Raw genomic sequence first — 576,716 nt, 5'->3', positions numbered from 1 at the left:
ATATCAACATTTGATATCCCAAATATATCGACATCGATTTATCAACTTCCTAAATATTCGATATCGATATTCGGAGGGCGAGATAAGACTTGCGATGAATGAAAAAGTAAAATTTAATTTTTATAATAATATCACGAAATAAAACTTAATTTTTACAATAATGTCTTCTAATGACAATTTCTTTATTACCATAAATTGTAATGTAAATAAATCAACTTGCTAATTTGCAATATTATATACTATAATTTCTTAGCCGTCAGAACTTTTCTGTTCCCGAAACAAAAGAGACAAAAAAGCAAATGTCAAAAGCAAGTGCCTCGAACTTTTACCTAGAATTTATCATAAGAAAGTTTTTTGTTCCTGTTTCTCGGAGATTTTCATCTTTTTTGGCCTCTGGGACCACTCATTGACAAAAAGTGCATACATAACCACTATATGCACACATGCTTTTAGGCAGAGTCAGAGATTTTGAAAAGGAAACGAGTTTTTAATAATAATAATAATAATAATAATAATAATAATAATAATAATAATAATAATAATATAACAATTGAGTTTACAACTAGAGTTTCCTCTCTTTATCTTGCATGGGAGGCCCTCAAGTCTGCTACGCAATTGGTGTGCCTTATTCTGTGGTTGTCTCTCTTTTCGTTTCGTGCGGATGTTTGTTTCTGTGCTGTTAGGCTTTTATATTAAACCTTTACATTACTTAACCTTTTTCTGTTCTTGCGAGGTTACTTTTTGGGGAGAGGAGAGAAATTGCTTTCCTCTGATGTCTATTTCTTATCATTCATCTTGTTTAAACTGCTTAAGCACGATTAATTTGTAACTTTTTATATCATCCATTGTCCTTATGATAAGAAAACTGTTATTCTTAACAATTTATTTTATTCTCTTATTTGCAGTTTGCCACACTGATATATTTGTAACGAAATTCAGGTTTGTTCCAACGCCTTTCGAATTCTCAACCAACCCAACGACCAAGTTATTTGGATTGCCTACTATTGCAGGAAAGGGAGAATTGCAAGTGGTAATGCACTTTTGGAGTTATCCATACAAACGAAGAAGGTAGCTTATTGGAAAACATCATAACAAACGATGAGACTGCATCTATGACTCTGACGTTGAAACAAAGGAACAGCCGGCCCAATGTGTGGAAAAAATTTTCCTGCGACCTAAAAAACCACGTCAAAATGTCTCAAACGTTGAAGTGATGTTTATTATTTGGTTGGTGTTTATGATGTGAATTATGAATACACTCTATGTGGCCAAACTATCAACAAAAAGCATTATTGAGAAGTGATTAGACATTTGATGCAGGCTGTGAAGAAAAAAGATATAGTAAGCTTGGAAAAATGGATCATGGATACTGCTAGTAGCCATTCAACGCGCTTCATTATGGAGTTGCTTTTTTTATTAAAGCAATACGACTGTTTTAACCATTCTATTTACCTGATTTGCACTTGCAGACTTTTTCCTATTCCCAGCAGGCCGGTAACCAGCTCAAAAATGTAGCGGGGTGGCGGAAGTTAGGGAGGTCCGATCCAACCATATTATAATTCATCACTGTATTATAGTTCATTTGCAAGCCTACCGTAAAAAATTTAGTGGGGCCCGGCCTCCTAGATCCCGCTGGATACGACGGGCCTGATTCCCAGCCTGAAAGATTGCCGTTCATAATCCATAGAAGAAATAACGAAAGATTCGCAACAAGACCTCCAGGTTATTCCAAAATGTGCATTACAACAGTAGAAGATGCTTTGCAAACAATGTATTAATAGTTGAGGGAACTGTTAAGAAGGAGATAAATCTAAATATCTGTAAGAACCGTTATTTTTAGAAGTCTGAATTGTTTCTGGATAGAAATCATAATAAATAAAAAATTAAAGTAGATATACTTTATTAAACTCTTCTAGTGCGACTTCTTTAGATGCAATGTTGGCAGAAAATGTTCTCTGACATCACATCATTTGAACAAAAACCGTTACTTTACTTCTCATGTTATACCAGAAAAGGGATTAAAATGTGTTAAAATATAAAGGAACACCGGACATATTGGAACTTCCTCTTCTACAGCTCAGACATACTGTCATATACAGCACCCACACAGATCCACCATTACTTTTGTGAATCTTTTTACTATTCTCATACGCAATATTCCTTCATGAATTTGTACACGAGATCGATGTTTCTAAAATTGCTAAAGATACACTAAAAAAGACTGTCATTGTATTTCATAAATGAATACTGGGTGCTCCTAGCTGATTTGAATCTATAGCTCAGTTTTGTATAGCCTAAGCGCTAATGGAACGTTAAGTTAAAAACTTAAAATAGAAAATATTAGGATTAAGAGAGAAATTTCTTGGCATATTTCGAGGATACATCACATATTTCTACATAGAATTATAGTTTTGTTTAGAATGAGGCGGTGTAGGGTAATAGCAGTAATATGTGAAATATTACTTTTTAATAACGATCATAAATCCCGACCCCTCGATAATATTTCCACCTTGCCGCGGTGGGAGGCTTGCATGCTCCAATGATCCCAAGAGTTTTGCCGGAGATGGCTTCGCTATCAGAGGGCTTCCCATGCCGGACAGATGTTTAGGAGTAGAAGCCGCAGACGAAGACAAATATTATGGTAGTGGGTAGCAACTCTACCATTACCACACTGAGGCTGAAGATGATTGATATCGGCAAGGCTCAAATGTGAACAATAACAAGCAGGGACATGATGCCTTCTATGGCTATTTCACTGCGAGGTGAAAACACTTGAGACACCACCACCTTCCTCAGTCTCTAGAAAACTACATGGAAAGAAAAATAAGAAAATGTAATATTGGGGAATACGACACTATTCACAGTAGGTCGTCCCCGGCAGTAGAGGGAAACAAAGCAGGGCCTCCCCTGTCGTCATCAAACAAGACTCCTGCTTGACAGAAACCTGGAATGTGCGAATCGCTGTTACAGTGTGGATATCTGGAAAACCTCAAGAAAGAAATGAAACATAGGGTAAAGATAGACATCAGCGAAGTTAGGTGGCCTGATGGAGGAGACATATGGAGCGAGGACGTCACAATGATTTATTCAACGGTACGGCAGGATCGGTAAACGGTACGGCAGGAGTCGGTTTTGTCTTGAATAAGAAGATAGAACAAAAAAGTTATAGGCAGCTGGAAACACAGCGAAAGGGCGATAATATTGAAGATAGGAACCGAACCGAGGATTATGACGATAATCTAAGTATATATGACTACATCCAGCTACACAGACGAGGAAGTGGAAGAAGCCTATGAGCAAATAGAAGAAGTATTGATGAAAGTTCAAGACCAGGATAATTTAATCGTCATGGGTGACTGGAACGCAGTAGTCGGCGAAGGCAAAGAAGAAAATGTAACTGGGAAATTCGGCCTAGGAGAAAGGAAAATATGAAATGAAACATTTAAGTTTTACGTCCCACGGTTATGCCGGTTAGGCTAAAGGAGACGGTGATGAATGAATGAATGAAATGGAGGAATGAAGAAAGTGGGAGAACCCCGAGAAAACCCACGAGAACTGTGTTTGTCCACATGGCGCGAACTGGGATCGAACCAGAGACCCCAAGCACCGGAGGTGAACGCTCTACCACTGAGCCACCGCCTAGGAGAAAGGAATGCGAGAGATGCACGACTAGTTGAATTCTGCAAAAGCCATAATCTGACTAAAAATACTCCCTTCGAACAAGCACCAAGAAATACACATGAACTAGACCTGTAGACAAGCGAAGATACCAAATAGACTATATACTGGTCCGAGAAGCATTTAGAAACCAAGTGAAGAACAGTAAGAGTTACTCAGGTGCAGACATTGACTCAGACCAAAATGTAGTTTTGATGAAGAGTAAACTCCAACTAAAGGAGAAAAGAGTAGTAGCATCAAACAAAAGATGGAACTAAGAAGAATTGAAAACACGAAAAGGGAATATACAATTGCGAAAGACAAAGAGACGTATAAGGTAGCTTTAGTGGGTGGTGACATCAACTAGAAATGGGAAGCCATGAAAGCAGGGATTATAAAAGCAGCCGACAAGCACGTAGGAAGAAAATGGAGAACCCAATATAAACCCTGGACAACAGCAGAAATATTGGAAATGATGGAGAAGGGAAGGCAGTTCAAGATAACAAACAAAGAAGAGGAATACAGAAGGTGTAGAAGTCACATCAACAGAGAAGTAAGAAAGTCCAGAGGAAACTGGATAAACAACTTGTGCAAGGAAATTGAGGAAAATATAGTCAAAGACAATACAGAAACGGCATGTAGAAAGGTTAGAAAACAGTTCGGTGACAAAAAGATAGGCACAGACATTATTACAGACAAGGACGAGAGAACGCTAATAGAAAAGAAGCAGATAGCAAGAAAATGGAAGGAATACATTGAAGAACTCTACAAAGGAGACAGTGAACGAAGAAGAGAGAGAGAAGGAAGAAGATGTCGATGAAAATGAGTTAGGACCATCAATTTTACAGTGCTAATTTGACAATGCTTTGGAGAAAATACAACATAGTAAAGGCCCAGGAATAGACCAAAAACCAACGGGAGTGATTAAGAATCTCGGAATCTCAGTAATGAAATGTACATAATAGGAAATATACCAAGAAACTTCAAGAAAAGCATATTGGTCCCTATCCTGAAAAGAAAAGGCGCACGGAAATGTGAAAAACATAAAACGTTAAGTTTGCTTTCCCATGCATCAAAAATACTGTGCAAAATTATCGCACAACGAATGGAAGAGAAAATCGAATAAAAGTTATCAAACGACCAGTTTGGATTCAGGAGAAAAAAAGAAATAAAGTAAGAAATACTGAATCTACGGTTGGTCATGGAATAGCAAATTAGAATAAACAAATCAATTGTGATAGCATTTGTAGATATACAAAAAGCTTTTGACAACGTAGAGTGAAATATCATGTTTAGAGCATTGAAGAATCTGAAGGTGGATTACAGAGATAGAAGCATAATATACCAACTTTACAGGAACCAAAGAGCTGTTATAGGAAGAGATCAGAAGGAAGCAAGAATAAGTAAAGGAGTATGGCAAGGATATGGACTTTCACCTTCCCTGTTCAACGTTATATAGAAGAGGCCATGAATGAATTCTTTGATATAAACGAGAAAGGCACAAGAGTAAATGGACAGGTTTTCAACACAATAACGTTTGCTGATGAAATAACACTGATAGCGGAGAACGAAAAGGATTTGCAGGAAACATTTTCAAACATGAACAACCAACTGAAAACAAAACATGCAAAATGAAGATAAATAAGAAGAAAACCAAAGTGATAAAGTGCACAAGAGCCAAGACAGGAAGGGTCAAATGTATGGCTAGAGGGACAGAAAATCGAAGAACTTAAGAAGTTCCCCTATTTAGGAAATCTAATATCCTCGGACGGAAGAAGTAAAGAAGACGTAAGTTCAAGAATAGCGCAGGGCAAACAAGCATTCAATAGGAAAATAGGACTGCTAACATCAAGAAATGTGTCGTTGGACGTTCGAAAACTACTTAGATATTAAGACTCTGATATGGAACGTACTGCTTTGCGGATCAGAGATGTGAACATTAAAAACAACGGAAATATCCAAGCTGGAAGCATTTGTAATGTGGTGTTGGTGCAAAATGCTGCGCTTATCATGGAGCGAAAGGAAAATAAATGAAAACGTACTAAAGGAAGCTAATGATGGACGACAGATCGTGAAGATAATAGGAAAAAGAAGAAACAGCATGCTTGGCCATCTTATTCGGCACTCCGGTCGGATCACCGTGTTGATAGAGGGAAGGGAAGAAGGAAAACCAGGAAGAGAAAGACCAAGGATAGAATATCTAGATGCAGTTACGAAGAAGATACCTTGTCAAAGTATAAAAAAGGGAGAGAAAAGTTTTAAAATGTCCGTGTTGCCCATCAACCTATGGTTGGGATGAGAAAGAAGAAGACATAAATCCTATAGTAACTGAGTGTGGGGGCTATTCGTTATTCCTATTTTCCTATACATCTGGTAAAAGGACATTGTAGATATTTATCATTTTATATACTTAACATGCTTATCCAGAAATTTATTATTCTGATATTTTATATTATTATTATTATGATTATAAGTATTCTGTGTCCAATGTAATGAGAGAGAGAAAAACTGATACTTTAAAGAAAGTTCCAGGATGGTTCTGTATATAAAATAATATACCGTGAATACACTTGTAGAGAAACATTGGGCGTCATTTACTAATGGTCTTCGCAAAATCGGTGGATAGCAATGAAACACAAATATTGCAAAAGTAATTCAGGTCTGTAGCCAGGTCGATTTCTTAGGGGAGCCAATGACAGACATAAAGAACACCGCAAAACTGCTTATTTATTTATTTTCTATTTATGGAATATGTACCAGAGCTCCAGATCCTTTTCACCTTCATTTTTGACCGCTTATTTTTTGAGCATATATTTATTTAAACAAATGACTTTCCTGGTTCCGATTCCATGTTATGCTGTAGGTCCACGTCTCATATAATCTCGCTGATTAAAAGTATTCACTTCAACTCTACTCAATTCACCAAGGATGTTATTAAAATAGAGGATATGCCCGTACTGCTAAATCTTGAAGCCATACGTCACAGCTTTGCCTACTCCGCTATCTTCGTTGGCTCAACTTATAATCAATGCCCCATAAGTCAAAGTTAAAAATTGCAATATCTTACGTGCTATTTCTTGATTATTAAGCGAACAATCAGAAGTGAGCCTCTTCACGAAGGTTATTGAATTTAATAGGCCCCAGCCCGAGTGAGCACGAGCCCATTGAGGGTAGAGAGTACGAGTCCCATTGAGGGTATGGAGCACGATTCAAGTTGAGGAAAGTGATCCAAAGCGCGACCTAATTTGAAGTTAGCGAACCCGAGACAGATCGAATTTTTGAGCTCGATCCCGAGTGAGCCCGAGCCCCACCGAGAGTAATGAGGTTGAGTGCGAGTCCCACTGAATGGTAGTAGCTCAAGTAAAACTGACCATGTGCTCAAATGAAATTAGTCAGTGTGACCTCAAGGGAACTAGTGACTGCAAGCCTCATTGAAGGATGTTAGCCCGAGCCCGAATAAACATGGGCCTCAATGAGAATAATGAGCGCGATCCTTACTGAAGGTAATAAACCCTAGCCCAAATGAGTGCAAGCCCTACTGACATCAGCCTTAAGCCCTATTGATGGTTGTGAGCCCGAATCCAGCTGAGGGAAGTGAGACTGAGCGCCAGTGAACACAGGTTCAACTGAAATTAATGAGCCCGAGCCCCATTGAATGTAGTGAACTCAAATACAAATAGGTGCCCGGATGAGATTAGTGAGCGCGACCTCCATTGTAGGTGAGTATGAGCTTCATTGAAGAATGAGTACAAACCCGAACAAGCGCGAGGATATGAGATTAAGATCGAAAAGTGCGAGCCCCATTAATGAATGCAAGGCCATTAATATCAGTGAACTAGAGCCCAGTTAAGGAAAGTGAGCCAGTTCAAGTGAACACGAGTCCAACTGAGGTTAGTGAGTCCAAGACTAAGTAAGGGCGTTCCCGAAAGAGAACAGTAGCGTGAGCTTTGAATGATATGATTCCAAGCCCGAAAAAGCATGAGCATCAATGAAGGATGCAAAGCCGAGTCTGAGTAAGTGCACACCGTAAAGAAGCGCGAGCTCCAAGTGGAATGGCGAGTGCGAGCCTAATTAAAAATTGTAAGGCAAAACCCGAGCAAATGTGAACCACAAAGAGAATAGTGTGTGCTTGCTCCACTGAAAATAATGAAACCGAGCACAAATGAATGCAAACCCCATTGACGTAATTGAATATGAACCCACTAATGGTAGCGAGCCCGAGCCCAATTAAGCACATGTCCCAACGAAATTAGTGAGCGCAGGATTAAAAGAGGCTAGTAAGTGCAATCCTCACTAAAGGATTTGAGCCCGGGCCCGAGTAAGCGCGAGCCTCAATGAAGGTAGGTATAATGGACACTAGCCTGTAAGTTTTATAAGTAACCATTTTGAACGTTAAAGCCAAGATTTGAATAAAAATAAAAGTAACAACCACTACACATCCACATACGGAGAATCTAATGTTTTGAGCAAATAGCAGAATACAGACAAGCGAATCATGTTTTAGCGATATTCGCTTATTTTTTGGCTTCACCGATTTACGGGAAGAAAGATAGCTAAGGCCTAATCCTGTATATTAGAAGCTCCTTGCAATTAACCAACCAAGGACACAACTCAAAGTTTCAGGATGTGCCAAATATTGTGTACTACTTCGATGCATCTATACTCTATGCAAATATCTGATCCATGCCTTTGATGCTTGTTACGGTGCAACGGTACTCTTCAGTTTGAATTGTTTTTAGAGCGAAAAGAGGCCAATGGGAAATGTTTGGTGTATCATTTTACACCTAAAAGACAAAAATTAAAGTTGTAAGAATTTCACTTCTAGTTTCGCTTCAATTTAAAAAAATATCTTGAACGTTCCATTTTAAGGGCGGAAAAGATTACTTAGGGCGAGCATTGATCACTATAGCCCCTTCCTGACTACAAACCTGAAATCGTAACTGCTATGTCGACTACCGCAAAAACAAATTTTGAGATGCGTTGAAGCAAAGCGCTACGGAATAAGGAATAATATTCAAAGCCTTTATAAGTTTACTTAACGATATGATATTAAGTAAATAAGGAAATAATTTTGAAAATTTTCGTTCTACATTCATTAAAACTATTAAGGAGGAATAATGGAGCAGGATGTATATTTTCCTATTGTATAACTTTCTTAAATGTAGAACAAATAACGAATTTAAAGTCACGTGCTAATATTCTGTAAACTAAGGATCTTATGCAGAGTCGTTCTGAAGCGTGATTAGTGCCATACTAAAGAGTTCGACTAACATTATGTTTCCTGAAGTAGTCAGACTTTTAGTATGACATTAATCTTACATCAAAGCGACTCTGCATAAGGAGGTAAATGTTTGTTTTCTATTACGTCTAATGCGCACGAGCTTTTATATTGTGAATGTCACAATATTATAATCAGGGATGAGTTCAGAAAATGACCCGGGGGGGAAGATTCATCACTGCGATCGCATATCCTATCGTATTAAGTGTGTCTACAAGTATTTTTGCAGTAATACTTTCCCGTGTTTGAAAGCAGGGGCGTCATTAGCTCTCCAGGAAGAAATTCCCTTTGATTTTAAGCAAATGAATAAGATTTTAGTTTAATGTCCTTCTGTTACGCCCTGTAGGCTAAAGAGACAGATGTATTACCTCATCAGGAAGTCGCGGTCGGAAAGAGGGATTGCCGCCGTCGATGGTGGCGGGCCGCCGGAGGCAGCCGGCACTCGTCCGCGGCTGCACGACGATTTATTTGTTCAAAGTTGTCGACCTTCTGCCGAGGCGGCAAGTGGTCGAAAATTGTAAAATAAAATGTCCTTTGCCGACTCTTTGAGAACTGTTTTCTACTGTCAGAGTCAGCAAAACAGTCGAAAAGACCTCTTTCCGACTCCTTATGCCGGCCTCTTTTCGACGGCGACACCAGCGCATTTACTACGCCTTTACGGTTGTTTTCCGACTGCTTGGCAAGGCAACTATTCGTCGGTCGAAAATCGCGCGGAAAGACGCCAGCGCCAGCAATCCGACCGTGGCATCTTGTCGGCATGGACAAATTGTCCAAGCAGCAGGATCCTGATGGGGTATGAAATTGAATGATTATGAAATAAATCTGAAATTACACTGCTGGTTGAAGGTTACCCTTCGGGAGAAAGCTTCTGACATAACTAGTAGTTATTATTGTCCTCATTAGCATGTTTGATATTTTGTAATAATAATTATCTTCCGGGGGTATGAAAGTAATTTATTGCTTATAATATTGGGCATTTTCACATACTTTATCAATAGCCTCAAACGCCGAACATGGACTTGACTTGAATACAATTCTTTATAATACTATTCGTACAGTATATTCTATCCTAAAACGTGTTTTTATCAGCAGGCCCGTACAGTGCCGGATTTAGGTTTGATGGGTCCCTAAGCTATTGAAAGGAGTCCTTTATACGTCAAGCTTTAGGGGACCTTTATATGTCAAGCTTTCTTTTTCAGCGACAAAATGTCGCCGTTTTATAGGTTTTAATATATGTTATATGCTAATTTATAGACAAAATGAATATCTAAATGGAAACAAGGGCAGGCCCGTAGTCAGCCCCAAAATTTAGGGGGAGCCCGGTAGAAGTTAGGGGGGCCGACCCAATCATATACTACATCACCATATTATAGGTCATTTGCAAGCCTACCGTGAAATTTTATGGGGGCCAGCCAAGGTTTAGGGGGGTCCGGCCCCCTTGCCCCCCGTGGATACGGGCCTGAACAAGGGCCCAATGCAAGCAGAGCTGGGAAGCGGGGTCTCCATTATGTGTGGGGCTGGATAACAGGGGGCTCATTATAATTGGTGCTGAGAAATAGAGCCTTACTACTTGGTTCATAAAAGCCTAGTATATAACAATACAAATCACCATTGTTGTATGTGTGTTTTATCTTATCTGCTTTTTCTTGTTATTTGAAAATTACATTAAGATATTTTTTTAAAATTTTTTGCGCCCCCAAGCGAGTGAGGCCCTAAGCTATAGCTTATTTAGCTTATACTTAAATCCGGTACTGGGCCCTTAGCTAGAGGGTGGTCGCGGGTGCTCAGTCCCCCTGCGTTACCTTCAGTCCTCTCTGAAATTGTAAGTTGTTTGTTAGTATCCGGTATGTATGCTTGAATGTAAAGTGAGCTGAACTTAGCCTACCAAGATTGGTATCGGCCTCTCTGTCTTAATGATTCGGCTATCATCTGTTTATCAGTTAAAATCATTTTGAAGTCAAAGCTAATTATTTGACGTTGACTTTGAGTACTCTTCATAATGAAATATTACGTTTAGTATTGATACTTTGTTTCGCTGTGTTTTTTGAACAGAAATGATGAGTTACATTCATTGTCAAAGCATATATTGTGCAAATATGATGAATAAATGTTTTTCTTTAATTCTATTATTTATTGCTATCGTGGTAAGCAAAACACTAAAACAAACTTACCGCGTCGAACTTTCATGCTGAGTCTCCACCCCCATTGAATCAAATATTGTAATATATTAAGAGTTTATTTTGTGTTTCTGAGCTTTATATACGCTATACAATTTTTCGAAAAATAGTATATATTTATTTAATTAATATTTTGGAATAAGTGAAGTCGTTTCATCGGTCATTTCCAAAATCGTAATATGTTTATGCACAACATTATTGCAGCAACTTCAGAAGGACTGTTGGAAGCGAGTGAAAGTGGAGAAAGAAGAGCTCTGTAATCTTAGCGAAATTTAATGCAAAGTATGGGAGAAAACTATTTCTTTTATTAATGAAAATACGTATAAAGGTAAGCGTCGCATTTGTACATTTTCGTTTTAGTAAAATCTCCATGCTAATATGTTTAATATACAAAAAAAGTAGATGGTCATTTGTGGAGTTGGGTATTTGGCTTGGCTTGTATGGAAGGTTCCACTTTCAGGAAGGTAGGAAGAATACATTTCTCAGCATAAATCATTTGCGTAAGTTAATTGTTTTAAATGTCGGATTAGGTATATTCGAACAAGCATACAACTAATTAATAGCAAAGTTTGCCTGTAGTTCACATGAAAAAATTGTATATTCCAGAATAATTATTTTCAGAGTTCTGCAACTTATCAGAGCCAATTCTTTTGTTCGACGGATGAGTTGATAGGAAGGAAAGACGGATTACGATAAATTATTTCTTTCCTTTTTTCTTCCTAATCATATCTAATTTTGGTAATACTGTGTAGTAATATGTAAGTATTTGAAGCTTTAATTGTATTATTAAGAAAAAAGTAATTATAATTGAATTATGCTTGCCGTGACTTGTTCGTTTATGTAATTGTTCATACGTATCTGGTTCAAGTGAAAGGAATTAGGAAATATGAAAGTAACTGAAAAATACTCATATTTTTAAAAATTTTGTTTTGCTTTTTAAAAGAACTGAAAATCCACCTAATTCAATTTGTATATGAGTAAGGTATTACGAGATATTTCACTTGCTACCTTGTGCGATAAACAAGTTACGAAATTAATTTATTTTCGGTTGGATTTTTCAGCAAAACTAGGGTTACGTGAATTTATATTTACATCAAAATTACATTGATCCATCTGTACCGGCGATATAATATGTGTTTCGTAGTTACTTTTTTAGAATCTGATGGAGCACATAATAATGAAATTACAAATATTACGCATTTGGAGGGATGCTGAAAGTATCACAAATGTTTTAACACATTAAAACTACTCGGATAAACTTCACGATACACGCTCCAGCTGCACATGGATAAATAGGACCGCTTTGAAATGATATAGGGTAAAGTAGGGTTAGGCTACCTTAGAAAACTTGGTACCCATTCTGTTAACATTTTAAAGTGTAATTTCTAATGTCTACATGAGAATACCAACTTGACCAAGCATTTTAAAGCTTACGGTTTTTTCCCAATAAGTTTGAAGTTTGATTGGATATAGTATACATGAAGCTGCATCAGTTCCCGAAGGAGCAGGATGCTCATACTTTTAGGGATTATTCATTGAGTATGTACGAACTTACAAAGGGGGTAACAAAGCGACTTTTATTTACTTATCGACTGATACGAAAATAAAAAATAACGTATCTTTACTTTATATCTGCATGTGTAGTGCCCTTGTACTTTATCTATGACTGTGTGTGGGGAATTTAACGCATGTCTTGTGCACATGGATACTTCTTACTATTGTACAACGTAAAAAATTTATGGTATTTCATGTAGAAGTGGTAATAGAACACAGAAGAAACTCAGATCAGGGGGTTCTCATATATACTATTACCGTTTGATTTCTAGAAGAACAAGTGAAGGTGTTGGAATAGGTTTGGCACATCACATTTTGGAAGACTTACAGGCAGAGAAAAGACATGTTTATAGAAAACAAATTTCTGCAGGCGACAGAATTAACTACACAGTGATCATTTGTTACGAAGTTGGTCACCCGCCTAGTTTTTGTCTAAAAGCGTAATAATTGGTTCCATTGTGTACCAAAGTGTAATATTTAATTCAGATTGTATTGCTGAACGAGCGTTATCGAGTGAAGGGAGGTTAGAAACCCGCAGGGCACGAGGTTTTCTGTCGTTATTACAACTAAATGGAAAGGGGGACCAGTGTTCTCAGAACCTTGCCGCCATATTGGTTTTGTTACGGTACCGTCAAACTGACAAGTATAACTTTCTCCATGTTTCTTTACAGTTATTTGCCTCCCGCATTTTCTATTTTTAGATTTATTAAGCCATGACTTTTTTTTCTTTCCTGAGTACCACCAGCCATGTTTACAAAACAAAGGTTCATACCATTCTCATAAACCTACCATGAAGTAACTTTGCGCCAAGTAGTTCCCTCCGTTTGCCAAATAGTTCCATATTTAGATCCTTTTATATAACAAACATAACTTTCGCTCTCCTTATACATTATCAAGCACACAAATAAGCAAATTATTCATTTCTTCCTGGTAAATTTTCAAAACTTTGTTAGAAACGGACGACCAACTTCGGAACTTAACCCACAAAGTAATACACCTCCACTTTACGACGGATAAAATAAGTGCGTGCGTGTGAAAGTGAAAGATGACTATTATATACTGTTTTCCACCGGCGGTGTATTTCTGCACGATGTACTGAAGCTGATTTTGTTTACAAGTAGAGCGTTACTAATATGGTAAGTGCTATTGAAACACGTTTCATTGCCAAAACATTTCTTTGCACTACCATCTCTTACACGTATACTTACCATTCCAGACGCGCCTGCTCCCTTCAAACGCGTCCCCACCTAGTACAGTTTATTCGTGTTTTTTCTACTATTGCTTTTATATCATACATCCGAAAGCCGTATTTAGAAGCAAATGGTAGAAGGATTGTAATTTTTCAGCAGTTAACTTCAGGTGGTCCCTAGGTACAATACGATGTGAAACATTTTTCGTGAAGGAATGATAGTATGAATATAAGTAATTACTGTTAATGCACAGCACGTTGAAATGAATTTGGAGTGATAGTGAAAATATTATAAGTGCTCTCTTCCACTATCCTCATTTATGCGTACACCGCCCCCGCTACCGCTCAAGACCCTCTGCTTCGGTTATGACTGACTCGGTTAGATAGCATTCGTGCTTTTTTTTTTTTTGTGGCCACCTAGCACAAAGCGGTTAATGTTTTATCTACTGTAGTTTTCAATGCCATACATCCACACTGTCTTTATACTGAGCCCTTCCGAAGTCAATTCGCAAGTAGTAATGGAGTTCCTGATTTAGTGCATGCTCTGCTCGAAGAAATACAAAACTTAACCTAACCTGAAAATGTAAGAAATGTCAAAGTTTGGTAGAACCGTCCGCTCTTCTATTATTATTGGTAGAGTATATGCACTTTTGAGTGTAAGTTAAAAGGAACAAGCGATAGAACTGGAAGGGTAATGGAGCATTTTTGTACCGGGTGATTGATAAGGAAATGGTTAAGTCTTAGGAAGGATTTGAAGTGGAAATAAAGTGTTTAGAAGCATATTTAGAACTTCAAGGATCATTTCGTACGTAAAGATTGAAATTTATGAATCGGAGTTCATGGTACAACTAATCCAGGTCAATATGTAAATTTTCTTAATGTTTCAAAAAACTGTTTACGTGACCCTTGCATTACTGACTTAATGGCCGCATCTAGCTCTGCTAGACATGTGGCTAAAATACACACACAGAGCTTTTAATTAGCGCATCGCCTGTTTTTCATATTGCAAATATTATTGGTACTATCCCAGTTTATGGGTTTATGAATTAAGCACTTTTTATTATTAGGGAATTGACTTATAGTACCTTATAAATTGTTCCTGACAGAAGTAGTTGGATTCCTTGTTTGCTATTCACTTTAGGATAGCTTCTCCCGTTATAGGTGTAAATAAAGCATGTGCACATATACCATAAAAGCGATAGTTCAAAAAAATACCAACAAACCAATGTTAGGTGTCCATTAAAATTAAGAATTGCATCTAACGCAAGTAAGGGCAGAGTGGAGCGGTACGTGACGTTTGGGCGCCGCCGTTTGGGCGCGGACGTTTGGGCACTGGACGTTTGGGCGCGAAGCCATTTGGGCGCCAGACGTTTGGGCGCGAGTTAAAAAGTCGTTATGTTAGGCGCTGAGTACTAAGTTCGAATCAAGATATCACAAGGTGTCTACTGTAGTGGAAGTCCTTGAATTATACTGGATTTTGTTTTACATACTAGAAATACTGGAATTTCAAAATTATAAAAACTGAATTAACAATTAAATTTTGTAAATTTAAGTTTCAACGAAAGTTAAGTGTGCTTTTTATTTGATAACTTTTCAAGCCAAATGTAAGTCGACCAGACTACATATGATTGACTGCATTACATACATAGTGAACCTATTCCATTAAAAAAGTTAAAGCAGGCCTTCTACTGTAGTTACGCAATAAGTGTGGATGTCAAACACATTTCTAGTGGCTAAATGACCAATATATGTACACTTAACTATTATTTTTCACTTTGAAATCGTTTTTTTTTTTTTTTTTGTTGTTGTTTTTTTTTTCTTTCGCCACTTTCTTTAATGCAGATTAAATGCTTACAATGGGACGAAAAAAATGTGTGTTAAGTTTTGATTTTTATATTGGAATGTTAATTAAAAAAAAAGTGATACCAGAAATACGGCATACTACAGTTCCTAAACTCAATGTGTTAGACATCCTGTATGCAAAATATGTCTTACACACCATGTATGCAAAATATCTTTCCCTCAACTCGATTAGGATATAGGATTTTTAGATTTCTGGGCTCTCGGCATCTAAGACCATTTAGCCCGTCACGTTTGAGGGAGCACACTATCCAGGGAAAGGGAAGGAAGGAAGCGGCCTGGACCTATAAATTAGGTACCACCCCGGCATTTGCCTGATGTGAATGAAGAAAACCCAGGAAAACCTCATTCAGGGTGGCTGGCCTGAAAGAGCGTGTTACACTTTTTCGACCGAGTGCCCCCACCGGGAATCGAACCCGGGACCGATCGCACCGAAGGCGAGAGTGTTAGCGACTACGCTGCAATCTTTTATTGGTAGTTCTTTATTGGACTTAAGGAAGAGAAGAGTTTGGCAAACGTAATACGAAAGAAAACAAATTTTAATATTCATAAATATGTAATTATTAACTTTCTTTAAAAAAATACAAAAATTAAATCAATATGTTTTAATTAACATTAAGAAAATTAACAGTTCGTCTGATTCCTTTATTTCCTAGCTTGCTGATATAATACAAAAATTAGATCAGAAGTACAAGAATCGTGGACAAGCGAAAAATAAATCCATGACGAGGTTAGGCAACAAATGCCAGAAACGCATTAAACTATTTAATTTAGATGAATAAATAAGATAGAGATAGAAAATATACAGATAAATGAGGTGAGATAAAGATAGAAGTGTAGGAAATGTATATATCTTGATTGGCGCTTAGTTTTCAGTGCCTAGCTTACTTTATATGTCGTAAATTGTGATTTTTACTATGTACCTCGCGCCCAAACGTCTGGCGCCTAAACGGCTTTGCGCCCAAACGTCCGGCGCCCAAACGGCAGCGCCAAAACGTCCGCGCCCAAATGGCGGCGCCCAAACGTCCTGTCCCGGAGTGGAGCTGGTAGGCCCGTGTTGACCTGGGAAGCAGGTATATTGATGATGGTGGGTTTGCGCGTAAGCTAAGATAGTGGAAACCACTTCATCGCATTGTAATTCAGTTCATCGTGGCTTCTTTACGAAGTATTACATGGTTAACATAATACACTTTATATTGTTTTTCAATATTATTACTGTTGTCAGGTGGGATACCGATATTACTTGTACATTCCACTTCTGAAGTACATTAGGTATTTCTGTAAATTTTACAAGTCTATGTCCCGTAAATTAGGATGGCACCGTGAAGTTTTATTTCGGGTCATTTCTTTTAAGGTAAATAGTTTAAATTGGATCTAAAAGAATCATACATAACAAAAACTTTAGCACTTATTTATCAGAGAACTTAACTTTAATCGTGGCTTTTTCAGGAAGTCAAAAAAAAAAGAGAGCGTTAGTAAGAGTTATTAAACATGATTTTTCACCACATTTGCAAGTTTTTTATATCTAGAAATAGCTTACTCTTTCTGCTTGTTTGTTAGCTTATATTTCAGTTCACGTGTTTATATTAACTGTGATTTGTGACAGCTGCCTTACTGAAATCACGTATAATTGAAGCAGTGTATCGGAACATTGAACCGTATTTGCCACCTAATACATATAAAAGGGGGAAATGATAGTGTTTGTGATCAAACCACGGGAAAACAGCTTAACCGTTTGAAACTGAATTTTGAAACCTAATTAGAACTTTCCTTGAACTGCATTTTTGTTACCGGTACGTTGATTAAAGGAGATAGAGAGGACTCGAAACTTATGCAAAAATAAGTATCTCACGAATCTGTGTAGTTGGGAACTTAAAGGCTAAACTAATAAGAGAACTCAGCGTTTTTTTGAAAATTTCTGTTTTAAGGGAAATGGAGGAAAAAATTTCCCCAGGTCGATATATATATATATATATATATATATATATATATATATATATATATATATATATATATATATATATATATATATTTATTGCATCACAGAAAATCGTTGAACCATTTGAAGTCAATTTTAGAGCATAGATCCTACTTCAAGCTGAAAATATAAACGTAGAGTTTCTTCAAATCTGCAGAAACCTTTATTTTAGATTTTCTTACATACACTTATGTCATGTGAACACAGGAAGTAAAACATTGTGCTATAGAATCCGTTGGAAGACAATTTTCAGTATATCTTCATATACAGAAGTATATCAATTTTCAAGTCTGAATCCAGTAGCCAGATTAGAGTTTGATCGCCAGTTGGCAAGCAAAGTTAAGACCAAATGCTTATAGACAAATTAAAATACGTAGTTCTCCAATAGCGACCTGATGACCGGAAATTCGTCTCCTGACATAGGTGGTTAAATTTTACAGATCATTTTCCAATGAGTCTCACGAAGATAATCGAACTAAGATGAATAGTGATTCCTGTCTATTCTAACATAGCAGAGTGTCTGAGAAACGGCGTAATATGAAAAAATTCAAATTAAGCGCATTATTCAATGTGTTTGATGGAATCTTTCAATGAAATGTAACCATCCGCCAGATGGTTCATAGTCTTCAGAATTTCTCAAAATGTATAGTTAGTGATTAATATTCAAGTATTGTTTGTATGGTTTCTTGCAAATTAAATACAGAGGCTCAGATGTGCAAGCAGCGAGTGAAGACACTATAGCTTTTGCCATAAGGAATGGGATTTTATTTCTTGAAAGTAGTTTTATGTGTAATTTTACATGAATATTTGTAGAATTAGAAGCAATTTCTAAAAGAAACCCTTTCTTACGTGTAACTGTATCCAAAATATTCCGACAACTTCAGCATAAATGAGTGGTTTGACGTCTTGTAATTGGGTGATGTGTGGTCTGCATAGAGACTGTCTGCTTCTGGCTTTCTGGACCGGTGTTGAATACTTTTCGATCCAACACACGTTTAGCTTCAGTAAATCCATTGGGTAGAGTTCATTAGTTGGTATTTCGTTGAAATGAGTAAGTTTCAGACTACTATCTGAATACTGAAGCAATGATTTAATTATATTTCTGAAATAAAATTGCCAAAATTAAAAGTGGAAAGGAAAGCAAGAATAGTAAAAGAAGAGAATGAACTATTTCTAAGTTGTAACACGAGAATGACTTAATCCTTCCTACTTTTCATTTCCATCGATTTCCTCCCGAAAATAGAATTAAAATATCACTATTTCAGTATTCAAATACACGTTGCAAATAAAACAACAGATAGATTAAAAAATTACTATAACATCCACTTCGGACAAATACGAAGAGATAAACCACATGCTAACCCCTACTCGTGACCGAGTAACTCAGCCACCACATAAACAAGACATCATTGACAGTGTATATAATCATTACGTCACCGATCAATCATAGTAGATAAGATCATGAATCATCACAGAAGCGTGCTACAACCACCAACTTGCTATCATTCAAGACAAAACACAAAATCTTGAAATTTGTGTTAACTTCATCAAAAACTTCTCAGTGGAGTGAGGAAAATAATATAAATCAGTGAATAAACACAAAAGTAACCTGTAATTTCTTTTTACTTGAACAAAGTAAAGAAAGTGTAACCTCTATATATATATATATATATATATATATATATATATATATATATATATATATATATATATATATATATATATATATAAAAGAAAAAAGTTACTCTCTTGGAGTGTGTATTCACTGAACTCTTACAGCATAAGATGATAAAAGTGGTACAGTAGACATTAATGACAAGGTAAGACATGATGTACTATAGGACTAAGTAGTATAGACAAGGGGGGGGGGGTAGACTATCCTTAACTCCCCAACACTAAATAAGGTTACTGTTATAATAAACATTTAACTGTGTCCAACAATTTAAAAATAATAACGTACACACCAGTACTTACCTACTTTCATAATAGTCCGCCTCAGAATACCAACTAAGGAACTAGACTCAATCCATTAGTTTCAGAATGTCTTAGTTGAGCCATTTCATGTAAAATCACATCTACCTTATCTTGTCAGATATTGAAATTTAGTACAGTTCTTCATACCATTGGAGAATGACAAACCCTGATATTTATCTGGGTTGATATGTGAGCTGGTTTTTTAAATTACAGGTCCCGAAAGTTCTAAAATATTTACCAAAATTGTGTGCTATTCTTCGATCGGCATTTGCAGCTGATCTAAAGCATCTAAGACTTTGGTTGAGGTGTCATTTTAAAGCCTATGAGAAGAGCTTTCAGATGGTTTATATCTGAAAATTTTTTTGGAAAAATTCAAAATTTTAAATCTGATTTTTCTCGGATATATATATATATATATATATATATATATATATATATATATCTCCGGAATGTTATTTTATGATAAACATGGCATGATTTGTTACAAGAATTTCCAGTTCCAAACGTGGAATTGAAAATAGCTTTAATTTAGATTTCGGTTGTAAAATGGGTGGAAGTAATAATTTTTTGGGCAAGGGTGGAGCGCAAAACTATCTCCAAACTAATGAGAAAATCACTGCTCGTCCGTTTGTAGTCGGTAAAAACGCCAGGAGGAGGGGCAAGGCGGCGAGCACTCCCTCATGACTATATCTGTCCTCCACTCGTGTTATTTTAATATATTTGGTCTAGGAATTAATTCGTGCGGGTGGACAAGAGATGGCGCAACGAACGGAGCGTCCCACAGTTCCGTGTATCCACACATGTGGTGCAAACCCCTGTCATCGCGTATCGTTCGTAGTATAGGGCAGTGGATTAAAGCGTCATCAGTTTGTAGTTAAGTGAACATGGCGCAATTTGTGCCTGATAAAGTGTTTTTGCGGGGTGTCCTGCTGCATTACTTTAACATGCAGAAAAGTGCGACTGAAAGTCATCGTATTTTGGTGGAAGTGTATGGTGACCATGCTCTAGCTGAGCGAACGTGTCAGAAGTGGTTTGCACGGTTTAGAAGTGGTGATTTCGGCTTGGCAGACCAAGAGCGAGCTGGACAGCCAAAAAAATTTCAAGAAGAAGAATTGACAGCATTGCTCGAGCAGGATTCGTGTCAAACGCAGGAACAACTTGCAGCAGCATTAGGCGTTGATCAAACAACAGTCTCCAAATGCTTGAAAGCCATGGGAATGATTCAAAAGATGTCACATTGGGTTCCACATGAATTGAAAGACAGAGACGTTGAAAGACGAAAAACCATTTGCGAATTGCTGCTTCAACGACAGAGCAGAAAGGGGTTTCTGCATCGAATTATTACGGGTGATGAGAAGTGGATCCATTACGAGAACCCTAAACGAAAAAAGGCCTGGGTGAAACCAGGTGAACCAGGTCCATCACAACCAAAACGAGATATTCACTGTGCAAAGGTTATGCTGTGCATATGGTGGGATATGAAAGGTGTGGTGTACTATGAGCTGCTGCAACCGGGTGAAACTATGAATGGAGAACGTTATCGACGACAATTAATGCGTTTGAAGCAAGCTCTGGCCAGAACACGACCAGAATGGGAGAACAGACATGATAAACTTATTGTTCAACATGATAACGCTCGCCCACATGTCGCAAAACCGGTCAAAACCTATTTAGAAAATGTCGGATGGGAAGTTTTACCCCACCCGCCGTATTCACCAGACGTTGCTCCTTCGGACTACTACTTGTTCGATTGCATGAACAACGATTTGATTGGACAGCGGTTTACTTCTTCAGAAGATATCGAAACATGGGTATCTGACTGGATCGCTTCCAAGGATGAGGACTTCTTTCGCCACGGAATCCGTACATTGCCTGACAGATGGGCGAAAGTGGTGGCTAGCGATGGACAGTATTTTTCTTAAGGTATTTATGTATTTTGTGTTTGTACTACAGCTTCAATGTGTGCGTACCAACCGCACGAATTAATTCCTAGACCAAATAGATCAAATAATATGAAACTACTAGTTTTGGTATACGAAAATATAACTCAAATATTTTTTTGCCCCAGCAAGGAAATAAAACCTGGTGTTTGCACTGTTTGTATACTATAAAAGGGAACGAAAGCGAAGCATATCAGTTATGTTGTACGTTTGGAGTGTACTGCTTCCACCAGAAACTTATCTTGTTCTTGAAAGACCAGTTGAGGTCGAAAATGATATACTGCTGTTCTGATAGATCTAGTGCTCAGAGTAAGATCATAAAGAACTTGTTAAATTCATTCTCATACCGCAGCGAAAGACAAACAGCTCCTAGGACACAAGGAATTTCACAAATTCATTCCTCCAGCTGCAGATACTCCCAAACTTTTTCAAGATATTTTTCGTGCTGCCAGAGATCACTTGACAGACACCAAGTTCGACGGACCGTGTGCGTGGGTCCTCTCGGGGATTTCCCGTTTCCTCCCACTTTCTTCATTCCACCATATCATTCCTCACTCATCATCACCGTCTCCCTTAGCCTAACCGGCATAACCGTGGGACGTAAAACTCAAAGATTACCAAGTTCGACAACAAGTTAGCACTGGCAGACATAAGTGAATATAGAGTTTTTACAGATTGCAGACATAACTGCAGTCTGTAACAGCAGATGGTGGCTCGCGTATGTTTTGGTGAAAGATAAAGTGAAAGTGACGTTTCCTTATTCAGCTGGCCCATCTACACCTGCATATTTTGGGAAGACATATGTTCTGTGAATTCGTGAAATGGATGTAATGTGTAAGCAGAACTGTGACCCTACATGCCGGGATTATACACCTTTCTTGATAAAGATTTAATGACAACTTATAAAGCCTTTCAAGTTCACTCCAAACTAAGGTATAAACACTATCCACAGAAAACTTGAGCTTTCAAATATTTACAGAAACTTTTTTTTTTATATAAATATTGCGGCATGTTATTAATTTAATTTTATTACACTCTAATTTGTTTCATGTAGTTTTAGTTAGTGAAGAAACTAAATTAATGCAATTTTCAAGCCTCTTTGCAAGTGCTCTCGCCAAGTTAACTTTGTGGTGGACAAACACCGTGTGCATGGGTTTCCTCGGGACTCTCCCGTTTCCTACCACTTTCTTCATTCCACCATTTCATTAATATCTCACAATCACAGTCTCCTTTAGCCTAACGTGGGACGTAAAACTCGGAGATTTCATTTCATTTTCCTCTTTGAAAGTGGAAACTGTTGTAACAAATGATCCATGCGGATTCCAAAATACATTCATAGCAGTCCGAATATTGTTTTATAATTCCTTTGAAAATTTTTGAAGTACGGCTTTTAGAGATCTAACTTAAAATTTTGAATTTTCGTATACTTTAGAATGACATCTTAACCAATGGCCTAGGTCACAGCAAATTCCAATGAAGCAGATGTCACTCATGCAATTTTTAGTAACTTTTAAGAACGTTGGAGTCCCTGTAATTTTGAAACCGATTCACCAATCGACCTGAGCTTTCCGCTTGTTGATAGCCGTCAAAAAAAAAAAAAAAAATATATATATATATAACTGCAGTCTGTAAGGATCGATCGGAAACTGTGTGTTGATTTGATAAAGAATGGCTCAGCTATTTTCCAGATTGGGTACGATGGCTCAATGGTAGATCGTTCACCTTCGGTTTTCGATTCCTTTTCTTCGATCCTGGCCATATGAGTTTCTGGTGAACAACATGAGATTCTTGGATTTCTTGTTTGCTCTCACATCATTTCACCAATTATTTTATAACCATTTAGTTTTGATAGTTATCCACTTTTCCCCGTAAAGGGCATGATCATAGCACGTTAAGCTAGAAATTTCCTTTTATTTCATATTTGTTAATTGAAGTGGCTTCCCAGAGGCGCTTACAATTCCAGTGAGAGTAGAAGCTGTGCATTCACTATGAATCTACTACAAAGAGACAGCGCAAGCTAACCAGATTCAGTATATCACGGCAGTTAGCTCTTGTTCCTAGTTTTGAAAAGGGCAATGTATTGCTAGAGAGCATAGGCTAATTGTAATTCCGATCGCCCTGTGACAATCATTCTTTAGAGAGGCAGTACAAAAGAATTTCTTAGCCCTCTCTGCTGGCCTAGTGACTAGAGCGCGCACACCTTTGGTGCACGAAATCCCAGATTCGATTCCCAGTGGTAGAGCTTTGAAATTTGAACGCATTACAGTGGTTTGGAGTCCACGTCTCATATAACCTTTGTGCTGAAAAGGGATGCTAACTTTAACAGTCAACAACAGAGAGTTTCTTTGTGTAAGCTTTTCACTTCCCTTCAATTAGGCCTAGTGCCTTTATAATATTTTCGTTGGTTTCTATTCTTCGTCAAGGCTTATCCAGAAAAGGAAAGAAAATAGCGATTATCCTCTTCAAACGAATTAAAATGCTGTTCTGTCTAGTATAAACTCATTCAGGAAGAAGTTTCAATTTCGCCTCTGGAATCGGATAGGGTCTTCATGTTGGCGCAAGCTAAATCTGAAATATTGAAATGATTTTTCTTTTTAAGTTTACGTCCCACGATTATGCTCTTTAGGCTAAAGAAACCTGATTAAATAGAAAGAAAGTGAATAAATGAAATTTTATGTGGTTCTTCCACCGAACATCGAACCCGGGATCACGTGTACCAAAGACATACGTACTAACTACTAGACCAGCGAGAATGGCGACCTGAAATCTTGACAGCACGTAAAGTTTTGTTCTTCATTGTGAATCGAACACTGGACTACCCGTGTCAAAGATCCGGGTACTAAATAGTTGGAGGAAAGAGTTGTTCATTCACAGAGCCACATGGGAGGGGAGATCTGAAACTTCGTGTATCATCGAAGTATTATCGGGAGTTCTGTAATAAACACTTATACATTCAGAGGAGGCTAATAGGTCTGTACTTCATGAATTCTTGACTTTTTTTTTTTTTATGCAGTTGCTACGATATCACACAAATAAACAATATTATTACATCACTGCCCTTGCTCTGTGCATAAAAGTGAAGTCGTTAATTCGTACGAGCCTCGTAATGCCCTGAAAATAATGTTGAAAATATCTTAAATTTTTCTTTGTCTACTTCCTGAAGTTGAATATTTTAAAAAATATAAATAAATTGAAATAACGCAAGAAAATAACGTTTTGCCCTTTTTGAAAAGTGCCCCTTTGTACTTGACATAGCATGGAAAGTATGACTATAACTGCTTTAGATAAAGGATCCATTTTGAAGGTAATTTTAAGGTCAGAATACATTGTGGAAAAGTGTTCGAAAGAAAAGTTTTATTTTCTTCAGTCCATTTTGCATGGATGATTTAATACATTTCGTTTTAAAAATTCTTATTACGATTAGAATAGAGTAGTTGTAGTCAGTTCAGGAGTTGACAATTGCACTATTTAAGGGAGCATTTAGGATTAGATATCATGGCATTTAATATTTTGACAAATTCACTTTTCTCAACTTCGGAAGGGTGGACTGCATTTATCCTATGTGTAAGTGAAGTAAATTTTATTGTTAATTTTTAAGGCAAAGAAGAGATTTTAAAAAATAGTTTTGAAACTACAGTTTGTAATATCCTATATTCCTATAATATCCTATGTACACTAAAAAATTTCACGACTGAACCGGGGAGCTCGTTCGTGGCTAAGCGATTAACGTACACGCCTTTTTTGTGGGAGACCCGGGTTCAGTTCCAGGCGGGAGCTCATGTGATTTGGATTCCACGTTAATAAGTAGGTTCACGTCTTATACACCCTCGCTGCTGAACGGGACGTTAAACTTAAAATCATCTCAACGACAACCGGTTATTGAATACGGATCTTCTGCTTACCGTGCCAATACGTTACAAGGAAATGCATAATTTATACTAGTTACTAACGTTGTTAGGATCATTAAGTCTAAAAGGCTCAGTTGGGTAGGCTGTAGCCAGAATCGAAGAAAGTAGGAGCCCTTTCAGAATTTTAACTGAAAACTCAATCGGAAAAAGACCATTAGGAAGACTTAGGCGCATAAATGGTATTAAGATAGATTTCGCAGAAATAAGAATATAAAGTAGAAACTGGGTCCAGTTGAGTAAGGACGGAAATCAGTGGAGAACTTTTGTAAATGCGGCATTGAACCTTCGAGTTCTCTTATGCTACACGAGTTACTCCATCGTACATACTTCGTAGCATTATTTGATTAGAACTGAAGATACTTTTACATGGAATAAAATCTCATGTTCTGTATTTATAAATTCCTTGTCATGTGAAAGATTGAATATGGCGTAAAATACTAGGACATAGAATTACAGTGAAAAATATTAACATCTGAGTTCGCTATCGATGAAGGTAACCGTGATATAAAATGAAATGTATAGTTTTACGCCCCACAGCAGAACATGCCGCGATCTGCAATGTGATCGCAGAAAATTTGCCGAGCTTGTGCAAAAAATTGCCAGAGGAAAAAAAAAATTACAAAATACCATGTATCGTATAATATTTTAAATCTGATTCTTTTAGCAAAACTCTTTCAAAAAATGTAACTTCACAGGTTGTAACTCGAACTAGGGATACCACTGAAAACTGTTTACCGTGCTTCATGTAACGCTGTAATAAAAACATGATATCCTCTTGATTTTTTTATTGTGGAATTCCTGCAGAAAATTTTTGACTTACTAAAGCGCATCACGAAAAGACAAAGTTCTGCCATCGGGGTTTTATGTGCCACGATTATACCGTGTAGGTTTAAGATCATGAATGATTTTGAAAGTTTTGTGGAATGAAAATGTGAGAGAAAACAGAACAACCCCAAGAGAACTCCCGGGCGTTATTTTTCACCTCTTATGGGTCGGGATGGAACCAGGGAATGAATGGGACATGTGTACCGAAACAGTATAGCACAATCACTGTTGTTTAAATGAAGTAGGTGACCATTTTTTAAAACAAGGCTGTACAATATGAAAATAATAGAGTTCTTCACTATTCCTGTCGAAATATCCTCTCGTAAGTTGGAGCAAGTTAGTCTTAAATCTCAATAACCTTAAACCACTTTGATTTAAGTTTGACTTCGAAATGAATTCTCTGTTTAGAGTACTATTTTTCTCTTTTAATTTCATTCATGGAACTTTTAACTTTTTAAATGTATTTCTGCTGATATCGTACACTATTTTTTATTAGTTTATTATATGCTTTATATGTATTTTTTTTCGTTGTATAGGAACTATTAGAAAGAAATTGAACAATGGTATCTACACGGCAATCGAGTAGTGGAGTGGGTGCGGGAGAGAGCTCAAGCTCTGAACCTGGAACATCAAGATCTCTTCGGACTGTCAGGGAGGCTAGCCATGATGCAGAGGAAGCAGACCAACCTGTACCGATTCACCTTCTTAACCTACCTCAGGAAATCTTGGAGAAAATTTTGAGTTATATGTCGTATAGAAATATAGCTGAACTTCGACTTGTAAGTATCAAATTCTACTTGACCATCTATTAAAAACCCTTTTAAGTTCCGCGTGCGTCAACCCTCCATATTGCACTATCACCAGGCGTGTTTCCCGTTGAACATATACAGGGTGTTTCAAAACAACACCGACAACGTTTGGGAGGTGATTCCTGACACCAAGTTAAGAGAAAAAGTATAGACCGACCTGAGTGCACAAATGATTACTTTCGGAGTTATAGGCTGCCGAAAACATGAAAAAAAAAAATGAACTTTAAAGGTCCACAGTTCCGAAACTATGGGACCTACCGTAGTCAAGACTTCACTTAGGAACTAATGTGCGCGCTATCCAAAAATACATGTTTCATAATCATAAGGTACTCAAACAATTTTTATAGAGGGAGTTTGGCTACGGGCATTTAATTCGAAGTACTCACAAACTATCTCTATAAAAATTGTTGCAGAAGTACAGCAGGATTCTGAACCTTAGATATTTAGATAATGCACATGCTAATTCCTAAGTGAAATCTTGACCTGACTACGGTAGGTCCCATAGTTTTAGAGCTATGGGTCTTTAAAATTCATTTGTTCATGTTTTTGGGAGCCTATAACTCCGAAAGGAAGCATTTGTACACCCAGGTTGGTCTATATTTTTTCTCTTATCTTGGTGTCAGGAATCACTTCCCAAACGTTGTCGGTGTTGTTTTGAAACACCCTGTATAAGATTCGATTGGACGACATGTGGTCTATTAAGGTGAAAAAGGTTGACAACTGCGCCACTGCTAATTTTCTGCGAAAGTCATTCGAGAGGTACGAGTACAATGGACTCTATAATGATCGGGGAAAAAAAAGTAACATAAAGTCGAATTGTTGTTGACTTAAGCTTTTCAGAGTACTTGTATTTAAACTTTCTTGCCTCTCTTTACGCCTGCGAACTTTACTATGGTGGAGGAATAAATTATAACTGCTACATTAACTGCAGATCTGTTCTAAGTTTTTTTCGTACTTCTCTGTTAAAAGTAACACAAATTCTCTTGGCTATTTGGTTAGTGTATTCATCTTTAGCGCGGAAGACTCACAAGTAAACCTTACGTTTGGGTGAATCGAGTTGCTGACTGAGACACATATGAGAAAGTAGTACTAAATGTGGTCAGTATTTCAGTGAAGTTGTAGGTGCGAAGCTCCAGGGGTTTAGGAGATACAGCTACCAGAACATCACATGGAAGTACATAATAGTCTTCATACAGTTGGAGGTAAAAGCCCTGTAAGACCTCTTCTAACGACAAAAGGTGAATAACAAATATATGGGTACATATTAGGACTAGGGGGAAGTCATATAGTAAGAGTATACCTGACGGCGGCCATCTTGAAATCCGCCATTTTGAATTAAGGTTAAGTTTTTAAAATAGGAATAGGGTCATGTGATACATGATTTAAGGCGCAAATTTAATCAGATGAACAATGGTGACGTTAATTTTGATTTACGCGCAATTGGTAAAAAGTTACAGGGAAATTAAATATTGTTGCAGAATATGTATTAGTCCTTTACCCCACCTTGTAAATTTTGTGTTAATGATAATAATTAAATAAAAAGCATGTGGATAAATATTAGGTCTATGGTAAGAGTTGCCTTGATGGCGGCCATGTTGAAATCCGCCATTTTGAATCAGACAGAAGTTTTAAACAAAACGCGTAACAGTGACATCTTATTAATAGCAAATTTTACCGTAAATCCAACGGTATAACCATTTTTGCTTTATCATTAACCAGCACAAAATTAAATGGGAATAGAATAATGCAATAGATGACTTCGGGCTAGAAATTAATAAGAAATACAATGGTGGCGTTACAATGTTTGTGCAAGTCATGCACTCTTTTCTGAACTACATATTGATTGTACTAATTGAGGACTTTTCTGGAAGAAACACCCAAGTTCAATTATGACTCAATTCCACTTTGGTCATTTTTCCTTAAATTAGCAACTTGTTTATGCGATAACAAATGCTGGTTAATGATAAAGCAAAAATAGTTATACCGTTGGATTTATGGTAAAATTTGCTATTAATAAGGAGTCACTGCTATGCGTTTTGTTTAAAAGTTTTGTCTGATTCAAAATGGCGGATTTCAACATGGCCGCCATCAAGGCAACTCTTACCATAGACCTAATATTTATCCACATGCTATTTATTTATTATCATTAACACAAAATTTACAAGGTTGGGTAAAGGACTAATACATATTCTGCAACAATATTTAATTTCCCTGTAACTTTTTACCAATTGCGCGTAAATCAAAATTAACGTCACCATTGTTCATCTGATTAAATTTGCGCCTTAAATCATGTATCACATGACCCTATTCCTATTTTAAAAACTTAACCTTAATTCAAAATGGCGGATTTCAAGATGGCCGCCGTCAGGTATACTCTTACTATATGACTTCCCCCTAGTCCTAATATGTACCCATATATTTGTTATTCACCTTTTGTCGTTAGTAGAGGTCTTACAGGGCTTTTACCTCCAACTGTATGAAGACTATTATGTACTTCCATGTGATGTTCTGGTAGCTGTATCTCCTAAATCCCTGGAGCTTCGCACCTACAACTTCACTGAAATACTGACCACATTTAGTACTACTTTTTCATATGTGTCTCAGTCAGCAACTCGATTCACCCAAACGTAAGGTTTACTTGTCAGTTCTATTCCCGGTAGAACTCATGTGCTTTGGTTTTCACACTAACTTTGTAGACCTAAATTATATAACCCCAGTGCTGAAGGGGATGTTCAGCTTCAAACTAAACCAAAAATATTGTGAACTGTAAGCTTAGTCCGAAAGGGGGTTCAAGTAAGCGATGTGTAATGGTGTGGCCAACACATCTTCTGATTCAAGTCTGACAAGTCTTAAGCTCTCCAGTTACTAGTGATCGTGTGTCAGCACCGAAGATTCTGGCCCTTACTGGAAATCGAAACAGATCCGTTCGGCACAAATATCAGACACTTTTTTTTTAATGTTACGTTTGATAAAAGTTAGAACAAAATATTCAAGTAAGTTGTGGTTCGAATATTCCACTGGGTGTAAATATGATAAAAATTCATATTTTGGGGCTTGTGTCAGTTTCATTATGATATTTATATCTGGTGAGGAAGTTCGATCATACGGTATTCATAATAAGAATAACGTACGGTAAGACAAACAGGAACATGACCTATACTTCTGAGTTTCGCCGTTACACGGTGTAAGTTTACGTTAACTGATAAATTTATTTTGAGTAGTAAATCAATGTATCTTGACTTGTAACTCAGTCTTATAAACTGGTTGGCCTTCGATGTAAAGCTTAATTTTGGTGGGATATTACATTAACCTGCTGATAACAATCATGCTTGCGTCCTTTGCAAAATTTGAATACACAAGTTTGTTACCTCTGTGTCCTTGATATATTACGAAAACTTAACATTTCATTCCTAAAACAGTTTATACTTGGAAATAGAGAAATTTTAATTTTAAAATTATAATCACTAAAGTACTCATGTGGTAACGACAAATCTACTCTTTCAATATCCCATATCTTGGCGCGTGTATTAAGAAATTACGCTTTTTCTAGAACTATATTTTAGTTAGTGTCTCATTGTAGAGATAATGTTGATCTCTCTTAAATTATCCTATGAAGATTCCTTGTGGAAAATCACTCTCTCCTCTTCCGACTTGTTTCCCAAAATAAGCTAAACATTCTACTACAGTATATTGGCTAGTGCACGTTATAGGATACATATTCTAAATTAAAATTAAGTTTTAACCTTGTACCCCAAATAATACTTCGTATTTAAATTATTTCACACTCTGGCATTTTCTTTTCTTCAGAACTTCCCTTGCGTTGCTGTGCTTATTGTTGAATGTTGATCCACATGAGACATTCTTGAACCACCAGAATTATGAAAATCTCTTAAATGTTTGTAAGTCTCCATGACAGAGAGATAAAGGTAATGATCATTATTATTACTATACATTGTAATCTTTGCAATTTTTTTTCTAGGTATGTCGGCAGTTTGATCACTTGTGTGGTGATATTTTAAACAAAACTTTCCAACGTCTACAAACTCAGATGTTGCAGCGTTTTCAAAGTATCAAAGCCAAGATGCCTCGTCGAGAATCAGCGAGACGTAACCATCCATTAGCTTGTGAATCGGATATTATAGAGACGCTTCACATGCGACTTACACTTTTACAGATGACCTTTGGGAAACACATTGAGAGGAGGCATTGTTGCTTTTTTGCAGGAGAGGTAGGTGAAGTCTTATATGTGGCAATATTGATATTCTGTTTTTAAAGCACCTTTGCCTTGTAGAAAGTTGTGTATTGTAGATGATCAATCAATTTATTGGAAACAGGAAATGGCCGATTAGGGAGGAGAAAATAGGAAATCCCCGGAGGTAGTAATTAAACTCTCAAAAAAAAGTATAATAGAAAGTTTTGCGCACCAGGTTCCGTTAGTGTCCCGAATCTCAGGGTATGAGTCGCAGCAGGTCAGACCTAAACGTCTGACAGATGACAGTTGATGCTTGTAGATATGTAAAAGTGTTGAAATTCTTATCAGACGTTGGGGGCCGCGGTGGCTCAGTGGTAGAGCGTTCACCTCTGGTGCTAGGGGTCTCGGGTTCAAACCCTGCTCCCGCCAAGTGAACTTTGTGGTGGACAAACACCGTGTGCGTGGATTTTCTCGGGGTTCTCCCGTTTCCTCCCACTTTCTTCATTCCACCATTTCATTCATTACTCATTATCACCGTCTCTTTAGCCTAACCGGCATAACCGTGGGACGTAAAACTCAAAATTTCATTTCATTTTTTCTTATCAGACGTAAGTATTGCGACAGTCTTTTTCGCACATTGTTGTAGATTATCCACTTTTCGTCACTTGTGACAAAGTGCTTCAGAAATGGCTCGAGTTTGCTATGTTTCAGTAGAGATTCGTAGATAAAATTCGATCGAGTAAATGCGTCAAGATGAGTTAACGTTTCACAAAACTGGGCTACATTTTACAATTTATTTCATAGGCACAAATGTTCCACAGGCTCGTGAAGAAATGTGTGATTTTATGGGTAAGATACGTTATCAATAGTAACAGGCAAAAGATGGTTCAGTAGCTTTCTTCTAGAAATTTTGATTTCCAAGATTTCTCTCACAGTGGGCGACGAATCGCAGCAAAATTGGATGATATCTTGGCAAAAGTTGAGCTGGACCGGCATGTAAGCAATCATGACATCGCTAATGACCTAAAGATTCATCAGTGTTAAACCATTTGGAGAAAGCAGGCTGCTAAAAGAAGCTCGATGTTTGTGTGCCACATGATCTGACTCAGAAACATTTAGTCTATTTAATTTATATCTGCGAATCTACTGAAACGTAACAAATTCGAGCCTTTCTGAAGTATTTGATCATAAGTTATGAGAAGTGGGTAACAATAATGTACGAAAGAAATCGTGGTCAAAACTACGAGTATATCCTCAGTCTGTGGCAAGGCCCACACTTGATCCCAAGAAAGGTTTTGCCAAGCGTTTGGTGGGATTTGTAGTGCATTATGCATCACGAACTGCTGCCCCGAGCAGAATGATAGACTCGGGCCTTACTGTTGATGATTGTCGCGAATGCACTAAATAAGTTAAAAGAAAGGACCGGAACTGGTCAATAGAAAGGGTGTCGTATGCCACGCTGACAACGCCAGACCGCTTACACATTTAACAACCTGCCAGAAATTGCGAGAACTTGGCTGGGAGATTTTGCATCCACGATATAGTCCGAACCTGTCATCGTCAGACTAATTTGTTTCGGGTTCTGCAGAAATCGTGAATTGTTTTAAGTTAGGTTTAAGAGAGACTTGTTAAAAACCACGTGTCACAATTTTTGACCTGAAAGCACAGCTCTATAGCGATGGGATTGTGATTGCTGGAAAACAGTAGATAATCATGGAAAAAAGTGTGCACATGTGGTTTCTTAATGTTTTCAAATGGCAATAAGTGAAATCTCAATTTGACCTCCAAATCTCAATGAGTTTTAGACAACCTGATATAATAGGGTGGACTATTTGAGTCGTCCTTGCAACTTTTAAACTAATAGATCATATAACGCTGACATTTTGCACAATCCAAATACCGATCAGGTTGACATACTCTTCTGTATCACCAGATTAACAGTGTTGCCAACCCAACAGTTTTTTTTTAAATGACGCTAAGTCATTAGAAATTTCAAATTTTCATACTGAACCAAAACTTGGGACGACAGTGGCTCAGTGGTAAAGCGTTTACTTCGAGTGCGTGTGTTCCTGGTTTGCAGCAGTGAACAACAAATGTGGCAGGTTTTAATTTATAGATTTGAAATTCGTAATAATCTGATGTGCCATTTGAAAAATTACAACTTTATGTTGGATTGGCAACACTGTTAATCATGTAGTATTGAAGAGCATGTCAAGGTCTCTGTACTGATATTTACGCGATGCACAATTTCAGCGCTCTTTATCTAATAGTTTAAATTTTGCAAAGGCGTTTCAGGATACATGGTCCACCCTGTATATACCTAGGATATCAGATAAAATGTCCAGTGCTTGTAAGCACGAACAGTGAGAGAGAACAAGATGAAACAGTTAGATAGGGAAATGTCATAAGCACCTCGAATGAAGTGCTCTGCTTAGCCCATAGCTCCTCCTATCATAGGGCCTCGAAATTTACCTGAAATTTTAATAGTAAGGTATATATATATATTTACATTATGCAAAATATTATGAGAGAAAAGAAACTACTTTTGTAAAAAGTTCTCGAAGTGGTCACCATTTATCGTGAGAGTTTTATCTTGGCTATGTAGAAATTCACAATGTGGAGCAAGCAGAGCACTTCATTCGATGCACCCGGACATCTTCGTATTTCACTTCTTGTTCATCCTTTTATCTGCAATCGTCTATTCGTGTCCGTGGGTTTTCTCGAGGTACTTCCCGTTTCTTCCCACTTTTTCATTCCACCAAATCTTCCATCATTCACTTGCTTTAATCGTTTGTCCCCCTAATCCTATTCGTGGGACGTTAAGCTGAAATAATTCAAATGCAGTCGTTTGATATTTAAAAGCACTACTAAAAGTAGTAAACACGATACAAAGAGGTGTGCCTTCCCGCTGATTTAATGATGAGCACGTGTGCCTTTTGTGCATGTGAACCCGAGTTCGATTTCTGGTGATGGAACACTAAAATTTGAACGCTTTACAGTGGTTTGGATTTCACCTTAAATTGTAGGTCTATACCCCATATAGTCTTGGTGCTGGAACGAGACGCAAGACTTCAAATAATAAATAATTAGTTGAGGCACGAGTTTTTCGCAATGCGCGATAAAACGAAATGCATCAGAATTAAGTAATTTTCAGTTTCTTGACGTTTTATGGTATTCTATGTGCATTTTCATTGGTTTCCGTTGCACGACAAGACGCGAAATTAACTGCTTTGCGCGAAATTTCTAACAATACGCGAAATACGCGAAATTTTGAAAATACATTTTCATTAATTTAAAAACTCCAGTTTTCCGCTGATGGAACGGTAAAAAGTGACATGAACGGTGCATTTTGGGTGATTCGGACACGGCTGTAGAGAATATGTTGCACGTTAGCTTTCACCATCGCAGCTGGATGGGGAGGAGCAGTTTTAATTAGCTCGCCAATGGCATGGACTGGGTGATAAGTGACAAACGTACAATGAAGGAGGAAAATGTGGAAACATGTAATATGCTTATGTTTGATGCTTAAATGTAACTTGTGCCTATGTGTTTTCAGAAGGCAGCAAAACTTCCGTACTTATAGTAAGTTTAGTTATTGATTTTTTTTTTTTCAGTTTGATTAAACAAATAATTTTCTATAAATGAAATTTACAATATCAAGGGAAATATTCAGTGTATTTTGTTCTTAGGTAATTAATAGTTTATTTCTGCAGTGATCTATGAATAAAAGGAACAATTTTTAAAATGTCAGGGAATATCTTGAGCTACAAAATGCGAAACTTTATTTGGAAAATGCGACAAAACGCGAAATATGAAAAACGAAACGCGAAATTTTCAAATTCTTAGTGCGAAAAACTCGTGCCCTTAATAATTAGACAAGCACGTAATGAGCAGTTGCACTGAAACACTTTAGGGGAAAAAAGATGCGAGTAAAGAAAAAAAATTAATAAGCAGACAGAATACTGAGAGGCGTTCAAGTGGGCGCCGTAAGCTAAAACTGATGGAATGGGTATGTTGGTAGGTGTGCAGGAGAATGAAGAAAGAAAAAAGAAAACGTACATGGTACAGGGAAAATGATAGAGAAACGAAAATAGAAAAGAGAGCGACACCTGTCAAACCGAATTTCACAGAGCAACGAAACCACAGACATGTGTATCTCTTAACTTCCGCGTAAGTACACTTCTTGTGTATGCATATGAGTCTTAGGAGCACATACTCTGTGATAGCTTAAAATGGATCTTCGTAGTAGGTGGAGAGAAAAAGAGACTAACTCGCAAATGTCTGTTTTTGTGTTTGTGTTTATTACGAACATTTTTTTAGAGTTGAATCGGCACTTGCAAATACTTGAACCGTTCAAAATGACTTGAAAAAATGGCACTTGATCCCCTCACCTTCTGTCTCGCTCTCTAGTACAGACGTTGTTCAGCCTACGTTTGGCCGGTTTCGTTTCTCCCCCCTCCCGGGCAGAATAAACTCACCCAACCTGGCTCGTGGTGTCCTGCAGTGTTGTGCAGTGGCTTCCTGGGAACGGAGTTGTTTTTCCACGCGGACGATAATAACGCACAAAACAGGACCATTGTTGTGAGAGTTGTGTTAAATTTGTTTCCAAGTGTGTGGGTTTCCGCTCTGTGACCAAAATGCCTCCCAAACTAAGCCGGTTTTGGGAAGGTTATGTTGCGGCTCTTTATGACGCCCACTTTAGTGTTTCTGTCAGTGCAAGAAGAAAGGTTGCAACATCAGAGTAAGTGGAATAAAAAATGTTATTAAAAAGTACAAGGTCAACAAAGCTTCATTTGAATCACCAACGAAGTTGCCTAGGAAGCGGGAATGCACCAATATCACCTCCACCATGCAGAGGAAACTTCACAAAATGGCAATGCAAGACAATCCGCCAACACAAAGGTGTGTGACTAATCGTGTTGACGTGTCTTTGGAGAGTGTGAGCCGGACGTTACACCATCAACTCAAGCTGGAAAAAGTCATGAAAGCTCGCGGCCATCTTCTCACGGGTGCCCATCAAAAGGAACGAAAGTGTAACGCCCGAAAGCTGTACGAACGGCATCTAGCAAAACAAAGGTGGATGTACGTCGTAACGCTCGATGAAGCATGGATTTACCTTTCCGACTGCGGCAAACCGAGAGCCATCATGTACCGAGAGAAATGCGCCAACAACTTCAGAAGGTGGGTCCGTGTCTGTAAAGAATCCTTCCCAAAAGGGTTCATAGTCGTTACTGGCTACTGTTACCGAGGAAACTGAAGATTCGTAGGGTGGTGAAGAATTGCAAAATAAATTCGCAGTATTTTCAGGAGCAGATCATGCGGCCGATCTACGAGCATGAGATTCCAACAATGTACGAAAATGACGCCAATCGGATGCGCATTCACATGGACAAGGCCTCATGACATACCTCATGATCGTCCCTCACATTCTACAGGGAGATGGAGGAGGCAAGTGGTATACAGGTGATACCTTTCAATGAGGTACCTGTTAAATCTCCAGATGCAAGTCCTATGGACTATTGTGGATTTGTATTGCTGAAGCGGGCTTTGGGAAAACGGCGTGTGATAACTGTGGAAAGATTTTGGAAAGCTGTGCAAAGGGAGTGGAACAAGATTCCCCTCCCAGTTCTTCGGAGAAGCCTATTACAGTGGAAATTACGCTGTCAGGCAATTGTTAGGAACCAAGGGAAACACATCGAGCACTTACGGACCTGGCGCCATGGATTCTTCTAAACTTTTAGGTAAGTCGAAATTGGCCAAATGTAGACTGAACAACCTCTGTATTCTTTGTTCCATATACACGTTGTCGACGATAGATTGGTTCTATTAGAGTTTATCATCAAGGCTATGTGAAACGTGGACCTACAGCTTAACGTGGAAATCTGAGCTATATGATCTCTCGGCGGGAATCGAACCCTGGTCTCCTGCGCTGTTGTTGTTAAGCAGATCGAAGCTTGAAAGCAAAGTGTGTCTATTTAATATTTTGTGTATTCTAAGTAAGTATAGCGATATATATATATATATATATATATATATAAAATGTGTGTGTGTACATTTCCATGTTAATGGGGAGGAGAATTCCTTAGTTCAAACTACATGCGCAATCAGTGTGTACAGTTTGATTTGGAGTGAATGGTAGAATTATTACAACCAATGAACCAACTTCTGCTAGTAGAATTATTACTTCAAAAATCTATATCACTGGATGATAACTAATTGCTTTTTTTTCTATATATATTTTTAGATCTTGGATGAAGTGTATAGAATATTGCATCACATTAAGGTAACAGCTAAATTAACTCGACCGTACAAAGTAACAGATGAATTGTTTGATCTTTCAACTATGGCTATGGAGTACTTTAAGGAAAAGATAGAACCAACTTTACCTGAAATAGCCTATTTTGGCACAGACTTCTTAGATTTCACCACCTTCGGATGTAAGTATACGTGGATATTAATGTATAAGTAATATAACCTATTTTGTTACCTATAAATGTTAACTATAAATGTTCAGATGTAATCCTCTGCAGTATACAGGGTGTTCATAACTGAATTATACAATTTAAGATCTAAATGTATTCATAGTATAGAACATAGACGTTTTAGATTAATTTTATATTGCAAAGCTAATAGTGATTTTTTTCCACATACCAAATCATAGGTACTCAGTATGTCCCCCTTGGGAAGCACGGCATATATCCATACGAGGGCCATGCCGAAAGTTTTTAGCAGCGCAATAATCTGACATCACAGCAACATTTTGTTTATTGCATTCGACAGTCTGATATTTTGTGACTTTCAGCCATCAATGGCAACAGTGAGTCTGTGATAGCAGTCAGTCAATGGTCTAAGATAAAAGAGATAAGGAAGCGCGCGTGACCCATTGCCTAGTTAGCCATGGAGCTGTCAAGACGTGACTTTCGCACTATGATTTTCTACGATTACAAGAAGGGCTTAACCGTGGAACAGTGCCTTGAAACTTTGGGGAATCTGCTCCTTCGCGAGCCAGTGTTGGAAATTGGTTTCGGGAATTTAAAAGGGGACATACGTCACTTGAAGATGAGCCTCGTTCGGGCGGCCAAACACTGCAGTGACTCCCGAAAACATCGAAGCTGTGAGGCAAATGGTGCAAGATGATCCCCATGTATCTCTTCTGGAGATCGAAGCGACTCTCAACATTGGGTCAACAGCAGCGCAGTCAATTATGCATGAACACTTGGTCTCAGGAAAAGGTGTTCTCGTTGGGTCCTCCATTTACTCACGGAAAGGAAAAAAGAGGGTAGGATGGAATGGTGTGAAGTTATGTTGAATAAATTCAACCAAGGGGCAAGTCGTGATGTTTACAACATCGACACGGGTGACGAAACTTGGACTTATCATTATGATCCGCTTACCAAGCAGCAGTCGCAAGAGGTACTTCGAGAATGAAGATCCCCCAACCAATGTGAAGAGACCTCGGAGTGTGTTGCAACTGTTGTACTTGACAATCGGCGTACGGTGAATGCTGAGTGGTACTCACAGTTTGTCTTCCCACTGTGTTCAAGAAATGGAAGTCCCAGCATCCAAGATCAAAACTCGACCATCTTCTGTTGCATCATGACAACGCAAGTGCCTACAGTGCTGCTACATCCACCCTATTCGCCGGACTTGGCCTTGTGAGATTTTTTTGTGTTTCCCAAAGTGAAGGAACACTTGGGTGGACGTCGCTTTTCATCGGATGATGATGCGATTGGTGCTTATTTGGAGTTTGTGGACAATATAGATGAAAGTGGGTGGAATGAACAGTTTCCCAAGTGGTTTGAAAGATTGCAAAAGTGTATTCGTGTTCGTGGAGAGTACTTTGAAAAACTGTAAACGTTTTGTTCCAGTTCGATGCTTCTTATGGTCAGAGCTAAAAACTTGCGGCATGGCCCTCCTACAGTAGTCAAATTCTTCACAAACTGCGATCATTTCTGGATCTACTGCTTCTACGGCTAGCTGTTACGTATGCATTCCCGCAGTTCGACTTCTGGAGTTGGAAGGAGAGGCACTAAAAACGGAGTCGTTTTACAAACCTCACAGTCTTCTATTGTGGACAAAATTCACGCTGAACTGTTCTTACGGACTCTTTAACTTCGCGAAGCGTAGAATGCAAAATTTCTGCTGTGTAGTCAGCGTCCTGACAAAACACTGAAGTGAAACTTGAGCCCTTGTTTCCGACGGTTCATTGTTGGTTCAAACCTGCAAAAAATGCTGCATAGTTAGGATAATACTGTACGTTTTTGTTTTTGGAATACCCATACATCTATATTTACTGATAACTTCTTGAGTAGATCTTTCTTCCGTAGAAATTATGTGAAGAGTGTATTTTATGCTAGCCTCCGAATATTGACGCATTTTTTGGTGCTTGACGTGTTCTAGTAACATTTTTTCACCATCTTTATCTTTTTCACTCAGTTAACCCTAGAAACACCAAGGTATTTTGGCTTATATTAAAAACTAATGGGTATGGGCCGTAGAGCCTCTTCCTCCCTTGGTGTTCCTAGGGTTAAAAGGGAGTTCCTCTCTACATGACTTACATCTACTTTAACAAAATTAGCGTATCGAGAGTGGAAAATAAATTAAAAACTAGATATGAAAACAACTCATTAAATATTACTTCATGTAATGGATTCTGTTTTTGGTGCTAACAGTACTCGTTGCCTTTCAAAATTACAAAAATAAAAATAATAATGGAAGTAGAAAATAATAATAAATATTTACGGTAATCTAACCATACATGTTTTTCATCACTCGTGTCATTTTCGTTCCTTTGAATTGTGATTTGTAAAACATTTTAGATAAGACAACAACGTAATTGACACGAGTATAAAATCTTCACGGCAGCAAGTAGGTGGAGAAACTCAGCTGAAAGAGTCAGTCAGTTCAAATTCTGTGGTCCTGACTTGAGCAACCAACAATTATATGGTCTGTGCCTTTCGCTCAAGCTAAATTCCGATAGTGATGTGTCTAAAGCAATTTTCATATTCCTTTGCAGCTTTTAAAAACAAGCCGCAGAAATTGATGCTGTACCACTGCGCGCACGAGTAGTTGAAATGAAAATTCAACTTGATGAGTTCTCATCTGCTTTAGCGTATATATTTGATGTTGACTACTCACTGTGATGTTGGCTACTCTTCTCTCTGACCACCGCCCTCAGATGGGGAAAAAATGGCCAGTGTTTATAAACCTGCCTTCCTCTAAAAGTGACCGGTCAGGGTTTTTTTTTAATTTTTAGTTACAAATGAAAACACAATAGGTTATGCCAATATTCTCAGCTGAAAGATTAAGTGATGGCGCTTGTTTGTACACCAAGTATATTTACCTATACGTGAAATTATTTCTTTTTCATCCATTATCTAAATCATTCAGCAAATCCATAAATACAGAAGATACTTTTTCTCCTTAAGTTCAAATTCTCGACATGCTTTCTCACGTACGAACATGTAATACAAATAGTAACTTAAGTAGTACGAAGTAAATAATGTACACATTCTGTTCTATGAGAACATAAGCTACTTGGTGACAACGCTTGATAAGCTATTTGCTTTTCTACTACACTTACGGGTTTGCCTTCTTTATACTTACTAGAAAAACTCGAAACAGCTGGTAACATACTTGCTTGCTTGAGCGATCTTGAAATAGTGGCATGCGCTTCGTATATTTTATTCTTCGTAAAATTTTGATTTTGTCCCATGATTTCGCACTCTTAGTTGAATCCGATATGATCTCAGTATGCCTTAGCAATACATAAAATAACAGTATATAGTGCATCTTTCTTTTGTTAGAATCAATTTGCCATTCGTTTCATTCTCAGTGTTGCTAACTTACAATCATTTTTATTTGAATCGTTCTCAAACAGTTGTCATTTCAGAAAAATGGGCTTCAGTGTACATTTTACCCCCCAACACACACACAAAAGGACTCTACTTACTGTTCTTGTTTAAGATACTAAGTTGTATATATTTCATTACAAATGAGAAAGTGATCAAACTAAATAAATAAAAAGAATAAAAACTATTTCATTGATTACGAAGTACTGAAGTTTATGAAGGTTAATTCTTCATGTAGGTCTAATAATTCGTATATAGTTTTAAAAATGCTATCATAAAATAAGCATTTAAGAAATGCGAAAACTGAATATTCGGTGTCATTATTGCCAAAACACCGAAAGAATCTTGAAGAAGTAAGAATTTTATAATGTTGGAGAGGAAACTTATCGGTTCTTTTTCCCGCGGCTGCGGTGAAATTACAAGGGAGGTATTACATGCAGGTTTGATTATATGCTTCTTTATTCCTTTAAAACTAAACGCGTTCTTAAAAGTTCATGAATGAGGTGTCGATAGTATTTCCTCTTAGTCTCTCGACAAATACTTGGTATATGGGGTCACATTTTTTTGTTGTATATCAAATGAACAGATAAATTGCGAGGATTCAAAACATATTTTATAGGTACTTTATTACGCATAACAAAGAAATTAAATGAATAAATCCTCTATTCAATAAGTAAGTAAAATCAATAAGTTTTCATCTTTCTAAATTAACTAATTGAGGAGCAGCTAATTATTTTGAATGGAAACTGTGACTACAAGTGCACGTGTTTTTAGATCTGCTAATGATATTCCTCGTGGCTGTATGGTTAGCATGCTCGTCTTTGGCGCGGGAAACTCGGGTTCGTTTTCCGGTGGGAGCTCAGTTGTTCCGGATTCTACTTTACTCTGTTGGTCCACGTCCAGTAGTCTCACTGCTGAAAGATGCTAAACGCTAATCCAACCATAGATGTGCTAGTAGGGGCCACTAAGCGAATAGTCACGCTAAATGTGGCACTGATTCCATTTTTAGTTGGTTCGTAGGAGTTACTTATGGCATGCATAGTTTTTGGGCCATTAATGTAAATTCTGATATACAAAGGACGGAGGATGATCCAGTTATGATTAGCTGTAATTTACAGTGGTAGGAGATATTCAAAGTGTGGTTCTGCCTTGTTCCTGCTGATGCGTATCTACATGTACAGTATATACTAATTCAAAGATTTAGGAGAGAGAAAATGACTTGGTCCTGCTATCACAAGCCCATGCAATCTCATTTTTAATTTATTGTTTCTCCCCTTTAGTTTGTTTCTTCATTTGTTAGCACAGATTATATTAAAACATTTCTTTTATTTAATTAGTATCACTTCTACCTTGCAGACTGCAATCGTTACAAAGGATGCAAAGCTTCGTAGAAAATAGATCACATTATTAGGAAAAGAAGATTCCAAGTACCAAGTATACTTGTGGTAAATAACTACATTGAAAAAATAACATTAAAGGGTTCTCTATTTCGTGTTACTACTTTCTTTTTCCTTCAAGGCATTTACTCCAAACTCTGAAGATAAGATAAACAAAAGGTAGAAGTTGCATTGATGAGAAACTGATTGTTGAAAAACTGAAAAGCCGCGAAAAAAAAAGTTTGCTGGCTATTTACGAGTGTGTATAATCTAGATTGTTGATAATCAATCTTAAGATTAAAAATATTTAATTAGTCGTGAAGTAGACTGTGTACCATAGTAATAAGTGCAACAGCATCGTAAACGGAGACCCAGCCTTGCTTCAGTGTCGAATCACACTGAATTTCATTGAAATGTCAAGTATCGAGGAAGAAAAATCGATTTTTTTTCAATTTATTAGATATTATGTTAGCTCTGTTTATTTTTCTGGAACATACAGCGTCTATCCAAAATCGTTACTGTAGGAAACGATAGTTCTTTCTCACTCAAGATCTGTAAAAATTTTGAAATCTAATAGTGCTAAATGAATCTGGAATATATCACAACAGTACTCTTCCTTTTTCTTATTTCATATAAGGGGAGGGGAACCGGATATAATCTACCACAAAAAGTCATTTTATTTATTCATTTATTGTTAATAAGTAAAATCACCCTGCCTAATCTATTTGTCAAGAACTGTAATAACTTGATAAAGAACAAGTTTATTCTGGAGTATCCATTAATAAATACTATAGGGTACATAACACACAAATGAATGTTCAAACTTACTGCCGTATCTCATGTAACCTTTTCTATATCGGTGTATAATGTTAGTTATCGCTGTAACCTTAGCATCTATTTCTTAAATAGCTTGATTCATTGCATAACGGGTGCAGATGTTACCCTGAATTTTTTTTTTTTTTTTTTTTTTTTTTAACTATCTTCTAAACCACTTTATAACTTCTTTCTGATATTTTCACGTTATGCTCCCTTTTTTTAAACCTTTTATTGTCACTATATAATTTTTGTGAAAGTGTTTTTCGTAACTCGTACCTGGATGCAGAAAAAAAAATGGACATTCCTTTTACCGAATTCTGTGAATGTTGCTTATTGGTATACAAATCGTTGAGCTTTCCATAGAACTTGTCAAATCTCTATAAGTCTGTTTCTTGTGAATTTTTAAACTTCCAGTAAGTACAACTTTTTAAGTTCGTTTTATGTACACACGTTATGGTACGTTGTTTGATGCCCCTTATACACTGATATAAAGAAGATTGCAAGAAATATAGAGGTGAGTTTCAAAAGTTGATTCTTAAGTACAGGAAAATTCCGTTATGAGAAATAAGCGACAAATATATTTTGTAAAATAAAATTTAGTCAAAATTACGTATCAACAGTTTCACCACTATTTCGATAGTAACCAAAAAATGAGAGAGATGTGTGTGTTGTTCAGAGTTCGACACCTAAGAAATTTTAAAATTGTAAGACATTCTTAGAATTTCTGACATGGTTTTATTCAAGCTAATAAAAAAATAACTGTCCATAAGCGCTGTACTGAATTTTTTCATTAAACGTTCTATATAGGTTCTGCAGATTTACTGCCAAGTTAAAAAGGTAAGCAACCTAACATGTAATCTAAATCCATTACCACTGTGTTCTAACATTAATTGCAGTTTAGTAATGTTAATCGATAGTATGTGATTTGCACATTGTATTTGCTTAATGCTTTAGTTGCAGTTAAGTATTACATTTTGTTAACCAAGAATGCACATTAGCGATCTTGTCGGCAACTCAGAACATGATTGTGGAATTATATAATACTTCGCAAAAAATATATATTCGAAAACGCATAACAGTCGGTCGAAAAAGTGTAACAGCTTTGTCAGGCCAGCCATCTTGAGTTTTCCCGACAGCCCAGAAATCTCATCCCTAATTCGGAAACTCATAAATTACATTGTTTCGAGAGTGTGATAAGAAGTAGCTATTTCTACTGCTGCGTAATTTTCTGTGATTATGACTGGTACCTTCTCACCAGCTATCTGGGTGTAATAAATATTCTTTCGGTCCCAAATTCGTTCCTACGATCGATAATGTTCTCTATAAGGAATTGCTCTCATATAAGATTTTCTTGCTAGTGAAGATATTGCTCGAAAGAAAATAGCCTGGTTACCCGAACTAAATCCGATCGAAGCAGTGTGGGATGTTTTCGGAAACTCAGTGGCGCGTTATTCCCTCCCAAAAATTTACAGGAGCTAAAAGTTGCTCTTGAAGACCAAATGTCTAGTTTTACTTCCAGACTTATGCACTGTAGACTACAGGAGATAAATGATAATGAAAGTGAATAATTAAAATAATTGTGGAATGAAAACGTGCAAGGAAACGGGAGAACCACGAACATTGTTGTCCACACAAATTCATATGACCTGAGATCAAGCTCGGCACGCCCTGTACCAGAGATGAGCACTCCACTCTGCAACCGGGGCCACGGTGGCTCAGTGGTAGAGCGTTCACCTCTGGTGCTTGGGGTCCCGGGTTCGACCGCCAAGTGAACTTTGTGGTGGACAAACACCGCGTGCGTGGGTTTTCTCGGGGTTATCCCGTTTCCTCCCACTTTCTTCATTCCACCATTTCATTCATTACTCATCATCACCGTCTCCTTTAGCCTAACCGGCATAACCGTGGGACGTAAAACTCAAAGATTTCATTTCATTTTCCACTCTGCAACCGTCCTCGGCCCTGATAATGAAGGTTTATGTTCACGAATCTCATCATTGTACTTCTATTAAAAACTGTTGTTGTGTAATATCTGTATAGTAGTTCGAGAATATCAAATTTCTGAAGTATAACTTTCACAATTTTCGGCAAAAATTCTGTTCACACAAACTAAACGTTTTGTTCGTCTGTTTCCTTTTTATCCTTTCTGTCCTTTCTTATATGCTTATCTCGTTATATGCTTATCTCGTACAAAATATTTCGTTTGTCTTGTACTGTTGGTGTAGAACACATTCAGTATTCCCAAAAAGGCAATATGTAGTTCCCCTTTAATTTTGCACATTAGTGAATAATTTACGTGTATAATATCTGTTAGCACACAAGGAACTTGGACTTGGATTTGACATTCTTTCCAAAACTTTGTACAAGATCCGATGTTTTACATATGTTGTTGTTTTTTACATTTATTATTCTTTTACTTACAGCACCTTCTAATAAGTCATACTTATGCCTGGACTCACCAACTCATTCAAATACTAAAGGCGATGAATCTCCTTCCGGAACGTCTCATGAAGTGGATGACCGGCTTCCCGAACCACTCCCTCCGTCAAATATGGTGCTGAGGAAAAGGATTCGTCGCATTCGGCAAGGCATGAAAAGGTTAGAAAAATTGATTCTTTAAACGTAGGATATATATATGGAATTTAACACACTTTATTTGTAGGTAAATGTTCGCAACTTTAACATTATTCCCAAGATAAAGATGAAAACCAAATGAGTTGACACACTTTACTGAGATCAGATACTATTAATATTCAAATTGTTGAATGTTACTAATATTTCAGTTAGCATCCTCTGATAGTATGAAATGTGTGTTCTTTAGAATAATGTAATATGAAAATTTTAAATATTATTTGTAACATAAAGTGAATGCAAATTAATAAAACATTAACATAATGTCTATTAACATAAAATTTCTCCTCTTCGGGAAACCTCACTCTTTTCAGGGAAGAGTATTTGTTTAAATTAAGGACAAGAACAGTTCAATACATTTGAGTACCGCAGTTAGGACAGTCCTTCGTTAGATATGTAGGTACTGTTATTGATACTGATAATTTTGGAAGATTTTCTGTACCGTACTAGGTAAAAGGGTCGATGTCCATACCCTTGCGCGTCCCTTGAATTACGTAAGACGAACATGAAAGTATGCAGTTCTTATCTCGGTCACAACTCTGTAACCATTTCTATTTCACCTTTTTCAAAGAGTAATTCTCGTAACTGAAGTAATACGTGTTGATCTTCCTGGGTATATTCTGTTAAAAACTCAGTTGTTGCATCCTTTTCTTCTATCACAAAGAATTATCATCTCTGGTTGGTTGACTTTAGTTAGTGTCAAGTCTGATCCGTAATAAGCAAGCAATACTGCATCATTCCAGATTTTACATCTATTATGTATGTGTTAATATGAAAATTTGTCAAACTTTTATAATATGTTCATTATTCCAAATGGGAATTTTCAGTGCAACTCACTCCAACTTTGAAATTATATATAACTTAAAACATGCGCGGCGTCTACGTGGTTGCTTCGGGTCTCCAGTACCCATACAAATTAGTTTGATAGAAACAAAATAAAATAAATATTTCTCTATTATGAAAAAATAATAAGCAATTAAAACATTGAAATAGTAGTTAAAATTTCTAACATCTAACACATAATTGGTTGTTTCAAATGTGTTTGTGCGAAGGCTACCAGGCAACACACTCCCTCCTTCCTTGCCTGTCTCTCTGGTCTAGTCAAAGGCAGTCCCCCCAATAAGTAATAGAACTATATCGTGAATAGAATCGCATATTTTCAGTTTGCTTTGATGTTTCCTTACAAGTGACAATTTACAATACGACTTATCCTCATAGTACCGGTATTTTTACTTTATCACAGCGCAGCCCTTTATGACTGTGTTCATAAAAGGTACTAACTAAAACGAAATCAATAAAAAATATCGAGACTCTCCTGAAAATATACAGGGTGTTTCAAAACAACGACGACGTTTGGGAGGTGATTCCTGACACCAAGACAAAAAGTATAGACCAACCTGGGTGCACAAATGCTTCCTTTCGGAGTTATAGGCTGCCGAAAACATGAAAAACTGAATTTTAAAGGTCCATAGCTCCAATACTATGGGACCTACTGTAGTCGGGTCAAGACTTCACTTAGGAACTAATATGTGCCCTATCCAAAAATCTGTTTCAAAATCCTAAGGTACTCACGCAACAGTTTTTATAGGAGTTTGGCTACGGGCATTTAATTGGAAGTACTCACCAACTAACTCTAAAAATTGTTGTGTGAGTACACAGGATTCTGAAACTTGGATATTTGGATAGGGCATATATTAGTTCCTAAGTGAAGTCTTCACCCGACTGCCGTAGGTCCCATAGTGTTGGAGCTATGGACCTTTAAAATTCAGTTTTTCATGTTTTCGGCAGCCTATAACTCCGAAAGGAAGCATTTGTGCACCCAGGTTGGTCTATACTTTTTGTCTTAACTTGGTGTCAGGAATCTCCTTCCAAACGTTGTCGGTGTTGTTTTGAAACACCCTGTATAACACGTCCCGCCATTTACATGCACCCATATAAATTTTGGAAAGTCGACGCCGTTGACTTAAAATCTGATCAAATTATATTAGTTCCATATAATTATGTAATGTATCTGAAGGCAATGATATATTGCCTAAACTGTAACATAAATTAGTAATAGTAAGTGTTTGCCTTGGTCAGATATATTTTTCAGGGTTACCACTCGTCCTGGAAATGTCCTTGAAACTGCAAATTATAATGAAGATCTTAATTGAATGAGTGAGTTGAAAAAGGTACACATTCCAGAAAACAGGCAAGCTAAACTGGGATGGTTATATTCATTTTGTATGTACCTACACCGTTTGAGAGTAACAAGGATCACATCCATTAATTTTTGGTCCTGTTTACTTAGGTCTGCGGGAATGTATGAGTGAAAAGTTGAACATATTTCTGGAATGTGTTCATGTTTCCACCCAGTGTTTGAAACTTGAGGCTTTTGGAATGTGTTCCTTTTTCAACTCACTCATTCAATTGATTTCTATTCTTGTTTTTGTGTTGAATAATAATTTGTCATGCTCCTGCATGTGTGGGTGGTTGACTGAGAGAACTTTCATCCACTAGTTTGTACACCACCCATTCTTACTGTCTTCACTTGCACTATCCTCCAGAAACTGTGCAGTAATTGTATCAGTATCAATTCTCCATAATCAGTCTATTTTCGCAGCAGTCTTACTCTTCAGTAGAACTTCATATGAATACTATTTGGGACTCTAGGTAAAACTCGGTTCCTTGCTATACCAAAGAAACTTATAAGTTTCTTGCACGTGAAGCAGAGCAGAAGTCTTGCTTTATTAACAAAGTCAAATGCTACCCGTAGAGCAGCTTCGCTAAAGAAAGAGATTATGCCTATAGATGAGAAAATCACATAACTCTATACTCAGTTAAAAAGCTTGTAATATAATTCCTCTTTTTCCGTAATTATATCTGTCACACCGTCATGCAATGAAGATGCCATGTACGAAAAATAGATTTTTGTTATTTGTATTAAATTTGTTCGATGCACAATTAAAATGTCATGTAGAAAGAATGAAAATACATGTGCTGGATGTGGGTGGATCGGGTAGCTATAAGGAGAGTTGGGAGGCCACACAAACACACACACACACAAAATACATTATGCTCCGTTTTGTCTATTAATATTCACTGCATAAGCTACTGTACTTTTCGTTTCACTGTTGTGAGTTATGAACCTACAGTTGCAAACCTGTTATACCTTCCTGTGTCGTAAGTCCTGGAAAATTGGTGATTTGTCCTGGAAATTTTTGGGGGAAAGAGAGTGGGGACCCTGATTTTATTTCAAATTTCCTCTGCATACAGTGGATGCACAGACTTCCCTAGTAGACCAGAAAGTGGTGGAATAGAACCAAATAAATAAGTAAATTAATATCATCATTAATAAAAACTGACAGGTGCATTTCGAGGGGCTGTCAAACTACGAAAATGTGAGTCTTTTTTCCTCGCTTTGCAATCTAGTGATACGTTCAAATAGCCCGTTGTTTTACCTCAATGTGCGTACTCTTTCGTGATGGGCTTTCTTGCCTCTGAATTAAAGGATTTTTTCTTCCATTCGGGACTACCTACCATGTAAGGAACTAGGACTAACTATGATTTTTCACTGAATTAAAAGATAAAAATGCTAGTGATCCAGTGATCTTTTTATGTCAGATTGAAAAATAATTTTAGAATTTGTAGTTTCAAAGAACATCCATACAGTCAATCAATATTGTTTAATGTAATGTCACTGATGTTAATGATACTTGCTAATGGATGTTATAGGATATATATATATATATATATATATATATATATATATATATATATATATATATATATATATATATATATATATATATATATATATAGATAGATAGATAGATAGATAGATAATTTATTTATAGACTAAAAGTAAGCACTAAGCTTATATCAAAGATTTTTTCTTGTAATATGATTTCTTCCCTCTCTTGGGGCCTTCTTAAGTAACTCTTCTTTCTGTTCGTTACGTAAATTCGAACCTTTGTGGGGGTTTTTGTAAGTAACTCTTATCTTGCTGTTATTTCTTATTCATCCACGTGGAGGACCTTGTTGAAACTCCAGCGTTCAGAATCTGCCGAAACTTTTTTTTTTTTTTTTTTTTTAAGCTTATAGATTTTTACTCATCTTCACCTGTAGACATTCATTCTTGAAAACCGCACTTTAGCCACTTATATGGTGTAGAAAACCTTTTTATAGAAGTTTCGGCTAATAACCAGGACTTGAAAAATTCTGGTTGCTGACTACTTTGACGGTGACTATACACTAGTTGGTAAGCTCGTCCTACAGTTTAAAAGAAAATCAATTCATGAATTATCACCCTTTGTAATCATATTATAGCAAGCATTTATAGAACAAGTGCGTAATTAGCAAGTATTGTTGATTTAAGAATTATTCATTGAAGTATTCACAAGATGTGTGTGTGTGTTTTAGGTACAACACCCAGTTGCTTGCATTACGACGAGATTTAAGAAGCTGTAAGGGCAAAGTAGCAGAACAGCACAAGCAAATTTTAGAATATTCTAGTAGATTGGATGATTATGATAAGAAATTCGAGGAGAATTCTCGTAAATTTAGTACTTTGCTCCAGGTAAGGTTAAATAGAAGTATTTCTCCTCTTTAAATTATAATTTGAATTTTGTGTACATTGATTTATGTAGTATTTCTCTTTATTTCCAGGTAAATATATGATGTACATAAACATAGTACTGCCAATAACACAGGTTTTTAGTAGCTTTAATAGCATGCTGTAGACAATCTGTATAAAAGTTTGTAAAATAATTCACAGCGTGGGTACATGCTGAACAATATAAAAAATTTACATTATTAGCAGCCCTCGCTGTGATCTGGCGGCTAGCGCATGTGCCTTTGGTGCATATGGTCCTGGATTCAGTTCCCTATGGGAGAGCACAAAATATAAAATTCCACGATCGTTTACTTCATTGATAAATCTTACTGAACTAAACAAAATGATGTGAGTGAATGTAAAAACTCTTGCGTAATGTCCAAGAAAATGAAGAAAAACTTACTTCTTTGTAAAACTTAAAATTAATGCTGTAGTAGAATCATGCCACGTACTGAGGAGAAACTGGTATTGAAGTATACCCTCATCTAATTTTCCATTTTGACATTGAGTGATCTTGCGTAGCGTAGTCGCTAACGCTCTCGCCTTTGGTGCGAGCGATCCCGGGTTCCATTCCCGGTGGGGACATTCGAGCAAAAAGGTGTAAAAGCTCTTTCAGGCCAGCCATCTTGAGTGAGGATTTCCAGTCATATACTGGGTCCCAGGCCGCGTCCTTCCTTCCTCAATTCTTTCTTTCTTTCTTTCTTCCCTTTCCTCGGATAGTATGATCACCGAAGGACATCATCCCACATACGTGACGGGCTAACTTGGCCGTAGATCCCGAAAGCTCAGAAATCTAATTCCTGATCCTTTAACATTAATGAAGCGACAGTACAGTATGGTAAACGATATACGACCTGAAATTGTCATTAATTCTTACATTTTAATATAAGTTTAACTTTTTGAGGGTAAATTCTCATGCACAGTTTTCGAAAAAATAAATTTCTGTGGGACTAGAAAGATCGTTCTTGCCATTTGAGAGTTTATATTTTGCTGGAATTAAGTATTTATGTACTGATACGTGCGTTAACCTACAGATTTATCCCTTTTTTTTAACTAACACATACACCTTTACGCACACACTGAACTACAGTTTTACATTAAAGTAAATCCTATAGTCGCGGCCAACGATGAATGTCCCTTACCCGTACCCTTCTTAAGAAACAGCCCCTCCTGCAAGCATAACCACAAATGACCACAAAAGTCTTTTCTGCACGTGCTGAAGGACAAGGTTGTCACATTTTTTCTTGAAAATGTGTGGACACCATATGCTCTTCTCTTCTAGAGAAAGTCATTGAGAAAACCGTAGTAGAAACGTATTGTAAAAAAAATACATATGAATTGTGTAATAAAAAAATCTAAGATAAATGTTAACTGATCCAGTGCTTACAACATAATTTAAATAAGACGAAAATATCAAAACTAAACACGAATCATTTATAAGGTTTTTCAATAAAGACATCTACACTATTGTAAGAAAAACGATTAAAGTGACTTATTCATCAATACCTAACTCAAATTATTATAGATAGAAACATTAATTTGTACAGAATATTCCTTTGTCAAAAAAACAAGGGCTAAGAAAAGATTTTTTAAAAATGTACGTCCTATTAGAGAGTGAATGAGGATTCAAATAGTTTTTACTAAGAATAGAATATATATCAAATCCTTAAAGTTAGGAAGATAAAACTAGGGGAGTAAACTCTTCATTAAAATTAACCGAAAACATGTTTCAACGATTTCGAAAATTTCGCTCCTATAGAAGAGAGGTTTGTACTAATACTCAAATTTCCGATTATTTATTCAGAAAATGCCGAATGTGGGGATTCGCTTAAGAAGGCGTGAAATTCAGTACACATACTTTTCATTAAAAATTATAGACCACGAGTTTCAGATCTTTTATTTTTTTTATTTTATTTTTATTTATTTATTTATTTTCCCCGAGAAGTGGAAATAAGGTCAATTTCTATAATATTGTAATTTTAGTTTTATGAAAGAAATATCCTCAGGTAATTCGAAACATACATTAGTGCAAAATGTCAGCAAAATTGCTAATTTGATTAGCACTTGGTTGATAAAGCCGTCAGTACCGAAACTTAAAATAAAATTTAAAACATGCTATAATGAGAATATCGGTTAAGGCTATAATGAGAATATCTGTTAATACTTTAGTTTTGTTTGAAATCTATGTAATTCAAATGAGTGCATCTGTCTCGCATGAAAACGTATCCTAAGGTTAGTGACGTGGCCTGGGTCTATGGCTCTCATCATTCAAACCAATAAACTGGTGATATTAAGTAAATGTTGTTTAGAATTATTTTATATTCTTCCGATATATGGTCTCCTTTCACTAAAGTAACCAGGTACCCAGGGGTTAAGCCTGGGGGGGCGCGATGGCTGTGGTAGAGCGTTTACCTCCGGTGCTTGGGGTCCCGGGTTCGATCCCGGCTCGCGCCGTGTGGACTTCGTGGTGGACAAACACCGTTCCCATGGGTTTTCTCGGGGTTCTCCCGTTTCCTCCCACTTTCTTCATTCTACCATTTCACTCATCTCTCATCATCACCGTCTCCTTTAGCCTAACCGGCATAACCGTGGGACGTAAAACTAAAGATTTCATTTTTTTTCTGGGGTTGAGCCCCTTTCGTCCAGCTTTAATCCTCCTGAAACTAGCTTTGCTCCTCTTCCAAGTACACAATTCTTCTTTGTTACTTGGACTTCTCTGGCAGAAAGACCGCGCCACCTGATACGACCGAAATACTTATACGCGACCCCCCCCCCCAAAAAAAAAAAAAATAAAATAAAATAAAATAAAATAAATAAACCGTAAATACCAGCAACCTGCAATTACTTCGAATCGAACAAAACGTTGAAGGAATGTAGAGAACTCACTTACCAACTGACAACTGCTGACAACATTGGTGGTCATAAACAATAAATCAAAGCGTTCTATAAGGAACGAAGTTTTTTTGAGAAAGCATTCGAAGTTAAGATTTTCACTTCCTTCTTTTCGTTTGTTTAATTTTCAAAACAATGCAAAAAAAAAAAAAAAAAAAATAACTGAACCTCTTGTTTGTGTTACTGCTGTGGATGAAAATGTCATACTGTCTTTCTTTTCTTTTGTTTATATATAGACTTCCAAAAAAAATTGATTCGTTTATTGTGGCTTGCAAAAACCAGAAAACTAAAACTCAAGGGAAAAGAGGAAAATTACCATACTACCTGCCTTAAATTGTAAACTATAGCACCAAAAATAAGTCTCCTGCAGGAATTCAGAATAAATACTTACCCTTTTAGATGCAATGTTCCCCCTTTCCACACTTCTATTTCCCCCCCCCTTTTTTTTTTTTTTTTTTTTAGTCATCCGGAAGAAAATAGGATCCGTTTTAAAAATGAGATTCTTTGTTAGCTTATTTTTCCGTATAGATCATTTATGGGCAATAAATAAACATGTCATTTTATCGAAAACTTTCGAATACCAACATAATACAAGTTAGTGTCTAGGTTGAACTAAAAAATCAGTTTTTACTTTTGCTTTCCTCATATGACGATCTGGAATGGAAACCTTGAAACAGAAAGAAAGTCATTCTGTTTAGAAATCTGGCACCATCGACTCCTTTGCGACCTCCAGTGTAGCTTGCGGGTGCAAAGCCACAGGGGGTTGAGGAAAGTCTTTCCTCTTCCAGGAAAAAGGGACGTTTATCCACAGTCACACTTTCAGAACTTAATACGCATTTTTTAGGCTTTCACTACTGTCGTCTTATTATCAGAGCGCAGAAGAATAGATGTTAGAACATGATCAGCTGTAGTCTTGACTGTACATTCACTTTGATAGTTTTTTTTCTTTCTTTATAGTTTTTTTTTTCTTTCTTTCTTTCTTAGTGATATTTTCAAACAGGTAGACAGTGTTAAAAGTTTACAAAACGTGTATTATGTTATTTGGATTGTCAGAATTAATGATCACGTAACTGTTGTTTTATTTCAATTATAACGGATAAGGAAAACAATTACTTGTCAGAGTAGTTCATGTGTGTGCAGAAAAGTAACTTTGTTTCATCTGTATGTGTTGTCTTTGCATTCCACTCCAATGAGGATACGATTCGGATTCTCATATGATAGAAAAGAGGTTAATTCCTATCAAATTACCCAGCTTCATTTTTTGGTATGTAAAAATAACTACAGTACAGTTTAAAAACACTCACGATGTTTCTGTACATTCGTTCTTAGTTTTGAAAATAATGAAACAAATAACAGATAAGTAATCTCTGCTTTTCCCCTTGACAAATGAATAAGTTTATTTTTTAAAATGTATTTGCCTCAACTTTAGTCAAGAGAAACATATTAGCTAATGTTGTTTTTAAGTTATTAATTTCCAGAACTTTTCTTTTGCTGAATAGTGAACTTTTCTTTGGTACTGGAAACCTGTTTCATGTATACAAGTACAGTGAGATCTAATGTGTTTCGGGTATCACATTAAATGCGATAGTCATATTCTTTTTAGTCATGTACACTTTGAACATTTTTTATGATTGCTCACATTGTTAAAGTAGTAATAAAGGACTCTGCAAAACGTGATAAGTTTTTCCTAAAGAAGGATCATTACAAGTGATGTAGTGATAATCAGTTGTAATGCATACTCAGTGGTGTCATTTTTGTTTTTTCTTCGGAACACTGAATATTTCTTAATAAGAGAAGTGAATGTATGGAAATCTGTATGAATATCCTATGTAAGGAGGAAGGGAGGGGGTATAACATGATGTAGGTAATATGTGTATGTTCTACTTATTTTAATATCTTCTTACATTCTTGTATACATGCTGATCGTCCATAAAACTAAGATTCTTACCGAAAAAGATTTAAAGAAAAAAGTACATAGAGAAAGTACTAATATGAAACTATATACTCTCTCTTCACCTGTTTTGTTATTGCATGCTCTCTACAGAGTTGAATGACCCGTCACACAATATGTCAGTTCCTTCATTTTTTCTTTCATTATATGACTGTTCTTTACATGCAAATCATATATTAGTTTAGTGGCAAATTGGAAGTGGTGTAACATACCTAATTCAGAAGGCATTTCACTGGGCAGACCTGTAGGAATTGGGAAGGATATATAATATCGTGTGCTAAAAATGGCGTCCATGGGCCACGAAAGCCATTCTGTGTGTCAAAATAAAACTTGTTTGAACCATTAACATGAATGCATCAAGCAGTTACATCGCTTCTCGCCAAATGGCAACTAAAGCCAGTAGACATTGATACTTAACCCCATCTAGTAACATCAGTGCAAATTATATCATGTTCCAAGGAAAGTCGCATCTTCAGCAACAATTTGTATGTGTTTGCTTCTTTGTTAACAAGTGACTTGATATATAACTTGTACCATCTGAGAAGAATAGATGTATAAAACTATTTGATGGATTTGGTGTACGACGTTATCACATTTTGAAATTCCGATTGGCCATAGCGTCTGAAGGATGGCCTGGGGGTAGAGGGTACACAATTATATAGCATTTGGTCGTTACATGACTATGTTTGGACATTAGAAATTGTTCCTGGGTTTCGTTGGTGCTGCTTCTAGAGCATCATATTGTATGTACAATTCTGATTTTCCGCTTCCGATATATGAGCTAATTTGTTTCTCTGTAGCTAAATAGAGCTCCTTCGTGGCTAAGCGGTTAGCGTACGCTCCTTTGACCTGGGAGACCCGAGTTCGATTCCGGGTGGGAGCTCAAATTCGGATTTCACGTTAATCAGTAGGTCCACGTCTCATATAGCCTCGCTGATGAACGGGACGTTAAACTCAGTCAACTTAACTCTGTAGGTAAATAGAAGTACAGTAGTACTCGATTAATCAGTAGCTATAATTTGAGTTTATATTTCTATGTAAGTAAATACAAGTACAGTAGTACTCTTTATTAATCAGTGACTGTAATTTCAGGAGCTTAACAAATGTAAAACAGAGCTGCAGTATTGGCGCTCGAAATCTCCGGCAAATCCTCTTTGCTGTAATTGTGGTAAGGCATTGCCAGCCAGTGAAGATCTCATGAGGGATGCTGATGTGCAGGCTCTCCTTGGTCAGGGTGTTCTGGTGGAAGAGCCAGGAGAAGGGGAAATAAACGATCTTGCTCCAAAGGTAGATTTTGTGCCTATTGCCAGTACTAGCAGTGAAGATTGGGAAATTTCCAAAAGTGTTGAAACTGTCAACTGGCCGTCTGGACCAAACTCTGATAAAGATGATGATGACGTAAAATCAGGTACCAAAAGAAAGGTTGAAGAAGGAGGTAGTAGCGAGGCATCAGATGTGAAAAAGCCAAGAAGAATAAAAGGACGTAAGAGGGTCAAGATTTAGGTTGCAACTTATTGGCAGTGATTTCAATTTTTCTTTTTTTTTTTTCAAAAAAAAAATTAAAAAAAAAAGCCGGTGAAAACCTTAGGCTTATGGCACCTTGTTGCAAATTCTTTGTAAGGAGTCGAGAAAGAAATTGAATTGTTTTTGTCCTCCTTTGTCTCTCTTTCTTTCTCTCTCTGGATTATATTTTGTATACCCAAGTTTGATTATACGTTTGACCGAAGTATGAAGATAGTTTTATGTATGTGGAATGCCTGAGTCAGTATAATTTATGAGTAGGATCCAGAACATAATTACACACGGCTAGTCAGATTCTTTTAACAATCATGTACACGTTGAACATTCTTGTCTGATTGCTCATAACGTTAAAGTGGTAATAAAAGAATCTGCAAATCGTGATAAGTTTTGCCTAAGGAAGAATCGTAACAAATGATGTTAGTGACGATCGGTTGTGTACGTTTCTTTATTGAAGAAAAACTGCCATTACAGATATTTTGTCATATCTTTTTGTAATTTATTTCCTTTAACATTTTTATTGAGGATGTGCAATGTCTAGAAAGAGAAAAAGGAAAGAAAGAAAAACAGCTGAGCTGTATCGAATAGTAAAGTAATAATAGTACCTGGTTTATATCTCCAAGGTCTGTATATCAAATACAATCTACATACGAACTTTCTCTCTCTCTCTCTCTCTCTCTCTCTCTCTCTCTCTCTCTTTAATGTTATTTTTACTATTATAAATCATCTTTATTTTAGTGCTTGCCTGTGGCTAGTCCTGTACTTCATTTGCGTCCATAATGGGGAAAAAGAGAAAAAGATTAGCTCTTTAAAAAATGCTGAACATACTTCGATTAGTCCCGTTTGGTAAAAGTACATCTATATTGTGCTAGAGCTTGCATATAATTTTTCCATTTGTTGAAATATTCTATACAGTCAGACCAGAAGCTTTATATACTGATAGCCAGTGGAACCAATGATGTAAAATCTGTAGCAGTCAATATATATTTTTTTCGTATATATTAAGAAAAGGAAGTAACGAATGGTTTTCTTTATTTTATAGTAATTACTGATTCAAATATCATGGTGAAAAAAAGCCAGATAAGGAACTCCTGTCATAATCACCAATGATATATCGTAGAATTTTTGACTGCATTTAATGCATTAGTGTCTTGTAAATTATACATGCCTTACACATATGGATTAAATCTTTTAACAAAATGAGAAATATATATATATATATAAATATATAAATAAACATATATGTATGTATGTATGTATGTAAAGTATGTATGTATATGTATGTAGAATAGTATTTAAATATGTTCAAAATGAATTAATTTTTCATAAACATAACATGAATCGTGAATTCGCAGCAGATGCTTAAACTTGTATATAGATAGATAGATATAAATAATATGTATATTTTAGGTTTGTGCGGAGCTTCAGTTCTTTCTTCTTTCATGTTGGGAAGGTTTTTATCTATCGATAGAAATATATATATATATAAAATATAAATATATATATAAACATATATTTTTTTCTAAAAGTCTCTCTCGTAAAATGTGGCCATGTGTTAGGTTTTCATTCGTCTGTGGAATGTGGAAAAGTTCTGATATTTAAAAATATTTCCACTTCGTATGCACAAAACTTAAAAAAAAAAAGAAAAAAAATAGCTTTTTGATAGTATTAGCAGATACTTACGAAATTGAAGGCATGTGAACAGAAAAAGTATGATCATGATTGACGAAGAACCGAGATAAAGATGAGGATGCGAGTTCCTTGCTTTTTTCCCTAACAATACAAAATGGGTTGGCTATATAGTCACATCCATGAGACGTTTTCGTCTTTCTTTTTTTGTATTGACGAAATCTCGAAATATAACCCTCCCCTCTCATGGATCCTTAATTTTGAAGGTTAAACTATTTCAATTATAAACCTGACACGGTAGAAAGCAGCCTTATATAATATATCTATTTATATATATGAGTGTATGTACATGTAATATGGATTGGAAATAATAAAAAAAAAAAAAAAAAAAAACTGTGATATACATTTTTTAAAAGAAAAATAAAGGAATACGTCTTGAAATTTTATTGTAATTATGTTCAGGCAGTTCTGAGGTATTAGGTCCTCAGATTAAAAACAGTTTTGTTTGCTTGGTAACTGAACTCGAGAACACAAAGGAAGAAGAAAAAAAGAGTGGCGAGTTCCTCTGTTGATGTGGAAAGAGAACTTAAAGCTGACAGTTCTACTATTACGAATAACTGTAATGTTTACTGTAGTGCTTTTGTATTTAAATGTTGTCATACGTGCCGACAATGAACCATAAAAGGCTGCGTGTAGGTAAAAGAGCTCCTAACGACCCCTCCTTTATATTTTGGTAGTTTCTCTTATAAATATGTGTATAGGATAAACTAATATAAAGAAAACTGCAACATGACAATTCAGGATAAAAGAAATATATATCTATATATATATAATATAAAAAGAAGATATAATTTTTGTGCTTATCGTTAAGTATCTTTTTTAAAAAATGAAACTTCTATCATTGTAAACATGTTCTTAATTATTCATGTGAATAGTATTGGAACCAGTGTTCACGGTTACTTAGATGTAAGTCGTTTGAAAAGAACGCCATATTAGATGATTTTATTAATATTTTCACATAAATGAATACATTACATATTGATGTTAAATGTACCCCATGTCTGTTTCATATATATATATGGATGATGTTATGTCACTAATAAATCCTATTTTTAACACGAATTCTCACCCAAAGTACATAATAATACAAAGTTAATTGTGCAAGTAGAATTTTAAAAAGGAAAAAAAAGTTTGATTGTGTGTGTGAGCATGTTATGCATGTGTGTGTGCGTGTGTATGTAATAAAATTTAATATAAATGTAATTTTGTTTCTGTACTTTTCTTTTTATATTCCTTTTTTTCTTGAACATTTAAATACTTAAGATTCAGTGTAAGTTCCCTTACAGTAGCAGCTCAGTGATCAAGAGCTTACCTTCGTTGTGAAAGTCTGATTAGATTCCACTCTGCATGTCCTTGTAGTGGACAACACCGTGTGCGTGGGCTTTCACCAGAGTAGGCAATTTTCCATCGTTCAATTGCAACAAACCGTCTCTTTAACCTGTATAGCACAATTTTGAAAAGTTAATTTGAAGTACAGCGGACAAGAGATAATAATATTAACCTAACTGGTATCAGTGTTTATTGATGAAGCGAAGGAATAAAGAAATGAAAGAAACTAAGCCTATGAAAATAGTTTCCGAATAACTCCGAAACTAGAATCGGATCCTTAAATATTTGTCCTTTGACTTGTTCCATAAAACAAATCGCAGTAATATGCCTAGCTTCAATTCCTAAGTTAGATCACCCCCGACATTTCAAGTGAATGCTGGGCAAACATGATTATTAATTTCTGCTGTGAGTGGTCTAGTTCGATCCCCAGTTATGCAAGTTTGTGGTGAACAACACCGTGTCCGTGAGTTTTCTGTCATCTGTTTCCTTTAGTCTGTAGGGCATAATCGTCAGACGTACACTGATGTTCAAAATGATTGTTGCATATCTATAATTGCTTTCTTGTAAGAATATAATTTGATAATTATTTTGTAGGGCACTTTTAATACTGATACTATGTGTATAATCGGGAAATGTATATTAGTGGTAAATTTCATAAGAAAAGAATTATAAATACGAAAATTAGAATGAGTAAAACTAAATGTTGCTAAATGGATAGGAAAATTTTATTTTCGTTTTATTGTTCTTATTGACTGCTCTTTTGACATGAAATTTGCTATACACACGTCTTTGCCGATTATACACATACTAACATTATAAGAAATACCTGGCGAATTCGCTATCAAATTATATTCCTACAACATATTTATAGATATGCGACAATAATTTTGGACATGAGTGTACATCTAAAAATTTCGGACCTTATGGAAAGTCGTTCTGACGCGCGATTAGTGCCATACTAGAGAGTTCTAGTAATATGTTTCCTGCAGTAGGCAGGCCTTTAATATGACGCTAATCATACGTCAAAACGGCTCTGCATAAGGCCCTTAGTGTTTTTCAACTTAATGCTCTGTAATTTAGTGTGATTCTTACATTCTCAGCAGCACTAAAGGAAAAAAAAAAAAAAAAAACTTCATTCAAACTGTAGCAGCCATGTAAACTTGTAGCGGTGATAGCAAGCAAACAAAAACACCTATCGACTTTCTGGTACGCTGTTCTTTAAAACGCTACTCTAACTGCCAACACTATAGTAATCCCCCCCTCGTGGTTTGTTTCAACGTTATGCATTAGGGAGATTGAATTGGTGGCTAGACCATAGGAATCTACCTTTTAGCAACTTGATTCTGGCCATCTTAGCTGTTCGATTTGTCAATGATATAGGACGTAAAATTAATATTTATATTACAAAATAATAATAATAATAATAATAATGAAAATGAACAAAGGATCGTAAACACGTATGATCTGTTCAGATCTTACAAGGAGAAATTTACTTCGGGACCATCTTTCGCGAGGTGGTAGTGCACTTTTTAAAGTGTTAATATTACAAACTGGGAGAGCGCAACAATAGCCAAAATAGGGAGAAAAAGCGTCTTGGTTTCCGACTTGCCGAATATACAGTGTCTCTCAAAGGTCCCCTAACAATAGGACAGCTCAACGAAATGTAACAGTGGAAACCGTGAGTGGACTTTGTGGTGGACAAACACGGTGCTCGGGGTTCTCCCACTTTCTTCATTTCACTCATTTCTCATCATCATAGTCTCCTTTAGCCTAACTGGCATAACCGTGGAACGTTAAACTTAAGCATTTCATTTCATTTTCAGGGGACACATTCTCCAAATAAAGATGTTTTCAATCTAAGGTAAAGGATATATTATTTTTAAATTAGACAAGCTGTTTGGCCTACACTCTCTTTATGTGCCCAATGATAAATGAAAATGCAACGTTGTTATTTACCGAGATCCACAAAAGTGAACGAAGATACTGTGTTTTACGCTAACGTGTCGAAGGCTAGCCCCCATTCACTATATTCTTAAACATTTATCGATCTCCGGGCAAATGGCAACGTTTCATTTTCATCTAACATTGAGCACATAAAGAGTGTACAGTCCAGACGGCTCGTCCGATTTAAAAAGGTCCTTCACTTTAGATTGAAAAAATCATATTTGGAGACAGTTTCTCCTGTTACATTTTGTTGCAACTGGTGATAATAATAGTTATCCTATGTCAAGGGACTTGAGACACCCTGTATGATATGACGCGTAAAGTTACCAAGTGATGATGTGGCAGTGAGGAACATCTACAGCTCACGTGCAATGGGGCCCGGGTACGATTCCCGCCCGGATCTTCTGTTTTTTGCTTTAACCAATAAGTAAGCTATTTTGTAACTACAAGTCAAATATTAAGTCACCGTATATTTATAATGCATAAAACAATAGAAATGTTCAAATCGGTTGTAAAACCTTTCAATGTTTCATGTTAACTAGCAATAGAATGTATACTCCGGAAATATATCGATATCACGAGTTATTGTTACCACAGTCTTGTAAAAAATGTTCTTGACGCTTCGTGTCTATATCTGGATAGCGTGCGAATTACAAGGTGATTTGAGGAGGAAATCCCCTTTGGTTATAGCATAGATCCAGTATTACCAAAGGGGATTTCCCAATGTAACGCATATCATTACCAATTGTCGTGCAAACCTCACTACAATATACTACGGCCATTACGATCAGTGACCTAGGGTATAACTATTAATTGAAAACGACGAAGCTTCAACGACCTCTCCTCTGAGAGAGATGAGGTACTCAATTTTTACTGTCCCAGCTTAGATCCTCGCTTCTACTTTTAACTTTATTTTAGTAATAGTGTTATATCCAGTGTTGTATAAGAGATCAGTGCTTTCTTTATTTTTTGTGCTCAGTATTCTAGTGCTTTCCATTCTATACCGCAACCAATATGCAGATTCCACGCAGAAAAATAATCCTTTTTTTTCCTTTTTATGCCACGGACGTGCAAGGTTCTATATGTGCTCCCAACACCACGTGCTTGCCTGTAAGTACTTAAGACGACAGCCACGAAGATACTGACGTCCACCATCGGCAAGTAACGAAGCTCAACAGAGTTACCCGACATTTCAGGTTAAAAAAAAAAAAAAAAAAAAAAAAAAATGCACACACCACAGAAGTCATCCGTCTCCACTGATTGATTATCCACGACATTCTAGGACGCATGGTCTCTGAGAACTCCTTATTCTCGTATCTAATACTGCTTGTAGACGATCCAAGAAAGCTTGAACAAGACTTGTTCAAGACCATCCAAGACTATTTGATGAAAAAGACGTCAGCACTGACGTCATTTTTGTCTTGAATTCAATAGTTTCGTTCAAGAAATTTCGTTTCGGTCCTGTTCTAAACAATCCAATTCAAGAGTATTCAATAGCCAATCAGCGCTCGAGTTGAGTGCAGGAAAAATACAAAACAAGTATGATGGCGTCGTGAGACAGAGCTGCAGTTGAATAAATATCTTTTCGTTACTCTTTTTCCATAATTATCTGATATTCCAAGTGTGTATTATAATAAACAAAAGCTAATATTTGCGCCGGGAGATATTGTTAGTATTTTTTATTCATAATATTCACGATTTATACGAGGGTCACTACGAAAGTTTTGAGATATGAAATAACTTACATACTTAAAATCAATTTAACACTTATATTTTCTCAAAGTATTCACCATTACACTGTACACACCTTTGCATCCTCGAAAACCACTTTTGGAAGCAGTGTTGCCAGTCTTTTCTTTAGGTGTTAAAAGTTGATTCTCGTAAGCCACTACAGCTTCTTCAGGGCTGAAAAAACCTCTTCCCACGCATGCGATCTTTGATCCTGGGAAACAGAAAAAAAAATCACGGGGGCAGGTCAGGGCTATATGGCGGATGAGTCAAAAGTTTCCTCCATAGATTCTAAAAACTGAATTGTGATGTTGGCCGTGTGTGCGGACGCGTTGTCATGATTAAGCAGGATCCCACGTAATCCAGTTCTTGGATGCCGTTCCCGAAGCTTCTGGAACACTTTTGTTAGGCAAAGAGTGGTGTACCACTGAGCAGTAACAGTCCATTGTTCTTCAAGTGGAACAGTTGCAACATGGCCAGATTTGGAGAAGAAAGTTGCGACCATCTTTTTCCCCACACTTCGCGGTCGCTTCACTTTCGTGGGTGGATTTTCGTCTGGAAAGATCCAAACTGTAGACTAGCGTTTATTTTCAGGGTCAAATTGATAGATCCAAGTCTCATCACCAGTAACAATGTCAGAGACGTGTCGAGAATTGTCTCCATTAAATCTTGCAAATATTTCTTCACACCATTCCACACGCATGCGCTTCTGCTGTTCAGTCAGTGTGAGGCACCCAACGAAATGAAACCTTCCTGAGCCGAAGATGATCATGAAGATTTTTTTGTTGCTGCTGGCGATCCAATGTTCACTGTAGATTCAATGTCCTTGAAAGTTGTTCTCGAATCATTTGTTCCACAGCGGCAATGTTTTCATCTGACACAGCTGTTGCCGGACGTCCAGCTCTCTCTTCATCTTTAAGCGATGTCCGGCCTCTTCTGAATTCACCAAACCACCGAAAAATTGTAGCACGGGAAGGAGCAATGTCCCCAAATGCTCTCTGCAAACGGTCAAGGCTTTGTGTCTCGTTCAAACCATTTTTGAAATCGTAAAGGATCATTGCCCGAAAATGTTCCCTTTCGAGCTCCATTCTAGACAGCCGAATACTGCTCACATCAACAAACAAGTCAAGGCGATACGGCCACACCGACAAGCGTGGCGAGTTGAAACTTGCTTCGCTTCTTCGCTCTGGATACCACTACCGAACGCAATTGTTGGAATTCAAATACTGTGTCACAACAATGCGTATCTCAAAACTTTTGTAGTGACCCTCGTATAGTTATAATGCTTGCATGCTTGCTTGTATTCTTGTTAAATTTTGAGGCAATGAGAAGTATAAGTATTAATATGAGAATTTAATATACAAGAATACCGGGTGTAGATTAAGAAAGAAGAGACCATTAAATAATAATAAAAAAAAATATATAACTGACTTTTCTTGATTTGATAAGACGTTTTGTATAGTTATTAATCTCTGATAATATCAAATAATTGCGTACAGATTGATAATATGCTCGCAAACTGAAGTATCCTGGAAATTATTACATGTTATCCTATTGTAATCTAATTATTTTATCACGAAATCTACACGTAGTATTTGAGAAGTTAAGAATTAAGGTAGAGATTGCTTTCACGTGTGCAGATTAATTTTACTAGTGCTTGCCCATAAGGTACAAATGTGCATCCCAACATATGCTACATACAAGACTGTGCAATAATAATAATAAATAAAAATCGAGATGCTATTTAACAGTGTCGGGGCAGGAGCATTGAAGGGGATCCACGGGAAAGTACGGCCGCACGGAGCAGGCGCGTCATCGACGGAGGTTATAGTACAAGAATAAGAATCATGTATAAATGAGAATAGTGCAACAAACCCTTGACATCGTATTCACTCATTTGAACTGAACTATAGTTCTTGTATTTATTTGATACTGGTAACATTAAACTTTTAAATATAAAATACTGGTTTCCTACATTATACAGGCATGTTTCGACAGTGGGAATTATTACGGTATCTCAGATAACTCTCCTTCATACACACACACACATTTTAACAGTAAAATTACTATTCGTTTGACGGGTTATTCTTAACCAGGACCAAAACAGGGAAAGATTTGTGAAGAAAGTCTGATGCAGATATGGGAGGTAAAACTTGTAGCTGAAAAATATTATCTTTGCTTCGTTTGGTTTTCTGTTTTCAGCCTTTTCTTTAAACAGTCTTCGATGCCAAAGCATAAATAACATCAAAAGGCAGCCATTGCTGCGTGATACACAATTTTAGGAAACAGTTCGATTTTTTCTTTTTAAGTGTGGTTCTGTCATTAGTACACCATTTGAAAAATCATTTTTTTTAAAAAAAAAAAAGATTATTATAGGGAACGATTTTATACCTAAAAACTTTTACACTTTACTTTTTTAACGTCAGCTAACCTAACTCGCATTTAATGTAAAAAGGACAAATTACTTAGTGAAGATTCAAAGGGATTGCTACAAAAACAATTGACCTGTTTTCTAAATTATTTAATATAATCTATTAAATTACAAATGCCTTCAGAAAGTTACAAAAAATATGCTGATATTATAGCTATTCATGCGCAGGTCTGAACTAAATCACTACGCAGTTTCGCTTTCATTTATTCTCATAGTTACAGTCTATTGTTTTGAACTGATATCTATTAACGAGAATATAAAATAGATTCAATACCTCTATGATCGTGTAAAAGTTGTTTCAAGTCCATTCGAGACTCTTGCTCAAGTGTCTCGAACAATACTCCTTTGAACGTGTAAATTTGAGGTATTGGATGGTCTTGTTCAAGACCATTCAAGACTATTTGATGAAAAAGACATCAGCATTGACGTCATTTTTCTCTTGAATTCAATAGTTTCGTTCAATAAATTTCGTTTCGGTCGTGTTCTAAACAATCCAATTCAACACAGACTAGAATATACAATTCAAGAGCATTCAATAGCCAATCAGCGTTCGAGTTTGAGTGCAAGAAAATACGAAACAAGTAGGATGGCGTCGTGAGACAGAGCTGTAGTTGAATAAATATCTTTTCGTTACTCTTTTCCATAATCCAAGTGTGTATTATAATAAACAAAGCTAATATTTGCGCCGGAAGATATTGTTAGTATTTTTTGTTGATACTATTGACGATTTATATAGTCATAATGCTTGCATGCCCATTACTTTTGTTAAATTTTGACGCAATGAGAAGTGTAAGTATTAATTTGAGAATTTAATATACAAGAATACCGGGTGTAGATTAAGGAAGAGTCCATTAAATAAAAAATATATAACTGCCTTTTCTTGATTTAATAAGACGTTTTGTACTGTTATTAATCTCTGATAATATCAAATAATTGTGTACAGATTGATAATATGCTCGCAAACTGAAGTATCCTGGAAATTATTACATGTTATCCTATTGTAATCTAATTATTTTATCACGAAATCCACACGTAGTATTTGAGAAGTTAAGAATTAAGGTAGAGATTGCTTTCACGTGTGCAGATTAATTTTACTAGTGCTTGCCCATAAGGTGCAAATGTGCATCCCAACATATGCTACATACAAGACTGTGCAATAATAATAATAAATAAAAATCGAGATGCTATTTAACAGTGTCGGGGCAGGAGCATTGAAGGGGATCCACGGGAAAGTACGGCCGCACGGAGCAGGCGCGTCATCGACGGAGGTTATAGTACAAGAATAAGAATCATGTATAAATGAGAATAGTGCAACAAACCCTTGACATCGTATTCACTCATTTGAACTGAACTATAGTTCTTGTATTTATTTGATACTGGTAACATTAAACTTTTAAATATAAAATACTGGTTTCCTACATTATGCAGGCGTGTTGCGACAGTGGGAATTATTACGGTATCTCAGATAATTCTCCTTCACACACACTCACACATTTTAACAGTAAAATTACTACTCGTTTGATCGGTTATTCTTAATCAGTACCAACACACAGAGATAGATTTGTGAGGAAAGTCTGATGCAGATATGGGCAGTAAGTCCTGTAGCTGAAAAATATCATTGTTTCGTTTGGTTTTCTGTTTTCAGCCTTTTCTTTAAACAGTCTTCGATGCTAAAACATAAATAACATTAAAAGGCAGTCATTGCCTCGTGATACACATAATTTTAGGAAACAGTTCGATTTTTTCTTTCTGAGTGTGGTTCTGTCATCAGCACGCCATTTGAAGAACCAGATTTTTTTAAAAAAAGCTTAGCATAGGGAACGATTTTATACCGAAGCAGCACTTAACTTTTTTAACGTTACCTAACATAACTCGCATTTAATGTAAAAGGGACAAACTACTTAAGTGAAAATTCGACGGGATTGCTGCAAAATCAATTGACCTGTTTTCTAAATTATTTAAAATAATCTATTAAATTATAAATGCCTGCAGAAAGTTACGAAAAATATGCTAATATTATAGCTATTCATGCGCAGGTCTGAACTAAATCACTACGCAGTTTCGCTTTCATTTATTTTCATAGTTACAGTCTCTTGTTTTGGACTGCCATCTATTAACAAAAATATAAAACAGATTCAATACCTCTATGATCGTGTAAAAGTTGTTCCAAGTCCGTTCGAGACTCTTGTTCAAGTGTCTTGAACACTACTCCTTTGAACGTGTAAATTTGAGGTTTTGAATGGTCTTGTTCAAGCTTTCTTGGATTGTCTACAAGAAGCATTAGACAGCTTGTCATTGAGAGGCACCTATATATACCTTGGCTGCAAGAGCCTTGGTTGCTATCGCCCTAAGCAGGCCCGTATCTAGGGGAGCCGCCCTCCCCATAAATTTTTGCTGCTCCCCCGTCTAAAATTTTCACGGTAGACTTGAAATGGTTGGATCGGGCCCTCCCTAACTTCAGCTTTTCACTTGACTGTCAATTCAAAGTCGCCAATTTGATTCTCTTATTATTTAATTGCAGTTGAAAGCAGGCCCAAGTTTGTCCAAGAATTTTCATGTCGAGAATGGTCTGAAGCAAGGAAATGCGTTGTCACCATTGTTATTCAACTTTGTCCTGGACTACGCTATAAGGAAAATCAGAGATAATAACTAGGGCCTAGAGTTGAAAGGTATTCACCAAATGCTTTAACCATCGGTGGACCATCGATGGGCAACTAGCGACATCTCACCAAATATTGGCGGCCTTGCAGCGACGATCCCCGGTGGCCCCACTTCCATTTTGAAAATTATACCTCCAGCGGCAGAAACGCGACGAAACGCCAATGAACAACAAAATTACTTCCCCAAAATATATTCAATCGCTTATATGCGTAATTTGTTTACATTAAGGTGTCTAAAAAAAGTTTCAAAACGTAAAAAAATAAATAAATAAATAAAGTAACCGCAGTGGGCGCGAACCACCTATCTTTTGATTACCAGGCGCATCTCTTCTAACTTGGCCACGGAGGCGATGAAGAGAACGTCGCTTCTAGAGGGATAAATCGTTGAAATCTTTTTAATTTGGGTAATCTAAGTGATCCTGTACCATGTATATTCGACGATAACCGTTTGGGTTCAAATAAAATTCGCTCGCCATGTAGTTTTATAACAAAATGACGCGCGTCTATTTACTTTATTTCATGTTTCTCCCTTATTCACTTTCAAATGATCGGCGACAGTTGCCATCTAAATTCATACTATTATACAGTGTTGCCACAGTCCTAGCACTGGAGTGGGCTAAAAATAGTACCAAATTTAAACCAAAAGAGCTGAATTCATTATGTTATACAAATGTAATACATAGCTCTATAACACGAAACTAAAAGGGGCAAAGCTCTAAAACACCTCCCTACCTCTTCCAAAAGTCAAAATCAAGAAAGTGCTCTTTCTACAAATTACATTTTAAAAACACTCAAATAGAAGACTCTGGAATAACCGTGGAAGTAGATGAAACTTTTCTAGCAAGTAGAAAGTATAGCCGCAAATTAAAAGGGAAAACAGTTATCGTTTTCGGTATGTATTGTAAGGAAACCAAACGCGCCTCTATTTCAAAGTGACCAATAAACCAAAACGGTATATGAAAAAATGCATAATACGAGGAACAAACCGGTCATCTCAGAATTCGTGTGTAGTTATAATAAACTATTATTATATAAATTATTGCGTCTTATTCTCGATTATATTTACTACCGAAGGAGGATAATAGACTATAAGAAGAATATAAGGTAAATAAACTGATATTTGTAAAAAATCTAAAACCGGTCCAGGGTCGTAGAATCTTACCTAGACATCATAACACATTATTAATAATTATAAGTATTATAACAGCAAGTATTAGTTAAATGGTGCTGAATTGGGTAGAATTGTACCAACGTTTTCAGAAAAGGGGCTGAAAATGCCAACGTGGTACCAACGGGCCGATGAATGACGAAAGGGGCTAAATTTGGTACAATTGTACCAAGTGTGGCAACACTGCTATTATACGTATTCATCTCAAGATTTTTCACTTCATGATGTAGAGGCAAGGATTACTCTTGACCTTTGGAGCTCATTTTAGGAGCAATTTACCAGGAAAAATAATATATTATTTTTATTATTCTCATATATATATTATTATATATAATAATATATATTATTATTATATATATTATTCTTATTATTATATATAATAATAAGAGCATGCACATGACTGTGATAGTTCGTGGTAGTTCCTTCATGATTCTCCGAGACGAATCGAAGAAGCGCGGAACAAAATGAAGTCCTCGCTTTTACGCGGTGCTAACTTCCAACACCTCGACTCTAGATATCTCGACTAGACAAAACCCTTCCGCCAGTGGCATACTAGCGGCAATCCTTTGACGCATCGTTATAGCGACGGTCGACACTTACCGGCAAGTGGGGCACTAGGTGTTGGCGACGTTTACGGCATGGGTATGGCGTATGCTGATAATGTAAATTTAATAGGGGATGATAGAACAATATAAAGAAACGCAGAGGTCTTATTAAACGCTTGGATGGAAATGGGTTTAGAAGTAAACGCAGAGAAAACTAAATACATGGAAATTCGTCGGGATCGTAATACGGCAAATTATGAATGCGTTAGGCTTGTTTTAGACGGAAACATTTATTGTATCATTTCTCGTAGCAGATGTCCTGCCACAAACCTCGTATAATATTCTATGGCATCAAAAGTATATGGTGCTTATATAGTAGTATTTTGATAAGTATCTTGTCGTGACATAGCAAACAAATTACTGGAGAATAGCGCAATTATGGCTCCGAAACTAAAGACAGATTTCGGTCGCTATTTCTTTTAGTCCTTTGTCGCATATGCTTATTATGATACAAAGGACTTTTAACTTTGTACAAACAAGGATGCTCCTCATATTTTCCCATCTGCATAATAATAGGATCCCTACTCCAACTCATTTTTCTTTACTACAGTTCAATTTTCTACTCAAAACAAAGGGCATGGATATTTGGCACAAAAGCTTTCGCTTCCTTTTAACACACCACGGCGCTGCAATCGGACCAGAAATGCTGGGGAAAATGATACGAAATATAGCAGGTTCCATCGACAAGAAATGCCATAGGATATGCCATGGCATGGGAAATGCTATAGCATTTGCTACTTTACACGGTAGGATATCGATTATACGATTTTTGCTATGAGAAATGCTACGATAAATGCTCCCGTCTAAAACTAGCCTTAGAATATCATTGATTAAGTGGCAGTTCCAAATATCTATTATCAATAATAACGGACGAAAACCATATTCACAAAGAAATTAGACGTCAACTAAAAGCAAGGAATACGTATTATTATTCAGTTCAAAATTTTTGTCGTCGCGAATTCTGTCGAAGAATTTGAAGCTTAAAATATATAAAACGATAATCATGTCTGTTGTTTTGATTGGTTGTGAAACATGGTTTCTTACTTTGAGGGAAAAACAGTCTGCAAGTATTTGAGAACAAGATCCTGTGACGAATATTCGGGCCCAAGAGGAACGAGAATGATGAATGGCGGAAACTTTATAACGAGACATAATTTATACGGTTTGCCAAACATTGTTAGGGTTTCAAGTCTAGGAGGCTCAGGTGGGCAGGTCATGTAGCCATAATGGAAGAAGTTAGAAATGCTTTCCACGTCTTAACTGGAAGACCAATCGGAAAATGTCCATTAGAAAGACCTAGGCCCAGATGGAGGAGAATACTAAAAAAAAGAAACCTTTGAGTTTTACGTCCAACGTTTATGCCAGCTAGGCTAAAATGGATCTTGCAGAAATAATACAAAGTAGAAACTGGATCCAATTGGCTAAAAAATAGAAGTCAGTGGAGAGCTTTTGTGAACGCTGCATTGAACCTTCGGGTTCCGTAGGCCATATAGTTAGCAGTGTTGGGATGTAAAGTAACGGAGGTAACGCGTCACAAGTAATGCGTTACTTTTTAAGTAACGTTTCCTAGTAACACGTTACATTTTTTCCAAAGTAACTGTAACGGTAACGCGTTACAATTTTTAAGTAACTTACCAAGTTTGTGTTAGGCTAGTTTTAGACGGAAGCATTTATGGTAGCATTTCTCGTAGCAAAAATCGTATCATCGATATCCTACCGTGTAAAGTAGCAAATGCTATAGCATTTCCCATGCCATGGCATATCCTATGGCATTTCTTGTCGATAGAACCTGCTCTATTTCGTAGCATTTTCCCCAGCATTTCTGCTCCGATTGCAGCGCCGTGGTGTGTTAAAAGGAAGCGATGTGTGGGAAATTGAATTGTAGTAAAGATAAATGAGTTGGAGTAGGGATACTATTATTATGTTGATTAAAAAATATGAGAAACATCCTTGTTTGTACAAAGTTAAAAGCGTGCAGTTTCACTATACAGATACACACAGAATCAGGGCCGGCGCGAGGGGGGGTCGAGCCGTGCCACCGCCCAGGGCAGCAAGTCTAATGGGCGGCAAAAATTGAAAAGGAAAAGAATACCATCAAAATATAATGCTTCGTAATGGGCCCACATGGAAAAATAAAACTGTGTTCATCTGAGAATATAATTGAACTTACTTCACTCACATTTAGGAAAATTCTCACTCATGAAATTCGGAGCATTTTTCCTCATTTTCAATTATCAAACAGGTATCGTTCAATATTTCCCTTGCAGCGACGTAGATAAGATTTTCAGCTAGGGTGGATAAAATTATCAAGGTATATTTTATATGTTTTCTATTCAACAATGTTCTAACGCTCCATTCCAAGTATGCAAAAGTACACTCCCACTTGAGAACCAAATAAATACCACCATTACTTAGGAAAAGATGTCCAAACTAGAATCATTCAGATTCTTAGTGAACAAATAAAAAGTAAAATGCTGTCTTTGTTGAGAGTTGCAAAATATTATAGTATAATACTAGAGTGTACGTCAGATATTTCTGGTACCGAGCAAATGGCAATAATCGTTCATGTACAAATTACATACAGTAATGGAGAATGCCCTGTAAAAATTTGAGAACACTTTCTTGGTTTCGTAGCGGTAACAGACACCACTATTCTAGGACTGGCAGAAGTAATAATTAAACATATAAAAGAAATTAACATTCCTATCGAAGACATAAGGGGCCAAGGATATGACAATGTTTCCAATATGAAAAGCAAACATTCAGGTATTCAGAAGAGAATTTTAGAAATAAATTCCCGAGTCTTCTATGTTCTTTGCAATATCATTCAGTAAACCTTCTCGTTAATGATGCAGCCACATTTCAGTACGCCGTTCCATTTTTTGTATAGCTAAAAAAGTTAGATTTTTTTTCTGCATCGGTTCAACATTGGGCCATACTAAAGGAACATATTAGCAGTCTCACTTTAAAACCATTGAGCACCACAAGATGCGAGAGCCGAATTGATGCTCCGACTCCATTCAGATACGAGTCTCTCGTATCAAACAGGGAAAGTTTATGATGCCTTACTTCAAATAAATAATGGCAATAGAACAGATAGAATGGTCGCCGTCGATGCTCTGTGTATGGCAAACCAGCTGCATAACTTTCCTTTCCTTTACTCACTAGTTATTTGGTATGATTTTTTACTCCACATAAACATAGTAATTAAAAGTCTCCAAAGCATTGATTCTCGTGTGTTGGATGCAGTTGAGGTTTCTTGACAATATATCTGAATACTTTGAGAGGAGCAGAAATGATGCAAAGTTTCAATCTTACTTAGTTGATATGGAGTTATCATTAGCATTAGACATGGATGACCCACGGATAGGTAATACAATGCAAGCTCGAAGTCGAAAGAGGAAGAAACAATTTCAGTACGAGGCAGAGGATGAAGCTATTGAAGATCCACAAATAAGATACAAGAGCGATTTTTATTACAAACTTCTAGACGTGATTGTGTTAGCTTTAAGAGAAAAGTTTGAGCAACTTAAACATCACATCGAGTATTTCGATTTTCATTACGATATAAGTAATCTTAAAGATATGTCACCTGAACTTTTGTCTGAAAAGGTACTGAACTTGCCGGCATTTTAACACACGAAGAATCAAAAGATATTAACTCCAGTGACTTGAAAGACGAACTAAAAGTGTTGTCCGCTATAGTTAAGCGTAAAAGTTCAACAAAAGAAACTTTAATTAAGGAACATGATTTTACTCCCAACGTTAGTGTTGCACTTAGGATTTTGTTAACCTTACCGGTAACCGTGGCAAATGGAGAAAGAAGGTTTTCGACGAAACTTAAGCTTATTAAAAACTATCTACGTCTTCCATGTTTGAAACAACACGAATTGGCTGAAACATTGGATTACGCGAATGTTATACACAAATTTACTCATATCAAAGCAAGAAAAGTTTCTTTCAATTAAGGTATGTTAAATTCATGTATCACTATTGTGTTCTAGTACATCATAAGGCTTAGACTAATCACTAAATTTTGCCGTAAAGCTGATTCACTATTATTTTCATGCTTCATACTCTATTGGAAACACCTTTGGCGTGGGAGACCCGGGTTCGATTCCCGGCGGGAGCTCATGTGGTTCGGATTCCACGTTAATCAGTAGGTCCACGTCTCATATAACCTCGCTGGCGAAAGGGACGCTAAACTAAAAATCAACTCAACCAACCAACTCTATTGAAAACACCTTTTGATATAAAATAAGTTTAAAAATTAAAATTCTTGGTTGTGACTAAAGCACTTTTTTTTAAAAAAATATTTTCTGTATGCGCTGCTGTATATCACAGGTATACAGCGAAATCGAGCATACTGGATACTGTGTTATATATGGAGTCATTTAAATATTACGTAATCATTCGAGAGAGGTAGTTCAATTTTTTGTTTACTTTTACATTTCATACATGTTTTTAAACGGGGCATCCTACTTTTCCGTGAGACTTGAACGTTTTCTGTCAAAATAAGGTTGCGGGTTAAAGGGGCGGCATGTGAAAGTACCGCCCAGGGCGGCAAAACTGCTAGCGCCGGCCCTGCACAGAATTTCATTGAATTTTTTTTTCATTTATAGGTGTGCTCTTGCATTCTCCGGTGCAGGTTCACTTTAACAGGTGATAACGTGTAGTTTTACTATACGGATCCATAGTATAAGTAGTAGTAGTAGGAGGAGGAGTAAGTAGTAGTAGGTGCATTCATAGTAGTAGTAGTAGTAGTAAGAGTAATAGTAGTAGAAGTAGTAGCAGTAGGAGTACTTAGTAATAGTAACAGTAGCAGTAGGTGTAGTAGTAGTAGCGGGGGCGGATCCAGAGGGGGGCGATCGGGGCGATCGCCCCCCAGAAGAGGAAACTTTTTTATTTTATATAAAAATAAAAATAATCCCAAAGTTTGGAGCCCTTAAAAGTTGCAGTATGACAATTCACCGCCCCCCCAGAAGTCGGTCCTGGATCCGCCCCTGAGTAGTAGGAATAGGAGTAGGAGTAGGAACGGGTAGTAATAGTAGTAGAAATAGGAGTAGGAACGGGTAGTAGTAGTAGTTGGAATAGGAGTAGTAGTGGTAGCAGTAGTAGTAGCAGCAGTAATGGGAATGGGTTAGAAGCCCTGAAGGGGATGATTGGGTTCTGTTTTCGATACCAAATGGGGAAATTACAGACTTGTCAAAATTTTATGGCAGCTTATTGAAAATTACGTGCATTTCAGGTTCGACTTTAATTTCTATATTTCCACATAAATACGCATCTCAGATGTAAGTGCACACCATATTTCCATTACTTATACACTACTCTATTAAAACATTAGAAATTTCTTCTGTAAATTTTAAAATCTATGGATCTGTATAGTATAACTGCACCGTTAAAAGTCCTTTGTATCATAATAACCATATGCGAAAAAGGGCTTTAGAAGAAATAGTGACTGAAATATCTGTTTTTAGTTTTGGAGCCATAAGTGCGCTCTTTTCCAGTGATTTGTTTGCTACGTCACGACAAAATGCTTATCAAAATGCTACCGTGTAAGAGCACAATATACTTTTGATGCCATAGAATATTATACGAGATTTTTGGCAGCACATCTGCTACGAGAAATGCTACGATAAATGCTTTCGTCTAAAACTGGCCTTACACTTCGGATGAGTAACTACAATATATCTATATTTTCTCGGAGACAAATGTTTCTTTCTTGTAAGTGAATTTCTCAGAATGGAGCAATGCAGCATGAACTGTGTCAGTGACCGACATTAAGTCACCGACATACAAAGAAACAGATAAGATCTTAGTGCTATTTCCTGTTTTTGGAAGATAAGCTTTAGAGAAATCACATGTACTGATTGCAAGCACCTGGAAAAATTTTTCATAGATTTTGACAGCTCCAAATCAATCTATTCAATGATTGAACTACGAAACCAATGGTACTCCATTTTACTTTGGTGTTGTTTTTATAAAGATGGAGAACGAAAATATTTTACCGTTCAAACATTTGAAAGAATACTTTTTCTTAAGAGCTGAGGGGGATGGTGGACAGAATTTAAAAGCAAAGTGTCTGAAATGCCCCGGCGGGAAATATTTATCACCAACTAGGATGCCATTATTAACGATATACAGTAAGGGGTTAATTGAATAAACTGTGTTCTGATGAACAGGCCTACTTTATTACTAGAAAAAAGGTTGTTGATGGTATGTAATATTGGAGTTCTTTCAGATCAGTTTACGTGTCTTAGAATTCCGTTGATTATAGCGTTTGATGCAACTAGTTTTAAAAAGCGTGTATCGATTTTAGAGTTACTGGCAAGTTTTGATTCACCTCCAGTTCATGTGTTCTCATTTTATTAGTTGAAGTGTAATGCTTCTCTACATTCTGTATTTTTAACTTCCCATAACAATATTGTTGTTGAATTACAATTAGTTTAGCAGAATAATAAGCAGCCATTTTTTTAGAACGCAGTATGGCATTTCAGTTAGTGTTACATTATAAGAAAATGTTTATATAGCTGTCAAGCAAGAATTTGTTCTTGCATCTATAAGCGATTCAGAACGTGCAATATTGCGTTTATAAAATCAGCAAAGCACATCAAATTTCCAATAGAATAATTGTCCGCATGAGAAGTTATAGCAGTGCTAAGATTATCAATCGACAGTTCTAAGTATTTCCGATGATTGAGGAAAATCAGGATGTGCAATAACAATAATAATAATAATAATAATAATAATAATAATAATAATAATAATAATAATAATAATAATAATAATAATAATACGGAAAATTGAATAGGATTTTTTTTTTACATATTGAAATTTCGGACCTAAAAGTAACGCACTACTTTCGAAGTAGGATAACATTTACTTTTCTGTGCCATTAACGCGTTAGTAACATGTTATATTTTAAAGTAAAGTAAAGTAACTTGTACATTTTTACAAGTAACTTACCCAACACTGATACATAATTGCGATTTTCACTTGACGTGAAACCAATATCGACAGCTAATTTTTGGTTAGTATTCTGATTATTGATACGAAAAATGATAAATCTTAACAGGATAAAAGAAGCACAACTGATTAAAGGTAATTTGAAATTAGTTTGGAACTATGTCGATTGGTGGCGATTTTCCATTTGACTATCAAATTAGTATCGCCAATTTATTTAGTTTATTATATATTCCAATTAAAATTATAAATAAAAATTTGTACGGTACAATCCATCACAAGTGTAGTACAATCGAAACTTTTTTTTTTTTTACTTTTGAGATACATTTTACGTAATGGCGATTTTCATTTGCCGACAAGCCTGATTAGAAAGATGAAAAATGTCAATAGCACAATTGAGCACAAACGTAGCGCAACTGATTCAACATAATTTGAAATTAGTTTAGAAATATTTTATTGCTGACGATTTTGACTTGACCATCAAGTTAGCGTCGCCACTTTATTTTGTTTATTATTTATTCTAGTTGATAATAAATGAAATGTTAAACGGCACAATCCAGCACGAATGATTGTGACTATTTTCGATAATAATTGTTTCAGTAGTTATTTTGTCTTGACGTAGTAGTGATGTAATGATGTGATTTTCCGTACGGAAAATTAAATAGAAAAATGGGATTTTTTTCTTTACTAAAGGGGATTTTACAACGTTTTGTGTTGGTATCACCAGAAACTTTAAAAGAAAAAGAAGAAACATGCCATAGTATTTCTGAGATTTACAAAATAAATGTCTCGAAATGAAATTAAGTATTTTATTATGTCGAGTTTGAACATTGTAACAGATGTGATGTATTTCTGATCAGTGATTATTTTGTGAATGGATAGTGAAAAAAAATCATTATATCAGGTAAGTTTGTGAGCTTAATACTATAAAAAGTTCTTTAATGTCTGCCTTTACATTTGATTATTAGTATTTTATGCATACTTTTTTTTTCTTTCTCTAAGGAATGGAAGTTCTGCTCACATTCATGTTAAAATTTGTAATCATTTTTTTCTTGTTTCCTGCGTACACATAACTGATACGGATGATACTGGTAGTATTATGAGCTTCTCCGTGGTTGGTGTAACTCGTCTTACACATATAGGCGAAATCTTTCATCCTCGTAAGATTTTCAGTTGTTATACGTAATAGTGTTTGTTATCTTATTAAGTGAAGTTATTTACATGGTACGTTGCCAAGAATATATCGTTTCAAACTCTTACTCCTTTTACGTCTCACAATTATATAGTGAAGATTAAAGGAGAAGATTAATGCAAGTTAATGATTATGTAAGAATTAGTGGGATGACATAAACTTGACCATATACAGTCCGTTGCTCACTGATAAATAGGACCGCTTTAAAACGTTAGAGCACAACAACGTTGGGTTAGCTGAGGGAAATTTGAATCCACTGTGTTACAATTAATCTTCGTTGTCCCTAATAGTATCAGGTATTATTTAGTTTCTCCCCCAAATCGCTTAGTAATGACTGACACTCAGTAGTGATACAGTTCGTTATTTGTAATTCTGATAGGTATAAATACAGTGTGGACATATGGCATAAAGACTAAAGTGCATAAAACACAGATCAACTTGTGATATATGGCCACTAAAAACCACGAATGTTAACCGTGTCAGGTCAGGGGCGCAGGAGGGGCTGATGTGATAATGGGGGGTTAGTTCGTAGGGGACAGGCGCGTCAGCAGTGGTCTGTACACGCATTAGCGAGGTTGTAAGTCGGAGCCGTCGATGGATTTGGGGAGAGAGTAAATGTCATACGAATATCAACTAGAGAGGGCATTTTAAAGTTTATTCAGATAATAATATGGGAGGGTCCTAACAAACAGCTCGGCATTTATTCGGAAGTTGGGCATCCGATACTTTTCGAGCAAAATCTTCATAAAGGCTGATAAAATAAATAATTTTTCAATTCGTACGTTCTTAACTGACCTTAGGGTTCCTTTCATTACATCGTGAGGTAGGGGAGAGGTTAGGTTTGGTTTGCATATACAACAGAGGTACTCTTGGACGTTCGAACAAAATTTACTATTTAATTCACGGAGTATTGCCGAGTGAGCGTTAGTGAGTGAAGGCGGGTTAGAGCCCCGCAGGGCACGTTGTTTTCAGTCTTAACACTGAACTCCAATTAATATAGGTTTTTTTTTCTTTATAGCACTTACCTTAGTACTCCGGATCGTATTGAAAACAATAACTTTCTCTATTTTTTTTTTTTTTTTTTTTTTTTTTTTTTTTTGTCATCTCCTTTCCACACTTAACACAATTTGTTTTTAGGTTCATTAATTCATGCTCTTCACATAGTTTTAGAACATTTTGCTCGTTATAAACGTATTGCTTCGTGAAATTTATCACAGTCAGTTCACATCCTGTGCATCGTTTCGGTATATTTGCCGCCATGTTGATAATATAAATGTTCGTTAGTTTCCCACAATGCAACTATTCTGTTACCTTGCGCCAAGTAGTTCCCTCCGCTCGCCGAATAGTCTCATGTTTGTAACCGTTTATATATAACAAATAAAGATATTTTTCGAGATCCTTATATATTATCAAGCGCACAAACGATCAAATTACCCATATCTTCCCTGTAAATTTTAAAAATTTTGCAGGAAACGGACGCCAACTTTGGAAATTAACCCAAAAACTTAATGAACACAATGTTATTAACCACAAATGACGTGGCCTGTGATCGAATCAAGAACCAGCACCAGTGCTTAAAGTGAGGCGGTATAAGCCGGTTATGCATCCGAAAGTTCGAAAAGTTGCTGGTATGGCATACCGGTATAAATAGCTGATTTAAATTGTAATTTGCGTGCAGAAGACAACACAGTCTACACAGAAATAAATACGATGTTAGCATTGAGGCAACAAATATATTTGTACTATCAAATATTTCGTTGCTGCTGCTTCGAAAGTGAATAAAATTCCCTATCACTCTATTCAATTACATAATTTATGCTCTTAATTTTTTTCAACATTTCGGAGAGCAATTCCACCCCCTGAAAAAAATCTAACTATCTTACCACTCGCCTAAGATGTTTAACCTGGATCCGCCCCTGGCATTGACAGGACTTTTTTTTAATCAAAATTATTATTTTCATATTGTCTGGACTTCTGTGTTCACAATTACAAGAAAACTAGTGTTGATCACGAGATGAGACGAGACCAGAAGAAGCTTTTGAAAATAGAAATGAGATTGGAAAGAATTATTAAATACTAGTGGAATACAATGTAATACAACGGAAAACAATATTCATTGAATACTAGGCTGATGATACTGGGGGGTAAAACATTTACATATTAGTCCTCTCTTTCTCTCTTCCTATAGATTCTCACGTCAAAAATGGTGCAAAAATATCAGGAGTAGAGATGCTCTTTAGGGTTATGTCGAAATTACTGCTCTAAATGGTCATATTTGTTCCATACCTTCACCTCATCTGATGTCACTTTAAGCACTGGCCAGCACCACAGGTGAGCATTTTTACCTCTGTCCCCGTTTGTGTACAAAGCGAACCATAATGCGTAGCACAAAGATATATGGTCTTCATTTACACGGTATACCCACAATTGCTAACGCGCCTGTAGATACATTCCACAGATGGGAGCCTATGCTTTTATGTTAGCATATGAACACATTACCTGCAGCTACGGACACTCCTCTAGTTTCGGCGTATCCTGAATTGGATTAAATGCAAGTCAGGTTTTTAGTTTGGTCATTTCATTCAAGGAATCGAATCATAGTGGACTGGTTCCTCAGAACAGTTCGTTAATCATCACTAAAGACTAGTTCCTCACGAATCGAATCGGATAGATATCATGATGTTTCAGACTGTCAAGTTTCTACAATTATTTTAAACATTGGCAGATTCAAATACTGATAGATTTAGCATTTCATAGTAACACAGTTCTAAATTTATTAACGCTTGGAATTTGCATTGTATAAAATAAACAGAAAAAGCTGCAGCAAGAACCACGATATTTCTCGACTGCTATAAATGGCACACGAAGAACAATAAGAAAACATAAACACAAAGGCTTTGATTTTCAGTTTAGCATCCCTTCCAGCAGCAAGGCTATATAAGACGTGGACGTACAGCTTAACGTGGGATCCGAACCATGTAAGTCCCCGCCGGCAATCGAACCCAGATCTCTCACAGCACACAAAAGAGGATGAATGAAAAATATGAACAACATATTAGACTATATACATAAGGGTCACAATTCCCTTGAGCAACAGAGGCCGCGGTGGCTCAGTGGTAGAGCGTTCACCTCTGGTGCTTGGGGTCCCGGGTTCAATCCCAGCCCCCGCCAAGTGAACTTTGTGGTGGACAAACACCGTGTGCGTGGATTTTCTCGGGGTTATCCCGTTTCCTCCCACTTTCTTCATTCCACCATTTCATTCATTACTCATCATCACCGTCTCCTTTGGTCTAACCGGCGTAGTCGCGAGACGTAAAACTCAAAGATTTCATTTCATTTTTTCCCTTGAACAACGATTTAAAAAGAAGAAGAAAAAAAAGTAATACGAACAGCTCGCAAGACGTGAAATTTCAGTGTGATAAATATAGTTCGGTAGCTTTATTCATGAATAAATAGTTCTCCCAATATTATACTAACTAGAAAAATCCTGTTTCATAAATAATAGCCGGTGCATCACCATTCCTTCTAAACCATGTGTTCAGCTCAAACTCGTTCTCGAATAGCACCAAACATCACTGTTTATAGTGTATGCTTCACTGATAGAGATGTACCGATATATCGATATCGGCTACTTGGGAGTATCGGCAAATGGACAACGATACATTTTCCGAACTATTTTCAATTTCTTTGATATTAACAGTGACACTTACATTTCATCGCTTTTAGACTTAAATTTGAGGTAAATTATTATCAATTGTACAATCGATTTCTTTATGCATGTGTATGCCTTTGATTTACACTACTCGTACTCCAAATAGTGGTGAAGATCCTCAGTCAGGACAGCAGACCCAGGAAATTATGATCCTCTATCATGGTAAAAACAATATGCAAATAGGTTTCCTTTACTTGTACCACTCGTGAAGAAATATTTCAATGGTTCCCATCATCAGTTGAAAATGAACGTCTCTTTAGTATTGGTGGACATATAATTTAAGAAGTAGAATGAAACCTGAAAAAGCAGAAACATTTATTTTTCTTCATTGTGATATGCGTTTACTGAATTTCAACTATTAGAAAATAGAGTTAGTGTAAACAAGTGATGGCAAATTACTAAATTGTGTACAAATGTTTCGAAACTACTAAAATGAATGGAACTTTTGAAATAAACTTTTTTAGTTTGTATTTTCACTAACTTTTTACAAAATTTGAATAGAATAAAGAATGTACTTCCTTTTATTTGTTATGTTACTTCTTCAAGGCCATACAATTACAATCAAGTGGCTTATAACACTTTATATTTACGAAAAATATAATTTTACAACATTCATTTCAGAATTGAAAGAAAGTTTTCGTCAGGTTTTCGTATTTCGTTTTTTTTAATGATATAGTTTTTATGCGAGACGGATGTGTTACAGATTTTCTTGATGTGATGAACAATCCTTTTGTAAAAACTATGAGTTCCGAAAAGCGAACTGGGGGTTAAGAATGAGTTCATAACAATGTATGTAACTGTTGGAAATATCTTGTACAAAATTTTTACTGGTTAGGAACAACTTTTTCACCCACCACCTTCGAATATCAGTATGTCAGCTAAGATATACCTGGAAGATCCAAAAGTAGTCCACATCAGCATCGACGACCTTCTGCCAACATTCTAGAAGGCCATGGATTCCATCGCGGTAGAACTTGGTAGGCTCTGAAGCGAAGAAGGTATCAAGTGCATTTTACATCTTTACTAGGGATTTGAACTGGCTTCCTCTAAGGTGATGATTGTCCAAGGAATGGAACAGGTGATAATCGGACGGTGCAATGTCCGGGGAGTATGGTGGATGCAATAGTATTTCAAGGCGTACAATGGTGTCCCGGGTCATCCTAGCCACGCGGGGCTTAGCGATGTAGGACCCATTTGCGATTCAGAATTGCTGGCTCCAGAGTTTTGAGTTTTTCTTGAACACGACTCAACTGCTGACAGTATGTTGTTGCATTGATGCTCTGACCAGCTGGTACCAGTTCCCGATGGACGATGCCGCGAGTAGTCCACCAAACACAAGGAGGACGTACTTCTGATGCGGTGGTGGTTTCGGCTATTTTGGGACCGGTTCATGGGATGCTAACTGATGACGGCACCTTGGAACTTCGTACAGGGCCCGCTTCTCACCACAGGTCAACACCCTGTCCAGAAATGTCTCCTTTTTCAGACAAGATACCGAAGAAACACAGGTGTCTGTTCGCGTTGCCTTCTGGCCCGTAGTCAAATCATGTGGGACCCATTGACCCAACTTCTAGTGCTTCTCAAGTTGATGGAGGTGCTACCGAATGGGTTCTCCACTCACACTGAATTGTAGTCCCAGTTCCTCACATGTCTGGTCGCACTGTTGCTTCAATTGCTGCCTGAATATCTTCATTTTATACAGGTGTTGTTCTTTCGGCACATGGTGCGTCTTCGAGTGTTTCGTAACTGTCCTTAAACATGTTAAACCACCGCTGCACTGTCCGCGTCCCAAAGGCCTGGCATATCTTCCGCCCTGCTGCAGCGGCGTTTGATCCCAGTTTGAACTCGTACAGCATACACGCCCTTATTACTACGTTCTGTGGAGGTTCCATGTTCACACTCTGTCCTTACGCAAGTTCTGCCACAACCAGGTAGTATTTTGGATATATCCATACCAGCAACTGACCTTCGCCTTACCTTCATTCGCATTCAAGTCACGGTGTGAGGGCCAATTGGACACAGATCTCTACAAAAACGACATAATTTTCTTGGTTATCTTTATATCTTCACGATCTCGAAAACTATTTGTCAGTTTTTTACATGTCAGCTGTTTCCATCCCCCATGCCGATGATCTGATACGAAGCATAGTTAGGCTATGGTCCGCTCAGTACGGCACTTAAAAGTCATTAAATTCGTTGCAGCGATCTAGGAGTTGGCCACCAACAGAGCCGTAGCTAGGGCGGGGGGAGCCGGCCAGTTGCCCCGGTCGCTGATAGCAAGGAGACGCCGAACGAGCAAGAGGAAAGGAAAAGTGTTGGAAATGAGTAAACGATGCGTCGCCTCGAAAAAATATTGGCGCCCTTTTAAATAAATAGTATTGTCAGTTTGCAAAGAAATAGATTTGTTAAAAATTTTATTGCTCACTGGCTCGCAACCCAACGTTTCAATAACATTCACAGCAAGGTTTGCTCTTACTTAAAGAAAATTATTATATATGATTTGTTAATGACGATGTGATATACAGGGTGCCGAGCCTGTGTAGGCAGGATCGTTTACAAAATCAGAAACGGTCAAAGTCTAAAATACGTGTTCGGTGTTTTGATAGTGATGAGTTAATCACGCTTTTCTTCCCAATCGGACTACACGACTGTGAGAATGAAGGTATGAAAATGAGAGGAGTCAAAAGACACACACAAACTGCAGTTTGTGCGGAATTACTGAAAATGAAGGGGAAACATAATAGTTTCGAACTTGAAGCAGTTGTAAAATAAGGGCTTAAGGAGTCAGAACTTAACCCAATGAATTTCATCTTCCTCACAGACTGGACACTATCAGTGTTTTTTAATTTTTTTTATTTATTCCATTGACACATGAAATGCTTCCAATTTGAATGAATTTATTCGGATGAATACATTTCTCCATCACTTTATTGGGTTCCTTCTGAATTTCCGTTACATTTCACAAAATATTTTTTTACTATAAAAGAATCGAAATTAACATGCTAATTGTGTGGTCACATACAGAATAAAATTACAAAAGTTTACAATTATTACTGTCACCCGTTTCGAACTTTTTAGTTTCTAATGTATTTCATTTCTTATCAGTAGTATGAAAGGTAAATACTTGTAAATTTACATACTGTTCTCCAAGTGGATTTGTGTACAACCAAAGTTTTTTTTTTTTTTTTTTTTCAAGTTTAACAAAAAGTCCAAAATAAGCTTCTTGAAAACAGTTCTTATTTGTAAAAGAATACATGATGATCGTTTTTGGCTGTTGCAATGGTCTGTCCAAGCAGCGTGATAAAAATTCAGTGTGGCGTAACAAAAAAGCTGCTTCTCTTATATATTAAAAAAAAAGAAAGGGAAAAGGGTTGGTAAGGTAAATGTAGGGAGCGTCGAAATCTCTTGTTACGGCTCTGGCCATCAAACATCGTTACATTCATTTTTATGTGGTAAGCTCCTCTACCCCCTTAAAATGGAAATCTTCAAAAACGCTGGAACATGTGTTCTGTATTTTTAATGAAGAGTATATATATACACACACCGTATTCCACCTTTCTGCCGTATCTCATGACGAGCTCGTGAGATACTGCATTTTGGGCATAATTTTGTAGTGCCCCGCTATGACAACTGTACACTGCAGTTTATTGTGTTTAATTTATGTTTTATTTTACGTTTTGTTTGTTCGCGTATTTAGTTTATGTTACGTGTTTTGATTTGATTTCAGTTATCTTTCGTTTTTCTTAACTTATTCAATTTCTCCCTCATTCTCAATCTGTACCCAAATGCGTATATAAATAAATACGTTAGACTGAAATTTTCGAGTGTGGAGTAAGAATATTAAAATTATCACACTCATAGCGGGGCACTACAGCTTTGTTTTTATATATGTAGCTAAATATGCAATTTGCAGTGTCGCATCGTAATATAAAAGAAACATCTGACGCACAGAAAGAAAGATAGCAGAATTTTAGTAATTGCACAGTAACGCGTCGAATGAATAAAGATACCTTAGTGGATGATGAAGTTATATGGAGATGATAAGTTGAATACCAATGAAGTTATCTTTGAAAGATAAAAAGAAAAAAAGTGTATTTTAGTTGAAAAACATAACGTATAATATAGTTATTGTTTTAAGTGGCAAGTGGAAGGAGTTGAAATTTCCCTGAATCGTTGTTTAAAAAGAAAAAGGAAAAATGATGAGGAAGGAAATAAACAAGGAAGAGCCGAAGAAGACAGAGAATAAAGTAATTTCTATTGAATCAAATGATCGAATGAATGAAATGGGTAACATGAAGGACAATCTTCATGATGCGACACACAGTACGATGGATTTTCAAAGTAAGAAAATAAGTGAAATGTATTCAAAAGAATCTGATATAAGTAATTTAATGGAGGAGGTATTTCGAAAGGAAAATACTCATAAAGAGGAGGAATTGATATTAATGAATTAATTCGGTGCCTGATTGGAGAAATTTCCAAAATTGGACGAAAACTGGATCGGAGCACCCAGGAAATGGTAACGTTTAGAGCTGAATTGCGAAGAGCTATGAACGAACGAGTGAGAAATGTGGAAAACGATATACAGGAACTAAAGGGAAAGGAAGACCAGACAGAGGAAAGAGTAGATAAATTAGATGTGAAAACAAGTGAATCGCTCGCAACAGACACTGGAGAAATGGTAGAAGAGATAGTATCACTGAATAACAGTCATAATGATGAAGATCAGTCAATTTTGCACCTGTTAGAAGGAGTTAACACTAATGCTAATTTCTCGTCGAGGAATCGAAATGAGAAGGACGAACGAAGGATTAAGATATATTGCTGTGAATCATACAATAGTCAAATCCTATCGTTGTAGTTGCTGTAGAAAAAGAGGAAGAGGACGACATATATGTTTGTGGCGCCTACACCAAAGAAAAGTCTCTTTGCTAGAAAATGAGTACGTTACACGGACTATTTCAAGGTGGACTGTTAGGAAAACTCAAAGACCCTGTGCTATGGCTGAAATTCGTTTGTTCATCCATGGAGGAAAGATTAATCAGATCTTCAACTTATCGGAAATTCGATGGAAGAATTCAGGAGAAGAAGCTGAAAAATAGATTCAAAATTGAGAATGCAATTAGAGAAATAGTAATGATGGAAAGCATTGCTTGAAAACCGTATCGGAAAAGGAAACAAAGAAAATGGAATAAGGTGCTACGGCGAAAACACTGGAATCCGATAGAAGACAGTATTAGAACTCTAAACAGATGAAACTATACTAAAAGTAGATAAAATAATGCATCAAAAATGGATATGGCGAAGGGGAGGACATAATTAACTGAACAAAGAAAAAAGCTACTCAGCACCTTTAAAGTTGAAGCTAGAAGATATTGTAAAGTTTGAATTTTATTGTTATCATGTTCATTGTTCGAATATTATTAAAAAGATTGAGCAGTATTGTTACAGTGTTTGTGTTTACTAATTATAAGTTCGTGTTTCTGTAAAAGTAAAACTTTGTGCGTCACTAAATTTCATTTCTGTGTTCTGTAGAACCATGTAGAGTTATGCGAATCTTGAGAAATTGTGTTGTATTAGTCAATTTGGTCAAGAGGCCGGCTGGAACACACAACTTTAGAAACTGAAAATACTTAAAATGTTGAACGGAATAAAAAGAACGACCGCTCCATAAATATAGTAATAAAATTCAGATAGAAGAGATAGTAGCTGAAATGACTGCGGCTGTAATGAAAGTGTCGAAGAAAATTTTATATGTAGTTAATTTTTTTCTTTTATAACGATGGGGAGAGCTATAGTGCCCCACTATGACAACTGTACACTACAGTTTATTGTATTTAATTTATGTGTTATTTTACTTTTTTGTTCGCATATTCAGTTTATGTTATATGTTTTGATTTAATTTAAGTTATTTTTTGCTTTTTGTTAACATTCAATCTCGCTCTCATTCACAATCTCTACCCAAATGCATATATAACTATGTTAGACTGAAAATTTCGAGTTGACTAAAAACACTAAAATTATCACACTTGATGCTGGCATTAGTATTTTCAGTCGTCGAAACGTGTGAACCTATATCAACTTTACCTATGCACTTATAGTAAAATCCATTACATTTATCTGAACAGATCACTAGCATAGTTATGGTATCAATAGTTGACATTTTTTAATTGTTACTGTATCTCATAATCAATAAACTGTAATGACCATTACTTGCAGACATTATGTTTACTTTATTAATATCGATTTTTTAACTTGTATTAAACAAATTATATGATGGTATTTTAAATAACTAACTAAAAATTTTGAAGAGAAGACGTTGATATATTAAATTACGTGCATTATTTCTAGCAGTGGCTGAGCGGAGCTTTGGATGTTAAGAAATCCCCAAATCAATAACTTTCGTAGTGACAATAGATTCTGTTAACTATATCGCCCCTGAAACAACCAAATGTACTTAAAATGTAATTTTCCTGGTTTTACCTGGCGTTGTAGTTGCCCAGGTCTCGTATTAGTAGTAGTATATACTAATTTTCTTAAAAATAAACAAACATCTTATGTTGTTGTTACATATGTTGAATAATCCTTTCCCAAAACAGACTTTGTTGTATCTATATTTTCTTCTTTTTTTTTTCTTCAGCAAGTACCATAATTTTAACATTTTTCGCCAAATCGAAGCTTTAATCTAATATGTTTATATGGGAACTTGGGGTACAGATTAAGAATGAAGGTGAGATTGAGTAAGTAAACAAAAACGTAAAATAACTGAAATTTAATCAATAATCACAACACACAATATGCGAACAAACAAAGCAATACACAAAACATAAACAAAACAAACTTTAGTATACAGCTGTCATAGCGAGTCAGTAATCCCTTTAGCACACGCTGTTCGGAAAACAAATGAAATAAAAACCTAAGTTGGGCCATGATCCGCTCGTGTAGTGAAAATAATCAAGATCGATCCACTAGCCTAAGTTAGCCGTCAAACATTTTTACGTTCCATAAATTATGTTTGGTAGCGGTAGGACTTGACAGAACATATTCTTGAACGCTTGTGTAAAGTATTTACAATCATAGGCTTTTTTTTCATTCGTCTTATTTTTCTTTTGCTAGCAAAAACAACAGGATACCTTCCTCCTTTCTTTTAGCATCAGGGTGGATGGCCAGGTCAGAAATGTAAGTTCAAAAGATCCCATTCGCTCGAAAAGAAATCGCCATAATGATCCATGGACAACTCTGCCAACTGTTTGGCGTGGGGATAAGAAATTAATGCCAGCATAAGGTCGTAGAAATTATTCATTATGTTTATTACCTTTGAATATAGTGTATGGTTATTTGAGCAAAATTTTCACAGTGTTGCTCATGGAAAACAATTTGTGTATATTAAAAAAATAACCAAGGTTTAACCTGCATTCTAAGCTTATGATTTTGCGTTTCCTTGTTTTTCATTGATTTCCTTATGGAGTTGTATTAATTGTCACAACCTCACACATCACGTCTTCGAATGATGATGAAGTGTAGACTTTAAATTTTAAGTATTCAGGATATCACTTTTCCAGATCCCTTAATGTGGTTTCCAGAATGTCAACGGTAATCACTGGCTTCATACTTTTCTTTCCTTCTTTTGATACGTACATATATATATATATACACACACACAACCGATTGTGATTGACGTAATTTCAAACTTCAAGGAACAACTAATCTCACCTAAAACTGAGAACGACAACTATACAGACAATGTAGATTAGAGCGTATGAGAAATACCATACATCATTAAAGCGTCTAGGATTCCACATTAGCAACACAGGTAACATTTATCATTGGCACCACAAGTGTGATTACTCATGAAGGATTTAACGCACTTATAATTACATATAAGAGGGTTCGGCATTTACTTCGCTCGAACTACCCGTTCACAAGGCGGTTTCCCTCCATAGCATCACCATGACTATATTAACTATACATTTACCTGGTTGTGTACTGTACAGATGCGAATTTATCAGGCACATTTACTCATACTTTGTTAATAAACAGATTATAGTAGAATAACTATATCAGTAATTTTCAGACGGATTAAATATCATTGGTTCAATAAATTACTCAGTTTCGAACATTAAAATGATAAAGAAGGATTATGGTATTTTGTAAGGTGAGATCGAATCATTTGAGGGAACCCTAAACTTGTTTAGTCGTACACATTGCAAAATTATACTTTAAATTCTTCGCAACAACTTCAAAATTGTTATAGGAAGAGTTTTAATCTTTAATTAACTTACAACACATCTATATTTCCCATAAGATTATCAAATCACTGGAAAACAGTATCACGTAATTCGTAACTATGTATATAACATGACAAGACAATCTCTCTCTTTTTTTCTTCTTCTTCTTAACGTGAATTAGATTTCCGATTTATATTCTGTAGAAATCAATACATATTTAACATATTGTGCATATGAAATCACTCTAATTAACGATATAAATTTATAAGACGTATTTTCTGAACATTCAGTGAATTACACACGTTCAATTATAATAATTAATAAATCGTACAGATACAATATAGTATGGTACAAATATTTAAAATTTTACATTAAATAAAAGGTCATCTTATGATATTTCTTAGCATAAATAATCTCTGACATAAAATACTAAATTGAACATTTTTCTTATTCGAGACGGAGCTACTTAAAGAGATGTCAGAGTTTATTTTTTCTGTAATGAAACAAATCTAAAATCTGGTTCGTTGCATAATATAATAAATTACAAATTTTATATGCGCGTGAAGCCTCTATCGGTACAGCTGCATTAACGTACGTATAGCTTACATTGACTTTTTTGAAGAAACGCCATAGACCCGAAATATATAGTGAAAGGTGATGACCCATGGTAAATCGAAGCTTTTTAATCCATACTAGCTGTACTCAGTTCTAGCTGCTTCATAACTGCATGCCATACTTCTTGAACTGACGTTTGCTCAACAATCTCTTCATCCGGAGAACATTAGAGTGAGTCCTCGTGGTCTGAGAAATCTTCCCCAGGGAACCTGGGCATGGAATTATGTGCTCTGCTTTCGGTTGAACTTTCTTGGGAATGAATGGTCGGAATATTAACCAACTCATTGTCGAGATTATGATATTGTTCTTCATACCCTGGCGAAATTGTATCTAGTTGTATTAAAACTGTAATTGATTACAATTGTTTAGGTTGAATTAAGTCTTTCGGCCGACGTCCTCCTTTACCTTAGCCGTCCCTGACGGAGTGTTCTGAACTTAGAGAGAGATTGCACCTCTTCGGTGGGGTAGACCATGCCACATAGATTTTTGTCTCCATAGAGGAAACAGAACTTGCCCACTTCAGGACACTCGAACTTCACGTGTCTGAGGCTACATTGTTTGCAACGTCTTGTTTCCTCAGCTTTCCTAGGCGAGGATGTTACTGCATCTAAAGAATTTAACTTGAGAGACTGCGAACATCTGAAGGGTGAGCGGATGGCATTTAGCTCATGTGAAACTGAAGATCCTCAACTTATGTTCTGTGTTTTTCATCGTAGTTGTCAAGTTAATTTTACTCAAAGGGAACGGACCAGTGGCGGCTAATGTTAGTGTTGCAGCGTTGCACAACGACCAAAGTATTTCAAGAAAAAAAATATTGTTATCAATAGTAGTAAAGAACAGAAAAAATACTTTTTAATACTCGCATATATACACTTTATATAACATATTTTTTACTTCTGTAACTGTTCGTTCCGTTAATCCGTTTTAAAAAGCGAAAAATAATCCGTCACAGAGTCTCTAATTTATATTGTGTTGCAGCGAGCATACAACGACCAGATTCCTTCAGCGCGGCAATTGGAGCAAATGTTAAGTCTCCTTTCCCTTATCTCAGAAGTTTAAGGGACTGGTCGTTGCAGTGCTTCTGCAACACAGCACGGTTTCCAGTGAAGAGAAGGTTTTTTGCGCTAAATAAGATTTCTGAATTTTCTTTCACTAGCAATTAACAAATGAAATTTGTTTTTATGCATTCATATTTTTAAATTACGGGACCATACTGAAGCAAATCAATATAATGACAATTAAAAAAAAAAAAAAAGAGAGAGAGAGAGATTGCAGAATTACAAAATAAAAAAGAAAATATCTAGTAAAGGGGAAAACAAATGAAGGTAGACCCGCATTTACAAGTTAATTCTTAGCTTATATTGATAATGAAGGCTTCTTCTACAGTAATTTGTGAATCAAATATTAATAAGTCAGTATGTAGAATCGCTTCCCCCCCTCTGGATAGTATTTTAGTATAAACATATTTCTTTTATAAAATAAGTATATTTTATACTCTTGATAATTTCCACATAAAACTGTATGATGGGGAACGCCACATTGAGTTTGGGACTAGTTAGCAATGCTCAGGGGTGTAGCCACGAGGTGGGACCACCGGGTCCGGACCTCCCAAAAATTTCGAAACTTGACTAACATTTGTAGACTTTCTTAACGAACTATACTTGTTTAACAGAGAAACGATTGATGTAGGCTAAATATTTTATTTTACGCCTCATCATGTACTCTTCTTTTCTTATAAAAATAATCGTTCTATCATTTTTTTTCTAAAAATATAGGTGACAGTAAGTAAGAATTACTTATCGTCTTTTCGGGTGCAGTATAAGACAGGTTCCATATTATGTAGACGTATTGGACCTCCTCAAATACTTTGGACCCCTCCCAGTTAACATTTCTGGGTGTAGAACTGGCAGTGCTGTTTGTTTTGATGTTCTTTGATTCTTGACTTCTGTTACATGCTGATCCTTCATCTGGCGGGTTTCGAGGTTTCATTTCCAGAACACATCACATTGGTAAGCGTTGTTTCGCCTATGTGGAAGTATATTGTGTTCATCGTGCATTGTGTAACAACCAAGACGGATGATTTGGAATGTAGTTTTTTTCTTTTACGCACATGTGTGTGTGTTGATGTATGAATATGTGACATTCGGAATTCATATACCAGTACCTCTTTTGTATCACCTGGTTTGTTTTTTAATTATTATGTTTAATTTTATTGTGTGTGCTTTAATTGTGTAAATAACCTACAAATTCTGAAGGAATTGTATACCATGACTTCTGTAAATACACCATGTTACAAAAACCATTGACCAGCTTTCAACTGAGGAAAAATTAAGGCTTAGACAAAACAAGCAAAGGGCAATTCAGGAGAGTGTTCGAAAAAAAAAATCCAGTTTAAATTTACAGGATATCTTATGGCAGTAGTGTTGTTTGCACCAGATACATTTCCTCAATTTATTTTAAATTTTCCTGCATAAACTGTGAATAAAGTGTGTTCAATGTACATTTTTTATAACACTAATCTCTGCTACGAACTCTCTTCAGTCAACGCTGAAGAGGAATTCGGATCACTGTTAGGGACTGAGTTTGCTAGAATGAATCTTTCGCGATAATCTAGAAAAAATATTTAGTGAATCTACAAAGCTTCTGAAATTAATATTAACTGTACCTATGGTGTCAGCAAAAGACGAGAAGTTTTTTCAACATGAGAAAGAATTGACACTTTCAAGGAATTGAATGTCCCAAGAAAGGTTATCACCATTGGTTATGCTTTCCATCGAAAAAGACCTGGCAATAAGAATACCAGAGTTCAACCAGCATGTATTAGACAGACTTGCTCCAATCAAAGAGAGGAGAATGAACTTACTAATTAATTAAGGTGATTAATCGGATAAAATGTTCTGCATTTTTTTTATTTTTTAAAACCAGAATTTTATTTAATTTAACATGTCACATAGCATTTGCATCTAAAGTTATGCTGATTAGTCAATGAGTCAACTTTATATCTTCTGTCTCAGCGTTCGTACTGCAACACCCGAAACCACAATCCACCGGCCGCCACTGGAACGGACATGAACCTATCATCCGGACATTCAAATCAAACCTAGTCCATTTGGTAAACATAAGAAAGATATGTTCATGCACAAAAAATTAGGCGTCATGGAGAACGGAGTAAACCCCTAGAGCCCATTAACTCTCTTAGTATAAAGAAAATCGTAAACTCGTAGTGAATTAACTATTGCATGAATATTGTTCATTGGAAAGTCGTGATTTAAGTTAATTATCTTCAGTATGGAACAAGCTTTCCAGAGGTGCTATGTATTGGGGCCATAATGTACTTGAACGGGGAAAATTGGGAGAATGTCGGAAAAATTCCCTCCAGAAATCCCTCCCATCAACTTTGGACCCCTTTAGAATGGCCCCGGCTAAAAGCACACAATCCAAATGTATCTCGAAAAATACTATAGAGAATAAGAAATGACTAGACCAAGATGATGACGATGTGAAAACGGCAGTGAACTCTTGGTTATCGGAGCAGGCGGCAAGTTTTTATGAAGAGGTTATTTTGAAATTGGTTGAGAGGTGTGATAAGTGTTTGAACAAACTTGGCAACTATGTCGAAAAGTAGAGTAAAGTATGTACTTTCTGAAAATACATTTACTTTTTTGAAATAACCTTTCGTTGTGTACTTAAGTTCAAACGGACCTTACTTAAAAAACACGCCTCGTACATATAAGTTAAGACTTGTTACATAATATTCCATAAATGTATAGCAGGTCAAGGTCTATCACTGTGCCAAGTTTGATCCAGATAGGATGAGTTCGGTTGATATACAGTATATCCTTGTCATTGATGTTTCAAGGAAATACTAAATGAAGAACAGAAAAATAAAAATAATAATTTTGGACTAAATCAAATGTTCGGCGTACAAATCTCTGCACTAATTATGAAAATTAGTGGTTTTTTTTCTTAGGACAAGGTATATTTCTTTATTTTTTTTTTTTCCACGTTGAACTTGATAAAACTCTTGTTGCTTGTTATCAGCGCACAATGTCATATAAACTTGATCCCGAGATAAGATATACAGTAAAAAAGATTGTTTGCATAATGGAGTATATTCGCTCATTTGCCTCGATATTGATTTGATCAAGATCTCTGCGAGTTGGAATATGTGTTCGTTAAAATGTTCTTGTGTAAAATCAGTGCCTTGTTATTATGCGTAAGACATATTGTAGATGTTGTATTATTGTTAATGTTGTTACTTTCAATTATTATAATATACGGCGTTTTAAGTGTGGGTTATATTAAGATATGTGTTCGGTATTGTTATTGTTTGTTCGTAACGTAACGACGAGTCGGAATGAGTTTTATATCCTTGTTGTAGATAGTATAAAAGCTGCCTGTATTATAAAATTATATCAAGACTAATTATTTTCATAAGTATGCAGAGAGGTTCGAAATTCGTCATACGACGTGTCAGTTAAGATTTGCTTCTACTTGTATCTCGCGAATCCCTTTCGCAAACTATTATTAAGATTTCTGATTAGATACAGTTCAAATTCGAAAATTAGAAAATTAGATACAGTTCAAACACAATAACACTGTTGTTCCGGTAGAAAGATATATACATTGTTTACTTTTATTGTTTATTTTCTAATAATAATAATAATAATAATAATAAAGTCTAAACTACATTGACGGAAAAAATATTTACTTTAATTGCGACTGAGCACAGTGTTCGTTAAACAGCTCTGAAACCTGTGATCAGGTATCAGGGTGTCTATCGGTCACGAATGTCACGAAAAAATCACGAAATCAGAAAACGGTCATGAAAGTCACGAAAAAGTCACGAAATTTAGCTTTTGGGTCACGATTTTGTTTTTAACTGTACAAATGTAAGTACAAATTGGAAAATTTCGTTCTATAAAATGTCAAAATTCACCACCAAAAATGTCTATGGTCGGCTTTAGACGACACCAAATCGCAAGCAAAGTACGTTTCTATCGCATGGATGAAAATTCGACCTAATTCGCACCCGAATTTGCTCTTGAAAATGTTAGGAAATTTTATGATTTGGTGAAGAAAAGGTCACGAAAAAGTCACGAAATTTCATTTGGAATTTTAGGAGACACCCTGGGTATCGATTTTTTTTTTTTTTAAGCAGCAGAATAGAACGATAATGAAATTGTTAAGGAAACACTAACTAACTAACTCTATGGCCTATGGAACCCGGAGTTTCAATGCCGCGTTGACAAAAGCTCTCCACTGACTTCTATCCTTAGCTAACTGCATCCAGTTTCTACTTCGTATTCCAATCTCTGCGAGATCCATCTTAATATTGTCCTCCCATCTGCGCCTAGGTCTTCCTAATGGTCGTTTTCCGATTGGTCTTCCAGTCAAGACTTTGAAATCGTTTCTGCTTTCTTCCATTCTAGCTGCATGACCCGCCCACCTAAGCCTCCTAGACTTGACGACCCTAACAATATTGGGCAAACCATATAAATTATGTAGTTCCTCGTTATGAAGTTTCCGCCATTCCTCATTCCTGTTCCTCTTGGGTCCGAATATTCGTCTCAGGATCTTGTTCTCAAATACTTTCAGTCTATGTTCTTCCCTCAGAGTAAGTGACCATGTTTCGCAGCCATACAAAACAACAGGCATAATTATCGTTTTGTACATTTTAAGCTTCAAATTCCTTGACAGAATTCGCGACGACAAGAGATTTTGAACCGAATAGTAACACGAATTCCCTGCTTTTAGTCGACATTTAATTTCTCCGTGAGTATGATTTTCCTCTGTTAATATTGATCCTAGATATTTGAAACTATCCGCTTTATCAAAAGTTTTATTTAATATTTTAACGCATCCATAATTTGCTGTATTCCGTTCCCGACGCACTTCCTTAAGAAAACACACTAAAGTGTTTCACAGTGTAAATGTAGCGGGAGATCCGGGTTCATTTCCTGATGAGAGCGCATGTGGTTCGAAAAAAATGAAGTGATTTTTTTTTTAAGTTTAACGTCCAACGATTATGCACTTTATTCTAAGGGAGACGGATGAATAATGAATGATTGTGAAAATAATTTTTATGCTCTCCCGTCGGAAATTGAACCAGGGACCACGTGCACCAAAGATGCATGCGCTAGCCACTAAACCCGGGAACATATAAACCGTAGGCAACAGGGAGGTTGGCTGCATATAGTTCGAATCCCACATTATGCTGTAGAGCCTCGCTGCTGAACAGGGATATGCTAGAACTCTTTAACTCAGCCGTATATGATATAAAGAAATTCGCTCGCTGCTTAACAGGGATATGCTAAGAACTTAACTCAGCCATATATAATATACAGGAATATGACGTGCAAGTGGGGAAATTGGGGTTACAGTTATTATATGTCCATATCTCGGAATCCCTTAAGGTTAGAAACGTTGAGTTTTGTATTTAAACTTTTCATTAAAATAATTACCTAGAACAGAAAAAGAGAGGTAGCAATTAATGTTAATATTCCGTATCTCGGCATCGTTTAATATATGTATGTATTATATATTAGATCTTAAAGCTTAATAAAGATAAGAAGGAGTAGAGGATTCAAATTAGTTCCAAAGTTGATTAAACTATTACCAGCTCTGAGAACACCTCTTTGGACATTTGTATATTAGACAATGAAACTTCGTATTGAGACTTTTCATTTAAAATAAGTAAAAATGTGTTACAGCGTTTTTAATATTTTATCGAAATGGGAAGGAAACGAGGGGAGGGGGGAAGGAGTAGTTCTCTGAGATGCCCCTGACTTGGAGTTCCTTCGTTTTAGAGAAATAAATTTGGTATTTAGACTTTCAATTCAAAATAATTAAAAATGTATGTCTGTTTCTGAATATTTGACATAGAAAGGGAAAGGGGTAAAGGGCGAGTCGAATTCGCGTCGCGTCGCTATCTTCAACCGCTCGGCTTGGCAGAAGTTCCCTGATTATGTATTATATGTATGTTGATCCTTATCGTTGAGTTGATTTTGAGTTTAACGTCCCGTTCAGCGGTGAGGCTACAAGAGACGTGGACCTACTGATGAACGTGAAATCCGAACCACATGAGCTCCCACCGGAAATCGAACCCGGGCCTCCTACGCCAAAGGCGCGTGTGCTAACCACTTAGCCACAAAAGAGCTCATATTGATCCATATCATTTTAATGGAATAGAGTTTGGAACGGTCAAGCGGCGACCACAGCGCCGGCAATCTGAAACAGGCCTGTCTAGAGAGGTAAGTGGTCTGTCTAGAGTGGAAGTGTGATTTTTCAAATGAAAAAAGATAAATTGTGATCCAAATTGAGAATGTACGAAAAAAAAAAAAGATATGTTCAAACATTTTTTTTGTTTTAAAATGACTCCTTTGCCTTCAAAGTAACGTGGAAAATTAAATGTAATACAGTGAAGCCTTTGAATAATCTAAACTGATGAGACATGATCTTTTATCCGTAAATGATATATATCCATTAATTGTATATGTAAATGCAGGCTGTACTCAGTGTTGGAATTACTGTCGAAATGAGAGGGAAACACATTTTTTTTTTTTTACTGAGATGGGCCCATGACTAATTTTTATTTTATTTACCTTTTGTGTGCTGTTTTATGTAATGTAAATGAAATGAAATCTTTGAGTTTTACGTCCCACGGTTATGATTATGTAATGTAGTGAACCTGTTTGATGTTTCATTTATAAATTCATGATCGTATTGAATATGGAGTAAGAAAATTTTGTCTTAAAGTACCCCCTCTCGAAGGGCGGGGAGCCTCCGTGGGGGGAAGTTGCCCCCTGCCCCCCACAAGTTACGTCCCTGCACTGAGGTTACTGGGATGATTCAATATACATTTGTTCGTTCGTCTGCCTGTATCATACATACTACAGGGTACCACTTTCGGTCTCCTAAGTTTAAATTTTCAGGGTACAAGCACGAGACACTCAAGTTCCTGTAGATTTTGGCGGCATACCAACGTAAAATTTCAAAATGGCTGCCATTTCTTTCAAAATAGCAGGTATCCACGTTACAAAGCCCAATTTTCGTTTTTTAGGTTGACATTTTCCGAGTACGAGCACGTAACACTCTAAGCTGCAACACGTTAGCTGTATATATTTTGGCGGCGATCCAACGTAGAATTTTAAAATGGCGGCCATTTAAAAAAATAGCAGTGAATACAAAATTGTTGCAAGTTGTGACAGTGATAATCTTGAAATATAAATCACATTTTAACACTTTTACCCCAAAGACAGTGAAATATTTCGAAAAAACTCAGTTAAACCCGAAAAAAAAAACAAACTCGAAAATACCCGAAAAAACCCATATGGCCCCAGGTGGGTTGGGCTTTTTCAGAAAAACCCGGGTTTTTTCAAACCCTGGTACAGACCCAGTTAACACAGTGTTTTCACTTATCTTTTTAATAATTTGATGACAAATGCTCAATTTCTACCCTTAACTAAAGATTTAGATTTTCATTTAGATAACCTTTATGTGTAGAACCACATCGAAATATGAGTTGTAGCTTCAATTAGACCCGTCAGTTGGCGCACTAAAGGCAAGCATGCTAAGGTTTAAACTATTTGAAATACCATTTAATTATTTTCTTCAATGAGTTCAATTGTTTCTCCGGAATATTGATTGTTGATTCTGTAACGGTTAAGTTATTACTTAACTACTGAAAACGAAGGTTTATTTCGGTAGATGGCAGTGCTTTGGTGTATTTATTGGATTGAGTATCACTCAGTTTAAGGGCATCTATTTCTGATTGCGCAAGGTCTTCGGGTTGTTTCCAGGAGACGTGGCTTTGTGGTAATAAATACAGTGTCCATTGTCTTCGCGAAGTAAATCCGTTTCTTCTTCCTGTTACAGCAATCCACCAGTGATTTAATCATAATCCATAATCGTTTATCGTAGTCTTCTTTCTCTCTAGACAGACATGTAGTTTAAAAGGTTCAATTCTCTTATGTTGCTCTATTTAAATACAGTTACTTGCATAATATATCAGAGAGAATTTTTTTGTATCATAATGCCTTTCATTTTTCAGAAATCCTTATCCAGCCCCCTTCTTTCAAGGATGCGGGAGAATGGCAGGTTCTCCATATGGTGATAGTGGATATGACGCAGGTAAGAATATGTTAATTTATTATGGTTAGTATTCTGTCACACCTGCATTATCTCCAAATACACCTTGCTATGACACAAGTTTCAATAGAAGAGAAATATACAAATTATCCGAAATTAACAAAGAAGTAGTCCTATAAGTAACAAATTTTATTATCCTAGATATTGGCAACAGTAGACCTGACAGAGCCAACTGTTTAGTAATAGCGCGATCTTCGTTTAGGTAACGGAACTTGATAAGTTCAAAGCGCATATATATATATATATATATATATATATATATATATATATATGTATGTATGTATGTATGTATGTATGTATGTATGTATGTATGTATGTATGTATGTATGTATGTATGTATGTATGTATGTATGTATGTATGTATGTATGTATGTATGTATGTATGTATGTATGTATGTATGTATGTATGTATGTATGTATGTATGTATGTATGTATGTATGTATGTATGTATGTATGTATGTATGTATGTATGTATGTATGTATGTATGTATGTATGTATGTATGTATGTATGTATGTATGTATGTATGTATGTATGTATGTATGTATGTATGTATGTATGTATGTATGTATGTATGTATGTATGTATGTATGTATGTATGTATGTATGTATGTATGTATGTATGTATGTATGTATGTATGTATGTATGTATGTATGTATGTATGTATGTATGTATGTATGTATGTATGTATGTATGTATGTATGTATGTATGTATGTATGTATGTATGTATGTATGTATGTATGTATGTATGTATGTATGTATGTATGTATGTATGTATGTATGTATGTATGTATGTATGTATGTATGTATGTATGTATGTATGTATGTATGTATGTATGTATGTATGTATGTATGTATGTATGTATGTATGTATGTATGTATGTATGTATGTATGTATGTATGTATGTATGTATGTATGTATGTATGTATGTATGTATGTATGTATGTATGTATGTATGTATGTATGTATGTATGTATGTATGTATGTATGTATGTATGTATGTATGTATGTATGTATGTATGTATGTATGTATGTATGTATGTATGTATGTATGTATGTATGTATGTATGTATGTATGTATGTATGTATGTATGTATGTATGTATGTATGTATGTATGTATGTATGTATGTATGTATGTATGTATGTATGTATGTATGTATGTATGTATGTATGTATGTATGTATGTATGTATGTATGTATGTATGTATGTATGTATGTATGTATGTATGTATGTATGTATGTATGTATGTATGTATGTATGTATGTATGTATGTATGTATGTATGTATGTATGTATGTATGTATGTATGTATGTATGTATGTATGTATGTATGTATGTATGTATGTATGTATGTATGTATGTATGTATGTATGTATGTATGTATGTATGTATGTATGTATGTATGTATGTATGTATGTATGTATGTATGTATGTATGTATGTATGTATGTATGTATGTATGTATGTATGTATGTATGTATGTATGTATGTATGTATGTATGTATGTATGTATGTATGTATGTATGTATGTATGTATGTATGTATGTATGTATGTATGTATGTATGTATGTATGTATGTATGTATGTATGTATGTATGTATGTATGTATGTATGTATGTATGTATGTATGTATGTATGTATGTATGTATGTATGTATGTATGTATGTATGTATGTATGTATGTATGTATGTATGTATGTATGTATGTATGTATGTATGTATGTATGTATGTATGTATGTATGTATGTATGTATGTATGTATGTATGTATGTATGTATGTATGTATGTATGTATGTATGTATGTATGTATGTATGTATGTATGTATGTATGTATGTATGTATGTATGTATGTATGTATGTATGTATGTATGTATGTATGTATGTATGTATGTATGTATGTATGTATGTATGTATGTATGTATGTATGTATGTATGTATGTATGTATGTATGTATGTATGTATGTATGTATGTATGTATGTATGTATGTATGTATGTATGTATGTATGTATGTATGTATGTATGTATGTATGTATGTATGTATGTATGTATGTATGTATGTATGTATGTATGTATGTATGTATGTATGTATGTATGTATGTATGTATGTATGTATGTATGTATGTATGTATGTATGTATGTATGTATGTATGTATGAGAGAGAGAGAGAGAGAGAGAGAGAGAGAGAGAGAGAGAGAGAGAGAGAGAGAGAGAGAGAGAGAGAGAGAGAGAGAGAGAGAGAGAGAAAATACAATTTAGTTTATCCTATGATTGTTGTCTTCGTTGGAATATATGAGGCATACCACAGATCATATTTTCTTCTGCTTTATGAAACTTATTACCATACCAACATCCGTTCTATTCTCTCGCATGGAATAGTGTTGACCCAGATGGCATCTCACTGCACAGTTATTATGCGCAGGCATTTTAATGCTACAGCTTCATTTATATCATGTTGCCAACGAAGTGCACTCAAATAGTTGAAGGAAATGATTCTGTAGAAAGCGTGTATAAGTGATGACTGTTTAGTTGGTATCACAGATGAAATGCCAAATAGTCTGTTACCCACATCTTCCATTAGTCCAGTCAAATCATACAAATAAAAAGGGATAAACCCGAAAAAAAAAATCATAAGCTGAAATTTTGTATATACCTTTGGGAAGATGTATATAACAACATACTAAAAGTCCGGAAATATTCGGTGACGGGTTTGGTCGCCATATTGGAAAATGACCGCCAAACCGTGTTTATATATATATAACGTAACGACTAATTTTCACTTTAATACACTCTGTAAAGAAAAAATAGCGACACCTCAATTCTGAAGCTAACTTACACAGAAAACCATAGTTGCAGCCGGCTAGAAGAGGAATAGAAGGAAATTATGAGTGTGATAATTCATTTCCATTATCTGTGACACCTATGGTGTACAATGGCGCTTACTAATTATTTATGTATCAGTAATATTCTCTCCAGATGGCACCTGAGAGCGTCTCGCAAGTTATTGGAGTGAGAATTCTGCATTGCATTTGTGATGTGTAAGCCCAGGTAATTAGCATTTTGTGATTGTTCTATGCTTTGTAATTGTTTGAACAGTGTCAAGTGGCAATATTGTTGTTGTGCAGTGTTGTTTTTGTATGAAATTGTTGCTACATGTAAACTGTAAACAAGTATGATTGGTAAGAAATGTGACTTGTCGTCACGTAAACAAGACATACTTCTTGCTTTGCACAGCTAAGTTACATCTCTAAGGGAGATGGCTGGAATACTCAGAATTTACCATTCGACGGCAGAAAGAGTAATTCACAAGCAAAAATAGTATAAGAAATCATCCCTTCGTCAACAGTGTAATAGAAAAAAGAAAGCATCACCCAGAGCTGATCGCCAAATAAAATCAATGGCACTGCAGAATTAAGGAATGACTTCCCCAAAAATCGTTTCGATCTTGGAACTGCAGTCAGTCGTACGACTATATTGTCTTAACTGTATGAGGAGGATATTACGAAGAAAAAACCGCCTGGAAAGTCGAAACTAACAAAAACACTGAAGACTTCAACACGTACGTTTGTGAGGCGATATGCTACTTGGACTTATGACAACTGGAATCATGTTGTTTTCTCCGTTGAAAAAGGTTTAGAATAGTAGGAAACGATAGTGGTGTGAAGTTGTGGGTACGAATGAGCGAGAAACTTGATACGGATTTTGTTTAAGAGATGCAAATATTGAGTTACTGAGTGATGGTATGTGCTTGCTTCACTGTCAAAGACGTCAGAACAATGGATATATGTGAAGAGTCATTTGATGTACAAAATGTCTTCAAATTCTGGTACGTAAAATTCTTCAAACAGCTAAACATAACTTTCCTGAAGAAGATATGGACTACTTCATTTTCCAGAACGTAAATGCTTCATGTCAATGAACGAAAATCTTTAATACGTGATGCAAGAATATGACTATTCAAAGACTCATGTGGCCTCCAAACTCACCTGACATGAATCCAATTGTAAAGTTTGGGTCGATATGAGCAGAAGACTCATTAGGCAACTATCTCGGGTAGAATGGAACTCACGGAACAGATAATCCGGGAGTGATTCCATGAAATCAAGGTTGCATTTTGCAATAGCCTTGTCACCAAAAGGCCTCGACGATTCCCCTGCAAGTCCTAAAACCCATGGTCCACATACGAAATCTAGTTTGATGTATTGTACCTCTCAATGTTCGTACACAATATGTCTTACTCTTAAGAAATTACGTTTCTTTGTTTTGTGCTATTATTGTTGATTTTTCATACTTTTATGTATAATTCTTCCCACAGCCGTTTTTGCTGAAAACACACATAGCTACTAATATATGCATATAAATTCATTATATGCATATAAAAAAACATGAAAATGCGGCGCGAGTATTAAGAATGAACTGATTATTAAGAATATGCATTGTGATATTATCAGTAATTCATGTAAAAACTCATATTGGTTAATGTATGTTGTGAAAATTATATCCGAGCGAGTGTCGCTATTTTTTCTTTACAGAGTGTAGCTACCAGTCTAGTCTACTACTGGTCTATGTCCAGTCATCAACTCTAAAAGAATTTGAATCCTAAGAATTAATTAAAAATAGTAAACTTCGTATTTTCCCCTGAAGAGCCTCTCTTTTTCTTCTGTCACGGGGTTTGGGGCAATCGCCTTACCTTAACCACGGAACAGTCCTGAGTTTAGTTTGCATGACAATTATTCTGTAATCAGTGGTGCAAATTGAAATTTTCTATGAAACAAGCCTCATCTAACTTCTTCATATAAACGTAGGAATTATCCACTTTAATATATTCTGTGTATATGTGCGATCATTGCCTTTGCATACTATTTTTGTTTCTCTCCCATATTTATTTGCCCTTAAACGTTGACATATTCATATAGCTAACACAAAATTACAAAAAGTTATAATTACTTAAGAAGTTCTTATTGAAATAATACTGATATACTAGCATGTTAGTGTCTCAGTTTTCAAATACTCTTTCAACTTTTTTTTTTTTTTCAACAAAGTAAAGTATTGAGTTCTCTCACACTTAGCCTTCTTTTCTTGTCTTTGTACGTGTACTTACTTAGTGTTTTATTTACACAAATCGTGAAGAGCACATCAGGGATACTAAAGAAAACGAAACACCTGTATTTGAACTGTATGTAGTCATTTATTGGATAGCAAACATGGATAATATAAAAATTCTACAAGAAACTTAAGTACAAATTGAAATACATTGAAACCTCCCTTAACGGGCACCTCTCAATAACGGATAGATCATTTTGTCCCAGCAATGTATTTTTACGAGATAGAACCCTCTCTTTCACGGACACGTACAGTCTTATTTTTCCTTAGTACTTTAGTAACTTCTTCATAGCGGACAGGAATTATACTCAGTTCATTCGAATTTAGGACAAGAAATATTTTTCGTAAGTTGGAAATAAATTTGCGATGCAGTACAGTATACAGAAAATGCCTCTGTCATAAGTCAATAGCCTTGTAAACCACTACACAAAACAGTTGCAAGCTAAACTTGAAATTATTTTCTGTACTCATAATAAATTTTTAACACCTACTGAATAATAATACCTTGTTCTTGTTGCAGAGTAAGTAAGACTTTAAACACAGTCAGTACGCGAATGAATTGTTGGAGGAATTTTACAGGAACATGACATGGACTTGACAAGAAAAGTACCGTACATGCATTAATTTTGCGTGTAAACGCATTCCCCACCGATAATTCTGTTCCTGTACATCACAGAGGTGGATATCCTGCTCATTGTGCCAATAATTCGAATTTTGAATACATGATTTCGATGTACATTTAAAGTAATATATTTGCTGTAATATTGTGTACATAATTACGACATTAGCTGTGAGTAATCTAAACTTGTGTAACCAGTCTGTAATGCATACCTCTCATTTACGGGAAATAATTATGTCCCACCGGTGTCTGTTATTGAGTGTGAGACGTATTACATTAGAAATATGAATTCAATTTTAAACTCAGATAAGGGTTATCAATTAACTAATCAGGGTAATCTAAGTAAATCGAGGTAGGCAATTTCACTGAAGTACGTCATGGTAGTTTTAATTGGAACTAAAGAGAACCTCCAGTCATAGTTCCTGACAATATTAATTCCCCGGTTATTTTCACTGGTGCTACTATACTCAAGAATTGAAGGTAGTCTAATTTCTATAGCAAACAAATTCCTCCCCATTCAGATTTTTTTTTAAAACTTTGACATAACATAGGAGACTATCCCTGTCGTGACTTGAAAGTTCGAGAATTGAAGTCCGAAACTTAAAGGTAACAGGTAAGTCAGATATAAAAATTTTAATTATGAAAGTTTGTCATTGAAATACAGCCGCGCGATATAATGGGAATGAAAGTAATACCCGCATGAAAGTAAGAAGAGGCATGCTTAGTTTGACGTTCCAGAGTAGTTAAATACCTTGGATAAGGGTTCTTTAGCGGAAGATCAAAATATGAATTACTTGGTTGGTGTTAGTAAGACCTTTCTATGCTTTGACATGTGCCTATTTCCAGAAAGTTGTTCGGTTTATATCGGACTGAATTAGGAACGCCATTACCATCTGGAGAATGACGCAGTGACGTGTATGCTGGTGTGAGGAGTAATTTAAGTTAGAAGTTGGTGAGTATCGTTAAATAGCACATAAATAAAACCGCTACTGAGAAGGATATGTCATGATCTTTTCTATGCTCGTTTTTGTTACATATACATAGTAAAACAGTGTCGAGAGAACGCTATTGTGGTCCGTTACACAAACCAGGAGACCATGGCAAAACGGTCACCCACAAAAAAACACCAGGAAGAAGGCTCCAAGGGAACAACACCTACAGTGTTGGAGGGAATCTTCCAATTGACATCCAGCAAAATCCGTCGACCTAACGTGCAATGGGCCAGCGATTTAGTGTGGCACCAACTGTGAATATAGCCATTCGTAAGCGCCTCCAGCTGAAGTGCGTCCGTAAGACCCACAAGAACCACCTGTTTCCGCACCACATTGTAGAATGAACAACGAATCACATGAAAATGTATGAAACACACCTGGTGAGGTCCAAATGGCAGACAGGCGTCACAATGGATGAAGTATGCATACACTCACCTCACTGCTAGTGATCACATTTGGGCGCTTGACATATCGTGATAGCGATGCCAAAGGCCGCTTCAGCTTTGTTTATCACTGCTGGGAGTTTCCCATGTAAGTTTATGGTAGTTATGGGATTTCGTTATGCAGGGAAATTGCTGATATACAAGGTTGATAAAAACGTGGAAATGAATGCAAGATACTGACAAGAATCCATCATGATACTTATCTTTGGAATCGACATCCCACAGTTGTACGTCAGATGCCAACCAGGTGAGAATCAATATGGACAAGATTTCAAATCACATCGCCAAACATCTGCGTTTTTATCAGGAAATGGAACGAAAATTAGTAATTCGTATCATTCTGTTTCCAAACATTCGTGTGAAGTGCCTTGATGGCATTCCACTCTATTTCTGCGACTTTGGTCTGTTGTAAAGATATCTCCAACATCGACGTCGGTGCACCCGTGTTAGTTTCTGAAAAGATTACAGGAAGAAATGCAACTCAATTATCTTGTCCATGCTTTGTCGGAGTTTGCTCCAAGTGAAACTTGTTGTCAATCGATAGTCCACGGTGCTGGTAGTTCAAAAGAAAACCATTGGTGTTGGCGATGAGGTTTCTCTTAAAGTGAGTGCCGTTCAAAACCGGTCCGGTTTAAACCGAACAACGTTACGTGTTTTTCTCACAAAAATAGACCATCGTTGTGTTTGTATGGCCAGCCGATGGCGCGGGAGATCCGGATTCGATTCCTGGTGAGAGCTCATGTGCTTGGGATCCCACATAAAGCTGAGCCGCCGCTGGCTAACGCACGTGCTTTTCGTTTGCTTGGTCCCGAGTTCGATTACCGGTAGGACAGTGTAACTTACGTAATAGTTTTGTATCATACAACATTTATGCTTAAAAGGGCTTAAATTCCCATCAATCGGCCAGCCCAGTTACACTGTAACTATACGTTTTATATAGGCTTGGTGTTGAAAGGAAAGAGACATTAAACTGCAAAGCAACCAAAATAATTGTCTCAAACGTAGTGAAATGTGGCTTAAGTAATGTTTGAACTTTTTAAGAATTTTAATAATACAAGAGTGAGCCATAAGTCGTGCAGTATTTATACCTGTGCAACATACCTGTATTTATTACAATACAATGGAATCAGCCTAATATTGAGTATATCTTCTCGTGTTGGACTGTCTGCAGCCACCTTCCTGCGAGTTCCTCGATTCTACATCGATACCACGTCTTGTCCTAAGAAATAAAGAAGGCAGTCACTGCTGTTTCCATCTTGTGCTGGTTGGTGAAGCATTGTGATATCAGGAAATGCGCCATGGGCCGAAGAGGTAATAATCCGTGAAGGCAAGGTTATGATTATATGTTGGGTGTGGCATCAGTTCGATGCCATCAAATTCTTGAATTTTTTATTGCGTTTTTCGAAGTGAGTGTGGCTTTGCGTTATCCTGTTGCAGCTAGGCGAACTTTCGGGACACAAATGCAGGATGTTTTGGCGTAGTGTAGCACAAATCCGCTCCAACTGTTCGGAATAAAGATTAACATTCATGGTAGACCGTTAGAAAGGAACTCGAAGTGGATTATCCCCTCGTAGTTCCACTACATACAGAGTATACCTTTATGCTCGAAACGGCCCTATTTGACGACCAATTCTGGAAATTGGCCCTTGCTGTACCACTGTTTTTGCACATTCAGCTTTCGTAAAAGCGCTCACTTTCCGCCGCGTGTGAAAACAGTTTCAGGGAACGCGCGGATTTGCAGCAGTTGTAGGCACATACTCATTCTCCTTTGACCTTGAACGGGAGTCAGCTCGTGTAGCACAATGGGGCAGCTCGTGATAATTTTCACGAGTTCGTGAAGGTTACGCACTGCAGCGGACTGGGCCATGCCGAGCTGAATTGACAATTGTCATGTGCTTGTGAATGGATTTCCCTCAGTGGCTTGTCGTATGACTTCAAAATATGTTAGCCTAAGGCGGCCGAACCTTGGATGATCTTTAAAATTTTTACAACCTGCACGAAATGTCTGAAACCAATGAGTTTCTGTGCTGTGGTTCACTGTACCTTCCCCTTTCGCGTGACAATGGTTTGGGTTGCTGCCCGAGTTCTGACTCTTTAAGTAACAGTTGACGTATGAGATGTTTTAAGCACTCATAGTTACTGTCATTAAAAACTGACTGAAGATACTGGCGGAGCGGAATCCTTCGTGTTAAATAGCTTACCACACTACCTCTTGAGCCAATTCGGTCGTGTGCTTACGGTTGGTCACGGCTTATACACGCATCTGCTATTTGGGTTGTGAAAATATTGTAAGATTTATGACTAACCCTTGTAATAAGAATAAGAATAATATTTTTATACGAAAGTTGTGTGTTGTAAACGAAATTACCGTAATTCATGATGTAAAAAAGAGAACATCTGACAAAATCATTATTAACAAAATGTGACAAGTAGAAATGCTGTTTTTGTGTTCCAAATGAGCTCTTCCATGCCTTGACCGTGTGTGGAGCAGCACTGCAAGTCTGTGCTTGTGACATCAATTACCGTAATACGGATCCTCTGTCCTTTACTTTTATTTGCAGATGACTGCCGTCAGAGCTGCGTTCGATTATTAAACACTTCCTTTGTGGCCGCATAGATACAAATATTTATAAGAATCGAGATGAAACTATTTCTTTCGACTTTCAGTTTCTCTCAATTTGATAGAAAACCTGGACAATTTCAGTGTGTGTTTGTGGGGGGGGGGGGGGAATTCGCCTGAGTGTTTATTTTACCAGGATGTCTACCAGTCAGGGAATTTGCAGGGCCAGGGAAAAATCTTTCCCAGGCTGTGAGGGGCGAAGGAATGCCACTAAAATAGACATAAATTACAGGTAAATGAATTGGTTCGTTTGTACGTTTGTAGAATATTGTATAAGCATATAAACAATGATGAAAACTTACAGTTAACTTTAAATATAAGTTATTTTTCATGAGTTATACTAAAAAAAAAAAAAAAAAAGAATGACAGAGTCAGGGAAAATTATAATATGTCAGGGAAAGTTAGGGAATTTGATTATGCTTGCTTGGTAGACACCCTGTTTACCCTTAAAACGATTTCAGTTTTCAGTTTAGTGTCTCTTTAAGAAAGATGATATGTCCGGGTAGAAGAGACATACAATATTTCGTAGATGAATATTCATATGATTTTGTCTTTAAATAATAAATCTGACTGAAACTTTATCCATTGAGACAGCAGTGCCCATTAACGGTGTTTATTTATTTATTTATTTTTCTGTATACAGTTCTATTGTAGTGTATTGTTTGAAAAAAATCAATTCTATATGTGTGACTTGTTTGAACAAATTGTAGTTTCCGTCACATCATGTTTTTAAGTAGATATATTAGATAATTAATTTAATTTAATTATCACGTGAAAAAAAGCTTCTTAGGAACTATCTTGAGATTCTAGTAGAAATACGAGGAAACTAACATTCGTAATCCACAGAAGTTGAAGGTTGATGTACGGTTACTTTAGAAATTTCCAGAAAAATAATTCTGTCACGTCGGATTACAAACACAGTAACTTGTGCAGTTAGTTATAATAATAATAATAATAATAATAATAATTTCAGAGTAAAAATTAAAGATTTGAGTACGATTTTCTTCGCTGGAGAGAACGAATGCGTTATATATAAATTGTAAATCCATATTCAGATTTATTCATCCGTTGTATAGTTTCTGGCGAAAAAAAAATGTGCCTGATTCGTGCATACTTTTGTTGCCAATGTATATGCACTAGGCAGTTTCAAAAATACGAAAAAGCAGTTCATATTAAATCAGATTAACACATTTAATGTGAGAATTGCGTATAAATATGCAATAGCGGTTGTTTTTCAAACAATAATTTCGACACATATGGAAGTATCTGTAGCATAAATAAATTAACTTTTATTTATCAAACCGTGAGTGCTACCTTGAACACAGGAAAGAAATACTTATTTCTGTTTTATTTTTCAGCATCCAGTGTAGGCGAAGAAGATTTGAAGCTGGAGCCGTCAAGCCCAACTGATCGAGATCGCTTCTCGTTCTCTCGCTGTAGTAGCACGGGCTCCATTCACACGCTCTCCTCATCTGCTCACAATACAGGTGAGGCCAACATGAGTAGCAGCAGCGGACACGGTAATCACTTTCCTAAGTCTCAGCTTGCTGTCTGTATGTGTCGTTGGAGCACTAGCATGTGTTAATGCACAGCACATTGTTATTGTTGCCTGGTGGGATTGATTAGGAAATGTGTTCTTAACAGTTTGAAATAGGTGGAACAATATTTTAAAATAAAATTGATTATATTTGTTGGTACTTATACATCGACTACAAGAAATAAAGTAGTTACAGATTAAGAAATACAATGGCGAATGGTTTAAAGGAATTCGTATACTAAAATATTGTGGTTTAACGCACGCATATTGCACGAAATTTATTATTTGATGTCTTTCATGTATAATGTGAGAAGAGCTTAAGACTAGGTCGAACAACATTAATACATTAAGTTAGCGTTTGGACAGTATGGCCGTCCATTATACACTTTTTCCCCACATATGATCATATTTATTCTGCCCATTGGATTTCATTTCGTAATACAAATAAATCATAACCATCTTATGCTTTTTTTTTTTTTTTAAATACCAGTTTTCTGAAGTGTTAATGTGTGTATAGGCAGGGCACATTTCTTTTCATATTTGGTTCTTTTATCAGGAAGTAACCCAAACAATAATGAGTGTCAAGAGTGAAAGTGATTAAGAAAGGAATAAAAATACAGGGTGTTTAAAAAAGAATGAAGCTTCAGCTATGTGTGTTCAGCAGCAGCAGCAGCAGCACGAACAAGATCTAGACGATAGCTAAATTCGTCATAAGTTTTACACAAGCATCTGGACTAGGCTCTTACCTTTGTACAAGCATCCTCTCTCTTCAAATTGGCGATACCAACGGCGAATGTTTTTGGATGCAAGCGGATCAATGCCAAAACACCGACGAAAAGTACGCTGGACCGAAATCACTGACTCAGTCTTTGCAAACTGCAGCATACAAAACGCCTTCTGTTGAGCTGACGCTATCTTACTTCTGACTGATTGCAAACTGAGAAGACGCATTGATTGACATCTAACAGCAATTTTCTGAAACTCTAAGCCACGCCCATTCAAACAACACTCATTTCCTTGCCGGCACGTCCCATGTTCTGTAATTATTACTGTCCAAAATCAGGTCATTCTTTTTGAAACACGGTGTATTAAAAGTCATAATAGTAATAGTGTTACGTTACAAACTGTATCAAAAGACATAAAGAAAGTAAACAAAGTCGGTAGAATCATTCAAAAAAGTTAACATTGTATTACGTGGTGTTAAACCATCGTGCCAAGTTGACAGTGCCAATTAAAATTAAGTTAGAAAAATTCTGTTCTGGTAAAAAGCTGTCATCGAACGCAACTTGTTATACATCTGTTTCAGACGTGGTTCAATACTTCTATTCGAACGATTTATCGCAAAATATACATTTGTAGTGTAACAAATTTAATATTTAAGTGGCGACTGGTTGTTTCATTCTGAATAAAATTAGAGATGTCGTGTCACATATATTTCTAATAGAAATTAAAATTTGGGTTTAGAAATGGTGAACTGCTAGAAGTTATTTTATAGACAGATTATTGGCACTGATTTCATAGCCTTTTATGTTGCTTGTTGCTTTTGTCTTTAATGTCCTGATGCAACAGTAATCGATATCTATATATAATATATATTTGTTTAACTTATTTTTATACTACACTAACCAAAACGGGGGAAATTCACTTAACAGAAGTAATTGAACAATATTGAAATTTGTAAAAAGAGGTTTGTCTATGTGTGAGAAATAAATGAACAGAAGAGAATCGGATTCATCACATATGTTTGGCCACATAATCAGACGCAATAAAATAGACCTTATTATTAACTAATGGAACAATGAAGTGCTATGATGCAAGTCTCCATCTTTCATGTACATTGTGTAAAGGTGTTGAATTTCGTCTTGAAAAAGAGCACTCTTTCCTATCACCATGGAGATATTATTGGACGATACTAGCTTGATAGTGATTGTATGCTTCTGAGATGTCCCTCCATTTATTCCTAGATGATGGCTAAACTAGTTGGAGCACTTTACTCCACCTACATTGTATTTAGATGGACTTTTCGTACTTAAATAACATTTTCTTCGTCCCACGTACGAAAAGTTTTAAGAACCTAATCATACATACACCAACAGTCAATATTTTCAAATACAAGGGAAGGCCACAAAGTTCTTAGCTTCACCATAATAGAGATTAAGTAAAGATCTGCAGTTCAGTTCACGAGTTCGTCCTCCTCTACATATTTACCTCGCAGTGCCTTACATTTCTTACATCTGTGGATCTATTTGTTAATACCATCTGCATAAAAGTCTTCAGGGTTGGTGGCAAATCAAGTTTTCATCACATTAGTGGCACATCATCCTAAAGACGCCTGCCCCGCAAATTTTTCTTTATATTTGGGAAAAAGCAGCAGTCGGACGGAGCCAAATTGAATGAGTATGGTGGGGGGAACAAAGGCTTGTAGCCACCTTGGTGCACAGAAGTGAATGTTTCTGCTGTCCAGTGTGCGGGTGCATTGTCCGCTAGCAGCAGCACACCTTCGAGTGCGAACCCCTTCACTTCCCTCTGATAGCATCCCGTGACTTTTGCAGTAGGTTTCTGGTATATAGTCCTGTGATTGTTGCCCCTCTTTGTAAGTAATCATGGTCCTTTATAGTCCATTACACCTTTATGGTCCTACTGATAATATGATCTTGCTGGATGAATGCTGCACTTTAGCTATCCTTTTCGGGGTGGGAGACGAAGTATTTTTCTATATATTACTTATTTCTGTGGTTTCAGGGTCAAATAGATACACCCAGTGTTCAATTACAGTAACTAATTTGTTTGCAAAATTATTTTTGTCCATGTTTTTAAGTCCAAAAATGCTTTGTACACAATCCACACTTGCTATTTTCACAATTGGGAGACCCGCAAAGCTGCCCCTTCGCTCGTATGCTAAATGTAATATAATACACCGGGAACAAATTTTCCATTAATATTCATTTCCATACCTAAACAGTTAATAGTCATACGTCTATCTGCAAGCAATAGCTACTCGTCGTTTGCCACCACGTTTGAGACAGTAGCCACACTTCTTTTGGGTCAACCTGTAGACATGTATGGCCATGTTTGAATTTTTTTTTATTCCAATCTTTCACTGTGTCATTTTGGACATCTGCGACCTCTTCATAAATCGTCTCTACCGTGAAGATAAAGGAATCTAATCACAACTCGTTATTAACATTCTGCAGCTTCCTAGTTTTCTGTCTTAACATGAATTAACAAGACTGCAGAAACCGAAATTAGCATACCTTAGTAAGATGCCAAGCTATAATTGTGCAAATTTTTACATTCCTAGCATATCCCTACCACGGTGAGGGTGAGAACTTTCTGATCTCTCTGTATATAGTGTATGTGGTCCGAACACTAAAACTCACGAGATGAAACCGTAATCCCGGAGTGAATCCTGCGTGTCTTAAGGAATACAGATTCGATGGTGGCTTTCTCCACATGGCTTATATAAGTCAGTCATCATTTATCCATAGGAAGAAACGGGTTTTGTTATTGAACATCAATGTTGCCCAAGTGCTGTCTTCTGATCGTCAGTATAAGCAAGTTGTTGCAACCTGTAAAAAGAAGAAACTCGGTGATAACTTTTTAATAATTTAGTTATTTGTGATGATTCAAGTTCCTGCGATTACTTTTTTTTTATTACCACTTTTTTGTTCCAAATTTAAACTCAGATTTCTCGATTTTTACAGCCACTATATAACATACATTTTAAAATACGATTAGTATTGTACACATTTCTTTAATAGTAGTTTTATTTTAGAAGAATGTGCTAATGAGAGAATTAAATTGAATTAATGAAAAGTTGAACTAATATTTGCAAGAAAAAAATAGCTTTACATTTTAATGCCGTATTTTTATTTTTATTTTATTTTATTTTAAGTTTTGTGTTCACTTGTTTTGTTACAGAATTAATTACACCCACCCCTCGATTTAAGGGACTTCGGAAGCAATTACAGCCGATTCAGTCTAAAAATCCTGTTTTTAAACTTACTGTATATATTTACAATGTACCAGGTATTTTATTTGTCAGATTGGATAGTACACTTAATTAAAAGTACAGTACTGTATTTTTTTCTTTTTTTCGTAGTATAATCGTGGATATTAGCCATTGCAGACCACTATTGCCCCCTTTTAATCCGTTAAAACGAGGGATGATTGGATATCCTTACATTCAAAAGAAACTTAGAACATAATACTTGGTACAGTTTCTTTATTCGATTTTCGACTTTACTTAGCATCATCAATAGATTTGTCAGCAAACTCCTCTTCTATTCTTGTAACGCGGAAGTTCGTTTAGCTGAAGCCTTTCTAGGTTTCGCTAACTTCACGTTAACTTTATCAAGACAGTTAATGCCACACATAAAGTAAAAATTGGAAATTATTGACGTTGGGGTAAAATAAATGAAATAAACGAATATACCGTGAAGATGATGGGCAAGGAACCCTCTTTATTTATATTACTCTGCGTATTAAATGAAAGAGCGCGAAAGCGCTGCCGAACCAGATATCGAGCTTTGTCTCAATTTTAAGGCATTGTTCCTGGTTAACCACTACTCTACTCAGTCATCTTTCAGATCAGCCACACAGCTTCACTCTTGAGGATAGTATTTAGTCAACGTAAATTGCTTGGACTGTCCCAAAACTTTATATATATAGTTCAAGAATAAAATAGAGAGAACATCGAATTGTTTAGTACCTAATTCTCTATGGTAAAAATACGATAAAATTGAATACTCATGCGCAACTGGTTTGGTGATGGAATCATTTCTGGGTCTGGAAGATGACTGGGTGGCTAGTGGTTAATACACCGGCAAGGTAAACTGTAGGCGGGCCATTCGCGCCATTTTCCTTCTGAATTTCATTGCGTCTTTGCATACAGAGAAATAAGTGTTCAAGTGAATAGATTGTGTTTTGGTTATGATAATGCTAACAATTGGCTCACAAAAATTTGAAGGATTTTATTAAATCAATTACGTTGAAAGAAGAGAAGATTTTTGCATAATATAGTTCTTCACAATATAGTTCATTCTGTGATTGGCTGTAGTAATATTGTATACACAATATAACTGTCATTTTTAATACAAAGAAAAGTAAGCAAAAGACTAGTACTCACCGCAAAAGGTAAAATATGGGGTGATAGCTATTCACATTTCTCCACCATGTTTTAAATTTTCTTGGAATTGTTTCTAAGCTGAAGACGGAAGCAAGGTCTTCTGAAAGCATTACTTAGAATATTTTGTTCCTTGTGCGATGAGTATTAACCTGTTGCTTACATTTCTTTGTAAACATTATCACCGCTCGCAATACTGTGATATGTCATTTTTAATATCTGCATATTTTAAAATATTCTAAATAATTAAGCTGTAACCCACCCAAAAAAAAGTAATTAAAAAAAGTAATTAACAAATTTTGTGATCGCGTCTTAAGAGTAATTAAAATTTTGTATCACGTACTGCTTGTATCATGTTTCCGTTTGGATCCGCTTGTATTCTGACGTAACATTGTCTGTCGTTAAACCTTGCCAGATTATCTTACATATTAAAGTTACGTGTTAATTGATGTTAAATCTTAAGGAAATTTAGAAATTTAGTCTCAGTTTCAAACAGCTGTACCAAAAGTGAACCTGTATTTATATAACAAAAGCTCAGTATCGTAGTTTCATACAAGTGCTAATTTGATACCCGTATAATTTTTTTCATATTAAAAAAAATAAATAAATAAAAATAAATAAACTGAATACTTTCTTTTGCCATTTCAGTGATAAACAAGATGTAGCAAAAGAATTTTTTTTTTGGCCAATGCTATGAAATAACTAGCATATGTGTCATTTATAAACTTTTCCGAGAGTTAAAAAAATAAAAAAAAAATAAAAAAGAAGAGGGAGTACTGCTGAAGTCCCCTATATTCGCTAGTTACCCAATTTTCGAAAAGTAAGCTGAAATATTGCATTTCGAAAGCTCATTAAGGACATCACTTCCATCTGCTATAAAATATCGAAGTCCACATTGTCTCTTTGTCGTCAATTCTGCGGTTAGCACTCCTATAATATAATATATAAATTTGTGTTTTTCTACTGGTGAGTTTCTTGGGGAAGTGTAAGATATATTGTATATAAGTTACAAGTATAACCTACATATGTAAACTCACTTGCATCTTGTACGAATTCCATTTCCCGACATGAATTATTCTCAGAGTAGATCGTTGGCTATTGGCTTTTTGAAAGGAGCCTGCCCTCCTTTTTGTTACAGACTTTAAATGTAAGATCTCTGCTTTCGATCATGAACGACTCTTGAATGGAAAATATGTACGAAAGATCTTATCAATAGCATATCTAGATGATCTGCAGCGATGATCCTAGTAGTTTTCCAACTCTGCATCTGTACAATGCTCAAGCATTATTCTCGGATTTGTCACCCGGGAATGTTAAGGCTAAGATACAATTGTAAATTTTTAACTTCGTCACTGCATAACTTCTAAACAGTCAATGATAGGCGGAAGTTGTTAACGCTGTTGGTTTCCTTTTTAAACTCTAGTCATATTTGATATATCACTGGAATTGGAAAAGTAAAACGTTTCTTTTTTGTTGAAGACGCGGTATTTTTTCAGTTTTTTTATATTTTTATAATAAATAGTTCCTTTTCTTTTTTTCTTTTTTTCTTTCTTTTCTTTTCTTTCTTTTTTTCAAATAACGCTTACACTAAACACTGTTTGAAGGTTATTTAAACAAATGGAAGTACTACGTCCTAAGTATACCATTCACAGTAGAATGAAACCTGTCTGTGTTGATCACTATAGGTTCTATTGAAAAGTTGCCGACGTAGGCAGATGGCGAAATAGCAGAAAATAAATGTATTTTGAAGCAAACTTCATTAATTTTAAACAAACCTCAAGCAGTTGTAATAAAAACTGAGTTTCATAGGCAGATGTAATATTTTGTAATAATCAAGATCGTGTACTATTAATAGTAAGTTCCATTGGTATAGACGGGTACATATCAACAACGTCTATGGATGGCACTAGCATTTACAAGTGATGATAACTGTTGTTTAACGTCAGGACTATTTTTTCACAACATATTTGAAACCACTATTTTAATCATTAAGTTTTTTGTATAACCATTTGGATAGTAAGTTAGCTGGAGGGTTGAAACCTGACATGGCAGGACGAAGAAAAATGTCAGGCTTGTGCACCTTCGGAAGGCCATAAGTAATGGGAACGCTAGGTGCATGTATTTTTATCTTGTTTTTTTTCAGAGTCAGTTAACAGTGGAGAAGAATCAATTGTCGATTGTGCCACAGGTCATAAGAACGGCATTTTTTGGTATTTCTTTCAGAAGGAAAAAAAAAAGAGTGGAAGTTATAATTGACAAAATAACATTGACATATCTCGAAATACCGTAAGAGTAGAGACATGCTAAGTAAAGACGTGTTTCAACTTTTTTTTTTCTCCCTCTTCGAAGAGAAGAAAAATGAGTGGGGGTTTAATTATTATAAGATGGCCATATTACAAAATCCCTTAAGATAAGAGAGATAATAGGGATATGAGAAGTACGAGATCATAAGCGAGCAAATGTGGGGATTTGGGATGTGCCTGCTTACGTATCTCGAATAAATATGAATATTGGTTTGTCATTTGTACATCGTGTTTTAAATTATGTTACTTCGGTATAGTAATTAACTATAAAACGATACGCCATATTCTTCATTCTTTTCCTGCTTCTATCTGTGACTAGATCTAGATAAGGTCGTCAGTTGCACGAAATACTCAAAACATTCTTATTGTCTCATTCCTCTGAATATCGAAGCACGAAATACTCAAAACATTCTTATTGTCTCATTCCTCTGAATATCGAAACACCATAAGTGATCATGTTATCCATTTGCAAACAGCTGTTAGTGTGTGTTGACCAGCAAGCAGTGGAACGAAAAAGGATATATCCTGTTATCTTATTTTTCTTTTTATATAACACTTTGCAACATGAATCCGATTGTTATTTGTTGTCAATTTCTCGCTAGCCCCCAGAACGGTAAGTGTCTTTCTTACTCTTGTCTTTAGAACTTTTGTTAACGTGGCATTGAACCTTCGGATTCCATAGGCCATAGAGTGAGTTAGTTATAATTTCTAGAAAACCAACCTAGAGATAATAATGAATTATTGAGTTTTCATTTTTCATTTGAATTTTTAGAAACTTACGAAATGTACTTTGATTTAAAATGAGTTCTTGTTTTCTTCACTGTATGTAATTTTTGAATGTAGAAATAATAATATGCTTGTGATTTTCGATATTGTTTTATTATAATTTTAAGAAGTCCAAATTGTTAATGTAACTAAAATGAAATACACTTTAAACAATAAATTTTTCACTAATTTGAAAGCACAGAATATAAGGGACATAAGTTCAAATTTAATTACCCTTTTTTTCGTAAATCTACGTTAGAAGCTAATCTCAGCACATTCTAAGCACCATTTTGTTTCTGTTTGCTTTTAGTGATATTTTTTTCACATTTGTCTAAAAAAACTTGTTTTACAAAAAACCCCGACTCGTGAAGTTTCTCTCAAAAAAAAAAAAAAAAAACTTTTTAAACCATTTTTTCTATTTAGAATTCTATATGTCACATTATCCTTTTCCTTGTCCTGTACCTTGATAGATGACGGATGTTGATGAACGGAGAAAGAACTGCTTGATATTATCTAAGGTTTATGTTTTTGCTAATTGACTTTGCTATGTTTTCCCAGATGATGAGGACAGCGATCATAATAAAGGACCTGCTACTAGTTACAAAGAGCGTCGACGGGAAGCGCATACCCAGGCAGAACAAAAGCGGCGGGATGCTATAAAGCGGGGATACGTTGCCCTGCAGGATCTTGTCCCGACATGTCAGCAACCGGATAACTCAGGTTACAAACTAAGTAAAGCTGCTGTGTTGCAGAAGTCAATTGATTATATACAGGTAAATTTTTCTATTATTTGTAATCAAATCGTTTAATAATAATAATAATAATAATAATAATAATAATAATAATAATAATAATAATAATAATAATAATAATAATAATAATAATAAATTTGTCATATTGATCTGCATTTGAAATTAATTGAGCGGTTTAATACAAAGGTGACGTGATACAAAGATCTATTTTAGAGTACTCTTTTGATTAGTTATGGTATGGCCCTAAACCGTAGTTACCTAAAACCGTGTGGTAAGTATTCCACCTCTTGCAAACATCCATAGAAGCTTTCAAAAATTACTCCTGAAAACAGCACACGCAAGAAAGCATCTTCGTTCAAACTTTCAGGTCTTGTTCACAAAACTTTTCATTATTAACTTGCTTGTTTCACTGAAATAATCACTATTGTTATATTCTGAGGCGCCATCCTTTTTTTTTTTTTTTTTTTTTTTTTTTTTTTTTTTTTTTTTTACAATTACATTTTTGTATGTGTTGTGTTGTTTTGAATCTTTACTTGTTGATTGATATATACCTTAAATTCCTTGATGAATCTTCAGTTATTCTATTTCAGTCCAATCGTCTGTAGCAATCTCATCAGCATTTCCCAGTCCATTAGGACAAAAGGCTTTTTCTTAATCTACAAATATTACATTATTTCCTTGCTGTGTTAACTGATGACTCGTAAGGTAATAGCATCTTCTGTATCTTTATTTCTCTTAAACCGAAATTGTTCCTCTCATTTTTCTCATTTGTTCGTCATAATGTGGTCTCGTGTAGCGCTATCGCTAACGCTCTCGCCTTCCGGTTGGAGCACTCGAGAAGATGTCACAGCTTTTTCAGGCTAGCCATCCTGAATGTTTTTTTTTTCAGGGTTTTCCTCATTCACACCAGACAAATGCAGGGATGGTACCTAACATACATTTCCAAAGTTGCTTCCTACCTTCCTTATTCATTTCTATCTTCCCCTTTTCCCTGGATACGTGACGGGCTTAAGGCCGTAGATGCCAATAATACCCATAACTGTGTATAAGTAAATAAGTTCGTCATAAGACTCTGTTCAGTATTCAAAGCATAATTTTTTGCTCTTTGCAACATGAGAGTAATACAAGTAGTTCTATATCCGTTACATATTTCTGGGTTTGATAATTGTTATCACAGTTGTCTATAGAAATTTCGTGACCATTTTTCTGTCATGTATCAGTGATCTTCCTTGATTTATTACTGCCTCGTTTGTCTTCTGATTTCTCATGGGGTTTTGAAAGTGACAGTAACCGTTGTTGCCGAGACCATCATACCAACAAAAAGGAAATTTTTCTGATAAGAAAGAAAATATGCGTATGGCATTGGAAGATTTATCACGCATGGAAGTTACGCTAAATTACGACAGATAAGAAATATATTAACCGTCCGGCACTTTTTTATTAAATAATGTGACTAACCCTAACATTGCCTTTACAGTTCAGATTAACAGTACTACTACTTTTACTTTATCTCGTGACATTCCTGCTCAAATCTTTGAAATGTAAATATGCTCTTCCTCAAGGTGTCTACTGATACTGGAAATACTTGAAGTACTGGAAATTATTGTGTAATACCGGAGAAATTAAAAGATTCCATTTGAGATCCTTCAAAATGGCAGCTTCATCTTGTGGATGTAGGTGGTGATAGAACTGACTGGCCAACCACTGAGAAACTACCTAACTCGAAAAAGAAAATGGATAGTGTTTATAAGTTTATAAAATGTTATTTTTTAACTTATTTTATATGCAGTTTGTATTTATTTAATATTTGTGAAGTACATCTAAGTGTGGAAGCATGAACATTATACATGTTACTCTTTGATGTTTGTAAATAATTGGTCTTCTGATTAACAGAGTTTCTATACCAGATCTAATATGAATGCAAAATTAAATAAATAAAAAAAACACATAAAATAAATATATGTAATAGTGAATCAGGTGAGGAAAAGGCTGGCCGTGAGGAATGAGTAGAGGTCAAAACACTCACATGCAAAAAGTGAGTGTAGATTGCAACAACAGACATTCTGGGAGAAATAACATCCAGAGAACACTTACTTTTCTGTTTTTTCTTTCTTTCGATTTCAACCCACTAGTTGCTGTGCATTTTTTCTATAGAATGTAGAAGACTTTGCTGTTTCAACATATTCAGGGCTGCAAACTGGTCAGTAAAGTCAGTACTTATGAGGAAGTCAGTATTTAGTCACTATCTTCAAAAATAAATAAATATTTCAGGCTTTATGGAAGATTAAATTTAAAAAAATCAATTAATAAACAACAGTTTAAATATTTGGAATGTTTTAAATTAATGAATGGAAGCTATTAAGCTTGAAAGACGATGGAATTAAAAGTGGTGAATAAAGAGTAGGTGTTTACTGGAAACAATTTTCCTAAAAGACTGCCATTTCAGAAGAACTCAAATTCCCAATCGTGTCAGAAATTGTGAAAGAAGCTTTCTCGCTTTCACATGGCTCAGCTGAGGTTGAAAGGAAGTTATTAAGCTCCCTATGCATTATGACTTCTGATGGGGCTAGTATGTCAGAGAAGATTCTCAGAGCTCATTTGCGCATTAAGGGCTGTATGATGGAAAGTCACATTTTATAAATATATGTGAAGAGCTTTTAGATTTGGCTTATATTACTTTCAAAGAGTTGTAGACAGTATTGTGAGGAGTAGAGGAAATTAAAGAAAGAACAAGAAATGCAAAGAGAAGCAAAAGAAAAATAAGGAGCAGCTGAAAAAGAACTGGAATAAGATTCTGATTGAAAAGGTAACCACTGAAGAAAAAGAGTCTACTTTAAAGCATCTAAAGGATGAAGAAGAAAACACACAGACAGCCGATATGTTACTGAAAGAAGTAAATGAACGGTTGAAAGAAATCATTAAAAACAAGAACCATGTTGCAGCCAATTTAGCACAAGCAATGCTTGACAGTGACACTAATGTGAAGTAAGAAGCTGACCAAAAGAAACATCGTGTTGATAAAGTACAGAAGAAAAATATAGAGAAAAGGAAATTTTCATTAGTTACAACCTTTTGTATTTTATTATTGAGTATATTAATTCTATTGAGTATATTTACATTAAGTTGCTTGCCTAAAATATTCATTGTAGAATTTTGATCGTTCTGTTTGAACAAACGAAACAGTTGAGAGCTAGCTCCAATAAAGGCACGCACCGGTACCAAATGGAGAATCCTTTAAAAGGTCCGCGTTGTTATTCTGTGCAGTTCTGTGTAAAATGTTCGAAATATTTCAATGTTTATGCTAAATTTCACGTTTTACTTTGGTAGTTCGACGAGAACAATCTTGATATTTTTTTTCATGAGATTTTAGATTTTAGTGTTGTAAATATTGAAGTTTTATAAGTAATCGAACGAGTTTAACACATGTTTACAGCTTTTCAGTAGGGAGTAAGATGTTTAATATTATATATATATTATATATATATATTATATATATATATATATATATATATATATATATATATATATATATATATGGACAAAAAATCTAAAACGTTTGCAAAAGTGTGAAAATCATACCTAGTATGGAGTGGGGCCTCCTTTGCGTCCAAAACAGCTTGAATCCGACGTGGAATGGACGTATACAGCTCCTGAATCGTGGTGTGTGGAATTTTGTTTCATTGTTCCTTCAAAACATGCTCCAATTCCTTAAGGGCTGCTGGTGGAGGGTAATGAGACCAAACACGCCTTTCTAACTCAGACCAGAATAGCTCAATGATGTTCAAATCTGGTGATTGTGGGACCCAGGGGAGGTGTGATAGCTCCTGGTCATGCTCCTCAAACCATGATTTCACCGTTTTTGCAGCGTGACAGGGTGCCAAATCATCTTGATAGATGCTATAACCATCAGGGAACAATATTTGCGCCATGGGTAGAACCTGGTCCCCCAAAATGGCCTCATAATCCTTAGCATGTATCATTCCGTGCAGGGCTATGATGGGACCAGCAGCAAACCATGATATCACTGCCCATACTGTAACAGAACCACCCCCATGCTTTACAGTTGGGAGCAGACTGTCTGTATCATAGGCCTGCGACGGTGTTCTCCATACGTAAACACGACCGGTTGTTGGAAACAAGGTGAAGATCGATTCATCGTACCACATTACGTATTTCCACTGTTCATGAGTCCACGCCTTGTTGTTCTTGCACCACTGGATACTCCTCTTCGCATTTACTGCTGTGACAAGGGTTTGGCGATAGCGGCCCTGCCATGAATTTTCATTTTATGAAGTTCCCGTCGCACTGTTTCCGATGAAACCGGGTTCTGTAGGCCGGAATTGAGTTCAGACGTAATTTTCATTACAGTGGTCTTCTTTTTAGCTGCTACAATACGTTTTAATGACCTCCGGTCCCTATCCGACAGGATTGTCTTTCTACCACTGTTGTGCTTTGCAGACGTCGTTTGCCCATGAATTGTGTATGCCCTCGTGACATTGGACACAGTGCCTTTCTATACCCCCACAATGTTCGCCACTGTTGCCACTGAAGCTCCAACCAGACGGACACCAACGATCATGCCTCTTTGGAAGTCTGTCAGATCGCCCATTTTACCGCACCACTTTCACACCACGACACTCACAGGTGAACTGGTTACTGCTGACGGAAGAGGAAGGTCCACATGACACATTGAAAACAAAGAACGATCGGCAACCGCAACACGTGTTGTACAGTGGAGGGCCAAACTTACATGTCCTGTATGAAGTGTTTTTAGATCTGTTTTGTCTAGCCCCTATATATATATATATATATAAACAAACTAACTAACTAACTCTTCGTTTCGAAGTCAATATTTTCATATAAAGTTCATTAAGTTATTAATTTTGATCTCAAAACTAGTTTCCGCCGCTACATATTTTATAGACTGTTAAATATCACAGCATACAATCATGTGTGTATGGATTTTTATTTCCCAGAATCCAGTTCTCTTTTAGTCTTACCCGGCTATTTGGTAGGGAATATTTTATAAAATAAGTTTGTTTTGCAAGACCTTTCTACTTGCACACACATTATATACTTGTACATATATAGTAGATGTAAAATCCCTAGTCTGAGAAAATAAAGTTGCTTTTTCACATTATATATAGACCTGGTAAATCTGTAAATCATGACCTGGAAAAATTAGGGGATTCGTGCTCGGCAAATAAGTGTGAACCCTAAATTAGTTTCTTTTATGTCACCCTTCACCATTCTCCCTTCCTCTTGTATATATCAAACTACAGCTCATACCGTAGCGCATTGTATCCAAATTAAAACAACTTTCCTCCAATAAAATATTGTTGTTATCTTCAAAACTTAAAAACATATCAATCTTTTAATATCTGATATTTCCTCTGTGGACGAACTTTTCATCAGTCTTTAATGTTATTAATATTTTAACTAAATTAGTCTTTTTGTTACATCTTTCACATAACCCTTGCATCATAGGCATTGCCTTTGCCATAGCATTATCTTTTACTTTACACCAACCTTTAGTGATACTTTCTTCTGTCCCTTGACACACTGAACTTCTTTCTGGTTTTATATTTTCACCTTTCTCTTTTTTCCGTTTCTCTTCTTTCATAGCTCAGCTAAGAAAATGATTTTACCTTTCTGGTTTACATAAAGTACCGTATTTGCGCGGATATAGGCCACACTATTAAATTTACGAGAAAGTTGTGTGTTGCAGCTTCTTGTGTGTGTGTGTATCAGTCATCCATTCAAAGCTAGTTAAGACAGTTCTATAGAAATTACATCGTGAACAAAGCAACTTCCATGCCAAGATGCCATTTGAAACGTGCGTCTGTGTCAGAAGTGTGCCGTTGGATTTTGGCTGCTTGATGGTCAATATCAGAAGAACTTGTCATGATTTTTTTTTAATTATTATTATTTTTTTTTTTAAAAAAAAGTGGAATCTCCAATGATCTTGATGGGACTGAAAATGACCTTTGTGATAGTGACTCTGAGCGGCATTCTGGTTCGTCTAGTGAAGGTAAAGAATCAGACATTGAGATGGTGGGAACTGACTGTGCTTGATTTGGGTGGGTACAAATAAGCTGACGCAGTTTTGCAAAACAAAGTTGGTTTTCTTATTTCAAGAACAGGTATTGTATGTATTATATATACTATATAACAAAGATACGTATTCCTGTTAATAAAAGTATTAAGTGTACAAGTCGTTTTTGTGCCACTGTAAGGTGTTACCGGTACCCAATGAAGGTGACAGTTTTTGCGAACAAGGTAAGTTTTTTTTGCTATTTTCTTCGTAAATCTTTGATTGTTTACAAAAGAAACTTATAATTGTATTAATTTCAACCCAGAAGATATGTGTACATGTTATTTTGAAATTGACGATTTATGATCTGAGAGGGAAAATCTCGATTATAGGCCGTACCATGATTTTTCAAGCCAAAATTTAGGAAAAAAAATGTGGTCTATATTCGCGCAAATACGGTATGTGGTGGTGGCGTAGCAGACTTTCATTGGCTCATTCCGGAAAGATCTTATTTGAAAATTATTGATCTTGTAAGCGGGTGAGATGTTATATACTGGAAAGAATAGCGGAAATATATAATAAGAATCTAAAGAATGCGTCGATGAAGTTAAATCTATTTAAGATAGAAGCATGACAATTGCAGTAATAATAGGAAAAAAAAGTCATGTCTGTATATTAACAAACACTTACCTTTAAAATCGTTGTAGTTAAGGAGATAGAAAACTTTTCGTGGAAGAAGAGCTAAAAGGAAAAATACAGAAGAAAGAATAATACTCGAAGACATGAATGTGCAACTTATAAAGGATAAAATGATGAATTATCATGTTACTTCGATTCCGGAAATGGTTTAAGAAAAGAAAAAGCCACAGCATAACAAGGTACAGCTGGAACTAAAAACAAAAAGACAGAATCTATGATAGATTATATATCTACCATCCTAATATGGGAAAAGCAGTAGGCAACGTGAAAGTGTTTGCTAGCGTGAGAATGTGTGCTGGTCATTGGTTACATCTTAAGTGTGGAAGATCAATAAGTAACAAATAAGTTCAAAGAAAAGATAATTTCCTAAATGCCAAAACACTTAAGTAACAAAAAGGAGGAATGGAAAATGTTTAAGGAGAAAGTGTGATAAAGGTGATGGAAGAAACATGTGAAAGGATTTCTAGAAGAAGAAAAGAAAAATAAACCAGATAGCCAATCCTTGGGTTATTTTCGAAGTCTTTTCTCAGTTTACACAATACTCTGTACCAGTCATTTAAATATCTTCACAAAATCATTGGAGCAGGAAAAAAAACAAACATTTCGTAAATTTTAAACCTTGACACTTTGGACTTTGTTTTCACTTTACATTTTCTAACTTTTATATTTACGAGTTACAAAATTTTGTATTTCATAAGAATATATTCTATTTTTACCTTATATTCTTTAATATACCAATGATAATGTTCTGTATTTTGTAATAACTTACTTTGTCCTGTAGGGACTACGTTGCCTCAGTGGTAGAGCGTTCACCTCTGATGTGTGGGGTCAATGGTTCGATCCCAGCTCGCACCAGGTGAGCTTTGTGGTGGCCAGACACCGTGTTCGTGGGTTTTCTCGGGGTTCTCCCATTTCCTCCCACTTCATTCATTCCACTATTGCATTAATTTCTCATCATCACCGTCTCCTTTAGCCTAGCTGACATAACCGTGGGACGTAAAGCCGAAATATTTAATTTCATTTTTATTTTGTCCTGTTTCTGCCTGTTGTATATATATATATATATATATATATATATATATATATATATATATATATATATATATATATATATATATATTTTTTTTTACAGTTCCTGCTTCAACAAAAGAAGAAGCAAGAGGAGGAACGAAACGCTTTGCGTAAAGAGGTTGTGGCGTTACGAATAATGCAAGCAAACTATGAACAGATAGTCAAAGCTCATCAAAATCAACCTGGTCAAGCGGAAATGAGAGTTTCAGATGAAGTAAAGTTCGAAGTGGTAAGTTTCAGTTCATATATTTTAGTTATTATGTTCACCAATTTCCTTTTATAAGTCTAAGTTTTACTTTTTCTAAGATCCAGTAATATTTTAAAACTTTCCTCTCTTTCTGTAGCTTAAATTGCATAAATGAACTTGTGCAAACCTATATCACCTACAGATGCAAGTTTAAAGTTTGTATAGTCTATTTTCAGACATTTTTTTCTTTGTAGCCAAACTAAATCGCAGCTGGTAATAATAATAATAATAATAATAATGCTATAATCACATATCAGAATCCAGGCGATATTCCCACCTTCTGAAAGTAGAAAGACATTTCTTCTACCAGAAAATAAATTTACCGAGAACTATGCAAAATACGTGCTAATTACATGCAGTGATCGAAGTGAGACGGTATGCGGTGGTATGCCATACCGCTTCTGGTTTTTCAATGATGAAGGCATACCGTCACTTGTTTTTCAATGATTAAAACATGTCGTCATTGGAAAGTAGACGCTAAATATCTTCATAAATTCATTTTTATGCACAGTAACTGACGAATAGCTTTGCACGCAAAACGTTTTATTTCTTCTGTAGAAATAATTTCTAAGCTGACAATACCGATATTTTCTTACCTTTTTCCTATCTTTTGTTTTTAAAATGAGGTGCCTTCAAAGAAGTTCACCTAGTTTATATTTTGATGTGTCATATTGAATTGTTTCTTTGTTATGTATGTGTGTGTGTGTGTTTTTTTTTTCCCTTAATGCATGTACAGGGTGCGTTCACAAATTTTTAAGACTGGTCTCAAAATAACAAATGCATTACACATTTTTGTACAACGAACTAAAGGTCATCAAAATATGACCCTTGGACATCAACACGCCGCTGCCAGTGGGTTTTCCATTGTTCATAGGTTCGCGCACTAGACTGTGAAGGGACATCGTCGAAGCCGCCTGGACCGCTGGAATCGTGTCGAATCGCTTCCCCTTCAGTCCTTTCTCGATTCAGGGGAACAAAACAGTCGCTGGAAGCTTGGCCGGGGCTGTAGGCTGGATGCGGCAGTGTTGCCACGTTGAACTGCGCCAAAACTTCACTTTTCTCATCTTCAAAACTTCTCTGTCACTAACTTGAACACAGCACTCGGACCCAATCCCAGTTCATCGGCAATTAATCTAACACTAAGACGATGACCAATGTTTAAGAGTTCACGCACTTTCACCAGATTTTCCTCAGTTAATCCAGGCCTCTCAGGGCGGTCATCGTCTTCAACGTCCTCGTGGTCCTCTTTGAACCTCTTGTGCCATATGCAAAGCATTGCACGTGACATGGCGTCTTTTTTGTAGGCTTCCTGAATCATATGGAAAATCTCTGTAGCTGTTTTATTCAGTTTCACACAGAACTTGACAGCATAACGCTGTTCCAAATGTCGCTGCATTTTTCACTCACTTAGGTTTCGACGGGGGTCACTGACACGCACTCACGCCACTAGCGATCTACTCACTCACGTGTCTCGGAGGTAACTGACGCCTGTGCGGCGCTTAGCTTCACTGTTTGATCACATATGTAATAATCTGTTACCACCTATCAGGTGCTTCGGATCTGCAAAATCGGTAAAGCTCCAAATTCTGTAATGCACTGACTGTTCCTTAAGCTTGTTCAGAATCGGGAAAGTATCGAACTCTCTGTTCATGGATCATATACGTAATAGACGGTTCATCTGAGCGTATGGGTTCCTAGGCTGTAGAATATATAACCACAATCACGGTTTACCCAGTCCTGAAGGTTTCTGAAATTTTAACAGGAAAATTCAACATATTGTTACGATTTTTTTTTAATACAAGAAAGAAAAACTATAGAATACATTTAAAAAGAGTGGAAGAATCAATCACTGTTCCAATTCACAAGAAAGACGACAAAATTGATTGTAATAATTATCGAGGCATTTCTCTTAACATTCTATTAATAAGATTGACCCAATACGCAGATGAAATTATTGGAGATTATCAGTGTGGATTTGGTCGAAATCGACCAAATATTCACCATTCGACAAATACTCGAAAAGAAATGGGAATATATTACCCAGTACATCAACTATTTATTGATTTTAGAAAGGCTTACAACTAGGTTAGGAGGGAAACATTGTACAACATCCTTACAGAATTTGGAATACCGAAAAAGCTAGATTTATTTAGTGTTTAAATGAATCCCAGAGTAAAGTCCGAGTAGGAAAATGCGAGCTTCCACGTCGAGATTGGCCTGAAACAAAGATACGCGTTATCGCCGTTATTATTCAGCTTTGCTCCGGAGTACGCTATAAGAAAAATCAAAGATAGGAACCAGGACCTAGAGTTGAATGGTATTCACCAGGTTAGGGTGTATGCTGATGATGTAAATTTGATAGGAGAACAATCTAAAGAAATGCAGAGGCCTTATTAAACGCTTGCAGGGACATGAGTAAATGCAGAGAAATCTAAATACAAGGAAGTTTACAAGGATCGTCATACGGCAAATTATGAGTGCGTTAAAATATCAAATAATACTTTCGACACAGTGGATACTTTCAAATATCTTGGATCAGTATTACCAGACTAAAATCATACGCACAAAGAAATTAAATGTCGACTGAAATCAGGAAATTCGTGTTATTATTCAGTTCAAAATATTTTGTCGTCGCGAATTCTGTCAAGGAATTTAAAGCTTAAAATATATAAAATGATGATCATGCCTGTTATGCTTTACGGTTGTGAAACACGGTCGCTTACGCTGAGGGAAGAACGCAGACTGAAATTATTTGAGAATAAAATTCTGAGACTAATATTCGGACCCAAGAGGAACGGGAATGGCGGAAACTTCATAAGGAAGAACTACATAATTTATACGGTTTACTAAACATCGTTAGAGTCATCAAGTCTAGGAGGCTCAGGTGGGCAGGTCATGTAGTCAGAATGGAAGAAAGTAGGAACGATTTCAAAGTTTTAACTGGAAATCTAATCGGGAAACGCCCATTAGGAAAACCTAGGCCCAGATGGAAGGACAATATTAAGATGGATCTAGCAGAAATAGGAATACAGAGTAGAAACTGGATTGAATTGGATAAGGACAGAAGTCAATGGAGAGCTTTTGTGGCCATAGAGAAAGCGAGAGAGAGAGAGAATACGTTTAATGTAAGCACAATTGCACAACAAACATGAGTGAGTGGTTAGCTTTCGCGCTTCTATCGTGAAGTCCAGGATTCAACCCCGCATTCGATCATTTTGACAAAAGTTTTTCTTAATTCCATCTGTGAATGTAGAGATAATGAGTGTACTGAGAGTCCTGGCCGACTTCATTTCTAATCGTTTTTAAATCTTTGTTATTACTAATTACCAGCAGTGATGGATTTGCATAGAGGGTTAGGGTAGACAAACTAAATATTATTTTGCCTTTACTCATAAACTTCAAGCTGTCCTCAAATAAAAAATTAGGAACTTTTAGGAAAACTAAGCATTAATAAGAAAAGCCCCTCCCAAAATACTTTTCTAAATCCGTCACTGATTATCCTGACTATCAGTATAAAATGGTCTTCAAGGTTGTATCTGGAAGGTTATAGCTGAATATACAAACGAAACGAAATATTTGTTATGCCTGTACTCATAAACTTAAGCTCCTCTTAAATAAAAGTTAGGAATTTTTAGAAAAAACAAACATCATTCAGAAAAACTCCTCCCAAATATTTTTCAGGGTGTCTATCGGTCACGAAAGTCACGAAGGTCATGAAAAAGTCACGGAATCAGAAAACGGTCACGAAAGTCAAGAAAAGTCACGAAATTTAGCTTTTGGGTCACGATTTTTTTCTTATCTGTACAAACATAAGTATAAACAGGAAAATTTTGTTCTATAAAACGTCAAAATTCACCACCAAAAATGTCTATGGTCGGCTTTAGACGGTACCAAATCACAAGCAAAGCACGCTTCTATCGCATACATGCAATTCGGCCCAATTCGCAACCAAATTCGCTCTAAAGAATATTCCTAAATTTTATGGCTTGCGAGAGAAAAGGTCACGAAAAAGTCATGAAATTTCATTTTGGAATTTTAGTAGACACCCTGTTTTTCTAAATCCGATACTGATTATTTCTATCAAATGGTATTCAAGGTTGTGTCCGGAAGATTATTGTTAAATCATCGCACAGCTACAGTATAACAGAAATGTGGAAGTACGCTCTGACAGATATATTGAAAAACGTACACTCTGATGAATATTTTGAAAAACATAAGTTTAATTATGTACTAGAAGCTAGAGTACGAAGCTCTAAGAAGTGAAACGCGGATGACTAAAAGGAAATGATCTAGAGAAGAAAAAATGACGATAATTCAAAAGTTAAATTAAATTTAAATAACTAACTAACTAACTCTATGGCCTATGGAACCCGGAGGTTCAGTGCCGCGTTCACAAAAGCTCTCCACTGACTTCTATCCTTGGCTAATTGTATCCAGTTTCTACTTTGTATTCCTATCTCTGCGAGATCCATCTTAATATTATCCTCCCATCTGCGCCTAGGTCTTCCTAATGGTCGTTTTCCTATGGGTCTACCAGTCAAGACTTTGAAAGCGTTTCTACTTTCTTCCATTCTAGCTACATGACCTGCCTACCTAAGCCTCCTAGACTTGACGACCCTAACAATGTTGGGTAAACCGTATAAACTATGTAGTTCCTCGTTATGAAGCTTCCGCCATTCCCCATTCTCGTTCCTCTTGGGTCCGAATATTCTTCTCAGGATCCTGTTCTCAAATACTTTCAGTCTATGTTCTTCCCTCAGAGTGAGCGACCATGTTTCGCAACCATACAGAACAACAGGCATGATTATCGTTTTATATATTTTAAGCTTCAAATTCCTCGACAGAATTCGCGACGACAAGAGATTTTGAACCGAGTAGTAACACGAATTCCCTGCTTTTATTCGACATTTAATTTCTTCGTGAATATGATTTTCGTCTGTTAATATTGATCCTAAATATTTGAAAGTATCCACTTTATCAAAAGCATTATTTAATATTTTAACGCCTCCACAATTTGCTGTATTACGGTCCCGACGCACTTCCATGTATTTAGTTTTCTCTGCATTTACTTCTAAACCCATGTTCCTGCAAGCGTTTAATAAGATCTCTGCATTTATTTCTACTGTTCTCCTATCCTCCCCTATTAAATTTACGTCATCAGCATATGCCATAACCTGGTGAATGCCGTTCAACTCTAGGCCCTGGTTGCTATCTTTGATTTTCCTTATGGCGTATTCCAGCACAAAGTTAAATAATAATGGCGACAACGCATCTCCTTGTTTCAGGCCATTTTCGACGTGGAAGCTCGTGGACAAAAATTTTCCTACCCGGACTTTACTTTGGGATTCACTTAAACATATCTTAATTAATCTAATTAGCTTTCTCGGTATTCCAAGTTCTGTAAGAACGTTGTATAATGTTTCTCTCCTAACCGAGTCGTAAGCCTTTCTAAAATCAATAAATAGTTGATGTACCGGGGTATTGTATTCCCACTTCTTTTCGAGTATTTGGCGAATGGTAAATATTTGGTCGATAGTTGATCGATTTCGTCTAAATCCGCACTGATAATCTCCAATAATTTCATCTGCGTATGGGGTCAATCTTGCTAACAGAATATTTGAAAGGATTTTATAGGATGTTGACAGAAGAGAAATGCCTCGATAATTATTACAGTCAGTTTTGTCGCCTTTCTTGTGAATTGGAACAATGATTGACTCTTTCCACTCTTGTGGCAATTCTTCCTTGTTCCAGATAAGGAGAATGAGTTTGTGTATCTTGTTCCACAATTTTTCGCCTCCAGCTAAAATTAACTCAGCCGGAATTTCATCTACACCCGGAGATTTGTGTTTCTTTAATTTCTTTATAGCGGCTTCCACTTCTATTCGATTGGGTTCTGGAATATACGGTTCTGCGGTGTGTATCTCCTTTTCTCCACGCACATTAGTTTTTGGCTGCGTGTTCAGCAAATCGTCAAAGAAATCTTTCCATCTATTTAAGATGCTATCCGTATCAGTGAGAACTGTTCCGTCAGATTTCTTTAATATATAAGCACGAGGTTGATAGCCTTTCTTAAATTCGCTGATCCCCTTATACATGTCCCGGATATTTTTATTTTTACTATTATCTTCAAGTTCCTTAATTTTAGCTTTCAAAAAATCCCGTTTCTTTGTTCTAAAAGTTTTGGAAGTTTCCCGCCTGATATCTGCGAAATTTTGTGTAGTTATTTCATTCGGATTTTGTTGCCACCGTAATTTTGCCTGTTTTCTCTTCTCTGCTAGTTTAATGCATTCTTGGTCGAACCATGGTTTGTTCCTACGTATTTCCGCGTGTCCCAATTTTTCTATTGCTGAACTTTTAATGCTATCTCTAATTTCAATCCAAGTATCCTCAACACTAGTGCACTCCGAGTCTTCTAAGACCGAGAATCTATTCGAAACTTCAATCTGGTATTCCTCTCTTACCTGGCTCTCTTCTAATTTCTTTAAATTAAATCTCTCCGTTTTCGGACATTGAATATTACCTTTATTCAACGATAATCTCTCCCGTATTATCGCTACTACCAGGTAGTGATCAGTGTCACAATCAGCCCCTCTAAACGACCGGACATCAATTATGCTAGATTGTCTTCTTCTATCTACTAAAACGTGATCAATTTGATTATGTGTTTTTCCGTCTGGTGATGTCCAAGTGTATTTATGAACGTCGCGATGTGGGAATTTTGTACTCTTCACGATTAGGTTTTTGGATGTTGCAAAGTTCACGAGTCTAACACCGTTGTCATTACTTTCCTTATGCAAACTTTCGTTCCCTATAATCGGTTTGAAAATATCCTCTCGTCCTACCTTCGCGTTGAAATCCCCTAATAGAATCTTCATATGGTATTGCGGGAGTTGGTCAAATATCCGTTCCACTTCTTCGTAAAAACTATTTTTTATATCGTCACCCTTATCTTCAGTTGGAGCATGTACATTTAAAACAATAATATCACACCACCGTCCCTTAAGAGTAATAAAAGAAAGTCTGTCGGTAACAAATTCAACCCGTTTAATTGCTGGTAATATTCGTTTGTGAACGAAAAACCCTGTTCCTGACTGGTGATTTTATTAAATTAAAATTAAATTTAAATAGCTTGTAAAATTACCCTCAAATACTACGTACTTTATGTTTACTTTAATTCATAAACCATGTGCTCCACCCATCATGATGGTGAATTCCAGAGCGAAATATGGCATTTAGGTCATGGAATCTTATTTAACTTTAGAGTATACTTTAGAAAGCTATTTAAACAGAAAAATCATGAAAATGAAAAAAGCAAAATTTTCAAAATTTTCGTTTTTTTTTTCCAAAAAAGCCGGATTTTTATGTGCAAAAAACCATCGATTCAAAAAAGCCGGCTGTTTTTTACATCTCTACTCTCCAGATCCCTCCCTCCCGTGTTACTACAGAGAAGTTCTCTAATGGTTTTCAATCATTATGTAAATAGAAATGCAATATTTTAGGCAACATACCCTCACTGCATTTCAACATTTAGATAGCCGGTATGTCGAGTCAAAATTGTAATAAAACATACCGCCTCTGCTTTTTTCCCACTTCGAACACTGATTACATGTCTTCGTACGGTGTACAAATACATGACGTCAGTATTAAATGAGAAAATATACTCTTACCTGCAGAAGATTATGAAATAAAAAAAGATGCTACAGAGCCAACAATGGGTGCAAGTATTAGTATCAGATCATAATAGATGCAGTGCTTAGTAAGCAAGCTAAATCCCAGAAATGAAATCTCAATGTAGCATTTATAGACTACCAAACAGCCTTCTGTTCATTCCTACATTCATATTTGAAGGAATTATTACAAGAATACAACATTTCATTTGATTTTCCAAAACATCTTTGAAATAGTGGCCTAAAAAGCTACAATTAACAGAACCAGATAGTAAAAATACGTACTGTAAAATACATATACAGTACTTTGTGTTGTTTTGGACAACCTTCCTCTAATCTGATACAACTTGATCTCATATTTACCGGATTAGTGAGAGTATACTATAATAATAATAATAATGAAGTTTTAATTTCCATTGCTTATAAGCGCACGGTTTAAATGCAACTAGTACAAAGAGAATATATACTTCTCTTTTATTGTGTTTCGTAGTTCTCTGTAATTAGCTTCAGTATGGGAGAGATGTCTGTGTTTGTCTAGTTTTCTTTTGCATTCGTACCGCATAACAAATTTCTTGCTAGATTTCAAATATGGCGACAAATTTGTAGCTCTGTAATGTTTTCCTCTTACTAGTAATTAGTTGCCCCCCGGCCAGGCCTTCGGCTCGCTTAACATAATAGGTTAAAATCGTATTTTGTTCTATTTGGAAATAACGCAGTTTTTAAAGTTGCAGTTAAAGTGTACATACACTAGCGTGTACGCTAGTGTACAATTACGTGTACACTAGCGCCATCTGTTTGCATTAGGCAGCGCAAGTAGACACACCTTATTAGTGGACTGTGAATTATTAGGAGCGTTACACAGACTGAAACGTTCTTGTATTATAATACATTTTCTTGAAGAATAGTTTTCGCCTCACTATGTTATACTCCTAATAAAAAGTACAATCTGTGTGAATCAGTAGCTTGGTAATGTTCTTTTTACCTAGTTGAAAAACTCAGAGAGGAACGCAATAATTTTACAGTAGCATTTAAAAATAATATCAGGATATTGAGTTGTCCAAAATGCAAGTAGACGCAAGTACCATTTTCCAAAGAACAGTAAATCTGTTCTTCCGCATACATAACTGTCTTCTGTTGTAGTGTACTGTCAAATGATCTTCTTGGATATTATGTACATACATTAATACAAAATCTCACGTTCTTTTAGTTTCAGGCCATAATGGATTCATTGTTCCAGTCCTTCAATACCTCGATCTCTGTAGCAAATTTTGCAGAACTTTCAGGTTGTGTCTTCAGTTGGTTGGAAGAACATTGTAAACCTCAGGTACGTGAATTTAATTGATCAGATGGGTAAAGAAGATATATATATCACTTTAACTGCATTTGTATATTGAAGATATATAAGCATTTGCGCTTCATTACATACAGCCTATATAAGTTAACGTTTTAAAATTCAAATTTGTTAACATGGATGCATTTATATATATATATATATATATATATATATATATACAGGGTGTCTCAGATAAAACGTCCAGTGTTTATAAATCCGAAACGGCTGAGAATAAAAAGATGAAACAAAAACTGAGATAGGAAAATGTCACAGGGCGCATCACATGGTGTTATTATGGTGACCCCCAGGGCCCTCTTTCAAGGGGCCCAGGGGCCAACTTCAAATTTTCAAATAGGAACATGTATTGAATCATACCTCATTCAATAGTACTTGAAAAACGAAACAACTTTTGTAGGAAACATTTTTCGATTTGGGCCACCGTTTTTAAATGGCCGCAAAAAGGGTCCTATATCAGATAAAACGTCCAGTGCTTATAAATCCGAAATGACTGAGAATAAAAAGATGAAACAAAAACTGAGATAGGAAAATATCATAGGGCGCATCACATGGTGTTGTCGTGGAGACCCCCAGGGTCCTCCTTTAAGGGGGCCCAGGGGCCAACTTCAAATTTTCAAATGAGAACACGTATTGAATCATACCTCATTCAATAGTACTTGAAAAACGAAACAACTTTTGTAGGAAACAATTTTCGATTTGGGCCACCATTTTCAAAATGGCTGCAAAAAGTGGGTCCTGTATCAGATAAAACGTCCAGTGCTTATAGGCCTAAATCAGAAACGGCTGAGAATAGAGAGATGAAACAAAAACTGAGATAGAAACGATGATAAAGCATATCAAGTGGTGGTGTTGTGGTGACCCTCAGGAAACTCCGTGAAGGGGACCCAGGCGCCAACTTCAAACTGATACAGGACTTTTTGAGGCCATTTTGAAAATGGTGCCCCAAATCGAAAATTGTTTCCTACAAAAGTTGTTTCGTATTTCAAGGACTATTGAATGAGGTATGATTCAATACACGTTCCCATTTGAAAATTTGAAGTTGGCCCCTGGGCCCCCTTGAAGGAGGGCCCTGTGGGTCACCACAACAACACCATGTGATGCGCCCTATGACATTTTCCTATCTCAGTTTTTGTTTCATCTTTTTATTCTCAGCCGTTTCGGATTTATAAGCACTGGACGTTTTATCTGAAACACCCTGTATATATATGAATTTTAAAACGTTAACTTATATAGGCTGTATGTAATGAAGCGCAAATGCTTATATATCTTCAATATACAAATGCAGTTAAAGTGATAACATACGTAGACTACTATAAACTGAATGCAGTGGCATAAATTTTATATTGCGGTTAAACCAATCGACTCAAAGTAACCATAATTTGACATTAGCATTTCAATTTATCCGCCGTGTATGGTACGTTTTCTTCAAGCATATTATCCTAACAATCAGTGCTCATAAAAATCCAGTTATCTATAACAGAATACATATATTTGTTACTTAAACCACTGACATGTAAAGAATATTTTATCGCGCGAATGTATTATCGTGCTATAATAGTATGAAACCATTTAGGAACAAAGCGAGGTCTGTACAGGGTGTGATCAAAAAGTACGGTGAGTGTAGTTGTAGAGTGCCATCTATCGATGTCACATCCATTTCAACAACTAAGCTTGGTAGTCTAAATCTTTGGTACAGTCTGTGTCGAGATTGAACAAGTTGTGACATGTTAGTTGACTTCCAGAGGCAGAAGAGTGAGGACATATTAAGAGTGTCTGTCGCGCGCCAACATTAAGTTTTGTTCTAAGGAGGAGGAGAAAAAAAAAAAAAAACACACACACACACACGAAATGTCAAAATCAGTGTACAATAGTGAAGCAGTGACATTAAAGACTGTTTACAAGTGGTATGAGCGATTCAAAAGCGGTAAGGACTGTTTACAAGTGGTATGAGCAACGATCTAGACGTCCTTCGACGTCAGAAACAGATGAAAATGTGCAAAAAGTGGCACAAATGATTTGTTCAAACAGGCGAATGACTATTCGAGAGCTTTCCGAAGAACTAAACATCTCGTATGGGATCGTAAAAGCATATTAACCGCCGATTAAATGGGCAAATGGCTTCCTTCACTACAAAATGCGTCGTGCCACACCTTGCTTTTGATCCGCGAATTTCTGGACGAAAAAATATTCATTTTTGTCCACATTCGCTGTGCTCTCCGGATATAGCACCATGCCACTTCTGGCTCTTCCCAAAAGTTAAAGCCGTGTTTTCACACCATTCCTAACAGTGTGAGGACCACGACAGAGCATCTGAACGTCCTTACGAAAGAAGTCTTCCAGAAGTGCTTCCAGTCATAGATTCAACGTTGAGATAAGTGCATTGCTAGGCAAGGAGAGTACTTTGAAGGAGATTAAATCAAATTCCATTTAAACTTATTACTTTGTTTCTAATAAAATTATTCACTGTATTTTTTTTTATCACACCTCGTGTAGGGGAGCAACAAACAGAACATGGAAATATTACAGTTTTATTTTATTTAAACTACTCGCTAAGCAAAACAAGTTTATTGTAGAAATTACTAGCGTGTAACAGTTTCGCCAACTATCCACTTTGGATTCATCAAACACTATCTTTTGAATAGTGTTGAAAAGTGAATAGTTGGCGAAACTGTTACACGTTAGTAATTTTTACAATAAATGTATTATGTTGCTCACAAATTTAAGTGTATAAAAAGCAAAGCTTGTTTAATAGAAAACATTAGTTTTATGTTTCGTTCCTTTTTTTCTCTCTCCCTCTTTGTGGAGGTGATATTTCTGAAAGATTATAAATAGTAAGCGTTTCGTACATACACAGGATGTTGAACTCCATGTCATAAATTTATATAACGAATTGTATAAAGTAAGTTGAGATATGGAAATACACTTTGAAGTACTACGTAATGGAATACTCGTTGCGTGGGTACAAAAGGATGGTGGAACAGATGTATAGATTGAGTGCATACTAGTTCCTGAACAGTTCCTTGAACCACTTGCGAAAAGTCCCATAATTTTCAATCCATGGCGTTTTAAAAGGTGATGTTTCGCATTTTCAACGGTTTATAACTCTGAAAGGAGGTGTTTTTCGATCCCTGTTTATTATAACTTTTTTCTTTCGTTTGATGTATTGAATCACCTGCTAAATTTATTACATTAAGTTCATTCACACCATATATATGGGTCTTGAATTGATTGATTGATTTCGGTTTATGTCTTTTGCCAACAACCGCCGTGCCGTGTTAAAAGATGCCGTGCCGCCACCACTGACCATGTTCTGTTGGATTCCCAGCATTGTGGACTATCACAGGCGTAAGACAGGCATGAGAATTCTGTCTGACTCCTCCCTGCAAGCATTCCATAGACCATTCAAGGTGCGCAGGCGGCGATGTTAAAGACATCGTTTCAACAGTCCAAACGCGCGAAAATCCATTGAACTAGCATCTGGGCTTTTCACAGGAATGTCTTCAAACGGTATGACACAAATTCATAATTCCTTTGTCATTTCCTGATAAAAACGTAGTGATGTTCTGACGGTATGATTCGAGGTCTTATCCATATGGATCATCACCTGGTTCGTATCCATTCCATACAGTTGTGAGATGTCTCTCCGATAGATAGGTGACAGAATGGATTCATGGAAGTATACATTCATCTTCAAGTTTCTGTCCACCTTGCATATCGTCAACTTTCCTGCATATACCCCGTAACAACCATAAAGCCACGAAGGAAAGTTTCCCTGCACTGACAAAGTTGCTGCACCCCTTGTCGTCAATGTCACGATATGTGATCGCCGAATTGACCACCAGCAGTGAAAGGGACGTATAGTTCATCCATTGCGACAGCTTTCTTTCATTTGGAACCTGCCAATACTTTTCATACAGTTTCCTGCAGTTCGTCTTATGTTCGGCAGTATGACGCGGTAGCAGATAGTGTATACGGGCCTTCCGCGCACACTTCAACCTGAGTCGCTTGCGAATTGTTTTGTTCATAGATGGCGGTGCGAGGTGGAATCTCTGGCCCGTATCACGTTGCGTCGGGTGATTTTCTTGGCACACCAATCGACGGATCCCCCTTAGCACTACGGGTATCACTTTGCTTGCAGCCCTTCTCCTTGTGGTTTTCAGGGGGTGGATGTTTCGCAAGGGGAACCTGTTGTGTGTAACGTGCTACAATATCTTTCGCAGTATTGACTCCAAGTGTTAACACATTCTTCCGCCACTGTTTCACAATGTACACGTACGAAAACTTAGCATGGAAAAGGGTCATTACCTAACCCTCCCAATACCGATTGATTTTTGGCGCCATTTGATAACACTCGCGCACTTAGAAGGTCAGACACTACACTGCTCTGCCAGCAAACCCATAGTTCCAGCACGATACGCCAGGTGGCAACACCGAATTGAAAATGGTCGGCGAACAACCTTCTGTATTTAGTAGCTACCTTCAACTGAGTTTTTATGTCACTGATTAAAATGCATATCATAAAAGGGTGGGGGTCAAAGTTTACTCCAGAAATAACGTATCCCATGAGTCCGTCAAGTTAGAGAGATGTAACTCGAAATATAAACTTATCATTGAAAGTAAGTGGACACGTTTCCAAGCGTTTTCAAAAATTCCACTTTTAAGAGTATGAGGGTAAAATTTCCCACATTCAAATCAACGTTGTGTGTCTCATTACAGGGCAACGGCTGAGCTGTTTGATTTGAATTTTTAAACATAGCACATGACTTTGGGCTGTTTTTTAGTCATGTAACTTACTAAAATGTGTTTCCTAATTAAAATTGTACGCAAGGAATTATCTCATGAACCTGTCATTTTAGAGAGATTAAACTCGATATATAGACTTATTAAAAGTAAGTGGTCGTGTGTCGCAGTTTTTTCGGAAATTTCTTCTTTAAGAGAAAAAAAGAGGTACTTTCTATAATTTCTTTCTCTATGTAACAATAACATCAAGTTAGCATTTGGCTTAAGCCAGTTTTCGAATCATATAACTTTTATTAAAATACATGTCCTAAGGAAGGAGATGGAATTTAAAATATAGGCCTGAAATAAGAGTATCTTAGTAGCTTCTCATGTTATGGAGATAAAACTCGATATGCATACACACACACGCACACATTAAAATGCACGTGTTCCAGCGTCAAAGTGAGTAAATGTTTGAACTGTTTAAAAGGATTCTTGAACATAATTATCACTTGGGTCGACGTGGGTTTTTATTCATTTTGGTTGAAACGCATGTCCTAAGAAGGGGGGAGAGGTGTAAATTTATCGCAAAGAATAACAGCTGCACCGTATGAAATGCATATTACTACATAGCTCTTGGGTCGAGCTGAGTTTTCTTCATTTCACTTTGAATCTAATACGCATTGTAATGGGGGAAAGAAAAGGAGTTCAGATATACCTTTCGAATATTTTCTATAAAGGATTGGAGTTGCGTTTATTTATTTATCAACCGACAGTGGATTTCTCGACAACACATAAAGCAAATAATAGAGAAACATTGTCAAAAAGGAGCTTCCTTCTTTTTTGCAGCAAGCGTTTAAATTTTTTGATAATTGTTTAAAATGTAAAGACTTTTCACTTACCACCTCCACGAAGTTGTCCATTTTATGTATATATTCAATGACTTTTGTTTGTACAATTCAGTTGATACAGACTATTGTTTCTTACAGACCCTTCGTGAACTGGTTGTATCCGTGCTTCAGCACTTGAATACACAGGTAGCACAAGGAAACAGCCAGGGATGAACAGGTCTTTAGGTACGATGAGGCGAAACACAAGTCTTAGAATTACAAAACACGTTTTGTACGTATGTTTGTAAGTGTGTGAATTAAGTGAATAAGTGAAGAAATAAATTGTATTTGGCGTTTACAAGTAGTGTGATCTTATACGTTTAATGTCTTAAATAGTGAAAAATGCATTTTCGTATAGTGACGGTTAGCAGTTTTGACCTGTTTTCGCGGAGTATCTAGTGCCTGCTTCCAGTTCTTACAGAAAGAATTTTTCTAAACAGAAATTTCTGGGATGACTTCAAGATGGATCAGTTAAGTACTTGAAATATTTCGAAAACTGACTTTGTTATTTTAAATGCCAAATCTATAAGTTTCCATAGTGAAAGTTATAGCTGGCCCTAAAAGCTCAATATAACAACAGGCTTGATGTTCATTTTGTTGGTATCGTTTATAAAGAAGCGATGTGTATGGATTTTAGTTTTGTATATAACTGTTTTATGAGGTAAACAAATGATCTCCGTTTTCTTCCTCTGTCTTTTCTTTCTTTCTTCTGGGTAAATGTATAATATATATATATATAATCCTCTTTTATGTAAATAGAAGCCAGTCGGTTCATTATTGACAGCCTAATTATTGACAGAGTTTTTAATTTGTTTTATTAAAGCATTGGTGAATTGATCATTTTAATTAAAATATTTGCGAAACCTGTTTATATATGTAGAAATACTGCATTTAAATTTTGTAAAATTGTGTAAATCCAATCTCTTACCTTATACGTATCTTATTGCTGCAGTGTAAATTAAACTTTCATAATATGTAGCTTGTGATCTGTTTCTCGTCACTTGTTTAGTATGTCATATTTAATGCTGTTTTCATTATGGTTTCTTGTATATAATCGGATCTCCGAGTATCAGAAAGTTCGATGATCATATGTACGTATGTTTTATTCGAAGGACTATTTCCTTCCATTTGCCTGCATAATCGAATGGAACGTTTCTTAATTTCAGGCTCAGTATATCATTTTTCTTTTTGTGGAACAGTAACTAGTTTAATTCCCAATTGATAACTTCCAAATTATTTTTTAAATTTAAAAAAAATGGCGCAACAGCCCGGGAGGGAGAGCTCCTAGGCGGCTTGTGGCACTCATGCCTTGGTATGATGTGTGGTTAGTACAACGGCTTCTCCTCGCCGTTAATACTAGCTTTCTAGACTGGAGTTCGCTCTTTTTTTTTTTCGAGTAGTTCTCCAGTTTTCCTCACGACGCTGGGTAGACGCTGCAACCCATCTTTTCTCTGACCAAACCTGGCACTGCACAACTTTGATAATCTCACGAGAAGTGATATTAGTGCAACTAGGGCGTTAGCTTTCTTGACGTATTACTGCTACGAAACGTTCTTTTGTAGTTTCAATGGTATATCAGTCGAGTAAATTTTTATGATCTAAAACTCCGCTGCGCAGAAAAGAACTGAAGCATGCTTACTTGACAGATATGCTTTAAAAGATCACGTGACATACCACCGACACGATTTTTTGTGATGGTTGCTTATTCCTCGATCGATATAAATAGCATAATACATTAATGTGAACATTTTAGGGATAATTCATTAATATAAATTCGTATTTCAATGCGTAGAATTAAATATTTCAGACGATAATTTACATACATATGGCAATTATTTTGTAGACGCAGTTCACCAGTCTATGAATATTTAAATGAAAATTAAAGCGAATTCGTAATTTAAATTCGTACAACTTCGTTATTCTGCATTAAGTGGTATGATTGCATTATGTGTGCCTTAAGATTGTGTTTAGCCACAGTTTATATAAAAGTAAAATTAAGCTAAATTGGTCGTACGGAGCTTGCTTAATTGTAATTTGATGTACTTTTTCTGTTTTCTTATGCATATTTTGTCTTTTGGAAAAACTTTTTTTATTGTATTTATTGATTTGCGAGTTTGAAACAGACTAAAGAAAATAATACTTTTGTAGTGGAAATGAATAATATATGTTAGTGTAAGAAATCATTTTATTATTTTTCGTAATGGATTCTGTAAATTGTGTAGTCTTTAACTGTGCTGGTGTTTCGATATTTTATCAGATGTGTCCAGAAAATGTTAACATGCAAGATATGTGAACAATTGTGAATGAACTGTAATATTTCAGTGCAAAAATACCATCTGAGTTCACAAATGATTACTGATTCAGACTATTTGACCATAGTATAACTCACTTTCCAGAAACCTTTGTTAGTGGTTGTGAGGTCGTGTTGATGTTCATATATCAGATTAAAATGTTTATTGTTTTTAGTTGCTCAGTACAATTTGTGTTTGGACTTGAAAAAGAAATTAAAAAAAAAAAAAAAAAAAAAAAAAAAAACTGAAAAATTTTAATAGCGTAATAAGGTTTCGTAATAATCAAAAGTACTATCATCACTACCAGGGCATTTATTTAGTTTTTTTATGGTACTCTCTCCATTTTTATGTAAGAAATTAAACCAAACCAAATCACTTGGCGTAACAGCCCATTTGTGGGCCTAAGCCTGCTCCAGCGCCATCTGCTAGCAACTGGCTGAACTGCGTCCAGTGTAGCGGCGAGCACGTGGTCAGCGAACTGCGACGCCTTATCCCTAACAGGCGCATTGGGAGCTTTCTAAACCTAGTAGCTGTCACGTCTTGTTTTCATGTGATTCCCCAGTTTGCCTCACGACACTGAAATTGGGAAGCATCGGCTGGAATCGAACCTGGGACCACGCAGACGTGAATCCAACGCTGTAACCACTAGACTACAGTATCCACTTTTATGTAAGAATTATCTTGTTTAAATACCTCTATCTTTCCTCTCTTTCATTTATATTTTATCATTTCTAATAAGTAAATTTCTTTCTCTTTTTTTCATCTTTGTAACTATCACCTTCAATATGCTTTTCTGGACCCATCTTTTGATCCACCTAATTTTCACCATAAATTTCACGATAAAAAGCTTGTTTAAGGATATAAATTAATGATCAGTTAAGCTTAGCACTTCTATGTTCTGCCGTATAGATTGAAGTTCTTTAGTTCCTGGCAAATAATGACAGGACGCGCAGTAAGTGATAAGTTTAATTTGTGTAAGAAACTTAAAAGTTCGTTTTATGGTTTAACACGTCATTTGGTCGAAAAGAAGCTTGTGGACCAATGTGTGGAGCTTCATTTTTATATGACATCTCACAATCTTGTTCCTTCAGTCAATTATCTATCTACTGCTAATAAGTAAGAGATTGGAGTAAACTTTGGAAAGTTTTGGTTTAAAGATAAAGTATGTATATATAAGCGTTTCGGCTCAGTTTTGGAAAGTGTAAACGGTATACGCCATTGATACAATTTTGAAAGAAAGATGAACTGCGCATTTCTCTTTTATTTAAAAAAAAAAAAAAAACGAACAAAACAATAATTTTGTACTTAAAAGAACTAGCCTAAAGATTACTGGTTTCCTTGATAGTGCGGGTCTAATGATGAATAATGTATGAAGTCGAAAATAAGCAGTTGTAAGTTATTTCTGTAATGAACTTTCTATAATTGAACACAATGTGTCTTAGCAATTGCTGTCTGTATACATAATTTAAATGTAAGATGAATAAATACTACGTATGTGTGCTGCGATTACCATAATGGTGATTGAATTCCCTCCAAATTGGAGTTGATCAGGAAAATTAAGAACTTCATCAGAGAAGTTAAAATCTTAAGTCTGTACTAAATTTTAAAGGTGAATATTAAAGATGTAACAGCATTAATAAACACTTAAAAAAGATAGACTTAAATTTCACGATGTGGCTTATAATTGTGAATTTAATAGGCGCTGTTGTCAACTTTTATATAGGACTGTTTTGATCTTTAGCTGATTGTCTCAATTCTTATTCTCTTTGTCGCTATGGAGATCTTGTAATGTTTTCCAAATGAAGTAATTCTTGTAAACATAATTCTGTATGATAAGAAATTGTTGTTTACATATTAATTTTGTTGTATATGTAGTACAAAGTAAAGATCTTATATGTTTGTTGAAATATTTTATGTATTATTATTATTATTCCAAATATAATAATAGGCCGCTAGAATTAGTACAATACACATGTGTCGCGAAGAACTTGGCATTTGAATCAATTTTACACGAATCCCGCGGGGACACTTCGCAAATGTACAGTTGTCCAAAATGATTGTCGCATATCTATAACTCCTCTTGTAAGAATATAGTTTGATAATGATTTTTGCAGGGTACTTTTATTACTCATACTATGTGTACAATGGGGAAATGTATATTTGTGGTAAATTTCATAGGAAAAGAGTTATAAATACGAAAATTAGAATGAGTAAAACAAAATGTTGCTAAATAGACAAGAAAGTTTTATTTTCGTTTTATTGTTCTTATTTACTACTCTTTTGACATGAAATTTGCCACATACATGTCTTTGCTGATTATACACATACTAACCCGGGATGTACTTGGACCTGAACCCACAAAGTGGAAGTGATGAATATATTTCCTGAAAGCTTGGGTCAAGGTAAGATCAAAACCGGTTATCAAAATTGGGGAGGTCTCAAGCATTTCCCTTGAGGGCAGCACATTATTCATTTTTATTAAAATCTTTAAGCGTGTCCATAAAGTCCGTTTGACCCTGAAAAATCTGAAACGGTGAGACAGATATGAAAACAGAAAAACATGTTTTTCATCATTTCAAAAGTACAACGTATGAAAGTAAAATAAAGTGTCCCAAGGTCCCAGACGGGATCCAACTCAAACGACCCCGTCTGGGACCTTGCGAGAGACCATGGAACATTTTTTTTTTTTTTTTTTTTTTTTTACTTTGAATCAGTATACTTTTGAAATGATGACATCCGTGTTTTTGTTTCTACAGCTATCCCACAATTTCAGATTCATACGAGTGGCCATAGACTTTGCAATGAAGATTGTGTTGATATTTTGACCCACCGCTGTTTTTCACAGGCTTATCGTAGGGAGTCGCGATTTGATTTATTTTCTTTTATTTAACACCAACTTTCACACGATATGCAAGTTGACCCTCCTCTCCATTTAAAATTTTGAGTTGGAGTCCGTCTGAGACCCTGCGGGGGACCTTGGGACAATTTATTTTACTTTAATACGCTGTACATTTGAAATAATGAAAGACATGTTTTTCTGTTTTCAATCTGTCTCACCGTTTCAGATTTTTCGGGGTTGCAACGGACTTTATGGAAACGCTTAAAGATTTTAATAAAAATAAGTAACGTGCTGCCCTGAAGCGGAATGCGTGAGACCTCCCCAATTTTGATAACTGGTTTTGATCTTACCTTGACCCAAGAAGCTTTCAGGAAATATATACATCACTTCCACTTTGTGGGTTCAGGTTCAAGTACATCCCTAGTAAGATTATTAAAAATACCGTGCGAATTCGTTATCAAATTATATTCTTACAACAACATATTTATAGACATGCGCATGGGCGGCGATTAGGGAAGTAAAGGGGGGCAGTTGCCCCTCCACTTTTTTGAAATATAAAGTTTTGTATGTATTATTGGTTCATAGAATACAAATGGCGCCATAAAATATTTGCCGTTCCATGAGTACGTATTGGTTATCTTTCCGTGAAGTTAAGAAAGCTACAGAAATTGCGTTTTAACTGCCACTAAAAATGGCCCATAAATTAAGCTGTTGGAGCGCCACAATTGGAGCGTACTTTCATTTCATCTTACAAGGACTCGATATGTTAGTCAGCCGCTCTGGATCTAATTGAGATATCATTTCGCAAGAAAAGAAGACCTTCACAAGTTATTCTTTTAATTGCACAAAAATCGACAGTTCCTAAAATGTCTTTTCTTCTTTCTCATAGTAAGGAATATTTTGATTTGATTTTTTTCAGTTTAACATCCTGTTCAGCAGCGAAGCTATATGAGACGTGAACTTAATGATTAACGTAGAGTCCGAACCACGTGAGCTCCCTCCGGGAAATGAACCCAGGTCTCCCACGTCAAAGGTGCGTACGTTAACCGCTTAGCCACGAAGGAGCTCAGTAAGGAATATATAATTTTGAAGTGTAATATATGAGTTTAGGGGTGTACATATACAGTTTTGTTATACAATTAAATTTAGTAAATTCAACATAATTCTAGGTTTTAGGATTATTTTGTATAACTGGAATGTGGAGTGCCTCTAAGTATTGCTGAGTTTTGATGTATTCCAAGAAAATGAAAACTGTATCTAATGGCAACGAACATGTTTCGGGAAGCTGCAAAAGTATTTCTTTAAATGTTGTAACATATGCTTGTAGTATTCACTGTCTTTCTAAGAGTAATAACGCATATAATAGCATGCGTGGAATTAAAAATATAAGTTGTTCATTAATTTCCAGTTTCAATATAACTTTTGCAGAACAAGCCTTATTATCCATTACTATGATTATTTGATTAATATTATCCTTTCTATTTATTTATTTTGCAAATTTGTTATTAAATAGGTCCCTAATCTGATCACACAATTTTCCAGACAGAATTTTAAGATGCATGATTTCATGAGCAAGGAATCAAATCTCTTCTTACACCTTCGTTGTATAAGAGTATAAAGAGCTAGTATCTTGTGTTACTCTTGTCAATTTACGTAACAAAATTTGAAACAAGATATACGGTATTTTAACTGAAAAAGACAGTATCCTAATAGTTATACAGCCTTTAGTCAAACAAAGTACAAGCAACCAGGAAAACCAACATTGACATACAAATATTCAGATCATGTCTTGCCCCCCCCCCACACACACACACTTCTAACGTCCAACCGCCGCCACTGGACATGCGACAATTATTTTGGACATAAGTGTACCTTGTCAGTAAATGAAAGTGGCCGTTCTATATACTTATTCTTCTTCCACATATACTTTTATGTAAAATGTGTCTGTAGTTCCTCAAACATAATTAACAGAAATTTTCGTTCATGCATAAATTATAAATAATAATTTTGAAACGAAATTTTTCAGTTTAACGTCCCACGATTATGCCCTTTAGGCTAAGGGAGACGAATGATTAAGGTAAATGAATGATGGAAAAATTGGTGGAATGAGAATGTGGGAAAGTAACAGGAGTGCCCCGAGAAAACCCACGGACGCGATGTTGTCCACCACGAACTTATTCGGCCGGAGATCGAACCAGGGACTCCACCTACCAGAGGTAAGCACTCTACCATTGAGCTACTGTGCCTTCAAAAATAATAATTTTGTTCCTTAAAATCTATAACATTTTCAGAACAGTAATTGCTAACTTTTTAATAAAACATTTTTGTCTTTGAACATTATCTTAAAGCTCTACAAACAATTTGTTGGAGTTAAATAACCCACTGCATCCCCTGAACTGCCTTTTTCTTTCCTACCAAATGATTGATTTTGTTTCTTCCTTGTCAAATGATTTTTTTTTCCTTCTGCTTCAGAATACAATAACCAAATCCTTTTCTCCCGGTAGGGGCACTCGGTCGAAAAACTATAAAACGTTTTTTGAGGCCAGCCACTCTGAATGAGGTTTTCCTGGGTTTTCCTCATTCACACTAGGCAAATGCCGGGGTGGTACCTAACTTATAGGTCCCAGGCCGCTTCCTTCCTCCCCCTTCCCCGGATAGTGTGCTTGCCGAGGGACGTCACCCCTCAAAACGTGACGGGCTCAATGGTCTTAGATGCCGAAAGCCCGGAAATCAATCCTAAATCCTCCCCCTCCCCCAAAATCCTTTTCTATGTTATAATGGGGAAAGAAAGGTACTGTTATATCTTCAATAAAGTTGAAATCTTTTTAAAACAACAATTTTAGGAATGATTAAAATAAAAAAAAAGTGCATCAAAAGATTCTTGCCCAATAATTAGTTTTTGGGTCAGGGGCCACTAAATTTTTGAACGGCCCCTAAATCGAGTTTTCGTATTTGTTACTGAATAGGCACATCATACTGAGTTAAAGTGATACTTTGGACTTGGCTACACTATATGTAGTTCTCCAGATATAAGGCCTACAAGAAAATTTTTGTTGAAATATATTTCTCGAAAAAATAAACATTGGGAAAACACTTCGTTTAAAACAATATTTTCCTCCTGATTCATTGCATCTCTAATTGTAATATAGTAAATAGCCTCATCAATAAGGAAAACATATGCACATACAAGCATTTATATAGTACAAAAAGAGTAATGAGTTTATTTAATGTCGATACGTTATATACATAAAGATTTGATATTCATCTTTGTGTAAATATAGTAATTTCCATGAATATTCATACATGGTTATATAATTTTTCAATATATCAGGAAGTCTGAAAAGTATTAAGCCTTTTGGGCACGAGATGTGTTAGTATCCCAAATCTCAGAGTAGAGGAGTCGCAGCGGGTAAGATTAACGTCATTTGACGGATGACAGTTAAAGCTACTAAATATGCAAAAAGTGTTGGAATTCTTAGAATCAGACGGAAGATGAGTGAATCTTCCGTAAGACTGCGATACATTTTACAATTTTATTTCAATAAAGGTGCAAATCCTGCGCTGGCTCGTGAAGAATTTTGTGCTATTTATGGGCAACTTACGTTACCAAAAGTAACATTCAAAAGATGGTTCCGTTGCCTTCGTTCTGGAAATTACGATGTCTGAGATGCTCCTCGTAGTGGGTGACCGATCACAGTCTGGCAAAAGCCGAGTAAAAAGCGGCATGTAAGCAGTCATGACGGTCCATAAATAAATAGTATCAAGGCGATTTGGGTACAAAATCTCGTGGTCAAAACCAGGCCCGAAACCAGCAACAGAAGTTTGGGGGGGGGGGAGTCATCAAAAATTATCTTACAGATATCTAAATTGTTTTTTGTATTGAGGTCTGGAGGGGCCACGAAAAGTTTAGGGGTGCAAGGCCTCCCTAGCCCCGCTCTAGTTACGGACCTGGTCAAAACATCGCGTCTAGAACCTCGTGGCCCAAAATCTCGTCTGGCCGAACCTCGTGGCCAAAAATCGCGCATGGCCAAAGCCTCACGTATGCTTTCTGTTATGTTTATCGATTTAGAAAGTCACTTGTGCATAACTCGGGAACTCAAAGGCTTGTACTAGGTAATATTTCACACACTAACAAACAGCTCAAGGTCTACCAACACGCCAAGTATGGTCCCAAACGAATGAGTCCGGTGTCGTAAACCGGAAAACTACGCAGCATAATATTTGATACTCTTATATAGCAAGTCAGGTTCTACCACCATGTTAAATTTAATCTTGAATGGATTCGAATTAACTTGCACACAGTATATAGTATCCTTAACTTTTCAGGAAAAAACAAATGAAGAATGAAACTAAATTTAATTGATAAATTTATCTTGATTTGGCTTTATTTTTAGGATTATTTATAGCCATTCATTTGGAGCCCGTCATTTTTTGTATATATATATATATATATATATATATATATATATATATATATATATATATATATATATATATATATATATATATATATATATATATATATATATCTTTCTTGTGTCTAAAGGAAGCCTTTCTGTATCCCATGTTACTTAAGTTTTTCTTCTTTTTTCCCTATTATTATTTTTACCCCAAAAACTAATTGAGTAAATTGTTATTAATAAATTTGATCTAGCGAAATTTTGACCAAGTGAGATTTCGTCCTACGAGGTTTTGTCCCTGCTAGATTTTGGGCAGCGAGGTTTCGGCCTCGCGAGATTTTTGCTTGCAGCAGGATTTTGAGCGGCATAGTTTCAGCCGCGAGATTTTGTCCGTATACCGTTAAACCATTTGGAGAAAGATGGCTACAAAATGAAACTCGACATTTGGATGCCAAATGATCTGACTCAAAAACATCCAATTGATTTGCGAATCTCTACTGAAACGTAACGAACTCTGTTTCTGAAGCGTTGATCACGAGTCATGAAAAGTGGATAACCACAACAACAATATAAATGTATATACTTTCAAGATCATAGTAAATGTATTCTCAATTTTGTTCTCCAAAGATTCATTACTTTTTAGACAACCTGATATGCTAAGAAAATAAATTTATTACCTATAGACAGTCATACAGACATGAAATGATACTGTATTTAGATTATGTGTGGATTTTATTTTAGAGAGATCACTTGAAGAAGAAAGAAAAAAAAAAAAAGTATGACTAATGCAGAGTATAATGCGTTTGTAATGTACGTGATAGTTTGATATCAGGACAACAGTGACAATACAAAACATCAATAACAACCAGTGTTGGGCAAATTTCAATTGAATTAACAATTAACAATTAATCTGTAAATTTAATTGTTAATTGCAATTAACAATTGAAATAAGTAATGGTTAATTGTTAATTGCAGTTGGCCATTAAAAAAAGGAGAATCAATTGCAATTGATCAATTGATTGAAAGTAATTGCAGTGGAAAGTAATTGCAATTGAATTCTGTAATTCAATTGCAATTGAAATTAATTGGCAATTGATTCAATTGCAATTGATTTCCACAGCAATTACTTTCAATTGATTGATCAATTGCAATTGATTTTCACTGATTAATTTTCAACACTGTAGTTCAGAGAGGGCATGGGTCAATGAAAACTTTAGCCACGACCAATTGACTCACCACCCGTCGTGACCCACGACCCACCGTGACCCACTCTGACCCACCACCCACCATAAACCACTCTTACCCACTGCGACCCACAGACCCACCAAAACCCATTGTCATCAACTCTGACCTATGATTCACGCCCTTTTCTCTGCTGACTAAAGAGTTTAAACTTGTAATAAAACAAGCCTATAAAATTATCACTCATCGGAGTTTGATTTTTTACGATCAATAGCTCAAGCACCGCACTAATACAATAACGGCGGATCTGACCTTTCTAATATAAATAAAATAGAGTTTGTTCGTGTGTCTATCTGTCTATCTTTGTGCGACCTGTGGACGAGACGAGTGGACCGAAACTTTTCAAAATTTGGTCACGGGTAGCTTGGTCTAGGCCCCAGACCAAGACGAAGAGTTTTTTTTTTTAAATTTCGAACTAGGGGTCCCCAGAGGACGTTTACCGGGACCGGCCTGGGGACCAGACAAGTCGACCGAGAGTTACCAAATTTTGGTCAAAGTTACCTTGGTCTTGTCCCACACCGAAACAAAGCGTTTTCGAAAAAAAACGAACCAGGGGTTCTCAGGGGGGCGTTTACCGGGACATGTAAAAGTAGTAGAAAATGACCGATATCAGTGTCGATTTCATAGTTTTCGCGGTCATTGAGATCAATGGTGAAACTCCGATCGCATTAACTTCCAAATTCACCGTATTCGGCTGCGGGCCGTGGGTCAACGGGGGGGGGGGGGGGAATGCCGAAACGTACAAGTAATCCAAAATGCCGATATTAGTGTCAAATCCATAGTTTTCGCGGTTGCTGATATCAATGGTGACACTACCATTAGCGATGATTTTCAAATTCATCCACCGTTGTATGCGGGCCTTGGGTCACCAGAGGGGGAAATTCCGAGACATGTAAAAAAATAATCGAAAATGACCGATATTAATGTCAAATTCATAGTTTTCGGGGTAGCTGAGCTCATTGGGGAAACTCAAGACCGCGTTTATTTTCACATTTAGCCTCCATCAGATAAGAAACGGGGGCATTATAACGGGAATCACGAGACATATAAAAATAATCCATAATGACCGATGTCAAATCCGTAGTTTTTGCGGTGGCTGAGATCAATGGTGATACTTTCATTAGCGATGATTTTCAAATTTAGCCACCATTGTATGCGGGCCGGGAGTCACCGGGGGTGGGGAATTGCGAGACATGTAAAAATAATGGAAAGTGACCGATATTAGTGTCAAATCCAAAGTTTTCGCTGTCGCTGAGATGAATGGTGATACTTCCACAGGCGTTGACTTCCAAATACAGCCCCCATCGGCTGCGGGCCAGAGGCATTTTTTTTTTTTTTTCAAAATTGGAACCAGAGGATTATAGGGACTTTTACCGGCATATGTAAAAAGTAGTAGAAAATAGCAGATGTTAGTGTCACATTCATAGTTTTCGCGGTATTAGTTGGGGGTTGGTGGGGGCCAGAGGAGATTTTTTCACAATACGAACCAAGGGGGTCTGAGGGGGCGTTCACCGGGACATGTAAAAGTACTAGAATTTGTGTCGAATCCATATTTATCGGGGTTGCTCAGACCTATAGTGACACCCCCGATAGTGTTTACGTTCAAATTCAGCCCCCATCGGCCTTCCCAATGAAAACACAAATATGGCGGAACAAGTTAATGCTGTTCCGTCAGGAACGATTTCGAGGTCGTTTCCTTCACATCGTCTTGTGCGTGTTTTCTACCGTTTTGTAAGCCTATTTCCACGTTTTGTGATTCAATGGTAGTGGGTCAAAATGGGCATTCAATGTGGGAAGAAAACTGATCCACTCTCCCACCAGTATCGAATTTCAAGGTCGCTTTTTTCGCATTGTTTAGTGCATATTTATACCGTTTCTGCGCATACTTTCACGTTTTGTAGGCCAACGAAAGTGGGTCAAAGGCGACCTACAAATATGGCAGAGAAAGACATTCATTCCACTTTCAAGGTCCATTTTGACCCTCTCCCACTGATGCACAAAGCGACACAAATCATGTATAAAAAATGTGAAGGAAACGACCTCATTTGATGGTGACGGAACAGCATTAAGTTATTCCGCTATACTTGTAGGCCATTTTGACCCATTTTTGTTGTCGCACTAAAGTGGAAATAGAAGCACTAAAGTGGAAATAGGAGCACAAAACGGTACAAAGCAGGCACTGTACGATGCGAAAGAAACGACCCTCCAAATTCGATAGTGGCGAAACAATGGCTCTATTTTCTCACACATTGATGGACCATTTTGACGCATTTCTGGTGATGCTCAAAACGTGGAAGTAGGCGAACAGAACGGTACAAAATACACACTAAATGATGCGAAAGAACCAACCCCGAAATTCGATAGTGGCGGAATAGTGAGCCATTTAACTCCCACTTTAAAGGCCCGTTTAACTCACTTCCGGTGACGCACAAGACGAGGAAGTAGGCACAGAAAACTTTTTAAAAATAATCACTAAACGATGCGAAGGAAACGACCTAGAAATTCGACAGTGTCGGAACAATGGGTCATTTTGGTCACACTTTGGAGGTCCATTTTCACACACTTCTGGTAACGCGCAAAACGTGAAAATAAGGGCACGAAACATTCACTAGTCGACGCGAAAGGAAGGACCACGAAATTCGGTAGGTATAGTGGCGAAGCAGTGGGTCATTTTCGTCCCACCTTCGAGGCCCATTTTGATCGTCTTCCAGTGACGCACAAAACGTCGAAATACGCGCACAAAAGGGTATGCGATGTGAAATTAACGACCTCGAAATTCGATAGTAGCGGAACTCTTGGTCATTTTCGTCCCATCTTGGAAGCCCATTTTGACCCACTTCAGGTGACGCATAAAACGTGGAAATAAGGGCACGAAACGGCACGAAAATCCACTAGTCGATGCAAAAGGAAGGATATCGAAATTCAGTAGTGGCGGAACTCTTGGTCATTTTCATCCCACCTTCGAGCCCTATTTTGACCGTCTTCCAGTGACGCACAAAACGTCGAAATAGGCGCACAAAAGGGTACGCGATGTGAAATTAACGAACTCGAAATTCGATAGTGGCGGAACAGTGGGTCATTTTCGTCCTATCTTGGAAGCCCATTTTGACCCACTTCTGGTGACGCACGAAACGTGGAAATGGGGGCACGAAACAACACGAAAATTCAGTAGTCGATACGAAAGGAAGGACCTCGAAATTCGGTAGTGGCGGAGCAGTGGGTCATTTTCGTCCCACCATCGAGGCCCATTTTGACCATCTTCCAGTGACGCACAAAACGTCGAAATAGACGTACAAAAGGGTACGCGATGTGAAATTAACGACCTCGAGATTTAATAGTGGCGGAACTCTTGATCGTTTTCGTCCCACCTTGGGGACTCATTTTAACCCACATCCCACGACGTATAAAACGGAAGTAGACGCACAAAACGGCACAAAACGATGTGAAGGAAACGATCTCGAAATTCATTGGTGGCGGAAGAGCAATAACTTGTTCCGCCATATTTGTAGTCCCATTTTGACCCACTTCCGGTGATGCACACAATGTGGGAATAGGCGCATAAAGCGACACAAAACACGCACAAAAGATGCAAAACAAAGTACCTTGAAATTCGTTGGTGGCGGAACAAGTTAATGACGCCGTGAGCACCAATATAAGTATATACTGTAGTTCTTACCAGTTGGCGCGGTGGGTTAGTGGTAGAGCGTTCACCTCCGGTGCTTGAGGTCCCTGGTTCGATCCCAGCTCGCGCAGTTTGTACTTTGTGGTGGACAAACACCGTGCTCGTGGATTTTCTCGGGGTTCTCCCGTTTCCTCCCACTTTCTTCATTTCATTCATTTCCTATCATCACCGTCTCCTTTAGCCTAACCGGCATAATCGTGGGACGTAAAACTAAAGATTTCATATCATTTTTTGTAATTCTTACCATCAAGGCTGAGAACTGCACGGTCCAATTTTTTAGCCAAAGTAGAAGCCCAACCGGAATAGTGATGTCAACCGACTCGGATCGGTTCAACTGAGCGTACAGCTTGAACTGGCTTGGTTGGGATTACCCATCGACTGGGCTCAATTGAGCCAATGGCTTGAACCGGCTCCGTTGAAACGAGTCCATAGGCTGGGTTCGAGTCAGCTTAACTGAGCCGATGGCTCGAACCGGCTCGGTTGGATGAGCTGTTGGCTCGGCTCACTTCTCGGTTCGGCTCCATAAGTGAATAAGCTGTGAGCGAGCCGCTTGAGCTGTTGACAACCCTAAACCCGGGTCGAGCAGTTTTGAACATATTTGGCTGGAGTCCCATAACTTTTAACAATTTTTGGCTCGAGCCCGAATACTTGCTCCTCCTGAACTGAAACCAAGAACCTCGTGACCGATGTCCTTGCCTCCTGAAGATTTCTTGACGACCGAGATCGACAGTCAACTAATTTTTAGTATTCCGATACAAACCGCCTATATTCCATGTTTATACAGGTACACGGTGTTATAATGATAATTAATTATAGTAGTAGTAGTAGTATCATTGATAATTATATTGTCTATGTAGGATACTTGAAGATAGTAGTACTTGGAACTACACAAAGAATTTAGCTCGAATTGGCTCGACTCGACTGGAAACTCGATCGGAATTCGAGTCGAGTTGGGGGAAATTTTTCGAGCTGAGATCTCAAGTCGAGCTCAAAGATGTCTGCTTCGAGTCGAGTCGAGTTTTAAAGAAAACTCGCTCGAACTCGTTGGTGCCCATTCCTATTGTATGCATGACGGGCATATAGAGTTCTTTCGAGGGGGATAGAACCATAAACATAATATATTTTAAAAAATACTTAGTTTCCCGGCTTTCTTCCCATGGGGGGGGGGGAAATGGATGGCAGGTATCCAGTATTTCTTATAAGTACCTTATTTGAAATATGTAATAACAGTAACAAGTGGACAACACAATACACACACATCTTCTTATCTTCAGTTTTAATTGCTGATTTCAATTGCAATTAACAATTACAATTAACAATTACAAGTTTCAATTGTCAATTGCAATTAACAATTAAATGTTTCAATTGCAACCTTTGCAATTGACAATTAACAATTAAAAGTTTCAATTGCCTGGTGACCAATTAACAATTGACGAAAATTTAATTGCAAATTTTATGATTGAATTCAATTGCAATTGAAATTAATTGTCAATTACAAATTGAAATCAATTGCAATTGATTTTCAGAGCAATTACTTTCAATTGATTGATCAATTGCAATTGATTTCAATTGATTTTGCCCAACACTGATAACAACCTGTCAGAGTTATTTTTACATGTAATTGTCGTCATTACTCAGTGCTGTGTATAGTAAACCATTGTGAGCTGGATGGTTTACAGACATTTAAAAATTATAGCAAAGTACGTTATTGTGCAAGAATTACCCGAAATCGATATCTTTTTTGCAGAATTATAGCTAAATAATGTAGAAAACATTTTGGAAAGTAAGTTACAAACAGTATTACAAAATATATTATAGATTTTGCTTTGTATACATGGACATATAGGTATTGTAATTGTGGGAACAAATTTTGTGTTGAAACCTAGCAGAATAGAAACATTTAACTAACAAATATTTACAAGTAACAGTTTATTATACATCTACGTAAAATCTTCCTCAGGTATAACAATCTTCAATAGGTTCACAATCAGGATATTGTAGTCTCAAGCTTATCAAGGCTTTAGTTAATAGCTTATTTATCATCCTCATTACTTCACACTACACACACATGCACAAACATCACTTATTGGCTTTCTTTTAGGTCTCTACAGGTCGTGACACTTTCCATTTGAGTTTGTGTTGTATCCTGCAGTGGAATATCCTCATGAATTGGTTTGGAATGTTTCTTCAATTGACAGCATAGACTACGAAGTACACACCCATAACAAAATAACAGAGCTAATATGAGTACAACCATCACGATAATCCACACTATCATAGAAAGCCCTTCATCCATTGTTGCCATTTAAAATGGTGTGGTTTGTTGCATCTCATAGAGCTGTGTTTCCTGAAACTGAAAAAATAATTAATTAGTATTATGGAAAAGCATACATATTGTTCACTGTTTCGCTTCTTTAAGGTAGAGCACCACCCGGAAGTCAGTACATATTTTAGCTCATTGCCTTAACTACTGCGCAATGAAATGTTACATATTATAAATATTGTACTATAAGATAGAGTAATGTTTCAGCTAGAGCACAAAACACCGATTCATTTGGTTGTTTCTCCTGATATCGAAAAAAGTAACAAATAAAAGAAAATATTTGATTAGTTTTACAATGAGCACACAAGATGGCGCTTACTGTTAGATCTTACTACAAGTGCTCCGTTTTATGAAATGTTTGTTTGTATGTGTAAAATATTTTAAAGTAACTATCTTCTCACGGAATTGATATATTGTTTGACCGTTTTTCGTGTTATGTTTCATATTTTATTTAAATATTAATTTACATTTAAGGAAATAGATTTTGAGACGAAACTTGTGCAGGACGCCATAATGCGTTGTTGCCAAATTTGTACGTTTACTGTATTAGTCACAATAAGAAAATTCCTGGATTCTAGCGTTGCAGCTCGAGAAGCGGAATTGCGGTAAGGGTCGAGAACTAATTTCTCTAGTAAGTATCCAAGCAGAATTCGCTGACAACGCCACACTATTCAAGCAGCGTTTAGCGTAGCACTGGGGACACCTAATGATCCACCCTAATTTTTGTGTGAATTTTTTCTGATACACAAACTCTCAAAAACTGCTCAGGCAATTCTGTTTATAAAATTTATATTTCAGTATAACAACCCTACAATATGTATTAGTAATTTCTTGTGAAAAAACTCCACAAGGATTAGTTTACTGTTAGGACAAGTTTTCTTCGAAGTTTTCTCAAAATGACTATTATAATTTTGACTATACTTCATGCTAACTGTAGCATGGACTAATTTAAAAAATAGATACGCGAAGGTTTAGTGCGATTATGAGTTATTCACAAATAAATATAGTGTGAACCGGGGAGGGTTTCTCCAAATTCCGCACTGGTTAATTTTTAAAAATTTAAACGTGAATTACACTAAAATTTGGTGTAAGTTGATATAAAAACAGTAGATGTATCATAGTCGATTACATGCAGCGCGACTACGGGCGTCTCTGGCGGGAAGGGGGGACAGAGGTCACACGTCCCCCCAAAAAATATGTTCAGAAGAATTTATGGATGAAGGATTTAAGTACTTATATGGAAGAAGTAAAGAAATGGCTAAATCACATGAATGTTATATTTGTTGTTAAGGAGCAGTCTTACGCTGCGCATACTTACATAAAACTTGTCTTCAGAGAAGGAGTTCTCTTTTGAGTGCCGTGGAAGTTAAACAAGAGATGTATGGAATATACAGTTGTATATAATCAATGGATAGTATTAAAGAATGTGATTTCTATGTCATGATAAAGATATTGAGCATCAATGGTAAGGAAAAAAATCCGCAAAAAGTTGTCCGAACACTTGTGCTGAGTGAGTTTGAAATCCCATTGAAAAATCTATTTAGGAGGAAAAGTTGGAGATAACAAGTTAGATACCGAAAAGTTTAAAGATGGGGAAGTAAAAAAAATAAATAAATAAATAAATAAAAATAAATAAAATTTCGAAGAAAAGTATGTAAATTGAGAAAAAATAGATACACGAACTAACTAGTCTGGCAGTATTTTGAACTTTGATAGTAAAAGTACTGTATCACGAAAGTAGCACAGGTAAGAAACATGGGTTATAGAAGAAACTTCGGAAAACTTTGGGGAAAAAAAAGTATGGAAGCAAAGTTGCACTAAAGAATATATAATAAGTAGAAAGCTGAATCTGAATTAAGATGGGAAAATGTATATTAGACGTAGAGGTGATAAGAGGAAGAATAGAGAAATTTGCATAACTTATATTAAGGTAGATTCGATGGTATTAGGAAGGTATCACAGAAAAACTACTACAACAGTATGGAAACTAAGGATGGAATAAGTCTTTAACAAATGAAATGCACTTTGAGATGACGGAAAGAATACATTGAGTCCTGAATTGTGTAACAAAAAGAATAAATTGTACTTTACGCATTAAAGAAAAGCTCGAAGTAAACGAGAACCGCAAGGAATATATAGGGCGTTAGGGAAGCCCATATAGGGCATTGCATATTGAGAAAAAATAGAAAAAAGGATGTCGATATCTCGAAATCTCTTAAGGTTGGAGACATGAAATTTGGAATTTAGATTTTCATTTAAAATAATTAAACACGTGCTTCAGCGTTTTCTGATATTTCTTCTAAAAGGGGGCGGGGCGGTAGAAGTTGCAATTTTTATAATAAGATGGTCAAATCTTAAAATATCGTAAGATTAGAGGTACGAAATTTGCTATTTAGACTTTTCAATTAAAATAATTAAATCACTTTCCCCCACTTTCTTCATTCTACCACTTCGTTCATTTCATTCTCCAAGGGTGAAAGGGGGGAGTAGTTTCTAATTTTTTCTCAATATGTAAAAATGACTTCGAGGTTCTCTGTCTCATCATCGCTGGAGAACAGGTGAGCTATTTGAAAGGAATTTTTGAACATATGGAGCTAGCACTTGGACCGATATATGTTTTTATCATTTTACTTTGATTGAAATGTGTATTCTAAGGGGAAAATGATTTATTTATTTATTTATTTTTGCAAAGAACAATGTCACAAATGTATTATTCCCCTGCGAAGGACGAGTCTCTAGAATTTACGAAACAATGATTTAGTGTAAATACTGTTTCAAACTGTTCAAAAATCCTGTTATTTCAACTGTCTCTGTCCAAAATCTTGAAATAATTTCATATAATTCCCCGTAGACTTTGAACGAGTGGAAAACTGTCTTTATTTGGAATACTGAATTTTACTTTTGAGTGAAAAGGCTTACATGTAAAAGTATTACTTTTAAAAAGAAGAACAAAAATCATAATAAAACACCACAGTTTAAAATTTTACCATTGCCATGGTGAAACTGCGTATTATGACAGTGCAATCTGCTGAACACACTATAACAGTGGTTGTTACTGCGACCCACGTTAAATAATAAAAAGTATTTTGTGGCCCACCTACTTTTATTCAAATACACATTGACATTCTTTGTAATTGTGGTGTATTTCAAAGCAAGTAAACTTTGTAAATCATTAAACGTCTAGCGACGCACCAAAAAACAGCCTGCAAGCCACTCTTTGAGAAATATTGCACTAGAATGTAATGTGAGCCAATCTACATATTTACAGTATTGTGTATAGGAAGTTAAACTTTGCAATGTCGGGAATGTACATCGTGAAATCAAGAGTTGTTGAGTTGATTTTGTGTTTAACGTCCCCTTCAGCAGGTAGGCTATACGAGACGTGGATCTATTGCTTAATGTGGAATCAGAACCACATGAGCTCCCGCCGGGTCGTGAAAGCAAGACAACCCATGCTTTTGGCACGAAGTTGAGGCAAAAGACCTCGTCTTGGATTCAGAAATATATGATATTTGTATTTGAATAAACAGTGTATTTGTAAAATATTCAGAATCAAATCTCTTTATTTTGTTTCCAGCATTTAGGAATATTTCACTTTCTTTTACAAAAATGATGTAAGATTTATATAAAATGAGGGAAGGTATTTCTTTAAGAAGAAAGAAGTTCTTTGAAGAGAAGTGAAAGTCCCCGTCGTCCCACAGCCTACAAGAGACGTTCGTACAACATACAAATCCATCAGAAATGAACAGAGAATGACAGATGCACGGGTTGAATTATGTTCCTAGGGAAGGTGGCTCAGAGGTAGAGCGCTCATCTCTGGTGCGAGGAGCCTCTGGTTCAACTTTTGGCAACGTGAGATTGTGAAGGACAAGATTGTATCCATGGATTTTCCCATGGTTTTCCCCTTTCATCCCACATTCTCATTTTACCAGTCTTTGTCATTATTATCCGTCTCCTTTAACCTGCAGGGCATAACTGTACCATGTTAAACTAAAAATTTCATTTCGTTTCATTGGCACTGATGTGTTAAGTTACTAAACAAAAGAAGTTTCAACTTTGGTTCGGTTGGATTTGAGTTTAGCGTTCCGTTCAGGAGCATGGCTATATGAGCAGAGATGCTGTGGGTCAATGAAAACTTCACCCATGACCCACTGACCTACCACCCAGCGTGACCCACTCTGACCCACCACCCATCTTGACTCATTTTGACCCATTATCATCAAAAAGTTTGCATATCAAAATTGAAATTATATATTATTTATAACCTAATATTATTAATATTACGTCAGTTAAGAATGTTTCTCATGTAAATTAGAGTATTAAAGCCAACATTATTCATATTATGAGAGCCAAACATATCAGTTTCATTGGGAAGATATTGGAAGGATTCGCAAACGCAACGGATTTTTTTTTTTTTTTTTTTTTTAAGTTTCAAAATAATCTTTCAGCTCCTATAAAAAATCTTAGCCTCCAGCGAAATACTCCAGGACAGCAGAGAGGAGAGTACTACTGTTTCCATCTAAACATGGCACTCAGAACCAGAGATGGTGTTATTTTAAAGCTACCTATGATAGGACAATGCTACTATCCTAGGACAATGCTACTATCAACTCCTAGATGGTTAACTACAAGTTAGATACACTTGAATACAGCGCCAAGTAGACGAGAACATTTCTTTTGTATTCTAGTGTTATTTTTCTGGGAACAATAACTTGTGACTATTGATGTTGATGACGTTTTCTCGCACCTTCTTCGTCTTGCTTCGCGACCCCTCTGGACGGACCTAGACTAGCCAGAGGCGTAGTAATACAAAATTTGAAAATGTGAGTTGGCTGAGTTGTTTATTAAATTTAATCAAACTACATAGGTTTTTGGATGCATCGAAATATCAATTATGTTTTCTCAGAACGGTATGTCCCATGTCCGAACGTCTTATATCCCGTAATTGTACTATTTAAAAGTACTATTTACATACGGTTCTTGAGCCCACTCTGGCGATGTTCGTCTGCAAAATGGATGACATCTCTCTTTGATCAATGCACCAATATTTTTGAAAAGTATAGTACCCCTCCACATGACAATGTAAATAGGTTTTTATACTATAGTTATATTGTAAATGTTATAATGTTTAAACAGTAACTATAATACATGTCTAAGCAGGGATGAGTGTAAATAAGTTGAAATTTGTATTGTATTTACATCCCTTGTGATTGTTTTCTGCTGGGCGACCTGCCTGTTTTTTTTTTTTTTTTGTATAGGTGTCACCACCTGTCAAGCTTGTCATTTGCGGAGTGGGGAAGTTGAGAGTTTTTAATTATGTTTTTTTTCTTTCAATGTTGTATGTATATTATATAGTATTGCTAGGTGTAAAAAGATATTAATTTGTTCAGAAAAGATGTTGGTTTGTGGTGAGACATTCAAAACTCACAACAGAAGTCATGTAAATGAGATATTAACATTCAAAGTCATGACCTCATTTCAGAAAGCCGAAAGTATTGTCAAAGCAAAACCATACAGAAAATTGCACATGGAAGGGGAGTCTACCTTTTTGGAGATCCTGGCAGCTAAATAACTATGGTTGACAGCAGGGGCGGACTGGCCCACCCTGCTACCCTGCAAATGCAGGGTGGGCCCCCCAAACAGGTGGGCCCCCTCCAGTAATTTTAAAAAGATGTGCTCAATTAAACCTACCAGCATCAAAAATATGGCAGGGTAACTCCCGCAAACTTGTGTTTTGCATAAAAAAGACGTAAAGTTAAACTTTCATGAACAGATCTTATTCTTCTTCACATTTATTGACTTGAAAATGTTCCGTCTATGGGACAATCAGGCCCTAAAACATTGCGGGGTTTGTTATACAGCAGCTGTTAAAAACGAGCACGTTAACTACTACTTTTTTAAATATAAGAAACACAGTAGATTTCAGGCTGTTATTGGATTTGGATACCATTGCCTACTCCAGTCCTTTTACAAGCCGGCGAGTGGCGATGTTTTAAAGAAACAATAGTTTCGTAGATATTGTTATTGTGGAAAGTGGAGGTGGAGCCGGAACGCTTTTGAACTGCATTGTCGATATATAAAGTGCCATATATTAACAGCAGATGAAGCTGTCACTTCCTAATTAAATTCACGTCCATCACTCGTGTAATATTTTTTGAATGTGAATTTATATCTATGTATTTATTGTGACAATAATTATCTATTTACCTTAACATCTGCACTAGTGCATTCAATTGGGATCTGTAGGCCTATGGATACATTAGAATCAGCTGAAGTCGGAAATTGTGAAAAAGTGAACCAAGAATTACGTCCAAACGATTCAATACCTGATCAGCTTCAGTCAGAATTAGCAGAAGATCAGTTTGGAGATGAACTATTCGATAGTGATACTGAAGACGTGTTTCGTCAAGGAAAGTCGAATGAAACTCATAGCATGGAGTTACAGATTTGTCCAAGTTTGTACCCCCTCCCCCTTCGGTTTTAGAGAAACTCAATTTCCTTAAGTAACATTCAATTCAACCCACGGAAAGTCCTGATGTGATTCTTCCATTCAAGCCTATGAAAACATATTATCGTACTACTTCAGATAACACTACTGAAAAGAGAATGTGGTTTTCCTATTATATGGAAAGAAACTCGTGTTTCTGTTCTATTTGCATGGTTTTTGCAATTGACAGCGAAAGTCCATTTGTAACAAGCCAGAAAATCATTAAGAAACATTTCTATAAAGACCTTACAGTTCATGAAAATTCAAAAGTACATATCAATGCTTCCGCAGCTTATGTAATGGCCACTAGAAATGCAGATATAAATACACTTGTAGATAAAGGTCTCATGGACAGAAGAAAAGCTCAAGTTGAACTGTGGAGAAACATTTTGAAACGTATATTGGATATAGTTGTTTTTCTTGGGTGACAAGGACTAGCTTTTCGAGGGAAGCGCGAAGAAGCAACCACTGATTTCAACGACAAAAAAGTTAATCATTGGAAATTTCTTAGAATTGGTTTTATTGGTATGCAAGTATGATTATATTTTAAAGAACCATGTTTCAGAGGCGATTATGAAGAGTCAAAACAGAAGATTGCGCCAAGACAAGCGTGGTGAAGAAAGTTCACAAGGAAGAGGCTCATTAGTAACCTTTTTGTCGAAGACATTTGTCAAGAAGTTAGTAACCTATCTTGTTCTTCAGATTCAAACTAATGGTGTTAACGAAATAAAGCAGACTGGTGCATTTAGTGTTGAAGTTGACTGTACCCAGGACATTACTGTTATTGAACAGTTAGCATTGGGTGTTCGGTATGTGCTCCATGGTGAAGTAAGAGTGAAACTTCTGAAACTAATTCCTGTCAACAAAGCTACTGGACTGGGTCTTTACAAACAGATTGAACTTAGTAAGCTGAAACATTGCATATTGTAGGCTGTTCTTTTGATGGTGCAGATAACATGAGTTGCCAGTATAACGGTGTCCAAGCACAGCTCAAAAAACTTAATCCGAATGTTCAGTATGTGCACTGTCTCGCGCATGTTCTAAATTTGGTAATGATAAATGCAACAGAATGTTGCAAAGTCGCAAAAGACTTTCTTGGGTTACTTCAAATGACAGTTACTTTCATCTGCGATTTATATAAAAGAATGCAAGTGTGGATTAAGTACAATTAAGAAAACTCAAGTGGTAGACAGCTACTTCGCCGATTACAAAAATTAAATCTGACAAGGTGGTGGAGTAAAGATTGAGCTCTAAAGAGTATCTTGGATGATTTTTCGACACCTTTGCAAGGTCGGAAGAGGTTTATGACACTGCTTCAATGTCTACTCACTATTGCAAGTATGAGTGATTTTCAAGCAGAAGTCAAATTTAAAGCCAAGTGTTTGGTTCAGAACTGGTGTAAATTTGAAAACATTCTTGTGGCTTTTGTTTTCAGCCAACTTTTTCGCCTATGTACACCTACTTCGCAGTATTTGCAAAAATCTGGTTTGGATTATCTAACGACTACAAAAATGATTTGTACGTTACAATCAGACTTAAAGCAAAAACGGAAGTGTTTTGTTCTATTGAAACTAAAGCTATGGAGTTTGCAAAGGACTTGAAAAGACAATTGAAGGATGCAGGATACGATGTTGCAGTTGAAACTTCTCTCCTTGCAAAGAGAATACCAGTAGCAAGTCTTCAAGCAGACGAGCTTTCCCATGATGAGGCAAGAATTTTAGATTCTCCATCAAAAGTGTTTCAGATAAACGTTTTCAATGTTATTTTCGATACTGCAATTGAGCAATTACATTCTCGGTTTATCTGCAATGATAGTCTCATGAAGGACATTGCATGGCTGGATCCTACCCGTTTCCATGAGATAAGTACTTTAGAAGAACTACCTGATTCAGCTCTCAATACTCTACTACATTATTGCAAAGTGGAAAGAGAACAAATTCAAGAGGAACTGCTCCAATTTTCTGGTCATTATAGGGACTATAATCCACCAATATGTAAAAAGCAGGATATTTTAAGAAATGAGCATGGCAGCGAGCAATATGCTCATAGTAGTGAAAAAGAGGAAAATGAAGAAGAGGAAGATAATGAAACTGAGAGTGAGGAGGAAGATGAATGGAAATGCAAACCTGCAAGACAGTGTAACGTGTGTCTAGTTTATGCACTGCACCTGCTTCACGAATTAAATCTTTATGGTCCATTATATCCATCGTTGTATAAAGCGTATAAGTATGTTCTAACTCTATCGTGTACCCAAGTATCATGTGAAAGAATTTTCTCGATTATGAAAGTGATCAAAAATCGGTTGCGTTCATCGCTTGGACAAGAGTTGTTGGAAGACTTTATTCTTTTATACATAGGGAGATCATATACGTTTGATTACGACACAGTGATTGACAATCTTGTATCTAGCTCCAAAGAATTAGGTAGATATTTGAAATTGTGAGTGTAACTGGGGCATAATGAAGATATTAATATTAGGACACATTTCTGGCATTCATATTAATATTATATTATATTAGGTTACAGTATGCAATTCAGTAGAAAATTTCAACCAATTTGATATTAGAACTGATTTATGAGGAAAGAAACTTACATTATTTCTGTCAGTGCTTTAATTAGTGTTTCAAAGTTGACTTGAGATTAGTTTTTACTTATTGCACATGTATATATTGGGTTTTCTAATACATGACACTCATTTGTTTAAATAAATTGTTTAAATTCATTACATAAAAAACAATAGGACTATATAAATAACTGAAAGCACCAATTCCGGTATTGTGTGTGTTTACAATAAAAAATGATAATGCAAATTACACACTGTATGAGTTACTATTAAAATGTTCCTACTTAAGATTTTTTGTAATTAATGTTTTCCTTTTGTATGAATATATGGGATACTATTTATGGGTTCGAAGATGGACTTTTATATGTAATACAATGCCAAGTACATTTTTTACATTTTTATACAGTGGGCCCTCATTTCAGTTTAGCAGGGTGGGCCCTATGGTTGCCAGTCCGCCCCTGGTTGACAGAGAGGTCAGAGGACACTTCGGTCCGAGATCCGGAACTACAACGGTGAAACCCGTAATGCTCTTAGTAAATTTTTACAATGCTTATATATAGTAAGGAAGCTCAATGGTTCGAATACCAGAATTGAGCACGGGAGTAAGTTAGTCGATGTATTAAGCATAACTAGTGGATATTAAACTAGTTTCATTTAGTTTGTCGTGAGATAGTCAGGGGTGTTCGTGATACACCGAACTTCTACTATCGAACTACAGTATCCAATGATACACGTTTTACAAGGACAATTGCTGTATATATGTAATAACTGAAGCTATTCAGTGCAACGGATAGACAAATTGGTGAACAGTATATTTTAAACTTTCTCTCGAACAATGTTGGAACTCTTACAGAACTAACCACAATGAGTTTCTTATTTAACTTTTGAAGCCGTCCGACACAGGAAATGTTCGTTCATAAGTGTTGTGGATTCTACTGTATAATTTTGTGGGACTTGTGTACCACGCATCGCATACAGTGATAATGTGTGATCGGTCTATGTCATGCCCAGTGTAAATCCACTACCAGAACTTTACTACAGCTTAGCAGTTGTTTTTCTAAGCGTTGCATCATTGAGGAGGATGTACTCCCATGCGCAAAAAAAAAAAAAAAAAAAAAAAAAAAAAAAATGCGCGTATACTGTAACTCACGATTTTCCGCATTTATTCCTTTTTCCTTACGTTTATGGGTAAAATTGAGTTATTAGTATGTGGAGATAATACAGAGCAATCCATCTAAGGAGATATTTCCAAAAAAATATAATAAAATAATAAAAATATAAACAAAAAACAAAATTATGCTCGGTTTTGTGTATACTGGCAACGATGATTTCTAGGGATTTTTTCAGTAGCACAGCACGATTGCGGAGGGAATTCAGTAGGGGAGTCGAGGAGATGGATCAAGGAACTGGATACTGGACTAAAATGTTGCATTTATTGGTTAAAACCTAGTGTGTAGATTACCTGCCAAATATAAATTAGCTTCTGTAACTAAGATGTCGTACGAAAATATAGAATTAAACAGAAAAACTCTTATGTTAAGGTTCGAAGCGATACGCACCATGGTTATGAAGATTATTTCTTAAGAAAAAAGAACAAACACAACGTAGCCTCTGTGGTTAGGTGGATAGAGTGGCGGACTCATAGATATTTTATTATTTTGACACCACATCGAATCCCATCCTATCCCATCCCATTTTTTTTAACAAAACATTATTGGAAGTGTATAACTTTGATGTTAATAAGAACCGAAACAGTATAATAAGGAAATAACTTATTGATAGTATCCTTTAATCGACATATTTATTCAGTATTAGAATACGTGTACTATTGGAAACAGTTATTGTTTTCAGTTTATGGTCTTGTATGTTACCTGCCCGTTCTTGAACAGCAGACAACTCACTTTGGATTTGTGTCAAGAACAGGAAAAATAACATACGCGACCTTGACAGTCTTCCCAAGTTTACCCCTTGTTATATGGACATGACGTTACATCGAATGATGTTTGTTGTCGTGAAAAAAAGGAAGAAAGGAAAAAGCTAATGTCAAATTATCGTTTGTCTCTGTGTGTGTGTGCTTGTGTTTTTTTTTTCTTTTTAGAGTATTGACTTTCTCCCTCTCTCTTTTTTTTTCATATCCACAATTGCAAGAAATTATGACCGACCTTTGTGGGTTTATTGGGAATAGGACGATTTATTTTGGATTGCTAACAGACGACATTTTGTTAACCATTTGCTTTAAACTTTGGCTTTGTGGCTCTTAGCACCCACGAAAGGTCATTATAAACTATATAAGCAGTTCCCGTTTTCACCGGCCGCTGAAAAGATATTGGGGAAGAGAAAAGTGCTTGGCGTAAAGATAATGAACAAAAAAAAAAAAAAATAAATAAAACAAATAATTTATAAATCTTTATAATACACTGTAAAGTTACGAGCGATTATGGCTAAGAATTTAACGTGAGATTAAAATTACGAGTATTATGTATTATGATTAAACAAATAATATACAATAAGTAAACTACAAGCAAATTATATATTTAACAACCTGAGTGCTTAAAAACAATTACTTTATTTTTAATTTTTATTTTTTTTAAATTATTTACTTTGATTAGATGGCCTTTTTGATTTATAGGAATGATTTTTTTAATTTTATTTATAATTTGCGCTAGTGGCAACGAATGAGAGTAGGGGATAATTTATATAACACTTGCGTTTTATTAAGCACTGCACAAGGAGGGTGGGGATTAAGTCAGCCGCAGTTTTTTTCTTTTGGGCTTTTTTTTTTTTTTTTTTTTTTTTTTTTACAGAAATTTGGTTTTCTGTAAAAGTCAAAAACTAATTTGTGTGTTATGCTTATATTTACTAAATTCTAACGACGACAAAAACACGATTTCAAAATGCAATCATAAGTCTGTGTAAGGAATGTTTTCGTTGAACGAAGCTAAATTATACAGATCGATGTATGCGGAACACGAATATTTCCAAAAGATAGCATGAATATGAACGATAAACATACCATATTTCTACATTTTATATTAGCGTGAAAAACTGATATTAAAATGATATAACAAACAGGCATAAGCTTTTTTTTCTAGCACGGCAACACATTAAACTTAACTCATTAAATTTTGGGAATTACAAATTATCACCTTACGTGTCGTTGTATTCCTATTCGTTTTCACGTTCGAGCGACGAAAGAAGAAATTGTAGTAATAGTGATAAAAATCGAATTCGAGATTTCAATGAATTCAAGTTTCACGCCCCCACATATCGAAAAAGTAATTTTGATGTCTGTCCATCTGTTCGTCTGTCGGTTCGTCACGCTTTTTCATGTATTCAAATAGAGGCCATACTGTTCGACGTATCTGGACCGAATTCTAGACATGAAGTTTTTATAACACTTTAAAAAAACTAACAATATGGCCTATGGCACCCGGAGGTTCAATGCCGCGTTCACAAAAGCTCTCCACTGACTTCTATTCTTAGCTAACTGCATCCAGTTTCTACTTTGTATTCCAATCTCTGCGAGATCCATCTTAATATTATCCTCCCATCTGCGCCTAGGTCTGCCTAATGGTTGTTTTCCGATTGGTCTTCCAGTCAAGACTTTGAAAGCATTTCTACTTTCTTCCATTCTAGCTACATGACCCGCCCACCTAAGCCTCCTAGACTTGACGACCCTAACAATGTTGGGTAGATCATATAAATTGTGTAGTTCCTCGTTATGAAGTTTCCGCCATTCCCCATTCCCGTTCCTCTTGGGTCCGAATATTCGTCTCAGGATCATGTTCTCAAATACTTTCAGTCTATGTTCTTCCCTCAGAGTAAGTGACCATGTTTCGCAGCCATACGGAACAACAGGCATAATAATCGTTTTGTATATTTTAAGCTTCAAATTCCTCGACAGAATTCGCGACAACAAGAGATTTTGAACCGAATAGTAACACGAATTCCCTGCTTTGAGTCGACATTTAATTTCTTCGTGAATACGATTTTCCTCTCTTAATATTGATCCTAGATATTTGAAACTATCCACTTTACCAAAAGTATTATTTAATATTTTAACGCATCCATAATTTGCTGTATTCTGGTCCCGACGCACTTCCATGTATTTAGTTTTCTCTGCATTTACTTCTAAACCCATGTCGCTGCAAGAGTTTAATAAGATCTCTGCATTTCTTTCTATTGTTCTCCTATCATCCCCTATTAAATTTACATCATCAGCATATGCCATAACCTGGTCAATACCATTCAACTGTAGGCCCTGGTTGCTATCTTTGATTTTCCTTATAGCGTATTCCAGAACGAAGTTAAATAATAATGGCGACAACGCATCTCCTTGTTTCAGGCCATTTTCGACGTGAAAGCTCGTGGACAAAAATTTTCCTACCCGGACTTTACTTTGGGATTCATTAAAACATATCTTAATTAATCTAATTAGCTTTCTCGGTATTCGAAGTTCTGTAAGAACGTTGTATAATGTTTCTCTCCTAACCGAGTCGTACGCCTTTCTAAAATCAATAAATAATTGATGTACCGGGGTATTGTATTCCCACTTTTTTCCGAGTATTTGGCGAATGGTAAATATTTGGTCGATAGTTGATCGATTTCGTCTAAATCCGCACTGATAATCTCCAATAATTTCATCTGCGTATGGGGTCAGTCTTGCTAACAGAATATTTGAAAGGATTTTATAGGATGTTGATAGAAGAGAAATGCCTCGATAATTATTACAGTCAGTTTTGTCGCCTTTCTAGTAAATTGGAACAATGATTGATTCTTTCCACTCTTGTGGCAATTCTTCCTTGTTCCATATAAGGAGAATGAGTTTGTGTATCTTGTTCCACAATTTTTCGCCTCCAGCTAAAATTAACTCAGCCGGAATTTCATCTACACCCGGAGATTTGTGTTTATAACACTATCGTTTCGAATTCTATATCCTCCGACACCTAAAAATAAGGGTAGTTTACTGAAGGATGAAAATTTAAAATCATTAAATTGTCTCAAAAACGGCTGTAAAGATTTTGTTCGTAATTTTACAAATATAGTATGAATCATTGCTCTGAAAAAATACGTAAGGTGTAATTTACTGTATGGGATGCATTTTTTTTAAACAATTTTCTCAATCACATTTTATAAATAAATGTATCATTAATAACCTGACAATATGACACAACTCGTTCGTCCTGTAAACATTCAGAAGAGATAGTTTAGCCTACTCTTCGACGATTTTCCCATTAACGCCTGACCCAATTTTGTTCATATTCCATAAATAAATGTTACATAAATAACCTAACGATATGGTATAATTCCATCATCCTAAAAAGCTAGAAGTGGTATATTACTTTTCGGAGCAAGTTTTACCCTACGATTTTGTCGATTTCGGAGCAAGTTTTACTCTGGCAATTTTGTTCGTATTTCATAAATAGCATAACTCGTTTGTCCTGAAAAGATATACAAGGGATATTTTATTCTTGGGGATGACTTTTTTAACGATTTTCTCAGAAAGTACTCAGACGCTTTTGCTCATAGTTCACATACAATTATCTCCTTAATAATTCTAATGTATGGCATAAGTTATTTCTAACAGAAATATGACGAATGGGTACTTTACTTTTGGACGTAAGTTGCTTCGAACAAAGTTTTCTAAAACACATTATTTTATTCGCATTTCCCAAATAAATATTTCAGTAATAGCTGCAGCCTAACACGAGTCAGTTTAAGAAATTCGAGCGAGAAAATTCAGTGCGTTTCATCCGTACCCATTCTTAAATATATTTTTAAATGTTTAAAAATCACAATTTTCCTAACAAAATCGAAACTTCTTTTTAAATGTGCCTTGCTGTGGCCAAATGGTTCAAGTGCATTGGTTCTGGATTTGATTCCCGGTGAGAGCTAGTGTATTTTTATCCAACGTTAAGGAATAGGTGGAAAGAGAAAAGTGTTTAAACAAGTCTAACCAAGCTAATGAATAATACAAAGAAATAATACAATATTACGAAATTCTAGAAGAAACGTTGTTAATATTAGATATTTGCGTGTAAAAGTCCAACTCATGACTGTCAACTCCAAAGGTAAGAAAGTGAAACATCCAATACCAGGTTAATCAGTGGTCTCTAGTTAAAGCTATCCTACTAGGAAGTGATTGAGATACCAAAAAATATTGTAATCGCTGGGAGACATGTTAGGAGAATACATTGGGTGAGAGAGTTTAATACTGGAACTCATGAATAGTCTCTGCACCTTCGTTGAGTATTGATGTGCGTAGGTTTATATAGGTTTGCATTGAAATGAGCATTAATACACAACATCTGTTGAACATTACGGGGGGCTTGCGGACAGGTTTGCAGTACATTTTACGGGGTTCGATATTGTAACGATCTAGCAAACTCCTCAGCCTTTCCGCACTGTACTCTATAAGTTAAATTCGTGCTTAATTAAAACTATGTGTTTAAATTTAACACTGTTAACCGTTAATACCTGTGCACAACGGGCAACAATCCGCCAGTAATTCTTTATTTTTGCCCTTTGTTTTAGCGCCATAAATGTCTTTGTTCATAAATTTCTTTGTCTATGGTTTTGCATATACGTAGCGTGGACATTAAATTTTGACTTCTACGCCATATGCATCTAATTACAAACACACCTATAGAACGAACACAACAAACTTGGAATATATAGTTTATGTATGGAAAATCATACACGAGGCGCTGCACGGGAGAGCAGTGTGCATACATATGGCAGTCAACTTCCTAAGAAATTTATAATAATAATAATAATAATAATAATAATAATAATAATAATAATAATAATAATAATAATAATAATAATAATAATAATAATAATAATAATAATAATAATAAACAGAAGACGAAACAGTTATTTACATAATGTATTTATTTAAGCATGGAAGTGCAATAGACTTAAGTTATTTCTCTCTCTCTCTCTCTTTAAAGGCAACAACTAGGGATGGTATCGAGACGAGACGAGACGAGACTTTGTACAGTCTCGGTCTCGTCTCGGTTGATAAATAACGGTCTCGGTCTCGTCTCGAGTAAAAAATCACCGTCTCGGTCTCGGTCTCGTCTCGGTCAACAGATGCTTGTCTCGATCTCGGTCTCGGTCTCGAGTACCAAGTCTCGGTCTCGTCTCGAAAGTCTCGAAAGTCTCGAAATAAATAGTGTGAAATTAATATAGTGAAAGTATTATTCTCGTATAGTCTGTCGTTTCCGCTTATTTTTTCCTTTCACTTTGACTTAGAATTATGGTATGGTGTACCTCTTCATAACTAATTTGCTAGTGCTAATGCTTTCCATGTGTGTATTCCAGGTTCAATGATCAGTGGGTATATCACCCTAAAACCCTAATAGTAATCCATATTTCACTTTCAGCAATAGACTTTGTCTCATATAGCCTCAGAACTGCCTATACAATTAAACTCTATTAAATTAATTCCAGTACTATACAGTAGTTTATTTCCTGCCTTTGAATCACAATTGTTCAATAGCTCCTAACGAATAAAGCAACACATAGCAGCACGAATGTAGGTCTATTAAATCGTACCGAAATTGAAATTATATAATTTATCATTTATTATTTAATACATTCTGTATTGACTGTCATTTTAAAAACAGAATATAACGTTTATTGTCTTAATAAACACGGTAAATTATTACTACAATATTTACGTATTTTGTTTAAAATTGATGAAATGCTTTATTACCGTTTCAAATCTCCGTGTTTAATTGACACTTTATAACACGAACGTCCTGAACCTTGTGGTGGGAGCTACTACACTCATCTTTGCTATGAGAGGTCTCGAGTTGGATCACAAAACAAGTTGGATTCAAAGTCCGATGTTTCGCATAGTTCGCGTCTCATTTTAAGTGCATTCTGTTTCTTATTCAAGTTCATAAAGTCGTAATCCATTACGTAAGCACATATCCAGTGCCGTAGCATAGATTAATCTTATTCCTGAGCTCTTAGCGATGCATGCGATCTTCATTCGAGAAAACTAATCGTGCGTTTATTAAGTTGAAATTTTATATTGATTGAAAATTACTTGCGAAACTTGAACATACATATTGTATAAGTATATAGGTAATTCGAGTTATCTGTATGTATTTTTTCTCAATCGCCAAAACAAGTGATTCTTAACTTTCTACTTTTCTTTTGTAATAATTTTCGTACTTTTGCTGCAACATGGTGGATTGAATAGTCAAATATATTTTTTCGCTGTACGACTTTCATTAAATTTTGGATCCATTTTTACCCTACCTTACCTAGTAAAAGTTATACATATATACAGGGGCGGATTCAGGATATGATCAAGGGAGGGGCTAAACCATATTTTGACGTTCTATCCAGTGTAAAGCAGGATTGAAGTCCATTTTATTCAGTGTATATCTGAGCGTCAAGGGGGAAGCTCTAGCCCCTACAGCCCCCTTGGATCCGCCACTATATCTATCTATCTATCTATCTATATCTATATCTATATATATATATATATATATATATATATATATATATATATATATATATATATATATATATATATATATATATATATATATATATGAACTTTAGAGGTAGACTATGCTAAGTCACTTTTTAGTCGAAATTGAGTTAACAATACTTTTTTAATAGACTATGTTCTTTCTAGTGGTGTAATAATGTAAGTCTGAAAGCATCTTACTACTTAGTAAGTTTCAAAAACAGTACTATAGGTCTTAGTTGAGAAACCGGTTTTTCGCTTTTCTAAAATTACGAAGTTATGACTTGGTTTAGTTTACCTCCGAGGTCCAGATATAATAAAATCATCACCATCATCATAATAAACCATTATCAATCCATTGCTGGATGAAGGTCTTTCCAAGTCTTCTCCAACAACTATCTAACTTGGGCAATTCTTTTCCAGGTTAGTTCTCAGTGGTGCTTGATTTCGTCACACCTTCTTGTATGCGGAGGTTTCCTTGAGTGTTTTTGTCTCGCAGTATCCAGTCTAGAATTGTTTTCGTCCGTCGATCATAATTTCTTCTTGCAATACGTGCAGCACATCTTCTAGCTCATATTAAATTATTTCATTGGCACCATCAGTATTCATTTCTATATATTTGAGCTACAAATAGTTCGAATTCGCTACTTTCGGAGCACAGACACGCTACTTTTTAATCTTCGAATCTGGCAACACTGACTGAATGATTAAAATCAACACAATGTGAGGACCCTCATTTGGTCTAGCGGCTAGCACGGTTGATTTCAGTTCGCGTGGTCCCGAGTTCGATTTCCGGTAAGGGTAAAGTTGAACGACCGAAGTGGTTCGGATTCCACTTTAATCATTAGCTCCACGTCTCCTTTAGCCGCCCTAGCATATCTGTGGGACGTTAAACTAAAACAAAACAAAACAAGAATGAACACTGTGTATTACTAACTGTAAGTCCTTGAATAATTGCATATAGCTATATGGTATGGATCGAGTTTGAGGTGGTCGGTGGTCAAACTAAAACAAGTGAAATGTAATTAGGGTGTAATTAGAACTTTTAATTAAGCACGATCTTAATATAAAGTGTACACCAGGCCTAAGGCTTAGGGGGAACAACTAGTGTTACTGAAAATGCATCAGTTACATTTAATTTCAGTTACAATTTGCATTTACATGTATTGCCTGAACGAAGACTTAAACATTAACATTATAAGTAGCCCACAGACTATGAAAAACGTCGTCTCTTGAAAGCATTCTTGCACCATAAAACAAATTACGACTAATTCTAAAATATTTTGCAGTTTATCTACGTTATTTGCACATATTTAGAATAATATTTAGCAATATATTTAAGTGGGCAACACTGCTTAAAATAATGTAACTGCGACTTGTAATTAAAATCACCAAAAACTATTGTTTTAATGTTATAGAAGCAAAGGAAAGCAATAATCATTATAAAAATTTAATACAAATACGTCATTTTAAGTAGCATACAATCACTACCAATTTGTTTGGATCTCAAACGATTTGAAATAACAATTGTTGAAAATGACGTTATAAGCATTTAAGTCTTTTGGAAGCATCTACATGATGAGACGTAATATGTCAGCGCGTTTTCGAAGTAAAGTCTTTAGAAACATTTAAATTTTCCGTTTCTTGTAACTTTGTTCCTTCATTGATTCGAAATATATTATTCCATGATCATAGTATTTGACGCTAAGATACAGTTGATGCGCATTGCACCGGCCATGCCATTTGAGTTATTAGAGATCTCCAAAATGTTGATGTTAGTGATACTGTGTTGTCCTTTGTTACACTAAATAATGTATGGGCTATTGTGGTTTTGTTAAATAACTAAATTAGAAATATGTAATACTTTATGTAGCGCAATTTGAGAAAATACAACTTTATTTTGCTTTAGCAACATTGCTTGTTTATCTAGTGGTATTGCAGAGTATTTAGAAGAATTTCCCAACTTGGTACAAAATTTCAGCATTATATATATATATATATATATATATATATATATATATATATATATATATATATATATATATATATATATATATATATATATTGCAGATCCTAGGGGAGGGCTATAGGGACTATAGCCCCCCTTAACGCTCAGGTATACACTGGATAAACTGGGCTTCAATCCTACTTTCTTTACACTGGATAAAGCGGCAAACCATGGTTTAGCCCCTCCCTTGATCATATACTGGGTCCGCGGCTGTATATATATACAGGATGGCCCATTTTAATCTTTCCACGGAGATATCTCGAAAACGGTTCAACATAAATGAACCGAACAAAAACTCAAATAGGAAATGTCATGGGGCACACCGAATGGTGTTGTCGCGGCGCCTCCCGGGGCCGCCCTTCATGGTGTCCCAGGGCTAAACTTTAAAATTTTAAATGAAAAGATGGGGCGAGTAATACCTCGTTCCATAGATCTTTAAAAAGTAAAAAGCGTTGTGGCAAAAGATTTTCATATCGGTCACTGTATTCAAGATGGCCACCAAGACATGGTGCCTGTATCAGATAAAACGTCCAGTACCACTAGACCCCTAATATGAAAATAGTTGGAGATAAATGAACAGAATAAAACTCGTATAGGGAAGCAGAGAGGGTATTTATCATTTCGCGGCTGGAGTATAATGCAACGGAGAAGAAAATTATTAAAGTGTGATTGACATGATGCAAAAGAGGAAATAATAGAAAATTATATTTCCGATCTCTGTCCGTAAGTAGGTGAAGCGGAAATGAATGGTAAAACCTCAAATGAGAACCTCACTTTTATTTGCAATAGATATAGTTTGTTTGAAACACTTGTGCGTACAAATGACTGGTACTATAATGAATAAAAATAAAGTGAAATAAGATGAATACAAATAAGGTGAAATTCAAGTTTAACATTTTGCCCGCCTCTGATAATTTAACGCAATGCATGCAAGATTTTTGGGACATATCTGCATCAGTATGTACCGTTTCGTTACAAAGGATCACAACTGAAATTACCGTTGAAAGTTATTCGGAATGTAACTGTGGACATCTCAGTGAAACTCATATTCTATCACATGCAAGAAGACATAGAAGGAAAAGAAGCGAACCAATATCATCCAGACGACTGTTGAACAAAATCAACGTTTGTAAACATTGTTCTAAAATTGCATTGTTCGACAAATTTGTTTCGCATTTCAGTTGATTCATTTTTGCATCAAACCATTGCCTGCAATCAAAGTGGAAGATACCATTTAACAAGAATTTTACACACTTTATCGTATTAACCAACTAACTCTATGGCCTATGGAACCTGGAGGTTCAATGCCACGTTCATAAAAGCTCTCCATTGACTTCTATTCTTAGCTCTTCATTGACTTTATCCCATTACAGAGACATTTATCCCTTATAAAAACACATTTCAAATAACTTTGTTTCGTACATACAATTTGCAAAAACTAAGGCTCTCATTTGCAATTTCACCGATCCTTCCCGCTTCACTCACTTACGGAGTGAGGTTGGAGTGATAATTTTCTAGGAGTTAGATTTCTTCCTTTCCATTATGGCACATTCACTCTAATCATCTTTTCGACTGTGGCAACATTCCCGAGCTATGGAATGATAAATACTCTCTGTGATTTCCTATTCGAATATTTGTTCTGGTGTTTTCATATTAGTGATAGGCCTACTGAACGTTTTATCTGATGCAGGTACCATGTCTTGGTGGTAATTTTGAAAACGGTGACCCATATGAACAATCTTTTGGTACAGCACTCTTCAGTTTTTAAAGATATATCGAACGAGATAACACTCACCCCATGTTTCCATTTACAATTTTGAAGTTGCGCCCTGGGCCCCCATGAAGGGTGGCCCTGGAAGCCTCCGCGACAATAGCAATCGATGTGTCACATGACATTTTCTATTTGAGTTTTTGTTCGGTTCATTTATGTTCAACCGTTTTATATTACTGGTACTGCACGTTTTACTGTATCTGATAGAGGCAACATGTCTTGGCGGCCATTTTGAATAATACAGTGCCCGATATGAAAGATCTCTTGCCACAATGCTTTTTAGTTTTTAAAGATCTATCGAACGAAACACCACTCACCCCTTGCTTCCGTTTAAAATTAAAGTTGGGCCCCGGGAACCTATGCAGGGCGGCCCTGGGGGCACCGCGACAATATATATATATATATATATATATATATATATATATATATATATATATATATATATATATATATATATATATATATATATATATATATATATATATATATATATATATATATGGACAGAGAGAGAGAGAGAGAGAGAAATCTATTTGCATCAGCAGTGGATTTTGTTTCGGGAGAGGCTTGAGGAACGAGTAAGAAACATTTGCATTGTACGTGCAATCCAAAAAATGATGACAAATTTATTTCAGGAGGGGTTAGAGACCGATAACCACCCCCTAAATACGCCACTGTACATCAGTCAACCGTTCTCATATTATCTAACACAGCAACAAAAAAAATTTTAGTGAAGGCAATTTTAGTATCTATCAATATCAATATTCGAGACGAGACCGAGACTTTCGAGACTGACCTAAGTCTCGTCTCGGTCTCGTCTCGATTTATAGAGGTCTGTCTCGGTCTCGGTCTCGTCTCGGTATTTCAAAGTCCGTCTCGGTCTCGGTCTCGTCTCGGTATATAAAAGTCCGTCTCGGTCTCGGTCTCGTCTCGATAATTCGAGACGAGACCGAGACGAGACCGAGACTAGTCTCGGTCTCGGTACCATCCCTAGCAACAACCTTTAGGGTGCCAAGACGTAGAAAAGGACTTGTGCCACTCATGACTATAGAGTGGTGTGTGTTTGGCACATCGGGTTCCTTCGTTGTTAGCCCCAGCTTTCTAGACCGGATGCAGTTATTCCCGGTAGAAAATACAAGAAAATATACCTTTCTATTACTATTAAAGTAAATAATTACACTCATTCCCTCAAGGTGATACTTGCTTGTTTAACTGTATACAGACAGCTGATCCATGGGAGAATCGTTGATAATAATAAATAAAATAAACCCGACAAATATTCTTGTAATTTGCTGGGCATGCCAGTGTGCCTGTTATCCGGTTGTGGCACACTGGAATATAGGGTATGGCTTTCTAATTTTTCCCCAACTATTTTAACTGCTTCAATTGAAATTAATCTATAATAATAAGAGTGAATTTAGTCTTCTTATCCTTCGATTTAGAAATAAGGTCCGCTAGAATTGTATATTTAAAAAATAATAATACTCAGAATTTTATAGAGTAGTTTGTTTTATTCGAAATGACATACTTCCTGCAACTGTTTGGGTTGGAATTATTTGAGATCAAATCTTTAAGTTTTACGACCCACGGTTATACCTACTAGGCTAAAGGACACGGTGATGATGAGAAATGAATGAAATGGTGGAATGAAGAAAGTGGGAGAAAACGGGAGAACCCCGAGAAAACGCATGCACATGGTGTTTGTCCACCACAAAATTCACTTGGTGCGAGCTGGGGTCGAACCAAGGATCCCATGCACCAAAGGTGAACGCTTTATCACTGAGCCGCCGCGGCCCCTCTGAAATTATTTATAGGAGAGAGTGACTACTTTATGAAAACTTGATATCGAACACATTTGTTTAAAAATACCAGCTTTTTGTGAAATATTGCTTAATATTCAGGAAAACCTAAGTCAATATAATAATAATAATAATAATAATAATAATAATAATAATAATAATAATAATAATAATAATAATAATAATAATAATAATAATAATAATCTTAAATTAAAAACTCTCTGGACCTAGTGCATTGGCACAATTCCACGAATTAAAAAGAGTTTGTTTACTTCTCATGTAAGTGTAGAAGGACTTAATCCCTGTTGCTTTCAATATACGAAGAAAGTGTCCAACTGTCAAATGATATGCTACGTAAAATGCCCTATGCAACATAATGTAATATAGAGTCATCATTTCAGGTTGTCTAAAGAACACTTTCGTTTTAGCAAGAAAGGAAGAAAATAGAAAATACTCAGTTTTAACCTAGTAGAAAGTTTGCAGATTTAAGAGAAAATGTACAGAGTTGTTGGATATTAAATGTAGTTCGGATTAATGGAGTAAGACACCGTCGTTCATTGTATGAAATATACTGGGAGTGACCAAGCCATTGCCTATGGAAATATCGAAAGAGATACGTTAATGGTGTTAGTTGCCAACTGTTGTAGAAATGAAAAATTTAAGGAAATCTCTAAAACTCTAAAATCACAGATCCAAATTGACTAACTGCTAAGTAAAACTGCTAAATCTGACTAAAGCAAAAAAAAAAAAAAAAAAAAAAAAAGTCATAATGACCTGTGTTACAGTTTCAGACACATCATTCTCATATCAAAACTACGATAGAAGTAAATTATGAATACAGGTGAATTTGCAGTTCTGGAATACCAACAAATGATTTTGCTAGATGTAAATTTTGGGAAAACATTTTTATAAGGTTTTAGATTTATTTATTGGTTTGTTTGTTTATTAGCTTCTCCATGCCGTAAACGTCGCCAACACCTAGTGGCCCACTTGCTGGTAAATGGCGATCGTCAATATAGCGACGCGTCGAAGGATTGCCGCTAGTGTGCCACTAGTGGCAGGGATTCGTCGAGTCGAAGCAGATATCTAGAATCGGGGATATTGAAGTTACCACCACGTAACAGCGAGGACTTCATTTTGATCCCCGCTCCTTTGATTTGTCACGGAGAATCGCAAAGGGACCAACACGAACTATCGCCAGTCATGTGCATGCGGTTATTATTATATAGGCTATTACTTTTCCCTGACGAATTGTTATTATAAGGACAATACTTGAGCTCCGGGGGTCAAGAGTAACTCCTGCCTTTACATCATGAAGTGAAAAATCTTGAGATGGTTGCGTATAATTGTATGAATTTAGTTGGCAACTGTCGCCGATCACTAGCAAGTGAATATGGGAGAACTATGAAAAAAGTAAATAGACGTTTGCCATTTTGTTATAAAATTACATGACGAGTGCATTTGATCTGATTCCAAACAGTTATCGTCAAATATACACGGTTAATGGAGCACTCTGATTAGAAATATTAAAAATACTTCAACGATTTATCACTCTACAAGCTGTGTCTTCATAATCGCCTCCGTGGCGAGTTCGGAAGAACACGCAACTAATTACCCTAAGGTTGGTGGTTCACGCCCAGCTCTGGGCACTTTATTTTTACTTTTTTTAAAAATGTTTGTAGACTCACCTTAATGCAAAGGCGATTTAACGTATTTTAGGGGAACAATTTTGTGGTTCGTTGGCGTTCCGTCGCTTCTCTGCCAGTGGTGGTATAGTTTTCAAAGCGGAAGTGGGACCAATTTTTGGCTGCGGGACCACCAATTTTTGGGGACATGTCGCTAGTTGCCTATCGGTAGTCCACCGACGCTTACGGCATGGGGTTGTCCCCTCACAAGTGAGGCAGATTGTAATCGACCAAGAGTGTTTGGGAAAAATGGGAAACATCTTCCGACTTCGACTTCTGAATAATCCGTTTAGGATCAAGTCGAATCAAGGCTGCGTCACGGGAAGGTAGAAGAAGTGAGGCAATCTTTCCAAGAACTACGCTGAAGAGCCTCTGTCTCATTCAAGACTTAGACTCTTCAGGAGAAGTAACAAGTTTATTACTTGTAATTTATTTTTTGAGTCAAAGTATTTTGCAATAAACCATCGTTTTGTAAGATATTTTTACGATTGTATACTATTAATTTCGAAAATTGTACACATAATATAATTTCCCATCATGGATTTGAAAAAATCAAAGTTCGAACAAAGAAAGATCTTCGATCCATATGTCTCTTTCATTATTGACCCTTAATTTATTTTAGTCCTAGGCAAAGCGAATCGACGGGATGGCTCTAAGTGAAAACATTCATTTAGATGGTTAAGTAATCTGGAAATTCCTGCTGTTATTTCACGAAACACAACAAATCTTGAGAAACAAAAACAATTTTGCTTACCAGGGGAAGGGAGTAAATCATCTGCTTACGTTTGCTTAACTAGGAAGAAGGCAAGGGCGCCGATCCTAGGGGGCCGGGCCCCCCAAAGCTCATGTAGGCCCCCTTTGTATTTATGAATATACAATATTTGGCATAATTTGAATGCAATTTGCCTTAAAATCCTAATATATATCGTCTGCATTTGAATGCCCTCCCAGAAAAAAAATTTACAGAGAAATCGGCGCCCTTGGAAGAAGGTTTAGTGAAAGGAATAAAAATGTGATAACGTAATGCTTGAACAACTCTATCTAATGGAGAAAAGTAAATTAGTATTCAACACTTCTTTCAATTTTAAGCATTTCAAAGATTCTCGTAATTTAGTAGCGTCCCGGATTTGCATTTTTGAAGTACGGGTACTCTATCTATACCTTAACGTTTCAGACCACGCACTTAAGCCGCTTTGCCACAAGAGGCACATAGGAGTTTTTCTTTCGATTTCCTTAGGAATATTGAGAATGGTATGACTTTTAAAACTATGTTTAAAAAAAGAATACATATCGACACAATAAGATGATAATCTAATACCTAGGAAATATATTGAATTGTTTTTAATTTGTTCTCACGCTACCAAAACAGTATTTATTTTTTTTATTCCAGCCTTTTAATGTAAGCATTTCACACTATTGTCTGTTCTAGGACAATACAATTCTAGTTCATGTATATGCTAGCTTTGGAAATACAGTAGAATTTCGCTTATCCGACATAAACAGGCAGGCAGAACGCTGGATAATATGGATGTGTTAAGAAAAGACCTGTTAAAAGTAAAACTTAAGATATAATTTTACATATTACACATCTAATAATAATGTTTTATAACAAATAACTGCACTGCACTGAATCAGGGACGTATCCAGCGTGAGGGCCTGAGGGCTGTCCCCCTCCGAAACTCAAGCACTTTTTAATAAACATGCTTTTACCCTTTTGAGATTCTTTTATATCAGTTTACTAATAGTCAGTGTCCAAACTTTGGACAATGTGCTGTTGTCTTGTTATAATTCTAAGAACACACCATAATGCCATTATACCATTTGGAATTAAAGAACAGGAATTAAATAGGATTAACATTTTGTTTCCGTTCTGTTTTTAACTTTAATATATTAGAACGATACACTCAATGTCTTCTTGCTATTTTTGTTATGTGATATACGTAGCAGACAGTTTTCTTTAGTTACATTTCTCTCGAAAATATGTTTCATTTTATTTGTGCTATAATGCAGTTTCCAAAGTAAACCGGTTTATAAATGAAAAGTAGGAAAAAGTTTAAGAGAAATACAGAACTGTTGCATTATTATTATTATTATTATTATTATTATTATTATTATTATTATTATTATTATTATTATTATTATTATTATTATTATTATTATTATTATTATTATAATTGTTATTATTATTATTATTATTATTGATATTGATATTTTTAAAACATTAGAATTACGTGCTTACGAGGATTCGTGTTGGGCCCCCTCCGAATAGAAAACCTGGATACGTGTCTGCACTAAATGATAGATGTATGAGTCAACGTGTAGACGGGCGCGCTAGGCGATATACTCCAGAGCATGAAAAATAGATTAAGACCACAATTTGCAGTTCTTCTTGCCGATTGGTGCTTTCTGCAATGATATATCGGATCATACGGTATGTGTAACAAAGGATGATCGGATAAGCGAGACCATGGTGTATTGGTGTTTCACGCACCTAAACCTGTAAAATGTTTGTATTAGTGCTCTCAAACGGGTCGGGTTGACCCGACCCGACCCGTAACCCGACCCGACCCAAGTCGGGTCGGGTCAGGTCAACTCGGGTCGGGTTGTCGGGTCAGGCTAATCGGGTCGGGTTGTCGGGTCGGGTCAGCTCGGGTCGGGTTAATCGGGTCAGCTCGGTCGGGTTGTCGGGTCGGGTTGTCGGGTCGGGTCAATCCGGTCAGCTGGGTCGGGTTATCGGGTCGGGTCACTCGGGTCGGGTCAGTCGGGTCATTTCACTTTGGTCAACTGAGTTTAGGTTGAGTTTAAACTCGGCTGGAGTCGAAAGCTTCTGTTTTTTACTAGCTGCCTAATTAAAAATAGCAATTTTCAATTGATTTTATAGAAAACATAAATCTATTTTGAACACTTGCAGCTAGTGTAGAAAATGCTTATTTTTCTACTTGTGTGTACTTTAATTTTTAAATGTGGAAGATTGATTTTACCAATCGACTGTAATATTAATATCTACGCCAATATGGAGTCTGGATTTAGAACAAAACTAGAAGTTGTTTAAGCAACGCCAAAAGAGAGATTGGATATGGACGACCAAGCCCAAGCAGGGCCGCGGTGGCTCAGTGGTAGAGAATTCATCTCTGGTGCATGGTGTCCAGTAGCGTAGCTAGAGTTTTTTTCAGGGGGGGCAATGAAGGGCCCAAGAGGATTTTGGGGGGGACATCTCCAATATATATATATATATATATATATATATATATATATATATATATATGTGTGTGTGTGTGTGTGTGTGTGTGTATTCAAGGTGAATGTTTCCATCTTTATTGTTCATGATTTTACTCTTTGTAAAACAGTGAAAATATAAGAATTTAGTACCTCAAACAACTACGATTCATTAATGCAATTGATTTCTAATATAAGTAAATAGTTATTTAATCATGGCGTTTAAAATATGTGTAGCTGGTTGATTTAAGTGGAAGCAAATACACTTTTACAGGTAAAGAAAATAACTTATAGGTTCATGCCTCTACTTGAAGAGGATCTTTCTATTCGTGTGGGCAGCAGCAAACATATCCACAATTTGTTAAAAATCTAACGATTTAGCAATTTTCTTCTCAATATAAAGTAACACTAAGTTTTTCAACCTATCATGAGTCATTGACTTGCGTATACAAGTCTTTAATCTTTTCAAAGAAGAGAATGACCTTTCACATGTAGCACTAGAAACTGATATAATCACAGAGATGATACCTAGCTTGTAGGTTTCTAGGAATGCGTTTTTGTAGACACAAAGAAGATCAACGAAATTCGTTAAGGAATCAGCTTTCGTTTTCTTCTCGTCTTCATACAACTTAATTGTTAGAGCAACCCACATTATGCTTTATTTCTTGTTTAATTATGCTTTTTTTAAATTATGCTTTATTGTTAATTTCAATGATTATTTTACATTAATCGTGTATAATGTATATTTATTATACATCAAATATTCTAAATATCTTGATCTATTTATTGATATTTTTTTGCAACTAGTTTCTCTCATATTTAATGAACTTTCTACTTAATTCATTGTAAAGAGATGTGCTTTGCTCGAATAAATTTTTTCTATTATTTGTGTGCGCCTTACAGGTACATATATACAGAAAGGGAAAGTAAAAGATGCCACCAAAAAGTACAGAAAGTGCTTAAGTTCAAAAAGTAAAGATAATAATACAGTGATGACGCCAGAGGGGGGCAAGAGGGGCGAGCGCTCCCCTAGTAGCTACTTCTGCCCCCCGACTGCCACCTAGACTGCTCCCCCAGACTCGTACAATCTTTAAACATTCTTCATGTAGTATTATATATCAGTATCATAACCAATCTCATTGACAAATTGTAGTCTACTTTCCATGAATTTACTATGTGGCAGATTAATCCTCAAGCTTTCTTCTTTGAGCGTCTGGGTATGCACGCATATTTCTGTTTTCTAATTTAGCCCCTTTTGAGGTAAATTTTAGTTATACTTCTTTCTTATGATTTTTAATAATTGTGCCTAGCGAACAATAGTAGATTTGGTCGACTTGTTTTCTTCTCATTGGATCAACTTCGATTGGAAACAAAAGAAAGGTAAAACCAGTTACGTAACTTGTTTGTATTTGTCCAGGTTTGAAGTTTTCAGTTTCATATTTTGTTTTATTTAAAACTTCTTTTTTCTGAAACATTATTCTCGGCTTCCAATATTCAGAGGATGTGTTTATAACAGCTTAGTTTGCAACTACCAGGGCTTAATTTTTTGAAGGAGATAAAAAGAGTTGTGTTTTCCCTTCCTGCAAATGATAATAATAAAATTATGGAATGAAATTGATTCCCAATAAAATGTATTGTCAGAGTGCTGATCTTTAGTTAGTAATTGGTTTATACTAGTGCTCCTTTACTTATTTTGTTTCAAAGTACTGACGTGACGTCTACCATATTGACTAGGAACTGCTGAAAAATTCGTAGCCCAACCCAGAAGGAGTGCACGTGGATTGGTGAAGTTTTACTTCTTCTTCTCTTCCCCCGAGAGTCAATATACTACCTTGTACAGTGCTCCAGCTTTTGCAGAAAAGTTAAAAAAAATCTAGATTTCCTCGCACCACTGTTCGTAGCACTACCCCTATCAGATCTAAAATGGCGTCTTTCAAGTGTTATTTAAGTTTGGGAAATAAGTACACGTAATAGTTAGACGGACCTAAATCTGCGGAATAAGAATGATGATCTAGACATTGAAATCCTAGATTATGCAATGTCAGTTATGTTCGCAGGGGCTTGATGGACAGGTGTATTCTCCTGAAGGAACAGAATTCCTATCTTTTCATTTTCCGCAGCGTTGAACTTGGAATTTTTCTTTCAGTTTTGTAAGTAATGTAGAGATTCTGGATTAAATATCTGACCATTGAGGAGGTAGTCTACCACTCCATACTTATACCAGAAGAATGTTCCAAACAGTTTCTCAACCTACTTCTGTGTCTTGAACTTCCGTTTCAGGATCATAGTGGTACAACCATATTTCATCTATGGTTACTATTCGTCAGCGAAATTGATCAGCATTACGGTCAAATAGGAAGAATACTTCTCTTAATGCCGTTACCCTTTTATTCTCCTGACATATATTTTGGGAACCCATTATGCCGAGAACTTGCGCATACCCAAGCCATTCTGAATTATGCTACCGACGAGTTCCAAAGAAATGCCCAGAATCCCTGACACAAGTTTTGCTGAGAAGGTAAAAACTGAGAAAGCGGGGTGCAGACCTCAGACTATAATAAATATAAATAGCTTAAATTATTTTTGTCACACAAAAACTGGGGTGGCCTAGGCCCTCCGGCCCCGGGCTATATCCACCACTGGCTGAAATGCTGCAATTTTCAAGAATAATGTCACAAATTGCATCCATGATTCCAGGAAGAGTCATTGCTTTTAATCATCCTGGATGTAAAGCATAATTTGTTGAGAAATTGCTACGTTTATACTAAGCCACTTACTTCTTCACCACTATATATAACGGAGGAGAGTCCCGTGGTGCTTCACTGATTTCCTAATTAATTTACTTCGGTGACTTTCCTTGGTGGAACAAAAATGTTATAACAGTAAGGATCTGGATGTTCGTGAAATTATCTGTTTGGGCACACATAATCACTTCAGAGGCCTGAGAAACAATAAGAATTTCATTATTAATATGAAAATTTATATTTGTACATACAGAGATATGTTTCTCTAAACTACGGTTTCATTTTTCTACCTAGTACCTACACTCCTTCTGGATTGGACTACGACATTTTCAGCAGCTCCTCGTAAATTCTCTCTCTGGCTCTCTCTCTCTACATATATATATATATATATATATATATATATATATATATATATATATATATATATATAGAGAGAGAGAGAGAGAGAGAGAGAGAGAGAGAGGGAGAGAGCGAGAGATACGTAGCATATAGACGAATGTGTTACTTGTAGCATACGCGAAAGTAATTCAATTTATGTTTAGGCTTCAAAAGTTTCATTGAAAAATATTTCATGTGCAGACGTTACTTATTTGTTAGTTACAAATTTTATTTGAAATAAGTTTAATTTATAATCATATAGATCTAACATAAAAACAGCAACGAAATACACAATGTAATGTAAAATAAGTCAAACGTAATAAATATGTCATTTTTGGTATGGCAAATAACCGCCCCCCGAAAATGTATCTGCCCCTCCTTTGTCCCCCTAAGAACTTAAAGCTGGCGTCGTCACTGTAACAATATAGTATGGAGTTCTTGCATACTATTCATTATTGTTGGAAAAATTTCTTCTTTTACTTTCTTTTCTCCACATCAAAGGATTACACCGAAAAGTTTACAGAAATGAAAATAAGCTTTTCATTGTTGCATTGTTATGTTCTCAAAGATTTTGCATTGTAAATATTGGCTTTAAAAATATTAACACAGTATGTTAAAGTTTCAGTTAAAGAGAATTTTCCAAGAATTGTGCTATATATTTTAAATTATGCTTTATGCTTTATTTTCTAAAATTATGCTTTTAAAACTAGTTTCCCAATGTGAGTGCATTTTGGCGTTCACCCAGTGTCGTGACCATAGTGCTCTCAAACGGGTCGGGCCGATAACCCGACTGACCCAACCCGAGTTGACCCGACTCGGATCGGGTCAGTTCGGGTCGGGTTACGGGTCGGGTCGGGTCGGGTCATCGGGTCGGGTCAGTTCGGGTCGGGTTGTCGGGTCGGGTCAATCGGGTTATTCGGGTCGGGTTGTCGGGTCGGGTCAATCGCGTCAGCTCGGGTCGGGTTGTCGGGTCGGGTTATTCGGGTCGGGTCAACCGGGTCAGCTCGGGTCGGGTTATCGGGTCAGGTCAATCAGATCGGATCACGGTTTGGGTCAGTCGGGTCGGGTCGGGTCAGTCAATTCGGGTCACGGGTCGGGTCGGGTCGGTCTTCAACCCGACCCGACCCGACCCGTTGAGAGCACTAGTTTGTATAAACGATTATCTTTCACTCCCTAGCTAAATTTGTGGGTATGATCACACACCTTGCCTCATAAAGTATAGTCTTATAAAGAAAAAAAAAATTTTTTTAGCTAAAAGTTAAAGGGAAGTCAACTTCAGTAATTTACTTTAGTTTTTATTATTATTATTATTATTAATAATTGCAAACTAGTCCATTTCATCACGATAAATCACGTTTGATACTAAGATGTCTTTTTCTGTCCGTATATATCCTTTACATTTTGTTGGAGACAAAATTGTTATTTTCCCAAGAAAACAGGGTGAGAGAAGCTATACAACAACATGAACTGAAAACAATAGCTATTACCAATAATACTGTAATCCTGGATATCAATAAGTTGTCCTTAGTATATTGCTTCGGTTCTTATTAACATGAAAATTATGTTTTGTAAAAAAAAAAAAAAAAAAAAAATGGGATAGGATGGGATTCGATGTGGTGTCAAAATAATAAAATATCTACGAGTCCGCCACTCTATCCACCTAACCACAGAGGCTACGTTGTGTTTGTTCTTTTTTCTTAAGAAATAATCTTCATAACCATGGTGCGTATCGCTTCGAACCTTAACATAAGAGTTTTTCTGTTTAATTCTATATTTTCGTACGACATCTTAGTTACAGAAGCTAATTTATATTTGGCAGGTAATCTACACACTAGGTTTTAACCAATAAATGCAACATTTTAGTCCAGTATCCAGTTCCTTGATCCATCTCCTCGACTCCCCTACTGAATTCCCTCCGCAATCGTGCTGTGCTACTGAAAAAATCCCTAGAAATCATCGTTGCCAGTATACACAAAACCGAGCATAATTTTGTTTTTTGTTTATATTTTTATTATTTTATTATATTTTTTGGAAATATCTCCTTAGATGGATTGCTCTGTATTATCTCCAAATACTAATAACTCAATTTTACCCATAAACGTAAGGAAAAAGGAATAAATGCGGAAAATCGTGAGTTACAGTATACGCGCTTTTTTTTTTCTTTTTTGCGCATGGGAGTACATCAGCTAATCTCCAAGAAACCTTCCTAATCGGAAGAAGGGAGTGCATGCACGAAACGGAAGAGTGCATGTCATAAGAAGACGCCGCCTAGAAGAGGACACCATACTCCAACAGGACGATTCATCGTGACAGTAACTCAAGTGTGGACACAGGCATTTTCACTTCGAGTAACAACAACATTTTATCACATTTTATTTTTTTCTTGCATAAAGAAGTGTACAGTGCAGTGTGATATTTGTGAATAGTTTTTTTTAAAAATGAAATTAAACACATCGCACCTAATCTGGAATTCTTTTATTTCTAGAGTCAATTCTGATGTCATGGTATATTGATCGAAGAGGGGTAAGTACAAATGTATATATAGTGTACTATAATGTCTTCTCTTTCAGGCAGATGTTGGTCGATGGTTTCGAGGCAGATGAGTGCAAATATTACTACCTTGTAAAATGAGTAATCTGTTGGTTACCTTTGACTCCGTTCCCCATCTTAGGTGGACACGCTACTACACTCGTAGCCTATGAGTCACACCGTTAAAATCCCTCAAGGTAGGCCACATGAACTATGAGCCTATGTAAATCTTTAAATCGGGTAAACTTTTTTATTAATAGCTTTAGCATAGATTTACATAGGGACTATTTTGATTATTATCAATTTAAAATTTTCATTGAAGAATCTCTCTCTTTTTTTTTTTTTTTTTTTTTTTTTTTAAGTCTCTACCGCACTTATTCATATCATAGTTCATGTGACCCACGAAGACAGATGGTATTTCAAGTTGTGAAAGAAGACCGCTGTCAGAAGCAGAGAGGGAGACCTTATGGTCTATATCAAAATAATGGCGGTTCAAGGTGACTTCTTGTACTTTGAGAATTTCACATTCTCAAAATGCAAGTAAGCATCTCTAGAGAGTTGTTTCAACCTCTCATCCACACTTATACAAAACAAACCCAGGTCTCACATGTCAAATACACGAGGGAGTTCAATTTCAGCTTTGAGAATGATACTGCTTTGTAACAGTGACATTGCCAGAAAATGTATTGAAGTACACTGTACATTAACTCTGTTAGGTAGAAGTATAATGTATCACCATTTACTTTGAGGATCAAATAGTATTAAATTTGTACTCGTCATTCCACAGAGAAGAGATTCGTAATCAATTTTATTTATTTATTTTGAAGCGTACAGAGAGAGGAAATAGGTATTTTCTCCCCTACTGCTAAATGTTCGACAGTAGTTTGTTGCTTGGCAGCCAACAGGATATTACAAACGAATCTTCCCTCTCGCCTATCCAAATTACGTAGAAAGGTGGAGAAACAGAGAGAAATTAACATGTGTGTGTGTAGTTTTCTTAATAAGTGCAATCGAGTTCCAAAAGAAAAACATACGGTGCTTCCTGGTTGTAATGAACTAACCAGTATAGCTAATGAACTCAATGTAAGTTTTTTTTTCTACTTTTAACTAAATAAATGGAAGAAGCATATATCTGATAATTTCACATACACATATTGTATACTACCTTCAATCTAATTTTGACCTATCAAACTCAAACTTGTACGGCGTTCTTTCAGCATGAAAGTTATTTATTTTTATTTATTTATTTATTTACTTTTGCAGGCTTGCTCCAGTGCATTTATGTAGACGAGTGATTGGCATATTTGCCTCTGATGCACATAGGAGGGTATGTCCAAAAGTTTCCAACTTGACACCAAAATATTGACCAACTGGTAATAAGCCGTTCATGGCATATAGTGCCATCTATGGAAGAAATAATACATCAGTTTCAACTAATTGCATCAATTCATTGCAGGCAGCCATTTGAATCACGTTTGTGAAGTTGTCCCACCCACAACGAATTTTTCTTTTTCTTATCTACATCGTTATTTTATCGTTTAGTTTCGAAAAATTGAAATTTGTATTTTAAAAAAATAAATGGGCAGGCCAACTTAAAGGTTCCCCACCCATAAACGAATTTCAATTTTTTCACATCACATCGTTAGTTTATCGTTAGTTTGCGTTAGTTTTGCTAAAACTATCGTTAGTTTTGCAAAAATAACGGTTTCGACAGTTGCGTAGCCAGGATTTCGTTTCGGAGGACCCGGAGCCCTTCCCAGAAACTGTTTGGCAATTTGTAAACTGGGAACGCAATTTTAGGCTATATTTTAAGGACCCTTACAAATTTGGGGCATCCAGGGGTCCTACCGCGGAATTTTTTTGGCAATATGTAGACTGAAAATGCAATTTTAGGTTTTATTTTTACAACTTTTAAAAATTTCTGGGGGGTCCAGACCCCCCAAATTTCTTTCACATCACATCGTTAGTTTATCGTTACTTTACGTTAGCTTTGCTAAGACTTTCGTTAGTTTCGCAATAATAACGATTTTATTCTAGAAATAAAGTTTCCCGCCAACTGTGAATTAGCCCGCCCATATTGAATTCTCATAAAATTACAACTCATATTGTTAGTTTAACGTTAGTTTACGTTTAGGGATGCGCACGAGACAAGATTTGTGGCTGTCTCGTCTCGAAAATGTGCTGTAAAAGTGATGTCTCGACTCGAAAAATGTATATTTATCTATTGGAAGAGCCGTGTCTCGACTCGAATTTTGTCAGGAATATCCTGTCTCGACTCGTCTCGTGCGTATCCCTATTTACGTTAGTTTTGCAAAAATAACGATTTTATTCGAGAAATAAAGGTTCCCGCCAAATGTAAAGTTAGCCGGCTCTAAAGAATCTTCATAAACTTCCACCTCATACTGTTAATATATTTTCAATTTATGTTAGTTTCGCCAAAACTATCGTTAGTTTCACAAAAATAACGATTTTATTCAAAAAAATAAATGTTCACGGTTCCCCACCCACAAACAAATTTCAAAATTCTTTCACATCGCATCATTAGTTTATAGTTAGTTTACGTTAGTTTTGCTAAAACTATCGTTAGTTTTGCAAAAATAACGGTTTCGACAGTTGCGTAGCCAGGATTTCGTTTCGGAGGACCCGGAGCCCTTCCCAGAAACTGTTTGGCAATTTGTAAACTGGGAACGCAATTTTAGGCTATATTTTAAGGACCCTTACAAATTTGGGGCATCCAGGGGTCCTACCGCGGAATTTTTTTGGCAATATGTAGACTGAAAATGCAATTTTAGGTTTTATTTTTACAACTTTTAAAAATTTCTGGGGGGTCCAGACCCCCCAAATTTCTTTCACATCACATCGTTAGTTTATCGTTAGTTTACGTTAGCTTTGCTAAAATTATCGTTAGTTTCGGAAAAATACATCTATTTTTGTGAAACTAACAATAGTTTTGGCGAAACTAACGTAAATTAAAAATATACTAACAATATGAGGTGGAAGTTTATGAAGATTCTGGCTAACTTTACATTTGGCGGGTACCTTTATTTCTCGAATAAAATCCTTATTTTTGCAAAACTGACAATAAACTAACAATATGGGTTGGAATTTTATGAGAATGCAATATGGGCGGGCTGATTCGCAGTTGGCGGGAAACCTTATTTGTAGAATAAAATCGTTATTTTTGTGAAACTAACGATAGTTTTAGCAAACCAAACAATAACCTAATGATGTGATGGAAAAGAGCTTTGAAATTCATTTGCGGGTGGGAAACCGTGAAGTTGACCTGCCCATTAATTTCTCGAATAAAATCATTAGTTTAGTAAAACTAACTGAAACTAACGATGTGAGATGGAGATTTATGATAATTCTTTATGGGCGGGCTAATTTTACATTTGGCGGGAACCTTTATTTCTCGAATAAAATCGTTATTTTTGCAAAACAAACGTTAATCTTAGGAAAGCTAACGTAAACTAACGATAAACTAACGATATGAGTTGGAAGTTTATGAAAATTCAATATGGGCGGGCTAATTCACAGTTTCGCGGGAAACTTTATTTCTAGAATAAAATTGTTATTTTTGCGAAACTAACGATAGTTTTTGCAAAACTAATGTTAACTAACGATAAACTAACGATGTGATGTGAAAAAAAAAATGAAATTCGTTTGTAGCTGGGGAACCGTGAAGTTGGCCTGCCCATTTATTTTTTGAATAAAAATTTTAGTTTTTCGAAACTAACGATAATTTGAGCAAAACTAATGTAAACTAACGATGTAGATAAGAAAAAAATCGTTAGGTGGATGGGACAACTTCACAGACGTATTTGAATCAGTTGCTGTGCATTGAGGTCGCATAGTCTATGACAACACGGCTGTTGTTGTCAAACCTGAAGTGCTAACTCTGGGCTGTAGGATTAGGGATGCGAACGAGACAAGATTTGTGGTTGTCTCGTCTCGAAAATGTGCTGTAAAAGTGATGTCTCGACTCGAAAAATGTATATTTCTCTATTAGAAGAGCCGTGTCTCGACTCGAGTATTGTCAGGAAAATCCTGTCTCGACTCGTCTCGTGCGCATCCCTATGTAGAATGGATGCTGAGTTTTCTCGAAACCCATCATCGGATTTTCAGAAAAAAAATCAACATTTGAAACAATTCTTTTCTTAAATATTATTGTAAAGTATTAACTTTGTAACTTCTGTTTTGAACATAGAATTAATAAACAAGTGAAATACGCATAGTCGTAATAAAGATCCTCCTTAATTGGATTTTTAGTTTTTCTGTCCAGGACTGGCCTTTACTTGCCATTTAAACGGTATCTATTATGTTTTTGTTATATTCGATGATTTAAAAATTCGATTGTACGTAATTAAGGAACCAAAAGCCTGCACAACTTACTATTTCCCACGTAAGTAAAGCAGGCCAAGATTTAAAACCATGTCAAGATTTATCTCTATCGGATGATATACATATATAGGGTATAACTTAATTAATGTAACAAACGTCGGGAAGTGATTTCTGACACCGAAATAAGCAAAAGAAAGTTTTATCAACATATAGCATATTGGGGATATTGGCAGAGTTAGCGAGGGTCGAAAGCGTGGGAAAGTTCGATGAGGTAGATACCAAAAACCAATGGCAGTCTAGAAAGTAGAAGTCTGATGTCAATACTCGGGCTACCCAATACTGGTGCTTCGTTCAGACACACAGGTGACGCTTGTGTTCAAAGGAATACAGTATAGGAGTACGGTTATTGTGCTGCTAGTGTTGAGTAGGACAAGTTGCAGTGCTCGACCAAAACATGGTGCGTTATTCAAACCGTGAACAGACTGACATGCTACGGTCGTGCAGGTGTCAATGGGCATGAAGCAGCACGATTCTATCAGGAGCGTTTTCCCAACAGACACCAACCATCATATAGGATATTTGTAGCAATTTGTTTACGCGTGTGTGAAACAGGGACTTTACTACTGGCCCATGTGAATACTGGTCGATCCCGTCGTGTACGTACATCTGTTAGGGACGAACGTGTGTTAGGAAGTGTAGACAATGAGCCAGGTACGAATACAAGGTAGCTTAGTCGTGAAATCCATGTTAATCACTTGACTGTATGTGCAAGAATATGTGCAATGTGGAGATCCGTGATAATTTCAGTTAGTTCAAATACCCACCTCCTCCACCAGAGCTACGGAATCTCTCCCAGAGAGTATCACCGGTCATGCTTAACGTGAGTAAGGGGACGTCCATATATAGTACGTAACGCAGTAGAGGAAGAAAGGGGTTTGACCTTGCATCACGAAGTAAAACAAGAGGGAGAAGGGGGTTACGCAAGTCTTTTATTGTCATTTTTATTTTTATTCTCAAGTTCATATATAAATAATAATAACACCAATAACAACAAATAATTTTATTCAGTTTTTTTTCCTTTTTACAAATAAATATTTCTATTGTTTTCGGAAATTGCGAACATATAGCCTATATAAACTGGATCATGCAGAAAGGATTCGAAGATGTTACTAAACAATAGCGTGACTAGTGAGGAAGCCTGCATGCATTATACTACAATAAAACTCCGTTTTATGGCTATTGCCGTACTGCATTTATGGCACACGAAGCTTTTCTGGAGTAAGTTGTTAGCGATCATAACTGCCGCTTAAAAATGTCTTCGCGTTTCCACTTGTATCGCTATTTCTGAGAATATGATTCAAAACTTTTGATCTGAATCATTACTCACTCTATTTTTTTTTTTACGGAGTTTCGTATGTAAAATAGAAAAAAAAAATGTTTTTCGTGAAATCATTCTCCACGACGAAACGATCCACGATTTGCAGAGCAAAATACGATATTAAAAACCGAATTCGTCGGATATTCATCTTGTACTGAATTTTTTGCTCTTTGGATTTGAATTTTCCTGGAGAAATCGACCTTATTCGCATTCTGACACTGATTTAGGACAAGAAGAGTTTGAAAAGAAGTAAACTCAAGTCCAGGGTGCAAAGAAGATGCTCGAAAGCCTTTTCACAAACGAGATGTTTCTCTCCTTTACATTTGCAGCCACGTCGAATCTGTGATCGACGAGTAAGAAAACGTCCTTGCATCGTCGACACTGGCGAACTTCAAATACAAGAAGTATCCTGGATTTCGGAGGATCTAAATATTGATATTTTCCTCCGTCATAGTTTCGAAAACAAAAACCCGTATACGTAGTGTAACTTAACTAAGGAAACAGAAGTCGAAAGGTGATTCCTGACACCGAAATAAGCAAAGGAAAGTCCTATGAGCATATAGCATACTGGGCATAGTGGCAGAGCTAGCGAGGGCCAAAAGCGGGGAAACAGTAAGCGCGAAGCGGCAGATATAGACGTACAGAGAGAAACAAAAGTATATTCGTCGGGCACACCACAGGAGATATTCAAAATGTCCGCCTTGGACAGCAATCCATGCATTACAACGCCGGATCACGGACTGGGGAACATGCTAGAAGATACCTGGCTCATAGCGAACAGTTGCACTGGTGTTATGGATACACTCATAACACACATCGTCGACAGAAGTAGCTTACGCCACACTTCTTGTATGTCCCCACAGATAAAAATCCAGTGGATTCAGGTCCGAAGACTGAACAGGCCCAATGCACTGGATCGTCTTGCCCGATTCAATGTCTTGGGAATTTTTTTTGTTAAACCACCGGCAGACATTTAAACTGAAGTGCGCGGGAATCCCATCATACACGTACCGCATATTACGGGGAATCGGTAGGGGAAGATTTTCCAGTAATTCAAGGAGTATATCGTGTAGAAAAGTCAAATACTGTGCTTCATTCAGTTTTTGAGGTAGCAGGTATGGACCAATCAGTTGATCATGGACAATACCAAAGCAATCATTGAGTCCAAATTGGTATTGATGATGAGTAACAAACGTGTGTGTGTTATGCATGTTGACGATAACATCCCTTCCAAACATGGCTTTGTCAGTGAACAGTACTGATGCCTGAAGCAGCATGATGGTAGTGGCCTGTTGATTGAGCTCTGCCAATATGCTCAATATGGTATATACTGATAGGACCTTTTTTGCTTATCTCGGTGTCTGAAATCACCTCCTGGGGTTTGTTACATTAATTAAATTATACCTTATATATGTATATCATCCGATCGGGGTCAATATTAGCATGGTTCAAACCTTGATCTGTTAGGAGGTCAAACTTTGCGTCATGTATTCCAAAACGATAACCCATACACTGGACTCATGCTGTTGGAATCAAACTTGATATAGTGGTTGATCTGTTTCTTAGCGTGTGTAATATTACGTTGTGCAGGGTTTTGATTCTCGAATTATGAACAATCGAACTTCTAACTTATTTAGCATAACAAAAATATAATAAATACCGTTTAAATAGCTATTAAAGGCCAATCCTGGACTGAAAAAATAAAAATCCAATTTTTACGATTATGCATATTTCACTTGTATATTAATTCTATATTCAAAACAGAAGTTACAAAATTAATACATTACAATAATAATTTAGGAATACAATTGTTTCAGATGTTGATTCTTTTCTCTTTTTTGCTGAAAATCCGACGATGCGTTTCAAGAAGCCTTAGAACCCACCCTAAGCCCAAATTTAGCACTGCAGTCTTAACAACAACAGCCATGTGGACTAGAGCATTGTGATGCAGTATGCGACCTCAACACACAGCAGCTGATTCAAATTACTAGCTCCAACGAGCTAACGTAATTAGACAGTTGAGATTGATACATTATTTCTTCCAAAGATGGCAGTATGTGCCATGAACGGCTTACTAACAGTGGCTCAATATTTTGGTGTTAGGTTGGAAACTTTTTGGAATTCCCTCGTATGTGCATGAAAGCCAAAAATACTAATCACTTGTTTACATGAATGCACTGGAGCAAGCCTGCAAAAGTAAACAAATAAATAAATAAAAATAAAATTAACTTCCATGCTAATATCTATCTATCTATCTATCTATCTATCTATCTATCTATCTATCTATCTATCTATCTATCTATCTATCTATATATATATATATATATATATATATGGGGGCGTGTGTGTGAGTATGAAATTGTGCGTCTACCATTTATTTAGTTAAAAATAGAAAAATAATTTAGATTAAGTTCATTAGCTATACAGATTAGTTCATTACAACCAGGAAGTACCATGTTTTCCTTTTGGAACTCGATTGCACTTATGAAGAAAACTACATATACACACACAAACACGTGTTAATTTCTCTCTGCCTCTCTACCTTTCTAATTTGGATTAGCGAGAGGGAAGATTCACTCGTAATATCCTGTTGGCTGTCATGAAACAGATTACCGAACATTCATCAGTAAGCGAGAAAGTGTATGAAAGAGGATGTGGAACTATTAACCAATACCAAAGTCTTCATTAAAATACAACTAAAAGACAACAAAGATTTGTGTATTATACTTGGTTATTTGAATTTAAGTTCAGAGTTCAGCACCGAGCCTATATGAGACGAGGATCTATACCTTGAGAGACACTCGAACCGCATTAGCTTCCACAGTGAATTGCAATATAATTACTTTATATGTTTATGTTGCAATTATTTTTTAATGAAACTGTCCGTTTCCGATTATACTTATTCTACGTTACTATCAGGGCCGGCTCTACCATATGTGCAACACATGTATTTGCACGGGGTGGTAAGTTTCTAGGGGCAGCAAAATTTGCCATATTATTTAAAATAAATATTTCTTGCTGCAAACAGACTTCATGATGATGCTAAAGAGTTAAATTTACTAAGCTGACTTTCTATTTGAGTGCTATATTCATAAATCATGTTTAGTTTGCATTAGTTTAAGGCCAGGTGGATAATGCTAAAGCAAATGGTCGAACAAATCTCAGCATGAATTGCTTGATTCTTGTCAAATACAAAAATTCAATTTTCGACAGTAGTGAACACCTGTTCCATTTAGTTAGCTATCACAGTTTTGATATGAAAACTAACCTTGTCTTTGTCACAAATAAGTTCCTTATCTTTGAAGATAGAAACAAGTTTTTAAAATTTTGATGTAGAAGGAAGATCAAGAAATAAAAATAAAAGAGCTAGTTGGACTGGAAGTGCAAACTGATATATTGAGATGGAAGATTATTATTTAAAGAAAAAACAAACACAAGGAGATTGTATTTGTAGTGTTTAAGCCTTTCTGAGTGCGAGTGCTCTTTCCTTTCCCTTCGTTGTTCATGATGGGGGTAGCATATTTAAAATCCTGGCTTTTAAGGTTTGTTTTTTTCTGGAGAAAAGGGGGGTTACGGCAAATGATGCCATTGCACGGGGTGTCAAATTGCCTAGGGCTGGCCCTTTTTACTATGTGATACCATATTTGTGGTTGTTATACGTAAATTCTGACTATCTCATACACACGAGCTTCCTTTTCCTATTTCTAAAACTTAGGGGATACTGTACTAAAACTTTGGGGAGTATTCAACCGGCTAATCAATAAAAGGTCTTTTCTAGAGTTTATCGAAATAAATGCCTATAGAAGGTAAAGTTTTATGGCAAAACTTATACAAACTTAATGGGGAAGGGGAGTTTAAACAAGTAATATAATATACAACATAGGATGTAAGTTTCCATAACTGTATCAACTCTTGAGAATTCTATTGATAAATCGGGAACTCTTTCAGTTCTACTTTGTGATAAGATCTGTCAGTCCTCACCATTTGGTCTATCTCCCACGAGCAACAACGCTTGTTTATACACCAACAGTCCATTCACTCCATCATTACAAGAAGAAAACGAATCGTTTTTCAATAGCAATTTCGCTGTCTTAATCTTTTCTTTATTTTCAAAGCCTTCAAGAAAACGCACTCTAAATCTCAAAATCAGTTTGATGTTGGTGGAATAAAAAACAAACAGCTCCTACATTCGTTTTTCTTTTTTTCTTTTTCTTTTTTCTACTTCCTCGAACTCTTTAGATTTTCTTTAGAAGGTTGAAGAAAAAAGAAAAACGAATGAGCTTGCTCTTTTCACTATATGAAGACGCATGCGTTGTAAATAACCAAGGATTATCGGCTAATAACAAGCAGCAGGATACGCGTAGTGTTTGCGAGCGATCTATTATTTATAGAAGTACGCTTCAATTTCCATTTATCTCTTTAAAAACTTAATAAAATAAAGATGAAAGCAAGTATACTCTCAACTTGTCTCATACCAGAGATGTTTTCTCTACCTGCGGTGATTTGAGAATATTTCCGTCGGGGGGAGAACGTTCATCACACAGGAGGTGAAAGCAGTTCTGCCAAAACTGTACTGGTTAGGAGCCGTTCACATATTACGTAACGCTATTTTTGACCAATTTTACCTCCTTCTCCCACCTTGTCACACTTCGTAATGCAAGGCTTAATTCCCCCCCCCCTTGTCACGTAACGCTTTTTGATTTTTGTGTTTTCACCAATTTTGCTTATTATTACAATAAAAAAACTAATTTTAATGGCAGAATTTTTAATAACAAAATGCTTGTATTCTGAATAAATTTGTGTTTTTTTTTTAAATCAACAAATCAAAGTATTAAAAAATGGTAGTATCGTAATAGTATCTTACCTCGTAAGATTGTTTAATTAACAAACCTAAATTATTCGAAATTACATATTGTCGTTTTCCCAAGGAAATCACACCCATTTCTTTAGGTCACCGATGCTTGGCAAGGAGGAAGTACTGCCGGAAGTTGCAGGTGAAACATGATCTAAATAACTGTAATTTCTATGGATGGCAACACTGAAAATTCTTCGGGTTCATATTTTCTGTTGTAGAATAACATAGCTCTGTTGTAGAATAACATTTTCTATGTAGTAAATTGCATTTCGTTATCTCCTTTCACTTATGAAAAACAAACAAAACCAAAATGATAAATTTTGTATTATTTTTTAATACATGAAGCTCTTAAGGGAGGAAATTGTCTCTCTGTATATATATATATATATATATATATATATATATATATATATATATATATATATATATATATATATATATTTAATTTAGTAATGAAAAACATGAAATCCTTGTTATATCGGAGAGTCTGGAATCAGTTCCTCTTTTTTTTTTTTTTTTTTTTAATCGCATTAACTTATAAAATCATTTTAAAAGTGTGGGACTCTCATTTTTTCATCCATATTATAAAATTGAAAGTAACTATGTTTGTGACTCTTAATCTCTTGTAGCACCCGACCGATCTCGATCAAATTTTTGACGTAGATGCAGTTCTAGCCTGGGAGTGTTTTTAGCTATTTACTTTGACAGTAGAACCTATGGGAAGGGGAGGAGGTGGAATTATAAAAAACAATAAATCTTAATAACTCTTGAACACAAACGGCTAATTTCGATCAAATTTTCAACATAGGTAAGATTCGTGCCTGGGATGGGTTTTACCATTTTACTTTGACGGAACAACATAGGGGAGGGAGAAGAGGGGGAGATATACAAAAATCAATAAATATAAAAATAAAAGGAACAATGTTCGTGAGTTAATAACTCTTGAACCACCCGATCGATCTCAATCAAATTTTCAACATAGATGAAGTTTGAACCTGGGATTTTTTTTTTATTATTTCACATTGATGGTAGATCTTAGGGGAAAGGGAGGGGAGGAGGGGAAATATATGAAAATGAATAAAACTTAATATCTCTTGAACCACCCGACCAACCTCGATCAAACTTTCAACATAGATAGGTTCGGGCCTGGGATGTTTTCGTCATTTTACTTTGACGGCACAGTATAGAGAAGGGGGAGAGGGGATATATGTGTAAAAAAAATAAATAAAAATGACTGTCTTTGTGACTTCATCACGCTTAAACCACCTGACTGATTTTAATCAAATTATCAACATAGATGAGGTTCGGACCTAGGGTGGTTTTTATCATATCACTTTGACAGTAGAGCTTAGGGTAGGGGACGGGGGGGGGAGAGACATATAAAAATAAATAAAATTTAATAACTCTTGAACCACCCGACCGATCTCGATTAAATTTTCAACATAGATGAGGTTCGGGCCTGAGATTTTATTTACCTATTGACTTTGACGATAGAACTTAGGGGAGGGAGAGGAGGAGTTAAAAAATAAAACTTGATAACTCTTGAACCAAACTATCAATCTCGATAAAATTTTCAACATAGATGAGGTTCGGGCCTGAAATGTTTCTCACCATTTCACTTTGGCGGTAGAGTTAGGAGAGTGGGATAGGAGGGATATATATAAAACTTAATAACTCCTAAACCACCAAACCGATCACGATCAAATTTTCAACCTAGATGAAGTTTGAATCTGAGATGGTTTTTGTCATATCGCTTTGACAGTTTAACTTACGGGAGTGGGAGAGAATTTGAAAATGATCGAAAATGACCGATATTAGTGTCGAATCTATAGTTTCTGTAGCTGAGATGAACAGTGACATTTCTGATGCCGTTTAAATCCAAATTCAGCCCCGCAACTTGGGGAAGGGGGAGATATATAAAAATGATCAAAATGACCAATATCAGCGTCGAATTCATACTTTTCGGGGTCGCTGAGATGAAAAATGACACTTCCGATGCAGTGGCCCGCAACATGGGGAGGAGAGGGGATATATAAAAGTAATCGAAAATGACCAATATCAAGGAGCGCTTTAGCAATAGTAAAACGTGACTGACTAACGAAACATATCACTATTTTATCTTAATTTAACCCAGCGAAGCGGGTAATTGATGCTAGTTTATTATAAAAACCGGAAAGGGTTGTTTTTAGGATAAAAGAAAAGCCTTTAACGTAAAATGTGAGGGAAAAACGTAAAACTTACGGGACAATTGTAAGATCTGGCAACCTTAGTTCACATGTTCCTTTAAAGATTGGATTGCAAATGATTAATTGAACTCACTATACTTGGTGGAGATGGCATTGTTTTTTTTTTTTTTTTTTTAACCGCCCACTGGAGTCACTCCTTTCGTTCGAGCGAGGGGAGTGACTCCAGCGGGCGGTGGTTTTATTTATTTGGAATATTGGATATGGTTGGATAAGAGTTTGAAATTGATTGATAGAAGGAAAAAATATCCAGCATCTTTCATCATCAACAATCATTTTCATTAATTTTTACAATAAAATTCAGTGGCGGCCGGTGGATTGTGGTTTTTTCGGGTGTTGCAGTACGAACGATAAGAGACAGAAGATATAAAGTTGACTCATTGACTAATCAGCATAACTTCAGATGCAAATACTATGGGACATGTTAAATTAAATAAAATTTTGTTTTTAAAAAATAAAAAATGCAGAACATTTTATCCGATTAATCATCTTAATTAATTAGTAAGTTCATTATCCTCTCTTTGATTGGAGCAAATCTGTCTAATACATGCTAGTTGAACTCTGGTATTCTTATTGTCAGGTCTTTTTCGATGGAAAGCATAACCAATAGTGATAACCTTTCTTGGGACATTCAATTCCTTGAAAGTGTCAATTCCGTTTCATGTAGAAAAATACTCTTCGTCTTTTGCTGACGCCATAGGTACAGTTCATATTAATTTCAGAAGCTTTGTAGATTCACTAAATATTTTTTCTAGATTATTGCGAACGATTCATTCTAGCAAACTCAGTCCCTGGCAGTGATCCGAATTCCTCTTCAGCGTTGACTGTAGAGAGTTCGTAGCAGATATTAGTGTTATAAAAATGTACATTGAACACACTTTATTCACAGTTTATCCAGGAAAATTTAAAATAAATCTGGTGCAAACAACTACTGCTATAAGATATCCTGTAAATTTAAACTGGATTTTTTTTTTTCGAACACTCCTGAATTGCCCCTTGCTTATTTTGTCTAAGCCTTAATTGCAAATTTTTCCTCAGTTGAAAGCTGGTCAATGTTTTTGTAAGTTATTTACAGAAGTCATGGCATGCAATTCATTCAGAATTTGTAGATTATTTACAGAATTAAAGCACACACAATAAAATTAAACCTAATAATTAAAAACTAAACCAGCTGATATAAAAGAGGTACTGGTATATGAATTCCGAATGTCACATATTCATACATCAACGTACACACATGTGCGTAAAAGAAAAATTACATTCCAAATCACCCGTCTTGGTTGTTACGCAAGGCACGATGAACACAATATACTTCCACATGAGGCGAAACAACGCTTACCAATGTGATATGTTCTGGAAAGGAAACCTCGAAACCCGCCAAATGAAGGATCAGCATGTAACAGAAGCCAAAAATCAAAGAACATCAAAACAAACAGCACTGCCAGTTCTACACCCAGAAATGTTAACTGGGATTGGTCCAAAGTATTTGAGGGAGGTCCAATACGTCCACATAATATGGAACCTGTCTTATACTGCACCCGAAAAGACGATAAGTAATTCTTACTTACTGTCACCTATATTTTTAGAAAAAAATGATAGAACGATTATTTTTATAAGAAAAGAAGAGTTCATGATGAGGCGTAAAATAAAATATTTTAGCCTACATCAATTTGTTAAACAAGTATAGTTCGTTAAGAAAGTCTACAAATGTTAGTCAAGTTTCGAAATTTTTGGGAGGTCCGGACCCGGTGGACCCCCTCGCAGCTACGCCCCTGAGCATTGCTAACTAGTCCCAAATTCAATGTGGCGTTCCCCATCATACAGTTTTATGTGGAAATTATCAATAGTATAAAATATACTTATTTTATAAAAGAAATATGATACTAAAATACTATACACAGAGGGGGGAGCGATTCTACATACTGACTTATTAATATTTGATTCACAAATTACTGTAGAAGAAGCCTTCATTATCAATATAAGCTAAGAATTAACTTGTAAATGCGGGCCTACTTTCATTTTTTTTTCTCCTCTACTAGATATTTTCTTTCTTATTTCGTAATTCTGCAATCACTTTTTTTAATTGTCATTATATTGATTTGCTTCAGTACTGAGAAGCTTCAGTACTTTAAAAATATGAATGCATAAAAACCAATTCCACTGCAACGACTAGTCCCTTTAACTTCTGAGATAGGGAAAGGAGACTTAACATTTGTTCCAATTGCCGCGCTGAAGAAATCTAGTCGTCGTATGCTCGCTGCAACACAATATAAATTAGAGACTCTGTGACGGATTACTTTTCGCTTTTTAAAACGGATTAACGAACGGACAGTTACAGAAGTAAAAAATATGTTATTTAAAGTGTATATATGCGAGTATTAAAAAGTATTTTTCTGTTCTTTACTACTATTGATAATAATAATTTTTTCCTGAAATACTTTGGTCGTTGAGCAACGCTACAACCAGTGTTGGGTAAGTTACTTGTAAAAATGTAACGCGTTACAAGTTACTTTACTTTCTCTTAAATTGGAACGCGTTACTAACGCGTTATTTGCCCCAAAAAAGTAAATGTTACTTTACTTTTAGGTCCGAAACTTTAAAAATGTGAAAAAATATGACTTCAATTTTCCGTACTACTATTACTACCGCTATTATTATTATTATTATTATTATTATTATTATTATTATTATTATTATTATTATTATTATTATTATTATTATTATTATTATTATTATTATTATTATTATTATTGCACGTTCTGAATCGCATTATGTAAATGCAAGGACAAGTTTTTACTTGAAATATGGACATTTTCATATAATGTAACATTGATAAAATGCCATACTGCGTTACTCGTAGGGATTGACACGAGCGAGTTCGAGCGAGTTTTCTTTTTTACTCGATTTGACTAGAAACAGACATCTTTGAGCCCGACCCGAGAACTCGACTCGAATTGGGGTCGAGTTTCGAGTCGAGTCGATCCAAATCCGGTGTGTAGTTACGAGTACATTCTGCAAGTATACTACGTAGACAGTATAATTATTATCAATGACACTACTACTACTACAACTTTTATTATTATTATTATTAATAATTATAACAACACTGTATATAAAATGAAAGAAAGGCAGTTTATCCAAATACTATTTGAATACTAAAAAACTAGTTGATTGCCAACCTCGGTAGTCGTGAAGTCTAGGAGTCAAGTACATTGTTCAACACGAGCTTCTTAATATGGGTTGATGGTCTAGGTTGAATATTTGGGCTCGAGCCAAACACTGTTAAAAGTTATAGGCCAAATATCTTTAAAACTGCTCGGCCCGGGTTTAGAATTGTCAACGACTCGAGCAGCTCGGGTCACAGCTCATTCACTATCGACCCGAACCGAGAAGTGAGCCGAGCCAACAGCTCACCCAACCGACTCGGCTAGAGCCCTCGGCTCAGTTGAGCCGAACCGAGCAGATGGCTAATCCCTACCAAGCCAGTTCGAGCCGATGGTTCACCCCAAGTGAGCAGGCTCGAGCCATCTTCTTAGTTGAGCCGAGCCGAGCTGAGCTTGTTATTAAAACATCTCTTGTGGTCTCGCTATCGAGAGGAGACGAGATGCGAGCAGTGTCCCCTGCCCCTCTCGTGAGCAAAACTAAAAGTATTCCATATTACTGTTTAGTTTACATTTCTCATGCCTTTTGTTTTTCAGTGTAATCAGGTCATAATATGAACACGAGTTAAAACGACCGAGCCATTTATCAAACTCGACTGGACTCGAAACTCGACGTGAAAACTGAATCGGCTCGGAACTCGACTCGAGGATATTACCTTTGACTTGACTCGAAACTCAACTTGAATTCGAGTCGAGTCTAGTTTTAGCTTGACTCGTGCTCATCCCTATGCGTTAGAAAAAATGGTTGCTTATTATTATTCTGCTAAACTAATTAACTTATATAATAATAATGTTATGTAAAATTAAAAATACAAAATATAGAGAAACATTACACTACAACTAATAAAATAAGAAAACATGAACTGGGAGTGAATCAAAACTTGCCAGTACTCTAAAATCAATACATGCTTTTTAAAGCTAGTTTCAAACTCTATAATCAACGGGACTCTAGGATAAGCAAACTGATCTGAAAGAACTCCAATATTACATACCATCTGCAAACTATGTTCTAGTAATAAAGTAGGCCTGCTCATCAGAACACAGTTTATTCATATTAATCCCTTACTGTAAATCGTTAATTATGGCACCCTAGCTGTTGATAAATATTTTTCGTCGGGGCACTTCAGGCACTTTACTTTTAAATTTGGTCCACCATCATCCTCAGCTCTTAAGAAAAAAGTATGCTTTCAAATCTTCGAAAAGTAAAATATTTTCGTTCTCCATCTTTATAAAAGCAACACCAATCAAAGTAAAATAGACTACCGGTATCATTGCACTCGTAGTTCACTCATTGAATATATTGATTTGGGGCTGTCAAAATCTACGACAAAATCTTCCAGATGCTTGCAATCACTACACGTGATTTCCCTAAGGCTGTCTTTATCTTCAAAAAGCAGCAAGTGGCACTACGAACTTATATGTTTCTCTGTGTGTCTGTGACTGTCGGTCACTTACATACGTAGCTCATGCATGATTGTTTTCTTCTGAGAAATTCATTTACAGGGAAGAAACACTTGTTTTCGGAAAAGATATATATATTGTAGTTACTCATCCGAAATGTAACGCAAACTAGGTACGTTACTTAAAAATTTGTAACGCGTTACCGTTACAGTTATTTTGGAAAAAATGTAACGCGTTACTAGGAAACGTTACTTAAAAAGTAACGCGTTACTTGCGTTACGTTACTTCCCAAGACTGGCTGCAACACACATCAGCCGCCACTGATAAAATTACTACGTTACAAAACAATTATTCACAGCAAAGCTTCATGAAACAGACGACTGAGACCTAGGTTTCTGTTATAGGTAGCCAGAAATTTTCGGATTCAGGTTACCCGACTGGATCAATGGGAATCGGGTACCTGGTTGCAGAAACACGAATCAGATACCCGGATCCATTATTACCCAGGATCCAGGTATTTCAGGGTCCGGTTCTGATCATGTCTACCTTGAAGACATTGGGAGCTTCTGTTCGAACATGAAAAAAAAAAAAAAAAAAAACTAAATTTGTAGCTGTAATATGATGACTTGGATATTCTCAATCTGCGCGTGATTTTTTAAAACCCTTAAACGGTATTATCGGTCTGTCAAAACCTCTAGTGGTTTTAAAAGTCACAAAACAATATTTAGGATTCATATCTTAAAATTGATTTCTTCAAAGTAAAATTTAAGATCACATTCAAACACAACCACTAAACTATATAAAAAATAATCATTAACTGTCTGAGAGACTGGGACATACCTTTAAGAAGTTGATAATAGGCATACCATCAAAAGATCTGACCTGTTGATATATCTAAAATATTTGTGATGATAAACTATCATAGATGGCATGTAGTATATTTTAAACTAGATGACTATGTCTTATTTACGCAATATTTTATAAACAGTAAGTACCCTACTTATTCTGTTACTTTCCTTTTACTATCCTGCTAAATTTATTCCTAGTTTAAAGTAAGAAACTGCAATATACGAAAAAAAAAAAAAAAATCTGAAGCTTTCCATACGGCAATGGAGATGGGATACAACCGAGACGATACGTCAAAAACATGTCATTTTTCTTTCTGTGACGTAAGCAGCACATTGTTTGACGCTTTGTATCTCCGTAACGAAGAAATATTATTCTGAGATTTTGGCATTTCGAGGACACGTTCCTACGCGACAGAATCATTAAAATTATAACTTTTGGTCAGAAAGAAGACGTCCATTTTGGATTGTGTAACATCTTTAGAAATAATTCTCTCTCAAATTTCATTGCTGCTATTATAATACTTGTATGTTTCTCTATCAATTTCAATTACTATACGCATTAACTCAAGTTTACTATAATAATATCATATGAAAACAAATTGTGAAAATACTGAAATCCTTGATGCCAAATGTTAGCAATGGTGACTTCATACAAGTCAACTCGTTCTGTCAAGAGAGAGACAGAGAGAGAGAGAGAGAGAGGGAGAAATCAGCGTTGCTGCCTTCGAGAAAAGTATCATCTTACTTGGAATGTCCAGGTCAAGAGGAGGAGAACTAGATAATCAACAACTAGGGCATTGAATGTTAGTGCTATGACGTCACTTCTGGTTCATGGAAATATTAGCTAATTTCGGTTTCTCCTGATATTTAAATAACAGTAGCCTATATAACCACCGTCAAAATATTTATACTCTTAATAAACATTAGTTTTCAAGATTAAATTTTGCAAATTCCTGATTTACAGCGTAATTAAAACTTAAAACGTAAAGTAAGGGTTTTGATTTCTTTCTATGTATTTGCAAAAATGACTTTCCATTAAAGAATAAGAACATTTGTTGAGACCGTTAAATCGTATAAATATTACCCAGTTAAGAAAAAAAAGTTCTTAATATATACGAGGGCTATCCAGAAAGTAGATTACGTTTTCGTCTGTGTCCGCTAGGGGCGGGGCTAGCGCGGCCATCTTGGGGTCAGAGCGTTGCGCAGCTCAGTCGGCATCTAGCCGTGCTAGTGAGAGGTTCGTGCTGTGCTCCGTTAAGATACTGTGACGGTTTGAAATGTCTGCGTTAATTGAAAATCCCGCGAGCTGCGAGGTGCGTGCAGTAATAAGGTTTCTGACAGCAAAAAACTGTAAACCGATAGAAATCTATCGGCAGCTGTGTGAAGTGTATGGGGACAACATTATCACTGAAGGTGGAGTGCGACAGTGGGTCATAAGATTTAAAAATGGCCGAACCAAAGTTCACGACGAAGATCGAAGTGGGAGACCCAGCAAAGTGACTGCCGAACTTGTCGAAAAAGTCGATGTTAAAGTCCGTGAAAATCGAAAGTTCACAATAACGGAACTTTCTTTGAGTTTTCCACAAATTTCGCGAAGTTTGTTGCACGAAATCATCAGCGAAAAGCTTGGTTACCACAAGTTTTGTGCAAGATGGATTCCAAAAATCTTGACAGAGGACCACAAAAATCAGCGAATGGCTGCAGCGTTGCACTTTTTGGACGCCTACAATAAGGATGGTGACTCTTTACTCGATCGCATCGTTACTGGTGACGAAACATGGGTGAAACACGTGAACTGTGAAACGAAATTGCAATCAATGCAGTGGGGGCACACAGGTTCTCCCCAAAAACCCAAGAAATGCATGCAAACAATGTCGGCAAGGAAGATGATGGCGACTGTTTTTTGGGACAGAAAAGGTGTGATTTTGGTGGACTTCCTGGAAAGAGGCACTACAATAAACGCTCAAAGGTATTGCCAAACTCTGCAAAACCTCAGAAGAGCAATTCAAAACAAGCGCAGAGGAATGTTGAGCTCTAAGATCTTGTTGATTCACGACAACGCCCGGCCCCACACGGCAAATGTCACGCGTGAAGTTCTTGAATATTTTCAGTGGGAGTTGTTTCCTCATCCGCCGTATAGTCCCGACCTGGCACCGAGCGACTTCCACCTATTCCCAGCAATGAAGAAGTGGCTGGCTATGCAGCGTTTTGATGACGACGAACAGCTGCAAGAAGAGGTAACGAAGTGGTTGAAGTCGCAGGCGGCCGAATTTTTCGACGAAGGAATTTCCAAGCTCGTACATCGCTACGATAAATGCCTTAATTTGAATGGTGACTATGTCGAAAAGTAGTATTTGTGTGTGGCTTTCATCTGTATATAATAAAATTGGTTTCCTATACTTTGTTGATTTTTTATTCCAAAACGTAATCTACTTTCTGGATAGCCCTCGTACATCGTGGTATCTTCACGCATAATTTCAACATACGTGCATCAATTTAATAACTTACTTGCTTAAATACTTATATTATATTGTATCTGTCTCAGTGGCGGTCTTATCTTGATGTGATTGACTCGGAGAATCACCTCCATTTCTGAAAAGAGTGAAGTTGTTTACACGTAGTTTTTAAATTGTGAAATGTTACGGATCTCTAAACATGTAGCATTTTTCTTGTTCATTTTCAGCCGTTGCTTTGCCATCGAATACTCTTTACATTAAATCAACCATTTCTATTTTAAAATCTTAACTACTGGCACCGCTGAATCTTTCACTGCTTTGTTTTCAAACAATGATTCGATCTTGCCAAGTATCTGATAAGCAATACGCAGCTGGGAAATGGAATGTTTAGAATTGGTGGTGATGGTAACATCAACAATGTGATTAGTAGCTTAATTTTGTAGGTTTGGCGATTCTGCAGTTTGGATGCCATTACAAAGCGTTCTGCATTTCTATTGAAAAATCAGTGTTGCCATTTTAGTTTCTGCTATTACCATAAGCACTGGCGTCTCTGGAATGTAAAATTTGGAGGGAACATCAAAAAAAGTGATTTAAATGGTACTCCCTAGCCAACCTGTTTATTATCTTCGATTCCATTTGTTACCTGTATATAAAACTCTGTTATAATCGTTTCATAGCCTTAATATTATATTCCAAATAAATATAAGATTATTAGGTCTATTTATAAGTTATTCTGTCGTTAGTAAATGAATTAAATTAGAATAAAATATTGAATATTTGGGGGACGCGTCCCCCTCGTCCCCCCTGCCAGAGACGCCGATGACCATAAGACAGGAATGTGGAATTGTCGTTAAGACATTATATACAAAATTTGCCTTTCTATTTTGTGATTTGTCAGCAGTGATGAAAATTTTCCGGAAAATTTCCGATTCATAAAAACATACTCCACTTATTCCTACATCGTTGTTTAGTCGAGATGTGAGGTGGAAAATTTTCTTCTATATTTTTCCGGAAAATTTTCCGTTCTTAACAAATATCAGTGATTAAGTAACAATTCGTCAGTATTCATAAAATTGATTGAATTCATATATAGAAATGTTAAAAAGCGAAAGATTGTTTAAAGAATCTGAAAATTTTCATAGCTTAGACAATTTTCAAATTTTTCATGAATCGAAAAATTCTCTCTCCTGTACAGTGATGAAAATTTTCCAATTCATAAAAACATACTCCACTTATTCCTACATCGTTGTTTAGTCGCGATGTGAGGTGGAAAATTTTCTTCTATATTTTTCCGGAAAATTTTCCGTTCTTAACAAATATCAGTGATTAAGAAACAATTCGTCAGTATTCATAAAATTGATTGAATTCATATATAGAAATGTTAAACAGTGAAAGATCGTTTAAAGAATCTGAAAATGTGTATAGCTTAGACAATTTTCAAATTATTCATGAACCGAAAAATTCTCTCTCCTGTACAGTGATGAAAATTTTCCGGAAAATTTTCCGATTCATAAAAACATACTCCACTTATTCCTACATCGTTGTTTAGCCGTGATGTGAGGTAGAAAATTTTCTTCTATATTTTTCCGGAAAATTTTCCGTTCTTAACAAATATCAGTGATTAAGTAACAATTCGTCAGCATTCATAAAATTGGTTAAATTCATATATAGAAATGTTAAAAAGTGAAAGATCGTTTAAAGAATCTGAAAATGTTCATAGCTTAGACAATTTTCAGTACTATGTAGGAACAAGTGGAACAATCTTTCGTGAATCAAATGAATAAGTGAAGTATGTTTTTATGAATCGGAAAATATTCATGACTTTTAATAAATTGAAATTTTAAATAATAGAATGGGATATTTGTACTCTACGAACAGGATGTGTGTTCTCTGCACTTTGCATACACACACACACACACAGAGAGAGAGAGAAAGAGAGAGAGAGAGACAGAGAGAGAGTTGAATTCAGTTGATTTTGAGTTTAACGTCCCTTTCAGCGGCGAGACTATATAAAACAGGACCAACTTATTAACGTGGAATCCGAACTACATGGGCTCCAGCTGAGAATCGAAGCCAGGTTTTCCATGCCAAAGGTGCGTATGCTAACCGCTTAGCAACGAAGGAACTCGCAGAACAAGAGAGAGAAACACTGTGTAAAATTTTATTTCCCAACTTGAAATATTAGAAAATTTTCCGGTTCTAGAAAGCTAATTGGAAAATTATAATTTGTTGCTGACTAACTTTTCTCTACTGAAATTCAATTTTGTAGCTCTATGTGCAGTTAAATATAGTGGAAAATTTTCCACCTAACATCACTATACATAATATCCAAAATTGTCCGGCCTATGAAAAGTGTTTTTCACTTGTTTCTACATTGTCATGAAAATTTTCCGATCTATGAAAATTCCTTTCACTTGTTTCTACAGAGCAATAAAACTTTCCGATTCACAAAAAAGCTGTTTTACTTTTTGCTTCAAGATAATGAAAACTTTCCGACTAATAAAAAGTTCTTTAATTTTTCCATATAAGGCAGAAAATATTTCGATTCATAAAAAATGGTTTAACTTGTTCCTACGTAGTACTGAAAATTGTTTGAGCCATGAAAATTTTCAGATTCTTTAAACGGTCTTTCACTTTTCAACATTTCTATACATGAATTCAATCAATTTCATGATTGCTGAGGAATTCTTACTTGATTACTGATATTTTTTTAGAACGGAAAATTTTCCGGAAAAATATAGCGGAAAATTTTCCAGAAAATTTTCCGAAATGGAAAATTTTTCGCGGAAAATTTTCCACCTCACATCACTGTTTGTCAGTCACTATAAAGTTAGTCATGGATTCCTTTAAATATAGATTTTATTGAATTTTATCCTCTTTACATACGTGTCGTTCAACACTTTAAAGAATACTTAAAGAGCTGGATTAAGTAGTTACATACATGTTAGTGAAATCTTTGATATGAGTGGAAGGCAACTATATAATTTTACAGTTAAATTTCAATTTGATGTACAAGTTTCCTTGACAGACACTTAATTCTTTGAACTGAGTATAATTCACCTGCAATACTTATATTTAAACGGAATTGCTTCGTAAAGTTTTTTTAAAAAAATAATAAGGGTCTAAGGAACGGATATTCTGGAATTTAGGATAAAGCATAAAGTATCTCATAATAGTCACTATATGATTGAGTGAAAGAAGATTATGTTATTGGATTCAAGTAAACATGAAGCTTGACTAATTTTTAGAATTAAAATTTAAGTAAATCGCCATCGAGGGAACTTACGAAGAAAAAGAAACCCATGTGTCATATTTATTATCTCAGTATAAGAAGTTTGTTCTGTATCTAAAATCTCGTAAGAATTTTCGTTATTCTTCTGGGTTAAGTGATTCTCGAGCTGGTTCCTATGTGGGCATCGACCTTGTGAGGCCAATGAGGCCTGGTTCCCTCCAAAGTTTGCTTGGGTTTCCTAGAATCTTGATATATTTGTTTTGACCTTTGCTTAAATATGTAGCAATTAAACACACATATATAAACGTAATCCCCCTCTCCACCAAAAGTTGCACAGAACTCGGCGCAGCTGCGCTGGTCCTAAACTGGAGAAGAAAGAGAAATCCTGATATATTGGATTTCCTGTAAAATCGATTAATGTAGGATTTTGAACTGTAAGTACAAGCTGCCATAAGTTACTTAAAGCTGAATGGAATCAAATGAACTAAAACTATCATCACAGGTTTGTTTACTACAGAATCTCAGCAATATAACAATTGCTGTTCTTGGCTGATACAGTCTTCTAAGGCAGCGTTTCCCAACCTTTTTCAACTTGCGGCACACTACGACTGTAACTTGAATTCTCGCGGCACACTCATATATATTATTATTTGTAAATATGAAATACCGTGGTATTTTTTTCTGTGATTACTGATCTTCTCACAGAGAAGAAAGCTCGATCACTGGTTTTCCCCCGTGGTAAATCATTATGCTTATTTTACATTCTAATTTAAAAATAGAAAACAATTGCAATGAAATATTGGACTCAGGTTCTTAAAACTATGCTTTCTTTTTCGAAAACTGTATCCAACCTTCACTAACAAGAAAGATCACTAAATAACGAAAAACAAACAAATCTCTTAGTTTTAAAACACAAATGTAGATAATTTGTATGCATGTTTGCTTTGTCGAAATAATTGAATGATATTTTAAAATTTCAAGTTGCGAAATAGTCTGCAACAATAAAGAAGCAATAATAGTCATAACAATGATAAATACTTTTTTTTCAACATTAAAAATATACAGAAAAGTAATATGGTACGAAACTTAAAGTTGTAGATTCATAGTAGACGTTCATAGTAAATGTGAAATACAAATATACATTTTTCTTATGTCTTGCAATTTGATTCCTATAGAATTAATAATTTGTTTCGATTTCCTCGCGGCACACCAGCGGCCCATTCACGGCACACCGGTTGGGAAACGCTGTTCTAAGGGATCATGACCACTGTCTTGGTTGTCGAAGACGTGCTCTGCAAGAACATATTTACCCAATGGAAAAGTAGACGAGATCTGACGAGTAGTGGTTAGGACAGTGTTTCATATCACAATACATGTGACTTTGTAGTGATGTTTATTCATATTACCTATGTCGTGTACTTGATTAGACATTTGCTGTTGACCATAGACATTGTAGTTTTTGGTACATTTTGTCAATTTCCTGACTCACTGAATTCGCTACGACTGAAGAAGCTGTAGTGGAAAGTGCAGCCACGAAGCACTTCACAATTACTATACACTTCTTCAAATGCAGTATTGGCACAGGAAACGTTTTAAAAACCGAAACGAGATCCAATAACTGGTAGAATGTGTCATTGTAAGTGTGTGTGAAATAGATCAATTTAATATCGCAGGAGCAACAGCAATGTGGAGTATAATTTAAAACACTAATTTCTTTGGTGTTCGTTCAATTTATCCATCTTGTCCAGTTTCTCTAAATGGTCAAATGATCAACGCTGAGTTCCTCTGTAACCTCTCGTGTCATTTTCTGCGAATCTGCTCAGGCAATCCCCTTTCTTCGTAGTCGCCAGTAACAGAACGTGGCCCGTGATCTTTTTCATCTTCCAAGCATAAGATCCCTCTAAAGAATTTTCAGAATGATGTTGCATTGCATAATCGCTCACACTGGCTTAATTTGCCCCACACATTCATTAATATTTCGAACCGTTTGGATTCCTTTGTGACCGAGTGTAAATATGTTGAAGTAGATTTTGCAAGAATTGTGTTTTGGCATCATATTGTCTTAGGCCTGAAAATAGACGAAAGCACAGAGATATTCTCTACACACAGAAACTAAGCTTTTGAATGGTATTAACGAAGTATACAGACAACATATTTTATGGCCACAGTTATTCGTCAAAGTGAAAGTACCCGAATTCTTGCATTAAATTTATGCAACTCAACCCAATATGACATGGCAATATCCTAAAGCCTATTAGCTGTAGAATCATCAGAAAATTTAATTTTTGAAATTCTGAAGGAAAATTGTTATTTTATTGTACGCCGCGCGTGTCGTGTTGAATTTAGTCATGGTCCGTTACTAGTATTTTTTAAAGTTTTGTCCCTACTATCTATAAAACAATTGAAGTCTGAGCCAAGCCAAACAAATTAACATCTCATATTATCAGCATTAAAATTATGATTTCTTATATTAGATATTAATTTGTATATTAGGCTAAAATGAATAAACATTATCAGAGAAGGCTCTAGTCTCCTACCGAATTTGGGTTGCTTAATTGAATATGAAGTTGAACGCCTTCTTTCAACATTTTTTTTTTTTTTTTTTTTTGCTAAATGAAACTTATTCTATTTTTTTAAAAGTGAGATTCAAACGTCTATTCAGGTTTGCATGCAATACAAGTACATTAGGGCTTGAGCCTGGGACCACATACAGAGAAAGCACTTACGTTACCTATTTTGTCATAATTCATTAAAAGGCTGAAGAGTTAATTTGGGGCAACTCAATTCTCAAATGCTTTCTCTAACCAATTAAATAAATAAAGATATTTAATTTGACGTTCTACGGTTATATCGTTAGGCTAAAGGAGGATGATTAATAAAAGTGAATGCTTATGAAAGAACAGAACGGGTTAAAGTTACAGAGGTGTGGGCCGTCACATTTCCTTTGCTTTGGGGGAAATTAACATAAATAAATTCGGGAACAAAACATCAGTTTCATTTATCATTAGAACTTCCATTGCCATCTGCTGGCAGTTGAATGGAACTCTGAGTTACGTTTTCTGTTATCAGAATGACTTATCTAGATCTACAGGGCGGGCGGAAAGTAACTCCCTAATTTGAATTGTGGATTTCTGTTGATCTTATGTGTAGATAGCAATATTCTTGTTTTATAGATTAAGTATGCAATTTTTTCCCTATTTTTAGATCATGTGAGGCTTTTGTTATTTCCTTGAAGCTACAGAGATGCCAGAACGACTAAACATTGAGGAGAGAGCCAAAATTGCAGCAAGATTTGAAGTGTAGCAATCTGTAATTCAGGTCCAACGGTAGAGGACTGGTCAACATAAGAATCAAGCTGTTCTGGATGCAAAAACAATTAAAATTTGCCAAAGAAAATTAATGACTAACATCAGTGTCCTGGATATCGTGGATATTAAGAGATCAAGTAAGCCCTTGACTTTGGTATCAGAGGAAAAAGTGGTGGCCACAGTGAGGGAGATGTTCGAACGTAGCCCTTCAAAATTAACAAGGCAGGGTGCAAGAGAGAGTGGTATTACACTCTGTTTGTGCGTTCAATTCTCCACAAAGAGATACATTACACACCATGGAAGCCTCATTATGTCCAAAAGTTGTATCCAGATCATTGTGATAGGCGTGTTGAATTTTGTGAAATGATGCTCGCATGGCACGAAGATAATTCACACCTGTTTGAAAAATTTCTGTGTAGTGATGATGCTGTGTTTCATGTAGGTGGAGATTCATTAATCGTCATAAAAGTCATTATTGGACAGAAGGTGATTCCAAGGAGATCGTTGAAAAATGCAGAGGAAGCCGAAAGTAACAGTGTGATGTGGATTAACTTCTTCCCGCATTGTTGGATCCTATCTGTTGAGAGACATTATGAACGCTGAAAGATACCTAAAAATGTTAGAAATTTTTGTGTGGCCTACAATTTCTGACGTGAGTGGGATGAGTCACATGAACTGTTATTTATACAAGAGGGAGCTCTCCCTCATTACACCTTGCCTATAAGACAATGACTTGATGACACTTCGCAGGACGTTGGATAGGTCCCTGGTGTATCACAGAATGGCTAGCGCGAAGTCCAGACCTCACCCCCTGCGATTTCTTTCTATGGGGGTGGCCTAAGGAAGAAGTGTATCGCAGCAAACCACAAACTCTTGTCGAACTTGAGAATAAGATTCGTGTTCCTGCTGAGGTCTTGAGGAAGGTCGTAATAAACGTATTTGTTCGTTTGAGACAGTGTCTAGAAAATACTGGAGCACAAATTGAGTTGTAACTTTTGGAAGGATAATATATATACATGTGTGCAAAAAATATACATAATTTTTGTGTTTTAAATCTGTAATTTCTGTGTTTTAAATCTTTTCGAAAAAGTGACTTACACCATTGTAATTTTAACTTGTGTAAAAAAAATGTAGAAGGAAATGAGAGAACCTCGAAAACTCCACGAACACTGTTGTCTACTAAAAGCTCATGTGGACTGGGAACGAACAAGCAACTGTCCAGGATTTATATTTATATTGGTAGCATTGGTTTACCATCTATTTAATATTTCCCAAGAAGAGATTATATTTTAATCAACATAGTATGGATTCTACCTTTTTTTCTTTTATGAAAAAAAAAAATCTTGCAATTTCTTGATCACTCTTGAGACCGTGAGTAATTTGCCTGTAATGGCACAGGAAATGAATTTTAATTTGAGAAGCTAATTTGTACTTTTCAGAAGCATCTCTTTGCCTGCTACTGCACTTGCCATAATTTTTTCCTGTAACGTTCAAAAGCTAGCCTTGGAATTGACGGTTGCTGCTGGTTTTTGAAGTGATACGTTAATCGCCCTCTCGCCGTCTCCCCCGTGATTATCTGTTCGGGGTGTTATCTTCAAAAATAGCAAACCGACACTCGCACAGGAAGAAGAGGGACGGAAAATATCTCTTCTCAGTTGCCTAGCAACCCATAATTGGAAGGAAGGATGCTCCATCTTCATTGCATTTATGCCTCTTCTGGCTACGAAATGGGTAAGTTTTTATTTTCGCCTGTTAAACAAAAATAAAAGAAAAATAATAATTCTTCCATTTCTACTAGAATTTAATGGAATTCTATATTGTATTTAATAAAGATATTCTTGCTTACCTAACATCATGGCTTAAGAATCCAGAAGGTTTATCGTTCCAGAAGCAAATGTTCATCGTTGGAAGGATCATTCACTGTTTTATGAACAAGACTGCGAGGACGTTTTCGTTATCGGAGCTCCATTCAGTCCTTGTTGTTTAGTCCAATGGTTTATGTGTGGAATCATTTTTCTGCCTGTGGCCCGCGTAGCGTAGTCGCTAACACTCTCGTCTTTGGCGCGAGCGGTCCTAGGTTCGATTCCCGGTAGGGACTCTCGGTCTAAAAAGTGTAAAAACTATTTCAGGCAGGCCATCCAGAGTAAAGCTTTCCTGGGTTTTTCCTTATTCACACTAGGCAAGTGTCGGAAATGTTGGGATGGTACCTAACAATACAGATCCCAGGCCGCTTCCCTTTCCTCGGGTGGTGTGATCGCCAAGGGATGTTAGTCCTCATACGTGACGAGCTAACATGGCCATAGATGCCGAAAGCCCAGAAATCTAATTCCTAATTCCACTTTTCTGTCGAAACGAGGCTTATGACAGAAGTCATACCAGTATAAAAATAAACAAAGCTTTATCGCTTCAAATTTAACAGTACTGAAGGAAATACTTTTCCTCTTTTAGTTTGAAACCAAAAATCTTTAATTTATTTTTATCAATATGACCTCCCTCATGAGCCGTCTCTTTGAAATGAACTGGGAATTTCAACGGCTTGATTTTGCTGATTTCTTCCTCAAATCGATTTAAATACCCCTTACTTGGTGATACTTAAATTTTTTTGTATGTAATTTTAGTGACATTTGAATTTATTTTAAGTAATATTAAATTTATCTCTCTCTCTCTCTCTCTCTCTCTCTCTCTCTCTCTCTCTCTCTCTCTCTATATATATATATATATATATATATATATATATATATATATATATATATATATATATAAATATATATATATATATATATATATATATATATATATATATATATATATATATATATATATATATATATATATATATATATAGAGAGAGAGAGAGAGAGAGAGAGAGAGAGAGAGAGAGGGTGCCCGGGAAATAAGGACGAATTTAAATTTCGCACCATTTTGTCTTATGACGGTTGACAGCCGTGGTTTTACCATGTTTGTTATCCTCTATCCTTCAGATTAGTAGCCTGTGTGATGAGCATTGTTGGTTGGTGTTTATTTCGGCATGAGCGTTTGACAACAAAGCAACGCATCCAAGTGATTAAAAGTTCTCAAAAAATTATCTCTTTGCGAGGAAATCAGGAATGGCCTGCCAGATCATGCGATCTTACCCCTTGTGACTTTTTTGTGGGGATTTGTGAAATCTAAAGTGTATGTGAACAAACCACAGACAATACAACAACTGAAAGATGAAATTAAGAGGGTTATTAACGGCATCACACCAGATGTTTGTGAACGCGTCATCGCAAATGTCAATGAACGCATTGCTCATTGCCGTGCAGCCTTGGGTGGTCATATGCCGGATACAATTTTCATACATAAATGTGAGAAAATTACCTAATGTGTATGTATTCCGAGGAAGAAGGTGACATGAAAAATAATTAAAAATGACCGATATTAGTGTCGAAATCATAGTTTTTGTGGTCCCTAAGTTGATTGGTCCCTTAAGTTTGGTGCCCTTTATGTCCAAAATGAAACGTATTCTCTCCGTGTGAAGAACGGGCATTCTGTTAGCATTTATTATTACTTAAATTAACTTATTATTTAATATTGCTTAATACATATTTAACAGCTTTTATGATGCACATAGTTACACATTTTCGAAATATAACCATAGTGAGTTTTAAATCAAATCAAACACGAAATTAAAAGAATTAAATCTAGGAGGCTTAGGTGGGCAAGTCATGTAGCCAGAATGAGAGAAAGTACGCTTTCAAAGTTTTTAACTGGAAATCGAATCGGAAAGCGACCGCAGTTGGATCTCGCAGAAATAGGAATACAAAGTAAAAACTGGATCCAGTTGGCTAAGGATAGAAGTCAATGGAGAGCTTTTGTGAACGCGGCATTGAATTTCCGGGTTACATATGCCATAGAGTTAGTTAATCACGAGATTATCTTCGCGAAAAGTTCACATAAGTTTATAATGAATGAATATCTGAACATTTACAATGAATAGTTTCCCATTTTTTTCTTTTTCTTTTTTAAAGCATCAACTTAAGTTTTCCAGAATTCGCTAAAGATAACTATAATGAAAAAAACATCCTTAGGTGAAAATAGATCAAAGGTTAAGTAGTGAATATGTATTGACAGCAATTAGATTTTTCACAAACATTAGAACACTTTTCTTTCTTACCTTATTAAATATTTTGTTGTTGCCCTAATCTAATAAACTTATTAAGCAGTCACAATGTCCATAGAATAAATTTATTTCATATAATAGTACAGACTTCAAATCTCACTCTAAGTTTACTGAAACCTGTAGTCAATTTAGAAGCTCCATTCAGAAGCAATTGGACGATGAATTTAAACGTTCCCTAATGAATTTAGTACACATTGCGGTGTATTCAAGTTTATCTCATTATGGTTCAACAATATTTTTTTGATATGAAAATATTAATTTTTTCTTGCACAAATATACAATATACAGTATATTAATCCAAGTCGTGTAAATAATTTTCATAAACTACTGCTGGATTTAACTGGCGGAAGAGATTTGATTATGCATTTTCGTGTGGGCGGAATTTTCATCAAGCTAAGAGGAACAATACACAAATTTAATATTTGAATCACTCGTGTGTAGTAACTTCTATATGATTTTCAGTCTCTTTCTATTCGAAAAAGATCCAGAAACAACTTTGTATCTTTTCAAACAATGTGCTTAGAGAACCATGAAGGAAACTCGGCAATCACAAGGAAGATAATTGGTGTTTATCCTAGAAAAACAAAAGAGGAAAAAAGTAAAATGAAAGGATTTATTAACTTGGATACTCTGTGTTGGATAGCGTTATTAATTAGGCTAAAGCGTTATATATACGCACTTTCCCTATCAAAAGTTTGTAACAAGTTTTTCAGTATCCATGGTTACAACATGACTGTTCCTTGTCTTGTTTTTACTTGAAATATAGAGGTCTTCTACGTCAGTACCCTTACAACAGCATCCACAATCTAGTCACTTTTCCTGGACAGACTTGTGAAATCGCTGAAGCGGGGACAATTTTCAACTGGCAATTTGGAGATTTGCAAGAATCGATATTCAGACAATTGGAGCTGCTTCTCTTCCTAGTGTACGACCTTCTGTCTATCCCTATCTTCAATTTACATTGCTGAATGACGTAGGAGCGAACGGAAGGGCGGAAATGAACAGTAAGAAGAGTTCGACATCGGACTTCTCTTTTATTTCTCACATTTAAGATTTTTTTTTTTAAAAAGGGAAGCGTTGTATGTAGTTTTCTTCTTTTCTTTTTAATTTAGTCAGTGAAAAAAAAATCGTTTATAAGAAATGGCTGAAAGAAATAATATAACCCTAACTTACACTCATTTTATCAGTCAGATCATACTAATATATTTCAATTGGTAGTTCTGTAAAGGTAATAAGTCACTGGCCCTGTCAGGTTTAGTTAGTTTTGTTTGGTTATCAATCCTAAATACAGGCTTTTGTTTGAAAATGGCTTATTAAGAGGAAGTTAGTATAGAATTAAGAGCTTTGATTTAACATGGACTATAAACACTTTTCATTATATTCCTCGGATCTATGAAGATTTTTTTTTTAAATGATTGGCAAGGTACTTCAATGTAAATGACAGATACATTAATGATTGAATTTTTGTCTGAAAGTGCTAGTTGTCTCTTTGTCCCTGTAAGGTCTCTTTGTCCCTCACAAATAATCTCTTCGTTCGTAAGTGGATATCCAAACAGATCGTTTTGAACCCTCGACGTTTCTTCGTCCCAATTAGGCTTACCAACTATCTTTTGAATGGAAATTGTTGGCTTGAGATTTTTAAGTACAGGCGTTAGAGAATTCAATTGATAGATATAATGAAAAGTGTTTATCGTCAATGTTAAATTGAAGCTCTCAATTCATCCTTGCTGAAAACGCTCCTGCTCCAAAAACCTGGTCACGACACTTACTTCATCTTGGAAGACTACTTCCTCTCAAGCGAAGAATATGTCGAAAACTTACTAATACTTTAGCTTGGAATATAAATTGACCAAATACGATTTATATTATTCTTTGACTTTACAAAACGTTTCAAAGAAAGGTGGAAGGTGTCCAGGTTTTTTGAACAAGACTGCGTATTACTTAGTATGTCTATGTTGTGCACACATGCAAAAAAAATCTATATCTAAGAATGTGATCATGATTACTAAATAAAACCCGATTGACTATGTTACGTCAATGTCAGTGACTTATCATATTTTTTAAACATCTTTTCAAAACAATCAATCCATTTCAGTGCTATATATAATCGAATTTGGATTGTTCCTTGTTATTTAAATGTAAATTGCTAGAAGTTTAATTTATTCCATTTTCTATAGAAACAACACAATAATGAAACAAGAGGGAACGAAAAATCATGCAATAACCTAATAAGGAAACAAAACCATACTAAATCCAAGCTAAGTTTGTAAGCTACTGAAAACAATTCTGTATTTACCTTTCAAACAGATGTAATTTCAGGCTTGACTAAATTTCTAATAATAACCAAAGAGTAAGCATTACAAACAGTGACAAAACGCAGTGCTAGAGAGAGAGAGACGCGAAGGTAATGGCTTTGACATCGTTTGTTTGAGTTAGAAAAGAGTTATTTTCCTCGTATTAGTATTGCTCTTACTTTCCTCTCTGTCAATTTGTAAATCATTATATTTTGAGTTATGTATACTTTGGGAAAAGCAACTGTATATACACAACACATATTTAAAGAAACACTTTGCGTTTACATCCCAACGTAACGTTTGGAGTTAAGTATCACTTTTCTGCACATGAGATAAATGGAACATAAGGTACTCTTTCCAGATATTTATTACGCTTCCCCAAGCATTTTAAACTTTTAACAGACTTTAAAAAAAGGAGGATTTTAATTCAACCTGTTTATGTATAGGGTGAGTCAAATTGAATGTTACAAACCAAATTCCCGTCAAATGAAATGAAGTGAAATCTTCAATTTTACGTTCTACGATTATGCCGACTAGGCTAAAGGAAACGATGGTGATGAGAAATGTACGGAATAGTGGAATTAATAAAGTGGGAAGAAACGGGAGAACCCCGAGAAAATCCACTCACACGGTGTTTGCTCACCACAAAGTTCACTTGGCGCGAACTGGGATCGATCCAGGGACCTCAGGCATCAGAAGTGAACGTTTTACCATTGATCCACTATGGCCCCTAAATTTTCCGTCGGGTATGTATTGGAGGAGCAAAATTATAACACCAACATTGAAAAACACAGAGAGGCCAATTAAAAGTCTATGATTAGCAAGTGCTCCTAGGGTCCTCATCAAAGTGCCCCTACGGCCAACTTCAACATTTCAAATTACAACATGGGTTGAGTGATACCTCGTTCGATAGATCATGGAAAACGAAACGGCTTTGGTAAAGAAACCATTGATATAGGGAACCGTTTTCAAAGAAGCCGTCATAAATGGGGCCCTATTTCTGATAAACTTGAATGGTCCGTAGTAGGAACACGGTGGGAGATAAATCAATGGAACAAAAATTGGAATAGACAAATGGCATATAAATGCCGGAAAAAATGTTACAGTATGTAAACCAAAGTACGTACATACTTGCCGTGTCAAATTATATTCAATATACCTCTTATCCTGTTCCACACATCTTCATAATCGGTAGCGTATTGATGCACACACACCATGTAGGATCTCTGCGGTGATAGATTCACATGCACATCGAATACACGCCTTCGTATCATCAATAGTTCTCGGTACTATGGACATCAAACGATCTTTCACGAATCCCCAGAAAAAATCAATTGGGCTTAGGTCAGAAGATCGTGGAGGTCAGTTAATAGCACCCTCATGCTAAATCTATATATCAGGCACATGTAGATTCAACAAGGTTCTGACCTGATGTGTTATGTACGGGAGCACCGTCTTGTCGATACTACATACGCACTGATCCGTCGAGAGGAATGTCTTTTAACAACTGTGGTAACGTATCACTGGCAAATATGGCATACATATTACCAGTAAGATTTCTATAAAAGAAATGCGGCCCGAGAACATGGTCATCCAGGATGCCTCACCATACATTGAGAGACCACCGAGGCTGATGTGAAAGTATGCACTGCTGTAGTGGATTGTCCCGAGCCCAATAATGGATATTATATCGGTTTACGTGCCTTGTATTCGTAAATGTAGCTCAATCGCTAAACAATATGATGGGTATGAAGTTTCATTGTTTCTCATATCTCCCAACCATGCACAAAATTACGCTCTAGCATGGAAACCATTTGCTAACAGTTCCTGAGTAACATGAGATAGTATGGATGAAACTTGTCCCAGACAGCACAATGCACGTACAGTATCCGTATAGTACATGTACAATTGCACGGATGCAACATGTGAATCATCTGTATAAATGCACGCCTGTACATGTGATGCACATATACATGCCAGGTCCTATTCAACATCTTCACGTGCCCAGAACATGTGCAACGTACACGTCCTGCACAAGTGATTTACATCTACCGCGCAGGTGATTTACAAGTAGCACGTATTCGATTTACATGTAGTTCACAGGTGATTTACATGTAGGACAGCGGTGATTTACACGTAGCACATAGGTGATTTACATGTAGCACACAGGTGATTTACACGCAGTAACCAGGTGATTTACATGTAGGACAGAGATGATTTACACGTAACACACAGGTGATTTACACGCAGTTCCCAGGTGATTTACATGTAGGACAGAGATGATTTACACGTAACACACAGGTGATTTACACGCAGTACCCAGGTTATTTACAGGTAGGACAGAGGTGATTTACACGCAGTACCCAGATGATTTATATGTAGGACAGAGATGATTTACATGTACGATAGAAGTGATTTGAAACAGTACCCAGATGACTTGCATGTAGTGCACAGGTGATTTCCTCGTAGTAGAGAGGTGATGTAAAAGCAAATTCGAGATGCAACGGAAAAAAGAAGTTTATATATTTGGTGTTTTACGCAGTAACACAATCTATAACTGCAAAGGTTTTTTTTAAGGCTAGCCGAAGGCTAGCATCCTTTTAGAGGGCTACACCCTCTTTTAGGGAAGGGAGTTAGGAGAACCATTATGGGAAGAAGGTATGGGTGGTGGGCTATGGGTTATTATTTATTATTATAATCTTTATTTCTTAAACATGTTATTGGAAGGACTTTATGATCTTTACGATCATAAACATACTTGTAGGCTAACTGGAAACATAAATCATGGTTATACGTGAAAACAAATACTACATATATAATATACGAAATATAGGATACATAATACTACATATAATATAGCAAGAAAGGTAAAGAAACATACATAATATGGCAAGCGTGAGAAATCAGACAACAAATGTGAAGTGAAGGTAGTGATAAGCGATATGTGGAAGTCAGGATGAAAATGAAAGATGAGATGAAGTGCACTTGACGCCACAACACGACACAAAGTGTTAGAAAGACGAATGTGGTTATCTTCTGCCTAGGGGCTGCTCTAGGCTAATGGAGACGTGGTGAACCCTGTTAGTGAGATGGAATTACTGTGCATATGATGGAAAGATATGCGGGAGATGAATATGCAAACGATAATCTTGGAGAATCTGTAGATCGAGATGGTCGGGAGGGACTGTGTAGCAATATAAAGTAAAGAGAAGGTGAAGTGGAGTATGATAGTACCGTGCAGGAGAGGAGTGGAGTGCAAGATGATGCATAGTTTCAAACAATAGAGGATGGTGATGTGTGTAGCGTTGAGTAATGAATTTTAAACGGAGAGTTTCGAGATGATAGGTAAGTGTAGGAAATGATATTAAAGAATAGAGGTCCCGAGTTGGACTCGGGAGAGAAATGAGGAAGGCGATGCGGAAAGCATGTCTCTCAAGAATGGCTAATTTCTGATAATGTGAGTAAGGAGCGAAAATCCAGGCTGGAAAACCGTAAGTAAGAACTGGGCGGAGGAAGGCCTTGTATGTGTTAAGAACTATGTGTGATGAGAGACCCCAGGTTGTACCAGTTAATCGTTTCAAGAGGTTGAGACGGTTGTAAGCTTTAGTTTTCACACGATTGAGATGCGGTTTCCACGTTAAATGATGATCGAATAGTATGCCTAAGTATGTAACGGTTCGGGTTGGAACGATGGCTGCATTATGAACATGGAGTGACAAAAGAGATGGGTTTCGGTGGACCTTGGTACGTTTTCGGGGCGGTATGAAAACAATAGCTTGGGTTTTGGTGGCATTAATCTTAAGTTTCCACTTAGAACACCAGTGCGTGAAGCGATTGATGGCTATTTGTAATGAATGATTGATGTTGTGTATAGTTTTGCCAAGTGCGAGAAAAGCTGTATCATCAGCGTACTGAAAGAGATGGACGTCAGGAGGAAGATGTGGAAGGTCTGCAACGAAAAGAATATATAATAGTGGGGAAAGGGCGGAACCTTGAGGAACACCGCACATGGGAAAAATGGGATGTGAGAGTTGTTCGTTAATGGAAATATAAGATATACGACAGACAAGAAAATGATAAATGAGGCGAATGTATGCCATCGGAAACTGAAATTTTATGAGTTTATAAATTAGCGCCAGATGCCAAACCTTGTCAAAGGCTTTCTCAAGGTCGAAAAAGACGAGACACGAGGGTTGAATGGAGTTGTAATGGTTGGTTATGAGCGTGGTTAGTCGAAGGAGCTGATCAGTAATGGAGAATGAGGGACGGAAACCTGCTTGATGAGTCGGAAGAAGTTGGCGGTCTTGTAAATATGGATGGAGGCGTTTCACCAGAATGCGCTCGAATATTTTGCTCAGTGTGGATGTCAACTGGATGGGTCGATATGAAGAAACATCTGACTGTGGTTTACCAGGTTTGGGAAACATGAGTGTTTTCGATACTTTCCACTCCGTTGGAAAAAACCCTGTGCGTAAGATAAACATATAAATGAGTGCCAGAAGAGTGAGTAATATAACGGGGCTTTCTTTAATATGCCGATAGGTGATCGAATCAAAACCTGGTGAGGTGTTGCGTTTGCGCTGAATGACACTGGTGATTTCTGAGACTGTGATGGGATGGGTAAGAGCATGATTGGGAACTGTATGAGAGATATGAGGTTGAAGTGAATGACGGTTAAGATCGACTTGATTGACTGGATGAGGAATGTTGTCAGACTCTGAGGGTGTGAAGATAGTTTGGAGATAGTCAGCAAATGCATTTGCTTTCTCGCTGTCGGAATGTAGGGGTGTATCGTGTAAAAGAATCGGATATGGAGTCTTAGTGTGTTTGCCACAAAGAGCATTAAAGCGTTTCCAGTAGCGAGTAGGATGAGTTGTATCGGAGAGTTGATTACAAGTTTTAACCCATTGACGTAATTTGTAAGCGGAAATGTAGTTGCGGACTGTTCGTTGAAGTTGATGATGAAGTCTTAGAGCTTCTGGATTTCTGGTGTGAAGAAACTCACGGTAAGATTGGCGTGATCGACGGACTAATGCTAGATATTGTGGGGGTAGTTTTGGACGGTATGGGATTGATTCAGATTGAGGAATATGAAGTGAGATGCCTGTTGAATGGAAGTGGTTATGAGATTGACCTGATGTGAAAGTTCTTCTGGGGTAGTAGGAGCTTCGGAATCAGCCAAAGTGTTTTCGAGATACGTACGATATTGTGGCCAGTTGGCTTTATCGTAACGGAGGGATATACGTGGTGAAAATGAGGACTTAACTGAAGCCAGACCTGAATGATAGATTAGTTTGATGGGTGCATGGTCACTGCCCATTAGGTCCAAAACATCAATAGTGCAGCGATTAATGATGGTATTTGAGACTATTGCGATATCGGGAGTGGTGTTGCTGATGGGGCGAGTACAGCGAGGAAGATTGAGAAGATTACCTGTTGTATGAACTGTGATGTAGTCAGTAAAAGAGGATTGATCGGCATTTGAACGGCTATGAAAGTTAACATCGGCCAAAATAATGAAGTGTTTGTACGTATTTGAGATGTATGAGAAGAATGCATGAGGTATAGGAAGGCCGGGGCGCACATAGATAGTGGCAAGAGTGATGGCAATATTACGGAAATACAATGTGGTGATGAGGTATTCAGGGAGATGTAAGAGGGGACAGTTGTGAGAGCGGAACGGAATGGTATGACGGAAACCTATTGCAGCTCCACCATTGGCTCTGAGGGCTGGCATAGGGCTATCGTGGCGAAGTAATGTGTAACGTGATAGGGAGCAAGATGAAGTGGGTTTGAGAAAGGTTTCATTCAGGAGGAAAGCTGTGACTTTTTCTTCTAGTAAGAGTGTTTCGAAAACGACTTTGTGTTTAGGAAGAGATCGGATGTTGAGAAACAAAAAAAACTATATCCATATTGGGTACGATTAGACTGATGTTTCGAGGCGAGTGGTGTGAAAATGAACGTAGTTATTAGAGTAGGTTGCGTATAATGATACGTGAAACGTAGATTTCGCTGCGGCAATAATTTGTTGTAAGATATGCTGGCGGTGAAAAGGGAGAATATTTTGCAAAGTAAGAGAAAGGAATTCTAGTAACTTACTAACTGTGACAGGATCGTCAACGGAGTGATCAGTGGAAGTGGATGATTCAGCGGTTCTCAGAGGAACAACAAGTTCGGGATGTGTTTCTTGAGCAGAAGGTTTGCCTTTACACTTATAACTATAAGCTGGATGGGGTTCGGTGCAAGTAGGGCATTTCGGGGGCTGAGTCATGTTTGTGCAAGCACGAGTTTGATGAGGTCCAGAACAAAAGCCGCAAACGGTAGGATTTTTACAGGCCGTTGTATGATGCGAATTGTATTGTTGGCATTTTTCACAGCGTAATGGTAAAGGTGAGGATGACCGGGAAGGCTCAACACGGTGTCTACGTTTATAAATATATGCTCCTTTAGATAGCAAATTGTTGATTGTGTCTTGAGAGGGCGTGAGTATACGCACCATATAGGTGGCACCAGCATTGTTGTTTATGCGGACGGCTTTATGAATAGTATGCCCTTCGAACTGGAGCTCTTCTTGAACCTCCTCATCGGTATACGTCGGGTCAACCCCACGAATTACAACAGAAAGGAGTGGAGGCCGTTTCGGTGGAGGCGCGTTTTTCCGTTTGACAGAGTTCAGGGATGTAAGGGTAGCTTGTTTTCCAAATATTTCAAAAGATGCTTTATTCCGAACTAAGATCGCGAAGTTAGGATCCGGTGATTTGAGTATCATGCCGTTGCGTGTTTTGATGACTTGAGACAGAGGAGCGTTTGGCAGATACTTTCGGAGCTGGATAGTTATGAATTTCTCGTTACTATATTTGGTATCAAAATTTTGAAGGAGAAAAGAATGAACTACTGGAACAGTTGATGAGGAAGATGAAAGATGAGATGTCTCATTGATGACTGTTGGCTGGGCTTCCATGTCTGAAGTATCTGAAACATTTTCACGATGTTGTTTTTTCGCCGGCTGGCGAGACTGTTTAACAGAGTCAGCATAGAGTTGTTGACCGCGTGGAGATCTGGATCTCGTGGATACGTTAGAAGTGGTGGAGGCAGTAGAACTACCTGACTGTGTACGCTGTCTGTTGCTCATATCCTTCCGCTTGGTCACTTTCGTAGCCGAAGCAGAGGGAATGGCAAACACAGGAATGGCCATGATGGCGTCCATCCACCGTGGATCCAGTAGTACTAGCAGAATCAGCCATAATGGAGAGCCGTGAGCCGTAACAATAAAGCAGTGATGTATGAAATGAGAGATGAATAATATGAGCAAGGTGGGACAACCCGTTTGGATAGTTGTCCAGGTGGGGCAACTCCCCTGGCTCGATCTGTAGATCCGGCTGCCCTTGGCTAGATAAGTCTGACAGACGGTTCGTAAGAAAGAGACAGAAGGTGAGGCCCAGGATGAGGAACAGGAAGGTTTTTCCAAAAATCGTCACCATACAATCAGCGACGCTTCAGAGCGGAGCTCTGGGAAAGTGATGAACTGCAAAGACATCACCTTCAAAGTGTATAACAAGTAACTAATAATTGTCAGTGAGAATTTTAGTTTTGGAGTTTATTATTTGCAACGAGCAACGCTTTAGGCAGTATCTTTGACATGTTTGCCAAGTAACAAATAACGCAACATATTCTACTGTAATCGGTCACGAAAATAATTTTGTAAACCTACGAACTGTCTGACAATAGTTACATCAGTACAATGCTGCCACCTGTTGATATTATATCCTAGCTCAGTGGACGTTATGGAGTTTTTACAATCATTCAGCTGTTATTCGTCGAAAAGTCTCTATAACACCGCCTGGAGGAAAAATGACATCTACCAAAAATGGAGGTTACTTTCTGTTGATGAAAATGAGAGTAAAAGAATGAAAGTAAAAGTATACACTTGCACGGTATTATGGACGTCTCATACACACGTGCAGTAGCCGTGCAAATATCCATGTGCACACAACGGCTTAAGCACCGGTAATTTAAATGTGCTTCAACCACGCAAATGCACATGTGCACATCCACTTCTCAAGCATGGGTTATGCACATGCGCTGCATCCACGCAAAAGCACATGTGTACATAACGGCTACAGCACGGGTTATATAAATGTGTGCTTCATCCATGCAAATGCACATGTGCACATAACGGCTTAAGCACGGGTTACGTACGTGCGCTGTATCCATGCAAATGCACATGCGTACATAACGGCTTAAGCACGGGTTATATAAATATGTGCTTCATCCATGCAAATGCACATGTGCACATAACGGCTTAAGTGCGGGTTCCGTACGTGCGCTGCATCCACGCAAATGCACATGTGTACATAACGGCTACAGCACGGGTTATATAAATGTGTGCTTCATCCATACAAATGCACATGTGCACATAACGGCTTAAGCACGGGTTCCGTACGTGCACTGCATCCATGCAAATGCACATGCGTACATAACGGCTTAAGCACGGGTTATATAAATATGTGCTTCATCCATGCAAATGCACATGTGCACATAACGGCTTAAGTACGGGTTCCGTACGTGCGCTGCATCCACGCAAATGCACATGTGTACATAACGGCTTAAGCACGGGTTACGTGCGTGCGCTGCATCCACACAAATGCACATGTGTATATAACGGCTACAGCACGGGTTATATAAATGTGTACTTCATCCATGCAAATGCACATGTGCACATAGCGGCTTTAAGCACGGGTTCTGTACTTGTGCTTCATCCACGCAAATGCACATGTGTATGTAACGGCTTAGGCACGGGTTATGTAAATGTGTACTTTATCCATGCATATGCACATGTGCACATGCACGACTTAATCACTGGTTATGTATGTGTGCATAACCCACGTAAATGCACATGTGCACATACACGGGTTATGTATGTGTGCTTCATCCACGCAAATTCACGTGTACGGCTTAAGCACGGGCTTTGTATGTGTTCATCATCCACACGAATGCACATGTGCAAATGTACGGCTTATGCATGGAAAGTGCACATGTGTCGTACACGTACGTGTTGTCTGGGGTACTGGTGTAAAGTACATACTGGGAATCTTTAACTAAGTTTACGGTCCTGAGCCAGATTTCTTGTACTTCCATGACAATTTACATTTACTACTACTCAAAGTGTTGTTGCATGATCAGTATTTGTTGTAGAGAAAGACCCGAACCTCGTCTTCGGACGATACTACCATGTTGCCGCAAACGTCTCTTCAAGAGCAGAAATGCTATATGAGAAGGCTGTAGGCGTTGTGAGTAGGTGTTTCATACATCCGTGCTGAGAGAGTTTCGTCTAGAACAACATTAACCCCATAATACATATTATGAGATAAATATGCCGGCAATGTGAATGGGTAGATGGACACATGAGTCACAAGAGGTTCTAAACATAATAGAAAATTGTGAAACAAAAAATAAAACACACAAAATTTAAAATTTATATGTCATTGTAATTAAATAAAAAGTAAAATTACATTACTCAGAAAAGCAGTCAACAAATAAGTGCAATGAAAGTAAAGATGGTACACCGACCAACAACTCACATTCTACTCTAAATGACATTAAATATAAACAGAAAATTATGTAAAAAAAAAAACAATTCCTAACTAAATAAAAAAAGAAAACAAAACTAACTCATGGTCAGAAGAAATACCAGATTCAAGTAAAAATCATGAAGAAAATAAAAACCACCGAAAAAAAATAATGCTGATGGAAACAAGTATAACGTAAGTAGCAGCTATTCATATCATAATCTTGAATGTTCCTATCAGTTACCTAGTTTAAAAGAAACAAAGCTATTAACTATAGCATTGAGAGTTCTTCTACGCAACTTGTGTGAAAAAGGTAAATAAATTAATCGTATCCATCTGAAAAGTAGTGGAATTCCAACTGACGCACAGAAACTTCAAATTGTCGATGAAGTATACTTAAGAAGAGACAAGATCCTGGACTTCAAAAAAATCTACGAACAAATATCTAGAGCGTACGGCAGAGTAACCTTCGATAGTAAGAGAGTTATTCTCGACTGCCACATTCATGTAAAGATACCGTAACATCTAACCATGAAATCATGCAATTAAATGCCTTGCGTTCAAAAGCGGCCATGTTAATACTAAAAACAACAGTTGAAGAACTCAAATTAACAATACAACAATCCAAAAGCCATATGCAACGGGCGGAAAAGTCCTTTGATAAAACAGTGAAACCTATTAACAACTCACAGTACTGAAATAAATAGTTTAACGGCATTGAAATTGAAACGGAGAGGCGTAACTTAATATTGATTAACATATATTGCCAAAGTAGTTTTCCATTGGCCCATTTTGGATATGGTTCCCTATATCAACTTGTTTCCCACTAAAGTTGTTTTGTTTTCCAAGTTGTACCGAACTAGGTATCACTAGACCCAGTACCATTTGAAATTTTCAAGTTGGACTACGGACCCTCCATGGGGGGGGGGGGTTACACAACAACAGCACTTGATGTGCCCTGTGGCATTTGCCTACTTCATTTTTTTTTTTTTGTTACATTGGTGTACCTCCCACCGTGTTCATGCTAGGAACCATGCAGGTTTGTCTGAAACAGATCTATTGTAAGCGGCCATTTTGGAAACGGTTTGCTGTATCTACACCTGTTTCTAGCAAAGTTGTTTCAGTTTTCATGATGCATCGAACGAGGTATTACTCGACCCATGCTACCATTTGAAATATTGAAGTTGGTCCCAGGAGGAATTTGATGAAGGGCCCTGGGAGCACCTGCTTTTCACAAACTTTTATCAGCCTCCCTGCGCTCTTCAGTTTTCATCCTTATTACTTTGCATTCCCCGACGCATACTCGATGGGAAATTGGCTTGTAACTCCCAATTTGTCTCACACTGTATATACATGTATGTTATAGATATGTTCACTCATAACTTCAACACAAGTGTACCGAAGAGTATGCTTTCACGAAGGTTCCATATAAATTTCTTTACAATCTGATAGTAATATTTCGAGCTAGCCTGTGAAATACTTCAACGAATGTTGGCTTAATTACGACAAAGCAACAAAATTATAGGCAACCACACATTCTTCTACATAATTGTGGTTGCATAACAGCACAGGGATCGTGCTGGAAAGTTTCAGAACACTTTCATGAAACGTTGTTTGTAACATTTTAAACAAGTGAGTTACTTGTTATTTTTTTAAAACAAAGATTATAGTTATGGGGAAAAGATAAAGAAGAACATTAAAATGTAGAACGTAAACCAGTAAAATGCTATTAAATAAACTAATAACTGTTTTAAAACATTTCATACGCCAGGAATTTGAGTGAGCAGATCATGATATTATAATTGTCGGGTGCTCAACTTTCTGCATTACACAAAAGAATTTAAAGACAACTATTGGTGGATTTAATTATATTTTGCAGTGATTTTCTACCTCGCTTTTCAAATTTTGGTGTTTTTCATTGTCTTTAAAAATATTTACTAACGAGATACTTTGTATCGGCTCATAATTACATATATCTCGGGCAGAAAGTGCTTTTACACAAGCACTATACCTGTTACGAGGGCTATCCAGAAAGTAGATTACGTTTTGGAATAAAAAATCAACAAAGTATAGGAAACAAATTTTATTATATACAGATGAAAGCCACACACAAATACTACTTTTCGACATAGTCACCATTCAAATTAAGGCATTTATCGTAGCGATGTACGAGCTTGGAAATTCCTTCGTCGAAAAATTCGGCCGCCTGCGACTTCAACCACTTCGTTACCTCTTCTTGCAGCTGTTCGTCGTCATCAAAACGCTGCATAGCCAGCCACTTCTTCATTGCTGGGAATAGGTGGAAGTCGCTCGGTGCCAGGTCGGGACTGTACGGCGGATGAGGAAACAACTCCCACTGAAAAGATTCAAGAACTTCACGCGTGACATTTGCCGTGTGGGGCCGGGCGTTGTCGTGAATCAACAAGATCTTAGAGCTCAACATTCCTCTGCGCTTGTTTTGAATTGCTCTTTTGAGGTTTTGCAGAGTTTGGCAATACCTTTAAGCGTTTATTGTAGTGCCTCTTTCCAGGAAGTCCACCAAAATCACACCTTTTCTGTCCCAAAAAACAGTCGCCATCATCTTCCTTGCCGACATAGTTTGCATGCATTTCTTGGGTTTTTGGGGAGAACCTGTGTGCCCCCACTGCATTGATTGCAATTTCGTTTCACAGTTCACGTGTTTCACCCATGTTTCGTCACCAGTAACGATGCGATCGAGTAAAGAGTCACCATCCTTATTGTAGGCGTCCAAAAAGTGCAACGCTGCAGCCATTCGCTGATTTTTGTGGTCCTCTGTCAAGATTTTTGGAATCCATCTTGCACAAAACTTGTGGTAACCAAGCTTTTCGCTGATGATTTCGTGCAACAAACTTCGCGAAATTTGTGGAAAACTCAAAGAAAGTTCCGTTATTGTGAACTTTCGATTTTCACGGACTTTAACATCGACTTTTTCGACAAGTTCGGCAGTCACTTTGCTGGGTCTCCCACTTCGATCTTCGTCGTGAACATTGGTTCGGCCATTTTTAAATCTTATGACCCACTGTCGCACTCCACCTTCAGTGATAATGTTGTCCCCATACACTTCACACAGCTGCCGATAGATTTCTATCGGTTTACAGTTTTTTGCTGTCAGAAACCTTATTACTGCACGCACCTCGCAGCTCGCGGGATTTTCAATTAACGCAGACATTTCAAACCGTCACAGTATCTTAACGGAGCACAGCACGAACCTCTCACTAGCACGGCTAGATGCCGACTGAGCTGCGCAACGCTCTGACCCCAAGATGGCCGCGCTAGCCCCACCCCTAGCGGACACAGACGAAAACGTAATCTACTTTCTGGATAGCCCTCGTAATAAAAGAAGAATGTTTTAATATATAAGAAATATACATTATTGTCTAGTTGGTTGCTATGTCGTTGTTTATAGATACTCAGTGGACATGTTTGATTGCAAGTCAGTTGGTGTGAATATACATTAAAAAGGAATCAAAGAATAAATTATTCAATATTCATTATGGAATTGTAATTTCAGTAGAAAAGGTGAGCATATTAGTGAATATAACTTCAGAAGATATTTTAAGGTGAAAACGATTATTACCACTAAAGATATAACTGAACCAGGGTTAACGACTACCTTTGGTGAGTCGTTGTAAAATTTTGGTTTACCTCACCCGGGAATTCTTGTAAATTCATATCCCGAAGTCTAAAGTAAGGGTGAATTTACCTTAGTAAGAAGGTTCATGAATACGAACTCAACCGTTCTTAGAAGTGGCAGAGTAATCACAAGAAAAATCATGATTGGTGAGACAGTAGAGAATGAAACTGTTGACAGTGCTAACAACGAGCAGAATATAGCTCCTATTGCACCCGGAATGTTGACCCTAGAGGATAGAATTTTAATAGCATTGCAACGACAGGAACAAAGCCGAAAGGATGATTTAGAAATTATGAAACAAAATTTAGCCCAGATGTCCGAAGAAGTAAAACAAACAGTACAGCAAAAATCTGTAGAATTGAGTAGACGGTATGAAGAAGTGAATGGACGATTAGAAAGACAGTATGAAGAATTGAATGGACGATTAGAGAGACAGCATGAAGAATTGGGTAGGCAGTTAGAACAAATAGATCAAAAGTCCGAAGAAGCGAAACAATCTGTAATACAAGCTGTGACAGACATCACGTTACAATTCGACGAGAAGTTAAAAAGATTATCTGAAGATTGCAAGGATAATTACAATCATGTAATCCAAGAAGTTAAGCAAAAGATTCAGGTGACAGATAATTCTAACCAAATACGTGCAAATACACAATTGATATCTACCTTACAGGAGGAAATTAGGACGTTACAGATTAAAGACAACGCATACAACAACAACATGGTTAATGATCGTTTGGAGTTCCCTCATTCACAAGAGATGACCTCGCATTCACCCGAAGCAGATCGACAAGGACCTTGCGTTATCTCTTCCTCAAGCAACCCATCCGATGAGGATATTATTTTGGAAAGAATTCAACCAAGGAATACAGATGGGCGGAAAAGAGATGGTGGAACCACACATAACGCAGTAGGTAGAAATTTTCACTCAACACAAACACGAAACGGTGAAAGAAATGTAAAGTTAAGTGTAAAAATGAGCGAAATACGTGCTATGAGTAAGTTTAGTGGTAGATGTAATGAAAATGCTACTTCTTTCCTAGAAAAATTTCAGGACGAATGCAGTATAATGTGTATAGATAAATCTCAATATATGAAACTAATCCCTCATTTATTACTTCCACCGTGTTCTTTATGGTTTAAGGCAGTACGTGAACACGTCAACACATATGAGGAATTCAAGGCAGCGCTGATTGCAAATTATGAGAATGACTTTCTACTTGCAAACAGAGACGCTACGATTAGAAATCAACCTTTTAATCCTCGCGTGCACAAATCTGTTGTTGATTTTGTTGTGAATACGTACAACGAATTAAAAATCGTAAATCCATTGCAATCTGAATCTAGAGTGATTGCATCTATTCGAAATCTACTACCGTTTAAATTACAACAAATCCTGTTTTCTACGCAATGCATGAGTTTTAATCATCTATTGATGCTTGTTCAATGTTATGAAACTCAATACCAGGCACAGAATCATCAAGCGGGAATAGGCAAAATTAAAAATAATTCAGATAACTTTAGATCAGTACTAGTCCGGAATCTAAATATCCGTAATGTAGACGATACGGAACATAACCTAAATCGAGTAAATTTAAACAATCAGAACAATCAGAATAGGCAAAGATATGATGGGAACCCACCTAACCTAATTAATCGCGACAATAATTATGTCAGACCATTTAACCAAAGTAGATTCAAAAACAGACGAAATACATGGCGAAATTCTAGAAATACTGTAAACTACATTGATAGACGTAACCGTAGTTCAAGAGATGGCACTTCGTATCAAAATCAAAATAATGACACAATTCCTGTACAGAATAATAATGCGGAACATAATCATGATTGTGCAGTACAATGTTCTTTATTGGAATCATATACAAGAACGAATCTAAACTGATTGCAGTTGATGTGGTAGGGGTTAAACCCATATCAGCTATTGATTCTTATGAATATTTATGTGTGAAAATAAATTTAATTCATTCTTTTCGTTCACTTGAACATAGATTATTATATCTACCATACGGGAAGATGTTAATGTTGTTACTGATTAAAAACAAAGATTATTTATATTATATTGATTTATGTTGAAACTTTATTGAGATATAGTATACGTAAGACCGTCTGAGTTCCAGAAGAAGCTGGACGCTCATACTTTTAGGGATTATTCATTGAGTATCTACGAACTTAGAAAGGGGGTAACAAACCCACTTTCATTTACTTATCCACTGATACGAAAATAAAAAAGAACGTACCTATTTGCCCTTGTACTTTATATGCTATAGCGCATTACATTATATGCAACAAGGATTTTGGTCTGCATCATGATATAAATTTAAAAATATTTAACATTTTTCGAATCAAAATCAACAAAATTTATTCTAGAAAGTAAAAATAGAATGTTAAGCACATATAATGAAGACAACGCAGTGATTTAATTTGGTAACGTATAAATATATAATATGAAGTATCCTCGCGCACGGAAGACAGGGTGTTCTCATGTATACTATTACCCTTTATTGTCAAAGATTATATTCAGTAGAAGGTTCATTCTATTAAGCTAATTATCCGACGACTGTACTCATGTGTCACCTTATATGATATTTGGATAAGATTCTTTTGTATCATGACGCCTTGTTGATATGATGTATATTTTAAAATACCATCTTACGTAATTGTTATATAATGCGCCCTGGAAAGAGCAAACATTTTTTTCCATGACCGTTTTTAATGATGAATGAAATCGTTGATCATTGTAATTTGTGTTTTAAAATGTAATTATCTCTTACGCTTTTGATTTCGCATCCTTCGTTGATTGTATTAGTAAGCGACGACATTTTTAATGATAAAAGATAAATAATAATGGAATAAAAGTTTTATTATAAATGTATTTATATGAAGGAAACTTAATGAAGTTATATATGAAGGGCGATCAAAATGTAGAGAACACAATTATTATCATGTCATTATTATAAACGGACCAGTGGTTCTTAAATATAAAAGTCAAGCTCCCTTGTAACTTTTATATTTAGTCCCTTTATCGGGCGACATTTTATATAACGAGATACTTTGTATCGGCTCATAATTACATATATCTCGGGCAGAAAGTGCTTTTACACAAGCACTATACCTGTTATAATGTTAATTAAAAATAATAAAAGAAGAATGTTTTAATATATAAGAAATATACATTATTGTCTAGTTGGTTGCTATGTCGTTGTTTATAGATACTCAGTGGACATGTTTGATTGCAAGTCAGTTGGTGTGAATATACATTAAAAAGGAATCAAAGAATAAATTATTCAATATTCATTATGGAATTGTAATTTCAGTAGAAAAGGTGAGCATATTAGTGAATATAACTTCAGAAGATATTTTAAGGTGAAAACGATTATTGCCACTAAAGATATAACTGAACCAGGGTTAACGACTACCTTTGGTGAGTCGTTGTAACTATTTCTTTTCAAATGAGGGTGAGAAGCTGAGACACTGACAGTGGGATACGAACTAGTGATGTTAAAATAATTAGGATATTCATTATTCGAATAGTCAAATCATTTTCTTCGTTATTCGAATGTTCGTTTCCAACATTCGAACAATTATTCCAATAATTATTCGTTATCCGAACAAATGTTCGAATAATGAGTATTGTTCCAATATTCGTTTTCAACTAACTAACTAACAAACTCTATGGCTTATGAAACCCGGAGGTTCAATGTCGCGTTCACTAAAGCTCTCCACAGACTTCTATTCTTAGTCAACAGGATCCAATTTTTATTTTGTATTCCTATCTCTGCGAGATCCATCTTAATATTGTCCTCCCATATGCGCCTGGGTCTTCCTAATGGTCGTTTTCCGATTGGTCTTCTAGTCAAGACTTTGAAAGCGTTTCTACTTTCTTCCATCCTAGCTACATGACCTGACCACCTAAGTCTCCTATACTTGATGACCCTAACAATGTTTGGAAAACCGTGTAAATTATGTAGTTCGTCGTTATGAAGTTTCTGCCATTCTCCATTCCCGTTCCTCTTGGGTCCAAATATTCGTCTCAGGATATTGTTCTCAAGTACTTTCAGTCTATGTTCTTCTCTTAGAGTAAGCGACCATGTTACGCAACCATACAGAACAACAGGCATGATTATCGTTTTATATATTTTAAGCTTTAAATTCCTCGACAGAATTCGCGACGACAAGAGATTTTGAACTGAATAATAACACGAATTTCCTGCTTTTAGTCGACATTTAATTTCTTCGTGAATATGATTTTCATCTGTTAACATTGATCCTAGATATTTGAAAGTATCCACTTTATCAAAAGTATTATTTAATATTTTAACGCCTCCATACTTTGCCGTATTAGGTCCCAATTCAATGTATTAAGTTTTCTCTGCATTTACTTCTAAACCTATGTCCCTGCAAGCGTTTAGTAAGATATCTGCATTTCTTTCTGTTGTTTTCCTGTTATCCCCTATTAAATTTACATCATCAGCATATGCCATAACCTGGTGAATACCGTTTGACTCTAGACCCTGGTTGCTACCTTTGATTTTCTTTATAGCGTATTCCAGAACAAAGTTGAATAATAATGGCAACTCATTTCCTGGTTTCAGGCCATTTTCGACGTGAATAAAAAATTTCCTACCCGGCCTTTACTTTTGGATTCATTTAAATATATCTTAATTAATCTAATTAGCTTTCTCGGTATTCCAAGTTCTTTAAGAACGTTGTATAATCTTTATCTCCTAACCGAGTCGTAAGCCTTTCTAAAATCAATAAATAGTTGATGTACCGGGCTATTGTACTCCCACTTCTTTTCGAGTATTTGGTGAATGGTACATATTTGGTCGACAGTTGATCGATTTTGTCTAAATCCGCACTGATAATATCCAATAATTTCATCTGCGTAGGGGGTCAATCTTGTTAATTGTCAATCATTGTTCGAATATTTGAAAGGATTTTATAGGATGTTGACAGAAGAGAAATGCCTCGATAATTATTACAGTAACTTTTGTCGCCTTTTTTGTGAAGTGGAACAATAACTGATTCTTTCCACTCTTGTGGCAATTCTTCCTTTTTCCAGATAAGGAGAATGAGTTTGTGTATCTTGTTCCACAATTTTTCGCCTCCAGCTAAAATTAACACAGTCGGAATTTCATCTACACCCGGAGATTTGTGTTTCTTTAATTTCTTTATAGCGATTTCTACTTCTATTCGGTTAGGTTCTGGAATATATGGTTCTGCGATGTGTACCTCCTTTTCCCCAGACTCATTAGTTTTTAGGTGCGTGTTCAGTAAATCGTCAAAGAAATCTTTCCTTCTATTTAAGATGCTATCCGTAACTGTTCCGTCAGCTTTCTTTAATATATAAGCACGAGGTTGATAGCATTTCTTAAATTTGTTGATCCCCTTATGCATGTCCCGAATGCTTTTATTTTTACTATAATGTTCAAGTTCTTTAACCCTTATCCGGGCAAGCTATTTTTGCAACGTAGACGACAACTGGGGCCTTACCAACTCTATTAGCCTTACCAACTCGATATGTTCATGACTTTAACTTCGAGTAAAGATAGAAGAATTCAGAATTTTATATCATCGAAATATTTATGGTTATTGAGAAATTCGAAAAACAATATGAAGCTACTTGGCCTGGGAGGCCCCGCTTGCCCGGATAAGGGTTAATTTTAGCTTTCAAAAAAATCACGTTTCTTTGTTCTAAAAGTTTTGGAAGATTCCCGTCATGATGTCTGCGAAATTTTGTGTTGTTATTTCATTCGGATTTTGTAGCCAACGTACTTTTGCCTGTTTTCTCTTCTCTGCTAGTTTAATGCATTCCTGGTCGAACCATGGTTTGTTCCTATGTATTTCCGCGTGTCTCCATTTTTCTTTTGCTGAAATTTTAATGCTATCTCTAATTTCAATCAAGTCTCCTCAACACTAGTATACTCCGAATCTTCTAAAGCTGAGAATCTATTCGAAACTTCAATCTGGTATTCCTCTCCTACCTGGCTCTCTTCTATCTTTTTAAAAAATTAAATCTCTCCGTTTTCGGACATTGAATATTTCCTATATTTAACGATAATCTCTCTCGTGTGATCGCTGCTACCAGGTAGTGATCAGTGTCACAATCAGCCCCTCTAAACGACCGGACATTAATTATGCTAGATTGTCTTCTTCTATCTACTAAAACGTGATCAATTTGATTATGTGTTTTTCCGTCTGGTGAGGTCCAAGTGTAGTTATGAACGTCGCGATGTGGGAATTTTGTACTCTTCACTATTGGTTTTTGGATGTTGCAAAGTTCACGAGTCTAACACCGTTGTCATTACTTTCCTTATGTAGACTTTCGTTCTCTATAATCGGTTTGGAAATATCCTCTCGTCCTACCTTCGCATTGAAATCCCCTAATAGAATTTTTATATGGATAGAAATGTGCTAGTAACGTAAAAACTTGTATGTAAAATCTTGTATAATGATTAGTGAGCATTTCACTAATTTGTGTGCTGGTTTGTGTTTTTATAATTCCTGTTGAATTATGTTACATTTGGAAAAGTATGCAGCAGCAACATATTCGAGAAAATCAAGTATGAGCTGTTATTAGATTCCTCAATTAAGGAAAAATGATACGAACGATATGTATATACATAATGAGATGGCAGCTGTGCATTGTGAGGAATGCCTATCTAAAATAATAGTGAAATGTTAGAAAGGACAATTCAAATGTGGTCGCACAGTTCTAAAGGATGATCCAAGAGAAGATCGTCCCTCAACAGTCACAGGCATAAATGTCTTGACAAAAAGTTGACCACTTAATGTTTGGAGATAGACATGTAGGTATTAATTGTTTATCTAGGAAGGAGAATATAAGTAGGTAGGATTCAAGAGGTTGTTGTCAACAGTTCAATTGGCTTCCTTCAGAAAAGAATCAACTATGTCCCTGGTAATTTGAGGAAGCTGGTTAACAACACAGGTGTCTAAGTTGATATTTAACATACCCTTTCGTTTCCTTATGTAACGAAGGACACACACATGCTTCTCTAATGAATATTATAGAATTTATTACAGTTTTTCAGTGCCTAGTTAGTTTCTACACACCTTGCATATTACATTAGCACCTAAATGAATTAAAATATGCTGTAGATCCCGTGAATGGGACCGTGTACCTCGTGTTGAGAATCACTAAAAATTAAATGGAAACATAAAATAATGTAACGTCTCCTGTTTCTGAGCATTAGGCTAAAGGAGACAGATAATTAAAGATATAATTAATGAAAGTGTATCTTTATGAAATAAATGGTGGGATGAGAATGTGTAAAGAAACGGGAGAGTCTTCAGGAAACACATGAACACGATCTTGTCTATAATAAATTCACATGGTTTGGGATCAAACCAGTAAACCTCGCTCTAGAGAATCACTGTCAGAAGGAACTCTATTTTTATTATTGAATATCGTATTAACCAGGCTTTGTGATATGTCATAATAGATGGGGAAAAAATGAAAAATATTAAAAGACACTACATCAAAGTAATATGTTTAAATGTTTATTCTAAATTCTATTTTAAAAAGTGTACATATATATATATATATATATATATATATATATATATATATATATATATATATATATATATATATATATATATATATATATATATATATATATATATACAGGGGCGGATCCAGGATATGATCAAGGGAGGGGCTGAATCACATTTTGCCGTTTTATCCAGTGTAAAGCAGGATTGAAGCCCATTTTATCCAGTGTATATCTGAGCGTCAAGGGGGGGGGCTATAGCCCCTATAGCCCCTCCCTTGGATCCGCCACTGTATATATATATATATATATTAAAAATGTTGATTTAATCTTTATTGAGTTATACACACATGGTACAGACAGAAACACAATTATTAATTAATATGAAAAGAGGAAATTGTCTAATTATTAATTGAAAGAGCAGAAATTATTTTCATGTGCAGGAGTACAAATAGAGCGTCGTCTTGCAGCTAAATTTAATAGACTACCTTTATCTCCTGCAGCTTTGTGAACGAGGCAAACAAAAGCGGAATTGAAATCCATCTGAGAGAGAGAGAGAGAGAGAACAATGCTACCATAAAAGCTCGTTTGACAAATGAATTTAATAAACAAACAAAATTAGAATTCAAACCAAGCAAGAATTCATGCTATTTGCTGTAATAACATAGTTATCAAAAGGGTTTATTCTTTGCCCCTGAGAACATTCTTTTGTGCATAGTTTCTCACACACGTAAGCTAAAAATACTAAACGTAGCCTATCTACTGCAACAGTGTAATTTCAGTTTTGGCTTGATGTGGGACCAGAGCCGTAGCTAGAGATTTCGGCGCCCGGGGTGAAGTAGAATTGGGGATGGGCACAAGTCGAGCTAAAACTTGACTCGACTCGAAACTCGAGTCGAGTCAAAGGTAATTTTCTGGAGTCGAGTTCCGAACCGAGTCACTGTTTTTGAGGTCGAGTTTCGAGTCGAGTCGAGTTTGATACATGGCTCGCTCGTTCAGCTCGTTTTAGCTCGTTTTGAAATTATGGCCTGATTAGACTGGAAAGCGAAAACCATGAGGAATTTAAGCAGTAATGTGGAATACTTTCAGTGTTGCTCACGACAGGGGACTCTACTCGCATCTCGTCTCATCTCGATAACAAGAGGACAATAGTTTTATAACGAGACAGAATCAAATGTCATGAGCACCATATAAATGTATACTGTTTTTACCAAGGCTGCGACCTGTACGGTCGAATTTTTGAGCCCAAGCAGAACCCAACCCGGCTAGTGATGTCAACCGGCTCTGCTCGGTTTAACTGAGCGAACAGCTCTAGCCGGCTCGGGTAGGATGAGCCATCGGTTCGGTTGTATTGAGCAGATGGCTTGAGCCAGCTTGGTTGGGACGAATCATTGACTCGGCTCAATTGAGTCGATGGCTCGAACCGGCTTTGTTGGGATGAGCCACTGACTCGGCTTACCTGAGCCAGCTCAATTGGAACGAGTTCATCGGCTCGTTTCGACTTGGCTTAACTGACTTTTAACCTATAACTTTTAACGATTTTTGGCTCCAGTGTGAAAACTTGCTTCTTCGGAACTCAAACCCAGAACTTGGTGAACGATGTACTTGCCTCTGAAGACCTCTCGACAACGGAGATCGGCAGTCAACTAGTTTTTAGTATTTAGGTACAAATCGCGTACCTTTCATGGTTGTACACGATGTTGTTATAATAATAATAATAATAATAATAATAATAATAATAATAATAATAATAATAATAATAATAATAATAATAATAATAATAATAATAATAATAATAATAATAAGTTGTAGTAGTATCGTTATAATTATATTGTCTTCGTTGGATACTTGAAAAGAGGTCTTTAAACTACACATAGGATTTATCTCGTTTTGGCTCGACTCGACTCGAAACTCTACCTGAATTTGAGTCGAGTTGGAGGAATTTTTTCAAGCCGAGTTCTCGAGTCGAGATCAAAAATGTCTGTTTTGAGTCGAGTTGAGTTTCAAAGAAAACTCGCTCGAATTCGCTCGTACCCATCCCTAAGTAGAATTTGGCGCCCCCTATATTAACCTTACCAAACTTCTCTTTTTTTTCATTACTTATAGGAGACGCAGATTTGTTGATACGTTACGCTAAATTTTTATCAAGCTGCTTGGACAGACCATCGCAACAGTCAAAAGCAATTATTATTATTATTATTATTATTATTATTATTATTATTATTATTATTATTATTATTATTATTACAAATAAGAGCTGTTTTCAAGAGGCTAATTTTGGACTTTCTGTTAAACTTGACAAAGCTACCTTTGGTTGTATACAAATCCACTTGGAGAACAGTTATGGAAATCATAACTATTTACATTTCATACTGTCGATAAGAATTAAAATTTCGCGGGCCGCGGTGGCTCAGTGGTAGAGCGTTCACCTCTGGTGCTTGGGGTCTCGAGTTCAAACCCTGCTCCCACCAAGTGAACTTTGTGGTGGACAAACACCGTGTGCGTGGGTTTTCTCGGGGTTCTCCCGTTTCCTCCCACATTATTCATTCCACCATTTCATTCATCTCTCATTATCACCGTCTCCTTTAGCCTAACCGGCATAACCGTGGGACGTAAAACTCAAAAATTTCATTTCATTTTCAAGAATTAAAATTTCAGAGAGACTATGTGATTTTAAAATGTTTAAAGTGGATGGCAGCATTAATTTCCAGCAATAATTGTAAACTTTCGTAATTTCATTCTGTATATGACTACACAAATAGCTTAATTTCAATTCTATTACGGTAAAAATATTTTGTGAAATGTAACGGATATTCAGAAGGAGTCTTCTTTGTGAATTTATCAATATTGATCCATGGAAGTGAAGAATATGTTTAATGCTTGTATTTGAAATACAAAAAATAGTTTGGCTACTGCATAATTATGTTTGAAATTATAATAATTACCTAATTTCTTAATGAAAGAAAGTTCTGAATTTAAGGTTCGGGTGAGGCATTTAAAACTGTTTTTTTGAATATCTGGAAAACTACAAATCGGATTTTGAAAAAGTTGTAATAAAAGTTGTTCGCCTCAAAGGGAGATATCCAATGATACCACACTCGACCCCCTGCCCCCACCCCCCGGGGGCGGGGGGGGGAAAAATTTGAAATCTTAAATAGGAATCCCCATTTTTTATTCCATATTCTGATTCCCCGTGAAAAAATACGTAACTTTTGTATTGAACATTTTTTTCGTTGCGTGATAGATGGCGCTGAAATCGACAAAAATCAAAATGGCTCACAAACATTGAAAAATGAGGCATTTAAAACTGTTTTTTTTTTAATATCTGGAAAACTACAAATCGGATTTTGAAAAAGTTGTAATAAAAGTTGTTCGTCTCGAAGGGGGACATCAAATGATACCACACTCGACCCCCTGCCCCAACCCCCCGGGGGCGGGAGGGGAGGCAACTTTAAAATCTTAAATAGGAACCCCCATTTTTTATTCCATATTCTGATTCCCCGTTAGAAAATACGTAACTTTCGTATTGAACATTTTTTTCGTTGCGTGATAGATGGCGCTGGAATTGACAAAAATCAAAATGGCTCACAAACATTTGAAAAATGAGGCATTTAAAACTGATTTTTTGAATATCTGGAAAACTACAAATCGGATTTTGAAAAAGTTGTAATAAAAGTTGTTCGTCTCGAAGGGGGACATCCAATGATACCACACTCGACTCCCTGCTCCCACCCCCGGGGGCGGGAGGGGAGGCAACTTTGAAATCTTAAATAGGAACCCCCATTTTTTATTCCATATTCTGATTCCCCGTGAAAAAATACGTAACTTTTGTATTGAACATTTTTTTCGTTGCGTGATAGATGGCGCTGGAATCGACAAAAATCAAAACGGCTCACAAACTGAAAAATGAGGCATTTAAAACTGTTTTTTTGAATATCTGGAAAACTACAAATCGGATTTTGAAAAAGTTGTAATAAAAGTTGTTCTTCTCGAAGGGGGACATCCAATGATACCACACTCGACCCCCTGCCCCCACCCCCCGGGGGCGGGAGGGGAGGCAACTTTGAAATCTTGAATAGGAACCCCCATTTTTTATTCCATATTCTGATTCCCCGTGAAAAAATACGTAACTTTTGTATTGAACATTTTTTCGTTGCGTGATAGATGGCGCTGGAATCGACAAAAATCAAAATGGCTCTCACACACTTGAAAAATGAGGCATTTAAAACTGTTTTTTTGAATATCTGGAAAACTACAAATCGGATTTTAAAAAAGTTGTAATAAAAGTTGTTCGTCTCGAAGGGGGACATCCAATGATACCACACTCGACCCCCTGCCCCCACCCCCGGGGGCGGGAGGGGGGGAAACTTTAAAATCTTAAATAGGAACCCCCATTTTTTATTCCATATTCTGTTTCTCCGTGAAAAAATACGGGTGCTTGTTTTAGGTGAGTCCTCTTGCCTCTCACCATCGGGGTGCTTGTTTAAGGTGAGTCCCCTTGCCTCTCACCATCGGAAGCTCCATATTTTATCGAAGCAAATGTTCAAAATGGTGTCCGTTTTCTGCAATACACATTACAACTCTGTTTCTGAAGAACAATTCTACTGCTCTAAGTGTCTCTTCGCTAATGTTTGCACATGCATTGATTATGCGCTGCCGCATATTTTCTGGGGTTGTTGGTTCTTCCGTGTAACATTTTGCTTTTAGCGTTCCCCACAGGAAAAAGTCGGAAGAAGTTAAATCAGGGGATCGTGCAGGCCAATTTTGAGGACCACCTCGTCCAACCCATCGATCAGGATATTTTCTATTCAAAACCTCACGAGATATCCGTGAATAATGCGCTGGACATCCGTCTTGTTGAAACCAAATATTCATTCTTGTTTGAAGTGGGACATCTTCCAGTAGTGTTGGCAAAATATTATCTAAAAAATCGGCATACATTTGACCATTCAAATTCCCGTCTATGAAGTATGGGCCAATTATTCGAGTACCTAAAACACCGCACCAAACGTTCACACTCCATGTACGTTGACGCTCGGCTTGCCTTAACCAATGTGGATTATCTACTGACCAATAATGCATATTATGCCGATTCACTTGACCAGTATTCGTGAAAGTTGCCTCATCAGAGAAAAGTATCTGTGAAATAAAATCATCATTAACTGCTAATTGCTGTTGTATCCAATTGCAAAAGTTCAAGCGGTGTTGAAAGTCGTCCCCATGTAGTTCCTGATGCAACGAAACGTGATATGGATGGAATCTGTGTTCATGCAGTATGTGCAGAACACTTCTTTGCGACATTCCAGAACTTCGTGCGATTTGCCGAGAACTGATGTGAGGATTTGCAGCAACTGCAGCTAAAACATTCACTGCGGCATTTTCGTTCGTCACAGGCCGTGATCGGACTCGTTGTCTGGGTTGAATACTTTCAGTTTCAATAAATAATTGAATAATACTGCGAAAAGTCGTTGCAGAAGGAACATTCCTATCAGGGAACAGGTTAGCATACCTTAAACGTGCTTCTTCTACTGTCTATTTGACTCAAAGTATTCCTTAACTTCGTCACCTAATGTTACTGATATCTTCAATTGATCCATAATAAGAATTTTTCTGTAACTAATGAACAACTATTTTCATCATTATTGATCACAGACTCTAACTACATAGCAACGTCCAACTTCATCATACGATACGGACTATTGTCTTGTTGCCCATATTCTTTTCTTTCAGTTAACATCCCATTAAAAGTGAAATCCGCAATCGAACTCCACTCAATAGAATTTCATCAAGAAACTAATCCTTGAAACTACATGTTATTCTCACCAATACAAACAACGACATAACCCTGAATGACATGTGAACGTACTTTGTGAGTACGTTATGTAACATTGTCTTTCTTGGCGCTGTCTAATAGATAGCGCTCTAATAGACAACAATCAAAATGAGTAAACACCGCTGACAAGTGATAAGAAAATGTTCGAAATTGTGACTATTTTTTGCGATATATTTTGCATTATTCAAACTACCGTCTACGAAGCAAGAACTGCTATCACGCGTAGCAGTCCATGGTTAGATTTCCTGTAGGTGTAACACTTGCAATTAGGGATGGGCACGAGCGAGTTCGAGCAAGTTTTCTTTGAAACTCGACTCGACTCGACTCGAAAAACTTCTTCCAACTCTACTCGAAATTCTACTCGAATTCGGGTTAAGTTTCGAGTCGAGTCGAGCCAATTCGAGCTAAATCCTGTGTGTAGTTCCAAATACTCTTTTCAAATATCCTACGTAGATAATATAATTATCAATGATATTACTAGTAATATACTACCACTACTACAACTTATTATTATTATTATTATTATTATTATTATTATTATTATTATTATTATTATTATTATTATTATTATTATTATTACGCGGTTTGTATCTGAATACTAAAAACTAGTTGACTGTCTATCTGCGTAGTCGACAAGTCTTTAGGAGGCAAGGACATCGGTCATGAGGTTCTGGGTTTGAGTTCCGGAGGAGCAAGCCAAAAATTGATAAAAGTTATAGGGCGTCGGTCAAACATGTTCAAAACTGCTTGGTCCGGGTTTAGGGTTGTCATCGGCTCAAGCGGTCGGCTCACAGCTTATTCACTATCAAGCCAAACAGAAAAGTGAGCCAACAGCTCACCGAAGCGAGCCGGCTCAGCCATAGGCTCAGTTAAGATGAGTCGAACCGAGTCGATGGGCTGCTTTTAATGGAGCTGGCTCGAGCCGATGGCTCACATGAGTCGAGTTGGTGGCTGATCCGAATGGAACCGGCTCGAGCCATCGGTTCAATTGTGCCGAGTCGCTGGCTCGTCCCAACAAAGCCGGCTTGAGCTGTTCGCTCAGTTGAACCAGCCGAGCCTATTGACATCACTGCACGGATTGGGCTTCTTCTGGGGCTCAAAAAGTCGACCGTGCAGGTCTAAGCCTAGACGGTAAGAACTACAGTATATACTTATATTGGTGCTCACGAAATTTGAAGCTGTCTCGTTATAAAAATCTATTGTTGTCTCGTTTTCGAGACGAGATGACATATACTAAACGTACCCCCACCAGATGTACCTCTGTCGTGAGAAATATTAAAGGTATTCGACATTACTGCTTACATTTCTCATGGCTTTCGCTTTCCAGTCTAAACAGGCCATAATTTAAAAACGAGTTAAAAAGAGCTGAATGTGCGAGCCATTTATCAAACTCGACTCGACTCGAAACTCGAGCTCAAAACTGTGACTCGGCTTGGAACTTGACTCGAGAAAATTACCTTTGACTCGACTCGAATTCAACTCGAGTCGAGTTTAAGCTCGACTCGCGCCTACCCCTGCTTGCAATGTGTAGTCTATTGCAGAAAAGGGGGACCATTTCGAACGTTTGTTCGTTTGTTCAGTAAACAATGAAGATGTGTGAGAGGCAAAGAGACAACCCCAAAACAAACACCCGAATGGTAGGATGCAAGAGGCTCAACTAAAACAAACACCTCGATGACGAGACTCAAGGGGACTTACCTGAAACAAGCACCTCCTTAGTGAGAGGCAAGGGGACTCACATTGAATCAGCAAACAAAAGGCAACAAACTAATAGATACTACGTCCACGTAGTCCAATTGAAGTAAATTTCACCTACATCGGTAACAGAAATTACACCAAAAATATGGGCAAAGTAATGAATTATGTTCTGGAGAATCAAGTGCTTTGCTTAAAACATTACAGTTTCTCATTAAAGATTTTAGAATAACCACCTTTCAGAATAACTGAGATAGCGTTACGGTAGTCAACTATGGTGTCATTTGATAGTATTTACAAAGATATCAAAACTATCTACTTTAATTTTCTTAATCTGATGCGTATTTCTTGGATATTTTTCAATTGTTCGAAACAAATTTTCGTCGATTACAGCGCCACCTATCACGAAACGTAAAAAATGTTCAATACAAAAGTTACGTATTTGTTCCCAGAGAATCCAAACCTTTATTAAAAAATGGAGGTTCTCGTATATTATTTCAAATTTGACCCCGTCCCGCCCCCGGGAGGTTGGGCAGGGGTCGAGTGTGATATTGTTGAATGTTCCCCTTCGAGATGAGTGATTTTTTTACGTTTTTGTTTTAAAAATCCGATTTTTAGCTTTCCAGATATTCAAAAAAACAGTTTTAATGCCTCATTTTTCAGTTAGTGAGCCGTTTTGATTTTTGTCGATTCCAGCGCCATCTATCACGCAACGAAAAAAATGTTCAATACAAAAGTTACGTATCTTTTCACGGGGAATCAGAATATGGAATAAAAAATGGGGGTTCCTATCTAAGATTTTAAAGTTGCCCCCCTCCCGCCCCGGGGGTGGGGGCAGGGGGTCGAGTGTGGTATCATTGGATGTCCCCCTTCGAGACGAACAACTTTTATTACAACTTTTTCAAAATCCGATTTGTAGTTTTCCAGATATTCAAAAAAACAGTTTTAAATGCCTCATTTTTCAAATGTTTGTGAGCCATTTTGATTTTTGTCGATTCCAGCGCCATCTATCACGCAACGAAAAAAATGTTCAATACAAAAGTTACGTATTTTTTCACGGGGAATCAGAATATGGGATAAAAAATGGGGGTTCCTATTTAAGATTTCAAAGTTGCCCCCCTCCCGCCCCCGGGGGGTGGAGGCAGGGGGTCGAGTGTGGTATCATTGGATGTCCCCCTTCGAGACGAACAACTTTTATTACAACTTTTTCAAAATCCGATTTGTAGTTTTCCAGATATTCAAAAAAAAAAAAAACAGTTTTAAATGCCTCATTTTTCAGTTTGTGAGCCATTTTGAATTTTGTCGATTCCAGCGCCATCTATCACGCAACGAAAAAAATGTTCAATACAAAAGTTACGTATTTTTTCACGGGGAATCAGAATATGGAATAAAAAATGGGGGTTCCTATTTAAGATTTCAAAGTTGCCTCCCCTCCCGCCCCCGGGGGGTGGGGGCAGGGGGTCGAGTGTGGTATCATTGGATGTCCCCCTTCGAGACGAACAACTTTTAATAGAACTTTTTCAAAATCTGATTTGTAGTTTTCCAGATATTCAAAAAAACAGTTTTAAATGCCTCATTTTTCAAATGTTTGTGAGCCATTTTGATTTTTGTCGATTCCAGCGCCATCTATCACGCAACGAAAAAAATGTTCAATACAAAAGTTACGTATTTTTTCACGGGGAATCAGAATATGGAATAAAAAATGGGGGTTCCTATTTAAGATTTCAAAGTTGCCTCCCCTCCCGCCCCCGGGGGGTGGGGGCAGGGGGTCGAGTGTGGTATCATTGGATGTCCCCCTTCGAGACGAACAACTTTTATTACAACTTTTTCAAAATCCGATTTGTAGTTTTCCAGATATTCAAAAAAACAGTTTTAAATGCCTCACCCGGTATATATATATATATATATATATATATATATATATATATATATATATATATATATATATATATATATACACATCGTGTGTCAATTTTATTTGTTCACTGTGCAAAAGTGATATGAGGTGAAGCCGTGATATTTGGTGTAACTTTAGACGAAGGACATAAGTTTTGTTTCGCCATAGAAGCATGTCACTTGTAGTAAAGATTGAAGAGATATAGGGTCAAAGGTCAAATTTCGATTTTTTCCTTATGGAATTGCAATGGTGAATTCTGAGAGCTTGAAAAAACATAAATCGAAGTGATAACAAAGAAAAAGCTGTATTGTATGATTGTATGTCGCAAGGCGACCAAATATGCGTCAATCAAGTGTCATGGTCTGAGGTCACTGTCAGATCAAGGTCACAGGTCACCTTGAGAACCCATTTGACATGATGAGGTACGGACATTGCGTTGTTTTCAGTGTATTCAAATGGGTTCTCAAGATGACCTGTGACCTTGATCTGACAGTGACCTCTGACCATGACACTTGATTGACACATACTTTGGTCACCTTGCGACATAGAATCATACCATACAGCTTTTTCTTTGTTATCACTTCGATTTACGTTTTTTTCAGGTTCTTTCAGAATTTACCATTGCAGTCCCATAAGGAAAAAATTGAAATTTGACCTTATGACCCTATATCTCTTCAATCTTTAGAACAAGTGGCATGCTTCTATGGCGAAACAAAACTTATGTCCTTCATCTAAAGTTACACCAAATTGCAAGGCTTTATCTCATACCACTTTTGCACAGTGAACAAATGAAATTGACACGAATTAATAACCCTCTGTATATATATATATATATATATATATATATATATATATATATATATATATATATATATATATATATATATATATATATATACGTATAATGTGCGTGTAGGTAGATAAAAAATCACACAATTAGATACATATGCACAAAAATGTCCTCGCGATACAAGTAGTTGATGGAGAAATGATGTCAATAAATTCATTCAAATTGGAAGCATTTCATGTCAATGGAATAAAAAAAATCATTGGTAGTGATCAATCTTTGAAAAAGACGAAATTCGCTGGGTTAAGTTCTAATCCCTTAAGCCCCTATTCTACAACTGTTTGAAGTTGAGAAAATGTTATTATTCTCTTTGTTTACCATCAACTTTAATATTCCCGAACAAACAGCAGCTTGTGTGTCTCTTCACACCTCTCATTTTCATACGTTCATTCTGATCGTCGTCACTTATCCGATTGGGTAGAAAAGGGTAATTAACTAAGATGTAAGCAAATTTATCCCCAACAAAACGCCGAAGACGTACTTCAGACTTTGACCGTTTCTGATTTTGCAAATGCTCCTGCGTACATTATAAGCCATTATTCGGAATCCTGTATATCACATCGTCATTAACAAATCTATATATATAAAAGAGAACGCACAAAATCCTTTGTCCGCTCATCACGCTAATACGGCTGAACCGATTTCTTTCATTTTTGGGGGGTTGTTAGGATTTGGACCCTAGATGGTTTTTATCATATCACTTTAATTTTCAATTACCAGTGTCTTGAGATAATTGACCAATCAGGTGTCAATACGTACAAAAAATCCTTTGTCCGCTCATCACGCTAATACGGCTGAACCGATTTCTTTCATTTTTGGGGGGTTGTTAGGATGTGGACCCTAGATGGTTTTTATCATATCACTTTAATTTTCAATTACCAGTGTCTTGAGATAATTGACCATTCAGGTGTCCATACGTACAAATCCTTTGTTATTAGTTCATCATAGGTATAAAAATAAACGTATTTATATGCAACCCGCATGACCCTGTGACTCGGCGGGTTAACATAACTGACAGGCGCTATAAATCACTTGAAAGCGAAAAAGTAAAAATTATCTAAGTAACAAAGTTTATTGCGTTCCGGGATGACCGCAGCGAAGCGGGGCGGGTTGGGGTGACCGCAGCGAAGCGGGGCGGGTTAACATAAATGACAGGCGATATAATGTTAACATTTACTGCAATCTTCTATGGTTTTTATCATATCACTTGAAAGCGAAAAAGTAAAAATTATCTAAGTAACAAAGTTTATTGCGTTCCGGGGTGACCGCAGCGAAGCGGGGTGAACGCTGCTAGTCGTATATAATAACTTTCTTTAAGTAATAATTAAAAAACGTGTTGTGACATTGAAATATTTGGATTGCGAGCGGAGCGAGCAAGAAAATTTTTAACAAATCTATTTCTGTGCAAACCGACAACAATATTAATTTAATAGGACGCTAATACCCTTTCGGGACGATGCGTCGTTTACTCACTTTCCTTTCTTCTTATTCGTTCGACTCCCTCTTGCTATCAACGCTAGGGGCAACCGACTCGCTCGCCCCTCACCCACCAGCCACGGCTCTGTGTGGGAGGCAAGATCCCCGGAAATAAGTAAATTTTGACGTTTTTAATTGGTTTACTATTATCCTATTAATTAAAATGAGAATAAAACTCAAACCCAGGGGAGTAATTTCCTCCCTCTTGTAGACCAAACTGACGCCACTCATCTACAGGTACATTTTTTGCAGTACAGCATTACGAAATAACATTTGAAATTGTTTTTTATAACTTTATTAAGAAAACCAAATAATCTATAAAAAATATTGAATGCCACAATTAGAAATAAGGCAAAAAGAGGATTTATAATGCCAGTGTTTAAGTCAACATTGATCTTCTTTTTCCTTTCATTTGCCCATTTACCTTCAAGACCGGTAATTAAATTTTTTCTCAATCCTATTCAATCTTAAATTTACGGCAACTTAAGTTATGCTCTGGCCTCTTAGACCTCTGTTGTGCTATATGGTTAGCATGCGCGTGTTGGGTGCAGAAAAACCAAGTCCATTCCCGGTGAAAGCTTATGTGATTCGGATACTACTCTGTCGATATTTCACGTAATTTCGGTGCCGAAATGAAATACTAAATACCAAATCGACCAATATGGTACAACATATTTTTTCTTTGAAATACATCTTTTAGATTTAGGCCTACGTATCATGTTTATTTCCTGTAGGCTAAACGTCGAATGATTAATGACGGTAAATGTTAATAGAAGAATTGGTGAAATGGGAATGTGTGAAAAATCGTGAGAACCGTAAGAAAACCCACCAATGTGATGTCCACAACAAACTTATTTAGTGTGGGATCGAACCAGGTAGCACTCGCACTAGACGTGAGCGCTCTACCACTAAGCCATGGTACAACATAATGGCAAAGATAATGAACTAACTTCCTTGCTACTAAGTGACTTTAGTCATATGCTCAATGACAGATGCTGTTTTACATAAAATTTCATGATTGTTCATAAAATTTTCACGGAAATCATAGTATAAACAAATACTAGGTTGACTAAAAAATATTTAACCTTTTGCGCATGAGATGATATTAGAGTTCCAAATCGCAGGGCATATGAGTCGTAGCTGGTCAAGCCTAACGTAATTTAACAGTTGCCAGTTGAAACTAGTAGAGAGGCAAAAATTGCTGAAAATACCTACAATCAAATGGAAGGTATTGGACCGTAAAGACGAGTGAACTATCACAAAACTGAACTACATTTTATAATTTTATTTTGATAAAGGTGCAAGTGCTGTAGATCCGTGAAGAAATTTGTGTTGTTTATGGACAAGATACGTCATCAAAAGCAAAGCCCAAAGGTTGTTCAGTCGCTTCCATTCTGGAAATGTCGATGTACAAGATGATTCTTGCAGTGGACGACCAAATAACAGAAAAAATGGATGATATTCTGACACAAGTCGAGCAAGACCAGCATATAAGCAATTACGACATTGCTAATGACTTAGACATACATCACCAAATAGTGTTAAACCATTTGGAGAAATTTGGATGCAGAAAGAGGCTTGAAGTTTGAGTGCCACATGATCCGAATCAAAAACATTTACTCCATCGAACTTCTATCTGCAAATCGTTACTGCGAACTCTAGCCATTTCTGAAGTGGTTGATCACGATTTATGAAAAGAAGATAACTTAGACAACATTGTGCGAAAAAGATCGTGGTCGAAGCGAGAAGTAACTCTACAGTCTATGGCAAAGTCCACACTAATGCCCAGAATGGTTATGCTATGCGTTTGGTGCGATTGGAAGGCCATCATGCATCACAAGCCGCTGCCGTTGGACAAGCGATTGACTCGGACCTGCATTGTCTATAATTAGTGCAAGTGCATTTAGCAATTCAATACTTCGCTGACAACACTAGACCGCATGTATCTTTAACGACCTGTCAGAAATTAAGAGAACTTGACTGGAAGGTTTTAACTCATGTACTGTATAGCCCGGAGCTAACACTGTCAGACTACAGGGTGGCTCAAAAGTAGGTATACAGTACCGTACTAATCAGCTCATTGCATTTTATATCATTTTTTATTGTTATCCATCAGGTAGACTTAGTTCTTTATTATTTATTCTTAATATATTTATACTTACATCTTAAGCTCGGAAGAGCCGAAGGAAATGAACCTATAAACTAGAATGTTATACTTGATCAATGCAGGGGTGTATACCTACTTTTGGGCCATCCTGTATTATTTGTTTCAGACTCTGCAAAACTTCCTGAATGGTGTAAAGCTAGTTTCAAAAGAGGCCTGTGTAAACTGTGGGTCGTTTTTCTTTTCTTTTCTTTTCTTTCTTTTTTTTTTTTTTTTTTTTTTTTTTTAACGAAAACCACAGAAGTTTTATAGGAATGGGATTATGGTGTTGCCGGAAAAATGGCAGAAAGTCATCTACTAAAATGGTGTATATGTGAGTATATCTACTTTCATAATGTTAGTTTCAAGTTTCAATAAACATTATTCTCAATTTTGACCTCCAAAGGCCCAATATTTTTTATATAGTACCTGTTACTATCACTCATTCTCCACCACATTTCAGGAGGAATTGTTCCACCAATACTTTTGTATAATATTGAACTTATTATACTAAGGTTACAATATAATTTACTGTTAAACTCAAGCAATATCTGCAGTAGTAAAGAATTGTTTACGTTTGCTTTAAAAAATATTTTTCCCAATAGTTCTGTAATGTTATTACTTTTACCATAGATGTGGTGCAAATTATATATTTTATAAACCAAAATTTATTATAGAATCTTAAACATTGTATCATGTACTTACAAATATTGAAAGTGTTTTCCTTCTTGATCAGTGTGAACTTCTGTAGAAAGCTGGGTATCCTACTTCTCCAGCAAGTACTCAATGTTGGGCCTTTTTTTTTCTTACATTGCAACTAAATTAAGTGTTAATTGTCTGAAAAAAATAAAAGCAATACCCGTTACATTAAAATTCTAAGTATAGAATTGCAATAATATAATTTATAAAATGTACTAATAAATTTTCCTGTTGAGGAAAAAAGATAATCCTTCATTTACTTTTTACAGACAATAAAGTTAATCAGTCGTCCCATCATTTACAGTGGCCGCAATGGAAACCTTTATATGGGAAAATCCTTAGCTGAATTTAGTGTTAATCCTTCTCCCGCGATAGTGCTACGCAACAAAGGCGAAGAGCGATCTATCACGTGAGTGCAATGTAAGTCGGTGCTTCTGGGTAAATACAGTATGTCGTTCATTTCGATATGTGTTGTGTTTTCCGTGTTTTGTTAAATGTTCATAAGTTAGGTGCTGGTAAACAAAATGAGTCAAAAGAAGATTTCTTGTGGAGAAAAGACTCGAGCGTTGACGTTGTTAGATCAAGGTATGCATGCGATTTATGTAACTAGTGAGTTCAAAGTGTTAAGACCAAGGATGTTATAAAATAGAGGATCTGCCCTTACAACAAAATCGTGAAGCCATATGTCACAGCTTCGCCACACCTACTCTGCCCACTCTGCACCACTAAGATAGCAATGTTTCGAGCCAACAATCATGGCAGAAACGAGAGTAGCCAATCAGACGTGCCGGTTCAGACGATGCTCGTTTGTTGTTCGGCTTCATTGAATTCATATGGTGAACATACGTATGGACAGATCCTCTATTTTATAACATCCTTGGTTAAGACTGCCTCTTTACAATCGGAAAAAAGTCCTGCGGCGTACGTACAACGTCCGATAGTAATGAGACTGACTTTATTGTGACCACACAAACAAAAATAATGTAATAACGCCTGTTTATTATTCAAAGTATATCCATCCTACTGCAATACAGCGAGTGGCATGGTCACGCAAGAAGTAGAACGACCTCTGGAACTCCGTTTGTGATACGTTCCGTAATGTTGTTGTCACGTTGTTGTTGTCCGTAATGTTAGCTAAGGATAGAAGTCAGTGGAGAGCTTTTGTGAACGCGGCACTGAACCTCCGGGTTCCATAGGCCATAGAGTTAGTTAGTTAGTTAGTTAATGTTGTTGTCACAGCTGCTTGGATGTCTTCAGCATTGTCAAAAAGTCGTCCTTTTAATGGTAACTTCAGTTTAGGTAAAAGAAAATAGTTGCAGGGGGATATATCTGGAAAATAGGGGGTGCTGCAGCACACACTTGTTTCTTGACCAAATATTCCTGAACAAGTACTGCCCGGTGAGCGGGTGCGTTGTCATGGATAAGGAACCAGCTACCTACTTAAAGTTTATTCAAGGAACGTTCAGTACCTCATGTAAACAAATACACGTGGTGATTGTTTGATTTTATTGGTTAGAGAGCCTTAGAACACCCATGTGGCAGAAGAAAATAGTCCTTGCTTATAAGGCTCATTACCAGAATTCCTTAGAATTAGACAACAGAAACAACACTTTATCTAAGAACTAAATTGAATTAATGCAATAAAAGAGAATACGCATGCATTAAAAGTGGTTTTGACCCAACTTTAGCGCGAATCACAGTTAACAATATGGTCATATGCGGGGAATATGTAAAACATCGACAGGGTACAAGCACGTGCTTCTCGAAAGAAGCGCTGACCGATAGTCAATCATCCGATGACTGGCGGAGTAATACAATTCTGCAATGTTTACATCAGGATCAGAAGGTTCGTTGAATGAATTTTAGGGCTGAGTATTCAGACCAAACAAGACAAATTGTCTTCATGAAACGCTCTAAAAATCTAAGTGAAACTGAGTATTCACTGTGTGATATTCTCGTACAAATTGAAGATGAATGATACCCTTACTGTCGTAGAAACACAGGAGCATTGTCTTCACATTTGATTTCTGAAGTCGAAGTTTCTTGCATTTGGAAATCTTCAGGACTTCCATTCAGCACTCTGACGTTTAGTAACTGGATCCCAACGATAACACCAACATTCGTCCTCCGTAACAATGACAAGTAGGAAATTTTTATTCCTACAGGCTGTTGCCAGAATGTCACGGGCATAAGCAACACGCTCTTGTTTTTGTTCCTCAGACAATGAATGTAGCACAAATCGCGATGCGATCATCTTCTTGTCCAAATCTTCCACTAAGATTTTACGAATTGTCTCCCTGTTAACCCCAAACTCATCTGCCATCATTCTCTCAGCCATGCAACGAACTTCTAGCACATGTTCACGGAGCTTCGCAATGAGTTCTTCGTTACGAAAAGACATTGGACGAGCCGGCCGAAGTTCATCTTCAATCGATTCCACACGATGTTTAAAACGTTCACACCATCTAAAGATCTCTGCACGAGACATACACATATCCCCATACACTTTCGCCAAATCAACAGTCTCTGTGGCACTTTTACCCAATTTAACACATAATTTGATAGTCGCTCTCTGTCCCATGCTACCAGCGTGACGAGGGCCTGTCACTGACTGCTGGTAATGGTGTCACATTTCCCGCCATGCTTCGCGTGCTACAATGCGAGTAGCGGGATTGTACATATTGCTTTACGGATTGCATTCACTGCTTCGATTACAATAAAATCAGTCTCGTTACTTAATTGTCGGACGGTGTAGAATGTTCCCCAAACTGCATGCTAGGAGCGAGTGATATCCTCTGTGAGTATAGCAGAAAGCTACAGATATGTACTAATGACTCACGTGATATAGCCACTTTCCACCTTTGTTGGGTAGCACTAGCGCGGGAGCAAGATTGACACTAAGTACCAGGCTACTTGAGGCGATCGCAAAGCGTATTTATTACTCATGCGTACGCTTGGAATACGCTGACCATGTATTCAAATGTAGGTGGCTAATCTCAAATGCGAAAGCAATAAAAACGTGGAGAAAACGTCAGCTCGAGCGTATTTGGTGCGTTTCGGAACAATAGATCGCCTGCTGTTTAAAAGATTTCAAAAGGAAGGACAAAAAGGAAAGACGTGTTGCCAGGCAAGTGGATCGTAGCAAGAAACAGCTGCTTGAAAGATGGTTTGTGCAGAGTATTGGAACTCTGCTAGTATAGTCCTGGACCTGGCAAAAAGACCCGGAAACCCTGACTGGCTCACAGTATGATTTACAGCTCTGGCAAAAGTAAAATTACTGAGTAGCCACCTTGGCCGCGTTCGCTACAGGGAGTAACGCATCAAAAACGCTCTCTCAAATAGCCACTCTGTTAATTCAGTTAATAATTTCCTTATATAAAGACTTCCATTGCGGCCACAATAGCTTCTTATGCCTGAAATTATTGTGTAAATAACAGGTTTGTTCCGTGAATTTTTGTTGTAAATAACAGCACTTTTTGCGCAAAAGTTTGACTAAATCTAAACCTGTAATTTGATACTCCATATGACTCGCAAATCAAAGCCAGGCATACTACAATAATTCATATGCTTACTAAGCTCCTCAAGTTCTATCAGCATGAGAAGCTTGATCAAGATTAAATGAGATTCATTGTCCGCGCAGCAGGGGTAAAAGTGAGGGGGAACGCGGGTGGACGCCGTCCCCCACTTCCAGAAAATACATACATATGTTGTCCCCTCTCTTTCCAAAGAAATTACAATGGGCAAAGATAAGCACGGGGGACGGCGTAACATCAAGCGTACCCCCACCTTTTCAGATCCACTTTTACTCCTGCCGCGCAGAGCAATAGTTTGCGAAAATTAGACTAACTTTGTAAGTTGAAACTCCAGATTTGATGGCTGATAACATGAGAAGCAAAGTCCTCTAGAGCATAATATTTCTTATACGTATTAAACTTGTCAAGATCTACAACCATGACAAATTTGGAGAACATCAAATGAGTTTTATAAATTTCATTTAATACACTTGTGATTAAAAAAAATTAATAAATCTGTTTCCAAAATGTTAACACTATAAATTCAAATCTTTATGAAGCAAATTAAGACTATTTTCCGTTTACAAAAAGATATTTTGGGGAAAACTCGTCTAAGTGTTTGCAAAATCTCAATTGACTGACACTCCAAATCAGTCATGCGCCTAGTCAGGGGCGGATCCAGGACCAACTTCTGGGGGGGGGGCGGTGGGTGTTATACTGCTACTTTTAAGGGCTCCAAACTTTGGGATGGGTTTTATTTATATATATAAAATAAGAAAGTTTCCTCTTCTGGGGGGGGGGCGATCGCCCGGATCGCCCTCCCCTGGATCCGCCCCTACGCCTAGTATTGTCCTTGAGACGAGGCGAGATATAAAGTTTTCTTTCCTCGTCTCGTCTTAATCCTTGAAAACCTTTTCTTCTCTCGTCTCGAAGTTTTTATAACCTCGCTCTGTAAATTTATATATAAAATTTATGCCGTTTTTTTTTTTTTTTAAATTCATCTAGACATTATTAGAATACTTCTGTGTTAGGAGAGGTGCACGAAAGGTGTGACATAACAAGTTTTAAGCTATATTTATTATTGAAGTAAACTATATATATATATATATATATATATATATATATATATATATATATATATATATATATATATATATATATATATATATATATATATATATATAAAACTTCACGTATATATTGATACACGGTCCTCATTCCACTTGTGCAATCATAGGAAGGTCAATTGGATTGGCCATATCTTGAGAAAAAACTGTCTTGTTCGCACCGTTATAGAAGGAAAGATGGGAGGAAAGCGAGGAGTAGGAAGAACAACACAACTGATTTCTGATTTGAAAAATAGAAGAAAATATTGAGAATTAAAAGAGAAAGCGGAAGATCGAGAAACGTGGAAGGAATATTTCCAGGCCCTCACCTAAAATAAAAAAAAAGCAAAAAAAAAAAAAAATCCCTCAGTTCCGGGACCTCCCAAAAGGCAGAATTCAGGGCGATAGCCAGCCTAAAAATGTAGGGGGGCCGGCTGAACTTAGGGGGGCCGATCCAACCGTTGCGTGTTACTTGCCACGGTGTTACTTGCCACTATTGGAATTTCGTGTTACTTGCCACGGTTACCTTATCGCATATTTATCTATCTATGACAGAGTGTCGGTTGCCACGCATCTGCATCTAGATTTGACCTTGAGGGGGTGTGAGTAATTTAACTGTTGTTTTGTCTTGGCTGCAAAGCTCATTCTAGTTTCTTATAACAACGAAACACACTTCCTTCCACAATTTCTTCTTTATATATATTTCTTCTTTAATGCTGGGCGTTTCTCTATTTCCTCAATTAATTTTTCATAGTCTTTATCACTAATTAAAGAGATGCTAGTCACTAATCAAAGAATGTATTAGTTTCCATTGCGAACACTTCTTTTCACGCGCTACACACGGAACGAACTGTTAGGCGAAAAAAACTTGTAGAAAACATTTATTTTTTACCCTTCTACTTGGAGATATCTCGACAACTTTTCTGTTGCCATCGCCTCAGTGAGCGGACTCCCATACGATTCAATGCATTTTTAGATGTGCAACTGTTCCGTAGCCGAGCTGTTGCCCTGCTATCACCCTGCTTAGCAACACCTCGGCAACTTTTCTGTCGCCGTCGTCTCAGTGAGCGGACTCCCATAAGACTCAATACATTTAGCCAGAGCAACAAGATAGTTGCCCGACAAAATGTTGCCAGTGAGCGGTAGGCCTAAGGCAACAGCTTGGCGACGAAACAGTTGGACAACATCTAAAAATGCATTAAGTCTTATGGGAGTCCGCTCACTGCGGCGACGGCGACAGAAAAGTTGCAGCGGTACATCCAAGCAGAGAGATAAAAATAATAGATGTTTTCTACAAGTTTTTTCACATAACAGTCTCCGTGTGTAGAGTATGAAAAGAAGTGTTCGCAATGGAAGCTAATACATGTATGTCTTTAATTAGTGGTAAAGACAATGAAAAATTGAGAAAATAGAGAAACACCCAGCGTTATATAAAAAGAAAAGTTTGCGAGAATATTCAGATATAAATTGAGAGAAGAAATTGTGGGAGAAAGTGTGTTTCGCTATTGTAAGAAACTGGAATGAGCTTCCCAGCTAAGAAAAAAATAACGCAGATATTTACACAGAAGTCTATTACATTTTGAAATGAAAATGAAATGAAACCTTGGAGTTTTGTTCCACGGTTATGCCGGGTAGGCTAAAGGAGACGGCGATGATGAGAATGAATGAAATGGCAAGATGAAGAAAGTGGGAGAAAATGGGAAAACCCATCTCCACGGTGTTTGTCCACCACAAACCCCACTTATAATCATTATGACGTGCGACACGCAAGTGACAAGGTTCCTATTGGAACCACCTAGGAATATGGATTGAATGTGATGTATTATATAAATCATTGCGTTTATTCCATGCTTTCAGGCGGCAAAATGAGCGCTCGAATTACTGAAGAATTTCAATTGTTTGTGTAGATTTGCAAGAATACTCCTTTCATCAGAATCTTGCTTTGTTTCTTGTATTTCGTGCGAGTTTTGTGACACGCATAAATGTAACAAGGCAGGGGCGTCATTTAGGGGGTAGGGAGGGGCATTTGCCCCCCTGAGTTTGAGATTTATATAGATTTTATCAACAGAATAGTAGCAAATCAGTGAAAAACGCGAAATTTTATTTATTTCAAGGGATCTTACCCCCCTCAAGCAAAATCTGAAATGGCGCTTCTGTAACAAGGTTCCTATTTCTTAAATCAGAAATTTACTTTGTTTCTTGCGTTTCAGGTGATTGCCTTGCTTTTAAAATTGCTTGGAAAATTAATCCCACCCCCTTTAAGGTAAAATGTAGATGCAGGTGCGTGGCAACGGACACCTGTCATAGACAGATAAATATGCGATAAGGTAACCGTGGCAAGTAACACGAAATTCCAATAGTGGCAAGTAACACCGTGGCAAGTAACACGCAAACGATCCAACCATATTATAGTTCATTTGCAAGCCTACTGTGGAAATTTTAGGGGGGCCTGCAAAAATTTAGGGGCCCGGCCCCCTAGACCCCTTGGATACGGGCCTGGGCAGAATACTTAATAATAATAATAATAATAATAATAATAATAATAATAATAATAATAATAATAATAATAATAATAATAATAATAATAATAATAGAAACTTTTATGCGTACTAGCAGTAGAAAAATGCTACCCTGGTTTTTCACTTTATTTCCTTTAGCGGCCATTTTGTTTTATAGCCAATTGATTTTTATAGAAAATTACCGTTTTCTTTGAAATGAATAAAGTGCATATTCAAATTTGACACGAGATGAGAAATTTCTCGAGTCTTGTGGGCAAAACTATTTCCTCCAAGTTTTATATCTCAAACATTGTTTTTATATGATTCATAGCAAATAAATAAATAAATAACTATAAATTGATAACGTGGTTGTACGAATACAATGAAGAGCATTTATCAACGTTCAAAGATATGCAAATCATTATAGAATACATATATTTCAACAATAAATATGGCTAATATTGGTCATAGGATGTGGTATGTTGTCATATCCCATTCTTCATAGACTTCTCGTGACACAGAAGGATTATGGTAACTTCTAGACGAAAGTAAGAAAAATCAGACCATAAATTTAGGACATTAATTGATAAAACGAGACGAAACAATTTCGAGACGAGTCGACAAAAATTCTTGCAGGATCGAAACGGGACAGGAATTTTACAAAAAATGACGAAACGATACGAAAATTCTACAAAAATTGACGAGATGAGAAACCTTAGGATTATCTCGTCTCGTCTCATCCCATGTGCAACACTAGAAATGAACTGGAGTTTTGATGGGCTGTTTTTACTGATTTCTCCCTTAGCTCTACTTAAATGCTCCTTACTTCATGAAAATTAAAGCTTGTTACATATAAGTTTAATTTTCAATTTACGTTTAAGTAACATGGCCCAAAAGTAGGTATACACACTCCCATACTGATCAACTCATTGCTTTTATATCGTTTCTTATTGTTATTGTTATCAGGTAGACTTAGTTTCTTTATTATTTGTTTTTAATTTTTTTTGCTTATATCTTAAGCTCAGAACAGCCGAATCAAATAATCTATAAGCTAGAATTTTATACTTGATCAATGCAAGGGTGTACCTCCATTTGGACCACCCTGTATATTAAACTCGCAATTATACGCGATCTTTCTTTCCTTCTTGTTTTTATTCAGCGATGCATCACAGTCACAAAACGTTAAAAAAACTTCAATCACAAAAAAATGCTTTAACACACACACACAAAAACAATTAAAAGTTTTTGGTCAAAAAATAAACCAACAAACTTGTAAGCATTGAAAACTACTGTTTATTAAATCATAATTATGCGTATAGGTAGGCTCGCGACTGTAAATAAAAGTTGTTCGAAAGTATTGTTTTCCTGATTTCTGTTATTTCTTGGCCATTTTACTAAATTATCCATAGCTTTCTTTTATCTGCGGTTGCCGTGCCACCCACTTCTGTAGATACTCGGAAGCTATGATGCCAAAACGTGAAAAAAAATGTCTGAAAGAGATAAAGAGAAATTTTCGTCGAAATTGGCAAACTATATGGGATTTTGTATATATATATATATATATATATATATATATATAACATCCACAGATACAAAATTCTCTAAGTGTTAAAAATAGATGTAATGAGTGAGCAAAGAGTGTGAAATTAGTGTTACTTATCAAATTTTAACGAGATTTTTTTTTTTTTTAAATCTCGAAAGTTTGTGCAACTAAGGAAATGGTTTGTGGACTATATGATCATGAAAAATAAAGCGCCAAGGAACAAAATTTGTGCTCTCGTAAAGTAAAATAATGGACAAACGAAAGCAAGAAAGAAGAATATCAAACAAGAAACAAAAGAAAGAAAGTAAGTAAAATATCAAACAGGAAACAACCTACTTCCAAAATTTTCTGCACAAAAATTGTGGAAAATGACATTTTTCTAGCATCGTCTGGTTCAGCATGAGATAGATGATGGCACAAAGGCGTGAAGGACATCCTGCATTTCTGACAACAAAAGATAGTATACCTGATTTCAATTAAGAAATATTTATACACAAACCATTTTACACTTGTGAAAGATAGAATAGTTTTATTTTACCTTATTATTATTATTATTATTATTATTATTATTATTATTATTATTATTATTATTATTATTATTATTATTATTATTATTATTATTATTATTATGTAATTAGTATAACATGGTAAATTCAAAAAGAAAATGGGACTTTTTGACTCTAGAGATGGGATACAACTTTTCAGATTAGTATCACTGTTCGAAAGTATAGTGTATTAAATTTATATCTATATCTATATCTATATCTATCTATCTATCTATCTATCTATCTATCTATCTATCTATATATATATATATATATATATATATATATATATATATATATATATATATATATATATATATATATATATATATACACTGCAAATTTATGTTGAAAAAGAAAGGGACATTTACATTACAGTTAAAAAATTAATCTGTAAAATCACATTATTAAAATTCCAGTTTATTTAAAAGAAAAATATAATTGACATATAAACCAATAGATTAAAATCAAAGATACTCAAGGACGTTAACATCAACATTTAATCTACAGAAGAACTACTACGAGGAAAAATGACATGTTTTCGAGTAATTATTAACACGATATTACCTGACAAAAACACATTTTTGATTCAAACTTTTAAATTTACTGAAAGAGAGAAAAAGAAGAAAGGAGAGAAGATAGGGAAAATGACAGTTGCAATCCTCGACGACCCTTCGTTCGAATTCTGCTATTCATTTATGTTTGGGAACTTCATGTACAGCTTCACAACTGATTGTTTTAACAGTTGCAATGTCAACAGCAGGAAGACATAGACGGAGGTGGTCCCGGTACCCTGTGGAGACATTAAATTGGCTGGAACTCATTTTTAAAGAAGAAAAAACATCTATAGAAAGGTTTAAATGTGAGTGCAAAATGTTTCATTATTAATAGACACACTACATATGTACAGAATACGTGTGGAATGAATTAAAGATACAGTGGCATAAGAAAATCATTAAGACGGTGATCCTTCATGAAAAATGGATAAAATACATTCCTTTTTCGTCTTTGGAGAACTAATATATTAATATCTGCTAACGTCTCTACTAAATTGTATGTTAGACCTATTTTTTAAATACCTAACATGCATAGTTAAGTTGTAGAATGAACCTTCAGTTTAGTTGTACTTTAGTTGGTAGTAAACTGAATTTCACCATACAAGAAAGAAAAAAAAAAACGAATCAATTCTTAACGATCACATTTTAATCACTTGATACGAGGGAGGGTTGATAAGTTCTCAGCCTCACGAAGAAAACAAGTAGATAGGAAGCGAAGCTTGGTGTTTTTATTCAACATATTCCCCTTGTAGTTCAATGCACTTTTCACATCGCTGCTGTAGTGCTTGCAGGCCAGACAAACAGATGTCGGATGAATGCTCTGCAAACCAGGCCTCTGTTTGAGAAATGACGTCATCGGCGCCATTGAAACGCGTTCCCGTTAAAAACATTTTCAATTTAGGAAAGAGATAAAAGTGTGATGGAGCCAAATCAGGCGTATAAGATGGATGTTCCTGTATTTGAAACCGTAGGTCTCCAATTTTTGCAATGTCAGACGTGCTGTGTGTGAGGGCGCATTGTCCTGGAGGAAGATTACCCCTTTTGACAGCTTTCCACGTCCCTTCCCCTTTAGTACTGCTTTTCACACCCAATCATGACTAATGCCCAATGTGTCCTGTATCTGTTTGAGCAGGATTCGTCGATTGTCGAGAATCATCCGGTGAATGGTGTCAATCATCTCGGGAGAGGTCACTGAAATTGGTCTACCACACCTTGGATCATCGTTCAGACCAAACTGCGCACGTTTGAAGTTCGCTGCCCATTTCTTCACAGTGGCATACGATGGTGCTTTGTCCTCCAATGTCGTGACAAGGTCGTTGTGGATCTCTTTCGTCGAAAGACTGTTTAGGAAGAGGTACTTGATGAATGCACGGTATTCAAATTTACTATTTTCTGGGACGTGGGCTGACATCCTCACTTTGGACCTTAAAAAAAAAAAACTAATTTAAAATTGGTTTAGCCAAATTAGCTCACAAATTACAAAGCTCAGTAGCTTCACAAATTATAAGCCTCATAAACATATATAACTTTTAAATCTAGCTTTGTTTGAAACCTGGGTAGGCTGAGAACTTATCAACCTACCCTCGTATTGCGCAAATAACGATTGATTTGTGAAAATATGAAACTTTTCAAGATGTTCCTTTTGAGATACTTCAGGTTGAACATAGCCGATTTTCGAAAAATCACGATATGTGTGAAGACTCATTAAAAAGTAAAGATGAAATTATTAGGTATCAAAAATTCTTTTAGGAAGTAGTAGGCCTATATCACGAAACCTATATCTAGAAAAAGATTAACGGTGAACCTTATTCTTTAGAGTTCCATACTATTTATCCTCTAAGTGCTGGAGATCTTATAGAAAGTTATGTGCGTCCGTCCGTCTGTCTGTCTATTTGTCGAAAGACATAAGAGCAAAAATGGTAAGAGATTTCGAGAAATAGATTTTTTTAAAAAAAATCAACAGTGTCCCAAGGATAAGTGCTAGAGACTGTCAGATTATTAAGTTAAAACCAGTTAAGCCAAGATATAAGTGTGATACTACTACTACTACTACTCAGGGTGCTTAATTATAACAGTCGAAGTTGGTAGACGAGAAACAGGAGTATTAAAAAAAAAAAAAAACTTCGCATTTGAATGCTTCGATAGAGAGTTCACATATTTGAACATACATAATTATTAATCCATGTAAGATTAGGAATACTATTGCTAATAACTAATTTACCAATTAATTACTCCTTTGGTGAGAGTGGTCTGAATTTGATTTCTAGTGGGGATACTCGGTTCGAAAAGTATAACAACTATTTCAGGCCAGCGATCTTGAGTGACTTTTTTCCCCTGGGGTTTCCTCCTTTCTATCAGGCAAATATCGGGATAGTACCTAACATGCAGATACTACACCGCTTCCTTCCTTCCCCCTTCCCCAGATAATGTCGTCACCGAGGGACATCAACCTTTATACGTATCGTGCTTAAGGCACTAGATTCCAATAATGTCGAGAAATGTCTCTAAATAAATAAGTAAAATATCACAATGATAGCAACATCACTTGAAATTATGTACTCTTACCAGGAATCGAACACGACTCTGTGTTACCAAAGGTATTTGTGCTACCCATAAGCTCCGTTACATTAATAAATACTAATAATTCTGCACTATTGTTAGGGTTTAACGAAAAAAAATCCAAATACGAATCATATACCAATCCATAGATCTCTTCGAACCGAACAAAATTCTATAAGTGAATGTACTTTCTTATCGGAAATTGTCAATAGCTATATTTACTTTGTAAAACTAAAAATTAATGCTGTATATCAGTGGTTCCCAACCTGGAAGGGTGCACGACCCCTGCGGGTGTGAAGAAGGAGGCGCAAGCTACTGACAAATAAACTACATTAATGATTAGAAATAATACGAATATTGTAAGAAAGACGTGTTAAATTATAGAAATTCCGTAGATATACAAAATAACTATCTTTTGAGTGGGACCTGTGGTCCCATTAAGAACAATGCTGGTAAATAATAATAATAATAATAATAATAATAATAATAATAATAATAATAATAATAATAATAATAATAATAATAATAATAATAATAATAATAATAATAATAATGCAGTACATTGACTACAGAGCTTTTACTTGAAATGATTATAATGGGAATCATCAGAATAACGTTGTATGGTGCTTGAGGTCTCGGGTTCGATCCCAGTCCCCGCCAAGTGAACTTTGTGGTGAACAAGCACCGTGTGCGTGGGTCTTCTCGAGGTTCTCCCGTTTCCTCCCACTTTCTTCATTCCACCATTTCATTCATTACTCATCATCACCGTCTCCTTTAGCCTAACCGGCATAACTGTGGGACGTAAAACAAAGATTTCATTTAATTTCATTCTCAAAGTTTGTGAGCGTACTAAGGCCATATTTGGTGCAACACAGAAACGATTCTTTCAGGATATGTCTGTCAATCATGCTTTGCACAGCATGATTATACTTTGAACTCAGAATGTCAGGAAAGACCAAAATATCCCATATACGTAGCGTTATTTTGGGGAATGCTTCAATAGGTAAGATTATTGTTATTATTATCATTGATTTGAGAATTCAATGCCGCATCTAAAATCACAAAAGGGGTTAGATCAACGAGCGACAAGGAGTGGGGTGTGAAGTATGTATGGTTCACGAAAGGGGACGCCAACTGAACAAGGTTAGGCATCACAGCTGTACGTTAGCCACGCCAGTTATTTAGTTGTAACTGGTACTGAAGCATACACAAGTCGAACTTCTCATTATGATACTAGCAAAGACAATGCAGTGTTTCTCTCAGAAATACGTGTATACGAGGGAGGCACATTTAATATTCCGTGGGGCACTCCTGGCACTATTCTATTTATTATTATAGTATAAACGTATTATTTTCGTCTCCTCCCTGGGCACTGTCAGATCTCCAGGAAGAAGTGCCCTCCAAAAACATGTCTGGAAAAAACACTTCAACAATGTTCAGTATGGCTAATGAGAATAACTTTTTTTTTTTTTTTTGTCCAACTGCAATCTTGTCGAAACATATGACATACATGAATCGACAGTTCACATTATGATGAACAAAATGGCATGCTTTAGGGTGAATTATCATGTATAGTTTTCGCAAGTAACGCGAGAAACTAATTATTAAGTTAGTGGTAATGAAATATCAGGTTTGAGTCAAATGAGAATTCACCTCAGCAACACAATACAGGGATGGCCTATGCTCACGCGACCAACATCACAAATTCTGTACACATTTAGCAAATAACCTGGGGATTCCGTACAGTCAGGACACAGTGCATTGTTAAAGTGTTGTATGAAAATGTACCATGGAGAACACACAATTATTGTTTACGATTTCAAACCGGAAAATTTTGCACAGCAAGCAGTAGTGTCATTTTATACTTTGCTTGAAGGAAACAAGATTCCCTACCAACATAATACGTAGTTTCATTTCTCTTGTATACTAACATACAATACAATACTATATATATATATATAGTATAGGGTGCAATTGGTCCTCCCTGCCTTTTCTAAATAACGTCCCTGAGAACAATACCCTGAAAACATTGTATTTGGGTCAGAAATGAGCCATTCAATGTTGGTTTGTCAAATTTCGCTCCAGTGACATAACATTGCTAAATGAGTCCCGTGTGCACCGACCAACATCATGTTCGGATGAAGTCCTCAGAAATACCATGGAAGTGGGCCCTCGGAAAAGTGTTCGTGTCATTGCAGACGAGTTAGGCATACACCATACCACAGTCGTTCGATGGCTCTGTGCAATCGATAAGGTGAAAATGTTGAACTTAATTGGTGCCACATGAGTTGACATAGACAAATAAGAATCGACGTCTGGAACTGTGAAATTCTGTGAGTTTAAGGAATAACCGAGAAAGTTTCCTTTCTCAGATTGTCACTTGTAATGAAAAATGGATGTGCTAGAACAATCGTAAGCTACCAGAACCGTGCTTGGATCTTGATCAAAGACCAAGACGATTTCCAAAACTTTGTTGTTGCTGTTATAGTGATCAGTGTTGGGGGTCATCCATCATCTTTCTTCGGCGAGGAAAAACCATCTCTGCAGACATGGTGCTGATAGTGCTGAACTCAATGAAATGTACCACCCACAACTTTGCTCGCAAGCTTCCAGAAATTTTCAAAACAAAAAGGGACCTCATGTCGTACAATAATAAACGCGCAAATGGCAATCAAAAGGCTTACGATTGCAGAATCTCCATAAGTTGCACTACGAAACCCTTCTTCATCCACCGTACTCTCCTCACGTTTCTCTTATGGACTATAATCTCTTTCAGCAACGTGATCATTGGACTTTATGATTCAGAAACTAGGCTATTAAGAAAATCAGAGAAGAAATATTTAGAAAGCTTCAAAATGTGGTGTTCGAAGAAGATGGAGAGGATAAAATGGATAGAGAGAATAGCAAATGAGGATGTTTTGAAATGAATAGAAGAGAAGAGGACGATTTTAGTAAGCGTAGCAAGTCCAATTGGAGTGGAAACATCTTGCGAAGAATTTGCCTTTTTCATACCACCATAGAAAGAGAGATGGAAGGAAAGCGATGAATAGGGAGAAGAAGAATACAACTGATCGATGATTTGAAAAATAGAAGAAAATATTAAAAGTTATAAATGGAAGTTGAAGATCGAGGAACATGGAAGAAACATTTCCAGGCCCAAACCTAAAATTTTAAAAAAAATAAAAAAAAAAAAAACTCATTAGTCCCAAAACCTGTCGAAAGACTTAATCCTGATCAAGGGAAAGGAGGGTCACGGGACCTCGGAGGTAGAGCGCTTACCTCTGATACGTGGGGTCCCTGGTTCGATCCCTGCCGAAGTAACTTCTAGCAGACAACATCATGTCCCTTGGTTTTCTCGGGATATTCTCGTTTCCTCCCACTTTCTTATTCCACCAATTCTTCCATCATTATTTACTTGCCTTCATCATCGTCCCCTTTAGCCTAAAAGGCATAATCGTAGGACGTTAAACTGAAAGATTTCATTTCAGTTCATTTTCTTCTTCATCACTTGTTGGGAAGGAAAACGTTTCCTGATGAACAAGCGGTGTGGCCTGCGGGTTGAACAATTCTTCGCATCGCAGATTCCAGATTTCTTTCGCCACGGAATCCAAGCTTTGGCCGAGCAATAGTAAGTGTAGTTACAGATGGTAACTATTTTGATTAACCAGATATTGTAGAGTTCTTGTATCGTATTTGTTTGGCCTTTGGTTATGGACATTTCATTCGCACCAATCTAATATTATGACGTTAAAAGTATGTTGTTCCGTGTCAATCCGTGCAGTTTACAGTATTCTACTGGAATAGAGAATTTATTTATGTAAGTATTATGAAAAAGTACTGTTCAGTAACAGATTGTATCTATTGTTGTTTGATATCTTCTAACAGCGACCCATATATTACTTATAATAATAATAATAATAATAATAATAATAATAATAATAATAATAATAATAATAATAATAATAATAATAATAATAATAAACTTTTTCAAATATAATAGTAGTAAATACTTTACTTATGTATTGAACTTAAATTTTGTGTAAGTTCTTCAATTAACGAAAATTTTAATTTAATAATCGTAGTACTAAAAAAATCAATTTTCATTCAGTTAGTTACGGAAAGATACTTCGAAAATATTAGAGAAACGCCTGTCACTGAAAGAAAAAAAATTAATTGATTCTGACAACACTGCGTATCTGATTTATGTTTTAACAAATATTTTAACAATGCTTTAACAAAAAGAGGCATACATTTACAATTTTATTTTAATTTTCAGAAGAAATTACGTATTACAGTTGGTGAATTGCGAATTTCTGAAAGTAATTCCACTAATGTAGAGCTGTGTAGCTGTAAAGGTAACAAAGAAAGTTCTGCCGCTTTTTATGGAGGATTGTGTTCAATTGGCTCTCACACCGTAAGTTGAATGCGAATGGAGATAAGGCGAATGTCAGGTGTTACTGTGGGTATATCCAACATACTAACTGGTTGTGGCAACTCAGTTACACCGTGAACTTGCATAAGGACAGAGTGAACATGGGACCTACATAGAGCGTTAAAAGGACATGTATGCTATACGAGTTCAAACTGGAGTCAAACGCCGCTGCAGCGGGACGGAAGATATGCGAGGACTTCAGTGAGGATGTCGTCACTACGCGGACAGTGCAGTGGTAGTTTAACAAGTAAGAACGGTAACGAAACACTCGAAGACGCACCAACACATATACAAATTAAGATCTTCAGGCAGTAATTGAGGCGAACAGTGGCCAGACATGTGAGGAACTGGTACTATAATTCAGGGTGAGTGAAGAAACCATTCGGCAGTACCTCCATCAACTTGGGAAGCACTACAAGTTGGGTCATTATGTCCCACAGGATTTGACTCCGGGCCAGAATGCAACGCGAGCAGACACCTGTGTTTCTGTGCTGTATCGTCTGAGGAAGGAACCATTTCTGGACAGGGTGCTGACATCTGATGAGAAGTGAGTCCTGTACGAAGCTCCTGGCGCCGTCATCATTGGTTAGCATCCGATGAACCGGTTCCAAAACAGCTGAAACCAGCACTGCACCAGAAGAAGTTCCTCCTGTGTGTTTGGTGGACTGCTCGTGGCATTGTGCATCGGGAACTGCTACCAGCTGTTCAGAGCATCAATACAACTGTGTACTGTCAGCAGTGGAGCCGTGTTCAAGGAAAACTCAAAACTCTGGAGCCAGCACTTCTGAATCGCAAAGGGGTCTTCCTATTACAGGACAACGCTAAGACCCACGTGGCTAGGCTGAACAGGGACCATTCTCCGCCTTGGATGGGAAACGCTATTGCATCCTCCATGCTCCCCGGACAATGCACCGTCCGATTATCACCTGTTCCATTCCTTGGACAATTGCCCTAAAGGACGAATACTCAAATCCCTAGTAGAGGTGCAAAATGCACTTAATACCTTCTTCGATTCACGGCCCACCAAGTTCTACCGCGATGGAATTCATGGCCTTCCAGAACGTTGGCAGAAGGTCGTCGATGCTGATGGAGACTATTTTTGATCTTCCAGGTACGTCTTAGGTGACATATCGATATTCGAATGTGGTGGGTGAAAAAGCGACAGAAGGTTCTTGGTTACCTTTATACATACAAGAGGTGGAAGTAAATTCAGATTTTGTTGGTAAAATAGTGTGTGTTGAAGCAGAATTAAGTACTAGTAAATATCATATTAAATAAGTAAAACCATTGTTTGTGAATAATACTGTACATATTTATTTCATTCTAAATGATTTACCTAACATATAGTATGATGATTTACCTATGATTTACGTAACATGTATGTAAGTATACAGTAATAAGCTTTGTTAAAATCGCAAGGATGATCATGTCTTTATGCACTCATGATTTACAAGAAAGACTTTCTTATGTAAATGTAAATAAAGTAATGATTTTTAAAAAAACAAGAAAGATCAAAACGAACTCATGTTACTAAAATAATACTGCAGTTCTCTCGTGACTATATGCTAGGTTTACGCCCGAGTTTGATTCCCGGCAGGAGATCATGTAGTCCGAATGCTATGTTAAGCTGTGAATCCACGTCTCAAATAGCCTCGCTTTTGAAAGTTATGCTAAACTCATGAAAAATAATAATGCAGTCTGCTTTGGACGAGTATGAAAAACTTATATGCTACATATTTTATGGTGCTACTTTGAGTCTATGTGTAGATGCGACAGCATTTCTTTAATATCTGTTTACAAAGTACGATAATTCAGTAATGATTGTCCTTAATCTCACAGGTCAGTCAAATTAGGTATCGATCGTGGACATAGCAATGAACTTATTTTCTTCGTAGGATTATTGTAATTGTCTTCCTAACCAACATAGTAAAAGTCTCCACTGATTCGAATTACACTAAAGCTGCCGTCTTGAAGAAATGGCTAATGAAGAGACAGTTTCATTCTGTTTTTGACTAATTTTTGAAAAAACGGTTAACTTCAAAAAGAAAATGAGCTAGACGGATTTGAAAAAAAAAAATCCTATCAAATAGATGTTTTAGACTTTCTCCAAGACTCACCATTCTTCAGAAATGATGGCCACTTTTCGGAAAATTATATTGAAAAACATCTGAAAACTGTCAGTTTTATCGAAATCTTAAAAACCCTTTTTAAGCATTAATGTTTATCATTCATTTCTAAATGATGCTTTTATTACGAAAGGTAAAATTTAGTATACTTCTTGTTACTTGAAGATCAGAGAAATGTTCTTCCCCCTCCCCCTAGAACTACTGGTACTGCCTTGTGGTTCAATTTCTTGTGATAAGAGAACATTTACTAATCACCAAGGATTAAGAAATACGATATCTTAAAATTCACCCATCATAAACCCCCCCCCCCACACACACATACACCCATACACACACACATTTAGAGGTGAATGATGGCCATTAATTTTAAATGTTTTCAACATTCCGATAAAACTGACAATTCTAAGGTGTTTTTCAATACAATTTTCCGGCAAGAGACCGTCATTTCTGGAGAATGATGAGTTTTGGAAAATATTTAAAAAAATCTTTTGATAGAATTTTTTTTAATTGGTTCAGTTCATTTTTTTTTCTAAAGTAAGTGTTTTTGAGAAATTAGTCAAAGATCGAATGTGTCTCTTTGTCCGTCCTTTATTCAAGATTGCGGCCAGTCCACAAGTCGGATCAATTGGGAATTTTAGTATGTTAAAGAGAAAGACAAGTAAAATAATCTTATGAAGAAAAACATCATTAGTAATTATGTCGCCCACGAGCACCATATAAGCGAATTCTAATTGGACTGGCCTACCATGCGGCCAGCGCTCTTAGTTTAGGTGAACTTGTTCAGATATTCAAGTCCTACTAAGTCTTAGTGGTTATAAAGCCTCGGTTTAAAACCAAAGAAGTGACTTGAATTTGTGGAATGAAACTTACTGTCGTTTTTAGATATCGGAATTGCACAAAGACATAAAGCACAATTCGTCAATCTAAAGGTGTTTTTTGCTTCTAGTGGTAGTTGTTGGTAGTTGTTGTGGGTTTTAGCTAATAAGAACTAATTCTTAAGTTATAGAACTACCTTTAAAGAAAGTAAAAAATATTGAATCTAGATAGGGAAACAAAACTAAAAGATTTCCTCTCTTGCTGCACAAACCTTGAATGTTGAACTGTCAGCGTAATTGAAAAGTTATTTCCTCGTACCGAAATGAATTATTCTGGTCCTCTGCAAGTGACAGGTTCTCACGAAAGAAAATAATTTTGTTCCTTAGGGTCTTACGATTTTGCTTTAAAAATTAAAAGAAAAAGTATTTTGGTGGTGAAGAAAATCGAGCAAAGACTATTCTATAACCGGAATTCATTTGATTTCTAAATGAGACTCTGTCTCGTGTTATTCTACTGAATGTAGCTTAAACTAATATGAGAGATCGTACCAAGAACAGTCTTCAATATATATATATATATATATATATATATATATATATATATATATATATATATATATATATATGTGTGTGTGTGTGTGTGTGTGTATATATATAGTCAAGGAACATAGAATTATAATAGATTTATTTAAGTTTATTTCATGTAAAATCAGATTAAAATGAAATCAGAATAAAATTACGTTTTCATCTGTGGACAGTACAAAGGAATTATGTAAACAAAAACAATTCATTGCACGTGGGTTTGTTATTGTTATTGATGTAACACTGTCGAGACGCGAGTCGGCAGAATGATGTAAATAATAGAGTAAGAAAAGAAAATGTAATTCTTAAATGAAGAAAGATGGTTGTATCGTGACATTGTTAACAGAGACACAATTTCGGATATAACATAATAGTCAGATTTGCAGAAACGGACTGTCTGGGAATTTCAGTCATGGTGTGACAATGGAGAATTGAGAGTTTGGCCGACAGTTGGGGCGTTCCAGACATGAGACGGCAGATTCCATCGTCTGGAGGTTCATGATAAAAGCCCAAATCCAAGATGGATCGAGATCAGTCGAATCAGTCGGAGCAGTGGAGATCAGTCGCAGACAGTCGGCGAGTAGTTCGAGAGAGTTGAGGTGGTAAGCAACCATCGAGAAGAGAAGTAGTATTCTAGCTTCGACGCTAGAAGTTTTCGTACTTGATTGAATAGACTACCAATGATTATCGGCTTACGACGAAGGCAGTAGCGGAAAAGATATTCCAGCATAAACGTCCAGAGAAGACTCCAGAGGGTGGACAGCTTAATCAACAGAACCAACGATCTAAGACATCAGCAGGTATGTGTTCCTCAGCTGTATGGTTGCCTGTGGCTAGATTGTCAGACATGTTGGTAATGTGATCTGAAGACTTATGTCATATCCAATTATACACAAACGTTACATTACACTTCTTTCAGATAATGAGAATACACAGAGTTCATAGAATAATTGGAATTCTTAATTATCCTCTTACAAAGCAATAATCAAACCAGGTAGAAACACTAATAACACTTCATACAGGACACGTAAGTTTGGCCCTCCACTCTACAACACGTGTTATGGTTGCCGATCGTTTTTTGTTTTCAATGTATCATGTAGACCTTCCTCTTCCGTCAGCAGTAACCAGTTCACCTGTGAGTGTCGTGGTGTGAAAGTGGTACGGTAAAATGGGCAACCTGACAGACTTCCAAACAGACATGATCGTTGGTGCCCGTCTGGTTGGAGTTTCAGTGGCAACAGTGGCGAACATTGTGGGGGTATCGAAAGGCACTGTGTCCAATGTCACGAGGGCATACACAATTCATGGGCAAACGACGTCTGCAAAGCACAACAGTGGTAGAAAGACAATCCTGTCAGATAGGGACCAGAGGGAATTAAAACGGATTGTAGCTGCTAAAAAGAAGACTACTGCAATGAAAATTACGTCTGAACTCAATTCCGTCCTACAGAATTCGGTTACACAAAATGTTCTTGTACAAAATAGCGTGAAAATTAACTTTCTCTGTCTGTACCGGGCAAGCGTCGTTCCAGATGACAGAAGGTTTTTTTTTTTTTTTTTTTTTTTTTTTTTTTTTGTGAACCCTAAAACTAAGAACTTCTGCTGACTCCTTCAACAGATTTAAGTCCGCAACCAAATTATTAAGATCATTTTGTGAAAAAGCATAGGCTGAGCCTGAGATGAACCACTAGGCAGTTCAAAGTTGTCATCTTCTATGTCACTTTTCTGGCTTGACGAACTAGGATTACTAACACACTGTAGCAGTGATGAAGGTTTTGGGATAGGAATGTGTGGACCATGACCCACAGACCCTATAGCTGATTAAATATTTGGGTAAATTACCTTCTTCTTATTTCTAGCATTGAGGCCAACAGTTTCACAACAGCAGAAGTAATAAACGTCAGTATGATTCTTCGATCCCTGCAAACCATAGGAATTCCAAACGGCATAGACACCTCCTTTTCCTTATTCCAGTTTCTCAAAGATTCAACAAAAGAACGGCGCACTTTATGTGGAGCCTATGGTTTTGATTGATCACCAAGTTTTATTTGAAAATAAGCGTAATATGCTTTTTAAACAAATTCCGAAGAGCATTGCCGTTGTCTCTTGGAAACAAATTCACCGCAAATATAAGAAAACACATTCGGACTATATTTACAACCACGACGTGCCATTTCTTCTTTGTCTACAGCACAAGAGCACAGGACCACAGAAAAATCCTAATGTTACCCAAGTTGCTTTGTTCATTCATAAACTGAAAATAATTAACCTATGACCTACAAAAGAACTTATACCAAAGATTGACTGGGACATTTTTACGCGCGTTATACAATTTAGTTTGTAGCTAAAAATAAATGTCATTAATGGACTAAATTTATAACTAATTTCCTTTCCTCGTACCTACATCAGCTACATAATTGCTTACAGATGCACTGCTGCTATCTAGGGAGTGCTTGATGAACTACAGAGCAAACATATACTATTAGGTTCGAGCGTAAATAGTGAATTGCTAGTAATTCTAGGGTGATGGAAAAAAACTAATGCCAGATTCTGAATGAGCGACCTCAAAAACATATGATCAACGTGAAATTTTCAAAACAACAATACCCATGTGGACTAGTGTAATTAATCTGTGTGTATATATAAGCGAATGTGAGTTTGTGTGCTACCTCATCACATGATAGTTGAGGGCACGGTGCCTCAGTGGTAGAGCGTTCACCTCTGGTGTGTGGGATCCTGGTGCAATCTCAGCTCACGCCAAGCGGGGATTATGTGAACAAACACCGTGTTCATGGGTTTTCTCTGGGTCTTCCCTTTCCTCCAACTTGATTCATTCCACCATTGCATTCGTCATCATCACCATCTCCTTTAGTCTAACCGGAATAATTGTGGGACATAAAATATAGATTTCATTCCAAAATGATAGCTGACATGATTATTAGCCTTAAGTTTCCCAAAAGTCTAATGCTATTACATTGACAATTTCTGCCATGGGGATGAAAGTTAGGGGTGAGAAAGGGTGACATGTTAAAATAAGTGAAACGGCAGATATTGGTGTCTAATCCATAATTTTCGAGGTTATTAAGATGAATAATGACACTCCCGAAACTATTTAAGTCCAAACTCATCCTCCATTCGTTTGAAGATTGAGGGGTGGAAGTGGGAAGGTATATAAAATATAATATAATCCTAAACAACAGATATTACTGTTCAGTTCTCAATTTTCAGGTTTGCTGAGATGACTAACGATACTCCCACTACCATTTGAGTCCAAAAACACCCTCCTCTCACATGGGGCTTGAGGGATGCAAGTATAAATGGACAACATTTTAGAATGATCGTAAACGTTCGACATTAGGGTTGAGTCTATAGTTGTCGCGGTCTCTGAGATGAATAGTGACACTCCAAATGACGTTCAAGTTCAAACTAAGCCCAAAAACAACATGAGAGCGAGAACGGGGATGGGTTGGAATGGGAAAGTGTGATCTAACGGATTTGTATCATTATAATTTCATTGAAATGCGTATCATAAGGGAAAAAAAAGAGGGTTCAAATATTTTCAAGAAACCTATTATCCCCGTGTGAAGAACGGACATTTCAGCTAGTTATGGTATAATTAAAGTCTGATTGTGCCATTTTCAATAAAAAATTATGTTCCTCCCATAAAAATTCTTACGGGCGATACCTGCGCCCTAAGCCAACGCCACCTGGATACAAGGCCTTACAGTTCCAAAATGACGTCATCATCAGAAGGCCACAGAAGTCTTAAGGAAAACACAAGTCCTAGCCACATTATAATGACTTTTACGATCATTTTGTTCGCATTTCCGCAAATTCGCGTAGAAATGACTCTTGTAGGATAAAAATAAGGTAGTACTGTCAGAATAATAAAAAATATGACATGCGAAAGAATGCAAACTTTTATTATGCAAGTTTAAATTCGGAACCAGGTTGAAAAACAAAATAATGATTTCATGACAAATTCAAGTAGGACATACTTAGATTTAATTGTAGTTCTAAAACTATTGTTTCAAGTTTAAATAGCATTTTTAAAGCTAATTTTATTCCAATGACACAAATACAGATATACCTAAAACCACTTACAATGAATACTTTTACATGTTTACATAGATATAACAAATGTAACTGCTACAACATGCGTTTTCTACACTATTTAACTCTTCATAAGAGTACTTAATTTTCGTTTCTTTCCACATTGTGGTATGCTGTTGTTTCGGTTTTTTACAGTAATTATTTAATATCACATTAATGGTAGCCCAACAAATAATTTTATTCAAGTCTTTGAAATCATGTCCCTTACTACATGGGGAAAACTATCATCGAACTTCTGATCAATATATCTTTCAGCAAGACATATAACTACACCTCTTTGATTATTGCCTTTCAAGAAAGCTTCGTTATGTTCTTCAATGAGTTTTCTAATAATGCAATACACAACAAGCACAATATTAACAACAATTTCACTTAGATATGATAGACCCCCACGATCTAAACTTGCAATAAGTGTACTCCCCGTTTCTCCTACTTGCATACGTTTGTCTACTAACACTACATCACTACATTCATCACAACGTAAGCTTCTTGTAACTTGCCTAGCACGTTAGCTGCCAATGGTGAATTTTGTTGTTCACCGGCAGAGTGCCAAGCGTACTTACTTACATTATTCTTGTTTTGTTCATATTTTTAAAACATAATATTAATATTGAAACATAATCTAAGGCAAGGTATTGAATCCGCGTGCATAAAAGTTGGGGGTCCAATCGGACCTACGTATGTATATTTTGTTTATGGGCAAGGGTATAAATTACAGTTGAACTGGCAACTCTGTTAGAAAGTTATTTGTTTATTACTACATGTGCAGAAGTGAGAAGTGTGGATATATTCATCTTGCTTCTAGTGCTAATAAGTAGTATCTTTGTGCAATGAAAAACGAAGAAATATACACAGAAATCGATCTCATTAGTAATAGCAGAGTAGTGATCTAGACTTTTCTGAAAATTCAGCAAATGACACGGACACTGACATCTTGTGAAAATAAATTAGAATAAATAATGAATCCATTGTTAAACTTTTTAACATGTCATTGAAAAAGCAACACATAGGTCCGATCGGGTCTACAAAAGCAACAAATGCTTGTTACTTGGTATTTAGCGCCCCTAGCGGCGTTAATAATCAATATCAAAGACTAAAACCTAGTGTAAATTTCTCCGTATTAAGTGTGATAGAAACACTACAGTTCATTAACAGTTGAGACAGGATTTTACAATACAAGTACTCTAACGTCAATTCGACGAATTAGAAATTGTGGGTCCCATCGGACCTACAAGAACATTTTCTTAGATCACTCCAGTAGGTCCGATCGGACCCACATGGCAGCTAACATGCTAGAACAGTACCCTGCTATGTATGTTAGAACAGGAAGATCTTCATTTTTATATTTTATGAGATCATCATCACTCAATAACACAAGGTGGCGTTGCCTAAGCACATCCTAAAGACATCCTTTCGACTCACGTTGAAATTTTATTTACTTTAACAGACAATAACACGAATTATTTTATTCTTGTAGATAAAAACTAATAAATTGAAATTTCAAATCTCTTTTACGTATCTTTGTATTTATTGGAAATCCATTATGCAGCATCATCTTTATAGTATTAAGAGACTAATGTACTGTAGATGTCTATTGTCCTGTCCGCCTCATGTGCGTGATTAGGGGAAGGTCGTCTGGTATCGGACACCATAGCTTTTTTCAGTTTGTCATTCTGAAAAATAGCTATATCAAATTACTTAATGCACAAAATGATACCTTGGTATCTTACACACAACGTGTTAAAGGTGATTTGACAGGTAAAAATTATTAATATATATTTTTGTAAAAAATCAAAGGTAATACAAATTAGCATTCTTAAAAAGTGGAGGGTGGTATCGGACAAAAATAAAACTATAGAGAATTGGTCTTTTGAGGTAATTTAATAACAGAACTAATTGCAAATATTAGCTGTTTACTTACAAGAGTTTTTACACTCAAAATAGAGTTTTATTACGCTTTGAAATACAGCCTAAAATAAGAGTAAAAAATAGATCTTAAAATTCTTAGTCTCATCAAGAGATGTTATTTTTTTATTCTGACACGAATCACAATGATAAAACAGTCTGCCTTCAAAATTTTCACATTGTTCAAGTCACATTGGACCAAGTCTTTACACATATTGCACTGTATCCAATCATCAAAAGATTCCCAGCAGATTATAATGTTTTTCAGCAAGTTTGTAAACTAGTTTTAAAAAATTCTGGTATTCTTAGTGGTATTAGACTAGTTAACTATACAAAGCCTTTACATGATTGTATAGTATTTCTTCTTGGTCACGTTCTACTAAATGTGCCTTTGTTATACGAGCAGCGAGGCTTAGCTGTTACCTCTTTCCCTTCCGACAGTTTTCGACACGATCTCCTAATGTACTCTAAGGAAGACCATATCTAGCACTGGCCACACGTGCTTCTTTGGAAATAAGTTTGTAAATGACCAACTTTATACTTTCTTCATCGCAATTGCCACGTATTTTCCCCATGGTTTTCTGAAAAAGCCAGAAACCATTAAAATACGTCAAGTTTACTTACCGGTGTTTTGTCCGATACCACCCGATTCCCTTTTGTCCGATACCAGCCGAATGACTTGCAACTTATGAATGGCTATCTACCGGCTTGTAACAACACGAAGGCAACTATACGCCTAAATTATAATATATACACATCCTAATAAATACTATGATTGCAATAATATATCAATACATTTACTTTGTGACAAGTTGCAGGCACACAAATCTATCTCCGTGCACCTCATTACTCGCAAAAATACAAAAACTTTGAAGCATGAGATACACCGTTCATCGAACAAATCCACTATGGCGTGGGCTTGGCTAGTTCATTTTGATCAACTCACTGTATGCTTGACATGTGCCGCCTTAAGCAGGAAATAACGAAAACTGCTTTTGTCCGATACCACCCGCTGTCCGATACCAGACGACTTTCCCCTACTGCTATAGAGTCCATCAAATTTACAACTTTGAGATATTGTAGCGTCTTTAGTTTGTAAGCCTGAATAATAAATATAATATTGTAAGTTTTCGTTTAACACGTAGATTTGACATATGCATTAACTTGACGTGGTGAAATTAAAAAAAAAAAAAAACTTTATATTGGGTGAGCAATACTGTTCCTGCTGGTGACATAGAAACCCCTGCCGATATTCGCATGGTGCAAGATTTCAAGATTTTTTGTTTATTAGTTTGGAAGTTATAAAGGTGAATAGTCCTCCCTATATATATATATATATATATATATATATATATATATATATATATATATATATATATATATATATATATATGTGTGTGTGTGTGTGTGTGTGTGAAAGAGAGACTTTGGGGGGAAGTAATGGAATATATATATATATATATATATATATATATATATATATATATATATATATATATATATATATATATATATATATAAATAAATAATAAGAAATGCAATTGTATATCCTTATAATAGCAGTGCCCTGGATTCTAGTTAATTAGTAAAATTTTAATGAACTCAGAAGGCATGTCCTTACTTGCATTGTTTAGAAAATAAAGAATGAAGTAAATATGATCTATGTTTTAATGAATGTAGGTTCTTGTACAGTACATAGCCTAAACATTAATAAACTTTCATATAGAATAATTACAGTATTGCTCCCAGCAAACAAAAACATTCTCTTACTGTATTAATATTTCCTGAAACTGTCACACTGAGAAAAATCCATTATCCGGACAGCGGTATATTGTACAAATACAAGGATTCGTTATGTTTACTAAGGAAATCTGTACGGAGCGTACTTTATCCATATACTACACAGGTACTGCCTTTTACCCGCTTAGATATTACATCATTTCGCTGCAGGATGTCTGACATCTAACAATCTTCTCTATTTTACATACATATACGTATGTTAAGTACTTCAGTTATACGTTATATACGTCCATCTGTACGTGAGATCCAGACCGCCTATAGACACTCTTTCTTTCGCCATGGCTGACGTCATTGAACTACCGTCTTTTGCTTGCGAAACGAGGTTGTTACAATCGGAAAAGAATAGAGGAAGGAAACAAAAACCTGGGTAAGTGCACTAGTTAACTATTACTTTAGTTAAATATTCCATTAATTATATATTCTTTTAGTGTAACTTGCTTTAGTATAGTACTAAGTAAGTAATATAGTTTATGACTACAACTCGTTAATGATTGAGGAGAATGGAATGGGTGAATCTGAATTTTGAGAAATCTTTGAATATTAATGTTTTGAAACATTTTACGTTACAAGGTAGCAAAATGAATGTTATGTGTTTATTCATTCCGTTTTATATGTGACGATTTATTACGTGGTGCAGAGTTACTACAGGACTGCTTAACATAATTGCTAAGGAACCGTTTTCAGCGCGAAAATTCCCTTGTGTAGTGAAGATTTAGGCTTTAGGTCTCTGGGCTTTCGGCATCAATAGCCTTGTTAGCCCGTCACATATGAGGGATGACGTCCCTCGATGAGCACACTATCCGGGTAAAGGAAGGGAAGAAAGGATTGGGGAAGGAAGAAAACGGCCTGGGACCTATATGTTAGGTACCACTCCGGCATTTTCCTGCTGTGAATGAGGAAAACCCAAGGAAATCTCATTCAGGATGGCTGGACTTAAAATCTTTTGATACTTTTTCGACTGAGGAAATCGATCCCCAACGGGATCGAACCCGGGACCGTTCGCACCGAAGGCGAGAGCGTTAGCAACTACGCTACGCGGGGCCACTTGTGTAGTCTAGAAAACTCATTTTTATTAGGATATTTGCATTTTTTTTTTTACTTTTAGTTTAACGCCCCATGATTGTACATAAACGTAAGTGAGAAGGTGACGATGAGATACATGATAATGGTGGAATCAAGAAAATGTAAGGAAACTGGAAAGTCTTAAGAATAACCACACCTACAGTGTTCACCAAAAGGCTATTTGTCGGGAGCAGGAATCGAACCAGGGACCTAACAGGTCAGAGGTAAGCGCTCTACTACAGAGCTTTCTTTTGTTTAAAGAACTTGTTTACATTGAAATATATATATTTGACGAAGATATTGATATATTTTACAGCCTCACTGAAATTTTAAAAAAAAGTAGTCAGGGAGAGCTTACTTGTCAGGTTTTTATTTTTTAAATTTAATTTGATTTGATTTCTATTTATTTATTTTTGCTTGTTATGTTCCCTAGTTAATTAATGTTTGGGTTACTGAGAATTAAAACCTTTTTAGTATTATTGTTATGGCATCACTTTGGAACCAAAAAGTTTGAATTTTTTTTTTCTTGTGTTTTCATATAGGAAGTTGGTAAGTTTGTGCCTTAGCATTGGTTTGGTTTCTACTGTAGAACGTAATTGAAGGTCATGTTGAGTTGAGTCTTGGCGGGTTTGAGTTCGTGAAGTGTCAGGCACTGATTGTGCCCCTGTCTTCTGTCTGTGATGTTTCCTGGTTTTGGGCAGTGACGTATTTATGTTGAGGAGTACCAACGCAGGCCGCGTAACTACAACACAGCTTCAACACCTACGAGTGCCAGGCGTTTGAATTTCACCCTTCGTTCCGGCGTGACTAATGCAGTATAGTACTAGGTTCAAATTCTATGGCTGGTAAAAACGGTATGGTAAGAAACACAACGTAATAGTTATTAGTTTAATTAGTGTTTCTTCATAGTATTGTTTCACTATTTCTAGAAGGAATTAACTATTAACGAAGTAATGAATAAGCAAAAACACACTTTGATTGACGTTTACGATTTCTCATACTCCATTGAGGATGTTTTGATCCTCAGTTGCGCAAACATCCAGTGTGCGTTTTTTTTTTTTTTAAATTTTTTGTTGCTTACACTGCCTTACAGATGAGGGTTATAGTTAAGGAGCCGTACTTCCCATTTAGGAGCCATACTTTCAGGAATTATTCATTGACTATCTAGGACAGCGTTTCCCAACCGGTGCGCCGCGGCACACTGGTGTGCCGTGAATGGGCCGCTAGTGTGCCGCGAGGAAGTCGAAGCAAATTATTAATTCTATAGCAATCAAATTGCAAGACGAAGGAAAAATGTATATTTTTATTTCACATTACTTTGAACCTCTACTATGAATCTACAACTTTAAGTTTCATACCGTGTTACTTTTCTGTATATTTTTAATGTTGAAAATATATATTGGTTATCATTGTTGTGACTATTATTGCTTCTTTATTGTTGCAGACTATTTTGTAACTTGAAAATTTAAAATAACATTCAATCCTTTCGACAAATTAAATACATTTGTATTTTAAAAGTAAAAAAGATTTGTTTGTTCGTTCGTTATTTAGTGATCTTACTTCTTAGTGAAAGGTTGGATACAGTTTTCGAACAAGAAAGCTTAGTTTTAAAAACCTGAGTCCAATATTTCATTGCAATTGTTTTATATTTTTAAATTAGAATGAAAAATAAGCATAATAATTTACCACGGGGAAAAAAACAGTGATTGAGCTTTCTTCTCTGTGAGAAGGAGATCAATAATCGCAGAAAAAATACTAGTTTTATATTTACAAATAATAATATCTATGAGTGCGCCGCGAGAATTCAAGTTACATCCGTAGTGTGCCGCAAGTTGAAAAAGGTTAGGAAACGCTGATCTAGGATGTTAAAAAGCAGGTAATAGACTGAGTTCTTGCCCTTGTACTTAGGGTGTTTAGGTAGTGCAACAATAAGATGTATCCTCGTGCACGGGAGATGAGAAGTACCTGTTCTTAACTATTACCCAGATGGGTTCCCTCGTGGCTAAGTGGTTAGTGTACACGCCTTTGGCGTGGGACACCCGGGTTCGATTCCCGGCCGGAGCTTATGTGGTTCGGATTTCACGTTAATCTGTAAGTCCATGTCTCATACAGCCTTGCTGCTGAAAGGAACGTTAAAATCAACTCAGCACTGCTTTACAGATGCAATTGTTCGATTCCGAGTTTGAATGGAGCTTTTTACGGGCAGGGGGTGACTTTTATATATACAATCCAAGCATTTTAGTTATCAGTCAGTGATGTAATATATATATACAGTAATATATACTGTAATATATATATACAGTATATATATATATATTACAAAATTGAAAGTGACTAAGTTTATGACTCTCAATCTCTTAGGGCCGCGGTGGCTCAATGGTAGAGCGTTCACCTCTGGTGCTTGGGGTCCCGGGTTCGATCCCAGCTCCCGCCAAATGAACTTTGTGGTGAACAAACACCGCGTGCGTGGGTTTCCTCGGGATTTTCCCGTTTCCTCCCACTTTCTTCATTCCACCATTTCATTCATTGCTCATCATCACCGTCTCCTTTAGCCTAACCGGCATAACCGTGAGACATAAAACTCAAAGATTTCATTTCATTTTCATTTCCATTGTAGCTCTCCCCGCAACCAGTGTTGCCAAAATGTTGACAATAAGTTTGCGAAACGAGAGGTGGCGACTCGAATTTTGGGTGAAAAGTCGCTATAAAAAATAATCGAGAAATTCATTGTCTATAAGCATTGTTTTAAAGTTGTAGATGTAAACTAAACAATATGTTCTACTCACTGCCGCAAATCCCGGGGGGGGGGGGATGACGGATACATGTCCCCTCCAATCTTGGAACTGAGGGGGAGTTTTCCCCAATAATCCGATTTGAAATGTGTTTTTTGGGAGAAATTTGATGATTTTTGTCCAATTGCTACAAAGGAACGTGAGATAAAATAGACGTCTCCCAGAATAAGCCTCAAATCTGCAGCTTCCCAATGCTGAAGACAACTCTGATACTCCACAACATTGTTTTTCAACTTCATAACTATTTTGGACATCGCAAAATAAAAAGTATGGTAACGGTCTTACCCTTCCCCCCCAATGTTGAAGACAGATTTGCGCCGCTGCTTCTACTCACATCTTTGTAAACAGGGCGCAACCAATCCTTGAATTCAGGGATCATTTCAGATTGTTTCGGGTACTTTTGTTCATATTGTGGAGTCAAAATAGTTCCGAAATAATTAACACTACAGTACTTACGTTAAGCAATTTTTTGTAAAAGAAAAACTGCAGAATAATTAAAAGACCCCAAAGAACAAATATAACAAACATCCACATCGCCTTTATTCACGCATCTATAGCTAATCTTTTTGCTATCGGTAAAGAAGTATTACGTGTGTCTCTCAACGGAAACTGCGAACTAAAGGACATCAAGTTTGTAGTTCTTCTTCGTTAGAGGACAAGGGCAACATAACAATGCAGGATTGTGGGCCAGTGGGTACGCTGTATTTCCAAACTCTTCATCACTTGCGCTGATTAAAACAAACAAACAGAAAAAAGAACAAACAGAAGCATTATTAGTTCAAAAACTGTTTTGAAATAATAATGCTTCTCTACAGATGAAAATTTTGTTTGCAGCAAAAAGTCGCTAAATGTATAAGTAGCTGAATCGTCATTTAAAAATCACCCATAAAAGTCTCCAATCGGAAAAATTATTCGTAGGGCGACCATACGTCCCGTTTTGACCGGGACAGTCCCGTTTTAGGGGCGTTTCCCGGCCTTCCCGTCAGTAGATGGAAAAAAGTAGTATTCGTCCCATTTTATGTAAATGAAAGAAGTAAATAACAAACCCAGTACCTTTACTCCTTTTAAAAGTATTAATAACAACAAAGAGGCAAAAATTGAACTGAAATTCCCTATATTAAACATACTCTATAGTTCGTAGTACTGCTCGAAAGACAGCAGAGATTTAGCAGTTGGTTGTGTGTTGAACAAACTTCAACGTGTCTTTCCTTTTTCATAAGTACCCGCTCAGTAACAAAGAGAGAGAGAGAGGGGGAACTCTGATATCAAGGCACTGATAAATGAAATGAAATGAAATTTTTGAGTTTTACGTCCCACGGTTATGCCGATTAGGCTAAAGGAGACGGTGATGATGAGAGATGAATGAAATGGTGGAATGAAGAAAGTGGGAGGAAACGGGAGAACCCCGAGAAAACCCACGCACACGGTGTTTGTACACCACAAAGTTCACTTGGCGGGAGCAGGGTTTGAACCCGGAACCCCAAGCACCAGAGGTGAACGCTCTACCACTGAGCCACCGCGGCCCCAAGGCACTGGTAAGAACAAAGGTAGATCTAAAAGCCAGAACCTATCCCGTTATTAACTGAAAATTTTATGGTCACCCTACGCTATCGTTGAGGTCGAATTCCCCTGATTTAGTGACTTTTCCCAAAATTGGCAACATTGACCCCCACCGAACAACACCAAGTCATCTGTAGCCTAGCAAGCATAATAGTGGGACGTAAAACTTAAAGATTTTATTTCATTTCGAACAACACCCCCAGAAACCTACTGTTATACCATTCCCAAAACACCCTTTTGTACAATTCTCCCTATTCGAAAAAAATTGTAAATAGCAGGGTTCATACATAAATATGGAACTCAATTTCCCTGAATTTTCCAGGTTTTCCAGGTATTAATTTTGCAATTTCCAGGTCTAGTGGAAGAAACTAATAATACGAGAAGACATAAATTTTAAGAATACTATATTTATATATTTGAGAATGGCCACCCTTCTCCCCAATGAACGATTGCAATTAAATATTGAGTCACAAGAAAATAAATAATCAAAACAAATAAAATTTAAGTTGAAAAATATTAAGTTGAGAAGCCTACTAAGGGAATTAATTAAACACTTTTGTTCCATACTTGAATACATTCAAAATGTATAAAAATATTGGGTTGGGAAAGAAAAAAGGGCCCGCGAGATTTTAACTGATTCTTGTAGTACTCGACGACAGAAATCGATTACTGAAAGAATTTTCAAAATCGGCGCAGGCAAATATGGAGAAAATTATATTTTCATGTACCTGTTCAAAATGGGGAAGGAAAAAGGGCCCGCGAGATTTTAACTGATTCTTGTAGTACTCAACGAGAGAAATCGACTAGTGAGGGAATTTTCAAAATCGGCGCAGGCAAGCATGAAGAAAAACCCATTTTCATGTACCGGATCAAAATGGGGAAGAAAAAGGGCCGCGAAATTTTAACTGATTCTTGTAGTACTCAACGAGAGAAATCGACTAGTGAAGAAATTTTCAAAATCGGCGCAGGCAAGCATGAAGAAAAACGCATTTTCATGTACCGGTTCAAAATGGGGAAGAAAAAAGGGCCCGTGCGATTTTAACTGATTCTTGTAGTACTCGTCGAGAGAAATCGATTAGTGAAGGAATTTTCAAAATCGGCGCAGGCAAACATAGAGAAAATGGCATTTTCATGTACCGGTTCAAAATGGGGAAGGAAAAAGGGCCCGCGAGTTTGAACCGTTACGATGTATGTTCACGAATGTGCTCGTCTTCTCAAATTTAGTTAATTACTGTAGCACTGAAACATGTGACACAGAGTCACATTGTGGATGACTCTGCAATCGGCAACCACTGCACATATACTCCTCCAGTCCCACAGTTTTATTATTTCGATCCATTCCTCACGTGCTAACGGCATGGTTTAACATCTGCAAGAAAGAGGTAAATGTAACGTTCAATTGGCAATAGCTTTTCACCAAATTAAGCTGCATGAAATCTGATTGCATTTTTGACATACTGAGAAAATTCTAGCCCGTGGCCATATGTATCACATATCCCACCAGTTCATAATAAAAATTTTGAACACAAAATTACGGTCGTCCGTGTGATGTACTCCCAAAAGGCCTAATGTGTATCACCCACCTCACATTCAATGAAACCACATCCGTGTAGAATTTAGAAAGGAACTTCTTATGATGTATACAGTATGTCTCAAAAGTTCCCTGAGATAGGGTAACTCTGTTATTATCAGAGTTACAGCAAAATGTAAGAGGAAAAATCATATCGAAATATGACGTTTTCAATCTAAAGTGAACACTTTTTTTTTTCAAAAAAAATCGGACGAGATATTTGTGCTGTATACTCTTTATGCACCCAAATTTAAATGAAAATGCAACGTTGTCATTTACCTGGACCCACAACATAAGTGAATGAAGTTCCTGTTTGAAACGGGGGCTGGCCATCGAAATGTTAGCGCAAAAGAAAGTAACTTCATTCACTTATGTTGTAGGTCCAGGTAAATGGCAACGTTGCATTTTCATTTCACATTAGGCGCATAAAGAGTGTACAGCGCAAACGAGTCATCCGATTTTAAAAATTCCTTCACTTTAGATTGAAAACATCATATTTGGAGATGCTTTCCTCTCCTACATTTTGTTGTAACTCTGATAATAACAGAGTTACCCTATGTCAGGGGACTTTTGAGACACCCTGTATACCTTATTTAATGTATGTTTTATGTCACTATAACTGTAGTATAATTTAGTTTGTTTAAATTTACAATTTAATATAAGTAGATTCGGATTTACATGCGTAGGATTTTGTATGCATCTAACTAATGAATTCTTTTATATTCATGCTTCACTTAGTGACTTGGCTTTGGACTGCAACTGATTATTGTAACCCATTATTGCTTGAGAAGAAACAAGATATCCGAATCTTCATTTGAAGAAATCAAAGGTCTATTGGAAAGCTGGGGATTACAATCATTAATTTCTACATTTCAAGGTGCGTAAATTATATATTCTGTGTTTCTTGTTAAATTACTATTACTATTATTGGGTTTAGAATCAATCAAGCACTTCATGATATTTTATGGGGATCAAGATGGGTGCCGGATAGATAAGTATTTAAGCGTCAGGTTCTTAATTCTTTTCAATTTAATATTTAATCAATGATTATTTTCTCCCTCGTTATTCGGCCAAATCGTATTCCAAGATCATCAATTTTCATTACTCAATTCTGACCGTCAACCTACATAGCATATTCGTAGGACGTAAAACAAAGATTTCCTGTTATTTTTTTTGTTTCTATCTCTTTCCTCCATAGCTGTGAAAAATAACGCCTTCAGCATCATAAATTTGTATGCTACTTGCGCCTTCAGTCGTCTACTCTTCGGTGGCTCAGTGGTAGAGCGTTCACCTCCGGTGCAGGGGGTCCCTGGTTCGATCCCAGCTCGCGCCGTGTGGACTTTGTGGTGGACAAACACCGTTCTCGTGGGTTTTCTCGGGGTTCTCCCATTTCCTGCCACTTTCTTTATTCCACCATTTCAGTCATTTCTCATTATCACCGTCTCCTTTAGCCTAACCAGCATAACCGTGGGACGTTAAAGATTTCATTTTTTATTAATCTCAGTATTTTATAGTGTATTCTTAAGCTTAAGGTGATGTATAATTAAATTTTGAATTCAGTTAACTTATTTTATTTCTCAGATTGTTTTTAAAATGAATGTACAAACGTTTATTTTCATTCTTGAGTGTTTAAAGTGATGTATAGTTATTAAACATAGTATTTAATATTGTACTCTTAACGTGAAAGTGATATACAGTTAACTTTTGAATTCAGTTAATATTTTTCTTTCTGAAATTGCTTTAAAAAGTATGTAAAAACGTTTCTATTTTCTTTCTTGAGTGCTAAAAGTGATGCAAAGTTATTAAGCTTACTACTTTATATTGTATTCTTAACCCTAAACTGATACACAGTGCGTTTTTGAATAAATTATATCAAGTTATTTGAGTGACGAATACTGGTAGAAAATCCTGACTACTACTGGAACATTTTGATTTTAAGGTGACGACTACTGGTGCAAGGATTTTAAAATATTGTTTTTCCTTCAACGGCTACTCCTTTTTGAATTCTGACTATATGGTCATTATAGGAAGGATCAGTGAGTCCTTCCAACTATGGTACAGCTCCGACAGATTCACGATGCTCAGAGAAGAGACAAAATAGTATGTTTTCAACCTTAAAGTGAGAACCATTGGCGTTTTTACCCTGCTATGCAAAAGTAAGTGAGTACTCCAATGGGGTTCCAATGCGGTACCTAATTTCTGCATTTTAGATATTTGGAAATACATGTCTCTAAAATGTAAACAACTGATTTTTTTTTTTTTAACTGAAAACTGCAACTCGGTAAGCCTTATGGATACCGAGATATGGGAAAATAAAGAGCGATACTATAGGTATGTGCGACTTGCATACTTGACGCTAGAATTCGGAAATTGAATTAAAATATGACTAACGGCTATCAAGATGTTGTCAAATAAAGGGAGGACCAACACAGTTAAGGGGTTTTAGTGTTAGATGCTAAAATTTCCGAAATCGGTCATAGAAAGTTAATAAACACCAGTAGCAATTTCATCTTAAAGTAATTAGATATCTTCAGGGGGTGTTAGAACATCATGGAGTCTACCAAAATTAAATTTTAAAAGCTTTTGAAAATATAATCTGACATTTGTAAACAATATTTGAAATATGTGTTTACCCAAAACTTCCAGCTAGTACATCTAACATCTGGAGAAACACTGAAATAAAAGCGTATGAGATCTTGAAATTTCGGAAACAATTATTGGTCGCAACAAAATTAAATCAGATGGGTACTTCTATGGGTTAAATGAGTACCTTAGTACAATTTCGATCGAAAATTTAGTTCAGTCCTAGGTTTTCTTCAGGCAATTCCAAGGGTTCATCGAGCTGTGCAAAAGAATGAAAAGTCGCTGTCAATATCTAAGATAGTCGAGAAGATATAAGGAATTATATATTTTATGACGTAAAAATAGATCTTTATGGATTTGTACTTTTGGGTCTTTCCCATAAGAAAAAAATTCAGGACACTACTGTATATACCTTAATAGACAATTCAATGGACGGGGATACAGTAGCTTAGTGGTAGGGTTTTTAACTAGTCTTCTTTTGCAGAAACTATTGGAGTTTTCACTTATCCCATAGAGATACGATCATACTTAACTCCCTATTTCATTTTAAAATTAAATAAAAGGAAATATTTCAGTGTAGCGACCCACGATTATGCATTTTAGTCTCAGGGAGATTACGATTAAAGCAAGTGAATGTTGTTGACAGAATTGATGGAATGCAAAGGTGGGAGGAGAGGTAGTACCCCTAGAAAACCCACGAATACGATGTCCACTACAAACTGACGGCCGCGGATCGAACCACGAACCTAATACACCAGAGGTAAGCACTCTACCACTAAGCCACCGTGCTCCCGCCCATTTAATTTTCTATTAAGGTATATACGGTTGTTTTCTGAAATTTCTTCTTACAGCAAAGACTCAAAAGTACAAATCCATGTGGGTCTCTATTTTTACGACGTCATAAAATAATTTCTTATATCTCGCTTGCTATATTAGATATTGACAAAAAATGTTCACTTATTTCAGAGCCCGATGAACGCTTGGAATTGTCCAAAGAAAATTTAGAGCTGAATTAATCTTTCGATCGAAATTGTACTGACAAGTCTGAGGTAGTCACTTAACCCATAGAAGTACCATCTTATTTAACTTTTGTTAGGATCAATAATTGTTTTCTGAAATTTCAAGATCTAATACGCTTTTATTGTATGGTGTCTCTCTAGCTGCTAGATGTACTAGCTGGAAATTTTAGGTAAATACATATTTCTAATACTCTTTACAAATGTCAAAATATATTTTCCAAAGCTTTTAAAATTTAACCTTGGTAGACCCCATGATGTTCTTAAACTCCATGGAAGTACCTAATTACTTTAAGATGAAATTGCTACTGATGCTTATTAACTTTCCATGACCGGTTTCGGAAACTTTACCACCTAACACGAAAATCCCATAACTGTATGGATCCTCCCTTTATTTGACAATATCTTGATAGTCATATTTTAATTAATTTTCTAAATTGTACTGTCTAATATGCAAGCTCCACGTACCTATGGTGTCGCTTTTTATTTCACCATATTTCGGTAACTGTTAGGCGTACCGACTTGCAGTTTCGGCAAACACACACCTCTAACGTTCTTTAAAACGTTATTAAGACATATTTTAGAATATTTAGAAATGAGAGTTCTGCGAATATCATGGTACCCGAAAAGCCCCATCAGGGCGTGTGTGTAGTGTATTTAATTGAAATTACTTTTGAGGTTGTTGTAAGCCCTCGTAATTACATTTCCGAAACTGCACCATCTAGTACTCAAACCCCACACTTCTATGGTGTCGCTCTTTATTTTCCCATATCTCAATATCCATAAGGCTTACCGAGTTGAGGTTTTCGGTAAACAGATGTCAGTTCCTTACATTTTAGAGACATACATTTCCATATATCTAAAAAAATACAGACATTAGATACCCCATGGTACCCCGAACACCATTGGGGTACCCACTTACTTTTGAATAGTAATACATTTTGAGTTGTTATTCAGCATCAATAAACACTTCGTAATTTTTCTATGTGCAACCTAAAAGTCCATACCTGACCGAACAGATTTTGTCCATTTAATCTCAAAAATGTTAAGATACTTTGTATTGTTAAGTACAACCAAGTTGAGCACACCGAATGTAACATTTTAAATGTTTTCTGATTTTTGTTTCAGGTATTTCGTGCATCAAACCAGGATTCTGCTTGAAAGACAGTGAAAAGAAGCAGTGTAGGTTGTGGCTAAAAGTACGTCCTTTCTGAAGACAGACCCAATTGTACTTACATTCTTTTGTACGAACATATAACCCTAATAAAGATACTGTACTACAAATTATTTCTTTCTTCCATAAATTAGAATAAAATATTGTCTCTGTTTAAAGAAAATGTTTGTTACTGTTAAGTCATTTCAACTCTTTTTCTCTGTAATAAGAACATTATCTTTCGCAATATTTTTTTATCTTCGTGCTATTACGTTTGAATGAAGTAAAATTCTATACGAAGCACTATTATTTCAGACATGCATTAATAACTAATGTATTGTTCTGTATGTAAGACAATGTGTATACTGAACATGTCTAGCAAAGGTGTTGTTTTAATACAGAATCTGTAACTCAGCTTTTCAGTAGTCAACTTTATTGGGAATCCGAAGAAAGAAGTAAAAAAAAAAAAAAAAAAAAAAAAAGTTCGACTTACCAACGTATATGTGTTCGAATTCTGGACTAATCCAAATTATCCAGAGAAATCATATATTTTTTGTTGCAATTTCAGATGTATCCTTTATCCAAGTCGTATGAAACGGAGACTTCATACATCGCTATACTTTGTATGAACTATGTTCCGTATTTACTTAATCACTTTGTAACTTTCTCTAGTGTTGACAAGGCCGCAGGTGTCAATCGAATAGTTTAGTGTTTCACTCATGTCACCTTGTGACTAAGGTACGTCCTGTCGGTATATATATATGGTACTGGGTTCAAGTAGCGATAAAATACATTTTTAGCATTAAACAAATGCAAAAGTCTACACGAAATGAGATACCATGATCTCTGACTTACGGATAACACCATGAACTAATGGTACTGAGTGTGATTGAGTTTACTAGTTACTATCTGGCTAAAATCAGTGTTCCTTTAGCTATAGTTCTTTTCGTGCTCTGAATTGCAAAGTTTGAAATAACAGTTTTAAATTATTGTATATATATATATATAATATCTTCCGAGTAATTCTGAGAATCATTGCTCTTTCTTTAAGCAATGTATGAGACTGTTAATCCGCTCGTTGCTTAAAATGTTGCACTAAGAAGGATGCACCCACGAAAATCCAAATTTGCAGAATGTCTAGAGCAGGGAAGGATAAATATGTTTAGTCGATGGCTGCACAACGCCTCCGCTGTCACCACGTTGTCGCACAGCGAATACGGCGGACGTTTAAGAGTATTCTGCACTTACTATTAGGTATCGGCCTGGGAACTTTGGCGCAGCTACCCAGCCTCCTTCTTGGTGTTGCATTTTTATGGCGAGTACTGAGTAGAAATTATCTTGTGAGCGAACACGTTTTCAGCTGACACCATACTTTTAATTGTTGCGACATTAAAAAAAAACAAAAAACAAAAAAAAAACATACCTGGTAATTAAAATGTACAGAGAAGTTGTTTGAGTTTGAATATAGGATTGTATATGGCTGTGCATTTTGCATTATTATTAAAGTGCTGGAACTAACTAACAACAAAGCATATGATAAATTCTTACAGTAATATATCACATATTGATTTACTCTGTATGAAAACGAAAATAGTTTAACATATGGTTAACCTCCTTTGTGCCCATAATTTTAAAATTAACGCTTGTGTCACTTTTCAACACTTGGCTTTGCAGTAGCTTCCCAACGAATTAGCAGGAAATCCAAACTTATAGGACACCCTGCAGGTAAATACATTTCTTTGGACACTTTCACTGCTCCAAACTAAGATTGTTAATTTTATTATTATTGGCACAAAGGAGATCAAACATATTTTAAGCTACTTAGTTTTCATACAGAGTAAAACAATATTTGACAACATTACAGTAAGAATGTATCATGCATTTTGCAGTATGTTGCAGCACTTTAATAATGGTGCACTATACGTACAATCTAGATCCTGCATATGTCCAATCCATATATTACAAGAAGGCAATACGTATGCGATACAGGTAAAATCCGTATATTTCATATGGACAACCTATTAGCTATATACATCCAATCCATACATTACATATGGCCAACCTGTACGCGACATACGTATAATCTATATGCTGCATGCATACAGTCTGTAAGCTACATATGTGCACTCTGTATGGTGCATATGGATATTCTGTATGCTGTATCTGGACAAGCTGTGTGCGACATAAGGAAAATCTGTATAATACATACGTACAATACGTATACTGTATCTAGTCGTACGTACGGGGCACAAGTACAATATAGATGCTGTCTTGGGGTTGAACGAAAGAAACATACGTAAAGAACGTATATTGCATACTTCTTGAAATTATGCTCCGTCCTGATAGTCAGTGTGTGTCGTCATTATTAACCCACATGCTACATACGATCCTGACGTCACAAAGCTAGATATCACCTCCGTATATATTTGTTACTGCAGATGACGTCACACGAATGACGTCATTGCACTTATGCAGACAGTGCGTATAATACATACTTTTTCAGCTATACGTTTGCTGCAGGATGTTATATACGGTTGTACGTTAAGTCCAGAAACTACAGGAATTACGAATGTAACCTACGTTTTTAAGTATGCCACCTACATTTTTTTTTCTCAGTGCATAACGTAAATGAATAAGACTGTTTATTTTATTTTTTAAAAACAAAATCATTAATTGAAGATAATAGCAATTATGACATGAATTTAACTTAACTTTACGCTCCTGTCTATATTTATCTATTTATACCTATAGTGATTTATAGCATGCAATCTACCACCTCCAATATAGATTACTAGTACCATTCGACGTGCGTGAAGTTGGCTCAAACATTTTCTCCAATTAGAACTTTACGCCAAGAATTGGTGCTAAATTACTGCTAATTAGTACCCGATTCTCAGAATTAGTGCTGGTTTCGTTGAGAAGTTAGGACACAGCAAAAGGAGCTGGGTCAATTTCACACTGGCTTAACCACTCTCTCTGAATTGAAAAATTCTCACAACCATGAATTAGTGCTAATTAGTTTCCGTATCCCAGAATTAGTGCTGACTTCGTTGAGAAGTTAGGGCATAGCAAAATGGCTGGCCCAACCAATTTCTCTGAATCGAAAAATTTTCGCCTCAGGAATAAATGCTAATCAGTGCCCGATCCCCAGAATTAATGCCTGTGTTGTTAAAAGTTAAGAGCCCAGCAAATAGTGGCTCTGGGAACTTCACACTTGTCCAATCACTTTCTCCAAATCGAAAATAAAATTAACATCAGGAATTGGTGCTCGATTCAAAGAATTATTACTGACTTCATTGAGAAGTTAGGGTCAGCATAAGTTGCTGGGCCAATTTCACATTGACTCAACCACTTCGCCTGATACATAAACTATTTTCTCGATCATGGAGTATCGCTTTTGTAGCTTTTTTTTTTCGATTCAGATAGAGCCAAGATTTGAAATGAAATGAAATCTCTAAGTTCTACGTCCCACGCTTATGCTGGTTAGGCTAAAGGAGACGGTGATGAAGGTGTGAGGAAACGGGAGAACCCCGAGGAAGCCCATGAGCACGGTGTTTGTCCACTACAAAGTCCATACGGCGCGAGCTGGGATCGAACCAGAGACCCCAGGCACCGGAGGTAACGCTCTACCACTGAGCCACCACGCCCGCCTAGAGCCAAGATTTCTTCACCTTTAGACTCTAACTGATTATGGGAATAACCACGAGTAGAAAATTAATAAAATTCCAGTTTGGTAAATTGTTAATAAAACTAAATTGTTGAAGTAGCGGTTTTTTTTCCCGATTTCCATTTTAGAGGCCATAATAGCCCACCTCCCATTGGTGAACGTTCTATCATTGGCCCACCACGCCCTCAATTTATAGTACAGTCAATTTAGCTCTGAAAAGCAGTGATGAGGGACAACATTGCAACAGAAATGTTATGAACGATTTTTAAACAATTGAAGTGTGCTGAAAACCAGTGCATAAAGTCTACCATTGAATTCCATCTGATAAGCTCTGAAATTCAACATTTAACATGATACCTAACAAAATACTAGATGATGAAGCAAATGGAATTTGGGGGCCTGGGAACTCCTACAGTCACCACACGCTGACAAAATTATGCTACTGTGTAGCAAACACACTTACGACAATAATTTACAAAGCAGCCATTGCTGCAATACAAGGCGAGATAGAAATTCAGAACGAAATGCCTATAAAAAGGTCCTGTATATTATTTTCGAAGGGCTGTTGCAGACCTTCGCGTTGGCGGCCCTGGTGACCCTCCTAATTATCACAGGATCATGTTTCATACATCGTTGGAAACTTTATAAAACACAGATTCCATTGAAATAACATTTGTAGAAGAAGAAGAACCCGTCCTGAAAATAAATGTAATTTGCGTTAAAAAAAACTGAGACTGAAAAAATTGGCCATTTTGCCCCTGCCTCCTCCTTCATATAAGAAACAAGTGCACATACAGAGTATTACCATATAGTGCACTACTTCATTGCTTCACATACCAATGTTTATGAGTGTACCTCCAAGGAGGAAAGAGTCCCCAAAAACTGATGCAAAAAAAAAAAAAAAAAAAAAACTTTACCCTTTCCCACTCAGCCGTGGTACCCCCATCGAAAAGCTTTAGGAATACATTGCATAGCAAATCTTCATCTTTCAGGAATACATTGATACCAAAATTATATTTTTAGCTTAATTAGGGACTGAGCTACTGAGATTTAAATCATGAACGCAGCTGTTGCGTCAATGGGCGTTAAAACGTTATGACCTCGTTACTGCTGGAATTGATGGTAGACACGCAGACTGTGATGCGGGCAAGCATCTTGAGTGTGAGGCAGTACTTCAGGTTTCACGTGAAAATAGTCCTGGACCCATAGTATACCCCCGTAAAAAAATCGAGGTCCAGAGAATTTGATTTTTGATTTGTGTTCTCGGATCATTATTGAATTAATTTAGCTTGGGTAGACATTTCTAATCCGGGCCGATTAGGTTCTGAACGTCATTTTAACCCGTTCGATAGGGTGCGCTTTTTGATGTTTTCGTCGACGAAGTTATGCAGGTGCTGCAGCTTCCCTAATTATCCTATTGAAACTTTCTATGGTGCGTTGTGTTGGTCAAAGACAAGGTTTTCAGATGCTGGTATATTTGTTTCAATCTAGCTAATAAGAGGGAAATTATAGAGGGAAAAATGGGAATTTTTCAAAATTTTCACTTAAATCTGGAAATTAAAATTTCTCATGGCTGGAAACACTGCCACTAGATAGATGCAACTCATCTTGAAATAAACTTTGGTACACCACTAATATCTACAAGAAATATCATGTCGATATCTAACAAACTAAGCATGTAATTTAAAAAACATATCATTCTATCTTTTAAAAAATCGCCATTTTCTGGACGTCATTTTTAAGAATGGCGAATATATTTTAATGATGACTTAATATTTCGTGAATCATGAGATCTACATTCAACATTCTTGTGTCAAAACGTAGATTATGAAGGTCAAATATCCTTATCAACATAGAAAATAACCTATCACAGCAACCTTTTAGTCATTTTACAAAATAGCGAATATTATATAGGAAACTATAATAAAGAATGTTAATTTTTTTGGTTTGTTTGAGTTATGCCATAGTGGTTAAAGGAGACGGGGACCTATTGATTATAGATGAATCCAAACCATTTTTTAGTTCAACTGTGCCCCCACCAACTGTGAATCGAACCCGGGACTATACACTCAAGGCATGCATGCTAGCAACTAAATTAACTGTAGGTCTAACGGAAAGTTATGATGGAGGCTATAATAAATAACGAATAGACATGTATTGAAATAAACTAAATAAATAGGTTCCAATTCTTTTATTGTGATCAGCAAAGAATATCTAAGATCATGAATAGAAGTAATTAACACAAGTAGATAAAATACATAAGTTTGCCTATGGGTACACAAGTATACAAATTCAAATTATAAAGAATACTCATTATAAGTAATAAATATATGTATATAAATTTGTTTGATTTACATTTGTATGAAATACGTGACAATTTTCTTAAGCTATATTAATTCAATAATGATGCAAAATTGCAAATCAAAAATGAAATTTTGTGAAACACGATTTCTTTTTACAGGCGTATATCGTGAAGCTGGATTTAATTATGTCCATTTGCAATTACGCGTTTTTACAGTCACTTCCATTACATTTCCAGCATGACGAACATTTCAGAAGAGCGTATCGACAGGATCATCTTTCCGTAGCGCAGGTTTTGCAGTTACATGTTCACTGAGTAGAGGCTTTAAAAATTTAATAGGTTTAAGAACACCATCAACGTTTTCCCATCGAAACTCACAGAGGTCTTTTGGAACATACGAACGATTCAAAACATTTACACATCTGAGTAAATAAAATGTTCTTTTAATGTGTCCATGCACGGACGATGACGTTGGCGGAAGGTCACTTAGTGGGGCTGATCTCTTGAACTCATTGTAGGAAAATTCATCAAAAGTACCAACATCACACTTTGTTTTCCACACTCGCACAAGATACTTATCGACGTCTTTGAATCGCACCAGATACTTATCGACGTCTTTGAATCGCACAGGATACTTATCGGCACAGTCGTAGTCAATCTCAGCAAATTCTTTTAGAAACTTCACTGGTTCAGCGGCTAAAGCTCCGCGCTTAGTTCCTATTTTGCTCATAATGTCATCACCTGTAAGAATAAGGGCCTTGATGAGAACATTGTAAATCTCTGAGTTGAGTCTATGGTATAAAATATGAAGAGGGATGAAGCGTCTTTTTACACCTGTTCCATAACATATCCATAATTCTTCCAATCCTTGACTTACAAGAAGTGCCACAAAATGAAGTAACAGAATAATTACATCTGTGGTATTCGATAGAACAATTATTCACTTCAAACCTTTTCGAACTGCCCACTCTACATGTGGAATGAACGAAGGTCAGCTTCCTCCAATTTGTATTTCAGTTCTTCCACAATATGGCCTGCACCGTTTGAATATATTTGTGCCGGCATCAATTCCTCATTAACAATCATTCTACTAGCAATAATTGGAAATTCTGAGTTTGCTGAACCATCAGTAATATTTCGCCGCATTAGCATCTCCAGATTAATCTTGTTTGATGTAGATGACCATAATTATCATGTTGCAAAGGCAGAGGTGTAGAATTTGTTATACATGCAAGTTCGATTCATCCAGTTGTAGACATTCGCCTGATTTTCTCACACTCTTTGAGCGAAAGTTCAAGACAACTGTCAAATATGATATGCAGTTCTTGCAGAGTACATACTGATTTTGATATTTGTAGAACTCTGAATAACCTCTCCAAAATTTTTCATGGATGACAGCTTGACCGTTCGCAATTGGGACATATAATCCACAATAACAGCAGTGTTTAGTGCAGGGACCTTTTCGAAATAAAAATCGCCAGATGAAAGATATTTTTCTAATTCTTTAAAGAGTGTGTGTTTTACTGGTTTTGTCGCAGCATCTCCATCAAATAACGCATTTGTTGGAAGAAGGTCGTGAGACATAATGTTCTTGATAGATTCCCCACTTTCTTTTGCCAGATCTATCTCTATGTTGACTTGGGAAAGAATTTTATTTGAGAACACCAGTGGAGCTTTTCTGGTTGGTGGTTCTGTTACACTGTTCCGATTAAAGCGTGGAAGGTTAGCTTTATTGATTAAGTCAAAAAACGATTTTATTTTCAATACAAACTTCTCCTGCTTCAGCTGTGTTTATAATTCTGACCCATGTGAAAAGATATCTAATAGACGTGCCTTTACATCATTATTCACATGTTGTTTTGTGACAAACTTATGCAGCCTCTCAGGCTCAATCATTTCAAACGGATTTCCTCATCGCTGCATAAAATGAACAAGGCTCTCAACATTTCTATTGAAACGTTCTCCTCTCTTTCCCATTAGCTCATGGTGAAGAACAGTTTCACGGTGGTCTATTAATTTAGAATTAGTCACCTCTTTGAAAACGTTACAAATAAAAAGTACTTCGTGGTAAACTAGTTGCCATTGAGCAACATAGTCACTTTTACGTGTTTGACCGACAATTCCTTTGAAACTTTTTTTTGACCTCTGAATGGTTTGTTCTAATTTCATGTCAGGAGCTACAGCATTGAGTCGTCTTTCTCTGTCTTTGATAACGAAGTGTCCTTGAACAAATTTGTTGTGAAGGTTTTTCTATTTCTAGTTTTTTTATTCTTTCCAAATATCAGGAGCCATATCTCACATAGTTTATACAATCGAATTCACGAAACACAGGAATGAGTGACTCCACAGTTTTTTCTGCAGCTCCCAGACCCTTTTCTATAAGTGTGTACTAGGTCCTTCACTAGACCGATTATAATTACATTTCCCCAGTACTTGCAAAGCTCTGACTTATCCTCGCACTCTTTGATAAACTCTTCAAACTTGGCTCTTAAGGTTTGTGATATTGAACGAAGTGTAGTAAATGTTGCCTGGCTTTGCATTGTGTACCTTGCACAGTTCTTCCATAACATCTGCGGAATCTAATTTGTTATTCTTCTTCCAGAAGGCCATCCAACGCAATGTTTCTATAGTCTCAGAGATGGTGAGCATACCCTATAACGATCGAACATAATGAGTTCCGCTCAATACAAATTGCACAGTTTTGGCTCCAAAGATTTCAGTTTCAATGAGTGCATCTTCTATGCCACATCCTGTTAGATAACTTCCTACACACCGCAATGCAACTTTTGTCATGTGAAAAATGCCCATCATTGGATAAAGTCCACTAAATTCTTCTGGATTGCCCATACAGATCTCAGCGACAATACGGAAGACACCTTCGTCACAGAATATTGGGAGGATTGGTTGATCTTCAAGCTGAGGACCCACATTTTGGAATTTTTTTATAGCCGTATATACTGTTGCGTAGTTTGTGACAGGAGATGGTATTACTGGTAAAAAGCCAATCTTTTTCAATAAGACGGTACTCTGGGAGATTAGAGCATGAATTCCAGCCCATGGAGGAACTGGCTTGTGCTGATCTTTCAGTCCACACTGAATAAGAGTAATAACAAATTCAGTTTCCTTGGTTTTACAGATTGCAGTATCGGGCACTACATGATGCATATCCTCAGCCACTTGGAAACTTTCTGGTAAATCGGGACGTGTTTTTGGCTTGTAGTAGTTTTGCACACACTGACAAGGCAGCTGTGTTATAAGTTTACAACTTCGTTTCTGTATATTTAATGCTGACACTGATTGTTTCCCTGCATCTAACTCATTGGCACGGTCTTAAAAAAGCATCCTTGCCGTATTATGTGTGCCATATGTGCCGGACAAAGAAGAGCTGTCTTCAAAGTCAACATTATCAAAGGCTGCAATTGTAAATCCTTTGTTAGTAAAGTGAATGGGGAGTGGCCTTGGCCAGAGATATGAAAGACATTCATAACCTAAGTCTGACACAAGAATGTGAATGTAGGTCTCATGATTCACGAAATATTAAGTCATCATTAAAATATATTCGCCATTCTTAAAAATGACGTCCAGAAAATGGCGATTTTTTAAAAGATAGAATGATATGTTTTTTTAAATTACATGCTAACTTTGTTAGATATCGACATGATATTTCGTGTAAATATTAGTGGTGTACCAAAGTTTATTTTAAGATGAGTTGCATCTATCTAGTGGCAGTGTTTCCAGCCATGAGAAATTTTAATTCCCAGATTTAAGTGAAAATTTTGAAAAATTCCCATTTTTCCCTCTATAATTTCCCTCTTATTAGCTAGATTGAAACAAATTTACCAGCATCTGAAAACCTTGTCTTTGGCCAACAGAACGCACCATAGAAAGTTTCAATAGGATAATTAGGGAAGCTGCAGCACCTGCATAACTTCGTCGACGAAAACATCAAAAAGCGCACCCTATCGAACGGGTTAAAATTACGTTCAGAACCTAATCGGCCCGGATTAGAAATGTCTACCCAAGCTAAATTAACTCAATAATGATCCGAGAACACAAATCAAAAATCAAATTCTCTGGACCTCGATTTTTTTACGGGGGTATACTATGGGTCCTGGACTAAAAGCATTGGTGGCCAGTTTTCTGGTGAACATCCGAATAAAAATTTGCTGCAATGTTTTATCTGGCTGTCCACCATACAATAGATTTACTGCTGCTTTTCCAGACATAATTCTGTGCTTTGACTATCGATGTATGGTTTCGAAATTCTTCACATTTACCCAATAATTTAAAAGGTTTTGGTTCACACTAATACATCTTTCGTATTCTTCTTTGGTTCAGGGCATAGGTTCACATTGAGAGGAACGTTTGGTAAGACAAGAAGATCTGTGTCGTCATCAATAACTGCTGTGTCATTTTGAGCAGCATTGAGTGCTCATGAATAATCTGTAAATTAGTATTAGCTGTTTCATAAATAACAGAGCATCCAGCACGTTGTAAGAAGCGACTTAGAAGTGTAACAAATTGGCTTGGCTTTGTACTGGAATAAAAATAACGGTTGGAAAAGCTGATTGTGTTTGAATCTAAAGATGATGGTGAGCACGGACTTTTGTAGAATACTGTTTATTATATCCACCAAATACAAGAGTTGCACTACTATATCGTCACTTCACATATGAGATGTACGAAATACATATTTCTTAGAATTAGATGTATTAGAACTCTACCATCAATTACATACTGAACATTTCCCCTTGGTATTTGGCTATGTATATACATTTATTTGTTGTAAATTATGTATGCACTTATCTTATGGCTGTTGCAGCAAGAATAATGTTGGCGTTATGTTCATCAATGTCTGTATGATTCATATTATGACATTCTTTTAACTACTGCTTCTGTTCTTCGGGAAGTCAAAATATATATATATTTTTTTTAAACCGATGCTACATATCAACGAGATCACCAAAATGATCATGTAGCTTGCGTTGCATATATTTGGTGCTGTATGAGTAAACCTGGCTTTCAGACGGTAAGTGCTCTTCCATTTTCTTGATTAAGTTTACTACCGTCAACTGCTCCTCATCGCTTTCTTCTTGGTATTTGGTAATGCATCACGCTCAATTTTGTCTTTAGGTCGTCTGCATTTCTTAGTGGCCCTTTCTTGAAATTGTACAGGAATTCCTTTTCCAGTCTGAAGATTCACACTACCCTTTTCATGATACCACGGATCTGCAGCATGAAGATCTGAAACAGACTCCTCAGCAAAAATTCTCCTCAGTCACCATTTCTTTCATTACATATCTGCTGTATCCTCTCATCAAAAGTAGTCGCTCTTACAGGAAACGCTTTGCAAATTTCTCTATAACAGGGATGCAAATAACCACTCGCCCGGGGCGAGTGGTTCATCGGTGAGGGCGAGTATTTAATTTCATACCAGAGGTATGTAAATGATATTTATTGTGGGATGTGGACTAGTAGAATTTTTTCTGGGTGAGTAAAATTTTGTAGAGCGCATAGTCATGCTGGGAGTTAAATATCGGTTCACGAGGTCGTAAACTATGTGATCTCATCTCTGGTTAAGATGTTCTGAGCTCAGAACATGATTTCAGATTTACAAACTTTGCCCGATATCGTTTATGAACACGCTATGCACTTGCAACAGTGAAATCTTCCTCTTCTTACATGTCCTTTTGACTTCTAGTATGCCTTTAGCCGTTAGGTCTTCTACTTCAGTCTAACAGAAAACATTTATTAGAAATATCTGCCATGGCGCAGGATACGAGACTAAACCACACGCAGGGCAAGCTATGCACATGATTTCCTCCTATTCAGGTTCACAACAGCAGTTTAAAATGAAACAGCTAAACTACATAATTTCAAATAACATCATTGAATAATAACAGGAACAAGAAGCACGCAAAATACAGTATAAAGTATGTTACCAATATTTCGGTCGAGACTAAGTGTGCGATTACATTATAAACGAACTATAGTTTCTGACATCAAAATTTAGTGTAAAATTCATTGCTGAACTTTATTTCAGATTCAGCAAGATAATGAGTAAGCAAGAGGAATTATCATCACTTTTCTACCAAATAATATAGATGAAGCTCTAGCGCCATCTAGTGAGCTATTTGTAAAGTCTGAAATGTCGTTTAATAAGCCATTTGTCACATTTTGAGAGATATCATGCTGAATTTTAGACCTTATCAGATTTAATTTAATGGTAGGCTTTATGCCATTGTTTTGAACATACTTAAATTGTATAAAAAAACATTCATAACGTTTCTGTTGCAATTTTGTCCCGCAAATATCATAAAATGCCTGTACTATTATGTTAACAATCAATTGAGTGCTTGAGAGTGAGAAGGGGCTATGCTACAAACAGATAATTTTGAGAAAAACGAAGTTTTATTAGACTAAGTACAAAATACATAACGTATGGTTATTGTTATTGGGCAATGGTTTATTTGCTTTCAAATATCAACAGGTTTATTGGGAAAATTGTTAGCATCACCAACAGGAATTGTATCTACATCAAAATATCAGGTTGTGTGGCATAGCCCCTTCTCACTCTCAGGCACTCAATTATCATCAGAAATTCTATTTATAACTTTTCCTGTCTATTTATTACTTTCTCTCTATTTCTCTATTACTTTCTATTTCTCTTTGTTCCTCTCTATTTATAACTTTTTTTCGGCGTGCCTAATGTCCGAAAGTAACTTTTCAGTCGAAGATCGAATTTCGAAAATAATGCTACGAAAGCTTATGTGTAAGTCTTGATTCATGTCATTTCTTTGTAAGAAGAACAGAAATACAAAAATAAATTCAAAATACCGTAGGATGGTTTGTTGAAGCATCTAATTGGATTCCTTGCATTTCACTATGCTTTGACAGATAAAACAAAACTCTCATTGCATGAGCAGGGATTTGACACGAATGCACGTCACAGCCTGCAATGCTCTTTTGCGTACAAAATGATACATCAATAAATTCAAGAGCTCTATATGATTACCATATGTGCTTTCCATGCGAGGGATCCGGGTTCCATTCCCAATATGGGCTCATGTTTGAATCCCGTGTTAAACATTAGGTCCACCTCTCATATAGCCTTGGTGCTGAGAGGAACTTAAAATCAGCCAACATGGTGGAAAGACTACAAGGTGGTTGCATGCGCATGTCGCCTGGAGCGCTGTCGTGGGTGTGACGTCATCTGGTTTGCAAGAGACAACGGGAGAAGGCGCGGCTTTAAGTGACAAGTGGAAATTCTTTGTTACTTTGTTCTTTTAAATGATATCGAGAATGTCTAACTGTGCAGTGTACGGCTGTAGTAATTATTACAGAAAAACTAAGAGAACTACACTGAGAAAAAAAAATGTAGGTGGCATACTTAAAAACGTAGGTTACATTCGTAATTCCTGTAGTTTCTGGACTTAACGTACAACCGTATATAACATCCTGCAGCAAACGTATAGCTGAAAAAGTATGTATTATACGTACTGTCTGCACAAGTGCAATGACGTCATTCGTGTGACGTTATCTGCAGTAACAAGTATATACGGAGGTAATATCTAGCTTTGTGACGTCACGATCGTATGTAGCATGTGGGTTAATAATGACGACATACACTGACTATCAGGACGGAGCATGATTTCAAGAAGTATGCAATATACGTTCTGTACGTATGTTTCTTGCGTTCAAGCCCGAGACAGCATCTATATTGTACTTGTGCCCCATACGTACGACTAGATACAGTATACGTATTGTACGTATGTATTACACAGATTTTCCTTATGTCGCACACAGCTTGTCCAGATACATCATACAGAATATCCGTATGCACCATACAGAGTGCATATATGTAGCTTACAGACTGTCTGCATGCAGCATATAGATTATACGTATGTCGCGTACAGGTTGGCCATATGTAATGTATAGATTGGATGTATATAGCTAATAGGTTGTCCATATGAAATATACAGATTTTACCTGTATCGAATACGTATTGCCTTCTTGTAATGTATGGATCGGACATATGCAGGATCTAGAGTGTACGTATAGTGCACCATTATTAAAGTGCTGCAACATACTGCAAAGTGCATGATACATTCTTACTGTAATGTTGTCAAATATTGTTTTACTCTGTATGAAAACAAAAATAGCTTAAAATATGGTTGATCTCCTTTGTGCCAATAATAATAAAATTAACAATACTACACTTTTCAAATCTTAGTTTGGAGCAGTGAAACTGTCCAAAGAAATGTATTTACCTGCAGGATGTCCTATAAGTTTGGGCTTCCTGCTAATTCGTTGGAAAGCTACTGCAAAGTCAAGTGTTGAAAAGTGACACAAGCGTTAATTTTAAAATTATGGGCACAAAGCAGGGGCGGATCCAGGACGGACTTCTGGGGGGGGGGGGCGGTCGGCGGTAATACTGCTACTTTTAAGAGCTCCAAACTTGTTATGGATGGGTTTATTTATATATAAAATAAGAAAGTTTCCTCTTGTGGGGGGGGGGCGATCGCCCCGATCGCCCCCCTCTGGATCCGCCCCTGGCACAAAGGAGGTTAACCATATATTAAACTATTTTCGTTTCCATACAGAGTAAATCAATATGTGATATATTACTGTAAGAATTTATCATATGGTTTGCAGTTAGTTAGTTGCAGCACCTCAATAATAATGCAAAATGCACAGCCTTATACAATCCTATATTCAAACTCAAACAAGATTTACATACAATCATTTATTAAGCTGTTATCATCCATTGCTTGTACGATATAAAGATTATTTTACCTCATTCTTTTCCTTAATAGTATCTTCTACTAAAGTGCAGTTGTTACCACAAGAGGCCTGAATAGAATTTTCCAGAAATAACTTCTCTGTACATTTTAATTAACAGGTATGTCTTTTTTTTTTTTTTTTTAAATGTCGCAATAATTAAAAGTGTGGTGTCAGCCGGAAACGTATTCGCTTACAATGTGATTCCTACTCAGTACTCACCATTAAAAATGCAACACCAAGAAGGAGACTGGGTAGATGCGCCAAAGTTCCCAGGCCGATACCTAATAGTAAGTGCAGAATACTCTTAAACGTCCGCTGTATTCGCTGTGTGACAGCGGAGGCGTTGTGCAGCCATCGACTAAACATATTTATTCTTCCCTGCTATAGACATTCTGCAAATTTGGACTTTCCTGGATGCATCCTTCTTAGTGCAACATTTTAAGGAAAGAGCAATTTAACAGTCTCATACATTGCTTAAAGAAAGGGCAATGATTCTCAGAATTACTCGGAAGATATATATACACAATAATTTAAAACGGTTATTTCAAACTTTGCAATTCAAAGCACGAAAAGAACTATAGATAAAGGAACACTGATTTTAGCCAAATAGTAATTAGTAAACTCAATCACACTCAGTACCATTAGTTGCTTGGTGTTATCCGTAAGTCAGAGATCACGGTATCTCATTTCGTGTAGATTTTTGCATTTGTTTAACGCTAAAAATGTATTTTATCCCTAATTGAACCCAGTACCATATATATACCGACAGGACGTACCTTAGTCACAAGGTGACATGAGTGAAACACTAAACTATTCGATTGACACCTGCGGCCTTGTCAACACTAGAGAAAGTTACAAAGTGATTAAGTAAATACGGAACATAGTTCATACAAAGTATAGCGATGTATGAAGTCTCCGTTTCATACGACTTGGATAAAGGATACATCTGAAATAGCAACAAAGAAATATATAATGATTTCTCTGGATAATTTGGATTAGTCCAGAATTCGAACACACACACGCTGGTAAGTCCAACATTTTTTTTTTTAACTTCTTTCTTCGGATTCCCAATAAAGTTGACTACTGAAAAGCTGAGTTATAGATTCTGTATTAAAACAACACCTTCGCTAGACATGTTCAGTATACACATTGTCTTACATACAGAACAATACATTAGTTATTAATGCATGTCTGAAATAATAGTGCTTCGTATAGAATTTTACTTCATCCAATCGCAATAGCACAAAGATAAAAAATATTGCTAGGGATAATGTTCTTATTACAGAGAAAAAGAATTAAAATGACTTAACATTAACAATCATTTTCTTTAAACAGAGATAATATTTTATTATAATTTATGGAAGAAAGAAATAATTTGTAGTACAGTATCTTTATTAGGGTTATATATTCGTACAAAATAATGTAAGTACAACTGAGTCTGTCTTCAGAAAGGGCGTACTTTTAGCCACAACCTACACTGCTTCTTTTGACTGTCTTTCAAGCAGAATCCTGGTTTGATGCACGAAATACCTGCAACAAAAATCAGAAAATATTTAAAATGTTATATTCAGTGTGCTTAATTTGGTTGTACTTAACAATACAAAGTATCTTAACATTTTTGAGATTAAATGGACAAAATCTGTTCGGTCAGGTATGGACTTTTGGGTTGCACGTAGAAAAACTATGAAGTGTTTATTGATGCTGAACAACAACTCAAAATGTATTACCATTCAAAAGTAAGTGGGTACCTCAATGGTGTTCGGGCTACCATGGGGTACCTAATGTCTGTATTTTTTAGATATATGAAAATATATGTCTCTAAAATGTAAGGAACTGACATCTGTTTACCGAAAACCTCAACTCGGTAAGCCTTATGGATATCGAGATATGGGAAAATAAAGAGCGACACTACAGAACTGTGGAGTTTGCGTACTAGATGGTGCAGTTTCGGAAACGTAATTACGAGGGCTTACAACAACCTCAAAAGTAGTTTCAATTAAATACACTACACACACGCCCTGATGGGGGTTTTCGGGTACCATGATATTCCCAGAACTCTCATTTCTAAATATTCTAAAATATGTCTTAATAACGTTTTAAAGAACGTTAGAGGTGTGTGTTTACCGAAACCGCAAGTCGGTACGCCTAACAGTTACCGAAATATGGTGAAATAAAAAGCGACACCATAGGTACGTGGAGCTTGCATATTAGACAGTACAATTTAGAAAATTAATTAAAATATGACTATCAAGATATTGTCAAATAAAGGGAGGATCCATATAGTTATGGGGTTTTCGTGTTAGGTGGTAAAATTTCCGAAACCGGTCATGTAAAGTTAATAAGCATCAGTAGCAATTTCATCTTAAAATAATTAGGTATTTCCATGGAGTTTAAGAACATCATGGGGTCTACCAAGATTAAATTTTAAAAGTTTTGTAAAATATATTTTGACATTTGTAAAGAGTATTAGAAATATGTATTTACCTAAAAGTTCCAGCTAGTACATCTAGCAGCTAGAGAGACACCATACAATAAAAGCGTATTAGATCTTGAAATTTCAGAAAACAATTATTGATCCTAACAAAAGTTAAATAAGATGGTACTTATATGGATTGAGTGAGTACCTCAGACTCGTCTTTACAATTTCGATCGAAAGATTAATTCAGCTCTAAATTTTCTTTGGACAATTCCAAGCGTTCATCGGGCTCTGAAATAAAGTGAACATTTTTTGTCAATATCTAATATAGCAAGCGAGATATAAGGAATTATGCATTTTATGACGTCGTAAAAATAGAGACCCACATGGATTTGTACTTTTGAGTATTTGCTGTAAGAAGAAGAAATTTCAGAAAACAACCGTATATACCTTAATAGACAATTAAATGGGCGAGGGCACGATGGCTTAGGGGTAGAGTGCTTACCTCTAGTGTATTGGGTTCTTGGTTCGATCCACGGTCAAGTCAGTTTGTAGTGCACATCGTATTCGTGGGTTTTCTCGGGGTACTCTCTTTCCTCCCACCTTTGCATTCCATCAATTCTGTCAACAACATTCACTTGCTTTAATCATAATCTCCCTGAGACTAAAATGCATAATCGTGGGTCGCTACACTGAAATATTTCCTTTTATTTAATTTTAAAATTAAATAGGGAGTTAAGTATGATCGTATCTCTACAGGTTAAGTGAATACTCCAATAGTTTCTGCAAAAAAAAAAAGATTAGTTAAATACCCTACCACTAAGCTACTGTGTCCCCGCCCACTGAATTGTCTATTAAGGTATATACAGTAGTTTTCTGAATTTTTTTTCTTATAGGAAAGAGCCAAAAGTACAAATCCGTAAAGATCTCTATTTTTACGTCATAAAATATATAATTCCTTATATCTTGGTTACTATCTTAGATATTGACAGCGAATTTTCATTCTTTTGCACAGCTCGATGAACCCTTGGAATTGCCTGAAGAAAACCTAGGACTGAACTAATCTTTCGATCGAAATTGTACTGAGGTACTCATTTAACCCATAGAAGTACCATCTTATTTAATTTTGTTGCCACCAATAATTGTTTCCGAAATTTCAAGATCTCGTACGCTTTTATTTCACAGTGTTTCTCCAGATGTTAGATGTACTAGCTGGAAGTTTTGGGTAAACACATATTTCAAATACTGTTTACAAATGTCAGATTATATTTTCAAAAGCTTTTAAAATTTAATTTTGGTAGACCCCATGATGTTCTAACACTCCATGAGGATATCTAATTACTTTAAGATGAAATTACTACTGGTGTTTATTAACTTTCCATGACCGATTTCGGAAATTTTAGCATCTAACACGAAAACCCCTTAACTGTGTTGGTCCTCCCTTTATTTGACAACATCTTGATAGCCGTTAGTCATATTTTAATTCAATTTCCGAATTGTAGCGTCAAGTATGCAAGCCCCACATACCTATAGTTTATTTTCCCATACCTCGGTATCCATAAGGCTTACCGAGTTGCAGTTTTCAGTAAAAAAAAAAATCAGTTCTTTACATTTTAGAGACATGTATTTCCATATATCTAAAACGCAGAAATTAAGTACCGCATTAGAACTCCATTGGAGTACTCACTTACTTTTGCATAGCAGGGTAAAAACGCCAGTGGTTATCACTTTAAGGTTGAAAACATACTATTTTGTCTCTTCTCTGAGCATCGTGAATCTGTCGGAGCTGTACCATAGTTGGAAAGACTCACTGATCCTTCCTATAATGACCATGTAGTTAGAATTAAAAAAGGAGTAGCCGTTGGAGGAAAAACAATATTTTAAAATCCTTGCACCAGTAGTCGTCACCTTAAAATCAAAATGTTTCAGTAGTAGTCAGGATTTTCTACCAGTGTTCGTCACTCAAATAACTTGACATAATTTATTCAAAAACGCACTGTGTATCAGTTTAGGGTTAAGAATACAATATAAAGTAGTAAGCTTAATAACTTTGCATCACTTTTAGCACTCAAGAAATAAAATAAAAACGTTTTTACATACTTTTTAAAGCAATTTCAGAGAGAAAAATGTTAACTGAATTCAAAAGTTAACTGTATATCACTTCCACGTTAAGAGTACAATATTAAATACTATGTTTAATAACTATACGTCACTTTAAACTCTCAAGAATGAAAATAAACGTTTGTACATACATTTTAAAAACAATCTGAGAAACAAAATAAGTTAACTGAATTCAAAATTTAATTATACATCACCTTAAGCTTGAGAATACACTATAAAATACAGAGATTAATAAAAAATGAAATCTTTAAGTTTAACGTCCCACGATTATGCCGGTTAGGCTACAGGAGACGGAGATAATGAGAAATGAGTGAAATGGTGGAATGAAGAAAGTGGGAGGAAACGGGAGAACCCCGAGAAAACCCACGAGCACGGTGTTTGTCCACTACAAAGTCCACACGGCGCGAGTTGGGATCGAACCAGGGACCCCAAACACCGGAGGTTAACACTCTACCACTGAGCCACCGCGCCCCCCTGAGATTAATAATAATGCATTATTGAAGAATGAAAACAAAAATGTTTTAGCTACCTATATTGTATTTACATGTTACCGGTATTTCTCATTAACTTTTTTTTTTTTGATACCTCATGATCAAGTGTAGGGATGCGCAAGAGAAAAGATTTGAGATTGTCTCCTCTCGAAAAGGTGCCGCGAAAGTTATGTCTCGTCTCGAAAACTGAATCCGTTTCTATTGGAAGAGCTCTATCTCGTCTCGAATTTCGTAACAAAAATTCTGTCTCGTCTTGTCTCGTGCGCATCCCTAATCAGGTCCATAGCCAAAAACTTCATTTCGGAGGGGGTTCGATAGGGCTTTGGGATATCCGAATTTAGATATAGATAATCGATATTGACAAACTATCGAAACTTGTTCGAAATATCGAAAAATACAGCAATATCGAAATATAAACAATATCAAAAATCGAAAATATAGAAATATGAAAGAGATCAAAAATATGGATATATCGATCAAAAATGGATATATGATCTTGGAATACGATTTGGTGGAATAATGAGGGAGAAAAATAATCATTGATTAAATATTAAATTGAAAAGAAATAAGAGCCTGACGCTCAAATACTTATCTATCCGGCACCCATCTTGATCCCCATAAAATATCATGAAGTGCTTGATTGATTCTAAACCCAATAATAGTAATAGTAATTTAACAACAAACACAGAATATATAATTTACGCACCTTGAAATGTAGAAATTAATGATTGTAATCCCCAGCTTTCCAATAGACGTTTGATTTCTCCAAATGAAGATTCGGATATCTTGTTTCTTCTCAAGCAATAATGGGTTACAATAATCAGTTGCAGTCCAAAGCCAAGTCACTAAGTTAAGCATGAAAATAAAGAATTCATTAGTTAGATGCATACAAAATCCTACGCATATAAATCCGAATCTACTTGTATTAAATTGTAAATTTAAACAAACTAAATTATACTACTTTGGAAAGCGTCTCCAAATATAATGTTTTCATTCTAAAGTGAAGGAATTTTTAAAATCGGATGACCCGTTTGCGCTGTACACTCGCTATGCGTCCAATGTGAAATGAAAATGCAACATTGCCATTTACCTGGACCCACAACGTAAGTGAGTGAAGTTACTGTCTTTTACGCTAACATGTCGATGGCCAGCCCCCGTTTCAAACAGTAACTTCATTCACTTATGTTGTGGGTCCAGGTAAATGACAACGTTGCATTTTCATTTAAAATTGGGTGCATAAAGAGTATACAGCACAAACATCTCGTCCGATTTTTTTTAAAAAGTGTTCACTTTAGATTGAAAACGTCATATTTCGAGATGTTTTTCCTCTTACATTTTGTTGTAACTCTGATAATAACAGAGTTATCCATGTCAGGGAACGTTTGAGACATCCTGTATACATCATAAGAAGTTCCTTTCTAAATTCTACACGGATGTGGTTTCATTGAATGTGAGGTGGGTGATACACATTAGGCCTTTTGGGAGTACGTCACACGGACGACCGTAATTTTGTGTTCAAAATTTTTATGAATTGATGGGATATGTGATACATATGGCCACGGACTAGAATTTTCTCAGTATGTCAAATATGCAATCAGATTTCATGCAGCTTAATTTGGTGAAAAGCTATTGCCAATTGAACGTTACATTTACCTCTTTCTTGCAGATGTTGAACCATGCCGTTAGCACGTGAGGAATGGATCGAAATAATCAAACTGTGGGGCGGGAGGAGTATATGTGCAGTGGTTGCCGATTGCAGTCATCCACAATGTGACTCTGTGTCACATGTTTCGGTGTCACAGTAATTAACTAAATTTGAGAAGACGGGGACATTCGTGAACATACATCGTAGCGGTTCAAACTCGCGGAACCTTTTTCCTTCCCCATTTTGAACCGGTACATGAAAATGCCATTTTCTCCATGTTTGCCTGCGCCGATTTTGAAAATTCCTTCACTAATCGATTTCTCTCGTCGAGTACTACAAGAAACAGTTAAAATCTCGCGGGCCCTTTTTTCTTCCCCATTTTGAACTGATACATGAAAATGCGATTTTCTTCATGCTTGCCTGCGCCGATTTTGACAATTCTTCACTAGTCGATTTCTCTCGTCGAGTACTACAAGAATCAGTTAAAATCTCGCGGTTCTTTTTCATTCCCCATTTTGAACTGGTACATGAAAATGCGATTTTCTCTATGTTTGCCTGCGCCGATTTTGAAAATTCCTTCACTAATCGATTTCTCTCGACGAGTACTACAAGAATCAGTTAAAATCTCGCGGAACCTTTTTCCTTCTCCATTTTGAACCGGTACATGAAAATGCCATTTTCTCCATGTTTGCCTGCGCCGATTTTGAAAATTCCTTCACTAATCGATTTCTCTCGACGAGTACTACAAGAATCAGTTAAAATCTCGCGGAACCTTTTTCCTTCCCCATTTTGAACCGGTACATGAAAATGCCATTTTCTCCATGTTTGCCTGCGCCGATTTTGAAAATTCCTTCACTAATCGATTTCTCTCGTCGAGTACTACAAGAAACAGTTAAAATCTCGCGGGCCCTTTTTTCTTCCCCATTTTGAACTGATACATGAAAATGCGATTTTCTTCATGCTTGCCTGCGCCGATTTTGACAATTCTTCACTAGTCGATTTCTCTCGTCGAGTACTACAAGAATCAGTTAAAATCTCGCGGTTCTTTTTCATTCCCCATTTTGAACTGGTACATGAAAATGCGATTTTCTCTATGTTTGCCTGCGCCGATTTTGAAAATTCCTTCACTAATCGATTTCTCTCGACGAGTACTACAAGAATCAGTTAAAATCTCGCGGAACCTTTTTCCTTCTCCATTTTGAACCGGTACATGAAAATGCCATTTTCTCCATGTTTGCCTGCGCCGATTTTGAAAATTCCTTCACTAATCGATTTCTCTCGTCGAGTACTACAAGAAACAGTTAAAATCTCGCGGGCCCTTTTTTCTTCCCCATTTTGAACTGATACATGAAAATGCGATTTTCTTCATGCTTGCCTGCGCCGATTTTGACAATTCCTTCACTAGTCGATTTCTCTCGTCGAGTATTACAAGAATCAGTTAAAATCTTGCGGCCCTTTTTTCTTCCCCACTTTGAACCGGAACATGAAAATGAGATTTTCTCTATGTTTGCCTGCGCCGATTTTGAAAATTCCTTCACTAATCGATTTCTCTCGACGAGTACTACAAGAATCAGTTAAAATCTCGCGGAACCTTTTTCCTTCCCCATTTTGAACCGGTACATGAAAATGCCATTTTCTCCATGTTTGCCTGCGCCGATTTTGAAAATTCCTTCACTAATCGATTTCTCTCGTCGTGTACAAGAATCAATTAAAATCTCGCGGTCGTCTTTTCTTCCCCATTTTGAACCGGTACATGAAAATGCGATTTTCTGCATGTTTACCTGCGCCGATTTTGAAAATTCTTTCAGTAATTTATTTCTGTTGTCGAGTACTATAAGAATCAGTTAAAATCTCGCGGGCCCTTTTTTCTTCCCCAAGCCAATATTTTTGTATATTTTGAATGTATTCAAGTATGGAACAAAAGTATTATATAATTCCCTTAGTAGGTTTCTCAACTTCATATTTTTCAACTTAAATTTTATTTATTTTAATTATTTATTTTCTTGTGACTCAATATTTAATTGCAATCGTTCATTGGGGAGAAGGGTGGCCATTCTCAAATATATAAATATAGTATTCTTAAAATTTATGTGTTCTCGTACTATTAGTTTCTTCCACTAGACCTGGAAATTGAAAAATTAATACCTGGAAAACCTGGAAAATTCAGGGAAATTGAGTTCCATATTTATGTATGAACACTGCTATTTACAATTTTTTTTTTCGAATAGGGAGAACTGTACAAAAGGGTGATTTGGGAATGGTATAACAATAGGTTTCTGGGAGTGTTGTTCGAAATGAAATCTTTAAGTTTTACGTCCCACTATTATGCTGGCTAGGCTAAAGATAACGGGGTGTTGTTCGCAGTGTTGAATTCAGACATTTACACCCGGGGGGGGGAATGTCAACTGCTCGGGGGAGGGTTATTTTTCTGTATTTTTTTCAAGAAAGCAGCATATTTAACAATTCCATTCACATACACATCTTACCTAATATTGAGACTAATTGCTGATAAATATTCAATGAGATTATAATTTTAAGAAAACAATCGTTTGATTTCATCTAAAACATTAAATAAAGACTGGCAAAAATAGTTTACACTAAACTTTAACTGCTATTTACAGTAACTATTTTTATTATTTCCTATATTCAGTAATTACTGTTTGTTACTAATATAAAAATTTTTAAAAAGATTTAAATTAACTGAAATATTTTTTCTCCTAAAACAAACATACTTAGGAATATCTTAATAAAAAGTTATCATTCTTTCTCACACTTCTGATTCTAAATCAAACATATTAGCCTTGGTTTCTTCACTGCATATACATCAATAGTTTAGTTGACGAAATCTTCAGTAGGATTAGTGCCGTGTCGTGGAAAATCAGCGCTTGGCGCGAGAGTATACGACGGCATCCCCGTATATATGAGTGAGGTCGACAGACCAGCCGCCAAAGGTGGGAAAATTTTAAAAAGTAAACCCTGCTTTTCCTTGATTTTGAGCACTTTTCATTACTTTTTTCCTTTCATTTTATATATGTCCACATGTATTTCATTCCTCTGTTTTTCTTTCCTTCTTTTCTTTTCTTTTTCCCTCCCGAATTTTTCACCCCTTACTTCGGCGCCCGGGGCCGTCGCCCCGCTTGCCCCTCCCCCATGGAACGGCACTGAGCAGGATCTTGGCCACCTTCAATAGCAATCTTTCACTTATATACTATTATCATATTGATAAATTCTATATAAGTCTCTAATCAAGGAGGGATAACTGTTCCTCCCTGATCCCTCTAAATGACGCCCACTGAATCTCACCCTTTAACTGAATTATTTTTAATTAAAGAAAGATGTGTTTACTTTAACAATCGTAAAACACATTTACGTCTGTTACTTCCGATGCGAGAAATGGGATTTAGGCGCCCTATTTCAAATAATGTAGGAACTGTATATTTTCAAGAACTGAAGTCTGCTGACATGAGAGATTATATGGAATGATCGAAAGATCTTCCCTATCTTTCCTTTCGTATCTCAACCTGTGCTAGTGCTACCTACTAATATATAATATAGGGCGAGAGTATAGTACCTACTAAAATACAAACCTTTCTTCAACAGTTAACAATTTCATGTTCTGCCAAACTCAGTCATAGCGTTAAGAAATACAAGTTTTATTCACTATTTGGTATTCTATCTTAGATGTTACATGTTAACATTTATATAGAATGGGTCTGCGTCATTTATATGTATATTGAGAGATCGGATTTCGTCTGCACGTACACGGAAAGAAAAGCAAATAATTGGGTGAAGTAATTTCTACATTTTGTGACTGAAATTTTGGGAGTTTCTCCGGGGGGGAATGAATTTTCTTCGGGGGGGAGATTCCCCCCCGGGCTACCCCCTGAATTCAACCCTGGTTGTTCGGTGGGGGTCAATGTTGCCAATTTTGGGTAAAGTCGCTAAATAAGGGGAATTCGACCTCAACGATAGCGTAGGTTGACCATAAAATTTTCAGTTAAAAACGGGACAGGTTCTTGCAACCCTAGACTTTTAGATCTACCTTTGTTCTTATCTGTGCCTTGATATCAGATTTCCTCCTCTCTCTCTTTGTTACAGAGCGGCTACTTATGAAAAAGGAAAGACACGTTGAAATTTGTTCAACACACAACCAACTGCTAAAACCTCTGCTGCCTTCGAGCAGTACTGCGAACTATAGAGTATGTTTAATATAGGGAATTTCAGTTCAATTTTTGCCTCTTTGTTATTATTAATTATTAATACTTTTAAAAGGAGTAAAGATACTGGGTTTGTTATTTACTTCTTTCATTTACATAGAACGGGACGAATACTACTTTTTCCATCTACTGACGGGACGGCCGGGACACGCCACTAAAACGGGACTGTCCCGGTCAAAACGGGACGTATGGTCGCCCTACGATAGCGACAAAAAATATTTTTTTCCGATTGGAGACTTTTTTGGGTGATTTTTAAATGACGATTTACCTACTTACACATTTAGCGACTTTTTGCTCCAAACAAAATGTTCATCTGTAGAGAAGCATTATTAGTTCAAAACAGTTTTTACGTTCTTTTTTTCTGTTTGTTTGTTTTAATCAGCGCAAGTGATGAAGAGTTTGGAAATACAGCATACTCACTGCCCCACAATCCTGCATTGTTATGTTACCCTTGCCCTCTAACGAAGAACAACTACAAACTTGATGTCCTTTAGTTCGCAGAGTTTCCGTTGAGAAACACACGTAATACATCATTACCGATAGCAACAAGATTAGCTATAGATTGCGTGAATAAAGGCGAAGAAGATGTTTGTTATATTTGTCCTTTGGGGTCTTTTAATTATTCTGCACTTTTTCTTTTACAAAAAAATTGCTTAACGTAAGTACTGTAGTGTTAATTATTTCGGAACTATTTTGACCACAATATGAACAAAAGTACCCGAAACAACCTGAAATGATCCCTGAATTAAAGGATTGGTTGCGCCCTATTTACAAAGATGTGAGTAGAACCAGCGGCGCAAATCTGTCTTCAACATTGGGGGAGGGGGGGGGGTAAGACCGTTACCATACTTTTTTTGGCGATGTCCAAAATACTTATGAAGTTGAAAAACAATGTTGTGGAGGATCAGAGTTGTCTTCAGCGTTGGGAGGCTGCAGATTTGAGGCTTATTCTGGGGGACATCTATTTTATCTCACGTTCCTTTGTAGCAATCGGACAAAAATAATCAAATTTCTCCCAAAAAACACATTTCAAATCGGATTATTGGGGAGAAGTCCCCCTCAGTTCCAAGATTGGAGGGGACATGTATCCGTCATCCCCCCCCCCACGAATTTGCGCCAGTGAGTAGAACATATTGTTTAGTTTACATCTACAACTTTAAAACAATGCTTATAGACAATGAATTTCTCTATTATTTTTTATAGCGACTTTTCACCCAAAACTGGAGTCGTCATATCCCGTTTCGCAAACTTATTGCCAACATTTTGGAAACTGGTTGCGAAGAGAGCTACAATGGATGAGTCGAGTTATTTCGTCGCTTCCGCTGTGAACCTAAGTACAAGATTCCAAAGAGATTAAGAAAAAATGAAATGAAACCTTTGAGTTTTACGTCCCACAGTTATGCCGGTTAGGCTAAAGGAGACGCTGATGATAAGCAATGAATGAAATGGTGGAATGAAGAAAGTGGAAGGAAACGGGAGAACCCCGAGGAAACCCACGCACAAGGTGTTTGTCCATCACAAAGTTCATTTGACGGGGGCTGGGATCGAACCCGGGACCCCAAGTACCGGAGGTGAACGCTCTACCACTGAGCCACCGCAGCTCTTAAGAGATTAAGAGTCACAAACATAGTCACTTTCAATTTTGTAATATATATAGGTCTATATATTGCATCACTGACTAATAACTAAAATCCTTGGATTGTATATATAAAAGTCGCCCCCTGCCCGTAAAAAGCTTCATTCGAACTCGGAATCGAACAATTGCATCTGTAAAACAGTGCTGATTTGATTTTAACGTTCCTTTCAGCAGCAAGGCTGTATGAGACGTGGACCTACAGATTAACGTGGAATCCGAACCACATAAGCTCCGGCCGGGAATCGAAAAAATGAAATGAAATCTTTGAGTTTTATGTCCTACGGTTATGCCGGTTAGGCTAATGGAGACGGTGATGAGTAATGAATTAAATAGTGGAATGAAGAAAGTGGGAGGAAACGGGAGAACCCCGAGAAAACCCACGCACACGGTGTTTGTCCACCACAAGGTTCACTTGGCGGGGCTGGGATCGAACCCGGGACCCCAAGCACCAGAGGTGAACCTTCTACCACTGAGCCACCGCGGCCCCCGGCCGGGAATCGAACCCGGGTGTCCCACGACAAAGGCGTGTTCACTAACCACTTAGCCACGAGGGAGCTCATCTATAAGGCAGTGTAAACAAACAAAAAAACGCACACTGGATGTTTGCGCAACTGAGGATCAAAACATTCTCAATGGAGTATGAGAAATAGTTAACGCCAATCAAAGTGTGCTTTTGCTTATTTATTACTTCGTTAATACTTAATTCCTTCTAGAAATAGTGAAACTATACTATGAAGAAACACTAATAAACTAATAACAATTACGTTGTATTTCTTACCACACCACGACCATTTTTACCACCCATAGAATTTGAACCTAGTACTATACTGCATTAGTCACGCCGTAACGAAAGATGAACACCTGGCACTCGTAGCTGTTGAAGCTACCTGTATATCACGCGGCCTGCGTTGGTACTCCTCAACATAAATACCTCACAGCCCAAAGCCAGGAAACATCACAGACAGAAGACAGGGGCACAAGCAGTGCCTGACACTTCACGAACTCTAAACCCGCCAAGACTCAACTCAACATGACCTTCACTTACGTTCTAGAAACCAAACCAATGCTAAGGCACAAACTTACCAACTTCCTATATGAAAACACAAGAAAAAAAATCTAACTTTTTTGGTTCCAAAGTGATGACATAACAATAATACTAAAAAGGTTTTAATTTTCAGTAACCCAAACATTAATTAACTAGGGAACATAACAAAGCAAAAATAAATAAAAATAAAAATAAATTAAATTAAAAAATAAAAATCTGACAAGTAAACTCTCCCTGACTACTTTTTTTTTCAGTGAGGCTGTAAAATATGTCAGTATCTTCGTAAAATATATATATTTCAATGTAAACAAGTTCTTTAAACAAAAGAAAGCTTTGTAGTAGAGCGCTTACCTCTGACGCGTTAGGTCCCTGGTTCGATTCCTGCTCCCGACAAATAGCCTTTTGGTGAACACTGTAGGTGTGGTTATTCTTAAGACTTTCCAGTTTCCTTACATTTTCTTGATTCCACCATTATCATGTATCTCATTGTCACCTTCTCTCTTACATTGATGTACAATCATGGGGCGTTAAATTAAAAGCAAAAAAAAAAAAAAAAAAATTTTTGCAAGTATCCAAGTAAAAATGAGTTTTCTAGACTACACAAGTGGCCCCGCGTAGGGTAGTCGCTAGCGCTCTCGCCTTCGGTGCGAACGGTTCCGGGTTCGATCCCGGGGGAGAACTCGGTCGAAAAAGTATCAAAAGATTTTAAGTCCAGCCATCCTGAATGAGGTTTCCTTGGGTTTTCCTCATTCACAGCAGGCAAATGCCGGAGTGGTACCTAACATATAGGTCCCAGGCCGTTTTCTTCCTTCCCCAATCCTTTCTTCCCTTCCTTTCCCCGGATAGTGTACTCGCCGAGGAAAGTCATCCCTCATATGGGGTAACAAGGCCATTGATGCCGAAAGCCCAGAAATCTAAATCCTAAATCTTCACTACACAAGGAAATTTCCGCGCTGAAAACGGTTTATTAGCAATTATGTTAAGCAGTCCTGTAGTAAATCTGCACCAAGTAATAAATCGTCACATATAAAATGGAATGAATAAACACATAACATTCATTTTGCTACCTTGAAACATAATATGTTTCAAAACATTAATATTCAAAGTTTTTTCAAAATTCAGATTCACCCATTCCATTCTCCTCAATCATTTACGAGTTACAATAGTAAGAATTGTAGTCATAAACTACATTACTTACTTAGTACTATATTAAAGCAAGTTACACTAAAAGAATATATAATTAATGGAATATTTAACTAAAGTAATAGTTAACTAGTGTACTTACCCAAGCATTTGTTTCCTTCCTATCTTCTTTTCAGTTTGTAAACAACCTCGTTTCGCAAGCAAAAGACGGTAGTTCAATGACGTCAGCCATGGCGAAAGAAAGAGGTGTCTATAGGCGGCCTGGATCTCACACACAGATGGACGTATTTAACATATAGCTGAAGTATTTAACATACGTATACGTATGTAAAATACGGAAGATTGTTAGATATCAGACATCCTGCAGCGACATGATGTAATATCTAAGCGGGTAAAAGGCAGTACCTATGTAGTATATGGATAAAGTACGCTCCGTACAGATTTCCTTAGTAAACATAACGAATCCTTGTATTTGTACAATATACCGCTGTCCGGATAATGGATTTTTCTCAGTGTAATATAAACTACTTTAGATTTCCTCAAAAAGAGGGGAAAGTCTCCAGAAATTGATTTTAGCTTGCGGGCGAGAGGACAAAATAAACCTAAAATATGGTAAGTTTTACATAAAAGTAATAAATAAATGCAATGTTAAATGAAATTATAAAAAAGCAATTTCATTATGTAGTTTCTTTTTAGTATTAATAGTATGTAATAATAGTATATAGGACTACAGTAGCTTGTGTTGATTCTGCATACAAAAATCCAATAGTACGATTTAAAAAGACGAACTTTGAGGCAAGACCCGGATTCGAAATCATGAGGGAGGGGAACCGACAGAGGTGATCATTTCTATCATCATTTCCTTCTACATAAGATATTGAGACAAAATTTTCCCCACAGAGGCAGGCATGTAACTCGAGAAGGGAGGCACGATGATCTAGGAGGTTTACCTCCTTCGAGTTACGCAAATGGAGAGCATTGAACGCGTTAAAGTAGTTTAGGTCCCATTTTATTCTGGAGGTCTGCATTCCCTGTAGCGTCGGTGCTAAAACGGGACGTTGCCCTTCAAATTAACTAACGAATGGAAGGGTTTTAATAACGATTAACGGTTGCAAAGATATACGCGTATAACAATGTATTACATACAGAGAATAAAGTATCCACCTACCATATCGGGGCGATATTGTCGAGACATTTTTACACTCAGATTTTGAAATTTTTGTTCCCTTTAATCATAACTTTGGATAATTACATATGCATATTTAGGGGCCCCCTCCAGAATTACAAAATTAAGAATGACTGCAGTAAATTTAAAAAATATGGTAGTTTCTCAACCAATCAAGGAAGCACGGTGGCTCAGTGGCAGAAGGCTCACCTCTGGTGCAAGGGATACTGGTCCGCTTCTCGGTCAAATAAGTTTGTGGTGGTCACCATCGTGTCCGTGAGTTTCTCGGGGTACTCCCGCATTCTCATTCCACCAAATTCCACATAATTATTCACTTGCATTTATCTTTTGTCTTCTTTAGTCCACAGGACAGAAAACTTATCAAGAAAATTAAGAAAATTATGTAATTTTATGGTTTATATGTTTTCTAGTCTAGCTGTAACACCTCTACATCGTCTTCACCTACGTTTAGTACTTTGTTTCTTGCTTGAAATAGTCAAGTTGCAATTTCTTTGTTTGAGGTGCTTTGTATATACATATTTATTTCTGTATATTTTTAGAACACAATAGTATATGTAACGTTTTATTTTGTACAAATGTTTAATAATACAGTTTGTTATGCCGTAAATTTTGACACTAATATTCAGAGAACTGTCAGTTTCACCAAACCTTTTGTTTAAATACAAATTCTATAAATAAGCGATCAGCGATTTCAAATATTTTTTTTATAAATTAAAAATAAAAACGATGTTTAAAATATTAAATACGTGCGTCCCTGCTCAATAAAGTTTTTAACCTCCCCTGAGATTCTGACGAAACTTACGTAGGAGCAACCTCTTAAAAAAAAAAAAAAAAAAAAACTGTCCAAGCATAACGAAAATATACGTACGTGCATTTCCGTTTACGAAAACCATTAATTCTCCCTTGAGATATTCTCAAAATTTATATGTGGTCATCATTAAAGAATTCTCTTTCAAGCAAAATAATAATAATAGTAAATCAAAACCGATCAATGTGTTACGAAAATATACTTGAGCATACATAAATATATAATAATGAAATGCATTAACGACACACTGTGTTATAGATTATTCAGGCCTATACATACTCGAGTGTATTACTTCAGATGTTTAAAAAGAAAGAAAGAAAGAAAGAAAGAATAGAAAAGAAAAGAAAAGAAAAGAAAAAGCAGAAAATGTAGTGAGTAATATTGGCTTGTTCAAGCTTCAAAGTTGTTTAATATGAACTGATATTGATGTTTCTTTTGCTATTGTAAATATCTTCCTTTGAATTCACTTAGCTTAAGCATTGATTACATTACGTTTATACAGTATAATTATTGTTTATACTAAAATTTTTACTTCGTTGAAGATCACTATAAATAGAAGAGAAGTTTGCGTGTAAGATACCAGCGAGCAAGCGCTTGTTAAAAGTTCATCTGACTCTCGCTGGCCACGTCTGCGACCAAGATGACGTCATGCGCCAGAACGACAAGAATGTAGCACTGCATTGCATCCACCTTGTAGTCTTTCCACCATGATCAGCCAACGAGCAAAGGACAACGGTGCATGCTATTTAAAGCACTTACGTACTTATTTTATCTGTTTACATCAGATGTTTTCTGGATAGACACCACTTTTACCTACACATGTATATGAGTCAGATGGGAAACACAAACCACAATGAATTTAATGTGACAATGTCACAATGATGAGGGTAAATCATTAGTAAAAAGAACCCGCCGAACTGTCTAAATAGAACAATGACTAAATAGAACTAGAACAAAGTTCTCTCAGTTGTGAAATAGACAGAATCATAATGATTGGTACGGCACCTTGAATAATAAAAATTACTTTGAGGGTGGGTAGTATGATCAGTTCCATAACCAGTCCGAATTCTTAGTTGGGGTAGAAACGGATACTGAGGAAACAAGATAGATATTTAAGGAATATCACAAACTTATTTATTTATTATTTATGAGATCTGTAAGAAAGTTGTTGATTCTATCTATCTTACATTCTTGCTTGCTTATGTTTTGAACATATAATTATCTGAAAAAGTAACTAAAAGTTACTGGAGGGCTGAAGGTGGCTCTTATAATGAGCTTGCTCTACAGTTAATTTATGTTAGAAATTAACTTCGTGTGTTATCTCTATACAATTATTGTTTGGGAGTGCACCTGATACCACTTTTAATAATAAGACACTTGAGTTTGAAATTCTTAGAATGAGAAAAGACCAATGGAAGAAATTTCGTGCAGTCTGTAAGAACCATATAATGTTACACAGAATAGGTTCAAATGCGTTAAGTTGAATTTAATGTGATAAATAAAGTTGTATAAATTTCGTATTTTTTTTTAAAAAAAAATTCTTTACAATATTTTGTTTTAGAAGGGACAAAAATAATTCCCGCTCTAGCAGTGTTGCCAGATCTGAAGATTAAAAAGTAGCGAGGTTCTGCTCCAAAAGTAGCGGATTTGAACTATTTGCAGCCCAAACCATTGAAAGTAAGTGAAATAGCGGTGTTGGCAATGGTCAGACGGCGAACGCAGTTGGCAGTGGTGGGTTAGGGCAAACCCAATACAAACGCAGAAGCAGTAGAAATGAAGTGTGCAATGAATTGGGCAGACGGCGATGGTATAGAATGGGCGACCTATATGATTTCCAAGGAAGTATGTTCGCTTAAGTCAGTTTCTGAAATACACTTTACAAAGTTTACGATGCGCTTGTTCACTGATATTCCTAACATCTTTAACTGGTTTGCTAAGTTCTTTATTTAGAAACCATGAATTCTGGATTTTTAAAAATTCTTCTTACTCCGTATGTTAATACGCATAATACAATAACACAAATAAACACGATGTCCGTTTACACAGCTCGATTAGGACTAGGCATTAAATAAGACAGCAACACGGTCAGTGATATTGTAACAGCACAAACTTAATAAATGTCTTGTGTTGTCCGATCTGGAAATTAAAAAAAAAGCACTAAAACAGGAATTGAACTAGTATCGAACATGTTAATTTTAGTAAAATTATTGTTCATTGTGAAAAGAATACTCAACAAACAAGAGTTTTATCATGTTATATAATTTAATAGTTTGTGATTGCATATATGAACATAAGAAGTTCTTAAAGAGTTATTACCTGCAGATAAGTAAAAGTAGCCCCAAAAAGTAGCGTGTCACCCAATTTAAAATTTTGGTAGCGAGGGCACTTCAAAAATCGCCCAATCCCTTACTTATAGCTCAATCTGGCAACACTACATTCTAGTCCCTCCCTGGCCACAGGCCTGATCGTAATAGAGACAAGAACTGAAAAATATCGGATTGTATAATATATATACCGTACAATGATCTTTCGCAAAGCAACATACAGTTTCGGGATTAAAATGCTCTCATGTTCTTATCTCTGCAAGGCAGATATTTAGGGAAAAACTATTAAAGGAAAGAGCAATGAAAACTAAAGGCAGTAAAGGGGACGCGAAGCGTACATTTATGAATAAAAGGGATATGGATACCCACTGTTAAAGTCACCGTTACCCTTGGAGTTGTTAATGAATTGACTCCATAAACAAACTCGGCCGAGATATCATTCTACTACTCTATTGCAAAAAATAATTAAACGTTCGCTTTCGTTCAAGATTTATCGTTTGGGGTAACGGACAGACTGTCGGACGATCATGCTAACATTATTATCTTATAAAGCTCAACAAAAACGTGATCTAATAATGAGAGGATAATTGACGAAACGAAAAGGATAATCAATATAAGAACAATCAGGATAGAAACGTGGAACGTACCTTAAAGAGAAACGTACGTACACTGAGAAAAATCTATTATCCGGACATCGGTATATTGTACAAATATACGTCCTCCATATGTTTATTACGGAAATCTGTACGGAGTACATGTTATCCATATGCTACATGGATCAAAATAATCCAGATTTGGTAGGAATTTGTGTAGTAAGCTTTGGAGCTTGTAGTGAACAAATACCGTGTATCTGAATTTCCTCGAGGTTTTACCGTTTTCTCCCACTTTCTTCATTCCACCATTTCATTCATTCTCTCATCACTGTCTCCTTTAACCTATACAGCATAACCATGGGACGTAAAAGTGAATGATTTTATTTCATTTCTATACCCACTAGTATTATTACGGACAAGTGTGAATATAAAGTAAAAACAAGGATAGGAGTAGTGAACGAAGCATTTCGAATGATCAAGAGTATATTTCTGCATAAAGTAATTACTCACCAAATGTATCGTATGGGATTGTAGTTTTAGAAACCTGAATAATATGCAAGAGTGGAGATAAAGACTACAGACTTTCGAAATTTGAATGTGAAGAACAAAGAAAGCTACATGAGATTATTCGGGAAACTAATGAGGAAATTTTGAAAGTATTACTAAGGGAAAGAACAATGTTGAATGTAATGCAAAAGAGAAAAAGAAATCGATTCTTTCGTTTCCGAGAAGAAACTCTATCCTGCGGGACATGAAAGCAAAAACATAGAAGGATAGAAAGAGAATATAATTGATGACGAGTGGTATTAAAATAGCTAATTCTTACATTAACCCTACAATCACACTGTGGGGTCACCGGCGACCCCAGTGCATATAAAATGCGTTCTGCGCCAGCGCCGTTGTGAGAGGGAAACATAACACTTCGTCTAGCTTCAGTTCGGAGCATGCTGTTGACACTGCAAGTTGCATTGTTGTGTTGGTGCGGAAAGTTCTGTGTTATTTTGAGTGCTCGGGTCATATATGACCCCACGGTGTGATTAATGAAACATAGTTTGTTTTGAATAGCCATATAACAAATCATTTTCTAGTGGGCGATTTTTTTTTACGAATGGCGGCATCAAGGAAGTTTTCTAACCAGGAAGATATTGTACGCATTTTATAAGAATCAGATGATGATCTGTCCGATGCTGATGAACTGTTAAGTGAAAATGAGGATAATGAGGAGCAGGATGATCAATCGGAGGATGAATTTGAAGCTGATGTTGATAACGATGATGTTGCCGACTTGTTACAACGTAAAGTCATTTATGGGAAGAATGGCAGTAAGTGGTACACTAAACCCTTCCACCAAAAATCCAGTAGAACGTTGAAAAAACATTGTTATTCATCTCCCAGGGCCCAAGAAGGAAGCGAAACAAAGAACCGATAAACATAGGATAAAAGTTATTATGATGCGTGACGCCAAAACATCGTATATGTGTGCAGCAAAACCATATGTTGGAAAAGAGAGAAGAGATTCACAGCTTGCAATTCCAACTGAATATGTGTTGAATCTTACACAATCCATTCATCACACAAACAGAAATGTAACTATGGACAACTGGTTTAGTTCCTGTGAGGTAGCTGACAAACTCTTGCAAAAAGGACTCACCATGGTTGGCACTATGAGGAAGAACAAACCAGAACTTCCACCATGTGTAACTGAAACAAAAGGGAAATCAGTTTATTCCTCATTGTTTCTTTTTGAGGAAAACAAAACCGCTGTCTCCTTTGTACCAAGAAAAAACAGGTGCGTAGTTCTGATATCGTCTATGCATAATCAAGCTGACATAGACAATGAGACGCAGAAACAAGAAATAATCTTATTCTGCAACCAAACTAAAGGAGGTGTGGATCAATTTGATCAATACTGTCATTCGAAAACAGTTGCCAGGAAGACACGTAGGTGGCCACACAGAGTTTTTTTATGGTATGTTAGATGCAGCGGCACTAAATAGCTTCGTTATCTTGAGGTGCAATTCGGGATCTAACTCAACACTGAAGAAGCGTTCTGGTTTCTTGAAGGCTCTCGCATTGGCACTCTGTGAAGAACACATGAAAAGGAGAGCAAATAACGAGACGTTGCCAAAACAGCTAAGGAACAATATTCGTCATGTTCTTGGCATCAAAGAGGAACCGGTACAAAGTGTGACAGCAGTTGGACGACCAGGTAGATGTGCTTTCTGTAGCCGGAAGAAAGACAGAAAAGGAGTAGCAGTGTGTTACTTGTGTAAGAGAAGTGTGTGTGCTGAACACCGATACAACATTTGGGAGAATTGCAAAATGTAAATAATGGTAAACAATGAAAACTGCTTCATTTATGTCCATGTAAAACAATGAAAATATCAAACAATTGAAACCGAATGAAAACATTTAATATTGTTATAATGCAGAACTCGTGTACTTTAGACTAATTGGATAATCGGTAAAGAAATGAATTATGTCAACATATATAAAATGTGATACGTGAAATGTATAAGATTATATAACCTAATAAACCTAACCTAACCTCACCTCATTTAACCTTTCTTAACCTAATCTAATACATATAGGTATAATCTAACATATATATACATATATACACATATATACATAACCTACATAAACATATATAATCTAACAAACCACACATTATCTACCCTAAGTTAACCTAACCTAATATTATCTAATCTAACATAATATCACTGCATCTAGTCTAATAAAACGACTCTCCAGACTGGGGTCGTATATGACCCCACGGTGTGATACATGTCCTAATAAAAGCACGGTGTGGTTGTAGGGTTAAGACGAAGATGTTAGCTGAAGACCGCAGTAATGGAAACTTCAGCTGCAAGTGATCTGCATATATTTGTACACTTTCTCAATAAAATTATATGGTAACTGCAGGTATATATGCCAGTGCAGCTAAATACACCAAGTATTTGGTGCTGGGACGTTTCTGACGAAATTAGCTAAAATGCGCCTCCAGTATCTGCCATGGTCTTGGACAAGTGCAATTTGACGAATACTCCGGGAGACAGTGCTGAAACTGCCACGTTGTTTGCTTCGCAAAGGCTCCGTGGAAGGAATTTATTATTTCAATAGAGATAGAAATTCCGTTATTAGTACCGTGATAACTCAGAACATTGCCGATTGTTTACAACAATGTACGCCTTATTTCGTATCTGTCTAGGAACACTTTGTTTTGTAAGTGTAATTTCAGTATTTGTGATTCCATGGCTACTAAATCAATACCAAGCATGGTGCAGCGAAATACGCCAGGGCTTGTGCAGGACTGACTGCAGAAGACAAAGATATTTTCATTTGTCCCACATGTTCCATGTAATATCGGTGCAGTTTTTTTTTTTTTGAACTCACAGTACAGTGACACTAATTCTTTATCTTCTTATGGACTATAACTTTTCAGTTTGTAACTTTATTTCAACTTTGCAAATTATCGTTTTTACATTTTATGTTTTTATCTTCACCTGGTACTTTGGTTATTCAATTTTTTGCTTCAGCCATGTTGTGTAGTAATAGTTCGTATAATACAGACGATGTAAGCAGTTGCAAGATTTATTACAGGTTTCTAGTAGTATCCCAGGCATGGCGTAATTACCTGCACGTGTTGGTAAATACGCCACTTTGCAACATTTTTTTCTTTTACCTTGGGTACAAAATAGAAGTAAGTTCCATCATTGTCATATTTTTTTAGACGCGGAAAAGGCTATTCTGCAACGCATATGTCCTTGTTCTTTGTGTTCCATGAAAATTAAGGCCATAAAAAATCCAACATCCTTAACATGGCGTATTTACCTGCACCTACCTTACTAATTTAATAGGGAAATGATCCATGTAGCATGAAAGAAAATCTAGTTTTATCATTTTTTTTTCTGAAAATATAGGTCGAAGTATTTTTAATTACTTATCACCTTTTCGGGTGCAGAGTAATCCCCGTTCAATACCACGTAGATGTAGTGGCTTGTAGTATTGGACCTCCCCCTAAAGCTTGCCCTTCCCAAACGAAAGATTCTGGGTGCGCCCTGCCTGTGATGATATTTTTCTAACACTAGATGCATATTTGCTTGATTTTTTAAACATTAACACACGCATTTGAATCAAAAACAAGTCCTGCGTATCTTCCTCCAAAACACGGTTTTAATGTTGTATAATTAGCATAATGAAATATGTAGAACTACGCGTGGAATCTCTCCAAAAACTTCTGTGTTGAGCATATGGAGCAGGAACCAGAAGATTTCCTTTTCATAAATAAAACTTCAAGTTGACAGAGAACATTTTAAGCGCCCTCGAATGTAAATACAGGAACGTTTCTGTTTTATGTTTATTGCCATAACACGCACCAAAGTTGATTTTTTTTTTTTTAATCCTTGCACTCATGATTGAAATATAGCAAACAAGGTAGTGAGAAATGGAAAACAGATCATTTGAGATTAAATATTTTAAAATAACCAAATGTTTCCGTTTCTTCCTTCATGTCGAAACATGTTATTTATCTGTGAGTCGCGAAATACTGTCCTCATTATCAGTTGTAGCAAGACACTTGAAGTCAGAAATTATTACATATTGGATTCAAGTACTATATGTATATTTCTATAAATACTTGACAACTGGGCTATCATACTGCGTTGACAAATTTTACTTTTGAGCGAGAATGGGGAACTTTTCGAAGAAATATTTGTAATGTTCTGTTCAAATTATATAAATAATTAAAAGTTTGTGTAGTTAAGGGCAATGAGTTTATCTAACAAGATTTAATATAGTGATAAAGTTTTAAATATATATATATGAAATAAGTTCTGTAATTTAATGCCCTACGTTTATGTCATATAGGCTAAAGGAGATGGATAAACAATAGTGAATTATTGTGAAAGAATTGCTGGAATGAAAATGTGGAAGGAAAATAGTAATCTCGATAAAACCCATAGACACAATATTGTCCACCACAAATTCATATAACTTGGGGTCAAACCAGGAATCACTCACACCAGAGGTGAACGCTCTATTGCTGAGTCACTTTAAAAACAAAACAAAACATAACAAACAAAAAAATTAATTGTTCAACTGATCATATCTGTTTTTTGAGTAGTTAAATTTCTGGATTTTTACCCTTACACACTGGCGCAAATCCTGGGGGGATGAGGGGGACATGCCCCCTCCATCTTGGAACTGGGGGACTGTCCCCCCAATATTCAGATTTGAAATGTGCTTTTGGGGAGAAATGTGATGATTTGTGCCCGATTGCTACAAAGGAAAGTGAGATGAAATTGATGTACTCCCAGAATAAGCTCAAATCTGCCCGTCTCCCAATGTTGAAGACAACTCTACTCCCCTGATTCTCCACAGTATTGATTTTCAACTTCATAAATATCTTGAACATCGCTTTAAAAAAAAAAAAATATATATATATATATATATATATATATATATATATATATATATATATATATATATATATATATATATATGGAACGGTCTTCCTCGTCCCCCCCCCAATGTTGACAGATTTGCGCCACTGCCCTTTCATAATTACTTAAGGACACGAACATAGGAACATCGTGGATAGATAAAGACGCCAATGTTCTTCAAAAGGACTCGAATACTCAATGGGTTTCGATTTACGATCCTCAGTCAAACGCCTGAGGTCCGCTCGACTACATAAAACTGGCGCATGCCCACCTTCTACATCGCTAAAGTATGAGAGCAATAAAGTAAGCCAAAGATTAATATTTTTGAGCCGTACGATTTAAATATATCTGAGAAATAAAACAAAAATTGTACTAAATTTTCGACGCTGATTTATTTTCTAGCATAACATAACATTAAAGGATTTTACTTCTACTATCTTTACTCATATTCATTATAATTTGGATTCTAATCCAAATTTTCTTTCATCTGAACGTTATTGATCAAATCTAAATTAAAAATTGTGATAATGAGATAACTTATCATTATCATTCTAACTTTGTACTATAATTTGCCACAGATTTGAAAATTTATTCTGTTCTAATTCCTTTGTTTTCATTTAAGGATTTCTCATCATTCACCAATTCAATCTATCTTCTTAACTTACTTTCTTTTTTACCTTCTTCTGTACTTATCAAGCTCTAATAAACCTTTACCTTTAGAAATAACGTTATAACCAGCTTCTATTCCTTCTTTTAACTCATGCATTGCAGTTCTTTAACTTTTCAAATACAGTAGTTTGTTTTTGGACTTTCGTACTTGTCAGCCATGTTTCTAATTTTTTTTTCTCCATGCACATATTTCGAACGCTTATAGATACATTTCATCGCACTTTCAAAATACCCCCATCTATCCTCATTACAAACATCTAATTGGTCTGTTTTTTTTTGTAACATTTTATTCGATGTTCAGCAAAATAAACTTTTATTTCAGCTAAGGATTTGTTCACCATCCGTAAGCGTAAGACCATTTCTTCACCATTAATTAGACCACTTCAACATGTGATTAAATAGCATAATTTAATTTTTGGAATAGCACATGTTCTCAGAAAAAAAGTATTAGTTTAACGGTGCTGACTACCTGCACCATCTTTGTTTCTTAACTGATTGATTTAAAAGGGGGATTATTATTATTTATTTGATTTGATTTGATTTTTGGTTTCTTTGAAATGAACTGGAATTGTAATGGTTTGGTTTCATTGATTTCCTCTTTATATCTATTTAAATGTCTTTACTTTTTCCTGAAAATTAAATTGTGTTTTACCTAGGTATATAAATTTGTTATTCGATGCTAGTGGTTCTAGTTTAGATTATTTTATAGTTAATTGTTATAATTGATTATATATATATATGAGGAATTTTGGTCATTTACCAGCATTACTAGCTGTTCACACGGAAAGTTAAGAACCACTGACAAAAGTGTGTTGCTAGTCACGGTGATTTCGTAGAGAAGGACTAATACCATCATGCTGTCAGAGTTCTCCAGGGTAAATTTCTTCTAGGTGATTGCACGAACTTTTTGATACCTCCTCGTACGAAGTGCAGACTCATATCTAGTGTTGGCCATGAGACGAGACGAGACAAAAGTTTTTCGAGATAGTCCCAAATCTAATCTCGTGGGCAATACTACTTATACCGAAGAATACAAAAGAATTAAACTTATTTAAGGTGAAAATTTGAGCTGATCGAGCGAATTATATTTAGCCCGATCACAGTAAAGTTTCTTTAATGAGGCTGAAACTGTCTCAAATTAGTTTGGTAAAACTAGCTATATTGGAACACAAAGAATAACTTCTTTGACAAATTAAACGCAAATAAGACTAATATATCACTTTCGTTTTCTCCCGCCAGATTTTGTTTATATACCACACCTGTCATGGGTGGAACGATCGACTGTATTTATATACCACGCCGTCTCTAAGATAGAATGTGTATAACAGTGTTAATCAAATGAAGAACATGTTTAAGTAATATGGTAAAATTAGGGTCAATAGGTTTGAGTGAAATTATTGCTTTTGTGATTTCTTAAGTTGAAAAACATAGTCTACTTCCTCGTAGGTAAAAAGATACGAAATATGCTCATGCAATATTTATCTCTTTAATCCCTACAGGATTATTTCAGATATGCAGCATTTCTCTCTGGTATTGCTGAACGTTTTCCAGCAACGGAAAACATTCATATAAACAATCAAAATCTATACACTCACGCCTTCGTGATTCTAGGAATTATTTATAAAGTTGTAATTAAGCACGTACTCTTGTATATACATATAACTTTGATACTGGCCTATGGTAAATACAGATAAATTTCATCATGCGATAGATATATGGAGGCATTATACATATTGAAACTGTGACCTTTACTTTCAGATAAATGTCATCCTCCAAAATAAACACATGTATTCCTATGTATTTACTTATTACAACAATCACAAGAAAGTACATACTCCTCACACCATCAATAGCATTATATTCCATTATATGATGTATTTTTAGACCTCTCTTCTGAATAATAAATTACGTTTCAACCACCGCAATTGACAATAAACATGGAACAAGCATAGATAAACACTCAACAGTCAGGCGCGCACCTAGATATTCTTGTTGGAAGGGGTCTAAGCTTGGGCGGGAGGTAGAATAATATACGTATATGTAGTATTGAAGGGTATTATTTTGCACCTGAAAAGACGTTATATAGCTTTAAAGAGTGCGGTAGGTCACGTCTCGTATAGCTTCGGTACTGGAAAGCGACGTTAAGCTCAAATCAAACAAATCATGCCCCATAGGGATGGTCATTGATTTTTTAAAAATTTTATATTATCATGTAGTGTAAAAAGTGTTGAGCCTTTTGTGCACGAGTTGGCGTTATTGTACCAAGCCTCAAGATAAATGAATAGCAGCAAGTCAGACGTAACATCATTTGACAGACGACAGTTGAAGCTAGTTAATGTGCAAAAAAGACACATATTCTTATAATTATAATTAGACGTAAGGTATTGCGCCGTAAGGATAAGTGAACTCTCCCCACCCCCCCACCCCAAAAATAAAATAAAACCGCTACGTTTTACGATTTTATTTCGATACGGATCAAGCCTGTGAAGAAATTTCTGCTGCTTATGGGTAAAATCAACAGCCAAAAAATGATTCAGTCACTTTCGTTCTGGAAATAGACTCGGACCCGTATTGTCGATCACTAGTGTGAGTACATCTAGCAGTTCAAAACAAATGGCAGGAACCGGTCAATAAAGGTGTTGTATATCTCGTTGATAACGGCAGGCCGCAAATTCGTTTAACGACCCGGCAAAAACTGGCCTGGGAGGTTTCAATGTATCCACCGTATAATCCAGACGTAAAGTAAGTTTGTGTTTTCTTAGCACGCTTCCCGCCTAAAGAATGGATCTGTCTGCAACGAGTTGTTGCTACGGCACAGTTATGTTGAGAGTTATAATACGCTAGGAAACACAGCGAAACGCCATACCACTCACAAATCACTGTAACACACTTGTTCGCGTGTGGCAACTAGACATTTCAACTACCCGCCAAATAGCAATGACCTCATTTGATGGGCTGGCTAACAACTAACGTCACCTATACGACAAAACCAGTAAGACGTCTATTGGATTAAAAAATTCACGTAAGTGTTACCAGAAAATACTTTAAAAGCCAACCAAGTGCACTAGCGGGAAGTGTGCCAAGATAAAACAAACGTACTCTAACACTGTCAGACTATCATTTGTTTCAATCTCTGCAGAACTTCTAGAATTGAGTTAAGATATTTTTAGAAGCAGCCTGTAAAAACATCTTTTTTTTTTTGTTTGTTTCTTTGTTCAGATGCAGCCACGTGCCACTTTTTTTTTTTTTTTTGGCCAGAAACAAGAGAAGTTTTATAGTGATGGGATTATGATGTCAGAAAAAAAAAATTGCAGAAAATAATCAAACAAAATGGTGTATATGTGGTTTCACGACCCGTTCGGGAGAGTAATGCTCCCGGAAGTACGTTTCTTTCGCGCGCTACTCTAGCCAGCTGTTTTACGCGTTATCCTAGCCAGCTGTTTTAAGTTAGTCACAATATTTATATCATGGGGGTCAAGGTGGAACAAAACGAGCTCTGCAGGGCTTCTAACCCGTTCCTACCACTACTAGTATTCCTCCTCCTGCTCCTACTACTACTACTTATCTGCACAAAAATATGTAAATCACTTTTTTGAGTATTGTTTTCATCTTATTTTAATTAAAAAAAGTGTTATGAAAATGTAAAAGAAAATAATAAAAACTTTCCTTGGGCCGGGTTTGAACTCACGCCAAAAGAGACTTTTGTTAGTAGCACATGGCGCTAGCACGCTCGGCCACGAGGACCGACAGCAGCAAGCGTTTGATTTCTGGTATTTGAATGCAACTGGCAAGAAATGGATAACACCAACGAATCAGAACTGTGTTTTTCGTTCCTACTTCCGGGAGCATTACTCTCCCAAGCTAGTCCTGTGGTTTCATAATGTCATTTCCAAATAACCATAAATTCCTTCTCGATTTTGATCTCCAAATGCTAAATACTTTTTAGATAACCTGATTATTATACACATCAACAATAAGGTGAAATCCATTTTCGAAGCGGAATAGAAGACAATGAACCAATAACACCGCAATGGCAAGATTATAGGCGGATTTTCATGCCCGCGTTAGAACGGAAGCATCGCATGTAGCGTATTCACCGTAAATTATTTTCGTTTTCGTACATCCGTGCGTGTATTGCGCCAAATTACTACTCGCTAGCTAATGCGCATGCGTAAAATAGAAAGTTTGCGACTTCAATTTGTGATAATGGATTCCCGAAGGAGAGCTATCGTTTTAGCTGGAATATATTGTATTTCAAAACGCCGCCGTCGGAAGTATGTTAGGAAAATGTGGTGGGTTCACCCCATTTTCCAGCTTCGCCCCAGGTTCCAGGTTCACCCCATACCAATATTCTCAGCAATTTGATGCCATGTTTTTGTCCTTAATACTGAATCCTTGTACTTCGAATGCTTAAGGTTGTACCAAATTTCGTTTCCTCTTACTTGTTCTACGAGCAGTTCTTCAAACGTTGTTCTTACCTCCCATTTTAGTCAGTGAATACAACAGTGTACGCGCGCTACTTCCGTCAGGATTGAACAAATTTCTACTCTGACGCGAGTGTAGCACGCCATCTCCGATGCGTGATTTCATTGGCTGTTTAGCACAATCGCTCGCAACTCGCGGAGGTAAAGGACACATGAAAACTCGCCTTCTTGCTAAGAAAATGAAACATGCTTCAGAATCTGACAACAATGAGAGAATCCTGGCAACGAGAAACAGCAGGCGAAGCACTTAAACATACAGTTTACCTGCTAGATGTTCATGTGCTGAAATCATTGAGCATTTCTACAAATTGAATCAACCAATAACCAGTGAGACGAGCTGCTTTTACTACTTTTTCTTTATAAATATAATTATCTACATGGCGGAAACAGCAATAATTCAAACAGTGCTGGCACACCCATTAGCTAATCGGATTATCTTGATGTACGATTTTGTTGAAAAGGTTTCAAGGAAGATACAATATTAACGACGTCGTGCTAGTAATAATAAGACAAAACAATATTTACAATAGTTTATCTTAATGGACTGTAGTGTTTCCCAACTACAATTCTTTAGTCTTAAACAATTTATACACACGCACTTAAAGTTAACGCAAAGGAATTAACAGAGATTCGCATAAGAGTTCTTGGTCAATATTATATTTTTATACAAGGCTATTATAACATCTGGAGCCAATAAGAGAAGTGGTAAGCAGCACATCATCCTAAAGCAAACCGTGTTACACATGCCCGACAGTAGTGGTGTGGGCAAAGTAGGTCGAGTTTTTAGCCCTCATGAGCAACAGTTACCATATATATATATATACGAGGGAGTGATCAAATGCTGTGAGGTATGAAACAACACTGTGGGTTCAATCGAAGTCCTCATTCAAAAGCAGTGTTGCCACACTCCTAGCTCTGGAGTGGGCTGAAAAATAGTACCAAATTGAAACAAAAAGGGCTGAATTCATTATTTTGTATCAGTGTAATACATGGTTCTATAACACGAAACTAAAAGAGGTAAAGTTCTAGAACACACACCCCCTCTGCCAAGTCCAAATCAACAAAGTGCTCTTTTTAAATTTTTTTTTTAAAAACACCCAGTGGCATAACAGTGGCCTTTGGCGCCCCTAAGCAAACTATCTAGTGGCGCCCCCTCACCCATTTAATAGACCAATGTATGGCCATCTGTAACTTACGCGTATGCGCCACATCCCATATTTGACTAGCTTTGGGCAGTGTTGCCAATATGAAATTTTTCTTTCCGCTAAAACAGGACTAAAAGTTCGCTAACTGCAAAAAAAAAAAAAAAAAAAAAAAAAGTTATCACGTCGTTGAGATGAGGACGATACTGATTATAAAAAGGTCAGTATCGTCCTCATCCATTTAGCACTACGTCATCTCAGTCAACATCAGGAGCGGACGAAGGTAAAATTTTCACCCTGCCAATGAGTCTCCCCCCCCCCCCATCTGGTCGTAGTCTATATTTTACATTTTATTACAGTAATGTTAGAAAATATGTTCGAAAATTTATTTTCGGGTGCTCGTTTGTGCGCCCCTGACGTTAGCGTCCCGGGCAGTTGCCCGGTTTGCCCAACCTTTGGTGCTTGGAGAATTTGTCGTTATTGCTGAAAGCCTGTTGCGCAGGGGAATTTTATTTATAGTTAGTAAGCTCAATACATGTAATATAGGACTGGTATCATATTATTACGGTAATAATTAACTACCAGGAGGATTAATTTCTTAATCATACAGTGCTATAACCTCGACGAGTTTACAGTAATGCCAATAGTTTGATACACAAATGCAATAAACTGCGAGAGAGGGGGGAAGGAATTTTTATTCTTGCCATGTTTGAAAGTGAAGACCACGAAAACTTGGGGCTCCATTTATATAATTTATTTCTTTTTTATTAAAAACCTGGGGCTCCCCCTAATATACCGAAACGTCCTGCGCCCGTAGGCAATGCCTACCCTTCCTACCCTATTGCTACGCCACTGGGAGGATCCCAAACAACCGCGGAAGTAGATGAAACTTTTCTCGCACGTAGGAAGTATAACAGAGGCCGCAAATTAAGAGAAAACAGTTATCATCTTCGGTATGTATTGCAAGGAAACCAAACGCGCTTCTATTTCAAAGTGACCATAAAACAAAACGGTATTATGGCCATATATGAAAAAAATATATATAAAACGACAAACAAATCAATCATCTCCGAGTTCGCTCCTCTTGACATCACCCAGTGTGAGTAACGTGAGATGTAGGAAAAGTCTTACTGACACTTTTGAAAATGTGACAAGTATTTGTTAAATGGTGCTGAATTGGGTAGAATTGTACCAACTTTTTCACAAAAGGGGCTGAAAATGCCAGGGTGGTACCAACGGGCCGATGAATGACAAAAAGGGCTGAATTTGGTACAATTTTACCAAGTGTGGCAACAGTGTTCAAAAGTAATCATCAAAGGCCTGAGTACAACTATCCCACTGTGTCACGAGCAGAAGGATTCCCTGTTCCCAGAATTCTTATGGTTGTGACAGCAGTCAATCCTCCACTGTGTCCTTCAGTTCGTAGTCCGAGTTGAAGCGCTTCCCTTTTAAATTTTTTTAGCGGACCAAACATATGGAAGTCGCAGGTTGATATGTCTGGGCTGTAGGGCGGATGCTCAAACTGCTCCCCTTCGAACTTGTCCAATATACTTTCTGTAACCGGGGAGACGTGTGAACAAGATTTATCATGGAGCAGAATCTCTCCGTCTGTGAGCAGTCCAGGCCATTTGCTCTTGATGGATTCGCATAAGTTACGGAGTGTCTCACAGTAAACGTCACTGTTAATGGTTTTACCATGCAACATGAATTTGATGAGTATCAGACCTCACACGTCGAAAAAGACGATGAGTTCACCTTGTCTGCTGAGGGGCACAGCTTTGAATTTTTAGGGGGAGATGAGAACGCATGCTTTCATTGCATGTTGTCTCGCTTTGTCTCCGGCTCGAAGAAGTATGGCACTAGCCATACCATATACTAGCCATACTCTCGTCATTGGCGACGATCCGCTCCAGGAATGCGGAATCTTCGTGATACGGAACAGGAGTTGCAGTGCTAGCCCATACACAGTTCCTTTTACAGTTCGCTGACCATCTTCGGAACCCAATCTGTTACAAGCCTCCCTGCTGACACCCCCATTAAACCCCAATCACTTTATTAATATGTTAGGTAAAACAGAATTCCATTTGTGATTTGCATCATCACATAATAATATCTTTGGGGTTCGGAGTCATTTTTGAAATAAAAACTGATTTTCGTCCCCGTTAGTTCTTTCAGTAACCATTATTTTCTTCACAAATTTCAGTATTATCACATGCATCCTCTGAACACTAAAGTAACTAACTAACTCTATGGCTTATGGAACTCTAAGATTCAATACCACATTCACAAAAGCTCTCCACTTACTTCTATCCTTAGCTAACTGGATCGACTTTCCACTTTGCATTCCTATTTCTGCGATATTCATCTTAATATTGTCCTCCCATCTGCTCCTAGGTCTTCCTAATGATAGTTTTCCGATTGGTCTTCCAGTTAAGACTTTGAAAGCATTCTTACTTTCTTCCATCCTGGTTACGTGACCTACCCACCTGAGCCTCCTAGACTTGACCCTAACAATGTTTGGTAAACCGTATACATTATGTAGTTCCTCATTATGAAGCCATAGAGGCTTTTGTTCTCAAATACTTTCAGTTTGCGTTCTTCCCTCAGAGTAAGCGACCATGTTTCCCAACTATACAGAACAACAGATATGGTCATCGTTTTATATATTTTAAGCTTCAAATTCCTCTACAGAATTCGCGACGACAAAAGATTTTGAACTGAATATGATAATAACACGAATAACCTGCTTTTAGTCGACATTTAATTTCTTCGAGAATATGGTTTTCGTCTGTTAATATTGATCCTTGATATTTAAAAGTATCCACTTTATCAAAAGTATTATTTGATATTTTAACGCATCCATAATTTGCCGTATTACGATCCGGACGAACTTTCATGTATTTAGTATATCCTTTGAACAACTGGACAAAAAGGTACGGAATTTGATGAGTGGAAACAAACGTTTCTTCTCGGAATACGTCTTCACTGAATCCAATATGACTTACGTAAAACGTGGAAGAAGCTTCTTTTCAACCACTGTACGTAAAGCCACAGAGAACTTGATGTACGAAATATTTTTTGTATTTCATGAATCACCATAGAGAACCGATCGAACCTGTTGTTCATGTGCACGAATCAGATTTTGAGGAAACAGAGAAAGAGAAAGAGAGAGAGAGAGAGAGAGAGAGAGAGAGAGAGAGAGAGAGAGAGAGAGAGATCGTAAGAGAAGAAAGCAGGAAAATATTGGCCACCATGGTTACACTCAAATGCGTTTGTTGTTTGCTAATAAATAAATTAACTTCCTTGTTCCTCTTAGTACTTAGCTAACGAAAACTCAAAATTAATATCTACAAAATAATATAACGTTATAGATCTACTGCAATTAAAATAATAATCTATAATTTTTTATGTTATTCAACGAAAACAGAATTTTTATATTATTTCCGCGACATTTTATAGTGCGTTACTTGTTTCTGGTTTTCAAGATACCGTTAGTATCTGTGAAAGAAATGGGGCGTACTTTATGACATAAGAACGCCACATTAATTACATTTAGATTGTAAACGTTGTTAAACTTGTTTAGCGATTCTATGTTTTCAAACTATAGGACTAGAGTAGAACATTAATAATGTGCTAAACTGTACAAGGTAATAGTGGTAAATTAAAAAAGAAAAAAATGTACGATAAACAAATAACATAGTAGTAGAATTAGGAACAAATGAAAATGGTAATTTATGTCCGTCAAATCTCATTTTCTATTTCCCCCTTTTTTCTTTCTCCTCAAATTTTCGAGACGATACTTATTTTCGGATTAACAGGGTAGGAACGTACGCAGAAGGTGAGTTTTTGGGATACGGACCTCCTCCAAAATCCTTACTTTTTTTGTAAATTTAGAATAATTTTAGGGGTAATTTTAGAAAAGTTAAAATAATTTTAGCCTCATATTGAATTTGACCTTCTCCAAAAGTTCTGAACTCCTCCCGAAATGAATTCCTGGGTATATGCCCGCAATGTAGTATAACATACTTTTCCATGAAAAAAAAAAAAGAAAAGAAACTGAACGTATGCCTCTTTATTACTTTTATAATGAATATTTTTATTTGATTTATTGATTGGATTTCAGTTTAGCATCTCTTTCAGCAGCAAGGCTATATGAGACGTAGACCTACAGTTTAATGTGGGATCCGAACCACATGAGGTCCCCGGGAATTGAACCCGGGTCTCCCACGTCAAAGGCGGGTACACTAACCGCTTATTCACTAGGTAGCTCTAATATTTTGATTAAATAATATTTAAAACAAGTGTACAACTCATATCAAATATACAAATAATTACTCTCTTGTGATAAATACTGGGTTGATGATATGAAAAGACGAGCATTACTTGTGGAACTTTTTTTTAACAAAAGGAGAAACATGGTACATTCATCAAGTGGTTTCCCTTTTATTAAATATGATTTCAGGTAGTCTTTTAAATCGTTTTACTATTGGTTCACTAGTAAAACCAAGGAAGGAAATTATTGAAGCTCCCATTTCGATTTTTTTTTTTTTTCAATGATCAACGATGGTAAGAGGACGAGTAATAACAATACAATTTTCTACTTTAGTTTGTGGATCCTGATTTCGATCCCTACGTGCCATATAATTCTCGGTGTTGACCAAGTGTTTTTAGGTAATTGAATTTGCTTGAAGAAGATATATATATATACAGTGAAACCTCCCTTAACGTGCACCTCTCAATAACGGACACCTCTATAATACGGACACATTTTTTTGTCCCGGCAAAAATATATGTTCTCTTACGGAACAAAACCCTCCCTTTTACGGACACTCTCATATACGGACGCGGACAGTTCTTTTCCCCCCCAAACGTTTCAATAACCTCTTCATAACGGACAGAAATTATTCTCGGTTCTGTGATATATTACAGTAGACAGAAAAGTCTTTTCCCCACAAGTGTTTCTATCATGAGTCTAGACCTGACGAACCATCAAACAGAACAGCTTCAAACTGAACTTGAAATTATTCTTTTTTTTTGCCCTCAATAAACTGCTTTCTGATGGAAATCCTAGAAAACCTTCAATAGGCAATAACACTCATGCAGGATCAGTCGTAAGGCCAAGAATTCTATGCGAAAGATCTTCCCTTCCGTAACAAATTTAGTCCTTTCTCATCTTTCCCGGCATTTTATTTTTTTTTACAGGGTGATAACATGTACTTAAGAAAATTACCGTACACGCATTATCTTTTGCAGTATACGAATATATTAACACATCCCCCAGCAATAATATTATTTAACAGAAATGAATTTCTCCTTCATCCCTCTCAGTAATTTAAATAGTACTAAATAGAGTATTTTCATATTGAAGTATACGTATTTACGCTCATACACAATGTATTTAATGTTTATTCCAACATACAATTACCATTGTGGGTAATTAAATTTCTGTAACCTCTCTGTAACGGACACCTCTCAGTAACGGACAAAAATTCATGTTCCAGCGGTGTCCGTTATTCAGAGGTTTCGCTGTATATATATATATATAACTTAGCTCGGGAAAAACTATAAGTAACGTCAAGAAAACATGCTGACGTCAATTTATATTTAAGAAGGCACTCTGCTTCGGCAGCTCTTTGTGAAATAGCACCACATATGCTTTTTTTTTTTTTTTAATGGCCTTTATAATGTTTTAGGTTATGTGTAGTAAAAAAAAAAAAAAAAAGTAGTTAATCCTAACGTTAAATAATTTCTATGTTCCATCGCCAATTTGCTTGGAAAATATATTTCTTTATTTTCCAAAAAGGCTTTCCTCTTGCTTTCTATCGTAGATTAACTAAATCTCTTGGTTGGTGTTTGCAAGTTTAAACACAAAAGCACTTTGACCCGAGGCAAAATATTACTTATCCATAATAGAAGACAAAGAAATCTTGCATTACCAATATTAGTATTAGTAGTACGACATTGAAAAAAAAAGAGAGTTTTGTCTGAAACTGCGTAGCAGATCTTGGGGATTAAAGGGTGATTCTATCTTGCAGGCAAAATTGAATTACAGCAAGCAAGAATTCGAAGGAGGACAAAAGACGGAGAAAGATAGAAACACAGATAGATGTATATAGAAACGAAATGCACGTGTGTGCGTTTATGTGAGAGAAAAGAAAGAGACGAGAGAGAGAGAGAGAGAGAGAGAGAATAGAAGAGAAAACTAAGATCAATTTCTCGATATATTTTTTTTTTCAATTTTATGTAAATACATACAATTTTCTGTAGAAGGGTGTCATAAAAGCGTTTCCAGGAATATTTTTCATTTTCACTTTTTTTTTTTTTTTTTTTTTTTTTTTTTTTTTTAACCGAAAACAGAATAGCCTGCAGCAACGCTCTCCTTTAGGTAAAGAGTGTTGGTGACTTAAGGAGTTGTAAGATTATTATTAAAAGGAAAAAGATGCTTAGAGAATTTAAAAGCGTGTATCAAGATTTCACGTTGCAAAAATAACTAAGTAGCAAATAAAATTGAAATGATTTCTATGGTAGACTACAAATGATAATGATTTATTGATTTGAAAATTTAACGTTCCGTTTTAGTTCTTGAAGCTATTGTGATGTTGCTTCACGCTGTAAATCTACTTGGGAATTCGAACTACACATACTCCCAAGTAAATGGATTGCAGGGTACCCACAAGTGCGGCTCTCGAGGGAAGTAAAACCAGTGAAGACTAAACTCTTATCACTTCAGACTAAGGGTGTAAAATTTACCTAATGTTCTAACTCATGTACTATACAATATTAGTACATTAGATAAGTATTATACCCTTTGTTTGAACCGAAAAAAAGTTAATCATTACTGATATGTCATCCCTCAAGAGCCGCCACTGCAAGCAACAAAGGTGAAACCGCTAACAGTTAATCACAAGAGAACTCTAAAAGTTGATAATGAGGAAGTTCATGGTCTAGTAGTAGAAGCTTCACTTCTAGTATAATGGTCCCTGGTTCGTTACCAGCTTATATGAGTTTGTAAGGGAAACATCATTACCACATTTCTTTTTTTGAGATTCACCTATGTACACTAATCTTGCATCATCAGTAAATTCTATCTAACATCCGCCTCCTTTAAACGTGAAGGTATACAACAGTGGAATGCTGAATTCAATATTTAATTTAATTTTTAAGGATAACTAGAATCAGGGTGCCTCAGTGATAAAGCGCTTACCTCTGGTGCGAGGAGTCGTTGGTTCGATTCCCAGTCAAGTAAGTTTGTTGTGAACAACATCGTGTTCTTGGGTTTTCACGGGTACTCATGTTTTCTTCCACATTATCATTCCACCAATTCTTCTCTCACCATTCACTTGCCTTAATCATCCGTCTCCCTTAGCCTAAAGGGTGTAATCGTGGGGACGTTAAAGTGAGAGATTTGATTTCATTTTTTTAACGGCTACTAGCAGAAGTGACATTCTTCGTATGAGTTTAATGTTATACAACCTGAACTACAGTAGAGATGTTTGGGTTGAATAGCTTTAGGGGCTTCTGAGACAGTAAAAAATTTTTCTTTCTTTCATCCTTAGGATTTGCATTTTAAGAATTATAAATAACATACGGTTTCTCCTACATAGTTACCTATAAGTATGCCAAACTAGAAATATATCAAGCAAACGGTGTAGATAGGACAGACAAATATTTACCTATATGTATAAAACTAGTTGAAATACCCGTTCTTCGCATGGGGAGAATAGGTTTAAAGAAAGTGTTTTAACCCATTCCCCCCTTCCTTAGGATAATGAAAATGTAATGACAAAAATCCGTAAGATTATTTATTTTTGGCTTAAATGTTTGAACCCCTACCCACTTATGATGCCTCCTTTAGCCAAGTGACATAATAAGAAACCAGCTTGATAGGTACTAACCGTATTCCAAAGTCCATTTCAAACGGGTCAGTCGTTTTCTCATGATGAAACCAATAACGCCGATTTTGGATATACTGTACATTTTTTTAACCCTTTCTCAGTTCATGTGGATGGTGACTGAACTAGACTTAAACGAGTGTCACTATTCACTCAGCGATCCTCAAAACTACGGATTGGATATTAATATCGGTCGTTTTATAAAATTATTTTTACATGTCACTCCCTTCTCTCCCTGGTGCTTGGGGTGCTAAAGATTTGTGACATGATAAGAATTCAGGTAGAGACAGACAATAACTATTAAAAAAAAAATCCTTTCAAAGGAGTCAGCCATTTTCCCGTGATGTGATCACAAACAACTTATAATGTGATTTTGGACGTTTTATTTTTTACTCCTTTTCATCCCCATGCCAACAGGAGATGAACTTATGTATTCCTGAAGTACGTAATTTCAAATAAATTTGATACACATAGCTTATAATCTTAAAAAAAAAAAACATACTGTGAGGTTATGACACACCTTGCGTATTTAGGGGTGGAAAGCTTCAAATGTGTAATATACTCGAAAAAGACCGATATTGGTGTTGAATCCATGTTGCTCGAGGTTGCTGAAATGAATAAATCTGTGACAGTCCCAATTCCGTTCAATTCCAAATTCATCTCGCATCGTGATTCTCAATAGATTTTTAAGTACTTATAGTATTTTTCATTAATCTCTCTCTCTCTCTCTCTCTCTCTCTCTCTCTCTATATATATATATATATATATATATATATATATATATATATATATATATATATATATATATATATATATATATATATATATATATATATATATATAGAGAGAGAGAGAGAGAGAGAGAAATCAATGAAAATACTGTAAATATATATTTTAAAAGAATAACACCTAAAAATCTATTTGAGATTTACATTTTTTATATCAGTGTTTAATTTCTCAGCGACAAATAACATGGTTAATCCTTTGGATGTCCATTGTCCATTATCTCGTAACTAACCGGATATTAGGATGAATTAAAGTTTCCACTTGGTATATCTAGTCTTAATCACTTACGCACTCAAACGAATGTATCTCAAATTCCAAGTAAACTTCAAAGCTAGACACTGAATTATACCTTCAAGTGTGTCAAGGTAACACAAGCTATTGTAACAGAATATGAGATATCCAAGAGGCCTTTGATCGACGGAGTGTAATTAATAAAAGTGTGCAACCAGAGGGTTTTTGACAGCCAGTCCAAAGCTTGTTGACAGCTACTCGAGAATCAGCAGACGATTAGTCGATCCGAAAGCAGCGAGTACGGAACTGTTCTTAAGACAACAAGCTTTGGAAACGTTACAAGTAGTTTGTAATTCCCAGACATAAATTACTCTTCATTTTAAAACTGTTTGTGACAAATTGGATAGCTTAAAATATTATTGACTTGAACCGCTTGCAATGAGATGTAAATAAATCTTTGATCGTTCGTTATCTTCAAAGTTTAAGGTATTGATTTTAAGCGCTGTATTGATGCACAAAATTAAAGAAGAAGAAAAAAAGCAAACCAATGTACGAACACGAGCAGTGTTTCTTTCAGAAAAAATATTCCGAGTGGGTACACTTTGTATTCGGAGGGGCACATATTATTTTCACACGATACTATTCTATTATTATATTATAGATATATTATTTTGGTTTCTTCTGGGGGGAACTCTCAGAGTCCCCCAAAAACATGTCTGGAAGAAACACTGAACACGAGGAATGTTTATTATCCTGTAATACCTTTATTTTAATATGTCTAGGCTGAATTTTGAAAATGTATCTTGCAAATGCTTTCTTTTTGGGTTAAGGACGATATTATTAACAATCAATAGACCTGTATGTAAGGTACATAGGGGGAATATGGGTAGTTTCTGAAATAAAAATCTGTATTTCAGTAATTTATTAAACAATTGAAACAACATTCGGTAATAAGAAAGATTGTGTGTTACGCATAGAAGTATTAGCAAGCATTAGTACATTACACTTACTGTTTAGCACTACATGCGTAATTGCAACACATGTGAAATAAACCATATTACCCCCAAATTAAGGGTAATATGGGTTAGAGTGTAGGGAATATGAGCAATACAAATACATTAACTAACCGTCTCACAGTCAGGGGCGGATCCAGGGGGGATCGGGGCGATCGCCCCCCCAGAAGAAGAGAATTTCTTATTTTATATATATAAATAAAACCCATCCCAAAGTTTGGAGCCGTTAAAAGTAGCAGTATGACATCCCACCGCCCCCCCAAAAGTCGGTCCTGGATCCGCCCCTGCTCACAGTACACATAAATTCTACAACAACATGCTTTAGAACAAAAAGTGGTGACAAACATATTCTTATAGACAATATTAGGAACTCAATATTACGAAAAAGGAACTTATAAATGAAAAATATTAAATGAAACAGGTGAAGTTAAGAATTTTGCCTAAGGACGCTGAGGACAGATAAACTTCTTGGTTTCAAAATGAACATACGCAAAATGATACCACATCAAACATCGTGTACACTTGACCCACCCCTTCTCCATTGTGACCATCATAGAACCACCCTTGGCACCACTGAACATTGAGAGTCAGTGTTATTCTCAGAAAGTTCGGCGTCCATCGTTGTTTTCCATTCTTTGTCGTTGTAGACTTCCTTCTCTTTTACAACATCAGATTATTTTCGTCTTCTGTCAATTCTTTGGAACTGCCTATTGTACCTAAAATTTACTTGAAATATTATATTTGTTTCACTGTATAACAGGAAATTTCCCAACTTTGAATGTACTTGTTTTCGATTTTTTATTTACTATTTTTTACGGGACTCATACTTGCGAAGCTTACCCATTGTTCAACCTACCAACCCCTATATTTGAAACGTATCCTGTGTCGCTTTCACGAGACCTTTCGTCTCTTGACCATATTCCCCACTTACCCATATTTACTCCACGTAAATCTACGTACCCATATTTCCGCGAATGCCTCAAATTATATTATCCCATCTTGCTATATTTTATTTAGGTTTGCAACACTGTTCGTACACGATTCTGCAACGCGCTCCATGCCTTACGAACAAAGGAAAACACCTTGGGCTTTACACGTGAGTAACCAAGTTTTCGTAATTGTTTTATATATTCGGACAATACCTTATGTTTTATAGGTGCAGAATAACAACAGGAACTTTATGGGGCAAGAAAATTGTACATCACTTATCTTCAAACCATTAATATTCTCTTACATTTCTGCTTCCACATCTCACAAAACTTACAGTCGCAACCAAGACTCCAACAGTGCTTCCAACTCACGCGACAAGAAGTTTCATCTTCTACTTGCTGTGTTAAGAGGAAGAAACCTTTTTTTCGCCCATATTCCCCGGCCGCCCATATTCCCCCTATTTACCTTAACTGTTAAACTGATTATCACTTTCTTTCAAAGGATGTAACGATCCTCAACAATACGAAATGTTCTGTATCGTCTTTCTAAATAAGTTCTAAATAGTCTTTAAGATCTATTTAACCATATAGAACTCTAACCGAATCTATTCAGAAGTAAGTGCCTGTGTTACATTAAATCTTATTAAGAGAGAATAAACAACTTTCTTGAGTGTGACTCATAAAGCTTTGCCCATTCATTTTGTTTATAGACTTACTTTTCATAATGGGAAGTATGCTGTTTTAAATCAGGATTTTTAAATAATCATTTGATAAAACCAAAATGTGTGTAATTCTGTTTCGTCTAATTCTACTCATTACAAATTCTAATTCGGGTAAATTTACAAGGCTTTCTAAAGATATAGAGGGCGTAACCCAATTAATGTAACTAACGTCGGGATGTGATTCTTGGCATCTAGATAAGCAAAAACGGTTCTATGAACATATTGCATATTGGGCATTGGCAGAGTTAGCGAGGGTCGAAAGCGTGGGAGCTATAAGTTCGAAGCAGTAGATATTGAAAACCAATATGCTTAGGGTGCGCTGGTGTTCAATACATAGTTGCTCGGTTCACACGCACAAACAGGTGGCATTTGTGTTCAAGGCACTACAGTACAGGGTTGCAGTAGTTGTGCTGCGAGTATTGAATAGGACAAGTGGTAGTACTCGACTAAAACATGGTGCGTTATTGAAACCACGAACTGGCCGACATGCTATTGATGTATGAAAGTACGATCGTGCAGATGTTAATGAATGTGAAGTAGCACGACTTTATTAGGAGGTTTTCCTAACAGACGCCAACCACCATATAGGATATTTGCACCAATTTATCGGTGCGTGTGTGAAACAGAGACTGTACTACCGGCCCATGTGGATGCTGGCCGACCCCGTCGTGTACGAATGCTTGTTATGGACAAACGTGTGTTAGAATCTGTGGAGAATGAATCATGCATGAGTACAGAAGGGAAGATATATATTTTTCATGAAATCAGGAAAGAGAAAAAATAAACATCCAACCCTGCTCAGAAGGTATTACCTGACCACCGAACGAGTGCGGGCGGCCGATTTTGGAACTAAAATGCAAGCAGCAGTGTTTCTAACCGGATTACTTGTAATCAATCTATCACAGTTCTTTTTGTCCTGTTCGTAATAAACCACTTCACGCATATGCTCAAGTCAGGGGCAGATCCACATCTCACACGGGGGTCACGGGGCGATCGGGGCGATTTTCCCCCTCAGAATAGGGTATTTTTTATTTTAAAAATAAAACCTAAGAATTTTCACCTTTGTATTATTTAAATGTTAATTAAAACCTAAAATAGGTAGGGCTTTTTTTTTGTTTTACGTTGCTGAAGTCAAATAAAGCAATAAATTACTTACATTGACGTTCTTGCTCAAAAAAATGTCCAACTTCGAAATCGCAGGTGGCCATTTATGTTCTAGAAATTGCAGACAATAGCTACTTCTCCTTTTCTAAAGTTGTTTTACTTTTTTTTTTTTTTTTTTTTTTTGCAATACACTCTTACCTTGATTTGACTTCGACCGACCGCCCCCCAAACATTCAGCCTCGATCCGCCCCTGGCTCAAGTTAAGACAAACAGTTTCAAAAGTTATTGAAATTATTTGCAGAACATCTTAAGTAACAAGCAAAAAAAAAAAAAAAAACTATTACAAAAAAACACCCTCCATATTAACATGCGAACAAACTAGCGAGCAGCGTTTTACAGGCTGCTCCTGTTTAATAATGGCATCCAATAAAACGTAATCAATTTTTATACAATCTGCTTAATACACGGTAGAAGCTCACTGAATTGTCAATTGTGCTATGTTGTTCTTAAATTGGTAATTTCCATTCATATATCACTATTCACAATACATCTGCATTACTGCAGGAATGGTTCACTACAACCACATACTGTAACTTACGGCGTTCTTATTAAACGGAGAGAGATTAGGCTATGCATAATATCGAAACTGCAACTTTTAAAAACCGTAGGATACACTGCAGAGTGAAACTCTTCGCTCCCCTGTCCCACCGCACTTGCCGAGAAACTAATGTAAACACAACAGCAGCGCCATCATCCCAAAACCGCACTGCTATCCTGGTCAGGTAATACATTGTCACGTGTCGAATCAGCTTGTTTGCTGTGCGATGTTTTGCCTTCAGGCGAACTACTTGCGATCGACTAGATAAGAGTCAAGAAAGAAAGAAAAAGATATGCTTATTTCAAGGAGATATGCTTAATTCTTGGCAATAAGTGTTTGAAAACCAAAACTGTTCTGAATATCCATTTTCTAATTTCCATAATAAGAATAAAGGGAAATGTTAATTCTCATATATAGGAAGAAAAAAAAAAAAGAAAAAAATATATTTCACACAGATAACAAAATAAAATATTCTACTTAATTCCGCCTTGGCCTTGTGTGTTTCAAAATTGTTCAGAATGTTTTTCCTAATTCGAATAGAAAAATGAAGGAATAAAAAGAATTGTTAATTCCCATAGAGAAAGAAAAAAAATATAATTACACTTATCAAACAAAAAGAACAAGATAAAATATTTCTGTCTTGGCAATTCCAAATGCTTAGAACTATTTTTTGTGCTTCTGCTCGTGAACACTTTATATCTTCAAACTAATATTAGTCTTGAACAAAACACTTTTCAATAAACATAAAAATCTTATAATTTTAAACCTAATAGCGTGTCCACGAACTATGATTATCTGTCACTACATTGATTCAGGGAGGCATGGAATCAATTAGTGACGAAGGAAGACAGGAATGGGAAAGGAAGGAAGTGGACTGGGACCTGTATGTTATGTGCCATCTCGGCATTTGCATGGTATTAATGAGGAAAACCGATGAAAAACCTCACTCAGACTGGCTGGACTGAAAAAGTTGTTATACCTTTTCGACCAAATGTCCCCGTACACATACAGAGTGAATGAAACATCTTATTTCTCAACACTTTTAATCAACAGTTTTGTTGGAGCGTTTTATATGAGGTCTGATCCTTGATTATTTAATGGAAGATGAAGTTCTCTGGGTCATTGTCCATCTGAACATTTTTTTTTTTCGTTTGGTGTGGACAGCATAATATTCAACTACAAAGTCATTCTTATTCCTCTTACCTGAGGTTTCTTTTACTACTTCCTTCAAGACTAAGCACGATTCTTCCTTAACCTTCTTATCTCACTTAAGGAAATAAAAACAGGTAACGTAGGCATCATACCACAGTTATAGGAAATTTTCCTATAAGGAGATAACAGAATAAGAAATTACATAAAGAAACCCGAGGTAAATTTTACGCTATAACCAGGAACCGTTCGAATCCCGGAAGAAATTGGTGCGGGTTGGTACGGAGAGTTAACTCGGGGAGTTTAAATTAAGACCTGAGAGAGAAAATCAATGTTAGATTATTCCGCAATTTGGTACAGAATGCTTTGTAAATTTTGAACTGCTGTATTTAAATATCAAGTTACCTTCTACATCAGTTTTTAAATTAATGTTAGTTTTTCCTCTAGTTTTTCAATCGTAACAGTCGAACCCTATTTATATTTTTCTTATTTTTCTATACGTACTTGTACTCGAAAGAAGATTGCAATTGTTTCAGTCGAAACTGTACAGTAGATAATCGTACATTTCATTTCTAAAGTTTTATTCCATTCTCTGCGTTTTAACATTCTTTGTTTTCGTGTGTACTGTACTAGCAAAAAAAAAAAAAAAAAAGTAATATGTCTTTTTGATCACTTTAATAGAAATTGCTTAATCTTTGAAACGAAAGGGTTAAAATAATAGATTTAACGATAAGACTCAATGGAGTACGCAGAGTACAATGCAATATAAACTAGGGAGAAAACACTTTTTAAACTTTTTTTTTTTTTTAAATCCTGTTGTGAAAACTCACGCTCTCTCATTAATTGAAAGTTTTCAAGGCAATTTTCTGGAGACTTCTTAAGACTTCTTTGAAAAGCTCTGGCGATACCATTAAAAAAAGAGAGAGAAAGTAAATGGCTCTACACCTACACTTCCTCTGATTTTAATTTTTCTCTCGCTCTTTTCTATTGCATCAGGAATTATTACGGTTCTTTGAAACTGCGCTTTATTGGATACCTGTAAAATAGGAGTCTCGTAAATTGAACGTAAACAAAAAACACTCTTTTGTTTGCAGCTGTATGGGTGTTCTCAATAAATAATAAGTTTCATTGTCTCTGTTATTTTTTCTCAGTTAATGCAGTACATTTCTCCTGTCAACAAAATTCAATTTACGGAGAAAATAATTAACCCATTTTTACTATTTTTGAATGGAGCAATTAAGAACTTCAATTTAATTTTAAAATGTTGTTAAAAACGAATGTAGAGGTAATAAGGTACTGGGTTATTAGAACGATATTGGCATATTTTGGAAACTATAACGCATTTGATACATTTGCGAACTAATTTCGTTGTTTACAAGTAACGCCAGACATATTACTCAAATTTCTTACAAGATCTTCAATTAAACAAGAATAAGTTAAACCTAATCAAATTTGGGTCAGTACAGTTGCGTATATATTTTGAAGTCGAAGTCGTTTTGCGTCGAATATGTAGAAGTATTATACGTGGGATCAAAACTTAAATCGATGTTGGTAAAATGTCTCGACTTTCAGTTTACATTACCTATTTTCATTTTTTTTTTTTTTACTTTGCATGTAATTAGGTACGTAACACATAGGTCTACACCAGCGTTTTCCAACCTTTTTCAACTTGCGGCACACCACGAGTGTAACTTGAATTCTCACGGCACGCTCATAGATATTATTATTTGTAAATATAAAATACCGTGGTATTTTTTTCTGTGATTAATGATCTTTCTCACAGAGAAGAAAGCTCGATCACTGGTTTTCCCCGTGGTTAATCATTATGCTTACTTTTCATTCTAATTTAAAAATAGAAAACAATTCAATGAAATATTGGACTCAGGTTTGCAACACTACGCTTTCTTTTTCGAAAATTGTATCCAACCTTTCACTAAGAAGGTAGGTCACTAAATAACGAATGGACAAACAAATCTCTTTTACTTTTAAAACACAAATGTAGGTAATTTGTATGCATGTTTGCTTTGTCAAAATGATTGAATGATATTTTAAAATTTCAGGTTACGAAATAGTCTGCAACAATAAAGGAGCAACAATGGTTATAACAATGATAAATACTTTTTGCAACATTAAAATTGTACACAAGAGTAACAAGGTATGAAATTTAAAATTGTAGATTCATAGTAGAGGTTCATAGTAATGTGAAATACAAATATACATTTTCCCTTATGTCTTGCAATTTGATTGCTATAGAATTAATAATTTTGTTTCGATTTTCCCGCGGCACACCAGCGGCCCATTCATGGCACACCGGTTGGGAAACGCTGGTCTACACATACGTAGCTTAATAGAGTACTATTGTAATTGGTCATATTTTTATTGCATATACGAGGTGTGTTAGAAAAGTAATGATACTGACTACACTGTGCACGAACTAACAACGTTACTTCCTCCACCTGCACACGGCAGTTACTTCTTGCTGTTGTCTCAATACATGTTTGAACTTGCTCCAGTTGCTACAAGATTGTTGAGAACGTCCAAAGTGAAATTGTGTTCGTGAAGTGTATTACGAAAATGGAGTGGGAAAAGTTTAAACAACGTTGTGTAATCAAATTTTATGGAAAGTTTGTTGAATTCTGTACTGTGATTTATGAAAAATTGCAATCGGCTTATGGAGAACATTCCCTATCAAAGGCACAAATGTTCAGATGACACAAGTGCTTTTTAGAAGGTCAAGAACAGTAAAAGGCGAACTTTATGCGGAAGGACCTCCAATCTCAAAAACTAATAACAGTGTGGAAAGAGTGAAGCCTCTTGTGAGGTCAAGTCGTGGATTGATGGAGAAAATGATCTGTATTGAGCTAAATTAGAATGTATATACCGTTCATCAAATTTTAACACAGGGTTTGAACATGAGATAGGAAAGGGTGGTACATGTGCGACTAGGGATTACAGGTATATGGTCACTGCACCACGACAACGCACCATGCCACGCGATAGTCTCCATCAATGACTTTTTGGCGGGAGGAAGCATTTCTGTGATTTATTCGTCTCTTATTTGTCGGATCTCAATCTCTGTCGTGCGTGTCTCAATCTGTGACTTCTTTTTCCTCCTATTACGCAGTAATCACTTGAAAGAGTGCTATTTTGGTACTTCGGATAATATCCAGAAGAACGTAAGCAATGAGCTGTAAGTTATTCCAGCAGAAGCCTTCAAATACTGCTACGAACAATAGAATCAATACCTCCATCGTTGGTTACCCAAGAGTACTAACAGGGTATCCGGAATGGGACTGACGGTTTTTAAAAGTGTATACTTTTACGGTAATATGGTCAGAGATACAGGAGGGGAGGGAGGAACAAGCATTTTAAAGGAGAACTCAAAAAGTTTATTTGGTCTTACTTACAAGTCATTCTAACTCAGTGTAACTAAACGTGAGCTCCATTTGTAACTCTTACAATATCTAGCCTGAACTAAATTTCTCTTTACGTATTCTGTAATATCTGAGGTGTTACTGAAGCAATCACATTTCTAATACGGTTCTTCAGTTCATCAAGGTTACGCGCCTTTTCACCAGAATACACAAGCTCATTCACATATCCCCACAGGAAGAAGTCCAGGGGGGTAGCATTAGAAGAGCGTGGAGGCCACCTAATTGGCCCATCACGGCATATCCAACCAGGGCCGTATCCAGGGGGTCTAGGGGAGGCCGGTCCCACTAAATTTTTGCTGGCCCCGCTAAACCTTTCACTGTAGCCTTGCAAATGAACTACAATATGGTTGGATCGGGCCCCCTTAACTTCAGCTGCCCCCCTACATTTTTGGGTTGCCTACCAGCCCGTATCTAACGGCCAGGAAATTCAGTATCAAGATACTCCCTCACTTGTAGGCACCAATGTGGCGGGGCACCATCCAACTGGAATATCACTTGAGGTTGCAAATGTTGTAACTGGGGAACAGCAAAGTATTGAAACATGTCTTAGAACACATTCCTGTTATGGTTTGCTCTATGAAAAAAAAGGGGTCTATAACTGCATTATGTGTTAAAGCACACCAAATATTCAATTTGGGACTGTCTCTAGAATGTTTTATATACGCATACGGATTCTCAGATCCCCATATCCTAACATTGTGTCTGTTAACACAGCCAGACAAGTGAAAAGTTGCCTCATCAGAGAAAACAACGTTCAATAGGAAATTATGGTCATAATCAATCCTGTCCATTTCAGTAGCAAATGCTACTCTCTGTGGCTTAGGGTTGGGCTTAATTTCTTGCAACAATTGCACCTTACACGTGCGCAAATGTAATCGTTTGTGTATCACATTATGCACTGTTGACTTTGGAATTGCCAATACGCTGCTGAAGTCGTCTGCTGTGAAGTTTACTGGGCGCAGCCATATTGGTTACAAACAAACTGTTGTTAGGGTGGTTGCTAAGGCAGTTTCAATGGCGTTATATTGAAACTGCTGAGTCTTGTGAAATATTCTCAAAATAGTGTTGACGAACAACATAAATGTGTATGCTGAAATGTCTGGTTTAACGAATAGCAGTGAATATATTTACTTTTTGCGTATTTGAAGCCTATATTTTATATATAAAAAAAAATACTCTAATTTACATTTTATTTAGGCTACTGCAATCAACGATAACTTGCTGGACAATAAGCGAGTGACAATTCTAACTATCTATATGAGCGTCCCTTAACAATAATTCTGGATTGATTTTAAATAAAATTACGTAAAATTGTATGGTATATACCTTTGTCATATTGTTTATTTAGCTTTAGTAAAAACGTTTAATATGGAAGACTTTTTTTTCCTTCAAATTAAGGATCAGATATTCGGAGCGAAACAGTACAGCGCTAGAATAACCAATGTAGCCTATTTTATAACATGCAATTACGAATACTTGATCTTAGAAACAACATCTCTTCATGGAAATAGTTTCCTAATTTATTCTTCATTCTTTTGTTAGCAGGTGTTCATTCCTTGCTTGGCACTGGTAAAGTTGAAATGCGTCACCAGAAATAATTATTTAAAAGGTATAATTCTCTAACTATTCTATCTGATGTCCTAATCTTATCTGAATTATTATTTCCTTTGCGTCTGCCACGAACGGCGCACAGATTTGTAACATGCCAGCATACACATGTATTAAAACTCATAAGGAAAACACATACCAACTTACGCTGGGTAGTTTCACTTCACGTAACACAGCACTTATGATAATTCGGGGCATCTGGAAGCTCGAGCGCCCATAAGGATGCATCTGTAGGGAGTAGGCAGATCAGTGAAGTTGGAAATGTGTGTAAAGAAAAAAAGACAGGCAAGAAAAGCATACACCAACCTGAACTAGTAATCACCACAAGTGGATCTGGGCAAGGTTCTAGAACACAGGTCCCCATTCCCATTTGTTTGTAATAAAGACAGAAAACAATGTGCCCTTCGGGGCTCTAACCCGCCTTCACTCGCTAACGCTCGCTCGGCAATACCATTTAAATTAAATATTAAACTTTGGTACAGAAAGGAACCAACCTAACTACTAACCTATATGGGGGACCTTCCCGTGGATTTGCATTTGAATTTCTTAGTAACCATGACGCTTTTTTAACACTGTTTTTATGTTCTCCCACTACATAGGCTAAATAATTCTCTTGCACATAACTATTTTCGTAGATTAGCAGATTTTTAGACGTAAATTTTCACAACATGATCCTGCATTCTTCATGTGCGCTTAACGTAGATCGATAGGATTTAACAATTATAGTTTAGGACAAACGAAACGAGACAAATTAACAAGTCTGGTTTAAACTTTATTATATTGCCTGTACCCTTACCAGCATTCATATGCAGTAAGGTACAGATAGATTGGTTGTACTTAATTAAATGCGGTTGTCTTAAATATATGTGTAAACGCCGATTTACTAGTTTTAAAATCATCCATTCCCTGCTAATGTCAATTGAAATTTTTACATAACTTATGTTACCACAAGAGTAAAATTATCATCGAACTTGCGCTGGTGGGGTTTGGAAAGAGCGGAGGCAGGCGAGTATCACACTCTATGCTGGAGCAGCATTGTTGAAGATTAGTGTCTTTAAACGTATGATTCAGTTATCAGTTTACTAAGAAAAGTTAATACAATGTTCTGAGTATTAATAAATATTAAACGGTTAGCGAAATTAGCCTAAAATATCACAAACATACAAACAAAAAAGACAGAGCAAGGGTGTTTTTGGTAAAAAAAAAAAAAAAAAAAAAAAAAGTGTATATTAATTTCTTCCTGTAGAACAATATTTCTAATTTTGTTTGATTTGTTAATGATTCTGTAGTCAATTACTCTTAAACTCTTATGGTTACATCCGAAAGCGGGACAAATCATTTTCAGAGGCGAGTACCATGTAAACTTCTTTATATTACCCGCTCAAAGCTGGTTTGTTTGTAACCAGCTAGCTAAACAGGAAGCGGAAGTGACGTTTTCTGCACCAGCGTATTGCCTGCTCGCTGCGCGAATTGACTTCCTCGAGCTACGTGAGCAACATTCTCTTATTGCTTCCACATTTTTTTCTGACATACGCGATTTACCACTGCTGCGCGCATATTTGCGGATCCCAAACGTTTAAAATATCCTCTGATCTGATTGGTCGATACAGATACGATATCACAAGACATGATCTACATATAGCACAAAGTAAACGGCAAAAGGTGTCGGCTCTGGTAGACGGCAAAAGGTGATTCCAAAACATTCAAGGCATTGGAGATCAACTCAGCACTACATTACTTTCATCTCTCGTCGCTACCAATGATAAAACATTACCAGTGTCTTTGCCTCTCATTCCTCCCGAATTTTGGTATTTTACAGACGTTCTATGTACTTATTTTTATTTGTCTGCCAGTGGCGCCCAAAATCTTCCTCAAAGTGTGAAACTTCTTTATACTCTGCTTTTACAACAACAAAATAGCCGCTGTCATCACATAATCTACACATTACCAAATGAGAATTAAAAACAGATCTGGAGGAACATTTCCTTCAATTTTATATCAACTTCAGCTCGTTCGTTATGGTACAGGGTTGTTAATAACATCATAGACACTAAGGCAAAACGACATCATCTCCAGATTACTGACGACAATCGATGTGATCTCTGTGGAAAAGTAGATACGTTGGAACATCGTCTCACGCTCTGCAACAGAGCAACAACGATTTGGGAAATCTATTGTAAAATGATTCAATACCTGTGTAAAATCAGCTTCGACTGTGTTACTGTCCAGATGCTCCTGTTACCTGATTTCAAGTATTTTCCAAAACAGAAACATCATTCTGTCATTTGGCTGAGTGCGAACACAATTGAATTTATTGTCTCCTTGTTCTCCTGAAGCACGTCACACGTACAAAGACTTCCTGTGTTTACGATATGGTAAATTCCCTCCGCCAAGAAAGAAAATATTATTTGCTAATTATCTGAATTATCTCTTCTATGGTCAATCTTTATAATTTTTATATTACATATTCTGTACTGAGAATGTAATTATAACTGTCAATTATGTAACTTTATTATTGTAATTCGAAAATAATGTAAATAATAAGTGAATAATAATAATAATAATAATAATAATAATAATAATAATAATAATAATAATAATAATAATAATAATTCTCACTACTATAATTTACTTCCAGGAAAACTCCAGCAAACACCTGTATGTTACAACAATCATAATATTTATAACTATCTGAAATGCCCGTCCTTCATGCGGGGAGAATATATATTTATGGAAAATATCAGGTTGTTTAAAAACTATTGAGCCTTTGGAGGTCAAAGTTGAGAATACGTTTATCGTGATTTGAAAATGGCATTATTAAATTACATATGCATCATTTTGATCGACGATCTTGTCATATTTTCGACAACACCATACTCTCGTTCCTATAGTACGTATTACTATGGTTTCCAGTGACACGTGGTTTTCACAGGCCTCTTTTGAAACTAACATTACACTATTCAGGAAGTTTTACAGACATTGAAACAAATTATAGTTGCTGGTGTCAGATCTAGACTATACAGTGGACGTATTAAAATCTGCCAGCGTAGTTCTCTGAATTTCAGACTGATCATGGAAGATGTATGCGGTCTGGTGTCAGCGTGTTATACAACACCTTTTCTGCTGACCAGTTATAGTCGTTTCTTTTGAATTGCTAGGCGCACTTGTAGAGTAAATGTACCGATTATGAGACCCGTGCCTAATGAAGTAAGTAGGTGGTACACTGGAGCAGCATGTGGAGGAACTGTTATGTCATTAGGTGTTAACGATTTTGCGACCTCATTTTCACTATCGATCAAACTTATCGATCAAAAGCTTAATCTTTCAATGTGTTGCATTGTTTTTTTTGTTTCTGTTCAGAAAAGATAGAAGCTTATGTTCCTAATATGAGACCCCATACGGCTCCTAATATGAAACTACAAGGGTAGGCCTCATACAAGGAATACATTTTTATCTAAATCCAAAACACACTCAGGATCAAAATGGCAGTCTACGTCCATGTGTTTAGCATGAGAATATCGAATTTTGAAATATATGTGTATGTAATGTAAAGAAATGTATTTGTTTACAACTTAGATGATAAGAGAGAACACTGGACATAAAGTATTATAAGTGTCAGTTGCTACGCTACATTAAGAAGAGAAAAACGTTTCCCTCTAAGCATATGTAGACGTACCTAGCTCTAGTGTGGTTTCTAAAATGTATATAAATGAATGATTGTATAACAGAGGTCATTCTCAAAGAAGGTGTTTAATTTGTTTCAAAGACATTGCCACGATTATAGGCCTACTCTTTTATGAAAGCAGCTAAGATAAATTTCCTTTTTACTTCTTCACGAATCGGCTGCTGATTCTATCTCCCTCTCCGACAGTTCTAGTGAAGATATTAATATTGACACGGAAGATACAGGTCACGCTGATGCCCTATGCCTCATTTTTGGTCGTTTCTATTCCCACGACTACAATGAGGAACATAGTGTGGGAGACTCGGGTTCGTTCCCGGAGTAAGCTTATGTAGTTCGGATCTTACGTTAAACTGTAGATCCATGCCTCATACAGCCTCGCGATAAAAATGGATGCTAAGTTCAAATCGAATGAACAATGAGGAACAATGGAAAATATGTCTACGCTACAATCGGCGGACATGTGATGGCTGTGGTGCTGCAGATATTCATTTGTCCAGCATGCCAGACAGAGAAACGATTGTCCGAACAGGCGGTACCTGTAAGGGTCTCACATTAGAAACCAATTTGTTTCTTTAAAAATTATACTTTTTTTTTTCATTTTTACACAGGAAGAAAAATGTGAAGACAAACATCGTTTGTATTTTTAGCAATAAGAAGTACATTAAATACTGAAGATTTCCTCTTTTTTGACTATTGATTGCATTTCACATTTGGAGATAGAGCTTATCAGAAAAAAAAAAAGAATCTCATGTTCGGTACACTTACCCTACTAAATTATCATCAGTACAAGTACAAAGTCAACCATTCTTTCCAGCAGCAGCAGCTCGTAACGCACAATGCCCTTCCAGGGATTAGGAGTTCGAGACTTTCGGCATCTATGGCAATGTTAGCCTGTCACGTATGAGGGATAACGTCCCTCGGCGAGCACACTATTCGGGAAAGGGAAGGAAGAAAGGATTGGCTGAGGAAGGAAGCGGCCTGGGACCTATATGTTAGGCACCGTCCTGGCATTTTCCTGGTGTAAATGAGGAAAGTCCACGAAAACCTCACTCAGGATAGCCGGCCTGAAAAAGATTTTACATTTTCTCGACCGATGTCGACGCCCTTCCAATTCCACTAAATGCAAAGCATAACTTCCTGCGAGTTGATTTGGGCTTTGCTACAGACTATGCAGCTTCTTCTCGCTTCGTTCATGAATTTTGTTGCACATTGTTGTGGTAGGTTATCACCCATGATCAACCGCTTCAGAAATGGTTCGAGTTCATTACGTTTCAGTAGAGATTCGCAGATATAAATTCTATTGAGTAAATGTTTTTGAGGTAGATCATGCGGCATCCAAACATCAAACTTCTTTCTGTAGCTACCTTGGCCCAAATGGTTTAAGACTGTTTACTGATGGACGTTTAGATTGACGATATTATGACTGGTTATATGTCAATCTTGCTCGATTGTTGTCAAAACATCATCCACTTTTGCTGTGATTGCTGGCCCACTTAAGGAGAATCTTGAACATCGAAATTTCCAAAACGAAAATGAGCGAATTCATAGGATTTATATTGCTGGGCTTTCTGCCCCTGATTGATCATACTACTGGGGAAGCGTAGTGAGGAATGGGAAATGAAGGAAGCAAATTGGGACCTTTGTGTTAGCTATAATATTGGCTTTTTCCTGATATAAATGAGGAAAACTCAGGAAAATATTACTCAACATGGCTAATCTGATAAAGCATTCATACTATTTGAAACAAATCCAGCTGGAACCATACTCCAGACCACTGGCTCCAAAGGTCGGAGGTTGAGCAACTACACTTCATGAGCCCACAAGAAGGAAAGCGACTGAACTGTCTTTTTGCTGTTACTCTTGATAATGTATCTTGCCTATAAATAATACAAATTACTCCACATAGGTCTGCGCAGCGTTTGCCTTTTTATCGTCATAAAATTGTAAAATATGGCACAGGTTTGCAGAAAATGCACTCATCTTCACGGTGCAATATCTTCGTATCTTGTAACAAACGTCATTTGACAGCTGACAGTTTAAGCTAGTAGATGTGCATAAAAGTTGGAATGCTTGTTACTAACAATCATTTCAACTTTCAGATACACAGGGTGGTTGGGAAGTCCACTGAAAAACATCGGGAAGTGATTCCTCACATCAAAATTAGAAAAAAAAAAGGTTCATATGAACCTGGGGTCAAAAGTGCTTAGTTTCGGAGTTATAGGCCGCCGAAAACGTAGGAAAAGGAACTTTAGACCGCTATAGCGTCACGAGCGTGAGTGATAAAGCTAATGCGGCACGATACTCTCAAAGAAACCAAACCTGCTCTATGCAAATATGCTTATGTCATAATCGTGAAATCCATGTGAAAGGGATTCTCCACAGATGCGTAGGGATTACGGAGAATATATCAAGGAAAGAGAGGTCAAAATAGACATGAATGGATAGGTTTCCCACTTGACAACAATAAATCGTGTGTGCCATGTCGAGATCTCAAACAGATACGAAATGGTGGACACCGTCATATCCGCTATGTGTGGTTGCATAATCACAATGTGCCCAAAAATGAAGTGGTGGATATGACGTGGAGGGGAGACACATCAGGAGGTGATTCCACAATTGAAAACAAGGAAACAAGCCCATATGAACATAGGTCGACAAAGGCGCCATGGTCGAGCAGGAACTGGGCGAAAGAGCGCCGCATACCGTCGGCGAAGTAGAATATCTCCCGAACGAAGAGAGATATTGATGTCGGTCCAAAACAAAAGAATGAAAATCAGATTCAAGGGAAACGATAGTGCAAACCGAATGGAACAGAGGGAATTGCGCAAGGGGACTCCACACAGAAAGACGGGAGGTACCAAAGGAGACATGGTAGGGGCACTGCAAAAAGACAGTATGTACGATAATGTATGACGTAGTGGTTACGTACGAATGGTGGGATAAGAGCTAGAAAATGGGGATTCCCCAATCCAGCGTCGGGAGCAAACCAAAAGAACACGACCGGACATGGGAGGGTGAAATGTAATACTAAGTTTTGACCCTGCTCCAACTTCCGATATACTTTTTAAACAAACAACATGATAAAAGCTCAGTTAAAGTTAGTTGTTCCTATATTTAAAAATAAATAAATAAATAAATAAATAATTCCAATCGGTTCAGCCGTTTTCCCGTAATTCGATCACAAATAAGATCGATTTCATTTTGAAATATTCAATTACGAATGCAGCTTATTTTTCAGTAGCTTGCTTCCCATTTCCTCGTTCTTCACCCCGCTCAGGAGACCGCTCTCCCAGGTTGGGAACCACTGCTGTAAAGTAGATCATATGTGTCTCCCCTCCCAGCACATACCTCAACCAACAACACTATGTAAACACAACAACTTTACGAAACAAATGCACAAACGCATCAGGTACATTGGTAAATAATAATAATAATAATAATAATAACGGATATTGGCCCGGCGAGATTTTGGCCTGCAAGGTTTTGGCCACGCGAGACTTTAGGGGTCTAGGTCAAAACCCCCACAGCCAAAACCCCCACACTCAAGAAATGTCAAAACGCCCACACAAACGGTCATAACCCCCACACAAATGGACAAATCTCCCAAACGCACGAACGGTCAAAACCCCCACAGCCAAAACCCCCACACTCAAGAAATGTCAAAACGCCCACACGATCGGTCATAACCCCCACACAAACGGACAAATCTCCCAAACGCACGAACGGTCAAAACCTCCACAGCCAAAACCCCCACACTCAAGAAATGTCAAAACGCCCACACAATCGGTCATAACTCCCACACAAATGGACAAAACAGCCACACATAGCAACGGTCATAATCCCCACATAAATGGACAAAACTCCCACACAAATGGTCAAAACTCCCACATGCAGAAATTGTCACAACTGCCACACAAATTGACAAAACCCCCACAAAATCGGACAAATCCCCCACACTCTGAAATAATCGTCATTTCACGTCTTTGTTGCGGCTCTTTATGACGCCCAAGAAGAATAGTTGCAACATCAGTTAAAGTGGAATAAAAAATGTTATTAAAAAGTACAAGGGCAAGACATGCAACCAGGATGATTTCAGAGTGTGGGAGATTTGTCCAATTGTGTGGGGGTTTTGTCCAATTGTGTGGCAGTTGTGACAATTTCTGCATGTGGGAGTTTTGTCCATTTGTGTGGGGGTTTTGTCCATTAATGTGGGGATTGTGACCGTTGCTATGTGTGGCTGTTTTGTCCATTTGTGTGGGAGTTATGACCGTTGGAGGTTATGACTAGTGATGGGCAGTGGGAATATTCCCGGTGGGAAGGAATTTAAAAATGGGAATATTCCCGGGTTTTTTCCCTGGCCTATAAATTCCCGGGAAGGAATTTATTTCCATTTCTCTACTTTATCTTCCAAATTATAAGAACCATATGACTAATTACTTTATTTTAATATATTATGATTTATTTCTAGGTTTTAAAGAATTTGGAGGTTAAAAAATTTTACAATTATTTGACGGTACTTTATATAACTAATAATATGAGTTTTTAAGTTCCATTTCCATTTGCACTAAAAAGTAAGGTAATTGTTTAGTATTGGGAGGCCAAAACTAGCAAAAAGTAGGATGATTTACGGAAGAAATGAGTTGATAGTGATGTTCAAGTAGTCAAGAAAGTATCGAACACATTTTTTTTAGGGCAGTAGAGGATTTATACAAAACGGAAAGGTAAGTAGAAGTGATTTATTAGAGAAAAGAAAGTGAATTGATGGTAACAAAGATAGAAAACAGTGTGCCATGCGGGGCTCTAACCCGACTTCATTCGCTAACGCTCGCTCTGCAATGCTGTCTGAATTTAATGTTGGTAACGTAATTTAACGTATGAAACCATAAAACAACCGCATCGGAATAGATATCGCAAAAAAGTAGGTGCAAAAGCTGGCCCCCAATGCTAAAGAACAGCCAAAATTAGCAAAGTACTAATTTACAAATCATGAAAAGGAACCATTTTGTAAAGTAATTTAGAATTATGTAGAAATAGAGATGAAGTACTATTAATAAACCCTGAACCACCATTAGTAATAGACGTCGGTCTGTCTCCTCTCTCTCTGACTCGAATTTCTGAAGAGGTACTCGGACTTCTTTTACATGTGAATTAACGTATGGAATTTCGAGAAATAGTTAGAATGAAAGGTCGTGTATGGCAATGTTACGTGCTAAAATATCAAGATAAGTAAGCATCTTGAAAATTTTGTGAACATAAATCTGTATGGGCAAATGTTGATAAATTGGTGAGACATGTACCGGTATCTTCTAGCATTTACCCAATCTAATTGGTTTATAACATTTATAAATTTAATGTGTTTATAATATCAGTAATAAAGTCAAGTTGAGCAAATCTACTTACATATAAATTTAAACTGTTTAGTGGTTTAAAAGTATTAATTTTTTTACATAATGAATTGATAGAACATATTGTAAATAAATATACATTTATGCGTACTCTCTAAATATAATAAAGTGTTAATAAAGTAACATAGTACCATTCAGAATATACATTTTAAAGAAACCTCTGTGGACAACAGTAATAATATGCTGTGATATAAAAATTAATTCAACTTTGAAATCATAATATAGTAATACAATGCAATTTCCTTTCTGATTGTTCATAAATTCCCGGATAAATTCCCATTTTGGGAATCTTCCCGGGAATATTCCTAGGGAATATTCCCGAAAAATATCTTCCCGGGAATTTACCCATCACTAGTTATGACCGATTACCAGTGTGGGGGTTTTGGCTGTGGGGGATATGACCGTTCGTGCATTTGGGAGATTTGTCCATTTGTGTGGGGGTTATGACCGATCGTGTGGGCGTTTTGACATTTCTTGAGTGTGGGGGTTTTGGCTATGGGGGTTATGACCGTTCGTGTATTTAGGAGATTTGTCCATTTGTGTGGGGGTTATGACCGATCGTGTGGGCGTTTTGACATTTCTTGAGTGTGGGGGTTTTGGCTGTTGGGGTTTTGACCGGTTCCCGATTTTAGTCCGGCGAGATTATGTCCTGCAAGGTTTCGACGGCGAGCTTTCGGCTGCGAGATTTTGTCCGTTACTGGGGTTATATCTTTAATGCAGTGTTGCCAGACACGGCAAGCGAAATTGCACATACCTTCCGTCCAAATTGCACAATTTTACACACAAACTGGAGGACAGTGCACACAAAATTGCACAATACATAACTACTTATCTATATGGATAAGTAAAGTATGGTAGCTATATTGTGTTTGATGATGTACATCCTCCAGCCATTGTTCAAATATCAGAGTGTGATTCTTTGATTATTATTATTATTATTATTATTATTATTATTATTATTATTATTATTATTATTATTATTATTATTATTATTATTATTATTATTATTATTATAGTAAAACCGTTAACTTCTTCAAAATGAAATGAACTCTGAGTTTTACGTCCTACGCTTATGCCGGTTAGCCTAAAAGAGACTTTGATGATGAGTAATGAATGAAATGGTGGAATGAAGAAAGTTGGAGGAAGCGGGAGAACTCCGAGAAAACCCACGCATACGGTGTTTGTCCACCACAAGGTTCATTTGGCGGGGGCTGGGATCGAACCCGGGGCCCCAAGCACCAGACGTGAACGCTCTACCACTGAGCCACCGAGGCCCCCTCAACTTCTTCAAGCCAATTGTCACTTTCTTTTTACTTCAATGTACTTAACTTTTTAATTGGACATCGGCCGGTCATCCTATCAAGTTTTTACCTTAGTCAAGCCACACCAGTTGATGCAGTCAGATAACTTGGTCGCAGTAGTAACTCAAACCTTATACAAAATAACGCAATTCTACTGCGACCAGTTTTATCCTCCCCTTATCGTATCTGACTGTTAAAAATATCAAGACATGGTAGGACTGGTTCTTTGTGTTAAAAGAGAGACATACATTCTTTCCCTTCATTGAAACAAAATTTGGCGGCTTTTTCTTTCAGTGTCATTAGATGGATAAAGTTTATTTAATTAGAGTTAACCATACGTATGGTTGACCATAGAGTTAACTATATAGAAGTGCAGCAACTCTTTCAAATTCTACCTCCGCCGTTAACTCTAACAAAAATTTTCCAAGGTCTTCGGTTTTTGGCACGCGAATGCCGAGAACATACTTCATGATGAACTAAATTTGAAACGTAAAATAAATAGAAAGCGGAATGAAAGAGTAATGATTTAACTTCTCTCTCTCTCTCTTTTATTTTATTTATTTACTAGCAGCGTTCACCCCGCTTCGCTGGGGTCACCCCGGAACGCAATAAACTTTGTTACTTAGATAATTTTTACTTTTTCGCTTTCAAGTGATATGATAAAAACCATAGAAGATTGGAGTAAATGTTAACATTATATCGCCTGTCATTTATGTTAACCCGCCGAGTGACACGGTCATGTGGGTTGCATATAAATACGGTTAGATTTAGCTATGATGAGCTAACAAAGGATTTGTACGTTATGGACACTTGAATGGTCAATTATCTCAAGACACTGGTAATTGAAAATTAAAGTGATATGATAAAAACCATCTAGGGTCCAAATCTTAATAACCCCCCAAAAATGAAAGAAATTGGTTCAGCCGTATTAGCGTGATGAGCTAACAAAGGATTTGTACGTTCTCTTTTATCTATATAGATTTATTTATTTTTAATTTTTGCCCTTTGTTTAATAGTACCTCCCATCCCTCTCGTTCATTCTGTTGTTCACCTGTGTGCAAAATTACATTTCCTTGACAAGTTGTTAGAAGACAAAAGAGACTTCTTACTCCCTATGCCTTATGTTTTGGAAAACATCGAGGGTCAACATTCATTTATATTGCTTTGCTTGAACAAAGCGGTTTTGGTTGGGAATGTGGACTCCGCTTCTGAAAACAAGAAGTGAGGTCCCGAGGAAGCAAGATAGATTTTATTTACAACTTTGGAGTCAGGCGTTGGTGCTCGTAGTTTTTAGATTCCAATTTTCAGGGGGGAAAATAGAAATAACGAATATTTGAATGAAAGGAACTTCGCAAAAATAATCAATGATCAAAAGTTTGAATTGTGCCAAATTACACACAAAATGCACACAGATTGGCACTACACACAAAATACACACACTTGCACACATTTTGTGTAATTACACACACATTGGCAACGCTGCTTTAATGTAACATATGTTTAGATTTATTGTATTGTTGCATCTGTATTGTCGCGCCTAGACAAGAATGTTTTTATTCAATTATTGAACAGAGGTGGAGATAAAATTCGGATGAAATTAGTTTCGGTGGAAACACAATGAGTTAAGTTCTGGAATCCATAATATGAACATTCGATAGAAATGATAGTAATAATAATAGTGTAAATTATGAAGTCCGTTTTTCCAGAAAGTAGATGCACCAGACTTGATCAATTTAACGAATTGTATTCTCACTATACCAGTCAGTAATGCAGATGCTAAACGAGCACATAGTGTAATGAAAATCTTATGATCAGATGGTAAAAACAGAATGTACAGAGAACATGTGATGGCCGAAATTGGTGTTCAGATGAACTTTATTTTATTATTATTATTATTTTTTCCCAAACCGGGTTTGGAAGAAAAGATTCTTTCAGCAGGGAGGAGCTGCAAAGAAAAAGTGATTTTAGTGTTAGTAGTTAGTAATAATATTTGTAAGTATTAAAAGTAATGTAGTAATAATATTAAAAAAAAACTTCAGTTTTAACTTAAATGTGTATCCCAAAATACACAAATGCCGTTCGTCCCTGGGCTCACCTTTAGTTCAACCTGGCAATCCAATTTCAAATACCATTAATATCCTCTACTCTCAATACCACTAGTTTTATTCTTTCATTAAGTCTTCGTTAGTCTGTTAGGCCGTAAAAAACTTTGTATAATTCCATAAAGTTGTTTCTAATGAATCCATAGTAGCCATCTAGAGGCTTAAGTTTTTTTTTCGTGGGGGGGGGGGGGATAACTTCTACCCATGTAGCACAACATGTCCACGGGATGCCTATTCCGGGACATTCTCCTAAATGAAATGAAGAAAAAATCACGACATATCCTAAATTTTGAACGAAAATTACAAAATGAAACGAAATATTTTCCGAGACAAGAAAGGTTTTTTCGAGAATAAGACGAGACGAGATTTCTACAAATTTACGAGACGATACGATGCAAGAGAACTTATTTCTCGTCTCATCTTGCAGGCAACACTAATTATAAATTTGCTATCGTTCGTATTTTCCATCTCTACCAGCAATGTACAGATGAAGGTGATATAGAAGATTTATTTCAATCTTTTTCAGTTTTTGGCGCACTAACTGTGTAATTTAAAATCCTATGGCATCCTATCTATAAAACATTGACTTATTTATTTTTATTTTTGCATACCAAGGTACTTTGCATTTTTGGTCATAAAGAAACATTACTTACTGTGCCACTGCTTGACTATGAAATAAGGAAAAAAAAAGGTAACCGTTTGGAAATATAAATAATATGTTTTTCTATAAAGCGTGTATTACATTCCGTAATTGTCATCTGCATCATTAAAAAGTTTCAATGGCTTAATTTTCCCTGGAATATCAATGACTCCATCATGGCATACGCGTACTAGTGATATGGGAAAGGTTAATTAAAAGATAAACCTAAGGGTAACATCTGAGAAAAGACCCTGTTTATCAGGATGACGCTAGTCGGCCGTATACAATTGTACTGTTTTTCCGTCCGTTTATTACGACACACGATAACTCTTGAACGAAAACGATTTTCCTTTTGCAGTAGACAGCTACAGCAGTTATTTTAGTCGAGCTCTTTAATTGAAATAATCCGTTAACATCTTCACGGGGGCGGTGACGTTAACAGTACATATCAATATCCCATACATGAAAATATCTATCGAGGTTATTTTTCTTATAGGTTAGAAAGTAACATTTCTGAAGTTGATAGATTTTTTAATAATTAAACTTCAAATAATATTGATGAGTTTAAAACCTCACGTGCTTAGGGTATGGGAGGATACATAATACTTGGGGTATGAGAGGGTACATAATACTTGGGATATTAGAGGGTATATAATACTAGGGGTATGAAAGGATACATAATACTTGGGGTATGAGAGGGTATATAATACTTGGGGTATGAGAGGGTATATAATACTTGGGGTATGAGAGGGTATATAATATTTGGGGTATGAGAGGGTATATAATACTTGGGATATTAGAGGGTATATAATACTTGGGGTATGAGAGGGAACATAGACCTAATACTTGGGGTATGAAAGGATACATAATACTTGGGGTATGAGAGGGTATATAATACTTGGGATATGAGAGGGTATATAATACTAGGGGTATGAAAGGATACATAATACTTGGGATATTAGAGGGTATTTAATACTTGGGGTATGAGAGGGTACATAATACTAGGGGTATGAAAGGATACATAATGCTTGAGGTATGAGAGGGTATATAATATTTGGGATTTGAGAGGGTACATAATACTTGGGGTATGAAAGGGTATATAATACTAGGGGTATGAAAGGATACATAATGCTTGGAGTATGAGAGGGTATATAATACTGACTACTTCAACTACCAGCATCGATTCATTCATAAATACAAGTTTCGTGTGATTCTGTGTACTTCTTTCGCCAGAGTTTATTATTCCATTGACCAGGTGGCAAGTGTAAACAATCAGTTAATTGATTAGATAATTATTCAGAATTCACCGTCTGTTTTCAAGACTGAGTACATCTTACACGGAACCTACCCTTTAAAGTGAAATCAGAACCAATATTCGGGTTTGTTTGTATCCGAGGTAATACCCTTATTCCAGAATCACGTGCAAAGAAAACACCTGGGTTAACCACTCAGCCACGAGGAAATGTTTTGTTGGATTAAGGGTTATCAAACTTGATCTAGAAGTGTAGGGAGGAGAGGGAAGATTCATGGTCATTCATTTGTGTATTTGTTGACTAAGAGTGACGTCACAGCCACAGCTCGTAAAAAAAATACGTGGTTGGCCTCATCGTCTCTTCATAAGTAGTCTTTGTGCAAACACTCCGTAACTACAAGGATTCAATGAAAGTATACTAAGGTCTAAGTGTATAATGGAAAAAAATCGTGTCGAAACCTAGGATATGAATATCTATTTCCATAAAAAGTGATTCTGTAATAAACGTGGAAAATCTTGGATGGCGGGAAACATTTCCGTCATATTGTAAATACAATTTTATTCTGCTTGGATTATTTAAATTGCTTAATATTTTGTAATAAATTCTCCATCATTTTTTCTGACTTGTTTCCTTGATTTTTTAAGCATGTTTATCTCTGTTAACAATACAATATTACATCAATTCTGTTCAAGTCTCTACACATTAATTAACCCATGTCATATAACCTCCAAAGGGATACGAAGATTTAAAAAAAAGTCTCGAATCATACAACACGTTTTATTACATAGAAATAAAAGTTATTGATTTGCTTTCTCTGCCTTACATTTTTATCATTTCTATCGAACCGACTTTACATTCTAAAAGCGGTGTCATTTCAAATTAGTGAGTTAGGGGGGAAAGGTAAGAATCTTCACGCACGGATATGCCCCTATCCATTATCCGGCCACGCAACCTGCAATACAATACAGCAGTGTGGGTTGCCTACCCCATTGGCACTATTGTTCACTATACTATAAAATCTGATTCCCCAATCTCCTCTAGTGTCAAAAATTAAAACAAAAATTGCTTTATACGCGATTATATCTGGTGAAATTTTACTATGTACAAAATTTGGTGACTCTAGGTGATTCCTTTCTGCGGGTAAATATGATGTCAGGTACACATATTCTTTAATAAGTTTGTATAAATTAGTATACAATTGATTAAAAATATGTATTTCTCGAACTCAGAAGGAGAGCAAGTGTATTTCCTGCCCTTCCTAAAGGACGCCTTAAATTCTTCATGCATGTTTATCTCAGATGACAATTTCACCAACTTGACTCACCCTCTGCAAATTATTTCCAAAATTATCATTATAATTTTAAGAATAAATACAATTACCAATGCAGACAGTAATAATGAAGGACTTGAAACTAATCTTTATCACTAGTAATACACTTCCACTACAGTCACTACTACTTAGCTTTTCCTGCGGCTGACAGACAAAATGAGGTGTTGCGATGGCGACTTCACATTTTTTACGATTGCCAGACATGGGGTATTTCAGTGCCACTGTGTGACAATTACGCTCAGACACTCAATTAATTGTTCATATATTCAAATTAAAAACATTTTTATATGTAAATTCAATTTATTTTAAAAAGTCAAGGAAAATTTTATTTTGTTTCATTTAGCAGCCAAGCGAACCTCTTTCATTTGTCCCAGGTAAAGAAGTTTCTCTGCTTTTCAGAAAGAAAAAAAAACATAAGACGGTAACCGCACTAATTGACCACCCACTTTTCTACCTCGCCAGTAAACGGTAATGGAATTTGCTATTGTTACTCCAGCCATACTGTCGCACTACCTAAGTACCTCGATATCGCAAATATCACGTCACAGACACACAGGAACCAAAATTTTTTATCTACAATCTTCGCAAGTGCTTATGAAACTCTTTAACATCACGTACTAGCCCAGAAGAGACGCTAGAAACCCAAGCCAAATTATCAACCGATTTTTGGGAAATGGTGTCACGAACTTAAAGCGGCGAATCAGAATCCGAAATTCAAAATTCACAAAGAGAAGAATGAAGCGTCTATATTTTTTAAAAAAATAAAGAAAGCTGGGAGAACGCCTACATGAAAGAGAGGTTACTCTAAGTCGACACTTCATCGTGAAAACATCACCAACACGCGATTCATAAGCATACGTCAACTCATATATACATATATATATATATATATATATATATATATATATATATATATATATATATATATATATATATATATATATATATATATATATATATATATATATATATTTAAGTGCTTAAATTTCAGAAAAATGGCTAGCTAAAGACCCGTTAGCAGCCAGCTACTTAAACCACGCGTTATCCACAGCAACTTCGTCGTTACAAGATTATTTATACAAATATTTAAAACAGCGTAGACACATAGACATAATTTTTATCATCTTATGGTGACGCTACGTAATTTGTGATTTTGAACTGAGTCTGTGATTGATCTATATACGTGGACTTCCTGTATTCAGAGATGAAAAGTAGTGCGATGGATGGCGGATATATATAAACTGTGCGAGTGAAATTTAAGTGCAGATGGATGTGATAAGTGACACATCGTTGCATTTCAACAACATGGAGATGAAGGACGGAGACACGGGTTCGATCCCCGATACTTGGAACAGATGCCTTGCCACACGAAGACCCAGACGCTTCAGACAAACGTGGACCTCTTCTCCGGGAGTTGAATCCAGAGGACAGCGGGGTCTGAGAAGGGACATTAGGAAGCATTGTGACGGTCAGTTAAGTACAGTGCAGTTTTCTTCTGAAGTGTGGAAATATAAGCGGAAGGACTTATTAAGGTAGGACAAAGTATTCTGTTATTTTCTTTATTGAAGAAGGACTATGGCCAATATTTCCGTGATTCGTGATCTCCATACTCACCTTTTCCTAGAAACTTCGGGACATTGTTTATTCATACGGAACTGTCCGTAAACATTTAGAGCATTTTTTTTAAAAAATTCTTTTTAAAAGAAGTAAACAAATATCCTAATGCCTTGGTTGCATTTCTAAAATTAATTCACGGATATAGGAACTATTAATTTCATTCTTGAATAAGTACCATAAAATTTTTGATTATTTTACTAGTGAAATTTGTATACTTTGATTTGATCTTCAATCATGCATTTATTTGTAATCGTCATGTGTCAATATTTAGATCCTTGAAGCCGTCATTATAATCATTTATATGCAATCCAGTATTTATTTATATCAAGTATGGATTATTTCTCTTTTAAACATAAATCGCGTTTAAGATGTGTGAATGTAATGTAATTTCTGTTTTGAGTAAACTATGATTTAGCGTCAAAGTCTAGTTTTTCAAATTTTAACATTTGTATAGGTTGTGTTAGGGAAATATGTGTCAGAGCGGTAAACAGGCTTAATATGATTTTATTGTAACTTGTCAATTTTTATTATACTCATTCTTAAAAGAAACAATCAATATAAAGCTTCCAAAGACGTGCTATGTTGAGTAAGTTTCAGACAAATAAGTGTAAATACTCTTATCTCGTAATATCGTTAGAGTCTCATAAATAAGGTAAACAACTTAAGATACTCGAGTAAATCCCTTCGGAGGTACCTATCTGAGCAACGAACGCAGATAGGGTCCATAGCTATGGAGAAACGTGTATTCGCAAAATAAGGAATCAGTGAGAAAATCAGAAAGCGTCGACAATATAATTATTTTGATCAATTGGCCAAATGATAATAATAGTAGTACTATATATATATTTCTGTGTAGTGCATTTGAATATGAAATATTTGTGTAGTTAGTGTTGTGTAACGATTTTTATTGTGAATTGTATTATTTTCCAACTGATATAGTATGTGTACAAAGCTATGTTTTGTTTATGCAAATCTTTTAAAATTGAAAATTCATTAGAGTTCATTAGAAACAGTGCACTAAATTTTCTCAAAAGCATACTATCGCTTCTAAACTATTTCTCCAGTAAGTCTTGCAAGCAACCTAAACCATTAATTCTTTCATTCCGCAATCCGATTCTTAAACTTATTTCCATTTCTTTTATTAATAAAAAGAGGTAGTAACTGTGGGCGAATTACTTAATAGTCGGTTATGTCTAGGAGGAAAACAATAAATCATTTTGTTAATTAATATTCAGTTTAATAGAAATTTTTGTTTGTATAACTACGTCATGGTAATTATAAAGAATCGAATATTGTCAGTTTAGTTGAGTAGAAATAGATTGTTGCTGAATTTTACAGTCAAGATTAAATAATTTGAATATTATGTTGTACAGTGAAGAATGTGTTAAGAGAAATCATATTATTTGGTCAAAACAGTCAAAAGTCTGATTCATTTTCAGTAAAGTCAATTAATTCATTTTTTTTGTAAATCCAAATTAACTTTCTTGTTGATTTTTGTAGATATCACCTTATTTCTCGTTAAATTTATTAAAAGTCTATTTGACGTTAGAACCAAAGCATTTATGTGGTTATCATTTCAAAGATATGCCTATTTCTTTAACCGGTATTAGCATACCTAGAAGAACTGAAAAAGTTGAAATACGGTTACATTGACCATCAGAAACTTTTATCTAAATTAACTCATTTTTTTTTAAACTTTAAATTAAACTTTCCTTGTTTGTTGCTTTTTAACTATTTTTGCTATCTCCACACACTTCGGTGACAGAGTGATAGTCAGTGTAGCCAACTGAACAAGCCATTAGCAAAAAATCTTTCTTTCAGCTTTGCAGCTTGTGAGATTTTTGATCCGCCTGTTTAAATCACTTAACCATTAACTACGCACCTGTTTTCCTAGCGCCTTGGAGACACCGTTATGGGGAAAACAGGATCGATTAGACTTAGGTCATCTTTCGTTGTACATATCATTTTTTTAAAAAAATTCAAAACCATCTTAGCAAAACGGTATTTTTATCTTGGAGAACTGAAGTTCGAGCCCCGTGGAGTCAACTTCAATTCTCCAAACTCTCATTCATTTTTTTTAAATGTTATTTGTGTAATAGGCAGATGAGTTGCCACTCATCAATACCATTCACTTTTCAAGTACAAGGTCAGGTATTCATTTTTCTGATGCATATTAGGCTCATCCGTGAGTGCCTTAATTATTCATTCTAGTGCAGATTAAATATGCAAATTAGAGATAAGGAATCGAATTCCGAAAACAATACGTTTCATATTCCTCGTCGCCCGAATACGTAAGATCTGCTTATTCGTAATATCACGCAGTAATTCTATTTGGCAGCCCGAGCAGAAATTTTCCTTTAATTATTAGTTATTTTCAATCGTTGCAAAACTTAACGCCCGAGACAATAACATTATCATTACAAAACTTGGCTTCCAATACAGGAACCACAGTGTTACAAGAAATGGCGCCCGAACAGGGACCCGAATGCGTAGTTAATCTTATTTGAAGGAGCAACATGCGTAGTTAATTTTATTTCAGGACCGAAAAGCGTAGTAAGCCTAAAAAAAAGTAGGAAATCTAGTTTGGAGAAGCATACATAGTAAATTTCGAACAGCGAACGAAAACAGTAATCAAGTCTATTCCGTAATACTAAAATTAAGAATGGGAAGCGTGATATGAAATTAGGTAACTTTGTATTCAAAGAATCATTATTTCGAGATTACCCGTAGGGAACGATTAAGCGTTCTACTCCCCCTCGCATCCAATTTTATTTCATTTCAGCACATGCGTAAAAAAAAATAAAATAAAAATAATAATAATTGTTCTTACCTCATATTTGTTTGTTGGTTTGTTTGATTGGAAGAGAAAGGAGATACACCATTTTTTTTGTTTAAAAAAAAGAGAAGAAAAGAAGGAAAGAAGAAAACAAAAAGGTAATGCACCAGGTAAGCGACTAATATAAGTGAACATGCAAATTCTTGGCATATTGATGCATAAATTTAGCTAAGTGTGTTTCTAGTGAATAACATTAGTATTAACATAATTATATATTCATATATAGATATATGTTTAGAATAGGTTAGATTTAATACTTTTATTTACACGTGCATTTTATTACTTAAATATTATTGTGTTTTAGATATTTTATCTGTTAATTAATACACTATTTGTATATGCACATGAATATACATGTGAACAAAAAAAAAAAAAAGAATGAACTAAGTTGTTGTGGAAAACGTGTGGTGATAAAGTAGCTTGGCATGCTACATTGATGAAATAGTAATATTTTTGCGTGTTAAGGTGAACTTAGAGTACGAAATTTAGAGTGATTGACAGCATAGGTCAGATAATTAGAATTAATTTTAGACAAATTTTAATAAGAATCATTCTGACAATCCAGTTATTTAAGTCTACTTGCAGATGCCACAGTTGAGGCCATCTACCTTAAGGCAACGACCAAGAAACAGGATGTCTGCAATGGAAGAAGCACAACGTTGTCGCACGTGTGGACGTGACCTATGGGAACAGGATTTGGATCCCACTGATGAGGCTCGAAATTGTCCCGAATGTGGTGACCAGAGGGATGCAAGTCCAGTTACGGAAAATGATGTCACTCAAGGAAGTAGAGACAACATTCAACAGCATCACGGGCCGAACAGCACTAATGTTGATTTTCAGGAATCTGTTCTATCAATGATACAAAAGTGGCTTGCAGAACGGGACCGGAAAGACGAAGAATTTAGAGAAGAACAGAGGAAGAATATAGAGGAACAGAACAAGAAAAACGAAGAATTTCGAGAAGCACAGAGGAAGAAAATAGAAGAACTAGATAGAAAACTTGACAAGTTCATGGAAAAACAAGACCATTTGGCAGAATACCTCTCGAGGAAACGACAGGAGCAAGCCAGGAGGCTGGACGAACACGAGAAGTCAAACACGGAAGTACTGGAGGAACTTCCATCAGAAGAAATTGTGCAGGATACACACCAGGAGGCCAAACAGACCCCCACACCTGTAGAGATAAGCACAAGTGTTTCCAACGCTGTGACCGCTCCAAAATTCAAGAGCAAACGTAAACTGCGTGGAAGAATGACCCCTGGTAGGACAAGAATACAACCAAGACGAAACAAAAATACAAGAATGAGAGGTTTCCACGACAAACGTACAGGATGGCAACGCAGCCATAACTACTGCAGGAGGAATAATCACCTGAAGGTACGGAGAAAACAGGCCGAAGACTCCAGAAATGTAGAAGGAAAAGGAGTACTTGAGTTCGAGGACCCAGATTCATGGAGAACTCACAACGGCCAGAGAAGTCCATGTGACCGGCAACATATACACAGTCAGTCCAGAGCAGTAGAGACACAGGAGATAAGTGACGATAACTGGCAGAACGAAGCAAATCCGCCAAGAAGTAATTTTCATGATGAAGGCACCAGAGAAGACCACAAGTCAGAAGCGGAATGTAAAAGTGGCCAACAGAATACATTGATTGCCAATAGGAAAGTGGTGAGCACTCAGGAAATGAGCAATGCCAATTGGCAGTACTCACATTGTATCAAGGAAAGCCTGGAAAATGACAAGAATGGTATCGGCATTGTCACCATTCACCCGGCTATGACATTTGTATACTAAAAATTGACTCCAACGGTCCAGGTTCGAGTCGAGGTTACGTGACAGCTTGCTGGAAAACAGACTAAGATACACAATGGCATGAAAACTAATGGAAGCATAGAAATACAATGATTGTAGGCAAGAAGTAAAGAAAAATTGCAAGAAGATACTGCAAGAAAAGTATAAGTCAAGAATAAAGTACTAGCGCGAAGAAAGAAAACTTAGCAGGAAACTGATGAAAGAAATATAAGAGAATTTTGTTTATGGCATAGCTCAGTTGAATGTACCTGCATCTCTTATCCAAGCGGCTAACCCTAGAAGATAAACATAAAGAATAAGAATATGTACTATATGGAAGCATAATGCCCAGAAATGAATTTGTTTACCAGCATTTGTTTTAACTTTATTTCAGATATCGGATGTGACGCAATCAAAATTACAGAGGAAGATTGGAAAAAGATGTTCACCAATGTGCGCAACCCAGCATTGAAACCGGCCCAGGAGATATAATTTTTGTTATGCACGAAGAAGTGCCTGTATACGGAGCAATCGGTAGAGATGGATTCCCGATTTGAGCTCTCTGAAGTGGAGTTTTGCGTTTAGAGCAGAGACTCAACGCACTCCTTCCCCTTGGTGATGATACCTGCGAAAACGCGCCGAGCCTAAGAATAGTGAGGTACGAGCTGCGAGCAGATGACAAATCCACCAAGATGTTTGCAAGTTCCCACAATTGGATGTTCGCGACATGGAACTTTGCCTTAGTCATTTTACTCTCCTTATATTTTAAAGTGATGTTACGGAAGAAGAATCATGGCCGAAGAATAAAAGCAAAAGTGCGAGCAATGGCTTTGCCCTCGCACATGGACGAATTGAAGCTCCATGCCACCCTCTGTAACCAATGCTCTCTTTCCCGATGATACAAGACGCTGAAGATTATATAATACTGTTGTTTTCTTGTTTTATTACCTAGGGCAGCCAGCACTTTGGAAGAAATAGAAGAAGTCGTATACCGCGCAGAGAAAATAAAGAAGAACTCCAAAAGACAATTAAGAATAAGGTCATATTATTTAAAACATGCCTCATAAGCTTGTGTCCAGCACCTTGAACTGACCACCAACTCAATACCTGAGACCTCTCATCTAGATTGAGATTATCTCTCTCAGCGTGCACAAAATTTTAACATTAGGGTTCGGATTTTTGGTGAATTTATAAATTTTCTTCTTCAACATAGATTAGGGTTAGGATTTTCATGTATTTGTACTTTCTGTCAGAATTTGAACTTTTATATTTATCAAATGGTACTTCTCCTTAGATGCAGCCGTGCTTCACTCTGTTGCAGCACTTGCTACATCTTGGGAGGGGGTATTGTGACAATTACGCTCAGACACTCAATTAATTGTTCATATATTCAAATTAAAAACATTTTTATATGTAAATTCAATTTATTTTAAAAAGTCAAGGAAAATTTTATTTTGTTTCATTTAGCAGCCAAGCGAACCTCTTTCATTTGTCCCAGGTAAAGAAGTTTCTCTGCTTTTCAGAAAGAAAAAAAACATAAGACGGTAACCGCACTAATTGACCACCCACTTTTCTACCTCGCCAGTAAATGGTAATGGAATTTGCTATTGTTACTCCAGCCATACTGTCGCACTACCTAAGTACCTCGATATCGCAAATATCACGTCACAGACACACAGGAACCAAAATTTTTTATCTACAATCTTCGCAAGTGCTTATGAAACTCTTTAACATCACGTACTAGCCCAGAAGAGACGCTAGAAACCCAAGCCAAATTATCAACCGATTTTTGGGAAATGGTGTCACGAACTTAAAGCGGCGAATCAGAATCCGAAATTCAAAATTCACAAAGAGAAGAATGAAGCGTCTATTTTTTTTAAAAAAATAAAGAAAGCTGGGAGAACGCCTACATGAAAGAGAGGTTACTCTAAGTCGACACTTCATCGTGAAAACATCACCAACACGCGATTCATAAGCATACGTCAACTCATATATACATACATATACATATATATATATATATATATATATATATATATATATATATATATATATATTAAGTGCTTAAATTTCAGAAAAATGGCTAGCTAAAGACCCGTTAGCAGCCAGCTACTTAAACCACGCGTTATCCACAGCAACTTCGTCGTTACAAGATTATTTATACAAATATTTAAAACAGCGTAGACACATAGACATAATTTTTATCATCTTATGGTGACGCTACGTAATTTGTGATTTTGAACTGAGTCTGTGATTGATCTATATACGTGGACTTCCTGTATTCAGAGATGAAAAGTAGTGCGATGGATGGCGGATATATATAAACTGTGCGAGTGAAATTTAAGTGCAGATGGATGTGATAAGTGACGCATCGTTGCATTTCAACAACATGGAGATGAAGGACGGAGACACGGGTTCGATCCCCGATACTTGGAACAGATGCCTTGCCACACAAAGACCCAGACGCTTCAGACAAACGTGGACCTCTTCTCCGGGAGTTGAATCCAGAGGACAGCGGGGTCTGAGAAGGGACATTAGGAAGCATTGTGACGGTCAGTTAAGTACAGTGCAGTTTTCTTCTGAAGTGTGGAAATATAAGCGGAAGGACTTATTAAGGTAGGACAAAGTATTCTGTTATTTTCTTTATTGAAGAAGGACTATGGCCAATATTTCCGTGATTCGTGATCTCCATACTCACCTTTTCCTAGAAACTTCGGGACATTGTTTATTCATACGGAACTGTCCGTAAACATTTAGAGCATTTTTTTTAAAAAATTCTTTTTAAAAGAAGTAAACAAATATCCTAATGCCTTGGTTGCATTTCTAAAATTAATTCACGGATATAGGAACTATTAATTTCATTCTTGAATAAGTACCATAAAATTTTTGATTATTTTACTAGTGAAATTTGTATACTTTGATTTGATCTTCAATCATGCATTTATTTGTAATCGTCATGTGTCAATATTTAGATCCTTGAAGCCGTCATTATAATCATTTATATGCAATCCAGTATTTATTTATATCAAGTATGGATTATTTCTCTTTTAAACATAAATCGCGTTTAAGATGTGTGAATGTAATGTAATTTCTGTTTTGAGTAAACTATGATTTAGCGTCAAAGTCTAGTTTTTCAAATTTTAACATTTGTATAGGTTGTGTTAGGGAAATATGTGTCAGAGCGGTAAACAGGCTTAATATGATTTTATTGTAACTTGTCAATTTTTATTATACTCATTCTTAAAAGAAACAATCAATATAAAGCTTCCAAAGACGTGCTATGTTGAGTAAGTTTCAGACAAATAAGTGTAAATACTCTTATCTCGTAATATCGTTAGAGTCTCATAAATAAGGTAAACAACTTAAGATACTCGAGTAAATCCCTTCGGAGGTACCTATCTGAGCAACGAACGCAGATAGGGTCCATAGCTATGGAGAAACGTGTATTCGCAAAATAAGGAATCAGTGAGAAAATCAGAAAGCGTCGACAATATAATTATTTTGATCAATTGGCCAAATGATAATAATAGTAGTACTATATATATATTTCTGTGTAGTGCATTTGAATATGAAATATTTGTGTAGTTAGTGTTGTGTAACGATTTTTATTGTGAATTGTATTATTTTCCAACTGATATAGTATGTGTACAAAGCTATGTTTTGTTTATGCAAATCTTTTAAAATTGAAAATTCATTAGAGTTCATTAGAAACAGTGCACTAAATTTTCTCAAAAGCATACTATCGCTTCTAAACTATTTCTCCAGTAAGTCTTGCAAGCAACCTAAACCATTAATTCTTTCATTCCGCAATCCGATTCTTAAACTTATTTCCATTTCTTTTATTAATAAAAAGAGGTAGTAACTGTGGGCGAATTACTTAATAGTCGGTTATGTCTAGGAGGAAAACAATAAATCATTTTGTTAATTAATATTCAGTTTAATAGAAATTTTTGTTTGTATAACTACGTCATGGTAATTATAAAGAATCGAATATTGTCAGTTTAGTTGAGTAGAAATAGATTGTTGCTGAATTTTACAGTCAAGATTAAATAATTTGAATATTATGTTGTACAGTGAAGAATGTGTTAAGAGAAATCATATTATTTGGTCAAAACAGTCAAAAGTCTGATTCATTTTCAGTAAAGTCAATTAATTCATTTTTTTTGTAAATCCAAATTAACTTTCTTGTTGATTTTTGTAGATATCACCTTATTTCTCGTTAAATTTATTAAAAGTCTATTTGACGTTAGAACCAAAGCATTTATGTGGTTATCATTTCAAAGATATGCCTATTTCTTTAACCGGTATTAGCATACCTAGAAGAACTGAAAAAGTTGAAATACGGTTACATTGACCATCAGAAACTTTTATCTAAATTAACTCATTTTTTTTTTAAACTTTAAATTAAACTTTCCTTGTTTGTTGCTTTTTAACTATTTTTGCTATCTCCACACACTTCGGTGACAGAGTGATAGTCAGTGTAGCCAACTGAACAAGCCATTAGCAAAAAATCTTTCTTTCAGCTTTGCAGCTTGTGAGATTTTTGATCCGCATGTTTAAATCACTTAACCATTAACTACGCACCTGTTTTCCTAGCGCCTTGGAGACACCGTTATGGGGAAAACAGGATCGATTAGACTTAGGTCATCTTTCGTTGTACATATCATTTTTTTAAAAAAATTCAAAACCATCTTAGCAAAACGGTATTTTTATCTTGGAGAACTGAAGTTCGAGCCCCGTGGAGTCAACTTCAATTCTCCAAACTCTCATTCATTTTTTTTAAATGTTATTTGTGTAATAGGCAGATGAGTTGCCACTCATCAATACCATTCACTTTTCAAGTACAAGGTCAGGTATTCATTTTTCTGATGCATATTAGGCTCATCCGTGAGTGCCTTAATTATTCATTCTAGTGCAGATTAAATATGCAAATTAGAGATAAGGAATCGAATTCCGAAAACAATACGTTTCATATTCCTCGTCGCCCGAATACGTAAGATCTGCTTATTCGTAATATCACGCAGTAATTCTATTTGGCAGCCCGAGCAGAAATTTTCCTTTAATTATTAGTTATTTTCAATCGTTGCAAAACTTAACGCCCGAGACAATAACATTATCATTACAAAACTTGGCTTCCAATACAGGAACCACAGTGTTACAAGAAATGGCGCCCGAACAGGGACCCGAATGCGTAGTTAATCTTATTTGAAGGAGCAACATGCGTAGTTAATTTTATTTCAGGACCGAAAAGCGTAGTAAGCCTAAAAAAAAGTAGGAAATCTAGTTTGGAGAAGCATACATAGTAAATTTCGAACAGCGAACGAAAACAGTAATCAAGTGTAATATACCATTACAGTTGAAAGTAATGGCAATTTTTTTTTACGCACCCTGTACCTAGCATTTTTTTTTTAATTCAATTTCGGTTTAGTTACACAATTTACTTACTCTCTTTACTTCGAATTAAATATAATAAACCCAAAGGTTTTGTTAGTAACCATATTCCCACTGTATAATATATTTATTTATATTTTGATTGAGTGTAAATCCCATTTACGGATATATAACTTGAATAGTTACAAGGTTTACCATTCTGACGTCATACCGGAACATAGTTCCGTTATTGGATATAAATTTCCTTAATTTCAGACCAATGTAGATTTTGGCCAGGTACCTAATCTTTCCCTCACCCCCTCTCACTAGTCCATAGTCACTTTCAGATCCGGTTATATCTGGATTTGCCAAATTTCCATTCGCTTTGTAATTTCCGCGGCTAAAGTTTTCTTTCTGATTGGAGGAATTCTCTTACCTCTGGCTTTTTCGGCGCAATGTTATCAGAACAATCGACGACACCCTACAAGAAGCAGCTCGTGAATTTTGTGCTACATATTTTTCGGGAAGAAATTCCAATTTCCAAGGACAACTAAGGTAACATATAATGTAATCCAATAGTTAAAGATTTACAACAGAATAGGAGCCCGAAAAATCCGCAAATTTTGGTAAAGAAGCTGCAATTCAGTGAAATAACAAATTCCAGTTCTGTTTACTAGGAAGCCATGTTTGCTGCCTATCGAGAATAGACAACAGTGAAAGAGTGACTTTACTTTTTTTTTATTTCAAACTCAAGTAGGGATTAGGGAAATTACGACCTGTTTGGTGCATGTTGTTCGTGTATTAATTAAATGTGACTTTCTATTATTTATTCAGTAATCGCATGTACGTAGGTTTGATGGTTGTAAAGTGAATAATAATAATGGCAGCTTAAGTTAGCTTAAAAGGGCTCCTATCCCCTTTTCCAAATTGAACCAGTTTCTAGCGGGGGAATGGGTTAGTTATTGTTCGTTTTAGGGCCTTTTCCCCTTTCAGGGGAAGGGTCCCTCCATAAACCTCGTTAAGGTGCCCCCCGGGCATCAATTTTTGGCAATCATTATGTAAACAATTGGTCAGGTCAATTAGACCTAGTGTTACCTTTCTCATTTTTGACCCCCTTTAAATTAAATAGAGCCGACTGTATATATATCGACGAGGGAGTAATGTATTTTAAATCTAATGTGTTAGGTTATTTTCGTCAACGTGCATGTAACTAAATGGTGCATGTTTAGTTTAGTTAGTTGTCTTTATGTATAGTACTAACAGTGGTGTATGTAGTTAGTAGGTTTGTGTGAGTGTGTGAATTTTCGATTTGGACAGTGTATAAATATGCTTTAATTTAGTACCATTTTTCTAACATAAATAAACCAGAGTAAATATTAAATTTCCGATTAATGAGTACAAGTATATATTTCAGTACACGGTAAATTATGCCTCCACTACAGCGCCACAGCGTCCGGTTTCGGTACTCAATTGTTTGTTGACAATACGACATCGCATAACTTAGTGATCTAGATTGTTTGATTTTGGCCATTTATTCTCAAATTACTTCCCGTGGACATGGTTTTCGGTTCGGATGAGTATACCTTCCTATAAGATAGCATGAGATCTTACTGTACTGAAAATTTCAGTTTGCTAGGTCCAATAGTAAATGAATAATCCGCTGAAATAAAGAACACCTATTTTCTTAATAGAAGTAAAACCCATATGCTGTTACTGTTTGTTTAAAAATGTAGTATTAAATTCTTTCTTCCCGTGGCTGTCGAAAATTCCATTGTTGCTTCAGTTTTATCAACAAATCAGAAATAGATTAATCGTTGACAATTTAACTTTCCGTAAATACATGTATGATTTTTTTTTTAAACCTGCAAAGTAAATACAATTTGGGTGCTTCGAAATAAAGAGTACGTGGTTCGATGAATGTGATCGTGTGGTGGTTTGAGCGTGATAGATTGTGATAGTTATATATATATATATTTATTACTGCGTAATGTAAATATGTGTATGGCCTGCGTGAAAATGTACGAAATAGGGTGTTTATAAAATATTATTTCGTGCGGAAATTAGTAGATAATGAATGAATGTAATGAAATGTTAATAATATGATATATAATATGAATAAGATGATGACCCCTATAGTTAAATGGATAGGCCTAGTAAATTTTATATAGTGAAAATATGAATATGTTTACGAAAAAAAAAAAAAAAATCTCTCGCGTTTTGACTTCCACACCAGTGCATTCATCCAACCGAGTTTGCTACTTGAATGTAAATTATAGTTGGGAATTGTGTGTTACTTTGCATTTATGTACCTCATAATAACAGCCCCAGATCTTAAGCCTTTCAATAGATAGAGTAGTATCATATGGGAATTACTTCTAAAGGATGACAGAAATGATAATTAAGAAAACCAACTGCTATTTCCTGTGATCATCGAAAAGTACAGGTTTCGGTCAGTTGTACCTTTAACATTCATAGCCTCTCCGAGATTTTTTTTTTGTTTTTGTTGCTTACCTTATTTATTTATTGTGCAGTGTTCATATAACTCAGTTCGGACTATCCGATTAAATTAACTGCTACTAAATGTAGCGTACCCGGACGTCGACCCCTAGTCCCCTTGAGTATTTTTCATGTCTTTTCTTAGTTTAATTAGATGAGGGAAATTAACGACGTCCCAGACGGTGGCATGTCTGCGCTGGGTAGCCATCGGTGATGTTTCGGTAATTGAAATCACCGATCCAAAATTCAGTTTATTTATTTAATTTTTTTTTTAATTTTGGCGAATTACTAATTAGGGATACCTTAGCTATTACTCTAATTTCATCCCTATTCTGGAATCTTCTAGTTTCCAAGAGGTCGGATGATTTTTTTTTCTTGAAATTCTAAATTAGCGCCTTCTCTAACCTTCCGGACGATTTCCGGGAACCTGCTGGTTTGGGCCGGATACGGGGATCGGATTTCAATCTTACAACCAAATTCTTGTGGGATTGGGATCTGATGGACACAGAACTTGCATCCTTGGCAGCAGGGCGTTCCTTGAGTCTACGTATTTGAGTAGACCACCCTTTTGGCATGTTAATAATATTTTGGCTATGGATTTGTTGAGATAGAAATTCGACTTTCGTCTTTGTAGCGTTAGTTACTTCTCACTTAAGTCTTTGGCGCCACTATTCTTCGTCTTCCTTCTTCTCTATCTCTCTCTGTCTTCATTACTTCGAGATTTTTTTTTTAATTTTTCAACCTTGCCCCCCCCCCCCCGGTTTCTGAAACTCATGAAAATGTACAATATTCTATATCACTTATTTCGATCGTATGTACTAACTGAGACATCGAGGGATGCAATTCGTGGAGGTATTGAGCACAACTCAGGACCATTTCCGCGATATTCAATCCACCACGGGAGAAATTGACGGGAAGGTACACTATGCTTTTAGATTCCTAGAGACCTTTGTTATTCATTGATCATACAACTTATATCAAATGGATTACTGATTTCTGGTTTTTATTTCTATTGATTGGTCATATAGTGTGTATGTATTAATAGTTTGGGCCCACTAGTTTCGAATAACATTGATTTTTTTTGTTGTATATACATCTATATATATGTACTTACATAGTTTTAAAAGTTACGTGCCTGCTCTATTTGTTGCATTTTCCACTTCTTATGTCAACTTATTAAATAACACCAACATTTTTTTTTCATATACGCGGATCTTTAGTAAATTGAAAATGATTATTGATTATCGGGTTTATACATATAAAATATAATGTTGCAACCTTATGAAGGAAAAAGGTGAATTTTGATAGTCAGGGTTTTGTTTTGTCTTTGAGCCAAATAAATATAAATATTTATAAAATATGAATACTTGTCGAATATGAACGGTTATGTAGAAGTTAAACGTCGACGAAATATTAAGATAGATATTAAAGTGAAATTTATTGTATTAATTAATATGAATACATATATATATATATATGCGAGTATGTATGTAATGGGCTCGATATTTACCCTGGTCTTGTTAGGTTGCCATAGATTTTGACACCCGGTATTAACCAACTATTTGTGATATATAGTATTACCGCGTAAATTGTCATAAATTACTTTTTGTTGAGTTGTTATTAATTTCTGTAACTATTAAAGTGGAATAAAATGTTAAATACTGCATGTGAATAAAACAAGTAGCGGGTCGTAAGATAAATAAGAATAACCCTAATCCTTACCCAAATTTACTTTGCGAGTGAAATTAGCAACCTACGAAACAGTGCGCCCCTCCAACGACTTTGTCCATCAGTAAAACATGGAACAAATCCTTCCCCTACGATCGGACACCAAACTATTCAGTATCTAGAATTTTTGACTACAAGATCTATACTAGGGAAAAATTTAGTGATCTTAAATTCAACGAACTGAAATCTGTTCAATAAGTTAATGCGAATACCGGAATATGGAAATATGTTCCCAATATCTGTGATTGGATTTGATAAGTTTTCCTTAATATTGACAAACTTTGAAATTTTAGATAAAGTGCGTCGAGTGACGAAATGAGAAATATAGATATACATATATGTGATATGAAGCAATTAGTTGTCTATAGTTAAGACAAAAACAATTGAATACTCTCACGGACACAAACCACAGTGCATAAAGAGAGTTGAAAAGAAAGAAAAAAAAAGGAGGAGCTATTATCGACGTGAGAACAAAGACTCATAAAACAGTCGATACGTCTCCTATTGAGACAAAGACTCAATAAAATATTACTAAAGTGTTTTTTTTTTTAAATGATTAACCAATTAATTTTTTCCTTTTCCTGCAATGATATGTATTCATTGCACTGAGTTTTAAATATATATTGACCCTTGAATTTTTTCCTTGTCTCGTCTTTGGTTTAATTCTCTTTCATGTAATCCAACTTTTACAATATATATATATAAAAAGAGAAATGTGTTATTTGATCTTGTTGAAAGTAGCGAATTTCTGTGCATGTTTATGAAACATTCTTTTCATGTATTAAATTTTTTTTTCTCTGTTATGTCAAACTACATCTTCTTCTATTGAAATGTAATAAATGTCTATAGCATTGTAGTTAGGTTAGTTTAATTCAACCAAATACAACCCGAAGTATACATTGTCCTGTATGAATGTGTGTGTGAGTGAAATGTAGGTTTAGTATTAAGTGCACCAATTATCTTGTCATACATATGTGACTTATTATAATTATTGGTAGTTATCGATTGAACTCATTGAATGTTAATACTAACTTAAGTTGGCTCTATGAAGGAGGTAAAAAGGACTGAAGTAGCCTGAACGAATGATCATCATGAGAGAACTGTGAAAGTCAAAATCTTCGACACATATGTGATACTCTGATTTTTTTTTCTTTCTGTGTTCGTTTCTAACATGCCATCAACTTCGTCGTTCATTTTTCAAATATTGAATATTAGTCTAGAACTTCTGGAAATATTAAAAAAAAAAGGTAAAATTAAACTTTCTCATCTATCTCCGAGCTAGATTGGGATAATTTGGTAGTTGGGGTCAAATGGATCTAGGTCGGGGATGTATGAGTTAACATGTGTCTACCGTTGATCACGTTAATACCAGATATTCAACTAATAGCTATTGGAAATGATCACAATTAGATAATTATTCACTTTCCTTTACCATATTCCTTAAAATATCTAGTAACAGTTTCCCCTTTATCACCTTCTTACTTTACATCTTTCCTCTTCTATCTTCTTTCTTTTCTTCATCTTCTTCTTCTATTTTTTTTTAATAAAACTGGAAGGGGGGTCGTGACTGGGAATTCTATATGTAATAAACACGGTCATGTATTCATTTATTTTATTTTATTTTATTTAGAAGTCCGATAAAAAGTTTTCTCGTTTCGATCGAACCTAGTATGTTCGAAATCAAGAAATGGAAATTATATTCCAATGTAATTAGGCATAAGCTGATAGCTTCATGAACATCCCCACCAGGGGTGAAGGGTTCCCACTCACGACTTATTTCTGTGCATCACCTTTGTTGCAGATTTTTTTTTTCTCAATCAGTTGTAGATTGACGCGCAGCGACAGGATTCGTTGTTATGGCAACAGTGGTTGCTGTGGCAACGGCCCCATAAGCCAGTTTTAGAATGGCGACACGTGACAAGACTGTTGCCATGGTAACGCATGTTTACTGTGGTAACGGATCTGAAAATGCTTATTGAATAATACCAGTTATCATGCCAATCAGTTTGAATTGGTGAACCGCGACAAGAATGGTTGTCATGGCAACGCTTGTTCCCATGGCAACGGATCTCCGTTTAAATGGCGACCGATAGATTTGAAATTTTTTAAGAATGTTAAAGAGTGAGGTTGAAGGCATGTTGAATTGATTACAACATTGAAATTAATACGAGAAATTTTATAGTGAAACAAGTAGAGTCGTTGGCTACTTTGTCATTTTTGTTTCCTTTTCTAAGGGGGAAAAAGAGAAGGAGTGTCAAAATTTTTCTAAAATAGAACTAAACGCTAGAAGGGTGTCAAGGAAGGAAAGAGAATGGGAGTCCTTTAATTTATGAATAATACTTGTCTGGATAGCGAATAAGTATTTTATAGTATATGTGTATTTCTGATATATATATCTTGTCTTTTGTAAAGTGTAAAGTGTCTCAAAACTATGGCAACAAAAAAGGTTGTTGTGTCACAGGACGAGTGTGATGTCACGTGCACTCAATGCATATTAAACGAAAAAGAGAAAAGATCTCGCGCCCCGCGGAGACTTATAAGATGTACCGGTTGTGGACTAAAATGGATCCACTTTGCTTGTTCCAATTTGGACGATACTGCTGAAAATGCAGAAAAAGTTCAAACCGGCGAGATAGAAAAATATTGTGAGGACTGTGAAAAGGACCGAGGCCAAATATCTCCAGCGGAGATATCTGACCTCGACGATGAGGAAAAGAGTGGAAATCAAAGTGATTCTCGGGATCAGACGGCAAACCCGAAGGAAGGAATGTCATCTGGAGGGTCTGACGCGTCTGTATTAATTCGCCAGATGATGGAAATGATGCATGAAAAATTTTCTAACATGGAAGTTAAAATAGAACAGAACGGTGCAGAAATGAGGCGTGAGAATGCAGAAATGAGACGTGAAATAAATGAGAAGTTTGATACCTCGAAACGAGAGACCGACGCTCGATTCGAGGTATTAAACAATAAAATTGACCAGATCTGTTTGGACTTTGCTTCTTCGATGAGCAAATTGAAAGAGCAAACATCTACTGAACTGGAGCAGGTTAGATACCGGGCCCAACAGTCCACCGAGCAGCTCAGAGACGAAACAAATGAGAAATTCAACGAAATAGATATAAGGTTTGAGAGTACAAACAAAAGATTTGGTGACATCGAACAAAAAGTTGAACAGCAGCAGGCTGAAATAAGTAGATTGAATGTTGTAGTATCCGACCTATCAATAGAATCTAAACTAGAGTCGGTTGACCAAAGAATTAGTCGAATTCAAACCGAAGTAGACAGTATTAAGGGGAATATTACTAAATTGCAAATCGCCAAGTCTGATATCTCCTATCCTTTTCCTGATGGCGATTCTCCAGGGAAAATTTTCCCAGAAACAAGTAACGTCCTCCCGGGTAAGAGTCAAGTGTTGCCTGATGCACGGGACACAGCAATGTATTGCCCCCCGCATCAGCCAACCTCGAAATCATGGTTGAGTAATTTTGATGTACCGATGCAGTCGAGTGTTGTGACTACAACAGTCACTAGCGTAAATGCTCACTCTACCTTTGGAATGGTACAATCGTACAGCGTGCTGCCAGGAGGGGAAAGGAGATGTGCCGGACCGTCGGTTACTACCGTGGTGGGTCCTAAGTTTGAACCTTACATGGTCAACACAAATTACAAAACCTCTCTTGGTCATATGGGAGCGTTCAGTTCAGTGACCACTCCGTCGGTGGCAAATCCGGTGACAACCCCAACTGCTCAGGATAACGCGTTGATTCCACTGGATTATTTTCCTGCCCCGTATAGTATGAGCTCTAAAGTTTCCCTCCGGGATATTGAACGTTTTCCCACTTTCGATGGGAACATTACTAACGGGTTACCTCGAGTTTTCCTGCGGAGACTGCAGCAATATTTAGACATGTATAAACTTACTGATGGGGAACGCCTGCAGATAGTTGAAAAATGTTTGATCGCCGCTTCGGGCGCATGGTTTGCTTCGGTTAAATACCAAATCCGAACGTTTAGTGATTTTTTGATTCTTTTTAAAGAAGAATATTGTAATGAGCACATCGAACGGCTCCAAAAGAGAAACTTACAATCACTCCGGTATGATCGCTCCAAGTATGGGTCCCTCTTGGACTATGCTTGGAAAATTATCGAACTATATTATCAGATAGCTGAACATCCCTCTCAGGCCGAACTGGTAGATATTATAGTTAACGCTCTTCCACCTGATGAGTCCCGGGCCATAGCGTCCCACTTGTGCCAAACGGTGCGAGAAGTCACCTCACGGTTAGCTGCCTTGTGCGGTAAGGAAGTTGGTGGTCCACCAAAACGATACTTCGCCCGACAGGCAAAAATTCTAAAACCGACGAAGACGAAGGTAACGGCAAGTTGCCAGACAGATTTCCTGAGTTATACCCAAGCTGGATCTCGTTATCCTAGTGGGTATGGCTCAGAAAACAACAATAATGGCCGGCGACTATTTAGGAATCGGCCCATGTTCAACAATCGCCGGAGTTATCGTCCCTATGACCGTACCAACATGGAATCGAACCCGGGTAGGGGCGATAACACCAGGAGGAATTTTAACAGGGCGTACGGAAGAAGGGAGAACGGTAATAGTCAGAATAATAGTAACAATAATGTAAATCGACCCCAGAATTCAGTCCCTTCGCAAGTGCGTGGTAACGGTGAGCCTAGAACAATATTACATGGCAGTGATAGACGGGAAACTGCATCCTAATGTCATTTGATATACTAGTCGACGGGTGAAGCCTTATGAATTGTCTCTGTCGATTTCTCAGTTAGAACTTCTGTCCGTTCTATTGCTATATGAACACTACTGAAAAAAAAAAAAAAAGTATCGGAACTCACAATTTTCGAAATTTAAAGATTTTCAATTGTACAGAAGATAAACGTAGTGAATTACTTGCGCAATACCCCAAGTAGATATAATATACTGTCCTAGAGTGACTGGTAACGTTTGAATGGGATGAATGAGTGTGTTAACTTAACAAGCATCATTAGTTGGTATTCCCAATTAGCAAAATTTTGTTATTCTAACAAAATTTTGTTAATGGGCCGGGGAAAACTGTAATATACCATTACAGTTGAAAGTAATGGCAATTTTTTTTTTACGCACCCTGTACCTAGCAATTTTTTTTTTAATTCAATTTCGGTTTAGTTACACAATTTACTTACTCTCTTTACTTCGAATTAAATATAATAAACCCAAAGGTTTTGTTAGTAACCATATTCCCACTGTATAATATATTTATTTATATTTTGATTGAGTGTAAATCCCATTTACGGATATATAACTTGAATAGTTACAAGGTTTACCATTCTGACGTCATACCGGAACATAGTTCCGTTATTGGATATAAATTTCCTTAATTTCAGACCAATGTAGATTTTGGCCAGGTACCTAATCTTTCCCTCACCCCCTCTCACTAGTCCATAGTCACTTTCAGATCCGGTTATATCTGGATTTGCCAAATTTCCATTCGCTTTGTAATTTCCGCGGCTAAAGTTTTCTTTCTGATTGGAGGAATTCTCTTACCTCTGGCTTTTTCGGCGCAATGTTATCAGAACAATCGACGACACCCTACAAGAAGCAGCTCGTGAATTTTGTGCTACATATTTTTCGGGAAGAAATTCCAATTTCCAAGGACAACTAAGGTAACATATAATGTAATCCAATAGTTAAAGATTTACAACAGAATAGGAGCCCGAAAAATCCGCAAATTTTGGTAAAGAAGCTGCAATTCAGTGAAATAACAAATTCCAGTTCTGTTTACTAGGAAGCCATGTTTGCTGCCTATCGAGAATAGACAACAGTGAAAGAGTGACTTTACTTTTTTTTTATTTCAAACTCAAGTAGGGATTAGGGAAATTACGACCTGTTTGGTGCATGTTGTTCGTGTATTAATTAAATGTGACTTTCTATTATTTATTCAGTAATCGCATGTACGTAGGTTTGATGGTTGTAAAGTGAATAATAATAATGGCAGCTTAAGTTAGCTTAAAAGGGCTCCTATCCCCTTTTCCAAATTGAACCAGTTTCTAGCGGGGGAATGGGTTAGTTATTGTTCGTTTTAGGGCCTTTTCCCCTTTCAGGGGAAGGGTCCCTCCATAAACCTCGTTAAGGTGCCCCCCGGGCATCAATTTTTGGCAATCATTATGTAAACAATTGGTCAGGTCAATTAGACCTAGTGTTACCTTTCTCATTTTTGACCCCCTTTAAATTAAATAGAGCCGACTGTATATATATCGACGAGGGAGTAATGTATTTTAAATCTAATGTGTTAGGTTATTTTCGTCAACGTGCATGTAACTAAATGGTGCATGTTTAGTTTAGTTAGTTGTCTTTATGTATAGTACTAACAGTGGTGTATGTAGTTAGTAGGTTTGTGTGAGTGTGTGAATTTTCGATTTGGACAGTGTATAAATATGCTTTAATTTAGTACCATTTTTCTAACATAAATAAACCAGAGTAAATATTAAATTTCCGATTAATGAGTACAAGTATATATTTCAGTACACGGTAAATTATACCTCCACTACAGCGCCACAGCGTCCGGTTTCGGTACTCAATTGTTTGTTGACAATACGACATCGCATAACTTAGTGATCTAGATTGTTTGATTTTGGCCATTTATTCTCAAATTACTTCCCGTGGACATGGTTTTCGGTTCGGATGAGTATACCTTCCTATAAGATAGCATGAGATCTTACTGTACTGAAAATTTCAGTTTGCTAGGTCCAATAGTAAATGAATAATCCGCTGAAATAAAGAACACCTATTTTCTTAATAGAAGTAAAACCCATATGCTGTTACTGTTTGTTTAAAAATGTAGTATTAAATTCTTTCTTCCCGTGGCTGTCGAAAATTCCATTGTTGCTTCAGTTTTATCAACAAATCAGAAATAGATTAATCGTTGACAATTTAACTTTCCGTAAATACATGTATGATTTTTTTTTTAAACCTGCAAAGTAAATACAATTTGGGTGCTTCGAAATAAAGAGTACGTGGTTCGATGAATGTGATCGTGTGGTGGTTTGAGCGTGATAGATTGTGATAGTTATATATATATATATTTATTACTGCGTAATGTAAATATGTGTATGGCCTGCGTGAAAATGTACGAAATAGGGTGTTTATAAAATATTATTTCGTGCGGAAATTAGTAGATAATGAATGAATGTAATGAAATGTTAATAATATGATATATAATATGAACGAGATGACGACCCCTATATTTAAATGGATAGGCCTAGTGAATTTTATATAGTGAAAATATGAATATGTTTACGAAAAAAAAAAAATCTCTCGCGTTTTGACTTCCACACCAGTGCATTCATCCAACCGAGTTTGCTACTTGAATGTAAATTATAGTTGGGAATTGTGTGTTACTTTGCATTTATGTACCTCATAATAACAGCCCCAGATCTTAAGCCTTTCAATAGATAGAGTAGTATCATATGGGAATTACTTCTAAAGGATGACAGAAATGATAATTAAGAAAACCAACTGCTATTTCCTGTGATCATCGAAAAGTACAGGTTTCGGTCAGTTGTACCTTTAACATTCATAGCCTCTCCGAGATTTTTTTTTTTGTTTTTGTTGCTTACCTTATTTATTTATTGTGCAGTGTTCATATAACTCAGTTCGGACTATCCGATTAAATTAACTGCTACTAAATGTAGCGTACCCGGACGTCGACCCCTAGTCCCCTTGAGTATTTTTCATGTCTTTTCTTAGTTTAATTAGATGAGGGAAATTAACGACGTCCCAGACGGTGGCATGTCTGCGCTGGGTAGCCATCGGTGATGTTTCGGTAATTGAAATCACCGATCCAAAATTCAGTTTATTTATTTAATTTTTTTTTTAATTTTGGCGAATTACTAATTAGGGATACCTTAGCTATTACTCTAATTTCATCCCTATTCTGGAATCTTCTAGTTTCCAAGAGGTCGGATGATTTTTTTTTTCTTGAAATTCTAAATTAGCGCCTTCTCTAACCTTCCGGACGATTTCCGGGAACCTGCTGGTTTGGGCCGGATACGGGGATCGGATTTCAATCTTACAACCAAATTCTTGTGGGATTGGGATCTGATGGACACAGAACTTGCATCCTTGGCAGCAGGGCGTTCCTTGAGTCTACGTATTTGAGTAGACCACCCTTTTGGCATGTTAATAATATTTTGGCTATGGATTTGTTGAGATAGAAATTCGACTTTCGTCTTTGTAGCGTTAGTTACTTCTCACTTAAGTCTTTGGCGCCACTAGTCTTCGTCTTCCTTCTTCTCTATCTCTCTCTGTCTTCATTACTTCGAGATTTTTTTTTAAATTTTTCAACCTTGCCCCCCCCCCGGTTTCTGAAACTCATGAAAATGTACAATATTCTATATCACTTATTTCGATCGTATGTACTAACTGAGACATCGAGGGATGCAATTCGTGGAGGTATTGAGCACAACTCAGGACCATTTCCGCGATATTCAATCCACCACGGGAGAAATTGACGGGAAGGTACACTATGCTTTTAGATTCCTAGAGACCTTTGTTATTCATTGATCATACAACTTATATCAAATGGATTACTGATTTCTGGTTTTTATTTCTATTGATTGGTCATATAGTGTGTATGTATTAATAGTTTGGGCCCACTAGTTTCGAATAACATTGATTTTTTTTTTGTTGTATATACATCTATATATATGTACTTACATAGTTTTAAAAGTTACGTGCCTGCTCTATTTGTTGCATTTTCCACTTCTTATGTCAACTTATTAAATAACACCAACATTTTTTTTTTTCATATACGCGGATCTTTAGTAAATTGAAAATGATTATTGATTATCGGGTTTATACATATAAAATATAATGTTGCAACCTTATGAAGGAAAAAGGTGAATTTTGATAGTCAGGGTTTTGTTTTGTCTTTGAGCCAAATAAATATAAATATTTATAAAATATGAATACTTGTCGAATATGAACGGTTATGTAGAAGTTAAACGTCGACGAAATATTAAGATAGATATTAAAGTGAAATTTATTGTATTAATTAATATGAATACATATATATATATATATGCGAGTATGTATGTAATGGGCTCGATATTTACCCTGGTCTTGTTAGGTTGCCATAGATTTTGACACCCGGTATTAACCAACTATTTGTGATATATAGTATTACCGCGTAAATTGTCATAAATTACTTTTTGTTGAGTTGTTATTAATTTCTGTAACTATTAAAGTGGAATAAAATGTTAAATACTGCATGTGAATAAAACAAGTAGCGGGTCGTAAGATAAATAAGAATAACCCTAATCCTTACCCAAATTTACTTTGCGAGTGAAATTAGCAACCTACGAAACAGTGCGCCCCTCCAACGACTTTGTCCATCAGTAAAACATGGAACAAATCCTTCCCCTACGATCGGACACCAAACTATTCAGTATCTAGAATTTTTGACTACAAGATCTATACTAGGGAAAAATTTAGTGATCTTAAATTCAACGAACTGAAATCTGTTCAATAAGTTAATGCGAATACCGGAATATGGAAATATGTTCCCAATATCTGTGATTGGATTTGATAAGTTTTCCTTAATATTGACAAACTTTGAAATTTTAGATAAAGTGCGTCGAGTGACGAAATGAGAAATATAGATATACATATATGTGATATGAAGCAATTAGTTGTCTATAGTTAAGACAAAAACAATTGAATACTCTCACGGACACAAACCACAGTGCATAAAGAGAGTTGAAAAGAAAGAAAAAAAAAAGGAGGAGCTATTATCGACGTGAGAACAAAGACTCATAAAACAGTCGATACGTCTCCTATTGAGACAAAGACTCAATAAAATATTACTAAAGTGTTTTTTTTTTTTAAATGATTAACCAATTAATTTTTTCCTTTTCCTGCAATGATATGTATTCATTGCACTGAGTTTTAAATATATATTGACCCTTGAATTTTTTCCTTGTCTCGTCTTTGGTTTAATTCTCTTTCATGTAATCCAACTTTTACAATATATATATATATAAAAAGAGAAATGTGTTATTTGATCTTGTTGAAAGTAGCGAATTTCTGTGCATGTTTATGAAACATTCTTTTCATGTATTAAATTTTTTTTTCTCTGTTATGTCAAACTACATCTTCTTCTATTGAAATGTAATAAATGTCTATAGCATTGTAGTTAGGTTAGTTTACAAGTCTATTCCGTAATACTAAAATTAAGAATGGGAAGCGTGATATGAAATTAGGTAACTTTGTATTCAAAGAATCATTATTTCGAGATTACCCGTAGGGAACGATTAAGCGTTCTACTCCCCCTCGCATCCAATTTTATTTCATTTCAGCACATGCGTAAAAAAAAATAAAAATAATAATAATTGTTCTTACCTCATGTTTGTTTGTTGGTTTGTTTGATTGGAAGAGAAAGGAGATACACCATTTTTTTTGTTTAAAAAAAAGAGAAGAAAAGAAGGAAAGAAGAAAACAAAAAGGTAATGCACCAGGTAAGCGACTAATATAAGTGAACATGCAAATTCTTGGCATATTGATGCATAAATTTAGCTAAGTGTGTTTCTAGTGAATAACATTAGTATTAACATAATTATATATTCATATATAGATATATGTTTAGAATAGGTTAGATTTAATACTTTTATTTACACGTGCATTTTATTACTTAAATATTATTGTGTTTTAGATATTTTATCTGTTAATTAATACACTATTTGTATATGCACATGAATATACATGTGAACAAAAAAAAAAAAAAAAAGAATGAACTAAGTTGTTGTGGAAAACGTGTGGTGATAAAGTAGCTTGGCATGCTACATTGATGAAATAGTAATATTTTTGCGTGTTAAGGTGAACTTAGAGTACGAAATTTAGAGTGATTGACAGCATAGGTCAGATAATTAGAATTAATTTTAGACAAATTTTAATAAGAATCATTCTGACAATCCAGTTATTTAAGTCTACTTGCAGATGCCACAGTTGAGGCCATCTACCTTAAGGCAACGACCAAGAAACAGGATGTCTGCAATGGAAGAAGCACAACGTTGTCGCACGTGTGGACGTGACCTATGGGAACAGGATTTGGATCCCACTGATGAGGCTCGAAATTGTCCCGAATGTGGTGACCAGAGGGATGCAAGTCCAGTTACGGAAAATGATGTCACTCAAGGAAGTAGAGACAACATTCAACAGCATCACGGGCCGAACAGCACTAATGTTGATTTTCAGGAATCTGTTCTATCAATGATACAAAAGTGGCTTGCAGAACGGGACCGGAAAGACGAAGAATTTAGAGAAGAACAGAGGAAGAATATAGAGGAACAGAACAAGAAAAACGAAGAATTTCGAGAAGCACAGAGGAAGAAAATAGAAGAACTAGATAGAAAACTTGACAAGTTCATGGAAAAACAAGACCATTTGGCAGAATACCTCTCGAGGAAACGACAGGAGCAAGCCAGGAGGCTGGACGAACACGAGAAGTCAAACACGGAAGTACTGGAGGAACTTCCATCAGAAGAAATTGTGCAGGATACACACCAGGAGGCCAAACAGACCCCCACACCTGTAGAGATAAGCACAAGTGTTTCCAACGCTGTGACCGCTCCAAAATTCAAGAGCAAACGTAAACTGCGTGGAAGAATGACCCCTGGTAGGACAAGAATACAACCAAGACGAAACAAAAATACAAGAATGAGAGGTTTCCACGACAAACGTACAGGATGGCAACGCAGCCATAACTACTGCAGGAGGAATAATCACCTGAAGGTACGGAGAAAACAGGCCGAAGACTCCAGAAATGTAGAAGGAAAAGGAGTACTTGAGTTCGAGGACCCAGATTCATGGAGAACTCACAACGGCCAGAGAAGTCCATGTGACCGGCAACATATACACAGTCAGTCCAGAGCAGTAGAGACACAGGAGATAAGTGACGATAACTGGCAGAACGAAGCAAATCCGCCAAGAAGTAATTTTCATGATGAAGGCACCAGAGAAGACCACAAGTCAGAAGCGGAATGTAAAAGTGGCCAACAGAATACATTGATTGCCAATAGGAAAGTGGTGAGCACTCAGGAAATGAGCAATGCCAATTGGCAGTACTCACATTGTATCAAGGAAAGCCTGGAAAATGACAAGAATGGTATCGGCATTGTCACCATTCACCCGGCTATGACATTTGTATACTAAAAATTGACTCCAACGGTCCAGGTTCGAGTCGAGGTTACGTGACAGCTTGCTGGAAAACAGACTAAGATACACAATGGCATGAAAACTAATGGAAGCATAGAAATACAATGATTGTAGGCAAGAAGTAAAGAAAAATTGCAAGAAGATACTGCAAGAAAAGTATAAGTCAAGAATAAAGTACTAGCGCGAAGAAAGAAAACTTAGCAGGAAACTGATGAAAGAAATATAAGAGAATTTTGTTTATGGCATAGCTCAGTTGAATGTACCTGCATCTCTTATCCAAGCGGCTAACCCTAGAAGATAAACATAAAGAATAAGAATATGTACTATATGGAAGCATAATGCCCAGAAATGAATTTGTTTACCAGCATTTGTTTTAACTTTATTTCAGATATCGGATGTGACGCAATCAAAATTACAGAGGAAGATTGGAAAAAGATGTTCACCAATGTGCGCAACCCAGCATTGAAACCGGCCCAGGAGATATAATTTTTGTTATGCACGAAGAAGTGCCTGTATACGGAGCAATCGGTAGAGATGGATTCCCGATTTGAGCTCTCTGAAGTGGAGTTTTGCGTTTAGAGCAGAGACTCAACGCACTCCTTCCCCTTGGTGATGATACCTGCGAAAACGCGCCGAGCCTAAGAATAGTGAGGTACGAGCTGCGAGCAGATGACAAATCCACCAAGATGTTTGCAAGTTCCCACAATTGGATGTTCGCGACATGGAACTTTGCCTTAGTCATTTTACTCTCCTTATATTTTAAAGTGATGTTACGGAAGAAGAATCATGGCCGAAGAATAAAAGCAAAAGTGCGAGCAATGGCTTTGCCCTCGCACATGGACGAATTGAAGCTCCATGCCACCCTCTGTAACCAATGCTCTCTTTCCCGATGATACAAGACGCTGAAGATTATATAATACTGTTGTTTTCTTGTTTTATTACCTAGGGCAGCCAGCACTTTGGAAGAAATAGAAGAAGTCGTATACCGCGCAGAGAAAATAAAGAAGAACTCCAAAAGACAATTAAGAATAAGGTCATATTATTTAAAACATGCCTCATAAGCTTGTGTCCAGCACCTTGAACTGACCACCAACTCAATACCTGAGACCTCTCATCTAGATTGAGATTATCTCTCTCAGCGTGCACAAAATTTTAACATTAGGGTTCGGATTTTTGGTGAATTTATAAATTTTCTTCTTCAACATAGATTAGGGTTAGGATTTTCATGTATTTGTACTTTCTGTCAGAATTTGAACTTTTATATTTATCAAATGGTACTTCTCCTTAGATGCAGCCGTGCTTCACTCTGTTGCAGCACTTGCTACATCTTGGGAGGGGGTATTGTGACAATTACGCTCAGACACTCAATTAATTGTTCATATATTCAAATTAAAAACATTTTTATATGTAAATTCAATTTATTTTAAAAAGTCAAGGAAAATTTTATTTTGTTTCATTTAGCAGCCAAGCGAACCTCTTTCATTTGTCCCAGGTAAAGAAGTTTCTCTGCTTTTCAGAAAGAAAAAAAACATAAGACGGTAACCGCACTAATTGACCACCCACTTTTCTACCTCGCCAGTAAATGGTAATGGAATTTGCTATTGTTACTCCAGCCATACTGTCGCACTACCTAAGTACCTCGATATCGCAAATATCACGTCACAGACACACAGGAACCAAAATTTTTTATCTACAATCTTCGCAAGTGCTTATGAAACTCTTTAACATCACGTACTAGCCCAGAAGAGACGCTAGAAACCCAAGCCAAATTATCAACCGATTTTTGGGAAATGGTGTCACGAACTTAAAGCGGCGAATCAGAATCCGAAATTCAAAATTCACAAAGAGAAGAATGAAGCGTCTATTTTTTTAAAAAAAATAAAGAAAGCTGGGAGAACGCCTACATGAAAGAGAGGTTACTCTAAGTCGACACTTCATCGTGAAAACATCACCAACACGCGATTCATAAGCATACGTCAACTCATATATACATACATATATATATATATATATATATATATATATATATATATATATATATATATATATATATATATATATATATATATATATATATTTAAGTGCTTAAATTTCAGAAAAATGGCTAGCTAAAGACCCGTTAGCAGCCAGCTACTTAAACCACGCGTTATCCACAGCAACTTCGTCGTTACAAGATTATTTATACAAATATTTAAAACAGCGTAGACACATAGACATAATTTTTATCATCTTATGGTGACGCTACGTAATTTGTGATTTTGAACTGAGTCTGTGATTGATCTATATACGTGGACTTCCTGTATTCAGAGATGAAAAGTAGTGCGATGGATGGCGGATATATATAAACTGTGCGAGTGAAATTTAAGTGCAGATGGATGTGATAAGTGACGCATCGTTGCATTTCAACAACATGGAGATGAAGGACGGAGACACGGGTTCGATCCCCGATACTTGGAACAGATGCCTTGCCACACGAAGACCCAGACGCTTCAGACAAACGTGGACCTCTTCTCCGGGAGTTGAATCCAGAGGACAGCGGGGTCTGAGAAGGGACATTAGGAAGCATTGTGACGGTCAGTTAAGTACAGTGCAGTTTTCTTCTGAAGTGTGGAAATATAAGCGGAAGGACTTATTAAGGTAGGACAAAGTATTCTGTTATTTTCTTTATTGAAGAAGGACTATGGCCAATATTTCCGTGATTCGTGATCTCCATACTCACCTTTTCCTAGAAACTTCGGGACATTGTTTATTCATACGGAACTGTCCGTAAACATTTAGAGCATTTTTTTTAAAAAATTCTTTTTAAAAGAAGTAAACAAATATCCTAATGCCTTGGTTGCATTTCTAAAATTAATTCACGGATATAGGAACTATTAATTTCATTCTTGAATAAGTACCATAAAATTTTTGATTATTTTACTAGTGAAATTTGTATACTTTGATTTGATCTTCAATCATGCATTTATTTGTAATCGTCATGTGTCAATATTTAGATCCTTGAAGCCGTCATTATAATCATTTATATGCAATCCAGTATTTATTTATATCAAGTATGGATTATTTCTCTTTTAAACATAAATCGCGTTTAAGATGTGTGAATGTAATGTAATTTCTGTTTTGAGTAAACTATGATTTAGCGTCAAAGTCTAGTTTTTCAAATTTTAACATTTGTATAGGTTGTGTTAGGGAAATATGTGTCAGAGCGGTAAACAGGCTTAATATGATTTTATTGTAACTTGTCAATTTTTATTATACTCATTCTTAAAAGAAACAATCAATATAAAGCTTCCAAAGACGTGCTATGTTGAGTAAGTTTCAGACAAATAAGTGTAAATACTCTTATCTCGTAATATCGTTAGAGTCTCATAAATAAGGTAAACAACTTAAGATACTCTGAGAGTAAATCCCTTCGGAGGTACCTATCTGAGCAACGAACGCAGATAGGGTCCATAGCTATGGAGAAACGTGTATTCGCAAAATAAGGAATCAGTGAGAAAATCAGAAAGCGTCGACAATATAATTATTTTGATCAATTGGCCAAATGATAATAATAGTAGTACTATATATATATTTCTGTGTAGTGCATTTGAATATGAAATATTTGTGTAGTTAGTGTTGTGTAACGATTTTTATTGTGAATTGTATTATTTTCCAACTGATATAGTATGTGTACAAAGCTATGTTTTGTTTATGCAAATCTTTTAAAATTGAAAATTCATTAGAGTTCATTAGAAACAGTGCACTAAATTTTCTCAAAAGCATACTATCGCTTCTAAACTATTTCTCCAGTAAGTCTTGCAAGCAACCTAAACCATTAATTCTTTCATTCCGCAATCCGATTCTTAAACTTATTTCCATTTCTTTTATTAATAAAAAGAGGTAGTAACTGTGGGCGAATTACTTAATAGTCGGTTATGTCTAGGAGGAAAACAATAAATCATTTTGTTAATTAATATTCAGTTTAATAGAAATTTTTGTTTGTATAACTACGTCATGGTAATTATAAAGAATCGAATATTGTCAGTTTAGTTGAGTAGAAATAGATTGTTGCTGAATTTTACAGTCAAGATTAAATAATTTGAATATTATGTTGTACAGTGAAGAATGTGTTAAGAGAAATCATATTATTTGGTCAAAACAGTCAAAAGTCTGATTCATTTTCAGTAAAGTCAATTAATTCATTTTTTTTGTAAATCCAAATTAACTTTCTTGTTGATTTTTGTAGATATCACCTTATTTCTCGTTAAATTTATTAAAAGTCTATTTGACGTTAGAACCAAAGCATTTATGTGGTTATCATTTCAAAGATATGCCTATTTCTTTAACCGGTATTAGCATACCTAGAAGAACTGAAAAAGTTGAAATACGGTTACATTGACCATCAGAAATTTTTATCTAAATTAACTCATTTTTTTTAAACTTTAAATTAAACTTTCCTTGTTTGTTGCTTTTTAACTATTTTTGCTATCTCCACACACTTCGGTGACAGAGTGATAGTCAGTGTAGCCAACTGAACAAGCCATTAGCGAAAAATCTTTCTTTCAGCTTTGCAGCTTGTGAGATTTTTGATCCGCATGTTTAAATCACTTAACCATTAACTACGCACCTGTTTTCCTAGCGCCTTGGAGACACCGTTATGGGGAAAACAGGATCGATTAGACTTAGGTCATCTTTCGTTGTACATATCATTTTTTTAAAAAAATTCAAAACCATCTTAGCAAAACGGTATTTTTATCTTGGAGAACTGAAGTTCGAGCCCCGTGGAGTCAACTTCAATTCTCCAAACTCTCATTCATTTTTTTAAATGTTATTTGTGTAATAGGCAGATGAGTTGCCACTCATCAATACCATTCACTTTTCAAGTACAAGGTCAGGTATTCATTTTTCTGATGCATATTAGGCTCATCCGTGAGTGCCTTAATTATTCATTCTAGTGCAGATTAAATATGCAAATTAGAGATAAGGAATCGAATTCCGAAAACAATACGTTTCATATTCCTCGTCGCCCGAATACGTAAGATCTGCTTATTCGTAATATCACGCAGTAATTCTATTTGGCAGCCCGAGCAGAAATTTTCCTTTAATTATTAGTTATTTTCAATCGTTGCAAAACTTAACGCCCGAGACAATAACATTATCATTACAAAACTTGGCTTCCAATACAGGAACCACAGTGTTACAACTGTTGCTTGATGTTGGGGTCAGTGGATACGCGAATGCACCAACGCGCGACATGAAGGTTCTGGTTGACCACTACAAACCACAACACAGGAGGACCGACGCATTGTGTGTGAAGCATTACGTAATCCTATGATGGGTGTACTTGTCATCCGAACTCAAGTAGCGGAGTCTCTACAACACCCTGTAACATCCGACACCGTGTCTCGATGACTAGTATCAACTGGATTGTGGGTGCTCTGTCCCCTCTGTAGGTTACCATTAACACCAATGCAAAAATGACAGCGTTGGTGTCCCACTCAGACAGTACGGAATCCTTATAAAGGACAACGGACCGGATCATGTTCAGTGATGAGTTTGAATTCTGCATTGTGACAGACGCCCATCGTGTACATGTGTGGCGGCGGCAGAAGGAGAGGTCACACATAGCCAGTATTATGGAACGGCACATCGCCGTTACTCATGGCATCATGGTATGAGGAGCGATCGCATATGACTTTCGGTCACCTCTCGTAATAACTCACGGAACCTTGAGGGCACAGCGAAACGTGGGTGAGATTCTACCACCCTGCGAGAGCATGCTGGTACATTCTATCAACAAGACAACACTCGGCCACACATAACACTGTGTCTATGCACTGTCTACATTATATTGAGAATCTTCCTTGGTCAGCAAGGTTACCTGGTCTCTCCCCAATGGAACTCATTTTGGACTATATCAGACATCAAATCTATTCCACTGCCAATCCGCAAGATTTCGAGGCGCAGTTACAGTATCTATGGATTAACTTGCCTCAGGCATCGATACGACGGGTCCAGACTAATTCAAAAGTCACATCAACGCATGTACCTAGGTATCTGTGTTTGAAGGAGTGCTACAACTTCCTGATATGCATAATGTAATACATTCGCATAACCAAACACGTTGTCGGATTGAACTGATTTTAAATTATTACAATAAAGTTGTATGGGTTTGCAATTCGTGAAGTTTCATTTCATTCCTCCCATTGTTTCTGGGTCTTCATTTTTTTGTCAGTGGGTATATTTAGCTAGTCTGTTGGTGTGTCCATCTGACCAAGAGACAGAATATCTCAAGAACTACTCAGTTTATCATCATAAGTTTTCGATAAGATGTAGGGGTTCAAAAGTTATGAATCGATTTTTTTGACGGAGAATATATTCAAACTGGAAGTGCTGGAAATTAACCACTGTAGAGATAAAACGGTAATAGGTAGCGAGGAGCGATTTCCCGTAACCGATTAATCGTACCAAGAATACATTTCTCTCGCATCCTTCACTCTACTAAAGCCGGAAGTGATATAATGCACTACAACTTACAGTTTTAATGTTGATCCACATAAAATAAAAACGATAACAGGTAGTGAGAAGTTTTTTTCTAAAAATCAACTTAGTGTTCTAAAACTAAGTACCATCTTATCTCTCTTAAACCTCTCTTCGAACCGGAAGTGGCACAAATCAACCACTTCTGGTTTCAACACTGTTCGGTATTAACTAAAAACTGTAATAGATAGCTAATAGTGATTTCCTACAATCGATTAAGCGTCCCGAAAACAAACTCCATTTTTGTAATCTCTCTATTAAAAGAGCTAATGGTTGAAATCTAATACCACTCCCGGATTTAATATTAATGTTTCAACGCCATACAAACCAACCTCCTTCACGTGGTGTACATATGGCACTGCTGGTTGTTCTTATTTTATATTTTTGTAAATAACTCAAGTACAACAAACAATTAGATTTTTTTAAAAAAAGAAAATCATTAAATACTAGACACTGTTATGATGTTAAATACTGCGCACTAGAATGTCATGTCTAAATAAAACACCTCGTCCTCTCGTTGGTCTAGTGGCTAGCGCGTGCACTAGGGGCGGCTTTAGGATTTTCATTTTGGGTATTCCTGCTCCCTCGCTTATGGATACATATACACATTTGCTTGATTAATGACAGTAGAGAAATTACTTTTACAGTCCTGGTTGGTGCTATTTGTTAAATAATTATCTATCATTAATATAATTAGTGGAAAATTATTTACCTTTATTGTGTGTTTTAGCGTTTATATATTTTTCAAAATTTTTGGGTAGGCACGTGCCTACCCAGTCTACCCGCTAAAACCGCCACTGGCGTGCAACTTTGAAGCACGCGAGCCTCAGTTCGATTCGTTGTGCGAGATCATTTAAAAAGTTCAAAGCATTATCATGGTTTGGATTCCACTGGAAATGATAGTTTCACATCTTATAATGCCTTGGTGTTGAGAAGGAACGCGAAATTTCAACCAATAAAAATAAAAGACCTGAAAACATTTGGTTTATTTAGAAGAATGAGTCATAAGCGCTACAATATTCCGGCACACAATCCTTCTGTATTTATTAGTGTACAGTACAGTGAAAGCGGATTTACATTCAAAGTATATGCCCTTATGTTGGACTTAGTGATGTGAGGAGGAAATATTTTTCCGGAAAATTTTCCGCTCTAAAAATATCAGTAATCAAGTAACAATCCCTCACCAATCATAAAATTGATTGAATTCATATATAGAAATGTTAAAAAGTGAAAGATTGTTTAAAGAATCTGAAAATTTTCATGGCTCAGACAATTTTCAATACTATGTAGGAACAAGTGAAACAATTTTTCATAAATCGAAATATTTTCTCTTCTATGGAAAAATTGAAGAACTTTTTATGAGTCGGAAAGTTTTCATCATTTTGAAGCAAAATGTAAAACAACTTTTTGTGAATTGGAAAGTTTTATTGCTCTGTAGAAACAAGTGAAAGGAATTTTCATGAATCGGAAAATTTTCATCACGATGTAGAAACAAGTGGAAAAAACTTTTCATAAGCCGGACAATTTTGGATATTATGTATAGTGATGTTAGGTGGAAAATTTTCCACTATATTTAACTGCACATAGAGCTACAAAATTGAATTTCTGTAGAGGAAAGTTAGTCAGCAACAAATTATAATTTTCCAATTAGCTTTCGGGAACCGGAAAATTTTCTAACATTTCAAGTTGGGAAGTAAAATTTTACACAGTTTCTCTCTCTCTCTTCCTCTGCGAGCTCCTTCGTTGCTAAGCGGTTAGCATACGCGCTTTTGGCATGGAAAACCTGGCTTCGATTCCCAGCGGGATCTTATGTAGTTCGGATCCCACGTTAATCAGTTAGTCCCGTCTTGCTGCTGAAAGGGACGTTAAACTCAAAATCAACTCAATTCAACTATTCTCTCTCTCTCTCTCTCTCTCTCTCTCTCTCTCTGTGTGTATGCAAGGTGCAAAGAACATACATCGAGTTCGTAGAGTACAAATATTCCACTCTATTATTTAAAATTTCAATTTATTAAAAGTCATGAATATTTTCCGATTCATAAAAACAAACTCCACTTATTCCTACATCGTTGTTTAGCCGTAAAATATATTGGTAATAAATATTGTCTTAAAAAGTTTCATGAAGTGAAAATCTAACGATTCTTCATTTCAAAAATGTTTCAAAAACTTCAATGCGTTCTTCCCTCAGAATCCACCTTTGATCTTACAATATTAGATTTCGTCAGTTTAATACGCATAAGACTGTTTTCTGATAGCTTTACTACTTTTATAGATTTACATACTGCAACGTTTATAAATAAGTAGATATAATATAAAGTGCCTACTACCCAATTTTTTGACTACCCAAAATTCGAGTTTAAGTAACTCATGAAAGCAAATAGTGACCATTTTCTGGAACTAAACATTTATTTATTCATATATTCCAGAAGAGAAAGTGTAATATAACAGTAAGGAAACTGATTTGTGTAGTTGTTCTTCCAATAAAATTATAAATGAAACATAAAATGCTGCACTATTAGCACTGCGTTTTAAAAGCAACTAGTAATTTCATTTTAATTTTCAAAATAAAAAAAAAAAAAACATATTCCTTTTATATATATCACTTGTTCTATCGAATCGTCATTATTTTTAATACATTTTTATACATAATAATGGTAGTTTTACAATACAAATATTTGCTATAAGATGTTGATTATACAAAATTCCAATATCGAAATTATGATTTACAAGTGTTAAACACAATACAATCATTTTTGCTTATTTTCTGTTACAAAAAATAATCTTCATAAGGAACTTCTATGTAGTTATTTCATTACATAGACAGGCCTAGATGTGAAGAAATAGTAAAATTTTCTGTTTCTGAAATTGATAAATTTACAAAGATTTCTTTTCAATTTCTTATTACATTTTAAATATTGGAATGGGATATTTGTTCTCTACGAACTTGATGTTTGTTCCCTGCATTTTACACACACACACACACACACACACACACACACAGAGAGAGAGAGAGAGAGAGAGAGAGAGAGAGAGAGAGAGACCGTATATTTTTACTTCCCAACTTGAAATATTAGAAAATTTTCTGGTTCCCGAAAGCTAATTGGAAAATTATAATTTGTTGCTGACTAACTTTCCTCTACAGGAATTGAATTTTATAGCTGAATGTGCAGTTTAATATAGTGGAAAATTTTCCACCTAACATCACTATACATAATATCCAAAATTGTCCGGACTATGAAAAGTTTTTTCCATTTGTTTCTACATCGTGATGAAAATTTTCCGATTCATGAAAATTCCTTTCACTTGTTCCTACAGAACAATAAAACTTTCCGATTCACAAAAAGTTGTTTTACTTTTTGCTTCAAAATGATGAAAACTTTCCGACTCATAAAAAGTTCTTCAATTTTTCCATACAAGACAGAAAATATTTCGATTTATGAAAAATTGTTTCACTTGTTCCTACATAGTATTGAAAATTGTCTGAGCCATGAAAATTTTCAGATTCTTTAAACGATCTTTCACATATTAACATTGGTATACATAATTTCAATCAATTTTATGAATACTGAGGAACTGTTACTAGATCACTGATATTTGTTAAGAACGGAAAATTTTCCGGAAAAAAATATAGAAGAAAATTTTACACCTCACATCACGGCTAAACAACGATGTAGAAATAAGTGGAGTATGTTTTTATGAATCGGAAAATTTTCCGTTTCAAAATTTTACGGAAAATTTTCATCACTAGTTAGACTGTATGCAGCCACCTTCCTGCCGGTTCCACAAATTCACGTCGATATCACAACTTGTTCTTCGAGGCAAAGAAGTATGTCACTGCTATTTCCACCTCCTGCTCGTTGGTGAAATATAATGATTTCAGGAAGTGCGCCATGGACCGAAACAGGTAGTAATATGATGGGGCAACTTCAGGACCATATACCTAGTGTGGCGTCAGTTCGATGCCACCAAGTTCCTGAATATTTTGTAGCGTTTTCGAGCTAGTGTGCTTTGCATTAACCTGTTGCAGCGGGACGCGCTTCTCGTTTACCAATGCAGGATGTTTTGGGATAGTGGAGCATGCATCCACTTCAACTGTTCACAATAAAGATCAATAGAAACGAACTGGAAACGAGTTATGCCCTCGTCGTTCCACCATATATACAGGGTGTTAATGAACTATACCGACAAACTGTAAGAGGTGATTCCTCACATCAAAATAAGAAAAAAAGTTCATATGTCGAAAAGTGCATAGTTTCAGAGCTAGGGTTGTACAAAATCGCGAAAAATCCAAATTTCAACAGACCCTATTTCGAATTTCAGAAGCTGTGGATTGTGGTCCTTTTCAGTTTAAAGGAAGCCATGCATACACAATTCAAAACTGCATATTTCATCAATTGTCAATAAATGTAGAGAGTATTCCCTACAGGGTGTAATTCTCAGATGTTTCCAATAGAGTTTTCAGATATACCCTGATTTCAAGAAGGGTCCAAACTCCAAAGTAGGTAGGAGGTAAACCTTGACAACAATGGACATCCAATGCTTCGGAGGGAAGTCGGAAATGTTAGGAATCGGTAGCTCCATGTTTTCTTGTGTTCGGAATAACGTGTGATGACACGTATTCGTCACGGTATATTTCACATTTTCTTCACTTATAAGCGTAAAAGAAAATATCGCACCATGCGTTTTCCCGAGTACGAGAGACCGTGCTGCTGACGATCCTTAACACTTCCGACATCCCGCCAAAGGATTCCGTGTTCATTGCCATCAAGACTTATCGATTGCCCACTTTGGACCAATCATAAAGTCAGAGCCATCTCAAAATTCGGTTGATGGCATGTCTGGGAAGTTCACCCTGCAGGGAATACTCTGTACACCCTTGAACATTAATGAAATGTGCATTTTTGCACTGCGAATGCGTGACTTCCTTTAAGCTGATAAGGACCACCATGCACAGTTTCCCGAATTCGAAATAGGGTCTCTTGAAATTTGGCTTTTTCGCGATTTTGGATAGCCCTAGCTCTGAAACTTTGGACTTTTCGCCATAGGTCCATATGAACTTTTTTTCTTATTTTGATGTGAGGAATCAGCTCTTACAGTTTGTCGGTATAGTTCATTAACACCTTGTGTATATATATAGTATGAGTTTATGCTCAAAACTTCTGTTTCACAAGTTCTAGAAGTTGGCCCTGGCTCAAAACCACTGTTTTTGCACATTTAAATTTCGTAAAAAAAAAAAAAAAAAAAAAACTTTTGTTGCGTGTGTCAATCCGTTTTAGAAAAGGTATATCACGTGGATTTTGCTGCGAATTTCAGCACACATCCACTCTTCTCTGGGCCTGTGAGCTGAGGTCTCATGTGGTACCATGCAGCAGCTCCTAATGGTTATCTTGAGCTCACACTGTGACTCACTAAATAGACTGGGACATGGCAAGTTGTTTTAACAATTGTCGTGTAATAGTGGATGAATTTCCCCTAATGGCATATCGTATGACCCCAGAATCTGTTATCCTGGAGCAGCTAGATCTTGTCTGACCTACAGTTTTCAATCTGCACTGAATTTTTGAAATCAATACGTTGCTGTGGGATGATTCACTGAACTTTCCCCTTTCAAATGACAAATAATTTCGACTGCTGCCGCAGCGATATGACTGAGTTCGAACTCACACAGTAACCATGCAGTGAGTGTAACTCATACAACATACATTATTGAGCATTCATTGTCACTGTCATTAACAATTGATTGAAAATATTGACTTAGTGGCGGTCTCCGTGTTAAAGAGTACGCTTGGCACACTACCTCTTGTGTCAGTTTGACCTTGCACACGTGCCTGCTGCTTAGATTGTGAAAATATCGCGAAACTTATGACCAGGACCCGGATTTTGTTGACCTAAAATTTTCTAAAAAGTGACCTATAAAATGACACTAAAATTCCTCAAAAATGACCCTAAAATTCACAAAAATTGACCTTAAAACTTCCGTTTTTTAAAACGTTTATTTCGTTAAACATTGTCATTTTTTGAATATCTATTAGATTTTAATTGCCATTTCTCTTTCTCAAAAGTTTTGTTTCAGTTGCAGTCTATTGACCAGTCCATTGTACGGCATTGTACGTACTGAAAGCGTCAATTCACTCCCGAGTTGAAACTAGGAAGCACACTTAAAGAATAGATGTTCGCAAGTGTAGACTGTATACATGAGAATAATAAATAAAAATCCCGTTTAAAATCTTTGTACGTGTTGTAATCCATTTTTAGTTATTCACGTGATCACATTCTCTGTGGTCAATAATCCAAAACCATCTGTTTGACCACCTACAAACTCCTACCTCTACTCAACCAGCTAAAGCTTAGTATTCATTAAATTTTTAGGAATGCTGTCTTTCCACCCCAATAGTCGGATGCATGAAAAGAGGTGACTTCGTATTTTTTAAATCCGTAAACAGTGTTCATTTTAAGACTTCCTTATGTAGAAGGAAAAGAGAAAAATGACCAAAAGTGACCTGAAAGTTACCTTAAAATATTAAAAAATGACCTGAAACTTCAAAACGGCAAGAAGTGACCAAAAGTTGACCCTAAAACAATATAATTTTAGAACCTTGAGTTGAAGGATAACGTTTTATTTAAAGTTGCCTTGTCCTATGCGTAACAGAAAAAAGTTGACTTGTCAACAAGATCCGGGCCCTGCTTATGACTCATTTAGTCAGTACTTGTGACAACATTTATCAGTACTATTTGTTTTAGGGGTAAAGTGCAGGGGAACGCGGGGGGACGCCGTCCCCCCACCTTCAAAAATATGTACGGCGTTCCCCCCCAGTTTGTATTCTTAACAAAATACAATGGTCATAGATAGGCAGGGGGACGGCATGATATCATGCCACTACGTACCATCCCCCTACATTTTCAGATCCACTTTCACCACTGAGAATAAGGTTATATATATGAACTTACCACAGGTTATATATTCATATTCACTCTGAAACTTAAGGTAAATGATTTACAAGTATACAGAATTCCATTCCCAAATAATTTGTTTAAATAAATGTGAAGGAAAATGTTCGCATAAAACATATATACGTTGTACGTCTATCGGGAGTGTCATATGGATTTGCAGGGTATCAATTGGTCCTCTGAGTTTGACATACCTGTATATTACCTGTCATTTGGGAAAATACCATATTATACTTTAGAATTATCACAACGAACAGATAGGAGACTATTTTTAGAAAGTGCAAATAATGAGTACAAAGAAAACAAGAGAATCACTGCTCTATAGAAATTATTTAAAATAGTTGAGATATTTTGAAGTGAATCCATTTCCTAAATCTAACATACGAAGGGGAAGGGAGAAGGATGGTGGTTCAGTTGTAAAGAACTCACTTCTGGTGTAAGGGTTCAGTAGTTCGATTCCACCTATGTAAGCTTGTGGTAGACAATTTCGTGTCCGTGAGTTTTCTTTCGAGGTTCTCCCGTTTCTTCCCACTTTTTCATTCCACGAATTCTTTGATAATCATTCAGTTTCATTAATTACATAGCCACAAATAAATAAATAAATAAATAAATAAATAAATAAATAAATAAATAAATAAATACAAGCTCTGTGCACCGGGCCCCAAGGTATGGGTTCGATGTATTATGTTACACAGAATCCAAATTTTAAAACCCTAGGATGATTGGTTGTGTCAATTTTGTTTTGTGGGCGAAAAACGTGTGTCCTCCCTATCCAAAATTGCTCAAATTTTTCGCCCATAAAAATTGATACAGTCAATCGTCCTAGGGTTTCGAAATTTGGATTCTGTGTAACAAAATTCATCGAATCCATACGTTGGGGCCCGGTGCACAGAACTTTTAATTTTGTATGAGTGGCTGTGTTGTCTGTTTCTTTTACCCAAAAAAAATGGCATAAGCATGAGACGTAAAGAGAAAATTTAATGTTTTTTTTTTTTTTTTTAACATCTGACATACAATTCCAAACAATTTAGCAAAGAAGAGAAACAAGAAATAAAATCAAGTGCAATAATATTAAAAAAAAAAAAAAAACGGCAATTGTTTTTAACTCGTTAGTAATTATAAGATGTATAAATACCAGTGAGCTTGGAGGTTTATGTGGTGGTTTCCAGCAACAGGTTGAGACTCAGTCGCCGCGCCGTCTTCTTAGTGATTTGTGACTTCGAACCGTTATTATAGCATCCAAGCGTCCAGTCCATTTGTTCTTCGTTGTTTACGATAACACATACACTCACACATCGAAGAGGCAGCACTGTTGATGATTTAGTAAAGCCACGCTGCTGGTTTGTTGCATCCTTCGGAGTGATTCACAGCGATATGAAGTCGGCGGAAACTACGCGCACCAAGAGATTGAGAGGGTTATACGATATACATGTGTTTCTCTAGATATGTGTGTGTGTGTGCCATAGAGACAGAGAGAAGGGGGCGAAGAACATGCGCAATCCTCCCAACGGTCTCACGTTTCGCAGATACAGTTTCCTGAGCTTTGAGTTTGGTTTGCTAGAGAGAGGTTCCATCTCCCTTTTAATCCGATAAACATAAATTACATCTATTTCATATCAAATGTCCCTTTCTAATGTGATTATGAATTCATTATTTCTTAGAAACTTACTATCTAAATTTTTGATTTCATAGAAATATTAGACTTCATAGCGTTGCATTGCTAATACACTCAACGCTAATTGTTCCTTTGTAACATCACGAAAGAACGATATGGGTAGGGGGCAGGGCTGGATTAAGAGAGGGGCTTAGGGGGGCTGTAGCCTCGGGCCTTCAGATGGACGGGGGCCTCCCCTCTGATCAAAATCTCAGTTGGCTTTCTAAAAAGGATCATAGAAAATGCAATCATCATCATAAGATTAAATATTCCAAAAATATGAAACATAGTCCCTTAACTTTCCTACTGTGCTTTTACAGAATTGTATTAGGTGAATTCAGCAGGGGCTTTTTTTTTTTTTTTTTTTTTTTGTAGATCTGGGCCTCCAGATGGGTTAATCCGACCCTGGGAGAGGGAAGGAAACGATGATTCGGTGATAAAGTACGTGTGTAAGGGGTCCTAGGGAATGTGAACTTGGGTGGATATAATCGTGTCCGAGGGTTTTGTAATGGCTCTCCAGTTTCCTCCCTTATTGTCATTCCACCAATACTTACACAAAAATCCACTTTCATTTATGAATAACCTTTAACTTACATGACAATTCTAGAACATAAAACTGAATTATTTCATTTTATTTTTCATTTATATCGTTCTTTTCTTTCTTTTTCTTTCCTTTTTCTTTTTTTTTACTAAACTGAACGATGGCGCAGTCCTGGGGGCAGAAATGGAGTGGATCAGTGGGTCGTAGGTCAAGATTTCTGAATGGGTCAGTGGGTCCTGGGTCAACACGACGTGACTCACTTCGACCCACCACCCACCGTGACCCACTCTGCTCAGTGCATTGTAGATAGGATCTTCTGAACACTGGTGAATTCATCTCTGTTTTACTTTCAAGGTCGCCATTTTTGTTCTTTTTTCATTTGTTTCTATTTACTTACCTGAGATGCGTATATTTAAATGAATAAACTACAGGAACTTTTAGATATTGATATTTGTACTTATAATAATAGCAATAGAACTTACTACTTGGCTTTCGAGACAAAGTCCAATTTTACACTTTTTTCTTTCTTTATGTTGGCCTATTTTACCTTGACTTGAGATTTACATATTTCATCCTATTTTCCACTGAAAAGTATTTGTAACTCAACAATAGGGGACCAGATTTTTTAAAATCCAAAAGAGTATATCCCCCCCCCCAAAAAAAAAATGACAGTAAGTATGAAGACAAGATGAATTACAGTATTTTATCTAATGCGCATGCAAACGAGTTAAATACTTAAAACAGTTTTACTCACCATCATTCATACTTCTCCGGTGATTTTGCTTTCTTGAGTAAGTTAATGTCATCCTTTATTGCCAGTCTGAACTCTTCACAGGTCATGCTTACATTGAACTACACTTTCATCACTTGTTCCAGTGTCGACACTGTGAGTTGACTTTTTTCCTCCCTCCAGTAAGTGTTAATAGCAATGAAAACCCTCTCACAATCAACATTAGTGCACGGTAAAGTAAACAAGAATTGCACGAGTGGCATAATCACTTTTAAATTTGACCCAGCCCACATTAAATCTTTGTACACTATTTTCCATTTGCCCATCATTGTGTCTCTTTTCTCTCCCCATTGTTCAAGGTGTTCTTTAACACATCTGAATATTGCACAGTAAGTGTCAAAAATATCATTATCACTGAATTCCAACGAACTGTCTACATGTTTCTCCTGCTCATAGAAATATGCAAACGACTCCTGAAATTCTTCCTAGGTAACTGATGTGTCAAGTAGTAAATGTTTCATCTTGTTTACTTCTCCGAAAAAACGTTGTGACCACATTTCTAAGTATATTATCACTTCAAAGTAAAACCTTCTTGACACTGAGTAGGCATATTCCTCTTTTATATTCCCTTCTTTTACAAGTTTCGTAAGTAAATTTCTAGCAGAAAACGGAAAAAAGTTTTGTTCAATTATATCTTTGTATTTCCTCAGAAGTTCAAAATATTCAAGAGAAACTTCAGTCGCTGTTATATCCTCCCTCTCAATTTTTGTAATTGTTCCAGTGAAGATTAGCTGAGCATGCAGGAAATACAGCCACAACTCACTTGTTTCGTCTCGAAAGAAATTGACTATAGGTATTGGACCATTTTCATCACTCAAAAAGTACCCCTTAAGTGATTCATACTGACGTATAATTTTCTTCTACACACGGAAGCAGAGACAAGAATCTCGTCTTTGAGTGATACAAAAGACCCTCATAATGACAGCCAATGAACTCACAAAAGTTTTTCAAATTTTCTGTCCTTACAGTAAAGATACTGAAATGATTGTATATTTTAAAAACCAAATTCTCAACATCGATCGGTATTACTCTCGAACACGCCACAGAAATTCCATTGCGAAGGATATGAGCCCCACACCCGATAGGCAAAACATTTTTCTTCAACCTGCACTCTAGTTCGCTATGCACGTTTCCTGTTGTTTTATTTTTTATGCTTCTAAAATTTACTGGTGCATCATCTGCTACAAAACCGATGACCTTATTTTCCAAACAAAACTGACGTAATGTACCCATTAATACGTTCGACACAGTTTCCGAGGTTTCATTTGATATGCTATGAATTATTAGAAGACATGTTTATACATTAATATCAGTATCTACTTCACAGTACCGCACTAAAACAGGCATGAGTTTGGTTGCTTTACGAGTGGAAGCATCACAAGCAACAACAACGAAAGGAGCCTTTTGAACACTATTACTTGAAATATTTTCTGACCACACTCCCACCACATTTGTTAACAAAACCTCCGGTTTCGTTCTCGCACATGCAAATTTTTTTTATTCATTTTTGATTTCAAAAGTTTGCTAGTGCAGTCCATGCCTCTAAAAGAGTGGTTATATTTAACATTATGATATGACCAGAGAAGTTCTAGTCGAATTAAATCTAGCTCTTCTGAAGATTCTGTGGTGAAAAAACTATCCAACTTACCTGCTTCGGAAGTTGATGAGCATTCAGTGTGCGACTTAGATTTTATATGTTGTTCTATATCATATTTCCCTTTATTTTTTATAGAGAACCCCTTCTTAAATACCATGCACCATGCTTTGTAAACATCGTTACTGCGGGCCCTTTTAATGCAAGGATAGCTTATTTCAAATGCTTGATTATAGTGTCTACTGACATTTTCCTCGCGACATTGTTAATAAAATAAATCCTTCCAATCCTCGAATAATATAATTGATTGAGTGTACGTACGCAAGTTAATTAGAATAATAATCACTGCGCGATCCCCATTACCAAGAACTGACTCACTTTGAACGGAAAACAAAACCCCGTGCTATGAACTGTAGGAATACCAGATATAAATTCTGAAAATATAAATCATTCCAGGTATTCAATCAATTTAATTAACAATTTAATAATTAAAACGTTGAAAGTTAGGATAAATCTGTCACTTTAATTTTGCCATCTTTACTATAGTTTTAGTACTAACTAATAAAAACAGTTTAGTTATATTATTATTTTTTTCTTTTGCAAAAAGAAAATCTGGCAACCCTACAATGCAACAAGGACGAGAAACGCAGCACAGCGCAGCGAGTCTGCTACTACGAAGTACTAAACAGTGTTGTCAACGTCCAAGTTTTTACAGGAAAAAATGCGATTTTCAATGAGAAAATACATTAAACGTTAAATGAAATTGAAAATACCACAAAAGAGTATAATTCGATATTTTTGGGAAGAAAAAAAGAGTATAGAGTATATGAACCTCGAAAAGAATATAATACTCTTAAAAAGAGTATGTCTGGTCACCCTACTCAACAAGAAAATATACGATAATTAGGCCTAAATTGAAATTCATCATAATATGCCCTATGGCCAGTGGTCGAAGTGAGACTGTATACGGTGGTATGCCATACCGTCTCTGGTTTTTCAGTAATGAAGATATACCACTGGTTTTTCAGTGATCAAGACATACCGTCACTGGAAAGTGGATGCTAATATCCACTTTAATAAATCCATTTTTATACACAGTAATTGACGAATAGCTTCGCATGTAAAAATATGCTCTTTCTTATGTAGAAATAATTTCTAAGATGCCAATACCGACATTTTTGTTATCTTTTTCCTACCTTTTGTTTTAAAAATGAGGCGTTTACAAAGAAGTTCACCTAATTTATATCTTGTTTTATATTTTGTTGTGCCATCCTAAATTGGTTTTTATGTATGTCTTCTTCCTTTAATGCATATAAATGACATGTTTTGAGAATGGGTGGATTTAGAGGTTGTGTGTTGTGGGGGTGGACCGTCCGGGGGTTTGTAATACCCCTTAGTCGAGTAGGGTGTTCGGGATTCTCCTGTGGGAAATTGTTTAAAAATTGTTAATATAAAAGTCGTTTTTTGAGCATTTTCGTATATACCTAGATAATTATCTGTAATACAACGGGAGAGTATATTTTTAAAATTTTTTCTCAAAGTTGGGGGCGGGGGCAAAGCCTCTCCCAGTTCCATCCACATAACTGTGGAGAAGCTCTCCCATGGTTTTGAATCATTATGTAAATAGAAATGTAATCTTTTAGGCAACATACCCTCACTGTATTTCAATATTTAGATAGCCGGTATGTCGAAACAAAATCGTAATAAAACATACCGCCTCTGCTTTTTCTCTACTTTGAACACTGCCTATGACAAACACTTTACCAGAGTGGTGCAGCGATTGACTGTAGAGATTCGAACTCCGATTAGTGGTCATTTCACAGCCTCCTTTCATTACAAGTTTAAACTTTTAGTTAGTGGAGACCTTTTTGTTGAGTAGTGTGGGTCATGATGGGTCGTGGGTCAGAGTAGGTCATGGTGGATCGTGGATCACGGTGGCTGGTGGGTCAGTGGGTCATGGGTCAAGTTTTTATTGACTTAAACCATCTCTGTTTGGAGGCAGAGGGGCTAGGGGAAATCTCCCTGTTTATCATTTTTGGGGGGAAATTATAACCCCCATTATTAAGTTATTGGAAGCAGTGAATAAATGGATACTTGTCAGAAGTTTAGAAATTAATTCATATATAATTATCATATCATATATACTATATAATTATCATATATAATTACAGTAATTCATATATAATTATCAAACATTTCATGTCTAATTAACGGATGAACTAGTAGTATAAGAAAACACAGGAAACAGGTAAGAGTTAATTATGACCTGGCAATATTGCATCTCTAATTGCACATAATTTGTTAATTATAGATTTTTAAATGTGCACTTTCTATTTCGTTGCATTCCAGTGCGAAGTTTTTTCTTTCTTTTTTTTCTTTACTTATCTCTCGCGTCCACTTCGACTAGGATGATTTCGCATTTTGCACTTAACACGTATTGTTACCTTCTACCTCCACGAAAGAAAGGATAAGATCAATACAAAGATGACCAGAGAAAATTTTTCTCACAAAGGAACATCTTATATTGATAGTTGTGTTGCCCAATTAAACAATGTGCAATCGATAGAGGAGTGAAGGAAAGTGAGAAATCCAAAATTTTACGGGCCGACACTCAAAACACGGAGATACAGAGGAAAGAAGGATCCAGAATCATGTGAAGATAACAATGCAAAAAATATACGGACACAGAAAGAACTTCAAAATGATTAAAATAATCAAAATGACATTTACACAATAGTATAGTAAACAAACATTGTACCCACAGACATGCTAAATAACATGATATGTGATGCAGTGTTGCCAACTGAGCACAAAATGAAGTTTTGTTAAATGGCACGGAACATAAATTATAACATCTAGAAAATCTAATTATAATTAGAACAATACCTGTAAAGTTGTGATGTACAATGTTGCCAACGTTTGAAGATAGGCCTATATAAATTCCTACATGAATATCAGATGTAGAAGAGAACATACAGTACACGATTCAAACCAGTTAAAACCAAAAAAAATGAGACCACAAACAATAATGTAATCACTGAAGCACGAAAATAAGAGACGAAGCACAGTATCGAAGCAGGTTTGCCCAAGTGGAAAATCAGAATAGTATCAAACACAACACACAAAACTGAAATGATGCATGCTTTTGGATTGACAATTGATTAGCAGGTTCACGTTTCTGATCCACGTAATATTGTATCACCTCACAGATTATTGGTAGTCAATTTTTCAGTGTTGCCGTTGATAAAGCGCTCCGCAGTGTGTTGGTAATGTATGTACTCTTCTACATCCGAGACTCATGTAGGAATTCATATAGTCCTATCTTCAAATGTTGGCAACACTGTACATAATGACTTCACAGGTATGGTTCTAACCATAATTAGTAGAGCCGGGCAAAATGCCTTTCTTTTAAAGATGCCTGTATCTGTATTTTTTTAAAAGGAAAAATCATTTTGTGTTGTTGTGAGCCTGTAGTGAAGATTTTTATTTTGCCTATTTTGTTTTTTAATAGCTTCAACAACTTTTAGATGTGTAAATGCCTTTTTTGCCTTGTTTTTTTTTTTTGCTTGCAATTTTGGATACAAAAATTTCAAATTATAAATGCTCATTCTCGATAGGATCCAGATTCGAACACACAAAAGGCCGCATCATGCCAAAATTTAGCATACCGTTGAGCAGTGACTTACAAGGATACGTCCGTGAATTTGGCGCAGATACGTTTACTACCGATGGCGCAGTTTTGTTGTGCAAAGTATGTGGCAAAGCCATTAATCACGACAAGAAATACTTTGTATCTCAGCATCTGAATACTGCTAAACATAAAGATGCTGCTTTAAAAATGACGAGATAGAAGAAATTGTCCTTGATTTCAACAGCTGTTTATTCATCCAATAGACAATCACAATTTTCTTTTGACCTATGCAAAGCTTTCATGGCAGCGGGAATACCTTTCTGGAAGCTGAAAAACAAGACACTAAAGAATTTCCTGAAAAAATACACGAAGGAAGTTGTACCGTCAGAATCTACTCTAAGGAAAACATATTTAAATGCTTGCTATGAACAGACTTTGCAAAAGATTCGTGACGAAGTTTGTGGGAAAAAGATTTGGATTTCGATAGATGAGACGACAGATGCTAGAGGAAGATACCTAGCCAACGTCATCATTGGACCCATGGAAACATCCTCATCCGTGTCATTTCTTCTGACTGTAGAAGAGCTCGAAAAGGCTAATGGTTCATCAATAGCTCAGTTATTCACAAATTCGCTTGTTCTGATCTGGCCAGAAGGAACACAACACAATGATGTCCTCCTTTTTATTACAGATGCTGCTCCGTACCTGAAGAAAGCTGCGCGGGCATTGAAAGTGCTGTTCCCCAACATGATTCATATCACATGTTTAGTTCACGGCATATATAGAATCGCTGAAGAGATAAGAATGTTGTACCCTAAAGTAGACAAGCTAATTTCAAACACACACAAAAAAATAAAAATAAAATAAAATAAAATAAAATAAAAAATAAAAAAAACTCCTTCCCGATGTCGGATTTTTAAGGAAGTTTCGCCCGAGCTTCCTCTTCCTCCACAGCCGATCACGAGGTGGGGGACCTGGATTTCAGCTGCAGTGTACTATGCAAACAACCTGGAAACGATCCGTACTGTGATGGAACAATTATCAGAAGAGGATGCTGCTTTAATTTCCGAGGTGAAAAAACTTTTGCGCTGTTCAGATCTCAGTAATGATCTTGCATTCATTTCAGTGCATTATGGTAAGTTGCCAGAGACTATTACGAAACTAGAGAAAAGAGGTGAAACCCTTCCAACATCCTTACAGATCTTTCAGGAAACAGTTGACCAGCTAGGAAAAGTGCCGGGGGAAAAGGGACTGGCTGTTTATGAAAAGTGCAAATGTGTTGTGGCAGCTAACGAGGACTTTCAAAAAATGTTGAAAATTCGTGATGTTCTTAACGGTGAAAAGTGTGATCTTGAAATGAGTCCATTTACAATAGCTTCATTTATGTACACCCCAGTTACTTCAGTTGAAGTGGAAAGATCATTTTCTATTGTAAAAACCGTTCTTTCTGACAGGCGATTAAGTATGACTGTTGATAACTTAAAGAAGCATCTTGTAGTCATGTGCAGCCAGCATACACTGTTAGTAACATTTTGTACACATATTCATATAACAAGAAAAATGTCATGTAATGTTTGAGGATTAGAAAGTAACAACTTTTGTTTTTGCCTTTTAGTGCCTATTTGTCAAATTTTAAATGTCATTCGCCTGCCTATTTTACACAAAATAAATGCTTGAACAAGAAAAATATCGTGTAATGTTTGAGTATTATAAAAAGTAACAACTTTTTGTTTTTGTTTTTTAGTGCCTATTTGTCAAATTTTAAATGCCATTTTACCTGCCTATTTTACACAAAAAATGCCTAAACTTCCGGGATCTAATAATTAGATTTTCTGCATGTTACAATTTGTGTTCCGTGCCATTTAACAAAACTTCATTTTGTGCTCAGTTGGCAACACTGCATTACATATGATGTTATTGAGCATGTTTGTGGGTACAATATTTGCTTACTACACTCTTGTGTAAATGCTATTTTGATTACTTTAATCATTTTGAAGTTCTTTCTGTGTCAGTGTATCTTTTGCATTGCTATCTTCACATGATTCTAGATTCTTCTTTCCTCTGTATCTCCTGTGTTTTTGAGTGTCTGAAAACTTTGGATTTCTCACTTTTCTTCACTCCTCTACCGATTGCACATTGTTTGATTGGGCAACGCAACCATCAATATAAAATGTTCCCTTGTCAGTAGTGTAAAGGGAGGCAAATTACTACAAAATCTACGACTTACTAGTAATTGTTAAACTGCCTTCTTATTGTATAACTATAATACATTATAAACAATGCAAAAACCTGTTCATAGCCTCCCTCGAAGAAAATGAATCTTCAACCGCGTGAATTCGAAATTATTGTTGGAAGTTCTCAAGAAAGTTGGTTTGGAATGGAAAGATCGAAGACTCATAAGAAACTTATATATGAACAACTGTAACTGTATATTCTAAGTAACTGTTAGAATAGGGAAGGAAATGACAGAGGGGATTGGAATTGGAAGGGAAATTCGACAGGAATGCTGTCTCTCGCCAACAATATTTAATATCTATCTCGAAAAGATTGTGAAAAAGAGTCTACATGAAGACGGCATTTCAGAAAAGAGGTAGAATAATTAGGTGTCTACGGGTTGTAGATGATATGATGCTTGTTGCAGAATCTTAAAATAAATAAATAAATAAATAAATAAATAAAATAAAATAAAATAAAGATGTTAGAAATCTTGAGGAAGGGCTGTGGAGAATATGCGATGAAAATATGTTAGAAAAACAAAAGCCATAGTGATTCGTACGAAGGGATTAGTGTCAAATATAGAAGTAGAAATCGAGAAAATATAACAGGTGACTAGTTTTTGATACCTCAGTAGTATTATTAGTGAAGATGTGAAGTGTAAACGTGAAATAAAAGTAAGGATAGGAGTGGCGAAGGAAGCCTTTAGGAGGAAGAAAATAATATTTTGTGCGGCATTGAATAAAGAGTTGAGGAAAAGAGTCATAAACTGCTTCGTGTGGAGTATTGTGTTGTATGGGGCTAAAACATGGACATTACGCAAAAATTATGAAAAAGACTGAAAGCTTTCGAAATGTGGATATGGAGAAGAATAGAGAGAATTAGCTGGGTCGAGAGGAAACCGGATCAGAGAGTATTAGAAATGGTTGGGGAGAAAAGAACAATTTTAGATATTATTAAGAAGTGGAAGAGAAACTGGTTGGGACGTTTGCTAATAAGGAACTGTATCATGAGGGACGTGCTAGAGGGTATGGTTACAGGAAAGAGAGAGGGGGAGAAGGAGATTACAATTAATGAACGATATCCAAATAGAAAAATCGTACGTGAAGACAAAGAGGTTAGCGGAAGATCGTGGACATGCAGTACTTTGAAATGCATGTCAAAACATATTAGATTTGCTTAATCACACACTATACGTTGTATTTAAATATTTATATGAATTATTGTAGTATATTTACTGTAGATAATGAAGTATTGAATGCGAGTAAGTACCTGTTGTTTTACATGAAATATTATCAGCACATGTGTATTTGTGACTGCGCATGTGTGTTGAACTTTTACTCCCCCCTCCCCTCGGAAAAATTCCTGCTGTCATCCGTAGTCCTATTTAAGAGTAAGATGGGAATAGAGAGGAAGATACAAACCCATTTCAAAGAAAAGCTTTGTCTACGATCTAACAAATTACATTCTCATTATATTTTATGAAGAAAACAAAAGTAAATTAAGAGCTTAAATAAGAAACTTATTATTTTATAAAATGTTCTGTTTTATATTTCTTGTGCATAATAGTAACGATATAAACTTGCACTTCAACTCCTTGAATGTTCTTGGATCAATACTCCGGGGTGTTTTACAAATTGCTCTATCATTAATTTTTTTAAAATTTTCCATGTTTTACTTTAATTTTGCCTAATTAGGACGCATGGAAGGTGAAAACAATTTTACGTATACAGGTGTGTACGAAAAATACGTGCTGTTCATATGTAACTGAGGTCATGTTCAATATTTGAATATGATCTTTCTGTCGTTTTTCAAAGGCAACCTCCTTCTACCTCCACGCACCGTAGCATTCTCTACCGTGTATCAGAGGTGGAGAGGGTCAGTGGATCAAGTGGGTCAAGATTTGGGAGTGTATCAGTGAGTCGTGGATCGACAGGACGTGACCCACTGTGACCCTCCGTGACATAGTCAGACCCACCGATCCACATGACCCATTATTATGTACTCTGACTCACCGACTCACTCTGTTCAGTGCATTGCAGACGGCATCTTCTGAACACTGGTGAATTTATCTACGTTTTACTTTCAAGGCCTCAATTTTTCTTACGTTTTTTTATTTGTTTCTTTTTAATCACCTGAGACGAATATATCTAAGTAAAAAAAGAACTTCAGGCACTTTTGGATATTGATATTTCTAATTGTAATAATAGCAATAGTACATACTACTTGGCTTTCGAGACACAGTGTGTTTTTTAAGGTGCTAACTACTGCATAAAATATATTTTTGATTCACCTGTAAGCCTATATATGAATTATTATATAAAAATTGAATATAACTATGTATGCATCATCATCACTGCTAAATTGCAAAGTTAATGAAATGACTTTTGGTATATAGTTAGGTCCTAATCCTAACTAGGATGTTATCATTTCGCTTTCATTATAATAATACCCTAAGGAGGGTGGGGGGGGGTCCGAATCTTTTCGAAAAATTTATTCTCTCTCAAGCCGTTCAACTCAGGAAACTGAAATTTAGTATACAGAAGTATATTAATCTATCGTTATGAACTATGGCAAAAGGCGACTGTTACTTTTAGTACACACTGGGTTGCCAGTTTTTCGCAATACTCTTTTCATCTTCTGTATTAACTCTACTAAAAATAAACAGAGCGTGTCCTAGCTTTTTAAAAATCATCTTATGGGGGAGGCAATTTCTATATGGAAAATTGTTAGTGGTTTGGCTTGAAAGAATAATCGAAAACGATCGATATTATTTGAGAAACAAGTATAATTGAGAAACAAAAACTACATTGATGCGTATTTTATATCCACCGTTTTTTATTTATAATAATTGCTGAACTTTGTGTTTATTGTATCTTATAGAGCGTTCAGAGCACAAAGCAATCCCCCATAAAGTTGTGAGAAAATTGACATAAAATTTGTACTGTATGCTTAATTACATGGAAATTTTAAATTTGTACGGCATGCTTAGTTATTTGGAAAATTTTACACTTTTTCCCTCTTTACGTTGGTCTACTTTACCTTGATTTGAGACTTTTAAATTTCATTCTATTTTCCTCTGAATAGTATCTGTAATTTAACCAGGAAATAATTATACTAAAACATAATACAATGAGCAAGGATCAGTGTGTGACAGCCTTGCTCAGTGTATTGTTGTGTTTTAATACAAAATGGAAACAAGGCCTGATAGAAGAAATAATTATGTATGATGATAAAATTGAAATTCATCATAATAGGGTCCACGACAAACACTTCACTTTATATCGTAAAGGTCAGATCCACTAGTAGACTATTGTAAATGAGCGGTGCTTGAGCGATTAACCGTAGAAATCCAAACTACGATTAGTGATAATTTCACAGCCTTGTTTTATTACAAGTGTAAATTCTAGTCAATGGAAAAAGAGGGCTTTGATCATAGGTCAGAGTTGATAACCATAGTGGGTCATAGTGATTCATGGTAGGTGGTGGGTCAGAATGGGTTACGGTGAATAGTGGGTGTAGGTCACGATGGGTCGGGGGTGACGATGGTCAGTGAATAGTTGGTTAGGTTTTCATTAACCAATGCCATCTCTGTTGTGGATTCGCCTTTCAAAAGCAATTGTTAAGTCATTTTGGGCTGTTTCAGAAAATGGAAAATGTCACTTTCGAGGGAATTTCTGGACAGAAAAAATCTGCCTTACAATGAATCCTTAAAGTTTGAAAACAGACAGAGATGAATGGGGAATACGTGGGAGCAGAATGGATGAGGGATCACTTCACTGTTCTTATCCTGTAAAAATCCATCTTATCCGATAGACTCTCTCCTCTTCATTCATTTGTCGTGGAGCCTAACGTGAACCGACCTTGGCAACTTAAAGTGGTGACTTAAAATTCGCTCCACTACACAATGAGAGCAAGATTACAGATATTGTCAGTGATTACGTTTCTCTTCCATGACCATGATCTCAACAGGAGCCGTGTTTTCTGAGGTAATTGCACGCATAGGACTTCAGGATAGAGATGCAAGGGCTCGGAAAAATACCGGCTTTTTTGAAAAAAAAAAAACTCGGTTTTTTCTGCTTCGCTTTTTTGCTTGGGAAATTTTGGGCTTTTTTCAAAATTCTGCTTTAAATTGATAAATCAAATTTTGTTTCGCTTCTCTATAACACAAAAAGTCATTTAATTAGTGGTTGATGCCGATAATAATATAAAACCTCGAAAATAAACCATGAATTTCGAAAAATATTTCAAACAATTTTACTTCTCAACATATTTACATATGAATTCCAAAGGATTAACCAATGTATATAATAAGATTTTTTAACCTCCTATATACAAAAGTAAACAGGGTTGAGAACCATGGTTGTTTTTGAAAATGCCAAAAACTTGTTTTTTGGTGGGAGTTTAAACTAGGCCTTTTTGGCTTAAGCCAGGTTTTTTGGGTTTAGATATTTTGCTTTACGTATTTATATTACATATTGACAGAAATAAGTTTCTTTTGCCTTGGTGTTATTATGCAACAACGGGGTTATGCTGGAAGAGGTCACATAAGCTTAAAGAAGTCCGGTCAGTAAATTTCTTAAATTGGGAAACTTCCGCCCTGGCCATCGGTAAATCCCGTCATTACTCTAAATGTAAAACAATAACGGGAAAATCCTGTTATTTCTTTGCATGTAAAATTTAAAGGTCAACGTATCATAATCAGTACGCTAAAACTGAGGTATTAAATTACAAATTTAGTACGTACATATCATTGAAAGTCCAATCCAAGCTAATGTTGGAAGCTACGTAGGCAGTTGATAAATTTTGCCAATTTCTATCAATATATTTAAGCAATCTTGGCTTCTTTATAAAACAACAGGCATTCATTCAAGTAGAAATATATAATTTAGTTTCATTTCGTATGATTAGGCTTAACATCCTTATGAAATACCAAGGTTATCACGGAGAAGACTTTCGCTTAGATGGACACCTCGAATCGCTACTTGGTTTACACTTGAAAGATGAGTTGTGGTTCAACCGAGAATTGAACATGGGACACCTTGATCAAAAGGTGAAAAGGAAATAAATCTAATGCAGATTGTTTGATGTGTGGAAACGTTATCATCAAATTCACACAATTTAAAGCATTTTTCGTTTTTTTTTTTTTTTTTGTTTTTTTTTTAAACAGCCGGTTTAAACCACGCCATCCCACCGCCAAAAAAAAAAAAAAAAGAAAAGAAAGGACTACGGAATATATTTAAGTTAAGATAAATATAACTGCACAACAAACATGACTGAGTGGAGCTTTTGCGCTTCTATCGGGAAGTTCGGGATTCAACCCAGCATTCGACCATTCTTACAAAGCTTTTCTTCATTCCATCTGTGAAGTAGAAATAGTGCGTGTACTGTGAGTTGACCGACTTCCTTTCTTATTGTTTTTAAACCGTTATTATTACTAATTAGCAACAGCGACGGTTTTGCGAAGGTTAGAGGGGCGATCTTTCGGACTGAAGCCTGTTCCCCAAAGTTACGGAATGTCTAAAACAAAGGAAATATCTATTAGTTATGCCTTTACTCATAAACTTTAAGCTCCCGTCAAATAAAAATTACGAATGTTTAGAAAAACTAAACATTAGTAAGAAAATCCCCTCCCAAAATACTCTTCTAAATTCGCCACTAATTCTCAGTATAAAATGATCTTCAAGGTTGTTATCGCTAAGTATATAAACGAAACGAAATGTTAGTTATGCCTGTACTCATAAACTTCAAGCTCCTCCAAAATAAAATTAGGACATTTTAGAAAACGAAATAATCAGAGAAACCCCTCTCAAAGTACTTTTCTCAATCCGCTACTGATTATTTGTATAAATTAGTATTCAAGATTGTATCCGGAAAATTATTGCTAAATCGTTGCAGAGCTACAGTATAACAGAAATGTCTAAGTACGAGTTGACGGATATATTAAAAAAACGTACGCTTTGACGGATATATAGAAAAACATAAGTTTAACTTTTGCGTTAGAAGCTAGAGTACTAAGCTCTTAGAAATGAAACACGGATGACAAACTATAATGATCTAGAGAAGAAAAAAATGTCGATAACTCAAAAGTTAAATAGCCTCTAAAATTGCCTTCAAATACTACATTCTTTATGTTAGCTTTAATTCGTAAAACATGTGCTCCATCCATCTTGATGGTGAATTTCAGAGCAAAATATGGCATTTAGGTCATGGAATTCTTATCTAACTATAGAATATACTATAAGAAAGCTATTTAGATAGAAAAATCATGAAAATGAAAAAAGCCAAAATTTCCAAAATTCTCGTTTTTTCCCAAAAAAGCCGGCTTTTTATAAAAAAAAGCATCGATTCAAATAAGCCGGCTTTTTTGCATCTCTACTTCAGGACCTTGGCAGATATTCAGATAGCTCCCTCCTTCCTCTGCCGCGTAAGCTTACGTACACACTTCTGGACAGCACAGCCAGCAAAGACAGTCTCCGCAAAAACATCTTGCAACTGGAGATGAATATCTATACCTTTTTCACAAATAAACAAAATATTTTTAGTCACCTCTATGGTGAATTCCGTCATTTCGACTTAGTGTAAAAAAAAGCTTTCTTTCACAGGTGAACATATTAAAAACAAACATAGATAGAAACTTAAAATTTTCCACACTCAAGCCTAAAAGTCAAAAGTTAATTCGAGTCTAAGTACATTAATCTATCGTTATGAACTATGGTAAAACGGCGACTGTTACTTTTGATACACACTGGGTTGCCAGTTTTTCCCAATACTCATTTCACCTTCCGCTTATTCAATGTCCCTTGCGGGGAAAAATCTTCTAAAATCATCATTGCACATTGTTTATTACGTATTAATTATACTATGATTTCACACATTATTTATAGTCTTTCACAATATTGCAAATTGCATAAACGAAGATATGACACATCGATATGCAACAGTTTAAGTTCTGCTGTGTAAAATCCATTTTCCTTTTCACTCCAGTAATGAGACTGCTCTAGATAAAACTAAGTAGTAACACAAGGAAAATTATAATATGTTACTAAAATACTGTATGTCTATACATTAATCAAATTAATGATTTCTGTTGCATAAAATAATATGCACTAGGAATATGCATCCTAAAGCGTCTTTTTGATATATGTATTTCCAATTGATTGATTTTCTTCCACCTTTCAGTTTAACGTTGCACAATTATGTCCATTAGTCTAACAAAGTACATTCGCGAAGTGTCCCTTCGGGATTTGTGTAAAATTGATTCAAATGCAAAGTTCTCTGCGGTCCAATGTGAATTGCATTAGTTTTAGTGCCCATACCGGTAATTTGCATATTTATGAACTTATATATATATATATATATATATGGAATTTAATCATACACTACTATAACGCCCGGACAAGAATTTGCTTTTAATTTCCTTAGATGTAACTGGACATAAATGTGGGCATAGGCTCTATGCAAAACAAATTGGATCAAGTACTCCTTCTCTGACACATATTATCCACCCCGGCCGCCATCTTGGATTCTCCATATTGGATTCAACTTTCAGTTTTTCAAATGGGAATAGCCACAAGTGGTACATCAAATTCATGTACAATTTTCTCGGAAATTCATTGGTATAATGAGTTGAAGGTATTACATGTTAAATGTCAGGCACTTCACGAATATTGAATCAAATAGAAAGTAGCGGAGGGCCCGTGTGTATATACAATCTTTTACGTGATTTATCGTTGACAAAATATTCTCTGAACGTACGCACATGCAGACACACAGACGTCAATATGGAAATGGTAGGTCTTCACCCAAATCTGGTCTATCTGGATTTACGTTGTCTATTATCTAGTATTTATATAGACAAAAAAATGAAGGTGGGTCTCATGTATTTCGTTTCAAAATGTACATTCCAAAATGGCCATTTCTAGATTTCCAACCTATATGTTCAGAGCATTTTCTTTCGACATTCTGAAGTACGTCTCAATGTGCACAGAACACAGAATGTTGTTCATCCATTAACTTTCATACAATTTTGGTTTGAACTCATTATCTTTAAAACCTAAAAACTTACAGCGTTTAACGGAATCCTCTGAAAAGTGCAAAATACTTTCAAGCGCCTATACAAAATTGCCGCTTCAAACAAACCTGGGCGGCTAAGAAATAAATCAATACCCCTTTTCAACTACCTGAATGTCGTATAAACTTAGGTAAAATAATAATAATAATAATAATAATAATAATAATAATAATAATAATAATAATAATAATAATAATAATAATAATAAACTAATCATTTGGATTGCCCCCTGCCACAACCAGCTAGTATTGGATATACCCACACCAACAACTGACCTTCGCTTTATCTCCATTCGCATTCAACTCACGGTGTGAGAGCCAATTGATCATAGTCCTCCACAAAAAGCTACATAACTTTCTTGGTTACCTTTATAGATATGACAATCTAAAAACAAACAAAATACTGTGAAAGTATAACATCTCTAGCACCCTTAGAACAAGGGAGTTAGTTTAACAACTGTCCCTAACAGATTAGACAACATTTTGTAATTTAATACAAAGTTGATTGCCTACACAACAGGTGTAATGCTTTTATTGTCAATGTGTATCCTATTGGAGGCGGGCAAGGAATTTAAATACTTCCCATAAGTATATTTTGTCCGTGTAAAAATGTGCATTTCGGCTAGTTAACACTGAAAAGCTCACTTCAACATAGCAACTGTACCGCGTGAGGAATACAGATGCATGAAACATTTATTATGTCGTTATATGCATATCATTTGTGTTTTGTACGTTTCTGTTTACGTATATTTTTTCTTACTACTTGAAAATGAAATGAAATTTTGAGTTTTACGTCCCACGGTTATGCCGGTTAGGCTAAAGGAGACGGTGATAATGAGTAATGAATGAAATGGTGGAATGAAGAAAGTGGGAGGAAACGGGAGAACCCCGAGAAAACCCACACACACGGTGTTTGTCCATCACAAAGTTCACTTGGCGGGAGCAGGGTTTGAACCCGAGACCCCTAACACCAGAGGTGAACGCTGTACCACTGAACCACCGTGGCCCCTCTTACTACTTGAGACGTTTTACCGAAGTAAGTGAGTTTACAAAATAAAATAAATTGCATTATTTCACGCTAAGAAAATATGATGCTTTTTAAATCAATTATTAATATTGTGTTATTATATAATTGATATATTGAATGTGTGTGTAGTGTGAATTCTTGTTTGTATTTTTACTTGATAACATCACTTATGTATTACAATAAACTCTGAGAGAGAGAGAGAGAGAGAGATTAGTTAGGACACTGACAACGAGAAGAAGAAAATCGTATACTGAAAGACATGTCAGAAGATATTATAAAAGTTAACGATAATATTAAATGACAGAAAAATTCTGATGCTAATGATGGATTATAATTTAGAAAACTAGAAATTATTGCTTAGGCAACTGTTATGGTAGTTACAAATCACTCATTGTCAGTCGTTCATGCACCATTTGGCAGACATTAATCACCATTTCTGCGCTTTAGCACCAACCAGTTTAATTTAATGTAGTTTATAACTATTGTTATCATTATTGCTTTTGTTATTAATAATAAAATACTGTCAATATATTGAATAAGATTAATTCTTTAAAACTACTAGAACAATATGTGGTAGCTCTATTAATGATCCAAGCTGACCTATCTGAATTTAATAATTGTTTAAATACGTATTATGTACAATAGATAAAAAAATTCTGTCCTGAAAATACAACGTTAACTATGCAGAAGGAACATAAAATTGCTGAAATTGAAGATTTGTGGCACCAAAGATGGAAGGAAATCTAGGTTCGTAATTTGTTAGCCGACATACGGGAAAGATAACAGAAGACAAAGTTAAACACAGACACCCAACAAAGAAAGATATTATTTACTGCTATAATAATAATAAAATAATAATAATAATAATAATAATAATAATAATAATAATAATAATAATAATAATAATAATAATAATAATAATAGTTTAACGTCCTGCAGTTATATCCATTAGGCTAAGGGAGAGGAATAGTTAATGAAAATGAATGGTTATGATATTAATTTTTTGCACTCTCTCACCAGGAATCGACACTAGGCCGTAGGCATCAACGGCGCACATGCTAGCCACTAGACCACCAGGAAAACTATTATTATTATTATTATTATTATTATTATTATTATTATTATTATTATTATTATTATTATTATTATTATTATTATTATTATTATGGTTATTATTGAGCTGAGTTGATGTTAGTTTAGCGTCCCTTTCAGCAGAGGGGCTATATGAGACGTGGACCTACTGATTAACGTGAAATCCGAACCACATGAGCTCCCGCCGGGAATCGAACCCGGGTCTCCCACGCCAAAGGCGCGTACGCTAACCGCTTAGCCACTTAAATATATATACAGGGTACGACAAAATTTCAGGGGTGGATTCCTAATGGGTAGACAAGCAAAAAATGTCATATGACCTTATGTCGGGAAGTGCATCGTTACAGAGTTACGGCCATTGAGCTACCTGACGGTGTGAAAGTCACATTCTGGTCGCCCCCCAATGCGACTCAATTTAAACCTCAATAACTCAGCCTCTAATTAAACTAGAAAGATAATTTTGGTACTGGTGTTCCTGAAGGATGAAGCTTTTCGCCGATTTGCATTTTATGTATGTGAGGGGGTACCACGGCGAACGGGAGAGGGTAAAGTACGTACTTGTTCGTTTATTGCAACGGAATTTTGGGAATGGCATTTCTTCTTCCATGGGGGTACACTCATAAAATTTGGTATGTGAAGCAATAAAGTAGTCCATTATACAGTAATACCCTGTCGAGCCGCCCTGAAAATAAATGTAATTTTCAAACTAAGACTTAAAAAATTGGCCGTATTTGGACTCCCCCTTCTCCCTTATAAGCAATAAGTACACATACAAGCTATTACCACATAGTGGACTATCTCATTGCTTCATATGCCATTTTTATGAGTGTGCCCCCATGGGGAAAGGAATGCCATTATCAAACTCAGGACGCAAAAAATGAAAAAGCAGAAACTCTATCCAATCCCGTCTGCCGCATTATCCAGACACACAAAATGCATATCGGTGGAAATCTTCGTCCTTCAGGAACACATTGATATCTAAATTATCTTTCTAGCTTAAATAAGGGCTGAGTTATTGAGGTTTAAATTGAATCACATTGATGGGCGACCAAAATGTGACTATTTCACATCGTCAGGCGGCTCAATGGCCATAACTCTGTAACGATGCATTTCCCAGCATATGGCCATATACACTTCTTTGCTTGTCTACCCCTAAGGAATCTGTCTATCTATCTATCTATCTATATATATATATATATATATATATATATATATATATATATATATATATATATATATATATATATATATATATATATATATATATATGGTAGCCCAAAAGTAGTTATACACCCCTGAATTGATCAAGTATAGCATTCCAACTATGGGTTATTTGCTTCGGCTGTTCCAAGCTTAAGGTATAAGTAAAAAGGCTTTAAGAAGAAATAATAATGAAATTGATGGATCACAATAAGAAATAATATGAAATACAATGAGCTGATAAGTAACGGAGTGCATACCAACTTTTGGGCCACCTTGTATATATATATATATATATAAGTATTCTTTTTCGTTATGTTTTCATGTTTTTTTTATTTTCTTTAATGAGACATGACTAAGATTTCTGGGTTCTTTACGAGTTTCGAGTTTCCGTTGCCAGATGCACGTGCCTTGTTTTGTTATCAGTTGTCTACAGCTCCCACTAAAGTTGAAATAGGAACATGTCCATGTATTCTTATAATATTTATGGGTTACGTATTGTAGTATTAATCTAGATAAAGAATCTTGTCTATATTGGTCTTGTGACAAGTATAATTTTATTTAGTAAATGATACCGTCAAATAAAGTAAATCTCTCTCATTTAGTTTGCATTGTATAGTGAAACTATCTTTCCTTATTAGGCATTCTGTTGCATTTAGTTTATATATATAATAACTTGCCGTTTTATATGTAACTGTTAATAATCAACGTAGCCAGGCCCTTCGTACCAAGTTTAAAGGGGGAAATTGTCCCTCTGTTCTATCGCTTGTCTGTCGCTTCAGTTATTCTGAGATAAAAAGGATCTTTTTCTTTTTTTAAACCGTTCTCATTTCCATAGTCAAACAATTAACTCTCTCATTTGAGAAGGAGATGTATTTAAATTTCCAGCTCTTTATCGTTTTAATCTTTCTTTCTAGTCCCATTTTTAGCATGGCTTTATTTCAGTCATTAAAAGAGAACTTTATTCAGGTTTGTATTCATGTGCGCTTCGTGCATATACAGAATATTGCTTTGAGGAACAGAGATAATGTTTAGCATGGATATGACACACACAAAAAGAACTAAGAATAAATACACTACTGCTAGGGGCGTCCCGAAGCTAGGGACACTCATAAAGTGGGATCTGTAGTGGCTTGATGTGCCGAATGGATATGATGTACCAAAACAAAGCCCGAAACTTATCAAGAAAAAGATCACCCTCTCCGTCACACACACACACACTCGAGCTCAAGTGCATATAGCTCGTATATATAGTGTGTATGTATAGCTCGAGAAACCTCGGGCGACTGGATATACGAGTCTGCCTCCTAGCTGTTTTTAACATTAATATTTCAAATCTTTACCGCACAATAGTTCTCATTTTCGAGTGCTTGGGTGAATTGAAAATAAATTAAAATAAGTTCGTTGTGAAGTTCCCAATTTTCCTTGAACCTTAATATGAATGGCTTGTCATTAGAGAACTTTGATCCGTCCACAATAGTGGGCAATTGAAGACTTTGGGGCAAAAACAGGTTGTCCAAAAAATGAAAATGTAAAGGAGGTAGCTTCACAAGGGTTTGCACTCATCCGATTTTCTTAAACTTAGCACATATATACTAGACCGAAAATAAATCGACACGTAACGAAACTCTGCCGATGCAAAGATGACTTCAAAGTAGGAAATACAGGTTTTGTGGTTTTTGCGAGAAAAGGGTTGCAGAGGTTATGACCCCCTTCGAAATGACAAAGGACCCCGCACAACCCTTATGGAAATTGGATTTCGGTGGAATTGCTTAAAACCATGTTATGCTGTAGATATGGTGTTCTTGAGAAAAAGTCTCAATGAGCACAGCCACAAATCACTGACCGCTTGGCCACTACAGGGCCACTTTTTTGAAAACAGGTGAAGATAACGATATTCTGGATTTCGGTAAAAATGACTAAAACTGTTATATGTTGTAGATGTTCTGATCCTGAGAAAAAGTTTCAACAGGCTCAACCACAAATCACTGGCCGTTTGGCCACTCCCACTACAGGGACAATGTTTTTAAAACAGAAGATAACGACATTCTGGATTTCGGTAAAAATGACTACAACTGTTATATGTTGTAGATACTGTGATCCTGAGAAAAAGTCTTAATTGTAATAACCACTTATCACTGACCGTTTGGCCACTACAGGGCCACAGTTTTGAAAACAGCAGAATGTGACGTTATTCTGGATTTCGGTAGAAATGAAATGAAATCTTTGAGTTTTACGTCCCACGGTTATGGCGGTTAGGCTAAAGGAGACGGTGATGATGAGTAATGAATGAAATGGTGGAATGAAGAAAGTGGGAGGAAACGGGAGAACCCCGAGAAAACCCACGCACGCGGTGTTTGTCCACTACAAAGTTCACTTGGCGGGGGCTGGGATCGAACCCGGGACCCCAAGCACCAGAGGTGAACACTCTACCACTTAGCTACCGCGGCCCTGGATTTCGGTAGAATTGCTTAAAACCGTTATATGTTGTAGATATGCTGATTCTGAGAAAAAAGTCTGAAGAATTACAACCATGTATCACTGAGCGTTTGGCCACCCTTTTAAACCGAACAAGAGGTAACGTTTTTCTGGACTTCGGTGAAATTGCTTGAAACTGTGATATGTTGTAGATGATTTGATCCTGACAAAAAATCTCAATGTACACACCCATCAATCAGTGACTATTTGGCAACTACGGGGCCACATTTTTTAAAAACAGCAAAAGGTAAAGATATTTCCGGAATTTTGGTAAAATTGCATGGAACCCTAAAAAGTCCGATTCCACAACCGGAAAAATAGATGGGAAGAGTAGCGGCCAACATCATTTAAGCACAGACAACATTCAGATGTTCTTCTTGCAGGACAAAAGAAAACCTTGGAAATCGCTAGACAATTTTTCTCAGGGTCACGACATCTACAACACATCACAGTTTCATTCATTTACACCGAAATCAAAAATATCGTTATACCCGGCTGTTTAAAAAAAAAAAAAAAAAAAAACCTGGACCTGTAGTGACCAAACAATCATAATTCGATGGTTGTGTCTATTAAGCCTTTTTCTCATGATGAGAAGATCTTGAACATATCTTAGTTTTACCCAATCTTACCGAAATCCAGAACATCGTTATACTCGTCTGTTATCAAGAAAGTAGCCCTGTAGTAACCAAACGATTAGTGATTTGTGGTTATGTCCATTGAGTCTTTTTCTCACGATGACAATATCTACAACATATCACGGTTTCAGTCATTTTCACCGAAATCCAGAACATCACTATCTTCTGTTACTTTCATAAAAGTTGCCTCCTAGTGGCCAAAAGGTCAGTGATAAGTGGTTATTACCATTAAGACTTTTTCTCAGGATCACAATATCTGCAACATATAACAGTTTTAGTCATTTTTACCGAAATCCAGAATGTCGTTATCTTCTGTTTTAAAAACATTGTCCCTGTAGTGGGAGTGGCCAAACGGTCAATGATTTGTGGTTGAGCCTGTTGAAACTTTTTTCTCAGGATTAGAACATCTACAACATAACAGTTTTAGTAATTTTTACCGAAATCCAGAATATCGTTATCTTCGCCTGTTTTCAAAAAAAGTGGCCCTGTAGTGGTCAAACGGTCAGTGATTTGTGGTTGTGCTCATTGAGACTTTTTCTCAAGAACACCATATCTACAACATAACATGGTTTTAAGCAATTCCACCGAAATCCAATTTCCATAAGGATTGTGCGGGGTCCTTTGTCATTTCGAAGGGGGCCATAGCCTCTGCAACCCTTTTCTCGCAAAAACCACAAAACCCGTATTTCCTTTCTTTGAAGTCATCTTTGCATCGGCAGAGTTTCGTTTCTTTCATGTAGCCCTTTTAATCAAGAGGGCCCATTTTTGAAAATGAGGCCTTTGCCCCCCTTAACCTCTTTTCCGAAAGAAACAAAAAAATACGTGTCGATTTATTTTCGGTTTACTATATATGTGCCAAGTTTGAAGAAAATCGGAAGAGTGGAAACCGATGTGAAGCTACCTCCTTTACATTTTCATTTTTTTTGGACTTAACCTGTTTTTGCCCCAAAGTCTTCAATTGGTACTACATCAGTCCTCAAACTACAATACATGCACATGAACATAAACACGCTCCTGCTTTGTACATCTTCATTTATATTACCTTTAATTTGTGTTATCTTTGAGGGCTAGCCTGGAGAGTGAGGCAAGCTTTCGTCTTTCATACGAGTAATTTAAGGCCAAAACATCAGACTTATCAAATTGAATTTGATTCGTTGTGGCGTCTGCTCTGTGGTTTTCATACAGTACAAGGGAGAATAGATGTATTGGAAATATTAGAATCTACTTCCTCCTTAGGATTCATATGTCAATGAAAATGTAATTATAATACTCCGAAAGATATCCTTTTCGCACAAATTTTAAAACACTCTATCGCCATAGAATACAAACTTCAATCGAAGTGATCTGATAAAAACCCATCTCCACATAAAATCTGTGTTCCAAAAGTTATTTCAAACGGGTTAACCATTTTCCCGACACAAAAAAACTATGGATTTGACTCTATTTTCGGTCCTTTGGGATATTTTATTTTTCACTTTATCTCATCTACTATGATGATGGAGGCTGGACGTGAATTTAAACGCATCGGAAGTATCATTATTGATCTTAGCGACCCCGAAAACTAATGATTAAATGCCAATATTGATGACTTTTGATTATTTTCACACGCCCTCCCTTCCCATGTCTCCCAGGGGTGCTGCAAAGACTTATCAACACTGGGAGCTAAACTTGAATTTAAACAACATCGGGACTAGGGATGACCAATTCCGAAATTTTTACTTTCCGAAATCCGGAAACTAAAATCGGAAAAATCTCGAATTCAAAAAATTTCGGAATTCGGAAAAATTCTGATTTCGGAAAAAATCCGGAATTTTCCAGGAAACCGGATTTTTCCGAATTTCAGATTTTTTCGAATTTCCGAATTTTCCGAAATCCGGAAAGTAAAAATTTCGGATTCCGGAAAATTTCTACCATCCCTAATCGGGACTATCACAAGTTTAGTTAGATCCTGAAAAGACTGATTCGTCACTAATATCAGTCTTTTTTGATTATTTTATATACCACCTTTCCTACCTTCAGGCATTGTGATAAAGGCGGAACTTTTACTTAAGTGGCATCGGAACTACTACCAATTAACTTACTGACACTGAAAACTTGATTTGACTCTAATGTCGATCGTTTTCGATTATTTTTACATGCCAAAATTTCACCCCGAGTATTAGTGGAGGCTGAAATTGGACTTAAACGGTAGCGGAAATGTCACAATTCATTGCAAAAATACCAAAAACTTTGTATCAGTGTCGACCATTTTTGATAATTTTATATCACCCCTCCCACTCCTCCTAGATGTATCAGTGGGGTTTTATCCCTACAGTACTGTTTTAATCACCACAGTAATTAATATGTGTACCAAGTTTGATGTAAATTACTTTCCAGCAGGGTTGTTTTGTTTAAAACAAAATGTTTAAAACAAATTATTCAAACTTGATTAAAACAAATGATTTTGTTTAAAACAAATTTTATATACGTTTCAAACATTTTGTTTTAAACACTTGCATTATTTAAGACTTGTTTTAAACACATCTTTATTTTTATTTTATTTTGTTTTTGTAAAAAAATCTACCAGAGAAAGAAAATTGTCAAAAGTACTTTCCATTCAGAAGACTATCTTCTTCCCATGTGAATGTTTTGATTTCTGGTGGCTAGCAGGTCAATGTGATGATCTACAATTTATTTTTGTCTCTTTTTTCCCCTTATTTTTAATGTTCATTGTATTGTTTAAATGATTATCAGTTAACTTGCAAGAAAGTGTCGTAGTCGAAGATTGCAAGTTTTTGTGTTCTATTCAGAAAACAAACAAAGGGTTCTTTGCTAAATTGCGGTTCTGAAATTAAAATATCGCAGGCATTCGTTCATACAGTGCATGTTGGTACTCAGTCTCCATACAAAGAAAACATCCGAAATGAAAGGAAAGCTACGTAAAAAGGTGGCATCTAGAGTTTTATATGACTACCGCTAGAGAATGGCATCCGTTTAAAGGTCATTTGCCCCTATCCTGAATTTCAGATTTTGGGAGTAGTAATGCAGATTTAGAAATCCTTTGCTCAGCAAAGTCCACTGAAAAAAAAATGAAGTCCTTACACCGAATAAATACGGACTTTGATAAGTTATAATCCATTTCTATTGGCCGTAAGGAACTATAGGCCAATATTGCTCTCTTGTATATTTTTTGGCTTAAGGATCCCAGTGGCTCTACTTTCGAGTTTCGAGCCTGCTTAAAATTCTAGAAATTGGTCAAAGCAACTTTCCAGTTTTTATCATCTATATTTCCTCCGTATTTATTCGGTGTAAGGACCTCAAACTTGTTCTGTTGGGCTTTGCTTATCAAAAGGTTTCTAAAACTTCCTTACTGTCCCAAAATCTGAAATTCATGGTGGGGTTGGGGGGCGATTGCCCTTCTGCCCACTGACGCCCCTATCTAGCGTCTGTCATAAAATATCTACGCTATTTCACGTGGTTTTAGTTACATTTATTTCGAATTCTTGATTGCAAAGATATTATGTTTTGAAATAAAATTCATTTGCTGAACAAAACTGAACCTTATTGAAAATGGACTTGGATAATTGTGCTCGGAGCTTTCCAAATATTAGGCCTACTTTTCTTCAATAAATTATTGACTTAAAAAAAAAAAAAACAACCAATTACATAGACTTGCAGAAAATATTCTGAAAAGCAACATCAAATGTGCTTCAAATATTACTTTTCGAAAATTTGTTTTAAAATAATTTTATTAGCATTATGTTCTGAATGGGTAATAAAATTTTACAACTAAAACTTCACCCGCCTCCACGAAACGCGAGTCTAGCCCCTAAGAGCATAATTTGAAATTTTCAGAAGCAATAATTCTGAAATGACTTGTCTTAGAGCTAAAATAATAGCACAAACGTATTTCTGGTGAAATTCAAGCCTTAAAATACGAAACATGACTCCCTTTGCATTTGAAATTTCGAATACCAATCAAAGATGGCCGCCATGATGCTTGATAGCGTCATCTGATGTGTCATGCCTATTTCAAGTCTCATCATTCTCCCTCAACCCATTAACAACACACAAGGGTAATGAGGACTTTTGTTTTACATGTATATTGATAGACTATGTGAAATCTCCATAGTAGGTAGATTTTAAAATCTACCTAAAAAGCTTATTACAAACAAGAAAGTACTTATGAGAGTCACTGGCAAGAGGGTGTAAGAAAAGGGAGTTGTGATAAGAGCTGGCGCCACAGTTTTGCCGCCTTGAGCGGTACTTTCACATGCCGCCTTTTTAAACCGCAAACCTTATTTTGACAGAAGACGTTTAAGTGTCACGAAAAAATGAGACACCCTATTTAAAAACATGTATGAAATGAAAAAAATAAACAAAAAATTGAACTACTCTCTCGAATGCATGTGTAATATTTAAACGACTCCATACATGACACAATATTCAGTATGCTCGATTTCGTTGTATATCTGTGACATACAGCAGTGCATACAGAAAATAAAATAAAAAATATGCTTTAGTCACGACTAAGAATTTTAATTTTTCAGCTTATTTTATATCAAAAGGTGTTTCCAATAGAGTATGGAGCGTGAAGATAATACCTAGGTATAGTGAATCAGATATGAAGGCAAAACTAAGTGATTAGCTTAAGTCTTATAATGTACTAAAACTCAATAGAAATACATAAATTTAACATACCTTAATTGAAAGAAACTTCTCTTTCTTTGATATGAGCAAATTCCTTTATCATATTCGCGTAGTCCAATGTTCCAGCCAATTCATGTACTGTCGAAATCATCGCTAGACTACTCAAGAGTGTTTCAGACATGAAAGAACGTGTATAGTTTTTAATAATTCGAAAAACTTCTTTCTCCACTTGCTACTGTTACCGGTAAGGTTAACAAAATCCTAAGTGCAACACTGACATTGGGATCAAAGTCATGTTCCTTAAATAATTTTAGTCTTTTACGCTTAATTATAGCGGATAACACTTTCAATTCGTCTTTCAAATCGTTGGATTTAATATCTTTCGATTCTTCGTGTGTTAAAATGCTGGCAAGTTTAGTTCACTTTTCAGACAAAAGTTCAGGTGGCATATCTTTAAGATTACTTATTCGTAAAGAAAATCAAAATACTCGCTGTGCTGTTTAAGTTGCTCAAACCTTTCTCTTAAAGCTAACACAATCACGTCTAGAACTTTGTAATAAAAATCGATCTTTTATCCTGTTTGTGGTTCTGCAATAGCTTCATCCTCTGCCTCTTACTGAAACTGTCTTTTCTTCTTTCGACTTCCAGCATGCACTGTATTATCTATCCTTGGATCATCCATATCTATTACTGATGCCAACTCTATCGCATCAACTAATTAAGATTGAAACTTTGCTTCATTTCTGCTTCTCTCAAAGTGCTCAGATACATTTTCATGAAACCCGACTGCATCCAACACATGAGAGTCAATGCTTTGGTGACTTTTGCTTACTATGTTTATCTGGAGTAAAAAGCTATACCAGATAACAAGTGAACAAAGGACAGTAAAGTCATGCAGCTGTTTGCTATACACAGAGGTGAACGACCATTCTATCGGTACTGTTGTCGTTACTTATTTGACATCATAATACACCATAAACCTCCCCTATTTGATATTTAAGTAGAGTCAGAGCATCGATTCGGCTCTTCCACCTTGTGGTGCTTAATGGTTTTAAAGTGAGACTGCTAATATGTTTCTTTAGTATGGCCCACCGTTGAACAGACGCAGAAAAAATCATAATTTTTTTTTAACTATACAAAATAATGAAAAGACGTACTGAGATGCAGTGGCTCCATCGTTAACAAGGTTTAAGAATGACTGCTGCAAGGAACATAGAAAGGTCGGGAATTTATTTCTAAAATTCTCTTCTGAATACCTGAATGTTTGCTTTCATATTGGAACCTTTGCCATACCCTTGGCCCCTCATATCTTCGATAGGTATGTTCATTTCCTTTAGCTGTTTCATTATTACTTCTGTGAGTTCTAGACCAGTGGTTTTCGTTACCAGTATGAAACCAGGAGAGAGTTCCCAAATTTTTACAAAGGATTCTCCATGACTGTACGTGATTTGAATAAACTGGAATCACATGAGTGTAGTGATGAGGGTTATTTATATTTGAAACGCATACATATAGTGTTGCCACGAGACAAGACAGAACCTTTTAGACGAGACACGAGACGAGACAGATTACTTGTCCCGTCTCGAAAACGAGACGAGACGGGACGTCTCGTGAAATGTCTCGTCTCGTCTCGTGTCTCGAAAATGAAAACGCTGCGGGGATGGCCAAGATTGAAATTGCCAGTGGTCATAGGCCTATAGATTGCAAAAGGAGAAGACATGTTTGGGTGAAAACATGTTGAAAAGCCTTCATAGAAAAGTGTCCTCTGTCTATTGAATGAAACAATCGTGATACATGAGCTTCCAGGAATATCATCCTTAATGTCTTGTCCCCAATTCCCCTTGCTGTAAACTGAGGAATTCTCATTTTTTTTCATTTCTGGCTGGAATGATGACAAACAAAATCAAAGACAGGGAAGATTTTTACAAGGTCAAGAAACCGAACTACCACCACCATCTATACTGAAAACTGGATAAGGTCTACACTCATTACAGGCTGTAGTTGAAAGGTCTGGCTGAGATGGCGGAAGAGAACAGAACAGACTACACTTGTCTTTATTCTCTGGTGGCGGTATTCTTTTTGCTATATGAACCGAAATTAACCGAAAACGGCAATTGAAGTATGTCATCTTGCAACTAAAATTTTTTGTCTTTTCTCTCTCTCTCTCTCTCTCTCTCTCTCTCTCTCTCTCACACACACACACACACACACACACACATAAACAGACTTTTACCATTTTACAATCGCTGGCTTATTATACAGCAGTCATGTAAAATTCACCTCTTTGTTTGGAAAGCGGTCGAAGGACAAAGAAAGCAAATATATTATCGACGAACCCTTCAAATTGTTTGCTTTCAGCAAATTTATGATACTAACAATAACACTTTAAGTGAAGAGGTTTTACAGGGGGACCTTCGTTTTGTTACTCGGAAATGTTTGATCTGACCAGAGTGCGAAATTGCCCCCTGCTTCCATGTTGAGAGGAGGGGAATACTTCCCTTTCCTAGTGAATAATATTCATTAGGACCTAAATTATCTTCAGAAATGGTTTCTTACAGAGTGTAAAGAACATTTGGTATAATATTCATGGAACTCCGTTGAAAGCAGAAAATATCATGAGAATGATCAAAATTCGAACATTGAAGAACATAATTAACAGAAAAGAAATAGGATACCCAAACCATAATTTTAAACCTGCTATAAAATGTATATCCTATATTTTTACTAATTCCTTACTCCCATGAAAGTATTCTGGGAAGGATATTCTCTCCAATTTTTTCAGACTGAAATCCTTTTATCCCGTACGATTTTGCTCCCTGACACAATACGAAAAAACAAATGCTGTTAAAATCTATACACATGACCCTTCCGGGACTCAACCCGGGGCCTTCAAGCCGATGGTCTATCGCCGCAGACCGCTCGGCTTGGTATGAAGATGCACGTTGTATGATTGCGAATAGATCACGACAATATAAGAAACTTTAATCCAAAATGGCCACCCAAAAATCAACTTCTTTTTTAGACCACTAGCTAATCTGGGTGTACTGTCATGAGTTTGTTACACAAACGGGGCAACCACCATATAGTGGCACACACCCCGCGGTTATGGGAACAGATTTGTACCATGGAGGTGAAGACTGGCCCCAAGCATTCTTTGGTCCTATGTGTCGTTCAGCTCCCATTACTATGGCACTTTAAGTAGGGCTTACTGTGCAGTAACATATAAAATTTCAATCAAACACATTCCATTACTCAATAAAATTGTTTGGTTCCGTGATTTTTTTTTAAAAAAAAAGAATAATTGCAACAAATCTAAACATGCTAAAATGGAAAGTAGTTTTTGGATTGGTATGGAAACCTAAAGGCTGGAATATATGAAATCAAAGTGTACACACATAACTATCTCTCTATTTATCTATATATCTTTCCATCTCTCTCTCTCTCTCTCTCTCTCTCTCTATATATATATATATATATATATATATATATATATATATATATATATATATACAGACACTATAAAGCAAGTGGGCTGATAGTATAGGATAGTGTCGGGGATGGTGCAACCTTTACATCGAACTTTGCTTGTCGTGTAAACATTATTTGACATTAGTGTCTTCAGCTTCGACGTACCTATGAGTAATTTACTGTATATTCGTGTATTGAAACTGGTGAAACAAATTTCAATGTTTCAGAATGAAAAAAAAAAAAAAAGAAAAGCCAGGGTCGAGAAGCCTCAGACAACTAACAGCAGAGATATATTATCTTGTAAACTATTTGTCCTTGCCTTGTGAGCTTATTTGAATTTATTTTTATGACCTTTAGGCAACTTTGGCCCACCCCGAATGGATGTTGATGGGAAAATTAGTGGAATGAAGAATGCGGTAGGATACTAGACAACTTTGAGAAAACACACACATTCGAAACATGAAATGAAATGAAATGAAATCCTTGACTTTTACGTCCCACGTTTATGCCGGTTAGGCTAAAGGAGACGGTGATGATGAGTAATGAATGAAATGGTGGAATGAAGAAAGTGGGAGGAAACGGGAGAACCCCGAGAAAACCCACAAACACGGTGTTTGTCCACCACAAAGTTCACTTGGCGGGGGCTGGGATCGATCCCGAGACCCCAAGCACCAGAGGTGAACGCTCTACCACTGACCTACCGCGGCCCCCACACACATTCGATGTTTGTCCACCACAAAGCTCACAAGGCACTAACCGAGATCGAACCGACTACCACCACATACACCAGAGTTGAAGGCTTCACGGTGTAGCTACCGTGACATTTCTTGTCTTGTGTGTTCTGGGTAGTACCTGTAACTTAGTTGTATCTTGATTAGCATGGTGCAGCCTGCTACATTTTAATTTCGTTCCCATGGTATGCTGCTATATTTTTTACGAGACAAAACGAGACGAGACGAGACGAGAGGGGCAGAGCCTCTCGAGACGAAGTCTCGTCTCGTCTCCTGGCAACACTACATACATATAATTATCAACACTTGTCGATCCATTGCTGGATTAAGGTTTTTCCAATACTTTTGGACAACGATCTATCTTGGATAAATAGTTTCCAAGATATTCGCAGTAGTACCTAATTTCGTCACCCACCTTGCATTATGATGCTGTATAGGTCCCTTCTTGTCACTTATGGTGTCCAGTAAAAAAAATGTTTTTGTCTATCTTTTACGGTTTGTTTCCTAAGATATCTAGATAGGTCTATTTATCTACCTCTTCATCTACTCTCTCTCTCTCTCTCTCTCTCTCTCACACACACACACACACACATACACACATATATACATATACATACTACACTATATGTGATATTTGTGCTGAGATTGTCATTCATTGTATCTAGTATAGAAAAATGTAAAGATGAAGGCGTATCACTGTCTAACAGAGAGCACTCACTCTTAATCACATTTGAAATGAACACTTTGTAAATCGGTTAAAAACTCGCTATATTTTAAACATATATATCGGTTGATAAATAATTAGAATAGCATTACTGGTTGCTAGTAAAGAGCAAAAAACCTTAAGTTTGAAATATATGTTTAAAATCATGTTTTAAACTGTTCAAAATGTTTAAAACATGTTTTCTTCGTGTGTTTTAAAACACGTTTAAAACATTTTGAACATCTTTTTCGTGTTTCAAACATGTTTTGTTCTTTTTTTTAACTGTTCTTTTTGCAACTCTGCTTTCCAGGTACTCCAGTTATGCTGGAACATAAACACACACTCACATTTTATATACACTGAGAAAAAAAATTGTAGGTGGCATACTTAAAAAGATAGGTTACATGCGTAATTCCTGTAGTTTTTGGACTTAACGTACAGCAGACGTATAACTGAAAACGCATGTTTTATAATACTTTCTGTATAAGTGTTCCATCTATACGTACTTTCTGTATGAAACAATGTAGGCGGTCAGGATCTCACATACAAATGGACGTATATAGCATATAGCTGACGAAGGTAACATAAGTATATACATGTGATATACGGAAAACTGTTAGATGTCATACATCCTGCAACGGCATGATGTAACATCAAACGGCAGTGCCTATGTATCATACGGATAACGTATGCTCCGTATTGATTTCTATAGTAAGCAAGAGGATACCGTATATTTGTACAATATACCGCTGTCCGGAGAACGGATTTTTCTCAGTGTATACATAAAGAGTATTATATGATTTATTAAAATGCATTTGTTTCTCAAACTTACGGGAATTCCCGGATTCGGTTTTTACTATGTATGCTTATCTAAATTACAAACCCAAGTAGTGGTTTTGATCACACTCTAAGTATTAAATCTTGTCTCAAATAACCTCGGTGGTGAAAAAAGGGAAGTTAAAGTACAATAAACAATCAATACATAAGGCAGAGTGGGTCAGCTCAACGCTCACCTCCAAGTAACAAATCTTTTTTGCTTGGATTTTAGTAAGAAATGTTCTTCGTGGCATGAGACTTTAGCGCTACAGCTAAAGGTAGAACACTCCGTCGAAAAAGTGTGAAAGCATTTTCAGGCCAGGCATTCTGATTGAGGTTTTCCTCACCCACATTAGGCAAATGCCGGGATGGTACCTAACATACAGGTCGTAGGCTGCTTCCTTCCTTCCCCAAACATTTCTTCCTTCCCTTTCTTGGAATAGTGTGATTGCTGAGGGACATCATTCCTCATACGAGGCAGGTTAACATGGTCATAGTTGCCAAGAGTCCAGAAATCTAATTCCTAATCCTAGTGACGGGCTAACATGGCCATAGATGCTGAAAGTCCAGAAATCTAATTCCTAATCCTAATCCTAATCCTAGTGACGGGCTAACATGGCCATAGATGCTGAAAGCCCAGAAATCTAATTCCTAATCCTAATCCTAATCCTAGTGACGGGCTAACATGGCCATAGATGCTGAAAGCCCAAAAATCTAATTCCTAATCCTAGTGACGGGCTAACATGGCCATAGATGCTGAAAGCCCAGAAATCTAATTCCTAATCCTAATCCTAATCCTAGTGACGGGCTAACATGGCCATAGGTGCTGAAAGCCCAGAAATCTGATTCCTAATCCTAATCCTAGTGACGGGCTAACATGGCCATAGATGCTGAAAGCCCAGAAATCTAATTCCTAATCCTAATCCTAATCCTAGTGACGGGCTAACATGGCCATAGATGCTGAAAGTCCAGAAATCTAATTCCTAATCCTAATCCTAATCCTAAGCTAAAGGTAGAAAGCTTACCTAAGGACCTAATTGTTGTATGAAAGTTCTAAGACATTTGGTAAGTTTTCTTCACTTGTTTCTAGCAATGAAATGATAGATTTTTGCCGATGTGACTTCACACAAAAGTTGGCACTGGATGCATCAGAACAGTCTTTCCTCAATTTTCATTGAGAACGGACATGGCTTACTCTGCTGAGTTCTTCTCAATATTATGAGATTAGAGGAGCTCAACAATTCTTAAAACTAAATAAAGTATAGAATTCCCTTTTGAATTTCAGTGTTTGTATAGTTTGATAGATTTGCTATAATAATATCTCACATACTTTATCCGATTCAAATGATATTTGCAGCATAAAATGTGCACAAAGCATGCTGTTCTTACTTTGAAGATCTCAGTACATTGGCTACTGTTGAAGAATGGCTGATGGTACAGACAGTAGGGGGCAAGCACTGAATAGTCTGAAGGTCTTCGAAAATACGACAAATGTAGTTGTGTGTGTGTAAACTTCCTCAGCCCCTGCCTCCAACGCCAGGATGATGGCAGCAAACACCAATTATATACTTGAGTTCGAGCGTGGTCGTGGATCTGTGAGAAGTCGGGTAGTCATTCTGCAGAATTGTCTGTCGTATATGCGTCATGATTTGTCAATGAGACACGATCGGAAGTTCAGGACGTTTATCCCAGTGACATCAAGGAGTACGTGCGCACAATATTCGTTCGAGCCTCCCTAACTGACAGGACGATTATGACCAGTACAAAGATATTTGTTCAAAGTGTAACCTCATAAGAGTGCATGAATATTAGATAGTTCATATGTTTCCTGTTCCTCTCACTCGTTCTACGCTGGATGGAAGGTATGCACAAAACGTGGGATTTTTTTTTTCACTTGGACACAGCAATGACCATATGCGTGTCCGTAGCAGGGGCGGATCCAGGAGGGAGATCGGGGCGATCTCCGCCCCCAGAAGAGGAAACTTTCTTGTTTTATATATTATAAATAAAACCCATCCCAAAGTTTGGAGCCCTTAAAAGTAGCAGTATAACAACCCATCGCCACCCCCAGAAGTCGGTCCTGGATCCACCCCTGGTCCGTAGACGCGCACTTATACTGGAAAATGCAGTATGTGTTCTCATTCGTCATTCATGACCGACTCATGGTATATTCTGGTATGAGAGGCAACAAGCAAACGATCCTGGTCGCCACTGGTCTTTATTCAGGGGAATATGATTAGCATATCATATATTTGTGACGTTGTGAATTCTTACGACCTTACGAGTATCTGGTGACTGGACGGGAACTTATCTTCCAGCAAGATAACGAGCGTCCCCATTCTGCTAGCATAATCGATAAAGAATTTTATTTATATTTTATCTTTCATCGTGATATTACTGATCATAATTTATTTCGATGACTACTTAGTGATAGACAAAATATAACCAATTATGACTGAAATATACATACATTTACATAATACCATAGTGACTGCATATACGAATTTCTCGCCTTGTTTTCTTTCGTTTTTATGTTAGTATTCTCAATTTTACCTGTCAGCAGTTCTAAGTTTTGTGTATTTGAATGGAATAAAAACTAATTGCACAGTTTCCAATTTACATTGAACTTGAACTATTTTATATCCAGTAATATACCTGGAAATTAATTTATACTAGTAACTATAGATTTAGGCTAAAATATGTAGCTGTACGTATCAATTTTCATTTGGATTTTTGTGGTGCCTCGATTCCTAAATTGCCGATTAGATCAGAAGAAAAACGTTTGTTAGTTCTGCTTATAATCATACATTTTGTCGCGTCAGAAGTAGCATGCAACTGAATTTCGAACATTTTTGAAAGTACGATCAACCCAAAACGAAGTTTCTTTGCCATACATCACTGATATAATCAATCAATGCTTACGCACAAGGAAGCGACTTGGATGTATCTAGACTTATTTCACTACGAGCTGATGCTCCACTGTATATATATACAAGAGACGTTTATACGCAACTGAAGTCATTTCATTAAGAAATCTATAAACGTTGTATTTATGTAAAATGAGCTTCTACGAAAGGGGAAGCTAAAACTCCAATATCTCAACGCGTACGGAAATCAACACGCCTGTAAATGACATACGCGTTGATTAATGTCATTACTCCCAATTCTCTGTTTCCATTATTGGTAATTAATACGGGAGATAATCATTGTCTACACAGACACATAATATCATATTCACTTCCTGATGAAGGTAGTCAGTCAATTAAACAACAACAACAACAACAACAACAAAATAGTTATGATTACAGTGAAAGGGATTACCTTTGTTATTTGGTATTATCACTCATTAATTTAAATGATCATATATATTTATAATACATGTTTTATATCTATATATAATCAACTTTGTACAGTAATGAACTTCTATTTACAAACAATATTAGTCTCATTTTTTATTATTTCAGATGAAAGTAGCACTAAATGTACTCAAATGGTTAATTAGTAATATATAAAAACGTTGGTTGCGCAATGTAATTAAAACTTACTATAATAACGTGTCAATTAGTGGTTTGGAAGCATATATGCGTTACTTAGTTTAAAAAAAAACGAAGCTATTTACTTTTCTGACGGATATTTGGAAATAGTCAATCCAGTGTCTCCTCGTTCATGCCCCTTATTTGGATGTCAGGGGCGTACCCATGGGAGATCCACCAGGTCAGGACCACCCCAAAAAACTTCCTAACTCAACATACATTTATACACTTTCACAATAAAACTATACTTCTTTAACAGGGAAATGATTAATGTAGCATGAAAATTTGATCTCACACTTAATTGTACACTTATTCTTATGAAAAGATTCTAGTTCTATCATTTTTTTCTGAAAATATAGGTGGAAGTATTTTACAATTACTTATCGTCTTTTTGAATAAAGTATAATACCCGTTCAATACTATATAGACGTAGTAGCTTGTAGCATTGTACCCCACCCCCGAAAATTGTACCCGTTGGAAAAAATTCAGGGTGCGCGCCTGTTCGGTGCCTATATTTTCTTTTTTCTTTTTACCTTTATAAATGTATCAATATAATTCTTGATCAGAAAATCCCCATGCTAACCTAGAAATAAAACTTCCTCATTTTTTTTAAAAAAAATGTAACATTTTAAGCATACAAAATATTCATTAAAATGCTATACGATACGTTAGCCGCTATGCTATCTTTATTAGTTATCCGATAAGTAAGAATACATTTGACTATGTTCAGAATCATTGATATATTTCACTACAAAATTCTCGAAAGGATTATACGTGTAATTACACGAATTTCTGTAAAGCTAGTAAGCCTTACCGATATCTTTCTTTTGTGTGTGTGTTTCTGCTAACTTTCGTACGAAGTTCTCACATGTGTTGAATGTCTATTCAAAATTAATAACATAATTAACCAGAGGTATAACATAGTATTGAGGTATAACATAGTAGTATTTAATATGAGAAGTTTTCATTCATCTGCATTTGAGAAGTTTTCATTCATCTGGATCTGCATTTGAAGCATAAATCTTGTGCTTGATTAGTAAATTTCTTACCACTGAACTACAATGTTTTGCTTTTGTAGTTGTGAATACCCGAAAACACACTGATAATAAACCTTCAAAGCATAAATTCCATAGTGTTAAATAAAGTGTTATCAAATTTGAATTGCTAAATATGTTTAGTCCATAAACTTATACCTTACGTTTTTTTTTGGGGGGGGGGAAGAAGTTCGTTTTGAAGTGCGTTTATTGAAACTATCGTAAAACTTGGTTTGAAAATTTGTTTCAAAACAGAAACATAAAAAATATAAAACATGATCTTTTCGTCTTATGTGTAGAACAACACTGCTACTAAGTCCCGTCACCAAATTGTGATGAAATATGTATGAATAAATTAGTCCTATCTGTTTTATTACAAATACATAATAGAGCCACATTAATCTAAAACTGGACATGCTAAAGTATGAACAATCTTGTTAAAAGAAATCATGACCACTAATATGTATATTTGTAAACCTCCGTAATCTTATCCTCATTAGGAATTAAATCAAACGAATTTGGATTTTTCTTGGCTAATTGAGACCCTATTTAGAGCCAAAGTAAAAGAATTTCCTGTGTATGGAGCCAGAACTTTTAAAGCAAAGTGGGTAACCAAGAATTTCTGAACAAGATTGTACAAAACAGAAACAGTAGACCTATTAAGTATAGGTTGGAGGTATAAGAAATGATAACTCCAACCTATATTTGATATTGTTTCTGACTGTATATACATACCTGCTTCACATTCTTACATTTTCTGTTATTAATCAGAGTTTAGCTTAATCAAGTTTTGGGCAAATGTTATATTTTGTTTCAGGCCTCCTTGACCAGTACAGTGCATCCAGCAGGCAGTATGCAAAGCAAGTCCTCCACCACACACTTTTTTTTTTTTCAACTGATTGTTGTTAATTCTAGAATAATGGTGCTAGTTTTGTCATTTTCAAAGTTCAAACAGTAAAGAGCTTAAAACTAGTATTAGGAGAAACTAACATAGTTATACTTGTTTATCTAGAAAAGTCTAATTAATTGATATGGTTTGCTGATGATAAGAGATGCATACAGCATAAACGATTAATGCTCACAAAGAAAATTAAGAGTAGGTCCTCTTAACCAGAAGGAAAAAGAAGAAAAGTCCTCTCCAATTTTTCTCATGTCTGTGTAGTTTCGAAGCTACAAAATGCTGAAAGTGTGGTAAAATGAACTTTTGAGCCATATATTTCAAATACCAGCAAACATACTAGTGGCGGTCGATTTAATTTACAAAGAAGTCATATCTGCTCTTTCCAAACATACGCATTACAAAGCTGTGCAATAAAAGGACTCGCAAAGGAAGAGAGATATTCCAGGTTATTTTTCAGATAAAAGTAGATTGAAATGAGCTTGTGTTAAAGAAGCTCACAACAGCACCTACTAATTCGTTAGAGCCGACTCGGTATTTCAAATTACATTCTGTGATATTTAGGATTTTGAGTAACAATGTGTGTAGTTGCATAATTGTCATTAACTACTATACTCAAGAAACGTGAATACTAGTTACTAATGAAAGGAATAGTCTCATTACTCGGTCCTATAAATTATGTATAAAGATACAAAGTGCAATAATAATCCTGGAAATATAATGTACCGACCAGGGGCACAAGCATTATTCAGTCACACTGTTATTTATATATATATATATATATATATATATATATATATATATATATATATATATTAGGGTGGTCCTTATTTATATGGGCAAAATAAACTTAGGAATTTCCTTGGACTCACCCCCTAAAATGGTTCCATATGGGACAAAATTAAGCCAGGAGAAAAATTAGATCAATTGAATAATTTTAAATGGTGCCCCAAACGACCTAAAATTTTGAATGCGTTTGCAATACATAGTATATGGGGAAAAGCTGGAATAAACTCTTGTAATTTACAAACGGCTTAAGGAAATGGAAAGATATCTTGGATAATGGAACTAGAGGAAATGACCAACCTAATTTTGTATAGCATTATTATGGCGGCCATCTTGAAGTCCGCCATCTTGAATTCAGGTCAAAATTTCCAAATAGGAAGAGGGTCATATTACATATCATTTTGAGGTGGCGTTTTCCCAGAAGCACAAATCTCGTATTATTTTCAAGCTACCAATAATCTTGTAAGAGTTATTACGTGTGAAAAACGAAATGCTTCGATGTAATGTTATTTTATTGTAGTTATGGACCACAGATTTGTAAGAATTTTGGAAGTATTTTACATAAACTGGAAACAAACTGCTAGAGAAAGTTAAATCTTTGTTTCCCCATGAACTACTAATAAGTTTTTCCATCAAGATAATTTATAGACCATTATGAGGAAAAAGAAAAAAAATATAACATGGAAGAAATTGAAATATCCCTTATTTATGTAGTGCTATAGCTTTGGGGTAAGTTTTCAATAGGTTTTCAATCTTATATACTGCACAGTTCACTTTTGTCACATCTAGGAAAAGATTATCTATGAGAATTCACTATGTGCAAAATAAACTTTTTCTGATACTCATTTTTCGTAAAAACGATGTTGTAATCTTCTGTTAGTTTCACTCCCCTGTCTGCTGCATCGTTTATTACGGAGATGAATTTAACTATTGTCTTTCCTTGAAGATAGTCATTGTTATGTGACCATGAAATCGGATCACACTCAAGAAACCCTTTGGGTATTTTAAATCTCACGAGAAAAAATTGTTTGTTGTATCAAAATCACTGGTTTCTCTTTTCGCAAGAACTTTTATGATATTATCCTTGCGTCAAGCCTCTTTGCTGCTTCACGGTCTCTCCTTACAGTTTTAATTCTTTCAACCAATTTTTGTTTTTCCACTCTGTTAACTTCATCATAAAAAAAACTCCAATGCTACGTATTCCTTCTTCAAGTACCAGAGACGCCGAGAAAATTTAGAAAGAGTCACTTCAGATAATTCATTATCTATTTGCCTATAACTGTACAAAGCTTTCAAAAATTGCAGGTCTTGTAATGGTGAATGGGATACTTGATCACATTTAAATCAAGCTTGGACATATAGTCGTATCAGAAAAATTCATGCATTCCGAAGACCCGTTTCTATTTGCTTCGTTATACGAAAATATTGGCGAAAGAAATATTTTTAAACAGTATATTGCTTTTCCCATCTACCTTGCATGTGAATTGCTCCAGGCAAACGAAAGAAAACTCTTCGAGGAGGTATGCCATCCAAAAATGTCAGTTCTAAAAATTTACTGTAATCTTCTCTGCGGTGTCCTGCTTCTACAAATTTGATAGCAAAATTCAATACTTCATTTCTTACATCTGAAATGTTGTTCCTTACGTTATTATCATCATCAATTCTGGAATAATGTTAGTACAATCTATTTTAGACCAATCGTTCTGAAAATGATTAAATAGGGGAACGTCCGGTCCAGATGCAAACGAAACACATCACTTGTCAAATACACATTTTAAAACCAATTCATAAATGTAGTGTCTACAAGGAAAGTATAGAAGATCATTTTGGAGCATCTGCTCTAGCAGAATGAAAGCACCGTTCACATGACACATATTGCAGGGAATAGTGTGACAACAAACTGCCTGCACGAACTTTACCAAGTTCCATTCTTCAAGCTAATGAACTGTAGTAGAAACAATATGTTCGTTCTCTCTTCATGATGACAAACAGAACACCAATTAGCCTCTCATGACCATCTCCTGTAATAAATATTGATAACCCGTCGATAGTCTCTCTACCTGTCAAATTCGGCAGTAGTCTTCCGTCTCATTGCACAACTAACGCACTTGATGCACCCCGAAATTGTTTTTGTGGTCTTATGCAACTTCGCTATGAATTTTCTCTCAGCATCGATGCATATTTATTACTAGTTCCTTTACATTATGGCCTAATGTTTCTGCCGTCGCTGTCAGAATATGTATTCTCGTTCTATCAGTGGACTTGTATCGATCAAGAGCAGCAACCTGTCTTGGAGTTTTAAAATTAGTTTTTCCCCTTTTACATCTCTTGCAGGGTCCGGGCGCACACAGGCACATATTTACATTTTATCTTACATACCGGTACTCAACTGGGTTTTCCTCTTCATTTCTTGAAATGCTTACCTCCGTGTATTTTGGTGTAAAATTCATACAAATCATTTTCAGAAGTGCATTTTCCTTTTGCGTTCCTCTTTCTAATGAAGCCGCGCATATCCCTCTTGTTCTTTTCGAGCCAAACTCATGTCTTTACATTTAGTTGTGTGAGAGTTATTACTTGTGAAAAAGAGAAATATTTTCACAGGTAATAATTCTTAGACGACTAAAGCTATCTTTGAAATAGTGCCAAATTTGTGTTTCTGGTGAAACGCCGCCTCAAAATGATATGTCACATGACCCTCTTCCTATTTGAAAATTTTGATCTGAATCCAAGATGGCGGACTTCAAGATGGCCGCTGTGACAATACTATACAACACTAGGTGTGTTTCTTCCTCTAGTTCCATTATCCAGGGTATTTTTGCGTTCCCTTAAGCCGTTTCTAAATTACAAGATTTTATTCCAGATTTTTCCCATATATTATGTACTGTAATCGGATTCAAAATTTTAGGTCGCTTGGGGCACCATTTAATATTATTCAATGAAGTTAATTTTTCTCCTTCCTTAATTTAGTCCCATATGGAACCATTTTAGGTGGTGAGTCCAAAGAAATTAGGAAATCAAAAATTAAGGACCACCGTAATATATATATATATATATATATATATATATATATATATATATATATATATATATATATATATATATATATATATTACAACAAAATACTTTGGTTTGTGTAATATTTACCTGTACCTTGGGCAGAAAGTACTCATACATATGCACTATACTTAGTAGAATGTTCATTTCATATTAACAAAAGAAGAATGTTTTTAATATATGTAAGTGATTATTATGGGATAGTTGATGATTTGGACATGTTTTATGGTTACCTAGTCAGTGAGTTTGTGTACTTAACAGTTTTAAGAAAAGGATATTATAAGTTATATCAAATAATAAACCAGTTTAACATCGTTTATAGACGTTGTCAGTTTTATTAAAAAGGTGAGATTAATGGTATTTAAATATCGAAACTAACATTTTTATGACAAAGAATTACTACCACTTCGGATTTTTATCTCAGCAAACGAACCAGGTTTACGACTATCTTTTTGATAAGTCGTTGTAAAAATTTGGTTTACCTCACCCGGGATTTTGTAAATTCAATTCCCGAAGAAGAGTAAGGCTGAATTTACTTTCATATTACAGTTAATGAATACGAACTTAACTATATTGCGAAGTGGTAAAGTAATCATAAGAAAAATGGACAACGAAACAATGCAGCAGGAATCAAATACTAGTGACAGCGATGAGACTAGTGTAACACCAGGATTGGCATCGGAAGATATCTTGTTAGCTTTACAGCGACAAATAATGCAGATGTCTACCGAGATAAAGCAGACCATGGAACAGAAGTTCAACGAAGCTCACAAACAAAATGAAGAATTAAAGCAGACCATGGAACAGAAATTCAACGAATCTAACAAGACCATGGAACATAAGATAGAACTGAAGTTTGACGAAGCTAACAAGCAATATGAAGAATTAAGTAGACGGATAGAACAGAAATCAGATGAAACGAAACAGACAATTGTCCAGGTGGTGAACGACATTTCCTCACAGTTCGAGGAAAAGTTAAAAAGGATATCCGATGATTGTCAAGAAAAGCACAATCAACAAAACCAAGAAATTAGTGCTGTAAAAAAAGATTTAGAAGTAATAGAATCTTCCATTAAACAGCAAATGATCCAGGTCAGCAACAACTCTAATAACATACGTGTAAATACACAGTTGTTAGCTACTATTCAGGAAGAGATTAGAACGTTACAGGCTAAAGACAACATTTACCGTAATAACTTGGGTAGTGATCGCTTTGAGTTGCCCCACTCACCAGAGATGAACTCGCCTTCGCCCGGATCTGATGAGGATATTATACTAGAAGAAAGTTGTCCGAAGAGCATTGATGAGCGAAACCTAGATGGTGTCATGACACAGCACGTCACGGATAGGAACTATCACTCAACAAGAACAAGGAATGAGAAAAAGAAGGTAAAATTAAGTGTTAAAATGAGTGAAATTAGAGCTATGAGCAAATTCAGTGGTAAGTGTAATGAGAATGCTACTTCTTTCTTAGAGAAATTCCAAGACGAATGCAATATAATGTCTATCGATCGATCACAATATATGAAATTAATACCCCATGTATTACTCCCACCTTGTTCCTTATGGTTTAAAGCAATACGTGATCACATTAGTACCTATGAGGAATTCAAAGCGGCATTGATCGCAAATTATGAAAATGACTTTTTGCTGGCAAATAGAGATGCCACCCTTAGAAATCAACACTTCAATCCTCGATTGCACAAATCTCTTGTAGAGTTTGTTGTAAATGTCTACAACGAATTAAAGGTCGTTAATCCTTTGCAATCGGAATCGAGAATAATAGCATCGATTCGAAATTTGCTTCCATTTAAACTGCAACAGATCTTATTTTCCACACAGTGTATGAGTTTCAGCCATTTATTGATGCTTGTTCAATGCTACGAAACTCAATACCATGCCATGAATTCACAATCAGGAATGGGTAAAAATAAGAATAATTCAGATCATTTGGTGCCTGTTCGGAATTTAAATATACGAAGTATGAATAATACAGAACCTAACCTAAGCCGAGTATACTCTAGCAATCCAAATGAGCAAATTAGACAAGGTTATGTAGGGAATCCGCTTAACCTAACTAATCATGGTAATTATGATGTCAGATCACTCAACAGCAGTAGATATAAAAATAATCGAAGTACTGAGCGAAATTCCAGAAATGCAGCGAACTACGTAGATAGACGTAATTGGAGATCAAGAGATGGGACTTCATACCAAAGTCAGAATCACGATGAAAGACATGTACAACACAATGTAGAACCTAATCATGATAGCGCAGTACAGTGTACTTTATTAGAACCGTATGCAAGTTCGAATGTAACCTGATTACCGTTACTGAAATTAGGTTAAATTCATGTTAGTTGTAGATTCTTGTAAATTTTCATTTTAAGTTTATGTGTTAATATCAATAATGAAAACGATTCTTAAAAATACTTGAAATGCTTAAATAGAGTTTTAGGTAGACTGGAAAATTAATTTTCAAATGATTTTTATTCTTTCTTGTTAGTATGAGGAATTATAATTCGATTTATAATCAATTAAAAGCAAAGATTATTTATATTAGATTGATTTGTGTTGAAAACTTAATTGTCAAAGATTATGTTAAAAAGAAGCTCTATTCTATAAAATCAATTATCCAACGACTACCTTGAAAGAAATTCTTCTTTATTATAACATCTTAGTGCTACTATGTATACCTTTAAATGCAACATCCGACTTATGTGCTATTTAATGCGCCCGTAAAGATGAATATTATTTGTAACCCACGTTTGTCCTTTACATTTTTCGAAATCGCACCCGTCGACGATTAATTAAATAAGCGACGATATTTTAATAAGGAAATATATTAATAATATAGTGGATAATAATAAAATAAATATAATTAATGTAATTAAAGATAAATATTGATGAAATGAAAGAATTGTTACGAATGCATTTATATATATATGTATATGTGAAATATAATGAATAGATATACAAGGTGCGATCAAAATATGATGGACATATATAATATAAGAACACTAATGTAAACGGACCAGTGGTTCTTGAAGATAAAAGCCAAGCCTACTCATGACTTTTATATTCAGTCCCTTTGTCGAGCGACATTTTTATACAACAAAATACTTTGGTTTGTGTAATATTTACCTGTACCTTGGGCAGAAAGTACTCATACATATGCACTATACTTAGTAGAATGTTCATTTCATATTAACAAAAGAAGAATGTTTTTAATATATGTAAGTGATTATTATGGGATAGTTGATGATATGGACATGTTTTATGGTTACCTAGTCAGTGAGTTTGTGTACTTAACAGTTTTAAGAAAAGGATATTATAAGTTATATCAAATAATAAACCAGTTTAACATCGTTTATAGACGTTGTCAGTTTTATTAAAAAGGTGAGATTAATGGTATTTAAATATCGAAACTAACATTTTTATGACAAAGAATTACTACCACTTCGGATTTTTATCTCAGCAAACGAACCAGGTTTACGACTATCTTTTTGATAAGTCGTTGTAATATATATATATATATATATATATATATATATATATATATATATATATATATATATGCGTGTGTGTGTGTGTGTGTGTGTGTAGAGTCATATATTCAAAATAAAGGGAATCAAAATTTCACTATGACAATGTTGCAGATTTACTAGGAACCATCAGCATTGGTGTACGAATCCATCAAGCACTTACAGCGATGTTTATGCCAATAAGTGGTGCTAAGGACTACGTATATCGATTTTAACTTACATCTAGAGAGAATCGATGTAACTGTTTGATAAATTGGTGAATCTTCTTTGTGGTGCTTTATCTGCTACGTTACCACATAATGTAATTCGCGTCTAGAGAATGGTATGCATGTATTTTTCATTTTATTTTGACTTGTGAAATAGTGCTCTGTAGTTCGTGGGCGCCATTTTTAGAACATCAGATATATATAACGTGGACCATTTATTTTGATATGCCCTTGTAACTTTTAAACTAATAGTTACAAAAAACGTTGAAATTTCGTGCTGAGTCAAAATCACAAATTGTTTGACACACATTACTATGCAACTAGTTTAACAGTATGGCAAACTAAGGACACTACGACATTACTAACATCGAAAAACAACCAAACTTTGGAGATTCCTATAACGGCAATAACGCAAGTTAGACAGATGGAACGTTACATGTTCAAAATAACTTAGTAGTACCATGTAGTACCAAAATACCAAAGTACCAAAGTACTACGATGATCATATGAGGTATTCGTAAAAGCAGAAACAAAGTTACAAAGAATTTTTGAAAAATATTTTCTTCAAAGGACTTTCTTTCTTAAAAGTGCCTAGACAAATATCACATCCAATTACGTACATAGTTTTTAATAGATGTAAATATCATACATCATTGCCATTCACAACAATTTGATATCTAAAAAGGCTTCGAAAATATGAAAAAAAAAGTGGCAAATATTGCTATACTTTTTAAAATGACATATGTGAGAGAACATTTTAAAACTGTTGTTGCTTTCCTTTGCTTTTATAAATCTTAACAATAATATTTAGCAGATGTGATTACAAGTTCGCGAAATTACATAATTTTAAGCAGTATTGCAAACTTCACCAGTGTTTACTATATCTCCAGAATGGTTTGAGATATTAAATTGATATAAACGACATTATGCTCTTTACATATTTTCTGCCATTGAATTAGATACTTTTCTAAGTAGCTTTTTGAAATAAAGGTGTATGAAAAAAAGTCAAATTTTTAATCCATTATAACTTTGTTCCTATTCATTTGAAATCCATCACATCGTGATCATAGTATTAGATTCAAAAGTACTTTAGAAGAGCATTGCTTCGTCCGTCTCATTTGCTTTATTATTGCTGAAGATGTCACAAAAATTTGGATGTTTGTGATAAGGTTGCGTCCTTAGTTTGCAACACAGAATAACAAATTTGAAGGATATCAACTTTAGATATGAAGATGTCTGCAAAATCACAAATAAAAATCATATTGAACCTAACTAATTATCATATATAAGAAAGATTATTTTGCTATAAAGTGACATCAAAACGACCTCTGTTAAAAGTATAAATAAATTAATATGACTTTACAAAGTTGTAAAGTTCTTTTTTCAAGCATTCTGTATAATGTCTGCCTGTGTATGAATGTAAGTTTTTACCTCATCTTTAGTTAGTTTCCCGGTTACGTTATAGTCTGTTATAAAAACATTCAGAAATTAATGTGTAATTATTGCATTATAAATTAGTGTGTTTCTATTCTTTTAAAAATGTCAAACTGATGGACTGATTAATTATTTGAATGTTTTATCCATTTATTGTATCTGAGCAAAATCAAGACCTAGTGTTAAGAAGTTTGATACAAAGCATTGCTTGGAATCTTATCTAAAACCCTAAACAGGGTATTGAACCCAAACAAGGTGCCCAATCAAAATACCGAAACTTCGGTTTATGAATTGTAGAAACCTTACGAAGCCCTTACTTAAGATCGGCGTTCAAAGTATTAGAGAATGACTAAGAAGAAAAGAAAATTATTTTTTCCACTTTAAACCAACAATATTTGTGTGTTGTATGAGTTTCATATGACAGTGTTACATAGAAGGGTGACAGTTTCTACATTGCGTTATAGATAAATACACTAGTTCTGTGAGATGACAGTAACAAATTTATAGTTTCCAAGCTTATTTGGAATGCTTTTGGAGAAGATTAGAGCAATTAAATAGAAATTCAGTGACTCCTGTAATTTATGGTATTTATATGGTATTGGAATTCCATTTACTTTACTTGTTCCAAATCGTAGATATGTTGGTCGACGTTCCAGGTTGAAATTGAAGGGAAGAAACTGAGTGTTGCTCGTACCACTACTTATTCGTCGTTTCTGTTTGGCTAAAGCAGATAAATCAATGTGTCAATTGTCCTTTATTCATTCTCATTCTCAGTATTCATTCTCTCAATCTCTGTTTCTTCCTCTCTCTCTCTCTCTCTGTTTTTTTTTAAACAGTTTCCAAGTATCTTTCCGTGGTCTCACTGCTTGCACTTTCTCGTACGCTATTTTTGGATAGACGTTATTGTGTATATGTTCACGGATAACTTCGATATTATATGCATCAGCTTTGATGATTTATACATAGAATGTGCGTTGTCGCCTCAGGAAAAGATCAACGACAGTAGACATAGTCTGCTACTTAGCACTGTATTCTTCCAGAAAAATAATTATTGTCTGTAAATAGTAATAATTATTGGCAACGAACATCTTACTATTTAGCGTCATGAAAATTTGATTTTTTATAATTTTCTTCATAACATCGATTGAGAATCTACCCAAAAATGTATCATTCTGTTCAACTTGACTAACACATGTCTTGTATGTGTACAATGTCTTAGTCAAACAGAAATTAAAATTTACGAGTATGTTATAATGTTAGAGCAAGGGCACACCCATGGGCCCCTAAATGCTAAACCTTTCTAACACAACATGCATTTGTACACTTTCTTCATAAAACCATATTTATTTAACAGGAAAATGATTGATGTAGCCATGGGTGGCGATTAGGGGCGGCAAGAGGGGCAGTTGCCTCCCACTTTTTGAAGTGACCCCTTAGAGTATATAGTTTCATTTTGAGATGTAAAGTTTTTGAATGTATTACTGGTTCATAATAGAAAATAATGGTGCCATATAATATTTGCCGTTGCGTGAGTACGTATTGGTTATTTGTCTTCCTGTGGAGTTAAGAAAGCTACAGGAATTGCATTTTAATTGCAATTCAAAGCAATTAATAAGCGATTGCATATTTCTTTAAAAATCGTAGCATATACAGTACTTGTATTATTTGCTGTCTTTCATTTTCTAACAGTAATAACATACATTTAATGGCAAGTGTGGAATTAAAAATATAAGTTGTTCATTAATCCCCAGTTTCAATATAACTTCTATAAAACAATCCTCATTATCCATTACTATGATTAATATTATCCTTTCTATTTATTTGTTTTGTAAATTTGTTATTAAATAATCTGATCGCACAATTTTCCAGACAGAATTTTAAGATGTTCATGAGAAAGGAATCAAATCTCTTCTTATCTTTCGTTGTTTAAGAGTACAAAGGACTAGTACCTACTAGCGTTGCTCTTGTCAATTTTCTTAATAAAATATGAAATACGATATACGGTATATTAACTGAAAAGATAGTATCCTATTAGTTATACAACCTTTCGTCAATAAAGTGTTAGAAACAACCAGGAAAACTAACATTGATATACAAATATCCAGATCATGTCTTGCCCCCCCCCCAACTTTTAACATCCAATCGCCGCCACTGGATGTAGCATGAATATTTGATATTACATTTCATCTGTACTTTTTATCTTATAAAAGCAAAATAGTTCTGTATTTTTTTAAAATATAGGTGGAAATATTTTACAATTACTTATCGGGTACAGAATAATACTCATTCGATAGGGCTACTACGTAAACGTAGTTGCTTGTAGTTTTGTAATGTACCATTACAGTTGAAAGTAATGGCAATTTTTTTTTACGCACCCTGTACCTAGTAATTTTTTTTTATTCAATTTCGGTTTAGCTACACAATTTATTTACTCCCTTTACTTCGAATTAAATATAATGAATCGAAAGGTTTCATTAATAACCATATTTCCCACTGTATAATATATTTATTTATATTTTGATTAAGTGTAAATCCCATTTTCTGATATATAAGTTGAAAAGTTTCCAGGTTTACCATTCTGACGTCATACCGAAACATAGTTCTGTCATTGGATATAAATTTTCTTAATTTCAGACCAATGTAGAATTTAGTCAGGTACCTAACCTTTTCCCTCACCCCCTCTCAGTAGTCCATAGTCACTTTCAGATCCGGTTATATCTGGATTTACCAAATTTCCATTCGCTTTGTAATTTCCGCGGCTAAAGTTTTCTTTCTGATTGGAGGAATTCTCCTACCTCTGGCTTTTTCGGCGCAATGTTATCGGAATAATCAAGAACGACTCTACGAGCACAGCCGTGGAAATCAACTACGCTATACTGGCTGGTAAAGACGTGGATTTCGAGTGTAAAACAGGTAAAATTTAGACTAAATGTCATCGTAAACGTCGTGTGATTAATCGGGAGCCAGGAAACCCATATTTTTGTTGAAAGAACTGCAAAACCAGGGGAAAATATCTGATTCAGGATTTCGGTTTGCAGGAAGCCATGTTTGCTGCCCAGCTATAACAGCAAAAGTGAAAGAGTGACTTTACTTTTTTTTCTTGTTATTCCAAATTCAATTAGGGATTAGGGAAATTACGACCTGATTAGTGCATGTTGGTCGTGTATTAAGTAAATGTGATTTATTATTATTTATTTCGTAATTGCATGTATGTAGTAGGTTTGATAGTACTGTAAATAATCATAATGGCAGCTTAAGTTAGTTCAAAAGGGCTCCTATCCCCTTTTCTGAATTGAACCGGTTCTAGCGGGGGAATGGGTTAGTTATTGTTCGTTTTAGGGCCTTTTCCCCTTTTAGGGGAAGGGACCCTCCATAAACTTCGTTAAGGTGCCCCCCGGGCATCAACTTTTGGTAGTCATTATGTAAACAATTGGTCAGGTCAATTGGACCTAGTGTTTACCTTTCTCATTTTGCCCCCTCTAAATTTAATAGAGCCGACGGTATATATCAGAAGGGAGTATTTATTTTGTCAACATGCATGTAACTAAATGGTGCATGTTTGGTTTAGTTAGTTGTTTTATGTATAGTATTAGCAGTGGTGTATGTAGTTAGTAGTTTTGTGTGAGTGTGTGAATTTTCGATTTGGACAGTGTATAAATATGTGTTAATTTAGTACCATTTTCCTAACAGAAATAAACCAGAGTAAATATTAAATTTCTGATTAATGAGTACAAGTATACATTTCAGTACACGGTAAATTATGCCTCCACTACAGCGCCACAGCGTCCGGTTTCGGTACTCAATTGTTTGTTGACAATACGACATCGCATAACTTAGTGATCTAGGTTGTTGGATTTTAGTCATTTATTCAAAAATTACTTTCATTGGACATGGATTTCGGGTCAGATGAGTATACCTTCGTATAAAATAGCATGAGATCTTACTGTACTGAAAATTTCAGCTTGCTAGGGTCAGTAGAAATTGAAATATCCGCCGAAATAAAGAATACCTATTTTCTTAATAGAAGTAAAGCCCATATGCTGTTACTGTTTGGTTCAAAATGTAGTATTAAATTCTTTTTTCCCGTGGCTGTCGAAAATTCCATTGTTGCTTCAGTTTTATCAACAAATCAGAAATAGATTAATCATTGACAATTTAACTTTCCGTAAATACATGTATGATTTTTTTTTTAAACCTGCAAGGTAAATACAATTTGGGTGCTTCGAAATAAAGAGTACGTGGTTCGATGAATGTGATCGTGTGGTGGTTTGAGCGTGATAGATTGTGATAGTTATATATATATATATATATATTTATTACTGCGTAATGTAGATATGTGTATGGCCTGCGTGTAAAATGTACGAAATAGGGTGTTTATAAAATATTACTTCGTGCGAAAATTAGTAGATAATGAATGAACGTAATGATATGTTAATAATATGATATATAATATGAACGAGATGACGACCCCTATATTTAAATGGATAGGCCTAGTGAATTTTATATAGTGAAAATATGAATATGTTTACGAAAAAAAAAAAAATCTCTCGCGTTTTGACTTCCACACCAGTGCATTCATCCAACCGAGTTTGCTACTTGAATGTAAATTATAGTTGGGAATTGTGTGTTACTTTGCATTTATGTACCTCATAATAACAGCCCCAGATCTTAAGCCTTTCAATAGATAGAGTAGTATCATGTGGGAATTACTTCTAAAGGATGACAGAAATGATAATTAAGAAAACCAACTGCTATATCCTGTGATCATCGAAAAGTACAGGTTTCGGTCATTTGTATCTTTAGCATTCATAGCCTCTCCGAGATTTTTTTTTTGTTTTTGTCGCTTACCTTATTTAGTTATTGTGCAGTGTTCATATAACTCAGTTCGGACTATCCGATTAAATTAACTGCTACTAAATTAATATGCATGTTAAGTAGCGTACCCGGACGTCGACCCCTAGTCCCCTTAAGTATTTTCATGTCTTTTCTTAGTTTAATTAGATGAGGGAAATTAATGACGTCCCAGACGGTGGCATGTCTGCGCTGGGTAGCCATCGGTGATGTTTCGGTAATTGAAATCACCGATCCAAAATTCAGTTTATTTATTTAATTTTTTTTAATTTTGGCGAATTACTAATTAGGGATACCTTAGCTATTACTCTAATTTCATCCCTATTCTGGAATCTTCTAGTTTCCAAGAGGTCGGATGATTTTTTTTTCTTGAAATTCTAAATTAGCGCCTTCTCTAACCTTCCGGACGATTTCCGGGAACCTGCTGGTTTGGGCCGGATACGGGGATCGGATTTCAATCTTACAACCAAATTCTTGTGGGATTGGGATCTGATGGACACAGAACTTGCATCCTTGGCAGCAGGGCGTTCCTTGAGTCTACGTATTTGAGTAGACCACCCTTTTGGCATGTTAAGAATATTTTGGCTATGGATTTGTTGAGATAGAAATTCGACTTTTGTCTTTGTAGCGTTAGTTATTTCTCACTTAAGTCTTTGGCGCCACTATTCTTCGTCTTCCTTCTTCTCTATCTCTCTCTGTCTTCATTACTTCGAGATTTTTTTTTTTAATTTTTCAACCTTGCCCCCCCCCCCGGTTTCTGAAACTCATAAAAAATGTACAATATTCCATATCACTTATTTCGATCGTATGTACTAACTGAGACATCGAGGGATGCAATTCGTGGAGGTATTGCAGCACATCTCGGGACCATTTTCGCGATATTCAATCCACCACTGGAGAAATTGATGGGAAGGTACACTATGCTTTCGGATTCCTAGAAACATTCGTTATTCATGGATCATACAAATTATATCCATTGACAACTGATTTCTGGTTTTTATTTCTATTGATTGGTCATATAGTGTGTACACTCTCCATTCCAAAAGAAACCGAACGTTTTAAAAAAACAAGAAAGCAATGTACATTTTGGAACAAATCATTTTTATTAATCAATGTATTCCCCTTCTGCATCGATACACATATTTGCACGCTCCAACAAGTTGTCAAACGACTTCTCCATGTCCTTTATTGGAATGGTCTTTAGGACGGCGGTCGTCGCCTTCTCAATGGCATCAATCGATGCGTGCCACTTTCCTTTCATTGCCAAATGCAGTTTCGGGAACAGATAGAAATCGCACGGAGCAAGATCTGGTGAATAGGGCGGATGATGCAACCGAATAATGTGATTTTTGACCAAAAATTCAGTTACAAGTCATGAACGATGTGATGGTGCATTATCGTCCAAAAGAGTCCAACTGCCGATTTCGCGATATTCGGGCCGAATACGACGAATTCTTGCCAGCAAACGCTTCATGACGCCCAAATAAAACTCTCCAGTGACTGTCTGGCCGGGCGGAACAAATTCTTTGTGGATAATTCCTTTTGAATCGTAAAAACAAATCAGCATCACCTTAACTTTTGACTTCACCAAGCGACTTTTTTTGGGTGTTCCTTCATCCGGCGCTCTCCATTCAGCACTTTGCCGCTTTGTTTCGGGATCATATTCAAAACACCACGTCTCGTCACCAGTTACAATCGATTTCAAGAAGTTTCGATCCTGCCGGGCACTTTTAACGATGTCTTTGCAATGCGCAATTCGATCAACTTTTTGGTCTTCGGTGAGTTTGTGTGGTACAAACCACGAATTAACCTTCTTAAGGCCCAAAACTTCGGTCAAAATGCGGTATGCGGTTGTTTGAGGAATGCCTAATTCCATTTCAATAACTTTCACCGACGATTTTTTGTTATGTTTGATGAATTCACGCACTTTTTCGATGTTTTCTTTCGATAATCCGGCTCTGGGACGGCCTGATCTTTCGTCATCATCCAGCGTCTCTCTACCCGATTTGAATCGCCTGAACCACTCGTAAACTTCCGTACGGGATAGACACTCATCACCATATGCATTTTGTAGTATTTGGTGCGTTTCACTAAAAGTTTTACCCAGTTTAACACAAAACTCAATTGCAGCTCGTTGTTTGAAACTCATTTTCCGACCGATGTACACAACACACTGACAGTTGAAACGCAATAACTTTGTTGCCGTGCATCCAAATGTCATGACATTTATACCAGTTGTCAATGAGGGACTACGCCATCTACCGGTAAAATATTACAACAGATGGCACTAGTGGTACTATTTGTTTTCAAAAGTTCGGTTTCTTTCGGAATGGAGGGTGTATGTATTAGTAGTCTGGGCCCACTAGTTTCCAATAACATTGATTTTTTTTTATATACATCTATATATGTGCTTACATAGTTTTAAAAGTTACGTGCCTGCTCAATTTGTTACATTTCCACCTCTTATGTCATTAAATAACACCAACTATTTTTTATATATATATATGCGGATCTTTAGTAAATTGAAAATGATTATTGATTATCGGGTTTATACATAGAAAGTACAATGTTGCAACCTTATGAGAGAAAAAAGTGAATTTTGATAGTCAGGGTTTTTGTTTTGTCTTTGAGCCAATAAAATATAAACATTTATAAAATATGAATACTTGTCGAATATGAACGGTTATGTAGAATTTAAACGTCGACAAAATACTACGATGGATATTAAAGTAAAATTTATTGTATTGAATAATATGAATATATATATATACGAGTATGTATGTAATGGGCTCGGTATTTACCCTGGTTTTGTTTAGGTTGCCATAGGTTTTTGACACCCGACCGTTACCAACTATTTGTGACATATAGTGTTACCGCGTATATTGTAATAAATTACATTTTGTTGAGTGGTTACTGATGTCTGTAACTATTAAAGTTGAATATAATGTTAAATACCGCATGTAAGTAAAACGAGTAGCAGGTCGTAAGATAAGTAAAATAACCCTAATCCTCATCCAAATTTATTCGCAAGATCAAAGTGAAATTAATAACCTACGAAACAGTGTGCCCCACCAACGAATCTTCTATCAGTAGACTCTGAAACAAATCCTTCCCCTACGATCAGAAATTTAACTATTCAGTGACTAGAATCTTTTGACTACAAGATCTATACTATAAAGAAAATTACTGGTCTTAAATTTAATGAAGAGAAATTTAGTTGATAACTTAATGTGAATACCGGAATATGGAAATATGTTCTCAATATCTGTGACTGGATTCAAAATTTTTTTAACCTTGATAAACTTTGAAATTTTATATTGAGTGCGTCGAGTGACGAAATGAGAAATATAAATATATATGTGATATGAAGCGACTATTTGTCTATAGCTAAAACAAAAACAATTAAACACTCTCATGGACACAAACCACAGTGCGAAAAGAGAGTTGGAAAAAGGAGCTATTATCGATGTGAGAACAAAGACTCATAAAATCGTCGAAATGTCTCCTCTTGGGACAGAGACCTAATAAAATGTTACTAAAGTGTTTTTTTTTTAAGAATGATTAACCAATTATATATATATATATTTTTTTTTATTTATTTTTTTTCTTTCTTTTTCCGCAACGATATATATATATATTCATTACATTGAATCCTAAATGTATTGATCTTTGAATTTTTTTATTTTTGTCTTTCATTTTTTTTTTTTTTGTCAAATTCTCTTTTATGTAATTCAACTTTTAATATATATATAGGAAGAGAAATGTGTTATTTGGTCTTGATAAAATTAGCGAATTTCTATGCATGTTAATGAAACATTCTTTCCATGTATTAAATTTTTTCCCTGTTATGTCCAACTAATTTTTCTTTTATTGAAATGTAATAAATGTATATAGTAATGTAGTTAGGTTAGTTTAATTTAACTAAATACAACCCGAAGTATACATTGTCCTGTATGAATGTGTGTGTGAGTGAAATGTAGGTTTAGTATTAAGTGCATCCATTATTTTGACATATATGTGTGATTTATTATAATTAATGGTAGTTATCAATTAAACTCATTGAATGTTAATACTAACTTAAGTTGGCTCTATGAAGGAAGTAAAAAGGACTGAAGTAGCCTGAACGAATGATCAGCATGGGAGAACTGTGAGAGTCAAAATCTTCTACGAATATGTAATACTCTGATTTTTTTTTTCTTTGTGGTCGATTCTAACATGCCATCAACTTCGTCGTTTATTTTTCAAATATTGGATATTAGTGGAAATATTGAATAAACTGTAGAATTAAACTTTCTCATCTATCTCAGATCTAGATCGGGATAATTTGGTAGTTAGGGTTAAATGGATCTAGATCGGGGATGTATGGGTTAACATGTGTCTACCCTTGATCACCTTAATACCAAATATTAACCCAATAGCTATTGGAATTCGATAATTATTCACTTTTCTTTACCATATTTTTCAAAATATTCAGTAACAGCTTCCTCTTTATCACCTTCTTACTTTACCTCTTTCCTTTTCTATTTTCCTTTTCCTTTCTTCATCTTCTTCTTCTATTTTTTAATAAAACTGAAAAGGGGGTCGTGACTGGGAATCCTAGATGTAATAAACACGGTCATGTATTTAGTTATTTTATTTCATTCTCTTTAGAAGTCCGATAAAAAGTTTTCTCGTTTCGATCGAACCTAGTATGTTCGAAATTAAGAAATGGGTAATATATTCCAATGTAATTAGACATAAGCTGATAGCTTCATGAATATCCCCACCAGGGGGAAGGGTTCCCACTCACGACTTATTCCGTGCATCGCATTTGTTGCAGATTCTTTCTTCCCTCAATCAGTTTTAGATTGACGAGCGGTGACAGGATTCGTTGTTATGGAAACGGTGGTTTCTATGGCAACGACGACTTTCCCGTTTCCAGTTTTAAATTGGCGACACGTGACAAGACTGTTGCTATGGTAACCATGTTTACTGTGGTAACGGATCTGAAAATGCTTATTGAATAATACCAGTTATCATGCCAATCAGTTTGAGTTGGTGAACCGCGATAAGAATGGTTGTTATGGCAACGTTTGTTTCCATGGCAACGGATCTCAGTTTAAATGGCGACCGATAGATTTGAAATTTTTGTTAAGAATGTCAAAGAGTGAGGTTGAAGGCATGTTGAATTGATTATAACATTGAAATTAATAAGAGAAATTTTATAGTCAAATGAAATAAGTAGAGTCGTTGGCTACTTTGTCATTTTTGTTTCCTTTTCTAAGGGGGAAAAAGAGAAGGAGTGTCAAAATTTTTTCTAAAATTAGAATTAAACGCTAGAAGGGTTTCAAGGAAGGAAAGAGAATGGGAGTCCTTTAAGTCATGAATAATACTTGTCTGGATAGCAAATAAGTATTTTATAGTATATGTGTATTTTTGCTATATATATCTTGTCTTTTGTAAAGTGTAAAGTGTCTCAAAGCTATGGCAACAAAAAAGGTTGTGGTGTCACAGGGCGAGTGTGAAGTCACGTGCACTCAATGCACATTAGATGAAAGAGAGAAAAGATCTCGCGCCCCGCGAAGATTAATTAGATGCACCGGTTGTGGACTAAAATGGATCCACTTTGCTTGTTCCAATTTAGATGACACTGCTGAAAATGCAGAAAAGGTGCAAACCGGCGAAATAGAAAAATATTGTGAGGATTGTGAAAAGGACCGAGGCCAAATATCTCCAGCGGAGATATCTGACCTCGACGATGAGGAAAAAAATGAAAATCACAGTGATTCTCGGGATCAGACGGCAAACCCGAAGGAAGGAATGTCATCTGGAGGGTCTGACACGTCTGCATTAATTCGCCAGATGATGGAAATGATGCATGAAAAATTTTCTAACATGGAACAAAATAATACAGAAATGAGGCGTGAGATAAATCAGAATAGTGAAAACTTAAGGCGTGAGATAAATCAGAAAATAGATCAGAATAGTGAAAACTTAAGGCGTGAGATAAATGAGAAGTTTGATACCTCGAAACGAGAGACCGACGCTCGATTCGAGGTATTAAACAACAAATTTGACCAGATTTGTTTAGACTTTGCTTCTTCGATTAGTAAATTGAAAGAACAAACGTCTACTGAACTGGAGCAGGTTAGATACCAGGCCCAACAGTCTACCGAGCAGCTCAGAGACGAAACAAATGAGAAACTAAACGAAATAGATGTAAGGTTTGAGGGTACAAACAAAAGATTTGGTGACATCGAACGAAAGGTTGAACAGCAGCAGGCTGAAATAAGTAAATTGAATGTTGTAATATCCGACCTATCAATAGAAACTAAACTAGAGTCGGTTGATCAAAGAATTAGTCGAATTCAAACTGAGGTAGACAGTATTAAGGGGAAGATTACTAAACTGGAAATCGTCAAGTCTGACATCTCCTATCCTTTTCCTGATAGCGATTCTATAGGGAAAAATTTCCCCGAAACGAGTAACGTCCTCCCGGGAAAGAGTCAAGTGTTGCCTGATGCACGGGACACAACCATGTATTGTCCCCCGCATCAGCCAACCTCGAAATCATGGTTGAGTAATTTCGATGTACCGATGCAGTCGAGTGTTGTGACTACAACAGTCACTAGCGTAAATGCTCACTCTACCTTTGGAATGGTACAATCTTACAGCGTGCTGCCAGGAGGGGAAAGGAGATGTGCCGGACCGTCAGTTACTGCAGTGGTGGGTCCTAAATTCGAACCTTACATGGTCAATACTAATTATAAAACCTCTCTTGGTCATATGGGAGCGTTCAGTTCAGTGACCACTCCGTCGGTGACAAATCCGGTGACAACCCCAACCGCTCAGGATAATGCGTTGATTCCACTAGATTCTTTTCCTGCCCCGTATAGTATGAGCTCTAAAGTTTCCCTCCGGGATATTGAACGTTTCCCCACTTTCGATGGGAACATTACTAACGGGTTACCTAGAGTTTTTCTGCGAAGATTGCAGCAATATCTAGACATGTACAAACTTACTGATGGAGAACGCCTACAAATAGTTGAAAAATGTTTGATCGCCGCTTCGGGCGCATGGTTTGCCTCGGTTAAATACCAAATCCGGACGTTCGGTGATTTTTTGATTCTTTTCAAAGAAGAATATTGTAATGAGCACATCGAACGACTCCAAAAAAGAAACTTACAATCACTCCGGTATGATCGCTCCAAGTATGGATCCCTCTTGGACTATGCTTGGAAAATTATCGAACTATATTATCAGATAGCTGAACATCCCTCTCAGGCCGAACTGGTAGATATTATAGTTAACGCTCTTCCACCTGATGAGTCCCGGGCCATAGCGTCCCACTTGTGCCAAACGGTGCGAGAAGTCACCTCACGGTTAGCTGCCTTGTGCGGTAAGGAAGTTGGTGGTCCACCAAAACGATACTTCGCCCGACAGGCAAAGATTCTAAAACCGACGAAGACGAAGGTAACGGCAAGTTGCCAGACAGATTTCCTGAGTTATACCCAAGCTGGATCTCGTTATCCTAGTGGGTATGGCTCAGAAAACAACAATAATGGCCGGCGACTATTTAGGAATCGGCCCATGTTCAACAATCGCCGGAGTTATCGTCCCTATGACCGTACCAACATGGCATCGAACCCGGATAGGGGCGATAACACCAGGAGGAATTTTAACAGGGCGTACGGAAGAAGGGAGAACGGTAATAGTCAGAATAATAGTAACAATAATGTAAATCTACCCCAGAATTCAGTCCCTTCGCAAGTGCGTGGTAACGGTGAGCCTAGAACAATATTAAATGGCAGTGATAGACGGGAAACTGCATCCTAATGTCATTTGATATGCTACTCGGCGAGTGAAGCCTCACGAGTTGTCTCTGTTGATGTCACAGTTAGGACTTCTATCCGTTCTATTGCTATATGAACACTACTGAAAAAAAAAAAAAAGTATCGGAACTCACAATTTTCGAAATTTAAAGATTTTCAATTGTACAGAAGATAAACGTAATGAATTACTCGCGCAATACCCCAAGTAGATATAATATACTGTCCTAGTGTGACTGGTAATGTTTGAATGAGATGAATGAGTGTGTTAATTTAACAAGCATCAGTAGTTAGTATTCCCAATTAGCAAAATTTTGTTATTCTAACAAAATTTTGTTAATGGGCCGGGGAAAACTGTAATGTACCATTACAGTTGAAAGTAATGGCAATTTTTTTTTTTACGCACCCTGTACCTAGTAATTTTTTTTTATTCAATTTCGGTTTAGCTACACAATTTATTTACTCCCTTTACTTCGAATTAAATATAATGAATCGAAAGGTTTCATTAATAACCATATTTCCCACTGTATAATATATTTATTTATATTTTGATTAAGTGTAAATCCCATTTTCTGATATATAAGTTGAAAAGTTTCCAGGTTTACCATTCTGACGTCATACCGAAACATAGTTCTGTCATTGGATATAAATTTTCTTAATTTCAGACCAATGTAGAATTTAGTCAGGTACCTAACCTTTTCCCTCACCCCCTCTCAGTAGTCCATAGTCACTTTCAGATCCGGTTATATCTGGATTTACCAAATTTCCATTCGCTTTGTAATTTCCGCGGCTAAAGTTTTCTTTCTGATTGGAGGAATTCTCCTACCTCTGGCTTTTTCGGCGCAATGTTATCGGAATAATCAAGAACGACTCTACGAGCACAGCCGTGGAAATCAACTACGCTATACTGGCTGGTAAAGACGTGGATTTCGAGTGTAAAACAGGTAAAATTTAGACTAAATGTCATCGTAAACGTCGTGTGATTAATCGGGAGCCAGGAAACCCATATTTTTGTTGAAAGAACTGCAAAACCAGGGGAAAATATCTGATTCAGGATTTCGGTTTGCAGGAAGCCATGTTTGCTGCCCAGCTATAACAGCAAAAGTGAAAGAGTGACTTTACTTTTTTTTCTTGTTATTCCAAATTCAATTAGGGATTAGGGAAATTACGACCTGATTAGTGCATGTTGGTCGTGTATTAAGTAAATGTGATTTATTATTATTTATTTCGTAATTGCATGTATGTAGTAGGTTTGATAGTACTGTAAATAATCATAATGGCAGCTTAAGTTAGTTCAAAAGGGCTCCTATCCCCTTTTCTGAATTGAACCGGTTCTAGCGGGGGAATGGGTTAGTTATTGTTCGTTTTAGGGCCTTTTCCCCTTTTAGGGGAAGGGACCCTCCATAAACTTCGTTAAGGTGCCCCCCGGGCATCAACTTTTGGTAGTCATTATGTAAACAATTGGTCAGGTCAATTGGACCTAGTGTTTACCTTTCTCATTTTGCCCCCTCTAAATTTAATAGAGCCGACGGTATATATCAGAAGGGAGTATTTATTTTGTCAACATGCATGTAACTAAATGGTGCATGTTTGGTTTAGTTAGTTGTTTTATGTATAGTATTAGCAGTGGTGTATGTAGTTAGTAGTTTTGTGTGAGTGTGTGAATTTTCGATTTGGACAGTGTATAAATATGTGTTAATTTAGTACCATTTTCCTAACAGAAATAAACCAGAGTAAATATTAAATTTCTGATTAATGAGTACAAGTATACATTTCAGTACACGGTAAATTATGCCTCCACTACAGCGCCACAGCGTCCGGTTTCGGTACTCAATTGTTTGTTGACAATACGACATCGCATAACTTAGTGATCTAGGTTGTTGGATTTTAGTCATTTATTCAAAAATTACTTTCATTGGACATGGATTTCGGGTCAGATGAGTATACCTTCGTATAAAATAGCATGAGATCTTACTGTACTGAAAATTTCAGCTTGCTAGGGTCAGTAGAAATTGAAATATCCGCCGAAATAAAGAATACCTATTTTCTTAATAGAAGTAAAGCCCATATGCTGTTACTGTTTGGTTCAAAATGTAGTATTAAATTCTTTTTTCCCGTGGCTGTCGAAAATTCCATTGTTGCTTCAGTTTTATCAACAAATCAGAAATAGATTAATCATTGACAATTTAACTTTCCGTAAATACATGTATGATTTTTTTTTTAAACCTGCAAGGTAAATACAATTTGGGTGCTTCGAAATAAAGAGTACGTGGTTCGATGAATGTGATCGTGTGGTGGTTTGAGCGTGATAGATTGTGATAGTTATATATATATATATATATATTTATTACTGCGTAATGTAGATATGTGTATGGCCTGCGTGTAAAATGTACGAAATAGGGTGTTTATAAAATATTACTTCGTGCGAAAATTAGTAGATAATGAATGAACGTAATGATATGTTAATAATATGATATATAATATGAACGAGATGACGACCCCTATATTTAAATGGATAGGCCTAGTGAATTTTATATAGTGAAAATATGAATATGTTTACGAAAAAAAAAAAAAAATCTCTCGCGTTTTGACTTCCACACCAGTGCATTCATCCAACCGAGTTTGCTACTTGAATGTAAATTATAGTTGGGAATTGTGTGTTACTTTGCATTTATGTACCTCATAATAACAGCCCCAGATCTTAAGCCTTTCAATAGATAGAGTAGTATCATGTGGGAATTACTTCTAAAGGATGACAGAAATGATAATTAAGAAAACCAACTGCTATATCCTGTGATCATCGAAAAGTACAGGTTTCGGTCATTTGTATTTTTAGCATTCATAGCCTCTCCGAGATTTTTTTTTTTTTTTTTTTTTGTCGCTTACCTTATTTAGTTATTGTGCAGTGTTCATATAACTCAGTTCGGACTATCCGATTAAATTAACTGCTACTAAATTAATATGCATGTTAAGTAGCGTACCCGGACGTCGACCCCTAGTCCCCTTAAGTATTTTCATGTCTTTTCTTAGTTTAATTAGATGAGGGAAATTAACGACGTCCCAGACGGTGGCATGTCTGCGCTGGGTAGCCATCGGTGATGTTTCGGTAATTGAAATCACCGATCCAAAATTCAGTTTATTTATTTAATTTTTTTTAATTTTGGCGAATTACTAATTAGGGATACCTTAGCTATTACTCTAATTTCATCCCTATTCTGGAATCTTCTAGTTTCCAAGAGGTCGGATGATTTTTTTTTCTTGAAATTCTAAATTAGCGCCTTCTCTAACCTTCCGGACGATTTCCGGGAACCTGCTGGTTTGGGCCGGATACGGGGATCGGATTTCAATCTTACAACCAAATTCTTGTGGGATTGGGATCTGATGGACACAGAACTTGCATCCTTGGCAGCAGGGCGTTCCTTGAGTCTACGTATTTGAGTAGACCACCCTTTTGGCATGTTAAGAATATTTTGGCTATGGATTTGTTGAGATAGAAATTCGACTTTTGTCTTTGTAGCGTTAGTTATTTCTCACTTAAGTCTTTGGCGCCACTATTCTTCGTCTTCCTTCTTCTCTATCTCTCTCTGTCTTCATTACTTCGAGATTTTTTTTTTAATTTTTCAACCTTGCCCCCCCCCCCGGTTTCTGAAACTCATAAAAAATGTACAATATTCCATATCACTTATTTCGATCGTATGTACTAACTGAGACATCGAGGGATGCAATTCGTGGAGGTATTGCAGCACATCTCGGGACCATTTTCGCGATATTCAATCCACCACTGGAGAAATTGATGGGAAGGTACACTATGCTTTCGGATTCCTAGAAACATTCGTTATTCATGGATCATACAAATTATATCCATTGACAACTGATTTCTGGTTTTTATTTCTATTGATTGGTCATATAGTGTGTATGTATTAGTAGTCTGGGCCCACTAGTTTCCAATAACATTGATTTTTTTTTATATATACATCTATATATGTGCTTACATAGTTTTAAAAGTTACGTGCCTGCTCAATTTGTTACATTTCCACCTCTTATGTCATTAAATAACACCAACTATTTTTTATATATATATATGCGGATCTTTAGTAAATTGAAAATGATTATTGATTATCGGGTTTATACATAGAAAGTACAATGTTGCAACCTTATGAGAGAAAAAAGTGAATTTTGATAGTCAGGGTTTTTGTTTTGTCTTTGAGCCAATAAAATATAAACATTTATAAAATATGAATACTTGTCGAATATGAACGGTTATGTAGAATTTAAACGTCGACAAAATACTACGATGGATATTAAAGTAAAATTTATTGTATTGAATAATATGAATATATATATATACGAGTATGTATGTAATGGGCTCGGTATTTACCCTGGTTTTGTTTAGGTTGCCATAGGTTTTTGACACCCGACCGTTACCAACTATTTGTGACATATAGTGTTACCGCGTATATTGTAATAAATTACATTTTGTTGAGTGGTTACTGATGTCTGTAACTATTAAAGTTGAATATAATGTTAAATACCGCATGTAAGTAAAACGAGTAGCAGGTCGTAAGATAAGTAAAATAACCCTAATCCTCATCCAAATTTATTCGCAAGATCAAAGTGAAATTAATAACCTACGAAACAGTGTGCCCCACCAACGAATCTTCTATCAGTAGACTCTGAAACAAATCCTTCCCCTACGATCAGAAATTTAACTATTCAGTGACTAGAATCTTTTGACTACAAGATCTATACTATAAAGAAAATTACTGGTCTTAAATTTAATGAAGAGAAATTTAGTTGATAACTTAATGTGAATACCGGAATATGGAAAAATGTTCTCAATATCTGTGACTGGATTCAAAATTTTTTTAACCTTGATAAACTTTGAAATTTTATATTGAGTGCGTCGAGTGACGAAATGAGAAATATAAATATATATGTGATATGAAGCGACTATTTGTCTATAGCTAAAACAAAAACAATTAAACACTCTCATGGACACAAACCACAGTGCGAAAAGAGAGTTGGAAAAAGGAGCTATTATCGATGTGAGAACAAAGACTCATAAAATCGTCGAAATGTCTCCTCTTGGGACAGAGACCTAATAAAATGTTACTAAAGTGTTTTTTTTTTTAAGAATGATTAACCAATTATATATATATATATATATTTTTTATTTATTTTTTTTCTTTCTTTTTCCGCAACGATATATATATATATTCATTACATTGAATCCTAAATGTATTGATCTTTGAATTTTTTTATTTTTGTCTTTCATTTTTTTTTTTGTCAAATTCTCTTTTATGTAATTCAACTTTTAATATATATATAGGAAGAGAAATGTGTTATTTGGTCTTGATAAAATTAGCGAATTTCTATGCATGTTAATGAAACATTCTTTCCATGTATTAAATTTTTTCCCTGTTATGTCCAACTAATTTTTCTTTTATTGAAATGTAATAAATGTATATAGTAATGTAGTTAGGTTAGTTTAATTTAACTAAATACAACCCGAAGTATACATTGTCCTGTATGAATGTGTGTGTGAGTGAAATGTAGGTTTAGTATTAAGTGCATCCATTATTTTGACATATATGTGTGATTTATTATAATTAATGGTAGTTATCAATTAAACTCATTGAATGTTAATACTAACTTAAGTTGGCTCTATGAAGGAAGTAAAAAGGACTGAAGTAGCCTGAACGAATGATCAGCATGGGAGAACTGTGAGAGTCAAAATCTTCTACGAATATGTAATACTCTGATTTTTTTTTTTCTTTGTGGTCGATTCTAACATGCCATCAACTTCGTCGTTTATTTTTCAAATATTGGATATTAGTGGAAATATTGAATAAACTGTAGAATTAAACTTTCTCATCTATCTCAGATCTAGATCGGGATAATTTGGTAGTTAGGGTTAAATGGATCTAGATCGGGGATGTATGGGTTAACATGTGTCTACCCTTGATCACCTTAATACCAAATATTAACCCAATAGCTATTGGAATTCGATAATTATTCACTTTTCTTTACCATATTTTTCAAAATATTCAGTAACAGCTTCCTCTTTATCACCTTCTTACTTTACCTCTTTCCTTTTCTATTTTCCTTTTCCTTTCTTCATCTTCTTCTTCTATTTTTTAATAAAACTGAAAAGGGGGTCGTGACTGGGAATCCTAGATGTAATAAACACGGTCATGTATTTAGTTATTTTATTTCATTCTCTTTAGAAGTCCGATAAAAAGTTTTCTCGTTTCGATCGAACCTAGTATGTTCGAAATTAAGAAATGGGTAATATATTCCAATGTAATTAGACATAAGCTGATAGCTTCATGAATATCCCCACCAGGGGGAAGGGTTCCCACTCACGACTTATTCCGTGCATCGCATTTGTTGCAGATTCTTTCTTCCCTCAATCAGTTTTAGATTGACGAGCGGTGACAGGATTCGTTGTTATGGAAACGGTGGTTTCTATGGCAACGACGACTTTCCCTTTTACAGTTTTGGACCCTCCACCAGAAGGCTTGGACTCCCCAACAAAAAATTTCTCGAGGCGCTCCTGTTGTTAGAATATCTATATCTATTTATATATATATATATATATATATATATATATATATATATATATATATATATATATATATATATATATGTCTATATCTATCTATCTATATCTATATCTATATCTATCTATCTATCTATCTATCTATCTATCTATATATATATATATATATATATATATATATATATATATATATATATATATATATATATATATATATATAGGGTGTTAGTAAACTATACCGACAAACTGTAAGAGCTGATTCTTCACATCAAAATAAGAGAAAAAGTTCATTTGGACCTATGGCGAAAAGTGGTTCATAGTTTCAGACCTAGGGCTGTTCAAAATCGCGAAGAAGCCAATTTCAATAGGCCCTATTTCGAATTCCGTAAATTGTGGATGGTGGTCCTTATCAGCGTAAAGGAAGCCATGCATACCCAATCCAAAAGTGCCTATGTCGTCAATTTTCAATAGGTGTATAGGGTATTCCCTACAGCGTGTAATTTTCACAAGGAGACTTACGGAAGTGTCACTCACCGATCTGAATGAAACTTGGCACACTTGTAGAACATCGAAAAATAATCGAAACGTATTTTTTGTTTCCGCAATGGTGAAGATTTAAGCGTAGAAACCACACTTTGAACGTTAGGAGTGGTCTCCAAGCATAGACAGAAAACAATCATTTAATATAGAAGAAAACATACTGACAGGGAGGGTTAGGACAGCTGATTTAGAATATGACGTCAAAATTACAAAATTCAAAATGGCGGATCCAGTATAGTGATTACAATTAGAAAATGTCTTGTTTGAAATTCTCTGCAGTTAGGCAAGAAGAATTATAGTTGGCAGGGGTTACTACAAGAAGGTTGCAGACCGTTTTGAAACCCTTTCTATTGATTTGAAACCCCTTTATTTTAACGGAATGCTTGATTAAAGTGAATCTCTGCACCTCTCCCTATTCGGGGTGCTTATGTATAGTGAGTCCTTTCGCCTCTCACTATGTCAGAACTTCACATATTCTCAATTATTTTAATTAGGAATTTATTGAGAAAACGCTTCAATTCGTAAAAAAGTGTGTGATGCATAAACATTGTTTACACCGAGCCCAAGCTCTCCTTATTACAGCAATAACTGTGACAAATCGCAAAATGCAGCATAATCTTCTTTCAAATATATGTTTTTGTATCACATGTATCTAATAAGATTTGCAAATCTGGGAGAAGAAAACTGATTATAAATCAGTGATTTGGATCTAAAGTACATTATTCTATTACGGATATGCAAATTTATGTTGTAGTTGTAGAGGACAATATCAGTAATATGTCTCAAGAAGTTTTTCCACGGCCTGAAGACGAACATATCAAGACGTTGAATCCTACCAGTTGTTAGTGCAGAATGGTTTCTATTTTAAGGTACCAGTTGTTAGTAAAATAGGTTGAAACGTTGGTGAACTGTGACCACTCCACGAATCTAATAACAAAATGAACTTTACATTAGACATTGGGAGAAAAACCTCTTGAAACCATAATCTCACAAGACCTGATGTTAATTTTCCCACATTTGATGCTTTCACAAGAGCATTTTCAGATAAATAGAGGTTGTTTTGGAATATAGAGTCAAATATGTAATTCTTTTCCTGCAAAATAATTAACAACGGTGATAACAACATTACTTTCAGAAATGAAAGGTTGTATGGTATAGTTATGAGTCATAGATTTGTTGACTGTGCCACACTTTCTACTGTTTGTGTCCCTGTAAACGCTATAGTGAGAGATGCAGAGGCTCACTTCAAGCAAGCATCCTATTAAAATAAGTACACAAAGGGATTTCAAATTGGTTTGCAATGTCCTCGCAGTAATCTCTGCCAACTGTAATTGTTCTTGGCTAACTGCAGAGTATTTTAAACCAGAAGACATTTTGTAATTGTAATCACTATATTGGATACGCCATTTTGAATTTTGTAATTTTGACGTCATATTCTGAATCAACTGTTCTAACTTCCTTACCCTTGGCAGTATGTTTTCTTCTATATTAAATAATTGTTTTCTGTCTATGTTTGAAGACCACCCCTAACGTTCAAAGGGTGGTCCCGCCCTTAGATCTTCACTATTGCCGAAAGAAAAAAATACGTGTCGATTGTTTTTCGATTTTCTACAAGTGTGCAAAGTTTCATTCAAATCGGTGAGTGACACTTACGTAAGTCTCCTTGTCAGATATGCTCTCAATAGAGTTTTCAGATATACTCTGATTTCAAGGAGGGTCCAAAGTAGGCAGGAGGTATGCCTTGATAACAATGGACATCCAATACTTCAGGTGGAAATCAGTAGTATTAAAACCAGCAGTTTTTTTTTTTGGTCGGAATAACGTGTGATGCGATGTATTTCGTCACAGTAAATTTCATGTTTTCTTCATTTATAAGCGTGAAAGAAAACTGTGGAGAGTGCGTTTTCCCGAGTACAGAGACCGTGCTGCTGACGATCCTTAACACTTCCGACGTTGTGCCAAAGGATTCCGTGTTCACTGCTATCAAGACTTATCTTTTGCCTGTTTTGAACATATCATAAAATCAGATCATATCTCAAAATTCGGTTGATGACATGTCTGGGAGTTTCACCCTGCAGGGTATACCCTGTACACCCATTGAACATTAATTAAAAATGCATTTTTGAATTGCGTATGCGTGACTTCCTTTACGCTGAGAAGGACCACCATTCACAGTTTCTAGAATTCGAAATAGGGCATCCTGAAATTTGGCTTTTTCGCGATTTTGGACAGCCCTAGCTCTGAAAACTATACACTTTTCCCCACAGGTCCATATGAACTTTTTCTCTCATTTTGATGTAAGGAATCACTTCTTAAAGTTTGTCAGTATAGTTCATTAACATCATATATATGATATATATATATATATATATATATATATATATATATATATATATATATATATATATATATATATATACTATCTCAATAACCACATTGTTATCCTTATTGTCATGATGAAGAGCATAATTGATAGTAGTGTATATGAGGTGTGTTCAAAAAGTATCCAACCTTATTTTTTCCCGCTTAAATCAGTGAAGCGCGTAAGACTTTCTTCAGTGTATATGTAGAGGGGATCGTGAACTTTTTCCTGCCCGCAGAAAGGGTCACTCGCTGGCAATCGGCCAAGTAAAGAGGAGTGGTGAGCGCTCATCGGATTTCAGTTTTTTTTTTATTTATTTTATAAAATGACAGAAAAACTTGAAACAGCGATATTGCAGCAAATTTTGCCAAAAGCTTGGCAATACTCTAGCGGAAACCATTAAATCGGGTCGATACATTCAATTTTTAAAGAGACTTTTGCTCACCAATCCAAAATCGGTGTCCCAGAAGTGTTTCCAACAACGGCGGCAGCGCTGGGTGAAGTGTTTGCATTGCCAAGGAGGCTACTTTGAAGGGGATTACTGTTTCGGATTTCCAAATCAGCAAATGTATTTTTGCCAACCAAAGGTTTGATACCTTTTGAACACACTTCGTATTTCAGTATCAATTTCGCCTCAATAACTAGTATGGTTTTCGTATAACATGAACTTCTACGTTTGTTTTTTCTCCATTTTCTCAAAAACTACGCATGAGTTTACATTCACGCATATCATTTTGTTCACCATAGTCTAATGATTGGGTAAGTTCCATCTTTGAACGTTGTTTGCCCGTCGCTAACAATATTGTACTACTTTTTGTTTGGAAAATAAATCTTATACAGTGGTCTGATGTAAATTTCATCAGGAACTAATTATGGTCTTCGGAGCCAGACCTCGACGGCTAACAGTGTTAACACTGTATTTGTGTGTATTCATTATCTGAAGTAAAGGAAAAGTAAGAAAACGAAACAAACCTTTTTTTAAAAAAAATAAGAAAAAAAGATATTAATCAACTTCAACGTAAAGCGCTAGAAGGCAGAAAATAATAACATAAATCACTAAATTTATGAACCACTAGACCGATCTCGATCAAATTTTCAACGTAGATGAAGTTCGAGCCTGGGATGGTTTTTATCATTTTACTTTGACTTTGAAACTTTGGGGAGGGGCAGGTATATAAAAATGATAGAAAATGACTGATATTAGTATCGAATCCATAGTTTTCGGAGTCGCTGAGACGAACAGTGACACTTCCGATGCCGTCCAGATTGTCCTTTATGTCCTAAATGAAACTATTCTCCCCATGCGAAGAACGGGTATTCTGCTAGTTAATAATGGTAACTTTTACTCAGCGCCGTAACTTAGATTTTTTCTGGGGGGCAAGCATTAATACGTGTATTTGGGCCCTAGAAAAAGTTATTTTTCTGATTCTTGTTCCCCATATTTCCATCTTTCTCTTACTCTCTACCCCGGATCCTGTGGGTCCTCCCGCACGGCAAGGTCTCTGGGGCGGTTAGTTCGCCCCTAGACCCTTCCATACATGACAAGTTAATTAAGGAGACAATATTGACAAATCTCAACACTGATAAAAAAAAAGGACTAGCATTTCCGTGTGGATACATCGTATTTACGCGGGTGCGCTCCTTAAGTAATGTAATTTCATGTATAAAAGTACAGCAGGTGGGAACACCATGCCAAGTCTGGAGTTCGGCGTCGAACTAGACTCGCTGTGATTGGATAATTTTATTCACACGCTGTGATTGGATAATTTTATTCACATGATTGATTTCGTGTTAAAAACTATTACTCTCATAAGGTAGGGAGTCACAGATTTAGAAAGAACCAAGAGGGGACACTTAGGAAGGTAGTAAGAACATTATATACCTAAGCTACCACCGTCGGAATGGGTATGGCGTTAATTCTAGATTTGAAATGGTGGTTCCACAATACAAAATTTTCGCTGGACAGTGGCGTAGATCGTACTACTGATGAAACAACATTACTTAATGTGGTGACGCGCGTAACCTGGTAAAAGCAGCATTTACATGCCGACTGGATTATGCATTTTTCTCCGTGCAAAGACATACGAATAAATATTATTTCTAGGTCTCCTAATAGTAGGCATTTTTTTTATTGAAACGGACCCACGACTCATCTTTGTTTTATTTACCTCTTGTGTGCTGTTTTGTTTATGTAATGTACTTTCTCTCTTCTTTTTCTTTTCTCTTTTCTTTTTCTTTTCTTTCTTTCTTTCTTTCTTTCTTTTTTTTTGCTTTTTAGCAGTGTTTAATTAGGTTCTGCTTTCTAGTGCTTTCTGAGCACTTTTTTTAAAATTATTATTTTCTCCTTTTTGAAGTCGGTTAATAGTTTTAAAAGAAGGTTTTTGGATTATGGCCGTTGCTTTATTCGTTTGGTATTTCCTTGAGTTGTTACTAAACATTTCCAAATTACCAATACTTTCACAACTATGTACAATTTCAGCCTCAATATTAAGTAATGACTGCTCAGAATGCTCTCTAGATCGAAGAAAAAAATAATTAACCAATACTTCAGTTGATCCATGTGAGCAAATATTGTCTGAATTTCCAGAGCTGCGAATTACGTTTTGTGTTTCATTTCAATTTTAATTAGAATAACTCGAACTCCATAAAAATGCGAATAGTTTTCTTCAAAATAAAATAAAATGAAAAGAAAAAAGCTATCGGATATTAAAGGATGAGAATTACCTTTCGAGAATTAAAAAAGAGGAAGGAAAATTTAAAAAAAAAAAACGTTTATTTGCGCTCGTACATTTAATAAACTCTGTATAGAGCATATTGTGTGACGGGTCAGCACTTTATTTCCTTCCTCCCTCCCTCCCCCCCTCTCGCTCGATTCTGTGCTTCCATCTATGAAACTTAATTACTTTCGGCGGAATATAATGACTTATTCGAGATGAGTGCGGCAATTTATGTTATGTGAGAATTGCAGAAGAGAGAGAGAGAGAGATGATCTATGTTTCTAAAACTGAAAGCGATGTATGTATATAACTAGATACAGTATATATAGGCGAGGAGAGGATGGGGAACATTGAACACAAAGTTTCGGTAAGTAAAATTGAAGTGGTTTTAATCATAGTCCTGGAATATATTTACGTATGGCTATGTGGCACGTAAACATGATGGGCAAAAAATTAGCCACACTCCATGGAACTTACCTAATGCCAAGTAACACTGTCTCCTAGATTGGATACCTGCCTTGATTTCCACGAGATGTTGCACCTATACAGCATCGATGCTACTCTATTCGCTCACATGTACTTCCATCCCGTAATTTGATGGAAATGCATGTATAATTACGTATTTCGGAGTTTCACCTGCTCCTCCAAATAGTCCCATAAACAGGGACGTACGCAGGCAATGGGTCCTGGTTGCCCGGACTCCGAAATCTCGATGTTCTTGTAAATTTAGTCTATTTTAGGGTTAATTTTAGAAATTTTAATATAATTTATCCTCATATCGAATTTGGACTCCTTCGAAAAGCTTTGGACCTCTCTCTGAAATAAATTCCTGCATACATCCCTGCCCATAGGCATTTAATTGGATTTGGATATTTGTAGACTTTGCTGGCGAGATCGGGTGCGACAATGTTCTTGAATGTTCGTTAAACCATGTAGAAACGCAATGAGAGTCCACTGCATATCTATGATGATTTTGGAGAAATTGTAACACCTGGTCACTGAGCATGTCCGAATAAATATGTTAGTTCACGTTCAGATTTATCTGTATGAGTAGGTTCAAGTCACGATACGAATAGCACTCCCACGTCACTACAGATTCTTCTAAAACTTAAACTGTATCCTCCAGGTGAAATCCTTCATTGGACTTTTGGTGCACTCGATGCTATGCATCATTATTATACGTATTATTGCAAAACAAGTGAAAGTTCGACCTTTTTTCTCTTAAGTGCTTTATAAAACAAAATTGTTCTAATATAAATACAGTCTAACAAGTGGACCTCCGCTAACAGTTTTTATTTCATTATGAATAGCTTATCCGTACATGTCCTACAATATGTGACCTTAACTTCATTGACTATCAAGAACCATATTTCAAAAATTTAACATACTGGAATAATAATAATAATAATAATAATAATATGTTCGTATTGTGTAATACGAATATATGTGTGGTGAGTTATTAATGCTTTTACATTCTGAAAGAAGGCTTTTAGTTTGCTTTTACGATGTAAAAAGCCCGATTTCTTCTTGAACAACTAGCTGGCTACACTACTGGATATACATGTCTCGTTCCGGTCACTATGTATATGTTTACACTGTTTGTCGACATATCTACATATGGTATACGTTTATGTTTTACGTAGAGATAATACCGAAATGTCAACTTGATTGGGTATATATCATTAAAATCTCTTTTACAATGTTAATGCAAAATTTGGAAAACTGATTTTTCTTTCAAATTTCTGTCACTGCATTTCCCCACTATATCTTCATCGTTCAACAAAACTAATTTGTTGCCTCGCCTTGAAATATCCTTTTTTGGCCTCAGTTTGAAGAATTATAATTCGACATACCATGTGCAGTACCTCTATTCAACTGTCGTCAAATTCTATGCTTTAGACAGGCGTACGATCTGATACAGGGCGGTAAAGTTCTCGTGCCAAAATAATAGGATCACAGTAAATGCTTACAAAAATCCGTCATGTTCCAAAACTTTTGAGCAGTAGTGTACATCTGACGAGGACTCACGACATCTGAATCCCAGACTTAGAAATCTTCTGTGACGTTGAAGAAGCACAATATTTATTCTCTCTACAAAGTGGTGACCTAGGGCTAACCTTTCGAAGTGGCTTGCCTTTCATCATATCCCGTGAAGAGAAAGATCTTCCATCGAAGAAGAAGACGTGGAACTTGAACTCTACAGATGACAGCATATAGCCAATGTTGAGTCGTCACAACCTGCAACATCGATAAACATTGCTTTGTATATTAAGAACTCTGACTTCTTACAGTGTCCGAAAGTATATTATAATATAGAAAAAGGCACCACTTATAACGTAATATTTAATAAATAATGTTAATGCTGTCCATAGAGGTTACAACAATAAATTGCAACTTAATGTAATTTATTTGCAATTGTTTTGTAACTTTAACAATTATATTTGACAATATATGTTTCAGCATTTTGCGAAGTGCAATTATATTAGAGAAAAAACTCTTTATTATAAACAAAAATAATTATGCTTCACAAAAAAAAAAAAAAAGCTCCTCAGAGTTCTCTATCACTAGAACAAAATTTGTTCTACTCGAAAGCCAGTAGATTTTATTTTTTTTACAAGTGACACCTAAAATTCCTCGAGAACAATATTTCACACTTTAGTCTCACTGGTGAGAGGTGTTGTGCAGTCCATGTGTCGATAAGGTTTGCATAAACTTCTAAAAGTGCAAATGTACGTAAAGATCAAAGCCAGCATGAAGAGAGCACCAATGATTAAAATAAGTACAAATGACACAAATTCCAAGTTGTCCGTCATGATCGGAAGGAATCTGAAAAGGAATGAATAATATTTTTAAAAAATAATTATACAATTACATCCAGTATTATTGTTAAAGTTAACTAGGGCACAGTCTTGTCACTATTGCATAATATCTTATATAATTTGGTATTATAAAACCATACAGTGTTTACAAAGTGAGTTAAAAGTACATAGTGGAATCTTTCTAAAGTCTTTTAAATGTTGCCAGCTGCTATATTATAAAGGTAACCAAGAAAGTTTTGTCGCTTTTTGTGGAGGTCTGTGTTCAATTGGCGCTCGCACCGTGAGTTGAATGCGAATGGAGATAAGACCAAAGTCACTTGTTGGTGTAGGTATATCCAACATACTACTTAGTTGTAGCAGTTCAGTTATACCGTGAACTTGGGTAAGGACAGAGTTAACATGGAACCTCCACAGAGCGTCATAAGGGCGTATATGCTGTACGAGTTAAACTGCAGTCAAATGCCGCTGCAGCGGTGCGGAAGATATAAAGTCGGGGCCATGGATAAGCGACTATTTTTCCTGGAAGAGGAAAGATTTCCTCTACCCCCTGTGGCTTAGCAACCGCAAACTTCACTGGGGTTCGCGAAGCAGTCAATGCTGCCAGATTTCTGAATGGCCTTGTTCCTCCCTGTTTTAAGGTTTTCAGTCCAGATTGTCATGTGAGGACAGCAAAAGTACGAACTGATTTTTCAATTTACCCTACACACCAACTTGCATAATGTTTTTGTTCGAAAGTTTTGGGCGAAGTGACATATTTATATATTGCCCATAAAAGATCTACACGGAAAAATGAACTAACGAAGGTCTCACTTTTTTAAAAGGATCCTTTTTCCTTCAGAATGACATTAAAAGAAGGAATAGCGAAGTGTGTAAATGCCTTTAAAAGGGTAAATATTTTTTCTCACTTCCTGCAAGAAACTTTACTTTTGGTGCTATAATTTACAACTTAAGGCAGGCAGTAGGGTTATTTTCTTTTCTTTTTTTTTCCTCTTCAGTTTTACAGTTTTCCGGATTTTGCAAACCATAATAAAATGAATCATATCCTTGTAAATTTAAACATGATTTTTTTGAATTTTATAATGGAAAAAAAAGAAAGAAAGACAGTTTTGACTTAGGTCTTCTTCATCCATGAATGAGCAGTAGAAAAAGGTTAAAACAGTTTTTTTCTAATGTTTTGAAACTTAAAGAAACGAAAAGAAGGAAGGAAAATCTTAGCTTAGAATGCTTTTTCTATAAACTCAGTTTCTTATAGAACACTTGAATATATTTTTTATGGCCACCAATGTTGTCAATTGGTAAATTTGAGTTCTCTAGTTTCCCTCGACACTTTGTTCAAAGTGATTGTAGTGTGCTGGTGTTTTAGTATTTTCTCGCTGAGTGAAAATGTCCGTGGATAAGTAGTTCTGCGGTACCAAATGATCTGCAACCTGGTCCTTCTGGCCAGAGAAGTCCAACTAACAGAAAGGAGGATCGTGTACTTGGAAGTGGAGCAAAGCTAAGGAAACAAAGCGTCCTTATAGTGCGAAATGTACAAAAGTTTTTGCGTGAAGTTATTCAAAAAGGTGGAGTTTTACCCAGCAAAAACGTTATGAAACTAACAGCGGATGCTACGCGGATTGGACTCACAACGATAAAAAATATTTTACAAATTTCAGATCCCAGTATTTATCGAACGCCAACAAAACGACACGTGAACAGAAAGCAGTTACCGTTCGGCAAAATAGATGATTTTACTCGCGATTTGCTGCGACTACGGTATATGAGTGCTATAAGAAAGGAGTGTCACCTACTGCAAGAACGCTGTCTCGAATTATGTGTGAGAAGACATCCGGGACTAACTATGAATTTCCATATTCGATTAGAACATTACGTCGTCTATTGCATAGTATGGGGTTTTCATATAAATCAGTGTCTAGAAAAAGCGCGAAATGTGAGTCCAATGAAGTTATTGCTTGGAGATACCGTTATCTCGAAGAAATTTAAACTTACTGTTCCGCGGGATACTCTGACGTGTACCTCGATGAAACTTGGTACGATAGCAACACGTACCAAATGAAAAATTGGTCCGACGACTCTGACAATTGCACAGTTGCAACTTCGGACAAAAAAGGGGAACGGATAGTTATTATGCACTGTGGTGGCCGATTTGGTTTTGTGGATAGTGCTTTATTTATAACCCACAAGAAAATGTCTTATGCTCCTGCCGATTATCATGGGACAATAAACGCAGAAATTTTCGAGAGTTGGTTTGAAAACCCCATACTGAAACGCTTAGAGGAGCCATCAGTTATAGTTTTGGATAATGCTCCTTACCATAGCCGTGTAATTAATCCAAAACCTAATACATCGTGGCGAAAAGAAACTATCCTTAATTATATGCGAATTCACAATATCGCCATACCTAGTGCGGTCCCGATAATACCTGTTCTTCTCCAAATTATTGATGAACAACTGCCTGCGAACAAAAGAAGAAAAAGGTACGCAATAGACGAACTTGCAGCATTATATGGGCATGTTGTTTTAAGATTACCTCCATATCATTGCGTATTGAATCCAATTGAAATGGTGTGGTCGCAATTAAAACGGACGGTAGCATCCCAAAATTTGAAAGGTGAATCCCTACCGAAACTAGTGTCTTTATTAAATAGTGCGTTCAGCGAAATTAGTATTGACAATTGGAAAAATTACATAAGACACGTGGAGGATATTGAAGACAGTTACAGAGATCTTCAGTCGGTTTTCAATAACTCAAGCAGAGTTTTAGTGGAAATAACAGATTCGTCAACAGACGATTCTGACTTAGATCAGGAGTAGCACTTTCCAAGGTAAGACAGTATTCCATACTTTTTAATATTCTCTTATTTTCGTAGATCATGCACCTTATAATATTTGTGGCTGATTATTGTTCAATTTATTTTTTTTCTTGTTCAAAATATTTGAATTCACGAACGGGCGAACACATAATCCCACGTTTTTACAAAATCCCCTATTTAAAAATAGTTTGCCCAATTTACTTTTAATAATTATATATATAATAAATTAATATATTGATGTATTTTATTGCAAGTTTTTATTTTAATATGTTTGATAACACTCGCTCTTGTAGAATTCATATACAGTTAGAACAATGGTTCTCAACCTAATTTCTATTACGACCCCCATTTTATCACATCCTCTTACCAACGACCCCTTGATAATTTCTGGTTTGTAATAAGCTTGTATGGGATTTTTAATATATCTATTGCGAAGATCTCACCATCCTGTATTTCTCTAACTCCCTCGTTACGGATTTTAACGCGCCTGCCCTATAAAGACTCCTAATATTCCATGTTCCAAATCTCATGTCCATTTTCTTTTGCTGAGGTCGTGCCAAGTTATCAGTCCTTGTCCGAGGCTTTTGTGAATATTTCTGAACAAGTGCTTTTTTTTTTTTTTTTTTTTACAGGATGAGGTTGTTAGCCCTACCCAAACCACCAAGCTGGAGGACCACTCCTAGTCGGCTGTCCGCGACTGCTTATTCAGTATATTCGCAGCTAACCTCTATATCTAGAAGCCTTCTCCTCGATCCGCAACCTGAGGACGCGCCATGCCGTGGTGATAGGAACCCACGTTACACGGGAGAATATCATTAATTAAAATTAAAAATAAAAGTGGGCCAAGGTCTGAGCCCTGAGGGACCCCGAGAGCACTGAGTAATCGTCATAGACAAGAACAATAAAAGATAGCGAGAAGTGGTTTTATGTATAATCAATTTACAGTTCTAAAACAATCTTCTCTCTTAACCCCTATTTAAGTAGTAGAAATATACTTCTGGTTTTAACGTTGATTGCTATAAGCAGGGGTGCGCACAAGGGGGGGGGGCTATGACGCAAAGTGCATCATTGAAATATTTGGCGGGGGGTTAAAAATCTGTATAAATATGTTTGGGGGAGTGTAAAAATTAATCGAGAAGAAGATTTTTTCATGGAAAATCACCTACGGGTAGACAATTGGGGGGGGGGGTGCGTCATGGACATAAGGGGGGGTGGGCACCACTGCTATAAGCTTATGGCTCTCGACCTCAGCAAAATTACTGACTCTTTTTTTCTTGCATTTATGTTTAGACATCCCAATGCTTAAACTCATATCCTACGTCCGGCGTAATTGATTTTAATTCTTTCTGCAAGTTTCAAACTGTTTACTTTTAAATCTTCATTATGCGTTCATTGCATGTAAGAACTCTTTCAACATTCTTTCCTAATCCGTCATCAGGAATTGTGTAAACTAACACTAGCCATCTTAACACATTCAAGAAATGACGCATGCAATACAGTTCCGTAGATATTTTTTTTAAAAATAAGCAACAAATGAGAACGTTTGGCTTCAATCCAACGATCCCATTGAACAGATTTACGAAATAAACATAACGTACGCATTTCATCTTCTGTAGGACAAAATTATGTACGAATGATTAATCTCCAATAAGAGAAACCTTATTTGATTTTTAAAGGTAGTTAACTGGCTAAATATACGGCTGAGGACAAAAACCTCGAAGATGCATTAGCTCAGAAACAAAAAATCATCAATGGCATCAATCTGTTGCCACGTAATCAGGGTTGTCAAATACCTCATTAAAATCAATCTTTATAAGTGGTAGGGTGCATCAATGTTAGGAATATGTGGTCATGTCTTAAAACAGTTTCCTCTACTAAAAAAGTAACGTTAGCTCTCGTGGCCAAGTGAATTCGAGTCAGTTTCTGTGCATATGATGCCTGTTTCAGTCCCCAATGAGAATGCTTGCTAAGGGTAAAAAATGGAGTAATAGTTGGATTCTGTTTTAAACTATAGGTTCCATCCCATAAACCCTCAGAGTTAGAAAAGGTAAATTATAGTCCAATCAATCAATAAGTGTAGGAATTGTAGACCTATAATATATGTATGTTTCCTTGCGTTTTCTTTCTTAATAACAAACCTATTGACTTGAAAGTTTCGTTGGACTACACAAGTTTAACTGCTAAATACTGGGCCTGCTCGAAAACAGCATTTAGGTGGCGAGATTAAACGATTATGTCGACCTCAGTTACAGAGCTCAAAACGAATCGAACCTAGAACTATGTGCATCAAAGGCGCGCGCTCTAGTCACCAATTTTTATTAGCTAGTAGTACTTTTTTAAAAATTCGCCTGAACTGGTACACTTGATACCATAGTCAGTGGTCATCTTTCTCAATATTCTATTTAATCCAACACAACAAGGACACATAAATATCGAGGATGGTAAGAAACGTGAATGCTCTTCAGAGGAATAAAATCCTTCATTGATTGCACTTGGTAAGTATATTTGTCTGCTATAAATAAATCAACAATAAAACTAAATACATTCAAATATAACTATATATAAAAAAGTCCTGATTGATCAAAAGCTGGGCCAAACTGGTTAAGCTAGAAATTCGTAATGTGCACAGTACATAAAATTTGTGACCTAAGGTTTCACTAATAGACGATAAAAAAAAAAAAATCACGTGGTAACGGAGATGGTTTCAATTATCCAGTCAATAAAGGAAGAAAATAGGCTTTTGTCGAGACTAATTAGTACAAAGCTGAAAATTTCCCAATTACCACATCATAATGGGAGTATTTCCTCAAAAATCCCCAAGCCTCCGCCGTTCCCCCCCCCCCCAAGGCGCTAAACATGAAAATTTGCATACCTACAATGAAATGTCAATAATTCCCTTAAGCCAGGTCGTATCGATATGACTTTTTTAAAGTTAGTTTTCTCACATTACGTTATTTAAATTATGTCCTGATGTGCTTTCGGCTAAAATAAGTCTATATGACGCTATTGAAGTAAATTGCTCAGAAATTAAATTTTTCAATATAATAATCAACATTTTTTTTATTACTAAAAACCTCTTAATGCTGCAACAAAATGTTTCAAATAATTTTTTTTTTTTTGCTTGTTATATCCGTATCTCAGAATCCCAAATAGATAGAGATATCAAATTTGGTATTGAACTACTCATTTCAAAAAATTAAACACATGTTTCAGCGTTTTCTGAAAATAAAATTAACCTAAAATGGAAGAAAAGAGGTGGAAATTGAAATTATTATATTAAGATGTCATATCCCCGAATCTCTTAGAAGCTTAGTTGTACGGTGTACTTCAGCACTTTTTCATACTTAACATAGATGGGAAGATCAGAGGTAGAAAGAAAAGCGGGTAGGAATGATCTTTTAAGTTTAGAAACATGAAAATTGATAATTCGACTTTTCATAGTTATAATAGAATTAAACACGAGTGTAAGTTTTTTCTTTTAATATTTAACTAAAAAGGAATGATAGTAGATTATGTGTTACTGCGAGCACGATGTTTTCGATTTTCCTTCTGCACCTTTTATACAGAATTCGACTGAATTCGAAGTCTCGTATGAATTCGAACGCCTGTGTGGGCAGTTTAGTTAATAAGTTCCTACCAATTTTTCTTCCATTCTAGGTCAAAAATTTAAAAGCGCTTAGACACGTGTTTAATTATTTTAAATACGAAATTTCAAGTCTCTAACGTCACGGGTTTCCAAAATGTCCACATCTTATTATAATAATTGAAACTCCCAATTCCCTTTCACACTGAATTTTCTAAAATATTTTTTATTGCTACCTTTCGTCTCAAACTTTCTAGTATCTAAGTTTCAGATCTACGGCTGAAGTAGCTTGGCTTCGGCGTTTATCAATTAGTCAGTCAATTAGAAACCTTATACTGTACGGTACTTGTTTTCTTAGGCGCTGATCAGTTTACCAGTCAATAATAAAGCTTATACGGTACTTGTTTTCATAGGCGTTCATCAGTTTATGAGTCAATTAAAAAAGCTTATGTGGTACTTGTTTTCTTACGCTTTGATAAATTACTCAATTAGAAAGCTTATACAGTACTTGTTTAATTAGGCGTTGATCAATTAGTCAGTCAATTAGAAAGGTTATGCGATACTTGTTTTCTTAGGCGTTGATCAATTAGTCAATTAGAAAGCTAATGCTGTACTTGTTTTCTTAGGCGTTGATCAATTAGTCAAATAGAAAGCTAATGCTGTACTTGTTTTCTTATTCGTTGATCAATTAGTCAATTAGAAAGCTTATACGGAATGTGTTTTCTTAGGCTTTGATCAATTAGTCAATTAGAAAGCGAATACGGTACTTGTTTTCTTTGGCGTTCAACAATTAGTCAGTCAATTAGAAAGCTTTCACGGTACTTGTTTTCTTAGGCGTTGCTCAATTAGTCAGTCAATTAGAAAGATTATACGGTACTTGTTTTCTTAGGCGTTGATCAATTAGTCAATTAGAAAGATTATGCGGTACTTGTTTTCTTATTCGTTGATCAATTAGTCAATTAGAAAGCTTTTACGTTAATTATTTTCTGAGGCGTTGATCAGTTTGTGAGTCAATTAGAAAGCTTATGCGGTACTTGTTTTCTTAGGCTTTGATCAATTAGTCAAATAGAAAGCTTATACGGTACTTGTTTTCTTAGGCGTTGATCAATTAGTCAGTCAATTAGAAAGCTTATACGGTACTTGTTTTATTACGTGTTGATCAATTAGTCAATTAAAAAGCGTATACGGTACTTGTTTTCTTAGGTTTGATCAATTACTCAATTAGAAAGTTTATACGGAATGTGTTTTCTTAGGCTTTGATCAATTAGTCAATTAGAAAGCGTATACGGTACTTGTTTTCTTTGGCGTTCAACAATTAGTCAGTCAATTAGAAAGCTTTCACGGTACTTGTTTTCTTAGGCGTTGATCAGTTTGTCAGTCAATTAGAATGTTTATGCGGTACTTGTTTTCTTAGGCATCTTTAAGAAAAAAAATGAAATCTTTAAGTTTGACGTCCCACGGTTATGCCGGTTAGGCTAAAGGAGACGGTGATGATGAGAGATGAGTGAAATGATGGAATGAAGAAAGTGGGAGGAAACGGGAGAACCCCGAGAAAACCCACGAGCACGGTGTTTGTCCACCACAAAGTTCACTTGGCGGGGGCTGGGATCGAACCCGGGAACCCAAGCACCAGAGGTGAACGCTCTACCACTGAGCCACCGCGCCCCCATTGTTTTGTTTTCTTAGACGTTGATCAATTAGCCAATTAGAAAGTTTTAACGGTATTTTTTTTCTTAGGCGTTGATCAATTAGTCAGTCAATTAGAAAGCTTATGCGGTAAATGTTTTCTTAAGCTTTGATGGTACTTGTTTTCTTAGGAGTTGATCAAATAGTCAGTCATTTAGAAAGCATATGTGGTACTTGTTTTCCTAGGCGTTGATCAATTAGTCAGTCAATTAGAAAGCTTATGCGGTACTTGCTTTCTTAGGCGTTGATAAATTAGTCAGTCAATCAGAGCAGCATATGCCGTACTTCTTTTCTTAGGCGTTGATCAATTACTCAGTCAAATACAAAGGTTATACTGTACTTGTTTTCTTAGGCGTTGATTAATTAGTCAGTCAATCAGAAAGCTTATACAGTACTTCTTTTCTTAGGCTTTGACCAATTAGTCAATTAGAAAGCTAATATGTATTTGTTTTTTAGGCGTTGATTAATTAGTCAGACAATTAGAAAGCTTATACGGTACTTATTTTCTTAGACGTTGAGCAGTTTGTCAGTCCATTAGAAAGCTTATACGGTACTTGTTTTCTTAGGCGTTGATGAGTTTGTCAGTCAATTACAAAGCTTATGCGGTACTGGTTTTCTTAGGCGTTGACCTTCAGTCAGTCAATTAGAAAGCTTATGCGGTACTTGCTTTCTTAAGCGTTGATCAATCAGTCAGTCAATTAGAAAGCTTATAGGGTACTTGTTTTCTTAGGTGTTGATCAATTAGTCAGTCAATTAGAAAGCTTTCACGGTACTTGTTTTCTTAGGCATTGTTCAATTAGTCAGTCAATTAGAAAGATTATACGGTACTTTTCTTAGGCTTTAATCAATTAGCCAGTCAATTAGAAAGCTTGTACCAGCGTTTCCTAACCGGTGTGTCGCGAATTTACCTCTGGTGTGCCGCGAGGAAATCGAAACAAAATTATTAATGCAATAGCAACCAAATTGCAAGGCATAGGAAAAATTTATATTTGTATATCGCATTTCAATAAACCTGTCGATGTGAGGAATGACCGAGGTTTGAAGCTCCAATACTCACAGCAAGCCATGGCATCATTCTGGATTTCTCTGCGGAAAGAATAGCTTATCCAGCTATTTCTGCAAAGGCTGTGGAAGTTTTCATTCCCTTTTCTACATCCTACTTAAGTGAAGTAGTATTTTGTGTAATGAGTACAGCCAAGTATAAGAACAGGTCACAACTGTTAACTCCGGAACACAATATGAGGGTGTGTTTATCACCTATCCATCCACAATTGAAGAAGATTGTGAAAGAACATCAAGCTCAAGTTGCACATTAATTTTGAATAGTGCACCAACTTGTTTTACTTATTTATAAAAAATTGTAACCTTCATACATTATTAAACAAATGTAACCTTCAATAGATATTATTGAAAAATTGTTACGTTACTAATGTCCCGTAACCCGGCACGGCAATAAAATTAGTATAGAAAACTATCGTCCAGTAGCTATATTACCAACAATTGTAAAGGTATTTGAAAGTGGCATTTATGATCAGGTCATTTATCATGTTAAATCTTCAATTTCAATGTATCAACATGGCTTTCTACAGGAGAGATCCACGACAACAATTCTCACCATCAGTTCAGACTTCATAACTTCATCCTTGGATAATAATGGACAGGTAGATATAATATATACAGATTTTAATAAGGCATTTGATACTGTGAATCATGTAATATTAATTCAGAAACTTGTCACTTTCAATTTTAGTACCCCTATAATATTTTTTTTTCATTCTTGCTTGAATGAACGTAGAGAATCTGTTCTGTATAAAGAATTTAAAACTGAAAGCTTTCGTGTAAATTCCGGAGTCCCCAAAGATCTAATCTTGGGCCTCTTTTGTTTTATTATTTATTAATGATCTGCCATTTTATATCCATAACTCTCAAATTACTCTTTGCAGATGATTTAAAAAGCTTCATAAATGTGAAATCTATAGATGACTGTCTACTCTTGCAACAGGCTCTGACTAATATACTAAAATGGTGTACTGCTAATAGACTTAAAGTAAGTATTAATAAGTAAAACCATAACATATAGTAGACGTGAAAAACGTATGACTTTACTTACTCGATTAATGGAATAAATTTAGAAAAAATAGATACAATTAAAGTTTTAGGTGTGATATTTGACAAAAAAGTAACCTTTTCGCATCAAGTGGCAAATATTACTATGAATGCATATAGAAATTTTAAGTTTCTTATCAAAACAACCAAAGAATTTACAAATGGTAACACTTTAAAAGCGCTTTATTTTTCTTACGTAAGATCCAAATTTGAATATGCCTCACTTTTGGAACACTTCTGTGAAAACACATAGTTAAAAAGTAGAGCAGATACAAAGCAAATTCATACGTTTTCGCACATACCAAGAGACAAGACTTTACCCAAAATACGAACCGTATGATAATTTACTTGATAACTTTACACTTCAGACACTTGAACAAAGATGACGTTAAACGACCTCCTTTTCTTACACAGACTTCAGCACAACAAAATAGACTGTATAAACTTAGACATAATTGAAAAACTAATGATCAAGGTTCCATTCCTCAAAACACGCAAGGGCAATAGTGACCTATTCTACTGCAGGAAGGAACGTACAAATGCACTGAATATGTTACCTATATGGAAAATTTGTGCTACATACAATAAAATTATTGAGTTATGAAGATGTAGATATATTTCATTGTTCTGAAAACTCATTCAAAAAACTAATATTAAGTATTCTGTAAAATAAATAAGTAAAATGTATTATTTTAATTTAATACTCTATGTTCGAGCATCAGGTTCATTGTAATTTGATTTTTTTTTTTTTTGTATTCAAGTATTACGTTATATTCTAACATTATGTATTTAAGTTCATATGTAGAACTGTAATTGGGCAGTAACGCCTGTTGTGTTGATAAATAAATAAATAAATAAATGTGTTATTGAGCAATTCTAATCTTTATATAATATTTAAAAATTGTAACGTATATCAACATAACTGCCCGAAGGGGAGGGCAGGGTGGGGCCGAAAATGTATTAAATTTATTAGGATTTTCTTAATACAAAGAAAAAATTCCAAACGTAATATAGCAACCAGGGATTTGAATCCCCCTAAAAAATTTTCTTCGAGCGCCCATGGATATTAACGATGTTAATAAAATTATAAGTTTCATACTGTGTTACTTTTCTGTACATTTTTAATGTTGAGAAAAAGTATTTGTTACCAATGTTATGAGCATTATTGCTTCTTTATTGCTGCAGACTATTTTTAACTTGAAATTTTAAAATATCATTGAATCCTTTCGACAAAGCAAACATGCATACAAGTTTCCTACATTTGTGTTTTAAAAGTACAAGAGATTTGATTGTTCGTTCGTTATTTAGTGATCTTCCTTCTTAGTGAAAGGTTGAATACAGTTTTCGAAAAAGAAAGTGTATTTTTAGAAACCTGAATCCTATAATTCATTGCAATTGTTTTCTGTTTTCAAATTAGAACGAACAATAAGCATAATAATTTACCACGGAAGAAAAATCAGTGATCGAGCTTTCTTCTCTGTGAGGAGATAAGTAACCACAGAAAAAAATATTACCACGGTATTATATATTTACAATTAATAATATCTGTGACTGTACCGCGAGAATTCAAGTTACACCCGTAGTGTGCCGCAAGTTGAAAAGGTTGAGAAACGATGGCTTATACGGTACTTGTTTTCTTAGGCCTTGACCAATTTGTCAGTCAATTAGAAAGTTTATACGGTACTTGTTTCTGCTTGTGTATTTATAAAATCAACCTGAATGGAAGAGAGAAAAACTGGAAGCAAATACAGCATTCCAGTGCTTACAGTTTTTTATTTTACATTCTGAAATTTGTTCCTAATTTTCCGAATCTCTAACAAGATTTTTAAAAAATGTCATGTGGAAGAAGACACTTATTTGAAAATGAAATGAAATATTTCAGTTTACAATCTCACGGTTATGACCTTTAGACTAAGGGAGACGATGATTAAAGCAAGTGAATGATGATGGAAGAATTGGCGAAATGAGAAGGTGGGAGGAAACGGAAGTATTCCGAGAAAATCCACGGACACGATGTTCTCCACAAGCTTACTTGGCCGAGAATCGAACCACGGACCCCACGCACCTGAGGTAAGCGCTTTACCACTAAGCCACTGTGCCCCCCGAAGCATTTATTTGTCATATACCTAGGTATATGAGAGATATATTTAATTTACTTTCACACTTTTTTTACTATTTTAGAGCCTAATTTCCCACTTTAAGCATGTTTATTTTATACACTTAAAACCAAAATTATCTAAAATCTAAAATTTCAAATTGTTACTTGTAGACAATGAATCTCAACTACGGATTTTGAGATTTTTGATGTTGCTACAATTTCTGATGTTGCTCAATACAAAACCAGGTCTCCAACATTTATGTTAACGTTGACGTAGTGATCCGATAATGATGCTACTATTAAAACTACTTTTGTAGTATACTTACCACGTGTGTCACTACACTTTACTTAAAGAAAGGAAACTGAGAGTGTGTATTCTGAAGCAACGGGTCCAACAATCCACACATGACCGCACATTCAAAAGCGTTTTGTACTGATAATGACAGCTAAAAGAGGTCGAAGCTTCGCGACCTTATCCACTGCAATTATACTTAAATAGAGCGGTCTTCAAGTGGAAGTCAAGATGTATTATCTAATTTGTTCGATTCTAAAGAGATAATCTCTATGTTCCACTACGCATGTAAGACTCAATGTATGTTTTCAATACAGCATTGAAACTAATACTCTCCTGCATCTTTCATATATATAATGAAAACAACCAACCATTAACATTATCTAATGAGTATTCAATTGTTAGCAGCAAATCGCTTACCGAAAATTGAAATGCCTCCTACATTACGATCCTCCCTAATCTCTTCCTTTTGATTTAAAAATTGGTTATATTCATGTTTTACAAGCGTTTGAGGATTTTTTTTTTTTTAAATGTTGGTTCTTATTTGTATGTTGTATTTAGTAAATATTTAAGCATGGATTCTTGTTATTTATTGCTTGTTGCATTATGCATATGTTCCAATTGCATGATATTAAAGGAAATTGTCCTAAGAGTACTTATTAAATTTCAGAAGCTGATTAACAGTGTGTGAATGAAATATTCTTCCCAGGGTAAATAAGTTTCATTCACATACGCACCCAAACATAACTCACACATAAACTATGTATAGTGTGGACAACTAGTATTGCCTTATTTGTGGACTTTCTGTGTGTATGTGTATTAAATGCTAATAATACAGTACAATTTACATCGAACTCAAATTTGCTCTTAACGTTTTAATTTCATATTTTGTTTTATCGCTAAACCAGCTTCTTTTCTTTTCGTAGCGACACTGTATATAGAGAAAATGGCACTAAAAGCTGATAGTTGTCAGGCCCGCAACTAGGGGGAAGGCTAGTGCGGCCTACCTCCTAAAAGTTTTGGCTCCCTCCAAACTACAATGCATCATGTGCTCTTTTAGTACAAAAATTAGAAGATAAATTTTGATTAAAACACATATTAACTAAGAAATAATAGCGTTACAGTTTCGGTAAGTTAACTTTGCCTTCATCACATACATTATGAAATATAATTTCTAAGATTACAACTTATATACTTCTTAAAATTGTATTTCATAATGTGTCTGATGAAGGCAAAGTTAATTTGCCGAAACTGTAACGCTATTATTTCTAAGTTAATATATACTTTGGTCAGAATTTGTCTTTTGTTGTATACAAGAAGTTGCAAGGCTAAAGTTAGTGACATTCAGACAACAATTAAAGTTAGATATTTCTATGAGATCCATTATAATAAATTCCTCACAATTACCATCCACTTCGCTAGCCTTTGCGTTAACGCAACGCAAAATTTGCGTATTTGTTTTTAGCAATCAGCATAACAATTATAATTGATTTTTGCCTTTTTGGTGTTGCGTTGCTGTACGCAAAGTTTGCGGGGACTGATAAATATATGGATTGGAATGTGCCTCGGATCGGAATGTGGATCAGAATTTAATTCACACAAAAGTAAAGTTCCCTACAAAGTTTCCTTTTTTTTTTTTTTTTACATATGTGATGTTAAAATTCAATTTAACTTAGCCTAATCTAACCCTAACTTAACGTGAATAATTCTATTCTGCTCTTCATCTAACGCACGTCGACAGTAGTAGTAAATGTTACTTTTGTATGTTGTTGGTCTAATATAGTCTAGCTCTCTATATTTTCCGTACCTTTTAAGCTCGCATATTTTTTCAGTTGTATTCAGGTTTACTGTACTAGTTCTTGGAGTAATTACATATTTTTCTTGTAAAAAAAAAAAAAAAAAGCTTTTTAATAATTATTTTGTTCTGTACCCGGTTTTGTCCGACGTGGTCAGACAAAACCGGGTTTTGCATACCCTTTAAAAAATGTTTCTGCTCTCGGATTTATCACCTTTTTCCACTGAAATAAATATTTTTGTGTCAATAACAAATTTATTTAGCATTTGGAAACTAATTGAAGCTATACCATCCCTATATATGCTGAGGAACAAGTAAAAACATTTTGGGTCCCGGTTTTGTCCGACTTTCCCCTATACAGTACTGGTGAACTCTATAGATATTAAGGTAATTTACCTTCATTATAGTGACAGGGAAAGAAAAAGTATTAAACTGAAGAAGCATTGCTTTCTAACCGACGAACAAATATGAATTTGAATACTTGTTCAAGTAACTTTTATTCTGATTAATATACAGGCACTGTATATAGACCCTTCAAAATTAGATACCATAAAAGCGTGTCGCCTCTGGAGAAAACTTAGAAAACACTGGCCTTCGTCAATATTGTTTTAAAAGTGCTGGTATGAGTTAAATTGGAAAAACAATATAAAGAAATCCTACTAAAGAAGGAAATTATTTCTTACCTGGTTACAAGGAATTATTAAACTTATTCTTCGTAAAAAATTAAGTTGAAAGCCAATAGAAATAATAATAATAGCTACATTATCCTTCCGCATCACGAACCAGCAGCCATGGTAACTACTGATCTGTAGAAAATTTTGTCAGCAATCCAATCAAACGTATAGATCTTTTCTTGTTGAATCAACACTTTCCTTTCTCGGTTGCTTCCTGCAGTTGTCAAGGAAATCTCTACATGTATTGCATTGTATTGAACATAGTTCGAATAGCACAAAAACCTTTCTCTCTCTGTACTACACTAATGGTTTTCTATTCACCGAGTGACTCTTTTTTTTTTCTTTCGCGTAATGATTCACGTTAAAATTAGAATCCACGTAGTTCCCATCTTGTGTTTTCCTTGTCTTTCGAGGTGGAGTGAGGTTTGATGAGCGGAACTTCGTGTCAACAGATGCATTACGTGTGTTGTTAGTGCGTGAATTTTAAACATTTTCTCATGTAAGTGCTGAAAACGACGAGGCTATTAAACCATGAGGGACCTTTAAAAAAAATCAGTATTCATTGCTTCTTAAATACTCTGGGAGGTCACATGGGGTGTATTAGTCGGGTGGTCATCAGTTCAGTGGAATAAAAAGCGAGATCACAGCCAAGAATGCACGAATAGAAGTGGAAGAGGGAATAGTTCTATATACGAGAGTGAGGTACTCTATGAATTCGGGGCTCACTCGAGGTCAGCCTTACTATCTTCAATTTGTACAGTTGCCAGAATTTTCAGACAAAAAAGGATATATCTGATATTCGGAACGTACGTATAGCAACTACATATATGGTTTGAGATTGTAACATGCAATAAATTTAATTAACTGGGGCAGTTTTATTAAAAATAATTGCAACACATTTATTTATTTATTTCGGAAAACAACAGACAAACACCTAATTACAGCTTTCCATCATTGTATGATAATATACTTTAAAATACACATATAATAACATAATAATACAATAGCAAAATACATGTTTTCTACTTTAAAATAAACACGATATACAACTCATTTCTAGGTTTTTGAACGATTCATCTGGACATGATAAATCACTGAAACAGTTCCCGATTTCTATTTACTTTATATTATGAACGATTATAATTACTAAAATACTAAAGATAATACAGTAGTCGACAACTTATGACATAAAACACCAAAAGTATATTACACTTCCTGGTGGGAGCTCATGTAGTTAGGATCCTACATTAAGATGTAGGTCCTCTTCTCATATAGCACCGATGTTGAAAGGAACGCTAAACACAAATCAAAACAACAAAGGAAGGTACACAATTCTCAATTGTCTTTTAATTTCATTTTAATGAAGATTTTACAGTTCTTAATATTCCCACATCGTTTTTTTAATGATTCTGTTCGGTTTGCGATCAAAATATCGGAATTTTTTCGGTGAAATATCTGGTAATCGGGTAAGCTACATTTCTCTGTATAAGAATAGACATATTCCAACTGCATGAATGACGCGAATTTTCCTATACACGATTCACGACGACATACGCAGAAGTTGCATTAGCGGAAACGGGTTCCATTTGTTCTAAGAACCATCTTAGAACATCCACGAAACCAAATATTTACTAACTCATTGTTTTACGGTTAATCCAGAGGAAATAAACAATATTTCTTAAAAAGTTATTTTCTTTGTTATATCTTAATAAGCAGTCAATTACTTGAAATATGTTAACAATTTCAAACATCTTAAAATAGCATTTATCAACTGCTGGATAATTGTTCTCAGTACTGAAATTTCACCTGAAATATCCGTTCTGGTTAAAAAAAAAAAAATCCGTATTTACTGTGATTTCTCTGCAAAACCACCTGAATTTTTTTTATTTATTTATTTTATTTAAAGAAGAAAATTAATATATTGGATGTATCCAATATATTAAAGAATATACATAAAAAATACATAAACATATTAAATTATAAAATAACAATATACAAAATATTAATGAAATAAAATAAAAGAATAAGAAAAATAACTGCTACAGAAATTAACAAGTAAATTTTCTACTTATAAGTGCTATTACTTCTCTAAAGGAAATCGGACTTCCTGATTCCCTTTATTGGTAGAGTTTAACGTACCCGGTATTCAGAGATAACAGGACTTCGGACTTCCAGAAGTCATGTCTATCTCACAGTGTCGGGTAACTTAATTCAATGCACTTATTTCAATATTGCGATTTTTTTCTTTTTGTATTTTTTATGCAAAGAATTAAAAAAAATGGCTCACATAAGCAAATGCTTGTGTGTGAGCCTGATTCTCGTGTTTTATTTATTTTCTTATCGTAACATATGAGGTTTATTCTTACTTTTAACTGACAATAGTTTTTTTTAAACACTTTTTAATTCTTTTAACCATTGTAAAATTAACCTTTTATATGTTTTGAAATTACTTTCTTCTTTGATTCGGAGTGGGAGTTCATTATAGATCTTCGATGCTCTGTAATATATTTGGTGTTGAGTTATAGATTTAGTCGTTGCTCTAATTTCTAAATTTTTGTTTGCCACATTTCTGGTTATATACGCATGTTTTATTACTTCCCATTTGTTTCTGTTCTTTTTAACATATATGGATACCTTCTGCAAATATAATTTTGAAAGTGGTAATACTGAGAATTGGTCATATATTCTATCTAGTCTACTCTCAAGTCCCTTTTTTAAACATATTCTTACAATATTATTTTGCTGAACAATCAGAGGTTTTAAATGAGTAGGGTAAGCAGCTCCCCAAATTAAGAGTGCAGTTCGCGACAAAATCCATTTTAGTCCGTATAGGGACTAGTGTTGTAAAGGCCTGAAAAATAGGGAAATTTTGGGTTAAAAAATAGATTTTTACCGTTTTTCCCGAGCTTGGAAAAAACGGAAAAATTGGGCAAAATTGAAATTTTCGAATATTTTACTACATTATGATTTTTAAATGAAAACTATTTTATATTTACTAGTTTACAGTTAAGATCATTGAATAGTTATGTTTCTTGTATTAGAATAGGGAAATTTTGTGGCAACAAATATATTTGCACCACTCCTTTAAAGTTAGCACCGTGATAGAATGAAGTTATGGCTACAAAAGATACTAAAATATAATCCTAGTTACATTAATTAATATGGATGCATTTAAATCATCTTAAGTAATCTTATAAAGTTACCGTTTTATGTCAGGGAAGTGTTAAAACAACAGGGCCAAGATCATTTTAGTTAATACCAGTATGTTAAATTCAAATATTTATTTTATGGAGATACGTACACTATGTGATCAAAAGTATCCGGACAACCCCCAAAACATACGTTTTTCATATTAAGTGCATTGTGCTGCCACCTACTGCCAGGTACTCATTATCAGCGACCTCAGTAGTCATTAGACATCGTGAGAAAGCAGAATGGGGCCTCTGCGGAACTCACGGACTTCGAACGTGGTCAGGTGATTGGATGTCATTTGTGTCAGAAGTCTGTACGCGAGATTTCCACCCTCCTAAACATCCGTAAGTCCACTGTGTCTGATGTGATAGTGAAGTGGAAACGTGAAGGGACACGTACAACACAAAAGCGTACAGGCCAACCTCGTCTGTTGACTTACAGAGACCGCCGACAGTTGAAGAGGGTCGTAAAGTGTAATAGGCAAACATCTATGCAGACCATCACACAGAAATTCCAAACTGCATCAGGATCCACTCCAAGTACTATGACAGTTAGGCATGAGGTGAGAAAACTTTGATTTCATGGTCAAGCGGCTGCTCATAAGCAACACATCACGCAGGTAAATGCCAAATGACGCCTCGCTTGGTGTAAGGAGCGCAAACATTGGACGATTGAACACTGGAAAAACGTTGTGTGAAGTGACGAATCACGGTACACAATGTGGCGATCCGATGGCAGGGTGTGGGTATGGCGAATGCCAGGTGAATGTTCATCTGTCAGCGTGTGTAGTACCAACGGTAAAATTCGGATGTGGTGGTGTTATGGTGTGGTCGTGTTTTTCTTGGAGGGGGCTTGTATCCCTTGTTGTTTTGCGTGGCACTCTCACAGCGCAGGCCTACAATGATGTTGTAATCACCTTCTTGCTTCCCACTGTTGAAGAGCAATTCGGGGATGGCGATTGCATCTTTCAACACAATCGAGCACCTGTTCATACTGCACGGCCTGTGACGGAGTGGCTACACGACCATAACATCACTGTAATGGACTGGCCTGCACAGAGTCCTAACTTGAATCCTACAGAACATCTTTGGGATGTTTTGGAACGCAGAATAGGTGCCAGGCCTACATCGATACCTCTCCTCAGTTAGGTCCGTTACCCCCTCCCCCACATTCAAATAGTAGAATATTTTGTAGTCAGCTGTTATGTGCGTCTTATGTGCGCTTATGTGCGCCGAGCTTCAGCTTATGTGCGCACATATTTACACACGAAAAGGATGATAGAAAAGCGCTCTCCAGGGTAACGCCTGAGTGCGACATTCGAATCCAGACTTCAAATTTCTGTGCCAAGTAGTATTCCATATGTGCGCTTATGTGCGCATAAAATTTCCATTTGTGCGAGCACAGGAACGAAGAAAATCTGTAGTCAAAAATGTACAGAAAATCCATGAATTGCTCTAAATCAAAGAATAACAACTTGAGATTTCTGCAGCAAGTAATACTCCATATGTGCGCCTAAGTGCAATTAATATTTTTAGTGTGCGATTAAACAAACGGAAGATGTATCGTCTTGAAAAATGTAAATCAGTGAAGTTCAAAGAGCGCACTTAAAGCAATGAAATAAGATAGAAACTTAGAACAACATTCGTTCTTTTGTGGGTCATATTTGCCCTTATGTGCGCTCAATATCATTTTCTGTGCGCACATACTAACACATCAAAACGATGATAAATGTTTTCATCATCCATCCATCACAGAAACCATAAGTATGATATTAGAATTACGACTTCATGTTTAGTTGTCAAGTAGTATTCCATATGTACGCTCATGTGCGCATAAAAATAACATTTGTGCGCGCACAGGAACGAAGAAAATCATAGACAAAAATGTACAAAAAATTCATGACTTGCTCTAAATCAAGGAATAACAACTTGAGATTTCTGCAGCAAGTAATACTCCATATGTGCGCCTAAGTGCAATTAATATTTTTAGTGTGGGATTAAACAAACGGAAGATGTATCGTATTGAAAAATGTAAATCAGTGAAGTTCAAAGAGCGCACTTAAAGCAATGAAATAAGATAGAAACTCAGAACAACATTTGTTCTTTTGTGCGTCATATTTACCCTTTTATGAGTTCAATATCATTTTCTGTACGCACATACTAACACATGAAAACGATGATAAATGTTTTCATCATCCATCCATCAGGGAAACCATAAGTACGATATTAGAGTTACGACTTCATGTTTAGTTGTCAAGTAGTATTCCTTATGTGCGCTTATGTGTGCATAAAATTTCCATTTGTGCGCGCACAGAACGAAGAAAATCGATAGACAAAAATGTACAGAAAATTCATGACTTGCTCTAAATCAGGGAATAACAACTTGAGATTTCTGCAGCAAGTAATACTCCATATGTGCGCCTAAGCGCGCATAATATTTTCAGTGTGCGCATAAACAAACACAAGATGTATCGTATTGAAAAATGTAAATTAGTGAAGTTCAAAGCAATGAAATAAGAAGCTTCTTATGTGCGCTCAATATCATTTTCTGTGCGCACATACTAACACATGAAAACGATGATAAAAGTGCACTCCATCAGGAAAATGCATAAGTATGATATTAGAATTACGTCTGCACGTTTAGTTTTCAAGTAGGGCTAGTATACCATATGAGCGCTTAAGTACACATAAAATTTTCTTTGTGCGCACAAAATAATGCAATATATATATATGGCAATTGCAAATGCACTTCAGTGTAGTTAAAGGCTCGCACTTAAATCAGTATGATAGAAACTGTGAACAAGATGAAGCACCATTTGTTTCTGGAGCGTCATATGTGCCTTTATGTGTGTGCATTATCAACTTATGTGCGCACAATATTAACCCATGAAAAATGACTAAAGTTCATCCAGTGTGACGCTAGAGTGCGCCATTGGAATGTAGTATTCATACTTATGTAGCAACTTATATTCATATGTGAGCATATCGGAAGAAAGAATGGGCTCTGTGGTTCAGTGGTAGAGCGTTCACACTCCGGTGCTTGGGTCCCGGGTTCGATCCCAGCTCGCGCCGTGTGGACTTTGTGGTGGACAAACACCGTGCTCGTGTGTTTTCTCAAGGTTCTCCCATTTCCTCCCACTTTCTTCATTCCACCATTTCATTCATTTCTCATCATCACCGTCTCCTTTAGCCAAACCGGCATAAACGTGGGATCTAAAACTTAAAGATTTCATTTCATTTCATTTCGGAAGAAAGAAAATACACCTACAAAGATATTCAGAAAATTCATGACAAGTTGAGAGTTGTGCAGCAAGAAGTAATTGCTTGATGTATACATCATTATATAAGCTTGTAACTAAAACATATTGCATTGAACAGTCGCCTACATATTAGTTGTGGGTTAGATATAAGAAGTAATGTGTCTAACCCACAACTACTTGTCGAGCCGACGGTGTATAAAGTGTAACTGAATTGAATAGTTTGCTTTAAAGGAACCTTGTTGGGTGGTAGTTTGTCTTGAAATTAATGTCTTGAAGATAATTGATGAAAGTGTATTGATGGATAAATAACATTCAAGACACAGTAAAGGTATTCTGAGTTTTACATTATAAAGGATCGCTTTTAAAATATTAAAAAATGTCCATTTAAATTCAACAAAAATAACTTGCAACTACTGTATATTCAATAGTACAGAGAACGTATGCCATCTATTTTTGCTTTTACGCAATAACATGAGGATATTGAGTAATGAAATGTCACGTTGGTTGAATTTCTGGAATAAAGTTGTATGATTCCAAAATAGTAATAATTATAGAGATTTCTAGCTCTGTGAAATAATAATGAAGCCCCATAGTTATAGTATCTTTAGGATTACTGTTAAATATACTGTATATTAATAGTTAATTTACAGTTATTTCAGAGGCATTTACGAATTACCTTTAAGATACAACTTTCATCTTTAACGTGCAAATTGAGCATTGCAAACCTGATATCTTAATTAGTTTGGTAGTTATTCTTAATGACCATGCACTGTTTCTTTCGAGTTATTGCTAACCTAAACTATACAGAGTGATAGGTTATTGCATGCAAAAAATTTGATTGTGAGTAGCTCAGGTATATATGTACCACTTATAGACCTTGGAAATATGTTTTATATTTAAATTAATAATAGTGAAAGGTACAACACTTTATGGTAAAAACACTGTACAAGAAGAAACGTTTCGATATTATAACAGTATCTTCATTGGACGTAATCACAGTTATAAAAATATACAACAATTAACACCTATATATACTGTCGTGGAAGATACCCTAAACTACTGCCAGCCAATCAGTTATCACGTTTTGTGTCCTGACACTAACTAATCATTCTTCATTTCAAATTAAAAAGTTTGTGTTTTAACATCACTTATTCTTGTTATAGAAATAAACAATCCTTTCACCTGTCAATCATTTCAGAAAAATATAAAGAAAAAATTGGAAATGAAAAGTGGTTGGCTGGTGTCAGGTCACAAAATGTACATTTTTATGGAAAGTGATAACTGATTGGCTGGCAGTAGTTGAGGTTATCTTCCACGATTGTATATATAGGTGTTAAGTTTTTGAATATTTTTATAAGTGTGTTTACGTCTGATGAAGATACTGTTATAGTATTGAAACATTTCTTCTTATATAGTATTTTTCTAGAAAGTGTTGTACTTTCTCACTATTATTGAGTTAAATATGAGTAGCTCAGATTGAAGCAAGAAAATGCTTCGTTGAAGAAAATTAGAAACGTGCATAATTTCGGACGTAGAGGCGCTCAGAGATATTACAGAACCATCTCAAATTATATTTCGAGAAATAATTACGTAATCAATGTCAGCTTAGCAAATCACATTTGAAGTATGACCCAATACATCTATTTGAGAAATTGCAGCATAGCCAGGTTTGGAGTATAAGTTTCATTGTAAGGGAATTCAGATAATTTAATTGGGGAAGGATAGAAATTCGCACGATGTTTCAGTTTTTAATTATAAACATTGGTTAAGCAAAAATAAGGAATAATACTTCGACTGTGATTTCCTCAACCGATACTAATCACGTCATTTTTGGATAAATGACGTCATTTTTGACGCTGTCGCCGTAACGTTGGTGACATGTCGTTCTGAAACTACACATGGTTCGAAGATTTCAACCTGGGCTACCCACACTCAAATTTTTGCACGCATTAATATTTCACCTAGTATTTAAAAAAAAACTATACTTTAAAGGAAAATACAGTAGAAAAGTACAGTGCTTATTTGCAAAAGTTACCTGGTGAAAAGAAACTTATCATATTGTGTAAACAATTGCATGAACGTTAACTTCCTTTTTTCATTTACACACTTTTTCTTGTCTCTTAAATCATCATATAGCTCCCATGTGTTATTCAGACGGTGGCAGTATGCTACATAGTGACCCACACCAACTGCACCTCCAATGAACACTACAGCTCCTCGTAAATAAAACACCTGATCCTCCAATGATAATGACTTCGGAATACGGTTAAGTCTAGTGCTATATTGTAGCTTCTTCACAAGATCTGAACCATCGACAAGTTCAATAAGTACATGATAGCCAGCAAGAGAAGCCTTAGAACATTTAGTGTCGTTGCAAAATCCTGATGTGATACGTTGGGTACATTTAGAATATCCTGAGCTTATGTGCTCCACGATCAGGTTTTCTAGACACGTAAGGTTGCCAAGTCCCGAAGGAATCTGAATTGTTATTGTATTCCACTCTGTGGATTTGTATGGTCGCGGACAGTACGCATTGTCACATTGAACAACTAAAGTCGCAGATGGATATCCTCGAAATAGAAGAGGTTGAAGTTCCGTAATGGAGGTTACACAATTTATTTCAAAAATACTCCCTGGAAGTTGAATGACTTCTTCGGCGTTAGATGATAGAAATTCAGCCCTATTTCTGTAAGTTCTCTGCGTTATTCCTTTGACCAAATCCAAACAAAATGTTCCTAGAAAGAAACCACTCCCACATTCCGTAACAAAATCTTTGTATAATTCACTATCGCATATGCAGACTGCAAGCAATTGTGAAATTGAATCGAAAGCGCAAATATTTGTCACTTTAACTCTTTGTTTACCTTGCTGAAAAAGTCTTTCTGGCTCGATAGTCGACGCTGATTTATTTCGTAAAGTAGAATCTAATAGAGTTCGTGGTATTTCTACCAAATGAGGATGAAGACCACTTCGCAGCCAATTTTTTAACACTCCAATAGGAATTACTCTTCGGCCATCGTTGAAATCGATTAGTTTTATATCAGGGTTAGGCACTAGATAGGAAGACCGCTTTCTTTTCTTGGTATCTTCGTTGAGACCACGCCACTGCTCTTCTGCTTGATTATCTCTTATTTCTTCTCTTTCGTCCATTAATTTTGAGGCGCATGCTATACACATAGACATTCCTGATTTGTCTTCGCAGAAGCAAGCTCTTCCAATGAAATTTTGCATACTGCGCAATTTACTCTGTTTCTACTTGGTTTACCTGCGCTATGGTCAGCAAACGATGTTTTCTGCTCATTTCGCTTCTTTGAAGTTGTAGGATTATTCTCAACGACAGGATTAGAATTAGTTACGTTCCTGTCAAACCTTTGATTGTTGCCTTCATTTTGTTTTCTCTCGAAGAATCAGAATCAAAAGCATCTGTATCTCCGTTAGATGTTCCCGAACACCTGTGAGATGTTTCCAAGTGTGCAGAATTCTCGACTTCAGCGCTTGCATTTGAAACAATAGTGTTTATTGTTATGGTCCCAAAATGCATGTAAGAAGACTGCATTTCTGCTGTCGCTAATTTCATAGATCCTGACAAGGTAGTTAAGTGATGAAAAATAAAGTCATCAAGACGTGCCGGAGGCGGAATGTGTTGAAAAATTCTATGTTTTATGTCATTAAAGGAGCTCTCCACGTTTGCGCTACTAGCACTTTTACCACCATATCCAAAGTGAGGTACCATCACAGCAGTCCAAAGTGGTATAAGGGAAGCAAAACGTACAATATCGTCAACTATTGGTTCAAGAAACTGCTGATTCCTCGCGTCCCTTCTTCTGTATCAATATTATTCTTCACTTTACTAACAAGTCTCTTCATCCAAGCTGTAAAGGGATTGTCTTTCGACGCTGAATCCTGGAGTGCTTCATGAAGAAGATTTTCTTCTACAACTTCCTGTACTTGTTCTTCTGATACACCCACCGCTATTCGATGTTGGAGACGCCGTTCACTTTCTTCGCATGACGTGTTCCCACCACTGTTTACATCTTCCCCCTCCGTTTCTGAGTGCAATAGTAATAATGTCTGTCAAAAGAATTTCTAAATCGTCTATGGACGTGCTCTGAATGCAGTGCACTAGTACCCTAACGTAAAATATTTTAATCCTCTTTAGCACTCCCTTCAAACTTTTCCATCCAACTATCACTTTCATTAGATGAGCGACATCGTTCCGAATCAAACACTTGGGCAAATTAAGCGTTTCTGTTCCATTTAATATTATTTTTGAACATTCATCCACATAACTGCGCAAAGATGTAAAACCAGTAAAAGATTGTACACAGGCAGTCATGAGGGCTTGGCTCATATCCACAACACATTGTTGAGGTATTAATGCACCGTCACGTATCCAGTTCGATAACCAGTTCCTGATAGTTTCTGTATCATGGACATCAGAAATCATGCTGTTGATTATGTAGGTCTTTTTTGTCTCAGGATCACGAAAGGAGATATACATAAATGGGTGACGACCTCTTTCCCCAAAACGAAGTGCTGGCCTAACTAAGTTCCCACTTGCATCAACGTTTACTTGTGAGAAGCTCGAATTACGTAGTACGTAATTGCGATATACTACAATTTGAGTTGGAGAATAATATCGCAGTTGCAGTGGGTTGTACGACACATTACGTATTATTCCTTTGTAAGGAGCAAGTTGCATTCCTTTAGCCACAGACAAAATTGGGTCCTCATGAAGAAGACTTTTTCAGAAAACGATGTTTTGCACAGCGAAGGACTTCCAAAGACTGTAAATGACTAGGTTCTGGGTCTCCTACGTCCATAAGACGGTCAGCCTCTAATCTCTGAACGCAAGATGCTGACATGTTTTGCTGTGTCATTTTATTAACTAGCTTCCGAGACGCATTGCCATATAATTTTCTTTTCATGTTTTTTGGGTGATTTTGCTTGTATCTTCCTTGAAATATACAATGAACCAGAACTTTACTTTGAGGCTTGGGTTCTTCCTGAATTCAACCAATAAATGTCGAATGACAGAAAGAACAAACACCTTTAAATTTAACGTAACATGTTGCATGTGATTTACTAATTTTTCCTCCTGTATGGCCCAACGCACACGGATCTTTGGTATGCATCCATAAATGTTCGTGGATTACATTAGCCCACACACGCCTTTTCAGTACTCTATATTTTCTGTCGCAATATATTACATCCTCGGGAGATATTTCAGACCACTCTTGCGCACTTAAAGTAATAGTAACTTTCCTTTTGTAATTCGCTGAATTAACACTGAATCCACACTGACTTTGCTGGCGACAGTCGAACGAATCAGTGTCATAATTCTTTTCTTCAGAAAGAGAATGGACATCACTGTCTGAAGGCGAAATCTCCGGCGTTCTCTTCTTGGACCCCAATTCTTCGAGAAGTCCATGATGATTGCCTGTAACGTAAGTATAAATGTTATTTGCTGTTGTGGTGTAATCATGATGTTCAGTATTCAAGATATCGCAAATTTCCTGCCAAACAGGAGCTGTTTTACGAGCAAGTCCATTGCTTGTTAAAATTAGATCATGTTTGAGTTTTATGTGTTTTAACATTCTCAATTGGAAATTTCACTTTTGGTGGCATGATGATACCTGAAAGATAAAAATGATAAGATATCTAAATTTGAAGTCATGAAAATTAATCCGTTTAAGATCATGAAAAATTAATTCGTTTTCTACTGTAATCCGTTCAGATTTTACACTAAAACTGAGGATCTAATAGAATTTACAGAAATGGGATACGATCAGTGGCGGATCCAGGATATTATCAAGACAGGGGCTAAACCATAGTTTGCAGTTTTATCCTGTGTAAAGCAAGATGGAAGTCCATTTTATCCACTATATACTTGAGCGTCAAGGGGGGCTACAGCCCCTATAACCCCCTCGGGTCCGCTTCTGGATACGATGTATATACGAAATTTGTAATCCTACATTTTCCTTGGCTCCTACAAACATGGAGCATCCATCTTAAATATTGTGAGATTTTTAAACAAAGCTTTTCAAGTGAATAACTGCAATAGCAGTTGATGGTTCGAATATTTTGAGTTATCAACAGAGATGTAGCTAAGCGGGGCATGGGCGGGCACCGACCTACCCAAACCTTGGCTTGGCCCCCAAACATTTTTTAAAAAATTATATGTCACAAATTCTTTTTATCCTGCAATAAATGAAAAATATAAAAGGTAAACAGAAATTAACATGCACGACAGTGCGTGGCAGCCAAGTAACGCGAAGAAATGAAAATTTGCCTGCACTGCCGTAAGCATGTTATACTCGAAAGGAGTTTTGGGTAAAATCACTGATTTCGAGGGTCTGTAAAAACAATTCTATTAATGGTAAAAATATGAGATTTAGAATTTAAGACATACGTGAGATGTGCTCATACACAAATCTCACATTCCTAGTTTCAACCATATTCGAGAATTGGACCTCAAAAATATGCGATTTTCAGGCTCACTTATTCACTGACTCACTCATCAAATTGATTAGGTATTTCCCAATGAGATAAGGGACGCAAAACTTTGCATGAAGGTAACTTATAATCACTTGAGAATGGGAAAAGTCTGAAATGTGAGGAATGTGTTATGGGATATTTTTGTGGGCGAAAAACGGTCCTTAACCAAGCAAGAAATCGGTTCCTTCACTCACTCATCAAATTGATAAGTTGTTTATTTTAGATGGATTTCTTAACATGATTGATGAGATATACCTTCAAGAAGGTTCGCGGTCTCAACGAGTATTCGAGAGTTTTCAGCACCTGGAAAGCCATAATGGAACTACAACGTCTGGGACATCGGGTCTCGGAGAGATGCGATGCACTACTACGCGCCCTTCGTGTCTTTGAAGGTAATGACATTTTACTCTTGCAGCACTGTGTATGCAGTGCTGATGTTTTGGACTTGTTTCTTGGACGGATTTTTCGGTAGTAAAGATACTTATGTTTGCGCTCAGCATAAACTTATGTATTTATTATCTGGTGGAGAGGATCAGGTAGATAGAATAAAAGATACAGTTATCTAATATTTTTATTTTGGGACACGGTTTGTTTCGAATCAATGTTGAATAACATCTGAAACACCCATAGCCGTGACCCCACAAGGAAATTGTAACTTGAGTAGTAATAATATAAATCAATTAAGTAATGATGATTTACCACTTTTAGATGGGGTTGATCTAAATTCCGTTGAAGAAGAAATGAGGAGATTGGTCGAAAAATGGACGATGTGTGGTTACACCCATGCAACAGGTCCAGGGACAAAATCCTGTATACAATCCCCCGTCTGAACATATGCGCACAGGATAATAATGGTTATGGGAGCCAATCTGATCCTCAGCCTAGTCCGTCATATGCCTGTGATCCAGTACTGGTGGGATATGGGAGCAACAATAGTAATAGTACAAGTGGTACTAGTAGTACTAGTAGTAGTAAAACAAGTGGTAGTAATAGTAATAATAATGACGGGCAAAATCAGAGCAATAGTAACTTTGAAGTAGTTGGAGAAAGCAGAAAATGGTTTATTAAGTTTCATCTTAGGGGCCATGAAATCGCGGTTAGACCTGTGGATAATGAGAAGACCATTGATAATCCAGAGGCCTATATTGAAAGTTTAATTGATTTTTCGTTGGAACATGTGATTTCCAATGCGCATCGCATGGATTATATCGGGCTATACATAGACAGCAGTAATAGTAGAAATAACAAGTCTTGTATGTGCCATTTAGAAGAAAGCGCAATTTCTCTGCTAGAACTGTCCTTACCTCAATGGAACGAGTATTAAATTCAAATGAAGAATCCCTTTTGTGACAAGAAGTACTCTTTCGGTTATATCTGGCCGACAGTATGCATGGCCAGGGAAGAACTAATAAAACGAGTACCATTAAAAAATATTCAAACCACAAAAGCTCTTAATACGCATAGAAAATAAGAATATTTATTGCTTCCCAATGGCATTTGTTTCGGGGTAAGTAAAGCACTACGGCACAAAATATGATTTATATAACTTAAAAAGAAACAACAACGTATCATGGGTTGTTAGAGCAAAAATTCTCTGCGAGAAGGTAGGAGTTAACGTTGAAACGAAGGGATGCTGTGACTTTAAAGATGTTGACATTTACCAATCTTATTTGAAAAGGGAATATAAAATTGTAATTTATGAGGAGCATGAAAAAATAACCGGGAATATATAATTCGTTACTCAGGAGACCCTGCGATATAAGATTTTTATTTATTATCAGAGAAACAACACTGTTGGTAATTTTGAACCCATTCCCAACATTAAAAGTTTTCGTGGAAAACAGAGGTATTGCTATTATTGTTTGGAAGTGTATAATGGGTTGTCATATAAACACACGTGTGAAACTCAGTATTGTTTTTTGCGAAGAGAAACACGAACACAATTATACTAGTAAGAAAATTAATGTGATACATGCAATAGAGAGTTTGCTTAGGATGTGTTTTGAGAATCATGTGAAGCGTAATAAAGGGGCTAGATCTGTATGAGATAACGTTAAGATCTGCATTGATTGTGGTGTCATGTTTGATAACAGGCGTCGAAAATCTTATCATGTGTGTGTTGAAGATGTTTTTCAACATGTCGTATGCATGTTGATATAAACCACACATGTTTTGTCAGGACATAAAAGCCCTTACGTACTAATAGGTTTCTGTACGTTCCCTATGATGTAGAGGTAAAGATAAAGGCAACAAATGCGCGCGGTGAAAGGGAACATGAAGTAGTGCTCATATGTTGTAAGCATGTCTGTCACAGCTGTATAACTAAAGTTATCGAAGAGCATTGTAAGACATGTGGTGACAATAATGGAAATCGTTTTCTTTTAAGACGATGACGACTTATTAATCATGTATTAGTAGAGTGTCCCGTCTTTAGCCTTGTAGTCTCCATAGGTCACAATACTAGTAGATACGATGGTCCCTTTTGCCTTAGAAATCTAATAGAAGAGCAGCATATGATTCCTAATGTCCTTATTCAGGGTCAGAAAATTTTTAATATTAACATTTGAAATCGTATTTTTTTCAGAGATTCTTGTTTGTTTATCGGTTGTAAATTATCAAAATTTGCCAAAACTTTAGGTTTTAGTGAAAATTTAAAGGGAGCTTTCCCATATTTATTTAGCACAGACGAAAATGAAAATTATGTTGGTCCCTATCCCTCACTTGAATTCTATGATTCTGAGGAGCGAAGCACAGAAGGAAAAGAACAATTAAAAGTCGGGGACATAGACCGTGCGTTAAGTGGCGAGGAGTTAAACTTGCAAAAGGAAATGTTCTCTTATTGTGAGAATGACGGTAGAATTCTAGCAGAAGCGATAATCAAATTTAGCGATATTATTGAGGAGAAAACGAATGGTTTGCAATGTTTCATTACGTCATCCACCATTGCAAGTCTTGCAATGCGCACATATCGTACTTTGTACTTACCTAAAAATACTATTCGCGTAATTCCCGCGTTGAGTTTGCATCATAAGACCAAGTATAGTACTAAAGCTATCCAATGGCTTATGTATATGGAAGAAAAAGTAGGGATAGAAATCCAGCATGCTAGGAGAGGTGGGGAAAATGTATTGATAGGTACAAGGTCGATGCATGGCACGAGGGACTCAACGCTGCCTTCGAGTTCATGTGCTGTTTTTGGCATTCTTGTAAGCGTTGTTATTCTTTTAATCGCGACGCCATCTTGCATGACACTCATGACTTACAATACGATGGAAAAATACGAACAAACAATGCTCCGCCGGAAGTACTTGAAAAGATTAGGTATAAACCTATATGAAATCTGGGAGTGTTCTTGGGATGAGAAGGTAAAGAGGGATAAGGACGTACAAAGGTTTATTAAAGAACGTTGTACTAACCTGCCTGATTTCCTTATTCCCAAGAATTGTTACAACGGCGCACTGAAATGTTTCGATCTCACGTCGAGTGTGGGGGTGATGTCATAAAATATTACATCGTTATACCCATTTGTAATGTCACGTAAACCTACGCCTGTTCACTCACCTAAGATACATATAGGGCCGGACTTTCCAGATGTGGATAGTATTCATGGTGTAGTAAAATGCACTATATTGCCCGTAAAAGATCTCCATTTTCCAATCCGTCTCTACGTTGCGGGAGTTTGATTACTTTTCGGTCTTTGCCGTACATCTATGGAGGAGAAAAACACTAGCGATTGTACTCATAGTGACGCTGAGTGTGCTCTTACAGGGACATTTTGTACTCCAGAGTTACACCTTGCTCTTCAAAAAGGTTACAAAATAATCGATATACACGAAATATGGGAATTCGAATTCATGGGTCCTGAAGAGGGAAATCCAGGTGGTTTGTTCGGAATTTATGTGAATTCCTTCCTTCAGATGAAGCAGGAAGCGTCTGGTTTTCCTGCTTATTGTAAAACAGAAGACAAACAAAAATATATCGAGGAATATTATGCCCATGAAGGCATACAGTTGAATTATGATGACTTTAGGACGAACCAGGGATTGAGGCAACGTGCAAAACTTTACAACTCATTATATGGCAAATGGAGACATCGCACTGATGTGTCACATAGTGTAATCGTTAGTAATGAAGTCACGTTTCTTATGTATTTAGCGACACGGTATGAAATTCAAAGTGTGGTCCCAATTAATGATGACCATTTATATCTTACAGAGACATTCAAACTGAGAATGTTCCTCTCGAGTTTTCCAATGTAATTTTAGCAGCCATTATTACTTCGTGGGCTAGACATGAACTGTACAAACTACTGACGACAGTAGGATCAGACAGAGCAATTTACTCTGACACCGACAGTATTATGTATATACAGAAAAAGATTAGGAACTTTTGTTACCGCTTTGGAACTATTTGGGTGACCTGACATGAAATTCCAGTTTACAACCTACCTATGTTTAGGCAGAGAAAATTACGCATTGTAATGCTTAAGGGGATGTTCGGCATATACTCAAAATTAGGGGTAACACTAAATGTTAGAATCTCTCAGAAAATTAACTTTGAGACTTTCTATAAATTAGTGTCTGGACAATTAGTGTCCACAGTAACAGAAAATCCAAATAGTATCGTGTGTAGACCAGAGTTCCCCATCTTTAGCTATACAGAGAGAAAGACAAACCGTGATGTCAATAAAGAACGTAAACGTATTGCAGAACATATCGTGACTGACGACGAACCCATACGAAAACGTGCAAGCGTATCTTACGGATATACTCCCACGAACGAGTGAATGTAAGCTATATAAATGCCTCTTTTTTAACCAGTTCGTTTCTTAAAGAAACTCTGAACAATCTTTGATTGTGTATATATTAAAATTTAATTTATCCTTAATTTATTGTTAATTTATTCATTTCTTGTTAGATCGTTTGCTGTGCAATTTTTGTTCGATTGCTTCCTATAGAAGTTCAATGTTAATTATTTATTGAATCGGTTTCTGCGAGGCCTCGAGATATATATATATATATATATATATATATATATATTTAACTAGACAGATTTAATTTTTAATTCGAAAGCTTTAATATTCCTGTATTCCCAGTTAGTAACCGTTTCGTTTCTTATAGCAACTCGTTATTTATTTTTCTTGTTGGATCGCTTATCAGAAGCTTATCTTATTTATTAGACGTTACTTAGAAAACTCTATTTCTTCTCTCTCTTTTTTCGTATGTGTACATGAAGCAAATGTTCTATTGTATGCATTCATTTGAGTACAAGATGTTAAAGTTTCAACATCCCTCTACGATTTAAATCGGTGGACCGTCAAGGGCGGGGAAGATGTGTTTTGTAAATCGTTTACTTAATGAACGTGATCAAATGTTTAGTATAAAATTTAATGATATTGTGTGGTGATATGATGCAGTAATATCAAACTTAGATGCACATGCAAAAATAGGTTTTGTGGAGGCGATACCTGGCATGAATAATTATGAAATTAAAGAAAATTCATTATTAATGCTTGATGATTTAATGCCGGAAACCAATGGTGATGTTGCTAATTTATTTACACAATATGCACATCATAAAATGTTGACTGTAATATTTATTATTCAAAATTTATTTCCAACAGGAAAACATGCACGTGATATTAGTTTAAATGCACATTATATTATAGTATTTAAAAACATCGTGATAAATTACAAATACAGTATTTAGCAAGGCAAATAATCCTTCTATATAGGAAGGAAATCGTGAATGTGTTCGAAGAAGTAACACGTGTGCCCTACACTTATGTATTATTTGACTTAACAAAGAAAACAAACGATGCATTGTGAATACATAGAAATATTTTTCCTAATAACATCGTGCATGTGTACGCTAAGATAAAAGTCATGCATACAGAAATTTTTCTTTAGTCTGTGTCAAGATGTTGAACGTGAAACAACGCTCCGCGCTCTGTGTAAATGCAGGAATACAAAAGGAAAAATTTTACAAAATGCTTCAGGGGATTTAATAAGAACAATTTCTCGGGTAGCTAAAAACAATAAAAGGAAACATCCCTTTAAATTCTCGTCAGAAGCAACGTTTACGTAGACATACAAAGATCTTACGTGCTTTATCTCAACAACGTACGGCATTAAAGATAAAAAAGAAGTTGTTAGTACAAAAACGTGGCGCGCTTACCATTAATCTTGGGACCACTTCTTGCAGCAGTAGGAAGCAGTATTTTAGTCGATAATAATAGCAGAATTACGTAAAATAATTTTAGTTCCTGAGAATGCTGTACATGAAATTCGATCCAATCTTAAATCCTTAGATTCACATCAATCACCTTTAGATGAAGAAATGAAAAATATTTTAAAACGTCATGAGCTTAGTGTACACAAAAGTGGAAATTATATCAACAAGCTTTGCATCGTTATTTATGGTATACTTCATCTTCACATAAGCCTACTATATTACTTGTTATTCGTGAGGAAGAAGAAGAATCATCATCATCAACTTTCCAATATAAAAATAATGCTTCTACATTACAATTTTACCAGACATTTTACAATCAGTCTGAAAACACTACGTAGGAAAACAGATCTATTATAAAAGCAGTTGACAACTTCTGATAAAATTCAGTGGGATAAGTCTGGTATAGTACGTATCCAAGGAGAAACAATACCCTGTTCAAATATAAATTTAGTAAATGATGTTCGCACAGGAAAATAGCCAAGAAATCTAACAGGTATTCATGAATTTAAAAAATTATTAGATTTTAATATTCTTAAAGAATTTATTGGCACACCAGCATAAAACTTAAATACGAGTAGTAGTAGTAAAGACAACGTAGTAGTAAAGTAAGAAAATCATCTAGTCCTACACCAGTATCTAATTTTTTTACACATTGGAAAGAATATATTATGTAAAAATGACAAGATTATGAAATATATATTATGATGATTCATATCCTGATTCTTTATCGAGAATTCAAACATTACATCGTAAAACAAAGTTGTCTAAAAAGAAAATTAAGAATTGGTTAGCCTCTCAGGGTGCTTATATATTACACGGAAAAGATCGTAAAATTTTTGAACGTAAAAAGTATGTTAGTGCACCAACTGTAACATTACAAATGGATTTAGCAGATATGCAAAATATTGCAAAGTATAATTATAATTTTAAATATATATTATGTAGTATTGATATTTTTGCACTTTATGCGTATCGTGTTTCCTTAAAAACAAAGAAAGGTCATGAAGTCGTAACAGCAATAACAATTTTAAAAAAAATTTCAAGTTACCCGTGTTTAACGTACAGACAGATTTAGGCGGTGAATTTTATAATCGTCATGTGAAATAATTATTTAATATGAAATTAATCATTATAGTGTTCATTCCGAAAATAAATGTACTTTAGCAGAACGATTTACAAGAACATTAAAAGAAAAATTGTATCGTTATTTTACTGCAAAGTATATTTATCGATATATTAATGTCTTACATAATATTGTAAATAATTATAATCATTCATATCATTATAATCATAATTATATGATTATAATAATCATTATAATCATTATAATATTCCCAATTCAATTTATGTATGTGTTGATATTTTGAAACAACAACAAAATATAGCTCCGATAGTTCGAAAACTTAGTGTATATAATGTACAACACGGTCATGTAAAATCGTTTGTGTTTCACACGCCGCATTATGTTAAAGTTGAAAGAAATATTTTGATACGATAGAGGTAAACTTAAAAGATGAACATGGGTTAAAATACCATTTCGTTTCGCAACTTCAAACTTGACACTTCAGTTTAAACGAAAATGATTTCTGAAAGTACTTATGATAGTTCTACATTACATTAGTTTCAAACGCTAGTAGAAATGTATATCCTACAAATGGTCCAACACATTTTATTAATCAAATAAAAATAATATACGATTATGGGATTGCGATTGGCACGTAGGATTAAGTGAAGTACATATTCCATTTACATGTTATAATGTTATCGAAGGTCAAAATGTTATATGGTATAAATTTAAAAATGCAGAGTCTATGAAAAGTCAAGTTATTTTGCATCCATCAAATTAGATGATATTATTCATGCATTCATCATTTAATAGATGAATTAAACACCACATCAAGATTTATAAGATTAAGTTTTTCAAATATTGTACATGTTGAATGTGATGAACGTGTAGAATCTGTTACATTGTCACCTACATTATCTTTACAATTAGCTTTTGTAGCAACCACTTCCCCCTACCCCCACCGAAACCAAGCCAAGAGTTAAATAAAAAATAATAATAATAAAATTCATAATAATAATAATAATAATAATAATAATGGTAATAAACTATCAGCTTGGACTCGGTTACTTCCGGACTGAAGGAGCAGTCTCTGCGGGACACATTCACTACGGTGCAATTCAACTAGGAATTTGGTTGAATGATCCAATCAATATACATACAAATTAAATAGACAATTCAAAAATATTGAATTAAACACCAAATTTTTAATATTTCACTAACAATATTTATTTAACAAGTTAACAAGTGTGTATATGCGCTGAAACGTTTAAACAACATATATACACAGCAAATAATACAACTAGAAGTAAGTAAAAAATTATATATATAATAACCGGTATATGTATAATGTCTGCGAATAGCCAGATTATAGATCTCTTCTCAATATTATTCAAACGATAATAAATTAATTTCCAAGAAAAGTTTAAGCAAATCCTATTAATTCAGCATAGCCTTTTTCGTCGTTCAAAATTTATTCAATTGAAATATCATTAATTACATGCAACTCATTGGACGCATACTGCTTATATTACTTTCTGTAAACTTCTTGTTAGAAATTCAGAGAATAATCCTCAAATCCAAATAATATTCAAACGCTATTTCAAATATTATTTAAAATCAGTATTAATCCAGATTACAAACTTCGGTCTTCAAAATACGTTAAAGTATTTTAACTCTTCGAGAAAGATACCTTCGCACGAAACATACGAATTATTTCTCATCAAATTTACAATATTAATAAACTTTCAGTTCAAATACCCATATTATTCATCAGAATAGCTCTGTTACTGGAAGACAAAATCGGCAAGTTTAAGGCAAGTCAATTTGTTTTAAATCTTTTTTTTTTAAATAATTTATTCGAATATCATATGCAGCCAAACTTAACACTAAAAGGGAAAGATAGGGAAAACTAAATGTATACTGGATCAATCGACACCAAATCGTTCGATTCATTCAAGCTCTCAAAAAAATGGACATTCAAATTTAATCTCACTTCATGAAACTAAGATTCACTCTTGAGGCACTTAGCCTGGAACTCCGACATCCCCCCCCCCTCAAAAGGGCTGAATTGGCTCCTTCCAGACAATATGAAAATACACTTCACAAACTTCATTCAACACTTTATCTTGAAATAATAAGCAAGAAACACTTCTAGGCGTAATATTCACCACTCCATAGATTGCTTGTTGCACTGATTTCAAAACGGAATTTGCCCACTCTATGCATTTGATCTCATGCTCTACTTTTAAAGAAAACACACAGATAACCCAATGCGAAGAATTCTACAGAGCACAAAAGTCGTTCAAACATCTAATACGACTTAATATACTTCAGGAAATATAACAAAACTTGTATGTGATCACTTAACGAAAACAAGAGTAGTTCCTCGTTGGAACATTAAGGCTTATTCAAAGAAACAGAAAGACCCACATACAAAAAAATCTGACACGAGAACACGTCGAAACAAATGTACCCCGATAAAAGAACACAAGAACAGTGAGTTTCAACACAAGCTCACTATCCTCGTAGACTTGATCGGCGATAGCAACGCCCTCCGGCAAAACGAATTACCTCCCCTACCTTGCCTCCAGTAACAGAACTAATTCTATTATTTTTCTTTACTTTCTTTCACACAAAATAAACGTTCAAGAAAACAACTTGATCAGTAATCTAAATAATATTCTAACAAATATAGATAGACTATTATTAAATATATATTTTTATCGAAAACGTTAATTAACATTCCAGCATTCCATACACTATATACATAGTTTCCAACTCTCACTTACAAACATTTTTCCCTTTTTCTTTTTTTTCTTGAGAAGAATCCATTTTTTATGTCCCAAACGATCTTCAAAAAATGGTTCGCCTCACTTTTCTGAAAAATCGGAACTTGTGAAAGAACGTCGGGTTCAAACAACCATAAATAAATATTGGATATATATATGCAATTTTTATTTATGCAGATATTATACAATATCAATTTTCAGGTGATACAGCATTGCCATTATTACGTATAGCTACAATCTCTGATATTAAATATGGAAAAGGACAATTACCTTTGAAGATATTCATTATATGCCACTTGCAAAATTTTGTTTTAACACAATCGAAATACTATTAAAAGATCACGCAGGGTGAAATTGACCAATTCGATCTTGGACACTGACAGTGGCACTACATTTTAAACGCTCTCCTGCATCTGCTAAATAATAATAATAATAATAATAATAATAATAATAATAATAATAATAATAATAATAATAATAATAATAATAAAGATGAGATCAAGACGTATTTCATATCACTGTGGGCGGGGAAATGGTATGGACCTGTGTATCAAAGGGGAAATGGTATACGCAGTTTCTTTAAATGGTTATTTCTTTTTGCTTTACCATTTCTTAAGCAAGGTGCAAAAACTGTAGGGCGTCAGGCATTACAAACGGGTATGCAAGTTGCAGGTGATGTATTGGAAAATCGACAATTTAAAGAATCTGTTCGCGCACGAGTAAAAGAAGCTTGTGATAGCTTAAAGACAAAAGCCATTAATAAACTCGGACAGTTACTAACTGGTAGCGGTAAGAGACGATCACGCAAAAGGAAGGCTTCTGCAATTGTAAAGTTTGGACCACCGAGAAATCGTAAACATATAAACGATATCTTTTCATAATGTTACTTCTAAATTCAGATAGTTCTGAATGTGTACCAATGAATTTGATTTCTTTTCTATACCTATGACATAAACAGCTATTGAAGCAACAACAAATGCTGAATATCGTCCTATTTCCACGTTAACCTCGGAAGGACGTATTGAATTTGTTATTCCTGGAGAAACAGGGAATTCATTCATCCTGCATATCTATATTTTTATGTACGTTCTAAAATTACAAAAGCTGATGCTACAAATTTAACTGAAGATGATACTGTTGCACCAGTAAATAATTTCTTACATTCATTATTTAGTCAAATTGATATTTCGTTAAATTATAAATTAATTAGTTTTTCATCAGAATCTTATCCTTATCGTGCATACATTGAAACATTATTAAATTATTCATATGATGGTTCTCAAACACATTTAGTACGTGCCATGTGGCATAAAGATAGTGCAAAACATTTTAATAAATTGGATAATACAAATGCTGGTTTTCAAAAACGTGCTAATATGGTGAAAAATAGTAAATCTTTTGAAATGTATGGACGTCTTCATACTGATATTGTAAGTTTAGATCGTATGCTTCCTAACAAAGTAAGTTTGCGTGTAAAACTACATCGTAGTAAAGATAATTTTTGCTTAATGTCTGCTGAAAATACAAGTTATAAAGTTGCACTTGAGGAAATTATTCTTCATGTACGACGTATTGATGTAGCTGCAGATTTAGCTATGCAATTAAATACACGAATGGGTTCGGAAACAGCCAAGTTACCTCTGACGAGAGTGGAAACAAGATCTTATACTAGACCTGCACAAGTAAAGTCTTACAGCATTGATAATCTTTTCCTGGGTAATGTTCCTAAAGGCCTGATTATTGGTTTCATCTCCAACACAGCCTTCAATGGGAAATCACATCTTAATCCCTTTGAATTTCGAAACTTTAACGTTAACAAACTGCAATTACAAGTCGGTTCAAAATCATTTCCTCCCAACACCTCACACATGATTTTAATAATGATTTATACCTTCTAAGTTACTATACTTTGATTTCAGGTACTGGTATATATTATCAAAATTATTCACATACTGTTACTCTTGATGAATATCCTAATGGATATGCTCTGTATGCTTTCATTTTGTCTCCAACAGGAACGTTAGACGGTAATAAATGGGATGTAGTTTGTCATTCCCCTGTAAATTTAAAGGTATAATTTTCAGAAGCTTTAACTGAGCCTGTCACATTATTGTGTATGCACAATTTGATTCCTTAGCACAAGTAGATGAAGATAGAAATATTTACACTGATACCACCTTTTAATTTTTCACAGTTGAGTATAATGAGGGTTCTTGTGCACTTCTCTGCTTTCCACGGTAACGATGATAAATTTATTGTAAAGGAGCAAGCCATTGTACATCCTGAAGTTCCGTTTTCTCAAAATTGGATATTTAAACCCTCATCCAATAAATAAGTTGTCTGAGCCAATCATAAGTACAAACTAGTATCTAAGGGAGAATGTAAATGGATTACCTAGCACGAATGCGATGTAGAATCTCATCTTAAAGAGATACTTCAATGATATTGTTCAAATATTGCAAGTATTTACACATATGGAATAACTAGAAAGTGTTTTCTTCAAGAAATTCTTGAAACAAATGTTACAAATTTAGAAGAAATAGACTGTCCAAAGTATACTGCATTAAGTTTTCACGTTCACAAGTGTGCACATAATAAACATCGATTCGGACAATATACGTAGGTGCAGTGTTCATGAAGCATTACTGAATAGTGAATATGAAAAGTGTATGATTATGTTTTGCATGTGAATAAGTGATAATTAAATACCTACTACAATTAATAAAAACAATAATCTTCATCATGTATAGTGACGAATTGTTAAAATTGTTACCAGTTGATAAAGTGACTGGTTCAATAGTTACTGGAATTTACCCTATTGACAAACTTCCTGTAATGGTGGAACCGCGTCCTGCACTTGTGATTAATCTTGATATATCTTATTAAAATGGTACGCACTGTGTTGCAGTTTACATTGATGATAAAAATCAAGTGTCTTACTTTGATAGTCTTGCTATGGACATTCCCAACGAAATAAAAAACTTTTTATCAAAAAATACTAAAATATATTTTACAAATAGTCAACAATAACAGGACGATGATTCTATGTTGTGCGGATATTTTGTTTTATTCTTTTTGCATCATATTATTCGCACTCAATCATTTCAAAACTGTTTAAAAAATTTTAAGAAAAATTTGAAAAAAATTACGATGTCGTTTATAAACATGTAAACAAAATTTTAAAAAGAAAACACCAATATTTTAAAATTTTTTGTTATAGATATTTACATTTTTTTATTATATATATACATTTTTACTTACATTTTTTAATTTTTTACAATATTTTTTAAAAGTTACTTTCCTACATTTTATTTACAATTTCTCATTACAATCTTGATAATTCATTAGTTAATGCTGTTGATCTTAAATATTTCCACCAATAATTCAACTGTTGTGCATTACTATATGCACATCCTGATTTCTTTACAATATTTGTGCGAAAAGAATATTAATTACATGTGTTTCCACACAATTCATTTAATGAAGGACAGTGTTTTGTTTCTAAATCAATAACATTATCTAATACAAATATTCTCTTAATCCAACGAGATTTCTCTAAACCTTTACAATAAAAGGTTGAATTCTTTGCACATAATTGATATACAAGGTTGCGTATAAGTGATACAGCATATCCAGTTTTGCTATCCCACGTGAAAATAAGTATATTTAATGTTAACCAATCAATTTGTTTTTGGCAACCTAATGACAATAAATTATATTCTATTGGAGATATTACCAAACAATGAAAATTTACTGTATCATCACATGCGCTTAGACAAAACTCGGACATTTTAAATACTTTAATATCAACAATATACTGATTTATGCATGGTGAAATTTCATTTGTGCGCTGAAGAAAGAATGGTATAATTTGACCAACAAACTGTATTTTTAGAAGACCATAAGTTTTACGCATAAAGCATGTAAATGATATTTCATTATGTTCTTGTTCAAACACTTCAAAAAGTTCACTAAGAGTTTTATCAAGAGATAAGTATTTCACTGCAAATGTTCCGGTAATATGAAGATGAGTACAATCATGAAGAATATTGAATTTGCATTCCACGCATTCTATTGGATTATTATTACGTAAGTATAATTTTATTTTTAATACACAATTCACATTAATATTTTCAGCAGTACATAACACACATGAAACACTACCACGATTTGAATACGTTTTTTCACTCTGGAATGTCCGGTTTCCATCTGTCTTTTCTTAAAACGTCCAGTAACACCGGGTGATAATCTGTATCATTTAATAATTCCAGATATGATTCATAAATTTTTTCTCTTGTTAATATTCCAATAGTGTGTGTATTTGCATACAGGTAAAACAGTTCTTCAACATTAGGGCTTGCTATAATACTCCATGCACGGGCTTCCAATGACTTTGGGGGTACATTCATACAATAATGAGCATAGCCATGATAGGAGCCTTGTCTACATCCGTCGCATATTAATGTATCGTTGAAATTCCATTTTTCAATAGCCTTTTTTATAAATTCTTGGTCCACTTTTTGACTATTACAAGAACAGTTTAAACTCCAAAATCTTGATGTTCTTGATAATACAGATGGAGATGCAGGTTGGGTTTCTGAAACTTTTAGCGCTGGTGATTCTATTGCGTCAATATCAAATTCTTCATCTGACGATGATTCGTATATTTCTGTTTCAGTATCAGATGATGATGATGATGCAATATTAGTTTTGCAATAATCCTTTTTCTCATACGACTGCATGATGTATCTTTATATATTCTCTCTCTTATAACTTAAAAGTAAAGTATTTTCATACCCAGAAGGTAAAAACATGCTCATCTTACGCGGCGCCAAAGTTTTTTTTCTATTACTCCGCGCGCCTTTCTCTGATGTTACGTAGCAATAAGGTCAATCACTTATCCAACCAGCTTTTTACTTTGGCCTATCCATCCACGTTCCAAAGTTCGTTTCTATTAGTCGGCAGTTTTCTCTGATGTCTACTCGCCACGGCGCCAAAGTTGATTGGTAATGCGCCAGCGACTTTCTCTGATGTCACGTAGTAATAAGGTCAATAACATACATTAACAGCTTTCACTTCCGCATATCTATCCGTGTTCCAAAAACGCGCGAAAATCTCAGTTAATCTGCTGAATTTGCCCAAGAAGGACGTATATGTTCCAGTATCAAAAGCTTTCACAAGTTCTTAACAACAAGCTTTTAATATAATCACAATCAAAGATTGTTCAACGAGTTGATTACGAGAGAATGAAAAATACGATGCCTCAAAACTAAGTTCCGCATGAATAAAGTTTATTCCCTCCCATCTATATTATAATCACAATCAAATTTAACAACGAGTATACAATGCACACGAACCCTCAAATACAAGTTGCTATGCAAATGATCCAGTAAAATAAAATAATACGAAAGAACAAATAATATTGTATCACAGCATAGCTGTTCTACGTTATGTGGATGACCTTCTTTTCACAGTAAAAAGAAATAATTAAGGATGAGTCCTGCAAAGTAACCATTCTTTACAGGGGCATCAGGAACCATTTTTACACGGGATATAGGGACCATTATATAATCATTCTTTACAGGGGCTATAGGAAATCCATTGGTGCTTATTAGTATACTCACACATAGGGTTCGAGGGAACCATTGGAGAGGTCCTGCATGGGGGCGGTGGTCCCTACACATGGACCATTCTTTATAAGGGTTATAGGGACCATTACATATGCAGGGAACCAATGGAGGGGTCCTGAACATTACAGGGGCTATAGGAGGTCCATAGGACCATTATCTTTATATGATCACACAACAATGTTCGAGGAAATAAAAATGCTTAAGCAGGGAACCATTGAAACGGTCCTGGGTGCGGGTCATGGTCCCTACACATTGACACACTTCAGGGGCTATCCATGGGGTCCATTGGGGGCCGTGGTCCTGCATGGACATATCAAAAGGCTAATAACTTCTCACATAAGTCATTCAAACTTTCCAGAAAAACTTTTAGAAATCGTGACACACTTTCCATTCTCACCTAGTCAATTAACGTCACACGGTTTCTCTACCTTGTTAACAACTGAAAATACCTTTATTCGAAAATGCCGGCATCCCTTTTACCACTGTTTAAAAATAACTACTGTCATCTTCGTTAACATTGCAAGGTTCTTCCAGCTCTTAGAATGATTCCAGCCTTACAGTCGCCTTGAGGCACTAAGATCTAAAAATCTATGCGAAAGCACTTTTTGTAACCGAGTCAGATAAATCTGAAAGATCGATTCAACTCATAGGCTACGAGCATACCCTCCCATTACTGGATATTGCAACATAGTATCTTATAGTATCTTATTTAATATTTTAATTGTTTTACGAGAAGGTATTGAGTGTAGATTCACTTTCTTATTTTTATTATATTTAACAACGATTCTCGCAAAACAGGGAATGATGGAATATGTAAACTATTTAGTCCCTTATCTGCTGGTGCTCGCAACCTGCGGCTGAGCGGGAAAGAGTCTATTTTCTTCTTGAACGTAGAGTGCACAGTGTTAAATGAAATTAAATGAACTCTTTTAAGTTCTACGTCCCACGGTTATGCCGGCTAGGCTAAAGGAGACAGTGATGATGAGAAATGATTGAAATGAGGGAATGAAGAAAGTGGGAGGAAACTGGAGAACTCCGAGAAAATCCACGCCCACAGTGTTTTTCCACTACAAAGTTTACTTGGCGCGAGCTGTGATCGAAACCAAGATCCCATGCACCAGAGGTGAATCCTCTCCAACTGAGCCACCGCGGCCCCTGCGGAGTATTAAATTTGTTATGTATATATTCTTGAAATTAAGATAAATATAGAGAGGTGTAAAATCTGGATATTTTATTTCACATGGATAAAGTGATAAGCAATTGGTGAGTACCTTCAGCGAAACTGATTAGATGCATGTTGCTACTTAGGAAAATATTCATTTGGACACTGTTGATAAGGAAGAAGCTAAGGAAGTTGCTAGCACCTCACAGCAAAACATTCATGTGAATGACTGTACTCAGAGTTCCAAAGAAACTGGAGTTGTCCTGGTTCTGCAAAACCACGTATCTAGAGAAGAAATAACTGCCCGTCGAGAGTGCATAAAACGTATAGTACCGATTGCGTTCCATTTGAGTCGACAGGGATTGGCTTTTCGAGTCAACAATGAAGATGACACCAGTTTAAATAAAGGAAATAACTTCCAAACATTCGAGTTGTTACGACATTTTGACTGTTTTTTAAAGAATTATACAGCACCAGGAAATATTACTTACTTATTCCCAGAAGTTTCAAAATGAAGTTATCTTATGCTGCGGTGAGGAGGAAATCGTCAATATCATTGAAAGTGAACTGAGTGCCGCTGGAAAACTCTACATTGTCGGGTAGAGACTTCGCTTAGGAACTAGCATGTGTCCTATCCAAATATCATTTTTCAGAATCTTGTTGTACTTTCGCAACAATTTTTACAGAGGTAGTTGGTAAGTACTTCAAATTATATGCCTGTAGCCAAACTGCCTCTATAAAAATGGTTGCGTGAGTACCTTAGGATTCTGAAACATGTATTTTTTTTTTTTTTTTTTTTGGATAGAACACATATTACTTCCAAAGGAAAGTCTTGACACAACTATGATAGGTCTTGTCTTGGCTATGGATCTTTAAATTTCATTTTTTTCATGTTTTCGGCAGCCTATAACTTCGAAAGGAAGCATTTACGCACACAGGTTTATCTATACTTTTCGTCTTATTTTGATGTTGTCGGTATTGTTTTGAAACACCCTATATATATCCTCACATAGTGTAACTTTGTTATTATCAGAGTTACAACAAAATGCAAGAACGGAAACCGTCTCCAAATATGATATTTTCACTCTAAAGTGAATGATTTTTTTGTTCTTAATCGGAGGAGCCGTTTGAGCTACACACTCCTTATGCACCCAATGTTACATGAAAATGCAACGTTGCCATTTACCTGGACCCACAACATAAGTAAATGAAGTTACTGTCTTTTACGGTAACGTGTCGATTGCCAGATCCCATTTCAAACATGCCCCTTTCACCATACTCTTATTTAGCGTAAAAGACAGTTAACTTCATTCATTTATGTTGCGGGTCCAGGTAAATGGTAACGTTGCATTTTCATTTAACATTGGGCACATAAAGGGTGTGCACCCAAAACAGCTCGTCCGATTAAAAAAAAAAAAAATCCTTAACTTTAGATTGAAAACATCATATTTGGAGACGGTTCCTCCTCTTACATTTTGTTGCAACTCTGATAATAGCAAAGTCACCGAAACACTCACTATACAGAGGGGAATCCAAGAAGGACTATAGGGGCTATAGCCCCCCTTGACGCTCAGGTATACACTGCAGAAAATGGGCTTCAATCCTGCTTTACACTTGAAAAAGCGGGAAACTATGGTTTACCCTTGATCATATCCTGGATCCGCCACTACACACACACACACACACACACACACACACACACACATATATATATATATATATATATATATATATATATATATATATATATATATATATATATATATATATATATATATATATAATTTTTCTTCATAATTGATATCACTATGCATAATACATTTTTCAATCAGATTCTCGGTTTTACATAAACGTGAGTCATACACAAAAATTAATCGCGGTTTCCGTACCTCAGCAGGTGCGGTGTGAAACCGGAAGACCGGATCTGTTAAGAGTGATTGGATTTCAGCTTTGCTTAAGAAAAGTTGTAAAAAAAAAAAAAAAAAAAAAAAAACTTCTGATCAGTAAGATCAGTTAAGCTAAGAATTTGAAGTTCTGAAAGCAGGTAGTCTCTAGTTAAAATAGACCGTGCATGGTTGTTAAACAAACTGTTTCATTAGAGGTTAAAATAGGGTCGAATCAGAAATCCTAAGATTCAAGTCTTGTACCCTATAAATTAGGGCGCTTGCTGGTATTTTGGAGTTGCCAGTTTTCAATTCGAAAGTATTCACTAACGATTTTCAGAGGTAATGGAAAAAATGTTCTCGGGATCTAAAATTATTCAGGATTTCGATTTTCACACACTAAATCTCGAATTCTGTCAGAGTGCTTTTACGTTGGACTGATCTACACAACGAAATCCTCGTCTTTATACCCAGAGCTCGCCTTCCTACCGTCTCGATCCCATTCATAAACTAGATCATGCAACATTTGAAAATATTATAAATTCTTAAACCTAGCTAAAAGAACTCACAGTGAGAGGAAGTCCTATTTTGATGAAACTTGGTATGCTTTCCTAATATCTAGAGGAAACCGTATAGATAAAATTGTAGTTGCAAAGCCAACGAAAAACAACAGAGTGGCGAAAAATCGTAGGTAATATTTAAACCATACATAGGGGACAAAAGCAAATTTCATATTTATGTCTTACAGGAATAAACTTAGAGAAGAACTAACTTCACCAATGGATTTCTAGAAACATTCCAGTCCGAACTGATAAATCATATGGCCCAGTTATCTTTTATAAATCTCGTCGAAGATTCAAAATAACAGCTTTCAAGATGGCGGTCATGATGAAGTACCTTCTCACAGGTGGTGAATTCTATCCATTATCTATCCAGAGAAACTTTGTCTCTATTGCTTTATTCCTTTGCAAAAAAAAAAAAAACCGCAGTTTTTCGTCACCTTGCATATCTTTTACTTATCTATAGGTCCTAAGTCATTTGTTGTACTGCATAAAATTTTAGATGTGCAATTTCTTCTAGATACTGTGCCTGTTTGCCAACTTTTACTAAAATCGGGGTTTCTACAATAGTGTATAAGGAATAAAATCTTAATATATCAGCAATTTCACTTTTAAGCAGAAATGACGCTTTCATAAATACTTAAGAATAGATTTTCATTTCTTATCGCCAATTGAATAATAATGTAAAATTTATATTGTGTTATTCGAACAAAGTTTAAATACTAGCTTAAAGAAATAAGGAAGCACGTCTCGGTACCTAAGTTCAAACACATCCAATCCACGGAAGTCGCTTCATAAGTAAAAAGTCAGACATCTGTAGGATGTTGACCTGAATACACAATACCAAATTCTAATAGGAAGATTTGTCGCAACACCCTCTCGATTCACCTGAACTTGACATAATTTAATACACAAGATTCAGAGGCCGTCTGCACCTGGCCAGTTCCTAAAATCTCAAAGTTATGAAGAATGCAGGATGCTTGAGGTCCAGTTGTTCCAGTCTGTCTGACGTCTAATAAGTTCAGTCCAACCCAGCTGAGTCAAGTAGGTTTTATCATTGTGGGTAAAAATAACGCCAAAACTGGTACTCGCAATCTTTTATTGCACCTAACAACTACCACGAAAATCCGGTGTCTAGTCTACTCGGGGACCTGGGTTTCCGTATGTTGATCCGGCTTTTGGTTCAAAAGCTTTTAAGGGGGACCGATAGATGGATAGAACACTCGCAGTAGCTCTAAGATTTTTCAATATGTCACCAAAAAATAACTTATAATTACTATTATAAATCCTTTCGAGAGCACCCTTTTTTATTTATTTATTTATTTATTTATTTATTTTATTTATTTATTTATTTATTTATTTTGCGTTTTCGTCGTCTTTAAGTTAAAGAATGATAGCTCAAATACTATTTACCCGACTGATTTACATTTATAATACAAAGTTCAAGAAATCAAGAGGGTTTTTTTTATTTGAAAAATAAAAAGTAATCTATTCTGGGTGGGACGATCGGGGCAATTGCCCCCTCTGGATCCGCTCCTGGATGAAGCACATTAGTGTATGCTGCTCATCGGTTGCGGAACACTGAGCTCGTCTTGACTACCTAAGAAGTTTCAGAATTGACTAAGCAGTATACTGGTACAATTCTAAATAGGTAATGTAATAGGTACATTATCAAAACTCTTTTTAGTAAGAACGTTAATAATTATTCCATAACTCAGCATATTAATAAAATGTGTTTTCCTGTCCCCGATCCTCCGCTCGAAATTTTTTTATGATGTAACAGTCAGAGGCGTAGCCAGGATTTCCTTTCTGGGAGGGTCTAGGCCACTTCCAAGAAAATATTTGGCAATGTGTAAACTGAAAACTTAGTTTTTGCTATATTTTAACGATCCTTAGGAATTCGGGGGGGGGTCCAGGATCCTGCCCTTTTTTTTTTTTTGGCAATAAGTAGACTGGATATGCAATTTAATCCTTATTTTAACAACTTTTGAAAGTTTCGAGGAGGTCCAGATCCCCCTGGCTGCGTCATTGGTAACAGTCTTTAGCTCCCCAAAGTCGATTGTCTAAATAAAACATTTCAAATGCGCATTTCAAGTTAAGTTTATGCTGTACAATTCAGAGTAAACTTCATAAGACAAAAGAAATAATACATTAGATTATCTTAAGCAAAGTTATTTGGAGGGCTCTGCTCCCATATCTTTAAGATTGGGGTGGCTCAGTACTCATCTTTAACATTGGAGGAATCTCGGGCACCCCCAAGCCCCATGGAGTCGGCGCCTATGCTTTGGTTCAACCATATTTGGCATAGAAACCATCTTCCCGATATCTTAATTAATGTTCACACAGGAGAGGATTAAATGCGCGCCAGGTCGGTATCGTAAGGGTTAAGGCAATAAAAAATATATAAAACGCAGGGTCTACTTACCTCATATAAAAAAGAAGCCCCTTTGTACGGTAAATTGAAAGTCAAGTGAAATAAGTTGTTACAATTCAAACACAGGAACAACAAAATTTTCGACAGCAATGGGATTTTTATCTTGGAATAACTTGTTTTTAGACTTACTGTGTAGCAGAGCAGACAAATACAAGACCAGCACTAGCCAACATATATAACTTTCTGAAGTGCGAACTTACGAGTTGCATAAACATGCTGCAGAACGGCGCCAATAATTGCGATGTAGACGATAGTTGTTGGTTTCCTTCTTGGTAACACATCCTCTCTATACCCTTAAAGAGCCTTTTATATCAAGACATGTCGCTGAGACGTTTTGTCAAATGAAATCTCAGGTTTCCCGCACTTGTACAACATGCTTTTGTCTTTTTATATCCCTGCTTTTCTACTCGAGTGCAAAGGCCAAAAACCATGCTTGACCTCAAGATCTCGTATATTAAGATTTGATCTACAGGTATTTTGTTAGCAAAGAGTCTATCTAATTCTATCTATAAGTTTCTATCTTATTTCATTGCTTTAAGTGCGCTTTTTTTTAACTCCACTGATTTACATTTTTCAATACGATACACCTTGCGCTTGTTTGTGCACACACTAAAAATATTATGTGCACCTAAACGAACATATGGAGTATTACTTCCTGCAGAAATCTCAAGTTATTATTCTTTGATTTAGAGCAAGTCATTAACTTTCATTACATTTTCGACTAACGATTTTCTTCGTTCCTGTGCGCGCACAAATGGAAATTTTATATGCACATAAGCTCACATATGGAATACTACTTCAGAGCTAAATATGAAGTCCTAATTCAAATATCATACTTAGGCGTTTCCCTGATGAAGTGCACTTTTATCATCGTTTTCAAATGTTAGAATGTGCGCACAGAAAATGATATTGAGCGAACATAAGGCCAAATATGACGCACAAAAGAAGAAATGTTGTTCTAAGTTTCTATCCTATTTCATTGCTTTAAGTTCGCCCTTTGAAATTTACTGATTTAGACTTTTCAATACGATACATCTTGCGTTTGTTTGTGCGCACATTAAAAATATTATGTGCAGTTAGGCGCACATATGGAGTATTACTTGTTGCAGAAATCTCAAGTTGTTATTCTTTGATTTGGATCAAATCATGAATTTTCTGTACATTTTTGTCTATCGATTTTCTTCGTTCCTGTGCGCACAAATGTTAATTTTATGCGCACATAAGCGTACATATGCAATACTACTTGACAACTAAACATGAAGTCGTAATTCTAATATCATACTTATGGTTTCCCTGATGGATGGATGATGAAAACATTTATCATCGTTTTCATGTGTCAGTATGTGCGCACATAAAATGATATTGAGTGCACATAAGGGCAAATATGACGCAAAAAAGAACAAATGTTGTTCTAAGTTTCTATCTTATTTCATTGCTTTAAGTTCGCCCTTTGAACTTTACTGATTTAGACTTTTCAATACGATACATCTTGCGTTTGTTTGTGCGCACATTAAAAATATTATGTGCAGTTAGGCGGACATATGGAGTATTACTTGTTGCAGAAATCTCAAGTTGTTATTCTTTGATTTGGATCAAATCATGAATTTTCTGTACATTTTTGTCTATCGATTTTCTTCGTTCCTGTGCGCACAAATGTTAATTTTATGCGCGCATAAGCGTACATATGGAATACTACTTGACAACTAAACATGAAGTCGTAATTCTAATATCATACTTATGGTTTCCCTGATGGATGGATGATGAAAACATTTATCATCGTTTTCATGTGTTAGTATGTGCACACAGAAAATGATATTGAGCGCACATAAGGGCAAATATGACGCACAAAAGAACAAATGTTGTTCTGAGTTTCTATCTTATTTCATTGCTTTAAGTGCGCTCTTTGAACATCACTGATTTACATTTTTCAATACGATACATCTTCCGTTTGTTTAATCGCACACTAAAAATATTATGTGCGCTTAGGCGCATATGGAGTATTACTTGTTGCAGAAATCTCAAGTTGTTATTCTTTGATTTAGAGCAAGTCATGAATTTTCTGCACATTTTTGACTACGGATTTTCTTCGTCCCTGTGCGCGTACAAATGGAAATGTTATGCGCACATATGGAATACTACTTGGCACAGAAATCTGAAGTCTGGATTCGAATGTCGCACTCAGGCGTTACCCTGGAGTGCGCTTTTCTATCATCCTTTTCGTGCGTAAATATGTGCACACATAAGCTGAAACCTGGCGCACATAAGACGCACATAACAGCTGACTACAAAATATTCTACTATTTGAATGTGGACCTTCCTCAGTTCATCACTCCGTGAAGAATGGGCTGCCATTCCGCAAGAAACTTCCAGCACCTGATTGAAAGTACGCCTGCGAGAGTGGAAGCTGTCATCAAGGCTAAGGGTGGGCCAGCACCATATTGAATTCCAGCAGTACCGATGGAGGGCACCACGAACTTGTAAGTCATTTTCAGCCAGGTGTCCGGATACTTTTGGTCACGTAGTGTATCTTCCTTGTGCTGTGTAAAATTTCCGAAAATTTTGAAGCTATTAGAAAAAAAAACTTTTGTTCGGAAATATTAGCTGAACTCGGAAAATATAATTTTAAAACTATTTCTTCGCCTGGTGTTAATCTTATTTGATGTAACGTGTCTGCAGCATAGCGTATTTCACTAGCAGGAAAGACACTTAAAGCAACAGCTTTTAATTTTTCTTCTTTTAGTTTTCTGATTTCTGATAAATTCCCTCTTTATTAATTGTATATTTTTCGAACTCAGAAAGAGAGAGGATCTTATTTAAATATACACACATGCAAAGCAGAAGTGCGTAAATTTGAGGAGCGACAAATATATTAAAGAATTTAACATGTGAAACTTCCGTTCGTTACTATTAAATACTAGCAAAATACCCGTTCTATGCACGGGGGGAATACGTTTCACTCTGGGTATAAAGAGCTGTCACCAATGAACTTAGGAACCCCAAAAACTATGAATTCGACACTAATATCGGTCATTTTCGATCGGACATATATATACTGCCGGTCAAAAGTTTCCGGACAGGTCAAAAAACAGGGAAAAATTAAGTTAGGCTTGTAATACGATGCAATTTTGGACAGGATACTTGGCAGTTTAGAAACACAGTGATAGTTATAACATCAGAATAATATAATAACGTTACCCAACAACGAAAATTAGCAAATTCTTTAAATGTTGTTCTCGTCAAAGAACCCGCCCTTCGCCATTATCACTCGTTTCACCAATTGGGGCATGCGGCTTCCAAGTTTTTTGAAGATTTTCATCCGAATTATTATTCCAGGCGTTCTGCAGAATATGAAAAACAGCAGATGTTGGACAGTCTTTTCGTACACTTCTGCCAAGCTCTTCCCAGAGAATTTCGATGGGGTTAAGATCTAGAGACTGGGGAGGCCATTCCAGATACAAATATCTCCTTTGGCTTGTTTCTTCTTAAAGTAATTAGAACAAAGCTTTTACGTGTTCTTCGGATCAGTATCGTGCAGAAAAGTGATTTTGCGACCAATCAAATAAAGTCCTGAGGGAATAGTATGGTTCCTTAAAATGGAATGATAACCATTTTTGTCCCGATTTCCTTGTATTCTGTGAATACAGCAAACTCCAGAATTTGCGAAACACCTCGAAAGCATCACAGAACCTCCTCCATGTTTAATAATCGGGGTTACATAGCTGCCGTGTCACGACAAAACGCTGTAACTTGAGTTACATTGTTTTGTCGCTATAAGCATTTTTGAATTTCCCGCCACCGATATTTATGTTCACCAGGCCCAGCATTGAGCTGGGTCAAATACTTTGGAAAATATAGCAAAGAGAATTTCGATGTAAGTAGGAAATTAGCCTGTCTGTAGCGACAAAACGACGCAAATCGAGTTACATTGTTTTATCGCTACTGAACGGTTGCGTAACTGAAATTACATTGTTCTGTCAATGTCATTGTAAGTAGTAAATGTGCATTTTGTAGCGACAAAACGATGTAACACGAATTACGTCACTTGTGAAGACTGAACCAGACAGGCGTGGAAAGCACAAACCTGCCCATACACTGCCTGACGGGTATAAGCAGCAGATCAGAGATTTCCTCGAGATGATGAAACCGCTGGTGTTACATTACAATTTAGAGCATGTCCCAAACAGGAGATATCTCCCCTGCGGTTGCACTGCATCGAAAGTGTACGAAAAGTACCTCGAATATTGCAAGGAAAAAGGAAGAAGGAAATGCAGCTGGCCAGTTTTCCACGAGGTGATGAAAGATCTCCACATCTCCACTTCAAGACCACCCAGGATGCCTGTTCCAGATGCGAGAAGCATTGTTTGGCCGTCCACAACGACAACGACGGGCCGTAGCAGGAGCACTCCTGCGAAGCCTGTGAACAGATCTCCCCACCTGAAGAACCGTGATCTGGCCCAGGGGCACATGTACGACTTTCAAATCAATGAAGAAACTCGTGCGTTAGTCTACACTGTCGATATGCAGAAAGTGCTCTCGATGCCAAAACTGTCTACCAAAGACAGCTACTTCTTGCGAAAACCTGTACTGTTCAATCAGACGTTTGCTCAGGTTGGCTAAGACGCGGAGGAAGTTTGCGTCCTGTGACACGAAGCGGAAGGCGGGCGAAGGGCAAGCAACATTGCGTCTGCCTACGTGGCTTTCATCTAAAGTCAAGCCAGGGATTTGGAAATCATCTACCTGTTTGCATACAACTGCAGCGCCCAAAATAAGAACCGAATCCTCTTCGGGGCGCTGTTACGAGTCGTCAACGATTGCACTGTATCCTGTTCCAGGATCCGACTGGAATATCTGGAGCCAGGTCACACCTACATGAGTACAGACAGCGTGCATGCATGCATCAGCAACAAAATTCGACTAAAAGACCTGTACGACATGGATGACTTTGTGTCGACGATAGAGGCCAGTGGAAATAACCTCAAGACACTAACCCTGTCCCACAGAGAGATTATATTGTTCCGGGATGAAACGAAAGCCAAAAAACCGAAAGGATGGTCCTACACCAACACGAAGATTGTGGGATTTCGGAGAGGTAGTTTGGCAATCTACGTGAGAAAGGACTACGATGCAGAAGATTTTCGTGAGATTTCAATTCTTAAGCAAGCCACGGAAAGAGTCCTTGCTAAGGAGTTGGAGAAACAGAACCCAGATCTGCTGTCAGCACTGCCGAGGCAGGGATCCCCAGGAGGTATCAGTGCGGAGAAGAAGGAGCATCTCCCCAAGTTCAGCCAGAGTATGCCTCAAACCAGGCGAGGGTTTTTTCAGAAGCTTCCTGTCACGAGCGGAGTTTTCGATTTCAACAGGGTCGTTGACGTCGACGTTGATACATCAAAGAACTGTCTAGTGTGTAAGTTCTGGTAAATAAGTTTTCCAAACTACAGACTAATTTGTGACAGATAATTTGGTCCCTTGTATGTCTTTCTCCCTTGATTTCTTTTTCGCTGTTATGTGAAGGAATAGTATGTGATCGATAAGTACATTTATCAAATAACAGCTTCTGTTTTCGTTTTATATTCTCCTTAAGGTTCTTCACTACATCGAAATTTAACTGCCGCTAATTTCAGAGCTTTAATATCTTCCAAAACAAATAACAGTACAAAAAATGCATCCACAGTTTGCTAGACAATGTTATTTTGCATGTGATGTTGTTGTCGCGACTCACATGTCTCTGCTTCCGTTCTGTAGCTATTAATAGATTTGTCATTTAATTGCGAATTTCTGACTAGCTGCACAGCGAAAGCAGACAGGTGAGCCGCGACAACGATATGAATGTAAAATAATATTAGTAAACTGCGGATCCACCTTCGTGTACTGCTATTTGTTTTGAAGACATTAGAAAAATATGTGAAATTAGCGGCAGTTAAATTTCGATGTAGCGAAGAGCCTTAAATGTTTTCTTTAATAATGTTAAAAGAATGTAACGAAAATATGTTCATACCGGCCGAAATATTAGACAAGGGTACAAAACTAAATCAACATGCACGGTCGTTCAAATTACGTACTAGAATATATACCATACTCAATGCTGCAGCAATTTTTATTTTGAGTGTCTATTTATGGGCTTTCTTTGGTTGTTATTAGTTTTCCCCACAGTTTTGCAATAAACATTCAATTACCATTTAACAGTGAACTTTGTGTATGCCATGAGCTGCCAATAAGTACGAAGGAAAACACATGTCATGTTCATGGGTACCTTAAGTTGTGTATAGAAAGCTGCTTTTGTTATACTTGGTGGATGGAACATGACCAACCAATTGAACACAAAATATGTTGAGTATATCATAGGCAAATTCGATTAGGCCTATTACAATAGACAAAACAAAGAATCTGTTTGAGCTCGCTATTATTTAACATAGGAATTGCCTCTATCCCGAACGACTTTCCCGGCCTGGAAAAGTGGGGTTCTTAACATGTCCCTATGCCTAAATTACAATTACGTACTTCTAACGCATGGATATTTCAGTTATTTCATTTATTAAATAGTTACTATTCGCTATTAAAGGGAATTCAATTTCAAATAACGTTGCTAAATCGTGTACGCTGTAGCCACAAAATGATGTAACTGCAGATACATAGTAGATGCTGTAGCCACAGACTGATGTAAGTCAAAATACAAACTCAGCGCTATAGCGACAAAACGATATAACTAGGCAATAATGGTCAAACAATCAATTTTCACCAAATTTAATCACACAACATGCATTTACGTAACATTACATGTAACCACGTATTTCCAAAGTCAAGATACACTGGTTCTACACGATACAAATCACATTTTCGGATGAAAACTTTACTGCTCTTTTTCTCAAAACTGCTCCGCCAAAGTTACAGCGTTTTGTCGCGACACGGCAGATAGTTAGGAAGCATCTTTTCTGTAACAGATCTTCGAACATAAACTCGGTGTCGTTGTCCAAAAACTTGAAATTTTGACTCATCAGTTCATAATACGCATTTCTACAGCTTTTTTTTTCAGTGTTTGTTCTTCAGAGTCGATTAGAGCCTCTGTTACTTGTTTCCACTGAACTATTAACTGTTTCTGCACAGCAGCTATTACCCAGAGTGCAGCTATTACAGTAATAACTGAAATGCTTGAAGGGTGACTATGATTAAATTCTGATTGGAGTTCCGCTGCAGTAAGTTTCAAATGAAATGAAATCTTTGAGTTTTACGTCCCACGGTTATGCCGGTTAGGCTAAAGGAGACGGTGATTATGAGAAATGAATGAAATGGTGGAATGAAGAAAGTGGGAGGAAACGGGAGAACCCCGAGAAAACCCACGCACACGGTGTTTGTCCACCACAAAGTTCATTTGGCGGGAGCAGGGTTTGAACCCGGGACCCCGTGCACCAGAGGTGAACGCTCTACCACTGAGCCACCGCGGCCCCCAGTAAGTTTCAAATTTATTTTGCTAAACAATACAATAGTGTGATCTTTCGTACGTGACGTAATACGAGACCTTCAAGTTTTTCTTTCTTTTTTCTTTTTTTCTCGTTCTTTCGTCTTCGCTGAAAACGCTTGATGGAGTCTCTTTCAGTTTGAAAGATATTTGACGAATAGAAAAGCCCACATTATGATGCGCAATGATTCCAACCTGTGCCTCTGGGCGATTCTCTGGCAAGTGGTCCATTGTCAGTAAATTTTCAAAATTAATTTGAAACTATGATGTTTATGTTTTTCTATTAAGAAATGGTGTAACTATATGCTGAGACATTTACAATCCTTTTGTAAAATATATTTACTAGGTTTTGACCACATAAACTTTATCTATTCTACACCATGCTCAATGCTGTTCACATATCCCAATTTTCAAATAATTTTCAAACTAAATTCAAAATCTGTAATTATATGAACAATAGCAAAAAGTATGATGTGGACCTTTGGCGAAAATTTGACAATTTTGTTTTAATTAATGTTTTATTCTGGTAGGCAAAAATCGTGGTTTTCTCATGTCATATTTTGCTGTCCCGTACGTAACGGAAAACATGTATTTTTCGTGTTTGCTTTGTAATTGTAGAAGATAAAGTATTGAAACTTTTGCCCCAAAGTAAAATTATTATTAGCATGTTAGTGGTACTTATTAAATTTGTTTATTATCCTCCTTATTTATTTTAAGAAGTATAGAAATGTTGTCCCGTGCGTAACGTTACGCACGGGACATTTACAGATTTATGCAAGGAAGTGAATAAAATCAAGTTATTAAGATTTCAACGCGTGCTTATTGCTATTGAGGTTAAACAATGAAGAATAAATTTTTATATTAACTCAAAAAAAAAAAAAAAAAAAAAACATGAATTTTGTGACAGAAACTAAACCAAGCATAACTAAACTATCAAAATTTTTTACGTTGTGGCAGAGCCCGAATTTTATGTATCAGAATTTTATTTTAATGATCAATTTTATTTATTTTAAGGATATTGGGTTTTATGAAATATTAGAAATTATGTGGTGAAGGAAAACAATTGTTAAAATCGAGGTTAACGCAAGCTGGTAGAATTGTATCATTTTATTGTCAGCAAATAAAGTAAACAAAATGCACAATGGATAGTCTGCGAATGCAGGAAGAAAATTTATGAAATGCGTTAACCACAACATTAATGACATTCTGTAAAAATCATGAATCGTAATTGTAACATGTTTGTGAACATTTCACACATTCACTGATATGAGGAAATTGCCTAGAATCGGGAAATCAGAGCGTGTCGAGTGTTGCAGTTTTTGAGTCTTGACACGAGGAAAGAATTTGTTTTCCGAATGAAAGGAGGTCACACGTGCCTGGCAGCAGACAACGCCACAGAATTCCGGAACTCAAGATTTGAACAAAACCGAGAGGCAGGAAGTCTTTGGATGGAAGAAGTTCTCAGGCTTTTGAGGGAGAAGTTATCGTTCTTTTGGAGAGAAGTTCTACGTTTTCATTAAAGTAGTTTGAGTTTATCATTATAAAAGTTCGAATGTGATTCACCATAAGAATTTAATCACAATATCGGTGATCCGATTGAGGAAAGACTAACAGCCAACGTTAGTTCATCTGAAGCATTGATGGTGAGGCCATATTCAATGCTAAGCATCAATTGACCAGCAACGCCTGTCCATAGAAGTATCAACCTGGCGATACTGAGATCTACACGCCAACACCGGAGGACATCAGAGAACGTCGTTCGAAGAAAACTAAAAGGTATGTGTAACTCCAATTCAGGATTCAATTGCTCAAAGCTCGATACGCGCTACTCGTCTGACAAAGTTTCCAAATATCCGTCCTATTCACAACATTCACACATGTTACTTTTCACATTTAATAAGAAATACAGTTTGTTATTTGATCATTGAAATTAATGTGTTATCATTCAGACTCAATCCCCAATTATTATGTGCTAACCTTTAAACCTCTCGCATATGAACCAGATAATTTACCCACTCATTCTAGATGGTGAGTGGAAGGTGATCTGCTCAATTCAATTTTACATCCCCAAATTTAGGCACGAAATGAGCGGGTTGACATGATGGAGATGCTGTGAGGCTTATACCATTTTGTAGCGATCCTAGTACAATACCGAGGTTCTCATAGCATGGCGGAGATGATCTGGGTCTTTCTCAGAAAAATATATTAATGTGGGGTTCTAAATTAAGTAAAATTAATTACCACCCACCCACCCATGTTAATATTAAGTATACAGAATACATTATTGCGGTGTGATAATAGTGACTGTGACAATAAGTAAAATCCCACCGGCCCACCCTAACGAGTATTATGGAAATAAGTTTAAAGAAGTACGAGTACAGTCCCTAGTTCGATTCTCGGCAGAAACATAGTTATGTGGAACAGCGATAATATTTTAGTTTAGCAATATTTTAATCTTTTAGTGTTTATAGATCTTAGTAATTAATTTGTGGTGTGGATTATAATATTTATGGTAGTAGGAAGTATTTCTTAATATTGGAATTCAGTTATAATAGTAATTAGAGTAATATTAATTAAAGTGACATAGTTTTTAAATTCATGAGTAAAACAAGTGAGCTTTGGAGCGAATGCATGATTGTAGCTTGCGCGACAGTCTACTCCAGCGTTTCCCAACCTTTTTCAACTCGCGGCACACTACGGGTGTGATATTAATTCTTGCGGCACACTAATTTGTAAATATAAAATACCGTGTTTTTTTTGTGATTACTGATCTCATTCTCACAAAGAAGAACGCTCGATGACTAGCTTTCCTCGTGATAAATCATTATGTTTATTATTTCATTCTAATTTAAAAAAATAGAAAATAATTGCTATGAAATATAGGTCTCAGGTTTTCTAAAATACACTTTCTTTTACTAAAAGTAGATCCAACCTTACGCTAAAAAGGAGGATCACTAAATAACGAAAGAACAAACAAATCTCTTATAATTTACAAGTATAAATGTAGGTAATTTGTATGCATGTTTACTTTGTCGAAAGGATTGAATGATATTTTAAAATTACAAGTTACGAAATAGCTTGAAACAATAAAGAAGCAATAATGGTTATAACAATGATAACAAGTACTTTTTTCGACATTAAAAATGTACAGAAAACTAACACAGTATGGAACTTATAATTTATTAACACGGTTAATATACGTTACATTTTTTAAATATCACACAAAAGGTTAGAATTATTCAGTAATATTTTCTAATATATGAAGATTACAATATTTCAAAAATAAGGAAAACTGGTTAGTGCAAGAAGCAAAATTAATGTGCAACTTGAGTACAATATTCTTTCATAATCTTCTTTAATTGTGAATGGATAGTTGATAAATACACCTTCATATCGTGTTCCGGAGTTAACAGTTGTGACCTGTTCTTACACTTGATTGTATTCATTGCAGAAAATCCTGCTTCACTTAAGTAGGTTGTAGAAAAGGGAATGACTACTTTCACAGCCTTTGTAGAAATAGCTGTAGAAATGTGTAAGAGGCTGCGGCAAATAAAATTCTGTTTTCGAAATACTACCTGCTACACAGTAATATATGCACAATAATATATTACTTACAGTATTTTTTCCATTGTAGATTATCATAGTAATGTGAAACACAAATATATATTTTTCCTATTTCTTTGGTTGCTATAGAATTAATAATTTTGTTTCGATTTCCTCGCGGCACACCAGCGGCCCATTTGCGGCACACCAATGTGCCGCGGCACACCGGTTGGGAAACGCTGGTCTACTCGCAAGCGACTGGAACGAACTTTACCGATCAGTTACGACGGTCGACGAAGCTCTGAATGAGAGGAAAGTACTCAAGGTCGTGCGTACAGCGGCACACAGCAGAGAATCATATGAGTAGTTCTAGTGGAATGAAAACGTACAGTTATAATTAAAATAGTAAAGTTTTAACTTATAGTAATTAAGAACAGTAATTTTTAAGATTCACAGGATGTTGTCGCTTAAGAATAACCACAGGGTTCATTACCCAGTTTTAAAAGATAACGGAAAGCCAGCGACTATGTTTACTAAGTCAAGATACTATTGCTTGGACCTTGGAGTATTGAAACATTTTAATGAATATTACCCGACATATAATGATACGAAAGAACAAACGTTCAGATGTAACGTTTTAGGGCAATAATATAAGAACTATTACTTGATTGAATTCTCTGAGAGAAATTTCAGTGTAGAAGATCTGGTTGAGTTAGGCTTTAGAAGACATTATTTGTCTATATTAACAGGGATAGCCGTAACGAATACTTTGATACGTAACGCTGTATTTTTCGCAGTGAAGGATGATCAATTAAGTTATAAGATTTGCGCATTATTTTCTAGTGGTGCTAGCCAGGAAGTAGTCAATCAATGGCTAGAAAGGTTCCGAAATAGATTTATTTGTACTCAAGCAGTCAGAATCTCTGACTTTATTACAACTTTAACTCAGTTTGAGAAGCAAGCGCGAATAATAGTAGCGAGCGATAAGTCGTTATTAGATTTAGTGGCCTTCGCGACATTATTCAAGGAAAGGACACCTTGGTTGTCAGCTTAGAGATGACCAAGAAAGTAGAAGAGTCTTGTATATAGTGTTATTATTAGTATTTATAGAGATATGGACATATAGGAGATATAGATATAGGATAAGAATTTTAGTGGGTATAAATATTCCAGTTTTATTAATTTTAGTTCAGTGATTAGTTGATTTAGTAATTTAATTTTAGAAGTAAGCATTATACGCGTATATTTAGTGATATAATTATAGTGTTAAGGATAAGTAAATAAAAATCTGACCTATTGTTTTAGTAATTTAACTATGTCTTTATGACATATAGTTAATTTTAGGAATTAGATTTAGTGACGTAATTAATTTAAGAACAGACTAAATTGAGGGAAAATGACTATGGAGAAGAATGAACAAAATTTGAATGATTTTTGTAATTAGATTTGAATTAGGGAAACGTAGATTTAAGAGAGGCAAGAATGAAAAAAAGAGGACAATGAATGATGCAAATGACATAGAATTAAGCTAGACAAGGAAGTTCAAAATTAGGAAACAGGCAATTAGGCGAACCTTTCATTAGGGGAAACTCTAATCAGGAAGGAAATCCCATTCTCTTCGAGTTGAATTGGGTGTTTACCAAACTTCGATGAGAATTGTTTATTTATTAAATCACATAAGTCTTCCGTGATTGTTGAAAAGAGACACAAGGGTTGACTCGTACATCACGCGTAAAGCAGTGAAATTTTTTTTGGTGGAGATATCCTTCGTTTTTAGATTAGATCTTAGTGATAACTAAATTAATTTAGTATTAGATTAGTAAGTAAGTAATCCCGTATCCTAGTAAGTAAGAGTAGGATAGTGAGCGTGATTACAGAATTTTAAGTAGCATCTATTGCAACGAGGAAATAGTAAAGACTAGAATAATTTGTTATTTTAGTACTATTACTTATCTTTAAAAGAAATAGTCTAGTTTAATTTTAAAAACATTTGTATTGGATTGGAAGAAGAGAGAAAGAGAGTATTGGAAGGAATGTGAGTAGTAAGAAGAAGGAAATATTAGTAAAAGTAGATTATAGAAGAGAGAATGAATTATTAAATAAATATAGGATAATAGGCGTAATGAAAATTAATAAAGAGAAGTATGACATAGACACAAACGTAAGAAAATGTGAATATGGAGAAGAGTAGAGAAATATAATAATAATAGATAAATAAGTGGATAAATAGATAAATAGTTAGTAAAGAATAATAGTAGAAGAAGAATATTAATAGTTATTAAGGAATCATAGAGAATAAGTGCATGCAACGTTGAAAGATATAGATATAGATATACATGTATAAGTATCATAAGCGCTACAATACTAAGAGATAGCATAAGTATATGAAGAAATAGAATATGTAGAAAATGAGCGCAAAAGTAGAAATAAGAAAATAGATTTGGGGACAAGCAGACGTAGATTTTCTGCAAGAAGTAGCCCTAAACAAGCGAGAACTGTTAGAGTTGGACAAGTGTAACACAGTCAGACGACTATTTATAAGGATCCTTCTCACAAGCTAGGCCCTGTCGGCATGTATTAATATTAATAATAATACGAAGAATAGTAAATAATATTAAATAAACAGTAATAAATAAGTAATAATATAATATAATAATAGATAATAAATGCGCATGATAAAAATATAATTAATATAAATATTTCAACTAATGAAATTGTTTTGGGAATGGCCAACCGGAACAATGTAGTTAGGTAAATAAATAATACATAAATTATTATGTCATGTCTATGTTCATTAGAGTATACGTCTATCGGAATAATAGATCATTGTTTACGTTTATAAATGTAGAAAATTCGTCACGAGTCATTTATTGAAAAAAAGATAAAACATTGAGTATAGAGAAGAATTGAATTTTCAAAATTAACGTTAGTTACTCAGATTTTTATAATTATGTAAATATTTTGATTCATTGTAAATGTGATAGCTGGAGCCAATTCTCGATTAGGATGGACGGCTAGGCGAGCAGCCGTTTTTAACAACCAAGGCTCTTCCGAATCTCAAGGAAATGTGAGATTCCATCGATTTTCCCTGAATCTTAACCGAGTTTTGTATTCAGTTATCCAGCATTAGGTATAATATAGTTTAGTGTAAGATAGGTTCGAATGAGTTAGTTATACACATTTTAAATCACATATATATATATTCGTATTTAAAATTTTAAATAATGTACTCACCATAGTAGATATTTTATCCCATTGTTTATGTCCATTAATTTGTTTATTATCAGTCAAAAACATCAGTCACACTTCACAAAATAAATAGTAAAAGCCAGATTGAGTAGGACGTACTCAGGCGATAGCATTGACACTGAAATTTGGGTAACACTAGTGAGTAATATATCACTAAAGAAGAAGATGCATGTTACGAAAAGGGACATTTTAAAACCACGAAATCTTACGTTTGGTTGTAAATTTCCGTAAACACGAAAACTTTCGAAATGCCCGTCAGACATCAGCAGGGATAGAAATACTCTAAAACAAACTGTGACGTCATAGTATTGTAAAACACGGAATTTTTGGTGAAATTAGTGAAAATTTTGTAGTGCATTTCGACATCGAGTGAAAATGGAACCAAAGCGACGCGCAGAACGAGAGTGCCAGCGTGGATGCAGATTAACCTTGGTTATAAACTGCTGAATTTGCGGTTCCCGCCCAAAGTTATCACCAGTGTTGCAAATGACCTACAGAAGAATTTTATTCTTCTATAGTGAAAATTCAGTGTTTAGTTTAAAAAAAAAATAAAAGTGATGATATTGTGTGATATATTGCAAGTGCTAAAGTTTCATAAAAAGTTAATATGATCTAATTATTCGAGAAAAGTTTTATCTTTTTAGAAATTAAGAATAAAACAACTGGAATGGACAAAAAGTAACTTTGCGGATACTGTCAACAAATGTCCAAGTTGGCAAGTATGGACAACTAAGCAATGGAAAATTCCAGTAATATGATACCAAAGCTGAATTGCGAGACTAAAAGAGTCCTTCGCAATTAAATATTCACAGTGATTTTGCTCATCTTATAGTTCTAGTACATCTCACAAGATGGAGTGAGTGTACACTTTTGAATGTATATTTTCCACGTTATTTTGCTATTCAATGGAGATGATTAAAGGATTAAATATATATATTATGTTAATGTTCAGGTGTCGGAAAAGATTTATTGATTTAATGGTATTTATTTATGTAGATATATGATTTATTTATTCATTTTCAAGTTTTATGTTTTACTTTCAGTTTCATTTATTATCATACGTTGTTGTAAATATATCTACAGGGTGTTCTGTTATATTACGACATCTAACGAGATCTAGTTTGGTTAGCGTAGCTACCAAGTTTTTAAGGGGGGCCATGTGGCAGAGCCCGAATTTTATGTATCAGAATTTTATTTTAATGATCAATTTTATTTATTTTAAGGATATTGGGTTTTATGAAATATTAGAAATTGTGGTGAAGGAAAACAATTGTTAAAATCGAGGTTAACGCAAGCTGGTAGAATTGTATCATTTTATTGTCAGCAAATAAAGTAAACAAAATGCACAATGGATAGTCTGCGAATGCAGGAAGAAAATTTATGAAATGCGTCAACCACAACATTAATGACATTCTGTAAAAATCATGAATCGTAATTGTAACATGTTTGTGAACATTTCACACATTCACTGATATGAGGAAATTGCCTAGAATCGGGAAATCAGAGCGTGTCGAGTGTTGCAGTTTTTGAGTCTTGACACGAGGAAAGAATTTGTTTTCCGAATGAAAGGAGGTCACACGTGCCTGGCAGCAGACGACGCCACAGAATTCCGGAACTCAAGATTTGAACAAAACCGAGAGGCAGGAAGTCTTTGGATGGAAGAAGTTCTCAGGCTTTTGAGGGAGAAGTTATCGTTCTTTTGGAGAGAAGTTCTACGTTTTCATCAAAGTAGCTTGAGTTTATCATTATAAAAGTTCGAATGTGATTCACCATAAGAATTTAATCACAATATCGGTGATCCGATTGAGGAAAGACTAACAGCCAACGTTAGTTCATCTGAAGCATTGATGGTGAGGCCATATTCAATGCTAAGCATCAATTGACCAGCAACGCCTGTCCATAGAAGTATCAACCTGGCGATACTGAGATCTACACACCAACACCGGAGGACATCAGAGAACGTCGTTCGAAGAAAACTAAAAGGTATGTGTAACTCCAATTCAGGATTCAATTGCTCAAAGCTCGATACGCGCTACTCGTCTGGCAAAGTTTCCAAATATCCGTCCTATTCACAACATTCACACATGTTACTTTTCACATTTAATAAGAAATACAGTTTGTTATTTGATCATTGAAATTAATGTGTTATCATTCAGACTCAATCCCCAATTATTATGTGCTAACCTTTAAACCTCTCGCATATGAACCAGATAATTTACCCACTCATTCTAGATGGTGAGTGGAAGGTGATCTGCTCAATTCAATTTTACATCCCCAAATTTAGGCACGAATTGAGCGGGTTGTCAACGTTAAGTTACATAGAATTATTTACCACGAGGCTTAGAAAGAAGTTATTATGATAAATCACACTTTTTTCTTGTCATTAGAAAGGTAGGTATCTACGTTAGTTTGACCGTCTTTTAGGGGACAAATAGATTAGCCTCAAAACTCTTTAGTTCCTTTCAAAAACGTCTGTTGGTTCTGGAAATTTATAGTACATTCTTTCACCCTTTATCAGCAAATTAAATTCTGGAAGTATAATTAAAACTTGATCAAATGAGACACAATATCTGTTCTTTTCATCAAAACAAAACTTTGTACAACTGTTGTCCATGCATTTCAGATTTGTTACTCTAATGTCCCCATCTTCTTCTATATCACTTTCAGACATACACCGATATTTAATCCGATTTCTAGAAGAACCACAATCAAATTTCACTAGGAGAAATACACCTGCTCTAATATTGTCCATTCTGAGCTCGACAGTTGGAGGGTTGGAATATTATGAACATCGTCTTCAAAGTTGTATTCTGAATGTCGCTCGCATCACTTGATGAATATATCATTCTGTACACTAACACTTTTTTCGGTTTTTTTTTTAACCAATCTAACTTGAATTATAACCTTGTTCTTCTTCATATTTTAGAGTGTTTTCCTCTTCTAAATGGCCAACAACGAAACAATGCGGAATGAGTTTCGCAAATGGAACATGAGAGGAAAAAGAGTTAATCTTTTAACTTGCCTATAACGTTGCATCCTCACTTTATTTTTCAGTGTCACCTTGTTCCTATGTTTAAGTCTATATTTTCTAGCCCTTTCAGCGCCGCTCATTGCTTTCGTTGATTGATTCAGTTCACCATTGATAATATTACTTGGAACAGAGTTCCTGTCTGTGAATCCATATTACTTATTTAAAAAAAAACTCACACTAAAGCAAATCTTCACTGTTAAGTACCAATCAATCATACCAAATAGCCAAAAACCAACTGTTTCCCTTCAATACTCTTTCCCGCATTTCACATGACAATGGCAGCGTTCAAACGACTCAACGTTTGGTAGGTAGCACAGAGGATTGACAGCTCAACATTTGTACAGCGGTGGACACTTCTAAATGGTACAGCCATATGGAGATTTACGGCTAAGGTGTACCATTTAGAAGTGTCCACCGCTGTACAACATTATGTAGTTTGAACGCCACCAATCAGCTCAGACAAATACTCCAAAGACATGGTAATAATAACACTAAGCAAGTTGCCTAGCAAAGTTCGACTTTGATACTTTGAAATGTAATTTAATTAACTTAAATTAAATTATGGATGTAAATTTTTTATGCTTGTTAATGTCCAAAAGCTAATCTTAAAATATCAATCTCTTTAGTAAGGATATTGCATATTAACAGTCTTATAACAATCAGAAAATTGCATGGTTACTTTTCTGTCCCGTGCGTAACGATGAGTCGAAAAAGAAAACAAAATGTGAAGCTAATTAAATTATATTTTCTAATTTAAAAATATAATGCACAGTAAGGAGAATGAATGTAGAACATAAGTGATGGCATATAAAATGAAAATGCTGCCATAAATCGCAGAGAATGTCCAATGGAATTGAGGTTGTCAAATGTGCTTTTTGTCTGAGTCCCGTGCGTAACGCTTAATTTTGGCTTATAACTCAAAATTTGCAATTGTTTTGAGAGTTTAATTTTATTTAGCTATGCACTAATAATTTCCCCCCTAATTTTGACATATTTTTTTATTTTATTTGAAAATACATTTTTGTTTAAAAAAGCAATTTTTGTGTACAAATGTCCCGTGCGTAACGCTGAAAATCGCCCCTCTTCACTTAAGATCTTACCTCTGTCCGTGATTTCTAACAATAACGGCAACAAACCCTCAGAAAAGGCAAAAAAAAAAAAAGTTCAAAACGTCACTGTACTCTATCGTACAAATATTGTTCACTAATAATGTAAACTTCTGACATTATTAGTGTCTGATAAGGCCTGTATACTAAGGAATAATATTCCAGAGGTAACTATAAAAAGGAATTAACTGCTAACGTTTAACCGTACTTCGATCACCCAAAGTTATTGCATGATCCTGATCACGCTATTTTTAATTAAAATAATCGCTGACTTTAAAAATAATTCAATAATCTTTCTTTTTTACTACATGTAAACATGTTACTAAAATGAAAACGTCTATTATCCTCCTAAGACATTATAGAGACTTAAACAAACAAAATATTTCGAATTGGTGGCTTTCCCTATCGAATGTAAATTGATTAGCTCATAAAAATGTAAGTTGAAGCGCCTGTCCGGAAACTTTTGACCAGGACTATATATATCCCCTCTCCTCCACGTCACAGCGGGACAGCGCTGAATTTAGATTTAAATTGCATTAGAAGTGTCACTGTTCATCTCAGTGGCCCCAAAAACTACGGATTCAACACTAATATCAGTCATTTTCGATCATTTATATATATATAACACCCCCTTCCTCTCCCTAATGTTTCGGCGTTGAATTTGAATTTAAACTGCATTGGAAATGTCACTGTTCATCTCAGCGGCCCTGAAAACTATGGATTCACACTAATGTTGACGATTTTATATATCGCCTCCCTCCCCTAATGTGCGGGGATCAGGGTTGGCAAGGTAATTTACTTGTTATGTATTTTACATAAATTACGCGTAATTTACTAGTAATATACGTCATGTAGAAAACCAGTTTTTTACACAGACGTAGAAAACTATATTTCTTTCATTAAAACTAAGATCATTTTGAATAGTCGGTTACATTGTAAGCTTAGTTTTCTTATTTAAGCATTAAAACATTATTATCTTCTAAACATTATATTTAAAAGTAATGATTTCATGCCAAATCATAGTAATAAAAGATAATTTTGGATAGCCCCTCGCCGGCCCACTACTACTTTCCACCTATTAGCGCACACGCAAACACAACCACCTAACATATTGTTATAAGCACACACATTAAAAATGTGTTGGTTCGGATATGTTTGAAAGTATCAAGTAACCTTTTGATTATAACAATTTATTGTTATATTTTTGCAGCTTTTAATATAAAACTCGAAACATTTCAGTATACTTTGAAACTTCTATTAGAAAAGAAAAAGAGATTGACTGTTAGGCTCGTTTCACCTTCATATTACACACTAACACACACACACACATAACTGATACGAAAAATACTTAACAGAATATTGAAATAATGAAATTTTAGAATAAACTGATTTGTTTTACTTCCACGTCTCAACGATACTATATATAGCACTTCACTTAGCACTGGGACATATTGAATTTTCGATGTAAAAGTTATTAGATTCTTATTTTAAACACACACAACTGAAAAAATATAAAAGCACCCAACAGAACATTACACTACATTTCTCGGAATGAACTCATTTATTTTGCTCTTTTCTTCCAAGTCCAACAACAACACTAAATATATTACTTCCCTTAGCACTTGACTACAGTATCATTTGAACTTTTAATGTAGAAATTTTTCATGCTCATGATAAATAGACAAAACTGAAGAAAATACTCAACAGAATACTGAACTACTTGTTTCTTCGTTGTTTTTGGAAAGAAACAATTTGTCTTTCTTCCTAGTTCGAATACTGAATATATTTCACTTGGTTCCAATAACAATGAGTATATCATTTCATTTAAAACTTAGCCCTTATTTTAATTCTAAAAAAAAAAGAAAGAAAAAAAAAGAAAGAAAACTGTTACATGCCATTTCCATTATAGTTTAGTACAATTCGAACACAATACTCTTAATCACACTAACATTCATAACTTGAGTGGTATTGTAATTTGAGGGTGTAGTATATTTGAAGTAGTTTCTTCGAACGTTCCAAGCTGGGCCGGTTCCTTGTAACGTTATGGACAAAGGACCAATTTGAGAAAAGTCTTTCAATTTGCGCTGAAGATGCTAGAATGTTCAGTGACTTCATAGCAAATTCCGACAACTCCTTATGTTGCCAAGTAGCGAAATACCAGAATGTGTGTGGTGTTGTAATTCCCTTCTTCATAAGTTCTTCAAATTTTCCACATTTCCCCGATATTGCTGGTAGCTAGTTATTCCTGAAGGGCCTAGGTTTTCCAACAGAAACTTCTCTACTTGTTCGTGATGCTTTTCTCAGACATTGCAGAAAGTCGTCACAAATGGAGACCATTGTTGTTGTATTGCACAATAGTTTCTCCCACGGCTTCTCTGGCATAAAACTTTTCTCGATTACAGAGGGTTTAAATCATGAAACATGATGAAAAGGGTTTTGGTCATGCGTGCAAATCGTATTATACAATGCTACTTTACAAAGCCAATACAAAATTCCCAATTTATGCTTACGGATTAAGTTTTGCAAAATCCAGCTAGATTCCATACAATTTTAGGAAGAATTTTTTTAAAGCTCAGCGCGTAGAACGTTTTCTTTTAATTTGTAGACCTGTTTCTAATTTTTTACGTATTTTACGTAAATTACGCGTTTTTTACGCGTATTTTACGTGTCACGTAGAAAACCTTTTTTACGCGTAATTACCCAACTCTGGCGGGGATAAATTTGGATATATATATATATATATATATATATATATATATGTGTGTGTGTGTGTGTGTGTGTGTGTGTTTCAGATAAAACGTCCAGTGCTTATAAATCCGAAACGGCAGAGATAGGAAAATGTCATAGTGAACATCACATGGTGTTGCTGTGGTGACCTCAAGGAACCTCCTTCAAGGGGGCCAAAGGGCCAACTTCAAATTTTCAAATGGGAACATGTATTGAATCATACCTCTTTCGATACTACTTGAAAAACGAAACAACTTTTGTAGGAAACAATTTTCGATTTGGGTCACCGTTTTCAAAATGACCGCACAAAGTGGGTCCTGTATCAGATAAAACGTCCAGTGCTTATAAATCCGAAACGGCTGAGAATAAAAAGATGAAACAAAAACTGAGATAAAGAACAATGATAAAGCATATCAAGTGGTATTGTTGTAGTGACCCTCAGGGAACTCCGTGAAGGGGGCCCAGATGCCAACTTCAAACTGATACGGAACTTTTAGCGGCCATCTTGAAAACGGTGGCCCAAATCGAAAATTGTTTCCTACAAAAGTTATTTCGTTTTTTAAGGACTATTGAATGAAGTATGATTCAATACATGTTCCCATTTGAAAATTTGAAGTTGGTCCCTGGGCCCCCTTGAAGAAGGGCCCTGGGGGTCACCACAATAACACTATGTGATGTGCCCTATGACATTTTCCTATCTCAGTTTTCGTTTCATCTTTTAATTCTCAGCCGTTTCGGATTTATAAGCACTGGACGTTTTATCTGAAACACCCTATATATATATATATATATATATATCCAAGGGCCCCCATATTGTGGTTTCCAAGGGGGGCATGTATACGCGACATTTCAAATATGGGTTCAAATTTTGCTATAACTAATGTAAAAATTCTATTGCGTTTTCGATATTCCGAAGTACAATTTCCTCTAGGGGGGCAAGCGCCCCCCTTGCCCCCTGATGGGCACCCCTGTCCCCTTCCCTTCCCCAAGTTGCAGTGCTGAATTTGAATTTTACCTTCATCGGAAATGTCACTATTCTCTCAGCAACCCCGAAAACTGTTTTCGACACTCAGATCGGTAATGTTCAATATATATCCGCACTTCCTTCCTCCAAGTTGCACCTTCAAAGTCAAATGGTAAAATCCATTCCAGGCCCGAACCTCATCTATGTTGAAAATTTTTATCGAGATCAGTCTTGTGGTTCAAGAGTTGTTGAGAGAGAGAGAGAGAGAGATAACTTGTCGCACTAGAAAACCGGTATTTTTTTACATACAAAATTTTGTACTTAAAGTTTATATTAAAGTCTGTATTTGAATATTAAATAATAGTAATTATGTTTCTTAGTGCATGAGTACGAGGGCAAATCAAGAAAGACTTGGACTGATTTTTTTCCCGGCAGTTCTGTTAACGCTGGAGCTTCATAGTTTGGCATACAAGTAGGGTGGGTCTTGCTGTGCATATATATAAAATGTTGTTAAGGAATCATTGCATGTTTGGTAACCACGACTTTTTATTGCAGGTGATGTTCTGCGCCGCCTCTAGAAGTCGCCTGTATAAGAAATGGAGTCATTACGAGATGAACAATTTGCAGCTATACGGTTCTGCTATCGCCTGGGGAAAAGTGCAACAGAAACTCTAGGAATGTTGAGAGCAGCCTACAAAGATGACGCTTTGCCACGAAGTACCGTGTTCTGGTGGTTCAAAGAGTTTGGACCAGGTGTATCAGCGTCAGCTGTTACTGAGGTGAACATTAACACGGCAGCAGTCATTGTTAGAGAAGATCGCCGCATCAGTATCGACGATCTGGCAGCCGCACTACGCATATCTCATGGCAGTGCCTTCAAAATTTTGCATGACCACCTCCACATGAGCCGAGTGTGTGCGCGATGGATTCCGCGACTCCTGACACCAGAGCAGAAGGCCGTTCGAGTGGAGACTTGCAGGGAGCTGTTGCAAAGGTTTGAGGATGGTGGAGACGCCTACCGCACCGTGCGACTTTTTTCTATTCCCTGCCCTAAAATCCAGACTGCGTGGACGCCGCTTCTCCGATAATTCCGAGGTTCTGAAGGCATCGGAGGCGGTTTTGAAGGACCTCTCAAAGAATGGCCTGCGACACGTGTTTGAGGACTGGAAGACTCGAATGAAAAAGTGCATTCAAATGGGCGGGGACTACTTTGAAAAGGATCATGTGCCTGTTGCTGAGTAATAATAAATTGCCTAGAAAAAAAAATCAGTCCAAGTCTTTCTTGACTAGCCCTCGTATTAGCAAAATTTGCCTACTTCTCTTTCTTTTAAGAAGTAATTTGGTTAATATTAACAACATTTCACCAGATGAAAGAGCACATTAAGAACTCAGTTTCACTCAAGAGCGCTATTTGTTGCAACAGAAATGCTTCAATGCAATGTCTATGCAATTGTAAAATTTCTGTAATTAAATGCACAACCAGGAGTAAACGACTAAAAGGCACATAAAGGAAATGAATGTAGACTATTAATTTTCAAGAATAATTACCAAACTTTTAGTTTGGAATGGTTCTTTTCTAAATATTCACAATATTGAAATTTCTCAACTTACATTTTTCACGCATTCGAAAAATAAAAGCTCCATTGCTAGTAAAACTAAGCTAATACAAAGATGTTTGTTATTTTCCCAATTTTTCCGGAAAGAAACCAGAAAAAAACGCTTTTTACCAGCATTTTCAAAATTTCCGGAAATTCTACAACACTAGTAGGGACTGACTTTGATTGAGATAATGATGATACTATGAGCCACGAAAATAAAAATCCAGTTTACGATCAAACAGTGACTGATTCTTTGAACGATTCATCTCATCTGGACAGGATAAATCACTGAACCAGTTCTTAATTTCTATTTACTTTATATTATGGATAAAAAAAAATGAAATGAAATCTTTAAGTTTAACGTCCCACGTTATGCCGGTTAGACTAAAGGAGACGGTGATAATGAG

At 36.0% G+C, this 576,716-nt stretch overlaps 2 protein-coding genes and 1 long non-coding RNA gene across 6 annotated transcripts; 2 read left to right on the top strand and 1 right to left on the bottom strand.

The window, feature by feature from the left end:
- Positions 1-11,283: 11,283 nt before the first annotated feature.
- On the top strand, positions 11,284-59,870 carry LOC145678693 (uncharacterized). Of its 3 annotated transcripts, none has more exons than XM_081749097.1 (7): positions 11,284-11,440; positions 26,877-27,119; positions 31,129-31,377; positions 37,586-37,778; positions 45,805-45,979; positions 50,414-50,570; positions 56,542-59,870. In XM_081749097.1, the coding sequence occupies exons 2-7, from the start codon at positions 26,901-26,903 to the stop codon at positions 56,950-56,952; spliced, it is 1,404 nt and encodes a 467-aa protein (XP_081605223.1). In that variant the 5' UTR covers positions 11,284-11,440; positions 26,877-26,900; the 3' UTR covers positions 56,953-59,870. The 3 variants fall into 3 exon arrangements, with proteins under 3 accessions (XP_081605223.1, XP_081605225.1, XP_081605224.1); XM_081749099.1 differs by lacking the exon at positions 11,284-11,440 and adding an exon at positions 11,590-11,612; XM_081749098.1 differs by lacking the exon at positions 11,284-11,440 and adding an exon at positions 11,734-11,870.
- Positions 59,871-78,208: 18,338 nt separating this feature from the next.
- Positions 78,209-147,521, top strand: bigmax (helix-loop-helix-leucine zipper transcription factor bigmax). 2 transcript variants are annotated; one of them, XM_081749095.1, is made up of 7 exons: positions 78,209-78,391; positions 100,287-100,366; positions 111,520-111,681; positions 120,450-120,664; positions 128,509-128,676; positions 137,569-137,685; positions 143,421-147,521. In XM_081749095.1, the coding sequence occupies exons 2-7, from the start codon at positions 100,327-100,329 to the stop codon at positions 143,493-143,495; spliced, it is 777 nt and encodes a 258-aa protein (XP_081605221.1). In that variant the 5' UTR covers positions 78,209-78,391; positions 100,287-100,326; the 3' UTR covers positions 143,496-147,521. The 2 variants fall into 2 exon arrangements, with proteins under 2 accessions (XP_081605221.1, XP_081605222.1); XM_081749096.1 differs by having other exon boundaries at positions 78,210-78,391; positions 111,520-111,648.
- A 5,469-nt stretch (positions 147,522-152,990) lies between these two features.
- Positions 152,991-426,874, bottom strand: LOC145678691 (uncharacterized). The gene is made up of 3 exons (XR_014130426.1): positions 426,595-426,874; positions 262,804-262,935; positions 152,991-160,128 (listed from the first exon to the last, which is right to left on the bottom strand). It is a non-coding gene; the product is annotated as an uncharacterized LOC145678691 (long non-coding RNA).
- Between the last annotated feature and the right edge of the window lie 149,842 nt (positions 426,875-576,716).

Source organism: Thermobia domestica, chromosome 2 (assembly GCF_964235325.1).
Source record: "Thermobia domestica chromosome 2, izTheDome1.hap1.1, whole genome shotgun sequence".
Classification (NCBI taxonomy): domain Eukaryota; kingdom Metazoa; phylum Arthropoda; class Insecta; order Zygentoma; family Lepismatidae; genus Thermobia; species Thermobia domestica.
Note: the sequence above shows the minus strand (reverse complement) of the source record. Positions and strands in the feature narration are given on the sequence as shown.

Coding starts and splice junctions, on each gene's coding strand:
- LOC145678693 (XM_081749097.1), top strand. CDS start 26,901: ATGGTATCTACACGGCAATCGAGTAGTGGAGTGGGTGCGGGAGAGAGC. Junction 31,378..37,585: donor GTTGCTTTTTTGCAGGAGAG/GTAGGTGAAGTC, acceptor ATATATTTTTAG/ATCTTGGATGAAGTGTATAG. Junction 50,571..56,541: donor AATTTAGTACTTTGCTCCAG/GTAAGGTTAAAT, acceptor CTGTAATTTCAG/GAGCTTAACAAATGTAAAAC.
- bigmax (XM_081749095.1), top strand. CDS start 100,327: ATGGCAGGTTCTCCATATGGTGATAGTGGATATGACGCAG. Junction 100,367..111,519: donor TGATAGTGGATATGACGCAG/GTAAGAATATGT, acceptor TTTATTTTTCAG/CATCCAGTGTAGGCGAAGAA. Junction 137,686..143,420: donor AAGAACATTGTAAACCTCAG/GTACGTGAATTT, acceptor TGTTTCTTACAG/ACCCTTCGTGAACTGGTTGT.